The following is a 455,335-nucleotide window of genomic DNA, read 5'->3' as shown; positions in this document are numbered from 1 at the left end:
TCTACGCATGCTCATTCGTCAGTTTTTAACGTTAACGTTAGCGTCAGCTTTACGGCCTACGTAAACTAGCGGTCTCCCACGTATACCTTAAACATCGACGTACGTTAACCGAACGTTAAACGAGTAGTACCGATGACCTGCGAATGGCCGAATTTTGACTGTTGAATGCAATTCTCAATAATCTCAAACGGTCATTGTTTACATTTCCCATGTATTTTCTCATAATGAATGAAAGTTATAGGAAATCAGCATTGATTTTATAGTTATCAAAAGGATTCAGTTATAAAACTTCGTTATCAGATTACATTCAGTAAGGAAATGGCTGAAACTCAACTGCGATTCTCTTTTCTCTAACACTTAAACATTTCATTGATAATAAAATACTTTCAAGTTGAAAATACTCTTTATTATGCATATAATCATTAGAACATCAATATTTCAAATATTATTCCAGCTGTCGAGGCTCAATATTAGATATTAGATAAAAGAGAGTTCCAGCAAAATGAAATCAAAATCCAAATTGATAGGTTATGTTTAACGTCTGACGTTTCATGATGGCAGCACTTCAACTCAAATTTCTACTAAGTTCGAAAAATACACTCCGTCGCCTCTCTCTACTCCTATTGTTCTTTTTATCGAGTTTAGTGGGAAAGATTCGATTAAAAGAACGATAGGAGTAGAGAGAGGCGATGGAGTGTATTTTTCGAACTTATAGTTCATTACAACACGTAAACGTTATATTTGACGTTATTTGTCACGTTAACGTTTACGTTCAGGCTAACGTTCTGTGCGCACTTCAACTATCTATTTACTAACGTAATCCTCCCCAGCTACGTCTTCTCCAGGCTTACATCCAAACTCCAGGTCGCAAGGCAGCCTTACTTCTCGGCCTAACATTATACTGGATGGAGTTTCCTTGGTATATTCTTGAGCCGAAGATCTGTTCATCTACCCGGTATTGACAACATCGTGTTGAACGTTTCACATAATAAAAGGGAGGTTTTGACGATTTTGTGTGTTTATAGGCCTCGACCCAGCCCAAGTGATTCTCAGTTGTGTAGCCTTTTAAAGGATCTAACCAATAAAAAGAAGAACCTATTTGTTGTCGGTGATTTCAACATGCCGGATGTTCGATGGCCCTTGTCCAGTAGCAGGGACTATAACTCTCCTTCGGGTTTATACGTCGACACTATCAGAGAGAATAATCTTTTGCAGCTAGTAAGTGAAGCTACTCGATTCAGGAGCGGTCAGACCCCGTCCTTGCTGGACCTTATTCTGGTAAATGATCCAAATCTTGTTGCTTACCATGAAGTTTTGCCACCTTTTGGAAGGTCAGACCATGTCACTCTTTCTTGCAAGATCCAACTCAACATCACTGAGCCAAAGAAAGTAACTAAGCGTGTGAAAGTCATTGATTACGAACAACTCAACGCCAATTTGGAGAATGTTGACTGGGAGTCAATTCTTCATTCGAGCATGGATGTTGAAATTATGTGGTCTTCCTTCGTTGATAGGCTTTCGGTTGAGTGTGAGTCCTGCACTTCCTATCGCTCTCTGACTACAATTCCATCCAAACCGTGGATCAACAAACGCATGCTGAGGATGCTGCGCAATAAGAAATCCATGTGGCAGCACTATTTGCGCAGCCGTAGGGACGAAGATTACGTGGCACATAGAATCTATTCCAATAGAATCAAAGTTTTGCTGGAAGGTGCAAAATCAAGTTTTGAGTCTAACCTGGCGTCTTCGAGGGACCGCAAAAAGTTCTTCAGGTAAATCAGGTCCAATCTCAACACTAAGGTGACCATCCCGATGGTTAGGAATCGACAAGGCTGCGTGAGCAAAAGTGCTGCCGAGTCTGCAGAGTCTTTATCTGAAACTTTTGCAGCTAGCTTCATCAAGGAACATGACAACCTTCCTAGGACAAATTTTGCCGGCACTCAAAGTCAGCTCTCTTCGGTCGAGTTTCCTCCCGAACTTGTTGAAAAGCATTTGTCCTCACTGGATATTGCAAGTGCACCTGGAGGCGATGGGATTTCTGCTCGATTGCTCAAACATTGCGCTACATCATTATCTCTCCCGCTGTCCATGATTTTTGAGCGATCGTTCGCCACGCACTCGTTGCCGGGATGCTGGAAGGAGGCTCTGGTTACTCCGGTTTTCAAAAAAGGTGACAAGCACGACCCGAACAATTACAGACCAATTAGTCTTATCCCTATAATTTCTAAAATCTGCGAGAAAATAATTCATGAAAAGATTCTTCATTTCGCCCTCTCTAACCGTATTATCCCTGATAATCAGCATGGATTTCTGCCGGGCCGTTCCGTGATCACCAATCTATTGTCGTGTGTTAACGATTGGAGTACGATGCTGGATAGTCAGGTTCCTGTAGACATCCTTTACTTGGATTTTTCTAAGGCCTTCGATCGGGTGCCCCACAAACGTTTGCTCCTCAAACTCGAGAATCTTGGAATTTGTGGTGATCTGCTCCTGTGGATCAGAGCTTTTCTCTCCGGCAGAACATTTCGAGTTCGTGTCGGAGATTCTCTGTCCTCTGGAAGGGATGTGGTTAGTGGAGTTCCGCAGGGTTCTGTTCTGGGCCCACTCCTCTTCCTACTGTTCACATCAGACCTCCCTACTGGGCTGAAGTCGACTTGCTCCTTGTTTGCCGACGACGCAAAAATTTACGGTAACCCGTTAACCGGGGCGCACCATTTGCAGGATAACCTCGACTCTATTCTGAGATGGTGCAGTGCTTGGATGATTCCTCTGAACATAGAAAAATGTAAAGTGTTCCACATGGGTATGAATAATCCAAAACGAATCTACCATTTAAATCAAGATATTATTCAACCGGTTTCTTCCCACTGTGATCTCGGAGTTACTATGACCGAGGACTTGTCTTGGTCTGAACATGTTGTGGCTGTTACCAACAAGGCCAAAAGAATGCTGTACATGGTCCAGAAGACCTTTGGACGCTGTGATCCTCAGACCAGCAGCTTTCTATATTCCACTTATGTGCGTCCTATTCTTGAATACGCTGGACCAGTGTGGGCACCAGTCCTATCCCGTGATAAGAACCTCCTCGAATCAGTCCAGCGAAGGGCCACAAGGATGCCTTACGGTGTAATAAGACCTAGTTATGAAGAAAGACTGGGTTTGATGGGCCTGCCAACTTTCGAAGCTCGACGCTTAAGAGGAGACTTAATTATATCCTATAGGGCTTTACATCATCTGTTTGATGTGGATCTATCGGTTCTCTTCACTCTCAATCCTATCACTCATTTAAGAGGACACAATTTAAAATTGGCGAAAGAAAAGTTCAAGTCTGCCAGTAGAGAACACTTCTTAACCAACAGGATTTTCGGCTCTTGGAACGTACTACCAACCGACGTGGTTAACGCTCCTTCGGTAAACGCGTTTAAGAATTCTTTGGACAGGTGGCTCGCTAGCAACGCCCAGTGACAGTTCTTTGTGCTGTGCTTAACGACTGTGACAATTCATTTTTTCTTTTTTCTCATATGTTGTAATTTTATTGAGTTTATAGATTTTATCTCAACTCTACTCCATGTTCATAATAACCTATTATGAATCTATTCTATCATCTATCATATCATCTATCTATCATATCATCTATTTGCCATGGTGAATAGATGTAAATATTCATCCCAGTCCCACTGTAATCAGAAACTACTTTGGCTAGAAACTACCATGGTCCGATTCATTCGTTCGACCATGCCGTCTGATTGTGGATGAAGAGGTGTAGTCCTTGTTTTGTGAATTCCCAATTCTTTGCTTACTTCTTGGAAAAACGTCGACTCAAAATTTCGGCCTTGATCAGCTCTAGAGGTATTCCAAATCTGCAGAACAATTCTTTGACCAGGAAAGGGGCCGGCGTCCCATGGGGGATTCGACGTTATATTGCTTCATTAGTGCTTTTCCTTTACCATATAAGATCCGTTAGCAGCAGCACAAACCTTGCATCTTCTACACCTATCTTTCGTCTTTCTTACAATTTAGCCAATAAAATCGCTGACTGAATTTTTCCAACGTCTTAGTTATCCCGAAATATCGCCCTAAAGCTCCATTATGTAGTCTGCTCAGATCCTTTTTCATTTTCCAATAAAATTTCAGAAGACCCCCATCAATCTTCAACGTTTCCCATTGTGCCCAATACGACTTTATATTCTGTCTCAGTCTGTATACTTCTTCCCATGTAGGTCGTCTATCGATCTTCTTCCAACTTAGGTTTACTTTCAATTCGTTATCTTCCTCTTTTGTGCTCTTTAAATTTCTTCAGGTAGTCAATCGTTTTCGATTACGGTGGTCCGCCTTAAATCGATCTCTTCTTCCAGGCGCGAGCAATGGCTGCAATTCTCGGGACAAGGTCTTCTTGATAACCCGTCTGGCTAGTCCCCGCTCTGTGTTCGGTGTCGAAGTCATACTCTTGAAGCCTCTCAATCCACCTAGCCACTAGTCCTTCTGAGTTTTTATAACTCAGCCATTTCAAAGCAGGATGGTTCGTCCTTAGTAAAAATTTCCTTCCGAACAAATATTTGTAGAAATAAAAAGAATTAATTCAGATGCATACCTCCCGCCGTTATGAATATCGACAGGTGTTACGATCTGAATGAGCTAGCCAATTTGCAAATTTTCCTTCTATATCTCTGCATATACGGACCGCCTACTTACTGAGCAGAAGAAACCAAACTGTATATACGGACCACAGCCTTGCTTGTGTTTTTTCATAGACATAGAGACATGGACTGTGCCTTCCTTATTATTATTTGAACCGGGGTCGTTGTGGCACTATTAATTATTAGCCTTCCGGAAACTATGACCATGTATGATCTTTTGTTCTCCACCCTACTCATTCATAGGAACCCAAGGAGATCGTCAATGGTGTTGAAAAAACTGATAACAGAGACAACCTGTCTCTGCTGATAACATCCTTAGGGGCCATAGCCGTTACCTCGTGAGTATATAGGACCGGTTTCCCCATATGAGTGGTTCTTAGGTCCGCCAGCTCTGGACACTTGCATACCATGTGTTCAGCTTGTGCCTTCCCTTTCTATCTATGCATGAAATACGGTCAAACAAAGTGACAGAGAGAATCTGAACATCGGGCATGTTAGTTGTCTTTTTCTAGAATTTTGATTGGTCCGTACTCACCTCTATGTGAACAGAAAAGAGACAGGTATCAGCCCGACGATCATTTCTCTCTTTCTATAAAATAGCCAATTTCATGCTGGCATTGCTCAGTCCATGTTTCTATGTCTATTGTCTATGATCGGACTATGGAAAATGGAAGGAGGTCTCTACCACAAACCACAGAACACTATCTGTACCCTGCATATATGGAGGGAGGGGTACCCTCCATACATCCATAATAATCATTGAACTAAAGAAAGTTTAGTTCAATGATAATAATACGGACCATACCCCAAAGAGGAAATCTTTGGTTACATTTTGTCCACAGAATTTCATACTGATTTATCTCTATCAGAGACAACCTCTGATCTCTATGCTCTACTGCTGTTGACTGCAATTTTTGGATTTTTGCAATTTGTCTATGAATTTTTGATTTCAATCAGTTAAAAATGTTGCCTGTAAGTGAAGATCAAATTAAAGCAATTGGGGAAGTACTGAGTAACGACAAAAGACCCCTCAAAGAAAGATTTCGAGCTCTGTTTACACTCAGAAATATAGGAGGACCTATTGCGATAGAACTCATCAGCAAATGCTTCAATGATCCATCAGTTTTGCTTAAACATGAGCTAGCATATTGCTTAGGGCAAATGCAAGATGAGAAGGCCATTGGTACATTGATATCTGTTTTAAAAGATGAAAATCAGGAACCCATGGTCAGACATGAAGCTGGTAAGCAAACTCGTGCAATAACATACTGGAAAGCTCATAAACTTGATAATTATAGCTGAAGCTTTGGGTGCAATAGGATCAGAAGAAGCCTTAGAATATCTTGAGGAATACAAACATGATAAAGTTGTTGAAGTTGCAGAAACATGTGAATTAGCTTTGGAGAGAATCAAATGGCTTAAAAATTCAGGGGATGAAACCAAAAATCTATCTCAAAGCCTGTATAATTCAGTTGATCCAGCACCACCAGCTTTGAGTACAAATATCAGTGAATTGAAAGAAATATTGATGGACAATAAGGCCACTCTATTCAACAGATATAGAGCCATGTTTGCCCTACGTAACATTGGGTCAGAAAAAGCAATAGCAGCTTTGGGAGAAGCTCTTAATTATGGAAGTGCACTTTTCAAGCATGAAATAGCTTTTGTCCTAGGTCAGATGCAAAAGGAATGTAGTATTGAATATTTGAAACATTCTCTTGAGGATGACAGAGAAAATGAAATGGTTAGGCATGAATGTGCTGAAGCGCTAGGATCAATAGCAACAGAAGAATGTACCAATATATTGAATAAGTATCTGAATGATGATAAAAGGGTTGTGAAAGAAAGTTGTATCATAGCATTGGATATGTGTGAATATGAAAATAGTCCGGAATTTCAATATGCCAATACCTTGAAAACTGTATGATGAATAAAATTTGAAAGATTATAGAGTGTTGTATAAATAACTTTTGGAATGAATATGGAAATGCTTTTGAATTATTTTCCATTTCCTTTACTACCACCCATTACCCAGATATCAAGATAAGTTCTCAATTTCTGAAATCACTTTGATGGTCAAGTTAACACGTTGACTGTCCCCATTCTAATTTTTTTTTTACCCCCCACGTCCAACACATTTATCCCAAGATAAGGGTTGCTTTTGTGTGATAAAATATATATTCTATGAAAAAATTAATTCTGCAGCCATTTAAGGAACTGTTCATGTTCAAAATTTTCAAGTCCAATGCAAGGCTTGATGCTGATATTTCTTGAATCATGTATGATTAATTATGATTGAGGTTATCAATACATATTTCTACAAGAGGTTCAGCCCATATGAACCGACCACACTGCAGCGTTCATGAAAAGTAACCATATTTATCTTGAACGTTAAATGAATCAATGAATCACATACGACTCATGGACTCCTGGCGAAAATCTTTATGAATCATATGTGATGCATGGGACAGTCAACGTGTTAAATAATTACCGTCAATAAAAGTTATTATGTTTTCAGTTTAAGGTGAAGGAAGACTAATAAAACAAGATTTCAAATTACTAAATAATATATTGCAAAAAGCATAAATAATAACAATGATAAAAATTCAATAGACAATAATTCAATGAATGATATTTAAACTTATAACATTCTATACAATAATGCAAAAGACGTATTTTAGTATGAAATAAATTACATATAATTTATATGAAAATTTGTCTAGCTATCATTTTATTCATGAGTTAATTCCAAAAATTCAACTTTCATCCACAAAATGTCAATATGTACATATGTACAATATAAAAATGCATCAACCATTTCGTACTTTCAACATACTGATCGTTAAGCGAGGATTTTCAACTTCCTCAATATCAAGGTCCAATATAATTCATAAATATAAAACTTCCACAATATTAATTCATTTTTTTTGGGGTTTCAATAATCACTTAATATTTCATACGCTTTCTAAAAACAGAACTGAAAGCCTGCCACAAATACTAAAATTAAAAATGCTTTTCACAACTTTGAAATAAAAATTCAATGATTCTGCTGGCAAAGGAATGAAACATTGAGAAAGTGTCGTTAAAATTCCATAAAGCAAGCCTTGGAAGATATTTAAAAAATAATTATCAGGAAAATTTTAAGGTTTTTTGGCATAACAGTTATTATCTTTTTAAGGTTGAAAGCAGCTATTAATTCATTTGAATGTGAATCGAATTTTAAATGCTATTCAGTCGGTGCTGAAGATGTTGAGGAAAGAATCTTAGGACTTTATTGCTTCATCAATAGAAGAAAAAAAAAATAGCTGCTGGTAAGGTCAGAAGTGATCATAGCACCAATAGTATTTTCCCCACCGTAATTTACAAAATCACCTTGTATATAAGAAGTCTATAAAAATGAAATTTATTATTTCATTATGAATAAAAACAATTGAGATAAATCTCGACTATTTCGGAAAAAAATCAAATTTCATATAATTTCATTGATGTTTTAGTAAAACAGATAAATATCTCAATATAATTATACAATCATAATATTATATACATATTATTATGTAAAATCATTTTACAATTTTTTTGGACTTTATTAGAAAATACAATTTAAACTTCCTATATAAGTCCTAAATTACATGTAGAAAAATATATAAATAGTTTCTTCAATTAATAATGAACCTTCACAAATGCTCGACAATTGACAAATGGCTAGATAAAAAAAAGTTCAATTGTATTGCCAACCAAGAATTTCAGATAAGAATTCTCTTTCAAAGGAACTGCCGTATTCAAAATTATTGTATCAACAACAATTACTCGACTGAAATGAATGTGAAATGGTGAATGATCAAGTTGAAGTTACGGTTTCGTACCAATCATTTTTCATAGATTTATATCACTTCAATTTATGATGAAAATTTTTATTATTATCAAACTATTATTTTCATAATCACCTTAGTCCTTTTGTTGTCTTTTCGCCGTCTTCATAGCGATGTAACCTGAAGAATGATGACAGACTATTTTATAAACTCCCAATTCAGTATGCTTCAATAATTTTTTATTTATTTTTTTTTTTAACCAGGTACACTTTCCCGCTTCAAAACGCTCATCTGACTACTGTAGTACACGTCTGAATGAATTATGATACATCTGGTGTGTGGTTACAGAAAATAAAGGTGGTTAAAAATTGTTTCCGAAACATATCACTTACTTGAGTAATGAAATACTTCAAAACATCGAATTTCCAATGTTAAGATAAAAATGGATTCGCTGGTTCGTTAGCTTTCGTCCAAGGGGACTGACTATTTGTTGTACTTTGCACAGGGGTCCAAGGGTCCTGTACAGTTTGATTGACAGTCAGATAGTTAGGCCCAAAACCATTGCCTAAAAATGGGGAAATTGATTAATATCCCTCAGATCTTGAGAGTTCTTTTAACTTACCCAAACTAGGTCCTAATGCGTACTGGCCAGGTGAGGGAAAAACGACAGGTGCTGGTGCAGTGAACGGTGCAAATGAAGCTTGCTTGATTTCGTTCATCGAAGGTTTGACTGGGGTGGTGTTGAAGACCGGCCTGGGTGGTTGGTCCTGAAAAGGGTTCGCTCCTTGTGGATTCGCTGTTTTACCTTGAAAAATAGTTAATATTAGTCGAATCTGTAATTTTTGAATAGTAATAAAAACGTACTCATCACCAGATTGTCCAGATTAACCAATGAAGAATTTTCGCCCAGGAAAGACTGAGGTGTTTTTTTGGTCACACCGGTGGCTGACCCAGCGGTTTGCGTCTCGGGTAAACTGTCACCCAGAAGGCTCAGTTCGAACGGATCCCCATTGTTATTGCTGACTGTAACTGAAAAATTAATTGGTAAAGAAATGTATTGAATTCGCAGAAAATTACGCGAACTAGAAACATAATGGGAAATTCCCCCCGATTTGGGTTATTACCGCAGATGCAGATTTGAATTTTGATATTGAGAGCTTTATTCATATTTTTCAATATTGCTGAAGAAACTGTCCAAGTTAATTTTTCAAAAATGGGGTTTTGAACAGCTTCGTTTCCCGCGCACAAATTGGCAACAGCGCCCCTTAACTAGCTTCATTGAACTGGCCCTAAGACAGTTAGGATTGACTCCCGCGACTTTAGGCACTTACAATTGTCAAATAATGAGGTTATGTCTCGTTTACAATAGAGCACTCTAACTAACGATTTGTCAAAATCAGCTAAGCGTTCGTTGTCGTGGGGCACACAAACTTTTCCCTCCATTGATTTGCATGCTGTTTTGGTCGAGTATCGTGTTTTGCGCATCTTTTTGGAAAAAATGTTCTTCCGTTTAATTAGTGTGATTAAACTATAAATATTTCAGAAATGCCTCTTTAGTGATAATAAAAAGCTTTGTGTGCCCCACGGCAACGAACGGTGAGCTGATTTTGACAAATCGTTAGAATACCCTATATAACAACTGTTGATTTTCAAGAAACGCTCTTGTTTTATCAATCTACTCTTTAACCTATTTTACTTCATTATCCACATAATCTGTAGTTGATGTTATGTAGATAATAAGTATTGTCCTTTATTATGTACCTTACATCGACTACAGGTTATGTGGATAATGAAGGACAACAGGTTAGTTATATTGATTAATGAACCATTGCTTTGAACTGGCCCTAAGAAGGGGAGGATAAAATCCTGAACAAGATGGAACGACTCTGGGTACTCACAACTGTCAAAGAATTAGGTGATGCCTTGTTTACCATATAACAGCTGGCGATATTCAAGAAGCCATCTTCGTTTATCTAATCAACATAGCCAATCTGCGGTTCTTTGTTACCTGTAGTCGATGTTATGTAATAATAAGGGACAACAGTTTAGTTACATTTATTAGATAAACCAAGATGGCTTCTCTCACCAGCTGTTGAAAGGTAAACCAGACATAACCTCATTCTTTGACAGTTGCAAGTACCCAAAAAAGATCATTCTGCATTCAATAGTCTACGTCTTAGGGCCAGTTCATATTAATGAAAAGAACTCAAGTTTTTGAGGCGCCGTTGCCAAGTTGTTCAAATTATTCTCCTTTTTCGAGCACTTTAACCAGGTCTTCTAGGAAAAGGTTGAAAGAGGAAATTTTGAAGATATTTCATTATTCTCTGGTATTTCATTTCCTGAGATCATAATTCAAGATTTTTCACAGGATATAGGAAACGTGGATGGTCAAAAACTATGGGCATTAGTTGGGTTTAGTTTTTGACCATGCAAGTTTCCTATATCCTGTGAAAAATCTGGAATATTTCATTATATTTTCGTCTGGAGTAGAATTCCCCATTGTACATGATATGGACTAGGACGACTCATTTATTCGCGTTTCGCTATTTCAATAGCATCTTCAGGAGGAGTAGGTCAAATAACCCATCCTAGTGAAATCATGTTCGTATCAATTCCAAATTACCGTTAGATTGAACCGTCTGCGGCGACCTGTTCCTGTTCATGATCAGATCGAAATCGTCGAGATCGGTCGAGGAACTCTGACTAGCCGGAGACCACGGGTCGTTCTTCGTCTCCGATTCTTTAGGCCTTGGCGGAAGCGTGGAATCCAATATGTTGGCGGACGAGGGCACGACCCAGGATTCCGTTTTAGCAGCCTGGCCGATCGCGGGAGTCCATGGATCGGCGGAGGCTGCGTTTCCCACGTGGTTTGGTGAGGTATGATCGTGCCACGTAGAGGACTGCTGAAATGGATCGTGAAAATTTTAGAATGTTAGACGTGGATCAACGAAATCCCTGACTCTTCGATTGAACCGTAGTTGACCTTTACAGGGTATTTTTAAAGGTGGAAGGGCGAGAAACTCAATCTGACGATGACCGAATAAGGTTTCATTAAGAGTATGACTAAAGAAAAGGGATCAAGACGCTAGTGTCAATTAAAACTGAAAATTCATAAAGTTTTCCAAAAGATCCCATACAATCATTTCGATAGTCTTGAATGCACCAACTGAAAAATGACGGTTCAGTCATCTGTTTTATCTGCCCTTACAGTCCCGTGCTTGAATTTATAGAGGGGATGATGACACCACCATCTTGAATATTTCACAAAGGCGTTTCTGGCGAAATGATTTATTTCGACGATTTCTACTTTCGAAAATAAAGATCCACCTTTGAAAACACCACGTAAAAGTCTACTAGTTAGTTCAGAATTGAACCACAACCCAAATGATAGGTTACAAAATGAGTAAAACCCACCTGTGTCTTATCCTGGGCTGGCATACCCCACGGATCCAATTGAACCCCCGTTGCATCCCCCAAATTCACGTCTAATAAGTCGACCATGTGTCCTTGCTTCTTTTCTTGGTTTCTGTAAACGAAAGGATTTGTTTTTTGTTGATATCGAAGACTTTTCGAGGTAAAACTCACTTGAAATCTTGTTGACTTTGACTGAGGGCAAGTTGCAACCGGACGTCGTCGGATTTTCTCTTTTGTTCCTCCTGCTCCGCCTCCTCCCTGGACATGGCCAGAGCCAACTGCAACTGCAGCTCTTCCTCGCCGGCAGTTTGCGGCCTCGCGTTCTCGATTTCTCTGGGTAGATCCACTGAAACAGATTTGGCTAGATGGGCCCCATATAAAATCGATAGAGGAAATGGAAGGGAAATTTCACAACGAATTTGTAATGTTGAAGATAGCACTCTTTATAAATATCAGTGAAATGCGCAGGTTAACTGGTTCCAAATAAGGTTATTTTTTAAAGAACACGTTTTAATGGCTGATGTTTTTGTTGGTACTCCTGATTTCACGTCAATGTATCTTGACATTTGAAATTATAGGTCATTCAAGAATGATTGACATCCCAGTAGGACTTGAAAGGCCAGACGCAGCTTGAATCTGGTCATAAAAGATCTTCAATAATTTCTGTAGTTTCAATCACAGAGTGGAATATTTAAATAACGTGCGTTCAAAAAAATTCGTCGTCAAGTAGGCTATGAAATTTTGAAGGCTGATGTTCGGTATATCGACGTTCAAAATTCTATAGCCTACTTGACAACGAATTTTTTTGAACGCACGTTATAACCTAGAAGAGTATTTGAAAAGAAGAAATATTCAAATTGAGAGCATATTCATCAGCAATCAAAATTGATATAATTATCTCTCCAATTTGTTGGATTGAATCAAGAATGTAAACAGCTCTACAAAACTCAAATTACCTTCGGTCAGTGCATAGATTCATAATAATTAGTCTGTGGATCGCTGTTTATTCACAATACCAACCTGAATTCTGTAACACAAAATCTGAACTTATGGGCTATTACCAACTTAAATTCGATTTTCCATAGCCACCCGAGATGTCAATCATTCTTGAATGGACTATAGTTTTGGTCAGCTGAAGTTTCTGTAGTTAATTCTATGTTCTCTTACATGTGTTCATAGATCATATAATTCTTGGTGTTCATAGATTATATGCTTAGAAAATATGAAGTGATTTCGTGATTTGAAATGAAATCAGGAGATCCAACATAATTTTCATCCAATCAGACATGATATTCACAAAAATCGATATTTTTAACTAGATTGTCCCAAGGAGCATTTTAAGAATGGAAATAAATAAGGCAAACCTCAACATGTTACATGTTACGAAATTTCCCAATCTTAGAGGACTACTTCCAAAACTTTTGAGTTGACAACTTCTATTGAAGTCCATCTTAGATTAACTATGAGTTCTATCCCTCTATAGAGAAGCCGGTGAAGTATGCTCCTCTACTCTACAAATGGCTGATTCCCGCAAATCTCGTTCGAACATGAATCGATGTTACAGTGAATGTTGGCAGTATCTATTCAAATAGAAATTTCAATTTGTCTTACCCGCATCGCGACTGCCACTCCAATCGCCTCTAAACGCCGGAAATCTAGGACTCGTTGGTGTATCTATCCCTGTGTCGCTACCGAAGGCGCTTGCGCTCTGCGCGAATCGTTCTTTGGCTTTCAGAGCTCTGGCCCTTTCGTTTTTCAATTTTTCGTCGTCTTTCAGCAGGTTCACCAGTTGCTTCGCTTTCTCCCTGACATTTTGCCCCTGATCTTTGCCTGGAAGAATAAGTCAGTCAGTCAAACCCATGAGACTGTATGATATGTTGCCAATTAATCTCCGGAGGCCATATAATCGGGGAAACGGCGATATAAAACACATTTTATAGGTTGTTTTTTGCAATGAGTAGAGTAATTACGGTTTTATTCCAAAGCGGTCATGGAAGTGCCGAAGGAAACTCAATGAAATAGGTAAGAACAACAAGGTCTCTTTAGTCTGGGTTCCATTTCTCTCTACAATCAAAGGAAACGCAAAGCCAAACACTTACACAAACGTCACTTACTGGCCAAGAGCCTTTCTGTGATAAAGGAAAATGGACCTATAAGGAAGAGTTTCTGGTGAAGGAAGAAAACAAAAGAGAAGCACTCTGGAGGAATCTTCCAGGAATGGATCATTCCAAAAAAATTCCTACAGGATTTTAAAACTGCAAGATGTAAGAAGTATTTGGGTCTGAGTAAAAATAAGTTACTGTCTCCTCACCGGCTTCCTCACAGGACATTGTAGCCTTAGAAAGCATAAGATGAGAAAGGGGTATCAGAAACTGACGAATTTAGATTCTGTAGGGAAAAGGAGGAAACTGGTACTGGAGTTCATTGGAACTCTGGAGCTGAAGGGCGAGCTTTAGAGGGCGCTTGTGAAAACAGCTCTGTGTGGGGGCACAATAGACCTTAAGGTCGCAGTGAAATCTAACCCCCTTACCAAACTATAAACTATTCAACTATTGTAGTTAATAGTATTTCCCTTCATTTATTCAACTATTATTATTTTTTAAGTGATATTTTTTTGAACATTAATTTTCTATTTCATAACTCGGGCTGGCAAAAATCTACACTTTCAGTATACCATGGAGAACGTGGATATCGATTGTGAGTACCGATAAACCGGTTTCGCTCTTGTTTGAGCTCGTCAGTATCACATAACTCAACTCATGAAGTGAAGGACCTTTTGTTGAAAGCCAGCAGTGGCATCGAAGTATTAAATAAATCGATGCGACACCTGGAGTTCAAAGACCTAAGCTTTCTCCTACATGGCTACTCAAAGGTAGATATCTGCGTACATTTCTCTTCACCCTTCTCAGTGTTCAGCATTCTGGCACATTCGCCTTGTGGCGTCAATCTGTAATTTTTTATGTTCATCGATATCTGTCAGGGTCGTCAGGGATTTTAGAATAAATACCCAACTTTTGATTGCATTTTTTTCGTTTTTCCGCGTTGTTTCTCGGAAAGAAAAGTGCACAGGTTTCTAATTTATAGCTGAAACGTTACACTATGCACAAGCAACAACTTTTATGACTCCCCTATCTATAATATATCTATGACTAGATCAACTGTTGCCAATCTGCATTGCATTCCTCTTACCTTCCTCGAGATACTGAAAGTCCCTCAGCGTCTGAATGGCGAATATGTTCTCTTTGCATTGCTGTCCAACCTTTTCCGATCCCGTCTTGATCAGATATTCCAACAGTACCAGAGCCTTGTAAACGTGTCTCCAGTTTCTGCCGTGATCGTTCAGCCGTTTCCAGACCATCTGCATTATCTCGGTGAATGCGACCACGTTGTAGGTCAGGTCGGCTATTTCGGCCATCAGGGTGCTACTGGGCCCCCACGGGTCGTTGGACGTGGCCTCGCGCACCTTCTTCTGCGCATCCGAGTAATTGTGAGCGAAATTTTTCAAATTACGCCTGAGGCCGGCAACATTGACCTGCATGTCGTGCGAACCTCGTCTCATCTGAAAAATATCCGGATTTAGTTTAGGAAATCTGTATTGAGAGTGCCTGGTCGGAGACGAATGATTCTATCGACAAAATTTCTAGTTTCGGCCCAAGGAACAGAATTACTCGTATGTACAGTCTTCTTCGGGCAACGTTTAGGCTCCTTCAGTCCCGAAGAAGGCCAAATAAAGGAGCCGAAAAGTCGCTGAAAGAATAGGGTGTACAGGGTGGGCAAAATTCTACTAAGCGGATCTCGAGAACTATAGCAGCTAAAAGAAAATGGATGGCATATTCTCGAGCTCTTTTTTCATGACTAATTCAAATCTGAAAACAGAATCGGCCTATCATTTTTAGATTTCGAGTTATAAACAAAAATTGAGATTTTGACGATTCCGAAAAGTTCTCATAACTTTTTTGTCTTTGAAGTTACAGATCTGAATCTTGAACCTTCTTAGGCACTTTCATACGTAGAATCTACTGACAAAAGATTTTTTTCCAATTCAAAAATAACAAATTCAATAAAAGTTTGTATCTAAAAAAATTAAAGTTCACCTAATGATTCGAAATGAAAAAATATTTTGAGCTCATCAGTGGATTCTATTTAAAAAAGTGCCTGTAGAAGGTTCAAGATTCAGATCTGTAACTTCAAAGACAAAAAAGTTATGAGAACGAAATTGTCAAACTCAATAACGAAGTATCGTAGGAGGCTGCGGTTTTCACCATTCTTTGTTTCTCCGAAAAAGAACTCGGAAATGTGTCATCCGTTTTCTTCTAGCTGCTATAGTTCTCGAGATCCTCTCAGTAAACAACGAATTATGCCCAGCCTGTACATAATTTTAGTTCCTTAGGCCGAAACAACAGATCTTGTTCATAACTCATTGGCAACGATACTCAATGTGGCTTATTGATTATATGTTTATACTGGTCTGGTTTTTCCTAAATACCTTTAGGAAGTGTGGATGTTTTGATTACGATAGAAGTCTCAATCCATCTTGAAAGTCACTCAGTTCAACGCAAATATCTCGGTATTTATCATTCTTTAATTGTTCGGCAGTGTTTCGCTCCTTTATCTTATCAAAATAATAATATCAATTGATAATTTCTTGAATGACGGAAGAAATCGCACCTTCCCATTATTAATTGTTTGAATTTTATCCATTGTAAAATCGAATATCTTTTGTCAAAGAAAATCGATTACTTCATTACTCATACTCTATAAGTGTGAATTAAATAATGATTATACTGTAGTCTATCCAAAAGTAACTTGGACGTTTGTTCTTCTGACGTTAAACCTTTTTCCATATGAAAGTAACAGTTGCATTAGCACTTCCAGTGACCTCGAATACTATAAATACTATATACTACATATAGTACATAGAGACTACAAACTTAAAAACTTGTGATGAGCAAATACCTTCAAGCGAATTAGTAATTCAGCGCGTGCAAGCTGTAAAAATCGACCCAATTGTTTCCTCACCAGTAATTGGTGATCCAACCCCCACATTATGGAAAAATGTTTGGTGATCATACTTACTTTGAATGTACCTAGGTCGATTCCAGAAAACTGAAGCTGCGAAAATAACACAGTTAAAATAGTTTAATTTCACAATTCTGGTTAGATACATGCGACTTAAGGTTCTAGTGAATGGATTTGTAAGATTTCCCGCAAATTGAATAACAAATACAATCGATACGTCTTGGATGCTCGATTTTAAGCAATCTTGGCGTGATTCAGAAGTGACAGATCTATACATTGTTCAGATTTCAACAACAGATCATGAACTAATACACGAGACATCTTTGGATTTTCCTGTAAGTTTTCACAACATATTCACGCGTAAATGGAACATGGAAGTTACTTCGATACGATATTTACAGAAAAACAAATCGAGTAGGTACTTATAAAATGATTTTCAACTATTTTGATGTAGAACTGGTATCAACCAAAAAAAAGAGAGGCAAGAGTAATTATTTTCAAAATAAGGATTTTAATGTACGGCCTTTGGAAGGCAATTCAAGAAAGAGAATATTGATTGATTTGAATAAATACTAAGTTGCTGATCTTATTCATTCCTTGTTATCATTATTTTAATGGTTAAGAGTCCCTATTTTCTCAGTTCAATGTGCTACTGCGAGAAGAGCATCAATTCCTCATTTCTTCCATCACTTGACGCTGTTCAAAGGTTTTTAGTCATTAAATACCTGAGCAATTTCAATATAAATAACTATTTCATGAGGAAACATAAGAAGTGCATTCATATGGACTATCTTGTTAACTAATGATTATTTTGAGTAAGATCGTGAAGTTCATCAAAAAACAATGTGTTCCTACATTAACGATAACCATTAGGTTGCAAATAATACCAAGAAAACCTTGAATCAATTTTTTACAGAGAGAACCTTCGAACTCTATTTGGCTCTTTGATACCTCCAAATTTTAGTGTTTCAGGCATATTTCCAAATCCTATTCGATATGATGATCAGATGATCTCATTACGTTCGAATATTGTTTTATCGGTCCTCGACGAAGTTTCACCTTAAGCAAATAAGCATCAACTTTGTTGACAAGGTTCAAACTGGAAACAAACACTAGGATCTGTCACTTTTGAATACGAAACTTGGTTGCGAGCTTGGTTGTTAATGTGGACTGATGAATAAGAATTACGGCAAACTTCACATCATTTAAAATTAAAAATAAATTAATCAATAGGTCAGCATGCAAACATACTTCAAAGCTGTCTGACAGTAAGTAGTTTAACGCAGCTTCAGTAGCTAAACAGCTCAATTTATGATAGTAAAGAGGAGATAAATGGACACAAAATAGAACAAACATATTTTTGAATCCAAATGAAAGCTTTACCTGAACGAATAACAAGATATTAGTGTTATTCATGACTACTCACCAATTTTGACGAATAATAAATCCACCCAAATGATACACTTAACACTTCCACAGAATCACCTCACGAAATGAACCCACGAACAACACCAAAGATTAACAATATTCTTTTCAATAATTTGTAATGAATTTACAATAAATAATTAGAATAACAACCTCAACAAATGATGACACCTCAGTTTTCCATTTTTTACTTCGAATTTCAATATGGCTGACTATTTTGTTGGTTAACACATCTGTCATTCGTTTGATAGCATCACAGAATCAAAGTTTTCTTTCTCGAGTCGGTCCTAGTATGGTAGATGGAGAGTTAAAATATTATTCTATGATCACATAGACAAGTCACCTAGCGGAAAAAAGAAAAATTAATTTCAACTTTGGCGAATCCAAAAAGTTCTTTCTTGAGTTCAATGAATCCAACTACCGATTGGTACAGTGACTTTATACACCATATATATGGTATATAAAGTCACTGTACCGATTGGCGATGAGGGCGCCATGGAGGGTAGAAACTAAGATGTCTAAAAACATTTTAGACATCTTAGTAGAGACTTGTCCATCTGTGTACTTTCTCACAGTACCGTAAAACGGGGTTACTTTGAACCACGTGGCTACTTTGAACAAAAAATAAATTTCGTTATATTGACTCAAATAATCATTAGGTTTAGCGACATCTAGTTTTCACCACTCAATTCGTCACACATTTAAGAATGGTATGTCAACACTGGTATGAAACTTATTTCTATGAAGTAGGCAATCTCGGCATTTCATTTCTAATCTAAAAAAGTAACGTTCGAAAAGGTGTGCAAACTTCTGTTGCTGCAGCCGTAAGTATTCACACTAAATGTTCACAAAATATATTTGCTACAACAATACATTTTCATAGCAGAGCTATATTGAAACAATTTGAAATATTTCAACTTACTTTTTTTGTATGAATTTTTTATTACAACAATGAGGTTAGACATCGTTTTCGGGGTTACTTTGAACCGTGTTCAATGAAGCCCTAGCACGTGATCAATGAAGCCCCAGCTCTATTATTATCTTGCTGAAAATGGTCCGCTCTTATAAAAGAACAATTGGAGCAAGAAAATAAGCCAACTTTACACCAGAAGCCTTAGAGAAAGCTCTAAGTGAAATAAAATCAAAACAGAATTCTTTGCGTGAAGCGTCCTCGTTTTATGTAAATTGTGTATTTCTGTTGAATAAATTTTTTTTTCTTTCGAAAACAAGAAGTTTCTAGTTTTGAAGTGTTCAAAGAAACCTTATCTGTGGAGTTACATTGAAATTGCATGGTTTCATTATATGCTTTCAAAGTAACCCCGACTGCGGGGTTACTTTGAACAGCCACAAATTAATTAAAAAAAAAATGTTATTGATCGTTTTGAGATCTCATTTTTTTGTCATTAGAAAGGACGAACTGACGCCCGTAACATATATTTTTTTGGAATTTTTCATTCACTGCCTTACTGGAGATATATAGATTCAAAACAAAAAACCGTTCAAAGTAACCCCATTTTACGGTACTGACTACTCATGAGGGCCAAAAGCCCAAAACACGTTTCTACGGTTAATATTTCTCAGAGAGTTATGTCCGTTAAATTTCTTCTATCTGTAAATATTATATTTAAGATATTTATTTTGATGAAAAAATATTATATATTTCAATATACCAATAGAGAAATTACTTTTCAGCAATTGCAACCAACAAAACAAGAAGCCTGAACACTGATTCTACAGTTCTAATTTCATTAACAGATAGCAAAATTTCAAATTCTCGACAAATTTAATATTGATCACTTTTCAGTAAAGTATGCACAACTTCAGTTATGTCAGAAATTTAATCTGATACTTCTCGGCACTAAAAATTATGGAAATGAGTATTGCCTTCATTAATCGTCCTACTGTCCTACAACAGAAAATTCACTAGAACAAAAATATGTAATGAAAATATATTGAAATATTAAACTCAAACAAGTAAAACTCGATACTCACATCTTAGTTTAGGGATTTGGCTACTAGGCGGCGTTTAAATTTTAGATTGTGGTTCAGACACATAGCAAAGATTAAATCTTCTTTCTCGCATAGACACTTCTATGCATTGAACTCTATGGGAGTTCAATGCTTCTATCATAGACAATCTATGGCTTCTATGCGTTCTGTTATTATTATGTTCTGTGTTAGTAACCTAACTCTTTTTGTGTTGAATTTTGATTTCCAGTTGCAATATTTCTAAGTTCTGAAATCCCTTGTGATTTACGTGAACTATTCTAATTTTATTATTTAATAAATTATCGAGATGGAAACAGTGGACATTCAAGCTGTTGAATCAAAATTGAGTGATGTAACAGTTACTGCAATTCCTATGAATATTGTTAAACCTCCGACTCCTTTGCCTCAAAGTAAACAGGAGACTTCAATACCAGGTCAATCGAAATATACCGAACTTCTGACCGTACTTGAAGAAATGGGAAGAGAAGTCCGACCAACCTATGCTGGAAGTAGAAGTTCTGCCGAAAGGCTCAAAAGAACCATCGTAAACGCAAGAATATTGGTTAGGGAATGTTTGCTAGAAGCTAGTAAGGGTAAACAGTAACCAAGTCCTTTCAACATTGATCATTCCTCGATTTGCTACCATTATTTTATTGTAAGTTCAATTTTGGTACTTAGATTTTTATACCCCGTTAACAATCATAGTAATTGGTGATACTATCATGGAATCAAGGTTGTATAATCAGAAATTAATTGTGCATAGGCATCTACTTCCATATGCCATGAGAGGGTTGTGAAATTTGAAAATTAATAGTGATGAAGGTCCCTATGCTCAAAATAATTCTATTCTATTCAAAAGTCGGATTGATAATTTCAATCTAATAGTCAGGTTCTACTGGATCTTTATGATTTAACAATTTTTCAATCTAAATGAGCTGGCATCAGTTAAATATTGATGGATGGTGCTCTTCATTTTATGAATGTAAAAATAAGTGCTGTTATGCATGATTGAACCTGTGATATATTCCCTCCGTACACTAACCAGAAGAAGTGTATTGTACCAAAATATAATTAAGTACAAATATAATACCAATGTTACTGTAATGAATATATAAGTGTTGATTATATGAAATATGTAACAAATTCACAGTAAGAATATTTGCTCAGGTTCATAATCTATTTTATAAATAAAGTTGTTTTTATATCGTAAAGTCTCTCTTATGTGAAAAATTACACACAAGTTTGACCCCCATTCTGGGGTCTTCTCCAATGAAAATACAAAAGTAATTTTTTTGGAAATTTCATAAGGGATCAATGGGAAGAAGCCGATGAAAAAATATTTTTATTTTTTATAACTCTTAACAAAGGGTATTTTAAAGATACAGATTTAACTGAAAAAATCATAAATGATTTCTTCATTAGAGCAATAATCCACAATTATTTATTCCTGAAACAAAATTCTTCAAGAATTTTACACTTGTGTTGGAATTTTTCTTTACTTCTGCATTATGTATATTCTAAGTAAACACTGTAAACAGTAATGAAAATTGTTCAAAATGAATTTCCGAAAAAACAGGAGTAAGAACTTTATGCTTCTCACTTTCATTTTAAGTAATCGGCCAATGAAAATTGAGGTAATTCAATAAGATATTAAAGAACGCCGCCAGCAGCGCAATTCTAAAAATAAAATAATTTCATTGAAATCGAACCATATTTCAGATAATTCGATGGAATTAAAATTAAGTCACTAAACAGGATGAGGTTTTCCATCTTTGGCATTCAAAAAGTTAGAGCCATTGGATCTCAGATATTTTTTTCTAGTATCACAATCGTTTTCTAGGAATATCATGACAAATATAAGCAAAAAAAGGTCGGCCGTAATGAATAGAAAAAAACCTACGTAGAGTGGATTCGAAGACATGAATACTTGAAACGTTTTTGTGGCTACCAGTGCGCACATATAAAATTCCATAGTGAAAATATTGGAAATTCCCTGTTGGTACTTGGCAGGGAACCACTCTGAGATGTAAGTACTCGGTACAGTACCCACCCCTAAACAGTAAAAAGTGATGAAGAATATCATCACGAAAAGCGAAACATAAGGCCATCTATCGCTGACTTCGAAATACAAAACTAAAATTTGTATCGCCAGCATGGCCGCGCTACTAAGACTCGATAAAATCAAGGTACACTTTTTGTTCAAACTCGATAAGTAAAAAGCGCCATACACGTTTGAAGTAAAAAAAATTATAGCATAAATTACCGCACAGTACTCCGGAGTGGGGCAGCCAGATTCTGAAAATATAATTTGACAGTAAACTAAGGATGTTGGCGCGCCTGAAAATTGCTGCAGGAAAACCATCGAAACAAGCTTTATGAGCTTGTTGCGTAAAATTCTGTCCCTCATTATCGGTATAAGAAATTCAGCTTCTTTTTGAGAGAGACCCTGATGTATATTCTTGATTTCTTGGGTGTGATCTTTTTTTCCTCTGAGGTAATTGAGGAGTATTAGAGCGTCGTCTATCCTGTTTGCTCTGATGAAGTCTTTAGGTGAACTGGGAAGGAATAGAGTGATGAACAGAATGATCGCCGAAATTATGAGAGCCATCAGGGAGAATCCCCTGAAGTCTAAGAATATGTTGATTGTGAAGGCTGCTATGATGCCGAAGAACCCGTAGAAATTAAGTTGTTTGATCAAAACCGCGCTAAGTTTTGGTTCGCACATATCTTTGATGTAAGCTTTGACTTGGCCGAAACCGTAACCACCTCCAAGCCCTGCTGTGTACCTGCTGCTCAGCAGCCAAAAGACGTTAGACGAATGATACATCAAGATCCAGCTGAGGATGAAGAACGCCATACCTGAAAAACACATAATTATTTAGATATCGATTACTGTACCCGTGGACTGATTAAAATATCGAACTTTCACGTAAAGACACCTCGATTGGCATTGGCAACGCTTTTAGGAATGCTTTCGTTAGCCACCACAGAACACAAATATTGCCACCAAGACCCTTAGCGGCCGTAGCCAAAGATGTGTGAAATATCTTTGGCCGTAGCCTATTAGAATGGAACAGGTAGTTTGTTCTAAAATGCGACTTTGGCGAAGTGTCTCTTATGGTAACAACCTTAATGTTGACAAAATCCACTGATAACCAACTTGAAACTCAACCAAAAGGAGAAAAATATCAATATTTCCGTTTTGTTGTTCTCGTACATCGATTGGCAACGCGGGACTACGTTGTTATCAGTGACGGCTCGTGCCCATAAGATGTGGGTCGGCCAGACCCAGGATATACAGGGGAATATCCTGAAATAAAATTAATATCTATTTGTTCAACCAATAACTGAAAATGAAAACGCGGAATCCCACCATAATCTCTGTTTTTCTAAAATTAAATATTGATATATTTTTTGTCGATTAAGTTTCTGAAGATAAGTTGGATAGGGTTGCGGCTAAGGGATGGAAAAAAATATTCAATTTTATTTCCCAAAAATAAATGCAATCAGAAATGACATGTTTTTCAGCATCTTGATGTTAAGTTATTGGTTGAGAAACTACTCATTGATAGAAGAAGAAGGTTATTGAAAAGCAATTGGTGGGTTTCAGTGTCTTCATTTTGTGTGGTTGATTAATATTGAAGAAATATTAATTTTATTCCAGACTTATGCCCCATCCTGTAAATATAGTCTGATTTATTTTTATACAACAGTGTATAAAAGTTTCGTTTTCAATGCGATATAAAGGCTTGTTTTTGGAGAAAGAATGTACTATACTTCTCTGTTTTTGCCCAGCTTTTGAATAATAGTTTTATTCTTCTTCGGTGTCTCTCTGTAAATACCGATAACAAATTTATTACAACACAAAACGTCAATACGAATCAAAATTTTAAGTTCACTGAAACACATCTACAATTTTGATTTTAAGTGAAAATGAACTAATTTTTCCTTTCTTTATTTCACCATTCTTCCTTCTACTGTCACATGATCTTGTGACAGGATGCAAAGTTTGTTTCGATTTGCTACTACTCCAATTATTAAACAATTAAAGAAATTTAGAACCCACTCAGATTGTCAAAATTTACGAAATGAATCGAAGAAAACTGATAAACACGTGCACCCCTTTCTCTTATTCTACGACACTGACCTAATTCAATTCATAATATGGGAACAGCGATGCGGATGCGATTCTTATATCCCCACTCCGAGGCTCGGCCGGCCGGCCTACGCGTATTCAAGAAGCTTCGAAATATCGAAATCAGCGTGCCCTTATAAATTCACTAGGAATTACGAATTTTTATGGTCGAAAAATCACTAAACTACTCTTATACGGTCGGAATACCCTTTTTCAAAACTTAACTATTCATTTAATAATAAAAAAATCTAACTATAATTAGGGATATATTATTATATTATCATTGACTAAAACTACTCTTAAAAGGTGCGAATACGCTCTTTTCTAAAATAGACATAATATTTAATGATTAACTATTCATTTGATAATATAATATCTTACAATAGATAAAGAGGAAATCTAGAAATATGACAACTAAACGACCAAACCATAGCAAGGTAGGCCCAACTCGTGCTGGCCGACCGTGTATGTATCTAGCAGCGACGTAATACGATGTTCAACTTGGTGATAACTGCGTGCGACGTAGGTGCTGTATAGTACAATAACTTGAAGCGTTTCGCTAGGCTACTGCCGGCTGGCCGACCTAGCGTGTAGCGTGTTTATCGTAAGGAAAGAGAACTAACTCAGGGCGACAGGGGCGTCACGTTGATCGAAATAAGTTGTCGTACGTATTACTAGGGAATTAATCGAGAATTTAATATCGAAATTAATCATTTGGAATAAGTTTTGAAGAATAAAATAATTGTAATTATTTTCAATTTCTCGATTATTTTTGGGTCGGCCCGGCCGACCCTGCATACCCGGACGAGCCGTCATTGGTTGTTATGGTGATAACTGTAGACGGCGGCCCTTACAAAGAGGGCCCGAGCTATTTATGAAAATTGACGTTGCCAAATTGTGGAGCAGAATTTCTCCCATAACGTGACACGATAGAACTCTTCCTATATAATATTTTTGTTTTCGAAATAAACTGCTCCACATGAGTTAGGGATATTGACTCAAATTGCAAAAAATAGTTTAAATAAGATTTTTGTGATGAAAATTCATATTAATATGATTTCAAATTGCAAATTAATTTTAGCCTGTAGGTCTGCAGCGCATACAGGGTGGTTAAGAAAAATCGAGTAAAATAACGAAATTTTATTCCCAGAGAATTCAAGCATTTTAGGACTATCAGTACAATATATGGCCTCCACGGGCATCAATAAATAGCTTGACATCTTCTTTGCATACTACACACGAGGTTGTTGAACATTTCTTGAGGAATTTGGTTCCATAAACGGGGCAGAAGCTCTCTCAGATCATTTGAGGATTCTGGGGTAGGTTGATGATTGTCTAATCTTCTTCGGAGCATATATCCCATGCATGTTCTATGCAATTCAAATCTGGTGAGTGCGGAGATATTGGTAAATGTGGAATACCAAGCTCCTCGCGCGCATTCTCAACCATGGCTGCTTCACCAATAGCAGCGTGAAAATTTGGCACACCATTGTCAATGACATGCTCCCTATAGTGTAAGGCGGTCATATTCCCAGGACAAATGTGTAGATCTGTGCGCCGGTTGAAACATATCCCGGCCCATACCATAACACTAAACCCTCGGAATGGATGGACTTCTTGGACATAGCGACGATTACGGGGTATGCGTGGGATTGTCCATACCCTTATTCTTCGAGAATCTGAAAATCGTCCATATCTGGATTCATCAGGACACTACGCCATTGATCGTTCCAATTGATATGTTGCCTTGCCCATTCCAGTCTTTGACGCTTATGGTCACGTGGAACTCCTCTTAATGGACGTCTAGAACCTAGATTCACCTCTCTCAAACATCGTCTGATGGTTTCGATGGAAACTTGGACCCCATCTGCATTTTGAAGAGTATTCCGAAGCATTCTATACATAGATGTAGGGTTTCTTCTCGCCGAAACGGTGATGAAACGATCCTGAGCAGGTGTTGTTTTTCGTCGCCCACCAAGCCTTGGTCTTTCCAACACGGAACCTGTCTCCCTGAACCTATTCCAAAGTCGAGATATCACACTTCGGCTGACTTGGAACCTTTCCGCTACAACAACCTGAGTTAGGGTACGTTCATACCGAAGATGCCTGGATGAGCGCGGTGGAGGTCGCGGTCGCGATTTTTACATCGATGTCAAAACAAACCGTCATATTCTAATGAGACCGTACATACCAAGGATGTTTCACCCGTTCACCCTCGCCGCTTATCATCGCGGTTTACAGCGATGTCGATCGCTCATCCATATATCTGGATGAGAGATGCCTGGATGAGCGCGGTGGAGGTCGCGGTCGCGATCTTTACATCGATGTCGAAACAAACCTTCATATTCTAATGGGACCGTACATACCAAGGATGTTTCACCCGTTCACCCTCGCCGCTTATCATCGCGGTTTACAGCGATGTCGATCGCAGAACAAAATAATTTGATTTTATATGGCGATCGAGCTATTGCCGCGAGGTACATTGCACGCTTATTGGCGCTCTTCAAATCACGTGACATTCACCAGGGTAACGTATTTATTTTTCAGTTCGTTTGTCAGCCGTTTGGTTCATTTCGGTTATTTCGATTTGTCTTCAGTTACGTTATTTGTCTTCAGTTACAATGAATAAGGATGAACTAATAGATTTGGTCTTTAGTATTCCTGCTATATGGGATAAGCGACATAAACAACATCACAACAGGCATGTTCTGGCAAGGGAGTGGAAGAAAATAGCAGCAACATTTAAAGTGACAGGTAAGTATATTGAATAACATAGAATATTTTATGTAACTATAACATTTTTTATAATATTCAAATCATTTTCAAACTCTGTACAGTGTTATGTATTATTATCATGCTTACATATTATTAATGTGAATTTAAAGGATTGACGTCAAAATACTCGGTAAATTTTTGCCGAATTATTTTTGCTCTGTTAGTTGAAGCATTATGCGATCTAGACCTTTGTAAATTACACCTTTCTGGGATTGGTGGATAATCTGAAATATTCATAAGATATGACTCTTTATCAATAATGATGTTATGTAGTATACAGATTGCTTTAATAATACTATCCGCAGTATCTTCGTGTGTTTCAATTACACAACTCAAAATTCTCCATTTCGCAAATAATATTCCAAATGCACACTCAACACATTTTCGAGCGCGAGATAATCGCCTATTGAAATTTTCTTGTGAGGGGTTCAACATTTGTCCGGAATAGGGTTTCATTAAGTTTTCTTTTAGGGGATAAGCTTCATCGGCAATAAAAACATGAGGTAGTTTATGGTTAGAATGAGGTATTTTTTTTTCCTCTGGGATTCCTAATTTGTTTTTTTCTAACAATTTGGAAAGTTTTGAAGCCTGGAATGTTCCTCCGTCACTCTGCTTCCCGTAGCCACCGACGTCAATAGAAATAAATCTATAGTGGTCATCAACTAGCCCTTGTAAAACTATGGAGAAGTAATGTTTGTAGTTGAAAAACATGGAACCTGAGTGAGAAGGACACTTTATTCGAACGTGTTTGCCATCTAACGATCCAATGCAGTTTGGAAAATCCCAAAGTCTTTCATATTCTTCAGATATCCGTAAAAAGTCAGCCGTTGTGGGTTGTTTCATGTGAAGTGGCTGGAACACTTCCCATAGAGCTGCGCATACTTCCTTAATAATTTTTCCCACTGTCGAGATTCCCATCCTAAACGAGAAGGCCAATGATCTGAAACTGCATCCTGTTGCAAGATATCTGTAACAAAAAATAAGTTTAAACAATAAAAAACTTTACGAAGCGAGTATAATTAATATTTTTTGCACTCTCATAAATTAATGCTCCATCTAATTATGATATTTTTTGTTGTCGTGAAAACACCGACTTTCAATATTGTTTCTTGTTACAGAAGCAGAAGCACGAAAATATTGGAAAAATATAAGACAAGAATATGGGAAACAAATAAAGAAAATTCAGGGTCGGTCAGGAGATGGGGCGGAAAATGAAATTGTTTGCCAGTGGCCTTATTTTGAAAAATTACATTTTCTGCGCGATCAGTTCACGCCTCGTCACTCATCTACAAATTTAATGCACGAAACACAGGATTCAGAGTATTCAAATGTGGAGGAATCTAATAGTGACGCTGAACAGACAAATGTGATGAGTCCTAGTTCAGAATCACATCAAGATGTGGTTGCACCTGTAAATCAGGCTTCTTCAGGTTCAAAATACTCTATATCTCGAACAGGTTATAAACGGCGACTAACGCCACAAATAGAAATTGGGAGACAGCTAGTTGATATTGAAAAAGAAAAACTAGCCTTACGGACGAATAAAATATCCCGGGACCCCAATGATGAAGATATAGGCTTTTTCAATTCCCTTCTCCCTTACGTGAAAAAATTGGCTCCTCGAGATAAATTAAAATTCCGGATGGATATGCAGAACCATTTATTTGGAATACTCTATCCTTCGAATCAGGCCCATACTACAACTCAGATAGAACACGCCCCACATACCCAATCTGGTCTTTCTCGGTGTGAACCACACTGGAATACGCAGTCTTTCCTGCCGTATGAATTACCCTCCTCCATACCCACGGATCAGACCTCAGCAGATTTAGAATCTTCGAATAACTATACACGTTTAATTTAAACTAAATTGCAATAATTAATAATGTTAATCAAAAATGTTAATTAAAAATATATTTTCACTTACCTTATTGTCACTACTAGTTTTTCTTCAGCTAAAATCGGGTTCGTATGATAGTTATTATAATTGCAACGTTCAATTTTCATTTTTATGTTGTCATATATATACTGGAATGAATCTAGACTCATTCTCATATAGGCATGAAATCTGCCAGAATGATTTCGAAGCTCTTTAAACAAGTGATGGTATTCCCCCAGGTATTGTCTTCTTTGGTTTATAGGATGGGCACTAAACCTGCGATTTGAAGAATTACATATCATCCACCACTTTTCTCCTGCAGACATGCAATCACTATCATCACTACTGTTGCTTCTGTACATTATTAAATATTCAATGAAAAAACTTCCGGATTACGTCAGCCTCTTCTAAAACCTCAAATAATACTAAAAAGCTGAAAGCTTTGACTGAAAGGAAAGCATCTTTGACATGTACAGCCAGGCATCGATGTAAACCTCGACCGCGACCGCGACCTCCACCGCGCTCATCCAGGCATCTTCGGTATGAACGTACCCTTAGGCGACCCTGTAGCATTCCGATAGCCCTATTAGCCTCAGCGTTTGTTAATTTACGTCTTGGCCATTTTCAGAAAACTCGTTTCAAATCGAAGCCGTTGATAAACTGACTTCATTTCAAAATAAGAACATCCATGAAGCATATGCAAAGAACCAAAAAAAAAGGCGACCAGATTGACGAAATGTCTCATACTGATTTTTATTGGATCGATTCAAGTTGTTATTGAGTTTTAAATGATTTTACAGCGATTTTCACGAAGATTGCATACTTTTAAAAACGATTGAATACGAAATCCCTAACTCTTGTCGAGCAGTTTATTATTTTCTTCATCAGCTTTAATACTTACCGATCCATATTCCATATTTCGGCCCTATGTGATACTTAGACGAAAACGGTGTAGCTGTCGTTATCCCAAGCATGAAGAATCCAGCTATCATGGCACTTTGGCTCAATGAGATTGGTATCACAGAAGCTTCTTGAAGCAAGTAAGGGTAAGCCGTTGATGGCCATCCTAACATTATACCGAAAGGTATCGCTAAGAGGGATGCTGAATACGAATATTTTATAAGCAAAAATAGCAACAGAATTAGGAAGAAGTTCTCAAAAAATTTACTCACCACAAACAGAAGGGAATATCTGCCAAAATTTGTGTCTCCATTTCGGCTCATTATCCACTTGCACTCCCTCGTTAATGGCGTGAAGCACATGCACAAACTCGTCGATTTTCTCATCAACTTTAGAATCTTCTCCAAATCCTCCCATTAAATCGATTTTCACTTTATTTCCTTATTCACCAGAAGAAATCACAGCCGTCTCTTTTTGAGCGATTAAAAAAAGGGTTAATGTTGAGTGGTCAGCCTGTTCAACGCATATGTGTTTCGGCGAAATCATATCCTCAATAGTTTAGCGTTGTTTGAACGCCGAGCTTAATTGGGTGATTCGAATATTTCAGCAAATTCATCAGTCAGTAGTTTGCGTCCATGATTACGATTGGAACCAATTATTGAAGCTGGCATATTTACGTCGGGTCTCCTCTAAATGGGCATTAATTGAGCAATTTTCATCTTTTTCCCACAATTATTGGAAGTTTGGATTCGTATTTTCTGTCTTTGCTGAAAAAAATGGATATGATATAATTGCATAAGGGTTTTAGATGGGTAATCGCTAATACTATGATAAGTATTGAAAACTCATCTCTGGAAAAAGAAAAAATATATACAAACCTACATGGAATTAAAAATCTGAAAAAAAAACGAAAAGAGAAACCAAAACAAGAAATGTTGTGACGGAAGAGAAATAACTAAATCATTCATTAAGTAGAAACGGGCAAGCTAGATATTATTATAAATCTCTACCTAATATGAATTTTTTAAGTGCCCTTAATCATATTATTTATGCAATAATTCACTGGCTTATGGCCTATTTCGAATATCTCAATTTTTCAAAAGGAGATATGGTTTATTCCAATCTCTGCTCTTTCTAGTACTTGTAGTCGATATTATCGGGTATATTTATATGTGCAAATTTTCATGCTTAGTTTAATCAGTATATGAGACCTCGAAAAACATAATCTTTTTTTGAAGTTGGTTGCAGCTCTTAAAATTCTCGAATATCTAATACATAAAAAAAAAATATTAGTCTGTATTTCTCAAGGTCACTTGAGAAATCCTTAACCCGATAATTCATGAGATAATTGAAAATATGTTCCCTAGTTCATGAGTTATTGCGTTTAATGATCTTGTCAAAAAAGTTCGAAAATTATAAAGTCGCTTTTATTGAGGAATTAAAATAAAATGAATGATCAAATTTTGAATACCGATGAGAAATTCTATAAGAGAATCAATATTATCCGTAAAAAATCCTTCGTGATTCAACATCTCATGAAAAATATATTGAACAATGTTTATGAAGAATCAAGTAATAAAGATAAAAAATTAATAAAAGTGTACAATAGGTACCTACTTCATTCACGTAAACCGAAATTTGTCACTATATTTTATGTGCTGCAAAATTTCAAATAAAAAAAAATTAATTTGGCATAGCGTTTGGTCAAGGACAAATTATTGGAACAAGAATACGTCTCAATAGTTAATTATTGTGGCATTATAATGTCATTATGTAAGATTGAATTAATTTCAAGGATTTTTCCTCCGAGAATATGAAAATTGACGATATTGAAATGACTCCAAGAAGGATCATACCGGGTGGCCCACCCCAGACGCGGTGCTCATTTTGAGGGAGTAAATGAAGATATTCTGAAAATCATTTCTTGTGGTGTGTGTAGGGTGTTCAAAAGCACAATTTGAAATTATTGTCATATCTACAGGGTGTTCGAAAACAAATATATAAATCAAAGTTAAACTTTTTTAAATGTAACATCCTGTATTTGACATCAAAAATGGAATGGCAAGCTCAAATTATGATGAGTTTCTTCAGATCACTTTATACCTTAGAAACACCCCTCACGAGATAATGGCGAAAAATTGAAAATATGGAGTTTTGTTTTAAATAGCAATTAATGAAGAAACTATAGTTTCTCCAGCGATACAGACTTTTTTTCGAGTAGACAAGTTGGCTACTCCTAAATATAAAAAAAATTTCAACTCTGGAATATACAGTGATCATATAATTAATTCTCAAACATCAACTACAAATAAAATCGTCAAAAACTGCTGAGAAACTATCAGGTTTAGGAGTAGGAAAAACCTTATGAAGATAGTTTCAAAATTAATTTTTACGTTCAACGAGTTATAGAAATACTGGGTGTGCCATTTCCAAAATATCTTCATTTACTCCCTCAAAATGAGCGCCGCGTCTGGGGTGGGCCACCCGCGGTATATGTACTGGTTGTTACTGAATTGATGCGAAGAATTTTGAAGGGTGATCAACCAAAATTCGGGGGCTCTTTCACTTATTTTTGTTCAAAACTTCCGTTCCCTTCCAAGTTACAGCCCTTACGGCAAAATAATCAACTTTATATTTAATATCAAATGTTTATTATTATTTATTACAATTATTATTCATTTCCTATTGTGATATGAAGAAAACACTGGAAAAATTAAACTGAATGTCATACTTTCTAAAGTAGTTGCCTTTTTAACGCATTTTATCTAACTTTGATTCTATGTGGCGGAAATTCGAATATTATTTTATTTTTTTGTGATCAAAGGAACAATTTTTTAGGAAAAAAAAGTCAGGATATAAAGAAGTTTTAGATTATAATTGCCATTTCAAATAAATTTTATTAATGAACATCGAGAATGAAACTATGTCTTTGTTATTCTCATTCGATGTAGGATTTGAGGCACCTCTAACGTGAGAGCCAAGTGATGCAGTCACTTCAAATGTTTCTTTTGTACAGATCCGTGCTAATTTTCAAACGTTGGGTGTTAGATATATACTATCTGATATTATAATTATGTATAAAGGTTTTTCTTACATACCCCTCGCTGCACAATGATTTCGGCCGTCTAGATCTAGTACGAAGTACTCGAAGTAGAAGTGGTACAAGGTAGAAAGTGGATGATGCACCTGGCCAGTTCAGGTCAACTAACCATAATAGGTGTATGATCTTCGACTTGAAACGGCACGATATAAGATATTGCTGATAGCTTAGGTCTCATCGTTGGCAAATTTTGGCACTGATAGATAATATAATATCGAAAGCGAATTGTTTGTATTTGTTATCATACAATGAATGGGTGAAAGTGCCATCATTTCTACACTCTACGCGCTGAGCAACAGTCATACATGATGATGAATTGATGATTTCACGCCGTTCTGTATAGGCCCTAGACAATTTAGATTAGTTTATCTATGGTACCTATAGGCCATCCTGTATAATAACAAATAATCTTTCCTTAGTGTTCTGTGATGATAATATTGTGACCAAAGATTATAGAATTACCTAACTCTATAATTTTTGATTGTGACGACATAAAATATTTTAAAGGGTACACGCCTGTTTTGAACAAATTATTCAGGTTAAAATGGGGAACCGAATATTTTAGCATCGAAAACATCTATTCATTCGAAAAAATAAGTCCGAAAAATAAATACACTTACCAGCTACTGAATTTATCACTTCAAATTCGTATCCAATTTTATTTCTATAATTATCTTATGTAATTTATGAATACGTCCAGCTACTTTTGCGCTTCGCAATAAAACAATCGTTGGAAGAGAACATTCACTAAATTAGGAAAGAATTTTTCTTCGACACAGCTGTAAACTGAAGAGTTACCTAACAATTTCGCGTATCCTTTACCTTTCCGTCTTTATTTTAATCTATTTGGCAGGATATTTCGCTTGCGATAACCGTACGATAATGTTTATATTGTTCCTTTATGAAAGTGCAAATTATCGGCTATTTCTTCACCAGTATTTTAATTATCTTTTTAATTTTCTGCTTCGTCATTTGAGAGTTCATCAAATACGGTTTACCTTTTATGTTTCTCGAAGTATAGTTACTTCATTATTCGTATTTAAATTTTTGAGCTATGTAATAAATGTACAAGACGTTTCGAATTTCAATGAGGCTCAAGAAATTGTTCGATGTCTGAAACCCACTTGATTCTGTAGCAGGATTTTACGCGAGATACATTTTTTTGCGTACAGTAAGGGAAGTATAATGAAAAATGTTTTAAAATAATGAACTCAGAAAAAACGAGGTTAAATAACTAATTATCTCATTCAATTCAATTTATATTATTATTCAAAATAAATATTTTCATTGGTCAAAAAACCAAAATGTGCATAATTTTTTTCTTAGGGTTTTCATACAGTCTCATTTTTCAGATAAAATTCTAATCCTATTCCCATTATCCTCACAACCCTTGTACAATATTCTAGAAATAATCCATCAAGTTCACTTTGAATTATCCCCTTTTTTCTTTAATTGTATAATTTGAGACCAGTCACTGTTGAAGCAGATTGAGGGAATTCATCAAAGTTTGCTTGGCCGATATATCCCAACACAACCATTTCTTTCTAATTCAGAGATCTGTTCATCAGAATAGTTCAAACTTCTGAGGATACTTTGAGTATGTTCCCCTATTTCTGGTACTTTTTTATTTTTAGCAGAACCAGGAGTTCTACTCAGTTTAGGGGCAGGTGAAGGATGGAATTTTCCTTCCAATTCGTAGAAAGCCTCCTGTTCGATGTTGTGTGGATGTAAAGGAGCTTCCACAATAGACAGGACTGGAGCGACGCATGCGTCCAAATTTTCGAAAATTTTCAACCATTCTTTCAGATCTTTCTCTTTGAATATGTTTGAAAAAACCTCCTTCATGTTTGTATCGTATTGTGGGGCATCATCTGAACTCAAACCTAAGCCCTTCAATAGGTCGTGGTAGAACTGTGGTTCGAGTGATCCTACTGATAAATATTTTCCATCTTTAGTTTCATATACTTCGTAAAAGTGGTATCCACTGTCCAGTACATTTTCTCCTCTCTTTTGACCCCAAATCGGCAAATTTTGCGACCTATACAACCAACTTCCAAGATAGGCAGTACCGTTGACCATGTTATTATCGACGATTTGTCCTTTTCCAGATTGTCCTCTCTCTATGAGAGCCAACAAAATTCCCAAAGCACACATCAGTCCCCCTCCACCAAAATCAGATACAGTATTGACAGGAAATGTCGGTTTCTCATTTTTACGACCAAACAACGATAACAAGCCCGACATCGCCAAGAAGTTTATATCATGACCTGCTTTGTTACTGTACGGACCCGACTGACCAAAACCAGTTAGTCTAGCGTATATCAATTTAGGGTTGAGCTCCATCAGAACTGAAGGACCCAACCCTAGCGATTCCATCACACCCTTTCTGAAAGGTTCTAAAAGTACATCAGACGAACTGCAGAGTTTACGAAATATCTCAATTCCCTTCTGATCCTTCAAATTCAAAGCTATCGATTGCTTGCCATGCCCAAGACAGTCTAAATCTGTGTTGGATGAGATCTGAAATTATATGATGAATGTGGCGGGTGAATCTCTGAGGGATGAATGTGAAATACCCTATCAACCCTCAAAACTGAAGCCCCGAAGTCCGAAAGAATCATTCCACAGAAAGGGGCGGGTGCTAGGCCCGCTAATTCGAGGACTTTGATGCCTTTTAAAGGCATTTTCAAGTCTTATCGTTATACCGAAGGAACTGTAAAAGCTAACAGCTAAGCTGCACACAGTGAAATTAAGTAACCTTTGGACTTTTGGACTGTAACCATTTGTTATTTGTTTACATAACCGTAGATAGAGTACATAACTTATCTGACTTATACCTAACCTCAAAGATTATAGAGTTAGTTCATAGACTTATAAATAACATGTATTATAAGTCTATGAGTTAGTTATAATCATTGAACTCTATGGGAACAGTTCCCATAGAGTTCAATGGTTATAATCTTTGCCTAACCTTGAATATTTTTTCTATGATTGATTGTCAACCAGTGAACTATGCACTGGAACTATGGCATAAAGTAAGCATAGACTTATGTTATTTATAAGTCTATGAAAGTAAGTCAAGTATGGGTCTGTTCTGTGAACTATGGAGGGTAGAGACCCTCCATACAGTGAACTAATAACCCATTATTATTAGTTATTAGTTAGTAGTTATTAGTTCACTGTTGTCAACCATATACCGCGTTCGGCATCCGAGAGCGGACGAATATTTTAGTCACGTGACAACAGATCGAATGTAACAAAAGAATCCTTTGTTCGTTTATCGTTTATCCTGCATCTGGATACCGTAAACGAACGATTCAGAGCAATCCGAGAGGTCAGAGGTAATTGCCGAACGCGGTAATGCACACAAAAAAGGTCTTTTTTGTATGTTGTCCAAGTTGCAGAGTCGTAAAAATTTGACGTAACGAAGAAGAAAAAGACAATGATCTATGACTTTGACTTGACATAACCCTACCAATTTTTTATCAGCCATAAAATTATTCTTGAATAATTTGAATTTCTACCAAATTGATGAGTATATATAATGATTTCCACTAATTTTATATCCAAAGTGTTCAACGCAGGAAGGTACATAAATGGTTTTTGAAATTTCATATTCCAAAAAGTTACTACATCCACTTTCAGATTATTCACTCTACACAACTATTTTTATATTCCCTTAGCAGGGGTTAAAACGAAGGATGCCATTGAATTACCCGAAAAACCAAAAAAACCCATGACCTCGTTCTTTAGATTTGTTCAGGAACATAAACCTGTTCTGCTCAAAGAACAGCCTCAATTGAAGCTGACAGAAATAGTCAAACAATGTGCGCAAGATTGGAAAAATATTCATCCAACTATCAAAGAAAGATACGATAATGAATATAAGGCAGAAATGGAAAGTTATGCCAAAAAACACTTAGATTATTCAATGAAATTAACAGATGAACAGAAAGAATACTTAAAGTTATTGAATCGAGAAAAAACACAGAGTACCAAAAAGAGGAGGTTGAGGAAGGTTGGTGACTAACCTGCGATATTATTGAATTGTAACTCATGTTTGTATAATAATTGGTTTGATTTTCATATTTTAGAAACTTAAGGATATGAAAAAACCTAAAAAACCCCCAGGTCCATTCCTTCTGTACTTAATAGAACAATCAAACATACAGGGGCGGAAAATTAATGAAATGATGAAGGAATTGAAAGGAACCTGGCATCTTTTAGATGAATCTGTGAAAATGTCATATGTTAAGAAGAATGAAGAACTCATGATAAAATACAAGGAAGACCTGGAAAACTGGGAAACCCTCATGATACAAGAGGGACACCCAGATTTAGTACGAAGTAAATTCCTGAAAGATGAACGGCCATTTACTGCAAGAAAAAAATCAGTTTCTGAAAAGGACAAAAGCGAATCTCAGACATCTGATGAGAAAAACATCAGAAACAAATAGGAATTTAGTGTCTTCGCCCAACAAATTCCGCCAGTGGGTGAAGATAAACTGTTTCATATTGAAACTGATTATTTGAATGAGAATACCTCTAAGGAGAAGGGGAAAAATATTAGTCTTGATGATTCTCATATTATTTCAAGTAATTCTGTTTCCTCGGATGTGAAGGCGGAAAATCCTCCAAAGAAATTTGAAGAAAACGCTGACAGAAAAGGGTTTTTTAAAAAGTTCAAATCTATTTTTAAGAAATGAGGATGCTATTTTTGCTTTGGATTCGATAGTATTATGCTTATTTTGTTATTGCCTTATTTTTGATTAAACTTTTCATCTCTTCATGTTATTATTATTATTATTTGAACCGGGGTCTTTTTGGCACTATTAGCCTTTCGGGAACTGCGACCATGTAGATCTTTTGTTCTCTACCCTACTCATTTATAGGATCCCAAAGAGGTTGTCAATGGTGTTGATAAAACTGACAACATCCTTAGGGGCGTTAGCCGTTACCTCGGGGGTATCCAGAACTGGTTTCTCCATATGAGTGGTTCTTAGGTCCGCCAGCTCTGGACACTTGCATATCATGTGTTCTTCTGTTTCTGATACACAGAGCCTACAAATCTCATCTGCTGATTTACTCATACGGTGCAAATAATATTTGTACCGACAGTGCCCCATCAGCAGTCCCACCATCACCTGAAGCTCAGTTAGTGACAGCTTTAGCAGTTTTCTGGTGTAGCTTAGTGAAATCATCACGAATTTCTTTGACTGAGAAAGTCCAGGAGTGTTTCTCCAGAGGGTTAATCTGTTGTTCAACTCCCATTGTTGGACCGCTGCCTTGTATTGGTACTTTCCAAGCCTACAAAAAGGCTCAGGTTCTAAGAACCGCAGCGTGGCCTGGCTGTACGTGGTGATATAAATATGCGCACCTTCGAGGTTCATTTTAAGATACTCCTGAGCGCATGTGTAAGCAGCCAGTGTCTCGGTCTGTAAAATAGAGGGTTCACCTCCCAGGGCTTTGGAGATCCTCAATTTAGGTCCCTATATGCTAATGCCGGTGCCCCTTTCTGATTTTGATCCATGTAAACCACGTGGATGACTTTTTGTCGAAACGATTTACGAAACTTATTGCATTAGGACGGTCAGCTATGACCGTTTCAAAGGGCGTTTCGAAATCGAAAATGATAACATCCGATGGTTTTGCCAAGAGGTTTGAGTCCAGTTGATTCAATACCCTCATCAGTTTCCGGGTAGGAGGTTCCCGTTAAGGAATATTCTTATTGCTTTTAGCAGGCTACATTTCCTCACATTTAAGTATAGGGTATGGGGCATGGCCTCAAGCGCTGCTGTAGGAGCTGTGTGCATATCTCGCTAAACACCAACGCAGGCCAGCCTTTGCAGTTTCTGAGCCGGCTGCATGTGGTGATCTCCTCGGTTTTTGTCCACCATGTTAGAGACGCATAGGTGACAATAGAGGGCGTACCACCACTGTGTATAGCCAAAGTACCATTATCGGTTTCATGACCCAAGTCTTTCCAAAGACTCTTTTGCAAGCCCACATGGCCGCCGTGTCTCTGCAAAGTCTTATCTATATGTTTTCTCCTTTGAGTTGGCTGTCCAGGATGACACCTAGATATTTACACTCACTGGAGAACTTCAGAGACTGGCCATTCAGGACCAGCTCTCTGAAGTCCAGATTCCTTTTTCTTGTGATCTCCTCATGTTTATATCGTTTGAATGATAAAAGAAAATAGATGGCGTTTATATAACATATATTAAAAATCAACAACCTTTAATAAAAATAAATAAATAACATACAAGGAATAAATATACTTGAGGATATGTTTGTTTTTGAAAACAAATGAAAGTATCATATATCAATTTGGAATGTTTTCGAGTTCACTATCGTTTTATTACATATCAATCAATAAACATAATGACAAAACAAATCTGAAAACCTATAAAAAAATAAAAGCATACACAAAAACAATCTTTTCAGAATATATTGCACTGGGTTGAAATTCTTAAAATACAATAAATACTACATGCAATTTGCAGAAAATCTACAACACTATTTACACTTTTCACGAACTATTTGTCCCAACCCTGCCCTTTCTTTATATACAAAGATATGTATTCGAAAACCAAATTCTCCCCATCTACTTGAATTCGCCTTTGGTACACATTTTTCTTTAAATTTTCAAACCTGTATCTAAATTGAGCACCTGCTTACACAGTTCGTAAGTCGAGAAGGATACAGCGACCATAGGGATCGCTCGCATGTAATTTATAGACATTCCTCGATATAAACCGTTCACTATTCCATTATTCTGGTAGATCAATTTCAAAGTCAAAAACATGCTCTGTCCAAACTTCTCTGTTTGGGGATTCAACATGGCCAGTTGCATTCTTCTTCTGGTAACGTCCAACGGGTAACTCACACTTTGGGCTACAGCCCCGGCCAAACCTGAAATTTCATAAAAATTATGATATCTTTGATTAGATGGACTATTACTATTATTATTTTAAAAGATACAGAGTTGAGTATAATACTATGAATACTTTACCGCCACATATCAATTTAGCAGGTACAGAGAGCACTAAGCCTCCTGTGTTCTTCTGACAAGGGTTGCAGGTGAGCCAGGGCAAGTATTTCATGCATCCATATTTGAAATATTCGAAGCAATAGAAAGACAAACCGGCATAAGGAACCATACCCATCAAAGTGGGTACAAAACCACGATATAATGCCCTGGTACCCCCTTCTTCCTTGAATATGGTAACAGCCGCATGTGTAATCCCGTTATAGACATGTTCACCCTTGATCTATACAAAAAATGAATATTGAACATATGAAATACTCATCATGCTTGAATATCTTTGACAAGAAAATATACTAACTTGAAATGCCAATCTTGCCCTAATTGTGTCTAAAGGATATGTCAAGGTTACAGCTGTTAATCCTGCAGCAGCACCTGCTAAAAATTTGTCTATATGCGACTTAGATTCGATGATTCCAGCCAGATGCCTCTTGTAGATTTCGAAAGAAGTGAATTGGGTTGCAGCATAAGGAAAAATCCTAACCATTTGTGCACCATTGCCTTTGTAGAGTGCTATTAAAGACTCTGATGTAATGATATGTCTGATTCCGCTTATTACCCCATGGGACGTATGGTGTTTACTGTGTGCTTGCATTAAAATCTTTACTCTATCTAAAGGAGCCACAGTTGTCTTTGACACCATGCCAGCAATGCCTGTGAATTGAAAAAGATACAAGTTGATAAAATTGAAATTATGTTGATATCTCAAGCCAAATCAACTTTTTTTCTAGGTAAAATGAATGAACAATTAAAAGTAATATACAATTCAAATTGTACCATTCCAAAATTGTTTCTGAAAAACCAGTTACTTCTTCATTTTTAATTTTCATGCTCTAATTCTTTCACTCCTTATTTACTCAGTTATTCAGTCTATTATTTGAAACAATACATTTATTCCATTGTTCAGATTTTTGTGTTTTGAAACACAGTTTAAAGTAATTGGAAAGACATATATCACAATATTTGAATGGTCAACAGGGAATAATTACTTGGTGTTTAATATTATTGCATTTTTCTCAAAAATAATGTCATCATTAAACATTAAAAAACAAACATAAAATAATACCAGAATTATTTTTAGTTAAGATGATAATGGAATGTTGAAGTTGAAAACATAGAAATTCAATAAATTATTTATGGGTTACTGCAATAATAACTATAAAGCGATAAATATTTCACAATAGGTCATGCTCATACATCAATTATCAATGTTGAATAAGTATTAATTAGAAAGTTTTATTTTCTGTGATATGAGGAAACATTATCTTTAATTGAATTTAGGGATGAAAAGTTACAAAAATTTGAATTATTATATTTCTGAAGCTTGAATGATTGAGGAAATATAAACATAAGATCAATGAATTAATCTGAGTCATCAATACAATTTAAAAATTTCCACTTTTCACTTACCCCCAGCAAACAGATTTCTTACAATAAATTGAAAGTTTCTTTCCCTTTCAATCTCCATATCTTAATCTTCCACAAAGAATGAGTTGAACCAAATACTGGATTAGATAGGTCAAACCAGATTCACTGCTTTCAAGAGATGAACCTAAACTTTCTCTCCATGAATGCAACAACGTCCGAGGATGTCTACCTTACAACTGAAGAAAGTCGGCCTTCAGACATCCTTCCTAGATTTCACTTTTAATGAAATGTGGTAGTAAATGTTTAGGCAAAGATCTTTGGTTTAGGTTACAGTGGTTACACCATTCTAACTCATTCAATAATAATTGTAGTTGTCAATTTTATCTGCGAGGTGCATAAAGACGCACGCACGTTGTAATTTCTTGCACTGTGAATTCGATAGGTTTGAACATTATGGAATGATTAATTATAAGTATATACGAATCTTTTGTTTATATATCAGCATATTTTTTATTTTCTCAGAATGTGCGAAGACGATTCGGATTGTCAGAAACAACCTTTGTCTATGGTCAGAAAGCAAGCAGGCCATTTGAAATTTAAATTTTCTCATCGCAACGATCATAGAACACGTAGGATATGCAGAATTACTCACACAGAACATCAAATACTCGTTTTGTCACTTTGACCTTCGGTGATGCATTTTTTTTATGGATCAGTAGCGTTTCAATCATGTTTCAATAAGATGTCTAAAACTGTTTTAAGCTGCATTCACAATCAATTCGCGGGCCGAAGTGCACTTCGGCACGAAATTCACTATTCGCAATAATCTTGGAACCAAATACTCAAATGAATCAAAAATGTAACTGATCAAAACATAAGCATCAGCATCATCTATAGCCGGCACGAAATTCCTTGCCGAAGTGATAGTTTGCAACTTGCAAGAAATTTTGTCTTGAATTTCATTGTGAATGGTAACGGAGAACGCCATCTGCTAAGCTTCCGTGCCGAAGTGCACTTCGGCCCGTGAATTGATTGTGAATGTAGCTTTAGACATCTTATGTTTCAAGTATGGAGGGTAGTTCCATAGTTTCAAGATATTTTCCACTGAGATTCATTGTCAAACAAAAATTTCTCAAATAAACACTTTTATGCACTTTGGGAAAAGATACTTTTAATCCCTCATTTGAGGGATTAAAGTGGCACTCAAATTTAATTGCAAAATCTATTCTGTACTTACAGTTAAGTCCATCCCGGAACAGGCCCTGAAGCTACAATCAATTCGCGGGCCGAAGTGCACGGCACGAAATTTACCATTTGCAATAAACTTCGGACAAAATACTCAAATGAATTAAACATGTAACTGATCAAAACATAAGCATTAGCATCAAAGAGTAACAACAGTTACTCTTTGTTAGCATCATCCATAGCCAGCTCGGAATTCCCTGCCGTTTGCAGCACAGAACACTAATATAAGCAGGTTTGCAGCTTGCAACAAATTTTGCCCTTTTCCAATTTCTGGACCAGTATCTCTAGTATCTCATATCTCTAGTACTTAAAACCAACTACATTTTGGTTAGTTAAAACCAGAGATATTACTCTGGTTAAAATACATTAGACAATGAGATGGCGTTGTAAACGTAATGTAAGTACAGTGACTCTAACGAGATAGAGTCACTGTAAATGTGAGTACAGTGACTATACCAAATGTTTGATAGAGTCACTGTAAACACAGCCGAGTCCTTTAGAAGGCTGTGCTGTGAACAAAAAGTTACACTTTGCTGTAAATATGGAGAGTAGAGAGAAGGAGAACGATCGCTGCTTTGAGACTTTTTATCCCCTAAAAATGTACCAATATGGTAGTTCATGTTTTTGCCAACAGGCACGCTGGCCATCACGGGATGGCAAAATTTTGTAGTTGAAGTTGGCTGAGTGAACTGTTTTCCTGGTGACAGATGATAGAAATATTAGAGAGATATGGAAGAAGCGTATAACGCCGACGTACGCTAATAAATAAATTGATTTCTTTTGAATTTCATTGATTTCGTCATTTATTATGAATAAAGCTGATAACAAAGTCCCCTTTATAATATGACTTGTATTTTATTGCATATAATTCAGAGAATTCATATTCAATATAGATTTGAAGAAAGGTGTCTGTTCGATCTTGTGATATTTTTCACTCGATCTACTTGTGAATTGAGTGTATGGTCCGTATATACACATTTGGTAACCGAAAGTTACCAGAGCGGTTACTCTGGTGACAGATATTGAACCGAATTGTCAGGAATTCGACATATACGGACCGCCCACTTACTAACCAGAAGCATTACCAGAAGAAACCAAAGTGTATATACGGTCCAGAGCCTGAGTTGAATAAAAAACACTGAATAACCTTATATCTATATTCGTTGGATTTGGTTACATGAATGATGTGAGTGAACAGACTTCTAGAATGACACTGTATGGTACTGATACGGCTCCTATATTCGTGGACAGTACGGAATGTATGTGCGCATGGTACATATGAAATGCTGAAAAATCATCGAAAAATCAAGGAGACCTATATCTCCTTGAGAAAAACCAAGATGACACATAACCTAAAATAAAATGAAGGCTGTTCATTTAAAATTTAAAATTGACGCTAAAATCCCCACCCCTTATCGATAAACGTAGCGATCGCAGCGACTCCTAGCCCACGTTCCCCGTTTTCGGGGACACATTTTTAGTACGGCGATCGTTCTCTAATATAAGTAGGTTTGCAGCTTGCAACAAATTTTGCCCTTTTCCAATTTCTGGACCAGTATCTCATATCTCTAGTACTAAAAACCGACTAGATTTTGGCCAGTGAAAACACGCTTAACAATGAGATGGCGCTAAAAACGCACTGTCAATACAGAAAACCTTTTTAATAACAGTTTTCTGTTTTTTTTATGGAGGGGCGCGAAATTCGAATTCTATTCCCTGTATAAAATTTGAATATCGACTTTATTTCTATCAGAAAACAAACATCCTGTGCGACAAAACAAAAGTATGGTTTTGATTTGTGATCAGGATGTTAGTTTTCATCTAAACGTAGTTTGGAATCAATTGATATCAATGAAAAACGCTGTTGGATGTGCTATATTTTTATTTGCAATTCATAAAAAATTCACAAAATTGAAATTATGGGCAATAAATGAAGCTTTGACTAGGACACTGAAGTATATGGTGATCTGCTATATGTCGTAGGTGTTATTTCTGAATTAATGAACTCAGTTGAATTCGTAAAATATACATATATCAGAAATTAATGAACCAATATTATACCATCATAGCATAGGTACATATTCCAGTTACTTACAAATGTAGGTTAGGTATTATTTATAGAATTTTCAGAACCACACTTAATAAAAAATCTTACAGACACATACAAGACCTGTATGTCAGTATAGTTTCTTGGTGTTGTTTTATGATTATGATATGGTCTCTTTATGACACAATATATTTGATTAATGAATGAACAAAACACTCACAGCAGGTTTCATAAAACTTTGACTTTCTAAACAATAATTTGACAGTCACTCGGTTCCCAAATGAAAATCAATAAAACCTCTGCATTTCTGAAAATATTGAAAGAGTGGAATAGATTGATTGAATTCACGTGGATGAACAGTTCTCAATTGTCCTGCAGTAAAATGTTCACTGCACATGGTGTAGTTAGTAGAGGTTGCTGAAGTAATTGTCTTCAAGCCCTGAGAATTTTATCCACTTTGGAGCACTGAAAATTAGAATCAATGAATGACCGATTCACATGTTAAGAGTTTTAATATTTACGCTTCCATTTTCCTCAGTTGAGTGAACAACTTATGGTTAAAAAAGTAAGCGTTTAGTGGAATATTCACAACGTTGGCAAACGTTTCTGAACTGGTCTAACACGCATGTGCAGATTACTCTGGATTTACTCAAAAAAAAAATAATATCCATTTCAATATCCTCCAAATTACAGTCCACCTCTTATTGACTAATAAGTCGACTGACAATGTATGATCTGTTATCTTCGTGAGCATTGATTCATTTTAAAAAAGAATTATTGTCGAGAAGAATATGTAAGGAAAAAGAAGATCGAAACTCTGTGATATTTCAACTGGGCTGCTGCAAAGAGGTTATTCTTTGGCTGCTGGTTGAGTTGAGGACAGGGGCTTGACACTTCCTTACCCCCACCCCAAATACGGTTTTTAGTTATGCAATCAATCGCTATGTGGCACTGCATACGAAAATATATATCATATTCTCCACAGATTACTGTATTCTGACATATTGGATTTGTGAACGCCAACAGTGTCAATGTCAATATGCTTTAATGCAAATTCTTGTTTACAAACGAGATCTTATACGAGAGTAAATTAAAAATACCCATTTATTGAACTCGAAAGTTTTATCAGGAAATCAATTTTCTTGTAAGAAATATTTGATTCAAAGAACCACGTAATTATAACATTAATCGTTTATACTTAAACCAATCCAACCAAACCCTTTAAAAATTGTGTTAATGGAAATGAAAGTCAAACTGTGTAGTCAGTTATTAAGCCACTCCGTGGGGTCAATGATGAAGCTCATTTCTCAATGGGGTAAGTATTTTTTGAAACATAATAATACCAAAATTTACTATTTTCCTTTTTAGAAATCAAGCATCCGCTTCAGCTTCACAGAGAGGCTATCGACACTGCTGACGTTATAACTATTCTTGGATGAGTTATTTGATTCGTTGAATGTATCCAGAGCTTGGACATCCACTGCGAAACTCTTAAAGAAGACGGTTAGTATTCAAACAGAACACAATGTTGTTTGGGAGCAGGCGATACAAATTTTCAACAGTATTTCATTTTATTGCCCTCGAAAGAAAAGATCCATTGTGGTGCCCACTTTGAAGAATATAGTGACAACATTGAACGCATTCCTTTACCTTACTCAAAAACTGTTCAATGATTATCACTTTAAATATATTCTCACTGGGGCTTTCAATCAAGATTGTTTAGTAAACTTTTTTGGGTACATTAGAGCACATGGAGTTAGGAATACTAACCCAAATGTTGAACACTTTATTTCATCATTCAAAACTTTAGTTATTAATAATTTCATGTCGGTGCATTCCTGGTGATCTAACTGTGAGGAAGATAAAACAGGGAGTCGTTGTTTAGAGACTTTGAAATCTTTCCTGCAGGAAAATATAAAATCCACATAGGTCTTTGGGCAACTAATTTTTTCTTTTCCGAATTATTCATGCATTCTAAGCTTTGGCATGCTGTTTTTGATTTCTATTGCCGACTCCCAACAAACATTGTGTCCTTTTTGGATGATGTTGAAGATTTCTGAACATATAATAATTTCAACCTCATTTCCTATGAACAATATTATTACTGATGAGGATAAATTCAGATGCATACCACCCGACGATATGAATATCGACAAGTGTTACGATCTGAATTGAGCTAGCCAGCTTGTTGATATTCATATCGTCAGGTGGTATGCATCTGAATTTATCCTCATTATTTTATTCATTGCCTCCCTGTTTAGGCGTGATCATTCTTTATTAATATTATTACTGTTTATTATAATTATTGTCTTACGAAGATATGTGACCCTATTGACATTTTACCTCTGCTCATATATTCATTGCCATAATTATAGCTTATGTATTTCCATATTTTTTTTTCCTGTGCTGGGTGTATCAATATATGTATATTTTTCATGACAAGTTTTATTTCTCCTTAAAATTCGCCCTAATAATCCATATTATACTATCGACGTCTAAAATACCAGTGAATGGGCTAATTTAAATTTCGCGCCATGCGATTGCAGTTTCCAGTTATACCGACATTTCTCCCGGTTAGTTGGGTGGCAGCCGCATGGGGGCGCTGAGGGCGGGATAAACTGTATTTTGCATCGTAGAACGTGAGTGTCAGATCTATTCTACTCTGTAATCTGTGGTTGAGGATCAAAAAATTTGCAATGTTGATTTGACATTCCCCTTAGCGCGTTCAGCGATAGGGAAAAGTGAAGAACTCATTCAATTCTTCACTGAAAATTTCACCTTGAAGCAGTGCGGTTGAATGTGTTTTAGTGAGATAATTGTTAGGAAAATGATAGCTCTGAATTGCCTGTTTTACAACAAAGAAAAAGTGGCCAAAATATGTTTTGAAGTGGAGTAGATATAAAAGCGGTTTTTTAGGTAAGAATTTTGATTTGGTTTTCAATCATAATCTAAATTCTTAGGTATAGTGAATCATAAGTTTATATTTCGTATACGGATCCCAGACCTTCTGGTTTGTTGTGTTTAATTGATTGTATTGTTTCACATCAAGTATTTATTTGATTAGAATCAACTGAGCGACTTTTCTATTTTAACTTCAATATTATTAACTATGTAGAAGGTCTTAAGCTATTTTTAGATATTGAGCGCCTTAATTGAAGAATATTTTTTACTCTATTGTGTTGAGTAACGCGGTTCCTTTGTTCGATTACAATTAGAGCTATAAAAAAGTGAAACTCTTCCGTTTAGAACTATACTACTCAACTTTCTAAAAGTCCATAGTTGGTCTGTGACATTAGTTTATTTTAAGAATAATTAACGGTCGCTCGAAAAAAAGTAGAACACCTAAAAACATAATTTCAACAATACACACAGTGGACCTTTTTGTCCATCTCATTAGTTGATTCAGCTTCCTTTAAACCAGTTTGCAAATGCGATTGTTTAAACAACTGTTATTTTTTATGTTGTGTAGATACATGTTTGCATCCTGTTAGTAAGGCGTTAGGTGCTTTGGTTGGCAGTTTATTTCATCATTTCTTAAGAAATGGGTTTCGTAATATGTCAATGGCAATCAGCTTCTTTGTTCTTGACTGGTTCGTATTTCAATGCTTTTTGAGCAAGTTTATATTTATAAATGGGTGATATTTCAGCTGATTAATTATTCTGAAAGTCCTAAGCTCTCATTCATGCGTAAGTTCAGAACCTGTCAAATATTAAATCATCTTTGCCTAAAGGATATGGTTGAAGGATGAAATTATGTTGCTTTTAAGTGAATTCAACTAGATATATGATGATGAATTGTCAAAGAATTGAATACTCATCAAGAATTCCATGAGTTTATTACAGTTGAAACAATCTCGGAAACAATGGAATTGTAAGATATTTTTTTAATATACATATTCTTACAATATATTACTGCTATTGTGGATTGCTTGTAATACAAACACTAGAATTTAGGGGTCTTGAATATTTTTGGATGTCAGCAATACATTTTTAGTTTTCAAACAATATGTTTGAGTTTTAACAGAGGATAGTGTAAGGAGGTACCATACAAGTCGGTGTATGATACAAGAACTTAATGGAAAAACCTCAGTAAAAAACCCTATTTCCCAGTGAGTAGTGTAGTGATGACAAATTTGTTTACAGAATAGGCTTTTAATACTGAAGGGCTTCTTTTCCATTGACATAAAAATTTCTTTCCTCTATACATTCAGAAATTATATCTGAAACGAAAACCAGAGCAGAAAACGAAAAAAAAGTGAATAATACAGCCTTCATCAAATTGATTCGAAGATGTGAAGATAACTACTAAAGAAAAAATATTTATTCATAGGTATCACAGAACACATAGGTATAGTCGATTCAAGAATGATTGACATCCCAGTAGGAGTAGGCCTTGAAAGTTCAGACGCAGCTGGTCACAAAAAATCTTTTCTGTAATTTTTATCACAGAACTGGAATATATAAATATAACCTAGAAAAGTATTTGAAAAGAAGAGATATTAACATTCAGAGCATATTAATCAGCATTCAAAAGTGATACAATTATGTTTCCAATTTCTGCGATTAAATTAAGAACATAAACACCTGTACAAAATTCAAATTTTCTCTGGTCAGCGCATAGATTCACATAAAATAGGTTTATAGAGCACTGTTTATTCATAATACCAACCTGAATTCTGCAACACAAAAACTGAACTTATGAGCTATTACAAACTTGAATTCGATTTTCCATAGCCACCCGAGATGTCAATCATTCTTGAATGAACTATGTATACATAACTTGTTCTCCATCTCTGTCCGTCAAAAATCTTCTGCTGAATTTGTGGATTATCACTCTCGTCGTAAGAAATCCCTTCAGTACTGAAATTAATAATATTCCATATCTTGCTTTTGACCGGAAGGGTATTCCAAGTGATGATTCTTCCGTTCTTCAGTTGTTTGAGGAACACTACAGGACCCTTATGTTGGGGAATCATGTCCCATAGATATAACAGTGGCTATTCATTCAAAAACAGGAAGAAACGAGAAAGAAATTAAAAAAACAATTGCTGATTATAATATAATATTTTCTATCAATTTTTCCTATTTTTATCATATTAGGTATCCACACCAATTTCAGTAATTTATTATTTTTGGAACCGAAGATTATTCCATTTGTTATTATCGATTCTGTGATAATTCTCGAGAAAAATGACATCAGTATTTTCTATGAAACGTGAGTCAAAATCGGGTTCCCATCCTAGGCGAGCGATTTCTAAATTGCAAATTGAATACGAATCAAATCGACTGATGCATAAAAAATTATCAATGAAGTAAGCAACTCGGTAATTCCTTCGCCGTTGCACAAGACACGATTATTTCGTTATCTAATATATTCAACGCCCGGACATTCTATAATGCAAGATAAAATATAATTACAATATCTTTATTTCTATGATTCATCCTTGCGGTACTTGAAATAACTGCTGAATTATGATAGCGACACGTGCCGTCTCCTCGTAAGTTCAAATCCTCGATAAGTCGAGCACGTATTGTGGAAGCGAGCCGGATATTAGTGGAACATCGTGGACCTCCCCTCATCACGTTTTTGAAAACATTTCCTACAACATTTTCCGATAATCCTATACCGAGACGACATGTGTCCAATTCTATGATCAATCGATGAAGATAAGTCAAAGTTTTTCTGTGATTCGTGTCATCGAATTTAAATAGTTATAATTTCTATGGTAATACCTAATTTGTCTATGACGAAACATGTTTTCGAGGCCTTGTTCGCAGACTTCGCAACAAACGAATCGATCGTTGATTAAAATGATGACGACGGGTTATTCTTGGAAATATTTCGGAATTTTGGAAATTCAAATGCATCGACGTCAGGCCGTTTCAATTTTCATTATCTTTCGTGAACTACCAGCTTCATTTAAATTTAGAAACAGGACGTGAGGTTTCATAACGTTAATAAATCAGAAATTATACTTTCCTGGTTTGATCCTTCATGATCCTTGTTCTCGAAATGCGAATGATGTTGCCATCCTCACAGGGGTACCAATGTCGGCTTTCTCAATACATATACATATATGTAGTATTAATGCTCCAAAGATCACAGGTGGAGATTTATTTTTTATGTAGGTTCAAAAGGTCCATAGAATTTTATGAAAACAAATTTGTTTTTGAGAGGTTTCTCGAAACAACAACAATGTCTATTCTCAGAAGAGTTGTTTATCGTTCCTGTGGTACATTTGCAATCAAATATTCAAAATCTTTAACTCTACGATTGGCAACTCGTATTCTTCATAACGCATCGGATGCGATCCTGGAAATTGTAGTAGCAAGCATAATATGTTATGCAATTCGTTGAATCAAGTCTCTGAAAAATGAATAGAGATTTTTTAGGAATGTATCTGGTGGAGAGCAGATGATTGAGGATCTGGTCTAGCAACTACTTAAGGGCATTCATAATACTTTTTTACAAGAACCACAGATTACATACTTCATCTGTGGCTTTGAAATGTCAAAAAGATTTTAAGAAGCCATGAGAAATGTAATCAGTAATCTGTTGAACTAAAAAGCATGTTTAAACGAAGATAATTAATGTTCTTCACTTGAGTAATTCGTAAGATCGCCTTGGAGGGTTTATTTTGATCAGGACAGGAAACACGAGCAAGGATATCTACGTTGAAAACTTCGATGTATGATCAATATCTGCAAACAGCAAGGAAATTTTCTTGAAATCTCGTTGCAGAATGTTCCAATATGAAACTATTCGAAGCGGATCAAAGAGTATCGTATAAATTTTTGAACATGGTCATTGTTCCTCTATCAAAGCGGCTCGGAAAGAATTGATGGAAGAAAAGATGAAGGCAACTAGACCTTAGATGGGATTAATACCTGCATAGGTACTCCACCTCACCAGGTATTCTTCGTTTTTTTTTGTGTGGCGTTCGATGCCCAGACTACCTTGGGATTTATAGAAAAACGAAACCATTCATGTGGAAATAATACATTCATAGTGCACATACAATATGATTTATGTCTGGAGTTTATTATTTGGAGTCATTCGCCTCTTTTCTTTATTCCTTTGTCAGGAGAATACAATAATTTGTTGCGTGACATTTGTTCTGAGTGACCTTGTTCTGGAATTCCTCAAGTTAGCTCAAGAAAATATAGCAATATATTGCTATATCTCCTTGATTTAGCTTATCTGATAATTTCCATAGTCCTTTGATAGGTTAGGTTCGGGTAGACTAGACACAGATTCCTTTTCCTTGTTTTCTATGATTTGTCACTGAGTTATTGGAAATGGGAATTTTCAAGTCGTGTTGTCGGGTGCTCTCGTGGGACCGTTTTTTATGATTTATATTAAAGAATTCATGAATATTAATTAATTAACCTGTGTATATTTTATATTGTTTCATCCACTTGCATGGAAAAATTTCAATATCAACCTTATTGATAGTTATATCTTCGGTAAATACCTTTTATCACCTGCTCCGCCATGTGCAATTAACACCAGTCTATCTAACCGGATAAAATTTTCCTAGGTTAACCAGATTAATATTAAATTGTCGAAGGAAAACGCAGACGGGTCAGTGCTAAAAAGCGTTTAGTGAGGTGCGGGAGAAGCGACTTCGGTTACGATTGCGATAAGATGAAAGTTTGTAAACATGTCGACGTTGAAAAATTTTATCGGTGAGTTTTGTTTTCGGAAATGTTTCGCTTTCTCCTCTCTCGCGGTTGCCAGAATTGTCGGTGTTCGACCTTGAATGACATACAGGGTGAATTTCATTAGACCTCTGGCAAAAAAACTAGGTTGACCTGTATATACAGGTCGGGGTGTCCCAAATCTAGTGAATCAAACGTCACGTCACATAGAGTAGACCAAATATGTATTATCGAATGACACCAACATTAGTTCAACCAAAATGTACCGTTTCCAAAATAATCAGAATTTTATTAAAATACCTAAAGTTGCCGATTTTCGAACTATTTTTCTTAATCACAGGGCCAGTTTGTGAAAAAGGATATCGATTTTAAATTATATTGAACTAAGATTATTGTTTTATCTCCCCTAATTGAAATTATTTTAAGTAGTTGATCGATAACCTAAGTAAATGTAAATTAAAACAATTGTTTTCTCTACATGATTTTTATTACACAGAATAAACCCTCTCTATAGGGGTGATAATATGGGAGAAAAACGCTATCCTTAATCACAAATTGGCCTTGTGATTGAAAAAATAGTTCGAAAATCGGCAGCTTCAGGTTAGGTTTTTTCAGAAACGGTACATTTTCGCTTAACTAATGTTGGTGTCATTCGATAGTATTTGATCTACTCTATCGTGTGACGTTTGATTCACTAGTTTTGGGACACCCTGTAGTTAGTGGAACTATGCTTGAAATTTATAGCTAGGAGGACCGTTGCCAAATTCGATTTTTGTTCCAAATTCCCTACAAACTTACGTTCAAAATCGTAAAAAGAATGGTTGTCGCATTATCCGGACGAACATTAGGAAATAATGGTGGTTGGAAATCCACAATACGTAATAATGGCCAATTTTAATTATGGCGGACAAAACGTTCGCATTATATAATTATTATGAATCATTCCAAACGACACTGGTTTTTACTCGAAACGTTTAAAATTTTCAGTATTACTGACTTTTCTAGAAGACGAGAACGTCATTCATATCCCACAATACGAAATTCCTCAATGATTTATTCGGTACGCCGTTCCATTTGGCAAATCCAAAAGTGTCCCTTGCCAAAATATCGTGAATGATTATATGTACGAGGTATGTCGGAGAAATCACAGCCATCGACTATGGGACCTGCTATCCGTTGACGTTTTCATTCATCTCCGATCGCACTTCCCGTTTACTCTTCTATGACCCACTTCTGTGCGTCTCGTAGCGTAGAATAAACAACAAACGTCTTTCCCTATGTTTAGAATGACGTTAGGATACATCCAAGGATGTTGTTTCGAAGAAACGGTATGAAAATAACTCAAGGGTACCGGAAAATCGGTTTATTCGTTGCTTTGACGCAAATGCCTATGCTATGGGGCCTTCCTGGAAAAACAATGAAAAGGTGATACCCGAGGTCGTGGTTTAGAAATAGATGGCGGATTCGGCAGGTGAGGCTAGCTGCCAAGATTTCGTCTGCTAAATTGTCTGGAAAAAACGTTTTCCGGAGCGTCGTTTGACTCGATGTTAGGAATTAATTGATCTGGTGAAAATTAGCTAGGCACGGCCGATTGTTATCGTTATAATTTCTATGGCCAATGAATTGACGTATGTTGGTTGAACTTGTTGACAGCGATATATGTATGAGGATCTTGTTTGGCATATTTGACATTGTTCCTAATTCGAATCGATTGTGAATATATTATATTGTTTTATTGGGTTAGAATGTATCTGGACATGTTATTTGGTTACATTAAGAGGGGCCAATAAGAATGTCTTTCATTTATCGCAATGTTCTTCCTTTCTCAACTCCAAAATATAATTCTGTTTTTAGGTGGGAAAGATTATAACTTTTCACATATTCACTTTGATGTGCAAAGAAGACATTACCTGATTATTATCGTAATTAATATTGTATTTTCATGAGGGAAAACTTTTTTCCTGGCCATAAAGGAAGAATAGCTGCATCTAGAAGTTGTTAAGGAAAATGAAGTTGCATGCTCTGAGTGGAAGAACAGAGAAATAATTAAAGAAGACCCTGAGCACAGATGAACCATAATGAAGTTGCCGTAGAAGAGAGGTGGTTAAAATCGACCATTGACCCTCCATTTTGAAGTTTTGTGAATTAATAAATATTTTCTTCGAGTGTCTTTTGAATCCGGGCTATGTACGAAGTCGATAAATTATGCACGCGTCGGCGACGGTCAAGCGATCAATTTCGTAAACGTTCGACTTATTGCGCGTGCGCGTTCTTGTGATTTTCAAGGCTGCCCACGTGGGAAGCACAAATTGGATCACGTTGAATATTCGAATTGGGAAAAATTCCTTGAAAAGGGAAAAGGCTCATTAGATAGTGGTCGCGTTCCCTTGCACGCATGTAGTTCGCTTTTCGGACAACCTCGTTCGACGATTACCATTCAGACTGGCATGTTAATTGCGATAGAACCCGCGCGATCCGGTTCTGCTCGACCTAAATGCGTTATAATTACTTTTAATTACTTACGCCTATGGTCTTCCTGCTCTAAAATGTCGCTTTGGCGTCGGAGATTTTTCGATGGGATCCGGATTGTACCCGTTCTTTTTATGATTCATCGAGAATGATTCGCCGGCTCGACTGCACGCATCGCCGATACGGTATATCGGGAAATTGAGGTATAATCATATCTGAGACGATATGTTATACTTAGCTGATATGGAAAAGTAAAAGAAATTTCGGGCTGCTCGTAAACAGTTCGTGTCGGAAGTCAACGAAATGAACTATGCAAAAATTATCAACTGGCACGCAATGTAACGCGCAATGCGACGTGAAAGTCATACGAGACACGTTATGGACTAAAGTGGATAATCCATTAGATTATCAGGATTTTTAGATACCCCAACGAACCGGTTGCGGATTACGTATTGGCAGTTCTTCGTGACACTATGCCTAGATGAAACTTTTACCCCTTACTTGGGAAGCCCAAGCCAAGAAGGAAATTCGGAATTTACTCGAGCGTGGCACATTAATATTGTCCAGAACGGATTAACCATCTGTATGAAAATCTGTGACCTTGCGTTACGTTCGAATTATCAGTCTCTCGAAAAGTCCTTTGGGCCCAATTAACATATCTGACACGCTCGAAACGAAATTTTTCTTACCATTTTCAATTCTTCCGTACGGCCAGCCCTACCACGCAAACTGTCAGATTGACATGAATTCAGTATCAGAGAAATGTAGGGCATATATAGTATCTTAATCTGACACGCTCGTACACCTGACGAATTTTTTTACATCTTTGAAAACCTTCAGACGCTTTATCCACCGCTGAAAGTACATACACCATAGAACCTTTTTTTTCTACCATCCAATCTTCGAAATCCACTAGGTCTCCACGACACTGGAGTAAATTCTTCCGTACGGCCAGCCCTACCACGCAAACTGTCAGATTGACATGAATTCAGTATCAGAGAAATGTAGGGCATATATAGTATCTTAATCTGACACGCTCGTACACCTGACGAATTTTTTTACATCTTTGAAAACCTTCAGACGCTTTATCCACCGCTGAAAGTACATACACCATAGAACCTTTTTTTTCTACCATCCAATCTTCGAAATCCACTAGGTCTCCACGACACTGGAGTAAATGCCGATTTAGCATCGTCGGGCCCCCAACTACCTCTAAAACGACCCAAAAATACCTGTAAAATGGCGAAAAAAATTTTTCGCTTCCCTCTAAATTAATTTCTTCCCTGATAAACATCGATGACCAGAGATGTCAATGGCAGTACCCGCGTGAAATTGCTCCGTAGGAAGAGACGAAGCTGTGATATGATGCTTCCAATATTTAAAATATCTTTTCTATGGACATAGACATAAGTGTGGAGTAATCAAAATTCTAGAAAAAGACAACAACTGGCCGTTTTTACTGTAGAGCCGAATAGGGAATGCTCAGTCCAATCTCTATGTCTATGGTGTTGACGGAAGTTAAGTTGAAAGTGATTAAAGAGCGGGGTGTTTATATTAATCGGACCGTTTTTGGCCACGGCATTTATGAAATTCATCTTGATATGTTTTTTTTTTAGGCGAATTGGCCCGTAAAGGTAGATCATACCTGTCGTTATCTCGTACTACTAATTTCGTTATATTTTCGTAAGCATCGAGCTCGAGAGACAAGAGGGTAAAATGAGCTGATTATGAGGGTTCTGAAAGTGACCTACTTTACCAAACCGCTGTGTCTCGTCAGCCGCGAATTAAACTAAACAGAAATCGAATAATCAGGCCGTGCCTGTAGTTTCGCCATTATTATTTGGAATCGAATTAAATGCATGTTTTCCACACATCGAGCGAAATGAAACTAGCTTATCTTCCGTTTTTTTTTTCATCGGCCAAGGTTGTCGGGGTTTTTCCTTGAAACCACACCTCTGTTTGTGCGTTTTCGACGAAACGTCCTAATATGCTGAAAGCTGCCGTTGGTAATCCATTAATCATGATCGATGTTCTCTGCGGACGTATTAAAATTTTCCCGGATGACGTTAGTCGCTTGTTTATACGATATGATATCATCCGCCTTCTAGACCGATCCCCCTTTTCCATAGATAGCGACCTGAAACGCTAAAATCGCCATTGTGTTGAGTATTTTACTTTTCCAATGTCAAAGATCTGGTAGAAAAGTTGATATTTTGCAGAGCCTTGTTACGATACAAATGTTTATTGGACTCTATGTACCTAATAAAACACAAGTAAGTCGATTTTCATATAAGATGGAACGTGCAACAGTTCTGGAAGAGCTTGGAGACTACAGCCATCTTGAAATCTTCAGTTCCTTCCTTCTCTAGTTAATCGAGCAACCCTCAACTAGCACTCCCACCAGTCGAGAACGACTAATCTGGGCCAGCCAGGTAGGCTATGCACCCAATTTCAAGTAATAGAACCTGTACGTTTATTCTTGGGGTTCCGACTCCCGAAGAAGTGCAGGAATCTTGTACAAGCCAATCCCCAAGAATGACTAGCTTATTCCTGTTTGCATGAAAAAAACACATGCTCAATGCAGAAAACAATACAACTATAATTTCAGAACTGGACGTTGTATTATATCAATATTTTATTAAATAATGGAATTTGGGAGTTCCAAACCAGGACGCGAGGAAAAGTACTCATCTCCCCGTAACTACCATTTTGGAACTCCAGAACTTTAGTTCAGCCCACGTATCACAAGCTCACGACAAGTGCACGACTCGACAATAATCCCGTTTTTCCCTTTTTGTCCTGCTTTATCTTTAAGTCGAGTAGGTTAAAATTTGTACCAAAGATGATCAGTATTCTCTGTATGAACATCTTGTTAACACGAAAACTGTCGATTGCCGACAACGCCTCATCGAATTCGACACCGATAAGTTGTCGATAGATTGTCGATCGATCGTGGTACCACTGCAGATGACCTTAGCATGACTTATAAATGACGCTAACGGCATTTGTAAAAAACGTAAACTAATGATTTATTTGGTTCCTCTATGATCAAAAGTTATTTTCGCTTGAATGTTTGATCAAAAACGTGAAAAGTAACAAGAAAAATTAGAATAGACCATTCTAACTGAGACTGATTTCTTTTTCTCTCATATAATCTCACTTCGGTTGTGGTGTCGAATTTTTTCAGAATTGAAAAACTTTTGAAATTGTAACTATATATATTTTCGAATAGGTAGCGAAATTTTTCGAACATGACTCATCTTGCCTTACCCCCGAATCCTGTTTAGTTTGATGAAGTTGTTTCTACCTGTTATCGAAGATCGTTCGGTTGATGATGAAAATGCCATTTGAATTTCGAACTCCAAGGTCCAAAATCGATACAATACAGTAGTCGAATACACTGGTCTAGCCACCTTTTGATTTGAATATAAATCGTAGTATTTAAGATTATCAACCAAGGACGCAAAATAAATACAATGGTCAACGATCCCTAGGATGTGTTTACTCTCAATTATTTTAGGATACCTCCGCTGTTCGAGCTGTTTATTGACAGCTGGATCATCCAGAAATTCCGTTAGATTCTGACGTGCCTCTTGTAATGTAACCCATTTGTTTATGGAAAACAAACGCGTTAAAAATTGGCAAGAACCGACAAGGTCTACGTGTCCGACTCGATTCGACGCCATCGCTTGTCTTAAAAGCGAAAATTTTGATTTATTTTTGGAACGCAGTGCGTACCAACATGACATAGATAGTAGTGAGGATATCCTTACGGCAATTGGACATGTGGTGTCTGTGTGCGGTCTAGACTCGATGATCGCGTAACTCTTCTGTGCATTTCGTATTTGCTATACCGTGTTTATCTCAGACTCTATGGAAACGTGTAAAACTTCGATGCGTTTTTCTCTACAGAAGACTCGCGTAACATAGAAATACGTCGTGATAAATTTTCTTAGAACTGTGAAAAAGTTTTTCTATTATAATGGCATCGAATGCCTCTAATTTTCACTCTGTTCTTTTCAGTTTGGCGTGAAATTTCGTGAGGCAATTCAACAAGAAATTAGTGAATTATGGGAAAATCTGAGTATTTATCCGACCCAGTGAAAAAGGAGAAATTGTGTAGTGCTATCAGTATGTTGTCAGTGTCTTGCAACGGGGCTAAGCCGGTCCATTCACCGCAGGCGAGACTCAGTCCACCGGCTATACCGGAAGATATGGAGGTGTTTGGTAATCAAGTGGCGGGACACTCGTGGTCTCCGAACACTATAGGTAGGTTAAAAAAAAGTTATCTGCACTGAATTGGATAGGAGAAAATGACGGTAGAACGATTAATAATTATCGAATAGATTTAGGAGGTCGATTTCGCCCACATATTGATTCTTTTCTATGTAGAATGCAACTATAAAATATGCGTTCATAATTCAAACGAATAGTAGGCGTATTATCTGCCTAGAGAGTGAGGGAAGCATTCTGCATAAGGTTATTCAGAGGAAAAAAAATCATTCGAAAAATTTATTCCAATTTCAAGGACATCATATTTAATTCATCAATTACTTTTTCAAATACGAATATCAACAAAGGAAAAATTTCTTTCAATTTGTGAGATGAGAAATTCGAAAACGACGTACACTTCTGTGATCTCTGGAAATAACCATCGTTTGTCAACCAATTTTCGCCCGCCGACCTTATTTAGAATAATTTAGCGACTATAAGAATCACTTGTTAGTTTTGTGATTCGAGGTGTAATAGACTAATGACTCAGAAATTAACAGAAGTCGTTACTTTTTTATTTTACCTCGTGTCGATAGAAAAGGTCGTTGATATTCCAAGGTTGATAACTTAATTTATATGTACATAAGATAAAACCTAAGCAGTGCCGAATTTAACGTTCCCTCCCGGAATATAAAGCAGAAATTGGGTATTGTGAACCGGCATGTAATAAAGAATTTCGTCAAGAGCAGAATTTATAAATTATGGAAATTAAATTGTTTGACATTTCACGAATGCAAAGGGTTCTTGCTTTTCGCTTCTATGGCAAATTTTTCTCCCTATTTTCATAAAATTGAAAAATCAGTTTTGCCATTCCGACTAAACCAAATCGTTTCAGGAATGCTTAAACACGAGAACACCATCCTGAAGCCGATCAACAACCGAAAATCGGCTTGCGGAGAGCGAGAGATACATTTTTATGAAACGGTGGCTAATTCGGAAGACAGAGATCTGGCTGACCTCAAAGAGTTGATACCAAAGTACTACGGTACCAGGGAGGTAATGACTAACGGGGAACCGATTAAGTGCATTGTTCTGGAAGATCTGACGGCCGATTTTGACGAGCCCTGTATAATGGACATCAAGATCGGCAGGAGGACCTGGGATCCTGAAGCTAGTTACGAGAAGATAGCCAAAGAGGAGGTGAGATGACTATTTGGGAATATTCCGTATAAGAAGCTCGGGATGTAAAACGATCATAGATTATTCTCAGTGTAGTTTTAATAATGAATGGTCATAGAATTGTCGCTTATGCGTTCTGCGAATTGTTTTCATTTGTTGAACAGGATGTCTCCTGTTTCAGTCGAAATTCACGGAGTGCAAAAGGGAACTAGGCTTCTGTATTCCCGGATTTCAGGTGCACAAAATCAGCAACAACGAACTGGTCAAGTTCAACAAGGACTACGGGAAGAATCTCAACAAGGAAACCATATCAGAAGGTAATGACAAATGTAAACGAAGGTAATCATCGAATGCCCTTGCACACACACACACACGCATCACTACGCGATGATCAATGTTACATGATGTAAACGCGACATGTATACTCTAGACCATGCCAAAAAATAATAACAAAAATTGGGACTGACCCATCGTTATCATCTATTTCCCCACCACCTGTCCCGCAAGATACTAAGTATTTTTATGGTCGTTGGTCGTTGACGTTTTACACTCTTCTAATTAAGTTACAATCCTTAATTGAGAGAATCTTTTGTAAGTCTCATTAAATTAGTGGACTATAAAATAACCAGGGGCACTCGATTTTCTGTATAGTCTTCACCAGTTTCGGGAAACCAAAATCGTAACGTAGATTCAGATATTCTTCATCATGTAGACTATGGTATCGAAAACATATGGCGTTTTGTATTGAAATTTCAAAAAGACAACGTCGGCTGTGAATTTTTTAGAACTCTGGTTGTATTTTGTCTATGTAATTTTTTTTATGAGCCATATTTTGGCGATTAAGCGTCTTAATCGATGTCTTAAAGCGTCTTTAAGCGTGACGTCATTAATTTTGTTGTCGCAAAAATAGAATATCGCTGATGGTTGAGTCATCTGTCGTTGTCATTAGACAGCAAATCGAATTGTGAATTTTTCATTTTCTGTTCTTTGGCTATTATTTGAAAAATATTTATTTATTCTAAATGATAATGCAGAAACTGCATTATTGGCAATAAAAGCACTCTTCCCTAGTAGGAATTCAAATCAAATTCGATATAAACAACATATTCTCCCTTCTTCTTTATATTACCTCTTTCCGCTTAAGAAGTTCTGTGCTTAAGACGACACAGGCCAGAGACAAGATGACTCTATGACACAGGCGCTCTCCACAGACCGCCAGGTTCCGCTTAAAGCGTCTTAAAGACTGACGTCATGACTTTTTCGCTCGAATAGCACCGCTTAACACGTTGAGCGCCATCCAAATATCGATATATTTTCTTGTGGGGCCAAATTTTCTGTGTCGATATTTTGATTTGCTCTTATATCATATAGATAATCCCTTTGCTCAGATTCTCGCTAAAAGTGCAATATCGCCTGATATCAAGAATATTGATGAGCGGGCCCACGGGACCGCTCTGGTCCCCAGAAAAATAGAAACGCACAGCAAATGCGGTACAGGTGAAATTTGTCGAGTCCAATCTCCTTATTATAACCATAACAACACCTGTTTAATTTTTTTCGAATAAAAATACGAAAAAAAATACTACTGAAGAGTAGTCGTAAATTCCAAAACAGCGGTCCCTACGGACCGCCGTGGTCCTACAAGTAAGACTATCAGCGGTCCCTACGGACCGCTGTGGCGCTCAACGTGTTAAAGACGCTTCACGCGTCTTAATCGCGAAAATATGGTTATGATATGGCGATCTGTTACAGTTCTGTGTCACCGGTGACTTTCCCTACCTAACCTTACAACTCCGCATTTTCTTCATCAAATCTGAAACTTCACGCTGTATTCGATATTGGTAATCTCTGATTTGACTCATTGATGGTTAAAACCATAATTCAAATTTGCCATAAATTTTTATAGTCTTTCTTTACGTTTTCTACGACGGATTGAAATGCACTTCTAACCAAAAGCTTAAAACCTGATTGAATCTATTGTATACGAGTTACATAACGCTCCTCGGCTTTGCCGAATGTGGTGAGTCACTAGAGCTTCATCGATCAACGATTCATACTGGGATTACCCACCGTTTATCTCCGTTTTTTTCTTATAGCACTAAAAATCTTCTTGAACGGCGAGACGCGGTTCTGCCGGAGCCTGCTGATGCAAATTCTGGCACCATTGTGGCGTATTCAGAAATGGGCTAGGACGCAGAGGCGTTTCCAGCTCTACTCCTCGTCCATACTGATCGCCTACGACTCCAAAAGACTGAAAGAATGCCTTAAACATAATCTAGAGGAGCCTCTCAAGCCGGCGCTTAAGCTGACCAGGTCGCACAGCCTGTACAGGCCGCTGAGCTTGGCAGTGCTCAACAATTTCACCGACAAGATCCCTACAGGTAAGCAGATGGTCGCTGTTAACCTCGTTACCTCTCTCAATATCATGATATCTTCTGGCTTTCAATGTAATCCTGTCTACGGCTCATTTGCGACTGGGGTAGTCTAAAAGTTGACCTGTAGCCGAGGTAAAATAACAGGCCAGAAATTATGGGCAATTTTTTAAGTTTTCGACCATTCTATGGCCCTTTTTTTGTTAGTAATAGTCTTAATGTCTTGTAGGTAGTTTCCACCTTCACGGACCGATTCTTATCTATATCTATATAGTAAGCTCATAGATCTACCTTTTGGGTAGATTCATTTTTACACGCTGATTCGCCCTTATAGCAATATCTAGGCCAAAAACGTTATTATATGAGTCGGTCCGATTAAAAGCACCCCGTTCTGTGATCGCTTCCAAGATACTTCCGTTAAAATTGACGTTAACCTATAAATCACGAACCGATACTGATTGTCAAAGTTCACCACCAAATTTTCTCTGATCATCGATAGAAAGTAATTCAATTTTGTGAAATGTCTCTCGATTTTTCTCACGTATTATTATAGTTTGGGAGAATAAGATATAGAACACCAAATGGGAAATTTCTTCTAGATTGTTTGGGCGTTGAGTCCAAGTTCTATTCAAAACCCTGCGCGTCCTTTCTCGCGATCTCTCCGAAATCGACCTTTTTTCGGAAATTTTTTCGTTCACACCCGGTGCTTCTCGGAAAGCGCGTTTCTTCATCTACGCGAGCCCGCTTCCGCTTAATTCTTTCGGCGACTCCCTTCGGGCGTCGGTCATAGAACAATAACTAAAAATGGTCTGCAAACTATTTTAGTATACTGATAACTACATATACAGGGTGGCCATTTGAAAACGAAACAGACGAGATTACAGACGAAATAAATTTTTTCGATAGAAATGCTCGGACAGGTCCCACTTCATTTTCAAATACTTAGTTAAGAATATTTCGAGAACTAATGCATAAAATGAAAAAACAATTACTGTGCTGAAATCAGTATAAAAATACTTTTCAAATGAGGTATCACTCACCCCATCTTCCCTATTCAAAAATTGGGGGTGAGGGTTGTAGTAGCAAGGGTTGAAGCGCTATGCGTCCGTAACCTACATCTTAAGTTGTCCCCCTCGAAACAGAAATCGACCTGTCCGAGCATTTCTATCGAAAAAATTTATTTCGTCTGTAATCTCGTCTGTTTCGTTTACAAATGGCCACCCTGTATAGAACATATTCACACTGGTAATCGGTTTTCCAGGATTCAGCGGCCAGCTGACCAAGGAAGGGCCAATCTTGACGCCTACCTCGCGCAAAAGGAACTGCTTCGACCTGTTACCGTTCCGTAGAAAGAGCAACAACGTGTGGCAGCAGTCCTTCCACAATCTCAAAAGAACACATTCCTTCCAGAACAATTACGACAAAGACGTCCAAAACCGTAAGAAATCGTACACGGACATATTGGAGGACCTCAGCTGCGAGCACAAGTCCGAGCTTTGGGTAACTGTGAAGATGATAGACTTCGCTCACGTCTATCCCGCCAAAAATTGTGATTTGGATAGAAATTATCTGCAGGGTATCGAGAATCTAGTTAAAGTATTAGAGGAATTTTTAGTTGACAGTGAATGAGTATTAATGGCTGTGTGTGCGTATTTTTTGAAATTATTTTCGCTACTTTCTTTTTTTTTGGAATGTAAATTTTTCGTATTAAAACTTGATGTTCAAGGAGATAAATGTGTTTTTGAGATTCAACAAGAAATTATTCTTTCAACCTTCACCCGAATCCCACATTTCTCCTCCAATTCTCTACGGCAAGACTATTCACTTGTGGAGGAAGCCAAATATCTAGGTATTATCCTGGATAAGAAGCTCTACTGAAACTCCCATGTGGAGAAAGTCATCCACATAGCCAGGCACTCCCTATGGGCCTGTCCAAAGGATTTGTGGAAAAACATGGGGGATATCGCCGAAGCAGCTCCGCTGGCTGTACGTAATGGTGATTGGACCATTGATCACCTACGGCTGTATCGCTTGGTGGTCCTGCACAGAACGCGCTCAAACCCAAAACGAACTTTCGAAACTCCAGAGCATGCCTTATGATTTCGGGGACATTCCGCTCCACTCCAACTGTGTCCATGCAGATGCTATTAGGCCTCCCTCCTCTTCACATTCATGTGCAGGGAGAGGCAAGACTAGCAACTCACACGCTCTACCATCTTACCGTAAATAAGCCTGACAAACTCATTCTCGTGCCCTATCGTCTCGTCACAAGGAATTCTATCTGCAAGTACCTTGCTGGTTTACTGATGGCTCCAGAACCAGTCACGGATCTGGAGCCGGAGTCTACAGTCGTAGACGGCTGACTTAACTCAGTGCTAGTCTGGGAAAGTCGGCGACAGCATTTCAGGCGAAAATCTTCGCCATTGATCTATGCGCCAATCATTTGCTTGATATGGGTTGGACGGGTAGGTCAATTAAAATCCTAACGGATAGTCAAGCTGCCATTAAATCTCTTGCAGCAGACAAATGCAATTCGGTACAGGTATTTGAATGCAGATCCAAACTGCAAATGTGGAAGCTTAAACAGACTCGGGCCTTAGAGGCAACGAAGTATCGTATGCTCTAGCCAGAGAAGGCGCAACATCAGCGCTTATTTTCCCGGAACCAAGTATAGGAATTTTCAATTCCCAGGGAACGTAACAACAGCTGTATAAGGCAAAAGGTCCTGGAATAGAGCGCAACCGTCCTGGACAGCGTCACTTGCACAGGGCTATTTCAGTGCCTCCAAGCCCATACACCAGTCGTTGGCTACGATTTTCTAGAATCAGAGATCTATAATGGCAGTTTTCACAGGACATTGTAGACTCAGAGCCCATTTTAAAAAACACAGCATCGTCAATAAACCGCTCTGCAGACTGCCCGGCGGCAGACAGGGTCAGACCTGGAGTCTTTGGATTTTCCAAGATGGTCCTGGAAAAGCTCAAGAATCACCCGAATCATTCTCTCCTAACCTTACTTTTCTTCCTAATGTTCATTTTCCGATAAACAAGTCTATTTCAAGTGTAGCTTTGGCAATTTCTCCGAAAAATAAGAAAAATGACAGCTGATTCATCTGGTATGTTTATAAAAGCCGTTTCGCCTGAAAATTGAATTGAGAATTACTGAGCCCAAAAACGTATGTGTAAATGTATATCATATGCGATCAGTGGCTGCCATCTTGATTGCGAATTCTCCAAGAGTTGTTTTTTGAGTTTTTTTTTATGCTGAGGTATTCCAAAAATAAAGGTTTCTTCTAGATTTCCAAATCATTTTTTCTTTAACAATGAATCATTTCACAGCCATTCAAGGTAGGTATCACAGAACCATAATTCAGTCACTAACATATACCTAGGTTACACAGATTTCATATCACTAAAATTTTATACATTACATTTTTACATTAACTTATTTTGCGAGTTGCTGCGATCGCGAGATCAGTATTGACCAAAATTATCATAGCTATCAAAAAATTGTGAATGTAAAATCAACTGCAGTCTACAAAGTATGTTAAAAATCCAAATAATCCACAGAATAACGAAACAATTGTATATTGGTGGATAATAAGCGTATTGTAAAATAAAATTGCAGGATGTTCAACTGAACTTCTATGGAATTCATATTTTTTTAATTTTTTCACCTACTATCCGTGGATTTTGTTTAGTTATTGTTTCTCTTCCTTTCTCCCTGTAATCAAAATTGCAGTTATGCGATTCGGCATACCTGTGTTGGGGGCAATATATTTTACCACACCTGAAAGGATCAAAATTAGACATAATGATCAGCATTTGCTTTGTGGCATAATTCGAAACGCCTTGGAATTTCACAGACGAAAGAACGTCAGTTTTCGAAACTGACATTTTGACAGCTGCCACTATAAATAATAGGCATTGAACTCTAAAAGGGCCTCTTAGGTACTCTAACGATTTGTCAAAATCAGATTCTTTGCCGTGGAACACAAGCTTTTCCCTCCATTGATTCCATGCTGTTTCGGTCGAGTTTGAGTGGTGTTTTATTGTGTTTACATGTTTTTGGAAAAAAAAGTTTCCCGACGTTAGATCTCCTAATCATGAATAGTTCGTTTGATCGAGTTTTATTCTTAAAATTTCGAACAGCGGTTATTCTTAAAAACTTTACATCGTCCCTCTCACCTCTACTTTCACATTTGACGGTCAGCTGACTCTGACAAATCGGTTAAGTACCCTGGTTGTGGTCCGTATATACACTTTGGTTTCTTTTGTTTAGTGAGTAGGCAGTCCGTATATATCGAATTCCTGACACTTCGGTGCAACTATCTGTCACCAGAGTAACCGTACTAACCGCTCTGGTAACTCTCGGTTACCAGATGTGTATATACGGACCATACGCCCAATGAGATGAAACAAAATCGAATCAGTCAATCGAATCAGTCACTGATTCGATTTTGTTTAATTTTTGTCGGGGATATCGGATCAGTTTCATTTTTCCTTCTGTAGGTAGCGCTGTCTGAGAATTTTCACAGCATTGTCAATTGATATTTGAAAATAATATGAATACTTTCCTACGACTTACGAATATGTTGTATTTATAAGCGATTATTGGAGTGTGAAAATATATTAGTTTCAGGCATTGAACTCTAAATGAACTGGAAAGGCCTTAGGTACTGAAATATGACGAAAAGTGTGTCCAACTGAGACGGAAGATGTAGGGCATGTTCCGATATTGCTGGTTTTACTGGCCCGCAATTGAATAACAATAGAACTCGAACGACTGGGCCAATAGGCATCGTCTCTGAATTACCATTGAACTCTATGGGAACTGGAATGGCTTCGTAGGTAGCAAAATTCGTCGGAAATTGTGACCGAGAGAGAGGGAAGAAGTAGAGCAACCTTTCTCTCTCTAGCGTGTTTTTGTTTACACTCTTATAACCTGAATTTAAATGTCATTTTCGTAGATAAATTTTAAATTACATTGTTTAATGTCTTTTTGTCAGTATTTTAGTAAAAATCATGGTGAAAAATTGTTTAGAAGCCATATACTTCCGATTTACATTCCTAAGAAACTCGAAAAATGTCTATATATCAAGTCAAGTTAGCTGTTGAACAGAATTTCTTGTGCTTTTTCAAAGCTTAAATATAGTTTTTTGGTGAGTGTTTTTTAAGTCTATGTGTTTCCCAGAGTGACCAAAGTGGTTTTTGCAGTAACAAAAAACATTTTGAATAAGAAGAATTTCATAACAACAATGGTCCAGTATTGTGTTGGAAACGGATGCCATAATGCAGGGGACATAAATATAATATAATATTTTTTCTGTGAAGTGTTGGTATCTCATAAACCAATCCATCCTGAACAGTTTTACAGAAGTGAGAATCCACAAAAAGAGAGAAGCAGTAAATAATTAGGAATTATGCCTTATGTTTTTCATTTTTTTAGGTTCCCTCTCCGAAAACCTTTTACTTTACAACTTTGGACCAAAGCTACAGGAAGGAAAAATTGGTATCCGTAGAAATACATTTGCAGAAAAAAATTTGCAGTCCCCCACAGGAAACATTTCTTGGCAGTTTGTCAAGGAATTAGAAAAAGTTCAAATGGAGGAAGGTCTAAGGTTGGCTAATTCCCTCTCATCTCAGCATATCAATTATAAAAATAGAATTATGAATGTCAGATTAGCTACTCAAACAATGAGTAATGGGGTAGCAGATGCTATGGAATTTCTTAATAACAAATGTAAGAACTTACAATTCGAAGATAGTGCCGCTACCGTTGAATTCATTAGAAAAATTGATAGAGTGTTTGACATTCTTAATTATAGAAATCTGTTCCGGAGAGGGTTTAAAGCTCCAATTAGATCTTTTTCCCTGAGGTATGTTGAGGAAATTTTCAGTGAAACTATAGAATATTTAGAATCATTGGAAATTGATGATACCAACATTCTTTTTCACTATCGAAAGACATTCGCTTTAGGATTTATTTCAACCATGAAGAGTGCACTAGGGCTAGTGTAGAATGTTCCATCAATCAAAGTTAATGAATGATGAACTTCATGGGGATCCTCTACTATTCGTCAGAAAATGACTAAATTAATTTTATTTAATAATTGTTAAGCAAATGTAACATTTTTGTCCCAATTATGTTAAATAAAAATATTTCAGCAATTTTGTTCTTTACTTTTTGATATGATTCCTTTTATATATTGAATTATTTGGAATATTTAAAATCTCTCGCACTGACACCAGAGACGACTGTCTCTGCTCCAGAGACAACTCTGTCTTAGCTGACACTGCTTTTCATATGATTCCAAAGCTTTATCCGAGGCTTTTCAGAAGATCATTTCCTATATTCTTGCCTCAAGATTATAATTAATATTTATATTCAAATTACTCTAAAGCTTCTATTTTATTAATTCATCAAGGCTGCAAGGGTGATTATTAAGAATTTCGTTCCCGAAATTCAGGAAATTATGATTAACTTCATAAATCACTAAAAAAAGTGCAAAATTTTTAGAAATTTCGATTAGAATGACAAACTAATATTAATTATTTTTAGTACGAACCGACTCGTTGAAAGATTTGAACAATTTGGGAAATAGAGAAAGAAGTGGATTTTTCCAATCAGTATCAAACCTTCAAATATTTTCAGTTCGAATAGTTCATTCTTTCATTCCCGCACATTGAAATCATAGATAAACACTAATTGAAATGTTTACGTTGCTAATAGCAACGGCGTGCGAGAGAGAAAGGTTGCTCTACTTCTTCCCTTTCACTCTTCCTCATTTTGCCTGTATCGCGATGCCATTCCAGTTCCCATAGAGTTCAATGTGAATTACTGACAGAACTGTTCAGGAATATCGGAACAGACGGGTAGAGCAACCCATCTCTTTCTAATGGTTCGGCAACCAATCGAATAACCGCATCAGACGTCGGACGCAGCAGTCGTCTCACTTGAATGCCCCAGGTTGTTTTTATTTACATCGTTATGAGCCAATTGACAGAGCGCAGAGAGAGATAGATTGCTCTACATCTTCCCTTTCAGTCTTCCTCAGTTTGTCTGCATCGAGATGCCATTCCAGTTCTTTTAGAGTTCAATGGTTTCAGGAAAGGGTGTAGAACATTCATTTATTCAACATGTCGTACAGTTCAAGGTCAAGAACTACAGCTAAGAATTCGGTGTTGTTGGAATTTGAGGCAGAATCAAATCAGATGAACGAACATTGGGGACAGATACAGCTAAGTGTTTTATGGCAACTTCAGCGATATTTGATCAAAGGAACTGTATTGAAAAGACGTAATGTGAGTTATCAGCACATATTAAGAAACAGAAATACATGAAACTATTCGAGTCTGTTCTTCAAATATTCTCCATGAGTATAGTGAAAATTCTGTTTCCGTCAACTGATATTTGACCAATCAACTGTGTTTCATTGAAATCATATTGAATTACGAATTACGCTCCTCATGAATACAATTTGTCAAACAGAAATTATCTTGAAGAAGAATAGTGAATACTCCTTCTAAACGAAAGTGTTGAAATATTGACAGGTTTGTTTTTACAACGAAAATTGAACTATAAATCACAAATATTTGATTACCAGTTCATATTCTGAATTCGATATCAGTGCAAAACAAAATAAAAAGAGAGAGTATCATTAGACTTCCTTTGGTAGAACAAGGATAGAACGAAGCAAATGACATGGTGGCGCCGCCACGAAACTGATCCCATATCCCCGATTTGCTGAAATGTTGATGCTTGCAAAAAGTGACAAGAACACAACGGTGTTTTAGACATCTTAGTACCTTATATGGAGAAAACAATTTGTCAGTATGACAACTCGACATAGATTGTTTTGAGGGGTCACAACAACTGATTTCGACCGTGAGGGAAACTGACATAACGCGAATATGGAAAAAATCATCTTTAGCACTTGTGTCTGTGTAAATATGACACTTACCTACAATCGAATCTATTCACGATGTTCAGCCTTCTGTTACAAACAGCGCACTTATTCCTCCTCTCCACCACGACAGGAGGCAACTCCCTGACGTGCCTGGTTCTTTCAGGCACTTCTGGATCGTCCAGATCCGTCACTAGACCTTCATCCTCCACCGACGTCATTCGCCGATAACCCGCATCGTAAGGCGAAGCGCTCAAAGATGTTGAAGTTTGTTGCCAAATTGGCGACGAGGGCGAGGAGCGGCCCAAAATCTTGGTAGGTTCTCTGCATATTTCTCTCGTGCCCAAGAACGCGGGTTTTTCAGCTTGGAACATGGCGCTACGGTGATTTGGCCTAGCGGTCAACCTACGTCTATTGCCAGCTTCTAGGCTAGGTTTAGACACGTAAGACCCATAGTCGCTGAGGGTGGACGACGTAGGATTAGTAGAAACATCGTTCAAAGACTGTTGCAATATCTCGTCTACCGCAAAGTTCGATTCTCCCAATGTGGAAGCTAGACTTTTATCCTCATCACGTTTATTGTGCTCGTACTCTCCAGAAAGTTTGGTCCTCGAGTCCTGTAGGGGTCTTTTCATGAGGATATAGTGACTCCTGTTAACGTTTCCTTCCTGAAATAAATGCTAATTTTTCATTGAAAAATATTTTGTTGTCAATTTGCCAAATTTACAATGAATGGAAGCAAATTAAAAACTAAAACTACAAAAAGGAGTGAAAGAATAAAAGTATGAACTAGAATTGAGAAAAACAAATTTGAGTACAAAAAAGTGTTATAAATATAGAGGGTAGCTACAGGATGTGAAGACTAACCCTCAAAGATTGTTGTTCATTCTGGACAGCCATAAGCGACTGGTATCTTTTAGTTTGATCAATTCTTGAGTTGAGCTGCTCATAACTCTTATCAGGGGCATGACACCACTTATCATTGTAGTATTTCATGAAATCAGAGTACTCTTTGTTTCCTTTTAAGCATGGATTATCCACCAATTTTATATAAGAGCTTCCTTCGCATGATGAATTTTCATCCTTGAATAATTTTTTATTCATTTTGATGTCTCTAAGTAGTTTTCTCAACTTCCTCCGCTCAGCTGCTTCTTTCATCTGTTTCCTAACTTCTGTGACTTTCAATTTCATCCTCATCTCCTCATGCAATGATTCCAGGATATCTAGATCTTCTTTGGAAACTTGCTGGGAATGCATGTCCTGCTTCCATGCAGACTTGGAAGTGGGAGTCAAGTGTCTTTGGCATTTAAAAGGATCCTCAATTTCATCTTCAGGCGTCACTTTGTCACTCTCATTCTCATCAAAAACCTTCATGATATTATGATTACCTTCTTGATCTTTGTAGAGTAGCACAAGAACTCTACATCCTGCTGAGTACTTCTTGCCTAGGGTCTTCCTGAAACCAACTAATATTTTCAACATTTTATGCAATAAATAATATTAACGAAAGAGTATTTCGGCATTCATTGTAATTCAACAAATATTTTCATTTCCACATATAGAAGAAATGAACCATTGGGATCTTACTTTGTTCGCTCAACTGCATCCTTCAAATTCTTCACACCTGCACTGTATATTTTCCCCCCAATGCTTATAGGCCCTCCAGCCATCTTCAACACCAAATAAAGGCTAGAACCATTTTGGATGCCAATATCACTAAGGACCTCTTGGTCTTTCAACTCTTGTTCATTAAAAATTAGTATACTTTCTGATTCTGGTATATTCCAAGCTTTATCCAATGTTTCTTTGATATTTTGAACAGTATCAACAGATGTCACCTTGATTTCGTACCTACTGCCTGTGAAGCTGTTGATAACTATATCGAAAATTTCGATATCTTCTTCAGACACTTCTGGATTATCTACCGACATCTTGGAGTGTTCCAATAATGATTTCTTTAGAATAAGCTGATATAAAATAAGACAGAATTTCACTACCTTGGACTACAGGTATGAGAGGAATTCTGATCATTCATACCTAGAAAAAATTATCTTTCAGACGAAATAATATGCGGATTGGAGCCAAGAAACTCACGTATTACCAAAAATTCTAGTTGTGCCTCTTGTAGATATTGAAGAAAAGTCAATATGGCACTTTTGAGTTGACACTTGATGAAACTTTTCGCACTGAAATTTTGAATTGAAATTATTGTGAATATTGAAGTTTAGAAACATACATGAGTAGTGGGAAAAGAAAATAAACATTATTGAAATATTCATATAGATAACCTTCAATTCAAAGATTTGACATTTCTACCGAAATCACAGATGGAAAAACTTTTGCTAGAAGTTTCGAGTATTCTTAATGGAAGGAAAAGATAACATTTTTAATTCAAACCAGTGGTTTTAATCTGTAGGTTTAGTTCATTTTCATGCGGAAGAAACAGGAAAGATTTGATTTGTGTATACAGAATGTCCCAAAACTAGGGAATCAAACGTCAAACAACCAAAAATGGGGTACTCAAACGATTTGTCAAAATCAGCTGACTGTTCGTTACCGTGGGGCATACAAAGCAAGGAGATCCTATATCTCCTTGATATAAAGCTTTTTATTATCACTATAAAGAGGCATTTCTGAGAAAGTCTTATCACTTTTCTAACGTCGGGAAGAACATTTTTTTCAAAAACATGCACAAAACATAGAGAGTTCAATGCAAAGTGTGTGTAATACAGAGATATAGAAGGGGGGAGATTGAGCTTCGACCACTGCGCATCCTATTTTCATGGGACAAAAGTGGGTCCGCCATTTGTCAGGTCATAGCACGGTATTATGAGCACGGTTTAACAATTTAGTGAATATTCTTGTCATTTAGCTGCCATTGCCTGCTGTCAAGTCAAACGAATGTAAACAATAATAACAAATATCAACGTATTTTTGGTGATATTTAGCGGATTCGTATGGTTTTATTAGCTTTTTTCGCTGAATAGCAGGATATTTACGATGGCTTACTTCACAATTATAGGTAAGTTCCCAATTATATCAATTTTTGAATATCTTTGATAGATTTACAAATTTTTTAAACTTGTTTCAGTATTTCTCCTTCAAAATTTATGAAAAGACTCAGCGAATTGGAAAAACTCCAAGCATCATATAGAAGGAAATTATACAATTAAGTCTCTAAAAAATAAAATACAACACATTAAAGAAGTGATGGACTTTTTGAGACAAGATCAACGTATTTCTGAAAATGCTGCCCATTATTGGGAGAAATCTTTTGATTCAGTGCCACATTGATGAAAAGATATTTAAAAAATGTAGAGAATGATACTGTGACCCTTAAAGTTCCAGTCTTGAGGGAATTGTAATATTCTTCAAAAATCAAGGTAAGATGAGATAATTTAATATGAAACTGAGATGATTTTATTTTATGTTTGTTTCAGGGGGACTTCGTGTACCATCATATGGAATTATAACGATATGTCAATCAGGAATTTGATGATTTCAACTAAAAATAGAGTTCCAAGAGATGAAAATTTTCTCGATGCATTTGCAACAATTCAGTCCCAAAAATTTTATGATCGAGTTGATGATTTGTTCCTTCCTTGAAAGAACATTTTTTTATATTCTTCAGTGATTGGCAGACATCATGGCTTTCTTTTAGTGAAAAATATTGCCAGATCTCTCATTTTAAAATTAGAATATTCAATCTGAAAAAAGTTTATACTGAAAAATTCAAGGTTCTGCAATTAGAAGACTTCATCACTTGATTTTATGCAGCAATCGATACTGGATATACAATATTGTATAAATAAAATGAATAGAAAAATGTTTTTTTTCTTTTATATATTTAATGCCAGTAGCTACTGAAAAATGTACCGACTTGTTAGCTTTCATCATATCATGTCTTACTTCCAATAAAAAATATCATATCAAATTATCCACTTTGTGCAAAAAATTTAGTGTCCTTCAGATAGACAAAATCATGTTTCCTCAGAAGCAGAAAATAAAAATTAAAACTTAATAGCAGAATTCCAGAATTGCATCTCGAAGGAAAGTGGGCGAGCAATTTTTCAAGTTACTTTCCTCTGATCGTAATTAGGGAACAGTAGTGAAAAGAAGCGATTCTGGAACAAACCAAATATTGGTGACGCTTCGAAGTCTATATATATCAGACTACCCCATAAGACCAAATTGCTAGAATCTTCGAAATCATGGATTTTATTTTGAAAACGTTACCTATTTTGATATTTCGTTTCATGTTTTTGTTTGTTGTTAGGAAACTATTTTTTCCACTGATTGGCTCCCAACCAGAATCAACATAGAAGTATTTCAATGATTCAAAAAATTTTGAAATTGAGTTAGGTTCTTAAACTGGGAGAAAAAATTCGAAAAACTTTCAGATAAAGTCAAACATAGGTCTCCTACTCTATTACAATATGGATAGAAAAGACAATTAAATTAAAATTTATCGCTCCCTTTCTCGTTAGTTACAAACGCTTGAATATAATTCAAAAGGATTCATTGCTACAGTTTAGATGATATGTTCAATATTTGTACATCTCATTATATTCACCAGAATACACAAAACAAAAAATTTTTTCCTTAGTTGACATTTTTGGTATTCATTTTGTATTGTACTGAAGAAATAAGAAACGAATTGACCGAAATCTCATAATTTCAAGTACTGTTATCAACGAAATCATAACATTCAAATGCTGAATTTTACGTGCCCCTGTATATAACTCTTGCCACATGCTATCACTTTTAGGCGGTGCTGTATATATTTCCTGACAAATGGCGGCCTTCAATTTTAGCCAGTTCGCGCAGCTTGAAGCTCAATCTCCCCCCTTCTATATCTCTGGTGTAATATCTTTGGTTCAATGGAGTTCCCAAAGATGAGAGGAGCTAAATGCTCATAACATACTATGGTCTACATACTATGGTCCATGTCATAACCGTACCGACTATGGAGAGTAGAGAGAAGGAGAACGATCGCCGTACTAAAAATGTGTCTCCAAAAACGGGGAAAATAGGTGTCGCTGCGATTACAACGGGTATCGATCAGGAGTGGGGATTCAAGCGTCAATTTGAAATGAACAGCCTTCATTTTATTTAAGGTTATGTGTCATCGTGGTTTTTCTGATGATTTTTCAAATACCTTTCTTCAAATCTATATTGAATATGAGTTCTCTGAATTATATGCAATAAAATGCAAGTCGAAATCAATGAAATTCAAAAGAAATCACTGATCAAAAAAATTGTACCTACTTTTGTTTATCATTGTTTATTGAAAGCAGCTATGTTAGTTGGTTTACTAATCTTCAAAATGATATAAATCCGTAGTGAGGAGCAGTACACATCAAGACAACAAAAGGTAGCAGTCTCAGATTTATCACTTAGGTATTAGAGTAGATTCTTTTGCCAATCTGAGAACCGATATAAACCATATATTATGTTATGCCAACAAAATTCTTCAAGAATATTTACTTCTGAACCATGTAGTTTTATTGGTTAAATATTCTTATTCAGAAGAGTCAACTTCTCACGAGGGATGACAATTTCGATTTCGTCTATAATGAATCCATCATCTTTTTGATATCTTCATCGCAAAAGTGCTCCTGACACACAAATTGATTCGGAGTCGATTCTTGAAATAAGGTTTTTTTCGATTTTCTCTCAAAATTGCTCTCGGAAATTTTATCTCTTCTCCTTTTCTTTCCGATGCCAAAACACTCTTATACTAGCGCACGCTTCAACATTTCACCATGGTCATATGTTGTTCTCTTATCAAAAATGGAAAATAATAATATTCCTATCATCTGTCACCAGGGAAACAGTTCACTCAGCCAACGAGCCAACTACAATTTGATTTGTGTAAACAAAATTTTGCACTCTCGTGATGGCCAGCGCGCCTGTTGGCAAAAGCATGAACTACTACTATTGGTACATATTTTAGGGGACAAAAAATCTGTGGTCTCAAAGCAGCGATCGTTCTCCTTCTCTCTACTCTCCATAGTACCGACCACAGATTACAGAGTAGACGTTGCCCACAGATTACAGAGTAGACGTTGCCACTACCAAAGAGTAACAACTCTTGCCACTACCATTGAACCATTGATTACTCTGTAATCTGTGCATTGAACTAAAGAAAGTTCAATGGCCACTACTTCTCAATCTTCTCATTCTGAAACTGTCAACTTCAACCAAACTTTGCTTCAACCAGCTGTCAAAGAGACAGTTTCTGGCAACTGTGCATTCCATTTTTTATTGAAGAACATACAGAATATATATTAGTTTAATCAAATACTAGTCTATTATCAATTAAAAATAATAATATTAATAATGCACGGCAGACTCAAAGTGAGGACAACTGAAGAGCAAAAACTACTTAAAGAGAAAGAAAATCAAAAAAAATTAGCAGCTTACAAAAAGGGAATGGCTTTTGTGTTAGCCACTAGAAAGAAGGACTCCTTTAATGAGGAAGCTTTTTCCGTATCCTCACAAATACTTTTAGCTAATTCACATATTTATACATTATGGAATTATCGTAAAGAAGTTATATTAATGGAAATCAAGAGGTGTAAAGAAGGAAGTAACAAGGAAATTGTCGAATTTCTTGAAAAAGAGCTTGACTTTACTGAGCAATGCATTCTGAGTAGCCCTAAATGTTATAGTTCTTGGCACCATCGATATTGGGTTCTAGAAAACCACCCAGAACCAAACTGGGAAAAAGAATTCCAATTGTGTTCAAAATATTTGATTGTTGATGATAGAAACTTCCATTGCTGGGACTATAGAAGGCTCATCCTCAACAAAACAGGTCTTAACTTGGAAAAAGAATTAGAATTCTCTACTGAACGTTTGAATGCAAATTTTTCAAACTATTCATCTTGGCATTACAGAAGTACTCTAAGAATACTTGATGTTAATAGTCTAGATGAAGAACTGAATTTAGTACAAAACGCTGTGTTCACTGACCCTTATGATTCAAGTGCCTGGTTTTATTTTCGTTGGATTTTAAACCATAGGGAGATACTTAAGGAGAAACGGGAACAAGTGTTAAGATCTTTGAAGGAACTGGAAGAACTTGAACCTGGTTGTAAATGGGTTTTAATGGCCAAATTTTGGGTGAATGAAACATTGAGTGGAATGAAAAAGGAAAAGAGAGATGATCCTGAATGTATGATTCACAAGTTAATTGAATTGGATCCATTGAGAAAGAAGAGATATTTTGATTCTTTAGGCCAGATAGATAAGGTAATGGATCAATGAATATTAAACTGATGTATTTTTTATACTGACTACAATGATCATCTGCATTCATTTAAATGATAAACAGCATCGATTACTTCTGGTTTAGTACCACCCAGTGTTAAAAGTATCACTAATGGATTTGTTGATTGTTTTCCTGCATTAAACCACAGAACACAAATAATTATACCAGAAAATAGCCATACTATTATTACAAGGTTACCTTACCTGATAGACATAGACACATGGACTGAGCATTCCTTTTCCATCTGTGCATGAAACAAGGGCGGCTCGTCAAGGCAAGGGAGGCTAAGCCTCCTCATAAAGCTTAGAGCTAAAATACATTCACTTCGGGCATGTCCTCATTTTCAGAAAGTAATTTCTATATAAATTTTCCGAACACCTGAACTAGATATTCAGATAAAAATTATTTCATTTTTCGGTCCTCCGCTCATAAAAATCCAGCATAACAATCATACAATCCACCGGCTGCGTACGCGTGCGCCGCGTCGAATGTGAATATTTCCTAGTACTGCCTATTCGGACGGAGGCTGTTGGGACTGCTGCCTCCGTTGATAGTGTAACTCACGCATACGTTCTCTGGACTCGCATACTAGCCGAACAAGAATTCAGCTGACTTACTGTACCATATTCGCCCGTAAAATGTACCAGAGGAGGCTCAGCTCCCCTGTTCTCCATTGATTCTTTCGTGCCGTCTTCGACTATATTCGCTTGATCTCCGACGGTAGGGCGTTGTCCGGCGGTAGTTGTTATGATTTCAATTTTTAATTTGAATGTGGAGAACTGGAACTTCGGGAAATTTGTGATATATTCTTGTTGAGATAGGTTGTTTTGTTAGGGCGTTAGGGGTAAGTACTGATGCGGATCAAAAAATAAAATGGAATTGAATATTGAGAATTAACTGTACACGTTGTTAAAACTTTTACAAGACCTCCACCAAATTTAATTACACTAAAGTCTACCGAAAGCGTCAGAATAGAAGTTTCGGTGTTGTTTGGTACGATAAATGTGATTGGTTAACTGGATCGATCAAACGGGAAAAATTATTTTGCTGGCCATATTTACTTTTTTCTCATCAAACAGAATATACTTCATGGTTCAAAACGGGGTTTTCCGAATTGAAAAATTTACCGCGATCTATCGAAAGGCATAACAAGTAAAAGGAGCATATAGCATCCCTCTTGCATTCAAAATTAATCTTAGAACTGACAACTTTTCATCATGTCGAAGAAGTATACTTTATTGACTGATAAGAGTTTGTTCCAACACTCTTCGAAAACTATTAGCCTCCTCAGCTCTCATGACCACGAGCCGCCACTGGCATGAAATACAGTCAAAAAAGTGACAAGAGGAAACTGAACTGAACATCAGGTCAGCTAGTTGTCCCTTTCTAGAATTTTGCTTGGTCTACACAGGTCAGATATTGGCCTGACAATCATTTCATTCATTTCTCTCTTTCTATAGCCAATTTCATGATGGTATTGCTCAGTTCATATCTCTAAGTCTATGCCTTACCCATTGATATAGAGAATGGACTGAGCATTCCCTATTCTGCTTTTCAGTAAAAATGGCAGAAAAATGTGAAATAGAGCACCGAACATGTGGCCTCTTCATTCTCTAAAATTTTTATTGGTCCACTCACGTCAGTCACGTCTATGTCCATAGAAAAGAAATAAGTATTGAACGCTTCATAACTCCCTTTCTTTTTACACAGCAGGCTTTCATGCAGGTATTGCTCAGTCCTTTTTCTATGGCAACGGCCTTATAGGGTACTCTAACAATTTGTCAAAATCAGCTAACCGTTCGTTGCCGTGGTGGTTTATTGAGTTTTATGCATTTTTTGTAAAAAATTTCTTTTCCGACGTTAGATCTCCTAATCATGGACAGTTCGTTTATTCGAGTTCTTTTCTTAAAATTCCGAACAGTGGATATTCTGAAAAATTTGATATCGCCCCTTTCATCTCTACTGCCACACTAGACTACACAACAAAAAGCAGGCATTTTCTCATCAGCTGCGACAGTACAAAAATTATAAGGCCTGTTCGTATTGTAGTTGTGAACTGTACCTATAAACTTCAACACACACCAGTTCAATAAAATGCTTTGTGTGCCCCACGGCAACAAACATCGAACGGTCAGCTGATATTGATAAATCAGAGTACCCTTACCCACATTTGAAATTGGGGTTATTATTATTCTTATTTCCATGGAGGTACCTCCATGCTTATTTCTATGGAGAGAAGGAGAACGATCGCCGTACTAAAAATGTGTCCCTGAAAACGGGGAACGTAGGCTAGGAGTCGCTGCGATCGCTACGTTCATCGATAGGGGGTAGGGATTTTAGCGTCAATTTTAAATGAACAGCCTTCATTTTATTTTAGGTTATGTGTCATCGTGGTTTTTCTGATGATTTCTTAAATTCCTTTCTTCAAATCTATTTTAAATATGAGTTCTCTGAATTATATGCAATAAAATACAAGTCATATTATAAAGGGCACTATGATATGAGCTTTATTCATTCATAATAAATGACGAAATCAATGAAATTCAAAAGAAATCCCTGATCAAAAAAATTTTACCTACGTTTGTTTATCATTGTTTACTGAAAACAGGTATGTTAGTTGGTTCACTGTAATCTTAAATTCGCAGTGAGGAGTAGTACACATCAAGACAACAAAAGGTAGTAGCAATCTCAGATTTAAAACTGAGGTATTAGAGTAGATTCTGTTTCCAATACTCAGCTGAGAACCGTTATAAACGATATATTATGTTATGCCAACAAAATTCTTCAAAAATATCTACTTCTGAACCATGTAGTTTTATTGGTTAGATATTCTTATTCAGAAGAGTCCACTTCTCACGAGGGATGACAATTTCGATTTATTTCATAATGAATCCATCATCTTTTTGATATCTTCATCGCAAAAGTGCTCTTGACACACAAATTGATTCCGAGTCGATTCTCGAGGTAAGGTTTTTTCCAATTTTCTCTCAAATATGCACTTGGAAATTTTATTGTCCTTTTCTTTCCGATGCCGAAACAATCTAGCGCACTCTTCAACATTTCACCATGGTTGTTCTCTTATCAAAAATTGAAAACAATAATATTCTAATCATATGTCACCAGGAAGACAATTCACTCAGCCAACTACAATTAGCTTAAAGCAAAATTTCGCCAGCGCACCTGTTGGCAAAAGCATGAACTACCCTATTGGTACATATTTTAGGGGACAAGAAATCTTTGGTCTCAAAGCAGCGATCGTTCTCCTTCCCTCTACTCTCCATACTTATTTCATAGAAACATCTAACCATAGAACATCTTTATATTCTGTGACTTATGGTGGGCGATTGTATAGAAATAAAAATTTACAATTTATTTTAAAAATTGCTACAAAATATGATTGATATGTTTATAAATATATATATATATATTGATAACAATTATTTGTTTTATGTATATTATTGATTGTACTTGTAGAAACCTTCACCTGTTTTTCTTCCTAATTTCCCTTCTTTAACCAGTTTGTTCAGTATTTCAGGAGTTTTGAATGATGGATTTTCTGGATATTTCTCATGCCATCCGTCTAAGATGTGTTTAGTTGTATCATGTCCTACATAATCTGCCAGTTCAAAGGGGCCCATTGGGTATCCTGCACCCAGTTTCATTGCTATATCGATGTCTTTTGCTGAAGCGTCTCCTAAAAGTTATCAACTGTTAACTCTAGTAACTTCAATGTAGATTAAATTTCTCACCTCTTTCTAACATTTTCATGGCTTCCCCAAGATAAGGTACCAGCAATCTGTTGACTACAAATCCAGGGGTATCTTTGCAGTTGATGCATGTCTTACCAATGGCCACCCCCCAATTCCAGATGGCTTTGAAAGTTTCTTCAGACGTATCTTCAGTTCTAACAACTTCCAACAGCTTCATCATTGGTACTGGGTTGAAAAAATGGAGACCTCCAAATCTATCTTTACGATTTGTTACCTGAATTTTTTCAAATATTTAAAAAATGCTTACTTGGTATTATAATACTTTCTGTGGTGTATTATATTCATAGATTACTAAACTATGATTATATTAGTATTCTGTGTGTATTCCCAACTTTTCTACCACTAAAGTTGTTACAATTTGATTATATTTTTATGGTTTGATATCTTACCGAGGCTATTTCAGTTATGCTCAAAGAGCTAGTGTTAGAAGCGAAGATGGTTTTTTGAGGGGCCTCCTTGTCTAAGCTCTTGAACAGTTCGTGTTTGACCTTCATATTTTCAACGATCGCTTCAACGACCAAATCGGAATCTGTAACGGCTGCTTTCAAGTCCGTGGTACCCTTCACTCTAGCTCTTGTCTGCTCTACAAAGTTCTTAACTTCATCTGGATTATCCTTGTGGATCTTTTTAGCTACGCGTTCTAGGTTCTTCGCTATTCCGCTTTCCAATTTCTTAAGCAGATCAGCGTTCACTTCTAGAACCGTTACGCTGTTACCCGCTTGAGCTGCTACCTACAAAAAATGCACTTAGTTCAACCTACCCTTTGTGGTTTTCAATTAATTTGGTGAAGATCATTTCATTTTCTTTTTCTCTATTTTTGGTGGTTCAGATCTTAGAACGTAGATATATGAAAGGGAAAATAAAAATTCCAAAGACTGGAATGAGATAGTTGCTTAGTGTCGCCAATCACAGTTGACTCAGATATCATTGTCGCATCAATTTTCAGTACGTGTAGATACGAAGTATGTACATTTTTCAATGTAACGCCACTGCCTTAGTGTCGCGCTAGACAGAGAAACATCGAATGTCTGTACTACAAAACCATAGCATATAGACTCTCTGTCTTTGTACAAAATTTTGCTACATTTGTAGCACTGAATGTCCCAAAGATATTTTGGATATTTGGAATGTCCATTCCATGTTTCTATCAGAGTATCAACTCTTTGTTTTTATGTTCTAATGTCCAGATAGGAGCAATCACAGAAAACTAATACTAATTAGCGATTTCGGCAATAACCTCGGACTGGTCGGATTGCTCTGAAATCGTTCGTTTATGACATCCAGATAGATGGGAATTAGTGCTCTGTTGATGGGAAAATACATGTGGACCGTTAGGCAAAGAAAATCTGAACACTGGGATGACGATCTTTTCGCTCTGGACTTGAAGTTTTTAAGATCGTCTTGTAATTTGTAAATACCTATGAACTGAGCACTACTTTCCATTATCTGTGTGGTTAGTTTTAATATATAAATAAAATGTATTTTGATAAATAAAATAATTCAAAATATTGGGTCATCTCAACGATGAGGTGAGAATTATTCAGGATTGAAGATAGTACCCCAGACTTCCTTTATTGCCCATTGAGCAAGTTTTTCTTATTGGACACAAGGACGAATAACAAATAAACAACATAGCACAGAACCCCAGTCGCTCTACGCTCTGTACTGTTCATTTATTTCAGATAAATTCGTATAATCCAAAGATATTACACATATAATAATGTATGTATGTCTAATATCTTTGGTATAATCTGTTGTCACGTCATAATCAGCTCTCGGATCCAAACGCAGCAGAGATATATCTCTGAAACGCGGTAAATGTCTGTGGTTTGTCGATGTCATAGCAAAGAGGTTAATCTTTGGTAATAACACGACTATCACGTCTTTCAGAAAAACATTTTTGGGTTACTTGATTGATTTTTTATGAATGAAAATGGATTAAACATCAACGTATTTATTTATATACTTTAGATTTTAAGATTCGGATATTTTCAATCTTACTTACCTGTGCTATACCGGAGCCCATAAGTCCACCACCAATTACCGTAATGTTTTTGATCGCATTTTTCACAGACGAAGTGGCTAAACCCCTTTTAATTATATTTACGGACATTTTTAAAAGTTACGCTAGAATATTTCGGTTAACGAAGGAATTTATACTGAGATAAAATGAAACCAAAACACTCCAAACTAGTCCAAACTGCAGCTGTGTTTTAATTCTAAAGGTCGAAGTCCCTTGTTAAGTGGTCTTGCGCAATAACATTTTTTGGGCCATCGTTAATTTCTCAGGTCCGTATCCCGTCTTTTCTATTAAAAGAAAGATGAAAAGTGCTCACCTTACCAAAACCAAGGAGGTAGGAAAACCTTTACCTCCATGACCAAAACTTTCCTTTGCTTAGAACTTTCGCATCTTACCCAATTATTAAAAGAAAAATAAACATTATATTTGTTGTTAAATTTTTATTTAATTGTATTTGTAAAATCCTTCTCCACTTTTCACTCCAAATTTACCTTCTTCGCACATTCGAATCATCGTGTCGGTTGGTTTGAATGTAGGATTATCTGGAAATCTTCTATGCCAGTCTTCCAGAACTGCTAAAGCGGTATCGTGACCCGAGTAATCAGCAAGTTGAAAGGGCCCCATGGGATATCCTGCTCCTAGCTTCATTGCAATGTCTATGTCTTCAACAGATGCATCGCCTATCAAGCACACGGTTATTTTCTGCCTTTCTTTATTCAAAAACTAAGACTGTTTTTTTGGACCTTTTGGGTTTGAATACAGACAAGATGGTTTTTCCAAATTGCGTAGAAATAGGATACTCTAACGAATTGTCAAAATCAGACCGTTCGTTGCCGTGAAGCACACAAGCTTTTCCCTGCATTGATTCCCATGCTGTTTCGGTAGAGTGAGTGGTGTTTTGTGCAAATTTTTGGAAAAAATTTCCCGACGCTAGATCTCCTTACACACACCGGTTCAATAAAATGGTTTGTGTGCCCCAAGGCAACGAACGGTCAGCTGATTTTGAAAAATCGTTAAAGTAATCAGTATCAGTTTTTGTGCTATGAATGTGTCCAAAATTTATTTCCAACCTGTATATTTCTATGACAATTTTAGAACTTTTTCTATGCACGTTTATTTTCTCTGACGTTAATAACATTGTTAATAATTATCCTATTTTTGAAATTGTCTTTTAACTCTATTATTTTTTCAGTTGCATGCGATGGCTTTGGAGTCAACTCTGATATCGATATCTTACCTCTTTCTACCATATGGATAGCCTCATTGAGATACGGGAGCAACAACCTATTAACAACGAATCCAGGGGTGTCTTTGCATTTGATGCATGTTTTTCCAAGAGAAGTCCCCCAATTCCACAACTCTTTGAAGGTTTCCTCCGACGTATCTTCAGTTTTAACAACCTCGATCAACTCCATCACCGGTACCGGATTGAAAAAGTGCATACCCCCAAATCTATGCTTCCTTTTGGTCAACTTAAAATTAAAGGTACATCATTTAAAATCCAATAGAAGTCATCAGGAAACAGTTAAACTTACAGAAGCGATTTCAGTAACGCTCAACGAGCTTGTATTGGTCGCGAAAATCGCTTTCTCCGGAGCAGCGCAGTCTAAGTTTTTGAAAAGTTTCTGTTTGATCTTGGTGTTTTCAACAATAGCTTCTACGACCAAATCTGCATCTTTCACGGCCGATTCTACATCAGTGGAAGATTTTATCCTACCTAGTGTTTGTTCCACGAAGGGTTTCATTTGATTTTGATCTCCCTTGAAACGCCTCTTGGCTACTCGGCCTGTGTTTGTTTTTATAACTTCGAAAGCTTTGTTGAGAGCTTTTTCATCGATGTCTACGAGTATTACGTTGTTACCTGCCTGGGCTGCTACCTTTTGTTCAAAATAATAGAATTTCATGAATTCGCTACAAAGATATTTCAATGAATAATAATGATGGTGAATTAGGAGTTATTTAATCATCTTAGTTGATAAAGGATGTTCTTTGATGAAATATTTTATATATTATCAGTATAGGCACCCATGCAGATAACATCATGAAAATTCATGCACTTTCACATGATTGAAAAATTCAGAGATCTAAAGTTACGTCAGATGAATAAAAAAAGGCCCTTTATTTCAGAATGACAATGCTTTTTCTGTAATTTTAACCTGTGCTATTCCATTTCCCATAAGCCCACCGCCTATAACTGTGACATTCTTGATAACATGTTGCACTTTTGAGGTTGAAAACCCACGTTTCACTATGTTGAAATACATTTCGACAACTGGATGCCCATTAACTTGAAAATGAATTAGAAAAATGAGCTCAAGGCCAGATGAAATAAATCTAGAGTCAAAGATCAGATATTTGTACTGATAAGAAGAGTTCCGGAAGGAGTGTTCACTAAACTGTTTCAGTCTCAAATTACACACAAGATCACTAGTTTTATTGTCCTTTTTCAGCTAATGGGAAACTTATTTGATCCATTAGATCATCTATTTTCGCTTGTAGAACATCAAGTATATCGGCCGAGATAAAAAGATGGTTTTCATCCAAATCCTGAATGATAAACTTTCTTCCCAGTTTGAGGGTATCATCAAGATGAAGCAAAAATTGTTTCATAGCACCGTCACTAAAAATATTTTCAATTAGTATATATTGACAGAATTTAATAACATACTGACGTACCAGGTGACTAAAATTCCTTTCATAACATTTACCATTTTTGCTTAATTATTTAATTATTATTAGCTCAAAAAAACAACATAACGTTTTTCTAACCTAAATATGGAGAGTAGAGCATTGAACCAAAGAGGAACAAGAGATTTCACTCTACTATTATGACGCTGCGTGTTACCTAGACCCATAGACCTAATAATACACACATACCATTGAACTCTATGGGAACTGGAATGGCATCGCGATACAGGCAAAATGAGGAAGAGTGAAAGGGAAGAAGTAGAGCAACCTTTCTCTCTCGCACGCCGTTGCCATTAGCAACGTAAACATTTCAATGTGCTGGAATGAAAGAATGAACTATTCGAACTGAAAATATTTGAAGGTTTGATACTGATTGGAAAAATTCACTTCTTTCTCTATTTCCCAAATTGTTCAAATCTTTCAACGAGTCGGTTCGTACTAAAAATAATTAATCATTAGTTTGTCATTCTAATCGAAATTTCTAAAAATTTTGCACTTTTTTTAGTGATTTATGATGTTAATCATAATTTCCTGAATTTCGGGAACGAAATTTTTAATAATCACCCTTGCAGCCTTGATGAATTAATAAAATAGAAGCTTTAGAGTAATTTGAATATAAATATTAATTATAATCTTGAGGCAAGAATATAGGAAATGATCTTCTGAAAAGCCTCGGATAAAGCTTTGGAATCATATGAAAAGCAGTGTCAGCAAAGACAGAGTTGTCTCTGGAGCAGAGACAGTCGTCTCTGGTGTCAGTGCGAGAGATTTTAAATATTCCAAATAGTTCAATATATAAAAGGAATCATATCAAAAAGTAAAGAACAAAATTGCTGAAATATTTTTATTTAACATAATTGGGACAAAAATGTTACATTTGCTTAACAATTATTAAATAAAATTAATTTAGTCATTTTCTGACGAATAGTAGAGGATCCCCATGAAGTTCATCATTCATTAACTTTGATTGATGGAACATTCTACACTAGCCCTAGTGCACTCTTCATGGTCGAAATAAATCCTAAAGCGATTGTCTTTCGATAGTGAAAAAGAATGTTGGTATCATCAATTTCCAATGATTCTAAATATTCTATAGTTTCACTAAAAATTTCCTCAACATACCTCAGGGAAAAAGATCTAATTGGAGCTTTAAACCCTCTCCGGAACAGATTTCTAGAATTAAGAATGTCAAACACTCAATATTAATCATCATATTAATCAATTTTTCTAATGAATTCAACGGTAGCGGCACTATCTTCGAATTGTAAGTTCTTACATTTGTTATTAAGAAATTCCATAGCATCTGCTACCCCATTACTCATTGTTTGAGTAGCTAATCTGACATTCATAATTCTATTTTTATAATTGATATGCTGAGATGAGGGGGAATTAGCCAACCTTAGACCTTCCTCCATTTGAACTTTTTCTAATTCCTTGACAAACTGCCAAGAAATGTTTCCTGTGGGGGACTGCAAATTTTTTTCTGCAAATGTATTTCTACGGATACCAATTTTTCCTTCCTGTAGCTTTGGTCCAAAATTGTAAAGTAAAAGGTTTTCGGAGAGGGAACCTAAAAAAATGAAAAACATAAGGCATAATTCCTAATTATTTACTGCTTCTCTCTTTTTGTGGATTCTCACTTCTGTAAAACTGTTCAGGATGGATTGGTTTATGTGATACCAACACTTCACAGAAAAAATATTATATTATATTTATGTCCCCTGCATTATGGCATCCGTTTCCAACACAATACTGGACCATTGTTGTTATGAAATTCTTCTTATTCAAAATGTTTTTTGGTACTGCAAAAACCACTTTGGTCACTCTGGGAAACACATAGACTTAAAAAACACTCACCAAAAAACTATATTTAAGCTTTGAAAAAGCACAAGAAATTCTGTTCAACAGCTAACTTGACTGGATATATAGACATTTTTCGAGTTTCTTAGGAATGTAAATCGGAAGTATATGGCTTCTAAACAATTTTTCACCATGATTTTTACTAAAATACTGACAAAAAGACATTAAACAATGTAATTTAAAATTTATCTACGAAAATGACATTTAAATTTAGGTTATAATAGTGTAAACAAAAACACGTTAGAGAGAGAAAGGTTGCTCTACTTCTTCCCTCTCTCTCGGTCACAATTTCCGACGAATTTTGCTACCTACGAAGCCATTCCAGTTCCCATAGAGTTCAATGACACATACATACATAATTTTATTAGGTCTATGCCTAGACCTTGAACAGAAATGGGCGGAGTCCCTTATGTCAAATTCGAAATATTCAAACATAACCTAAACCTAGCAGACGGAACAGATTATTATTTTCTGAATTTTAAATTATCACGAACTATCCTCTAGAAACATTGATATTGTCAATATCAAAGATTATAGAGTAGAAAGATAGGAAACGCCCTCATATCGCTAGTACTAAAAACCGACTACATTTTGGCCAGTGAAAACACGCGTGACAATGAGATGGCGCTAAAAACGCACTGTCAAAACAGGAAAACTATTTGATAACAGTTTTCTGTTTTTTAATTGAGGGGCGCGAAATTCGAATTCGAATTCTATTTCTCGTATTGCACTCCAATATTGACTTTGTTTCTATCAGAAAACAAACATCCTAAGCGACAAAACAAAAGTATGGTTTTGCTTTGTGATCAGGATGTACATTTTCATCTAAACATTGTTTGGAATCAATTGATAGCAACGAAAAACGCTGTTGGATGTGCTATATGTTTATTTGCAATTTACAAAAATTGAAATAGTGGACAGTAAATGAAGCTTTAACTAGGACACTAAAGTATATGGTGATCTGCTATAGGTCGAAGGTGTTGTTTCTGTACAATAGGTTGTTCTGAATTAATGAACTTAGTTGAATTTGTAAAATATACATACATATATCAGAAATTAATATGAACCAATATTCAACATACCATCATAGCATACATATTCCAGTTACTTACAGAATTTTCAGAACAACACTTAAAAAAAATCTTACAGACATATGCAAGAGCTGTATGTCAGTATAGTTTCTTGGTGCTTTTTTTATGATTTCCTTATGATATGGTCTCTTCATGACACAATATACAAATTGATTAATGAATGAAAAAATCACTCAAGGCAGGTTTCATAAAACTTTGACTTTCTAAACAACAATTTGACAGTCACTCGGTTCCCAAATGGAAATCAATAAAACCTCTGCATTTCTGAATATATTGAAAGAGTAGCAATTGAGAATCATTGAATGGACCTATAAAGATCATCATTTCCCTAATAGGCCGTTCATGCAAGGGATGCTTTCTGCATACAACAATTTACGTCGATGAACAGTTCTCAATTGACCTACAGTAAAATGTTCATTGCACATGGTGTAGTAAGTAGTGTTTGCTGAATTAATTGTCTTCAAGCTCTGAGAATTTTATCCACTCCGGAGCACTGAAAATTAGAATCAATGAATGACCGATTCACATGTTACGACTTTCAATACTTACGCTTCCATTTTCCTTAGTTGAATGAAAAACTTAATCACGTAAAATACATTTTATTATTTGATCCACCGTTCTTTACGATTCAATAATTTTCGAACAATATTTTGATGTTTTCACCAATAAATAAGACAAAAAAATTCAAAAATCAGCAACTAGAACGAGCCAGATAAACAAAAAGCGGAATGAGAATCAAAACATTCAAAACCTCTTCGATCAAAATTGACGTCTGAAATCTTGAAAAATTTCATATATTTCTGCAAATGGCACTCAAATTAATATTTTAACCAGTCCTAGCGTCTTAAAAACACGCGTGACACACAGATGGCGCTCAAATCGCTTTAGTCGCCTCGTTTCCCATCTTTCTACTCTATAATCTTTGGTCAATATGATTGTCTGTTGAATTATGAGGAAAATGATTGAAACTCTTACGAATCGAAGCCATTCCAACCTTCTAACCTCACAAAAATTGTGGACGACAAAAAAAACGTTATTACAAGTGAAATTCCTCACTCGAAGAATTTAATGCTTATTCAATGTACGTATATTAACTAAAATTACAATAATATTCCTAATTATATGATTTATGTACACAACACCTGTTAATCCTCCACAATTCTATTTTGATATCTATCTGACAGCGGGTTGGAGTGGCCTATTTATCGATATTATTCATAAAAGGATGACTTATTCTTTATTCTAATGAAAAAATTGGATTACGAAAACACTTTTAACCAAGGATTATTTGCTTTCAATTCGACAATCAAAACACGAGACCAGCTGATTCTGTTCGACTGAATCTTCAATCTGATTGGCCATTCGAAATTCCTGCGATCTGATTGGCTCCCTCGCAACTAAAAGACAAGTGGGAAATTGGTCCGGGGCAAAGCATTGCGAAGGTCGCCCCACCATCGACATAGACTCGGGAACTAAATTTGAGGAGTGAAATCTCTTGTTCCTCTTTGATTGAACCAAAGAGGAACCTCCTCTTTGATTGAACTCTATGGGAATTCCCATAGAGTTCAATGGAGTAGAGAGAAGAACGATCGCTGGTTTGAGACCATAGATTTTTTGTCCCCTAAAATCATTGAACTAAAGTTCAACTTTAGTTCAGTGCCTAAAATATACTTCATTCACTTTTATTTTAGCAGTCGGTTGGCCATGGAAATTTGACACATTTCACTGAGGTAATTTTAATTTAAACTAGTTGAAGTTGACAAGAAAATTTGAAATATGCGCTATAGCATTCTTTTCAATTTATTTTTTTTCAAATTAGTACCTGTACCGTAAAAACATATGGCGCTGAGGCTTGTTTTTCGAGTGAGCTATCTAGCGTGTGGTCCGTATCAAAGATATTAGAGAGTTGAAGTGCGCACAGAACGTTAGCCTGAACGTAAACGTTAACGTGAGAAATAACGTCAGATATAACGTTTACGTGTTGTAATGAAATTTGAGTTGAAGTGCTGTCATCATGAAACGTCAGACGTTAAACATAACCTATCAATTTGATTTTGCTTTCGTTTCGCGTGAACTCTCTTTTATCTAATATTGAGCTCCGACAGTTGGAATAACATTTGGAATATTGATGTTCTAATGATTTATATGCCTAATAAAGAGAATTTTCAGCTTGGAAGTATTTTATTATCAATGAAGTGTTCAAGTGTTAGAGACATCAGCAATGTAGTTTCAGCCATTTCCTTATGTACTGAATGTAATCTGATAACACAGTAATTTAACTTAATCCTTTTGATAACTTTCAAATCACTGCTGATTTCCTATAATTTTCGTTCATTATGAGAAAATACACAGGAAATGTAAACAATGACAGTTTGAGGTTATCGAGAATTGCATTCAACAATCAAAATTCGGCCATTCGCAAGTCATCGGTGCTACTCGTTTAACGTTCGGTTAACGTACGTCGATGTTTAAGGTATACGTGGGAGACCGCTAGTTTACGTAGGCCGTAAAGCTGACGCTAACGTTAACGTTAAAAACGGACGAATGAGCATGCGTAGATGTCAATTATAACGTTAACGTTTACGTTCATGGCTGCACTTCAAGTCTCTATTCTTCATCGGATGAGAAATCCATTTCAATCGATTTTTTTCGAGGAAAACACACAAAAATCGTCACGTTTCTGCTTACTTCACCGCTTTGGTGCGAGAAAAACTTCCCGCATAGACTGCGTCGTTCCCGTGCTGGTGTGGAGAATCCTTTTCATTCATTGCTGTATCCCTTTACCGAGAATAAATCTACAAAAAGACTGAAAAACAAAACTATCGGTGCGATCAAACTTATAATTTCTTAGGGCTACTTGCGACTGTGTGTCCTCCTGTGACTGAAGAGACCCAACCGTGACCCCACAGATCCTTCCACACTTCGAGCTCTATAATCTTTGCTCAGATCAATAAATTGATCTGGATCTGGGATAGTCACCAACCACATCTGGCCGACGCTTCTCGAGTCTACTTAAGGAATAAGAGAAATTCTTAAGGACTCTCGACACCAACGCGGTACTGCGGGAACGGGAACGACGTAGTGTATCTCACACTCTGTGGGGATCCTTAAACCGGTCCGATAACATTTTGCGTCATGAATGGTCCAGTGTAGTCATTATAACTACCCTTTTTCGAAAGTGGCCAAATTAGAATAATTATTTGAAATTTCAATTTAATTTTCATAGGATGCTGAATATACGTATACAATAAATGTGACTTACTCTGAAAAATTAACAAATAAGTATATTTGTTCTCAGTAGAAAACTTTCGAATTCCGAACAAGAACGAACATCTGATCGGCATTTTAATCATCAAATTAGGAGTACATCTATATTTGCAGTAGTCAATTCGACTACAACGGACCTATTAAAGGTTAAGAAAATAATTTAAATATATGAAATTCCATGTCCATATCCAAAAGTAGCAATTTTTTCAAAAACAATAGTGGATCTGCTGAGCTTTGAAGTTGCTAAGGCCTTATATAAAACTTCTATACAACTACGATTTAACATCGGAAAATGAAAAATGTAGTTTTCATATTTAACTAAATTTATTACTGCTCATAAAACTATTTATTCTACTGCTACAACACCGCCCACTTTCTCTATTGCTTCTTTCAATTTATCTGCTTCATCCTTAGCAATATCAGCCTTCACGACTGCTGGTGCAGATTCAACAAACTTTTTAGCTTGCACCAAATTCATTCCTTCCATAATACCCTTGATTTCTTTGATTAGAGCCACTTTTTGTTTCTCCTCAAATTTCATCAATTTTATAGTGAAACTAGATTTGGCCTTTATAGGAACTACATCCTCCTCATCAACAGAAGCTGCTGCAGGACCCGCCACTTGAACAGCGCTTATATCTGAGAGGTTCAATCGTTTTTTCAAGAGGTCACTCAATTCACAAACTTCTAAAAGGTTTAATTTTGAGATATCGTTGAATAGCTTCTCAATTTTTTCTGATGCTGGTTTATCTGCGTTTGAAGGTGGCGGTATAGTTAAATTTTCTATTGGTGACGCACTTGCGGTTCCGGGTGCTGTGGAGTATTTCTGCTCAGTTCTCAGGGAAGCTGTACTATAATTGAATGTTACGAGTTATATAGAAAAGAAGTTGGAAGATTGAGATGATATACCTGAGAGATGGACTTCGTCTGACGCATTGATGCAAACAAAATCTCACAGACTGCATATTTTTCAATAAGAAAATTTCAGTAATAATCTAGAGAAAAATCGCACCTCAATGTCCTCAATGATATAGGTTAACCTCTTTGGGTTAACGTCAGTCATAGATGATATTGTTCATAGTCTATGATCGAGAGTAGAGAAAAGAAGAACTTCTTCTTGCAGACCACAGATTTTTGTCCGGTAGTCGATTCATTTTTTATCCAATAGATGTGTTAGTGTCGCTACACGGAAATAAATGTTTTTTTTTTATGCAAACGGTAAATTCAAAGATTATAGAGTAGTACCAGAGCATGGTAGTACACTATTATCTTTGGGCGAATTATTGTAGCTATGGAGAGAAGGTATGGAGGGTACCCTCCATAAGAGAAGGAGAACGATCGCTGCTTTCAGACCAGATTATTTGTCCCCTAAAATATCTACCAATATGTACTTAATGTTCTTGATCACGGGGGAACGAAATTTTGTTTCTAACTATTTGAAGTTGGCTGAGTGAACTGTCTTCCTGGTAACAGACGATTAGAGTCAAAGATTATAGAGTATCTATAATCTTTGGACAAAGAGGAACCTCCTCTTTGATTTGGATTAGAGTATTATTTTCAATTTTTGATGAGAGAACATGGTGAAATGTTGAAGCGTGCGCTAGGGTAAGAGTGGTTTGGCATCGAAAAGAAAAGGAGAAGATATAAAATTGTAGAGGACATATTTGAGATAAAATTGGAAAAAAATCTTACCTCAAAAATCGACTCCGAATAAATTTGTGATGAAAATATCAAAACAGATTGATTATTATCGAAATTGTCATCCCTCGTGAGAAGTGGACTCTTCTGAATAAAAATATCTGATCAATAAAACTACATGGTTCAGAAGTGGACATTTCTGAATAGTTTTGTTGGCATAACATAAAATATGGTCTATAACGGTTCTCAGCTGAATATTGGAAGCAGAATCTACTCTAATAAGTGGTAAATCTGAGATTGCTACATTTTTGTTGTCTTTAAGTTCCTCACTGCGAATGTAAATAAATTTGAAGATTACATTAAACCAATTATTATTATTATCTATTATATCTATATTCTATTTTCAATAAAAAATGATAAACCAAAGAGGAATCTTTGGATAAACATGCGTAGTTACAATTTTTCTCATCAGTGATTCATTTTGAATAATTTATTATAAATGAAAAAAGCTGATAACTTATTTCTTTTTATGAAGTGAATTGTATATTTTATTGCATATAAATCAGGAAATTCATATTCGTTATAGATTTGAAGAAACGTAATTGAAAATCTACTGACATAATTTAAAATAAAAGGCAGTTCATTTCAAATTAACCATACACCAGGCGATCGCAGCGACTCCTATCTTACTGCTGTTATGTAATCTGTGGTTGCTAGTTGGTCCATAACTACAGGTGGCAGGTGAATCGTGAAATACAAACAAGATTCAAAATACGATTATTATTTGGTTTACCCCTTTTCATTTTTCGATAATACTGTCATTTCATTAATACAAAAAGAAAGTGATCAATTGCTTTGCGAAAATCACGAATATATTGATAAAACATTCATACAATATTGAAACATTAAACAAACGAAATTTGGCAATTCAATAAAAAAATGATATGAATAATATAGTGGAACTTAGTTTTTGATTATATTTTAGAAGAAATATGGGTAGATTTGTTATCAATACCAGTCCAATGCCAAGTCAAAATATCGAATACAAACATCACTGGCCCAAACTGTAAGATAAAATAAATTAAAAATACATTTAAACTAGAGATTATTCGAAAAAAATACTAAATCTTTTTATGAGGTAGACTCATGACAGAACTGTACATAATCTGTTTAATCAATTGGATATATATTTATATTGTGTTGTAAATTTGCACTTGGATAAAACACCTACTTTTAGTCATAGTTTAATTAACATAACTACACCGCAAACAATAAAAAAAAACATCTAAATAATTTTGATCACTTATTCAATAGAATTCATTGTCTATATATATATATAGAATAAAAAAGAAATATTTTGATTGTATGTACAAGCATGCTATCATCCCACAAGGTTATCAATGAAATCATATACTCAAAAACTATCTTCACTATCTTCCTCAAGGAGACTAACAAAGCTAGGTCGCTCCCCTTGTGGAGCAAAAGGACTTTCAGATTGATAGACGTTGGGTGAATTGCTCGAATCTCCTGGATCACTTCTACCTCCTATTGGCGGATCAAAGGCAGCTTTCATTTGGTTAAAGGCACCCTTAGGGTCTAGATCAGTTGCCCAGCTGAAATACATCAAGGCAAGATCGGTATTTCCTAATTTCTTATGAATTTTCCCAATTAGGTAATAAACCATTGATTCCTTGGGTACCATCTGTTGCAACTCTTCGAGTTCCTTTAGGGCTTCTGCATGTCTGCCCATTGCAAAGTATACTGATCCACGGTGGAACCTGCACAAAGGGCTCTTTGGGTCGTTGTGTATGGCTAGGTCGAATGTACTTAAGGCTTTCTCATTGTTCTTCATTGCATGTTGTATTATACCCAAATGGCAAAGAATGATCGAACTTGTAGGGTTTATTTGTAGGGCTTTAGCAAAATTCATTTCAGCTAGGTTAAACCGTTCTTGTTTAGAGTAAATGGTTCCCATACCAAACCAAGCGTTATAATGTCTAGGATTTAATCTCACAGAATTCCTGAAACAGCTCATAGCCTTATCAAGCTCTTCCGTAGTTATATACTCATGGCCAAGCAATGTGTGAGCATAGAAGTAGTTAGGATCACACTGCACTGCCCTTTGGAAAAATTTAATAGCAGAATCATGTTCTTTATGCAATGACATGCAATTACCAGCTGCACACCATGTTATAGGTGAATACTGCTCTGTACGAATCAGATCTTGCGCCAAAGCAGATAGATGCGCTTCTTTCTGCAAATGCCATAGTGATGTGGAGTAAATATCCATGAATTCCAGCTGGTAAGGATGCTTTATATGTACCTTACTGAAATATTTGATTGCTTCCTCATATTCTGAAAGTTCAAAATGAGCAACACCTAGCTGACACTGCACCCAAATCGTGTTCAATTGATTATTCGGCAGTGAAGAAAAAGTCTCGATCGCTTCCCTACTTTGAAACAGTTTCAGTTCAGAGAATGCTTTCCCGATAGTTCTCAAGAGTAACATTAAACCTTCCGCACTCTGTTTCTGTATTAGTGTACCTTTTTGCGTGCACTGTTCAGTCTTATTTTCATGGGGCTCTTCGATAGTTTGCTTGGATCTTTGAGACACATCGTTTTTACTTTCTGAAGTAATTGTCTCACTTTTCTCTTTTTTGTCAGTCTTATTCAAATTCCTTGTGTTAATCTCATGAAAATTATTCTTGTTCATGTTGAATTTCGGTATCCTCTGTTTGGTTTTTTTTGTTGGTGATTTCGGTGTCACAAATTTGTTCTGATTTGGGGATGTGTTATTCTCCTTAACTGAGTAACTGTTAGTGAAAAGCCTCGAGCTCCTTCGTACATTTTGGTAAGTTTGCATTGTCGGGGTCTTTGTGTTGGTGACAGAGATGCACTGTTTTGAATTCTGCAGAATAGATTCCTTCCTAGCTATCAGATTGTCCTGCGATTTTAGTCTCTTTGGAAAAGATTGATTATAAGTGTTTGCTTCCATTAACATTAGGTGAGAGGAAAGTTTAGGGGTGTTAGATTCTGGACTAGAATCCATGAGGAATCCAAAACTCGGACTCATCGGACTGGAGTTTTCTCGTTTGAATCGGCTCCCTTTATGCTTTGTGGTTGGCAAAATGGGGGCAAAACCCGATATACCAAGTGGGTTTGATAAGGGACTACTCTCCTCTGGTGTTGTGAGTGAATTTGAATTCATCATGTTGAATTTATTGAATAATTGTTGGGGTGTTTTGATAATATACCCTATAACTTCCTGTGGAGTTTCATCCTGTTTGTCCAATAAATTTTCATTTATGATAGCACTCTCTATATTATTCAAGTTATGTCCATGGCACATAGATAAATTTGGCAAGTTTTCTAGTTGGAAAACTTTCTGTGGGTTTGGGTTATGACCTAACTTACATAATTCCTCAAAACTTGACCATAAAAAAGGATTGACTTCTAATGCTTTACACCATGATTCTATAGCGTTATTTTTTCTCTCAGTTTTATTAGCTATTTTTCCAAGTAATAGATGCACAAATGATGCTTGATCTCCATATTCAGCTGTCAAGTCGTTCAAGTTTGTACCTTTAATATTGTCCTTTAGTACAGCCTCTGCCTCAGCATACTTCTCAAGATCAAAAGCACACAATCCAAGTAAATATCTGCACTGGGATGAGAGATTCGATTTGCTTTTTAGCGTGTAAAACGTTTTATCCTTCTCACCATTCCTGTAGTAGCTTGTAGCTAAGAGATATAAGGTTTCATTGTTATCTATTTCTGCGTGAAGTCTTTCAGCTAGAAAAATAGCATCCTTGTAGTCATAATTGTTCAAACAATGCCAAATTGACGCTTGCACTGGTTCCTGAATAATCATTGTGACGTTTTACTTTCAATTCTTCATAGTTCTGATTTTTGTAACCATATATTATAGTACTGAAAACATTAGCTGATCGAAATTTGAAGAATATATCCAAATATTGTTGTTTCTCAAGACTCAAATAAAATATTGGATTATATTTTTATGACAGACGACACATGTCATCATGTCAAACAAAAACCACAGATTCAAGTTCCTCTTTGCAAAAAAATGGAGAGTAGAGAGAAGGAGAACGATCGCTGCTTGGAGACCAATAGGGTAGTTCATGTTTTTGCCAATAGGCGCGCTGGCAATCACGGGATGGCGAAATTTTGATTTAAACTAGTTGAAGTTGGCTGAGTGAACTGTCTTTCAGGTGACATATAATAAGAGATTTAATGGCCGTATGCACCGTTTGATCGAACGAATCTTAATTTTTAAAAAGACGTTTAAGCATAGAATCTCTATGGAAAAAAAGGATGTTTAAGGAATTAATCTCGTTTAATGAAACGGTGCATATGGCCATAAGAGAACAATATAATATGACCATGGTGAAATGTTAAAATGTGCGCTAGTGTAATGGTGAACTGTCTCTCTTCTGGTGACAGATGATTAGAAAAATATTATTATTTTCGATTTTTGATAAGAGAACAACATATGAAGGGTACAGGGAAACAACCATCGATGTCAATTTTCCTTCCTTTCCAACTTCGAAATCCGTTCATATTATTTGAAATATGACAAATTAAATACTATTGTTCTCGAAATTAACATTATTAAAATTATTAATATACTACTTTTCATTCTGAATCGAATGGTGTGTCTAACTCATTTTCGGACAAAAATTGACATCAATGGTTTTTTCCCTGTAGGTACCCTTCATATGACCATGGTGAAATGTTGATATGTGCGCTAGTGTAAGAGTGTTTTGGCATCGGAAAGAAAAGGAGAATCAAATTTCCGAGTGCATTTTTCAGAGAAAATTGAAAAAAACCTTAGCTCGAGAATCGACTCGGAATAAATTTTTGTGTCAAGAGCACTTTTGGGATGAAGATATCAAAAAGATGATGGATTCATAATAAACGAAATCGAAATTGTCATCCCTCGTGACAAGTGGACTCTTCTGAAGAAGAGTATCTAACCAATAAAACTACATGTTTCAGAAGTGGATATTCTTGAAGAATTTTGTTAGCATAACATAATATATGATTTATAACGGTTCTCAGCTGAATATTAGAAACAGAATCTACTCTAATGAGTGATAAATTTGAGATAACTACCTTTTGTTGTCTTGATATGTATATAATTTTGAAGATTACATTAAACCAACTAACAATTCCTGTTTTCAATAAACAATTTTGAACATATTATGTAGGTATCATTTTTTTTTTTATCAGTGATTTCTCTTGAATTTCATCAATTTCGTCATTTATTATGCATTAATAAAGCTGATAACTTAGCCCCCTTTATAATGTGAATTGTACTTCATTGCATATAAATCAGAAAATTCATATTTATTATATATTGGAAGAAAGTTATTTGAAAAATCATCAGAAAATACTACGATGACAAATAACCCTAAATAAAATGAAGGTTGCTCATTTCAAATGGAGGACTTCCCTACATGTTTGCCAACCTAGAAAAAGGTCTAAAAGGTCTACCATCAGGGAATGATTGCTTTCTAACGAAACCTACTTCATTCTTTCCGCAATGATAAAATATATTTATGAAATTCTATCGAGCTTTCTAGAGTTTACTGTTAAGAAAAAAAGATTTTCATAACCTCGATTGCTGATTGGTTGAAATTTATGTTGGTATCACTACTTCTTGTGACAATCGACATATTTCATTGGCAAATGTCATTTTTACTGATATATATAATATTAATATTGTCTGCTGTATAGCTTACAAAATACAAGAAAACAAGAATGCGTTCAAGCAAAGATTGTGCACATAACCAAAACTTTGCCCATAACCTAACAGATTACTTTTTTCTTCTTGACATTTGCCAACGAAACATGTCAATTGTCACAAGAAGTAATAATACCAACATAAATTTCAACCAATCAGCAATCGAGGTTATGAAAATCTTTTTTTCTTTTTAACAGTAAATTCTAGAAAGCTCGATAGAATTTCATAAATATATTTGATTATTGCGGAAAGAATGAAGTAGGTTTCGTTACAAAGCAATCATTCCCTGATGGTAGACCTTTTAGACCTTTTTGTAGGTTGGCAAACATGTAGGGAAGTCCTCCATTGACGCTTAAATCCCCACCTCTTATCGATAAACGTAGCGATCGCAGCGACTCCTACCCTACGTTCCTCGTTTTGGAGACACATTTTTAGTACGGCGATCGTTTTTCTTCTCTCTACTCTCCATAGCATATTTATATTAGTGCTCTGTGGCAACATAGACATAGAGACATGGACTGAGCAATGTCAGCATGAAAATGTATTTTTTATAGAAAGAGAGAAATGATCGTCGGGCATTTACCTGTCTCTTTTGTGTTCGCATAGAGGTAAATTCTAGAAAAAGACAACTGCATGCCCGACGTGCTTCTCTTTATGTCACTTTTTTGACCGTATTTCATACATAGATATAAAGGGAAGGCACAGTCCAAGGAGATGAGATAGATATATCTTCTTGGGCACAGTCCATGTCTATATGTCTATGTGTGGCAAAAACCATTGAACTCTATGAACGAACTCAAAACCAGAGATATAGAACAAAATCACAGCGCCGACCATAGATTTAGTGCGTTTTCTTTTTGGGAATTTTTCATATGTAGATTTTAGCTTTACAGTGGCAAAAGTACAAAGCTGGTATGTGTAATTTTGAACAAGCCGATGTTATGGTTACATCAAAGATTAACAACTCTTTGTTACTCTTTGGTTACATGATGGAATTTATAACCTTTGATATGACTTGAGTAGCAAATAGTCATGTTTGATTACAAATCGAATCTATCATATCACAATTTCATTTTTCATTACTTAGCCACTACTTATTTCTGGATAATTTTAGTTTTCTTAGGTAGAGCATCTTACTTGAATTGAACATCGAAATTCAGATTTTTGTGGTACTCACTGGCACACATTAACGGCTTAGTGATCACTCATCCGTTCCTGGATCTTCAGCTTCAGTTTCAGTTGGTTCAGTAGGATCTCCTTCACCTCCACTTCCAGGTTCGGCTTCTGTGTTATTTCCATCAGCAGCGCCTCCTGCCCCTGGTGGTATAGATACTGATTTAACTCCAGTAATTTCCGGATCCAACATAAGACCTTCCCATTGACATATGCAGATATCATCGTCAGTACAAAAACCACCCTGCCAGCCATTCCACCAGCAGTGCATCTGACAAAACTTCTCAAAAGCAGGGGTTAAGTCTCTGGGACAATATTTTACTAACCATGAGGTATCTGAAATTATTTTGTTCGAAGAAAGATAAAGTTTTTGTTAGTTAGCTTTCTTAACCTGATAACTAAAATAAGTATAATTTAACATGATATTGAGCGAATCGATAATGATGAATTAATGCTCTCAATAATTCATCGAACCATCATTATCACTAATGTGATATGGCTGAAAATTCGGAGATTACTCACCATTTTCAGACATTCCCGTGTCATTCCATTTCAGCCACATTTCTGAAAAAAAAAATTGATACAATTCCTAACCACAGAAAGTACGATAAGTGATGAGAGTCGGATATTATCCTTTCATAAAACAGGAACATAAGCATCGCATTTGTTATTTCTTGGAGTGCTTTAAACGGTAGCGAATTGAAAAATGTTCGTTTAATACATATCCGTTTAATCTAACTCCTCTTTGAATAGAAACCCCATTGTTCTGTTCCCCTAACGAGTGTGGCACCACATAATTGTAGGGATTATTTCTAATCTTAGAACATAGATACATGGAATGGACATTCAGTGCTACTAAGACTACGTTCGGCCAGTTAACACCGGTACAGAGCGAGTAGAACTAGAATGATGTCTAAAAACACGGTGCACGCACTCGTCAATTTTTGAATGCAATGACATCTTATACGTATACCAAATCGAAAATAAGAGATTTGTTTCGTGGCGGCGCCACCATGTTCTATCCTTGTTCTATCAACGAAAGTGTAATGATACACTCTCGTTTTATTTTGTTCTGCGTTGTTATCTATCAAAGATCACAGTAATCTGTGATCCCGATTAACGAATCAAATATACTTCATTCAACTTTATTTTAGCAGTCGGTTGGCCATGGAAATTTGACACATTTCACTCTGTATAGTACGAAAATGTGGGGTTATGAAGCTTGTCAAAACATTTTTGGGTTTTAAATCAACGCTATGTTGCCCATTATACGTGAAAGTTTCTGTTATTACGTATTTTATCACAATGCCGAATCTCTTCGGAAAATATCTGACGAACATAATTGAAGTTTATACAAACTGATTGAAGGAATACCAAATCCAGTTATTTGCATGGAAAATACAAGAGATCAGTATAATATCATAATATGCACTAGCTTGAGGAGAGTTAATGTTCGTTATCTTTTTTGGCTTACATCATTTGTAGATTTCAAAAATATTAACCCGAAGTGAAATACATATGATGCAGTGGTTGGCAATGGGTATCTCCCGAAGGAATTAACAGATAATTACAAGAATGTTAAATTTTTCAATAAAAATCATCTTGCATCAATATAAGTAAAAGGAGTTGAAGGAAGTTTCAAGTTAAGATGCAACTTCACCGTTGAACAAAAATTTCACATGAATAAACAGTAACAGGGCAACTTGCGCGTATTTGTGGCTATTCATCTTAAAATATTGATGTAATTATAATATTTAGTTATTTATTAGTACCTTAAGACATTTACATTGTATAGGATAAGTCAAATGAAAAACAGAAAAATCCATTTTAGGGAAATCATTCTCCGATGACATTTATCGAAAATCCTGTAGTTAACTTTTCGCATTAATTCACTCAAACATAAAATTCTGAAATGCCACCACTTTTTTGGGTCTCCCAATAGAAGAAAATTCTTTGTCATACTCTTCATTCACATATTCACAATCTTTCTGATTGTGGAAATATTCAGCTGAAATATAAGTCGTTTAGATTCAGATGAAACATTATATAAATTCTCTTACCTTGAATATGTTCGCTACCGCCTGACGTATTGTGGATTTTAGAATATATCAGGGTATAACTATTTGAATGAGCGGACCTGAATTCTAAATAGCACTTCCTGAAACCCTGTCTCTTTTTTCAATCACTTTCGGCATTTTCGTTATAAAAATTGATATTAGTTGTGGCAACGGCGTTATGACATTAACGACATTTCATGAGTGCCAACCTAACTTCGTTCTAGTTACAAAAACTTGAGAAAATTATTTCATGGCCAACCGACTGCTAAAATAAATTTGAATGAAGTATAGTTATTTAATCAACAAGGTTTTTAATAAAAGCGATTAATGATTGAGATATTTTAACGTGTGAGCGAAGCGAGCACGTTAATGTTCGAGATCATTAATCGCTCAATTAATAAACGAGTTGATTACAAGATTTTTCCGTCGACAACATTTCGAATTTAATGTGAAATCTTGATTGAAAAAATTTTCTATCGATACCTAGTCAAATTTGACACCTTTTAAATTTTCTATGCTCATATCGAAATGTTGATATTTATGCGGCCGATCGAACAATTCGAGAAGTCCATAGAGGGAATTTTCGAGTTGTGACATTTTGAGTAAATCACATTGATATCAGTCCCTATTATATCTGTTGAAGAAAGTGTGGAGCTGGTGGAAGCTGGAGTTGTAGTAAATAGATATATTGATTACTCTCTAACCATCATAATTTTTCTGCAACCTCCACAATTCATCTCTTCTCAATTCACCCGCAAGGTACTACGAAAATCAATGCTACATAAAAATGAAATAATTATTTGGGAAGCTGCTGAATACTTCTATGTTCGATTACCCATGACGATAATGCATTAATAGGAAATTAATCAATAAAAGGGTTTATTAACAGCTAATTTCGTGTGCGTTAAACAGTACTATTATTAAGAGGTCGGCGGAAAAAAATATTAACCGTATTATTTGGTCAAATCTGTTAACGAATATCTGAGATTTACACTAAAATTTTCGTTGTAGAAACGAATCTGCAGATATTTCAACACTATTGAAGGATTCGCAGGAGTACTTACTATTCTCGAAAATAATTTCTGTTTGACAAATTGTATTCATAAAGGAGCGATATGATTTCAATAAAACACATTTGATTGGCGAAATCTCCAATATATTCAGTCGACGGAAACTGGAATAGATTCATGTATTTCTGTTTCTTAATAATTCATGCTCACAATTCACATAACGTATTTTCAATACAGTTCCTTTGACTAAATATCGCTAAGGTTGCCATAAAACTCTTAGCTGGTATCCGTCCCGAATTTGGTTCTACTTCAAATTCCAACAACAAAGGATGATAGTCCAACGACACCGAATTCTTTGCTGAAGTTCTTTATGGTCCATACAGAAGACTGAACGACATGTTGAATAAATGAATTCTCGAAACTAATACATTTTCACACACCAATAATCGCTTATAAATACAGCACTTTCGCAATTCGTAGGAATAATGTATTCAAATTATTTTCAAATATCAATTGACAACTGTCAATTTTTAAATAGCGCTACCTACAGTGGGAAAAATGTCACTTATCCCCCATTTCCAACGTCGGAAAAACAAAATCTAACTCACTCCAGTCTTTGGAATGTTTATTTTCCGTTCCATGTATGTATCTATGTTCTAAGGTTCGAATTGGACATTTCACAAACCCGCTTTGGCAATTATGATCAAAATCTTCATATTGTCCGGGTGTCAGAATTGTGAATTGATTCACTTTCATAATCATCAATGATAGGTAGATGAATATTCACTTTTCGACACCACAAAAACATGACTTGTAATGCCCTAAAAGGAGATGTCAGTCATAACATGGAAATAAATTTGCGTATATGCAAAAAAGCGTTGCAATTCTCGAATTATTTCATAGAAATCTGTTCTAGGACAAATGTTTTTCAGCAGATAAACGGTATTATTTATTGAAAATAAGCTAATTTCGAGGCAATTTTTTTCACTTTCGAATAAATAACTTCTTTATGCAGTCCGATTTTTGGTATCTATGGAGAGCTTCTAAAATAATATGGCGATAAGAAGATTTCCGTGATAGAAAAGTGTCCTAAAAACGGAAAATAAGTGAGGCGATATCTATAAAAGGCAAGAATTTCATCGTCGATGTTTTATCATATAGTATATCTTTTAATTTGGTCACATTATAGCAGCTAAATGATCAAATACGAAATGTTTACTAGCTTCGAATACTTTTTAAAACAGCCGTCATGGTGCGCCTTCTATAACGAGTTCATCATAGATGCTGAGTAATCATAGACCGTTTTCATATTCTGTGCATTTGAGATCTATGCAATCAAAGATTCCTCTTTGGTGCAATTCTGTGCCGTTTCTGGAGACTAGAGATAAGGAGAACGATCCAAGGATATATGGATTCTATTTCGACGTATTAAAAAAGTGACACGAAAAACAAAACGGAGAAAATAGGGGTAAATCGATATTTTCAGCCATTTTGACTTACCGTCTCCATTAGAATCGCTCTCATTTCCGCCTCCGCCTCCACCTCCGCCTCCACCTCCGCCTTCGCCTTCGCCTCCCCCTCCATCACCCCCAGCTGCCGGATCTGCCTCACCTTCGGGTTCTGGGGCGGCTTCCTCCTCTTGGGCAAAGACCAAGAAAACGAAAGCCAAAAGGATTGGTGCTAGGCTGACCAAGATTCGTCTAAGCATCATGACTGCTCGAATTAGGCAGTAGAGGCAATAATTTCGCTTTTTATAATCTGTTATTTCAAAGATGGTTGCGAATTTATTGCCACTCTGTTTTTCGCTATTTACCAACATCTTTTATTGCCCGATTTATTAATCCGCTTTTTATGTACGTGTTTTGAACGATTTATTTGTTCCAATTTCGAAATCCTCGGAACTGATGATTTTTCAAGTGGCCATACAGGGTGTAGAGTGTGAGCCTTATTTATATACAAATAAGTTTGACGCTATTTGACCTTCGCTAGGTAGAAAGATTGCTCCACATTTTCGATTATTCACTTTGTACATTTCACTGGTAAAAAATCGATGAGAAAGAGCCAGAATTCGAAGGACAATAATTTATGGCTTTATCCCATCAGTTTTCCACCATTGAAATTCTTTCAGAATACCCTGTATATTCAGGACAATATTTCGAATCTTTTCTGAAGATAACTGAAGTACTGAGTAAACTTTGGTGTCGTACTTGGGAGTCTTTATAAAGATAAAACTTTTCCATAGACGAAATAAATAGTGTTTACAAAGATAACTGTGCATTCAGCACTCCTAATATAGATTTTCAATTGATTCTCGCTTATTTTTTTTCCAAACTACAAAATTTCGCTTTCACTCGAAAGATAATTCAGCAAAAGTTTTTGGGATTATTTTGGGGACAAGTTATTCCTGGAAACTACCAATTTGAAGAAAAATAAGGAATTTTTGAAAAAATTTAAACTCCAGAATATCTTAAACGCTTCCTGAATATTCTTGGGGTTTCAGAGCATTGAAGAAAAATATACGAAGGCCCGAATCAAAAATTTTTCCTTGAACCCAGGAAAGTGGTCATTTTTCTAAATGAACAATATTGATGAATTTCAACTTCGAAAGGAGGAATCTAATCTGAATCCCTATGTACAAATAACCAAATCCTTCCACATTAATGAAAAAATTCCACGAATGAAGGAAACTCACACTACCTGGAGTACTTCATTGTTCCTACCATATTTTCATTGTATTTGATAAGTACACAAATTGGACAAATGCTGAGATAACAATACGGAGATAGCTTTAGCTTTGAAATCACTAGGAATCACCATCGATGCCCATAGTCGCAATTCAGACGCAGCATCTTCTACATAGTGACAGTTGCTAGTGAAAAGATTTACCTCGTGACGAGATAAGAGAGTAAACATTTTTTTCAATGACATTAAAGTCTTGAGAAAGTAAAGGGCTACAGTGGCTCATGAGCGAATATATTTGATTTGTTTTGGGATTATTAAAACAAATTGGTTTTGCATCATCCATCTTATAAACAAGTTAGGAAATGATGTCAAGAATATTCAAAATAGACAAAATGAATAGTGATCCATCTGAGGAAAATTAATATCCTCCAAAATATATTTTATTATAGTTATGAATAATCGATACATTTAAAACATTTTTGAAAGAACTGGACCGATTTAAATTGGTCGAATACTTGTTTGTGATGCCTATAGAAAATGGTAAACACGATTTTGATTATTTCTTGGAGAAGGTGGGTAATGAGGGAAGGTACCAGAAAAAATTTAACGTACTCTTCAATTGCATTTATCCCGCTCTAGTGACTGCTATATATTATAGCATTAATATATCTTTGGCTGTGCCTGATCACTGGTGCAGAGTACCTGGTAGAACTTCAAATTATTCTGTGGAAGAATGGAAATTGTTGACTATACCTTGGTGAGTTCTCTCATGATAGTTAGTGACTTGATCGTAGAGGCTTTGTGTCAACAGGAAATTTGTATCAAAATAAAATTCGCCGAAGGCAAGATTACATTGAAAATTTCATTAAAACTTAGCAATACGTAACTTATATATTTTGTAAGAACGTAGATATATTTTTGTTCTTATAACTCAAAAATTATGATACAGGTTAATGTTGTTCATAATATGTTTTAAATATTTTCAATCTGAGATCTATATGCTAAGCTAAGCATACGTTCATAGACACAGTCGTCGAAATTTCATAGCTTACTTGAAGACGAATTTATTCATGCTTCTGAACAAAATTTGTCAGAACATGGGATGTTAGAATGAAATTTCAACACAAGTTTTATGTTGTTGTTGTTGTTGTTGTGTCGTTATTGTTTATGGAAGAAACGTTCGAACATCTATCCATAACTTCGCCAATGAATAAATGGACGAAAAAATTTGTGTGCAAATGAAATACTCGTTCTGTTTATATGAATGCCTAAAAATATGAGATTTTTTCAGGAAAAATGATTCCCTGGGTAACAAGGAATTCAGCAAGTGTGAAATGTTCTCGATAGATAGTTCCAAAGAAATCATTGGTGAGTTACTCTAGATGTTGAAATTGCCTTTACTTTTTCTCGAATTGTATTTTGGTGTGTAGAATTTTTTTTTCCCATTTGTAAACGTCAGTTTCCAAAAACACAATATTAATCAAGAAAGTTTATTTTATCAAGTCAGTAACTTGTAAAACTGACAGTTAACTTGCAGAATTTTTACAAGTTAGTAGTATTATGTATTTACATTAGAAAATTTTGTTTTATCGTCATATATGTTGAAAATCATGGTACAATTGTTATTTCCAGTAACACAGATTTTTGATGATGAAAGAGTTGATACTGATGATGATGAACCATCTGTTGACTCAGAAACTGCTGAACTTGAGGACTGCAGAATATTTGTACTCTCCTTATTACCAAATAATTTGCTAGATATTTCGATTTTTTTGTTGACCGAATCATGGACATAACTCATCGCAATTTCGGTGCTCTTCCATCCTCCTGCACGCTTTAGTGCTAAAATATCTCCACCCGAATCCGCAACTATAGTGGCTCCAGCTCTGCGAAAAGAGTGGCCGGTGTATAACTCTGGGCTTTTTAAACCTAAATATTTCGCTATTTGCCTTAGGGCACCACCAATAGTGTGCTGGCCAGCATTAAGGGAAATGCACTTTCCATGTCGGTATGTCAAAAAAAAACTTAGGCTTTCTGTTCCAGGAGGCCGAAGATTTACATATTTTCTGTATAACATGCAGGGCTTGAAGCTGCAGCCATCATCGGTTATGGTGAATCTTCTTGTTGTTAAATTTTTTGTTTGCCGCAATGTCACAATAATGTATTTTCCCATATCTGCTACATCATTCCGCCTACACTTTAGCGGAAGTCGATTTTTTGTAATTTTTTGATTTTGTTGTGTATATTTCGACGAACTGAGTTCAAAAAAAGCGGTTTCAACTTTAGGAAACCAGTGGCTCAAAAGTTACGCCACTTTGAAGGTTCAATGTTAAGTCTGATCTGAATGACATTTGACAAAATAATGGGTCCTTTCGTTTGCATAAAAAGTGTAGCACTTTTTTACACTCGATTTGATTTACACCAGTGTAGAGGAAGTGTTGTTTATGTACACATAGTCAAAAGGAGATGTAGATAAACTACATCTCCTCTACACTGGTGTAAATTCAATCAGCAAACGAATACTAAAATCGAGTGTAGAAAAGTGCTACACTTTTGTGCAAACGAAAGGACCTTATGTGAACCGCATCGTATGATTTTAAAAACTTACAATTCAGTTATTTGGTGCCTTGTAATTATGGTCTATTATATTTCACAACTGGTCATACGGTTGAAAATTCTTCACTCACATAGTAGACGACGAATCCGAAGCTCAATGATCAACCAATTCCTATCACTGCATTCACATTACTTTTTCGATAAAACACTACAGTACAATTCTTTTCACTTTTTCATGAACGAAAATAATCATGACTACTTTATAATTGAATTGAATTTGCTCTTTTCATTCCAAATTGTGTACCAACTTCTGAATAAATTTTGGCATGAATCAAAGTGCAGAGACTAACTCGAATCCATGTTATCCATTGACATAGATTAATCTATGTCCATTGATATATTTTTGGACAGATTTGGAACGAAAAAAAATCATATTGGTTGATATAGTTCATGCAAGTTGAATTTTCATGTGAAATATCAGGACTTGACTTTATAGCACAATCGTAATACATACTGTTTTTACAGTGCTTTCCCTATTCATTAGGTTTGTTCCTCAACTTTACCTTGTATAAGAGTTCTAAGGTACCTAGTAAATTCTCCGAGAATTGAGATGCCGATCATTTGATAATGAACGTTTACTGTATAATGTTTTCTAATAAATATAATCTATTTAAATATACAGTCTATGACGCTAAGAAGTGATAGCTTAAGAATGGTGGTTACAAAATGCAATTTACGACACGAGCCTCCGCACTCGTATAAATTGCTATAAACTTAACCCTAAAAAAACGACAACTTCACCAAATCATTTCATAATGAAATAATTGGTTTTTTGCTCTTACATATCACGGCTAAACTATGCTAGCCTAACGTAGCCTAACCCAAACTAACCTAAAATAAACAAACAATTATGAGAATGAAGAATTGTATTAAAATGAATAAAAGTATCTAATTTCATTTGAATCTTCCATCGTGTGAATATGACGGTGCCACAGAAATCTGACGTTAATTTCCCTGAAAAATAGTTCTGTCATCTAATATTTTTCATTCTATGCATACAAGTGACAAACATAAAATTAGAGTATAATGAACATTACCCAGAATACTCAAGATTGAAAATTCAAGGTGGCGTAACTTTTGAACAAATGGTTTCCTAATGTTGATGCCACATTTATTGAACTCGCCTCGTCAAATTTCATAAGATAGGACTCCTCCTGAAGTCAAAGCAGCAAATAGAATACACTTAACATTGGAACTTCAAAATGGCGTAACTTTTGAACCAATGGTTTACTAACGTTGAAACAACTTTTATTGAACTAGTCTCGTCAAAATACATAAGATAGGACCCGTCCTGTACAAAAAATCGACTTCCGCTAAAGTGTAGTCGAGCCTTCATGTTTAAGGAGAGAATTTCGTCACATCGACGACATCCAAAAATCCCAAATATTGTTACAATTTTCGCCAGCAACCACTGGTCATCAGGAGCATGTAAAAGAAATTGTTCAGCCTCTTCTTTACTTAACACCTTGGCCTTTTTTGGCGTATAACGCTCATTTTTTCGTTTCAGAAACACTATTACCTTTTGAAATTTGCAAATGACAACTAAACGTCATATTTTTCAATGAATTGTTTAAGGAAAACAAACCTGCGAACTGGGGCATTTTCTTTCATTTCCTAGCAGCTTTTCAGCATAGACCATTTTGCCCATAAAGTATTAGGGCTCAATCTAGCTGATAGTTGATTCAAGTAGACCAACAAAACATCTTCAGTTACCCCAATCACACTATTTTTGTTTTGCCACTTTTTGAAGTCGTCGTATTCTCGCTCGCACCTTGAAGCTGATTTTGCAGGTAATAAACTTGAAGCTACACTGCTGGCTGCCTCAATAATTTCTTTTGGTACATTCATTTTCGCTTTCGCCAAAACAAATGTAAAGATAAATAAACAGCATAGAAATATCAGAACAGTATTTCATAGATTGAAAATCTATGTAGGATTTCTATCAAAGATATTATTTTTGATTTCTATAGTAACACGACTCGACTCTAGCGCCCCAAAGTAATCGCACCGACTGAAGGGCGAACTAAAGCGGTTGCATTTCTGCCTATATAAGTTGGAAGGGGTTGATAAACAGACATGTTCATGGCAACGCTTCCATAGCTTACGACATTTGCGACAAATTATTGAGATTTTTTTGGAATTTATCTAACCTTTTTACAAATGAGAAACAAATAAAATATAAAACAATACACGCAAGGTAACGGGTTTTACTGGCTCAAGGAGGTAACTGACTCGCCTGCGGCTCGTCAGTTATATCCTCCATTCGCCAGTAAAAACCCTCTTACCTTGCTAGTAATGTTATATATTATACTTTTCGGAACCAGTTACGCAAATTGAAATATTTCGCAACTGATGATAAAACGATACTTGCTTTCATAGTAAGGGAGTGAAATATTGAATAATTTCCGTCACTAGATGATTTTAAAGGAATCTCCGAGAGAAGCTTCTGAAGACTTTTTTGGGATTTGAATTCATAGCAACATCCTATTCAAAGTCAGAAAAAATATTGTGTGAAACACTATTTTTCGTATTTCGCTTCTCTCGTTAGGCAGAATAACGCTCATTACGAAAAATAATGAATTGTGTACCTGTACCTCCACCCGGCAAATAATCATTTCAGAATTTCAGAATATCTCAAAACTCAACTAATCAGATATAATGTCATCGATTTGAAAGGTTTATTCTTGCAATTAATAGACCAGAAAAATATAGAACCCAATAAAGACATACATACATGTGAATTATAAGTTAGTAAGTTGTTGATTCATGTAACGTGTATTTCGAAACCTGAATTCAACCATACGTTGATATCATCTATAATCAACGTACATGATTCAACAAGTTACCGAGCCATCAATTCAAAACTTGTTCCACAACGTTGATAATAAGGAGAAAGAAACGTTAAATACAAAACTATTCACAACCCGTTACTCTTAACACTAATATGAAAAGTAATCTTATCGTATCTCGGCAATGAATACTCAATGAAAAGTAGTAAAAGTTACATAAACGTTGAATACGAAACTATTCAACAACCACCAATATGAAACGTTTTCTTATCGTATCCTCTCAACGTATATTTGTAATGTCCAAAATTGTTAGCAAAATCGATTCAAATATACGAATAATCATCGTACATTCAACAGATGATATATAGTTGGGGAGCCCAAGAGAGAAATTTGGGGTTTACTCGAGCGTGTCAGATTAATATAAGGGGAGATCCATTGGACCCTGAAGAGTTTTTCTAGGACAGCCTGTCAGAAAAGTAAAAAAAACCGATCATAGTACATACACGAGCGTGTCAGATATATGTGGTTAATTACATGTTGAAAAGTATATATTCTCTTAATCTGACAATTTGAGCGTGACGCAAATGCCAAACGCGCAAACTTGCAAAAAACAAACGTCACGTGTACATTCTCGAGCGCCGTGGCTTTTTTTCGTATTTTGAAGCTGTTGATTCAAGAATAACGGAAAAATAATAATCTGACCGTTTCCGCAAGCCGAAATAATAAAAGTTAGCCATAAAGGTTAAAAAAATCAGTTCTTTCAAATTATCCCCTCTCTTGGGCTTCAAATTGTTTTCGCATTCATTATAAAAGTTGTAGAGCTCAACATTTTCTACAAACTCGGTCCGAAGCAATTCTTTCTAAGTTTGAACGTTTTTGAGATATACGGCGATGAATGTACATTAGACTGGGCTTCTACGTTGACCATGGCCTTTCGTTTGTATGACTAAGCTCCTCGCCCTCATCTCCCTCTAACTGGAAAACAGTTAAGAGTAATTAAAATTGCTTCAGACAAAAGTTGTAACAATTTTATTCTCTAAAACTCTCATAATGAATATAGAAACGATAAGGGGTAGGTACAGGAAGGGAAATAATCTAAGAAAATGCCTTTTTATCATCTTCAAAGTGTCAGATTAAGAAAACCCTCTCTGGTTAGTGTCAGATTCATGGGTCAACACGTTTGCAACACCGAGACTAACCATCTGTATGAAAATCTGACAAGCTCGAGAATGTGCAAGTAACGATTTTTTCTGCATATTCAAAAGACCGCTTTGACCTTGAGTCACATCCGAATTGTCAGTTTCTTGAAAAGTAGCCTCCTTTGGGTCCAATCAACATATCCTCTAAAAATCTGACACGCTCGAAAAAAAAATTTATTTACCATTTCAAACCACGCAAACTGTCAGATCAACATGAATTTATTATCAGAGGCACGTAGGGCATATACAGTATCTCAATCTGACACGTTTGAGTATGTTGTTGTATTCCTTTCGGAACGAACTTAGTTTTTAAAAAACTAACAGAAAGCAGGGTCGCTGTCACCAGGGCAGCTTTATTGAGGTAAAGCTCCGTAAAACCTTTATGAACACTATTAGATTGATAGATTGTCACTTTACGAAGGATAACGCACTGTTATTTTAATTAATTTATTTGGAAGGCACAAGATACAGAAATAGATCAATAGATACGAAAATTAATTTAAACTATGCGATATGAATGAAGAATCAATCTCAACGGTACGATCTGAACTGAACTGAGAGCGTCATGCTGCTACTTATATATTGTTTTGGAAAATGCTGACTTGAGCAAAAATATGTTAACAATGGGGCCCTTGTATACAGGGTGGCAACATCTCCCCCCTAAAAGAAGATTTTTGATGTGCAAGAAAAGCAAAAATCTTTAAAATAAGAATTCTGAAGCAGTATGACACGTTACATGAGGTATTAAAATGTAAAGATATATTCTAATTAAATTATTCAGTGATATCAAGATTAAAATCAATAAATTATGGACACTCAATTAGTGCAAAAATGAGAGCATAGAATTATCAAGAAATTAAGACATTTCAAATTGAACGAGATATTAGAAAAAATATAAAGGAGTAAGATATATAAGATATATGTAAAATTGTAACAATTAATGAGGATTAATTTTTAATGTCTTGTTTGTTCTTCTCTGTGTTTGAGACCCGCTGCTGGAGGCGTCTTCTGGTCTCGATACTCGGATTTCTGTCTCAGAGGAACCTGGGTAATTAAGACGTTGGAGTTCTGCATCGTAGTAGACTTGAACTGGTTGCTGTATTGGTCTTTTGTGACATTGGTTGAAGATCTGGAAACATGGACCTGCTTCAATGGCTCTAGGCTCTTTGGTACAACAGAAGATTCTTCGGAGAATTTGGAAACATCCACACCATTTCATAAAATTGTAGAGGACAATGAGCAAAATGGTACCACATGTAATTGATAGGGCTGTTGTTACCCACGAAGAGTGTTGGATGATGAAAGGCCTATTCAGTTGTTGTTGGAGTTGTTCATCGAATTCTGCTAGCTTGTGTTGAGCATACTTGAGTTCGTGGAGGTTGACACTTGTTAATTTTATTGGTTCCATATGAATTGCGTGGACAGTGAGATTTCTCTTCAATTTCTGGCAGCAATCGTCCTGTATTATACTTGAAGATGGAATTTCATAACTTGAGTTTAGGGAAGCTAGTACTGCGCTGGTTTCTAGACTTGTACGATCAGTAAATGCCTTGCAGTGTGAGTTGAGCTTTAGAATACCCATCTTTTCGATGATTTCTTGCTTTAGGGATTCTTCACCACAGATGATAGAGATTCGAGTTGGATTGGATAGGGAGAACAGCCATTCATTAACGTCGGTCTTGTGCCAGATTTCAGCATCGGCTATGATATTTCTTTTCATGCAGGAGTCGGGAATCTTGTTGACGATTTTCATTAGCAGTTGTACTTCACAGGAAGAGTCGATTTTCTTCATGGTTGGCATCTGATTGCAAATCCACTCTCTCGGATGGTATTCAAAACAATTTTCCAATTTATCAGCCAACAAATAATTTGTTCTCATAGGTGAAATCAGTAGGAAGGGTTTGGATGGCTCGATATAAGAGAATAAACTATTATCTTCAGAATGAGGGTGTGGTAAAGAAAATAGTTGATAAAGATCGAGGTCTTGTGAGGAAGAAATAGGTATTTCGAATGCAATTGTTAGTAAGCTATTTTTTATGAAAGATTTCAAGTTCATGATTTTATAGTAGTAATAAACGTTTTCGATACTCAAAGGAATAGGAAGAGAAATATTAGTAGAGATTTTCAGAAGTTCTCGATAAAGTGCTTCTGGAGGCAAAATTCTATAATTTATTATTCTATGCTGTATAAGTGAAACATCATTCACGTAATTTTGCAAATTGAATAGGAGTTCATCAGTCATTTCAATGAGCAGTATAAGATGATTTGAAATTTGAGATTCTATTTCATACGCCTGTTGAATATTATTAAGATCCTTCGAGAACTGATTAAATTCTTTTAAGTTCTTATTTAAGATTCCTATGTTTTCGTTCATTTTATAAAATGAATTATTGAAATTAGAAATAGTAGATGAAAGAATTGATACTTGTTGCTGCATAAGAACATCAGTTTGTTTTTCGTTATTTATTATTTGATTTATTGCATCTGAATAAAATTGAGCGTCTTCTGAATCAGGGTTACCAGTTAACCATTTAATAGCCGTCCCGACGCCGTTAAATAAGCCACGTTTCTTTCTTGGCATATTAATTTGATGAGATATAATTTTATAAATTTCCTCAATTATTGTAACTTTGGTTTTCACGTAACTTAATTGATTTTTACAGTCATTAGAAAGATGCTCTGCCATTGCGATATCACATAGATTAATAGAGTTCGAGTAGAAACCTAATATTTGTACGACTTGATATTTGAAATGAGTTAAGTTATGATATGTAAGAATTATATATTTTTCGTTTGATATTTGTGCCTTACCAAGATTATGATATAGTAAACCGGAGGATGATTTGATAGGATTGATTTCATATTGATGTGCTTGAAGAAGGACTTGGAAAGTGAATAACTGGAGGAGAACAATTATTTTCGTCATTATCTGCAACATAAGGTTTTAATTTATTAAAATGATAAGTTTTTAGTTTCGAAGGACTAATTCTCAATGTTGCTGTCTGATTATTATGTATCTGTTCTATTTTATAAGGTCCTTTGTAATTTGGAGCTAGTTTCTTATTTTTCGCTTTTGACTGTGAGTCATAAAGAAGTACAAGATCGCCTTCATTGAATTGATACGTTCTATTGTGAGTTTTATCATAATATTCCTTGGATTTATTTTTAGACTTTAGAAGATTATCACGAGCAGTTTCTCTTAGTATTTTCAATTTATTTGTGATATCAGTAGCTAGTTCTGAATAATTATTGAGATTTTTCGGATTATTTATTTGTGACGGAATTCGAGCCCTTTGTCCAAAGACTAATTCATATGGGGTTTTTTGAGTAGATTTATGTATTGAGGTATTATAACTAAACGTTGCAAAGTTGAGGAATTCATCCCAGTTATTAGAGTCTTTATTTACATAGCATTTGAAATAATCTTTAAGAGTTAGATGTGTTCTTTCCAAGGATCCTTGCGTTTGAGGATGATATGGAGATGATTGCTTATGTTTGATCGACATTAATTTATTTATTTCTTTGAATATTTTCGATGTGAATTCTACGCCTTGATCTGTGAGAATATTGTTTGGAAATCCGAATTGTGTACAGAATTTAAGAAAGTGTATTGCTACCGTTACAGCATCATGTATGTTGAGAGCGTAAGCTTGAATGAATTTCGTTAAGTCGTCTTGAATGGTTAATATAAAGCGATTGTTATTCTTCGTCATAGGTAGAGGACCAACTATATCTAAGGCAATTTGTTCACAGAATTTGGTTGAGGTAGTTGTAATGATCATAGGACTTTTATTATGTTTGAAATCAGTTTTAGATTTTTGACATATTTTGCATCTCCTTATATATTTCCGAATGTGATCTTTCATATTATTCCAAAAATAGAATTTCTTTATCTTTTCGTATGTGCGTTCAAATCCTTGGTGTCCAGCTAATGGTGAATCATGATTTTCGAATAAAATTTCCTTTATTAAGTTTTCATCACTTACATTAATTCGTTCGTCGCATAAAATTTCATATTCAAAGTCACGAAATAGAAAATATAAGAGACTGAAAAAGGTATCTTCTCGGATTATTGAATTATTTTTAAAAAGAGCTATATTTGGAATCGTGAACTTTTTTATGTTGTTAAAATTGAGCATTAGTCTAAGATTAACGAAAGTTGCGAATAAATCTTCGTATGTTACAGATTGATCATTATATTCTTTCAGAAAGAGAACAAAAATAAATTGATGAGTTAACTTCTTTGCTATTATATCAGTAACCTTAGGATTTTCTGGAAGATCTGTAAAATGAGTTTTTATAAAATCAAGAAATTTGTTCGAAATTGAGTAGTCGCATGACATTGGAATTATAAATGTTTTTATATTGGAAATTGGCGTATTAACAACCTTAGGTTTAGGAATTTTAACTTCTCTTTGATGAAAGCCTTTGAAGTTTTCAAACGTAAGGTCTTCGTCATCTATAGAATAAACAAAATTTTTACTGTGTTCATCAGGTAAATTATATATCGTTATACTGATCGACGAATCGTGAAAAATGTATTTAATCATATCAAATATTTTTGGCCAATAAAGATTGTCTAAACCACAACTGATACGAGGGAAAGCTAAATGTGATTCATTATTTTGTTGACATAAAATTTTGAGATTCATTAGAGCTTTGAAAACTGTTTGATAAGTAGGTTTTTGGAAAGAGAGAGCTTTGGTTATGAGGTAATAAATTCTTCGGTTTTGATCACTAATATAAGCCACTTGTCCTACCGTTTTATTTTGAGATTTCAACTCATCTACTTGTCCAAATCTAGTTTTGAATATTAATGCTATTCCTTTACCCATTTTAAAATCCTGAGATACACAATGTACTAGAGAATGATTAGGTGGCGTTTCGAAAAGATCGCCTAGCTTTTCTTGAATATTGGAAGAATTCTGTATGCTTTTGGATTCGTATTTATTCATGAAGTCATTATATGAGATTTCATTATTATTGTCTTGAATTAAACGACTTAGAGCATCTGCATTCTGATTCAACTTTCCTTTCTTATACACTATTTCATAATCATAGTCCATTAATTTCAATCTCCATCTCAATAAGCGACTTGAAGGTTCTTTACAATTTTTCAACCAAACTAAAGGTTTATGATCTGTGCAAATAATGAATTTTTGCCCATAAAGGTATGGTCTGTAATGTTTACAAGATTCAACGATAGCTAATAATTCCTTTTCTGTCGTGGAATAATTTCTTTCAGATTTTGTTAGAGTCTTAGAATAATAACTGATGGGTAAATCTTTTCCAATAGGTCCTTGAGAAAGTACCGCAGCAATAGCATCGTTTGAAGCGTCAGTAGTTAATATAAATGTTTCTGAAAAATTAGGAAATTTGAGAATTGGTTCTTTTGTAAGGATGTCTTTAAATTTCTCAAAAGACTTCTGACAATCTTCTGTCCATTCGAATTTTTGATTTTTCTTCAGTAAGTTATGTAATGGCTTAGCGATAGCGGAAAAGTTTTCAATGAATTTCCGATAATAACCAATAAGACCTAGAAACGATTTTAATTGTTTAGGATTTTTGGGAACTGAAATATTTTTAATAACTTCGATTTTGTTTGGATCGGGTTTAACACCTTCCTCTGATACATGATGACCTAGATACGTTATTTCTCGACATAAAAATTCGCATTTATCCGGCTGTAATTGAAGATTGTGAATTTGTAATTGACGGAAAACATCTTCTAGCATCGAATTATGATCTTCTAATGAAGAACCATGAACCACTATATCATCAATATAACAAAAACATTTAGCACCTTGGAGCCCGGATAGTACAATTTTCATAAGTCTTGCTAAACGACTCGGACTGTTTTTGAGTCCCATAGGCATTCTGTTGAATTCGTATAGTCCTGATGGAGTAGCTATAGCCGTTTTAAATTTATCTTTTTCTTCTAACTCGACCTGATAAAACCCTGATGCGAGATCTAAAGTTGAAAAATAGATTGCATTTCCTAATTGATCTAATATGCTCTCAATATTAGGAAGTGGATAACTATCACCGACCGTTATTTCATTAAGTTTTCTAAAATCACAAACTAATCGCCATTTTTGTTGTCCTGATGCATCTTTTTTCTTAGGAACAATCCAAATTGGTGAATTCCACGGAGAATTAGAAGGTCTTATGATATCTTGATCGAGCATTTTCTGAATCTGTTCATTAGCTTCTTTTTCATGAATTTTAGGTAATCGATAAATTTTAGAAGAGATTGGAATGTTAGATGATGTTGGAATTTCATGTTTTAATGTTGGTGTTGAAGTTAAGGAATCGCCTGGTAGATAAAATAAGCTTGAATATTTATGACAAATTTTTATAATGGATGCTTTTTCTTCCTCATTTAAATGATTCAATCGAAGATTTTCTTCAAGAATTTTATTTCTTTGAAATGCTTCTTTTTTTGAGTGATTCTGATTATAGTTAGTTGAAAGATTTAAATTTATAGATTTTTCCGGTAAGAATTCAATTATTTCCAATACGGGTCTGTCTATTGTGACTTCTTTAGAGTTCAGGTTGAGAATTGGAATACGAGCTTTTGAATTATCATTTGTAACAAGAGTATTGGGTATAAGAACGTTATCACATATTGTTAATTTCTCAATGAGTCCCTGTCTCAAATTGCCAACAATATCGACTTCAGCAATAACTTCGCAGCGAGGAGGAATGATTATTTTATCTTCTTTAATTTCATTGTTGAAACGAATACGGTGTCCGTTTATAATTGCAACATTGTCTGCATAATTAAGAATAGCTTTTTGTTCTTGGAAGAAATCGTTACCAAGCAACCCGTCGAAATGAGTCTGTATTTTTGCAGCGTTTATAACATTGAATTTATGAACAATATTTATGGACGATATTGACAAAGATATTTCCGTTGTTCCAATTGTATTGATAGGCATATTGGGATTTATTCCATTCAATAAAACAATATCATTTTTATCAAGATGAGTTTGGCTAGGAATAAGTGCATCATGTTTTATAATGGAACAGGCCGCTCCTGTATCAATTAAAAGAGTTACATATTCTTTAGGAGAATTTGGGATTTTGAATGTTAGAAATTTTAATTTATCATGAGGAATATTAGACTTATTATGAGAACTGTTTATTTTTGAATTTAATTGAATGCCTTCTGAATGATTTCGTCGGAATCCTGGGCATTCTTCAGGTCCGAACTTTCCCCGTTTAAATGATTGACTTTAGAATTGTTGAATTCTCGTTTCCTACATTCTGATATTATATGACCTGATTTTTTACAATAATTACAAAACTTGTAAGATTGAGCGTTTGGATTTAAGGTATAATTAGGAGGACTATTTTGTCTAGAAGTTGAGGCATGATTATTAACGTTTGAATTATTCTTTACGAAATTATATCTTTCATTCGAAGGATTAGGAGGTCTATTATTCATATTATAATTACGTTTATAGTTATGATTTAGAAAATTAGGAGTTGTGCCATTCCTTTGATTATTTTGAAAAGAGGTTCTGTGATTATTTGAATAAGAATTTCTTTGATTGGTAATACGATTCATAGAATTAGATTTAGATTTAGTATAATTTATAATTTTTTCCTCTTGAAGAGCAATAGAATAAGCTTCATTCAAATCACCTATATTTCTAGCTCGAAGCATTTGACTTATTTCTGCTTTGGAATGAATGATGAACCGTCGAAGAGCAGTTTGTTGAATTGATTTTTTCAATCCCGGAAGTTCGTCAGGATGAGAACAACTCAAGATTTCAGCTTGAATGCATTCGTTTTTCACTTTTTCCAGACGTTTAAAGAAATCAGTTATATTTTCATATGGCGTTTGTCGAATGGTTTCAAGTTCTTCGTGCGTTTGAACTAAATGTTTCGTTTGGCCATAAAATTGTTTCAAACGAATTTTCAATTGAGTCCAAGAAGTTATATCCGATAATTCTAATTCATTAACGACACTAGCTGAGAGTTGTGATACAACATAGAGTAATAAACTATCGATTTGATCAGGCGAAGCAAGTGAAAAAGCAGAATTTGTGTTTTGAATGAAGGTATTGAGTTCAGATCGATTTCCATCGAAGGGTTTGATAAACTTAAAGAGAACTGTTATTGGGAGATTATTTGAAGAACTTTCGTCGTCAGAGAGATCGTCATTTTGAGGAATATTCTTAATTTCAGGATTTGACATGATGAAGGATTTAAGGAAATTGATTTCACTTGAGAACGATTATATAAATGATGGTTGATAAACAGAAAATTGACTTACGTTTTTCTCGAGGGAATTAGGAATTTGAACCCGTGCGTAGACTCCAGTAGTCAGGTGAATCTTAGGATCCAGTTACACAGGTGGATTCTTCTGCGTAGACTCCGCTAGTCCGGTGAATCTTGAGATCCAGTTACAGAAGAGGGAAGCAGCTTTGGCTTATAGCTTGGGGTCTTTTCCTATTAAGAGCTGTGCTCATAGAGAGGCGGTCAAGATGTGATCTTCTTCTCGAGTGACACTGCACAATCACTGCACTGCACTAAACTGAAGAAACACGGCGACTGCACTCCAGTAGATATCCTGCAGGTCCTTGTAGGCTCTTTTTTCAGATGTCCTGTTGGCTTTCCTTGAGGTATTCTGCTGGCTCTCTTTTAGGTATCCCACCGCTCTGTCACCAATTTTTGTGTTGTATTCCTTTCGGAACGAACTTAGTTTTTAAAAAACTAACAGAAAGCAGGGTCGCTGTCACCAGGGCAGCTTTATTGAGGTAAAGCTCCGTAAAACCTTTATGAACACTATTAGATTGATAGATTGTCACTTTACGAAGGATAACGCACTGTTATTTTAATTAATTTATTTGGAAGGCACAAGATACAGAAATAGATCAATAGATACGAAAATTAATTTAAACTATGCGATATGAATGAAGAATCAATCTCAACGGTACGATCTGAACTGAACTGAGAGCGTCATGCTGCTACTTATATATTGTTTTGGAAAATGCTGACTTGAGCAAAAATATGTTAACAATGGGGCCCTTGTATACAGGGTGGCAACAATGTACACCTGACGTTTTTCTTTATATCTCTGAAAACCTGCAGACGCTTTCTAAACCGCTGGAAGTGCATACATTATAGAAATTTTTTTTTTACTATCTAATCTTCAAAATCCCCTAGGTCTCCACGACGCTCTAGTGAATCCCGATTTAGCATCGTCGGCTCCCCAAGTAGTAGGTATATGTTACCCAACTAAATTATGAAATTAAAAGTATAACTTTGGTAGTTTCAGAATCAACTTCAACCTTCAGAATACGTTTCTTATCAAGGCCATTTTGGAACGACATAGCAACGTTATATTTCCGTTGAATTTTGGTTGATAGGAGAAATTTTGCTACTTGTAAGAAACGTAGAAAAAACGTGAGGAGGTAACGTTAGTGAGGAACTCGGGTGAAAGTGAAAGCGAACCTAAACATTTTTTCATTTTTTCAACGATAAATAATAGTACATATAATAATATACGTATTTCTGAATATCTGTGTTTGATAGAAAGCAAATCGACAATGTTTCATTTTATTTTTTGTTCTCTTGAAATTAAAAATTTTTTCAATTCTAGGTTGCCAGTATGGGTGGGAATACGACACGAAGTGGTTCAAAAGTACCCTCACGACCCAGAACAACTGGGTGTGTGAAAAATCGAGTTACGTCACTGATGCTTTCACATTTCTCACCATCGGAGACGTTCTAGGTTCCTTCGTTTTTGGTCAGCTGGGCGATATGTGAGTCTGAACGTGAAGTTTAAAAACGATGTAACTTATTCGTTTCAGGTACGGCAGAAGGCCGATATTCCTTGTTTCTACGGTGAGCGTGCTGATTGGTAGAATACTGGACCTGTATACTTCTGACTATTGGCTTTTAATGGTCCTTTTTCTGGTCGGGAATCTACCATCTAATTCTGTATACCAAGCTCCGGAGGTGCTACTGATGGAGATATCTGAGCCTGAGAAGACTTCCACCATTGCCATAGTGAATCAGATGTTTTATTCCATAGGTTACGGTATAATGCCTTTGGTGTTTTGGGCTGTACCTGACTGGATTCCATTTTCAATGATCATCACAGCTCCTTTAATAGCGTATCTTTTTTTCTACTCGTAAGTTATGAGGAAACTATTCTATCTTGAAAACTTCCAACTTTCTAGCAAAGACCGCAGAATCTTAGGTGATTTTTTTTACAAGGTTCATGGTAGAATCTCCAAGATGGCTGCTGAATCGGGGTAAGACAGACAGGTGCATCAAAGAAATGGCGAAAATCGCAAAAACTAACGGAAGGAAGATTCCTCAAGGAATGTTCAAATTGCTGAAATCTGTTGAACCAGAAGTGGAAAAGACGTACGGTATCATGAGTCTCTTTTCCACGCCCAGATTGGCTAGAGTTACCATATTCCTACTGATTCAAGGGTATCTATTTCATGCTCTTTAATTGAAACCATAAAGTGAGTTCTTTATCTTTCTTCGCAGGTCTTCGCACATGATCATTTATGTCTTGCTCTACCTGAACCTAAACAATTTGGACGGCAATCCTTTCATGAATTATTTTTGGCAAGCTTTAGGTGAGATACCTGGTCAACTTTTTGGCAAGTACCTTTGCGATAGAGTTGGAAGAAAATGGTCGAGAGTTTTCAGTTTTCTCGTCGCCCTGGTAATGAACATTGCCATGACTTATTTCGTTACAGGTTAGATAGTAAATTGGAGAAATTTCGATCCGTTTGTATAACATCATTTTTTCAGAGAAAAACTCTGAAACCACTGTGTCGGCTATACTGTTCATTCTGAAGATGTTTTTGGGATTGATACAGTACTCGATGAATGTTGGCACTATTGAAATGTACCCTACAGCTTTGAGACAAACTGGAGCTTCCCTGAACTACACTGTTGGATGTTTAGCTTCTTTGGCTTGTCCATTTGTAGTCTATCTGGTAAGTTGGTTTCAAAATATTCATGACTTTTTTTCATGGAATAATTTTAGGCAAGTGACTACGGAAAAGGATTTCCATATGTTATTCTCGCTGTCTTCTCATGCCTTGGATTTTTCGCTAGTTTCTTTTTACCTGAAACTTTGCACCAGATACCCCCAGAATCTGTGAAGGAAGCAGATGAACTGATCAAGAAACAATCGATATTTTACTTTCCTATTAGCCAAGAGAATAAAGTGATTGCGGAAGAAGTTAGTGGAAAAAGTCTATTGAACTGAATAATAAATTTTTATTTTATTTTTTTCACTCTGGTCTCATAACCTCACCTGTCTGCGTTTATAAATGTTGGGGACACTGGTTTGTTCGTTTGACCTACTTTAAGAAACAAAAAAAGTATCACTCCCAGCCACTCAAACTGATTAGTAGCATTTAGAATATTTAGATTACAGTTAACCTCATAAACCTCATTCACAGTGTAGCTAACTGTTGTGTGGTAAAATAAGTGTTTCACAATCGGATGAAACGGCGCTTTGTTCTGGAACTGAACATTTGACAGTCGCGATTAATCCGTTTCCGCAAATTGTCCATCACATTTCCGGTTGAATCGCATCCCTGACAGCACCCCCCATAAATTGCAGATAATCTAACGCCACATTTGTCCACGTTGTTGGTGTAAAACAGGCGGATAAACAGGACTGGATGATGATGGATGGAACGTATCGCACAGCGCACAGGTAAAAATACAGAAGATGGAAAAAGTGCAGTTTGGGGGTTGATAAATGATCTCGTGACTATGTGGGGGTTTTTTGCGCTCCCCCGATCCTGGAATACATTTCGAGTTGAGTTACTCCAAGAAACGTAAGCAGAGGGCATGTTATATTAAGGCGCAGTTTGAGCATTTATATTGCCTTCTTCGTTTTTTTGAAATTTTCTGTTGTGTAATAGGTTTCAAATGACCCTGAGGGAGAATTCTTACCCTGTCTTGAATATCTAGTTGATGAATTTTGTTATAAGATCATTTTCTATTTCTTTGCGCTCATTTCTTTCCATAGAAGAAATTATTTTCAAACGTTGGATTTCTTCTCGCTGCTTGCTGCTTGATAAGTAAAGAAATATCTAGTATTTCTTCAGAGTATTTTTAATGAATAGTGACTATTTTATGATGAAAACGTCACATAGATTTGTCAATTTAATTATTTTCGAAGTATTTGAGAAATGTATTGAATTTCAATAATTATTGTATAAGGCAATCGACAAACCAAGGAATAAACGTCAATTTCTTTGATTACAGGTATGAATATGTTCATATTTAAGATGCATTTATAAAAAATAAATCTTTGATTACAGAGCAATGACTTTGAGTTTATTTTGTCGTTCCGAAAAGAAATTCCACATTATAAAACGACAATTTTAGTTAAGTTCGAGTGAAATGGAAAAACTACTCTTCGAATTTACTTTATTGGCATCAAATGCAAATGGCGGAAAGTCCAATGAATACTGCATATATAACATCAGTGGCCACGACGGAAAATAAAGTGTATGCGATTCCGGAGGAGTTACACAAAAAACAGTTTGAAAAAAAGATACCAAGTTAGAATAGTTTGGATAGCAATGACGGAAGAGCTCACAAAAATTTATGTAGATGAAGGTAATTTGCAATTTGGAGATCAATATTTGGAAGAACAAAATGAGGCTGAAAGTGTTGGTGCTCCAAGAAAAGAAATGAGCAATTTTGAACAAATTTTGGACAGACTAGAGGAAAATGTGAAATCAAATGGACAGCAAAATCTCAAGCACATAGAAGAAAAGTTTGTTATTGAGAGGTTCAATAGTGAAAATAACAACGCAAATCAATGGATCACTATTTTTGAACGAGAATGCACACGCTTCAATATTAATACGGATGAGATGAGACGAAGATCGAAATTCTTAGACTGTTCATGGATAAATCTTGCATAGATTGCCACAGTTCAATCAAAGATTATAGAGTAGAAAGATAGGAAACGGGAAACGAAGCGACTAAAGTGCTGTGAGCGCCATCTGTGATTCAAATGTGTTTTTAAGGCCCTAAGACTGGTTAAAATTTTGATTCGAGGGACATATGAAATTTTGCGAGAGGTCATAGTCATATGGCCATTTTGATCAAACAGGTTTTGAATGTTTTGATTCTCGTATCCATAGACAACCTCGCATCGCCTTTTGTTTTTTCAAGCCCGTTCTAGTTGCTGATTATTGAAATTTTGTCTAATTTCTTGGCGAAAACCATAAAATTTTCAGGGCGTAAAGGCCAGCAAATACTTCTGACTACGCCATGTGCAATGAACATTTTACTGCAAGTCGATTGAGAACTGTTCATCCAGGGAAATTGCTTTTATACGTCCTTTCAAAGATTCCCAATTTCCTTCAATATATTCAGAAATGCAAAAGTTTTATGGATTTCGATTTGGGAATCGGCAAATCGGGTGACTGTCAAATTGTTGTTTGGAAAGTTAAAGTTTTATGAAACCTTCTATGAGTGTTTTGTTCATTCGTCAATCAATTTGTATATTGTGTCATAAAGAGACCATACCATGAAGAAATCATAAAAAATCATGAAGAAATTATACTGTCGGGCTTGAATACAGGTCTTGTATAACTCTGTGAGGTTTTTTCAATTGTGGTTCTGAAAATTTTGTGAATAATATGTAAGTAACGGAAATGTGTTTCCTATGATGGTGAATTGAATATTGGTTCATATCAATTTCTGATATAAATTGTACAAATTCAACTCAGTTTATTAATTCAAAACGTTTTCACAGAAGAAACACCTTTGACGTACCTATAGCAGATAACCATGTACTCTTGTATCCTAGTCAAAGCTCTATTCGTTGTCCATAATTTCAAATTTTTGTAAATTTTTTATAGATTGCAAATAAAAATTTATCACATTCAACAGCGTATTTCATTCATACCAATTGATTCCAAACAATGTTCAGATGAAAACTAACATCCTGGTCATAAAACAAAACCATTCTTTTGTTTTATCGCTCAGGATGTTTATTTCCTTTTCTCAACAAGGTCAATATTGAAATTCAATACAAGGAATAGAATTCGAATTTCGCGCCCCTCAATTATAAAACAGAAAACTGTTATTAAACAGTTTTTCTGTATTGATAATACGTTTTCAGCGCCATCTCATTGTCAAATGTGTTTTCACTGGCCAAAATGTAGTTTCCTATCTTTCTACTTGACTCCTGAGGATGGTGATTTGATTCACCGAAACCGGTCGAGCGGACGTTGCTTTTGCAGTCTCCAAATAAAGTTTTCACCAAAAATAAGGCTCTCTTTTTTTCTATTCACTATCAATATGGTGAACGCCAAAGGGTTCAAAGAAGTCTCGATCAATATTGTCCTATTTGTTCAGACAAATTGGAAGAGCTACCAACAGAGGAATGTATAAAGTGTTGTGTTCACTAGGAACACTGCTTGTAAAAAGGCGCTTCTGTATTTACAATAAACAGCATTTCTCTAATATTGTAACATTTTAATGACATTATTTTGTAAGTTGTTTTGATTGTGTGGTTCACTAAGCACCGCGTTCACTTACCCCGTTAGGGTGCGCACACGCTTACCCTCAATACGGGGAATGTGAACGCATTCCGCTTTCACTATTCAGTATTTTTTTTGCGGAAAAAAACGTTTTTGTTTGTTTGCTTTTTGATGTTTTTTTATAGATTAGAAAATTCTCTATCTTATGAATATGTTTTAATTTTCCTAGCTTCAACATTTGAAACAGGGTTTGGCTTCAAAGGCAAAACTGCGCACATTTGCCGCTTTGGCATCTTTGGCTCAAAATTCTTTAAATTCTATGTTTTATGACAGGACAACGTCGGTCGGGGACGCTTGTCAGTTCCTTGTGATTATTTTTATGAACAAACGTTCCTCTTGAACACCGGGTGATTCCATAAAAGTTCGGTTGATGTTCTCCAGTGAATCGGAGAAAAATACAAGGGTAAATCGGCAGTGTCCATCCACAGCGTCGAGTCAATCCCGTGTGCCCCCAAACGTCTCCCACACGCTACCCAACGCTCATTTTTTCATACGTTCGCATTCCGCAGGTGAGGAGTGAATTCACGGCATCCAGGATTCACCAGACGGGAGGCCCATGCGCTATCGTCGACGGTCCCGGCCTAGCAGGCCAGTGCTCTCTGCCTCGTCGGGATAAAGGGACCCTCGCCTGAATCGGGACTCTACTCGAAAACTCGTGTTTATTGCCTGGGACGACCCTGTGAACTTTACGCGATACGTTCTTGGGGCTCGCGGGTGCCTTGGAAGGATATCAAGGGGTGCCTTTCTTTCGGGACCATCCAGTAAGTTGAGTGTTTCGATCGGGATTGCTAGTATTGAAAAAATCTTTTTTTAAATTTGGGTTGGTATCGAAGATTTTTTTTATATGTGCCAATTATAATATATACGACATGGTGTCAAAAAAAAACAGAATATAATAGAAAAATATAAAAATAATATTTTGCAATACATTAAAGTTTATTGTGGAACCTAAAACAGCAATGGTGTTAATAAACGAATTAATTCAGATGCATAACATCCGCAGATAATTGAATATATAATTATATATATTCTTTTGAATGTAAGCAATACATTTTTGGTTATCAAACAATATACAATGTGTATGAGTTTAAGCAAAGGTTAGTGTAACGGGGTACCATACAATTTGGAGTATGATACAAGAGCTTAGGGAAAAACCTCAGTAAAAAACCCTGTCTCCCCGTGAGTAGTGTTGTAGTGATGACAAATTTGTTTACAGAATAAGCTTTTAATACTGAAGGACTTCTTTTCCATTGATATAAAAATTTCTTCATCCTCTTTCCATTTCGAAATAATATCTGAAACAAAGAAACAGACCAGAAAACGAGAAAAAAAATGAATAATAAAGCTTTCATCAAAACTTATTCAAAGACTTGATGATGAATGAAGAGAAAAATTAATAATCATAGGTATATAACTTGTCCTTCAATTGCACTGGGAGGAATATGATCTCTGCATCAAAAATCTTCTGCTGGTCTTGGTGGAGGATCACCCTCGTCCTTAGAAATGCCTTCAGTACTCAAACTAATAATAGCCAAATAATGCTTTTGACTGGGAGGGTCTATTGACCAGGTCTAGTCTTCCAAGTGATGATTCTTCTAATCTTCAGTTGTTCGAGGAATGCCACAGGATCCCTATGTTTTGGGAATCATCTCCCATAGATATACCAGTGGTCATTCAGTAGAAAATTGAAAAAACGAGAAAGAAATTAAAAAAACTTCTGACACTTTTTTTGACAATTTGTCAAGATATGTATAATTAAAAATATAATTTACATCTAATGGTATTAATATTCGAGTTTTTATATGCTCGAATCCAAACCCTTTTGAAGATGATCATACTTTTAAGAAGAAAAAGCCTTGCATTAGCTCTTTTAGTACAAAAAGTTTAATGAGATCTATAATCGACGTTCTCCTTAACTTTAAAATAATATCATTGCTTTTATCACTAAGAAACATATTTTGACAACCTCATGACATCTTTTTTCACCTTTGATTTATTTTTTATTTCATATCTATACTCCATTCGCTTTTATTTTAGCACTCGGTTGGCCATGGAAATTTGACACATTTCACTCTGTATAGTACGAAAATGTGGGGTAATGACGCTTGTCAAAACATTTTTGGGTTTTAAATCAACGCTATGTTGCCCGTTCTACGTAAAAGTTTCTGTTATTACGTATTTTATCACAATGTCGATTGTCGAATGTCTTCGGAAAATATGTGACGAATATAATTGAAGTTTATACAAACTGATTGAAGGCATACCACATCCAGTTATTTGCATGGAAAATACAAGATATCACTATAATATTATAATATGCATTAGCTGAATGTTCGTTATCTTCTTTGGCTAAAGTTTGAATACGTTACATCAGTTGTAGATTTCAAAAATAAAAAAATATTAACCCGAAGATGAAATTCAAATGATGCAGTGGTTGGAAATGGGTATCTCGCGAAGGAATTAACAGATAATTACAAGAATGTTAAATTCTTTAACAAAAATCATCTTGCATCAATATAAGTAAAAGGAATTGAAGGAAGTTTCAAGTCAAGATGAACTTCACCTTTGAACAAAAATTTCACATGAATAAACAATTAACAGGACAACTGGCGCGTATTTGTGGCTGTTCATCTTAATACATTGATATAATAATAATAATTAGGTATTTATTGGTACCTTAAGACGTTTACAATGTAAAGGACAAGTCAAATGAAAAATTGAAAAATCAATTTTCGGGAGCTTATTCTACGATGACATTAATCGAAAATCCTGTAGTAAACTTTTCGCATTAATTCACTCAAACATAAAATTCTCAAATGCCACCACATTTTTGGGTCTCCCAATAGAAGGAAATTCTTTGTCATCCTCTTCATTCACAATCTTTCTCATTGTGGAAATATTCAGCTGAAATATAAGTCGTTTAGATTTAGATGAAACATTATATAAATTCTCTTACATCGAATATGTTCGCTACCGTCTAACGTATTGTGGATTTTAGAATACCAGGGTATAAATTCTATTTGAATGAGTGGACCTGAATTTTAAATAGCACAGTCTCTCTTTTTTCAATCACTTTCGGCATTTTCGTAATAAAAATGTATATTAGTTGTGGCAACGGCGTTATGACATTAACGACATTTCATGAATGCCAACCTTACTCCGTTCTAGTTACAAAAACTTGAGAAAATTATTTCATGGCTAACCGACTGCTAAAATAAATGTGATTGGAGTATATAAATCTGATTTTTGGAAACTGACCGATTGAAGCAAAACTTATATGGGTAGCGTTTTTACGTACAACATGATTATCATATTGAATTTCAACAAGAATCCATCAAGACGATGGATTATTATTTCCGATCATCATCGAAATAGTTCGACTGATAAACAAAAATATATAGGTGCTAACGAGAACTCGGGTAAAAACTCTTGAAAATCCATCATTTCTGTGAAGTTTATCTTTTTTGAGTTCATGTTTTCTTTTTTCTATCCCATGAGTCTGGTCTAAAGAGATTTTCGCAACCATAGGTGACAAATATTGGATAGATATTCCACCATCTGTTACACATGCTGTCAATTTCATCATTATTTCTGGTCCCTCTCCTTATGAGTTGGACCTCATAATTCAGTAATTAATATATCGTACAACTTCTATAATTGATAATTCACATATCTCGAAATTTGCGCTCCTGAGCAGCTAGAGATGTTATTTATGCCTGGTTATTCCTGCGCTAACTTCTTATCAGCCATCTCCATTTCCCCTAACAAGCTGGTAGAGGGTCAAACCGACTGACTTCAATTGGGATTCATTAGGCGGCTTCTGAACTTTGTTGGGGTTGGTAACACTGTAAGTTTACACGATAAACTCTGACTGCAATTTTTAAGAAACTAATTTACCCAGATTTGAAAAAAAATGTTTCCTAACAGGTTCAATAATTCAATAGAACGATTTAAATAACCTCTTCTTATATTAATTTTAATACAGAAATGTACTCCTTCTATAAACTAAGGCAAACTTTTCCATATGCGTTGCAAAATTAGATCGCAGCGCTAGGGTGAGCAGTTACGGAACAATACTATGGCTGTTGTCATAGACGAGACATGGACTGAGCAATACCAGCATGATAATGGCTATTTTATAGAAAGAGAGAAATGATCGTCAGGCCAATACCTGTCTCTTTTCTGTTGATAGAAACGTGAGTGTGGACCAATAAAAAATCTAGAAAAATGCAACAAGCTGACTCTAAAAGTTATTTAGAGTTCACTGCCTGAGGTTCAGTTTCTCCTGTCACTTTTTTTGACAGTATATCAGGCACAGATGGAAAGGGAATTCTCAGTCATTGTCTCTATATATGTCTATACCCTCATGGCTGTTGTTGTTATTGGGTTCATAACCTTAAAAGCTTATAGTTTTTGAAGTGTTGGATGTATGTTCTCTTTGTTTATTGTCTTAGTGAATTTAATTTACTTTGTATATTATCATACGAATCTTTGGATTCTGATCTTTAGTCCACGACTACGAAGACATGCAATTTTTAGTTTTGCAACTGTTTAGTTGCAGATGTGAGTGCAATGCATTTATATGGGGCCGTGCAGACAAGCAACTGAAAAGTTTAGCGATAGAATAGTTTCAGCATCGACACAAACTAAACGATTAAGTATGTGTGCGCACTCGAACCGCTTGTAATCAAACTGTTGCGCAACTATCGCGAAACTGAAAAGTTGCATGTCTGCGACAGGCCTAAGAGTGGCGAAGACCGACAAGTCTCAGATCGCTTCGGTTACTGCGACGAACGAGGAAGGTAGTAAGTTTATGGGATTTTTATGGCGAATGCTGTTGCTAACAGTATAGACACCAGTGTCTATACTGTGCTGTTGCTGCTCGCCAGCTCGCCAGTGAGTACGCGACTTTAGAGTGTAGCATAGCAACACCTATGGCCCCATAGCAACATATATCCGCCGTATTTGGTTGGGGAAGTATATGAACGGCGGGAATTTTGAATTTAGAGGCGTTTAGGCTACTATACCTACATACTTTTGGTTGTATTCACCTTCAATGTAAATTTACAGCTTCTATCATGAACATTGTATACAGAATTGGAATTTATTATGTAAGCTGTAAATTTACATTTCATTAAAAATTACGTCATAATAAGAGAAAGTTAGCACTTCAGTAATTCATTTTTTTCATTCAACAAGTAGTATTATGCAGAAAATCACATTTAGATAATTATATAAATGCAGCAAAATGCAAATACAAAGTGAGGATGAAACTTTTTAGGCTTTTCACTTCCAATCTCTAGAACAAAATCAATAAAAAAATTTAAATAAACGATTTGCTCCTGCGTTAATTCTTGCACTAATTTGTTAGGAGCAAATCAATTAGGAAAAATTGTTGCCTGACAATTAACTGATAAAAAAAGAACTTTGAAATTACAATTATATATAGTTTCGAAGTCTCAGAGTCTATATCAGTTTCCGAAAATCTTCTGAATTATGGCGGAAACACATTATTAACACGCGACGCGAGCTGACGCGTAATTTGTACGCGCGTGGCTTCGCGTCGGGTGTTCTTAGTATGATTCTGGTCTATAGAAAATAATACATTTGATTCGACTCAACACGCATCACGTTTCATCGGGTCGCGTCGCGTTTCAAGAATGTGTTTCCGCCTTTATAGCTTTTATTTGACATTAATTGTCAATATTCCTAGAAACAGAGACTGCATAGAAACGTTGATTCATGGAATTTTGAAATTACCGAAAGACAGTTCCCTCTTCAGCAAATTAATCCAAACATGATCTATTCCTCCCGAACAATTGGGCAAATTATTATTTTGATCCAACAAAATACACGTGGACTCTTTAATCTTCCGTTAATTGATTATGACCAATCACAGTGTGATAAAATACATAATTACTGAGACTTTTGCTTAGAACGGGCAACATAGCGCTGATTTAAAACCCAAAAATGTTTTGACAAGCGTCATAACTCCACATTTTTTTACAGAGTAAATGTGTCAAGTTTCCATGACCAACCATGAGTGCTAAAATAAAAGTGAATGGAGTATAAGTACTCCTTCGAATCTTTCGATATCTGCAGATTCGTTCTCACAATGAAAATTTAATTGTAAATCTCAAATAATATAATCGTTAACAGCTGACATTTGATAAAATAGTACAGTTCATATTTTTGGATTCATTGATCGATCGGGATCACAGATTAACTGTAATCTGTGATCGATATCAACGCACAACGAAATAAAACGAGAGAATATCGTTAGACTTTCTTTGTTAGAACAAGGATAGAATATCAGAATATGGTGGCGCCGCCACGAAACAAATCTCTTATTTTCGATTTGGTCTAATGTCTAATGTCTCAAAAATCGACGAGTGCGCGTACATGTTTTTAGGCATATTAATCACGCCGTAACCTCCATTTTGGAACTGAGAATTAGGTTATTCGTTAACTGTCGCTGTAAATTCATATATACGCCCATAAGAGCCATATTCGGGGTACTCTAGCTGCCACAAAAAAGCGCCTATCGTTTATTTTGCACATTGAACTAAAGAAAGTTCTTTAGTTCAATGATTTTGCAAGGCGTTGCAGGCACAGAACACTAATATACAAGAAGTGAAAAGTCCTAAGTGATCTGTGGCAACACCAAATGTCATTTATAGCCGCCATAGTTGGTTGTGGAAGTAGATATTGAATGGCGGGAATTTTAAATTTACAGGCGTACAATACCTATATACATACTTTTCGTTGTTTTCACTTCATTGTAAATTTACAGCTTCTACCATTAATATTGAAAACAGATTGGGAATTCATGATAGAAGCTCTATATTTACATTACATAAAAAATAAGATCAAGGTAGGAGAAAGTTAGAATTTCAGCAATTTATTTATTTTTTGTAAAAGTTCTATAAACAGTATTTTCCAGAGGAGCACATTTATATATCAGTCAGCCAAATGCAAATACATATTTAGGATGAAATATATCAAACAATATGGTATTTGAGAAGAAATAGAGTTGTTGATCGTAAAACCTGTTCCCCATATAAAATCTCAGTATAAGCGGAGGAACTCAAGTAACATCCACATATATGTATGATACAAAACAACCAAGATAAAAACCTCAGCAAAAATCTGTCCCTATATAAGTTTAGTTATATTGAATTTATTCACATAATGAGCCATTTAAATTATCGGGCCGGCTCTTTCATTGTGATAAATTTTCTTGTTCTCTTGTACATCTCGAAATTGAAATCATATCTGAAAAAAAAAGGGAATGAAGATGTAGAATTGGAATGATAAGAAATTCAGAGATCAAAAATAGCTCAACCTAACTAATCACAAGTATCAGAATAGATGAAAATAATATTCAACATTCGGTCGTTCGTAAGTTACATCTCCTTGAATCTCCTAAATAATCCGCCTCGTTATGTGGTATTGAAGTAATTTTTCAGTTAAATAATGAAATGTTAATATTAAAAATATGATTTTCGAAACGTCAACAGGTTGTCAACCAAAAAGAATTAGGTTAATTTGTTTTTTTTTGACATTGAACTAAAGAAGTTCAATGTTTTTTGACTGTCACTTCAACCGGAAATTCATGTCGGCCATATTTGGTTGTAGATTTGACCATAGAAGAGGGAGTTTCACCCCCCTGGTTGCAGGTACTACTGCCTGTCAATTAAACGACACTAATTTGACCAGGGAGAATCATTGATGATTTTGATCGTGATTGAAGTTTTCTCTGTGGTCGAGAACGCAGTCATTAAAAAACAAAGTAATGAAAAAGAAATGCGGTTTCGCGGTAGGTAAAGCGGTGCTGTACGCTCGGAAAACGAATCGAGGCTTCATTTCAATATCCCATTGAATAATTCAGGATGCTGTTCGCAGGAGTGCCATGAAAATGAAATTCGAAACGTATGCGATGAAAACATCGGACGGTGACAAGAGAAAATGAGATTTCGATGTTGTACGGCGATAAACTGACGGATTCGTTGCCCAAATGATATTCCGCCAGAATCATTTATTCGATTTCGGAATCGATTTATTGCAAATATGGCGGATCTACCAAAAAACGCTCGGAAAACAGTTATGGTTTTCCATTCTGTGTTCAGTCAGTTTATTCTGTTCTATGTTTTCAGACATACGGGCGAATTCAATGGTTTTAATTAATTTCTGTGATGTAATTTGCAACATTGCATCCCATAACATTCCCAGTCTGCATTCGACTGAAAGGGAGAAAGCTGTTTAAGTTACGTTCACTAATTTTCATGATACACAAACGCTTCAAAGGGTCTGAAGAGTAAGTTCGGGTTCTCCTTTATTACTAACCAACGTGAGAGGGAGTCATTCCAAGAGTGGAACATCGTCGCAATTTAAAGAAAATATTTCTCCACACACATGCCTATAGAACGAAGTCAATTAATGCCCTGGCCTTAAGTGGGTTCTGGGATAAAAATAACGTTCTGGTAATTTATAAAAAAACATCGGCAGCTGAATTGCATAGTGAAAAAACAAATTAATTCCAGGAGAAAGAGTTTTTTTCAATCTTGGCAACTCTGTGATATTTCTTCTTCTGCCTTATAGATATGTTGTTATCTACACACTGTATAAATATTAGTCATAGACTTATAAATAACATATTATATATGTATGTATTATATGTATTATAAGTCTATGATATTAGTGTTCTGTGCTGTATAACTTCTACCAGAGACAACAATAGGTCTCTGACTTCTACATTCATAGAATATGTTCAGGAGTCGTCACAGAACGTCAAGTAGAAGAATTTTCAATATATCAGTTTATACATAGAACACCACCAAAGATCCCTGTTGAGAGTTGATTTTTCAGCATTCCTAAAATCTAGGACATATGTTAACGACCCTCTTTACTCCATTTCAATTCCAACAGCCTTCCGCAGCATAGAAATGTACTTGTCTAAACTAGATTAAATTAATTCGGATGGAAATGAACGCCCTGTCACACCACATGAGTATGTACTTTCAACATATCCTCCAACACTTGAGAACAATGAGAACGTGTTACCTGTTCAAATAACCACTATTTCGTGTGTCAACCGAGAACTTCCAGAAAATTTGTTCAGCGGATGGCCTAAAGTAATTGAATACATTTTCGAAACAGTTGGTAGCACTTTTGAATGTCATAGCACTGACACTGAACTGAACAAGACTTTCTTGAGTTCAATGAGTACAGAACACTAATATATGTCATAGGGAGAATGATCATCGAAAAGAGTTTATATTTGAACACACAGAATTATACAGAATAAATGAATAGGTACACATAAATGAATGAATACACATTTTAGAGATGTGGGTGGATGAATATGATAGCGGTAAAACACAACGCTTAATTAATGACAAGAGACAAAAAATATTTCATTAAATTCTCCCGGCATCAACTTCTAACCTCAATTCGGAGAAGACTGAAATAATCTCCAGGCCATAGAAAAACGAACAAATGTCGCCAATCGAAAGAGTTCTGAAGTTACCGAAGTGGACAACCTAAAAACGAAACAAACAATAACTTCGTTCCACGGATGGAGTTTTCGAGTTCGAGAAATACAGAATAAGTCTTCGTTGGATTCGTTGTGCACGACGATGTCTGGCTTAAAAGCGATCAACAAATTTCATTAAAACTTCCATTATCACGTTGAAGACAAATAAGCTCTTGCTGGCATTGCATTTCGGCACATAACTGGGGCGTCTTATGAAATATAAATCAGGTAGGAATGGGGGCATGTAGGACCGGAGGAGAATTGAAAGTTAACCGGAATACATAAGATGTACGTGGACTGCTTTTCTGAAAAAATATTTACAGCTAGTGATCTACTTTCAAGTTCAACAAAACAGAGCTGAAATATTTTTTTCTGTCAGATTTTCTCTCAAGCCATAGACATTAAGAAATGGACTGAGCATGAAATTGGCTATTTTATAGAAAGAAAGAAATCGATAAAAAATGATCGTCAAGAAGTGAATCTATAGGTTATGACGTAACCAATCAAAATTCTAGAAGAAAACAACTATCTGGCCCGATGTTAAGTTGCCCCCGTCACTTTTTCTGGCCTCATTTTGTGCACAGATGGAAATCTAATGCTCAGTCCATTTCTCTATGTCTATGTATCAAGCAAGGACTCAAAACACCTTCTTCTGTGTTTCTTAATAAACTTTTTAGGGTTTTCACTCCCAATCTCTGAAACAAAATTAATTAAAAATGAAATAAACGGTTTGATCCTGCGTGTATTCTTGCACTAATTTGTCAGGAGCAAATCAACTAGAAAAAATTGTTGCCTAAAAAATTTATTAAGAAATGCAGAATCATCCAAGGATAAATTTCAATCGATACCTCCTTCTGTGGTTTTATGATATCAAAATGGCGCTGAATAGCAAAATACAATCAGAAAGAAATCTTCCCTATACAGTGGTCCCAACAGAACGTGACCCCCATAACATCAAAATGCTGCCAACCTAATATGACAAAACTTTCCGATGAGATCCGAGGCCGAATCAAACCAATTCAAACGCCGCGATCTAATCAAATTATTAATCCCTTTCCGGACAAATCGGTCGCGTTCGATCGAAAACTTTCGCGTAATCGTCCAACTTTTTCCAATTAAAAATGGCTGCCGCCGAAAAATGAAAAATCCCCGAGGCGTGGGTTCCTTTCCGGAGCTGAGCGAAAACTCGTAGACAGGTCTTAATCTGCTCCTCCATCCGCATAATTTTCGCGAATTAAACTTTCCAGGCCCGGTTGAGAAGCCCCGCAGAAGTTTCAGCCGACTCAACAGGTCCTTGGGGTTGTTGACATAGAAAACAATATTGCGAAAGAGTTACTGCACCTGGTTGTGAGGAGATTCTTATTAAATGGGGAAGCATCGAACCAAACGACACTATGTTCGTTCGTTCGTTACAAATTATATGACATGAAGAAATCCAGTTCGAGTTTTTCATGGAAGGTACTTTGGGTAGTCAACCCACCATAATTGAGACACTATTTTTCGCTCTATGACACAGAACACAAAGAATGAGTCGAATCAATCGAAGAATCGCTACTACCACCCTCCAGTGGGTGCGTTCATAAACTTACTCCGAGAGTAGAGTATGAGTATGGTCATGCTCAGAGAGCATACTCTGAGGAACTGAAAGTACGTCTGTGAACGCTTCGGGTAATCAGAGCTAACTCAGAGTAAGTTTGTGAACGCACCCAGTGTGATCAGTGCTAACCAGCTAACCTCAACTGACGTTAACCTTAGTTGTAAGGAACATCAGACTGGAGTTTATTCTGTGATCGTGGATTTGTGTTTGGCAAACGTCAAAAATCTCGTTTTTCTCAAGCTTTTTTCTCTTGTTTTCCTAAAGGCCCCATAGACGAGATTTTTATCTAGGCACGGTCTAATTATTCGACTTTCGTTTGGTTGTTTTGGCAACTGGCATGACGCAGGGGATTGAACAAATACATATTTAGCTAAAGCTTATGATAAAGTAGCACAATGGCTTTTTAAGATGAACTTCCTAGGTGATTATTTGCTACGGTGGTTGTTTGACAGGATCAAGGGAAAAAACTGAAAGTTTTTTTTTTATTGAATAGGAAACCTATTTTTCATGTTGGAAATTCATCGATTAACCACCCCACTTCGAACGTTCGCATATCTCAGCAGACTATCATCTAATTAACCATGAAAGCGTCTATTATTCCGACTATAGAAATAAACCGAGGTCTCCGCAATTTCCACGTTGAAAGCCCTATTGTAAACAATTGTGCCTTTCATTTTCTTCCTTTCGCCGAGCATCGCAAAGCCAATCTGGTAATTTTCCGTCGATTTAACCCATTCTCCTAAACATTCGCGATCCCGAACAAATCTACTCGATTATACGTTTTTAAAATCAACGAGAAACCGTGAATGTGCATAGGGAGCTGGAATTTTGAAAGTTTATGTTTTGCGTCCAAACGTGATTCTCATATTACTACATTATTCTAAAATTGAAAATATGTAGACATGTCAATAACATAAAATTTGGCGCAATTCTTGATATGAACAACGTTTTCTGAAAAAATATTATCAAATTTCAACAAAATTTGAATTGGACAGTTTGTATCAATCGAAAGCTATAGGATATTATAGAAGAAGTTGAGCACAAAAAATGTATCTTCTTCTTTGATTGACTTCATTAGTCAGATCTCTGATAATTGGGTACTCCAATGATTTGTCAAAATCAGCTTAGCGTTCGTTGCCGTGGGGCACATAAGCTTTTCCTCCATTGATTCCCATGCACAAAAGGTCGAGTTTCAGTGGTGTTTTATTGTGTTTTGTGCATGTTTTTGGAACAAATTTAGTTCCCGATGTTAGATCACACACACCGGTTCAATAAAATGCTTTGTGTGCCCCACGGCAACGGAACAGTCAGCTGCTTTTGACAAATCGTTAGGGTACCCCATTAAGCTAATAGTACGAGATCCCGCTGCAGAATCAATCTGTCTAGAGTCGAACACATATTTTTACATACGTTTATGGATAGGGAAATATACTGATAATACCGTAGCCTGTCAAAAGTGGCCGCAAGTAATTTTAACTAAATTAATGTTAATCAATATTCCAAGAGAAATTTCGTTCACTTCGTTTTGAAATAAAATATCATCCACATCATAACAATGCGTGTAAAGAATACTAGAATAAATAGCTGTCGTTGCACACTCGGCCGCAACTACCTCGCAGCCAGGTAAGCATTTTACAATTCAATGTATTTCTACGTTCATGACGTACACGGATGTTTTTGATATCGAATTGAAGCTATTTTTTTTTCGAATATGATGATATAAGGCTGATTGTGAAAAAATAGCCGCAAGTTAAGTCTTCCATCTGTTAAAAACGCGAGATATCCGAAATAAAGTGAAAGAGATGGCTCGCCACGCCACTTGTTATAGTCCAAGAGGCAGAGCCAAAAAAAGTCTCTGAATTTATTAAGCCTGGTTTTTTCTCAGGTGATTGCAATCATAATATACAATAAAATGCTGTGGTCAGTCAAGTGGATGTTAGAACATGTGCCTCAGGTGCGCGATCAAACATGTGATCACCTCAAGAAAATCAATTTCTTAAGGCTGAAACTTAATAAACTTTTAATTTAATCGGGACACAGCTGGTCAGTCAGCTCTAATGCGGGTAGATAGAAGTTGGGAGAAATCATCAGAAGATGATTAATGTCAGTAGAATGCATCAAAAATTGGGAAATTCTGTTTGCAATGCTCTTCCTGGACTTCATGCTTTGACTGGATGTGATTTTGACCCAGCTTTTCACAAAAAAAAACCTCTGCAGGTAATGAAGCAAAGCGAAGATTTTCAAAAAACATTCGCTGATCTTCGACTTGAAGATGGAAGCAACCAGAATAATATGTTCAATAAGGTTCAAGAATTTGTTTGCCATTTATGCGGCTTGAAAAAAATAAAATCAATTAACGAGGGAAGATTCGTTTTATTTTCAAAGACATATAAATGTCTTAGCACCACAAGCGATTATATTAAAATTAAAATGAGGATTGCAGATGGGTCGAGTATGCCACCATGCCAATCAGAATTTAATTTCTTATCCACTGACTAATGGGCGTTGTTCTACGGAATGACCGACTGACGATTTTATTTATCAATAATATGGTCAGTGGTAGTTATAAAAAAATTTCACGTTCAATGAACGAATTGCACCCTTATAAACGACGCTACGCACATTAAAGCTGACTTACCAGATATTTGTAATGAAGCTCGCTCTTAAGAACTGTTGCATCAATTCTGATTGGAATGGTGGCATACTCGACCTATCTACATTCCCTATTTCAATTTTAAAATAATCGTTTGTGGTGTTAAGACATTTATACGTCTTTGAAAATAAAACGAATCTTCCCTCGTCAATTGATTTTATTTTTTTCAAGCCGTATAAATGGCAAACAAATTCTTGAACCTTATTGAACATATTATTCTGGTTGCTTCTATCTGCAAGTCGAAGATCAGCGAATGTTTTTTGAAAATCTTCGCTTTGCTTCATTATCTGCAGAGTTTTTTTTTACCTTTCTTGTGAAAAGCTGGGTTGAAATCACATCCAGTCAAAGCATGCAGTCCAGGAAGAGCATTGCAAACAGAATTTCCCAATTTTTGATGCATTCCACTGACATTAATCATCCTCTGATGATTAGTCCCAACTTCTATCTACCCGCATTAAAGCTGACTGACTAGCTGTGTCCCGATTGGACGTTGACTGACTATCATAATTTTGATTTACATACTAAAACACAAAAGTTTATAAGGTTTCAGCCTTAAGAAATTTATTTTATTATGTCGGTGATCACGACATGTTTAACCGCGTACCTGAGGTACATGTTCTAACATCCACTTGACTGACCGCAGCATTTTATTGTATATTATGATTGTAATCACCTGAGAAAAAACCAGGCTTATTAAATTCAGAGACTTTTTTTGGCTCTGCCTGTCCGTCTATTAGATCAGGAAGGTGGATACCAGCCGTGTGAGTATTTAAAGCCATTGCGCATGCATCGATAGCCGGCGGCTCAAACAGGGCCGGATTAATCCCAGGGCAAAAAGGGCAATTGCCCTGGGCGAATTCAGTATAAGGGGCGAATTAATTGTTAGTAACAGGATTTAAATACAGATATCACTGAAATCCAGAAAACCGATTCCAAATACTAGAAACATACGGTTTCGATCGATAACAGTCGTCATATACTTTCCATGTACTTTCAAAACGAACCGTTGCCTATTTACCCACCGCCTCTTCGATGCCACAGCTATCGCGCATTCTATTCACTCAGGAATATTGTGACTAGTCAGCGTTACAGGGTGAATAGAAAGCGCACGCATCGAAAACGGATTGTTGCGGTATGGAATATGGAAATAGACTTCTGTGAATGCCGCAAAGCCGGGCATGTGATTTTATTCTATTGTTTCTGTTCTTCTGTTTGTTGTATCGACAGTAGGTACTGTCGATTTACGTCATATATGACGTAAATCGACAGTACCTACTGTCGATCTATTCATTTCATTGGAGGGTGTTCATTGTGCAAAGATTAAAGTGAATGAAATAAGAGTGCTCAGACCAAGTGGAACAAGCACAAAGGCACAAAGCTAAATTCAATTTAAATTTAAATTCTATAAAAATTTTGATACCCCCAAGTGAATTTCGACCACCATTCCACGCTTTCCAGATTGCAGGGATTATTTTGTGATAAATATTAATATGTATTTTGAAAATATGTTGTTTTTTCATAAATTACTACTTTTTTGTCTGAAAAAAGTGAGAAACGTTTTTTTTAATTGAATATGATACTCACTGAAAAACGGTTCGTGCAACGTCAATGAAAATCCCATAAAATTGTATGACTTCCGTCGTCGGTTTGTGACGTATTGCGAACTGAACACCTGCGTCGTTCGGAGCGATCCGATAGTTGTCAGTTTTAAACCTTTAAACGCAGGCTTAGTCTGTGGACGAGTAGTTTGGATGTTCGTTAGTGAATACGAGTGACCAACAAGTTGAAATGACCAAGTAGGAAACTGCAGGGCAGAACGACGGAGTTTGATAGAATCATTTTGGGAACAACGAGTCATATAGTTTAACACAAAGGAAAATTTAATAAAAAACATTTTATATTTTATGCTTGGGAGGAGATAGAAAGAACTACAGAAATTTTGAGAATACGTATTTTTATTCCGTAATCTCAAATGCTGAAAAGTAGAGGAAAATTTTTCCGATATTATAGCGAATAAAAAATAAAATTGCGATTGTTTTCAAAAATTCAGTCTCGTGAAACACAAAAAAAACTGCTGTATGAAAAAATTTGAATTCTGTAGGATTTTTTTGCGAATATTGAACTGTCTAATGCATTCTTAACATTGGTTTACTCTCAATTTTTGACTCAGCGATACCTAGTTCATATACAAGTTGTTTTCAATTCACCTTTCTTTCCAACTAACTGTATCATATGTCCGTATTTCTTCATAATTTTTGCTGGTTGTTACTTTTCGATGAAAAAAACTTCATTATGAAAATCTCTATTACTTTTTCATTAAATGATAATTTTTATAATATGGGGGGGGCGCGAAAAAATATCTTGTGCCCCGGGCACCAACTGGTCTTAATCCGGCCCTGGGCTCAAACAATAGTAGGAACGACTTATTTTCCGCACTAAACTTCAAACAGTCGTACATAAAGTAAGTCAAGTATGGGTCAGGTATGGGTCTGTTCTGTGCAGTCGTATGTCGTACTTAGTAGCATTGAGCCACATCGAATTGACGAAAATGGTCCGTAGCATCTTTTGTTTTTGACTTCCAACACGGTAAAATGTGGGTTGAATCAAACCCTTTGATTTTTTTAATGCATTTTTCATTATTCTTTTTTGCCGCATACATCCTGTTGAACATGATAAATCGTCCAGTGTTAACGCCTTCGGAATGAACTTTTGCGAGCATTATCATCGTTTAAAAAAATTCTTCTCATGTTTTAATATTAATTTATTTGGACCTATTAAAACACGACGTTCTTATTAGAATCTATTAGATGCATTGCGCCCGAATTTTCAATATTCGTATAGCGACCGAAGAAGGGTTAATACATAAATGATATCAAAAGCGTTCTGTACAACGAGCTCGAACATTTGGTTATAATAAGATAATAATTCAGATGCACTGTTGAGAACAGTAAAACTCCTTTCACACCACGAGTTTTTACCGTCGAGTTTTTACCGAAAAACAACCGGATGAAAAATTATTCATCGGGTTTTATCCGTACGGTGGACATATCGAGCTCTCGAATCTCGCGGCGTTCCGAAACTAAACCGGAACACGTATGAAAGATCCCATTATATCAGTGTAACTCGGCACATCGGATAAAAACCCGACGGTAAAAACATGATGGTGTGAAATGAGCCTAACTCTCTCTTACTTTACTTCGGGTATCTCACGTTTTTAACAGATGGCAGACCTAACAAGCTGGCTATTTTTTCACAGGCAGCCATATATCATCATATTCGAAAAAAAATTAGCTTTTATTTGACATCCAAAACATTCGTGTACGTCATAAACGTAGAAATACATCGAAATTTTACCAGCTTATACCTGGCTGCGAGGTAGTTGCGGCCGAGTGTGCAACGACAGCTATTTATTCTAGTATTCTTTACAGGCATTGCTATGATGTGGATGATATTTTATTTCAAAACGAAGTGAACGAATATCAATCATTTTTGGAATATTCGATAGTTGAAAGGATAATTCTGGAGAGCATTCCGTTTCTTCCATTGTGGAATCAACGCAGTTTTATAGGAAATCCCTATCTGAGGTTCAGATCGGTCAATCCGTCTGATACCCATAAAACGTCAACGTCTAAAAGTTGTAGGATGTAAAGACCGTCTACCGTTATTTACCAACTTCCTAAAACTTTTCGAGCTATCCTAACTTTCTACTTAGGTAAATAAAAATAAACTCGATTTCCAGAAAAGGAGGAACTTCGCATTCCCTCGTAAACAGAAAAGTTTCAACTTGTTGAAGCTTACGTCAAGACTCCTTTAGAAACAACCTGCTCCAAGCGACAATAACAATGTTGAATGTATATCTAGGTCTTGAATGAACGTGACTTTCTACGCGATTATCCATTATTTACGACTTGCAGGTTGAAATTTCGCTTGGGCATAAAGCAGACTTTTCACCCCAGTTCTCTTTTTCTGAGATTCTGAGCCAGCAGATGATCACATCAGTAGAAGGTAAAAAACTTAATGAGTGGATGATTTTCTTGAACAGATTAGAAAAACCACGCCTGATACGATGCCGATTAAGTTAATTGTGAAATTATGTTACAGTACGAAATCTTTCGACAATCAACAACCAGGCAAGGTATGGAACGTGCTAAAAAGATCATTTCCGCGTGTCTTTTGACCGTGAAAATACTCGCCCACAGAAATTGGTGAAACGACGCCAAATATAACCCGGATATTAGGGCTCCGCTATCGGACTGGCCTGATATTATCCGAGCATATAATCATGCAACTTTTCCATTAAGCGTTGGCGTGGAAAATCGACACAGCGGCCCGAAAATTCGCGCACAGTGAATGAGCGAGTGTGATGTAGCATGCTACATCAAGGAATGGAAAATTTTTTGGGTATATTGGGGTGATTTTTTCCACTTCCGATAATACCACTGACTTATAATTATGGAAAAAATAATTTAAGGATACCTGCAAACTTTTAACAAAAAAAAGTTGTGTTTCCATACGGAAACACAATCATAAGATTGTATCAGTAGTGCTGATAAATTGAATGATATACATTTCTACCATCCAATATATTGAGAAATTCTAATAGAAATTGAGTTAGAAGGAAATGAGTGATGAACAATTATAATATATGCACGCTTAACAAATATGGTTAACATTTAATTGTCAATCTTTGAAAGATTTTATAGATGTTATATCTTGAAACTGATATAATACTATCGTCTGATGTGTTCGAATGATTACGCGATAGTTGAATTCGAGAGTATGAGTTACAACCAATGGGCAGGTTTCCTAAAACTCTAAAATCGAATTAAAAATTATTTATGGAAACCCTTTTCCATTAGTTATTCAACACGTAAAAGATACGCTTCAAAATCAAGAAATTTCAGAAATATACCCTTCGAAACTTATTGAATATTCGAATATGTAAAAGCTTGTGACGTAGAATGACTTTACTAAAGTCTAGTAATTTTCGTTAATTATTAGACTATATCAAGAAGATATAGAATTCTATATTCACACATTACAAAAAATTGTTTCTGTAATCTGTGTCTATACATTATTAAAAACGATGACATTTTGTGTCACTGTTTGATATTTCTATGCACTGTTTGTTTGATCTTTATTAAGTCTATGATGATCATAAAACTTTCATGACCTTTATTGATTCGACGGTCGTTGCCGGATTGTGAAAATGACGAAGAATGTTCATAAGAGAGCACTTCTGAAATCAGAATTTTCGTAAGTGAATACAGACAAAACGCAATATGTTAAAATTCAAAAGAATATATTTCGATATACTTGAGTTATAAGGATTTCAATGACAAATATTTTTAAATTCAAGAAAATACCCCATTCATTATTACACTATACCTGGCTATACCTGGGATTGTATGCTGAAAATAACAAATTTGGAAATCATTAAAAATATTTCCTGCCGGGCGAAACACAGTGGTTTGGTCGAATAGATCAGCTGATTTTCCTTACATACCTCTCCCCTTCGGGGATCACAAAATAAGTATATTCCGATAAGTACCAAGGACAAAAACAGTACATTTCGCTCTATGAGTATAATCGATAATTCTCCGCTTTTTGTAATCTGTACCAAATTCCTGCCGTTAAAAAGTACCCTATAAATCTCAATCTGATTTCTTTGATCAGAAACCGTATCTGTCAGGAATTTCAAAATTTTTAAATTTTTCTTTCTTATTTTTCGGGTATATCGGCTCTGTTTCTCCGAAAGAAGAGGGAAGCAGCTTCACTCTCGGGTACTCACATCCCGCACCCCCATTTTATCCAAAAAATAGCCTGTCAATTTTTAACGCCTCTAAATCCGAATTTTTTAGGCAAATTCGGAATTGATCAGTATTAAAATTTTTTTTTAACAATTTCTAAGTCTTTGCGAACGGAGGCTTGGCCTTTAGTGGCTCACTAGTTTTCAAAAACGAACCAATTTATTTACTTTTCAGTCCCTCATCTTAGATGAACATCACAAATCGCTTAAAATCCCGATGGATCTTCTTGCCAAATGGACCCCAGACATTTCATCTTTGACACGACAGAATCGATAAATCAAACGTCCACTTTTCGACGGAAATGGGAAATCTTCCAGCAAATGACTGCTCCATTCAAGCCGAAGCGACCGAATGGGAACGCGGACAAGAATCAGTTACGATAAATTTTATATTTGTACTGCGGAATAACTATACAGCATGCTTCCTTCGCTGAGAATATCAATATGTACTTATTCGAATTCGTTTGAGATAGGGCAGGTTGAAGAATTCCAAATTCAGGCAAGAAATTAGATCTACCACAGTGAAAGGAGGGGCACGATCCATTCATGATCGTTTATAGAATCATGTATTGGCGACGAAATATAACGAGGATATATTGAAAAATTCTTAGCCTACAATAGAACCAAACAAAATTTCAATGTTAAAATATTTTATTACTCAACATATTCTCCTGTTAATTGGATACATTTATTACAGCGAACTTTCAACGTCTCTAGACCTTTCAAAATAAATGTTTCTTCTTGCTCTGCCTGCACAGCTATTATTACCTCCCCGTTGGAAGAAACTTTATGACCTTTTAAACTTTTTTTCAGTTGAGGAAAGAGATGATAGTCGGATGGAGCCAAATCTAGTGAATAAGGGGGTGTTCTAGTAATTCAAACCCTAAATCACGAATTTTTTGCATAGCAACATGAGATTTGTGCGCAGGGGTGTTGTCCTGCGAAAACAAAACACCTTTGGATAGCTTTCCGCGTCTTTTCTGTTTAATTTTTTCCCGTAGACTAGTCAGTAATATCGAATAGTAATCTCCGGTTATAGTTCTACCATTATCCAAAAAATCAATCATGATTACTTCCAGCAGATTTTTGGAAACGAAACTTCTTAGGTTTTGGAGAACCAGTGTCGCCATTCGATCGATTGTTGCTTGGCTTCTGGATCGTAGAAATGTAAACAAGTCTCATCCATAGTAACAATTCGGCTTAAGAAGCCTACGTTTTCAAATTGAGCACAGATCGAACGCGATGCTTCTACCCTTCCACGCTTTTGCTCAACATTCAAACATTTGGGGATCCATTTTGCAGCAATTTTTCTTATGTCCGAATTGTCGTGAACTATATGATGAACGCGTTCATATAAAATATTCAGTGCTCCAGATATCCGTTTTAGCCCAATTTGACGGTCTGATAAAAGCATGTCATGAACTGCATCGATATTTTCGGGTACTGAGATCAGAACCTGGCCTTCCCGATCGGTCATCATCATCAATGGAAAATTTACCTCTTTTGAAGCTTGCAGTCCAATTTTCCACGGTCGTATACGAAGGACATTGATCACCAAGGGTATTAAGCATATCTTTGAAATCTGCTTACCTCTTAACCCTTTTAAAGACAGGTACTTGATGATGGCTTGATACTCCAATTTTCATAATTTCGGTGGACATTTTCTTTCTTTCAATTTATTGCGTAACTCTGGTTTACTTTTTTGACCTCAAACTTCACACCGACACTTCTAATGAGTTATTGTTCGTTGCTATGGTAACGCAATATTTTTTTTATACATGGAACAGGTCTAGGCTAACCAGATATCCATACATCCTCGTATGTAGTATCCATTATGTTTCATCAAAATATTGAGCTGGAGCGAAGCCGCGGGTTTAAGCTAGTTTAATATAAACTACAGTTATTCAACCACCTTCCAAATCAACCTCTATTTCCCCCAATTAATCTACGTAATCGGTCGATAAAACCGACACAATAAAGCCATATTGTAACCTTTTAAAACCCCGATACGGCAGGCTTTACTTCCGATTAGGAACCAACCCTCTACAAATCTTTTTATGACGGCCTCATCTTGAGTTTTACGGCCAGTATCCTGGAGCGTCACTGGCGAAATAACCACAGAGCGAGCGATTGTACTCGCTTACGCGTTCGACCCTAAATTTTTAATGGTCCTCGCAATTTGTTCTCTGGTTACTGGGCTCGGCTGATTGAAGTTTCTATGATTCATAACACGGATAACGAGTTATATCTGCTGCGGTTTCGAACAGCAATCGAAGCTTTGTATTTCTGCTGTTGGGGATATTTGATCTATGGTCTGGCAGGAGATCTCTTTGTGTTCTCTGACAATTTCAGGACGCTTTCTGAGGAAATTCTGGATGAATCAATGAATTAGACCATGTTATGTTGGCAACGGTGCGATTTTTTTAAGGTGAATGCTTCTTGTCTATGTATATATTCTTGTCACACGAGTAGGTGGTATGCCATGATGAATCTATATGACGTACGTTCAAAAAAATTTGTCGTCAAGTAGACTATGAAATTGGTTGATGTTCGGTGGCTGAACGTATATCTTTCCTTGAAATACTTCATCTTCCCAAAATGTAAACAATGATGACATTGACCTATATATCGTGATTTTGTACAGAAAGTGGAAAGACACTCTTTAGAAAAGGTTTCTTGCAAATTTCATCCAACGTGCGAAAAGCATTTCTTCATCTGTCATCTTACTCAATGAAAGAAATGCTTTTCGCACGTTCCATAAAAGAAAATAGGTTCCACATTTTGCCTTTGACTGATGCATACCGAACTCCAATTTTTTTTGGATGCTACGAGGGTAGGTAATCACAAACTTTTCAATTTTCTGATAACATGTCAACCTTTATGGAAACAAATGGATGTCTTTTTTTCAAAATCATGTGGCATATGCCAACGGATACTCCAGCCACTTGAGATAAAACCCGAACAGAGGTTTGTGGAGCTTCTGTCAACACTGGAAATTTCTTTTCTGGTTGATCACTTCCTTTTTTGTTTGAACATACCTGTTTCGTCAACACATCGCAAAACAGTACTATGGATAATTGATAATAATCATCAACATATTGGAACTATTTTCTCCCCAATTTCGAAGTAGCATTCATTTGTGAAAGCTTTTCACACGAAAACCATCTTTATAATTTGCAAATATTATAGAGTTAACCCTATAATTTTTGATAATTTGCTGATAATTTTAATTCAACAACAATTCAAAATGCTAAATTGACAGTTTACCTGGAAAATAGTACAGCACAAGCTGTACACGTATAAAATTCCATAGCCTGCTTGACGATGAATATTTTTGAATGCACGTTATCACAGGAGAAAGATGGAGAATATGGATTGGTGTGTTGTTCTATGAAGAAGAGGAACTTGGTAAACGCCATTATATTTTAATTTTTAGTAATACATCTTTGTCGATAAATTCAAAAAAGTATATATTTCAAAAAATATATATTTGAGTTTATTGACAATTAAGATTTTGTGCTTCTTGTCTAATTTTCTAATCGAAGAAGAAAAAAGATCTTTATAATTTGCAAATATTATAGAGTTAACCCTATAATCTTTGATAATTTGCTGATAATTTTAATTCAACAACAATTCAAAATGCTAAATTGACAGTTTACCTGGAAAATAGTACAGCGCACGCTGTACACGTATAAAATTCCATAGCCTGCTTGACGATGAATATTTTTGAATGCACGTTATCACAGGAGAAAGATGCAGAATATGGATTGGTGTGTTGTTCTATGAAGAAGAGGAACTTGGTAAACGCCATTATATTTTAATTTTTTAGTAATACATCTTTGTCGATAAATTCAAAAAAGTATATATTTCAAAAAATATATATTTGAGTTTATTGACAATTAAGATTTTGTGCTTCTTGTCTAATTTTCTAATCGAAGAAGAAAAAAGATCTAAATTTGAACTTTCCTGTTCTTTGAAATTACCATCGTGAGAATGTGACGCCACTGGAAAACATCAAATTTTAATATGGCCGTAGCTTATTAATCTTATCCAGCCGAAGTTTTTACGAGACGGTGCGTGGCAGCTGGAAGAAAACATAATCTGAAATTCCTAATTTCCTACATGGAGCGCTCCATAACTTTGCGAATTTAAAGATTATTGGAAATTTTAGTCTCGAATATGGTGAAAAATTTTATTTCCCAACAAAGATATTAAGATTGAAATACGGTTATTAATCCAATAAAGAAAGGAGTGAACTGGAATTGCCTCTTCGAACGAAACAGCTTAAAATTTACAAATCATACTTTCTAGAGGAGATATACTTGAAAAACAGGGAAAGTTCAGATGATCGGAAATGAAATTAGTCACAGTGACCAATAGTTCAAATGACCGATAGTTATATTGATTAGTGCTATTATTGTTTTGAATAATAGGGAACACTCCTTCTGACGAAAATGATGTATTTTTCATGAAATATCTTTGAAAAGTCATATTTTGAAATAACCATTTCAACCGTTTCCCAAAAAAAAAATAATTTAACGCACTTAAAAATGAAAAAAAAAATGGGTATTTAAAATTCAAAGCGTTTCATTTCGATTGCACAAGTTGGCAACATCGACTGAAATATGCCTTTATAATAAAGGACAACAAATACATTATCTTGATGAGATAGACAAAGATGGCTGTCTATGAAGTCTGCGAAGAACGAGGAAGGTCGTAAAATTTTATGGGATTTTTATGGCAGGTTGCAGTTAAGGCTCGCCAGGAAGTACGCGCCTGTAAATCACCAGCTGTTATTTTATAAACAAGCTGATCGGACATTGTTCTTTTCATTGTCTAGTAGGCGCTGTTGCCAAATCGTAAACTCGAAACCAAGCGATTTAAATTTTAAAACCCCATATTTGAAGAAGGATTTTGAATAGTTTCCTCGGTGTATATGAAAAATTCATGAATGAAACTCATAATTATTCAGTTTAAACTTGCATTTGCAGTGATAACCCAAATTGAGGAGAATTCCCCATTCTGAGAAACGTCTCCTACACTGATTTGTTATTTCATGAGTTTCCGTACACTCAGTTTTAATCAAATTGAATACGCGCGTGATTTACAGCGATCTAGAAACATCCCAGACTGCCCCTCACTCGTATCAGAGTGCATCTTCTTCCGATTAAAAACCGAGAGTTCCATAGAGGGCCGTCAATTTGAATTAAGTCGAAGATCTCCAGATTATTCCGAATACGGCGGGGATAATATACCCTTTGTATTCAGATTTGCCGTATTGGAATGAGAGAAGTAATGAAGCTTTCACGTCCGAAGAGGGTTTTGTTACTTTATGAATTCTAAGGTTTCGAACGTTGAGCGAGAGCTCTCGAACCGATCTCGAAGGTTCACTTGTACAATTCATCGGGATGCCTTCGAAATTCCATCGTTGATTTAAGGCTTTAAGGTTGGATTTGTTGGGGCGACAATGCAAAGTCGACAGATCTGGTCTTCGGTTTTTTGTTTACTCTTTTCGTCAAATCGTTCTACAATTCTTCAGTTCTTGAAAATAAGATTAACAGAAGTTCTTGATTGTACACGATGTGCAGTCCAGTGGCGTCTCGTATTCGTCATTGGCCGGCAGATGATTCATGCAGTTCCTGAATCGACATCCTGCCCACCCTGTGTATTGAACCAACAATACTAAGGAGGATGTATTGATATCTAGTTAGCCTAGACCAGTTCCATGCACACAAAAAATTGCGTTACCATAGCAACGGACAATAACTCATTAGAAGTTTCAGTGTGAAGTTTGAGGTAAAAAAAGTAAACCAGAGTTACGCAATAAATTAAAGGAAAGAAGATGTCGACCAACACTGTGAAAACAGAAAAATTGGAGTATCCAGCCATCATCAAGTATCTGTATTTGAAAGGGTTAAGAGGTGAGCAGATTTACGAAGATATGCTTAATACTAATACCCTTGGTGATCAATGTCCTTCGTATGCGACCGTGAAAAATTGGACTGAAAGCTTCAAAAGAGGTCAATTTTCCATTGAAGATGATGACCGATCGTGAAGGTCAGTTTCTGTGTCAATCCCCGAAAATATCGATGCAGTTCATGACATGATTTTGTCAGACCGTCGAATTGAGCTAAAACGGATATCTGAAGCACTGAATATTTTATACGAACGCGTTCATCATATAGTTCACGTCAATTTGGACATGAGAAAAATTGCTGCAAAATGGATCCCCAAGCGTTTGAATGTTGACCAAAAGCGTGCAAAGGTAGAAGCATCGCGTTCGATCTGTGCTCGATTTGAAAACGATGTAGACTTCTTAAACCGAATTGTTACTATGGATGAGATTTGGGTACATTTCTACGATCCAGAAACAAAGCAACAATCGATGGAATGGCGACACTCTGGTGCTCCAAGATCTAAGAAGTTTCGTGTCCAAAAATCTGCTGGAAAAGTTCTTGCTTCAGTTCTTTGGGACTGCCATGGAGTAATCATACTTGATTTCTTGTATAAGGGTAGAACAATAACCGGAGATTATTCGACATCACTGACCAGTGTACGGGAAAAAATTAAAGAGAAAAGACGCGGAAAGCTATCCAAAGGTGTTTTGTTTTTGCAGGACAACGCCCCTGCACACAAATCTCATGTTGCCATGCAAAAAATTCGTGATTTAGGGTTTGAATTACTAAAACACCGCCCTTATTCACCAGATTTTGCTCCATCATCTCTATCATCTCGTTCCTAAACTGAAAAAAAGTTTGAAAGGTCGTAAATTTTCTTCCAAAGAGGAGGTTATAAAAGCTATGGAGGTCTGGTTTGCAGAGCAAGAAGAAACATTTTTTTTAAAAGTCTAGAGACGTTGCAGGTTCGTTGTAATAAATGTATCCATTCAAGAGGAGAATATGTTTAGTAATAAAACATTTTGACATTGAAATTTTGTTTGGTTCTTTAGTAGGCTAAGAATTTTTCAATATATCCTCGTACATCTATATAATCCATATAATGGATGGAATTACTTGAAGTTATTGAGTTATTGGAGAATCATTAGAACATCAATTAACTTGGTTATTCGACTACTCGTTGAAACTTGTTCGTGCTCCATCCTGAAACTCTAAATCACCGCGATTTACATGAAGACACACTGCGATGTTTATCTGAAACATCTCACTCCAGAACCGAAAGCTCTTAATCGACCTGGATCATCCGTAACAAATTCCAAAGCGTCACGCCGCTCTCCCAGCGGCGAAACATCCAAGAGGGATGTACGTCCATGCAAATTTCCCGGCAAACTTTTATTCCCGCCGCGACACGTGACTCCGGCTCGTAAAACTGAGAAACTGAGCGGCCTTTTTCCGGAGTCGGACGATAAAAAAGGAGGGATTTATGGAATCGCCAGATCCCAACGTTAGCGAACCCGAAGTGCCGAATTGAAATTTGAAAAATAAATGATTTAGTCGATTTACTCGATGTGCAAGGTTCGGAAAACAATCGCCATGAAAATTTAAGGGCGATCAGAGCGGAAACCGGCAGGCTGGGTCGCTTTATTGGCCGAGTTGAAGTACTTTTGCTGCAAAATTTGTTACGTGTTTTGGGATAAACCATCGGAATGCAAGCCGCTCTAGTTTCAAAATAATCGCTCAGAAGTCTAGACGCCATCGAAAAGAAATGTCAGATGTCAGATGTCAATGTCAGACGTCAATGTCAGATGTCGACCATAGAAAATAAGTACATTTCGAATTTACAGCCTGTATACAGAGCGCGTTTTCATTCAAGGCATCGGAAGCTGAAAGTTAGAAACAGAAGTTTTTTTTTCGGAATATCACTGCACCTGAGGAGTCATGAATTATTACTTTCGCTAAACTTTCCAAACTTGGACCATTTGTGAGTTGGTTCTGGAGTTATCTTCCAGGCGAACTGTCAGAAACCTATGGATTTCGCGGGATTGTGTATATATTCGGAACTGATGCAGCCGGATGATTCATCATCCTTCATAATTCAAGCATGGAAACCATTAAATCCGGGGCATGTACATGATCTATGGCAGTCATTAGCCGGCAGATTTCCTCTTTATGAATCCTGGATGAAGCACGAAAGTGGATTTTGGATGGGTCGTCACGATGTAGTAGATAATGGATATTTTGAGATAAGTGATCATTCCGTTATCGATTTCGGGTCTGTACAAGAATCCAGTAGATAATCCAGGAATATAACTTGATTACACGTGTTAATGGATCTTCAAGACAATCGAGTACCTGAAAGTAGATATGGAGTAACAAACACTAATTATTTCATCCAATACCTAATTGGTTTTTTGAATTTATCAGTCACGAAATCGGTTCATAATGATTACAGATCATTTTTGAATATTATATCCTCATAAATTACATCGAATGAGAACGAACTGGTAGATACAGATCTTAATTATTCGAATTATTCCAACAAGTCGTTATAAAATTATTTACATGATCATTTTCGTTAACAAACCCCATTCAAATTCCTATGAGTAAAAAACGATGTCGAAGTTTATTTTGATAATTGTTCTATCGTTTTTGGTTTCCTCAGAGGTGAGATAATATGATATAAGATGAATTCTGAACTGAATACTTTTCTTTTTGAAGGGAAAGAAGGTTCTTCATTATAATAAATTCGTTAACTGCCCGGAACATAAAGATTTGCCGATCACCCTGACCTATTTCAAACAACATAATTACGCCAAGAATAACAGGACGTCAGAGAAAAAGTTCGAAATCAAAAAAGAGATAAAGGGAAACATTGAAGTGAGTTTAAACCTTTTTACTTCCTGTTTGTGATTCAGATTATGGTAAAATATTGAGAGAAAAAATTTCGACATCTGATTTATTCAGTGATCATTATTTTCAAGATCATTGCCAACATGATCAAATGCGACGTATCGGGTGCACCAGATACTTGCGAATATGTCGTGAAGGATTTCAAGGTAACCAGGGTTTGCGAAAGAATGAATGAGAAGGGACAAGTTTGGACACCGTTTATAGAAGGTTTTAGTCCTCCGGTGGCTTGTCCGATAAAGCCTGTAAGTATTGAACAACTTTTTGAGTGAAGTAGGTTACAATTTCATACAAATTTACATGATTCTTCCTGCATAAAGTTTCTCGGGACACCCCTCACTTAGAAAACTTAGACTTGGAAGATACCATACGATTTTGAGGACAATAATTAAGTTAATTTGTATTTTTCTGAAATTATAAAAATGAAAATATAGATAACTTCATTAAAAGGCATCCACAACACGATCATTTCGTTGTGAATCAAAAAGTTCATTATGTTCATTAATAGGCACCTATCCTATGTTGACGAAAATTTTATTTAGACCTGCTCCAGAATTTCTTAACCAAATACAAATAAACCCTCAGTAGGTATGGTAGAAGTTAATTTAGGTGTACAAATCTAAACATTCGAGAAATATGTGCTTGGTGTACCTTATGCAGGAAGAATAATGTGATATAGTCCACATATGTAGTTTACCCTATCCATTTTTCTTTTTCCATAGGGCGAATATGTGACGGAGAATACTGTGAATGAAAACCATGCACTCAGGTTCTTTCCAGTCCCTCAAGGAGTCTGGAAGGCCAGTGCCCTCATGAGGAATGAAGAGGAAATATTGGCTTGTTGTGAAATTGAACTTAAAATCTTAGATGTCAGGAGATCTTGATTTTTTAGTGATGAATAAAGTTTGATTTGTCTGTGAAGATTTGTTTTCTGCGGATAAGCGATTTGTAAATGGACAAAAATTCCTAATCACTTATCTTGTAAACAAGCGCCAGATGAAAATGATTCCTCCAACAGACTGGCTAGTGATTGCATAACTCGTTTGAGAAATACTAGTAGACCGAAAGTTCCACCTTTATGGGCCGATTTGCCTCAAAAAACCGTAATAGATTTCATGAAGACTGAATCCAAATACAGTACTCTTCGCTCTATGTGTCTACATCTCTACATGTCATTTAGTGATGCCTACGAGACGAACGAGACGAGACTTTACTGTAGTCTCGTCTCGTCTCGCCGATAAAATACGAAGTCTAGTCTCGTAGGCTTCTAGTCTCGTCTTGTCTCGAGTCTCGTTCGAGAGTCTCGTAAAAGTCTCGTGGTCTCGTCGTTGACAACATTTTTTAAAAGCGGATTATTTAAATCTAATGATTATAACGCATATTCTAGTTCATCTACCGAGTAATTCTTTCCGATTATTTGCCTTTGGAAGTATAATTATAATATTATATGAAATTTATTTATTGATTGTTGTACTTGTTTCAAGACCTATAGAAGTGAATGAAGCAAAAACTTCCGTCTATCGTTCAGAATCAGAAATCAAATATCTAGTTATAATTCTTTTTAATTTTTAAGATTTTCGGCCTCATTCGACATATTCTAAAGTTGATGTTTTAATACCGAAGAAAAATGTTAGAATATCAAAATCGAATTTCGAATTTTCTTTTATATCTTAACAACGCTAGATATCAGTGATAAATCAAGAGAAAGTTAGGGTTCTCAACAATGCAGCTGAATTATTCTTATATTATAACCACATGTTGGATCTCGTTGTACACAACGCTTTTGATATTATTTATGTATTAACCCTTCGTCGGGCGCAATGCATCTTATAGATTCAAATAAAAACGTCAAGTTTTAATGAGTCAAAATAAATGCATATTGAAACATAGGAAGGATTTTTTAAAACAATCACAATTCAAGATACTGATTTCGAAGAAGCTGATATTTTGGAGTCACGAAAATATTCTTCTCTAATTCATAATATCTCATAAACACTATTTTTCAAATATGGTATGGGTAGTATTTTATTTTGTGAGAAAATATAACTTTACAAAAATGCTTACTTCATAAATACGCTTTTTTCATTTTCACTTGATCAATACATAATTTTTCATTATAAAATAAATCTCTTATTTCTTTAAGTTTTTTCCATACTATTCCTCACTTAATTATAATTTTGGAGTAAATGTAAATGTTGCACCGAAACAACTTCTTTTTCCATATCTCTCAAACGGTGCCTGGACTAATTGAAATAAAGGTGGACAAACGATCCTGAAAGTTTGGTTCAAAAATTTTCATTTGGGGGTGCCAACTTCACACTTTCCAAAATTTTCGAAGATTGATTTCTATGGTTCTGTGGGTGGACAAATGAAAAAATTTGGTGGACAAACGTGGACTTACGTTGGACAAACGATCTGTACCATCCAAACTAAGTTTTTGCGATTTGGGGGTGCTGCTCAGAAAATGAACCGAGATAAGTTCTTTTCCGATATCTCTAAAACGGTGCCTGGACAAATGAAAAAAATGGGTGGACAAACATGGACCTACGATGGACAAACGACCCTGAAATTTCTGTTTCAAAATTTGCATTTGGGGGTGCCAGCTTCACATAGCTGCTACAGCTGGCATGGTAAGCGCTCAGCTTTTGACGAACGTTTGTGAAAACGTTGGCATATTCTCAATATTCGTGCACCGACGACTATACACACGACATGCTTATCTTACCAATCTTTTCGAGGCAAGTGAGAAGGCGAACGTTGAATAAGCGTGCTCCTTTAAAGCTTCAGTAGTATATGTAACGGACATTTCATTGGATACAGCAGCTCATGCATCGGAATCCATTTTTTTTATGACTGACGTTTTGTGGATCCCAAATAATGGGGTACTTTTCATATAGATTAAGGAACCCTATAATGGAGTCATTGCTCCAGTTTTCAGTCATTTTTTTGCTTAAAAAAAACAAAAATAATTGACAATAAGAGATAATATTAAATTCACTGCAGTATTAACCATGCATGACGACAAGACATACTTCACAAAAAAAAAACAAAAATTACGAACTTCCTTAATAAGGGATACCTACCACAAAGCATTCAAGCCAGATAGAAATTGTTAACCCTGGCCAACACCAGAGTTGGCTTAGCCTTGCCATATATTTTGCATACACGCGCAAGCGTTGGAAGGAGCGGATATCTCGCGTTTTCAACAGATGGCAGACCTAATTTGCAGCTATTTTTTCAGAGGCAGCCATATATCATCATATTCGAAAAAAAATTATTATAGCTATCACACACAATCGTGTACGTCATGAACGTATAAATAGATCAAAATATTACCTGTTTACACCTGGCTACGAGGGAGTTGCGGCCAAGTGTGCAACGGCACCGGAGTATTTTAGTATTCTTTACATGCATTGTTATGATGTGGATGATATCTTATTTCAAAACAAAGTCAACGAAATTTTTTTCGGAATACTGGTCAACATTAATTTAATACAAATTACGTGCGGCCCCTTTTGACAGGCTGCGGTATTATCAGCGTATTCTCCTATCCATAAACGTATGTAAAAATGTGTGTTTGACTCAATACGTAGTAATTGTGCAGCGGGTTCTCGTACCATTCCAACAACAATCAACCGATGGTATGACTTCGAGCAGAAAATCTACAAAGTAATGTTGTTGGAATACGAAAACAAGGCCCATCTAACATCTTAATCTTTCGAATTTACTAAGTGCGACCCCTCTGGCAACTGAACTTGATTTATACATCCCATTTTCATAATGGCGCCCGAAGAGGGGTTGAACGTTTTAGGCCGTTTGCCCTGGTTATTAGAACACAGCACGAATCCTTATTTATGATTGTGAAAAAAATTCCCGAAAATATGGACAAATATATCATGCTTTCTGGGAGCAGAATAACGAGAAGCATCACGAACAAATTTCTTCTTTATTCATCGCAGTATAAAGTGGAAATTTCGTAGTGAAATATGAATGTTTTAAGGGAATCGACCCATTTTCCAACATGTTCGTAGTCGTTTCGTATGATTTATAATATTGATTTTAACAGAAAGGAAGAACTCAATATTCTGTATTTTATGCATGATTGAGCATTATGACATTCATAAATAATTCGTGATTAATGAGTCGTTATTCACTGGTCTATCAAACTTCATGGTCCAAACTACAGGCAGAGGCTCTGAACATTGTTATTTTGCTATACAACAATAATGAAATGTCAGATATCATTGATATTGTGGAAATAATCTTTTTACAATAGTGGATGAGGTATAGTATTTTAGTCGCATACTAAGGATATTATTCTCTTGAAAAATTCACCGAACTCGACATCGCCCCGATCCTCGATACCCTCAGGCGATTAACACAACGCGATCGAAACAATAACGCATTATGTAATTCGATGACGAATCAACGGATGACGTTTATAACGTTGATTTGTAGAGATTTCGGATTTGGATATTTCAAAGAATACTGTATTTTCAAGCAATAGATTTTTTCATTGGCTAAATCCGCAATTTCAACAAAATCTCACAATTTCCCGAATATGTCGGAAAACGTCCGTACTCCACGAATTCTAAATCAAAACTGACCAGGCGTTTAACACAACGCGATCGAATGAATAATGCATTATGTAATTCGATGACGAATCAACGGATGACGATTATAACGTTGATTTGTAGAGATTTCGGATTTGGATATTTTAAAGAATACTGTATTTTCAAACAATAGATTTTTTCATTGACTGAATCCGAAATTTCAACATAATCTTACAATTTCCCGAATATGTCGGAAAACGTCCGTACTCCGCGAATTCTGAATCAAAACTGACCAGGCGATTAACACAACGCGATCGAAACAATAATGCATTATGTATTTCGATGACGAATCAACGGATGACGATTATAACGTTGATTTGTAGAGATTTCGGATATGGATATTTTAAAAAAGACTGTATTTTCAAACAATAGATTTTGTCATTTACTTAATCAGAAATTTCAACATAATCTTACAATTTCCCGAATATGTCGGAAAACTAGATTTTTTCATTAACTAAATCCGAAATTTCAACAAAATCCCACAATTTCCCGAATATATCGGAAAACGTCCGTACTCCGCGAATTCTAAATCAAAACTGACCGGGCGATTAACACACAGCGATCAAATCATTAATGCATCGTGTAATTCGATGACGAATCAACGGATGACGATTATAACGTTGATTTGTAGAGATTTCGGATTTGGATATTTTAAAGAATACTGTATTTTCAAACAATAGATTTTTTCATTAACTAAATCCGAAATTTCAACAAAATCTTACAATTTCCCGAATATATCGGAAAACGTCCGTACACCGCGAATTCTAAATCAAAACTGACCAGGTTATTAACACAACGCGATCGAATCACTAATGCATTATGTAATTCGATGACGAATCAACGGATGACGATTATAAAGTTGATTTGTAGAGATTTCGGATGTGGATATTTTAAAGAATAATGTATTTTCAAACAATGGATTTTTTCATTAACTAAATCCGAAATTTCAACAAAATCTTACAATTTCCCGAATATATCGGAAAACGTCCGTACTCCGCGAATTCTAAATCAAAACTGACCAGGCGATTAACACAACGCGATCGAATCAATAATGCATTATGTAATTACATACGATGACGAATCAACGGATGACGATTATAAAGTTGATTTGTAGAGATTTCGGATTTGGATATTTTAAAGAATAGTGTATTTTCAAACAATAGATTTTTTCATTAGCTAAATCCGAAATTTCAACAAAATCTTACAATTTCCCGAATATATCGGAAAACGTCCGTACACCGCGAATTCTAAATCAAAACTGACCAGGCGATTAACACAACGCGATCGAATCAATAATGCATTATGTAATTACATACGATGACGAATCAACGGATGACGATTATAAAGTTGATTTGTAGAGATTTCGGATTTGGATATTTTAAAGAATAGTGTATATTCAAACAATAGATTTTTTCATTAACTAAATCCGAAATTTCAACAAAATCTCACAATTTCCGGAATATATCAAAACGTCCGTACTCCGCGAATTCTTAATCAAAACTGACCAGGCGATTAACACAACGCGATCGAATCAATAATGCATTATGTAATTACATACGATGACGAATCAACGGATGACGATTATAAAGTTGATTTGTAAAGATTTCGGATTTGGATATTTTAAAGAATAGTGTATATTCAAACAAAAGATTTTTTCATTAACTAAATCCGAAATTTCAACAAAATCTCACAATTTCCGGAATATATCAAAACGTCCGTACTCCGCGAATTCTAAATCAAAACTGACCAGGCGATTAACACAACGCGATCGAATCAGTAATGCATCGTGTAATTCGATGACGAATCAACGGATGACGATTAAAAAGTTGATTTGTAGAGATTTCGGATGTGGATATTTTAAAGAATAGTGTATATTCAAACAATAGATTTTTTCATTAACTAAATCCGAAATTTCAACAAAATCTCACAATTTCCGGAATATATCAAAACGTCCGTACACCGCGAATTCTAAATCAAAACTGACCAGGCGATTAACACAACGCGATCGAATCAATAATGCATTATGTAATTCGATGACGAATCAACGGATGACGATTATAAAGTTGATTTGTAAAAATTTCGGATGTGGATATTTTAAAGAATAGTGTATATTCAAACAATGGATTTTTTCATCAACTAAATCCGAAATTTCAACAAAATCTTACAATTTCCCGAATATATCGGAAAACGTCCGTACTCCGCGAATTCTAAATCAAAACTGACCAGGCGATTAACACAACGCGATCGAGTCAATAATGCATTATGTAATTACATACGATGACGAATCAACAGATGACGATTATAAAGTTGATTTGTAGAGATTTCGGATTTGGATATTTTAAAGAATAGTGTATTTTCAAACAATAGATATTTTCATAAGCTAAATCCGAAATTTCAACAAAATCTTACAATTTCCCGAATATATCGGAAAACGTCCGTACACCGCGAATTCTAAATCAAAACTAACCAGGCGCTTAACACATCGTAATCAAATGAATAATGCATTATGTAATTCGATGACGAATCAACGGATGACGAATATATCGTTGATTTGTAGAGATTTCGGATTTGGATTTTTTTAAAAACACTGTTTTTTCAAACAATTAATTTTGTCATTGACCAAATCCGAAATTTCAACAAAATCTTACAATTTCCCGAATATATCGGAAAACGTCCGTACTCCGCGAATTCTAAATCAAAACTGACCGGGCGATTAACACACAGAATTCGAATCAATAATGCATCATGTAATTCGATGACGATTCGACGGAAGACGAATATAAAGTTGATTTGTAGAGATTTCGGATTTGGATATTTTAAAGAATAGTGTATTTTCAAACAATAGATTTTTTCATTAACTAAATCCGAAATTTCAACAAAATCTTATAATACAATTTCCCGAATATATCGGAAAACGTCCGTACACCGCAAATTCTAAATCAAAACTAACCAGGCGCTTAACACATCGTAATCAAATGAATAATGCATTATGTAATTCGATGACGAACCAACGGATGACGATTATATCGTTGATTTGTAGAGATTTCGGATTTGGATATTTTAAAGAATAGTGTATTTTCAAACAATAGATTTTTTCATTAGCTAAATCCGAAATTTCAACAAAATCTTACAATTTCCCGAATATATCGGAAAACGTCCGTACACCGCGAATTCTAAATCAAAACTAACCAGGCGCTTAACAAATCGTAATCAAATGAATAATGCATTATGTAATTCGATGACGAATCAACGGATGACGATTATATCGTCGATTTGTAGAGATTTCGGATTTGGATTTTTTTAAAAAGACTGTTTTTTCAAACGATACATTTTGTCATTAACTAAATCCGAAATTTCAACAAAATCTTACAATTTCCCGAATATATCGGAAAACGTCCGTACTCCGCGAATTCTAAATCAAAACTGACCGGGCGATTAACACACAGCGATCGAATCAATAATGCATCATGTAATTCGATGACGAATCGACGGATGACGATTATAAAGTTGATTTGTAGAGATTTCGGATTTGGATATTTTAAAGAATAGTGTATTTTCGAACAAAAGATTTTTTCATTAACTAAATCCGAAATTTCAACAAAATCTTACAATTTCCCGAATATATCGGAAAACGTTCGTACACCGCGAATTCTGAGTCAAAACTTACCAGGCGCTTAACACATCGTAATAATCAAATGAATAATGCATTATGTAATTCGATGACGAATCAACGGATGACGATTATATCGTTGATTTGTAGAGATTTCGGATTTGGATTTTTTTAAAAAGACTGTTTTTTCAAACAATACATTTTGTCATTGACTAAATCCGAAATTTCAACAAAATCTTACAATTTCCCGAATATATCGGAAAACGTCCGTACTTCGCGAATTCTAAATCAAAACTGACCGGGCGATTAACACACAGCGATCGAATCAATAATGCATCATGTAATTCGATGACGAATCGACGGATGACGATTATAAAGTTGATTTGTATAGATTTCGGATTTGTATATTTTAAAGAATAGTGTATTTTCAAACAATAGATTTTTTCATTAACTAAATCCGAAATTTCAACGAAATCTTACAATTTCCCGAATATATCGGAAAACGTCCATACACCGCGAATTCTGAATCAAAACTTACCAGGCGCTTAACACATCGTAATCAAATGAATAATGCATTATGTAATTCGATGACGAATCAACGGATGACGATTATATCGTTGATTTGTAGAGATTTCGGATTTGGATTTTTTTAAAAAGACTGTTTTTTCAAACAATACATTTTGTCATTGACTAAATCCGAAATTTCAACAAAATCTTACAATTTCCCGAATATATCTGAAAACGTCCGTACACCGCGAATTCTAAATCAAAACTAACCAGGCGCTTAACACATCGTAATCAAATGAATAATGCATTATGTAATTCGATGACGAATCAACGGATGACGATTATATCGTTGATTTGTAGAGATTTCGGATTTGGATTTTTTTAAAAAGACTGTTTTTTCAAACAATACATTTTGTCATTGACTTAATCCGAAATTTCAACAAAATCTTACAATTTCCCGAATATATCTGAAAACGTCCGTACACCGCGAATTCTAAATCAAAACTGACCGGGCGATTAACACACAGAATTCGAATCAATAATGCATCATGTAATTCGATGACGAATCGACGGAAGACGAATATAAAGTTGATTTGTAGAGATTTCGGATTTGGATATTTTAAAGAATAGTGTATTTTCAAACAATAGATTTTTTCATTAACTAAATCCGAAATTTCAACAAAATCTTATAATACAATTTCCCGAATATATCGGAAAACGTCCGTACACCGCAAATTCTAAATCAAAACTAACCAGGCGCTTAACACATCGTAATCAAATGAATTATGTAATTATGTAATTCGATGACGAACCAACGGATGACGATTATATCGTTGATTTGTAGAGATTTCGGATTTGGATATTTTAAAGAATAGTGTATTTTCAAACAATAGATTTTTTCATTAGCTAAATCCGAAATTTCAACAAAATCTTACAATTTCCCGAATATATCGGAAAACGTCCGTACACCGCGAATTCTAAATCAAAACTAACCAGGCGCTTAACAAATCGTAATCAAATGAATAATGCATTATGTAATTCGATGACGAACCAACGGATGACGATTATATCGTTGATTTGTAGAGATTTCGGATTTGGATATTTTAAAGAATAGTGTATTTTCAAACAATAGATTTTTTCATTAGCTAAATCCGAAATTTCAACAAAATCTTACAATTTCCCGAATATATCGGAAAACGTCCGTACTTCGCGAATTCTAAATCAAAACTGACCGGGCGATTAACACACAGCGATCGAATCAATAATGCATTATGTAATTCGATGACGAATCAACGGATGACGATTATAACTTTGATTTGTAGAGATTTCGGATTTGGATATTTTAAAAAAGACTGTATTTTCAAACAATAGATTTTTTCATTGACTAAATCCGAAATTTCAACAGAATCTTACAATTTCCCGAATATATCGGAAAACGTCCGTACTCCGCGAATTCTAAATCAAAACTGACCAGGCGATTAACACACAGCGATCGAATCAATAATGCATCATGTAGTTCGATGACGAATCAACGGATGACGATTATAAAGTTGATTTGTAAAGATTTCGGATGTGGATATTTTAAAGAATAGTGTATTTTCAAACAATGGATTTTTTCATTAACTAAATCCGAAATTTCAACAAAATCTTACAATTTCCCGAATATATCGGAAAACGTCCGTACACCGCGAATTCTAAATCAAAACTAACCAGGCGCTTAACACATCGTAATCAAATGAATAATGCATTATGTAATTCGATGACGAATCAACGGATGACGAATATATCGTTGATTTGTAGAGATTTCGGATTTGGATTTTTTTAAAAAGACTGTTTTTTCAAACAATACATTTTGTCATTGACTAAATCCGAAATTTCAACAAAATCTTACAATTTCCCGAATATATCGGAAAACGTCCGTACTTCGCGAATTCTAAGTCAAAACTGACCGGGCGATTAACACACAGCGATCGAATCAATAATGCATCATGTAATTCGATGACGAATCGACGGATGACGATTTCGGATTTGGATATTTTAAAGAATAGTGTATTTTCAAACAATAGATTTTTTCATTAACTAAATCCGAAATTTCAACAAAATCTTACAATTTCCCGAATATATCGGAAAACGTCCTTACACCGCGAATTCAGAATCAAAACTTACCAGGCGCTTAACACATCGTATTCAAATGAATAATGCATTATGTAATTCGATGACGAATCAACGGATGACGATTATATCGTTGATTTGTAGAGATTTCGGATTTGGATTTTTTTAAAAAGACTGTTTTTTCAAACAATACATTTTGTCATTGACTTAATCCGAAATTTCAACAAAATCTTACAATTTCCCGAATATATCTGAAAACGTCCGTACACCGCGAATTCTAAATCAAAACTGACCGGGCGATTAACACACAGAATTCGAATCAATAATGCATCATGTAATTCGATGACGAATCGACGGAAGACGATTATAATGTTGATTTGTAGAGATTTCGGATTTGGATATTTTAAAGAATAGTGTATTTTCAAACAATAGATTTTTTCATTAACTAAATCCGAAATTTCAACTAAATCTTACAATTTCCCGAATATATCGGAAAACGTCCGTACACCGCGAATTCTGAATCAAAACTTACCAGGCGCTTAACACATCGTAATCAAATGAATAATGCATTATGTAATTCGATGACGAATCAACGGATGACGATTATATCGTTGATTTGTAGAGGTTTTGGATTTGGATTTTTTTGAACAGACTGTTTTTTCAAACAATACATTTTGTCATTGACTAAATCCGAAATTTCAACAAAATCTTACAATTTCCCGAATATATCGGAAAACGTCCATACTCCGCGAATTCTAAATCAAAACTGACCCGTCGATTAACACAAAGCGATCGAATCAATAATGCATCATGTAATTCGATGACGAATCGACGGATGACGATTATAAAGTTGATTTGTAGAGATTTCGGATTTGGATATTTTAAAGAATAGTGTATTTTCAAACAATAGATTTTTTCAATAACTAAATCCGAAATTTCAACAAAATCTTACAATTTCCTGAATATATCGGAAAACGTATGTACACCGCGAATTCTAAATCAAAACTAACCAGGCGCTTAACACATCGTAATCAAATGAATAATGCATTATGTAATTCGATGACGAATCAACGGATGACGATTATATCGTTGATTTGTAGAGATTTCGGATTTGGATTTTTTTAAAAAGACTGTTTTTTCAAACAATACATTTTGTTCTTGACTAAATCCGAAATTTCAACAAAATCTTACAACTTCCCGAATATATCGGAAAACGTCCGTACTCCGCGAATTCTAAATCAAAACTGACCGGGCGATTAACACACAGCGATCGAATCAATAATGCATCATGTAATTCGATGACGAATCGACGGATGACGATTATAAAGTTGATTTGTAGAGATTTCGGATTTGGATATTTTAAAGAATAGTGTATTTTCGAACAATAGATTTTTTCATTAACTAAATCCGAAATTTCAACAAAATCTTACAATTTCCCGAATATATCGGAAAACGTCCGTACACCGCGAATTCTAAATCAAAACTGACCAGGCGATTAACACAACGCGATCGAATCAATAATGCATTATGTAATTACATACGATGACGAATCAACGGATGACGATTATAAAGTTGATTTGTAGAGATTTCGGATTTGGATATTTTAAAGAATAGTGTATATTCAAACAATAGATTTTTTCATTAACTAAATCCGAAATTTCAACAAAATCTCACAATTTCCGGAATATATCAAAACGTCCGTACTCCGCGAATTCTTAATCAAAACTGACCAGGCGATTAACACAACGCGATCGAATCAATAATGCATTATGTAATTACATACGATGACGAATCAACGGATGACGATTATAAAGTTGATTTGTAAAGATTTCGGATTTGGATATTTTAAAGAATAGTGTATATTCAAACAATAGATTTTTTCATTAACTAAATCCGAAATTTCAACAAAATCTCACAATTTCCGGAATATATCAAAACGTCCGTACTCCGCGAATTCTAAATCAAAACTGACCAGGCGATTAACACAACGCGATCGAATCAGTAATGCATCGTGTAATTCGATGACGAATCAACGGATGACGATTAAAAAGTTGATTTGTAGAGATTTCGGATGTGGATATTTTAAAGAATAGTGTATATTCAAACAATAGATTTTTTCATTAACTAAATCCGAAATTTCAACAAAATCTCACAATTTCCGGAATATATCAAAACGTCCGTACTCCGCGAATTCTAAATCAAAACTGACCAGGCGATTAACAAAACGCGATCGAATCAATAATGCATTATGTAATTCGATGACGAATCAACGGATGACGATTATAAAGTTGATTTGTAAAAATTTCGGATGTGGATATTTTAAAGAATAGTGTATTTTCAAACAATGGATTTTTTCATTAACTAAATCCGAAATTTCAACAAAATCTTACAATTTCCCGAATATATCGGAAAACGTCCGTACTCCGCGAATTCTAAATCAAAACTGACCAGGCGATTAACACAACGCGATCGAGTCAATAATGCATTATGTAATTACATACGATGACGAATCAACGGATGACGATTATAAAGTTGATTTGTAGAGATTTCGGATTTGGATATTTTGAAGAATAGTGTATTTTCAAACAATAGATATTTTCATGAGCTAAATCCGAAATTTCAACAAAATCTTACAATTTCCCGAATATATCGGAAAACGTCCGTACACCGCGAATTCTAAATCAAAACTAACCAGGCGCTTAACACATCGTAATCAAATGAATAATGCATAATATAATTCGATGACGAATCAACGGATGACGAATATATCGTTGATTTGTAGAGATTTCGGATTTGGATTTTTTTAAAAAGACTGTTTTTTCAAACAATTAATTTTGTCATTGACCAAATCCGAAATTTCAACAAAATCTTACAATTTCCCGAATATATCGGAAAACGTCCGTACTCCGCGAATTCTAAATCAAAACTGACCGGGCGATTAACACACAGAATTCGAATCAATAATGCATCATGTAATTCGATGACGATTCGACGGAAGACGAATATAAAGTTGATTTGTAGAGATTTCGGATTTGGATATTTTAAAGAATAGTGTATTTTCAAACAATAGATTTTTTCATTAACTAAATCCGAAATTTCAACAAAATCTTACAATTTCCCGAATATATCGGAAAACGTTCGTACACCGCGAATTCTGAATCAAAACTTACCAGGCGCTTAACACATCGTAATAATCAAATGAATAATGCATTATGTAATTCGATGACGAATCAACGGATGACGATTATATCGTTGATTTGTAGAGATTTCGGATTTGGATTTTTTTAAAAAGACTGTCTTTTCAAACAATACATTTTGTCATTGACTAAATCCGAAATTTCAACAAAATCTTACAATTTCCCGAATATATCGGAAAACGTCCGTACTTCGCGAATTCTAAATCAAAACTGACCGGGCGATTAACACACAGCGATCGAATCAATAATGCATCATGTAATTCGATGACGAATCGACGGATGACGATTATAAAGTTGATTTGTATAGATTTCGGATTTGGATATTTTAAAGAATAGTGTATTTTCAAACAATAGATTTTTTCATTAACTAAATCCGAAATTTCAACAAAATCCCACAATTTCCGGAATATATCAAAACGTCCGTACTCCGCGAATTCTAAATCAAAACTGACCAGGCGATTAACAAAACGCGATCGAATCAATAATGCATTATGTAATTCGATGACGAATCAACGGATGACGATTATAAAGTTGATTTGTAAAAATTTCGGATGTGGATATTTTAAAGAATAGTGTATTTTCAAACAATGGATTTTTTCATTAACTAAATCCGAAATTTCAACAAAATCTTACAATTTCCCGAATATATCGGAAAACGTCCGTACTCCGCGAATTCTAAATCAAAACTGACCAGGCGATTAACACAACGCGATCGAGTCAATAATGCATTATGTAATTACATACGATGACGAATCAACGGATGACGATTATAAAGTTGATTTGTAGAGATTTCGGATTTGGATATTTTAAAGAATAGTGTATTTTCAAACAATAGATTTTTTCATTAGCTAAATCCGAAATTTCAACAAAATCTTACAATTTCCCGAATATATCGGAAAACGTCCGTACACCGCGAATTCTAAATCAAAACTAACCAGGCGCTTAACACATCGTAATCAAATGAATAATGCATTATGTAATTCGATGACGAATCAACGGATGACGATTATATCGTCGATTTGTAGAGATTTCGGATTTGGATTTTTTTAAAAAGACTGTTTTTTCAAACGATACATTTTGTCATTAACTAAATCCGAAATTTCAACAAAATCTTACAATTTCCCGAATATATCGGAAAACGTCCTTACACCGCGAATTCAGAATCAAAACTTACCAGGCGCTTAACACATCGTATTCAAATGAATAATGCATTATGTAATTCGATGACGAATCAACGGATGACGATTATATCGTTGATTTGTAGAGATTTCGGATTTGGATTTTTTTAAAAAGACTGTTTTTTCAAACAATACATTTTGTCATTGACTTAATCCGAAATTTCAACAAAATCTTACAATTTCCCGAATATATCTGAAAACGTCCGTACACCGCGAATTCTAAATCAAAACTGACCGGGCGATTAACACACAGAATTCGAATCAATAATGCATCATGTAATTCGATGACGAATCGACGGAAGACGATTATAATGTTGATTTGTAGAGATTTCGGATTTGGATATTTTAAAGAATAGTGTATTTTCAAACAATAGATTTTTTCATTAACTAAATCCGAAATTTCAACAAAATCTTACAATTTCCCGAATATATCGGAAAACGTCCGTACACCGCGAATTCTGAATCAAAACTTACCAGGCGCTTAACACATCGTAATCAAATGAATAATGCATTATGTAATTCGATGACGAATCAACGGATGACGATTATATCGTTGATTTGTAGAGGTTTTGGATTTGGATTTTTTTGAACAGACTGTTTTTTCAAACAATACATTTTGTCATTGACTAAATCCGAAATTTCAACAAAATCTTACAATTTCCCGAATATATCGGAAAACGTCCATACTCCGCGAATTCTAAATCAAAACTGACCCGTCGATTAACACAAAGCGATCGAATCAATAATGCATCATGTAATTCGATGACGAATCGACGGATGACGATTATAAAGTTGATTTGTAGAGATTTCGGATTTGGATATTTTAAAGAATAGTGTATTTTCAAACAATAGATTTTTTCAATAACTAAATCCGAAATTTCAACAAAATCTTACAATTTCCTGAATATATCGGAAAACGTATGTACACCGCGAATTCTAAATCAAAACTAACCAGGCGCTTAACACATCGTAATCAAATGAATAATGCATTATGTAATTCGATGACGAATCAACGGATGACGATTATATCGTTGATTTGTAGAGATTTCGGATTTGGATTTTTTTAAAAAGACTGTTTTTTCAAACAATACATTTTGTTCTTGACTAAATCCGAAATTTCAACAAAATCTTACAACTTCCCGAATATATCGGAAAACGTCCGTACTCCGCGAATTCTAAATCAAAACTGACCGGGCGATTAACACACAGCGATCGAATCAATAATGCATCATGTAATTCGATGACGAATCGACGGATGACGATTATAAAGTTGATTTGTAGAGATTTCGGATTTGGATATTTTAAAGAATAGTGTATTTTCAAACAATAGATTTTTTCATTAACTAAATCCGAAATTTCAACAAAATCTTACAATTTCCCGAATATATCGGAAAACGTCCGTACACCGCGAATTCTAAATCAAAACTGACCAGGCGATTAACACAACGCGATCGAATCAATAATGCATTATGTAATTACATACGATGACGAATCAACGGATGACGATTATAAAGTTGATTTGTAGAGATTTCGGATTTGGATATTTTAAAGAATAGTGTATATTCAAACAATAGATTTTTTCATTAACTAAATCCGAAATTTCAACAAAATCTCACAATTTCCGGAATATATCAAAACGTCCGTACTCCGCGAATTCTTAATCAAAACTGACCAGGCGATTAACACAACGCGATCGAATCAATAATGCATTATGTAATTACATACGATGACGAATCAACGGATGACGATTATAAAGTTGATTTGTAAAGATTTCGGATTTGGATATTTTAAAGAATAGTGTATATTCAAACAATAGATTTTTTCATTAACTAAATCCGAAATTTCAACAAAATCTCACAATTTCCGGAATATATCAAAACGTCCGTACTCCGCGAATTCTAAATCAAAACTGACCAGGCGATTAACACAACGCGATCGAATCAGTAATGCATCGTGTAATTCGATGACGAATCAACGGATGACGATTAAAAAGTTGATTTGTAGAGATTTCGGATGTGGATATTTTAAAGAATAGTGTATATTCAAACAATAGATTTTTTCATTAACTAAATCCGAAATTTCAACAAAATCTCACAATTTCCGGAATATATCAAAACGTCCGTACTCCGCGAATTCTAAATCAAAACTGACCAGGCGATTAACAAAACGCGATCGAATCAATAATGCATTATGTAATTCGATGACGAATCAACGGATGACGATTATAAAGTTGATTTGTAAAAATTTCGGATGTGGATATTTTAAAGAATAGTGTATTTTCAAACAATGGATTTTTTCATTAACTAAATCCGAAATTTCAACAAAATCTTACAATTTCCCGAATATATCGGAAAACGTCCGTACTCCGCGAATTCTAAATCAAAACTGACCAGGCGATTAACACAACGCGATCGAGTCAATAATGCATTATGTAATTACATACGATGACGAATCAACGGATGACGATTATAAAGTTGATTTGTAGAGATTTCGGATTTGGATATTTTGAAGAATAGTGTATTTTCAAACAATAGATATTTTCATAAGCTAAATCCGAAATTTCAACAAAATCTTACAATTTCCCGAATATATCGGAAAACGTCCGTACACCGCGAATTCTAAATCAAAACTAACCAGGCGCTTAACACATCGTAATCAAATGAATAATGCATAATGTAATTCGATGACGAATCAACGGATGACGAATATATCGTTGATTTGTAGAGATTTCGGATTTGGATTTTTTTAAAAAGACTGTTTTTTCAAACAATTAATTTTGTCATTGACCAAATCCGAAATTTCAACAAAATCTTACAATTTCCCGAATATATCGGAAAACGTCCGTACTCCGCGAATTCTAAATCAAAACTGACCGGGCGATTAACACACAGAATTCGAATCAATAATGCATCATGTAATTCGATGACGATTCGACGGAAGACGAATATAAAGTTGATTTGTAGAGATTTCGGATTTGGATATTTTAAAGAATAGTGTATTTTCAAACAATAGATTTTTTCATTAACTAAATCCGAAATTTCAACAAAATCTTACAATTTCCCGAATATATCGGAAAACGTTCGTACACCGCGAATTCTGAATCAAAACTTACCAGGCGCTTAACACATCGTAATAATCAAATGAATAATGCATTATGTAATTCGATGACGAATCAACGGATGACGATTATATCGTTGATTTGTAGAGATTTCGGATTTGGATTTTTTTAAAAAGACTGTCTTTTCAAACAATACATTTTGTCATTGACTAAATCCGAAATTTCAACAAAATCTTACAATTTCCCGAATATATCGGAAAACGTCCGTACTTCGCGAATTCTAAATCAAAACTGACCGGGCGATTAACACACAGCGATCGAATCAATAATGCATCATGTAATTCGATGACGAATCGACGGATGACGATTATAAAGTTGATTTGTATAGATTTCGGATTTGGATATTTTAAAGAATAGTGTATTTTCAAACAATAGATTTTTTCATTAACTAAATCCGAAATTTCAACAAAATCTCACAATTTCCGGAATATATCAAAACGTCCGTACTCCGCGAATTCTAAATCAAAACTGACCAGGCGATTAACAAAACGCGATCGAATCAATAATGCATTATGTAATTCGATGACGAATCAACGGATGACGATTATAAAGTTGATTTGTAAAAATTTCGGATGTGGATATTTTAAAGAATAGTGTATTTTCAAACAATGGATTTTTTCATTAACTAAATCCGAAATTTCAACAAAATCTTACAATTTCCCGAATATATCGGAAAACGTCCGTACTCCGCGAATTCTAAATCAAAACTGACCAGGCGATTAACACAACGCGATCGAGTCAATAATGCATTATGTAATTACATACGATGACGAATCAACGGATGACGATTATAAAGTTGATTTGTAGAGATTTCGGATTTGGATATTTTAAAGAATAGTGTATTTTCAAACAATAGATTTTTTCATTAGCTAAATCCGAAATTTCAACAAAATCTTACAATTTCCCGAATATATCGGAAAACGTCCGTACACCGCGAATTCTAAATCAAAACTAACCAGGCGCTTAACACATCGTAATCAAATGAATAATGCATTATGTAATTCGATGACGAATCAACGGATGACGATTATATCGTCGATTTGTAGAGATTTCGGATTTGGATTTTTTTAAAAAGACTGTTTTTTCAAACGATACATTTTGTCATTAACTAAATCCGAAATTTCAACAAAATCTTACAATTTCCCGAATATATCGGAAAACGTCCGTACTCCGCGAATTCTAAATCAAAACTGACCGGGCGATTAACACACAGCGATCGAATCAATAATGCATCATGTAATTCGATGACGAATCGACGGATGACGATTATAAAGTTGATTTGTAGAGATTTCGGATTTGGATATTTTAAAGAATAGTGTATTTTCAAACAATAGATTTTTTCATTAACTAAATCCGAAATTTCAACAAAATCTTACAATTTCCCGAATATATCGGAAAACGTTCGTACACCGCGAATTCTGAATCAAAACTTACCAGGCGCTTAACACATCGTAATAATCAAATGAATAATGCATTATGTAATTCGATGACGAATCAACGGATGACGATTATATCGTTGATTTGTAGAGATTTCGGATTTGGATTTTTTTAAAAAGACTGTCTTTTCAAACAATACATTTTGTCATTGACTAAATCCGAAATTTCAACAAAATCTTACAATTTCCCGAATATATCGGAAAACGTCCGTACTTCGCGAATTCTAAATCAAAACTGACCGGGCGATTAACACACAGCGATCGAATCAATAATGCATCATGTAATTCGATGACGAATCGACGGATGACGATTATAAAGTTGATTTGTATAGATTTCGGATTTGGATATTTTAAAGAATAGTGTATTTTCAAACAATAGATTTTTTCATTAACTAAATCCGAAATTTCAACAAAATCTTACAATTTCCCGAATATATCGGAAAACGTCCATACACCGCGAATTCTGGATCAAAACTTACCAGGCGCTTAACACATCGTAATCAAATGAATAATGCATTATGTAATTCGATGACGAATCAACGGATGACGATTATATCGTTGATTTGTAGAGATTTCGGATTTGGATTTTTTTAAAAAGACTGTTTTTTCAAACAATACATTTTGTCATTGACTAAATCCGAAATTTCAACAAAATCTTACAATTTCCCGAATATATCTGAAAACGTCCGTACACCGCGAATTCTAAATCAAAACTAACCAGGCGCTTAACACATCGTAATCAAATGAATAATGCATTATGTAATTCGATGACGAATCAACGGATGACGATTATAACTTTGATTTGTAGAGATTTCGGATTTGGTTATTTTAAACAGACTGTTTTTTCAAACAATACATTTTGTCATTGACTAAATCCGAAATTTCAACAAAATCTTACAATTTCCCGAATATATCGGAAAACGTCCGTACTCCGCGAATTCTAAATCAAAACTGACCCGTCGATTAACACAAAGCGATCGAATCAATAATGCATCATGTAGTTCGATGACGAATCAACGGATGACGATTATAAAGTTGATTTGTAAAGATTTCGGATGTGGATATTTTAAAGAATAGTGTTTTTTCAAACAATGGATTTTTCATTAACTAAATCCGAAATTTCAACAAAATCTTACAATTTCCCGAATATATCGGAAAACGTCCGTACACCGCGAATTCTAAATCAAAACAAACCAGGCGCTTAACACATCGTAATCAAATGAATAATGCATTATGTAATTCGATGACGAATCAACGGATGACGAATATATCGTTGATTTGTAGAGATTTCGGATTTGGATTTTTTTAAAAAGACTGTTTTTTCAAACAATACATTTTGTCATTGACTAAATCCGAAATTTCAACAAAATCTTACAATTTCCCGAATATATCGGAAAACGTCCGTACTTCGCGAATTCTAAATCAAAACTGACCGGGCGATTAACACACAGCGATCGAATCAATAATGCATCATGTAATTCGATGACGAATCGACGGATGACGATTTCGGATTTGGATATTTTAAAGAATAGTGTATTTTCAAACAATAGATTTTTTCATTAACTAAATCCGAAATTCCAACAAAATCTTACAATTTCCCGAATATATCGGAAAACGTCCGTACACCGCGAATTCTGAATCAAAACTTACCAGGCGCTTAACACATCGTAATCAAATGAATAATGCATTATGTAATTCGATGACGAATCAACGGATGACGATTATATCGTTGATTTGTAGAGATTTCGGATTTGGATATTTTAAAGAATAGTGTATTTTCAAACAATAGATTTTTTCATTAACTAAATCCAAAATTTCAACAAAATCTCACAATTTCCGGAATATATCAAAACGTCCGTACTCCGCGAATTCTTAATCAAAACTGACCAGGCGATTAACACAACGCGATCGAATCAATAATGCATTATGTAATTACATACGATGACGAATCAACGGATGACGATTATAAAGTTGATTTGTAAAGATTTCGGATTTGGATATTTCAAAGAATAGTGTATATTCAAACAATAGATTTTTTCATTAACTAAATCCGAAATTTCAACAAAATCTCACAATTTCCGGAATATATCAAAACGTCCGTACTCCGCGAATTCTAAATCAAAACTGACCAGGCGATTAACACAACGCGATCGAATCAGTAATGCATCGTGTAATTCGATGACGAATCAACGGATGACGATTAAAAAGTTGATTTGTAGAGATTTCGGATGTGGATATTTTAAAGAATAGTGTATATTCAAACAATAGATTTTTTCATTAACTAAATCCGAAATTTCAACAAAATCTCACAATTTCCGGAATATATCAAAACGTCCGTACTCCGCGAATTCTAAATCAAAACTGACCAGGCGATTAACAAAACGCGATCGAATCAATAATGCATTATGTAATTCGATGACGAATCAACGGATGACGATTATAAAGTTGATTTGTAAAAATTTCGGATGTGGATATTTTAAAGAATAGTGTATTTTCAAACAATGGATTTTTTCATTAACTAAATCCGAAATTTCAACAAAATCTTACAATTTCCCGAATATATCGAAAAACGTCCGTACTCCGCGAATTCTAAATCAAAACTGACCAGGCGATTAACACAACGCGATCGAGTCAATAATGCATTATGTAATTACATACGATGACGAATCAACGGATGACGATTATAAAGTTGATTTGTAGAGATTTCGGATTTGGATATTTTAAAGAATAGTGTATTTTCAAACAATAGATATTTTCATAGGCTAAATCCGAAATTTCAACAAAATCTTACAATTTCCCGAATATATCGGAAAACGTCCGTACACCGCGAATTCTAAATCAAAACTAACCAGGCGCTTAACACATCGTAATCAAATGAATAATGCATTATGTAATTCGATGACGAATCAACGGATGACGAATATATCGTTGATTTGTAGAGATTTCGGATTTGGATTTTTTTAAAAAGACTGTTTTTTCAAACAATTCATTTTGTCATTGACCAAATCCGAAATTTCAACAAAATCTTACAATTTCCCGAATATATCGGAAAACGTCCGTACTCCGCGAATTCTAAATCAAAACTGACCGGGCGATTAACACACAGAATTCGAATCAATAATGCATCATGTAATTCGATGACGAATCGACGGAAGACGAATATAAAGTTGATTTGTAGAGATTTCGGATTTGGATATTTTAAAGAATAGTGTATTTTCAAACAATAGATTTTTTCATTAACTAAATCCGAAATTTCAACAAAATCTTATAATACAATTTCCCGAATATATCGGAAAACGTCCGTACACCGCAAATTCTAAATCAAAACTAACCAGGCGCTTAACACATCGTAATCAAATGAATAATGCATTATGTAATTCGATGACGAATCAACGGATGACGATTATATCGTTGATTTGTAGAGATTTCGGATTTGGATATATTAAAGAATAGTGTATTTTCAAACAATAGATTTTTTCATTAGCTAAATCCGAAATTTCAACAAAATCTTACAATTTCCCGAATATATCGGAAAACGTCCGTACACCGCGAATTCTAAATCAAAACTAACCAGGCGCTTAACACATCGTAATCAAATGAATAATGCATTATGTAATTCGATGACGAATCAACGGATGACGATTATATCGTCGATTTGTAGAGATTTCGGATTTGGATTTTTTTAAAAAGACTGTTTTTTCAAACGATACATTTTGTCATTAACTAAATCCGAAATTTCAACAAAATCTTACAATTTCCCGAATATATCGGAAAACGTCCGTACACCGCGAATTCTGAATCAAAACTTACCAGGCGCTTAACACATCGTAATAATCAAATGAATAATGCATTATGTAATTCGATGACGAATCAACGGATGACGATTATATCGTTGATTTGTAGAGATTTCGGATTTGGATTTTTTTAAAAAGACTGTTTTTTCAAACAATACATTTTGTCATTGACTAAATCCGAAATTTCAACAAAATCTTATAATTTCCCGAATATATCGGAAAACGTCCGTACTTCGCGAATTCTAAATCAAAACTGACCGGGCGATTAACACACAGCGATCGAATCAATAATGCATCATGTAATTCGATGACGAATCGACGGATGACGATTATAAAGTTGATTTGTATAGATTTCGGATTTGGATATTTTAAAGAATAGTGTATTTTCAAACAATAGATTTTTTCATTAACTAAATCCGAAATTTCAACAAAATCTTACAATTTCCCGAATATATCGGAAAACGTCCATACACCGCGAATTCTGAATCAAAACTTACTAGGCGCTTAACACATCGTAATCAAATGAATAATGCATTATGTAATTCGATGACGAATCAACGGATGACGATTATATCGTTGATTTGTAGAGATTTCGGATTTGGATATTTTAAAGAATAGTGTATTTTCGAACAAAAGATTTTTTCATTAACTAAATCCGAAATTTCAACAAAATCTTACAATTTCCCGAATATATCGGAAAACGTTCGTACACCGCGAATTCTGAATCAAAACTTACCAGGCGCTTAACACATCGTAATAATCAAATGAATAATGCATTATGTAATTCGATGACGAATCAACGGATGACGATTATATCGTTGATTTGTAGAGATTTCGGATTTGGATTTTTTTAAAAAGACTGTTTTTTCAAACAATACATTTTGTCATTGACTAAATCCGAAATTTCAACAAAATCTTATAATTTCCCGAATATATCGGAAAACGTCCGTACTTCGCGAATTCTAAATCAAAACTGACCGGGCGATTAACACACAGCGATCGAATCAATAATGCATCATGTAATTCGATGACGAATCGACGGATGACGATTATAAAGTTGATTTGTAGAGATTTCGGATTTGGATATTTTAAAGAATAGTGTATTTTCGAACAAAAGATTTTTTCATTAACTAAATCCGAAATTTCAACAAAATCTTACAATTTCCCGAATATATCGGAAAACGTTCGTACACCGCGAATTCTGAATCAAAACTTACCAGGCGCTTAACACATCGTAATAATCAAATGAATAATGCATTATGTAATTCGATGACGAATCAACGGATGACGATTATATCGTTGATTTGTAGAGATTTCGGATTTGGATTTTTTTAAAAAGACTGTTTTTTCAAACAATACATTTTGTCATTGACTAAATCCGAAATTTCAACAAAATCTTATAATTTCCCGAATATATCGGAAAACGTCCGTACTTCGCGAATTCTAAATCAAAACTGACCGGGCGATTAACACACAGCGATCGAATCAATAATGCATCATGTAATTCGATGACGAATCGACGGATGACGATTATAAAGTTGATTTGTATAGATTTCGGATTTGGATATTTTAAAGAATAGTGTATTTTCAAACAATAGATTTTTTCATTAACTAAATCCGAAATTTCAACAAAATCTTACAATTTCCCGAATATATCGGAAAACGTCCATACACCGCGAATTCTGAATCAAAACTTACTAGGCGCTTAACACATCGTAATCAAATGAATAATGCATTATGTAATTCGATGACGAATCAACGGATGACGATTATATCGTTGATTTGTGGAGATTTCGGATTTGGATTTTTTTAAAAAGACTGTTTTTTCAAACAATACATTTTGTCATTGACTAAATCCGAAATTTCAACAAAATCTTACAATTTCCCGAATATATCTGAAAACGTCCGTACACCTCGAATTCTAAATCAAAACTAACCAGGCGCTTAACACATCGTAATCAAATGAATAATGCATTATGTAATTCGATGACGAATCAACGGATGACGATTATAACTTTGATTTGTAGAGATTTCGGATTTGGATATTTTAAAAAAGACTGTATTTTCAAACAATAGATTTTTTCATTGACTAAATCCGAAATTTCAACAGAATCTTACAATTTCCCGAATATATCGGAAAACGTCCGTACTCCGCGAATTCTAAATCAAAACTGACCAGGCGATTAACACACAGCGATCGAATCAATAATGCATCATGTAGTTCGATGACGAATCAACGGATGACGATTATAAAGTTGATTTGTAAAGATTTCGGATGTGGATATTTTAAAGAATAGTGTATTTTCAAACAATGGATTTTTTCATTAACTAAATCCGAAATTTCAACAAAATCTTACAATTTCCCGAATATATCGGAAAACGTCCGTACACCGCGAATTCTAAATCAAAACTAACCAGGCGCTTAACACATCGTAATCAAATGAATAATGCATTATGTAATTCGATGACGAATCAACGGATGACGAATATATCGTTGATTTGTAGAGATTTCGGATTTGGATTTTTTTAAAAAGACTGTTTTTTCAAACAATACATTTTGTCATTGATTAAATCCGAAATTTCAACAAAATCTTACAATTTCCCGAATATATCGGAAAACGTCCGTACTTCGCGAATTCTAAATCAAAACTGACCAGGCGATTAACACACAGCGATCGAATCAATAATGCATCATGTAATTCGATGACGAATCGACGGATGACGATTTCGGATTTGGATATTTTAAAGAATAGTGTATTTTCAAACAATAGATTTTTTCATTAACTAAATCCGAAATTTCAACAAAATCTTACAATTTCCCGAATATATCGGAAAACGTCCGTACACCGCGAATTCTGAATCAAAACTTACCAGGCGCTTAACACATCGTAATCAAATGAATAATGCATTATGTAATTCGATGACGAATCAACGGATGACGATTATATCGTTGATTTGTAGAGGTTTTGGATTTGGATTTTTTTAAACAGACTGTTTTTTCAAACAATACATTTTGTCATTGACTAAATCCGAAATTTCAACAAAATCTTACAATTTCCCGAATATATCGGAAAACGTCCATACTCCGCGAATTCTAAATCAAAACTGACCCGTCGATTAACACAAAGCGATCGAATCAATAATGCATCATGTAATTCGATGACGAATCGACGGATGACGATTATAAAGTTGATTTATAGAGATTTCGGATTTGGATATTTTAAAGAATAGTGTATTTTCAAACAATAGATTTTTTCAATAACTAAATCCGAAATTTCAACAAAATCTTACAATTTCCCGAATATATCGGAAAACGTATGTACACCGCGAATTCTAAATCAAAACTAACCAGGCGCTTAACACATCGTAATCAAATGAATAATGCATTATGTAATTCGATGACGAATCAACGGATGACGATTATATCGTTGATTTGTAGAGATTTCGGATTTGGATTTTTTTAAAAAGACTGTTTTTTCAAACAATACATTTTGTTCTTGACTAAATCCGAAATTTCAACAAAATCTTACAACTTCCCGAATATATCGGAAAACGTCCGTACTCCGCGAATTCTAAATCAAAACTGACCGGGCGATTAACACACAGCGATCGAATCAATAATGCATCATGTAATTCGATGACGAATCGACTGATGACGATTATAAAGTTGATTTGTAGAGATTTCGGATTTGGATATTTTAAAGAATAGTGTATTTTCAAACAATAGATTTTTTCATCAACTAAATCCGAAATTTCAACAAAATCTTACAATTTCCCGAATATATCGGAAAACGTCCGTACACCGCGAATTCTAAATCATACTCATACTCATACTCTCATACTCTTTTATTTCCCTCAAAAATTTACAGGGTGAGTCAATAAAAATCTATATAATATAAAATATCTTAACTGTATAGGCACGATAACAACATAATCATACACACATAAGTAAATTATTCACATACATTAAAATACGAATCTATCGAGAACTAGAACTGGTGATTCATAAATTCATCAATGGAATAAAAGGCGCCTTCTAGAAGCAGACTCTTCACAACCTTTTTGAAGGCTACTCCACGAAGGGAAATCACGTGATCAGGAAGTCTATTGTACATCTTTATACCATTAAAAACGTACATATTTTGTGTTCTCGTTATGCGGTGGATGGGAGTCAGAATTTTATTTCTATTTCGGGTGTTGTGATCATATACACTCGAGTGCCTGGGGAGTTCCTCCTTCCCCAAATGTACGTGGAGAAGACACTCAAGCATGTAGCAGCACGGAACAGTGAGAACTTTGTACTTCTTGAATATAATCTTGAATATAATCAAAACTATTCAGGCGCCTAACACATCGTAATCAAATGAATAATGCATTATGTAATTCGATGACGAATCAACGGATGACGATTATATCGTTGATTTGTAGAGATTTCGGATTTGGATTTTTTTAAAAAGACTGTTTTTTCAAACAATACATTTTGTTCTTGACTAAATCCGAAATTTCAACAAAATCTCACAATTTCCCGAATATATCGGAAAACGTCCGTACTCCGCGAATTCTAAATCAAAACTGACCGGGCGATGAATACATCGAAATCAAATGAATAATGCATCATGTAATTCGATGACGAATCGACGGATGACGATTATAAAGTTGATTTGTAGAGATTTCTGATTTGGATATTTTAAAGAATAGTGTATTTTCGAACAAAAGATTTTTTCATTAACTAAATCCGAAATTTCAACAAAATCTTACAATTTCCCGAATATATCGGAAAACGTATGTACACCGCGAATTCTAAATCAAAACTAACCAGGCGCTTAACACATCGTAATCAAATGAATAATGCATTATGTACTTCGGTGACGAATCAACGGATAACGATTATAACGTTGATTTGTAGAGATGTCGGATTTGGATTTTTTTAAAAAGACTGTATTTCAAGACAATAGATTTTTTCATTAACTAAATCCGAAATTTCAACAAAATCTTACTATTTTCCGAATATATCGGAAAACGTCCGTACACTGCGAATTCTAAATCAAAACTGACCAGGCGATTAACACAACGCGATCGAATGAATAATGCATTATGTAATTCGATGACGAATCAACGGATGACGATTATAACGTTGATTTGTAGAGATTTCGGATTTGGATATTTCAAAAAAGACTGTATTTTCAAACAATAGATTTTGTCATTTACTTGATAAGAAATTTCAACATAATCTTACAATTTCCCGAATATGTCGGAAAACGTCCGTACTCCGCGAATTCTGAATCAAAACTGACCAGGCGATTAACACAACGCGATGGAATCAATAATGCATCATGTAATTCGATGACGAATCAAGGGATGACGATTATAACGTTGATTTGTAGAGATTTCGGATGTGGATATTTCAAAGAATACTGTATATTCAAACCATAGGTTTTTTCATTGACTAAATCCGAAATTTCAACAAAATCTTACAATTTCCCGAATATATCGGAAAACGTCCGTACACTGCGAATTCTAAATCAAAACTGACTAGGCGATTAACACATCGTAATCAAACGAATAATGCTTTATGTAATTCGATGACGAATCAACGGATGACGATTATAACGTTGATTTGTAGAGATTTCGGATTTGGATATTTCAAAAAAGACTGTATTTTCAAACAATAGATTTTGCCATTTACTTGATCAGAAATTTCAACATAATCTTACAATTTCCCGAATATGTCGGAAAACGTCCGTACTCCGCGAATTCTAAATCAAAACTGACCAGGCGATTAACACAACGCGATCGAAACAATAACGCATTATGTAATTCGATGACGAATCAACGGATGACGTTTATAACTTTGATTTGTAAAGATTTCGGATTTGGATATTTTAAAGAATACTGTATTTTCAAACAATAGATTTTTTCATCGACTAAATCCGAAATTTCAACAAAATTTCACAATTTCCCGAATATGTCGGAAACGTCTGTACTCCGCGAATTCTAAATCAAAACTAACTAGGCGATAAACACATCGTAATCAAATGAATAATGCATTATGTAATTCGATGACGAATCAACGGATGACGATTATAACTTTGATTTGTAGAGATTTCGGATTTGGATATTTTAAAAAAGACTGTATTTTCAAACAATAGATTTTTTCATTGACTAAATCCGAAATTTCAACAAAATCTTACAATTTCCGGAATATATCGGAAAACGTCCGTACTCCGCGAATTCTGAATCAAAACTGACCGGGCGATTAATACATCGTAATCAAATGAATAATGCATTATGTTATTCGATGACGAATCAACGAATTACGATTATAACTTTGATTTGTAGAGATTTCGGATTTGGTTATTTCAAAAAAGATTGTATTTTCAAACAATAGATTTTTTCATTGACTAAATCCGAAATTCCAACAAAATCTTACAATTTCCCGAATATATCGGAAAACGTCCGTACTCCGCGAATTCTAAATCAAAACTGACCGGGCGATTAATACATCGTAATCAAATGAATAATGCATTATATAATTCGATGACGAATCAACGGATGACGATTATAACTTTGATTTGTAGAGATTTCGGATTTGGATATTTCAAAGAATACTGTATTTTCAAGCAATACTAAATCCGAAATTTCAACAAAATCTCACAATTTCCCGAATATGTCGGAAAACGTCCGTACTCCGCGAATTCTAAATCAAAACTAACTAGGCGATTAACACATCGTAATCAAATGAATAATGCATTATGTAATTCGATGACGAATCAACGGATGACGATTATAACTTTGATTTGTAGAGATTTCGGATTTGGATATTTTAAAAAAGACTGTATTTTCAAACAATAGATTTTTTCATTGACTAAATCCGAAATTTCAACAAAATCTTACAATTTCCCGAATATATCGAAAAACGTCCGTACTCCGCGAATTCTAAATCAAAACTGACCGGGCGATTAATACATCGTAATCAAATGAATAATGCATTATGTTATTCGATGACGAATCAACGAATGAAGATTATAACGTTGATTTGTAGAGATTTCGGATTTGGATATTTTAAAGAATACTGTATTTTGTAACAATAGATTTTTTCATTAGCTAAATCCGAAATTTCAACAAAATCCTACAATTTCCCGAATATATTGAAAAACGCTTGTACTCCGCGAATTCTAAATCAAAACTGACTGGTCGAGTTACACAACACGATCGAATGAAAAATGCATTATGTAATTCGATGACGAATCAACGTTGATTTGTAGAGATTTCGGATTTGGATATTTTAAAAAAGAGTGTATTTTCAAACAATAAATGCATTATCTAATTCGATGACGAATCAACGGATGACGATTATAACGTTGATTTATAGAGATTCCGGATTTGAATTTTTTTAAAAAGACTGTATTTTCAAACAATAGATAACTGTTGAACACTTACTATGTATCTGCCAATATTACGGAGATGACCGACGACGACTTGGGCTGAGAGAGAATCTTGGAAATATCCTCAATTCACAAAAACAAATTGAATTAGCTCTTAAATTTCTCAAAAAATGTCAACTTCACAATAATATATGAATTCTCAAATATTAGTTCTTTAAGCTCCGAATACCTAGATTTATATTTAGAATAAGTTAATGTGTACTGTACCTCGTGTGAATGATCTCGATGTCGAGACACGTTAATTCGAAATAAAAAAAAACAATAGATTTTTTCATTGACTAAATCCGAAATTTCAACAAAATCTTACAATTTCCCGAATATATCGGAAAACGTCCGTACACCGCGAATTCTAAATCAAAACTGACCAGGCGATTAACACAACGCGATCGAATGAATAATGCATTATGTAATTCGATGACGAATCAACGGATGACAATTATAACGTTGATTTGTAGAGATTTCGGATTTGGATATTCCAAAGAATACTGTATATTCAAACAATAGATTTTTCCATTGACTAAATCCGAAATTTCAACAAAATCTTACAGTTTCTCGAATATATCGGAAAACGTCCGTACACCGCGAATTCTAAATCAAAACTGACTAGGCGATTAACACATCGTAATCAAATGAATAATGCATTATGTATTTCGATGACGAATCAACGGATGACGATTATATCGTTGATTTGTAGAGATTCCGGATTGGAATTTTTTTAAAAAGACTGTATTTCAAGACAATAGATTTTTTCATCAACTAAATCCGAAATTTCAACAAAATCTCACAATTTTCCGAATATATCGGAAAACGTCCGTACACTGCGAATTCTAAATCAAAACTGACCAGGCTATTAACACAACGCGATGGAATCAATAATGCATTATGTAATTCGATGACGAATCAACGGATGACGATTATAACGTTGATTTGTAGAGATTTCGGATTTGGATATTTCAAAGAATACTGTATATTCAAACAATAGATTTTTTCAATGACTAAATCCGAAATTTCAACAAAATCTTACAATTTCCCGAATATATCGGAAAACGTCCGTACACCGCGAAAACTAACTAGGCGATTAACACATCGTAATCAAATGAATACTGCATTATGTAATTCGATGACGAATCAACGGATGACGATCATAACTTTGATTTGTAGAGATTTCGGATTTGGATATTTTAAAAAGGACCCCATACCATTGGTTAACCCGAATAATCGGGTCTCATCAAAGAACAGTAAATGCTGACCATGGTTTCGGGCGAATTTGTCCTCAAAAAACCAGAAGCTAAGGAAATGAAACAAGGCAAAATTCCGTTTATCTTATCAGGATTGCTGACGCATGACTCAGATTGTCAGCAGAAACAGATTGTCACAAATGGCATACAAGAACACAGAATTCGCAGTCCCACGCTCTGCGAAGAACTCGCTGTACAGAGCTGTGTCAATGGTAATTAATTTATCTTTGGTGTTGTGACTTGAAGTCAGAGGTAAGTTAGGGTCAAGCTTAACTTTAACGACTGGTTTGCTATCACATTCAATCCGATGGCGACCAAAGAACTATTGGGCATGCCATGGATTGCCTGTTTTCAAAGCCTCTCAAGTTGAATATAAGCAGTGGCTGTGTGATGAAAAAGATGAGATTCTGTATGCTGTTCAAGTACAGTTATACATTGGAAGGAACAGAGCAAATAATATCAACAAACTGGCTAACTTGTGTAATACATAGACATAGAACACTCAAACATCAAAACATTAAATTTGAGTCGAGTGATAATTATAATTAAAATATGAGCAGAGTGAGAATAATTATAATTAATATAAATAACGTTGGTCTTGAAGAGTGCAAAATTCATCAATGAATACAACATTTGCAGAGACGCACAAGTCAAGCTTACTCACAAGTAAGCACGATTACAACGTCCATAAGAAAAAAAATAGAAAATACAATTGACAAACTATGAGAGGTACAAAATGAGAGTACTAATGAGGGCAACCACTAATCGTTGGTTTCGAGAAGAGCAGAAGGCTTGAGATCTATCTGTATGTCGAGCAATATGAATGAATATGAGCATATATTTATTAAAATTCAAAGTATAATGAGGAGATCATACCCATTGAGAGATTATACGATTACCAGAGCAGACCTTCCAGGGTGGAACCAGGACGAGAGACTGTCAACCAGTATCATGGCTTACTACTGACCGTTGAACCATATTTGAGAAGATCACGTCGTGTTCTGAAGGAAAACTACTAATTCCAGGGTCCACCCTGGAGAACATGAGGATTCATTGATCTGAAAGTCGACAACAGTAATCAATCATATGTAAGTTGAAGGTTAACAAGAGTTGACTTGGGAAATGAAATGAAACTGAATCAAATAAGAGAGATGATCATGAGAAAACAATAAATCAGTATTCATTATCGATCAGAAAGACATGAGATGGTTCAATTCTGGTGCTACATACCCATTTCCATGTGAGAAAATCTGGAGAGGTCTGAAAATCTATGTAAATTATAAAATATCATGAAATTCATATTCCGGATAAGGCATTTAATCGAGTGGTCTCGTATGAACATATCAATTGAGCAGTACTAGTAAGGATTTTAAATCCATTTGAAGATGCTGAAATAATCTTGTAAGTTGACTCATTTCATAAGAATGAAAAGAACATGAAAATGTTTAAATTAATAATTTAGTGAAGACTACGAGTACATTACCTATTGAGTTGAACAAATAATCACCAGAATTGACTGAGAAGACTTGAAAGAAAATTACTTTGGTGAGGTGAACAGTTTAGAAGTTTTACAACAATCTAAGTAGCGCAACGAGACGTTGATTGTTGATTCAATTAAGTGAACAAAGAAAATGATAAGAAAATGTGTAGTTTTCCGCTTCGGAAAACTCTGAGAGTGGAGCTGCTGCTTCGGTCAATTAGCGCACCGTAGAATTGAGGTACTATACGTGGCCATCCGAGGCTAATCGGGAGCGTAGACAGGAGCATGGTTGGAGAGGGCACGGTCAATTTTTAACAGGAACCATTGTGTAGTTCTTATGTTGAAGGGGAAAAATGGTCCCCATAGATTTTATAATAGGTAGATTATGGTGGACTGCCTAGGATTAAGCCTTCCAGAATCGTGAACATTTGAATCTTACCTTCAAAGACTTTCCTCAATCGGGGATTGATGAATCTTACAATGTCCTTTGATCCTTGGATGTCACATGATGCGAATAGAGGACTCGTTCGCCAGTTTTGGATACTTGTAGAGTATATGTACAGTGATGTCCATCTCCCATCCACATACTCTTACAGAAATGAACTCTTGTTCTGCCTCTTCTATCGACCGAAGAAAGCAAACAATTCGGGCCGAGTTTTCCAAGAGCCCTGTTTGTCTACGCAAAGCGGACAAACTCACCCCCCATCTATTCCAGCCGTAAATCACCAGATTTTCGTTCCCGCAGGTGCCGAAACCAGCTCGTAAATATGTTAGAGGTGCGATATACAAATGCGGGAAAAGCTACTCTCTGGCTATCGGGCCAGCAAGCCGTAGGAGTTCTTGCTTGTTGTAAATCATGTTCCGGACCCTAGAAATCCTGTTGAATTTATTGTCAGCCGGATCAACGGGATAGTTTTACGATGATGCTCCAAATGATAGAGCGAGTGTCGCGAAGGAAACTTCACTGGAGTTCAACGGACGACAAACACACTCCCAGTATAGTCCAGCGGTGTGAACACATCCAAAGTTATTCGAAATTTCCCAGATAGAAGAAAGCATTGATGATTTTTACGTTATATTCTAGGATCTTGGAGATATTCGCAGATGAGTTTTAATAATTAATTGATCAACTGAATCTGTATTTTGATAAGTATGTTTTGAAAGTCGTTATTAAAACTAAACTCAGTACCAAAGATTATAGGGTAAGAAAGATAGGAAACGGCCCAATATTTCTAGTACTAAAAACCGACAATATTTTGGCCAGTGAAAACACATTTGACAATGAGATGGCACTGAAAACGTACTGTCCATACAGAAAAACTGTTTGATAACACTGTTTTATATTTGAAGTGCGCGAAATTCGAATTCTATTCCTTGTATTGGATTTCAATATCTACTTTGTTGAGACCAGAAAACAAACATCCTGAGCGACAAAACAAAAGTATGGTTTTTTTTTGTGACTAGGATGTTAGTTTTAATCTGAACACTGTTTGGAATCAATTGAAATCAATGAAATACTCTGTCAGATGTGCTATATTTTTATTTGCAGTTTTTAAACATTTACAAGAATTTGAAATTATGGACAACGAATATAGAGCTTTGACTACGACAACTCTTGTGATCTGCTAAAGGTCTGGTAAAGGTTTTTTGTATCAGAAATCAATATGAACCAATATTCAATATAAAATCATAGATTACACATTTCAGTTACTCACATTACAATTATTTACAGAATTTTCGGAATCACAATTAAAACCTTACAGATGTTCAATACAAGACCTGTATGTTAGCCCGTCAGTATAGTTTCTTTATAATTTCTTTATGGCACAATATACAAATTGATAAATGAATGAACAAAACACTCACAGCAGGTTTCATAAAACTTTGACTTTCCAAACAATTTGACAGTCACTCGATGCCCAAAACGAAATCCATAAAACCTTTGCATTTCTGAATATATTGAAGTAGTAGCAATTGAGAATTTTTGAATGTACGTATAAAAGTCATTATTTCCCCTAAATAGGCCCTTCATGCAAGGAATGCTTCCTACATACAACAATTTACGCGGATGAACAGTTCTCAATCGACTTGCAGTAATGTTCATTGCACATGGTGTAGGCAGTAGTGTTTGCAGGCCTTTATGTCCTGAAAATTTTATCCACTTCGTTGCACTGAAAATAAAAACCAATGAATGACCGAGTCACTTGTAACCAGTTTTAATACTTACATTTCCATTTTTTTTTATTTGATCCACAGTTCTTCACCATACAATAAATTTCGAACGATAATTTGAGGTTTTCACCAAGAAATTAGACAAAATTTTCAATAATCACCTACTAGCACGAGTTTGATAACCAAAAGGCGGTACGAGAATCATTCGAAACCTCTTTGATCAAAATGGCCATCGGAAATCTCACAAAACTTCATATATTTCTGCAAATGTCCCTCGAATTAATATTTCAACCAGTTTTACGGCCTTAAAAACACTTTTGTAACACAGATGGCGCTCACATCAATTTAATCGCTTCGTTTCCTCTCTTTCTACTCTATAATCTTGGTTGTCTCTGCTCTAACTTATTTTGGTTCATTCTCGTACATAAGTAGTGGTGCCACCCAAATAATAATGAAAATATTATTGCACAACAATTCATGTCAACATATTTTATGGCAAATCATCAAATTAACCTGGGGTGCTTTTACAATAACTGAAAGATTTAATGTTTTGTGCTAATGCCAGTAATGATCTGATTAGTTTTTTGGATCTAACAACTATTCACAGGTTATTATCGGGAGTCTCTTATTCGATTTATGCCATTTCAAGGTTATTTCGTTCTCCAACTTCACATGAAGGACATTTTCTTCCCTCATATCAGATATGTAAATCTCTCAAACATTGTAACGGGCTTAGTTTTCAGAAGGGTTTAATCTCGAGTGCCAGCTATTCTTTCAAAAAGGCAGAAATAGCGAACCCAGGTACCTACTAGTCGGAGACAGAGTTCGGGGTTATCTAAGGTGGTTACGATAACGAGTACTTTGAAACAGAATTTATTACAATAATCTAAATTCCAGTGAACCATACAATAATTTCCAAGTCAAGAAATATATACAGCTGATGAATGAGGAAAACAGAAATGCAACAATTTATCTGTCACGGTGATCAGCAATTCAAACTCAACACAGTGAAATTAATTAATTAAACAATATTCAAATTAATTTTATTCAGTCAAAATATCAGGTATTGAAGAAAGAAAGAAATCAATGGCGGTCACTTTGATTCCTTCTGAGACAATGAGGGATGTACGGGGTTTACACAAAATTCACAGTTACCGGTTGTTCCAGAAAAATCCAAGTCCCCGTAATCGGTTAATTTAGCGATGGGTTTGATCCCGAGCACTTTCAATGATTTTCAGAGTACAGGACAATCAGAATTGAAACTATTCAATAAACGGGTTTGATTCGGGTGGAACACAATGCAACAATTTACAGGATAACGGGGTAGTTTATCGTGGTCTCTCCGTGGCAACCTTGGTTGTACCCGCCAAGCATTACCAGCAGAAAGACTTCGAGACCTCTGCTGATTGGTTTCCGTCACCAGAGAGCCAGGCGACAGAAGTCTGCGGTAAACGGGAAAACTAAACGGAACACAAAAGGGATAGGACGGGATAGGCTACTGTGATCTTTCCGTGGGAACCTTGAGTGTACACGCCAAGCATTACCAGCGGAACGACTTCGAGACTTCCGTCGGTTGGTCTTGGTTCACCAGAGAGCCAGACGACAGAAGTCTGCGTTAAACAGGGGGATTAACAATAAGGATTAACACAATTAAACAAATAAAAGAATGCAACTTTGAATAACGAATATGCGGTATCAAGAAAAGACTTACGGTTTGTTCCGGTACGGTCATACCACCAATAAAAGAAAAGGGAAAAAAACAGATCACAGGATCTTCGAATTTAGAAAAATTAATAGCGAAATCCAAACAAGATAATGAATAACTGCCGAATAATGAATGACGAATGCCGAATAAAGAATATATGAATTGCCAATAAAGAATCACTGCCGAATAATGAATAATGAATGCCGTTCGTCTGGTGGTGCGGCCCTATTTATCAACTTTCCCACATGTGGACGGTCATGTGATCCAAAAAATTCGGTATTCTAGAAAATTCTCCCCAGAAGAAATATTCTCGGTGGCGGTTATTTCTTTATCGGTAAAGAAACTGTCGTTATCTGCAATCCACGTTGTTTTATGCCGAGTTCGGTGTGTTTTGTGGACGGAAAAACAACGCCGAATGCAGAAAGACATTTTTTCTTTGTTTTGGATTCTTACGGCTTATTACTGATGAAAATTTCAATTTTACGAAATTTGAATTTTATTTTTCAGGATCTGAAAAATATTTCCAAAATGAAACGGAATATCTATATTAAAACTGAAATCTCCATCAGACGGTGTTGCATTGCTTCAACTGGAAAATTCAGGGAAACGACATTTAAAACGAGGCTTGCTTTTTATATAAAACAATCAAGTATCGTTACAACATCTAGATGCCATAAAATTTCACTGGAAATTAAGTATGAGGAACAAGTACGCTAGTATGAAACTCTTTACTTTCCAAGACATTTTGGGCTAATCTGACGTTGTCATCTGGCATAAATGGAAAAGCATTTTCAAAACCACTTCATCAAAATCATACTGTTCTGTAGCACTTCATACTTCTGTCAAGGCTTTGCTGAGCACTGAGAATAATTGACCCTTCCTTCGAGTGGACCTAATTAAAAAACAACAACAGCCACCTAAATTGGATAAAGATGATACACTTTAATCTTGATGCGTGTCACAAGGTTCCAACTTCACAAAAAACATACGGTGCTCCATTCCGCCCTTCAAAATCAAGTTATCGATCCATCCGACACATATTCGGCGTCTGCCTTCGCTTCAATATCCTGTTGCTTCCTACCTTCCCTACCATTAGCAAAGGTTCATTATCCCCGTGTACCTGCACCAGATACAGGGATGATTTATGCTGAAAGCTCACCGCAAATTCGTCGGCCAGATATACGCGATGTTATTAGGCTTAATTAAAACTGTTCAGACCCGAAATAATTGAGTGGATGAATGCTTGTGACAAGTTGAACTGGAAGGGATTATTTTCGCATTTTAACCAATCGATGCGGTTGGAGCCGATGATGTTGAATGTACTACTTCGATGGTTGTCGGGAAAGCGTTATTTTGAACGTTTTGGCCAAAAAATCGGTTTCTGCTATATGAAAAAAAAATTCCTGTAAAATCTCCTTGCTATGGTCTGTCACTTAGTTCGTTCATCAGATTAGGTTAGGTTAGGCAGAATTAGTACCCAATAAATACAGATAGGCATTTCACAGGTAACTACTATTATTTATCGTTGATAAAACGGCGAAATGACTGGAGGAAATAGTTTCATTCTAGATTTATACTTACGTTACCTATTCAATTTTATTCTAGGTTTCTTACGCGTTTTAACGATTCTTTTTGCAACAAAACTTCTTCGGAAATATAACGATGCAATTGAACGATGAAGTAGATTCTGAAATGACAGCCGAGTTATACGTTGAATGTCAGAATTGTGGTAACGTTGACATCAAAGATTACAGAGTAGAAAGATAGGAAACGCCCTCATATCTCTAGTACTAAAAACCGACTACATTTTGGTCAGTGAAAACACATTTGACAATGAGATGGCGCTGAAAACGTACTGTCAATGCAGTGACTCTAACGATACAGTGGCGAAAATTGAAAATTAAGCAAGAATATGGCGGCTTAGAAGCTCAGATTTCAATGCTATGATCTCTAATTCGGAATGCGGATGGGCTCACGTTACGTCACGTTACCAAATCCGCCATATTCTTGCTAAAACGATGAAAAATGAGACCACAGATGTTGCCACTGTCTCGTTAGAGTCACTGTAACTGTCAATACAGAAAAACGGTTTAATAACAGTTTTCTGTTTTATAATTCAGGGGCACGAAATTCGAATTCTATTTCTTGTATTGGATTTCAATATCGACTTTGTCGAGACCAGGAAACAAACATCCTGAGCGAAAAAACAAAAGTATGGTTTTGTTTTGTGACTTGTTGTTAGTTTTCATCTGAACATTGCTTGGAATCAATTGATTTCAATGAAATACTCTGTCAGATGTGCTATATTTTTATTTGCAATTTATAAACATTTACAAGAATTTGAAATTATGGACAACGAAAATAGCTTTGATTAGGACAACTCTTGTGATCTGCTAAACGTCAAAGATGTTATTTCCGCGCAATACGTTTTTTTGATATTATAAACTAAGTGGAATTTGTACAATTTATATCAGAAATTAATATGAACCAATATTCAATATACTATCATAGCATACACATTTCAGTTACTCACATATTATTTACAGAATTTTCGGAATCACAATTGAAACAACCTCACAGAGGTATAACAGAAGACCTGTATGTTAGCCCGTCAGTATAGTTTCTTTATAATTTCTTTATGATATGGTCTCTTTATGACACAATATACAAACTGATTAAGGGGTTACATGGGTTTCGTCGGGTAAAAAAAGGCCTATTTTCAATTTTTTTTTTCTATGTAAAAAATTATTTATTTAATTCAAACTCTTTTCTGTCTTATAGATACATATTTAAAGAATAATTTCTGAAATTTTCAAAATAAATAAATTTAAACTCCTCCATTGTGACGACATTTCCGGTGACCCCTCGGAAAAAGGTGCCTCCGCGTTGTCAGCATAACTCCTGACATAATCATTTAAAATGAAAAAACAAAAATAAGTGGTTTAGTAAGACCATAAACTCGTGCTTGTACGAAGGAGAGAAAAAAAAAAGTAAAAATTGGAATTTTGGCAGACATTTTTCCAAAAAAATGAAAATGTCGGTAAAATTTGCTTGACATTTTGTTTTTTTTTAAATAGTTGTAATTGAAAAAAAAAATCCTTCGTCCAAGCACGAGTAAATTGTATCTCGAATACCTGTGTAAAATTTCATCAAGATCGGTTGTGTAGTTTTCGAGAACATTTGACAACTGACTTTGAAATCATGGTTCCGAGAAAAACGCGTTTAAAGTTTTGAGTAACAATAAAAGGGACTTGGAGCGCACACCTTCCAAAGGCTGTATCTCCAAAACTATTATTCGGATCGACTTGAAAATTTAGGACAATATTCTTGGCATGTTGTAGAAAGTAATGAGCCAAAAAAAAAACGATTTTTTGAACCTACGATACCCATGTAACCCCTTAATGAATGAACAAAACACCCATATCAGGTTTCATAAAACTTTGACTTTTCAAACAACAATTTGACAGTCAGTCGATGCCCAAAACTAAATCAATAAAATCTTTGCATTTCTGAATATATTGAAGGTGTAGCAATTGAGAATCAGAGAATCTCTGAATGGACCTATAAAAGTCATAATTTTTTTCCTGAATAGGCCCTTCATGCAAAGGATGCTTCCTGCTTACAACAATTTACATGGATGAACAGTTCTCAATTGACTTGCAGTAAAATGTTCATTGCACATGGTGTAGTCAGTAGTGTTTGCTGGACTTTATGCTTTGAAAATTTTATCCACTTCGTAGTAGCACTGAAAATAAAAACCAATGAATGACCGAGTCACTTGTTACCAGTTTGAATACTCACATTCCCACTTTTCTTTTAATTTGATGCACAGTTCTTCACCATATAATAATTTTAGAACGATATATTGAGGTTTTCACCAGGAAATAAGATATAAATAATTTCTATAATCAGCAACTAGAACGAGTTTGATAAACAAAAGGCGGTACGAGAATCAAATCATTCAAAACCTCTTTGATCATCTGAAATCCCACAAAATTTCATGTTTCTGCAAATGTCCCTCGAATTAATATTTCAAGCAGTCTTAGGGCCTTAAAAACACTTTTGAATCACAGAAGGCGCTCACATCACTTTAGTCGCTTCGTTTCCTATCTTTCTACTCTATAACCTTTGGTCTACATTATCTGTTGAATCTATGATGAATGTTCGTTTATTTGAATCGATTTTGCTACAAATTTCAAACGTTACTAATAGACGTTGAGGAGATACGGTAAGAGAACGTTTCTTGTTGGTTGATCTAGTAATGGTTGTTAAATATTTTTGTATTCAACGCTGATGCAAATTTTCCTACATCTTATTGAGTATTGGTTGAATAAGAACGATAAAAAAAACGTTTCTTTTAGTTGGTTGCTGTAAGGGATTATTGCATAGTTTTGTATTCCAAGATGATGTAATATAACTAATTCTTATTGAATATTCGCTGAGCAAGATTGATAAGGAAACGGTTCGAAGTTCAACATACGAACTGTTTTTAAAACGCAAAATGATTTAAGATCTATATTAACAAAAACTAAACCTTCGAACGAAAAACAAAAATCAAAAAATTGTATTTACAACATACCCTGTATTTGTGGTAAAACTTATACAGGTGAAACGTCCAGACCTCTAGAAATAAGAAAACGCGAACATAAAAATAATATTGAAAATAGAGAAATTAATCGATCACAAATCGCAGATCACATTTGTTCTAATACGGGAGACCACATGATGGATTGGGACAACACTAAAATTTTAATGACAGAACCAGACCATTTTAAACGAAAAATTAAAGAGTCTACGTGTATTCTATTAGATCAAGATAATAATTTGGCAAATTGTTCGGTAGGAGTGGATCGTATTTGGATCAATTTGCTAAAGAAGGAACTGTCATCCGGTAATTTCAAAATTAAATGAATCAACGTTTCTGTGCAGTCTCTGTTTCTGTGTGTTGACAATTAATGTCAGACAAAAAGCGACAATTCAGAAGATTTTCAAAAGTAGATTTTTTCGTCTGATGAAGGAGTCTGATATAGACTCCGAAACGTTACAAAGAATTATAATTTCAACGTTATTTATTTTGAGTTCATTGTCAGGCAACAATTTTTTCTAGTTAATTTGCTCCTGACAAATTAGTGCAAGAATTTACGCAGGAGCAAATCGTTGATTTCATTTTTAATTGATTTTGTTTCAGAGATTGGGAGTGAAAACCCTAAAAAGTTTATGAAGAAACGTTTCTTATTGGTGATTGTAATAACGGGTTTGTTGAACACTAGTTTCGTACTCAACGTTGATGCAACGTTTCTTACAGTGGCGTTCCAGGAATAATTTTGGAGGGGGAAGGGTATAGTTTATATTTGAAATTCCGTAAAATGTTTGTTGATATAAAATATGTATACAGGGCGTTCTACAAGCTCTATGACAAACTTTGACAGATCGTAGCTGTGCTTAATCTGAACTTTTTTTTTTCTATTTATAGGTTATAAATGTACCTCAACTCTGCGTAACCTGGTTTAATAATAATAATAATATATCCGATTCGCTTTTGTTTAGAAGATACAAGCATTTGAATATGAATTTGAATATTTTTATGTTCATAACATAATAATAAATGGAAGTTTTGAGACTATAAAAATTATTCAAAATGTCCACCTTCGGCTTGAATGCAAGCTGCACATTGAAGATCTAAAGATGCAGTCAGTCGGCGGATCAGGTTTGGGTCGTTGCGTATTTGGTTCGCTTCATCTTGAATTCTATCAGTAATTGTTGATGAGATTGGATTTCAACATGCTTCTTATGTAAGTACCCATAAATAAAAATCTAAGGGATTTAGATCAGGCGAACAAGGTGGCCATGTATTGGTCCTCCCTGACCTATCCATTTATTTAGTCAACTGACTACTTGTCTCCCTCTATTTGGTAGTGCACCATCGTGCTGATAGCACATAGTTCAAAAAAAGTTGAGCCCTGAGTCATCAATAAAGTCAAAAAGTTTGTGCCCCAAAAATTTTTTACACAAATCTGCATTCAAACGATTACTTATGACATGTAGATATTGTCATCGAATCATTTTTAAAAATCCCACCGCAAACGTTTACACTAATACGTTGCTGAAATCGTTTTTTTTTCTAATGATATATGGATTCTGCAGTGCCCATACTTGTTCATTATGGTTATTTTTGATACCATGCTTAGTGAAACAAGTGTCAAATGAATAATTAAAAAACCGATATATTCTGTCGGCATACTTAATCAAAACATGAAAAAAATTTTTTTCAAATGCTTGTGACTCCTAAACGAAAACGAATCGGACATACGTTCAAAGGAAAAAAAATTTTCAAAAGAAGCAAAGCTACCCTCTGTCAAAGTTTGTCATAGAGCTTGTAGAACACCCTGTATATTCATAATTGTAATATAAGCTATATGTTTGAAAGAAAACTATGTACTTATTTGAAGAGGTAAATAAAATCATTTGTCGATATTCGAAAACATATTTCTCTCAGGTTCTCAAAGAGCAACTCTTCTAGTAATAAATCTCGAAATTTCATCGAGCTCGGTGCGACCGACCGGTCGTTCTTGACGTTTATTTACCTGACCTCATCTTTTCGGGTAATTCTCGATTGTCAAATTTTGACATGCTCATCTCCCAGAAAAATTATCGTTGATCCAAATGTGATACGTACTCTAGAAGATCATTTTTTCTAGTGACAAATCTCAAAATTGCATCTAACTCCGATGCAACCGTTTTATTCGGTCCCGACGATTTTATTAATCGACATCATATTTCTGGAAATTTTTCGATTGTTTCGATGGTTCAAGTGAAATTTCATCTAGCTCGTCGCAGTGGCGGTTCTATAGGAGTGATGTTGGGGTGGGGCATGGCATAATTTTATATCTGAAATTGTGTTTGTTTGTTGATATAATGTAATAATATAAATAAGCATAATTGTCTCTATATTTGTCATGTATGCCTTATATTTGAAAAAAAAACTTCTTATAGTGGCCTCCCTATGCTCCCCCCACTGGAACCGCCCTTGTTTCCTTTTTCTTAATAAATGTACATTGAGCCAGAAACGGTTCGCTTCTCTTGTAACCGTCATTATTACCAACATACAGAAACTAGGTAACGTTAATCTTCCTTTTGTGATCGAATTCTACCCAATGACGTTTATGGAAGTTTTACGACTGAACTCCGAACATAGGATTGGTACAAACTCTGTGATCATATGCAACAGCCTAATAGATTAGGGACAAACTTCCCTCCCATCTGGAGCCACTAATCATCCGCAAAGTAGTTCGAATAATTGTTTTTCACTCACCAGAACTTGTAGCAATTTGTCCTGGACCACCAAGCGAGCCCTTGGCAGCAACTTTTCCCAATAAATACTTGCATTTTCTAATCTGGAATCCGCCGAAAAATATGAAACAACTCCGGCAGTATATCCTAACTCTCCCTTCCTCCCATTTCCGGACTTGAATTATCACCTCTCGCCCGTTTCGTATATGAAACCTTAGAAATGATTTTACGACCTCTTGCCCGACCACTGGGGGCAACATCTATCACTACTGACAGTTAGCGGTGGATCTGGGATGTAAAATGGGGGTTATAAAGGGAGGTCATATGTTTATGGGGGAGCGTACAGATGATAATTTGATTCATGTTGTACATATATCTCAGTATACAACGATATACATAAATCTTGATAGATTAGTAGGAAGTGTTGGAGAGGGTTTTAAAGTTCCAAATTTGGTTGAAAGGGTCATTTTTTATGTGTAAGGAAAGCAGAAATTTGACATGGTCTGTTCATTCCCTGAGGTCTGAGAGTGAATCTTGCAGGTGAACAATATAATTGAAAATATCCTCGAATGATTCTGTGCAACAAAGATTATAGAGTAGAAAGATAGAAAACGCTCTCATATCAGTCATATCTCTAGTATTAAAAACCGACTACATTTTGGCCAGTGAAAACACGCTTGACAATGAGATGGCGCTGAAAACGTACTATCAATACAGAAAAACTACATAATTAATAACAGTTTTCTGTTTTCTAATTGATGGGAGCGCAATTCGAATTCTATTCCTCGCATTAAATTTCAATATCGACTTTGTTTCGATCAGAAAACAAACATCCTGGGCGACAAACACAAAAATATGGTTTTGTTATCAGGATATTAGTTTTTATCTAAACATTGTTTGTAATCAATTGATATCAATGAAAAACGCTGTTGGATGTGCTATATTTTTATTTGCAATTTATAAAAAATTTACAAAAATTGAAATAATGGGCAATAAATGAAGCTTTGACTAGGACTCTAAAATATATGGTGATCTACTATACGTCGAAGGTGTAATTTCTGTGCAATAGGTTGTTTTGAACTAATAAACTAAGTTGAATTTTTAAAATATACATATATCAGAAATTAATATGAACCAATATTCAATATACCATCATAGCATACGCATTCCAGTTACTTACATAAGTAGGTATTATTTATAGAATTTTCAGAACCACTCTTGAAAAAAAACCTTACAGAGATATACAAGACCTGTATGTTAGTATAGTTTCTTGGTGCTTTTTCTATAATTTCCTTATGATATGGTCTCTTTATGACACAATATGCAAATTGATTAATGAATGAACAAAAAACTCACAGCAGGTTTCATAAAACTTTGACTTTCCGAACAACAATTTAACAGTCACTCGGTTCTCAAATGGAAATCAATAAAACCTCTGCATTTCTGAATATATTGAAAGAACAGCAATTGAGAATCATTGAATGGACCTATAAAATTCACAATTTCCCCTCAATAGGCCGTTCATACAAGGGATATTTTCTGCATACAACAATTTACGTGGATGAACAGTTCTCAATTGACCTGCAGTAAAATATTCACATGGTGTAGTCAGTAGTGTTTGCTGAAGTCATTGTCTTAAAGCCCTGAGAATTTTATCCACTTCGGAGCACTGAAAATTAGAATCAATGAATGACCGATTCACATGTTACGAGTTTCAATACTCACGCTTCCATTTTCCTTAGTTGAGGAGAAACTTAATTTCGGAAAATCCATTTTATTATTTGATCCACAGTTCTTCACCATTCAATAATTTTCGAACAATATTTTGGTGTTTTCACCAAGAAATAAGACAAAAATTAAATTAATATTTTAACCAGTCCTGGCGTCTTAAAAACACGCTTGACACACAGATGGCGCTCAAATCGCTTTAGTCGCCTCGTTTCCCATATTTCTACTCTATACTCTTAGCTGTGCACGAAATTATTTTTGGAATTTCACCACCAGAAGCCATAAAGTGTGTTCCAAACGAACAAAAACGCTTCTCAATTTCTACTCGCCCAGTAGACAATTTGTCCTAGATATCGACCTGGATCATCCCGTTTTTAACGAGATTCCCGAGTTAATAAGTACGTAGGTCCTATCGTAACTTGTAACTACGCCATCAAGTGGGACCTAATTGAATTCTTGCGGCAGATTGGCTGTAGATCCGCAATAAATGAACTATCAAGTGCTGTGGGTTGTTATACACAAAAATTGGGACGTTAGTGTTTGAAATCAAGTTGCTGAGGGTTAAGAAAAACTGGTAATTTACTTGATATTCTTCAATACTTATTTTTGATCAAATAAATTCATCAGTTGAAAAAAAATCAATGATCTCAATAAATTATTAGGGGCCGGCTTATTCATCCTCCTTATAAAATGTCCATAACTTTCGTTTGTTGAACTTACTGACCATCTGTGATTTTTAAAGTCACCAGAACTAAATCGAAGTAATGCAAGGTGAAGGTAAATTGCCTTCATCTACCTGAAGATGCTACTACATGGTGTTCTACAAGTTCTATGACAAACTTTGACAGATGGTAGCTGTGATTATTCTGAACATTTTTTTTCCTATGAACATATATCCGATTCGTTTTTGTTTAGAAGATACAAGCATTTGAAAAATCATATTTTTATGTTCAAATCATAATTACAAATGGAAATTTTGAGACTATAAAAATTGTTTAAAATGTCCACCTTCGGATTGACTGCAAGCTTCACATTGACGAACTAACGATGCCGTTACTCGGCGGATCAGATTTGGGTCGTTTCGTATTTTGTTTGCTGCATTTTGAATTCTATCAAGTAATTGTTGATGAAATTGAATTTCAACATGATAAACAATCTGCTTTTTACGTCCCCATAAATAAAAATCTAAGGGATTTAAAACAGGCGAACGCGATGGCCATTGTATTGGTCCTCCTTGACCTATCCATTAATTCAGCCAGCTGACTTTTTGTCTCCCTCTATGTGGTAGTTCACCATCGTGCTGATACCACATATTTCCAACAATGTTGAGCTCTAAGTCATCAATAAAGTCAAAAAGGTTGTGCCCCAAAAAATTTTCATACAAATCTTCATTCAACCAATCACTTATCACATGTGTTGCCATCAAATGGTTTTCAAAAATCCCATCCCAAACGTTTACACTGAAACGTTGCTGAAATCGTCTTTGTTTAATGGTAGGTATACGGATTCTGCAGTGCCCATACATGTTCATTTATGGTTATTGTTGATACCATCCTGAGTGGAACAAGTGACGAATGAGTAATTAAAAAACCGATATTTTCTGTCGGCCTACTTAATCAAAACATGAAAAAAAAATTTCAAATGCTTGTAACTCCTAAACGAAAACGAATCGGACCTACGTTCATGGGAAAAAAATGTTCAAAAGAAGCACAGCTACCTTCTCTCGAAGTTTGTCATAGAGCTTGTAGAACACCCTGTATAATAGAGAAACACTTGGTTGGAGTGAAATAACTCATGTTGGTGAAAATGAAATCATATAATTCATGAACGAAGAGAAACAGTTATTTGTCTCACGATCTTAATAAGTCGTCAAAGACGACTATAGTTTCGAGACTTTTCAACACAGTCTCTTTTTCAAGTTGAAAAGCTACGAAAAATATACATTAGTCACATAGGGTCATAAATTATAAATGAACAACACTTATATTCAAGCTACTATACTAAAATAGTAACAAATTTCTGACATATAAGGACCTATCCTTCTACAATCACCCGTAGCAAAAACGCATTGAATAAAAAGAGTTCAAATATGTTTATCAAATTACAAAGTGAACACTGGGACGACATCTAAATTAAGAAACAACAAACAGGTGGTTCATGATGAACCACCCACATTACAATTCACTTTCAGTTCTGGAATTCAGAAATTGATTAGTCTATTCCCTTAATATATTTTTATTATATTAGACAAAAGCTTTTGTAAACCAAATGGTTGTTTAACTTCGTACTCTATATCCCAACACAGCAATGTACCATATCTATGTATAACACTGAAGTGGACTTGATATATGCCTGGACGTACTTCTTTCAAAGAATTTTCATGTATTTTCCAAACGTCAATGGCTGGCGCATTAGATCTATAAACTCCCTGAAAAAAGGTTTTTCGAAAAGTACAAAAAAAATCGTCGACCGTTGATCGTCAATGTAATAATCTTGTTCATGCTCTACTCACGGGTTCAAGAGGGCAATCCAGTACTGGCTCGAAAGATGCAAAAAAATCGGTCCAAGGCTGATTTTCTGCTATAATCTGAGAGCACGTCAATAGATATTTATCGACGGTTTCTTGTGAACAAGCATCGGGATGATCTTTTAGTGAACAGAATGAAACTTCTAACGTTGCCTAAGGATTGAATGAGGATTTAGAAGAAGTGAAAATCCTTGAAATCATGGAAAACTTACGAGAACAGGTGTAGTTATAGTTCCATTGAACTCAAAAACTCTTTCGGTCTTTTCAAATGGTACATTATTGAAATTTGTTATGGATATTGGATAAAACGATTTGCCAACACAATTTTTCCAGCTATTATCATTGACCAAGAGCTTACCCTGAGATATAATAAAAAATTTCATTGTAAGAAACCTGTACAATCTAAGACAATGAAGACAAAATAAGAATAAAATTCGGATGTAAAATTCCAACAATTCCGTAAATAAATAGCTTACCTCAGTCTCATCGAGGTATACGAAAGAGAGGAAGACGAGCAGAGAATGGAAAAAACAACGGAAATTCATTATACCCGGTCCTTCAATCATTGTCAACTAGATGAACTGTTTGTCTGCCCGCTTAAGGGAAAATCGCATTTTAAAGGATTCTTCCGCCATTCACATTCATGCCGTTGGAATGGTCTCATTGATATGGTAATGACGCTTTTCAAGAACGCTTATCGGTAAGTAGATTTTCCATAAGTTTATGGAACGTGTCAAAAATTTGAATGTTAATTCAACATCATTAGGAACTCAACGAATATCTAAATTTCACAGCTATTTGAATTGATTTGAATAGATTTGGAGTTGTTATTGAAGTCTGAATGGAAAAATTATTGGGTCTGCTTCAATTGTGACATTTTCTCGAAGAAACAAAATTGGAATTTGTTCATATTACGCTTGATCTAGGAAGTCCAGATACGTCTTAATTGAAAAATCAGAGAACGTCTCCACTTCCTGGAACAATCCATCCTACTCCACCCCCTCCCCCTTGATCTCCTGCCATCAAACATAATCCTACGTCGTCCTTCTGCTAAATTCCTACTCCATATCGTTCTCATCTCTCTCGATTGGATTGAGCACTCGAATCGATGTCACTAATGTGTACCAGGGGGTTGTTTACTGCAGAATCAATGGCTCTGATAATGCAGAGTTAACAATTCATTGTTTACCCGTAACTGGATGTTCAGTGTTACAGCTCTCTCTATCTGCCACTCGAACTACATTCAAGTACATCGCGTTGGATCTCCAACACGAGAATATAGGCGACTATAATAGTTAAGAAAGGAAGGCTTTTTCACAGATGACAGGAATGTCCTCAGTTCGAAGTTTCGCTACATAAGTGGCGACGAAGTCTGGGAATTTGAAGGGGTTTAAAATGGTTAGGAGTTTTGTGTATGAGAATTTTTTTCTGTCGAGAACAATACTAGCCAGGTCTTGTAAATCTAGGTAGAGAAATATCTCTATGAATCCTTTCCTTCGTCCAACAACTCATAGTTGGGGAGCCGACGATGCTGAATCGGGGTTTACTGGAGCGTCGTGGATTTTGAAGATTAGATGCTAGAAAGAAAAAAAAGTTCTATGATGTATGCACTCTCAGCGGTGGGGAAAGCGTCTGCAGGTTCTCAAAGATGTAAAAAAAATCATCAGGTATACATACTTGAGCGTATCAGATTAAGATACTGTATATGCCCTACATTTCTCTGATGTTAATGCTAATGTTAATCTGACAGTTAGCGTGGTGGGTCTGGCCGTACGAAAAGTTGAAAATGGAAAAAAAATGTTGTTCGAGCGTGTCAGATTTTTAGAGGATATGTTAATTGGACCCAAAGGAAGCTACTTTTCAAGAGACTAACAATTCTAACGTGACGCAAGGTCACAGCGGTACTTTGAAAATGAAAAAAACAATCATTACCTGTACATACTTGAGCATGTCAGATTTTCATAAAGATGTTTAATCTCGGTCTTGCAGACGTCTTGACCCATTAATCTGACACTATTCTTAATCTGACAGTTCGCAAATGATAAAAAGGCATTTTTTTAAATATCTCCCACTCGTTTCTTTATTCATTATGAAAGTAAGAAAGTTGTAGATAATAAAATTCTATAAAACGATTTTACATACTCTTAACCGTTTTCGAGTAAGGGGGCGATAAGGGCGAGGAGCTTAACTACACATGCGAAAGGACAAGGTCAAGGTAGAAACCCAGTCTAATGTACAGTGTATCCCATTTTGTGTGAGACAGCCAGGTTTCTTGATTGTTATTTAAGATAGAGCCTTGCGGTTTTCACGTTCCTGTAATACTTTTTTGTGGAACTCAAGTTGGCCTAATCAGATTTTGCATAACTCTTTCCGTTGAGATACAGGGCGATTTTGGAAATTGATACTTTTCGGACCCCTCCTTTATCTCCGAAGTTATTAAAAATAATGCTGTGCTAAAAACTACGTCTGATACAGAATTCTGTGTGGAATCCAGTTGCTTACTCAATTTTATTTTTCGGGGTAGAGTTTTGAAGATACGACACAAACCAATATTTTTTTCAATGGAACACTCTGTATTTTATTACTTCGTTAATTTTTTTTTCCTTCAAAATGATGTATGATAATGAATAGGTAGGATGTTCAGAAATGCTGAAAAACAATAAAACATTACATAAGGATGATTTTTTGTTAGTGGGTCATGAATTTCCCAAGTTTCAATGAGAGAACTCTTACTTTTCATTTTTTATTATTAAAAATAATAGGTCATGGATTGTACAAACATCCTTGTTGTTATTATGGCTATTATGCATTTGAGAGTATTGTTTTATCAAGTAGGCATTGGAGAGAAAAAACAAATCTGATCTAGCTGTCATCGCTATGAATTATTATTGTGTTTCAGAACAACACTCCCGAAGAACTTCGTGCATCAACAGAGGCAGCTTTCCAGGATTTACAAAACCGCCCTTTTGAAATATGAAATGCACTCAGGCGTATTGAAAAGGTTTGTCAATTATGTATTAGGGAAAATGGACAGCAATTTGGACAGTTTAATTAGTAAGATTTATGCAATGGTGAAAATTTGTATCCATGATGAATATTTTATTGGGAATTTCTTCTGTATCTAATTTGTGTGATGATTTTTCGTATTATTTATTTGTTGCTATTAGGTAGGTACCTACGTTTTGTTTTTCGTGTTAGTGAGGAGTGTATTATCTTTGTTCGCTTACTCCCCTATAAATAAAAATAACAAATGAAAATTATTCAATTGATTCTTCTTTTATATGGAAAATCCATGGCCCACTAACACAAAATTATCATTATGTGATATTTTAGTGTTTTTAGCATTTCTGAACATCCTACCTATATAGATTATACATCATTTTGAAGGGAACAAAATAACAAATTTAACGAAGTAATTAAATACAGGGTGTTCCATTGAGAAAAATATAGGTTTGTGTCGTATCTTCAAAACTGTACCCAAAAAAAAAAATTGTTTACGCCACTGGATTCTACGCAGAATTATGTATCAGACGTAGTTTTTAGCTCAGCATTATTTCTTATAACTTCGGAGAAGAAGAGGGGTCCGAAAAGTATCAATTTCCAAAATCGTCCTGTATCTCATAAACGGAAACAGTTATGCAAAATCCAATTAGGCCAACTTGAGTTTCACAAAAAAAAAATAGGACAAGAAAGTGAAAACCGCAAGGCTTTATTTCAAATAACAAGCAATAAACCTGGCTGTCTCACCCGAAATGGGATGCATTGTTATTGTACATTGTCAGATTAAGAAAATATATACTTTTCAACATGTAATTAACCACATATATCTTAATCTGACACGCTCGAGTATGTAAAATGATCGTTTGTTTTTTTACTATTCTGACAGGCTGGCCTAGACAATTTCCCCTATCTACGGGTCCAATTTTTAGTAGAGATACTCTACAGGGTGCAAGGTATCTCCCCTTATACCTATTAATCTGACACGCTCGAGTAACTCCCGAATTTCCCTCGTGGGCCCCCCAACTATCAATATATAATATGTAATAACCTACATATTTTCAGTGAATCTAGGAGATCTACATTTTCGATAAATTAAATTGATGAATACCGAGGCCAAAGATATTACTCTTCACCCTTTGGGTCAAATCTATGTAACTTACAACGCTCTGTAATTGGTGCCAACTTCACTTCCGTCCTTGCGAATGGGACAAGTCAGTGAAAAAATAGTCGATATATGAACTTTACTTCATTCACTTTTATTTTAGCACTCGGTTGGCCATGGAAATTTGATGACGCTTGTCAAAACATTCATGGGTTTTAAATCAACGCTATGTTGCCCGTTCTACGTAAAAATTTCTGTTATTACGTATTTTATCACAATGTCGAATCTCTTCGGAAAATAAGTGACGAACATAATTGAAGTTTACACAAACCGATTGAAGGCATACCAAATCCAGTTATTTGCAGGGAAAATACAAGAGATCAGTACAATATCATAATATGCACTAGCTTGAGGAGAGTTATTGTTCGTTATCTTCTTTGGCTAAAGTTTGAATACGTTACATCAGTTGTAGATTTGAAAAATATTAACCCGAAGATGAAATGCATATGATGCAGTGGTTGGGAATGGGTATCTCCCGAAGGAATTAACAGATAATTACAAGAATGTTAAATTCTTCAACAAAAATCATCTTGCATCAATATAAGTAAAAGTTTCAAGTCAAGATGAACTTCATCTTTGAACAAAAATTTTACATGAATAAACAATTAACAGGACAACTGGCGCGTATTTGTGGCTGTTCATCTTAATACATTGATATAATAATAATAATTAGGTATTTATTGGTACCTTAAGACATTTACAATGTATTGGACAAGTCAAGTGAAAAAAATAGAAAAATTAATTTTCGGGAACTTATTATACGATGACATTCATCAAAAATCATGTAGTAAACTTTTGGCATTAATTCACTCAAACATAAAATTCTCAAATGCCACCACCTTTTTGGGTCTCCCAAAAGAAGGAAATTCTTTGTCATCCTCTTCATTCACAATCTTTCTGATTGTGGAAATATTCAGCTAAAAAGTCATTCAGATGAAACATTATATAAACTCTCTTACATTGTGAATATGTTCGCTACCGTCTGACGTATTGTGGATTTTAGAATATCAGGGTATAACTTCACTTCCTGAAACCCTGTCTCTTTCTTCAATCACTTTCGGCATTTTCGTAGTAAAAATTGATAGTAGTTGTGGCAACGGCGTTATGGCAAACGACATTTCATGAATGCCAACCTTACTCCGTTCTAGTTACAAAAACTTGAGAAAATTATTTCATGGCCAACCGACTGCTAAAATAAATGTGAATGGAGTATAGGCAGTAGTAGTCAGATTCACTTTTATACCACGTTAAAAAAGAACACTTCTTTACCGTCTGTAGAAAACTGTCTTCGTTATCTGCTTGAATATTTCCCACAAAATCAAAGTCATGCATTTGACATCTTGTGGTGATATCGAAGCATAACAAATTTGGTACAAAAGCGTTTATCAAAACTCGTTTCTCTGGTCTCTTGGGACAATAAAATATCTCCAGATAGCGCCGACCTATCTATGCGGATTTCGAACAGAAAAGTAACAATTTTGTGGCCGTATCGGCCATTGCGAAATGAAAGGAGCATGAAAAAACGCCGATAAAGCGTCCGGACGTTCGTCGTTATTACCAGCGTTCGAAACCGCGGATCTCAAGTCCGATAAACCTTCCAGGCGTTTTTCCCGGACACTTTCGGTTTGTTTTTACCGTTTCCGAAGGTTTTCTCCTGGGATTTTTCCAACGTCGGCTGATGTTTCAATTGCGGGACGTAGCTGAGGTTGTAATTGGATTGATATCGGATGGAATTGCGGGATGTTTCACGTTTTTGAGGACGATTTTAGTTGATTGGGGATCGGTCCTGCTGAATGTACAGGACGTTCCAGCGAGATATAAATCGATTTTAAGCGAATAACCCGTAATAACCGCGGTTATTGCTGTTTTTGCCCTTGGTTATGTCCCTTCACAACTTCTAATCTCACTTCAATAACCAGAAGTTTAACCCTGCTCTCGAGTATGGTTATCTGCGGTACAAAATGATGACGTTGAAGGGCTAGTTCATGACGTCACGATATTATAACCAATTATGACCAAAAGCGCTTGAATGCAGTTGGTCATTGTTGGTTATTGTTGGTAATTACCAATGATGGCCAAATTATTCGCTTGAAATCGATTATAGTAAAAAGATCACAGAAACTATAGGTAATAAGTACTTTGCCACTTTTCTATGTGGCTTTACACTATGACTGCGCTTTCGAAACTCAGTGATATGGAGAGTAGAGAGAAGGAGAACGATCGTCGTACTAAAAATGTGTCTCCAAAAACAGGGAAAATAGGGGTCACTGCGATCGCATGGTTGATTTATAAGGGGTGGGGATTTAAGCATCAATTTGAAATGAACAGCCTTCATTTTATTTTAGGTTATATGCCATCGTAGTTTTTCTGATGATTTTTCAAATACGTTTCTTCAAATCAATATTAAATATGAGTTCTCTGAATTATATGCAATAAAATACAAGTCATATTATGAAGGGGGCTATGTTATCAGCTTTATTCATTCATAATAAATGACGAAATCAATGAAATTAAAAAAAAATCACTGATCAAAAAAATTTTCTCTACGCTTGTTTATCATTGTTCATTGAAAACAGGTATGTTAGTTGGTTTACTGTAATCTTCATAATTATATAAATTCGCAGTGAGGAGTAGAACACATCAAGACAAAGAAAGGTAGCAATCTCAGATTTAAAACTTAGGTATTAGAGTAGATTCTGTTTCCAATACTCTGCTAAGAACCGTTATAAACGATATATGAAAAATTCTTCCAGGCTATCTACTTCTGAACCATGTAGTTTTATTGGTTAAAAATTCTTATTCAGAAGAGTCCACTTCTCAAGAGGGATGACAATTTCGATTTCGTTCATAATGAATCCATTGTCTTTTTGATATCTTCATCGCAAAAGTGCTCTTGACACCCAAATTGATTCCAAGTCGATTCTCGAGGTAAGGTTTTTTCCAATCTTCTCTCAAAAATGCACTCGGAAATTTTATTCTCCTTTCTTTTCGATGCCAAAACACTCTTACACTAGCGCATTCTTCAACATTTCACCATGGTTGTTCTCATATCAAAAATTGAAAACATTAATATTCTAATCATCTGTCACCAGGAAGACAATTCACTCAGCCAACTACAATTAGTTTAAATCAAAATTTCGCCATCCCGTGATGGCCAGCGCGCCTGTTAGCAAAAGCATGAACTACCCTATTGGTACATATTTTAGGGGACAAAAAATCTATGGTCTCAAAGCAGCGATCGTTCTCCTTCTTTGTACTCTCCATACTTAGTGATATGGGGAGTAGAGAGAAGGAGAACGATCGCTGCTTTGAGACCACTATTTGCAGGGGAAAATAGAAGGTAAAAGAGGCGTAGGAAGAAGACGAATCTCATGGCTGAGAAATCTGAGAGAGTGGTTTGGATGCAGCTCAAAACATCTCTTTAGAGCAGCTGTCTCCAAAGTCAAGATAGCTATGATGGTTGCCGACATCCGCCGCGTATATGGCACTTGAAGAAGAAGAAGAATAGGTAGTTCATGTTTCTGCGCCGAGCTGGCGATCACGGGATGGCGAAATTTTTATTTGAATTAGTTGAAGTTGGCTGAGTGAATTGTCTTCCTAGTGACAGATGATTAGAATATTCGATTTTTGATAAGAGAAAAACATATGACCATGGTGAAACGTTGAAGCGTGCGCTAGTGTAAGAGTGTTTGGGCATCGGAAATAAATGGAGAAGAGATAAAATTTCAGAGTGCATTTTTGAGGGATTTTTGATTCATTATAAACGAAATCGAAATTGTCATCCCTCGTGAGAAGTGGACTCTTCTGAATAAGAATATCTAACAAAATGGAACTACATGGTTAAGTTGTGGATATTCTTGAAGATTTTTGTTGGCATAACATAATATATGGCTTATGACGGTTCTCAGCTGAGTGTTGGAAACAGAATCTACTCTTATAAATGATAAATCTGAGATTGCTACCTTTTGTTGTCTTGATATGTTCTACTCCTCACTAGGAATGTATATAATTTTGAAGATTAAAGTAAACCAACTAACATACATACCTATTTTCAATAAACAATGATAAACAAACGTAGGTAGAATTTTTTTGATCAGTGATTTTTTTTTAATTTCATTGATTTCGTCATTTATTATGAATGAATAAAGCTGATAATATTTATTGCATATAATTCAGAGAACTCATATTTAATATTGATTTGAAGAAACGTATTTGAAAAATCATCAGAAAAACTACGATGGCACATAACCTAAAATGAAATGAAGGCTGTTCATTTCAAATTGATGCTTAAATCCCCCCCTTATAAATCAACCATGCGATCGCAGCGACTCCTATTTTCCCTGTTTTTTTGGAGACACATTTTTAGTACGACGATCGTTCTCCTTCTCTCTATTCTCCAGTCTTAGTGATATGCATAATAGGCGCAAATTCGTTTCATCTATTTCCAGATCCAGATAGAACATTATTCCAAAGCTATAGTTTTGCAGTGGTCGACATTGGCGGAAATGGGGGGGAAGGGGGGGGGGCGTGCCCCCCTAGATGTCCACGGTACCCCTCTCAGAAAAAAAGAGATATAGGAAAACAACAGTAAAAAACAGTTATTCTGGAGCTCTTTCGTTGTTTTTAGCCATTTCTAGAATTTTCGCACATCTTCTCCACCCAACATCTTTACCTCGAGGGCGGTCACCTCAGACCTCCCTAAGGGGTGCCCCGCCACAAAAAAGTTTATTTCCGCCTATGGTGGTCGATTGTCAAACTTTTGGCGATTCAGTGTCACATTTGAGTCACCTGGTGGCGAAATTAACAAACGCGATAGCTAGGTATTCAAACCAGAAACGTAACTTTGAAGCATTCAATTCTCGCAAATAACTTGTACGATCTCGAAGCAAAATAACCTACCTGCTTATCCCGTTCGTAGAAAAACAAAAAAGTGGTCTAGTACCCAAATTTCAGAAGTACGTCAGACGTATCCTGAGGAGGAAAATCATCAGAATTGATGAAAAACTCTCGTCCGCATCACATCCTGCTCAAGACTCCTATATAAAGATTAATTTGGACGGAATACCCTTCCTTACGATGGAATGATTTAAATATAATAATGGAGTGCCTATTTTGTGCTACTCCATCCAATTTTGTTCGCAGTCCATTCGGAGTGGGTCGAGTGGATAATTGAATTTTTATGTCCCTTTCAACGAATGCCCGCTTCTCAGTTCACGTCGTGTTTAGATGGCATAACAGCGGGACAGGGACATTGAGGATGGAGGTTCTTATCGATGCCCAGACGGCTCGTATAGAATCGAATGCAATAGATTTCTCACGGTTGGTACTTCGCAATTCGCATTTAATTCGACTGCTGATAAACAACCTGTTCTATGGTCTAGCGATCGCGAAGGGGAAAGATATAACGTGGTAATGAACACGTTCCGATTCCATGGTTACTTGACGTTTGAATAATGATGATAGTATCGGTGTGAACTACTTAGAGGAGAGTAACCGATTCGACAAACATACTTATACAGGGTGTTTTTTAAGGTGAGGCTTTTTTTTTGACAGGTGGTAGAAGTCATTAAAAGAGATCATTTCGCCGACAGTTGCTCATATAAACTATTTAATATAAAAAAAAACATTCAAAAGCCTTGGGCATCAATATCCTAATGCGACTCTGGATCGTAGTATCAGTCTGTTAAAATATATTTTCTGTGAAGAATCAAGATGCCATAAGGATTCAGTCAGAATGTTTTCACCAAATGAGTAAAGTGCTCGGCTTTCTTCTCGGCACAAGAATATATTCTTGAATATACTTCGCTATATATAGCAAAGTATATTCGTTTTCAAAATTTATTAGGTGATTTTTTCTGAAAGGTACAATATAAAAGTTCAAATAAGCATAGGAAAAATACCTAAATGGAAAGGCCGTATAAGAAAAAAAATAAGGCAGTTCATAAACTGACCGATTAAAATTCTTCACAGAAATTGTTCGCAGTGATCACCATTCGTTTGATGGGCACAAAGTCTTGCCCAGCGTAATAACGAATGGTTGCATGCAGCAACTATCACATCAGTTTGTCCACGAAAAATTTAACAAGCATTTTCAATGCGTTGTCTTAGTTCGTCCACACTATCCACCTCACCGTCGCTGTACACTAATGTTTTCAAATGACCCCAAAGGAAGAAGAAATCACAGGGGTTGAGATTCGGAGAGCGTGCAGGCCAAGAAATGGATCCACCACGTCCTATCCACCTATTCGGGAACAATTATTTGAATAATTTCGAACGCTTTTTCGAAAGTGGGGTGGTGCTCCAAGCAGTAACAACAACATTCTCTGCCGAATATTGAGAGGAACATCTCCAAGTAATCCTGGCAAATTGTTCTGGAAAAAGTCTTCACCTGACATTCGTGGTAGTAGAAAAAAAAGGCCAATAAGCATTCCACACAGGAGTCCGATCCAGACATTCAAGGAAAACCTTTGCTGAAAATCTGTTCTTCGGATAGCGTGAGGATTTTCTGTAGACCATACATGGGTATTGTGGAAATTGTTTACTCCATTTCTCGTCGAAGTGGTGAACAGAATGGATGTTGTTAGATATTGGTGATTTGAGAGCCACAGGCAGAATTCTTTCTTTGAGGATGGTCTTCCGGTTGCAGTGCTTGAACTTTCTGGAAATGGTGGGGGCACAATTGCTCTTGTCTTAGTGTCTTCCAAACTCTACTGTGGCTCACTCCGACGATCCTTGCTACGGATCTAGTACTTGTTGTCGGTTGTTCCTCAACTATGTCCAGAATCTGATCCTCAATTTCTGCCATTTGCGATGTTACAGGCCCGCTAACATTCGCTCTCCGGTATTCCTGCAAACGTCAAGTATCCTCACATATCTGCACCAAGTTTACGAACATCCAAGGATTTGGGTGATTTCTTAAGAGAAGTCATCTGTACAACCTCCACGCCGCACTGGCACTCTGTTTGGATTCATCATAAAATATATAATAATATACATCTTTCGCCGGCACAAGCCTAGTGTAACGGCTTTTTCTCGGTGTACTCGAGCGCCAGCTATTCTTTAAGGGAAAATAGCAAACCTACCCTGGTAGCTACTAGCCGAAGACAAGGTTCCTCGGTGTCTGGGCTGGCGACAACCAGTGAAAGTCAAAATCAACGTAGACAAATTATAATATTTGTCGACTCGTACAAGGAAACACAAATGGCACTATTAGAAAATTCGTACAGTGAAAGACTTGAGATCAGTGAATTTACGGGGCAAAACGGACGGAATGAAACAGGATCCGATCTCAAACGTTATACGGGGTTTACGGACGTGTTCGCCAGCCAGAACCCATAAAGTAAGTCAAGATGGATGGGTCTGTTCTGTGCCAGAACCTAAGACGCACACTTAACGGACAGGTATCGGACTTCAGCTAGGTTGCGGGATGAAACAAGACGGCACAGATTCCCGACAGCTCACCCCTAGATGCGTTCTTCACCCCCTGAGTATCCACGCCAGCGGGGTTCTTCGATAACAGCAGTGGTGAGCGTCGGACAAACGAGGGAGGAAAGAGGGTTAGCCACTCCAAAGTGCTTTCCGCACCCCCTGAGTATCCACGCCAGCGAGGTGCTCCAGCAGTAGGGGTGGAACTTAACCCGGGGGTAAGGGATGGAGGAAATTTTTCGCCACTCCAAAGTGCTTTCCGCAGCCCCTGAGTATCCACGCCAGCGAGGTGCTTCGGCAGTAGGAGTGGAACTTGAACTAGGGAGTAAGGGATGAAGGGAGGAAGTTCCAATGATATAAAAGAGAAAAAAAATGTGGGAGCGTCGTCTTATCTTTGGTTTCGGTTGGCCACTTGCACTCGTAAATTCCCAGAAAACAAAAAACCCAATACCGTGAAGAAAAAAATTTATATTCTGAACGGTGAAAACGAAACTCAAAAGAAATCTTCTAAAAAAATTCAACGACAGAAAGCTAATCTACTACGGCGGACGGCACTATAGTCTTAGGTAAGGCAATTAATCGTAAGTGAAGGGACCTGCGGGGGAACATGTGATTTTATAATTTTATACCCACAGAGGGGGTGCGGAAATCAGATGTGCTCCGACTGTCGAAATTCGGTAAAATTTGCGTCGATGAAGACGTCTTAATTTCGACTTATCTGTGCTAGCGAACAAAAAACACGGTTATTTCTTTCTTTCTATTTCTTGGTGATCACATCACCCCGGCTAGCAGCCCCTCTAAACCAGGATGACGGTAATCTGGGCTCAGCACTCTAGACTATGTACCCAAAAACAGTTCAGTTCAGATCTTGATCGTTGTATTTTTGGGGTCCCGAGGAACTGCAGGAGGCTTGCTAGGACCAATCCCCAAAAATAGTCTTTAAAAAGTCACGCGGTGATCAATAATCACAGATTAGCAGCACTATCACATAACCATACACAAAATTTACATCAAATTACTTTCTAGTTTTATCTTAGTCGTTGATGTAAAATATTATTTTCAAATTTTTCTAATTATTGGAGCTCCAAAATGGGACGTGTGGGAAAGAACCCATCACGCCGTGACGACCATTTTGGAACTGAAAACACGGTTATCTTCCAATTCTCGATGTTTTATACGGTGCGACATCGTTTTTCAGAACTGAAAACGGAATGAAAACGGTGCGGAATGTTTACAATTCCGAACGATATCGGAATCCTGAATTGGAAACTGAAAATATTTCTCTCTAAAATTAATTCAAAATAAAATTACTTAAAAATTAAACTAAAAGGTTATACTAAAATGAGGGTGTATTTTTGTCAGAAAAATATACGTTCATTACACTAGGCATAAAGGTATTGTTTCGGTAGTGCGTCGGATGCATGCAGTGGCTGCAGAATGTGACTACCCATATGCAATTACCCAGCTGCAGTCACATTCTGTAGCACTGCAGCATTGCATCCGAAGCACTACCGAAACCATACCTTGTGAAGGCATGCAGATCCGGAGCGAGAATTTCTCAGATTTTCGAGTAACTTTGGTTTCGAAATACTCAGACCTGGTGATTATTTTATATAAACGATTTTTGGTACCATGACTTATTTTGAGGAGCTCTATAACCTGTCAAAAAAAAGCCTCTCCTTTGAGAACACCCTGTATACTATGTTATGGAGATTTCAGGTACACAAGCATCACGTGTACGGAGAGGAGACTTGTCTTCATATGTGTAGTACAAATAAAACCATAGAGCGAGGAATCACAAAAGTACAGTCAAATGAAGGAAAAATTAATAATTGTATTGAAATATGTATCTATATATTTGAAGAAAACAGACATTTCTAACCAGAAGTTTTCGAAATCACCTAGGTCGTTGGCCATTTGGATATGTTCCAATAAAGTTATCTTCTTCTTCTTCTTCTTCTTTTCCAACTGCTTCCAATATTCATTGTTACCTGTAATCTCTGCATAAATAATGAAAATATTTTGTCAAGTTGCGAGAGTCCATATTAGAGTAAATTCCTCATAAAACTCTTTTAAATCGAGAAATACTAGAAAGGTTTATGTTACTGACATTTGATGACGTTGTTGAGGTAACTTCGATGTCAAAACCTATTGGTGCAATGGTTTCAAGCATAGAACCGTTTCTATCAAAATCCAAATTATATTTTCCAGTTATGTACCACAAGTTTTAAATATGAATAATCAATCGAACTGATACGGAAATTTCACCGACTATATAGTAATAGTCGCAGCATGAACCTCTGTATCGACAGGATTCAATGAAGGTTCATAAACTTGATTTATACGTATGTAATAGCGAGTTTCTAAGCGATTAAAGTACTCTATCTATACCGTGACAAGGGTTTTATGTTCCGCCATAAAATTGCATTCGATTCATCCTATATCAATTTAATGTGATATACTGTTATTGAAAGCAATGAAAACAACGGCTGATCAGAAGGAGGAATCTTCTAACCCATCTTGATATATTCACGTTCCTTCGTTGAAGTTATCGTAAAGTTATACAATTTTTAAAATAATCGAAGGCAGGCTGTCAAATTCACAATGTTACCAATATAAGTGCTCGAAGGAAAAAGAATTCTTCTATGATCAGTAGGTATCTTACACCATAGAATGCAACGCGAGAGAACATAGAACCACTCCCCAAGATTTAGAACCAAAGCAGGGATCAGAAGATGAGAAAACATTAATAAGCAAAAGCAATCGTAAAATCCCTGTCATTATAAGGGCGGAAACGAACATCGGGCTCGCAATTTTCAGGAACATTAACCAGGGGGAAATGGAAAAAATCTGTGGCTTATAGAAATCTCATGCGAAAACAGAAGTGGGGATCACGTTCCGAATGAGTTTCTCCACCTTTCCCCCAATCTCCGACCGACAAATTCGAACAGACAAAAGTCGGATATTTCCACATCTTACGTTGCGCGAGTACCAGCCCTGATTGAAATCACGACTGGATATCTCCCAAGAATTACAGGGCCATCCCTAATGAATAATGTCGATGATTCATGCCCCTCATCACGAAGTATGGAACGCGCCCCCGCGCCATATTTCAACGGTCTGCTCCGAAATTGGGACATTCAAATTGAGGTTATAATTCAACCGGAACGCGGCTTTAATGAATCGACGAAGATATCGGGGCCGTAATTCTCAATTTGGGGCCTCCTCCATTAACTCCGGGATAAACATTTTTCCCGGATGCGTCTTCATTAGCGGGATTCCGTTTTTCGCGGCTAATTTTAGGTTAGATCAGGAGGAAGATTAATTTCTATGCCCGGCTGTCAGTCGAGACCCACTGCTGCCAACCGGGCAGCTCACGAACCACCGAACGAATATAAGACGAATTGAATGATATTACCCCGGCGAGAAAGGGGAACTTCAGATTACCTGGGCGCCTAACCTATATAATCGAGACTAACAACTTCAATCAGGCAAATTCCACAGATGAGGATGGGTATCACGTATTCTCTTCATCTCCGACTCTTGGCCTTCTTGAAAATTTAACGCGGTAAAGTGATACCGCTGGGGTAACTTCTCTCCCATATTATTTCTCTCATGTTCCCCCTTATACTACATACTTTCATGCATATTTCAGATGGAGTATATGCATTTAGATATCAAGTTCAGGGGGCTACGATAGAGTGGCATATTCTAGCTATATGTTTTTGCCAGCATATTTCACTTTGGTTATTATATTTACATGTTGAAAAGTATATATTCTATTAATCTGACAATTCAAGCGTGACGAAAATATGTGGGAGGGCGCTAAACTTGTAAAAAAAAAGGTCACATGTACATTCTCGAGCGCTCGAGCATTCTTAATTTAAAGCTTATGATTCAAGAATAACTGAAAAAAATATAATCTAACAGTTTCAGCAAGCCAAAACAATAAAAATTGGCCATAAAGGCCACAAAAATCAGTTTTTTTTTAATCATCTCTTCTTCTGGGCTTCAAATTGATTTTGCATTCATTTTAAAAGTTGTGAAGCATAACATTTTCTAGATATTTGTTCGAAGCTATTTGTTCTACTTTTGAACGTTTTTGAGATATATGGCGATGAATGTACATTAGACTGGGTTTCTACATTGTCCTTGGCCTTTCGCATGTGTGGCTAAGCTCCTCGCCCTTATCACCCTCTAGCTCGAAAACGGTTAAGGGTATGAAAAATTGCCTCAGACAAAAGTTGTACCTATAGAATTTTATTATCTACAGCTTTCATAATCCATACAGAAACGATTAGAGGTACAGGAAAGGAGATATTTAGAAGAAATGCAGATTAAGAAAATCTCCTCTGAATAGTGTCAGATTAATGGGTCAATACGTCTGCAACTCCAAGATTGAACATCTGTATGGAAATCTGACACGCTCGAGTATGTACAATGTACAAGTAACGATTGTTTTTAGTCTCTTGAAAAGTAGCTTCCTTTGGGTCCAATTAACATATCCTTTAAAGACACGAAAAAATGTTTTTTCGCCGTACTCTTCCGTACGGCCAGCCCCACCACGCAAACTATCAGATTAACATGAGTTTATTATCAGAGACACGTAGGGCATATACAGTATCTCAATTTGACACGCTCGAGTATGTACACCTGACAATTTTTTTTTATATCTTTGAATACTTGTAGGCGCTTTCCCCACCGCTGAAAGTGCATACATCATGGAACCATTTTTTTCTGCCATCTAATCTTCACAATCCTCTAGATCTTCACGACGCTCCCCAACTACTATTCAAAGTTAGAAAAAATATTTTGTGAAACACGTTAGGAAACACTATTTTTCGTATTTCGCGTTGAGCAACTTGCTTCTCTCGTTGCGCCGAAATAAGCTCATTACAAAAAATAATGCTCTTCCCAACTGGTTGCACTATTCCATCAAAGGACAGTAGCAAAGAGGAGTTCCTCTCTTATAGTAGATGCTAACCATCATCGGTCAAATTGTGAAATTTGAGCTACGACCCATTCGAACTACGGATTATTTGCAAACCATATGAACTGAAGATCATTTGACCTACAAACCGAAAAAATGACTTTACCTAACACATTCTGACCAATTATGACCTCCTTTTCTCGTTGAAATTCCGTAATTAGATTCTTCTGAAATCGAGAGATGAGGGTGATAATCGCCACAGATTTCCAACCATCCCCAATCCGAATTATGGGTTAACCTCAAACAGTGCCCTTAAACTTCCCTCACGTAGCGGCTTCAGCTCAGACGCCGTACTTCAAAAAGTGGCAAGACGAAGCGCTCGTCATGTAGACGAATGACGGCAGTTTGCGTCTAGAAACAGGGTAAACAATTTTAAGAAGAGGATGTCCTGAATAAAATATGAAGTTTCGCGTGATGCAACTCTGACGAGCGTAGGAATTCAGGTGAGGTGAGTTTACCCCGCTTCGAGGGCACAACGAGGACGTAATGGTAATATCGACGGGGGACTCTGGGACTCGTCAGTCTAGGCGACGACGGTTTCGGCATGTTTGCGTTTGGAATGCGAATGAGTATGGTAATACGTTCGGCCAGAAGGAAGAAAGGTTCTACGTTGGCACCTATTTCTGAGGTGGTGTGCATAGTCGCAACTCACTGCGTATCGTTTGCCGTGCGGCTTTCGCTCTAGCTTAGTACTCGCCTAACTGACGACAGGTGGCGCACTGGTCTGTATTGGCCTCGATACAGCCCTTCTGATTGTATTATACGGGCGTTCAATCGAACGCAGCGTCCGCCATTCTTTCGGCAGTTGTGGTTGTGGCACTGAATTTTTTCTTAGTAGGTACTCATTGGATCGGATCACCCGGATCTGGCTGAGTTACAGACCTCACTGGTGGTTCCACTAGCAAATTTCGGAATGAAATACTGGTGTCTCCAAAAGTGCAAATTCACACATCACTATATCGTTAATTATGTACTATAGCTCTGGTAGCCCTCTATTGCTTGTCAGACATTCGTTCACATATAATAAGCACTCACCCTACGAAAATTATCCAATTCTCGGAAAAATCATCCATTAAAATTAGATTTTGTAAGAAGCATTCAAATTGCTGGTTATGAAACCCTACTTATTGCTTACTATATCCTGTATTAGATATCCAGATTTTTATATTAAATACTGACGCCTCTGAATATGCGAAAGGTTCAGTCTAATGAATGGCTTGTTGTCAGTAAGTATGATGAAATTTAATCAATAGTAAAACTATAATTAGGTAGATGGTAGATAACATCTCAGTGGGCAGCCTCAAATGAGATTGTATCAAGTCAGCTATGAGAAGATCCATTAGAGCAAATTTCGATTTTGGAAGAAGTATTCAAATTACTGGTTATGAAGCCCTACTTATTGAAGGCCAAGTCATACTGTTTTAAGATATATGTACTTTATTCCTATTAACTACTCACGCCTCTGAATGATAAGTTCAATGTCACTATGCTTTCGGCAGTAAGTGCTTTGATAAGGTTGTTGATGCAGCTACTCTTCGTACGGCAGCCCTAGCTTTGGTTTTTTCGGATGCTGAATATTGTTGCCCCGTTTGGGCTATTAGTGCTCATCTGCAAAAAATTGATGCACAGCTGAATCTTTACATGAGAACTATAACTGGAACACTTAGATCTTCACTCATTCAATGGTTACCAGTTATTTCAAACATTGTACCTCCTCATATTAGTAGACAGACTGCGGTTATGAATTCCTATTTCGACTCGTTTCCAATTCTATTCTAAATACATTCGAGAAACTACGATTACAAGACTGAAGTTGCGTAAACCTTTGTGGTCCAACTCTTTTCTTAATTCAAATATAAGGGACAAAGACCTTTGGCAGTCTGAATGGAATACGTGCACTATTTTTAGCAAAGAATTAGTTACTGATGCCTCGAATAAGGTTCCTGGTTTTGATATTCCCAGGAAAATATGATTTTCAGGTGGAATTCAGTTGAAAGCCCTAGTTGTGAATGCGAGGAACCAGAAGAAACCATAAATCATCTGGTTAATTATTGTCCGATTTTTTAATTTCAGGATGGTTTTAGGGCTATACATGCAGTTTCCGAATCTTTTTTGAATTGGGTTGTCAATTTTAGGTGAATCTGACATATTGCATTTTATTTTATTATTTTTACTTTTTCTGCTTTTGTTTTCTCTCTATTTCAGATAAAAGTTTCTGGTATCTTGGAGAAGACTTTCTGGATTTCCCTTTTTGTTGAAGAAAGGATAAATTTTTGCAGTGCGAGATGCCTTTCAATATGAAATATTTCAGCTTATTTCGTGAACAATTTAATTTCTTTCCCCAAGCTGTTTTATCATAGACCAAATTGTATGGTACCCGTTTACGCTAACCTCTGCTAAAACTGTATCTCATAAATATTGTTTGCTGTTAAAGATTGTAATTCTCTGTATAAAAATAAAATATATATAATAGAACAATTAAAAGTGGATACCCTTACATTTATACACACAGTTATTGCCTGAGGCAATGAGTAAATTTAAGATGCATTAAAGCAAATTTTGGTCGAGAAAAGAATATTTTCAGCTGAAAGACTTCTTTTCTATATCAGAAAAAGTAAATATTTCTTAATCTTTTTTTGGAAAAGAAAATTGGCTGAATATGCCGACTAAAGTATTCTGCATTTCTGGGTATTGGTAATTGATACTTGGTGGTTTTTTTAATTTAAGCGATGAAGTGACGTGAAAATTCATTGTCTGTGCTCCTTTCTCGGTTCGCGAACTCCAAGTATTACAGTTGGGGAGCCAAAGAGGAAAATTCCGGATTTACTCGAGCGTGTCAGATTAATATAAGGGGTGATACCTTGGACCCTGTAGAGTACCTCTACCAAGAATCAGACCTGTATATAGAGGGAATTGTCTAATACAGCCGTACAGAAAAGTAAAAATAAAACGATCATTATACAGATTCGAGCGTGTCAGATTAAGATATATGTGGTTAATTACACGTTGAAAAGTATATATTTTCTTAATCTGACAATTTAAGCCTTACGAAAATGTGTGTGAGGGTGCCAAACTTAAAAAAAGTCACATATAAATTCACCAGCGCAGTGGCTTTTTTTCTTATTTTGAAGCTTATGATTGAAGAATAACGGAAATAATATAATCTGACAGTTTCATCAAGCCGAAACAATAATAATTGGCCATAAAAGTCACAAAAATCAGTTTTTTCGAATTATCTCCTCTTCGCATTCATTATGAAAGTTGTAGGGCATAACATTTTCTACAAATTTTGGCCGAAGCATTTTTTTCTACGTTTGAACGTTTCGAGATATATGGCGATGAATGTACATTAGACTGGGTTTCTACATTGACCTTGGTCTTTCGCATGTGTGGCTGAGCTCCTCGACCTTATCGCCGTCTAACTCGAAAACGGTTAGAAGTATGTAAAATTGCTTCAGACAAAAGTTTCATAGAATTTTATTATCTACAACTCTTACAATGAAGAAAGAAACGATTAGAGGTACAGGAAGGGAGATATTTCAAAAAAATTACTTGTTAGCAATTTCAAACTGTCAGATTAAGAAAACCCCCCCTAATTAGTGTCAGATTAATAGGCCAACACGTCTGCAACACCGAGATTAACCATCTGCATGAAAATCTGACATGCTCTAGTATGTACAAGTAACGATTTTTTCGCATTTTCAAAGGACCGCCTTGTGTCACGTCCGAATTGTCAGTCCCGTAAAAAGTAGGTTCCTTTGGATCCAATTAACATAAACTGTAAAAACCTGACACGCTCGAAATTTTTTTTTTACCATTTTCAACTCTTCCGTACGGCCAGCCCTACCACGCAAAGTAACAGATTAACATGAATTTACTATCACAGACACGTAGGGCCTTATCTTAATATGACACGCTCGAGAATGTACACTTGACGATTTTTTTTACATCTTTGAGAACCTGCAGACGCTTTCCCGATCGCTGGTCAAGTGCCTACTTGATAGAACTTTTTTTTTCTTTCTATCATATAATCTTCAAAATCCACTAGGTCTCCACGACGCTCGAGTAAATCCCGATTCAGCATCATCGACTCCCCAAGTATTAGACAAGTGCATGTCAGTTAAGCAGTCATAAAATTACACCTATCCAAAAATCTCTTAAGAAATGTGAAATGTCCTCTTCACAAATTTGTCGAATCAGAATGGCGCCCTCAATTCTCACCTTACCACCATTCGCCAATTCAATTAGACACTTTCATTCGAAACAGGATCGGAATAACCCACCGTGAAGAGTTAATTCGCAGACCTTACGATAGCTCTTTCTCCCCTCCTCCAAATTCCTTATGGTCAGAAGAGAAATGAAGCCATTTAACATCAGCCGCCGAGTCCTCGCCAATTCGAGTCCCGCTCTAGAACACTTTGCGCGATAACGAACGAACCAAGAACGCTTTGGTTCCCGAATTTCTACCTTAAATTGTTAATTGCTGGGATAATCTCGTTAATTGTACGAAAAAGAGGGTAGATGGTTGATTTTAAGCCGTCGGTGATTAATTTAGTTCGCTAATGAGGTGCAGGCGTTGAGGCGCGGTTGTAGTTTTAGGGGTTAGGTAAATTCTATTAGTTTCCAGCTGAAGCTTGGGGTGTTTTTGAAGTGGTTGTGTGGGGACGGGAGGAGAGAGCTCAAAATAGGATTTTCGAAGTCGTAGTATCTAAGATACTATATAAGAAATATATATATACCCTCATCTGTTAATTGATGATGACAAACGTTATAAGTTAGACAATATGTACATTGATAGATCGCAAATGGGTTGCCTATAGCTACATAAGGGCCATCAGGGGCCAATAGTTGTAAACAATGGCATAGATAGTGTTAAATAATGTTGACTTTCATAATTTTCATATGTACATTGATAAATCGCAAATGGGTTGCCTAGCTACATCAGGGGCCAATGGTGTTAAATAAGGTTAACTTTCATAAACTTTTTTTGATATACTACCCTCCTTTGTTACTTTTGAAAATATACCATAAGTCGACAGAATATTGCACGAGGAATCAGGAAAACATGGGTTGCCTAATTTCCCCTTGGTATTCCTATGAGGTTGCCAGGTACAAACAGGTAGACAATCGTCATTTATATACCCTCATCAGTTATTTGATTGGCTTTTTTTTTAATGAAAGCTTACCTACTTTATCTCTAATCTCACAGTATTAGGTTGCCTGGTTAAAAGTGGCGCACATCCAGGGTTGCCTAGATTTTATATGATATGTTAGGGTTTAAACGCTTTCAGGGAGAGCGACAGAGAGTTCAGAAAGACGATTTTTCCGATCTTTGGAGGGTGCTTCATTGATTGAATGCTTAAATCAAAACAGATTGAATATTAACAATAATTTCAAATTTTTTCCATTCACACATTTATTTATCAATACTATAATGCAACGATACTTAAGCATGGAATCATCAGAAGTATCCACCTCAAAATCAATATCTTCCTCGTTTTCCTTAGTTTTCAAGTTATCGAGTATATCCTGGACTTCTAAGGGTGTTGCATCCCCTACGAAACATGTTGGCTTCAAATAGTCATCCAAAATCCAACAGCATTCTTCCGAGTTAAGTTTGACGCAACACTGATCTGACTGAACAGTTGCGTGAAGCATGAAGCCACATTGCGTTAACAAAAATTGTACTCAAAATTTTTTTCTAATTAAAAGAATTACCCCCACCCTTTTTATTGAATCTAAGGACATTAGAATAAATCCTATTTTTTTCTAATATTGACATATAAAGTGACACTATTTAAAACTCATTGACGTTTTAAAACGTTCTACTTTTCGCTACCAGTGACGCAAAAGTGAAATATTTCTGATGATGAAACGATACTTGCTTTCATAGTAGCGGAGTGAAAAATGAAATAATTTCAACGGAATCTCAGAGAGAAGCTTTCAAAGACGTATTTGGCACTTTTAATTTGAATTCATAGCAACTTCCTATCCAAAATTAGAAAAAAATATTGTGTGAAACACTGCTTTTCCTAACTGGTTGCATAAATAACTATTGTTTCGGTGAAATCCAGCATCGCGTGATCAAATTTGAGTCGATGCCTCTAACCTTTTTCATAAATTTATCTTTGGTTTCCTTTGTTCCATATGTTTTTGGAACACCCGGCAACCTCATAGGAGTACCCAGGGGAAACAAGGCAACCAATTTGCGATCTATCAATGTACATATAAAATCTAAGCAACTACGGATGTGCCTCACTTTTGAGCAGGCAACCTAAATTTAACCTTAATTTTAAAAAAGGCCAATTAGATATAAATGACGGTTGTCTACCTGTTTTTACCTGGCAACCTCATAGGAGTACCAAGGGGAAATTGGGCAACCCATGTTTTCCTGATTCCTCGTGTAATATAGTGTCGACTTATGCTGGATTTTCATAAATAACAAATGAGGGTAGTAGATTATCAAAAAAGTTTATGAAAGTTAAAATTATTTAACACCATTGGCCCCTGATATAGCTAGGCGACCCATTTGCGATTTGTCAATATATGAAAATTATGAAAATTAACATTATTTAACACTATCTATGCCACCAATAAGGAACAGGAATCTTTCTTCAAGAGGTTAGAACACGTGACAAATTTTTGGCCCTCTGCAAACTGGATAACGGCTCTACGAAAAAACACCTTGGTGCTTCCTTATCTCCTCCATTCCCAGTATATTTTACCCTTCAAGGCAACTTAGTCCTTCTTCTTCTTACTCGAAGAGTGAATCTGATTTCTATTGTATACGATGATAAAAATCACAGAAAGGAATTATCCTATTAATCATTCCACGAGTGTTCTCAAATCCATGCCATTATCTCTCAGCGTAGTAATTTTTTGATGGAGACGACAATTGCTGTCTCCTTTCACCACTTTGTCTTGCCGTATACGGGCTTTGTGGAAAGATGATTGATTGCGCTCTTCCACCGAGTCGATGTAGGAGGATCTTTCGGTCCTTCGGAAATATGTAGGCGGTGTACTTTCCAGGATGGATGGGCCTTTGTCCATGCACTGGCAGATATTGGAGAAGTTTCAACTAATTTTTTGTTCATTTCATATCATTCCCAATCTTCAAGCTGAGTAAACAAGATATTCTTGCTCAAATTTGCATACAGAAGATCGAGAAATGAATACATAATCTAGATCGTAATCAACTTTACTTTTCTCTTTTTCTTTTCACAAGACGCTCAAGACTATAGGCGCGATATTTTATAACTGTGTCGAATAATGTTTTCGAGAAGATGTTCGAAGTGCTTGGAGCAAAGAGTTGGATATTTAAGGCTATTTCATTTTTTTTTTAATTAGATGCCTAAATTCCAAAGATAACGTTGTCCAAGTGATCGTGCGTTAAGATATGCGGATTTTGATGAGATCTTCTTATTATCAGCGTAATTTTGGCATATATCGCTATGAAAATCTTTGCAATATATAAAGAATTGAATCGCCGATGTCACCACGTCGTTATTTTTATTGAAATATGTATGTCGAAAAACCATCGGAAAATTATTGTGAAAACAAGTTTTATTGACACTAAAGTTCAAGTTTTTTTTCTCATAAAAAAACAACTAAATTGGACAATAAGAGACGGGGTGACATCAAGACAATTAAAAAAAAATCAAGGCTTCACGTAAGAAATAGAAAGAGTAAATTAGGAACTAGTGAATGCCGTTTTTGAATGGAGGTATTACTTCCCCTTAACGAATTTTGATCGTTTCTTCCTTAGACTATATCAGACGAACCACCAGGTATATTTTCTTCATATTTGGCAAACGTGTTTCTTATTCAAAGCTCAAAAGTATAACCGCAAGGACAATCCAGGTCCGGGTTAACAAAAAATCATGAATCGTTTGAATCCTCGAAACGACACCCTGTTAATCGGAATTTTGAAAATCTGTTTCAATATCTGAAAAGATCACAAAAAACTAAACTGAGGCGTTTGCTTTAAACTTTTGCGCTTACAGTTTTACTGCACAAATTTTCATCGTATAAGTGATTTTTTGAACTTGGATTCCTGAGAGTTGTTTGAAGTGACTTTTAATGAATTATCAAAACTATTAAATCGATTTCAGTTATAAGTTACTTTCTCGTAATTTCCAGAAAAAATTAAGGCCCTCTGTATGTACATAACTGATTATCGAAATTGATATTGCTTGGACATTGTTATTCAATGTCGATTTAATTTTTGTTAAAACAATTATGTACATGTTTTCAGAATAAAAAAATTCACATAAATGCAAATCAAATAAAGGTACCCTGATTTAAATCCCGAGAATTATTTTGTCTGGGGTAACATGAAATCACTAGTAGGTAGCCAGAAAATTAAGAACATTGTGAATGTAATTCGGAAAGCAGTTCGGAAACGAGCAATGTAATGTTTGGATAAAAAATGGAAGACATTTTGAGCACTTTATGTATACTTTAATTTTGTATTTATGGTTGTTTTGTTTTTTTTTATTCTGAAAACATGAAATGAAATCGACCTAATTCATCTTCATCTCAATTCTTTCACTGAAACATTCAATAACAATATCCAAGCATTATCAATTTTTATGTACATACAGGGCCTTGAGTTTTTCTGGAAATGACGAGAGAGTAACTCCAAAATACGAACTGAAATGGACAGCAGCTATTAAAAGAAAAACCAAAGTTATAAATTATTACTAAGTAATTTTAAAATAATTATGGATTGAATTATTTTGATAATTCATCATTAAAAGTCACTTCAAACCACTCTCAGGAATCCAAGTTCTGAAAAACTTTTACGTTGAAAATTTGTGCACTATATCCGAGAAAATTCGAAGCACACGCTTCTATTTTTATTATCTACTACTATTTTTCGCTGACTAAGGCTTTTTGCATTTTTCGGGTATGGGCAATTTTCGGTGATTTTCGAATCTTAGCCATAAAGTGACGTAGACATTTTTTTTTCTACGCTCCAGCGCTCCTTTTTTGGCTCGCAAACTCCAAGTACAGGGTGTCCGAGTTAAAGTGTGCTTATTGTGGAAACTAAAGGAGCTAGAGCTAGAAGAAAAAGTTGAATACACAACTTGTCCATTGAACTTTTTTTTTATAACCCACCTTAATACAGGGTGGTCCGTTTTTTCCCTGTCGGTATCTTATTTTAAATGAAACACCCTGTATATTATTGCATTTTTGAATTCCTTGTCAAGTTTTGAGGTAACTTTGTTTTGACAACCATGGTCCTATATAGATTCTGAGATATTCGACCATATTTCGGAAACTATTCACATTACAGAAAAAGTTTAAATACCTACATTTTTTGCTCATTTTAACCTGCTCTACATTATGAACCAGAAAAACTCGAATATCTCAGAATCGTTGCAATATAGGACCATGGTTGTCAAACCAAAGTTACCTTAATATTTGACAAGGAATTCAAAAATGCAATAATATAGAGGATGTTACATTTAAAATAAAGTTGATAGCAACAGGGAAAAAACGGAGCACCCTATATTGAGGTGGAATTATAAAAAACAAAATTTCAATAGTTTATAAACAAGTTTTGTATTTAACTTTTTCTTCTAGCTACTTTAGTTTCCACAATAAGGTATAGGGACACTTCAACTCGGACACCCTGTACTAGACAAGTATACTTAAGAAAAATTGAGCGCTGCTAATTCTTTTAATGATGACATGATGAAAAACATCGAAATACACGGCCAATGCATAAAAACTACTGAACAATTAGTAAAATTCTACAAATTGACGAATACTGGAATTTTAGTAAGAACATTAGGAGCTTTCGCATTTTTTGTATTTATATGTCCAAACTACAGCTTCAGAATATCTCGGGGAACTAAACACAAAAAAATTTTCCATGTCTCAGTTGAACAAAACCTGTAATTTGCTGGTGCAAAACACGGACAAGATAAGGATGAAGATTATATTAATGAATCGTGTTTTTGTTTGCCCTTCATTGTGGAACGAACGAGCACGTGGTCATTATCGTTTTTCGCCGAATCCTTTTCCGCCTGGAAAAAATTAAAATTCATTTTCAACACAATGCACCTTGACGAGAGGGATATTTCACACCTGAATGCTTTCTTCCTTTCAGATATCCGAGGAACAATGGCGAACAGGACGAAGAAACGGGTCCTTTAACGGGCATTGTTCAGATGTGATCCATTCAGAAGGGGTGAAATCAACACGATAGATGTTATGAAAATTATGGATTGCTGGCTATTGATACCCCTTCTACTAGCTGCGTTGTTTGTTTTAGGTAAGAAAAAAAAATGCTGTTGATACAAAAACGCGAGAAAGCAAATTTAAATTGAACGGTTTCAAGAAAAGATAAAAGCAAAAATTATAGAGTAGAAAGATGGGACACAAAGCGACTGAAGTGATGTGAGCGCCATCTGTCATTCAAATGTGTTTCTAAGACCCTAAGGCTGGTTAGAATATTAATTCGACGGCCATTTACAGAAACATGAAATTTTGTCATCTTTCAGATTGTCATTTTGATCAAAGTGGTTTTGAATTTTTTGATTTTCGTATATACCACCTTTTTTTTTATCTAGCTGGTTATAGTTGCTGATTATTGAATTTGATTTTTTTTTTTTGACTAATTTCTTGGTGAAAACCTCTAAATAATATCGTTCGAAAATTATTGCAGGGTGAAAAACTGTGGATTGAATAAAATGGATTCTCGGAAATTATTATAAGTTTTTCACATCACATTACTAAGGAAAATGTAAATATAAGTATTGAAACTGGTAACATGTGCTTCGGTCATTCATTGATTTTTATTTTCAGTGCTCCGAAGTGGATAAAATTTTCAGGGCGTAAAGGCCTGCAAACATGCACTGACTACACCATGTGCAGTGAACATTTTACTGCAAGTCGATTGGGAACTGTTCATCCACGTAAATTGTTGTATGCAGGAATCATCCCTTGCATGAAGGGCCCATTTAGGGAAATCTATGACTTTTATACGTCCATTAAAAGATTCTCAATTGCTACTCCTTCAAGGTTTTATTGATTTCGATTTGGAAATCGAGTGATGTAGCAAAGTTTTATGGAACCGGTGTGAGTGTTTTGTTCATTCATTAATCAATTTGTACAGGGTGTCTATAAACAAATGACTTAGGGAGATGATTTCTCGATGAAAACAAGCAGGGGTAGTTCCTATAAACTTTTTGCGAAATCGACCTCCCTTCCAAGATACAGCCTCTCGAAGGCGATGACGAATTGACAGTTTTTAATTTTTTTTACGGGTTCTAAAAATCGCTGAGTCATAAAACCATACATGATTTGGAGCACTAAGTAGATTTTATTCACACAATTTTTTAAATCTCATATCTTTTTTATTAGGAGTTGAAAATTACAACCCCTTATGATTTTCCTTCAAAAATCGTTTTCGTAGGATAGATTTTCGAAAAATTAGATTAATAAGATTCTTTTATAGTTTCCCATTCAATTCTGGAGAAAAAAAGTCTCTTGGAAAATTTTGAAGCAGTCGATACTTTTCTCAGAATAAATGAAAGCTTTCAAGCAGTTCTGATCCATTTCATCGTAAAAGTAAAATAGAATAAAATATCCTGAGATACTGTCTGTCTATGATAATAAATTAAAGGGTGATTCATAACTATTGGGACATATAGGCTAAGGGCAGATTGTTTGGACCAAAATATGGCGATAGGACCAAATAAAACTCAAGGACTCAATAAAATATTTCTGTGGAAAAAGATAGAGGGCGTTAAAGTTGAATGTTTTATAAGGGGAGAGAACAATATCTTCTTCGAAGTTCGAAAGTCCTTTATTAAAAGAATTAGAAAAGGCATAGAAGTCGGAGGAGGCCACGTAGAACATTTAATTTAAGTTTATTCTTTTAATGTTACATTGTTTTTAATTATGCTTTATCGTCGAAATAAATAAATAAATCGTTACTTCAAATTCTCTTCCGATGCTATGAACTGTTCAATTGTGTTTTTCTTAAAAACGGATGAAAAAATATACAGTGAAATTATTAGCAAAAAACGAAAAAAAATTCAACTTTAACGCCCTCTATCTTTTTTCACAGCAATATTTTATTGAGGTATATTTGGTCCTATCGCCATATTTTGGTCCAAACAATCTGCCCTTAGCCTATGTCCCAATAGTTATGAATCACCCTGTATAGTTGTAGGACTCAGTGTTTTTTGGAACCCGTAAAAAAATTAAAAACTGTCAACTCGTCATCGCCTTCCAAAGGCTGTATCTTGGAAGGAAGGTCGATTTCGAAAAAAATTTATAGGATCTACGCCTGCCTATTTTCATCGAGGAATCATCAAGTCCTTCGCATTTGTTTACAGACACCCTGTATATTGCATCATAAAGAGACCATACCATAAAGAAATCATGAAAACGCATAGAGAAAGTATACTGACGAGCTAACATATAGGTCTTGTATACCTCTGCAAGGTTTTTTTTTAATTGTGGTTCTGAAAATTCTGTAATGAATAATATGTGAAGAACTGAAGAAATGTGTATGCTATGATGGTATAATGAATATTGGTTCATATTAATTTCTGATATAAATTGTCATTAAGAGTGTTTACTCAGATAATAATTGAAAAAATTGAATTACATATACCCAATGTAACCCATACACCGAAAGGTAATTTGGGATAATGATTATATATATCTCTTTCACGGTTTATGGCGTCTATTTTAAAGGCAGCCTACAATACAGATAATGATTTTTACATAAAAGATAGTTTCCAGTTTTCAGATCAGATTAATAATTACATATTACCGGATAATTACAAAATAGTGTCTTTTGATGTGGTTAATCTGTTTGGATCTTTAGAAAAAAATTTGATTGTTGGTGTTCTGAAGAATAAATGGGAGGATATAAAGCAGCACACATCGATGGATGAAGATACTTTCTTTGAGATAATGTCCTTTCTCCTGGACAAAAACTATTGTACGTTCAGAGGGAAATTCTATTCTCAGATAGTCGGTTGTGCGATGGGATCGGAACTAAGTCCTATAATAGCACAATATGTGATGGACGATTTAGTGATTCAATCGTTATTGAAATTAAGGTTCATTATTCCAATATTAAAAAAATTTGTGGATGATATTTTAATGGTACTGCCGGGCGACAAAGTTGATGAAACACTAAAATGTTTCAACGAATATCATACAAAATTGAAATTTACAGTTGAAGAAGAGGACATAGAGTGTGGCGTACCCTTCCTGGACACAAAGGTACACAGAGATGGAAATTTGATAAAACTGGATTGGTACAGAAAGAACACATGTGCAAATAAATTAATAAACTATTTTTCAGACCATAACATAAACATAAAAATAAATTTCATAAAACAAATGAAAAATAGAGTAAGTAAAATCTGTCATAGCACATTCGAAAAGAAAGGATTGAGGCAGTTATATGAAATATTGGTACAGAACTCGTATCCACCTGGCATGATAAAAAAACTTTTATATGCATCAAATACGACAATAAACGTAAATGAACAACAAGAGCAAAAAGCAGATATGAAATTTGCATCCTTACCAAACATAAAGGATTTAACAAAGAAAGTTAACAATATTTTCAAAGATGAAAATGTCCAAATAGCAGCTTATAATCGAAAAACAGTTGGACGATTGTATAGTAGACTAAAGGATCCGATTCCAATGATGGTGAAGAGCAATGTGATATATCAGATAGGTTGCCTGGATTGTGACAAGGTGTATATCGGTCAGACTTCGCAGTGGATGAAAAGTAGATTATCTTTACATAAGTCAGACATAAGAACTGGAAAAGATAGATGTGCTCTGGCAATACATGCCCAAAATCTAAATCACAAAGCCGATATCGAAAATGTAAAAATTTTGAAAACGGAAAATAATTATCAAAAACGACTAATACATGAGATGATAAAAATAAGAAAAAATGGAAATACAATGAATAAAAAAAGCGACACTAATAATTTGAGCAATATGTACAGCTATTTACTGGAAATGAGACTGAACAGGAGCCGGGAAGCAGACGTTGGATGATGAAGAAGAACTGATTGACAAGAAATTGTGGTTTGTGTATTCTGTGATCATGACATTGAAATTTACAAATGTTAAATGCGACGTAATAGAGTGAGAGTTATAAAAGAAATTTGGACAAATAAATTGAAATTGACTGAATAAAAACTAGATATACATGACGAAAAAACGAAAAATAAGTTCTGTCTGTACTACTTGTAGTCGAAGTATGTTATGCGTTGTTGAAGTCAGTGAAACGTTTAACCTCACTTTCGGTAATTTTAAAAGAGAAATGTTTTTATATTAAATTGATCTTTGTATTTTATATTGTAGAAACCCTGAAGAAGCAATAAAAATAATTGCGAAAGCTTGGTTGAGAAAAAAGAGTATTTCTATTCCACAAAAGAGTCGTTAAACCCTTAAAATTACTCCTATTATATATATATATATATATATATATATAAATTGTACAAATTCAACAAGTTCATCAATTCAAAACAAAGTATCGCACAGAAATAACACCTTTGACGTATAGCAGATCACATACACTCTTATATCCCCTAGTCAAAGCTCTATTCGTTGTCCATAATTCAAAATTTTTTATAAAATAATTGGAAATAAAAATAAAGCACAAATACGACAGATTCCGAACAATGTTCAGTTGAAAACTAACATCCTGGTACAAAATAAAACCATATTTTTATGTTGTCGGCCAGGATGTTTGTTTTCTGGTCTCAACAAAGTCGACATTGAAAATCAATACAAGAAATAGAATTCGAATTTCGCGCCCCTTCATTATAAAACGGAAAACTGTTATTAAACAGTTTTTCCGTATTGACAGTACGTTGTCAGCGCCATCTCATTGTCAAATGTGTTTTCACTGGCCAAAATGTAGACGGTTTTTAGCAAAGATTATAGAGTAGAAAGATAGGAAACGAAGCGACTAAAGTGATGTGAGCGCTATCTGTGTTTCAAATGTGTTTTTAAGGCCCTAAGACTGGTAAAAATATTAATTCGAGGGACAAATAAAATTTTGTGAGATGTCAGATGGCCATTTTGATCAAAGAAGTTTTGAATGTTTTAATTCTCGTATCGCCTTTTGTTTATTAAGCTCGTTCTATTTGCTGATTATTGAAATTTTTGTCTAATTTCTTGGCGAAAACCTCAAAATATCGTTCGAAAATTATTGAATGGTGAAGAACTGTGGATCAAATAAAACGAATTTTATTAAGGAAAATGGGACTGTAAGTATTAAAACTGGTAACATGTGATTCGGTCATTCATTGACTTTTATTTTCAGCGCTACGAAGTGGATAAAATTTTCAGGTCGTAAAGACCTGCAAACACTACTGACTACACCATGTGCAATGGACATTTCACTGCAAGTCGATTGAGACCTGTTCATCAACGTCAATTGTTGTATGCAGGAAGCATACCTTGCAAGAAGGGCCAATTTAGGACAAATTATGACGTTTATACGTCCATTCAAAGATTCTCAATTGCTGCTCCTTCAATATATTCAGAAATGCAAAGGTTTTATTGATTTCCTTTTGGGTATCGAGGAAGTGTCAAATTTTTGTTTGGAAAGTCAAAGTTCTATGAAACCTGCTGTAAGTGTTTCGTTCGTTCATTATTCAATTCGTATATTGTGTCATAAAGAGACCATATCATAAAGAAATCATAAAGAAACTCCACCGAAGGGCTAATATACAGCTCTTGTATACCTCAAGTTTTTTTTTAGTTGAGGTTCTGAAATTAATTTAAATTTTTTTTAAATTTAAATTTAACAATTTTTGTGAATTTTCTATAAATTGCAAATAAAAATATAGCACATCCGACAGCGTGTTTCATTGATATCAATTGATACAATGTTCAGATGAAAACTAACATTCTGATCACAAAACAAAACCATACTTTTGTTTTGATGTACAGGATGTTTGTTTTATGGTCTCAACAAAGTCGATATTGAAATTCAAAACAAGGAATAGAATTACAATTTCGCGCCCCTCTATTATAAAACAGAAAACTGTTACTAAACAGGTTTTCTATATTGACAGTACGTTTTCAGAGCCATCTCATTGTCAAATGTGTTTTGACTGATCAAAATATAGTCGGTTTTTAGTACTAGAGATATGAGGGCGTTTCAAATCTTTTTACTCTATAATCTTTGTTTTTTAGTACTAGAGATATGAATGTGTTTCGTATATTTCTATTCTGTATATTGCAGCCGCCATATTCAAAATGGTGGAAATTTCACCAACTATCAAAACTGAATGTTGCTCGGGTCAAATATACATATAGCTGTGTAACAAATATCATTATTCATCATAATGAACGGTAGTTGATAATTTCGAGGTTAACCGAAAAGTTTTTGCGTGCAATAATTCGAACAAATATTATAGAGAACCATCGAACCTCATCTGTCGTTCTGACAAGAATTGATGTTAAGACCTGTCAATCTCAACTCGAATCTTCCACGAAACGTCAGCAATAAATCTCAATCAGGCTTTCAAATGGTTCAATCCTATTCTTCTCATTTCTTCCTGTCGATTCCTACTTGGCCAATTCCACCCCCTCAGGAGACGTTTCGTTCCCGATAAAAGGACACACATTCGGTCCAGCCGGCCCATCTTATCGTATTGTATTCCGGATGTGCCCCCGTTTCCCGATCCAACAACTCCGGCAAAACCACCCGGAAAGGGCATAAATATTGGATTGCGTACGTCGTACGTTTCAAATGACTGGAAAAACAGGCTGTCGGGTCATGTTTCCGTAACCCTTTTGTGCCGTCCTGAATGCCGCGATGCGAGCTGCCGCTTTTCCGCCGACCGGAAAACACGGCTCGCCTTTCTTTCCGCCGTTTTCGCTCGAAGAAATTCGCCCCATTCTTTCAGATTGGATGGGATGATGGAATGCGGATTATGAAAACGGAGATCTCCGGTAGGCGCGGGGGCGGGGGTTTTAACTACTCGGCGACCTGAAGATGCTATTGTCATAACGAAACACGTGTGTGAGGTTCGAGGAAATTTTTGATGTGGAAGTCCAGTTCACGATCTATACGAACTTCAGGTTAGAAAGACGAGCTTTCGTTAAGAATAAATAAGGTCCATTTAAAGCCGTTATGGCTATGAAAGATTATGAAGGACTACCAAGTACAACAATTATCGTTCCAGAATAATTAAGTAAAATACAAGTATCGGTCCAAGGAACAAGAAAATCCACACACTATTTTTTTAGCAACCTTTCGGCTCCTTTATTGGGCCTTTTCAGGCGTCAGAATAATGATAGTAATAAAGAATGATCACGCCTAAACGGTGAGGCAATGAACACAATAATAAGGATAAATTCAGATGAATACCACCCACTGATATGAATATCAACAAGTGTTACGATCTTAATTGAACTAGCCAATTTGCCATCGTCAAGGCCTCAAATGGAATACGCCCCATCGAAGAAGAGCAGATGCTGACCATGGTTTCGGTCTCATTTGACCTCATCATATCTTTAATCTTCGATGGAGAAAATCACGCCGTTTAGGCGTGATCTATCTTTATTATTATTGTACCGCTGGCATCATTTCTGCCGTGATCTGAACGTGTTCCCAAACTTCTCAATTCATCACACGTCAGTTGTTCGCAAAGCGAATCGGCGTACTGAATTATAGAAAATATGGGACATATGCTATTTTACAAAGATCCTAATCTTTGCTATTGTCTTCGTCTGGGTTTCTATCTGGAGGGGATTGAATCGGACACCGTTTCATACTGGTTGGCGCTCTGGGTAACTGTACAGTACTCAGTAGTCGCTGTGTTACTGGATAGTACTCAGTAGCGCGTGCCAGTGTTGAATAAGGGTCCATCAATTCCAAACGCTATGTTGCACTGATGAGGTCAAATGAGACCGAAACCATGTTCAGCGATGGAGCTCACTCCATTTGGGGCCCTGACGATGGCAAATTAGCTAGTTCAATTCAGATCGTAACACTTGTTGATATTCATATTAGCGGGTGGTATGCATCTGAATTTATCTTTAATAATGATTGTTCAAAAACTTTCATAGATGAAAGTTGTCAAAAATTATACACTAAGATTTCACCAAGGGGAAATGTATACATCGATGTATTCATCTGAATGATGATGAATACAGATGAATACAGTTGTCAAAAATTATACTCTAAGGCCCGGTTGTTCAATTCGTTATTAGTCAATCCTGGATTAATTTTGACATTTCCGTTCAAATCTGTCACGTTAATCCAGGATTAACTTAAATCACTAATTGAACAACCGGGCCTAAGATTTCATCAAGGAGAAGAAGGGTCAATTCGTTGTCTACTGAGAGGATCCCGAGAACTATAGCAGCTAGAAGAAAACGGATGACACATTTCCTAGCTCATTTTCAGAGAAACAAAGAATGGTGAAAACCGCAGCCTCCAACGATACTTCGTTTTTGAGTTTGACAATTTTGTAAAGTTCTCATAACTTTTTTGTCTTTGAAGTTACAAATCTGAAACTTGAACCTGCTACAGACACTTTTTAACGAAGAATGTAGAATCTAGCTCAAAATATTTTTTCATTTCGAATCATCAGGTGAACTTTCTTTTTTTTAAATGCAAACTTTTATTGAATTTGATATTTTTGATTTGAAAAAAAAATTTTTGTCGGTAGATTCTATGTCCTTAAGAAGGTTCAAGTTCCAGATCTGTAATTTCAAAGACAAAAAAGTTATGAGATGTTTTCGAAATCGTCAAAATCTCGATTTTTATTTATAACTCGAAATCTAAAAATGATAGGCCGATTCTGTTTTCAGATTTGGATTAGTCACGCAAAGACAGCTCGAGAATGAGTCATCCGTTTTCTTCTAGCTGCTATAGTTCTCGAGGTCCCCACAACGATTATTGTCCATCCTGTACATCGATGTATTCATCTGAATGATGAGGAATACAGATGAATACATCGATTTATACATTACCCCTTGGTGAAATCTTAGTGTATAATTTTTGACAACTTTCATCTATGAAAGTTTTTGAATTATCATTATTCTGACGCCTGAAGAAGGCCCAATAAAGGAGCCGAAACGTTACTGAAAGAATAGTGTGTGGATTTTCCTGTTCCTTGGACCGATACTTGTTTTTGACTTGTATTTGACTGGCAGAAACCGACCTTCAATCAAAAAGTAGAGTAGGGCAGCTATAGACGGGTTCTGCTCATCAATACCGTATAACTCAACCAACGATAACGATCAAACGAAACTGATTCGACCTTCGACCGACCTCGGGCGTGAATTAGAATATATTCTAATTCACGATGAGGTCACATATATGTGACCATACTTTCAGAAATCTGAAAGATAAAAACCCATTACCATTCACATTGAATGATAGTTATCATTTTGATGCTTGGAACATAGATATACAGGGTGAGTCTTTGACTCGTACAAATATTTTAACAGTAGATTCTTGAGGTCAAAAGAAACACTTTTTTCCCATACCATTTTTTCCGATTCGGCCCTGATAAAAAGATAAAGCCATTTTGAATTTTCGTAATCAGCTGTACCACCCCTGGAAAAACAAAATCTAGCTAAATCTGTGACACTACACATCTGTGGATCTTTTAAACAATTGTATTCAGCCAAAGTACCCAATTTTTCAAATTTCACAGATAGGGGGAGTCCGGGAGATTTGCCCAGGTAGGAGGGATTTGCACACCTCAAATATTTCAATTCAAATTTCGCACTACCGGTATCGTAAATAGCTTGTGACACACTCGTAATAAGGCACTACTTGGTGGTGTACTTGGTGGCGCCATTAGAACAGTTCGGGAGTGAGAGGGTTGAACGTGATTTTGTTGTTAGGAAGTATGAAACTGAATAATTTTGGTTTGTTACACTGTCAGAAAAGCTTGATAGGTGCGTGGTGTTTTTATTGCTTTCATTGATTAATATCGTTTCAAGAAAACATCTGTTGAATAGACTAAAAGAGAGTGCGGGAGACTTGACCCATGATACTATGGTCGGGAGACATAATCAGTGGTCCAAGTTTTCCTCACTGAGCTTAGATAATAGTTTGCCTTGAAAATAAAAAAATTGAATTATAGAAATAAATATAAAAAATATACAAAGGTTCAAAAAAGTGAAAAACATCTCGGAAATATGTGAGAGTGACTCTGAAATAGAAAATATGTATTTCATACGCTGATACATCTGATGATGAAAACTTTGACATAGACAACCGATGGTCATTGGAAATTGTTTCCTTTCAATGTTTTTCCAGATAAACAAACTTATGGTCAAGTCTCTGTCTACCCCTGTTCAACTCTACCATGGGTTAGGAAGACATGAGCGTATTTTCGGTTCCTAAAAAAAGAATTGCTGTACCCAAAATGTTCATTTGACCATCACTCTACTATTATCTGTCGTTACCTATTCGGGCATGATATCTTCACGCAAATTTGAGTTGCTACCATTTACAGATACAACTCAAGCGGCTTCAGAGTAAAAAGGAGTTAAACTCTCCCGGACTGCCCGCATACTTATTAATTTTTGAACAAATTACTCGAAAACGGCGCATTATACGAGAAAATATGAAGAATACTTTCATTTCAATCGATAAAACCGTTTGTGAGATAAAAAGAACTGAAAATAAAAAAAAATTTATGGTTGGTTTTTTAACAGCTTGTATCTTTTGAACCAAGCCGATTTGGAGAAAATGGTTAAGAAAAAAAGAGTTTTTTTTACTTCAAGAATCTACTGTTAAAACATTTGTACGAGTCAAAGACTCACCCTATGTTCCAGGTTCTGATGAATGTATTACGTTCTATGGTTTTCCCTCTATGAATTTATAGAAATGTCAATAATTCCACCTTTTGCTTAGGCATTTTTCATGTATTTCTGATGAGTTCCGGGAAAAAAGATATAATTATCCAGTGAAGCCTTTCGGGCGTCATTTCATTCCCACCCAAAATAACTCCATTTTATGAGTTAATTCCTTTTTTCCTAGCTCGTGCCTACGGCGCTCGCAATTAACCCTCCAATGCATTTCACCTCTTAATATTTGAGTATATCATTTGATTTGATAATACTGAATTTTGTATACCGAATCCTTTCTTGAATTCAAAACTGATCACGTCCAAGATTACTTTCCAATTCCTCTGGACGCATTAATATTTCTCTAAAACTATGAATTCTTGATGCAGTGGAAGGATTACCGGCCCCTCAAATAAGTCAGCACGGTCAGCCTCAAGCAGGTTCCGTAAGCACTCCAATACCAGGTACTATATTATTCCCCGTTGGGGGTGGAGGTGTGGGAGGCATCAGAAGGACCCTGTCAGGATGGAGAGAATGGAGGAGGGCAGACCCTACCCTCATTCACAGCCTCTGGCGGAGCAAGATGGGAAACGGAATACGAAAACAGCTGGGTGAGTAATATACGGCTTTTTCTTTCATTATAATTAGGACTGAAAACGATACATCGATGTTTCAGAAACAGCGTCCAAATATCCGAAAAAAGCTCATGAAAAAGTGAACATTTGTTAGAGAGAAGGAGAACGATCGCCGTAGTAAAAATGTTTCTCCAAAAACGGGGAAAATAGGAGTCGCTGCGATCGCTAAAAGAATCAATAAGTGTCAATTTGAAATGAACTGCCTTCATTTCATTTTAGGTTATGTGTAACGATAGTTTTTTCTGATGCATTTTCAAACACGTTTCTTCGAATCTATAATAAATATGAATTTTGTGATTTATATGCAATAAGATACAATTCATATTATTAAGGGGAATAAGTTATCAGATTTATTCATTCATAATAATGAATGAAATTCAAAAGAAATCACTGAACGAAAAATTTTACGTACATATGTTTATCATTATTTATTGAAAGCAGGATATCCCTAATAGCACACAACGTCCATGGGACGTACAATTCATGTCCATTTAACGTCGGAACGTCCATGGACTTGATTTGAATGTCCTTTGGACGTCCGTTTCCGGACAGTTTTAGGACGTCCAAGATGGATATCCATTGTTAGTCCAATTGATGTACAATGTCCGTATCGGATATCCATTGGATGACCGTGATGGACATAATACGGACTATATGACATATGTCCGTATCATATAGTTCCAAAATAGTCCCAGACCGACTTAATACAGGCAATGTCAAAAATATGTCCTTACTGGATATCCATTAGGTGTCCGTGATGGACATAGTACGGACCATATAACTTATACATATATATTACATGGTCCGTATAACGTCCATCACGTGCACCTAGTGGATATCCGGTAGGGACATCTTTTGAATGTCCTCACCGGATATTCACTAGGAGTCCATAATGGACGTAATATGGACCAAATAACATGTATATATTACATGGTCCGTATAACGTCCATGACGGACACCTATTGGATATCCGGTAGGGACATCTTTTGAATGTCCTCACCGGATATTCACTAGGAGTCTGTAATGGACGTAATATGGACCAAATATCATGTATATATTACATGGTTCGTATAACGTCCATGACGGACACCTATTGGATATCCGGTAGGGACATCTTTTGAATGTCCATACTGGATATTCACTAGGAGTCCGTAATGGACGTAATATGGACCAAATTCCATATACACATTACATGGTCCGTATAACGTCCATCACGGATACCTAGTGGATATCCGGTAGGGACATCTTTTGAATGTCCATACCGGATATTCACTAGGAGTACGTATATGGACCAAATAATACATACATGTATAGCAATGAACACCAAAATTTAATATTATTTTTCACTAAACTCCATTTTTCCGCTTTGTAGTATATAAATATCTTATGAATATTATATTATGTATAACGTTATGATGAACGAAGACTAAATACTTGAGTAATTAGTATTATTAAATAATCTATGTTTGAGTTTTAAGACTTTTAGTTTTCATTATATGGTATTTCTGTATTAATCGACTACTATTCCATAAATCAGTTAACAATATAATGAATATGTTCCTACAAGTAGGTATATCGTCTAGTCTCGGTAGCTAGGACGGTTGCAGCGAAGCTCAGTAATGCGATGTCCCCACGTACTCGCGAGTTCGAATCCAGGCAAAGTATAAAAACTTTCTAGTAAGTATGGGTGGAAATGAGAACAACACAGAAAATACCATCTGCGTCTGAGTGTAAGACATTGGACCATATGCATAAAGAAATAGTAAATGCTTTTACTTCAGTTTATTGAAACGAACTTATACATTTTATAAGCAACTGACCAGGACAGCATTAGAGTAAAAGCAAATACCCTTCTTTATGTATACGACCCATTGGGTTCTAGGACATTAAAATTCTAATAGATAGGATAGCCAACGTCGTGGTAAATTTTTGTACCGTTGAGATAGCTAATGATGGTCCCAACGGGATATCCATTGGACGTCCGCGATGGACGTCCGAATTCGGTTCAAAGTTGTGACATTTGTACGTCCCTCGGATGTCCATAGAACGTCCATTGTACCAGAAATGGACGTCCCATGGATGTCCGTAATGTCCGAAGAGGACGTCCTATGGACGTCCATAGGACTATTTATTACAGTAGATTATGTTTCCAACACTCAGCTGAGAACCGTTATAAACCATATATTATGTTATGCCAACAAAATTCTTCAAGAATATCCGCTTCTGAACCATGTAGTTTTATTGGTCAGATATTTTTATTCAGAAGAGTCTACTTCTCACGGGGGATGACAATTTCGATTTGGTTTATAATGAATCTATTATCTTTTTTGGTATCTTCATCGCAAAAGTGCTTTGACACTCAAATTGATTCGGAGTCGATTCTTGAGGTAAGGTTTTTTTCCAATTTTCTCTCAAAAATACACTCTGAAATTTTATCTCTTCTCCTTTTTTTTCCGATGCCAAACAACTATTACACTAGCTCACACTTCAACATTTCACCATGGTTATATTATGTTGTTCTCTTTCTCTTATCATATTTCACCAGGAAGACAGTTCACTGAGCCAACTACAACTAGTTTAAATCAAAATTTCGTTCTCCCATGATCGCCAACGCGGCTATTGGCAAAAACATGAACTATCTATTACTAAAAAACTATTGGACAAATAATCTTTGGTCTCAAAGCAGCGATCGTTCTCCTTCTCTCTTCTCTTCATGGTTAAATTCTTAAACCACGTTCAATCATAGAATATCTAAGATTTAAGAATAAAGGATGTTGAAGAATTGGAACAATCTTGGTAGTTCTAGATGGTAACGAAAATTACCAAATAATTTTTTGTAAAATTACATCTCGCAAAAGCAACCAACAATTCCTATACTCCGTTCACTTTTATTGTAGCACTCATGGTTGGTCATGGAAATTTGACACATTTCACTCTGTATAGTACGAAAATGTGGGGTTATAAAGCCTATCAAAACATTTTTGGGTTTTAAATTAACGCTATGTTGCCCGTTCTACGTAAGTTTCTGTTATTCCGTATTTTATCACAATGTCGAAACTCTTCGGAAAATATGTGACGAACATAATTGAAGTTTGAACAAACTGATTGAAGGCATACCAAATACAGTTATTTGCATGGAAAATACAAGAGATCAGTATAATATCATAATATGTACTAGCTTGAGGAGAGTTCGTTATCTTCTTTGGCTTAAGTTTGAATACGTTACATCAGTTGTATAATAGATTTCAAAAATATTAACCCGAAGATGAAATGCATATGATGTAGTGTTTGGGAATGGGTATCTCCCGAAGGAATTAACAGATAATTACAAGAATGTTAAATTCTTCAACAAAAATCATCTTGCATCAATAAAAGTGAAAGGAATTAAAGGAAGTTTCAAGTCAAGATGAACTTCACCTTTGAACAAAAATTTCACATGAATAAGCAATTAACAGGACAACTGGCGCATATTTGTGGCTGTTCATCTTAATACATTGATATAATAATAATAATTAGGTATTTATTGGTACTTTAAGACATTTACAATGTATAGGACAAATCAAATGAAAATAGAAAAATCAATTTTCGGGAACTTATTCTACGATGACATTCATCGAAAATCCTGTAGTAAACTTTTCGCATTAATTCACTCAAACATAAAATTCTCAAATGCCACCACTTTTCTGGGTCTCTCAATAGAAGGAAATTCTTTGTCATCCTCTACATTCACAATCTTTCTGATTGTTGAAATAATCAGCTGAAATATAAGTTGTTTAGATTCAGATGAAACATTATATAAATTCTCTTACATTGAATATGTTCGCTACCGTCTGACATATTGTGGATTTTAGAATATCAGGGTATAACTATTTGAATGAGCGGACGTGAATTCTAAATAGCACTTCCTGAAACCCTGTCTTTTTTTTTTCAATCACTTTCGGCATTTTCGAAATAAAAATTGAGTTGTGGCAACGGCGTTATGACATTAACGACATTTCATGAGTGCCAACCTAACTCCATTCTAGTTACAAAAACTTGAGAAAATTATTTCATGGCCAACCGACTGCTAAAATAAATTTGAATGGAGTATAGTCACATGACGACATGTTCATAGAAAACGATACATATTTCCGGGCGACCGACTCTGCCGATATCCCGACTAGTTTTCTGGGTCGATGCCCGAACTAAAATTCTCGTAGGGGACCTGTTGAATGCGGCGTCGGCGTCTGGAGGCCGTCGTTCCAGCAGAACGCGTCGCGGGAAATGCCAGGTATTTTCCACCGCGGTGGTGGTGGAATGTGAGAACCCTTCGTTTTTCTGTGTTTCGCACTATTCGTGGAAGAACGGACGGAATGCTAAATACTGATGAGATTATGTCCTCAGTTATAGGGGTTGTTTTGGGTACGCTGGGGCTTTAATTGGTAGAAACACGTAGAGCACTTAATGGCGATCGAGGGTAATTACACGGAGCAACAATGGTTGGGATAGGAGGAAATCAATTTTATTTCACTGCTCTATGTTCTGTTTATTTGGCCAGTTTTGAAACATACCTCTTGATCAGAGATTGACAAGATTAGATTTCGTCGACGTTCTTCTGTGGTTTTCTCAAATGATATAACGTGCGTTCAAACAAATTCGTCGTCAAGTAGGCTATGGAATTTTGAACGTCGATATTCCGTGTCTAAACGTAATTCTCAGCTCGTGCTATACTATTTTCCAGGTGAACTGTAATTTTAGCATTTTGGATTGTTGTTGAATTAAAATTATCAGCAAATTTCAAAGGAGGTTTTTACGGAGGTGTGAAAGGCTTTTACTATTGAATCCTACTTCAAAATTGGGAAGAAAATTGAAGGAGAATGGAAATATTCTGTTCCGGCGACTTCATAGAAGCCAATGTTGCTGTAGATTATTAAGTATGAATTGTTTTGCGACGTGTTGACGAAACAGGTATGTTCAAACAAAAAAGGAAGTGGTCGACCAAAGAAGAAAACTCCAGAGTTCAGCAATAATGAAAACATGGTGACAGAAGCTCGACAAACCTCTGTTCAGGTTTTATCTCAAGTGGCTGGAGGCTGGAGTATCCGTTGGCATATGCCACCCGATTTTGAAAAAAAGATATCCATTTGTTTCCATAAAGATTGACATGTTATCAGAAAACTGAAAAGGTTGTGATTACCTAACCTTGTAGCATCCAAGAAAAATTGGAGTTCAGTATGCATCAGTCAAAGGCAAAATGTGGACCTACTTTCTTTTATGGAACTTAAATAGCAGAACGTTATGAAGGAGAAAGCATCATGCCTTTTTATAGCTGAATTGAATTTCAATAAATTGTCCAATAGCTATTTTCATGTAATTCAATATTTATAGAGAATTAATAAACATATTATTGAGATTCTTACTGTGATTTATTCATATGACTGAAGTATCTAGAACCTTCTTACAAAAAAAACAATACCACGATCAATTCAAGATTCATGTCTCTTAAGTATAAAAATAGACGGTTAAAATTTTTACGAAGAATTTTTCTAACCGCTCCAGATTGTTTGGATTCTTGTCATCTTACTCAATGAAAGAAATGCTTTTCGAACGTTGGGTGAAATTTACAGGTAACTTTTTCTAAAAAGTACCTTTCCGTACAAAATTACGATATATGGGTTAATGTCATCATTGTTTACATTTTGGGAAGATGAATAATTCAAGGAAAGACATACGTTCAGCCACCGAACATCAGCCTTCAAAATTTCATAGCCTACTTGACGACGAATTTTTTTGAACGCACGTTATATATACACATAGACATAGAGTCTCTATGTCCATGGATATGATTCTATTATCTGTGTATACAGTAGTCCGATTAAATACAAGTCTATGCACTGACCGATTATATTATGAATTTCAAACTGTTTTTCACATTTTCGAAAGAAATTTCTTTAAACAAATACTTTTCTAGGTTAAATTCATATACAGGATGTACCAAAAGTATTAAATCATACATCAGACCACGATAGAGTAGACACCAACATTAGTTTAATATACCGTTTTCAAAATAATTAGAATTTTATGAAAAAACTTAAAATTTCCGATTTTCAATAAGATTTTTTCAATCACAGGGCCAGTTTGTGATTAAGGATAGCGATTTTAGCTCAAATTATCACTCCTATAATTAAAATCAATCTAAGTAGTTGATCGTAAAACTCAGTGAATGTGAATTAAAATGCTTTTTTTCGACATAATTTTTATTACTCAGAATAAACCCTCTCTATAGTCTATAGGGGTGGGGAATAATACAATAATCTAGGATTAATATGAGCAAAAAACGCTATCCTTTCACAAATTGGCCCTGTGATTAAAAAAATACCTGAAATAGGAAATTTTAGGTAAGGTTATTTTTGGAAACGGTACATTTTGTCTGAACTAATGTTGGTGTCATTCGATAGTACGGGGATATATTGAAAAATTCTTAGCTTACTACAAAATTTCAATGTCAAAATATTTTCTTACTAAATATATTTTCCTCTTAATTGGATACATTTATTACGTCTCTAGACCTTTTCAATTACCTCCTCGTTGGAAGAAAATTTAGGTACGACCTTTTAAATTTTTTTTCAGTTGAGGAAAGAGATGATTGTCGGATAGGGCCAAATCTGGTGAATAAGGGGGGTGTTCTAGTAATTCAAACCCTAATCACGAATTTTTTGCATGGCAACATGAGATTTGTGTGCAGGGGCGTTGTCCTACAAAAACAAAACACCTTTGGATAGCTTTCCGCGTCTTTTCTCTTTAATTTTTTCCCGTACAGTGGTCAGTAATGTCGAATACTAATCTCCGGTTATTGTTCTATGCTTAACCATTTATCCAATCATGATTACTTCAAGGCAATCCCAAAAAACTGAAGCAAGAACTTTTCCAGCAGATTTTTGGACACGAAACTTCTTAGGTCTTGGAGAACCAGAGTGTCGCCATTCCATCGATTGTTGCTTTGTTTCTGGATCGTAGAAATGTACCCAAATCTCATCCATAGTAACAATTCGGTTTAAGAAGTCTATATCGTTTTCAAATCGAGCACAGATCGAACGCGATGCTACTACACTTGCACGCTTTTGGTCAACATTCAAACATTTGGAGATCCATTTTGCAGAAATTTTTCTCATGTCCAAATTGACGTGAATTATATGATGAAGGCGTTCGTAAGAAATATTCAGTGCTTCAGATATCCGTTTTAGCCCAATTCGACGGTCTGATAAAATCATGTCATGAACTGCATCGATATTTTCGGGGACTGGCACAGAAACTGGCCTTCCCGATCGGTGATCATCTTCAATGAAAAATTTACCTCTTTTGATGCTTGCAGTCTAATTTTTCACGGTCGCATACGAAGGACATTGATCACCAAGGGTATTGAGCATATCTTCGTAAATCTGCTTACCTCTTAACCCTTTTAAATACAGGTACTTGATGATACTCGATACTCCAATTTTTCGATTTTCACAATTCTTTATCTTCTTTCTTCTGATTTATTGCGTAACTCTGGTTTACTTTTTCGACCTCAAACTTCACATTGACACTTCTAATGAGTTATTGTTCGTTGCTATGGTAACGCATTTTTTTTATGCATGGAACTGTTCTAGGCTAACTAGATATAAATACATCCTCGTATTTGGTCTACTTCATCGTGGTATGACGTTTGATTCACTAGATTCGGGACATTCTTTGTATATTTTTCTTCTATGATTAAAACAACAGAAATTATTAATGTTTTTTTGTCGTTAGAAAATACTAGACTAGAATATGCTTACTGCTTGTCCACCGCAGATTACAGATCACATTATTCTTCGATATGTCTTCTGCAGTATACATAGCTTTATTATTCTCCAAGATTAATTATGAGAAAACTTTAAGGGTTTGATTATATCCCTCAAAAATATAATAATTTGTTGTTCGTTTTGTGGAATCTATATGCAACAAAATATGAATTCATTCAATTTTACCCTGACTTTAAATTTTTTATACGCTCTCGAGTCCGTGGAATCACTTACAGAAATAATCAATCGACAACATGAAAAGTTTAAAAGCGGTGTGACGGTATTCCACGTTGGCAACAACAGTTACGGCAACATCGATGGATTGGATGCACTTCCGGATGTCAGGAAGATTTCCCGGGATATATTGGGTTAATCCCACAGGAAATCATTCGGGCTTCCATGAAACTATTGTCTTTCCTACGACGTGCCGAAGAAATAGGTGAAAAGGTGGATAAAGGACGATCGAACCACAAGAAAAAACAGAATATGTTGTCGTTGGAAGACTGTCTTGGGGATACCTACGACTTGAATGCTTGAAATGATTGCGTATTGGAAATTTCATAAGAAAAACTTGTCGATTTTTAATCAGATATTCGTTGATTTTCGAATATTCCGGATTAAAGAATTGTTGATTACGAAGGAAGCCTTTAAAGTTCACACGCAGCTTAAGAGCTTAATGTCTGGTCACAAAAGATAACAATTATTTTCTGCAGTTTCATCATCATAGAAATCTACATGTACGACCTAAAGTACGACTAAGTAAATGAATCAGCATTCGAAATCGATACAATTAATTCCTGAATTTGTTCAATGGACGAGTTCAGAAACGTTTGCCAACCTTGTAAATATTCGACTACACTCATACAATGAAAACGTATTTTTTTTCAAATTATATGCAGCTCTCAAATCCAAATCCTAAATCTAATTGATATGAAAGAAAATTTATATTGCATTTTCGAGTTAAGTTTTGACAATATTCAGGCGTTTTAGTCGAGTTTCGTGCATTATATTAATGGTTTTATATCCATAGACTAAAAATGAGCCTGAAGCCATAGCCTGAATAATGTCAGAACTTACCTTGAAAATACAATATAATTTTCATTGATTTTCATCACTTGTAGTTGAGGAGCCTAAGAGGGAAATTCGGGATTTACTCGGGGGGAATTGTCTAGGACAGAATAGTAGAAAAAACGATCATTGTACATACTCGAGTGTGTCAGATTAAGATATATGTGGTTAATTACATGTTAAAAAGGATATTATTCTCTTAATCTGACAATTCAAGCGTAACGAAAATGTATGGGAGGGCGCCAAACTTGAAAGAAAAAACGTGTCGTGTACAGGGTGAGCAAAATTGGTGATACCTGAACTACAACTTTTCAACCCAACGAGGTAGAGAAAAATCAATGTACCATTCATGTCGTCTTTTTTTCGAGAAACTTATAATGCCATCAACTGCATTCTTCTATCTTCTTGTGTTTTTGAGTTATAGGCCAATTTAAATTTGGGCGATTTCAACTTTGGTCATTATCTCCGTTTCTGTTCGTGCTAGGATATTGAAATGAAGACAACAGACACTTTTTTTATTGCAATCCAGTGGCGTACTAGGATTTTTTCCAACAGGTATATTTGCTGAGCTATAACATAAAGTTGTGTTTTTTCTTATGAAAACAGTATTTTAAAATGACTTAGAAAGAATCGCCATTTTTTTACCGTTTCAGAAATATATTATACATCACCCTCCGTCTTCCTAAGTCATTTTTAACTACTGTTTTCATAAGAAAAAATACATCTTTATGTTATAGCTCAGCAAATATACCTGTTGGATAAAATCATAGTACGCCACTGGATTGCTATCAAAAAAGTGTCTGTATAATGTGTTATTTAAACATCCTAGCTCAAACAGAAACAGAGATAATGACCAAAGTTGAAATTTTAATTTTGTCCTATTATGTACTCGAAAACAAAAGAAGACAGAGTAATGCAGATAATGGCATTATTAGTTGCTCCAAAAAAGACGACCGTGATGTGCCATGCATTTTCCTCTATCTCGTTGGGTTGAAAAAGTTGTAATTCAGGTATCACCAATTTTGCCACCCTGTACATTCTCGACTCTCGAGCGCGGTGGCTTTTTTTTTCAATATTCAAGATTAACTGAAAAACTATAATCTATCAAGCCGAAACAATAATAATTGGCCATAAAAGTCACAAAAATAAGTTTTTTCGAATTATCTCCTCTTCGCATTCATTATGGAAGTTGTAGGGCATAACATTTTCTACAAATTTTGTCCGAAGCAATTTAGAGATATAATATGGCGATGAATTGACCTTGGCTTTTCGCACATGGCTAAGCTCGTCGCCCTTATCGTCCTCTAACTCGACAACGGTTAAGAATATGTAAAATTTTTTAAGACAAAATTTTTATAGAATTTTATTTTCTACAACTTTCATAATGAATACAGGAAGAATTAGAGGTACAGAAGAGGAGATATTAAAAAAAAATGCCTTGTTATCATCCTCAAACTGTCAGATTAAGAAAGCCCAATTGGTTATTGTAACGATTTTTGTTGTATTCTCAAAGGACCGCTGTGACCTTGTGTCAGTCCCTTGAAAAGTAGCTTCCTTTGGGTCCAATTAGCATATCCTCTAAAAATGTGACAAGCTCGAAAAAATTTTTTTTTACCATTTTCAACTCTTCCGTAAACCTAGCCCCACCACGCAAACTGTCAGATTAACATGAATTTATTATCAGAGACACGTAGGGCATATACAGAATCTTAATCTGACACGCTCGAGTATGTACAGGGTGGGCAAAATTGGTGATACCTGAACGACAACTTTTTAATTCAACGAGATAGGGGAAAATGAATGGCACCTCATGTTGGTCTTTTTTCGGAAACTTATAATACCATCAACTGCATCTTGCATCCACTATCTTCCTTTGTTTTTGAGTTATAGGCCAAGATTGAAATTTTGTCGATTTCAACTTTCGTCATTATCTACGTTTCGTTTTGTGCTAGGATGTTGGAATAAAACCATTATAGAGACACTTTTTTGATAGTAATCCAGTGGCGTACTATGATTTTTTCCAACAGGTTTATTTGCTGAGCAATAGCATGAAGTTGTGTTTTTTCAGTAGTTTAAGTTTAAAATGACTTGAAAAGAATCCCCATTTTTTTCCGTTTCACAAATATATCATACATCGCCCTCAGTCTTTCTATGTCATTTTCAACAACTGTTTCCATACGGAAAACACAACTTTATGTTATAGCTCAGCTAATCAACCTGTTGGAAAAAATCATAGTACGCCATTGGATTGCTATAAAAAAGTTTCCGTATAATGTTTTCATTTCAACATCCTAGCATAAATAGAAACGGAGATAATGATCAAAGTTAAAATTTAAATTTTGGGCTATAACTCGAAAACAAAATAAGATAAAGGAATGCAGTTGGTATATGGCATTATTAGTTTCACGAAAAATGACGCTCGTAATGTGCCATGCATTCTCCTCTATCTCGTTGGATTGAAAAAGTTGTAGTTCAGGTATCACCAATTTTGCCCGCCCTGTACACCTGTCGATTTTTTTACATCTTTGAGAACCTGCAGACGCTTTCCCCACCGCTGAAAGTGCATACATCATAGAACCTCTTTTTCATTTTTCCACTAGATCACCACAACGCTCGAGTAAATCGAATTTAGATTTGAAAACTTGCGACATTCCAAGGATTGTAAAATACTTACAGCAACTGAAAAGCACAAATGAGCTGAAGTGAACCAAGTCCATGCAGCCTAGTTTTGAGACGAATGGCTCAGAAGTTGTTTATCACTAATTAATTCAAAAGTGACTTCTTTATTTACTATTCTTATGTAAGCATATGCTTTCATTGTAACCTTTTAAAATCTAAAGAAGTCACTTTTGAATTAATTGGTGATAAACAACTTCTAAGCCATTCATCCCAAAACTAAGCTGCATGGACTTGGTTCACTTCAGCTCTGAACCCCTCAAATGTAATTGAAAAAAAAAATAAGTTTCCATTGTAAGGTAAGAATGTAGGCGAATATTTACAAGGTTGGCAAACGTTTCTTAACTCGTCCATTAAACCCAGAACATAAACTACAATACAAAATTCAAAATATCTCTGGTCATTGCCTATAGATTTAGGTACCTACCTATATGCAGCAAATCAAAATCTCATTGTGTATTACTAACATAATTTTGATTATCCGAAATATCAATAATTCTCGAAGAGAATATAAACGATTCCTTGATACTTTTAAACAAAAATTCATCATATATTAATGACCAGAAATTCGTCTAGTGTCCTTCAAAATAGGAAAACCCACAGAGTCACAAAACACATTTTTTTTCTATTCCAAAATACCTTACCCTTCCAATCCTTCCGAATGATTAACGCCAGTCCAGGATTTTTCCCTTTCTCGTCACGTCCCCACAACGGACACCCTGGTCCCATTACCTGTATTTACATAAGCCGGTCATCGTTCATCTTTTTTCTTGACGTTTTGGACGTCATAGTATGTCATTTTTCCGGACAGGGTGCCCGGGATGTCGTAAATCAAAAAGGTAACGGGAAAATTTGCTGTATGTCCGCAGGAATCTGTCTTGCTAACAAAGGTGGCACCTTCATCTGGAACACGACCATTGGCGTATCAAGGTATCGGATAATGATATAATTTCTCCATGAGCAGTCACAAAGACTGAGAAATCACAGAAAATTTTGAATGTATTAATAGATTTGTTCCTCCATATTTTGGATGCACTCGTCATTCGTCAGAAATATTGAGCAGAATCATTTTACATAACACAGGCAATTATGGAAATGAAAAAAATCAGTGAAGAACGAGAAAAACAACACTTATTTTCGCATAAACGAGATTTCATTCAGCTAATAAATCTAGATGGGAAACAAATTCATATGTTTAAAGATAGAATATTCATTTTTAAGCTGAACTAGAAAATGATTATTATTAGTTTGACTATAGAATTCAGAGTGAACGGTCTCGAATAATAATTATAATGTTTATTTGACCCACATACAAACTTTCTCACAACCTGTGATACAACATAAAATACTAATTAAACTAACAGGAGTTCCTTCATTCTCCAAAACGTCAAAAAAAAGCATGTTCCGAAGGCACATCCATTGGCAAGCCACTGGACCAACGACCTGCCTTGTGTGGGAAGTTATTGATTCATTGACTCAAAAACATAAAGAGAAACTCAAAGAGAAACAAATCCAGACAGGAAAAAATTTTTGCGAGCAGGCACATCATGTAAACATGAAAAAATGCCGACATAATTTTCAACCAATTTTTGATTTTCCTCTTGAATTCATTAAGAGTTGCAGAATTTTTTATTGTTGTTGGAATTTTATTGTAAATAAAGGGGGCAAGGTAGGTATGTGATCTCTGACCAATTGTTTCTGTTGTTCGCGGAAAAATAATCCAATTTCCTCTATTTCTAATGTTAATTGGAGCTTACTGACAACTTCTTTCCCTTGCGAGCCAAGAAAATTAGTTTTCGCCGGTCTACTTTCGGCGAATAAGCGTTCAGTCGAAAATAAACAAGGATTTCGAAAAATTATCCCAATCAATCAACCATTTTTGTGCCACCTCTAGTTTTTTCAAGTGAGTTTTTAGAACAGCCCAATTCCATCCCAATATTCCACAAGCAGATGAACAATGTCAACCTGGACCAGAACAATGTCAACCTGATTTATTCCATCTTAGATCTTAGATGAGGATCCCAACTCCCAACAAACACCTAAATATTTTACTTTCTACACCGCATTGATCTCACGTGTAAAGCAGGATTCTCTGAATGATAACGTTTGGAAATCGGAAAAAAACATTTCTTAGGTCAATGTTGTCGAACGTTCAGTCTATAAATAGATAAGTACTTTAACTCATATAAATCATCGAAATTTTACAAGTTCCCTTATTCAATCAGCATCACCAAGGAAGACATACTAATATAATTCTTAATTTTGCAACGGCGCCGTGGCTTAGTTGGTTAAAGCGCCTGTCTAGTAAACAGGAGATCGAGGGTTCGAATCCCTCCGGGGCCTACGCTAAATCGGATTGTAGCAACATTTTTAGTCAAAAACCTATCCTCAAAATTTTATATTTCGAAACATACTCTTTCTTCGGCATTTGTAAAGATTTTGTTTAAATATTTATGAACGTTTAATCAATCTCTATTTGAAGCTACCTTCATGTAAGATAAATATTATTAATTTTTCAAGATATTTTTATAACATAAACTGAACACATAATCATGCGTGTCTTCTAACCATTATACCAGAATAAGCCGAAAAGATAATCAGTGGCAAAACTGTTGGCCCTAAACAGAGACAAGAAGACAAGACAAGACAAGAAGACGCCTTTCTCTATGGCGCTAAATAACTACTCCAGAATCATAGAATTTCAGATTTCCTAATTATTTCCTTGCGTAATCATAAAGACAGGGTCTACATACGACTTAGGGGGACCACGTCGTTGGATTAAATTTTTTTATGAAAAAAATAATACTCATTGAACGTGCAGAGTCCCTTCTACCTTCATTTTCATATCTCGCTTCACAGTTATTAAATGAGCAGCGCGGAGTAATTTGGAACTTTTAATGATTGAAGAGCTACTTAATCAGATTACATTGCTCATTTTTCAACCTTAATATTCAGTTATGACACGTCACTGCCAAGATCGATAAAGCTATAAATCGAGAGTTCACGCTGACATAACCTAATAAGGGATTGAAACGGAGAACGAGCAAAAAACAGAACAGCAGTCTGTAGTGATTTTGGGAGATTTCAGCCGTGAGAAATACCCCTGGCATATCACTCCCGGATCCGTTGCAAAATATGCCCTCTCGAAATCAGCTCTACATCTGCCATTTCTTCAGTTTCTACAATAATGAAGCAAACGAGTTTTCACCTTAGGATATTACTCTGATCTCATATGTCAAAGCAATACAATTGTACTTTGAAATTATAGTCCAAGAAAGATTGACATCCCAGTGGGTCTTGAAAGTCCAGATGCAGCTTAATTTCTGGTCATAAAACATCTTCAATAATTTCTGCAGTTTCAAACACAGAACTAGAATATATAAAACCAACCTAGAAAAGTATTTAAAAGAAGGAAATATTCAAATTCAGAGTGAACAAGCATTCAAAGTTGACACAATAATTATAGGTATTTAAAATTTGTTGGATTAAATTAAGAACATGAACACAGTACAGTGCATCCCCAAAGATTATAGACTAGTTTATAGACTACTCTATAATCTTTGTGCATCCCATTTTGGGTGAGACAGCCAGGTTTCAGGCTGCTATTTAAGATAGAGGTTTTTACGTTCCTGTCCCACTTTTCTGTGGAACTTAAGTTGTCCTAATCAGATTTTGCATAACTGTTTCCGTTTATGAGATACAGGGCTCTGTTTATTTGTTTCAGATATTATTTCGAAATGGAAAGAGGATAAAGAAACTTTTATGTCAATGGAAAGGAAGCCCTTCAGTATTTAAAGCTTATTCTGTAAACAAATTTATCATCACTACACTTCTCACGGGGAGACAGGGTTTTTTTACTGAGGTTTTTCCCTAAGCTCTTGTATCATACTCTAAATTGTACGGTACCCCGTTACACTAACCTTGGCTAAAACTCATACATATGCTATATTGTTTGATAACTAAAAATGTATTGCTGACATTCAAAAGAATATATATATATATAGGGCGATTTTGGAAATTGAGACTTTCGGACCCTTCCTTTATCTCCGAAGTTATTAGAAATAATGCTGAGCTAAACACTACGTCTGATAAAGAATTCTGCGTAAAATCCAGGGGCGTACTCAATATTTTTTTGAGGTATGATTTTGAAGATACGACACGAACCTATATTTTTTTCAATGGAACACCCTGTATTTTATCACTTCGTTGAATTTGTTATTTTTTCCCTTCAAAATGACGTATAGTATTATATGGGTATGATGTTGACAAATGCTAAAAAACACTAAAACATCACATAATGATGATTTTTGTTAGTGGGCCATGGATGTCCCATATAAAAGATGAATCATTTGGATAATTTTCATTTGTGATTTTTACTTATAGGATAGCAAACGAACAAAGATAATACACTCATCACTAACACGAGAAACAAAATGTAGGTACCTACCTAGATGAAATTATAATACAAATTAGATATAGAAGGAATACCCAATAAAATATTTATTTATCATTGATACAAATTTTCACCATTACATAATATCTTACTAATTAAACTGTTCAAAGTGCTGTCCATTTTCCCTAATACATAATATAATTGACAAACCTTTTCAATATACGGCTGAGTGCATTTAATATTAAATAAGGGCGGTTTTGTAAATCCTGGAAAGCTGCCTCTGTTGATGCATGAAGTTCTTCGGGACTGTTGTCTCTGATAGACAATAATAATTCATAGCGATGATCAGGTTTGTTTTTTTCTCTCCAATGCCTACTTGATAAAACAATGCTGCCAAATGCATAATAGCCATAATAACAAAAAGGATGTTTTTATCAACCATGACCTATTACTTTTAATAATGAAAAGTAATAATTCTCAGCTTGAAACTTGGGAAATTCATGGCCCACTAACAGAAAATCATCATTATGTGATGTTTTAGTGTTTTTTAGCATTTCTGAACATCATACCTGTATAATATTATACATAATTTTGAAGGGAAAAAAATAAAGAATTCAACGAAGTAATAAAATTCAGGGTGTTGCATTGAAAAAAATATAGGTTTGTGTCGTATCTTCAAAATCATACTTCGAAAAAAAATTGAGTACGTCCCTGGATTCTACGCAGAATTCTGTATCAGACGTAGTTTTTAGCTCAGCATTAAAGCATTATTTCTAATAACTTCGGAGATAAAGGAAATGTCCGAAAAGTATCAATTTCCAAAATTGCCCTGTATCTCATAAACGGAAACAGTTATGCAAAATCTGATTAGGCCAACTTGGGTTTCACAAAAAAGTAGGACAGGAACGTGAAAACCGTAAGGCTCTATCTTGAATAACCGACGAGAAACCCGGCTGTCTCACCCAAAATGGGATGCAGTGTACAAAATGCAAATTATCTTCGGTCAGTGCATAGATTCACATAAAAAAGGTCTATAGATCACTGTTCATTAACAATACCAACCATAATTCTGCAACACAAAATCTTAACTTATGGGCTATCACCAACTTAAATTCGATTTTCCACAGCCAACCGAGATGTCAATCATTCTTGAATGGACTATAGAATAATTGGTTAGTGGCTTGAGGACTGGGCGAATCAAACTAATCCTTTTTCACAGATAACAGAGTAGTCCTTTTTGAATAGTCGACGTTTTGATCCTACGTTTGGAATGTTTGGATCTGTTTCAAGACTGAAAATTCTTTTATTCATGTATAAATACAAACTCCGACATAATCATGACAAACTTATAGAAGTAGAAAAAACCTCAGGGCAAAAAAAAATATGAGTAGTTTTCACATTTGATAATACCCAATAGCGTCAGCCAGTATGCAATAAAAGTCCATCAATTCAAAATGTTTTTCCATCGAAGAGAAGCTGTGCTTCTCTGACAAGGTCAAATGAGACCGAACCCATGGTCAGCATTTTTTGCTTTTTTTCGGTGGAACGTTCTCCATCTAGTGGACCTGGCGATGGCAAATTGGTTAGCTCAATCACAGCCGTCTATAGATGTGGCTAAATTCAATATTTTTATTCATATAAGCGGGTAGTATGCATCTGAATTAATTCTTGCCTCCCTGTTAAGGCGAGATCATTAATGTGCTCACAGAATGGATCCTCGAGGATGAAAATTAGGATGTAGCAGCAACTCATTCCACGGTAACAACTCCATACTATCACCAGAGTCTCTGCTATCACCCCGTAATCATGATCAACCATAGAGAAATCTAGAAATCTACGGAGACCATAAAACTTCGACCTTTTCAATAAGAGATGATGGGCCATACCGCGAATGTGAGGAGAAAAACTAAATCGAAGCTCTTTTATTGAATTTCACCGATATTATACCGTGTTTTTCGTAGATTTGGAACGGCCGTTAAGGCGCCCACGTCCACGTTTAGGCCATAACTTGAGCCCATAAAAATGAATTACCGCCATCGACATCCAACTTGTTGAATTCGTTATGAATGAAGTCGTTTCCTAGTGGGGTTATTCGAGAACAGGGGAACACCTTCTTCTTGATACCCTTACAGTTCTTCCAGTCGGTTAAATCCAAGTCGTATCAGATATATTTACTTTACTGTATTTTATCACAGTAACACTTTTCAGCGTAGTATGCCGAAGAACAATTTGAACTATTTTCTATGAAAAACTGCACCGAATGTGGTATTAGTGTTCTGTGGTTATGGCCCTGTAATTAGTTTTCTGTGCCTCCAACTTTTACAGGACGCCATGTTTGTTATGTCCACCATAGTTATGAAAAATTATAATACCTACCTATCTATACCATCTAATATTGTCCAAAGATCACTTACCTTAGATGGTTATGATTACTAACTTAGAACTGTGGTGGATTTTTTGTTCTGTAGACTGGCTGGTAGAAACTTGTTTCAGGTAGGTTTCATCACGGAAAAGTGATAACCTAGATTTGCTTCATTCAAAAATTTCCAGTTTACAGACCGATATGGACGAATACTGGTACAAACTCTACGATTAAGGTCCTCGTTAATTTAGGAGTAATAACGAAGGATTTGTTGAGTTTACAACAGTTAAGCATTCAATTTTCGTTCGCGGAATGCTTTATTTATAAACGTACACAACATGAAAACTGGAGCGCGATATGCAAAAAGCTCCCGAGCGTTGTTTAATGTTTGCCGAAGTTTTGGGCGTTGTAAATTTCATGTGTACGGGGTTAATTGAAAAAGTTCACGGCGATGAGATGGCGGGATTTTATAGGCCACGCGAGTAGCTGTAAACGTTATGATATTTCACCGAATGACTTATAGGATAGAAGATTCATATTCTCACTTGTAATTTGTAAAATAGAACATGAAATAGAACATTTGCCTCTTTTAGAGATCCATTTCGGTTTGTCGTTGGTCGATATATACAAAGATTAACTCCTCCTTGATAAAGTAATCGATAGGTTCAAATCAATTATTAATTAATCTTTATTCAAACTGCGTTGTAGTTCTACCATGGACCTATAATACCAATATTAGTATTATACATCTATGAGTTCTAGTCCTTAGAACATAGATACATGGAATAGACATTCAGTGCTACAAATGAATGTTTTGTAGTACACACTACACACATACACGATGTTTATCTGCTTAGCCAAAGAGGTGTAGCGTGACACTAAGTCAATGGCGTTACATGGATAAATTAATATACTTTCCTATCTTTTTGCGTTGAAGATTGATATGACAATGATGCCCGAGTCAATTGTCTCAATTGTGATTGGCGACACTAAGCAACTATCTCACTCCAGTCTTCGAAATGTTTATTGTCCATTCCATGTATCTATGTTCTAAGTTCTACCCTAAGCTAGTTACAATTAGTGTGGCAGTTCTAGTGAACGGTAGTTGAAAAGCACAATAGACGTAATAAGCCGCTATACAGGCTTACTTAACAAGGTTTCTTTTTACAATTATTGACACTGACTTCTGAGAAAGGTCTACAGTCTACACTATCCATAATAAGCTCATCATTTGAGTATACGTTGAAAACCAATTAAGACTGATCCCTGTTATACGCTTCCATGATTAATAATTCTCACAAGTAGCCCATTATAATTTATAATCCCTGAATCTTCCAATTTTGCAGGCAAAGCGGAAGTCTACATAATGCTGGCACTATTCATAGGCCTGGTAACTGTCGTCATAGGATGCTGGCTGTCGGACAACTGCTGGTCGCCCGACCCAGACTCTCTGGTGATGACAGTGGCCTGACCAACACTCAAACCGGCACACCTGAACTCTGTGCACACCACCGTAGAGGTATGTTCCACAAAATCCGTAATAAAGTTCTATGTAAGCCTCAATTGTCTAAAATTAAATAATCCCATGTTCGTGCAGGTGGAAAACGAATCATCGAACACATCCTCGCACGAGTCGACCACAGACAGCGACTGGCCTCTAGAGGGTTCAACGAATGGAGACTCGATAAATCTGTGACATCAGATTCTGCCCGATGAGGCATTCTTCGAGGCAGAAGAGGATGACGAACTGGAAGAAGAAGAGCAAACGAACGCGGACCAGATCGTTGAAGATCATACAAATTTCTGTCGACTGCACAAACAGAACAGTATAATGGACGATAAGGATGTTCATCGCGAGTGTCGTTTGGACATCGACGAGACTTTGTGATGTGAACATAGAGAAACCTCGATATAGATCTAAGAGTAGTTCTTTTAATACTGGTATTTTCGAAGGGAAATCATTCAAATCGTTGGTCCTATCAGACTGAATTATTGTTATATTAACAACCGTATAGTATCTCATTTCTGTACAGAGAGATGATGAAATACATTTGTTTTCGAAACCTGACTGTAAAAAACGTAGATTTCCTGAAAAAAGCGAAAAAGTTGAGAAAAACGATAAAACTCTTGGGGAATTGATGAACCAATAGAAATAATCATTTTGCATTTATAAAACAATCCATAGATGGCGTAGTAAAGAATTTTCGACTACAGTCACTATATAAATATATATAGTATATATAGTATATATAGTATATATAGCATATATATATAGTAGTAGTATATATATATAGTCACTGTATTTTTGACTACAGTGATCTAAACTAGACAGTGGCGACAATTGGAAATTTTGCAAGAATATGGCGGCTTAGAAGCCCAAATTACAATGCTGTGATCTGTAATCCGGAATCAGTGAACTCTAAAAGAACTTCTTCAAGAGTTAACTGTCCGGAATGCGGATTGGGTCACGTCACGTGACCAAATCCGCCATGTTGCCCATGTTATCGCAATAATGATGGAAAACGAGACCACAATGGGGAATTCTCCTCAATTTGGGTTATCACTGCGTATGCAGGTTTAAACTGAATAATTATGAGTTTCATTCATGATTTTTACAAATTCATCGCGGAAACTATTCAAAATCATCCTTCAAATACGGGGTTTTAAAATTCAAATCGCTTTGTGCGGAGTTTACGATTTGGTAACAGCGCATACAAGACAATGAAAAGAACAATGTCCGATCAGCTTGTTTATAAAATAACAGCTGTTGATCTATAGGCGCCTACTTACCTATGCTACTTACTGGCGAGCTTCAACTGCAACCGGCCATAAAATCTTTGTCTATCTCATCAAGATAATGTATTTGTTGTCCTTTATTATCAAGGCATATTTCAGTCGATGTTGCCAACTTGTGCAATCCACATGAAACGCTTTAAATTTTAAATACCCATTTTTATTTTTCATTATTAAGTGCTTAAAATAATTTCTTTTGGGAAATGGTTGAAATGGTTATTTCAAAATGTGACGTTTCAAAGATATTTCATAAAAATACATCATTTTCGTCAGAAGAAGTATTACCTATTGTTGCCACTGTCTTGTTAAAGTCACTGTATTTTTGACTTTCATTGATTGCACAAACTGAATTTTGATAAACTCGATTTGAAACTGAATGATATGTCAATTAGTACTATATTAAGTGTTTGTACGATATAACTTACGATCTACTGTAGAGCCGAAGCACTTTTTAATTCCCCTAGGAATATCCATATCAACCTGCCTTTTCTTAGATGTGCCTATATTCTACAAGACACTTGAATATTTCCTCTGTCATGGATCTGAAATGGAAATAACTATAATCGAAGGAAAATGTCTTGTAGTCTTGTTGCTATTGATACCTTTAGAGACTAATAACCCTGAACTGTCTAGAATTCAGATAAAAATGTGTTTTTCACTGATTTGTTAAGTCATTTTCGGAAACTTACTCAGGTTGACATCATCCCTAACCTGCAGGTTCGTTTGTTGTCCAAGTTTAAGCTAGGAAAACGAACTTGCAAGTTGGTGATCGTGTTAAATCAGTCAAGTTAATGCCATAGACATAGAGACATGGACTGTGCTTTCCCTTTCTATCTTGAAATACGGTCTAATTGTGAAAGAGACAGAGACATCTATGGAAAGAGATAAACTGAACATCGGGCATAGAACTATAAATATAGTATAAAATTATGTGACATCGGTCCTGCTAGTTGTTCTAGCACATAGACATAGACATAGACATATAGTCTCTAGGTCTATGTTCTAGCAGTTCTAGAATTTTGATTGGTCCGCACTCTCCTCTATGTCAACAGAAAAGAGACAGGTAGACCGGTATTGGCCCAGCGATCATTTCTCTCTTTCTATAAAATAGAAAATTTCATGCTAGTATTTCCCAGTCCATTTCTCTTTGTCTATGGTTAATACCTCAGATCAATAAAAAACATTTATTGATCTGAGGTTAATACCGATAATGCCTTCTTTCAGTACCTATTTGCAATATTATTTTGAAACATCCACTCAACTACAGAATTGAATCATATTCGAGGAAAGCGATACAAGATCATACATAGAATTTGACAATACAATCTTTCATTCTATGAATAAAACTGTTAGTGCCCATTAAGAATGAACTTTAGCCGCCATTCGAACGCAATTTCAACGTAAAACGCAAAGTTGAAATAAAGGGTCTTACGTGAAGTGTTCACAATGCGAAACATAATAATTTTTTCGTTTACGAGCGTCGTAACGTCGTAACTCATCCGTAACTCAAACGCTACTAAAACGAAACTTTTGTTTAAACGGAAACCCTTTTCATTCGCATATAGATTTGTAATAGCTGATTTTCGTTTCCCCAAATTTTTCTGGATTGAAAACAAAAATTCGGCCCATAGAGGGATAAGGGCAATATCAAGTGATTTCAAGCGAATAACCGGTAATTACTGTGGTTATTAGGGGTTTTGCCCTTGGTAGCCCTTGTAGCCCTTAACAACTTCTAACCTCACTTCAATAACCAGAAGCTCTCGAGTAAGGTAATCAGTGAACTCTAAAAGACTTCTTTTAGAATTACTGATGGTAACCTGCGGTCATCTGCGGTAAAAACTGAGACCTTGAAGGGTTAGTTCATGACGTCATGTGATTATAACCAACAATGACCAAAAGCACTTGAATAAAAATGGTGTAAAATAGTAAAATGATAACCAACGACGGGTTACTCGCTTGAAATCGACTATAGTGATAAATCAAATATTTGAAAGAACAGTTGACTGTTATTCGATTAAGGCCCGGTACTTTCACCTTCGAATAAATTTTATTCACTGTCAATAAGTATCTGTCGAATAATTTCCTATCTGAAGGATACCTTATTTCGGTGCTTTCAGATGAAGTTATTTGACGAATAACAATTCTGTGAAAACACCGTATACTACTTTTCACTGATTAATGTAAAATAAGAGACCCCATTGTAGAAATTGTTATAATTCCAACTAGAAAGCAAATATTCCGTGAAAATCACACAAAAAATAACCATACATTCAGAATCTTAAAAATTCAACCAATAATGACGTACCGACATTCGATCTATGACAAATAAAATTTTATTGACGAGTTTCAATGACAGATTTATTCGATGAATAACACTATCTGAAAGTGAAAAGACTGAATTTTTACTTATCCTAAAAATTTTTGACAGTTCATAAGGAGATGTTACGTTCAAGTTACGTTTGCAATGTTTGCATTGTGAACACTTCACAAATTGCGACAACATTGCGTTTATTCAGCTTTACGTCTTACGTTCATTATTGTGAATAGGCACTTACCTGTCAACTGTTCAGTCTGTGTTTCAAATAACTTTTCTTCATAATTACCTATTTTTAAATTATACCAGAACTGAGAATGACTGTTTCGTGATGAGCACAAAGCAAAAACTATTATGATAAGATATATGACGTCGATATTTCTTCATGAAACTCTATGAAGGAAACGATCATTGAGAACTGATGTTCTCAGAAAAAAACTGCAAATTCATCATTCATCATTCCTGATAGACCCCGTTGACACGTAATAAGTCCAATTTGATCGTGTTGGAGAATCTATAAACTCATTCACAACCAATAAAAACCATAAGTATAGATTACGGCCTAAAACCAACCCAAATCTACTACTTGAACCAAAAAATAATATAAACCTAATGTCAAATTTTGCTTACGTCCTTCAAAAAATTTATGCACTGAAGTGAAATCGTGAAAGCTGATAATGTATTGATGCCACATTTTCAATATTTTTCAATTATAAATTTATATTCAACAATGTTGTATTTGTGTCCAATGTGTAAATAGCCATAGAGCCTGTTATTTTGTTTCGCTTCGAACTCATGCATCAAATAGAGGGATCAATTTAGAACCTATAACGAAATATTTTTAAGAATCCTTTTCAGATGTCCAGAATAAACGAATAAAACATCAAAAACTGTGGTTTATTGAAATTACTTATTATCCACCTCAGAACTCTGTTCTGTTAGACAATTCCAAAGGCCTGTGAATTTGAAAAAGTAACTACGTTAAAAATAGTGAACCACTCTTGAATATTTCATAAGTTAAAAAATCTTAAAACCTCTGTATTTTCCATAACGTGGCAACTCTAGTTCCGAGAAAAACTCATTTTTCTATGGGTTATCACTGCATATGCAAGTTTAAACTGCATAATTATGAGTTTCATTCATGATTTTTTCAAATTCACCACGGAAATTATTCAAAATCATCCTTCAAATATGGGGTTTTAAAATTTAAATCGCTTTGTGCGGAGTTTGCGATCTGGCAACAGCGCTTACAAGACAATGAAAAGAGCAATGTCCCATCAGCTTGTTTATAAAATAACAGCTGTTGATCTACAGGCGCCTACTTACTGGTGAGCTTCAACTGCAACCGGCCATAAAAATCCCATAAAATTTTACGACCTTCATCGTTCGTCACAGACTTCATAGACAGCCCCATCTTTGTCTATCTCATCAAACATTATAGAGTACTCTACTCTACTCTACTCTATAATCTTTGATCAAGATAATACATTTGTTGTCCTTTATTATCAAGGCATATTTCAGTCGATGTTGCCAGCTTGAGCAATTCTCATAAAATGCTTTAAACTTTAAATACCTATTTTTATTTTTCATTTTTAAGTGCTTAAAATAATTTTTTTGGAAAACGGTTGAAATGGTTATTTCAAAATGTGTTGTTTCAAAGATATTTCATAAAAAATTAATCATTTTCGTCAGAAGGAGTATTTCCTATTGCAAACTGCTTTCAAGACATTTCAGCAGGCATCATCAAACTTCCGCATTTTAAGTAGATCTGGCAACGTTCACCTCTAATGTTGCTGAATTTTTTAATAGGGCAATAGGATGAATGATTGAATATTGAACAACCGTTGTCCGGTCCGGTTGTCGCTCTGACTGACAAGCACATTTTTTACTTTTGCCCCATAACATAAGAACTACTAATATATGTATATGCGGTAGTTCTAAACACCAGAAAACATTCTGGAACACAGCAACATTCACAAAACATAACTTAAACTCGATTCGATGTTTTCTGTTTTCGTGATCAATGACGACCATAGACTTATCAAGTTTGTCAAGTCATTCGAACATTAGAAGGTATTCTCGTTTTTACTTTGAAATTTAAGAACAAACACAGTCAAAATGCCTATCGAAAACTTGGAAGATCAAGGGTTGGAAAAGAACCCTGACTTAGACCTGGCTAGATACAAATTTCTCCTCACAATACCCGATTACAAAGAAATAGAAAATGTCAAGACTGAACTTTTGAAAGCTATACAGGAAAATGGTAAGAAATCGTTGTGCTGAGAATAAGGATCGATCTAATGAGTGTATGTGCTTCCCAGATATGGCTCCTTTTTATGAATTTATCTGTAAAGATTCCAATTGGAAAAAAGATGCTAAGTTATTGACCACGATGAAAACAAAGAATGCTGAACAAATTAAGAAATTGGATGAAGCAATTGAAGACGCTGAAAAAAATCTAGGTGAGATGGAGGTAAGAGAGGCTTACCTCAAGAAAGCGGAATATTTTAGTCGTATTGGTGACAAGGAAAATGCTGTATCAGCTTTCCGAAAAACATATGATAAGACCGTATCTCTAGGTCAAAGACTTGACATAATATTCCACCTGATACGTCTTGGACTGTTTTTTATGGATCATGAATTAATCACCAGGAATATAGATCAAGCAAAAACGTATGAGTAGCAGGTAATTCGGAAATTTTCTCAGTGTTGATCTGAAAAATTTTAGGTTGATTGAAGAAGGTGGCGATTGGGATAGGAGAAACAGATTGAAAGTGTACCAAGGTGCTTATTGTATGGCAGTTAGGGATTTCAAAACTGCAGCTACACTTTTCCTGGACACTGTCAGCACATTCACTTCCTATGAACTTATGGATTATAAGCAGTTCGTGAGGTATGCTGTGTATACCTCTATCATAAGTTTGCCAAGGAATCAATTGAGAGATAAGGTAAATATTTATATTCTAACTTTCTGATCTGATATTGACAAATATGAGTTCATATCAAGACTTGATCAATTCTAGGTAATCAAAGGCTCTGAAATCTTGGAAGTGTTACATTCTGAACCTTTTGTTAAAGAATATCTGTTTTCTCTGTACAATTGTCAATACTCCGAGTTCTTCACCAATTTAGGTATGTTAACATCCAAACATTTCTCCTATTTGTACTTATATATGATTTTTGTAGCGAGGGTTGAAGAGGTTCTCCGACTTGACTACTTTATGAATGCTCATTATCGTTTTTATGTCAGAGAAATGAGAATTCTTGCATACACACAGTTATTGGAGTCCTACAGATCCTTGACTCTACAGTACATGGCTGAAGCATTTGGAGTATCTGTTGCGTTTATTGACCAGTAAGTAATTGTAAAATCTTGTGTTAGATGATGAATTATTTTTTTATATTTTGCAGGGAGTTATCTACGTTTATTGCTGCCGATAGACTTCATTGTAAGATTGACAGAGTGGGTGGAATAGTGGAAACTAACAGACCTGACTTGAAAAATGCACAATTCAATGCTGTTGTTAAGCAAGGCGATTTGCTTTTGAACCGTGTTCAGAAGTTGTCTAGAGTCATTAATATTTAATTTCTCTTATTCGGTTTTTAAATTAACGAGTATCAACGATAGTTTCTCACGAATTAAACAGTTTTGATTGTAAGTCTGTGTCTGATTTTAGGTTAGAATTGATATCTCTAGAGTTTTGAAGTTTTGGTATGGGGGAGTTCAAATAATCCGTTTAAATTCTGTGGAGAATTAAAAAACTTAATACAACATAGGATGTCCCTCCTGAAATTAAAGTTTGGCTCAACCTGCAATCCTATCCGAGTCCCAAATACTTGAGTTTGATAGATCTCAGGGCATTCATTCATTATGATCCACAAATTTTTAGAAAAAAAATCTCATTTGGTTCTCTAGAAAACTTTAGTGGACACTTTGGATCAAAGAGGCTGTCATAAATTTGCTTTCTTCTGCTAATGACACATATCAAGGGAAATGAAAGTTTCAGTTATTTTTAGAGACTAATGTGTTTGGTTCTCTTATTCATCAATTTATTCATTTGTAGATTTTCTGCATACATAATTATAACTAGAAATTACAAAGTTAACACTTTATAAAAATCTAGTCACCAACATTAGACGCTGTATCTGCAGAGGAACAACCCTCATTTCCAATCCATATTCTGGAAGAACAAACTGATACAGAAAGAAAATCTATTTCAAACACACATTTATTTGCAAATTCTATAGAAATAATTCGTACTCATCGAGCCTGTCCAGCATCATATCCTAAACTTGTGAAACCTTGTGTTATGATATTGATTGTTGCTTTCACTTGACCTGTGGCAGTCATCCGTAGTACTGAAATTGAGAAAATCGGAATATGCATATTTAAAAAAAACATTAAGTTATTTCGAATTTGGGTGAGAAAATCGCAAAAAAATTCGAGCATTTTCTACGAAGAAATTTCCCTCTTAGCTCTTTCCCAGAACTCGTCAGAAATGCCTGTAAATTGAGTAGATAGGAAAGACCGGTTCTAACGCAATTTTGGCCATTTTACCTGTAAATTTCCATGAAGAAGTCTAAGGTTCGATCTGCAATTAAGATTCTCCTGATTTTCATCTTAAAATCAGAATATCTCGAAAATGCGATGTATATATTGTGAGAAGAGAAAAGTTTCAGAGGCGAAATCTTATTTATGATTAAAAATTGAGCACTGTTTTGTGAAGTCATGGCTTGACGTAAAAACGACTCAACCGATTTTATTCATTTTTTATTTGAAATCTTCCTCATACTTTGTTTGAAGTTTAACGGAAGGAAAGTTCAGAAAATTCGCCCGGAAAACTAGGAAAATCAAGAAAACTAGACGAAATTTAAATTTAGCGCGCAAGTGTATGTTGGGAAGTCTAATCTCCAGTGCTGGCGATTGATAAATGAACTGAATGAAAAGCTCGATCTCAATATCAATTCAAAGTTCAGACCATCATTCTACTCTACTCACAATGATTTCCTGCTGTAGTAGCAAGCATCTCAGGTTGTATCAATTCAGGTTGATATCCAAAAAATGAAGCTATAGATCCAAAAAAAGTCGATGTTAATGGCTTGGACAAGGCAATGTTCAGAGAATGAACACCAGGAGTCAAAGGAATATGACATCGTCCATAGCCTCCGAGTGTCACATTTTTGTAAACACTGAATACTACTTGAGGCCCTGAAAATTAAACGAAAGTATATTATGTAGTAACATCGAGTCTTAACATACATTGAATAGTCAAAGGTGTTGCAGGTACCGTTTGCAAGCGGTGTACGAAACATTTAGCAAAATAGCAAACAACACTATCGTAACTGCAGACTAAATTTAAAAAAAATATCCCATACGCCGTCTTTGAACCAGAAGCAAATATTATTGTTCATTTTCCCTCTAATTTCAACCACGAAGGACTGCGATGGTGGGCTGGTGGCTGCTTAAGAGAAATGTCAAATTTTTTTTGCATTCTAAAAAGGTTTAAAAGTATGCCGAATGTTCAGAATTGTTTCAAAGCAATCAATGTTGTGGAAAGCTACGCACGACCTCATCCTGAATAAATAAATTTGCTACACTGTTTTGAACAGATCTGGAACCATCGTAAAATCGAACCAAAACAGGCTTATTGTGAAAACTTAGCTTAACTGTGTATGGAGGGTACCCTCCATACTTTTGCGAGAGAAAAAATTTGACAGTTCAATGATTCTCTCTACTAACAATGTTACTTCGTTCGTGTTGCATATAGAGGGTAGAGTTTTGCAGGACGGCGTGTAGTGTAGTGCCACTGCATGAACACAAATATTTGTGTACATTATATAATGTAGTTGTGTAGTGTCAAAGAATGTAGTAGCAGAGACAAGACCCTCTATGTGTAGTAGTAGTAGTAGTGTAGTGCACAGAACACTAATATAAGTTGTGTAGTGTAGTCCACAGAACACCAATATAAGTGCATTGAACTTCTTTCTTTAGTTCAATGTATAAGTGTAAGGTGTAGTCCTTGAACTCTCAGGATTGCAAATAAAACGCAGCCGTTGACCACGAGCGGTGTGCTCTGTCGTGCAAAACGAACGAATTTGTATTCGTTTCTAGGAACAAGGAACAAGCCAGAGACTCTATGGAACAAGCCATAGAGAAAGGGAAAGAGGAGAGTAGTCAATTCAGTGTTATTCATGGGCGACACGTTTTGTGGCGCCCCCCTTGGCTACTGGAGAAACTAATCCGAAAAAATTTGCGCGGGAAATTCAAATAACGGCCTCGTTTTTGAAATAATATTTACCAAGTTCGAAAAATACACTCCGTCGCCTCTCTCTACTCCTATTGTTCTTTTTATCGAGTTTAGTGGGAAAGATTCGATTAAAAGAACGATAAGAGTAGAGAGAGTCGATGGAGTGTATTTTTCGAACTTGGTAATTATAGATTTTTAGACGAATCATGAAATAGTGTAATAAAATAGAAAATCAACTGAAATAAATATATATTCAGGAAAATATTAGAAAATTACATTTGTATAGAAAGAATTATACAGAAATTTAACCGAAATGAATATATAATAGAAATATTTGACAATAACAATTATAATTACAATATTGTACAGGATACATTATATAAAGGAACTGATCTTTTAAAGGGTTGAATGGATAAATAATATGGGCCAAACTAAACACAAAAACTGAACTTTGATATACATGAATAACTGAATTTGATGGATTCAGGCTTTATTTCTATGTGGTTATATCATATTGTATATTATCGTAATACTTTTTTACAATTATTAGAGAAATACATACCATAATCCAATTAATCATGAACAACCGAGTCCACATGTTCTTCATATGTAAACCAGAAAAATGTTACATGCGACTTTAAAAATAATTTCAACTTAGGGGTTATCGATGCAATATGTCCAAATGGCGGTACAATATTCCATTCTCATCATTTTCATAACTCTTGTTAGATTTAGAAATGGTCAAATATCAAATTATTGCAGTTTTATATGATGTAATAATAACAGTTCGAAAAGCAGCAAACATATTTCCTGGAGGATCCCCTAGATTGAGACTTCTAGTTCTCAAAAACTTGAATCCCTGGTCCCTACAACTTTTGTGTGGCATTTATTGTTTAAAGCCATCCAGACTTGAAAGCCATTTGAGTCTTTCTTGTTTCTTCTGGGCATGGGATCTGAAAAAATATTCTATATTTTGGTATCCAAAAAATGAATAACATTTCGCAATTTTGTAAAATCAAGCAATACATAATTTTAATTGATTATAGAAATAGAAATATATACAAAAACTCACCATGTGTTCGAAAGCAAACAATTTCTTTTTCGGGGAATAAACAAAAATCTCGAAATACTCATGAAATACTCTAACTTTTTGCATTAAACAAAACAATAAAACAAACTCAGACGGAATGACGGAAATCAGCTGACTTGAGTTCTGTCATAGATTACAGATTTCTTTCATCCACATCCACTAGTTCTTGAACTGGCCACCAAACACTAGCGCCATTTCCGACGGGATTCCAAAAATTCTTAACCTAATTCTAAAAACGTGTCCCCCGTGTTGCCTATCTATTCGGCAGTCTCTCTTTTCTCTTGTCTCTGGAACAAGCTAGCAAAACTGAGTACAGAGAATGACCAAGACCAAGGAACTGTGTACTTTGTAGTATAATGTATTTAGCACATACAGACTACGTCATCAAAAATAAAATAAATTTTTTAAAAGAAAAGGTACTTACACCCGTAGATATTAGTTGATTTTACCATAAATTCAATTGGTAAATTTAGCACAACCTTTCCTCCATTACTATTCACGCTACAAATCTGAGAAAGTCCAGCTTCAATACCATTGATTAACTGCCAGTCAGGACCCGTGACAAATTCGTACTTACAGTACCAATCACTTCCAGCTTCTGCAAAAGTGTCGATGTATTCCAATTGACCAGAAATCGAGACAAGAAAAGTTCCATCAGACATTGTTGATAAACACATATATGTTATCTATGAATATACATCAACAATGAAAACATCCAGTACATACTTGATATTTTCAATATGTAGAAACAATACAAACAAATAAAAATCGATTAAACTCATAGAATAAAAAATACTCTATACTCAAAGGATTAACTAAAGATTTAAATTGACCATATAGATTATAAGGGAATAAGGGAAATTTATTGTCAATTTATGAATTTTCATTTTATTATTACCAAAAAAGAATCTTTTCGCGTCTCGTCATCTACATTATGGAGAGTATTTTTTAGCCTTCATACTCTAGATCTAGATCATAAATGTAATTTGCGTTCAAAATAATCCTTGGAACAGAAATACAAAATATTAATTTAGAAGAAAAATACGGAAAATAGGGTTTTTTTAGACGAATACACAAAATTTTAGGACGAGCCGTAGGCGGGTCCAGGAAGTCTGGAAGTCCCAAAAAACTATTTTCAGGAGTGATGCGTACAATATTTTTTCAGCAACCCTGTACAAATCGCTGCCGCTTTCCATATTTTATTGCGAATTGCGATCTAAAAATATGCAAACTTTTGACAACTATAATTCCATATGAACTGTCAGCCGTTATTTCGTTGCTATGGTAATGATCAACTGCATTTATCAAAATCATTCTTAACAAGATTGTCATAGGTATCTACAATGACAACAACGACGTGATTATTCCCGGGCTAGTCCGGGAAGTACGTACTTTCCGGACTAGGCTGAAAAAATGCTACTTTCTCGAAGAAAAAGTGTCCGGTTGCGGAAAAATGTTATTTATGCATCATAGACCGTAGATCTATTAAAGACATGTGTCCATGGAATGCATTGAGCTATGCTCAATTTAATTTTTCGATTCAGTTGAGATCATTGGCCATTTTTCTGGAAAACGAATTTTGGCAATAATTGGGTTTGGAGCGGTTTTTTAATTTATTTTGCAATTTTTTAATCTAACAAGGTGACCACTCATGACAGGCTTCAAGTTTAAATTCGATAATTTTGGGATAAGAAAATAATACAAAATTCTGTCTATCATTTTAATTTCAAACGAGCTTTTTTTCTTTCAATATATTCCTCAACATTATCGAATTTCTTTTTATAAAAGAGACCTATATCAAATGCACTTTTCAGATGCAAGTCATGTACATCATCAATATCTATAAGATTTTGAACTTCTCCTTTATAATTATCATTCTCCAACTTCAGACACAATATGTTAGTTTTTGTCAAAAACAATAAATTATCATCTAAATAGAAAGAGAATGACTCTCCAATATAAACATGTTTACAGAAATTCACCTTCAAACTTACAGGATTCAAAGAAAACAATAATAGCTTCTGGTACCCAAATAAAGATATACCTATATAAATGTAATTTTCTGTAGAAAAACATTGCATATCAGTTATAGGTAAGGCAAATACTTCTACATCTTGTGAATTCATTTCATCTTTGAACTGGTTAATGATGTGGTCATTGATATAATCATTAGTATTCAAAACAGCAAGTTGTTTACCATCTAAATAATTCCAAAACCTCACCATGCCATCTCCTGATGCTGAAATTAATTTATTTTGCAGAACCTTTACAGACAATACAAATTTTTCATGTCCAAGACAAAAACTTTGAATATTGTATGAATTAGGAAACTTGGAGACTCTGATTTTTTCATCCCTATCACAAGTTATAACATATTTTTCACAATCTGTCAAAGCTACATCCAAAACAACACTCAAATGTCCAAGCATAAGTACTGGCGTCATTGCATCCTCTTTTAAATCGTACAAGAAAACATCACCAGTTTTATCGGCCACTATTAATGAATTTGAAGAGGTAAAGCTCATAGCACTGGTTGTCCTAGCTACCACAAATTTTCTTAAGAGCTCAAAATATTCATTCATTATCATTACCTCTTTATTCTCAAAGGATATAGCAATAAATTTATGGTCTCTTGAAACAGAAAAACACGATATGTTGAAATCATTAATATCTTTGACATTTTTTTCTCCTCGTTTATCCAAATTGTGTGCGGGTTCTGGTAAATTCACTGTTTTGATATTGTCCCCGTTGAAAATAATAAGTTTTTTTCCAGAATTGAACAATATGTTGTCACGGCACTTCTTTAGACTGACCATTATCCACCTTTCATCTATTATTCCAGAGAATCAATTATCTTTCGTAATGTTGTCTTTCAGTAGATCTCATCAAAGATCAAAAAAGCAAGTTTGGTAAAGATTCATCAATCTAATGATACATTATTAAATATAAACATTTCATTAGCACGAAAGTTCAAGACGTTCGACTTTCGAGGTTAAATTAAAGAGGTTAAATCAAAAAGCATAGATAAAGTGCAAGGAGAACATTGAACTCTATGAGAACCCATAGAGTTCAATGAAGGAGAATTATAAATAACATTAGTCTATGAAACCTAAGAGTTACCGCGTTCGGCAATAAGATCCGAGAGCTGACGGATATTGGAGTCACGTGACCACAGATAGTACGGATTTATAGTATAGTTTATTAATCCTCAGATTCATTTAAATTATATTTTTATTTAATTATAAAATTTATAATTGTATAGAACAAGTCGTAGAAAAAAAGGAAAGCAATTGATGTGCACCTAAATATTAAAAGATAATTATCTCTAATAAAAATCAACAAAGGTTATTAGAGAGAAATTCTTCGAGGCTATACACCAATTGAGTAATAGGGACTTGACTTCTCTCTTGAAAAACCCTCCATTTATTGATCTAAATCTACTGGGCAGATGGTTGTATAGCTTGATACCCATACCCATATACAGGGTGACTGGTAAGGGACAATGTGGAGATAGAGGACCTCAAACTGAATGAGAATTTGGGTTTCAAATTTTCCGTAAGGGTATTCGTTTCGGAGATATAGGGTGATTTATGAAAAAATGCTAAATCTATAAACTCCCCTATCTTCGCTAATATGGTAAAATGTTGGCTGATACTTCACAAGCTTGTTCCTATAGGCATTCTCCGCCAGCACAAGAAAAAATAATAAAAAAAATTGCAGGCAGCATTCAAAAATTTCAATTTTATTATCACGTGAGAAATATCACACGGTATATGACATAAAATAAATTCAAATAGAAATTTGAGAAGAGCGAAAAAACTGATGATAGATCTGTTTTTTCTTTGAATGGCACAAATTTTTTGTTTTCATGATATGTTGAAATCAGAATATTACAATATCTTTATATTCCAATCATGAAAAGTAATATTCCTGATAAAACAAAAACACTAAATTCGAGTCAAAGATAGTTGACAGTTACGAAGGGGTTACATCTCACGGCGCCCTCAAGGTCTATTGTGCCCCCTAACAGAGCTGTGTTCGCCACGCCCTGCACATCGTTCCTAAGATAAGTTTGACTCACTTTAGTTACTCCCAGAACTCCTGTTCATTTTACTAAATGTTGAACAAGTATCCACCTGGTATGTTTAAAACAAAATTTACTCTTCATCAAAATAATGTGAACTTTATAAGGACACAGTTTCTGAGGGGGTTAGACTTAAAAAAAAATATTGTTTCATCCAACATATGAAATTTCTTATGATATCAAACGATTAATTGATAAAAATGGATTTCGAGATTTGAAGGAATATTTGAAGCCTGGCTCATTCTAGCGCCTCGAATTCAGTGTTCGTTCTATCAGGAATATCATTTTTTATTTTGTGAATATAAAAATATTGTAATATTCTGATCCCAACATATCATAAAAACAATAGAAAATTTGTGCCATTGAAACAAAACACAGATCTCTCATCAGTTTTTTCCGCTCTTCTGAAATTTCTATTCGGATTTATTATATTTCATCTCATATACCGTGTGATATTTCTCACCTGACAAGTAAATTTTTGAATACGGGCCTGCTATTTTGAAATTTTTTTTCTTGTTGTGACGGTGAAGACCTATAGGAACAAGCTTTTGAAATATCACCCAAAATTTTACCATATAAACGAAGATATGGGTGTTTATAGATTTAGCATTTTTTCATAAATCACCCTATATCCCCGAAACGAGTACCCTTAGGGGCCTTATGGAACATTTGAAACCCAAATTCTCATTCACTTTGAGGTACTCTATCTCCAATTAGCCGTTGTCCCTTACGTACTTAGCTGTTCGATGTCTTGGAAAGGCTATAAATAGGCTGACCAGATTATTCCCAGTTCAATGATGACGGACCTGGTGAATGTTGTGTAATGTGGTGTAAGGAGAATAATGCACATCAGATGGTTCCACAAAGTTTCGAATGCAGAAGTCTTGCAACGCGCGAGTTGTACTACAATTGAGACTCAAGTAACGAGGGCCCGACTCAGATGGAGCGGCCACATTCTGAGGAGACAAGACACAAGACTGCCCAAAATAGCTCTGTATGGTGAATTGGCAGAGGGAGCCCGGAAACCAGGAGGCCAGTATAAGCGGTTTAAGGATAAACTACGTCAATCCCTAAAATCAATTAATGCCAATCTTAACTGGGAACAACTATCGTTAGACAGGTCACAGTGGAGATCTATGGTGCACAGTTATAAGGCCGACTCCATAGAGTCTCGTCTCTGGCCGACTCGATAAGAAATCAGCGGCGGCCAGATCTGGTTGGTGACTATCCATGCCCGGAGTGTGGAAGGATCTGTAGGTCACGGTTGGGTCTCTTCAGTCACAGGAGGGCACACAGTCGAAATTAGCCCCAATAAATTATAAGTCTGTTCTTTTTTTATGTCTTTTCGTAGATTAATTCCCGGTAACGGGATACAGCAATTAATGTGTATAAAGGATAAAGGGTGTTTTTTGAGGTGAGGCATTTTTTTGACAGGTGATAGAACTCATTAAAAGAGATCATTTCACCGGCAGTTGCTCATATAAAATATTCAATATAACAAACATTCAAAAGACTTGGGCATCAATATCTTAAATACGACTCTGGATTGTAGTTTCTGTCTGTTGAGATATTATATCACCTGTGATGAATCACGTTGCCATATGGATTCAGTCGGAATGTTTTCACCAAATAAATAAGTGCTCGACTTCATAGATTAAATGAACAGAGAATAGATGGACCACTCGAAAAACAAACTTCAGCGTCATCTGTTTTTACGATACATGTACTAATTTTCAACGAAACCAAATAAAAAGGGAATCTTTAACGCCCATTTTTAATTTTCTTGTAATGATCAAGGCAGAATATATTTGAAAATTTCTGAGTGAAGATTAGAATAAATTGCTCATTAAGAAATTGCAGTGAGATAACTAATAATACGAATCTCTATCTGGATTTTCTCCGTAGAATCGAAAAAAAAAAATTGAAAAATTTATTGCATTGTTCTTCAAACACAGATTCATTTTATAATTGAAATTAGCTTTTAAATTCACTTTATTTTAATTACAAAACTTATTCATTATACAAAAACATTTGTCATAAACTACCATATAATTCCTAATCACAAAAACAATTCAATATTTATACATAATATACGCATATTCTATTGAATATCAGCAATACATTTTTGAAAATCAAACAATAAAGCACATGTATGACATGAAAAAGTTTCAGTAGAGGTTGATGTAATGAGGTACCATACAAATCGGCGTATGATACAAGAGCTCAGAGAAGAAACCTCAAAGAGAAAACCCTGCCTCCTCTAGAGTATTGTAGGGCGATGTTTAATTGTACTTTGGGGAAGTAGCGAACATCCTATGAACTAAATAAAGGTTTTAAGATCTTTTGAATTCAATGTAATATAGCTTAATTACCTTCTTGCATCACGATTTTTGCACCCAACAACACAACACGACTTCACTCTTGCAGACATTTCGCTTCGCCTATTGAATAATTTATTAGAAAATTATGTCAATTCGTAGATTGAAAGATAATCAAAAATACATTTAAGTCTGTCGGTCTATAGATATCTTGATTAGCCGTTTGAATATTCGGCGGAGATCGCCGAATGACCGAGATGTCATTCACGAGTGATAACGATCGAAAGCTCAAAATGCAGTGACATCTAACGATCAAACTTAGAATAATTTTTTGTGATTAGTGTACCATAACAATAGGTGGCGCCACTTGTCAGAGTGATCCATCTATATTTTAAGTTAATCTATGCTCGGCTTCTTTGCGATCTCTTCTCGGTACAAGAATTTACAGCAAATTTGTATATTCTATATTTCAAATTTAATAAGGTGATTTTTTCTGAAAGGTATAATTATGAAAGTTCAAGCTAAGTATAGAAAAAATGCCTCAATGAAAAGGCCGTATAAGAAAAAAAATAAGGCAGTTCATAAACTCTCCGAATTCTCCACAGAAAATTTTTCGAAGTATCACCATTCGTTTGATGGACACAAAGTCTTGCCCTGCGTAATAGCGAATGGTGTTACACGCAGCAACCATCACATCAGTTTGCCCACGAATAATTTCACAAGCATTTTCAATGCGTTGTCTTAGTTCGTCTGCACTATCCACCTCACCGTCACTGTACACTAATGTTTTCAAATGACCTCAAAGGAAGAAATCACATGAGTTGAGATCCGAGGAGCGTGGAGGCCAAGAAATAGATCCACCACGTACTATCCACCTATTCGGGAACACATTATTTAAATAATTTCGAACGTTTTTTCGAAAGTGGATTGGTGCTCCATCCAGTGAAAACCACATTCTCTGCCGAATATTGGGAGGAAAATCTTCTAGTAATCCTGGCAAATTGTTCTGGAGAAAATGGAGAAGTCTTCATCTGACATTCGTGGTGGTAGAAAAAATTACCCAATAAGCATTCTACACAGGAAAGGAAGAATGTCCGATCCAGACATTCAAGGAAAACCTTTGCTGAAAATCTGTTCTTCTGATATCAGGAGGATTTTCTCTAGACCATACATGGGTATTGTGGAAATTTTTTGCTCCATTTCTTGTGAAAGTGGCTTCGTCAGTAAACAGAATGGATGTTGTTAGATATTGGTTATTGAAAAGCCACAGGTAGAATTCTTTTCTTCGATGATGGTCTTCTGGTTGGAGTGCTTGAATTTTCTGGAAATGGTAGGGGTACAATTGTTCTTGTCTTAGTGTCTTCCCAACTCTACTGTGGCTCACTCCGACGACCCTGGCTATGTATCTAGTACATGTTGTCGGTTGTTTCCTCAACAATGTCCAGAATCTGCTCCTCGATTTCTGCCATTTGCGATGTTACAGACCTGCCATGATTTGCTCCTCGGGATTCGTGCAAACATCCAGTATCCCTACATCTCTGCACCAAGTTTATGAACATTCGAGGAGTAGGGTGATTTCTTAACGGAAATCGTCTCCTATAAAACCTCCACGCCGCACTGGCACTCTGCTTGGATTCACCATAAATTAAAATCATGTCAACAAGTTCATTGTTTGAGTAAACGTGAGGCATTTTTCAACTACTTTGCGACACTCCGAAAATTCACAAAAATCATACGCTGACTGTGATGGTATCTATTTAGTATACCTACAGACCTTTCGCCGGCACAAGCCTACATGCATGCAGTGGCTGCAGAATGTGACTACCCATATGCATTCACCAAGCTGCAGTCACGTTCTGCAGCACTGTAGCATTGCATCCGAAGCACTACCGAAACCATACCTTGAGTAGGCATGCAGATCCGGAGCGAGAATTTCTCAGCTTTAAGAGTAAAACTTTGGTTTCGAAATACTGAAACCTGGTGAATATTTCATATAAACGATTTTTTATACCCTGTATATTTATTTATACAGAGTGAATCTTTGAATAGTAAAAATATTCTAACATTAGATCCTTGAGGTCAAAAGAAACACTTTTTTTCTTTACCATTTTTTCCGATTCGGCCTTAATAAAAATATGTAGCGAGTAAGTTTTCATAATGAGCTATGCCAACCCTGGAAAAACAAAATTACCTTCAGAATAACTAGCTAAATCTGTGACACTACACATCTGTGAATCTCTTAAAAAAATGGCATTCGGTCAGAGTACCCAATTTTTCGAATTTCACAGATATTTTTTATTTTTGAACGTCCAATTACTCGAAAACAGCGCATTATACGAGAAAATATGAAGAATACTTTTATTTTAGGAAACGTTCAAATATTCATTAGATAGCGCGTCCAACTTAATTTCAAGTGTTGGGTTCTTTGAAGTTTTAGTATTTCTATGGTACGTAATGGTCATAATGAGAAAATTGGAAGACGTGGGTGATATCTTGTGTTCGAAAAAGATTAATGAAATGAATGAAAAACTATATTCCAAAATTTATTCTATTTGATGGAACCGTTTGTGAGAGAATAACATTTTTTCACATCAGTTTTAACAACCTGTATCTTTCAAACCGAGCCGATACAAAAAAAAATGATTAAGGAAGAAAGTATTCCTTTGGACCTCAAGAATCTACAGTTGAGATATTTTTATGAGTCAAAGACTCACTCTATATATGCTCACAGTAAATCAGTTTCCTATGGTGTTATTAAGAAAAAATATGATTTATTGAAAATAGAGAAATAATAAAATTTCATCATAAAATGAAAACGGAAATAATATTAATACAATGGTTGTGCATTACATTGTGGAATTAGAGCAGGGCTTCAGGCGTTGCTAGAGAGGCATCTTCATCCTCAAAATTTGAATGTCTCAAATATTTGGTCAGGAAGGAAGAAGCTGCTGCATTAATCATTTTTTATGTTTGTCACTTGCAACATGCCGTACAATATATTTTCTTTTACCAAATGCAATGCTGAATTGATTCAAACATTTCGTACATTGGACAGAATCGAGTTTTGTTTTTTTGAGGAATGGAAATTTTTTTGAAAGATCTCCCGCAAAGTTGCACTTTCTTTCTTTATTATCCATATCAAATATTCTTGAGAGGACTAAAGCGTACAAATTGCCGCTGTACTTATTGAACGCCGAGACGTCCACTATGAGATTATCTAGTGTCTAAAAATACTGAATTAAATTTAAGATTTTACCGACGTTTTCCGACTTCTTGGACGATTGACGGATGTCTGGTCACCTTAGGCTATAATATGTGTATGCCGTGTTGATCAGAACAACTTTTATATTTACTCAGTCGAGGTCGAGGTGGACATAAATAACGCAATTGTCAATTGAAAATGTAGATGCATGGAAGGGGAAGGATACCAAACTGTCTGAAAGTCGGACGACATGAGTCACGGGGCCAAAGTTTAAATAAAAGTCGTACAATTTTTTTTTGACAAACAAAAATTCGAAAGATCCCCCTACGGAACCCCAGAGAACTACATACATTTTTGTTAAGTGGCTGATGCATGTAGTATGCCCGTAAGAAGTGTTGGGATAAGATTCAGATTCGATGGAGGCCTGTTTAACCTGAAGCGCCTCAGAGCAAAAACCCGTACCAAGTTTATCACGGAACTTCAATATGCAGACGTATGTTCACTTATCGCTATGAGCTCAGAGGATCTACAGATAATGTTGGACACCTATAAACATATATACAAAGCTTTAGGCCTTAGACTCAATATCGACAAAACCAAAATCCTGGTAAGTCCGCCAGAAAGCCTTCAAACAGATATCAGCCTGGAGAATGAAACTCTAGAACAGGTCGAGCAGTTTAAATACTTGGGAAGCTTCATAAATACTAGGGCTAATCTAGACACGGAAATTCAAAACCGTATCAATTCGGCATCACGGGAATTCTGGAAGCTAAAGGACAGAGTGTTTCAAAATCACGACCTCAATCTGAAGACCAAGACAGCTGTTTACAAAGCAGTGGTCCTCCCAACGCTTCTTTACGGAAGCGAAAGCTGGACGCCCTACAGGCGACATATTAAACAGCTTGAACAAACGCAAAAACGTCATCTAAGACAGATAATGCACATCAGATGGTTCCACAAAGTTTCGAATGCAGAAGTCTTGCAACCCTCGAATTGTACAACAGTTGAGACTCAAGTAACGAGGGCCCGACTCAGAAGGAGCCAGTGACGGCTCGTGCCCATAAGATGTGGGTCGGCCAGACCCAGGATATACAGGGGAATATCCTGAAATAAAATTAATATCTATTTTTTCAACCAATAACTGAAAATGAAAACGCGGAATCCCACCATAATCTCTGTTTTTCTAAAATTAAATATTGATATATTTTTTGTCGATTAAGTTTCTGAAGATAAGTTGGATAGGGTTGCGGCTAAGGGATGGAAAAAAATATTCAATTTTATTTCCCAAAAATAAATGCAATCAGAAATGACATGTTTTTCAGCATCTTGATGTTAAGTTATTGGTTGAGAAACTACTCATTGATAGAAGAAGAAGGTAATTGAAAAGCAATTGGTGGGTTTCAGTGTCTTCATTTTGAGTGGTTGATTAATATTGAAGAAATATTAATTTTATTCCAGACTTATGCCCCATCCTGTAGATATAGTCTGATTTATTTTTATACAACAGTGTATAAAAGTTTCGTTTTCAATGCGATATAAAGGCTTGTTTTTGGAGAAAGAATGTACTATACTTCTTTGTTTTTGCCCAGCTTTTGAATAATAGTTTTTATTCTTCTTCGGTGTCTCTCTGTAAATACCGATAACAAATTTATTACAACACAAAACGTCAATACGAATCAAAATTTTAAGTTCACTGAAACACATCTACAATTTTGATTTTAAGTGAAAATGTACTAATTTTTCCTTTCTTTATTTCACCATTCTTCCTTCTACTGTCACATGATCTGTGACAGGATGCAAAGTTTGTTTCGATTTGCTACTACTCCAATTATTCAACAATTAAAGAAATTTAGAATCCACTCAGATTGTCAAAATTTACGAAATGAATCGAAGAAAACTGATAAACACGTGCACCCCTTTTTCTTATTCTACGACACTGACCTAATTCAATTCATAATATGGGAACAGCGATGCGGAAGCGATTCTTATATCCCCACTCCGAGGCTCGGCCGGCCGGCCTACGCGTATTCAAGAAGCTTCGAAATCACCGTGCCCTTATAAATTCACTAGGAATTACGAATTTTTATGGTCAAAAAATCACTAAACTACTCTTATACGGTCGGAATACCCTTTTTCAAAAATTAACTATTCATTTAATAATAAAAAAATCTAACTATAATTAGGGATATATTATATTTTCATTGACTAAAACTGCTCTTAAAAGGTGCGAATACGCTCTTTTCTAAAATAGACATAATATTTAATGATTAACTATTCATTTGATAATATAATATCTCAGAATAGACAATGAGGAAATCTAGAAATATGACAACCAAACGACCAAACCATAGCAAGGTAGGCCCAACTCGTGCTGGCCGACCGTGTATGTATCTAGCAGCGACGTAATACGATGTTCAACTTGGTGATAACTGCGTGCGACGTAGGTGCTGTATAGTACCATAACTTGAAGCGTTTCGCTAGGCTACTGCCGGCTGGCCGACCTAGCGTGTAGCGTGTTTATCGTAAGGAAAGAGAACTTCGAAATAAACTAACTCAGGGCGACAGGGGCGTCACGTTGATCGAAATAAGTTGTCGTACGTATTACTAGGGAATTAATCGAGAATTTAATATCGAAATTAATCATTTGGAATAAGTTTTGAAGAATAAAATAATTATAATTATTTTCCATTTCTCGATTATTTTTGGGTCGGCCCGGCCGACCCTGCATACCCGGACGAGCCGTCATTGGAAGGAGCGGCCACATTCTGAGGATGCAGGACACAAGACTCCCCAAAATAGCTCTATATGGCGAATTCACTGAGGGAGCTCGGAAACCAGGAGGCCAGTATAAGCGGTTTAAGGATACACTACATCAATCCCTAAAATCAGTTAATGCCAATCATAACTGGGAACAACTAGCGTTAGACAGGTCACAGTGGAGGTTTTTGGTACTCAGTTATAATGGAAACTTGAGAAGGATACAGATAGGTTACGGTTGAGTCTCTACAGTCACAGGAGAGCACACAGTCGCAATTAGGCCTGAAAAATTATGAGTCTGTTCGCACTTTTTTTTTTCTTTTTTTCTTTCTTTTTCTTTTTTTGGTCTTTTTGTAGATTCATTCCCGGCAACGGGATACAGCAATGAATGAATGCATGTAAACCAAGCTGTATTAGATGCCAATCGAACATGAGCGGTATAACTCTGTTTCCCACAATTACCCAGTCAAACATTGACTTGAGGAGGAAATGGCTCTCTGCGTTGCTTGAGTTACATCTTAGACCTTGTCGTCTCAGGATAACTGTGCCACAAGATAATCTAGTCGCAACCTTAACCAAAGTTGCACTGACAGCGTTACCAGTGAAGCTTTTAAACACCTTCTAACGCAGCTCCTACAAAAAGATGGATCAGTCGAACAGGACAAAATTTGTATCCGGAGGTAAAATACTCTTCCATTCGGATCTCCGGGGGACGGTGCCTGAGCGAGTGAATCATCGTACAACCACCAATGAAAAGCACATAGCTTTTGCAGCAGGAAACGTCAGAACGTTTGTGAACATCATTGCAGTATACGCACCCACTTTGAACACCTCTGACAACTTAAAGGACACTTTCTAAGAAACCCTGTTGCTACATTAAGTAAAACCCAGAAACGGGAACGAATTATTCTGCTTGGAGACTTCAATTCCAGAGTGAGTAGATGCCAAGACTCAGAACTGTGGCCGGGAATAATAGGGAAACACGGCACAGACAGCATCAATTCGAACAGAGAACGTCTGCTGGCTCTTGTGGAGAACACAATCTGTGTTTAACGAACACCTAACAAGGGGGACATGGCGCCACCCGCGCTCAGGGCATTGGCATACTCTTGACTATGTAATCGTGAGAAGAAAAGATCTCAAGGTTGGTCACTAAACCCAGAGCAGATCTGGAATGCGGGACTGATCATTGGCTGTTAATTTCGAGAATGAAGATCTCAATGCTCCAAAAATACCAACGCAAGCCAAAGTTCCTAAGAGAGCGTCTTCAAATCTCCAAACTACAAAACCCTTCTACAACAGCTGCCATCAAAGATAATCTAACACCACCGGATTATAACGACGACATTGAGAGTCATTGTGTAACATTCTCTTGTTGAAATACCAGAACGATCATAAAAATTATAGTGAGGAGAACACTTGCCCCTGCTCAGAAGGGTTGGGATGGATTCGGATCTTGAGTGGTTTGGCTTGACAAAGCAAAGATGACACTTGCAGCGGGTGATGCCCTAATATTATTTTTAATTGATCAACCATAATAATCACAACCAAATCAGGACATACCTACGGAGTTCGAACCCAGATTAATTGCAATAGTAAAGGAACTGACTAATTCCAATGAAAGAGATGGCGGCACTTCTGTTATCATATACATTAACATTATTATTCCTATGAATGATCATCGATACCTTCTTTTTACTCATGAAAAGTCGAATCGGTGTATTTTCACTAGTAGGGAAGGGTTCACTTGACACGGATAATTTAATTATTTTTGGTGTAAATAATTTCAAAGCAAAAAAGTTCAAATTGTACCGTCATAATATGACGGTCTCAGTTTATTATAGACAATGTTCATTTCATGGGATGTTTCCCTTGCTATGGAAAGTTATTCCCATGAAGTGGACAATGGTACAGAAACATGAAAACAGGTAAAATAAAAGAGAATAAAAATTTAAGTTTCCAATTATATCACAAGATTTGTGGGCCCACTGATTACACAAACGGCACTGAATAAATTCACAAGCTACGCATGTAGAATTATCTTCTTCGGAATATTTCTTCTCTTCGACATTTGAAGGATCAAGTTCTTGTTCTAGTTGACTAAAATATTCTTTAAGATCCCGTGGAGGTGGAGATTCATCATGGAGAGAGACGATTCCTTCCGTATCAGAGTCACTAGATGTTTCTTTTTAGCGGTCGTAACTATTTTAGCCTTGGCACCTTTCTTCTTACTTTTATTTTTTCTTTCTTCTTCCGCTTTCATTAGCTCATCTTTCTCAGGTGTCTCTGTAATGATAAAACATTTTCCTTTTTTTTTCGGCCACGAGTTCTAGATTCTTTTCTCAAAGATGCAGTAGGATATGGTCTTAACATTTCTGGAGAAACTATTCCTAACTCTTCTCTTCCTTCCTTCGTTATATTCCTCTTCACAGTGCCGATGCCGCTTGTAGAAGGACCTCGTGTGGTATTCGGTAAGAACATTCTACACCAAATTTGTTTATTTCCAACAACATCAATTTTCGTCCTCATCAAGTACTTGCGAAACATAGAAGGTTTTGTCGACTTGATTAGTTACCATGGCAACTCAGTGAAACTCTAACGTCCAGTTTCATAATCGAATTTAACGTCACTTTAAGCTTAAAGCTTCCTTTACTGTCATTTTTACGGCCGGTTTCATAATCAAACCTAAAGTTGCTTTAATTTTAAATCTTCCTTTAACCCTACTAAAAAAAATTATTGAACTTCGGGACGAAAACACTCCAGAAGGATTGCGAAAAAAATTCTTTCACATTGCTGCTCATGAATTGGCCTAGAGGGGAAATGAAGGAGCGGCAGCAACAATAGAATATTTTGTGGAGGAAACACAATCAAGGGGAACCAATAGGACGCATTGAGTATAACCCGGTTTTCTCCAAGACCACCCAAGTCGGTTCAAATAGAATGGCCGACAGTAAGTGGCTAGTACCGAATACAGTCAATTATGCCCAGTAAGACTGTTCGAAAAACTAAGAAGCAAGCGAGACTAAAGGCGGGAACACATTATTAAAACGCGACGCGACCCGATGAAACGTGATGCGTGTTGAGTTGAATCAAATGTATTGTTTTCTATAGACCACAATCATACTATGAACACCCGATGCGACGACACGCGGTACAATTTACGCGTCAGCTCGCGTCGCGTGTTAATAATGTGTTTCCGCCTTTACTCATCAAAACGAATCGTTAATTTTCCGACTCCACATCCAAACTGGAAGCACCTCAATTCCAAAGAATGGTACAAGAACAGCCCGGTTGGACAAAATACAATATCTTCCTGGTTCAAATCGGCGGCATCAGTGATTGGAATCGATGTCAACAAGATCAAGTTAACAAATCATTCTGCGAGTGCCACTGCTGTTTCAACTTTAGCCAAAAGGGGAATTAGAGAACAGCAATTAATTAAAAGAACAGGGCATGGTAGCAGTCACTCCATAAAACCATATCTGCAAATTGATTCGGGCCATCATCAGGATATAATTGTCGCAATGAGGTCTGCTTCAATTTCTACAAAGACAATCCAAGAATCTCTAAATCAAGAACAAGCAACTTCCAATCAACCTGCCATAGTATATAATAATTGCGTTTTTGATATAAACATTAATCATAATGGTCCAAAGAATTTGGAAAACATCTAAGCTTGTAGTTGAAATGAATCGAAATTATCATGTCATTGTGAAAAAATAAAAATTCGATTGTCAAAAAAAATATTTTGTCATTCTAAACCTCAAAAACATTTCCAGTATTCCCTATTAGGGAATACTCCTTCTGACGAAAACGATGTATTTTTTATGAAATATCTTTGAAACGTCATATTTTGAAATAACCATTTCAACCGTTTCAAAAAAAAATTATTTTAAGTATTAAAAATGAAGTATAGAAATGGGTATTTAAAATTTAAAGCGTTTCGTTTTTATTGCACAAGTTGGCAACATCGACTGAAATATGCCTTGATAATAAAGGACAACAAATACACTATCTTGATGAGATAAACAAAGATGGCTGCGACGAACAAGGGAGGTCGTACAATTTTATGGGATTTTTATGGTCGGTTGCTATTGAGGCTCGCCAGTGAGTACGCGACTTATGATGGCTGTAAATCAACATCTGTTATTTTATAAACAAGACATTGTTCTTTTTATTTTCTAGTAGGCGCTGTTGCCAAATCGTAAACTGGAAACGAAGTGATTTAAATTTTAAAACCTCATATTTGAAGAATGATTTCGAATAGTTTCCGCAGTGCATTTGAAAAATTCATGAACGAAACTCAAAATTATTCAGTTTAAACTTGCATATACTGTGATAACCCAAATTGAGGAGAATTCCCCATTAGCCTCGCTTCAAATCATCTCTTTCAAATACAGCCAAAGAAATACTAGGCACAGAACGCTCCCGAAAATCCCCAGACTGGTTCGCCTACAGCGAAACTCATATCGCACCTCTTTTGGAGGAAAAACACGAAGCGATGAAAAGAGCAATTAACAAGCCTGGCGATGTTGTTGCCCAAAACAGTCTCATAAACATAAAACGCGAGGTCCTTCAAGGAATAAGAAAACTCAAGGATAGCTGGTGGAGAGATAAAGCTAGGGAAATACAAGCTTATGCCGATAACGTGTTTATGGTCCAAGCAGAAAAGCTAACTTTCCTATAAGAGATGCTCATTGAGTTATCCCAACTAAAATTCTTGAAAGATGGAAGGAGCATTACTCTCAGGTCTTGAATTAAAATAACGACTCGGATTAATCCATTTCAGACTGGCTCTTCGCGAATAGTCCGATGACATCGCTTGATGGCGAAATCCCAATGTAGGAAATCATAAGTGCTATGAAAAATATGAAAAATCATGAGTCACCAGCCCACGTACCACAAGCTCACGACAAGCGCACGACTCGACAATAATCCCGTTTTTCCCCTTTTTTCCTGCCTTATCTTCAAGTCGAATAGTTGAAAATTTGTACCAAAGATGATTAGTATCCTCTGTATGAACATCTTGTTAACACAAAAACTGTCGGGTGTAATTAGATTGCCGACAACGCCTCATCGAATTCGACATCGATAAGTTTTGGATAGATTGTCGATCGATCGTGGTACCATTGCTGGTCTAGACGGCGCCGGCGTTCCAGCGGAGATATTCAAAGCCCTGCATGAAGACATTGTCAATAGTCTCCTAACACTATTCCGCAAGATCTGGGAACAATTGCCACAAGACTTCAGAGACGCTTTAGTTATCAACCTCTATAAGAACAAAGGCGATACGTCGAATTGCAACAATAACAGGGGCATATCGTTGCTTAGTGTGGCCGCTAAATTCTCTCGAAGATTATGCCTAATCGTCTGATTCCACTCTTAGAAAAGCTATTATCTGAATCCCAGTGCGGCTTTCGACCAAATCGAGGTACGGTGGACAAAATTTTCACACAATATTTTCGCCATAGCTGTCTCGATAATTGCTGACATGAGTATCCCTGTAAGAGGTGTTGGAATGAGATTAAGATTTGATGAAGGCCTGTTTAACCTGAAGCACCTCAGAGAAAAAACCCGTACAAAGTTTATAACGGAACCTCAATATGCAGACGACTGCGCACTTATCGCTAGCAGCTCAGAGGATCTACAGATAATATTGGACACCTATAATAATAATAATAATAATAATAATAATAATAGTTTATTAATCCCCTAAGACACCACGGTGTATGAGACAAGTCATTATACATAACAATTTAGCCCTCATTAACAATTTGGGGGCAATCTTGATAAAATTCATTTACAGAATAATAACATTTACTTAACAATATATTTTTAATTTTCTTTTTGAAATGTACATAATTAAGGGACTTTATAGTTTTTGGTAAACAGTTATACATTTTAATACACTGATAGGAGGGAGAGTTCTCAAACCTTCGTGTCCTATGCTTCGGCACAAGCAGGATGTCCTGATTTCTTGTCTGATATTTATGGTTATCGGATAATTTGGACCATTTATCAATATTTTCCTTGGCATAAACCAAACATTTTAATATATAAATGCATGGCAATGATAACAAACCGTGAGCAATGAGTGTAGGTCGACATGATGTACGAGTACTAAGATTGAAAATTCGACGTATAATTCGTTTCTGGGCAACAAAAGCTCTGTTGAAATCTACACAGTTACCCCAGACTAGGATATTATAGGAAAGTTGACTATAGGCAAGGCTATAATAGACTTGAATTAGTGAACTGAGGGGCAGGGAATCCCTTACTCTATTTATGGCAAAGAATGAAGAGTTCAGCTTTTTGCAGAGCATATCAATATGCGTGGACCAGCTCATTCTTTTATCCATGTATATACCCAAGAATTTACAATGGTCAGAAGAAGTAATCACGAAATTGGAATAACGTAACTCTAACGTATCATCAGGAATGCCCCTTGAACCAAAACACATGCAAACTGTCTTGTTCACATTTACAACAACTCTGTTAGCCCGGCACCAACAAGTGAACTGCTCTATAATAGCTTCACACGCATAGCGAAGCTCCTCCCTACTCCGTGCTGAAACCACAACCGAAGTGTCGTCTGCAAAGAGAACCAACAAAAAAAGAGCAATGTGAAGAGGTAAGTCATTTATGAACAATAAAAACAGGAGTGGTCCCAGAACGGAGCCCTGAGGAACCCCACAATCCACATCAAACATTTCCGAATACGTTGAACCCACTTTCACGCGCATATGCCTTTGATTTAGATAACTACGCAGCCAATCAAGAAATATTCCCCTGAAACCCAGGTTATAACATTTAGTAAGAATAAATTCAAAAGAAAGCGTGTCAAAGGCACAAGACAAATCAAAAAATAAACCAGCAACAAGTAGGTTTCTATCCATACATTCGTGCACACATTCCATGAAGTCAAGAGCAGCAGTATATATATATATACGAAGTATATATATATACGAAGCTTTAGGCCTTAGACTCAATATTGACAAAACCAAACTGCTGGTAAGACCACCAGAAAGCCTTCTCACAGATATCAGCCTGGAGGATGAAACTCTAGAACAGTTCGAGCAGTTCAAATAATTGGCTTCATAATACTAGGGCTAACCTGGACACGGAAAAACACAATCGCATCAATTCGGCATCCCGCGCATTCTGGAAGCTAAAGGTCAGAGTGTTTCAAAATCACCACCTCGATCTGAAGACCAAGACAGCTGTTTACAAAGCAGTGGTCGTCTCAACGCTTCTTTACGGAATCGAAAACTGGACGAACTACAGGCGACATATAAAACAGCTGTTGTCATCTAAGACAAATAATGCACTTCCGATGGTTCCACAAAGTTTCAAATGCAGAAGTCTTCCAGCGCGCGAGTTGTATTACAATTAAGACTCAAGTAACGAGGGCCCGTCTCAGATGGAGCGGCCACAATCTGAGGATGCCAGACACAAGACTCCCCAAAATAGCTCTGTATGGCGAATTTACACAGGGAGGTCGGAAACCAGGAGGCCAGAATAGGCGGTTTGAGGATATACGAGGATGTATTGATATCTAGGTAGCCTAGACCAGTTCCATGCATAAAAAAATATTGCGTTACCATAGCAACGAACAATAACTCATTAGAAGCGTCAGTGTGAAGTTTGAGGTCAAAAAAGTAAACCAGAGTTACGCAATAAATTAAAAGAAAGAAGATGGCCACCGAAATTGTGGATATCGAGCTATCATCAAGTACCTGTATTTAAAAGGGTTAAGAGGTAAGCAAATTTACGAAGACATGATTAATACCCTTGGTGATCAATGTCCTTCGTATGCGACCGTGAAAAATTGCACTGCAAGCTTCAAAAGAGGTAAATTTTTCATTGGAGATGATGACCGATCGGAAAGGACAGTTTCTGTGTCAGTCCCCGAAAATATCGATGCAGTTCATGACATGATTTTATCAGACCGTCGAATTGGGCTAAAACGGATATCTGAAGCACTGAATATTTCATACGAACGCGTTCATCATAAAGTTCACGTCAATTTGAACATGAGAAAAATTGCTGCAAAATGGATCCCTAAATTTTTGAATGATGACCAAAAGCGTTCAAGGGTAGAAGCATCGCGTTCGATTTGTGCTCGATTTGAAAACGATGTACATTTCTTAAACCGAATTGTTACTATGGATGAGACTTGGGTACATTTCTACGATCCAGAAACAAAGCAACAATCGATGGAATGGCGACACTCTGGTTCTCCAAGACCAAAGAAGTTTTGTGTCCAAAAATCTGCTGGAACAGTTCTTGCCTCAGTTTTTTGCGATTGCCATGGAGTAATCATGATTGATTTTTGGATAAGGGTATCAATCCCTTGAATTAGTTAATGCCAATCATAACTGGGAACAACCAGCGTTAGACAGACTTCAGTTTAGGTCTGTGGTCCAGAGTTATAATGGAGCCTCCAGAAGAATACAGCGGCGGCCAGATCTCGTTGGTGAGACTATCCATGCCCGGAGTGTGGAAGGATCTGTAGGTCACGGTTGGGGTCTCTTCAGTCACGGGAGGGCGTTTTTGAGTCTTTTTTGTAGATTTATTCTCGGTAACGCGATACAGCAATGAATGAATGAATAACTCTGTCGACGTTTCGGAACCGTTGTTTTTTTTTTTTTGAAGACTCGTTATACACTGAAATATCTACTTCCATTGCGTACAATATTACGTTTAGGGTACAGGGAAACCTATAGAGGTGCTTTTAGGAAAAATTATATATTGACCGTCAATTTAACATTTCTTGATTTAACGAAATAATTCAAGTTTTTCCATAAAATCAATTATACTTAAGTTATTCTTGTCGTCCCATCAAATTTGACCACATATCTGGAAACGGCATTAAATTTGCTTTAAGATAAGAATCTCGGTGTGCCAAAAAATTCTCATTGCGGGCGTGAGGCGTGGTAATTTTCCAATGATTTATCGATGAAAATTTAATAATTGCGGACAAGTTTTCTTTTCAATCTTGGTATTGACATAAAATTTCTTCTCTTGAAATTACCTCTCGTCTTGAAATCAAGACAAGATCTTGAAATTTTCAAGAACTTGGAGACTCCTGGTGATATGCGAATTTGTGACTTTTGATAATCTATGAATGATGAATGTATGAAATGACTCTTCATTTTTCCATTCAGAACCTCTCTCTCTCTAAGAGGTTCTGGAACACTTTTTGATAGGATTCCACATGTAAGTTTCCGTTGAAGATTTTCATACACATCATGTGTCTACTGTAACCTGTAAGACCAAGAATATTCGGAACTCAATTCATTATTGAAGTGTGTCACTTTTTTCAACGGCACATCCTATATCACGGAAGTATGTTTCATCACATGATGAAAATCAAATCAAAAAGAAAATCCAAATGGGAATCCTGAAAAAATTTTTTTAACGAAAGTTCAATCGATTATAACAAACAAGTATTTTTGCTGGGATAGTTGGGATTGAATGAGTTGACTTTGTACGTGTTCGGTACATTCATTCATTGACCCCTAAAACCGATTTCTTTCACGAAGTAGTTCTTTCTAAGCAAACTGAATCACATAAACAATTCGAATAGAAACGTATTGGTACGTAAACATAACAGGTAAAAAACACGTGCATCGTGACCATCACTATCAATATATAAAGTAATTTTTCCTTCTGGAACGTATCATTTTGTTCATTCGTTTCCAACGAAAAAGGTAGGTCTGGCCCCTTATTTATCATGGAAATCGTAATTTACTAAGTCTAGAACGTTCATTTATATTTATATCTGTCAATTCCCCTGCATATCGGTATCACTTTACATTCTAGATAATTATGAATAGTAATATTCAAACCATGTTCTAAATTCACTCGTAAATTCTAGCAGATTTCGGACGAAATAATTGATCTTATTTTCATAATTGAGAATAGCAGAAATATTTTCAATAAAAGATATTTTTTTCTTCTAGAACTAAAATGATACATAAAGTGGCACTACTGTTCCTCACTCTTGCCATTTATGTAGAAGCAACTTGCGATAAGGAGATCCAACGTCCGCTTGAATGGACAGGAGGTTCCTTCGAATGGCCAACTCCTTCCACCAAAGCCCTGTACCAAGCTTCAGGTCGTTTCATAGGCAAGAATGTTATAGCCACCAGGGCCCAAATCTACAAGGATGATGTTATCCTCGCATTCCCAAGGTACAAACCTGGCACCCCAGTCACATTGGGCAGAGTTTCTCTGAAGCAAAGAACTTGTGAAGCCATAATCTCACCCTATCCTTGCTGGTCCACTCAAGAAGAAGGAAACTGTGGTGCTCTGCAGTCCATCGTTGACATTTTCGTCGACCCCAATGACATTTTGTGGGTTTTGGATGTTGGTGTCGTCAATACTTTATCATGCCCTGTTCGCAAGTGCCCTCCAAAAGTTGTAGCTTTCAATTTGAAAACAAACAGACAAGTTAAAGTACTGGATTTATCTGGTTTAGTAGCGCAAGCTTCCAGATTGCAATACTTGGCTGTTGAATATGCTCCGGATGGTAGACCTTATGTATACATCAGTGATGCTGCCACTAGATCTTTGTTGGTATTCGATGTAGCTGGAAATAGAGGATACAGAGTTGTGCTTCCTAAAGCTGTCGTTGGCACTGGACGTAGAGACGTCTTATACATAGCCCTGGTTCAAAAGGGATGTGGAAATAACTTTATCATCTTCTCCTATCTTTCATCACCCAGAGTTTTCTCCATTCGTACGGACTACTTGAGAGCAGGATGTGCTTCAGGAAAAATTCAAGATGTTGGTTTGAAACCAAATAGATTAGTATTTTTGGGAACTGATTTGGGATCCGCAATATTCTTCAGATACGAAGGTCAACCTGAAATCTACAGATGGGACACCAATACCCCGTTCCTTCCTGTGAGTTTCGTCTTGGTTTACAAATCCGATAACTGCTTTTTATCCACTCAAGCTATAGCTGATGTCAAAAGAGAAAGGATGCGTGTCTTGGAAAGTAACTTCCCTGATTATGTAGAGAACACTGTAGGATGTGGAGCCAACCAAAAAATTAGCTTGATGACTGGTTGCTTGTAATCAGTAACAGCTATAGAATATTGTCTGTGATAAATATATTTTCATTACAAACATCTTCATTTTAATTTTTTTTTTCCTTTGAATCCGTTCAAATCCCTTGGTAACGATGTCTCAAAATGACACTCGTTACAAAACTTAACTGTCAAAAACTTGTGAAAAAATATACCCATTATTGGATATCAGAATAATAATTATACTTAATCATATTTATTGATCTTATGTCACATTGAAACAATGGGTAGGAAAAATCACGGAAAAAATAATTAAACAAAAAAATAACAGAACTGAAATAATAAATATATCAAATAAATAGGAATCACTTGAAAACCTACAGGGGAGAGGAATTCTTCGACGCAGTGGTAGAAATCCTCAATTAACAAATATACTCTGATGATCATATCATTCAATATTTATGGTTCTATTGAAACGTTTTATATACATCATGTGTTTACCGTGGCGAAAATGAAATGTACTGTGTTTGAATTCCCATAAAAATATTTTTTTTCAAACCATGCCGGATTTCTTGTACTGAGTGTCTTAAAGACAAGTAACTGTCCAATTTTGTTATTTGTAAAATAAAAATTGAAAATCACATATAATGAACAATTCATATATGTAGTTTATAGAGCATTAACGCTTAGTTCTCAAAAGTTTCCCCAAAAGAATTTTAATACAGTCAGAAAGATTCTCATTAATAGTAACTATCCAGCCTACTTGATACCATGAAAAAATACAACAATATAATGACAGCCAATTAAACACAAAGAAAAAGAATACTCTAAATATTTCAAACTACAAACTACTGCACATTCCTGGGCTACCCTACAGCATTAATGAGGTTTAAAAAAATACATGTAAATGTAATTGCGCATCCTACAACGAATTTTTTCACTAGGTTGAAAGACAAAGTAGGTACCTGATACCTACACATTGATACGAAGTTATTTACAAAATCCCTTGCCATAATTGCAAAATGCAATCGTTGTTACATAGGTCAGACTAAACAATTACCGGTAGATTTGGGTACCTTGGGACAGTCTTGTAACTTGGGACAATTGCCCCCTCGCAGATTTCTTTGTTTCTTACCATTTATGAGTGAAGGGACAAACTTATAAAATTGTGTAGAGTCTTTTTGGTCAGTTTAACAATTAATTCCTGCTGAGTTTGCCGTGACCAGAGCGTTTGAATTGACAGGAAAAATTAACGAATTCAGGAGAGTAGAAGTAGAAGCGCGTTTTTTCATGGCCCTAAACTTTGCAGTCTCCTGTACAGGGTGGGCAAATTTCGTTGTTTTAGCACTACAGCTTTTAAACCAGAGGAGATAGACAAAATCTGATACCCCATTCTCGTTCTCTTTTTCTGAGAAACTTACAATAGTAGTAGTGATTTTTGGCCACTTTCTTTTGTTTTCGAGTTATAAGCAAAAATTGGAAAAATGGCGATATCGACATAAATTTGTATCTCCGCTAATACTGATGATAGAGCTCTGAAATTGAAACATTCTACAGGCACTTTTTTACGTCGAATCCAGTGGCGTGCTCGCCTTTTTAGCAGGATTTTTAATTACGAAGCTATGACCCAAAGTTATGTTTTTTTAAATGGGAACATTAGATTTCTGTGCAATTTTTTGAAAGCTTAATTTTTACTGATTTCAAAAATATATGACATCATATGGTTTGTAACAATATAAATATTAGAAAATGGTCAAAAAAACTTTTTCCCAATATTTCTATGGTTTCAACTTTTGACGAGCACAGAAAAATAGAGTTTCCTATATCAAAAGTAGTCTCCTTCCGGCAATGTCATCTTTCTATGCTTTTTACCAATTTTCACAAAATTTGAATCAAGATATATTTCATAAATTTTCATAATAATGAAAGGACTTATAGAAGGATTCACTGGTAATCATACGATGCTATATTTTTCTATGCTCATCAAAAGTTGAAACCATAGAAATATTGAGGAAAAAGGTTTTTGACCATTTTTCATTATTTATATTGATACAAACCATATGATGTTATATATTTTTGAAATCAGCAAAATTTAAGCTTTCAAAAAATTGCACAGAAAACTAGTGTTCCCATTTAAAGAAACATAACTTTGGGTCATAGCTTCGTAATTAAAAATCCTGCTAAAAAGGCGAGTACGCCACTGGATTCTACGTAAAAAAGTGCCTGTATAATGTTACAATTTCAGAGCTCTATCGTCAGTATTAGCGGAGATATAAATTTATTTCGATATCGCCATTTTTACAATTTTTGCTTATAACTCGAAAACAAAAGAAAGCTGCCAAAAATGACTACTACTATTGTTAGTTTCTCAGAAAAAGAGAACGAGAATGGGGTATCAGATTTTGTCTAGCACCGCTGGTTTAAAAACTGTAGTGCTCAAACATCGAAATTTGCCCACCCTGTACATGTTTTTCGCTTTGTGCATGTGTAATTTTTTTTTCTGGTTACGTGGGATATTAGATATGTCATGAAACAAGGTTGTTCACAAATAAAACGGCAACACGGATCTCGTTCATTTATTTCGTTGTTTCATAGAGTGACTTGGGACAATGCCGAATAGATACAAGCGGAGTATTGGCAGCAGGAAATACATATGCCAATTTTTCACAGGATATTATTATTTACATTATTTCCACAAAGAAATCACCAAAGAATGAAAGAAATCAAAGTTCCCTTGTTTTGTTTAGTTATTTTTTACATTTGAGTTGCAATATATTTACTTTCGCTGAAATACTGGTTTATCATTTAATTTCCTTACCGAATTTCAACTATATAATCACAAATTCTAATTTTTCAAAACTATACACCGTCCCAAGTCACCTATTTAATTTGAGAGCTGAGAAATCAATACATTTTAACTTGTGTCCCATGCCTCCCAAATCGGTGGGTGACTTTGGACAAGTATATTTTATTTTTTTCAAAATTTATATCCGAATAATGAAGCATGGTATATATCCTAATCAATAGTCTGATTTAGTAAGCATATTCGAACCTCTTTTTTAGATAAAAATAGATCACCGTTTTGAAAATATGACAAATTGAATTCAACAATCGTCACAAGTCACCCGAATCTACGGAACTTAAAGACCGGGTGAGACAACACATTAACTACACAAAGAAACACACTGAAAAGACTGACTGAGTGACAGCTCTTTCTTCTAATTTTTTTTAAGCTGGACATAAGTTCGATATTGACAAAGTCAAAAACCTAGTAACAGAAAGAAACAAACAAACTAGAAATATTGCTGAAATGTTACACATAAAAAAACTTAACCGTTAACTAAAGATAAGATGTATAAGGACTCAGTAACATATATTTCATTCTACTTGAATCGGTCCGATTGATCAATCCTGTCGTTTTTTCCATTTCCTTTTTGCCGCTTTGTACGGAGTTGTTTATAGTGTAGATTATTTGTATTTGTATTTTCACAATTATTGTTTTTTATAATTATTTCTGTAATTGTTGGTTTATGCAACTGTGCAATTTTTGACATGTCATATCTTGACACGAAGTATGTAAAAAGTATAATATTCTTTGCATGAATCATAGAAAAGGAAAAAATAAGGTTACCTCTATTTTTAATACCATTATAGACGATCACTCACATGTGTGTGCTCATTCCAAAATGTTCTTGCTTCTCATACCCAATCAAATACCAAGACAATATCCTAGTTGTCACTCACCTTAATTTGTCAATCTTCTCACATTAACAAGGTAACCTTTTCTTTTCATGATAGTTGTGCTGACCATTTTTATAACTCTAATTGTTGCATTCTCTTGTAGCCCTTAAGTCCTGAAGAAGTCGATAGAATTGGAAACGCCGCCACTCTTATAATATATAAGGAGAATAAAGTCCTGTCCAAATACCCGATATCGATGATTTTTATTATTTATATCATTTGATCATTGACTCAATAAAAAATAAGTCTTTGAATCTGTTGAATATTATGCCTCATATTTCAAAAATATGGTTCTCGCATCCAAGAAGTGTTGGGTGTGTTCTACACCTGAATGGTTGACAACTTAGATGGAATTGTGCTCAAAAGCTTCTGTTTTTTGTCAAAAACATTTCTTTTCATGCTGATCTAGAGCCCAAAAACCCTTTTCATGAGAAATTACGAACGTTTGTGCTGTAAGAAATAGTTTCAATCGTCAATGAAGAGTCTTATGACTTTAGCCTTGCAGCTTTCACACTCCTCTCCAGAGGAAAATTCAACCCTTTTTCCAGATATCTCAGATATCAAAAGAATTAGGCTCTGTTGGAGCCCTTTCCAGTCGCCCCTCGGCTCCCTGCTGTAGGTTAGATTCCTGCTCCACCCACACTTCCTGTCGGAGCAGACGGTGTTCCTCTGCATTCCCCATGTACTTGCGTACAGTTCTCGCCGTTCCGAGCAGTACCGCCTTCTGCATGACTCTATAGATATTTTCGTCCAACTGAAGTTTCCTCAAGTTCTCTTGTAGATTCTTCGGTATCAGGCCTGTAGATGAAATGACAATAGGGATGGTCTTGATATCTTTCAGCTTCCACTGTCTTCTGGTTTGTTCCTCGAGATCTCTGTATTTTGAAATTTTTTCAGTGTGCCTATCTAAAAGATTGTTATTATTTGGAATTTCCACGTCGATGAATAGTGCTCTGTCCTCATCCTTATTGAGCAATATGAGGTCTGGTCTATTGTGGGTTATTTTCCGGTCTGTGAGAACCGTGCGATCCCAGTAGAGCTTGTGATGTTCATTTTCCAACACAGAATCCTGATGGTAATTGTAATAGGGAACCTTTTTCGAACTTAGAAGTTGGTGTTATAGTGCCAATTCTTGGTGAAGAATCTTGGCAACAGCATCATGTCTATTTTTGTACTCCGTGCCCGCGAACTTCTGACATCCCCCCGTGATGTGCTGGATAGTTCCATGTGTCGCACAGCCATAAAGACAGCTATCGTCCGCCACTGAGGCATCCTTGCCGATATATTTCATGTAATTTCTTGTTAGAATCACCTGATCCTGGATGGCGAGCATGAAGCCCTCTGTTTCAGGAAACAACCTTCCGGAAGACAACCAGTAGTTCGACGCAGATATGTCGACGTAATCATGGTTGACCTCGTTCTGGTGCCTTCCATGCAAAGGTTTGCCAATCAGTTTCTGCATTTTACTTTCTGCAGAGTGTTCGACGGTTTCCAAATGATCCTGTTGTAGCTTTAACGGCGTAGAACTATCAGCAACACAAACTACTCGATGGAGTTCTGACGAAGTAGCCTTACTCATGTCCTTCAATTTCCTGGGACATACGGTTGGACAAATCAACAATTCCTCTACCCCCAAGATGCCGTGGCATCTCTGTCCGTTCTATTGAGCTTTTGGGGTGATATTTATTGTGTTTAGTCAGCATCGTCCTTATTTTTCTCTGGAAAGCTGCTAAATCGTTGGTCGTCCAAGAGATGTTACCGAATGAATAACTCAGCGCTTTGTGTTGATTGCTTTTATCAGATTCTTGCTGTTAAGACCAGTTCTCATTATCCTCAATCTTCGGGTGAACTCCTTCGTTAATTCTTTCTTCATCTGGGTCTGATTGATTTTTCTTGCCTGTTTTATGCCTAGATACTTGTATGTGGGTAATATTATAATATTATTATTTTCCTGTTCGCTCAAATTTTCAATACTTTACTATTTTTGAGGAAAATGAAAGCATTTGTTCGAACAAAAATATTCTGATATGGCTATAGAATTCATATCTTCATTGATGAAATCCTTATTTTTCCATATGTAACTGAGTTTTTTCAATTGAATGCAGTTTTTATCTCAAATTATCTGGCTCACGAAAGTTTTCGAAAAGTGCTCGAAAAATCATATTTATAAAGTGCTTAGTAATCGCAAGCCTCTTTTGTTGGTGCTTAGTGCTCGAAGCACTTTTTTCCAGTACTCGTCACAGCTCTGGTTGATAGCTTGAAGAATTGCAAATTATTTACTCAAAAAAAAGACAGCCATTTCATTTATCAGATTTTTAATAAAAAGAAGAAATCACAGTTTAACAGCGTCAGAACTTAATGTTCATTCACAAGTCTTGATGAGAGGTTGAACAACCATAGAAGCTCCCAAACATCCAACAGTGTTCGAGATATAATCGTAGAAATTACTTTCCAAGGCCCACATCAATCTCTTGTAACCAGGCACGACTTGTGTTGCCAATCTGCAGTCGCCACCCTTTTGAACAAGGAGGAAGTTTTCAGGTTTGAAGGCAGTTTCGGAGTTCCAGATGAATATATCAGATTCGCCCTTGTACCTGAAGAAGATTGCAGCACCGTTGTCAGTACCCAACATAACGAGTTTTGTGCCTGGTGGGTTCACACCGGCTTCCACAACACATCCGTTAGCTTGTCCAGTGTAGATAAGGTCACACCTGATGGAGAAGAGTTTAGGGGAGGACAAATACGTGAGGTAAATTACACTTCCGCATGATTTCCTTGCAAGAGCGATGTAGAGGACATCCTTGTTCTGAGGAATGGCAGCAGGAGGAAGAACTACCCTGAAGACTTTAGCTAGTGATACATTGTATACAAGGATTGAACCAGTTCCAGCATCGGAAACATACACGAAAGCTGTACCGTCAGGGGCATAGTCCACCAAAATATATTGAGGTCTGCTTTCGGGTAATATGAAAGGACTCAAATCTACAACTTTGACAACGATTCCTGTCGCAGCGTTGATGGCAACAATCTTAGGTGGACAACGACGAATTGGTTGTTCCAAAGTGTTACAGATACCCAAGTCCAACACCCACAGAATATCGTTAGGGTCCAGAACAATATCGATCACGTTCTGCAGGGCTTCACAGTTACCTTCTTCTTGAATGGACCAACAGGGGAAAGGCTCCAGAATTGCTTTGCATCCTTTAGATTTCAGAGAGAACTTGGCCAAGGTGTATGGCACACCATGTTTATATCTTGGTAGTGCTACAATTGCGTTTTCCTGGTAAACTTGCAATCTGGTAGCGATTACGTTTTTCGGTATATATCTGCCAGTCTGTTTGTATATGTTTTCTGTACTTTTGCAGGGAAAAGCTAATTCAGTTCCACTGAGTTTGTAGCTCAAATCGGGTAAGAGGTTCTTGTTGCAATCTATGGCCAGTGCACCCACGAAAAGACCTGCGGCCAGGAGAATAACACTGTAGACTCCCATTCTTGATCTGCAATAGATAAAAGATATGTTGAGTTATCTTATCTGTGAAAACTATCAATGAGGTACTCACTTTTTGAATCCACAGAACTAAAAATGGGAATGCGTGACTTCTAGTTCTGCAGAGATTTTATATTGGCTAGATCGACGTTGTTTTAAATTGCAGCATGCATATTCGTTCAATTGTCCGAGGTTTGCCCTTGATTTTGAAAAATTGTTTATATATTTTGAATGAACTAAGTCATTGCTCGACTACATTGGTTTGTTTATGTGTTCGATGTCATTGTTCCCCTTATTTCGAAGTTTGTTGAATCATTAGGATTCGACAGAAAATAATTAATTTCGGACAATCCGCTGTTATTTGGTGTACAAGATATAGAGGGTGAGTCAAAAATGTGTACCTACCGACCTCTCTGGTTGTGATAGTACAGGGTGGGCAAAATTGGTGATACACCTGAACTACAACTTTTTAACCCAATGAGATAGAGGAATGTGCCATTCATGTCGACTTTTTTCGAGAAACTAATAATGCAATCAACTGCATTCCTCTATCTTCTTTTGTTTTTGAGTTATAGGCCAAAATTTAAATTTGAGCGATTCTAACTTTGGTCATTATTTCCGTTTCTGTTTGTGCTAGGATATTGAAATGAAAACATTTCACAGACACTTTTTTGATAGCAATCCAGTAGCGTACTATGATTTTTTCCAACAGGTATATTTGCTGAGCTATGACATAAAGATGTGTTTTCCTTATGAAAACAGTAGTTTGAAATGAAAGAATCGTCATTTTTTTACCGTTTCAGAAATATTTCAAACATCGCCCTCAGTCTTTCTAAGTAATTTTAAACTTCTGTTTTCACAAGAAAAAACACATATTTATGTTATAGCTCAGCAAAATGAATATACCTGTTGGAAAAAATCATAGTACGCCACTGGATGGCTATCCAAAAAGTGTCTCTATAATATTTCAATTTCAACTTCCTAGTTTCAACAGAAATGGAGATAATGGCCAAAGTTTAAATTTTAATTTTGACCTTTAACAAAAGATAGAGGAATGCAGTTGATGGCATTATTAGTTTCTCGAAAAAAGACGACCGTAATGTGCCATGGATTTTCCTCTATCTCGTTGGGTTGAAAAAGTTGTAATTCAGGTATCATCAATTTTGACCACCCTCGTGGCCCTTGCAAAGTTGAAAATTGAAAATTTTTCTCCGCATAACTTCTAAATGGTGAATGCCACCAGATTGAAATTTCGTGCATGAATGTATGTTGCTGAAATACATTTTTTTATTACACTGCTACATTTCTGATATTGTTATAAAGGGTGCTGTTAGAGGTTGAGTCATGGTTTTTGTGACAACTTCTTTCATTGTATTCGTTTTGGTGAGAAAAACTGAAGCATTCGATGGAGTGAAGAAAATTACACCAAAGAGGTACTCATACCCAAATTCAAAAATTGAACCATTTTCGAGATACTATTTTTTTTGTGGTCACATGGTGTCAGCAGATTCATTCATCGCAAGACTCGTTGCAAGATTATTGTTGTAGTTATTGTTTATCAACGGCACAGGAAGGTTATATCATCATAAAATTAAGAACATAATATTGTTCATGACCTGCTAATTTCGATGAATATCGCGATGAATGAATCTGCTGTCATCATGTGACTACAAAAATTCATATATGAAAACGGTTCAATCTTTTGTATTTGGATAAAAGTACTTATTGAAATAGGTACTTTTATGTATTACATGAATGTAATTTCCTTCGCTCCATCAAATGCTTTTACATTTTGCATCAAAACGAATACAACCAAAGAAGTTGTCCCAAAAAAATGATGACCCACCCTCTAAAAACACGATATAACAATATCAAAAATGTAGAAGTGTAATAAAAAAATGTATTTTAACAACATACCTTTATACACGAAATTTCAATCTGGTGGCATTCACCGTTTGGAAGTTATGCGAAGGAATTTTTTTTAATTTTATCAACTTTGGAAGGATATGTCTCCCTTAATATGCATTTCGGGCCATGAGTTCATTTATCAAACTATACTTATTTTTCAATGTACTATCACCCCCAGAAAGCTAGTTACCCTTTTTTGACTCACCCTGTATAGTTTATAAAGCAGATGAAATTTTAATGAATAATAAAAGGGTTGTGCCATATACTGGATCATTAATTTGGAAATAAGTTTCCATGCTATCTCCCATGAATGCGTCTAAGCAAAATGAAGAGATCAATCCAGTATAACTCTCGAAAACGGGTTGGAATCGAAAAGGGAATATTCTATGATAGTAAATCCGCATCAGGGTGAACTATTCGAAAAATTTAAGTCTTCTGTTGGGTCATGTAAACGAAAAACAGTCTGCTTTTTCTATGCACATAGGTAAAATTAAGCAATCGGAAATCTTTCTAGCTCTTGAATGAGCATCATCAAGGCTTGATACCTCGTACGATTTTCTGTCTGAGTACCAGAATGTAGAAGCATTTTCTGAAACTGGCTGAAAACTGAAGGAAATTATCCCGAAAAATACCTATAGTAAATGGTTCTCGGTTGAATATTTCGCACTTCTTTCATGTTGTAAATTTTGTAGACCTCAGCGAAAGTGTTCACACACAAAAAATTCATTTTACTAATTGTATTGGTTCAGGATAAAAACTGAAGCATTCTGTTTATAATTTTATAATTCCCATAATTCAAAAACCCCTTAGTTATATATGGAAATGATATGCTTCAAAGATGATAGTAGCTAAGTTGAAGTATATCGTATATTCACTTTTTTCATCAGAGAACTTACATTAGAGGGTTGAAAAATAATCCCATCGAACCTGAATATTTACTTTGTTTTACTCAAAGATTATAGAGTAAACGTAAACAAAACGGCCATGTTGAAATCTCTCCATGAAATGCCAAATGGCCCTTGAATAAATATTTTAACCAGTCTTAGTATTTTAATACACAACGGAACCACCAGGCGGCGCTCACGCAAGTGTAGTCGCTTCGTTTCCCATCTTCCTTCTCTATAATCTTTGGTTGTAATGTTGTAAAGCACAATGCAAAAAAGTATAATGAGAACGAGATCACCGTGATATTAAATCATTGAGGCATCGTATTTCCAGATTGAATAGTAATAAGCAATTTGACAATTGTTAAAAGCTACTTCTGTAATATTTTGGCAGCAAAACTGTTTGACGGTCCAACATTTTTCAAATTAAAGAATTGATTAACACGTTGACTGCGATATCGGTCCCCGGGGACCGATACGAATCTCTTTTCTGGTGCGATTGAAGTGAGATCCAATATTTCCTAATGTGCTAACTCCATAACTTTCAGAACGCTCAAAACTTAAAATTTATATAGTAAGGTAAGACTTTTCGAATCAAGGTAACGTTCGAGGAATCTAACACAATATGGCATTGAAAAATATTTTAGATACCTATCGGTCTCCGGGGACCGATACCGCACGGTAAACGAATCTTGAAAAATACATAACGCAGTCAACGTGTTAAGATCGAAACAGCATTGAAGAAGTGGATCTGTAAGAGGAATTCGATAGGTATTTGTTTTGGGTCCCGACTTTGTCTCCTGTATAGGAAGAACAGTTTTGTTCCGAAAAAAAAAGTTCTGTGACAACTCTTCTGTCATAGAAAACCCTGTCGAAAAAGAGAGATGACAAATGAAGATGACGATGAGGGCATTATAGAGTTACTTATTAGAAATTATTACATTGTTTTCGCTAAATAAACAGTTAAACCAATATTTTCACAGATATATTGAGTATCTCATGTAATGGAACAATTCAGTAGCATGAAATTTGGCAATTAGGTACTGAACGCTGATTCATTTTCACTTCTTGATATTCGGACATATTCTCATGACGGGTTGACTTTCTCGATGTACCAGAGAAACAAAATGATAATTTTCTCTTGCGGAAGATTTCCGAATATATTGATTGTCCTGTATATCCTGATGTAAACTCTTCTTACCAATCATTGTAAAGTTTTTGCAGTCGGAAATTACAGGGAGATCAATTCTTAGGATGTTCCAGGAATAAACGGGAATTTATCTGATTGTTATCTTTAAAGATCAGTCCACAGTACTCATGCTTGTGCTCGCACTTCTTGGGTTTGTCTAGTAGGCTGGTATTGCAGATTGCTCATCTTTCTCGCTGTCGTGTTCGTTCTACCATTTGTGTCCTCGTTATCTCAGTTTGACCATAGACAACCTGGCTTTGACTCGCAAGGAACCGCTTCATTGTTGTAGTCCACATACCTCGAGCGGTTCGACGAGCATAGCCATCCTACGAGCACGAGTAGTTTGGACCGGCCTTACCTATCTCATAGTTGATGGTTCCAACCAGTTGTTTATAAATGGGATATAACCTAGGATATAACAAAATATTATCTATTGAAAAAAACGAATAGTCCAAGAGATGATCGCAAAAACCGGCAATAGTTCTATAATGGCTCCTAGGCTAATAAAATATGATTTAGTACTGATCCTGTGCTGACATGTACAAATGAGTCAGCACGCACTTGCAAGTTCAGGTAGTTGATTACCTGGCGGCGACGCTGACAGCTCTACGACTAGAAGGAATTGTCCAAAATACACAAGTATTAGCTCATCTAGGCTCAGGAATGTAGGAAGGTAAGGCCAAAGTTTTGAGTATCAACTGAAAAGGATTTGAAATAAATATTTCATATCAGTTTTTGGAGCTTTCAAGAATAATATTCATATGTGATGGCTCTTCTCTCCTGTATTAAGATGTACGCGATTTAAAATCCAATGTTTCCAAGATTACTCTGAATTGTGATGACGATGATGATATTGTATGTTTTACACAAAACTGGCTTAACAGTTCTATAGTATAGTATAGTGTTCCATAGTTGAATTTGCATAGCTTAACTGTGAATAGAGGACACTCAGACGATTGCAAATTACCTATTATTACCTTATTCATTTGGTCCATATTTTCTAAAGGCTGTGAATTTGGTACTACAGGAATAACCTGCACATCCCCTCTGAAACGCTTCTTGTTAATAAGGGAAAAAACATTTTCCTGACCCTTGGTGTTTGGAGTTGACCGAATTTCTTGGAGAACTCTCTAGCAATGCCTCTGGACAGTCTGGACATTTGAAGATTTGTGTGTAATGAGCAGGCATACTAAGGTCTCTTGGCTGCTATCTAGTACCCGCATGTAGAATTTTCTGCTACAGGAACATAAACTTCTGAAAAGCCATCCCCTCCTTCGGTAGATCGTGATTTCCAGCGTAAGGGGTCAAATTGTTGAAGTGGACGACTTTTGACTTCCCTTCTGGTGGCTAGTGAATTCGGTGGACAAGGTCGTCTATCCTCTTCAGGGATCTTTCCAAGAATTTTGCAGCTTTGGCGATAGCCAATGATAACGTTTTCGGGTTGTAAAACCAAACCAGGGGACCAACCTGAAAATCTCCAGCCTCGGACTTGATGTTTGCAATTTTTGTCCATTACAAAAATAGGTGTAAAGCTAGATATATTACGAAATATTGTAATAGGGAATACTCCTTCTGACGAAAATGATGTAGTTTTTATGAAATATTAAACAAATTAATTCAGATGCATAACATCCGCAGATAATTAAATCAAAGAATGTTACGATCTAAATCGAACTAACAAACTACCATCGCTCGAAGTATTACCAGAATTTTCATTTCGTCTACAAAGAGTAGATGCTGACCATGGTCAGCATCTACTATCCTCAATTCAACACTGTGAGATTTATTAGATCTTATATACATAACAACATCATCATTTTGATTTATATGTGATTCATTATAATAGACAACATAATCCGGAATGGTAAACTGACGCACATCATCTATATTCCATAGTTTCGGTTAAGACGATTACATCAACGTTAAACTCAAAAAAAAAAATGGTTCTTGCCGATACTTCTCACATTCATGTATATGTAATAAACTCAAAACCTGGCTACTGTTCGGGTGCTTCCCAATAAGGTCACTTTCATCTAAAGTATCAGTCTTCAACTCATTAATATCAATTTTTTCCATGATATCATTCATTGCTCGACCATCAAATATGACTAGTAGACCAAACAAAAAGTACCCCAGTCCAGGGTTGAATGTTCAAAAAACAAGGACAACATTCACAAAATCACATCGAATATCCAACCCGAAAGGAAACGATATAATAAACGTAGTGTAGGAAAAAATAATCTGAAACAATACAATTGATATAAATTTCATTAAATTTTAACTCTGAGATAATTCAAAAATTATGGAACGATTGGCAGAAAGCAATCCAAAGCCACCAACCCATACACAGTTCTACCACATGCTATGGTTGACCCCCAGTTTTGGATTGCGATCTCAAAAACTAAGGTTTTCCTAAGCTTCTAACCTTTGAGGGTTTTTTTTTGACCAACTTTATTTGGAAGTAAATGGAATAATGTTATTCAATTGTAAGGAATTTTCCATTCACAAACAGTGTATTCCTCCTAACATAAAGTTTGTCCGATGGCTCTTCCCTAAACTTGTTCAAGTATCCTCTGAGGATTTTACCGACAGATATCTGCCTGAAAGTGAGATCATCTCTTATAGAAATTTTCGTCAGTTTTTTGCTCTGCTTCATGATCTCCAGCTTTTTGATGTATGATTATGACTTTAGCGGCTTGCACACTACGGTCCAGAGGAACATTCACTTATCCCAGATATCAAAAGGATTGAGCTCTGTTGGAGACCTTTCCAGGTTTTCGGGGTCGTGGTGGTGGTTAGGTTCGGACCGCCCCTCGGCTTCTTGCAGTCGGTTGGATTCCTGATACACCCGCACTGCGCCACGTGGGACTGAGCAGAGTTATCTGGTGGATGGGGTCCGATTCTAGAGTAGGTGGACCGGTGGAGATGAAGGAGTGCGCAAACATCCCATAAAACAATCCTTCATCTTCACCCGGTTAGCGCAGGTTGATCTGCATCACGCGAAGAGTTTTTTTAGCTGTGATTGCAAGGTTCATTGCGAGGGTACAATTATTATACTCCATTCATATTTATTTTAGCAGTTGGTTGGCCATGAAATAATTCTCTCAAGTTTTTGTAACTAGAACGGAGTAAGGTTGGCACTCATGAAATGTCGTTAATGTCATAACGCCGTTGCCACAACTAATATCAATTTTCAATACGGAAATGCCGAAAGTGATTGAAAAAAAGAGACAGGGTTTCAGGAAGTGCTACTCAGAATTCAGATCCGCTCATTCAAATAGTTATACCCTGATATTCAATATTCACAATACGTCAGACAGTAGCGAACATATTCAATGTAAAAGAATTTATATAATGTTTCATCTGAATGACTTATATTTCAGCTGAATATTTCCACAATCAGAAAGATTGTGAATGAAGAGAATGACAAAGAATTTCCTTCTATTGGGAGACCCTAAAAAGTGATGGCATTTTATTTTAGACGAACAAATGCGAAAAGTTACTGCAGGATTTTCGATGAATGTCATCGTAGAATAAGTTCCCGAAAATTGATTTTTCCATATTCATTTGACTTGTCCTATACATTGTAAATGTCTCAAGGTGCCAATAAATACCTAATTATTATTAGTATATCAATGTATTAAGATGAACAGCCACAAATATGCGCCAGTTGTCCTGTTAATTGTTTATTCATGTGAAATAAAGTTTAAAGGTGAAGTCCATCTTGACTTGAAACTTCCTTCAATTTCTTTCACCTATATTGATGCAAGACGATTTTTGTTGGAGAATTCAACATTCTTGTAATTATCTGTTAATTCCTTCGGGAGATATCTACCCATTCCAAACCACTGCATCATATGCATTTCAATTTAGGGTTAATATTTTTGAAATCTAGAACTGATGTAATGTATATTCAAACCTTAGCCGAAGAAGATAACGAACATTGACTCTCCTCAAGCTAGTGCATATTATGATATTACCTATACTGATCTCTTGTATTTTCCATGCAAATAACTGGATTTGGTATGTCTTCAATCGGTTTCTATAAACTTCAATTATGTTCGTCTCATATTCTCCGCAGAGATTCGACATTGTGATAAAATACGTAATAACAGACGCTTTTACGTAGAACGGGCAACAAAGCGTTGATTTGAAACCAAAAAATGTTCTGACAAGCGTCATAACCCCACATTTTCGTACTATACAGAGTGAAATGAAATTTTCAGGAACTGTTATTTGAACCATGCTGTAGATTTTTCACCCCTTCTTGAAACCGACTTCAAGTTACTATTAGGAGAACCATGGCAAACTCTCGCAGTTATAACTAGAGAAGATGCTCAAAGTTTTGACCGTTAATTTCTAGACATTTATTTATACGTCTCAGGAATGCTTCGTGCGTTGCTTCTCTTATTTCATCGGGAGGAATAGATCTGCAAAAGTGTTTAAAAACCAAATTGAGTTTCAAAACTATGAATCTAAAAATCTAAACAAACCTGAACGCATTTCTGACTCGTTCTATGCAGTCCTCTTTATTAGTCAGGGGAGTTGAGTAGACAATATTTTTTATCCTACCCCAAACATAATAGTCTAAAGGAGTTAAATCGGGAGAACGTGGTGGCCAAAGATGTGGACCATTGTTCGCCAACCATCGATTTTCAAATAGCCTGTAGAGGATATTTGACACATTGAGTGAATTGTGTGGAGGCGTGCCATCTTGTTGATACCATAAGTCATTATGGTTCTGTACTAGCGGCTCAATTATTTGAGTCAATATGTCAGAATATCTATCTCCTAAGGGAGAACATTCTTTAAATAATGCAAACATGTGTAGTGTTCTATCTTACCAGTTAAAGTCCCATCATAAATGTGAACATCGAGAATTGCATTATTTTTGATGGCGCAAAAAACATTGAAACTCCAGGTCTCTTGAAAGTTCCATTGTCTGAAGTGGTGGTTGTTCTCTTCATCCCAATAATGACTGTTATGCCTATTGAAAGAACCATTCTTTGTGAATTTAGATTCATCTGTCCAAATTATACAGTCCAAAAAGTTTTCATTCTCTTGAAATCGAATCATCATAGCTTCGCAAAACTCTGTTCTCCTGACGAAATCAGTTTCCTTCAAATGCTGTACCCTATTGAATTTATATGGGTGCATTTTATGTTTTTTTAATATTCTCCAAACACTCGATTGAGATAATCCCAGATCAATCTCGGCATCTTTGAGAGAATTTTGAGGATTCACACGAAAATATGCAAGAACTGTAATTTCGTTGTTCTCATCTTCTACTACACTTTTTTCTCTGTGTATAGTTTTCTTAACGAAAGATCCGACATTTCTCAAGTTTGTCATGGTTCTGTTAATGGTATCTCTCGTTGGTCTGGGTCGGTCAGGAAACCTCTCAATGAACGGTCGAATCGTTCTATCTACAACTTTATTACATTCTCCATGAAGTAGAATGAGATTTAAATAATCTTCATTGGTAAAATTAGGCATAGTGATCGATTTTATAACTTAATACGAATTATCACCAAATTAATAGTAAACACAAAATGCTACTGAATAAAGAGGAATTTTAAGAATGTTGATATCGGTTGAAGGAACAATAAAAACCTAGATCTCTATGGCGACGTTTCGGTGGTTTATTTCTCACCTTTCTCAGGCTACAATTAATGAAAAAACAATTTCAAACACAACAACGATATCACAATAATACAAAAAATACAAAAGGATCAAGTTGACAGTCAATCATCAATCAAAAAAATACACAAATAAAAGTTGACCACAATGTATCAAACTGTATTGACTTAGGAATGAACAGAATGGAGAGACTCACCTGAGAGATCAAAGCTCTATTCCAAAAATGGAAAACGTTTCTAATTTAGTCAGTAGTATGAATGGATAATTAAGGTTATCTTCAACATCGACAACAATCAACGTGATAAGATGTGCAAGCATATTGGCAAAGTCATAAACTGAATCCTCATCGACGACTACATCGTCGAGAGAATGTGAAACATGGTAAGTTTTTGCATATGGTTCATAAGGAATTATTTATTTATCACTGGAGAGAAAACCGATGGCCAATTAGTTGAAATAAAGAGGTTTCCGATACTAATTCGAATCAAAATTCGCCATCTATTTAGGAACAACCTGTAACTTTTTTCTCTTGCATATTAGGGTAGTAAAATCTAAAACATGGTTTAAGTAACAGTTCCTGAAAATTTTATCTTTTTGGCGTGAGGGGAAAAGAAATAGCTGAAAATTCAAGACGAAAAACAGTTTTTTGTGAATAACTCAGAAAATATCCACTTTAGGGCAAGGGTGTGATGCATACACTCACATCATTTTTTAACGTAGATTCAATATCTGCCATAAAAAAATGGGGTTCTAATTTGAAAAAATTGATTTTTCACGATTTTGTCATCCCTAACTTTGAAAGCGATTTTTTCACCCCCTGTATCATGAATCGCGATTTCGATTTTTAAAGTGGATACATCAATCTTACATCTTGAAAAATCCCAAAAATGAAAATTTTCCATCCAAAAACCTCGAAGTTATTCTTGTTTCAGCGGAGCTCTATTTTCGATTTTTTTTTCGAATTTTCCCGCTCAGAGAGAATTTTTCAACCAGAACTGAAAAATGTTACATCAAAATAACTTGAAATTTTCTAAGCAATCTATTTCTGCAATAAAAAAATGGTGTTCTAATTTGAAAAACGAAAGTTGACGTCATTTCCGGAAAAACCGGAGGTGCTCATGCCTTGAAAATATTTTAGATTTCATCAGCATCGTGAAATACTTATAAGTGCTGAATTTCATGAAAATACGTTCAGTGGTTTCCCGTATAAATATGGGTGAGGTTCCTCGTGAAAGACCCTGTATTCCATGTTTCGGTCAAGACGATTACATCAACGTTAAACTTAAAAAAAAAATGGTTCTTGCCGATACTTCTCACATTCATGTACATGTAATAAACTCAAAACCTGGCTACTCTTCGGGTGCTTCCCGATAAGGTCACTTTCATCTAAAGCATCAGTCTTCAACTCATTAATATCAATTTTTTCCATGATATCATTCATTGCTCGACTATCAAATATGACTAGTAGACCAAACAAAAAGTACCCCAGTCCAGGGTTGAATGTTCAAAAAACAAGGACAACATTCACAAAATTACATTGAACATCCAATCCGAAAGAAAACAATATAATAACCGTAGTGTAAGAAAAAACAATCTGAAACAATACAATTTATAAAAATTTTATTAAATTTTAAGAATTCAAAATACATTATGGAACTTCCCTAAACTTGTTCAAGTTACCTCGGAGGATTTTACTATCAGATCTCTGCCTGAAAGTGAGATCATCTCGTCACTTTTAAATTTTTGCTCTGCTTCATGATCTTCAGCTTCTTGATGTATGACTATGACTTCACGCTTGCGGCTTTCACACTCCTCCCCAGAGGAACATTCACTTATCCCAGATATCTCAGATATCAAAAGGATTAAGCTCTGTTGGAGACCTTTCCAGGTTTTCGGGCCGCTCCTCGGCTTCTTGCAGTTGCTTGGATTTCTGATCCACCCGCACTTCCTGTCGAAGCAGACTGTGGTGTATAAAGTCATTATATCCTGGGGAGGCTGAGACATCGTCTGCGCCACGTGGGACTGAGCAGAGTTATCTGATGGATGGGGTCTGATTCTGGGTCAAGAGACCTGCTCGAATTCAGTAGACGTAATCTCTCATATGGAATTCGAGGACGGACCGGTGGAGATGAAGGAGGGCGCAAACATCCCATAAAACAATCCTTCATCTTCACCCGGTTAGCGCAGGTTGATCTGCATCACGCGAAGAGTTTTTTAGCAGTGATTGCAAGATTCATTGCGAGATTGCAATTAGGCATTGTCCTGATCCTGGATCAACAAAAAAGGCCAAAACAACGGTTTGCCATGTAACGGGTCAAACCTGATTCATGACTAGAAAGAAAAATATCAAATATCTTTGTGTTAAGTCTCGAGACTTAATTCCAATTAGGGTTCACCTCAATGTTGGGGACGTCGACTGAGACATTGTTATTGCGTCTGCATACTTCGGGCTATGTTTCCTTCATCGGAACATCTCAATATAATGTTACATGCAACTACTAAGGAAATGGAGTTGCGGATTCTTGAACTTGACAATAAGTTGATGTTAATGTCCACAATGTAAAATACTTAGTACATCCTTGAAAATTTTCCAAGAAGCGCATTCAATTGCGATATTTTTTAGTACTCCCTTCGACTTACTGTTACATTTTTGGTTCACTAAGAGGAATCTTAAGAGGGCGGCGACTACCAGTATCTCAGTGAACCAAAAATTTACTTCCGTAAAACCTCAAGAATCTCCATTCAAAAATGATAATCACTAGTTCTCAATTTACGCTTTAAATTTTTTACGTAAAGTCTTGACTTTTTTTAATTGAAGTAAAAGGACGTCTTGATGTCATCGCACCTTTTTCCAATTTAGTTGTTTCTTCATGAGAAGAAAAACTCAACCCTAGTGTTTATGAAACTTCACAATCATTTTGGACAGTTTTTCAACATACTTCGATTAAAAATAGAGTCGGGGTGACATCGGCTATTCAATCCTTTATACAGGGTGTTTTTTAAGGTGAGACTTTTCTTTTGACAGGTGGTAGTGTGGTAGAATTCATTGAAAGAGATCCTTTCGCCGGCAGTTGCTCATATAAAATATTTAATAAAAAAAGCCTTGGGCATCAATTATGAAAGTTTAAACTAAGCAAAGGAAAAATACTTCCACGGAAAGGCCGTATGAGAAAAATAATGAGGCAATTCATAAACTCACCGTTGAAATTGCTTCGAATTCTTCAAAAAAATTGTTCGAAGTTATCACCAATCGTTTGATGGGCACAAAGTCTTGCCCAGCGTAATAACGAATGGTTACATGAAGCGCAGCAACTATGACATCCGTTTGCCCACGAATAATTATATATGCTTATGAAATTTCACAAGCATTTTCAATGCGTTGTCTTAGTTAGTCCACACTATCCACCTAACCTTCCTGTACACTAATGTTTTCGAATAACCCCAAAAGAAAGAAATCACAGGGGTTGAGATCCGAAGAGCGTGCAGGCCAAGAAATGGATCCACCACGTTCTATTCGCCTATTCGGGAACACATTATTTAAATAATTTCGAACGTTTCTTCAGAAGTGGGGTGGTGCTCCATCCTGTAACAACCACATTCTCTGCCGAATATTGAGAGGAACATCTTCTAGTAATCCTGGCAAATCGTTCTGGAGAAAAAGTCTTCACCTGACATTCGTGGTTGTAGAAAAAAAATGGCCTAATAAGCATTCCATACAGGAGTCCGATGCAGACATTCAAGGAAAACCTTTACTGAAAATCTTCTTCTGATAGCGTGAGGATTTTCTGTAGACCACACAATTGTGGAAATTGTTTACTCCATTCCATATGAAAGTGACTTCTTCAGTAAACACAATGGATGTTGTTAGATATTGGTGATATAAAAGCCACAGGCAGAATTATTTTCTTCGAGGATGATCTTCTGATTGAAATGTTTGAACTTTCTGGAAATGGTTGGGGTACAATTGCTCTTGTCTTAGTGTCTTCCAAACTCTACTGTGGCTCACTCCGACGACCCTGGCTATGGATCTAGTACTTGTTGTCGGTTGTCCTCAACTATGTCAAGAATTCTCGATTTCTGCCATTTATGATGATACAGGCCTGCCAACATTTGCTCCCCGGGATTCGTGCAAACGTCCAGTATCCATACATCTCTGCACCAAGTTTATCCACATCCGAGAAGTTGGTTGATTTCTTAACGGAAATCGTCTTCTTCACAATCTGCACGCCGCAAAGGAACTCAACTACTTTGCGACACTCCGAAAATTCACGAAAATCATACGCTGACTCTGATAGTTTCTAGTATACTGACCTTTCGTCGTCATAAGCCTACGCATAAAGGTATGGTTTCCGGTAGTGCGTTGGATATATACAGTGGCTGCAGAATGTGACTACCCATATGCAATTACCAAGCGGCAGTCACATTCTGTAGCACAGTAGTATTGCATCCGAAGCACTACCGAAATCGAATCTTGGGTAGGCATGCAGATCCGAAGCGGGAAGTTCTCAGATTTCAGAGTAACTTTGGTTTCGAAATACACAGCCCTGGTGAATATTTTATATAAAATATTTTTTGGCACCATGACTTATTTTGAGGAGTTCTATTACCTGTCAAAAAAAAGCCTCACTTTTGAGAACACCCTGTAGGTATATATTGCCAAAATTTTCATAGTGATATATGCCAAAATTGCACTACATTTCAGGAATAACTGAAAATTATTCAGTTTTCCTCACTTACGGGTGGTAATTCCTACTTTTCAACTGACTCAGTTCGTAATTCAGGATATTGCTCAGACACATTTCCGTATTTGGGGTAGCATCCGTAAATAAGCAAGCAATGTCGATCGTCTTAATTTCGAATCGTACCTATGTATTACTTCCCCGGATGGTCACCCCTCTGAAATTAAAAAGTTAAACTTCTAGTAGAGTATTAAGAGCTCTTGATTTAACGTATTGTATGACAAGAGTCCTCGATGAACTCACATCGCATAATTTGCCTGTTAAGTCCAAGAGGGGAATCTCTATTCATTCATTAAATTGTCTTTTCATTGTATTGAGAAACATACCTAGAACAATACAAATTGAATTAAGTGGGTCAGTGTTGGGTACAATGAACGTTGCGATGAATAAACAAAACACAAAAGTGTCCTAAGCATGGTCGGAGCTGCAATGCAGTTTACAATCCATACTTATATGTTTACTATTAATATTTCTTATTTATCAATAAATTCAATTATAATAAACGATCGCACCATTCATGTCTCCATGAGACCGAAAGTCATCTCGTTCAATAAGCAGTTAATTACAAATTCCCCAAAATATCTCTTTCAAACATTCCTCCATCTCTCAACAGGCCTAGAACTCTCCCAAGTTTACGGCCAAGCGTTACAAAACACATGATAGCTCTCAGTCAACCACCACAAACAACCGTAGGATCAAAACACTGATTAATATGAATGTCATAGGTTTGATAGAGAGTGAAATTTTAAAATCAAACCACCAAGTCAAGGTATCCTATATCTAAAGGACCTGCGGACAAAGGTGCCAAGATGGTTAGCTCCTCTGAGAAAAAAGTTGAAGATGTGTCGAAACATAAAGGTTCTGCTTCAAGGATGATTCATATGAAGTCAAATTCCCCTATTTCACTAGAATACTCAGATCCTAGGCCTCCTAGTACGCCTGTTTGCTCATATACCTTGCCTACTTTGGTACCTGGAGCATTACCATAGACTGTGCTTCAGAAAAGTCTTCCATACACATATCATTAAACATTCCCGATAATATCTCTATTGAGAAATCGAGTGATGCTACACATTTTTTTTTATTTTTATATATGGGGTGGGTCTGACTCATACAAATATTTTAACAGTAGATTCTTAAGGTTAAAAGAAACACTTTTATCTCGTAACATTTTTTCAGAATCGGCTCAGTTAAAAAAATACAGGCTGACGTTTCGAAACGTTTTACTTTTCGTAACCGATTTGAAAAGAATCTGCGAGGTACGCTTCTATAGACGTTTTTAGTACTTACATTCAATTTGAATCCATAGCCACTCATTCATTCAATCATTGCTGAATCTCGTTACCGAGAATAAATCTACAAAAAGACCATCGGTGCCATCAAACTTATAATTTCTATTGCTACTTGTGACTGTGTGCCCACCTGTGATTGAATAGACCCAACCGTGTCCTACAGCACAGATTACAGATTCTAATAAAGAACGATCACGCCTAAACGGGGAGGCAATGAATACAATAATGACTATAAATTCAGATGCATACTACCCGCTGATATGAATATCAACAAGTGTTACGATCTGAATTGAACTAGCCAATTTGCCATCGTCAAGGACCCAAATGGAGTACGCTCCGCCGAAGAAAAGCAGATGCTGACCATAGTTTCGGCCTCATTTGGCCTCATCAGAGCAACATAGCATTTTTTTTACGGTGGAGAACGTTTGGAATTGATGGAACTTTATTCAATACTAGCTGACCCGGCAAACCTAGTTTTGCCATTTAAATTATTTCTAGGGTAGATAATAATAACTAACTCATCGTGATTGCTCGATTGGTCGTAAGAAAAAGGAGTGCCTTTTTTTCTATTCTGTACAATTTTTTTTTGGAATATTTTGTTATATAAACCTTGACCTAACAATAATAAACACAACAAAAAAAGAATTGTCCAATTTGGTGCGATCGTTTGAACAATAAAGCATTTTGAAGTAAACCATAGATCCTCTTTTATTAATATAGATTGGCATGTTCTACTGGGTAATAGGGTAATATATCCAAACGTTCTCCACCGTAGAAAAATGCTATGTTGCTCTGATGAGGCCAAATGAGGCCGAAACCATGGTCAGCATCTGCTTTTCTTCGGTGGAGTGTACTCCATTTGGGGCCTTGACGATGGCAAATTGGCTAGTTCAATTCAGATCGTAACACTTGTTGATATTCATATCAGCGGGTAGTATGCATCTGAATTTATCCTCATTATTACAGATTCTCTGTAATCTGTGGTCCTACAGATCCTTCCACACTCTGGGCATGGATAGGCACCAACCAGATCTAGCCGCCGCTGTATTCTTCTCGACTCTCCATTACAGCTGTGAACCAAAGACCTCCACTGTGATCTGTCTAACGCTAGTTGTTCCCAGTTATGATTGGCATTAACTGATTTTAGGATTGATTTACTGCATCAATCTTTGAACCTCTTATACTGTCCTCCTGGTTTCCGAGCTCCCTCTGTGAATTCGCCGTACTGTGCTATTTTGGGGAGTCTTGTGTCTTGCATCCTCAGAATGTGGCCCCTCCATCTGAGTCGGGCCCTCGTTACTTCAGTCTCAATTCTTATACAACTTGCGCGCTGCAACACTTCTGCATTTGAAACACTGATGTGCATTATTTGTTTCAGATGACGTTGTTGCGTTTGCTCAAGCTGTTTAATGTGTCGCCTGTAGGGAGTCCAGCATTCGCTTCTGTAGGGGAAACCACTGCTTAGTAAACGGCTGTCTTGGTCGTGATTTTGAAACACTCTGTCCCATAGCTTACAGAATGCCCGTGATGCTTAATTGATACGGTTGTGTATTTTTGTGTCCAGGTTAGCCCTAGTATTTATGAAGCTTCCCAAGTATTATATTTGAACTGCACGACCTACATATATGTATTCTAGAGTTTCATCCTCCAGGCTGATATCTATTTGAAGGTTTTTTGGCGGACTTAACAGGATTTTGGTTTTGTTAATATTGAGTCTGAGGCCTAAAGCATCGTATACAGGGTGTGGCGTAATGAATGGATATTATGGAGCCTACAGGTAGAGGACTCTGGTTCAGAAAAATATATTTTACGTTTAGTAATAGTGCCTTGGTTCTCGAGATATTGTAGATTTTCGAAAATTCAAGAGAATTACACTCTTCGCAGTCTTCGCCACTCGTTTTGCAGGCAAGACTTCAAATGAAGGAGTTTTTCAAACTGTATTTTGTATAGTATTTCTGAATAGACGATCTATCGAATGTAATTCATTATTTTTGAGGCGCATGAATAGTTCCTCATGAAAAAAAGATCTAACTCAACTTTTCCGTTTTGTTTATTCTTTTTCATAAGTTCAACTTAGCGTGGTGTAAAAAATAATATAATAGCCTGAGAGCCAATGCAATAAAAAACATGCCCGTTTCATTGAGATTCCGAAATGGTATAACTTTCTGTATTTTCAGCATTTAATACAAAATAAATTCCTATTGCAATCAGTTGAGGCCTAGTTTAATGTAAACACTGTTTCTAAAATGTTTAGCAATAAAATGAGAAATGCAAGCAAAATAATCCAATAATCCATAACAAGGTTTAGAGCATGTACTGAAGCTCATGGTGGCCTCTTAGAGCCTTAGTGAAATTTAATTCAATGAAACGATACTCATTTTAAAATTGTTGATATGCAATAAATCTATGATTCATTAGAAAGTGTAGACTATAGAGCATGTATCAGAACTCATGGTGGCCACTTTAAACATCATTTGTGAAACTTCATTCAATGAAACGATATTTTAAAATTGTTATTTTGTCTCGTTTTCTTTCATTATTGAACCCCACCGTTGAGAAATCAATATTTTCGAATTAATTTCAAGTTATGAATTAAATTTCAACATTTTTGAAACAAAGGGTTGACTCAATGTAATAGGAATTATTTATTACCTTTATTTCTTAATTACAAAAGTACTAAAATTCACTTCGTTACTTGAAATTCGCTCAAAAACTATTAATTTTATAACAATAGGGCTTAATAATGAAAGAATACGAGAGAAAAAAAATTTTAAATATCGTTTAATTGAATCGAGTTTTACAAAAAGTGTTCAAAGCGGGCATCAGGAGCTCTAAAAAAAATAAGCAAAACAGAAAATTTGAGTTAGATCTTTTGTTTATGAAAAACTATTCATGCGCCCCAAAAATAATAATTTGAATTCTATAGCGCATCTATCCAGGAATACTATCCGAAAAACAGTTTGAAAAAATTCCTTCATTTGGAGTCTTGACTGCAAAACGAGTGGCGAAGGGTGTGATTTTCTTGAATTTTCGAAAATCTCCAATATCTCGAAAACCATGGGATTTTTACATGAAATATATTTTTCCGAACCGCCATAAGGTCCTTTACCCGCAGGCACCATATTATCCATTCATTATGCCACACCCTGTATATGTTCATAGGTGTCTAGTTTATAACTAGGAAAGAAGCGTCCAAGCCAATCGGAAGTTGCAATAATAAGCACGTGTTCTTCTGTGAATCATCAAAGTGCCACTTCTCTATACAAGTGGTGACATCGCAGCACTGAAAATAAATATTTTAGATAGATAGAGCAGTAGTTCTTACTTAAAAATCAAATTTTTAATGACGTCATACGTCCTGCTGTCCGAGCAAGCACCATCGATCATGTCCAACCCTATTTAATCAATAGATTGGATTAATAAATATTATTTGCCAATGAGCTTCCAGAGTGCTAGATTTTTTCCCTTATATCTATGCGACATAATTCCCTTTTAGAGTTGCATCTAAAGAATCATCACTTGGATAACCAGACCATGATATTGTGAACATCATAAATTTCAATCTTGACGGGCAACGAAATTATTCACCATTGAACTCTAAAGGAGTTATTTTAGAGTTCAATGTTATTCACTGAAATAAACCGAATATTATCACCAAATAGATCCTTTACAAATTGTCATTGGCGTAAAATTCCGTAGAACAATTTTTTCATTTATATGTAGGTATTCCATCCATTTGTTGTCTGCTTTTTTATGTTAAGGAATCTGTAAGTCTTCAGATCAATTTGTTGAAACTTCATAAAAAAAATTTACTACTTGATTAGATGAAACTGATATTGAACTGAACTTTTCACTTTTATTGAACTGTTGTAGCCGCTTAATAGCGGAACACATGTCTGGTTAAACAATTTATGCTAGTGAATATCATATGATTCTGTTCTCAGTTGAATCCACATTTTCTGAAATACCTACAAATTAAATGGTTCATTCAGATTTGAAATTCCGCGTTTCTATGAAAATTTGCCATTAAACAAAACAAACTACAGGAGATAAATTATTGTGAGTTTGGCAATTTCAATAATTTTTACGGTTTCGGAAACAAAAGATTGACCTAATCTCAAGCAATAATTAGGATAATTGACTATGTATTTATTCGAGGGTCTAGACCCAAGCGCCAAAGAATAATACTCATTCAAAGCACACTGCGATGTTACAATCAAAAATAAAGACTCTGTATTAGGGTGTGGCTGTGAACACAAGTCACATATATGGTGTCAGCTCTATCAGTAACATTGTCTAGTTCGATAACCTCCCAACAAGTAGTAGTATCGTATTTATAGCCTATCGAATTTTTCAAGTAGTATCAAATAACCTAGTGTGAATAGAATCCTTTTGTTTATTTGTGCCTTCTGATTTGCCAATCCATTTGACCTGTCATCGCCATGAGATCAAAACTCGAGAACTCGCAAGATACTGATCTGCACAGGCGGATATTCGATCTTATAATAATTTCATCCCGCTATAATTCACGATATACAATTTAATTAACCGTTATAATAATTGATCATGACGCTATTCGTTATTTCGTGAAGGACTGTCCTGACAGAATGTATCAAAACTATCTGATAGCATCTACTGGAAGAAAAATGAGATGCTTTGTTTATACGAAATACAAATATAGAGGAGAGTCCTGAGCAGGTCACGATTACAAAAGAAAGAGGTTGAGTGAGGCCCGTAGACGAAAAAATTATGTTTCGCATTGTGAACACTTTCATGTAAAACCCTATATTTCAACTATGCATTTTACGTTGACATTGCGTTCGAATGACAGCATAAGTTCATTGTGAATGGGCACTAACAGTTTTAGTCATAGAATGAAATATTGTAGATTGTATTGTCAAAATGTCAAATTCTATACTCCATTCACTTTTATTTCAGCACTCGGTTGGCCATGGAATTTTGACACATTCCACTGTGTATAGTACGAAAATGTGGGGTTATGACGTTTGTCAAAATATTTTTGGGTTTTAAATCAGTGCTATGTTGTCCGTTCTATGTAAAAGTCTGAATAATTACGTATTTTATCACAAGTCGAATCACTTCGGAGAATATGAAATCGAAAATATGTGACGAACATAATTGACGTTTATACAATACAAACTGATTGAAGCCATACCAAATCTATACTTCATTCAACTTTATTTTAGCAGTCGGTTGGCCATGGAAATTTGACACATTTCACTCTGTATAGTACGAAAATGTGGGGTTAAGAAGCTTGTCAAAACATTTTTGGGTTTCAAATCAACGCTATGTTGCCCGTTCTACGTAAAAGTTTCTGTTATTACCTATTTTATCACAATGTCGAATCTCTTCGGAAAATATGTGACGAACATAATTGAAGTTTATACAAACTGATTGACGACATACCAAATCCAGTTATTTGCATGGAAAATACAAGAGATCAGTATAATATCATAATATGCACTAGCTTGAGGAGAGTTAATGTTCGTTATCTTCTTTGGCTTACATCATTTGTGGATTTCAAAAATATTAACCCGAAGATTAAATGCATATGATGCAGTGGTTGGGAATGGGTATCTCCCGAAGGAATTAACAGATAATTACAAGAATGCTAAATTCTTCAACAAAAATCATCTTGCATCAATATAAGTAAAAGGAGTTGAAGCAAGTTTCAAGTTAAGATGCAACTTCACCGTTGAAAAAAATTTCACATGAATAAACAAGTAACAGGGCAACTTGCGCGTATTTGTGGCTATTCATCTTAATACATTGATGTAATTATAATAATTAGGTATTTATTAGTACCTTAAGACATTTACATTGTATAGGACAAGTCAAATGAAGAATAGAAAAATCAATTTTCGGAAACCTATTCTACGATGACGCTTATCGAAAATCCTGTAGTAAACTTTCCGCATTCAAACATAAAATTCCCAAATGCCACCACTTTTTGTGGGTCTCCCAATAAAAGGAAATTCTTTGTCATACTCTTCATTCACAATCTTTCTGATTGTGGAAATATTCAGCTGAAATATAAGTCTTTTAGATTCAGATGAAACATTATATAAATTTTCTTACATTGAATATGTTCGCTATCGTCTGACGTATTGTGGATTTTAGAATATCAGGGTATAACTATTTGAATGAATTCTAAATAGCACTTCCTGAAACCCTGTCTCTTTTTTCAATCACTTTCAGCATTTTCGAATTTTCGTAATAAAAATTGATATTAGATGTGGCAACGGCGTTATGACATTAACGACATTTCATGAGTGCCAACCTAACTTCGTTCTAGTTACAAAAACTTGAGAAAATTATTTCATGGCCAACCGACTGCTAAAATATATTTGAATGAAGTATAGTTATTTGCATGTAGAATACAAAATTTCACAAGAATTAACAGTTAGCAGGATAACTGACTCGTATTTATGGCTGTTTGTTTTTAATACTTTGATATAATAATGATAATTATATACATTATTGATCCCTCAAGAAATTTACTATGTATAGGACAATTCAAATGAAAAATTGAAAAATTAATTTTCTGGAACTTATTCTACGATGACATTCATCGAAAATCCTGTAGTTACTTTTCGCATTCGTTCACCCTAAAATAAAATAAACTTTTTTGGGTCTCCCAATAGAAGGAAATTTTTTGTCATTTTCTTCATTCACAATATTTCTGATTGTGGAAACATTTAGCTAAAAAATAAGTCGTTTAGATTCAGATGAAACATTATATAAATTCACTTACAATGAATATGTTCGCTACCGTCTGATATATTGTAGTTATTAGAATATCAGGGTTACCTACTATTTGAATGAGCGGACCTGAACTCTAAATAATACTTCTATTCTATTCTATTCTATTCCTGAAACCCTGTCTTCTCTCTTTTTCAATCACATTCGGCATTTTCGTGATATTAATTGATATAAGTTGTGGCAACGGTGTTATTATATTAAAGACATATCACGAGTGCCAACCTGACTCTGTCCTAGTCACAAAAACTTGAGAAAATTATTTCATGGCCAACCGAGTGCTAAAATAAATGTGAATGGAGTATATGTATGATCATATATTGCTTTCCTCGAACATGATTCATTTCTCTGATTAATTGGATGTTTCATAATAATGTTGCAAGTTTCTAGTAAGTAGGCACTGAAAGAAGGCATTATCGGTATTAACCTGATTTGACAGGATCACTAACCTGCATGTTCGTTTTCCTAGCTTAAACTTGCTAGTGGTATCGATTAAAATTTATTCTGGGAGGATTCTGCATTTCTTAATAAACTTTTTACAAAATCAATTAAAAATGAAATCGATGATTTGCTCCTGCGTAAATTCTTGCACTAATTTGTCAGGAGCAAAAAAAAAAAATTTTAATGACGGAGCCAGACCATTACAAACGAAAGATCAAAGAGTCTACGTGTATTCTATTAGATCAAGATAATAATTTGGCAAATTGTTCGGTAGGAATAGATCATATTTGGATCAATTTACTAAAGAAGGAGCTGTCATCCGGTAATTTCAAAATTAAATGAATCAACGTTTCTCTGCAGTCTCTATTTTTATGTATTGACAATTGATGTCAAACAAAAGCCACAATTCAGAAGATTTTCAAAAATAGATTTTTCGTCTGATGAAGGAGTCTGATATAGACTCCGAAACGTTACCACATAAAATTATAATTTCAACTTTATTCATTTTCAGTTCATTGTCAGGCAACAATTTTTTTCTAGTTAATTTCCTGACAAATTAGTGCAAGAATTTACGCAGGAGCAAATCATCGATTTCATTTTTAATTGATTTTGTTTCAGAGATTGGGAGTGAAAACCCTAAAAAGTTTATTAAGAAATTGCTAGTGGTAGGTCCAGTTAGTGGTAGGTTCAGTTTCTGATGATCGTTTTTATTAATTGACATGACCTCTAACTGGATACATAAAAAAAACGGCCCCTAGGAGCTCCAATCCGAAAAAATATCGATAAAAAAGCCAAAAATAAAGGATTTTTTTTTAAATTTCAAAACTCAATATCTCCATAACTGATGAGTTTCGGACACCATATTATAGAACCAAATCTGTCATAAATTACCTGAATAATAACGTCCTTCAATATTCAGTACGACTTTCCCAGTAACCCTTTATATTAGAATGAGACTACTCTGTCTCTTTGATTCCATATGAATAAGCCCTTAAAGTCAAAACCTTAAATGTGAAATCGATTAGAGAGAATGAGTAATTTTTGCTGAAGCACCTGAATACGGACATATTCCTTGAATCATTCAATAAGTAGAAAAAAAGATATATCATTGAATACAAATGATATTGACTTCGCAAGTAAATAAATATAATATTGTCTCAAATTTCACTTAATTGATATTTGGGATGTCCTCCGTCGTTTGGAACCATTTCTAGCTTGTTAGCAATTTTGAGGAACGAAAACATAATTTGCCTTGTTAACCTGAGTGGTTTTCCTATTCCCGTCCCGGCGTAGTCTCTTTCCGTTTGCCTCAATAAGTACCCCGTTTGGTAAATTCGAAAAATGCGATGAGCATCAATATATACAGTGTGTAGAATGAGGATGCGAAGAAATAACACATCTTGCAGGGTCCGATAAAGATATGAAAAACTAGCTATTTGTATTCCACGAATTATCTGTGAATGTGGGGTGGCTCGTGAAACCACATTCATTAAATTTATCATTCAATAGTCAATGCGAGGTTCGCATTGTTCCAAATCATGTAATGAAATTCCCAGAAAACTTTTTAGCACGCCATTCTTTATCGAACAACACTGTTTGTATTCAAGCGAGGCGAAAACGAAATAAAGTTCCTATCGTCATTCTTCTACACATCCTCATTTTTTTCATCAAAAGTATCGATTCCCAGTAAACATACTGTCTGATCGTTGGAGCTACTGGATGACTGGAGTTTTTGAAATTTTCTCGGAGCCATTTCCAGGAAGCCGACCTGATTGAGTATGCAGGATGACGATTCTTCAAATTTCATAAACTACAAAAGATAAATGCCGAAGCCAGATATAGACTTGCTGAATGACTCCTGGTATATCGTTGGTTTAACATCAGTTTAAACGCCATTATTCACTTGAGGTATAGTAGGTATTTCTTCAACTGATGCGAGAATTTAACTTCTTTATTTCTCTTCATCGAATCAGAGGAATAATCCATCTTACTTCCTTTTTGAAGGATTACCCAAGTGGCTCTTCTATTCTTTTATCGTTCTCATCAAATATAGGTACTAACTAGCTTTTGAGAATATCAGTCGTATAGTAATAGGCAATGGAATTTTGAGAAATGATATTCTGTGCTTACCTAGCTTTAACTGGGACGCCGAATTTATTACTATGACTATCATCATCAAGATGTTGATGTGTTGAAAGTGATGGAAGTTAATTTGAACATGTGACTAAGTTACCCATAGAAAGACACAAGGGCGATCATGGGGGCTATGCCCCTTCTCTTTGAGAACTTGAGAGAAATATTTTTTCAAATATCGAAAAATGATTTCATTTCCCTCTTCAAATAAGAATAAGGATCAAAGTAGATTTCTCTCAAACATATAGCATTCAATTATGTAGATATATAGTCCATTATAAAAAAATGAATATTTTATAAAGCACTCGGTTGGCCAGGGAAATTTGACACATTCCGCACTGTACAGTATGGAAATGTGAGGTTATGACGCTTGTCAAAACATTTTTGGGTTTCAAAACCAGTGGTGCTATTTTGTCCGTTCTACGTAAGAGTCTCAGTAATTATGGGTTTCTTGCGTTGTGAATTTACTTCAGAAAATAAATGATGAATTCATCTGTGATGAACATAGTAAACGTTCATACAAACTGATTGAGGGGGTTCCTAATCTCTATATTTGCATGAAAAGGATCAGTTTTTGAATAATAATAATAATAATAATAATAATAATATTTATTTCCATAATCAAACAATATTGAAAAGAAAATACGTCAATATAAGAAGCAACTGAACAAATATAAAACGCTCAGATTTGAAATTTATGATTTAGGTACTCCTTCACATCGTACGGTTCCAATTCTATCAACAATTTCTTGATTCTAGTCTTAAACTTATTAGCATCGAGAATTTGATAATTCCTCGGAAGTTTATCAAATAGTTTTAGGCACATATATTCCACATTCTTTTGTGTCAAAGTGAGCGAACACTTGGGAAAGAGAAACGGATGAATGCGCCTTGTTCTATTGCCGTTCTCATACTCCCTGAATAGATTATAATTGCTTTTCAAAAAAATTAAGCATCTAAAAATGTATGTCCCAGCAGTTGTGAGTATACCTTGACTCTTAAAATGTCCTCGACAAGATGTCCTCGCTGTTAGACCAAGCATAGCTCTGATAGCCTTTTTCTGGACCAAAAAGATTTTCCAAACATCCGAACCATTACCCCATGCCAAAATTCCATAGGACATGACCGAATGAAAATTAGAAAAATATACTGTCCTCAGCAACTCAGAGTCAGACTGCAGTGCCAAGACACTGAATATATGTAATTATTCTTGCTACGGCAGAAAATTAAATTATTGACACGTGATATGCAGTTATCTTACTCCGTTCTGGTTACAAAAACTTAAGAAAATTATTTCATGGCCCACCGAGTGCTTTTATAAGAGTGAATAGGGTATACCTATTTATTTTAAATTTTAAATTAAGAAACACATTAGATTTTCAAATACTTACCTATAAAATTATACCGCCACCCCAATATCATTCCTGGAATCGCCACTGCAACGAGCTCGATGAAATTTCGAGATTTATTACTAGAAGAGTTGCTCTTTCAGAATATTTATCATATTTTGATCTACGATTATTTGTCTGGGAGAAACGCTTGTCGAAAGTTGTCCTTCGAAAAATCCTGAAAAAGATGGGGTCATATAAAAATACGTCAAAACTGAACGGTTGCTCCGAGCTTAATGGAGATTTATTACTTGAAGAGTTGCTCTTTCAGAATATTTATCACATTCAGATCTTCCATGTTTTTTCTGGGAGAAACGCGTGTCGGAAATTGAAAATTTTCCAAAAAGATGGAGTCAGTTGAAAACTGATGATTAGCGCCAATTTGAACTTGAAAAGGTATAGTCAAGACAGTTTCGAAAAAATGTTTGTTTTATGGTTGGGAGCCTTTATTGAGAGTCTACAGGGTTATTTGTCCGATTCAACCGATTTTTCTTTTATTCATAACTTCGGTATGGCTTGATCAATTTTGATGAAATTGCCAGTGTAGAACAATGGGATTGTGTACTTTCAATAAATCCAACTATTTTCAAAAATACAGGGTGGGAATTGTGTTAATTTCAATTAATTTTGCTGGTTGAGAAAACACCCTGTACAATCCGTTTTCAATCATTCGCTACTTGTTTCAGATTCCACCACACCTTAGGTTTTCTAGGTTTTCTTAGAAAAAACTTCTGAAGAAAAATAATATCATAATTTCGGTCTAATTTAAATCAAATTGGTTAAGATCCATGGTACCATCACAGGGAACAACAGAATGAAAAATCTGTCACAAGATGTGTATTTCAACATGTCACAAACCTTTACTCATGCGGAATATGCAGATGTGACTTTTATTTATTCATTTAGGTTAATTGTCTCCACTGCAAAGGTCATTGACACGGTTACAGTCTATTTTTTAACAATATGTGTACAATGCAAAATTTCAAATCTGACTGTTCAGTTGAATTGCCTTAAAGATGTGATTTTTGTTACGGTTTTTGTAACGGAAATGGAAATGGAGACAAAATGAAATTCCAAAGACGATTTTCCAATCGACGTTAACCAAATGAAGGTACTTTTGAACAAGTGTTTCATTATTCTAAAGAACATGGGCAATATCCTAGTAAGGTAGTTGGACGGGTGGAGGAGGAACCATCTCTTAGTACTCGTCAAATTTGTACAGAATTAGGAATTTCGCAAAGCAAAGTGTGCAAGACTTTGAAGAAAGAAAAATTCCACCCATACCACTACCAGAAGGTTCAAGAACTGTTGCCATAAGGTCTGTCCCAACCATTACAATTTTGTCGCTGGGTTATTAGCCTTAGTTTTGCCTTCCATATGTATTGTATTTTTTTTTTCAGTACTATTTGTTTTCATTTATGAAGATTTTTTTGGTTTATGTGCGTATTTTTTGAATTACATCTTTTTATACATCAAGATATGAGCTATTAAACATAAATTTCGAATTTGGGAAAACTATCTTAGAACTCAGGAAGAGCTGCGCTGCTGCGCATCATTGGACGATACAGCTTTACTATATAGTTCAGAATATTCGTACCTACTGCTTCGGAGCGAAATTTCGATATTGTTCTTCTTAAGAAATTTTTTCTAGGAAAACTGGAGGTGTGCCAAGAAAAATAAAAACACCTCAGTAATGTCATATTATGGTAAAATCTGAAACAGATAGCGAACTCTTGTTTCGGAAAACTGAATGTACAGAGGGTGTTTTTTCAACCTGCAAATTTATTCTGGAATTAACACAATTTCCAATCTGTATTTTCAAGAAAGTGTTGGAATTATGCAAAGTACACAATCATATTGTTCTACACTGAAAATTTCATTAAAATTGATCAAGCCATACCAAAGTTATGAATAGAAGAAAAATCAGTCGAATCGGACAAATCACTCTGTAGACTCCCATCCCAATTAAGGCCACAAACCACATCTTGTTTCGAAAATTTCCTCCGGAATCACCCTCTATAAGTATAACTGTTTTTTTTATGAAAAGTAATGATTTTTAAAGACAGAATGTGGTATAATTTCCAATTTCACCAACCAGATACATTTAATGAAGAAAAAGTTCTAAACAGAATTTAAAATTCAGTTATTTCTGTTTGAGTGTCCTAGAAAATTGTTCAACCCAAAATAATAATTCATTGAACATAAACGGCATTAAAGGAAACAATGAGTCAAAAATTTCGAAGCAATAATTCATATAATAACGAAAGTACAGGGTGTTTCATTGGTAAATAAACATACAGTAACCTGGGCTAGATCTACCCTAGGCGAGTCCAAAAAACCCATATATGATAGGTCTAATTAATTCCATAACCGAGATATAGGGTGCTTCATGTATTCACCTAAAATTTCAATTTCTCATTACTTTTGAACCAACCAGTATAGTCGGTTGATATTTGGAATATATGATTCACTTGCACAGGTCGATAGATTCACATTTAAATTTCCAAAAAATTTCAGGTCCGTAATTGAAAAATATAAGACATCTTCCATGCTGGGATTCATCACCCTGTATATTAAAATTTTTGGATTTGATGGAGATATTTATTCGAAAAGAGCAGAAAATTTTCAATGAGATTCAGTAGATTTCATTACCCCGCACGTCATTTTGCTCAAAGGAAACTTCAGGGAAAGTGAAGTGAGAAATGTTTTCTTTGCTTATTTTGGTTACAAATCGTTCTAAGACAATCTGTTTTTGTGTATGTGAATAATCATATATTCCAAATATCAACCGACTATACTAGTTGGTTCAAAAGTTATGAGAAATTCAACCTTTAGGTGAGTACATGAAGCACCCTATATACCGTTTATGGAATTGATTAGTCCTCTTTGGGACTCGCCTAGGGTAGCTCTAGGTCAGGTTACCGTATGTCCATTCACCAATGAAACACCCTGTATAAAATGAAAAACCATATACCTATGTATGTCTCTACCTTGAATTGAAAGATAGCCTCATGCAATCCGGACCTGATTTTTTTGAAATTTTTATTTTGTTGTATTGAAGTACCTAAACAAAAAAGCAAATACTCAAAAAAAAAAAGAATAAATGAGAGTTTACTCAATTCCGAGTTTAAATTGCGAATTTAGTGAAATTCCGGCTTTGAAGTTGAAATTCAGCAAAAAATATTTTTCGAATATTGGGTAGCTATTCTACTCTTTCGTAGAATCTAAACATATTTTCCTATTTGAAAAAACAAAGCGCAGTCACATCTAAACGCGTTTCAATTAAAATTGGAAAAAATTGCAAGTTTGTATGTGAAAAATTGCAAGAGTAAATAAAAAATTAGTGAATAGAGTTTCATAAGGTTTAACTTCCCCTAAGATCTTGGTCATTCTTCGTAGGATACAACAGAGATTGATCTCTGATTCTTTCAGTGAAACCAGCCACATCTACAACTTTTTTCAAAAGAATTGTTCCACAGATAAGACCCATTCTCAGTGTAAAATGCTCGTCCAAAGAAAAGATGTGTTGTTTCTTTATGGGTACCCGAGCAACACCATAACAATCGCTGTTTTTTCGCCGTTCTACAAACCTCGGGATATTCATTACCGTCAACTGAGAAATCGGAATTTTTTCAGACGCCAACAGTGCGGAATTATCTGCCGCTCAAATGCCATTCAAATGAAATATATCGTTCCTGAAGATGGTGTAAGCAAGTTGTTAGTGGTCAACTACATGACGTATCAATTTCGCAAACTGGGAACTATAAGCCTTGCTAAGGGTACGGACTGATTGAAGTATTTTCAAACACTATCAGACAAATCTGCCAGATGCCACGCAAGGATCAAACGTTTCCAGAATCATAGAAGCAATAGATATTCAATCACTTTAACACGTTAAAATTTTGGTTAAATCTACAATTTTGTGTGGGTGAATTTCTATCAGAAATCGCCACCTACTGAAATAAATAGAAATCTTATTTATTAATCATATCATATTATACAGGCTGAGTTTTTGACTCGTACAAATAATTTAACAGTAGATTCTTGGGGTGAAAAAATCACTTTTTTCTTATACCATTTTTTCCGATTCGGCCCTGATAAAAATATACAGCTATTTTAAGTTTTCCTAATGAGCTGTGCCCCTGGAAAAACAAAATTACCTTCAGAAAAATTAGCTGAATATGTGACACTACACATCTGTGCATTTTTTATGTTTAAAATCTGTTAGTTGTATTTAGCCAGTGTACTCAATTTTTCAAATTTTACAGATACTTTTTAATTTTTGAACATCAAATCACTCGAAAAACGGCGTAGGTATTATACTAGAAAATGAAAAGAATACTTTTATTTTACAAAACGTTCAAATATTCATTATATAACGTCCTACTTAGTTTCATGAATTGAGATCTTTTAATTTTTGGTATTTTTATGGTACGTAATGGTCATAATGAAAAAACTGGGTGATATCTTATGCTTTTTTTTTGTAGCAGGGGGAAAATCTGCAAGTCAGACGAACCAGGGAACGAGGGGGAACAAGTGTGGGAATTCTCACTGTCCTAAGCTCGCGATCCACTAAAAACCCTCAACTGCTTCTTGAATATTGGTTCCGGGCATTTGCCTATAAACCGTTCATTTCTTAGTCGGTTTTCTTTTCGCACACTATCGTGCTGGGATTTATGTGTTTATCCTCTATTGGATAACACTTTATTGGATTTTTCAATAAGTTTCTGTTCTTATTTTAATCTCTTTGTAATTGATCTCTTGGTCTCCTTCGGTAAATTCGCATTCTCATTTTTGTCTTCCTCTGGGTCGTAGTCCACTAGTCTCCTGAGTTCTTGATTAGGATGGTTTTTCGCTGTTTCGAATAATTTCTCTGCTTTTCTGTTCATGAATTTCGTTATGGTTTCCCATTTCAGGTCCCTATAAACAGAGTCTCTGCTATAAATCTGTCTATTCCTGACAAACCAAGGTGCATCTATTGTACATCCTAGCAGCTTGTTTTCAGTGGCCTGAATTCTCTTGATATGGCTCTTTGCCGCGAAACCCCAGGCAACTGATCCATAAGTCAGCTGAGGCCTAGCAACGGCTTTGATTATCTTCAATTTTGTCTCTTTCGACATGTGGCTTCTTCTTCCTATTAGAGAGTAGAGTCTTTTCATCGCTGCCTTCGTTCTGTCGATTGCTTGTTTGATTTGACTTTTCCAAGTAAGTCCTTTGTCAAGCGTTATTCCTAAATATTTGACTTCATTTTTTCAGTCGAATTCTTCGCCGTCAACTTCTAGATTCGTTCTGGGTCGCAGTCTTCTCTTCTGTAGTAATAATGCTCAGCTCTTTTGTCCATTGAGCTTGATTTTCCACTTTATGCAATAGTCATTTGTTTCGTCAATCGTTTCTTGTAGAACTCGTTCTATTACTTCTGGGTTGAGGTTATCTTGTGTTCGAAGAAGATTAATCAAATAAATGAAAAACTATATTCCGAATTTCATTTCATTCGATAAAACCGTTTCTGAGATAGAACTAAAAATAACTCCCCCTGTATACATACAGGGTGAGTCTTTGACTCGTACATTCTTGAGGAAAAAATCACTTTTTTCCTTTACCATTTTTTTCGTATCGGCTTAGATTGAAAGATACAAGCTGTTGAAAACCCATAAGAATCTCAAAACCCGTTTCATCGAATGATATGAATTTCAAAATATAATTTTTCATTTATTTGATGAATTTTTTTCGAACACAAGATATCCATACCATAAAAATACGAAAAATTCAAAGAACTCAACTCTTAAAACTATGTTGGACGCTATATAATGAATATTTGAACGGTTTGTTGAATACAGTATTCGTTTTCGAGTAATTTGATGTTGAAAAATTAAAAAGTTTATGTGAAATTTGAAAAATTGGGTACTTTGGCTCAATACAACTCTGTTTAAAAGATCCAGAGATGTGTAGCGTCACAGATTTAGCTACTTATTCTGAGGCACAGCTCATTATGAAAACTTAAAATGGCTAATATCTTCTTATCAGGGCAGAATCCGAAAATAAATGGTATAGGGAAGAAGTGTTTCTTTTGACCTCAAGTATCTACTGTTAAAACATTTCATTCTGAACTTCGATTTCCGTGAGTCAATAATTTGGCAATTACGATAAAAATCGACTGATATTCAGGTAAATTCTTACGTCTTCACCTACCTTTAGATGTCCACTATTGCTTTCTTCGATTTTGGATTTCGGTCATTCTCCCACATCATCAAGTAAACCCGTTCAAAATGCAATTGCTCGAATCGAAACCACAAGAAAGCCATGGATTTGTGTGAATATGGGGAGAATCAGAAGATTCTATACGGCATATCTTCAATAGGACTTGAACATTGAGGAATTTTTCTTAGTGGATCCCTTTCAAGTTTATTCAATAGATATATGCGGGATGAGGTTGATTTATTGTTTTGTTGTTTTTCCGACCAATTCCATGGTTGTGGATGGGTTTAACTAGAGATAATATCTGGAAAACCGTTCCAGATGAGTGCTCGATTTTTTATTGAATTGTCGAAGATTTTTCAAATCTAGTCCAGTTTTTCGGATCACTCTACAGGCAGTCCAAAAGACACCGCTATTTTTTCAGATGGCATACACTGAATTTTCGGAAAACCACAGTTCAAGGTGTTTTTCTGACCAACGGTAGCATGACCTGAAAAACTGTACACAAGACTTACTGTAGAAGACTTGAAGACCATTCGGGATTAAAACAATCATAGAGTTACCTTAAACTGTATTCAAGCTATCTCTAGTTAAGGGGAAGTATTACATACGATTCGACATTTGTTGCTTTACGGATGCTATCCCAAAGACGGAAATGTGCCACATCTTGGAGAAATAGCCTGAATGACGAACTGAGTCAGTTCAAAAGAAAAAAATACCACGCGAGAGGTAATATTAGGAATATTGACTTCTTTTCAGTTATTCCTGAATTTCAGAGTAATTTTGGCATTAATACAGGGTGAGTCTGGAGGAACGGACCAGACTCCAGGTGTGTATTATGCACGTAAAAATAATTTCAAAAAACCCATATGTTCTTATACGATTTTCATTAGTTTTCAAAATCGTAATTACAAACAAACAAAATTTCCTACATTAACATGGTTTCAATCATAGCGCTGTCTCAACAAAAGTTCAAAAATACCCCCATTAACCTCTAAACATATTCTACTTCGTCTGCGAAGGGCTCTTGTTGCTTTTTCAAGTGATTAATGTCTTTATTCGAAAAGCACTGCCGCATTTCTAATACGTCGAACTAGGGACTCTCGGGTGTCGACTTTCACTTTGTACACTTCATTTTTAAGCCAGCCCCACAAACAATAGTCGAGTGTTGTGAGGTCTGAAGATCTTGGAGGCCAACTAATTGGACCACCGCGACCAATCAGTACTCCTGGAAACTCTTCGTCCAAATTTAAAACATTTTAATTACGCTATATCTTGAAAACAAATGAGAATCGTATAAGAACATATGGGTTTTTTGAAATTATTATTTTTACGTGTATAAAACACACCTGGAGTTTGGTCCGTTTCTCCCGACTCACCCTGTATAATCAGCATGAAAATTTTTGCAATATAAAGGGTGAGTCTTCGAGTCGTACAAATATTTTAACGATAGATTATCAAAAGAAACACTTTTTTCTTATACCATTTTTTCCGATTCGGCCTTAATAAAAAGATGTAGCCATTAAGTTTTCATAATGATCTGTGCCACTCCTGGAAAAACTACCTTCAGAATGACTAGCTAAATCTGTGACACAAATACATCTGTGGATCTTTTAAACAGAGTTGTATTCAGCCAAAATACCCAATATTTCAAATTGCACAGATACCTACTTTTTAATTTTTTAATATCAACCTACTCGAAAACTGCGCATTATACGAGAAAATATGAGGAATACTTTTGTATTCAATATGCAGACGACTGCGCACTTATCGCTAGCAGCTCAGAGGATATGCAGATGATGTTGGACACCTATAAACATAATATACGAAGCATTGGGTCTTAGACTCAATATTGACAAAACCAAAATCCTGATTAGTCCGCCAGAAAGCGTTCAAAAAGATATCAGCCTGGAGGATGAAACTATAGAACAGGTCGAGCCGTTCAAATACTTGGGAAGCTTCATAAATAATAGGGCTAACCTGGACACGGAAATACACAACCGTATCAATTCGGCATCACGGGCATTCTGGAAGCTAAAGGACAGAGTATTTTTAAATCACGACCTCATTGACCTCAATCTGAAGACCAAGATCGCTGTTTACAAAGCAGTGGTCCTTCCAACGCTTCTTTACGGAAGCGAAAGCTGGACACCCTACAGGAGACATATTAAACAGCTCGAACAAACGCAACAACGTCATCTAGGACAAATAACGCACATCAGATGGTTTCACGAAGTTTCAAATGCAGAAGTCTTGCAGCGCGCGAGTTGTACAACAATTGAGACTCAAGTAACGAGAGCCCGACGCAGATGGAGCGGCCACATTCTGAGGATGCAAGACTCCCCAAAATAACTCTGTATGGCGAATTCACAGAGGGAGCCAGGATAAGCGGTTTAAGGATATACTGCATCCATTCCTAAAATCAGTTGATGCCAATCATAATTGGGAACAACTAGCGTTAGATAGATCACAGTGGAGGTCTTCGGTCCACAGTTATAATGGAGACTCGAGAAGAATACAGCGGTGGCCAGATCTGGTTGGTGACTATCCATGCCCGGAGTGTGTAAGGATCTGTAGATCGCGGCTGGGTCTCTTCAGTGACAAGAGAGCACACAGTCGCAACGTCGCAAGGAAATTAGGGTTTGATAGCACCAATTTTTTTTGTCCATCTTTTTGTAGGTTATTCTCGGTAACGAGATACAGCAATGAATGAATGAATCACATATTTAGCTAGTCATTCTGAAGGTAATTTTATTTTTCAAGGGATGACACAGCTCATTAGGAAAACTCAAAATGGCTAAAACTTTTTATCAGGGCCGAATCGGAAAAAATGGTATAAAAAAAGTGTTTCTTTTGAACTAAAGAATCTACTGTTGAAATAAATATTTGTACGAGTCTCTGTAGTATTCACGTCGTGAAAAAATTGGTATCGTTTTATCAACTGATTTGCCGCCCCCTGAATTTGCCGCCCCGGCAGGGTGCCCGGTTTGCCGGTCCTGACGGCGGCCCTGATACCAAAACACAATATTTCATTGCGATTCGCGTTCATTGTTTTTAATTTGTTGACTGCCATACGTCGGGACCATTTATTTATTTTTGACTTCGCCCAAATATTTTAATTATATACCTATTATGTTTTATTAACTGTATGATGAGATATAGTATTCAATGTTATATTTTTTTGTATGGTTAATAAATGCCTCTTTTTAGCCTTGAGAAAGGTTCCGAAACGTTGGCAAAATCATAATTGATTTATTTACTGAGTCCAAATTCCTGCGATAGATCGTTCAATTTGAACGGGTCAAAAAGTCACCCTGTATGTGTATAGGGTGGGTGAAGGTGAGGGATGGGTGAGTGGAGATGAAGAAATTGATAAGATCGATCAAACACTCTGTATCTTGATTATAAAGGGAGATAGACCCTTTGAGGATAGGTTATTCTGACTCATCTCCGTGTCCTCTATCTACCCTTTGCTTCCGCTCATTTACCAATGAATCACATTGTATAATATAAAGAAAGTGAAATTTCTTATCATATTTTTTATCAATACAATTATTTCATTCAATTTATCTGTTGTTCAATGTCATCTTGCCAGAAATTATTTTTTATTTAGCACGTTTTTGCCATTGAGTAGATTTTGTATTTATCAGATCTACACTATGATAAGGTCTATTTGTAAAATGATTTTTTCCATTTTGGAAAACAAAATTGATGCGTTACAGCCAGAGAAAATAATACTTAAAAATTTTTATTCCAACCAAATAGCTAACAAGTAACGCCCTTCCCTAATTTTAATTGCTTCATTTTCTGCATTATGCGGTTGTGTATATTTATTATGCATAATCGCTCCTAGCTCTGTTCTTAAACCGCCAACAAAGGCACCGTTAAATTTTTCCCTCGTTAAAAATAAATAACCAGCCGCAGCCACATCAACTCAACAATTCTTTTCGCAATTCACTCCCTGCTGGGTCGGCCATTTTATTCATATACCCGCGTATCAGTGCGTTTCTTCGAACAATGCATGAATTAATTATTTGTGTGTGGTCCCCATTCGGATCTTCCTCAGATCTCGGATGCAGAGCAGCGACTTTAATGATGAAAATATATCAGTGGCGTATTTATGGAAAGGTGAAGGCTGAACTGGTCATTATTTACTAGAAGCGCTGAAAACAAATTTCAAATTTGGGTTTGGGAGATAAAAAAATCAGTAAACATATACCTACTCCATTAACTTTTATAAAAGAACTCGGTTGGCCTTGAAATAATTTTCTTATATTTTTGTAACTAGAAGGGAGTAAGATTGGCACTCATGAAATGTCGTTAATGTCTACAGGACGTTGCCACAGCTAATAAATTGATATTACAAAAATGCTGAAAGTGATTGAAAAAGATAGAATACGGAGAATATATCAGTGCTATTTAGAATTGAGGGTCGCCCCTTCAAATAGTAACCCTGATATTCGAAATACATAGTAAAATATATCAGACGGTAGCGAAGATACATGTATTCAATGTAAGTAAATTTATAGGTATTATGGTTCATCTTGATCTAAGCGACTTATATTTAGCTGAATGTTTCCAGAATAAGATAGATAGTGAATGAAGAGGATGACAAAGAATTTCCTTTTAATGGGATAGGTAGATAGCCAAAAAAGTGGTTACACTTGAGGACTTTACTTTTAGAAAAGATGCAAGGGCAAATTTGAAAAATTGGACACTACAGTATTGACGTTCTGTGTCCATTTTCAAGGTAATCAATGTGGAATATCATGCACAGGAAACCAGTATCTACCACTGCAACAGATGCATTTCATCTTTGGGACTTTTAACCAACATTAACCCTTCTCAAGCAACGGTATATTATGTGTCAATAATTTAATTTTCTTCCATCTCAAAAATAAATATATTTAAAAACTGATCTCTCGTCTTTTCCATGCAAAAAACAAGATATAGGTAATCCTTTCAATCGGTTTGTAAAAACTTTCATTATGTTCATCATAGATTTTCGAATTCATTTAGTTTCTGACACATTGCGACAAATACGTAATTACTGGGACTTTTACGTAGAACGGACAATTCAGCGCTGATTAAAAAAAAACCCAAAAATATTTTGACAAGCGTCATATCTTCACATTTTCGTACTATACAGCGTGGAATGTGTCAAATTTTCAGGGCCAACCGAGTGCGTTTATAAAAGTGAATGGAGTATACGTCTCACAGACATTGAACTAAAGAAAGTTTAGTTCAATGCTCACAGACGGTCCAGACGGCTACTAAAATCCGTCATTTTGTGAAATGACTAGTCAGTTTGTAAACTGACGAACGTTCTTTAAAACGCTATTGAAATACAGATCTTTTTACAATCGGCTTGAAATTTTCAGTCAGTTTTTAAACTGCGAACCACAAATCGGACGGATTGTCAAATCATTAAATCAATCTTAACCTCAAACGTTTCGTGTCTTGAGGTGACTGGTGAAAAACTGTTATATATTGGCATTACCAGCTGAACTTTATTATCCTAGACCCAGGGACAATGAAGGAAAAAGTATAACCACATTTAGTTTTCAATATTTTATTATCGAAAGACAACAAAAGTCAAAAGTTATGGGAAGGAATGCAACATATTTCTTATATTGAATTCAATAACTATTACTTCTATCAGCAAGGTCCATTTAAAAAACTGAATAAGATTCAGGCGAAACACTTAAACTTAAAAGGATGAAGATATTATTACAATCCGTCTGATATGTTGTGAGCCGGTTTACAAACTGACTGAAAATTTCAGACCGATTGTAAAACGACTTGTTTTTTGAAATCGTTTTAGAAAACGTTCGCCAGTTTACAAATTGTCTAGTCTGTTTGCAAACTGACGGATTTTAGTATCCGTCTGCGACATATGCACATTTGACTCGATGTTATGTTATTCTCAATTTTGTTGAAGTATGATTGTGGAATTTTCTTGATTCTATACAAGACATATTAGGTACTCTAGCCCACTCAGGATTGGATATATGGATATTCAATAAAATATAAAGCCCATACGCATTTTGTAGAAGAAGGTTTCGAAGATGAATATGATAAGTAAAAAATAAATATCAATCTAAATAAACTAGAATGAATGATTGCTATTTTTCCAAAATGAAGACTTCGAAAACAAACGCCCATTATAACTGAATTACCCATTAAATTTTCAATCCTCCATTAAACGGCTGATATACAGCATTGAAAGAGGAATTAAAATCAATCCACCATAAAATTGTAATTGACGTACCTGCAAGGTAGTTTCAGAAAGCCTTAAGATGCCTGATTGTTCCCGAGATACCCTGTAATACCAAAAATTTGCAAAATCCTCTGGTTTTTATTGGTTTTAATAAGATTTGCGTAATGAGCGTCACATCATTGTCAAAAACTTTTGCATATTGTGAATAGTATATTCGACAAATTATGAGATCTTTCTTTTGAAAATGCAACATTTTCGGCTGTAATAAAAAGCGTCAACATTTTCGTAACCAGACATTTATTCTCCGAGGTGTCATCATATACCGAGTCATATGTCCTTTAATTTTTTATATTTTTATTTTTACGAGAAATATGAATTAACATAATTTCATCAAGCAATCAACCAATTTGAAAAAGGTAATATTGAACAAAAAGAATAATAAATTTTATGGATAGTTTGAGAGAATTGAAAGAAAATAAAAATAGACAATATAGTCCTGTGATAATAGAAATTTCAATAAAATATTCAAATTCTGGTATAAATTGAATGTTTTCCTTTTATTCATGGGATAAACTTCGAAACAACTGATACGAGATCATGCGCGATATGGATTTCAAAATGAATAAATAAATTCATAATTAATGAAACAGCAAAATCAAAGTTCTATTTCGTATTAGATAATTTTGCTTCTTTCATATTTTATTTTCCATTTTGATTTATTCTGGCATCACTTCACTTCATTTGCTGCAAATAGTTTTTGAATTACTAAGTTAGGCTATCATTTAGGAATTTACTTGGGTTGGGCTCTGTGTTGGGTACAACAGTAAATTATGCACAAAATATACAAAAATTTCTCATTTACTGCTACATTTCAGCAATAGTGGATTAAAATAAGGAAAAATTGAACAACTCAAAAGTGTAAGAAAAACAATGAAAAAATGACCTGATTTATTCCCATAGAGAATTCATGAATTCTTTTTCCATGATTGAAACGAATTGTTGGGTTTTTTGTCCTACATTGACCCTTATAATTTTTTATAATAGGTACATATTTTGAAAGGTCTCAAGTAGAGTGGAGTAATCTAAACTTACTATAAGTAGCTAATGATTGTTCTTTGATCCTCTTCGAATGCGAAACATTTTATAGAATCTATTCTATTAATCCTACAAGAACACTTATGTCAATTATTTATAATACGTTGAGTATGTTGATTTTCAGTGAACAACCTATTGAATTTTTAAAATTGCCTTAAGCTTAGCCTCTTTGCAGACAATCCTTGTATCCCAGATATAAATTACGGAATGTAAATTACAGCATTATCTCTAAACCAGCATCGGCCATCTACGCTACTGTATTTACGATTGAATTTGAAATGTAACAGACTCTGTGAACCGACTTTACTTCTGCACCGAATTTATTGCCCCACATACGCTGGCCTTCTTTTACCTTCGAACAGATCGTAAGCTGGTACTTTCCCCATCATCTGATAAACAAGAAAGAATAAAGTGCCATTTTAGGCGAACACATACAGGAGAGGGATTTTTAGGTCTCCTCGTTTCGCCGTGAATACATGAATTTTTTTCGATTTATTGAAATCGCAGACGGTGTGCTGAATTTCGATGAGAAAAGAAGATGCGCTTGTTAAAAGTAACAGGATAAAGGCAGTACACTGTTTGCTCGTAAAGTTTTTCATACGACAAGTATCAAAAGTTTACCTATACAGGGTGTTTTCAGAGGTGAGTATATTTTTGTGACAGGAGGAATCTTAGGTACGCATCAAAATTAATCATTTTACCAAAAGCATCTACAGGGCGAGTCTTTGACTCGTACAAATTTTTCAACAGTAGATTCTTGTTGTGAAAGAAACACTTTTTTTATACCATTTTTTTTGAGTCGGACCCGATGAAAAGATATAGCCATTTTAAGTTTTCATAATGAGCACTCCTGAAGAAAGAAAATTACCTTCAGAATAACTAGCTGAATCTATGACCCTACATATCTGTTGATCTTTTAACCAGAGTTTTATTCAGCCAAAGTATAAAAATTTTTAAATTTCACAGATACTCTTTAACAATTACTCGAAAACGGCGCATTATAGGAGAAAATATGAAGAATACTTTTATTTTGCAAAACGTTCAAATATTCATTAGATGACGTCCAGCTCAGTTTTCTAAGTTTGGTTTCTTTGAATGAACGAGCAACAAATACAAGATCCATAGCTAGGGTCACACTAAAGTATGCTTCAAGAAGAATTTTTTTTCAGTGGATCTTGAATAATTCAAATCTAACAACATCAAATATGTCCACCTATGAAGCCACATTCAGGAAAAATGGATTGAACAATTTTTATAACACTTACATTTGGTCAACAGAAGATCCCCACTATGTGAGAAAAAAATTTCGGCAATTTACTCCTTGAATGTTTGGATCTATGGTAGGTATGCTTATCAGGCCATTCTTTCTACCATCATGGATTTTGGGTGAAGATTTCCTACATTTTCAAACTTGGATGTTATCAATTTCTCACAGCTGTCAGTAAAGGTAAGTATTTTTCCGTCAAGGGGTAAAATTCATCAAAATACATTTCAAATTTCAAGGATATCACTTAATGCAAGAATATGTAAATTTGTCAATTATTTTTATTCCCAAAGATCGAAGGAGAGGATTATTCATCGGAGATGAATTGACATATTATTATGTTACACTCAGGAGGCCTTTTCATAATAGAAAAACACACGGTCAAAGCCAAGGATATCTATAACTTTATGATTTTTTAATTTTTTCGCTGAGTTCAAAAACCGGTTAAAAATGAAGTCTCACCTTTGAAATCATCCTGTATATGACAACTTAAAGCATCTCCGTTTCCTTCTCAAAATAACTACCCTTAGCAGACATAGCTCCTACTGAAAACTCTAATTTTAAATTAACCCCAAAGCTTCTATATGTAGTCCAGTAAAGACAGAATAATTTTTGAATTAAACTTCGTAGAAATATTCGATTAAAGAATTTGTAGTAATTTACGTAATGTTTAGGTACCTAGTCGTCATATCCTGAAAAACATTAACTTCTAGTTTCTATTTACTTGTCATTTGGTACTTGCTTTCCATAGACATATAGACATGGACTGTGCCTTCCCTTTCTATCTATGCATGAAATACGGTCAAAAAAAGTGACAGAGAGAAACGCACGTCGGGAATGCAGTTGTCTCTTTCTAGAATTTTGATTGGTCTACACTCACCTCTATGTGAACAAAAAAGAGACAGGTAAATTCCCGACGATCATTTCTCTCTTTCTATAAAAAAAGCCAATTTCATGCTGACATTGCTCAGTCCATGTCTCTATGTCTATGTTGCTTTCACAATTGAACGAAATGATAGCTAACCTACGATTGGCAGAGTGATCAGTGAAACAAATGTAACTTCCAACTCAAAGGATTCGGAAACCTACAATGAATATACTTGGTGAGTCTTGAATCGTACAAATTTTAATGGTAGATTTTTGAGATCAAAGAAACACTTTATTCCCTAACTATTTTTTTCGAATCGGCTCCGTATTATCGAATGAAATGAATTTCGAAATATAGTTTTTCATTTATTTGCTAAATCTTTTTCTAGCACAAGATATCACTCACGTTTTCCAGTTTTCTCATTATGAACTTTATGTACCAAAAATTCAAAGAACCCAACTCCCAATTCCTCATATTTTCTCGTATAATGCGCAATTTTCGAGTATTTCGATGTTCAAAAATTAAGAAGTATCTGTAAAATTTGAGAAATGGAATATTTTGGCTGAATACTACTCTGTCTAAAACGTCCACAGATGTGTAGTATCACAGATTTCGCTTGTTATTCTGAAGGTAATTTTGTTTTTCTAGGGGTGGCACAGATCATAATGAAAACTTAAAAATAGCTATATCTTTTTATCAGGGCCGAATCGGAAAAAATGGTATAGGAAAAAAGTGTTTATTTTGACCTCAAGAATCTACTGTTGAAATATTTGTACGAGTCAAAGGCTCACCCTGTGTTCACATTTGATGAAATTCGAAGAAATAAATTAACTATTATTGCTTGATAATTTCAGCAAACAATAAAGAAAAATCAAAACCACCAGGATCTAATTCCAAACCGCATTTTCTTTTTGTTTTATATTTGTTATTTGGTTCACAAACTTCATTTTTCATTTCATTTCAATTAATATCAGTCATGATTGACCAATCATTTTCCGTATTTCCTCCGTACCAAATCTATCTTTTACGTCTTCGACGCACACATGGATCAACGCAATTAAAAACGACCAGTCAATTGACATCTACGCATAAGCAAGACGTATCAATAATTTCCACACGACTTTCATCAATTTTCACGCATTCTCTACAACCAACAAGAATTTCCACAATTTCTGCAAACCGGAACATCAAAGCCGAGAGCCTTTTGGTTAGAAACCGACTTGTGCACCACTTCAACCAAGAACCACTCAAGAGAGACCAGATCAGTGCAACGGAAAGGGTAGGATTTGAAGGCTTTAAGATCTTTGAAAATTTATATAACAGTCCACTTTAATTCAATCCTACAACATTTGGTCCTTCGGGCCGGATCTTAACCAGCGACCTATTCGAATGATAATTCCACTCAGTTCCTTCAAGTCAAAGGTCGGCATCTCGCAGGTGGTCTAATTTTCTGCATGATTAACATCTCAAAATGCTAATCGAATGGTGTCTATCATTATCGACACCCTGACCAATAAGATAAGTCTATTAGTTCCTCTAAGTGTTATTTAATGTCCAGGCTTAATCTATTTCGGTATGGAACCGCCAATCACGAAGACTTCTACTGGAAATAATAATTCCAGATGAATTATTTATTCATGCATATAAATAGGCGTCTAAAACAAGGCTTGAGTTCGTATTTTTTTGAAGCGCAATTTGGTGTAATCGATTAAGTTTTCTTCTCACTCGATGGAAACTAGGTATACTTTGCGGTCGGTGTTCACCGATCTGTGTTGTATAATATTGCTGTGATGTTTCCAAGGAAATTGTGAGTTGAGCATTTGACATGTTTTTTTAAAAGGGCGAGAAGCTCATTCGAAGAGTACTTAAGGATAAAAAGAGTTCCATGGGTTCACACGCCATGAGTAAAGTGTGAGAACTCCGGAAATCTGTCACCTAATTACAGGTTTAAACGAGGTGAGAGTTAAACGACAAGAGACTGATGATTCCGAAATGCATCTGGACAATGCCGTTGGCTCAGATGCAAAAAAAATATATACTCCATTCACTTTTATTTGAGCACTCGGTTGGCCATGGAAATTTGACACATTCCACTATGTATAGTTGGAAAATGTGGAGTTATGACGCTTGTCAAAACATTTTTTGGTTTCAAATCAGCGCTATTCGATTGAGTATTGGAATTACCAAGCTCTGCCTAACAGCAGGCTCATTCGGTTAATCTGGAGATATGTCTGAATGGCCTAAGCAGATGTGGACATAGTTAAAGGAAGAAGAAAATGAAGAAATCAGCACTATGTTGTACGTTCTACATAAAAGTACTAGTATTAATATAATTACGTATTTTCCTCAAAAAATAAATTAATTCAAAAATATGTGATGAACATATCTAAGGTTTATATAAACTGGTTGAAGGGATTCCTTATGTAGTTATTTTCATGGGAAGTACGAGAGATCAGTCTTTAAATTAAGTTGGTTATTGTGTCCTCCACGGTTGAACCAAAAAGGGGATTTTTCTTAGTGGGAACATGGAAAAACACCGAAGAACTCTTAAAATATATTTGTTTACATTCCGTAGATTTTCATCTACTTCATCAGGCCTAAAAAACACTAAAAATGACAATAACATACAAAACAGTACGGTACAATTTACCTCTTTATAAAGAGTGTCTTCAACAGGTTTCGAACATACATCAAAAGCTACCATAAGTCATCAATTATAAAATCAACAACATCCATGCACATCAAAATCAAGCACCATCAGAATTAGAATATTCTAGAATAAGTCACAGAACAGAGAACAACCAACCTACAAAAGGAACTGTCAACCAAGGAGATATAGATATAGACTATATCTCCTTGCTGTCAACAACATACCACAGGCACTAATTTATCAATATTCTCTTGGAGGCCAAAGCCTTAATCAGCATTTCCTGAAACTTTCTAGAGTTTTCACACCCAATCTCTGGAACAAAATCAATTAAAAAATTGAAATAAACGATTTGCTCCTGCGTAAATTGTTGCACTAATTTGTCAGGACCAAATCAACTAGAAAAAATTGTTGCCTGACAATGACCTGAAAATATAGAACGTAGAAATTATAATTTTATATTGTAACGTTTCGGAGTCTATAACAGACTCCTTCATCAGACGAAAATCAATTTTCGAAAACCTTCTGAATTGTATCTTTTGTTTGACATTAATTTCCAATACATAGAAACAGGGACTGCATAGAAACGTTGATTCATTTAATTTTGAAATTACCGGATGACGGTTCCTTCTTCAGTAAATTAATCCAAATATGATCTATTCCCACCGAACAATTTGACAAATTATTATTTCTTTATTTTCAGTTCATTGTCAGGCAACAATTTTTTCTAGTTGATTTGCTCCTGACAAATTAGTGCAAGAATTCACGCAGGAGCAAATCGTTTATTTCAATTTTTTAATTGATTTTGTTCCAGAGATTAGGAGTGAAAACCCTAAAAAGTTTCAGGAAATGCAGAATGGTTTGAATGTTAGTGTTCATTAGAATCAAGAATGGTAATAGAGATATGGATATCAATAACACTACTTCAGAGCTGGGAGAATTTGCAAATACGGCGACCTAGATTGGGCCATCAAACGGTCAACTACTTACTTCAATACATATATGTTAAGTCGACGAAAAAATATAAAATGAACCTCGGCAAAAACTGGCTATATTGTCTCGCCTGCTTGCAATTTACAGGCTCTACTAACGTGCGTTCAAAAATATTCGTCGTCAAGTAGGCTATGCAATTTTGAACGCCGATTTTTTGTATTTAAACGTTATTCTTAGCTCTCGCTGTACTATTTTCCAGGTGAACTTTCAAGTTAGAAGTTAGCATTTTGGATTATTGTTGAATTAACATTATCAGGAAATTATAAAAATGATTTTTACAGACGTGTCAAAAGCATTTATTATTGAATCCTACTTCAAAATTGGGGAGAAAATAGATGGAACTTTAACGAACGTTATGAATAAGGAGAAAGCATCATGCCTTTTTGTAGCTAAATTGAATTTTGATAAATTGTCCAATATTTATTTTCATGTGATTCACTTCTTTAGTTTTAGTCATGGATTTTCAGTAACGACCAAATCAATTCAATATTTATAGAGAATTAATAAACATTATGAGATTCTTACTGTGCTCTATTCATATTAATGAAATAGGTAGAACCTTTTTACGAAAAAAAAAAAAACACCTAATACCACGATCCGTTCAAGATTCATGTCTCTTACGTATGAAAATAGACATCGGTTAAAATTTTTACGAAGAATTTTTCAAACCGCCTCAGATTGTTTAGATTCTTGTGATCTGACTCAATCGAAGAAATGCTCTTCTCACTTTGGGCGAAATTTACTTTTCCTTAAAAGTGCCTTTCCACATTCCATACAAAATTTCGATGTATAGGTTAATGTCATCATTGTGGGAAGATGGAGTAATTCAAGAAAAGTCCTACGTTCAGACACTGAATATCAACGTTTAAAATTTCATAGGCTACTAGACGACGAATTTTTAATAACGCACGTATAATAGACATAACAGTTTTTCGTTCTTGGTACATAAGTATACTCCATTCACTTTTCTTTTAGCACTCGGTTTGCTATGGAAATTTGACACATTTCACTCTGTATAGTACGAAAATGTGGGGTTATGACGCTTGTCAGAACATTTTTTGGGTTTTAAATCAGCGCATCCGTTCTACGTAAAAGACACGGTAATTACTTATTTCACCACAATGTCGAAACACTCCGGAAAATATGAAGTCGAAAAATATGCGACGAACATAATTGAAGTTTATACAAACTGATTGAAGGCATACCAAATCCAGTTATTTGCATGAAACATACAAGAGATCCGTATAATATCATAATATGCACTAGAATTAAGGAGAGTTAATGTTGGTTATCTTTTTTGGCTAAAGTTTGAATACGTTACAACAGTTGTAGATGTTAAATTCTTCAACAAAAATTATCTTGCATCAATGGAAGTAAAAATAATTGAAGAAAATTTCAAGTCAAGAGGAACTTCACCTTTGAACAAAAATTTCACACTAATAAACAATTAACAACCAGGACAACTGGCTCATATTTTTGGCTGTTTATCTTAATACTTTGATTTATATTAGATTATAATCAATAATGATTATGTATTTATTGGTACCTTAAGACATTTACAATGTATAGGATAAGTCGAATGAAAAATAGAAAAATCAATTTTCGAGATCTTATTCTACGATGACATTCATCGAAAATCCTGTAGTAACTTTTCGCACTAATTCACCCAAACATTCTCAAATGCTACTACTTTTTTGGGTCTCCCAATAGAGGGAAATTCTTTGAAATCCTCTTCATTCACAATCTTTCTAATTGTGGAAATATTCAGCTGAAATATAAATCGTTTAGATTCAGACATTATATAAATTCCCTTACATTGAATATGTTCGTTACCTTCTGTCGTATTGTGGATTTTATAATATCAGGGTATAAGTATTCGAATGAGCGGACCTGAATTCTAAATAGCACTTCCTGAAACCCTGTCTTCTGTTTTTTCAATCACTTTCGGCATCAAAGATTAGAATTATCACCTTAATCTATGTTCGGCATTTTCGTAATAGAAATTGATATAAGTTGTGGCAACGGCGTTATGACATTAACGACATTTCATGAGTGCCAACCTTACTCCATTCTAGTTACAAAAACTTGAGAAAATTATTTCATGGCCAACCGAGTGCTAAAATAAACGCGAATGGAGTATAACTATTATTACTGTCGCAATATAAACTTCAAAATCAAACGAAATATTTCCATTAGTTGACAACTCATAGGACACAGAGTAATATAATTCGCTAAAGATTATACATTACCGCCTTTGGACTCACTGAAAAAACGGCTTATATCTATATCTTTCATGTGGGTATACGGTATATATACGGGCTTGGTTTCGAATTCGATAACTCATCTCAAAGCTCCTAATTTATCTTGCACGTTTCTACTTTAGGGATAAGCGTTCAATAATACCAAGGATCAATTTTCCAGTACCACATTCTGCTGTTGTTTCTGTGCTGCATGCAAGAAGAATTATAATATTCACGTATAAATGGATACAGTATGCTAAGTATTATTTTACTTGAAGCAGTAACATAAAACAGGCTGGTTTGTAGATCGGTATCTGTGTACTCGTGGTCTTTCTGCATAATTTGCAGAATTTAACATTCAGATGTCGAGATGTCATGGGGGATAAAAGAAGAAAAAGTTTACTTTCTACGTGGGAGAAGGGAATGTTAAATGTACGAATGTCAATGAGGAGAGTTTTATGGTCTACTAAGAGTTTAAAGTATTTTTCTATAAATTAAATCGTTTATGTGAACTTGTTGCACAACCGCTAGGTGATTTTGTGGTGTATAGATTGTCCTCCATGTAACCCTTTATTTTAAGCTTGTTTTGGTTCCGTTCAAGACATGCTCTACCATTGCAAATTGGTTAAAATCCTGAGGAGTTTGCGAAACTTCTGAGTAATAATAATTAGGTATATTTCATGCTGTTGTTTGATCGCTACAAACTCTATTCTTCCCAACTTACTCTACAAGAGCACTACTCATTGACAACACTGACTTGAGCTTCAAATATCAAGCTACTAAACAGGCACGCAGAATATTCAAATACATCAGAGATTTTGAAGAACAAATTAGAAGATTGTTAGATATCAAAATCATCTCCATGGTCATTCTATCTATCAATCTACCAAAAAACTTTCAGAAAATTGTTGGAAGCTTCTGTTCGATAAAAATCTCTACAGGATCATGTAGGAACCATTCATTGTCCAGCCATATGCTTATGCTTTGCTTCGTTTTTCCGATGCCGGAGTCACGTTCCACAGTCCCGTACTTGAAATTTAATGAAATTTTGCCGAAATTCTAGGGGTTGTAGTTTAGCCAGCTTGAATATTTTATATAGACAATTTTTGGTGATATAACTTATTTTGATGAGTTCTACCTAGTAAGATATAATTATATGTACATAAAAACTCAAAGGAAAATTTGATTGTTTCTTGAACATTTCCCGATATAAATGGCATTACTGGATAGTATCTTGTAATTTTTATATGAAACATACAGCAAACAAATGTAGGACCATGATATCAATTCCTTCAATTTCCGATTGCGATAGAACTAAACAAGAAACGTAAAAATGTTGACGGCCTGGCGAGAGTTTCCATCATTTCTCTTGGTTCATGAATGATGATGAAATTTACCTGAGCAGGTAAAATGTCTCACTTGTTATATTCAAGTTGCTTTTCGTCAATTTCACTCATGGCATTTTTTCCAAAATCAACAATACAAAAATTCGCGAAATTGCCAAACAACAAACTTTCATATTACAATCGGGAAATTTTGTCCTTGAGTATACAGGGTGTAGTTAAAGGTGAGTTTTTTTTGTTTTAACAGAAGGTAAAAGTGATCAAAACAAAGCGTTTCACCAAAAATTACCTATACAAAACTTTCAAAATGACAAAGTTGAAAAAAAAAGGTTTACCTATTCGAATAGATCCTAACATGACCCTAGATCATTTGTTATCTGAATTATCGCAGAGCAATAGAAAAAACTTATCTCGTGATGACTGACTCAACCATGTGGTTTCCTTTAGGATATTGGCCCGTTCGACTTTTACATAGGAATGAAAATGGAAACTTAGGAATGCGAATTTTTCTCATTATTTAGTAACTTAAAGGATTTTATGAAATGGCTTATTTTGATGATAACTGACAGAAAAAGATTTAGGGCACAAGTTTCAAGAAATAGAATGTTAGTTCAAAATCCCACCAATAAAATTTGTCTAAGTTATTCACAAATTCTATCATAATAGTTATTCCAATCTTCTTATTCTTGTTCGAATCCTCCTTAAATCGTCTTAAAAATGGGGTGAAGTGGGGTTGCAATAATAGACACTTGTCAACATGAGTACTCTCAACAAACTGTTTCAAATTTCTTTTCACCCCAAATCCCATTTAAACATTTTTTTCAATTGATTTGATGCAACTAATCAGATAGATTCGGATGAACCATTCATTGTCAAGCCATATTATGCTTATGTTTTGCTTCGTTTCTCCAGTATATCGTACTTGAAATCCAATGAAATTTCGTTGAAATTCCGGGGTTGTAGTTCAGCCATATTGAATATTTTATATCGACATTTTTTAGTGAAATGACTTGTTTTGATGACTTCTACCTTCTTTCAAATAAGCATCACCTTGAAAACACCCTGTATACTGAATTTAATACTCAATGGTTTCATTCAACTTCTTGGTTGTGCGGAGTTGACGAGTAAATTCAACACTGTTCTGCAAGATAAGGCGTCTAAAATGGGATGTAGGTACCGGATGAATGTCTAGTCAACAAAATAATATAAAATGAAGATTCCAATACTTTCCATTCCCATAAAATTCACCGTCTGGTATTAAAAATTGCGTACACAACTCAAGCGGGTAATTTGAGAGGTATAAAGACATTTCTTCGTCATTATATTAGTTTCTGGATGATGAACCACGAAGCGGTACAAATGGACCCTTTTCCGTTTCGAAAACACGTAATTATAAACAAATCAGTGCATCCAAGACAAAAGCCCATAAAGCCATCTTTTTTCATTTCGTCCCTGACAAATAACAGTATTTATTTCGTCGAGAAAAATACTTCTTGCCCTCGATTCATGTGTCACCTTCAACAAGTTTCCCGTGTTTTATCGCAAATTACCTACTTATAACTGTCTACTCTCGTTTTACGGACGTTTAATGATTATTTTTTACGGCAAATTGCGGTTTGTCGTTTCTGAGCGTAAAGAGGAAGCGGTGTTAATTACGGGACTATCGTTCAAGGAGGAAAATATAGCCTATTTCTTTTAATTCAAGTCGCCAACCACTTCGAACGCCTTTTACATCGACCACGGTCGTTTGTCAATGGGTAACATATGGCCGACTGGAGGTATATCCGTCAATTTCAAAGTAGCTGTACCTGGTAGTTTTTAATTACCGAATAACGAACGCAATATGGCAAACACGACAATTGAGACGGTATTCTTGGCCTACGAGGAAGTAACTTACACGATATCGGTAAAATACTTGGTAATGAGCCAGATTTAGCTGAGACAAATTACTGAGAATTACAGTGAACTGGCAGTGGATGAGGATACCAATCAATGTTGATGGTGAATGTTTTTCTGTTGGTAATCAACTCATTAGTCAATTGGGAAATGTTGTGCTAAAGATAAGGTAAGTGCAACAGGCTATGCAGGTGTCCAGAAAGAGATGCAAGAAAATTTGGTTACAGATTATTATTATTATTCATTTATACCAGTTGGTCCCCCACTTTCACAGATATATAGCCCTCTGAATTTTCCTGATAAAAACAGTCTCAGAATTACATATACAGAGTGAGTCTTTCACTCAACAAATATTTTAACAGCAGATTCTTGAAGTCAAAAGAAACACTTTTTTCCCTTGCCATTTTTTACGAATCGGCTCGGTTTAAGACGTACAGGCTGTTGAAAAACCATAAAAAATTATTTATGTTCGACTGCATCATAAACACTTTATTCATGAATTCGTTTAGTATCCCTAATTGACTACTTTATTGGACACCACTTTATTGGACACCACTTTATTGGACACCACTTTATTGGACACCACTTTATTGGACACCACTTTATTGGACTCAACTGTCACTATCATTCTGTCAAGTAAATATACTAGATGCAAACAACACTTTATTCAAGGAAGAAGAATTGAACTCCGACCTAGAAACAAGATAATGAATTACTATTCTAAGCATTAGTGTGCTTTAAGAACACATTGTTGTTATTATAAAAATGCATGCCTGAGGAAGTCGAGCTCGAAGTGGAAGCACAGTTTTCGATCTGCAATACTCTTGATGCTAGCATCAACTACTTCCTGGCCCAATATTCTGGTGTTTTAGTACTTTCCGATTCATTTATGTAGTCCATAGCGAAGAACTTTTGTGAGCTTTCAATTCACTATTGTAAGTAAAACAGAATACTGTCTTCTGTCGATTTTAAAATTTTGTTCGTTTTAAACTACTCGTTATAGGCCGCATACATATTTTCACTAGCACTTTTAGATTTAGTGGGTCAGAGAGATTCTTTGGCGCTTACGGCTAATTTTCTACGCTTTCTTCTCCAGCACTATCCATTTTTTTGGATTATTATGATGTTTGTCACAAAATTAAGGAAGTTAAAACAACTGTGTTTACCAAGGTTGCTAAGGTCGCTGGTTATAAAGGTAAGAAAATCAAAAGCACACTTAATGTTTTTCAGTAATAAGCCATCTCAGAAAATAAAATTTCTGCATTGCAGTCGAACATAAAGCTTTGTATGCAACTCGTATATAATTAGACTTTATGGACTTGCCTAAGTTATTGGGTTCGTCCATAAAGACCTAATTTATGTACTTGTTACATAAGTAGCTATTTCAGTTGAGGAAAGAGATGATAGTCGGATGGAGCCAAATCTAATGAATAAGGGTGTTCTAGTAATTCAAACCCTAAATCACGAGTTTTTTGCATGGCAACATGAGATTTGTGTGCAGGAGCTTTGTCCTGCAAAGAAAAACACCTTTGGATAGCTTTCCGCGTCTTTTGTCTTTAATTTTTTCCCGTAGTACTCTACTGACCACTGTCAGTAATGTCGAATAGTAATCTCCGGTTATTGTTCTACCCTTATCCAAGGAATCAATCATGATTACTCCATGGCATTCCCAAAATACTGAAGCAAGAACTTTTTCAGCAGATTTTTGGACACGAACCTTCTTAGGTCTTGGGGAAACACAGTGTCACCATTCCATCAATTGTTGCTTTGTTTCTGGATCGTAGAAATGTACCCATATCTCATCCATAGTAACAATTAGGTTTAAGAAGTCTACATCGTTTTCAAATCGAGCACAGATCGAACGCGATACTTCTACCCTTGTACGTCAACATTCAAACATTTTGCAGCAATTTTTCTCATGTCCAAAGTGACGTGACCTATATGATGTATGATGAACGCGTTCGTATGAAATATTCGCTGCTTCAAATATCCGTTTTATCCCAATTCGACGGTCTGATAAAATCATGCCTTCCCGATCGGTCATCATCTTCAATGGAAAATTTACTTTTGCAGTCCAATTTTTCAGGGTCGCATACAAATACATTGATCACCAAGGGTATTAATCATGTCGTCGTAAATTTGCTTACCTCTTAACTCTTTTATATACAGGTATTTGATGATGGCTCGATAATCCAATTCTTCGATTTTCACAATTTCGGTGGACATCTTCTTTCTTTTAATTTATTGCGTAACTCTCTGACTTTTTTGCCCTCAAACTTCACACTGACACATCTTATGAGTTATCGTTCGTTGCTATGGTAATACGTCCTCGTAAGTTTGTATTTCTCCACTTTAAAATTTACCAAGTGACATCTTGTCGACAGGATTTCGTTTGAAACTTGCCTAATTCGCCACTGCCAGTCCATTTTGAGATGAATTTCTGAGGAATACCACCTTCTCAGAAAAATAACCCAAATTTACGTTTGAATGGAACTTATGTAACTACATATTGTAATGAATTGACAGATTGATCAGTAAGTATCAGTTGTAATATGAATAACACAAAAATATCCTCCAAAATGCAAGGTGGTCGGAAATATTTCTAGTTTAACTAATCCCGATTAATGAAACTCGATTAGAATAAAATGCGATTCATTCAGGCATAAGGGTTTCGATTTTGATCTTAGAAGTTGTCCTAGAATCGTCGTGTCCGAACGTTTCTAAACAGGATGTTTTCAAAGGTGAGGCTTTTTTTGACAGAAGCTAGTCTTCAAAATTATTCAGTTCACAAAAAATTTTCTGTATAAAATACCTATTCAAGATGGCTGAGCTACAACTACTAGAGACAATTTTTAATTAAATTCCAAGTTCGGGAATGTTGAAGAAAAAAAAAACAAAAATATATGGCTGGACAATGAATGATTAAATATACCCGAGTCTATCTGATTAGGTTCATCAGGTCACTTCAAAGAAATTGTTGTAACGTGGGATTTGGGGTGAAAACAGTGAATAAAATTGAGCTTATGTTGTCAAAGTGCTATTATTGTTACCCCAATTCATCCCATTTTTACGACGATTGTTGGAGGGTTCGAACAAGAAGAAGATTGTGATGACCCTTGTGCAAAAAATTTGTGATTAATTCAGACGAATTCTACACTTGGTCCTAAGTATTTTTCTGTCAGTTAGTATCGAAAGTTCATAACATCGTTCATGCCACTAAATAATGAGAAACATTCGGCAATCCCAAGTTTCAATTTTCATTCCTACGTAAATATCGAATGAGCCAATATCCTAAACGAAACCAAATCTTTGGTTTTTTCCCATTGCTTTGCAGTGACGGCTTGTGCCCTTATGGCCGACCCACACCTTATGGTGTGGGTCGGCCAGACCCAGGATATACAGAGGAATATCCTGGAATAAAATTAATATCTATTTTTTCAACCAATAACTGGAAATGAAAACGCGGAATCCCACCATAATCTTTGTTTTTCTAAAATTAAATATTGATATATTTTTTGTCGATTGAGTTTCCGAAGATAAATTGGATGGGGTTGCGGCTAAGGGGTGGAAAAAAATATTCAATTTTATGTTCCAAAAATAAGTGCAATCAGGACTCAATCGACATGTTTTTCAGCATCTTGATGTTGAGTTATTGGTTGAGAAGAAGAAGGTAATTGAAAAGCAATTGGTGGGTTTCAGCGTCTTTTTTTTTTTTTTTGGTGTAGCATCAGGGGGAAAATCTGCAAACAGACGAACACACCCTCTCCTAAGGGGGAACAGTGTGGGGATTCTCACTCTCTGAGCTCGAGACCCACTAAAAACCCTTAACTGCTTCTTCATAGGTTCCGGGCATTTTGCCTATTAACCAGTTGACTCTTATGGTTTCTGGACTCTCACACGATCGTAGTCGTGTTGATATTTGTATGCTGCCTATAGCTTTTATAGGTTAAGCTCTTCTTTGGTTACATTTAAATCCTTAACTGATCTCTGGGTCTTCGGTGGTAGGTTCTTGACCTTCTAGCTTCTTCCGTTGGATCGTAGTCGACTAATCTTCGTAGTTCCTCATTTGGATGTTGTTTGGCTTTGTCGAATATCCTTTCCGCCTTTCTCTTCATAAATTCTGTAACTGGTTCCCATTCCAAGTCCTTGTAGATTTGTTTGTTCCTAACAAACCAGGGTACGTCCATCGCCATTCTAAGGAGTTTATTCTCAGTGGCCTGTATTTTCTTGATGTGGGTCTTGGCTGCGAAGCCCCATGCCGCCGAACCATATGTGAGTTGTGGTCGCGCAATTGTTTTAATCATCGTCAACTTGATGTTCTTATTCATATGACTTCTTCTGCCTATGAGTGGATAAAGTTTACTCATTGCGGCTTTTGTTTTATCAACTGCACATTTGATGTGGTTTTTCCATGTAAGTCCTCTGTCAAGCGTCACTCCTAGGTATGTTGCTTCATTTTTCCATTCAATCTCTTCTCCATCAACTTCAAGGTTTTCTTCCATCCCCAATCTTCTCTTTTGCAGTAATATTGCTTGAGTCTTTCTTCCATTGATTTGTATTTTCCATTTGATGCACCATTTGAGTAATTCATCTATGGCTTCCTGCAGTCTCCGGTGTATGATCTCTGGGCGTCGATGTCTGAACGCTATTCCTGTGTCATCTGCGTACAAGGTGAGCATATTTCTAGCATTCTTCGGGATATCATAGACGTATATTACGTAAAGCAGAGGTCCAAGTACCGATCCTTGAGGCACTCCCGCTTCTAATTGTCTGGTTTGAGAGGTTGCTCCATCTATTTTCACATAAAAGTTTCTATTCCTCAGATAGTTCCTTATAATCTTGCACAGCTTGGTCGAATATCCTGCTTTTTTCATCTTGTAGATTAGGCCTTCGTGCCATACTCTATCAAAAGCTCTCTCGATATCCATCAGAACTAATCCTGTGGCCTGTTTGGTCTGCATTCCTTCGGTGACGTATTCTATGAGCCGTAGTAATTGGAGTTCAGTCGAATGTTCTCGTCGAAATCCAAATTGTTCAGGTGGAATTATCTTCAACATTTCTGTTTCCTCATTCAGCCTTTTAGCGATAACCCTCTCGACGATTTTTCCTAGTGCTGATAGTAGGCTGATTGGTCTATAATTTTGAGGAAATTTCCGTTCCTTTCCAGGCTTGTTGAAAACTATCATTTCTGCAGTTTTCCATCTCTTTGGGTAGTATTCGGTCCTCATCACTCCGTTTGTTATATTCGTCAAGGCTGCTATTCCTTTTCTAGGCAATTTCTTCAACATATAATTCGTTATCTTATCTTCTCCCGGCGCTTTCCTGTTTTTCAATTTCATTATGATCTCTTTGATTTCTGTTGGTGAAGCCGGTTTTGGAATGGTTTCGGTTTCCGGTGGTTCCATCATCAGTTCTTCGTTTGCCTCCACTTCTTCTTCTAGATCTTCATTGTCATCATCATTTCTGTAATTTATTCTGGCTTCTCTCTCAATTGAGTCGGCCAGTGCTTCGGCTTTCTCAAGTCTCGTATATACCATTCCGTTTGCTCCATGCAGTGGAGGTATAACTGTCCGTTCTCGTCGTAAGCGTTTTTGCATTTTCCAAGCCGAGTGATCTATTGTATTCAGTTCCCTTAATCTCTGGTGCCATCTGCTATTACGCAGTTCTGTTAAAGCATTTTTCAATATCTGGCTATGCTTATTCAGTTTCTTCTTGTCTTCTTCTCTTTTTGTTGTTCTGTAGATTTTTCTGAGTCTTCTGTTCTTTTTTATAAGTTCCTTTATATCCCTTGGCGTATCTCCGTGTGAATGTTTCGGAATTGGTTTCCTTATTCTCTTGGTGCTTTCTTCATAGGCTTCTTTTATTTGATTTTCCAATTTTTCAACTGCTTCATCTAATTCATCCCGGGTGTTTATTTGGGGAATTTCCGTGATTTTCTCCTGAAGTAAATTCTTATATTTCTCCCAGTCTATGCGATCCTTGGTTTGTGTCTCTTCTTCGTTTCTTGGGCCATGTCCCACTATGAATTCTATGGGATTGTGGTCTGAAGTTCCGTCTTCTATTGTATCAATGCTGATTTCTTCAGTGATGTCTTTCATTACGACAATGTCCAGTACATCAGGTAGTCCATTTACTCTTGGTATGTAGGTCGGTATATCAGGTCCTATTACAACTGCATCAAGTTTTTCAGCATAAATCTTCAGTCTTCTCCCGTTGGTATTTTCCACTCTACTATTCCATTCCTGCGATTTGCAGTTAAGATCACCAATTATGATTTTAGGGTGTCTTCCTTCTAGTAGCATTTTTAGATCCTCTTCCAGCATGTCCTTATCCGGTGATTTATAAGTTGAAATAATCTTCACTTGTCCTCGATTAGTATTCACAATAATCGATATTGCTTCTACTTCTTGTCCATTGAATATTTGGTCGAAATGGTGATCCATATTCTTTCTAGCCAGTATAGCAACGCCACCTGTGCTGTTAGGTCTATCATTTCTGTAGATATCGTAATTGGGAAATGCTATCCGAACGTTGGCGTTAAGTCTTGTTTCTTGGAGAGCTATGACATCCGGTCTCTTCTCTTCAATCAGTTCTTCGAATTCTGATCTGCGGGCTCTCAATCCTTCGACGTTCCAAGAGACAATTATGAGATTGTTCTTTATCGTCGTATCAGCCATTAAATATTCTTAATAATTTGCTGCATCTTCTTCTCAATCTCTTTCTCCAGATTGTGCATCATCGTGCTGAGGAGGTTTTTCGTGAACTTATCTAGTTCCTCAGTGATTCCAGAAATTCCTTTCCTGGTTTCGGCTTTTTTGACGGTTTTTGACTTTTCCTTCTTTTTCTCTGGATTCTCCGTGTCTTTGACCACTTTGGTTGCAGTTTCCTGGGGTTTCTTCACTTCCGAAGAGTTTTGGGATGGCCTCGGTGTATTTTGTGTTGGCCTCGAGCTGGTCTGGTTCGATCTTGGCGATCTCTTGGTCTTTTTAGTGACCAATTTCCATTCGCTACATCCCTTGTAGCTGGCTGGATGTCCTTGCTCTCCGCAGAGAACACAAGAGGCATTTCGCTCCTCGTTCTCCCTGGTAAGCGTACACTCCTTGGAGCTGTGATTACCGGAGCATTTCACGCACCTCCATGGAAAAGTGCACTTACTTTGGGCATGTCCATATCGCTGACAGCGGTAACATTGTCCAGGCCCAATCGTCCTTCTCTTAGGTTCAACAACACAGTTCATGTTGTAGAGCCTTTTCACCTCGAAGATATCCTTATTCTGGGTTTTAACCAGCAATAAGGGCATCGGCTGTTTTGTTTTATTTGAGGTCATCCTTATGACCTCAGCATCGACGATCCCTTGATCCTTGAGGTCGTCAAGGATCGTCGGGATATCTGCATCCAGCGGTAGGTATCTCACTACCGCGTATATTTTCTTTTCTTCCTCCCGTTGAAGAGTGTAAAACTCCCTATTTATTTTATGAAGGAAGTCCGTCATCCTTCTATGATCATCGGCGCTTTGTGGGACGATTCTTATACCGTCCTTTACTATGTCGTCGCTCTTTGGTATTTAATACCGTTTCGCATTAACGCGTTCGAAATTGAAGTCCATTCGGACGTACCTCTCAGGGTGACAGGGGGGATTTTTTCTTTTCTCTCCACTGGAGTGGTTTTCTCTTGGTCTGGGGTTTCCAAGACTCTTTTCTTGTTTGTATCTTCATTTGACGAGGAGCTATCCTTTCTCACTCTTTTGGCGGGTGGGGAAATTTTGGTTTGAGGGGTTTTGACCACCTCCATCTTCTGTTTTTGAACCGGTAAGTTCACTTCTTGGACATTTTTCAAAATAATGTTCTTCTTGAGTGCTTTGGAGTAACTTTCCTTATTTCCCTCCTGCAACTCGAGCCTCTCCCTGAGATTTTTAATCTCAGCAACTAAGCTAGATACGCATCTATCTAACTCATTCACCCTCGCTTTCAAACTTGCGTTCTCCTGTCTCAAAATATCGTGTTCGGACACGACATTAGCGATTTCTGGAGCGTCTTCTTCCATTACGGAATCGCAGTCCGAATGGTCAGACATTTAAGAATCTAATTAATAATTACTTTGCTACTCAAAGAAATTGGAAATAAAAATTTTTCAAGACAAAAAAGAAAAATGTATCTCATGCATAAAAACAAAACGACTCATCAAAAATTCTCTACGCTATGAGAAAAATCAGAAAGAAAGATACGAAAAATAAGCTCACCTGATGTTTTCTGCAGTACCAACGAGAAAAAATCCTCTGGACACTTAGGATGAACACCAACTTTGAAAATTTCAACGAATTAAAATTCCGATAACAAATATAGAACCTACACAACTCCACAGACGGAATCAAATATTCCGTAGCTTTGTTAGTGGGCACTTTCACCTCCGCTTTCACTTTTACGGCACTGTGACTTTCTCGTCCGCTTTCTCTTTTATAGCACTAGGAGCACTGTAGCACGTCTTCTCCTGTCAAGCGATTGACTCGGAATTTTGTTCAGCGTCTTCATTTTGAGTGGTTGATTAATATTGAAGAAACATTAATTTTATTCCATACTTATGCCCCACCCTGTATATATAATCTGATTTTCTTTATACAACAGTGTATAAAAGTTTCGTTTTCAATCCGATATAAAGGCTTGTTTTTTGGAGAAAGAATGTACTACACTTCTTTGTTTTTGGTTATCGATTGAAATTTATTTTGGGAGGATTTTGCATCTCTTCACAAACCTTTTAGGGCTTTCACTCCCAATCTCTGAAACAAAATCAATTAAAAATGAAATCAACGATTTGCTCCTGCGTGAATTCTTGCACTAATTTGTCAGGAGCAAATTAACTAGAAAAAATTGTTGCCTGACAATGAACTCAAAATACATAACGTTGAAACTATAATTCTTCGTAACGTTTCGGAGTCTATATCAGACTCCTTCATCAGACGAAAAAATCTACTTTTGAAAATCTTCTGGAATTGTCGCTTTTTGTCTGACATTAATTGTCAACACACAGAAACAGAGACTGCACAGAAACATTGATTCATTTAATTTTGAAATTACCGGATGACAGTTCCTTCTTTAATAAATTGATCCAAATATGATCTATTCCTACCGAACAATTTGCCAAATTATTATCCTGATCTAATAGAATACACGTAGACTCTTTAATTTTTCGTTTATAATGGTCTGGTTCTGTCATTAAAATTTTTGTGTTGTCCCAATCCATCATGTGGTCTCCCGTATTAGAACAAATGTGATCTGCGATTTGCGATCGATTAATTTCTCTATTTTTAATATTATTTTTATGTTCGCGTTTTCTTATTTCTAGAGGTCTGGACGTTTCACCTGTATAAGTTTTACCACAAATACAGGGTATGTTGTAAATACAATTTTTTGATTTTTGTTTTTCGTTCAAAGGTTTAGTTTTTGTTAATATAGATCTTAAATCATTTTGCGTTTTAAAAACAGTTCGTATGTTGAACTTTGAACCGATTCTTCTTATTTTTTCTGAAAGGCCAATAAAATTTACAATGGAATTAGAGCAGGATAACAAAATTTCATTCCTAGATGTTTCAATAAAAAAGTTTCCGAATTATTTTGAAACGAGCGTATACCGAAAAAAGACACATACTAATAGATATTTAAATTTTTATTCCAATCACCAAGTAAGTGTCAAAAGAGGTATCATTAAAACACTTTATGATAGAGCTAATTTAATTTCATCTACACCCGAAATTAGAAATAATGAAGTTGACTTCATTAAACATTTTCTTAGGGATAATCAATACCCAAAAGATTTTATTGAAAAAACAATATTAAATTTAGAGAGAAAAATGACTAACCAAAATCGTAATAATGATCAGGAACAACCAACAAACCGTCAAGAACAACCAAATTTGTTGAATGTAATTCCTTATGTTAATGGCCTTTCAGAAAAAATAAGAAGAATCGGTTCGAAGTTCAACATACGAACTGTTTTTAAAACGCAAAATGATTTAAGATCTATATTACCAAAAACTAAACCTTTGAACGAAAAACAAAAATCAAAAAATTGTATTCACAACATACCCTGTATTTGTGGTAAAACTTATACAGGTGAAACGTCCAGACCTCTAGAAATAAGAAAACGCGAACATAAAAATAATATTAAAAATAGAGAAATTAATCGATCGCAAATCGCAGATCACATTTGTTCTAATACGGGAGACCACATGATGGATTGGGACAACACAAAAATTTTAATGACAGAACCAGACCATTATAAACGAAAAATTAAAGAGTCTACGTGTATTCTATTAGATCAGGATAATAATTTGGCAAATTGTTCGGTAGGAATAGATCATATTTGGATCAATTTATTAAAGAAGGAACTGTCATCCGGTAATTTCAAAATTAAATGAATCAACGTTTCTGTGCAGTCTCTGTTTCTGTGTGTTGACAATTAATGTCAGACAAAAAGCGACAATTCCAGAAGATTTTCAAAAGTAGATTTTTTCGTCTGATGAAGGAGTCTGATATAGACTCCAAAACGTTACGAAGAATTATAGTTTCAACGTTATTTATTTTGAGTTCATTGTCAGGCAACAATTTTTTCTAGTTAATTTGCTCCTGACAAATTAGTGCAAGAATTCACGCAGGAGCAAATCGTTGATTTCATTTTTAATTGATTTTGTTTCAGAGATTGGGAGTGAAAGCCCTAAAAGGTTTGTGAAGAGATTCTTTGTTTTTGCCAAGCTTTTGAATAATAGTTTTATTCTTCTTCGGGGTCTTTCTGTAAATACCGATAACAAATTTATTAAAACGCAAAACATCAACGTCAATACGAATCAAAATTTTTAGTTCACTGAAACACATCTACAATTTTGATTTTGAGTGATAATGTACTAATTTTTCCTTTCTTTATTTCACCATTCTTCCTTCTACTGTCACATGATCTTGTGACATGATGCAAAGTTTGTTTCGATTTGCTACTACTCCAATTATTCAACAATTAAAGAAATTTAGAATCCACTCAGATTATCAAAATTTACGAAATGAATCGAAGAAAACTGATAAACACGTGCACCCCTTTCTCCTATTTTACGACACTGACCTAATTCAATTCATCATAATGGAAACAGCGATGCGGATGCGATTCTTAAATCCCCTCTCCGAGGGTCGGCCGGCCGATCTTATGCGTATTCAAGAAGCTTCGAAATCACCGTGCCCTTCACTAGGAATTACGAATTTTTATGGTCAAAAAATCACTACTCTTATACGGTACGAATACCCTTTTTCAAAAATTAACTATTCATTTAATAATAGAAAAATCTGACTATAATTAGGGATATATTATATTTTCATTGGCTAAACTACTCTTAAAAGGTGCGAATACGCTTTTTTCTAAAATAGACATAATATTTAATGATAAACTACTCATTTGAGTTTGAATATAATATCTTGGAATAGACAATGAGAAAATCTAGAAATATGAAAACTACACGCCCAAACCATAGCAAGGTAGGCCCAACTCGTGCTGGCCGACCGTGTATGTATCTAGCAGAGACGTAATACGATGTATTGTACAGTTCAACTTGGGGATAACTGCGTGCGACGTAGGTGCAGTATAGTACCATAACTTGAAGCGATTCACTAGGCTAGTGCGGCTGGCCGACCTAGCGTGTTTAGCGTAAGGAAAGAGAACTAAGCTAATTCAGGGCGACTGGGGCGTCACGTTGATCGAAATAAGTTGTAGTACGTATTACTAGGGAATTAATCGAGATTTTAATATCGAAATTGATCATTTGAAATAAGTTTTGAAGAATAAAATAATTATAACTATTTTCCAAAGTGAATTTTGGCGAAACGCTTCATTTTGACCAGTTCTACCATCTGTTTAAAAAAAGCCTCACCTTAAACTACACCCTGTATAATTCGGTTCAACCGACCTACAGAACAGCCGGCCCACTCTGTGTTTTGATTACAATAATGAAAACTGCAAACACTTTATTTTATGAAATGACCTTAATTCATACAAAAAAAAACTCAAGCCAAGCTCTACTTATACTGTTGAACTTTCAAACTTCTTCATTCTCATTACTCGGAAACGACAAAATTGTTGTATATCGCTCCCTAGCGATCTGAACCATCCTCTCTTTCAACTCCGGAAACGGCTCAATGGCTTCCTGAAAATCCTTCCTGTTCAATTTGAACAGTTCGCAGAAATCAGCTGCGACGATGCTCGCTGTCCTTGTCTCGTTCATCAAGAGGGCTATCTCTCCAAAATTCGCACCGTCTGTTAGATGACACACCTACGATTACAAATTCGAAATTTTTTTTTTACCATTATATTACGCAGATTCCATGTCTTGCCTCTTTTCCGTTTATGGTATAAACGGCAACGATGCCCGCTATTATGAAGTACATGCTGGAGCCCTCGTAGCCAGCCTGTATAATTACGTCGTTAGGAAGGAGTATTTCCGGCTTCAACCTTACCGCGATCCTCTTGATGGCCGAGGTGGGCATATCTTTGAAAAGTTCCACATTCTCGACCAATTTCTGACTGTATAAGAAGAATAGTTCCTGAAATATCATTAATTTCAATTTAATTCCATAATTTCTTTTATCGTCGACCTAAACAAACATAACATTTTGACTACTTTTGAGGGTAAGTACTTTTCGTCCGCATTCACTTTTCGTTCCTAAACACTTTTCGTTCGCTCTGTTCTCCACTGCGAGAGTGGCAATTTAATCAATTTCGAGAGCCAGGATTTGATGAAAACATAAGTGCCTGTAATAATAACTCTCATCATTTGCACTTGTCGAATTGATTCTTAACGAAATCTGCTATGAGTGAATTAAGAACGTGGTTCGAATATTAGTATTTATTATAATCAAGAATGAGTAATACTCTTCCGGAGATGAGAGAATTGGCAACTACAGCCAGCATGTATTTACACAACACAAGTGAGCACTTACTTTATAAAAGCGCATCTCGGCAAAAAACTGTCTATATTGTCTCGCCTGCTTGTTAGCCTCAGCTATGCCTTGGCTGCCATTTTGCAAGCTCGATGGTAATGAACAGTTTTTCGTCCTTGATACATAAATTAATAACTATATCAGAAAACTAAAATTTTCTTTATGTCGAGTGTTTAATTCTTGTGTTTCATTAGTTTTCAATCACTTTCAAAGTGTATATGTTATTTCATTTACAGGGTGCGGCATTCAAAATGAGACAGTGAAGTATTTCAGAAACTATGTACTTTAGAGAAAAATGTTTCACATAAAAGTTGTTAGGTTTCGTTTCGTCCTTGATCTGGACTTCAAGGTTATTTCAAGGTCAACTGGAATGTTTCAATGGAAATGTGTATTTTTTAGTGCAGACTCTTCATAAGAAGTAGTAACTTTCGTTTGAAACTTTTTCATTGGAACTTGAATATGGTAGCGTCTAAGGGGTTGTATTTTATTGCCAGGAAATGAGAGTAATTTAAAATAAAAGGACGGGTTTCAGCGTTTCCATTGAGTTATTGGTTGCAGAAATATTAATATTTTTTTCTCAGACTTTTTCAGTCCAATATACTGTATACATATCTCCTTTATAAGAGCATGGGCGTGAGTCTATATTGGCTACAACGTACGTCTTTCATGTGAGGTGTGAGGGTCCCCAAAATGAGATCTTCGTCGTAGATCCTTCTACCAAATTTGAAATCGACAAATTGTAAAAGAATCTTGTCCATGGAGTCTGGAAGCTCTTTGAATTTGGCGTATTCCTTCACCTGTCTAGCCAAATGTTCATGCTTCCTCAAGACCATACTCGTACGGTTGTATACCCTCAACATCATAGCTGACGAAGAATACAGGAGAAAATATTAGATTAGACATTGTCCGGATATGTTTCGCTTTAAATCTGAAATATTCGAGAAACGCTCCTTTCTAAGTTCAAAACAGAATCGAAGAAATTGCTCAACGAAGAAAATAGTGCAGATATTCTATTTTGGTAAAAAATGTTTTAGATTCTAACAGCATCTTGAACACTAATTTAACTGAGTAATCAATAAGAAGTATTTACTGTTAGTACAAGCTCTAATTTGATTAATTGATGGATGTTCATTATATTTAGCTACATAAGCCTATTTTCAGATTGGTGATAAGATATCTATATTTTTTTAAAGTTGTGATTATTTTTTGATTTCAAATTTATGGATTCTTAAAAATTGACTTCTAGAAGTGAAACAGCCACCCTCTAAGCGGGGTGGCTACCCCTCTCGAATTTTTAATTTGGATTAAAAGCTCATCACTTCTACTTTTTATAATGAGCTGATGTGAAGTATCACATGGCCAATTTTTGCCCTATTGAAAATTCGAGAGAGATGGCCATCTCTTTTAACTTATAAAAAATGATTTCTAATATCCCATGCATAGTTTTAAAATGAAAAAATAATCAAAATTTTAAGAAAACATTCATGTCTTATCACGAATCCGAAAATATTCTCATATAATATAATGAACATCCAGTAATTAGTCAAATTCGATCCGATTTTCGAAAAAAGTGCAAAAATAGGAAGCTGACATCATGAGTTTTCATATATGAGGTAGGTTGCACAATCTATCTTCCTTATTCAAACTTTGAGGGTGGGAGCCGGCCTGTTGAGGGGATGGCTATTTCACAATTATGCGTCAAAATGTGCCCCCCTCCAAACAAAAATCATTCGATTTCACGAATGAGGCTAATTCGCCCGTAAATGGCTCTGTTTCGTTTTCAAATGGACACCAGAGTGTCCATTTTCCATCCAGAAAATACCTCAAAAACAGAAAAAAAATAATTATGCAACTTTGAAGGCAAGCACAATGACGTATAACGAATCTTTTCCACCAAAATGAACCATTCTTAATATCTCAATCAGTTTGGCATTAGTTACTCACTTCTACTGACCATTTCCTTCATTCTACATTATACAGGGTGAGTCTTTGACTCGTACAAATATTTTAACAGCAGATTCTTGAGATCAAAATAAACACTGCTTTCATTTATCTTTTTTTCCGAATCCGCTCGGTTTAAAAGATACAGGCTGTTGAAAAAATGTCATTTTTAGATTTGGCTAGTTATTCTGAAGATTATTTTGTTTTTACACAGGCTCAGCTCATTATGAAAACTTAAAATGAGCCGAATCGGAAAAAAACTACTCTTAAAATTTTTGTACGAGATTCATTCTGTATAGATACAAGAATTCATCTAACAAGTGTAATCGTTTTTGTTCTCATAATCTAAAAAATGAATATATTTACCTATTCTTCAACTGTAACGAGATAAATTCCCTCTTTTTTCAGAATATTTTCACTTTCTATGTACAAGTCAATGTTCTGGTGAAACAGAAAGTGCAGTTGTACCACCAAATATGGCGTCCTATCTGTTATGCATCATTGTACCTACCTGCACACTTTTAATTAAAATTTTCTTGTTTTGTATGACAGATGAAATGTCTCTTCAAGCGAACTCTTTTGTACATTCACTTGTGTGATTTACGAATCTGGAGTGAGTTCCAATACTTACCCAAAAGAAAGGCGTTAAGTAAATTACCGCAATGCAAAAGAATAAGCTGGTGGAATATGATGAAGATCCTGGTAGTCTGCAGGCCGTAATGATGAGGTTTTATGAGGAATAATGTTCTCAATGTACAGTAGATCATTTTCATGAAAATCTTATAGTTGATGGTCCACAACTGCAGACGGTTCACTATCCATATGTTGCTAAGGAAGGCAAAGTAGGTTGCATATTCTACCATGATCGCGAAAACTATCAGTCGGTTGAGAAGTATCCTCTTATGATTCTTGAGCTTGATTATCTGTAGTAAAGGATAATATTTTAATGAATTTATATCGATAAAAATTGGTGAAACTCAAGTAAACACTTGCAACAACCAGTATAGAGAGAATAAAATAGGCAGGTCTATAGCTGCATAAAAACTTCAATAAAACATTCTCTTGTGATGAAAAATAACAAAATCATCTGGAGAAATAACCAGACAATAATATCATATTCCTAATAATTTTATTTCTGGTTTTCCTAAAATGCCCTCGAACAAAAAACATCAGCATATTTCACAGAACTCTAAAATGATATTTCACTCGATATCGATACAAAACTAATTACAAAATTGGAGCTGGAATTGGGAAAGTTGAGTTCCAAGCAGATAAAATCAGCTCTCCTTGGAAACGAAAACTGAAAGTTGTGAAGGGTTTTTGGGAAATTATTGCTGAGGTTCTAGGCCGTTATGTATCCTTCCGGAATTCTTTCTGGCAAGTATATTAGTTGGGGAGCCGACGATGCAAAATCGTGGGGAAAGGTGCACATACTCGAGCGTGTCAGATTAAGATACTGTATATTCCCCACGTGTCTCTGATAATGAATTCATGCTTATCTGACAGTTTGCGCGGTGGGACTGGCCGTACGGAAGAGTTGAAAATGGTAAAAAAAAATTTCCAGTGTGTCAGATTTTTGGAGGATATGTTAATTGGACTCAAAGGAAGCTGCCTTTTCAAAGGACTGACAATTTGGACGTGACGGAAGGTCACAGCAGTCCTTTGAAGATGTAAAAAAGAATTGTTACTTGTACATACTCGAGTGTGTCAAATTTTCATACAGATGGTTAATCTCGGTGTTGTAAACGTGTTGACCCATTAACCTGACACTAATCAGGGGGGGTTTTTTTAATCGGACACTTTGATAAAAATGCTTTTTTTCGAATATTCCCTTGCCTGTACCTCTAAACGTTTTTGTATTCATTATAAAAGTTTGAGATAATAAAATTCTACACAACTTTTGTCTGAAGCAATTTTACATATTTTTAACGGTTCTCGAGTTAGAGAGACACATGCGAAATGGCAAGGTCAATGCTTGGAACATAGATACATGGAATGGACATTCAGTGCTACCTACGCACAGAACACTAATATACAAGAAGTGAAATGTCCTAAGTAATCTGAGGCAACACCAAATGTCATTTATATGCCGCCATATTTGGTTGTGGAAGTAGATATTGAATGGCGGGAATTTTGATTTTACAGGCGTACTGTACCTATATATATACTTTTCGTTGTTTTCACCTTCATTGTAAATTTACAGCTTCTACCATTAATATTGAAAACAGATTTGGAATTCATGACAGAAGCTGTAAATTTACATTACATACAAAATAACATCAAGGTAGGAGAAAGGTAGCATTTCAGCAATTTATTTATTTTTCGTAAAAATTCGATAAATAGTATTTTCCAGAGGAGCACATTTATATATCAGTCAGCAAAATGCGAATACATATTGAGGTACCCCCCCCCCCCTAAATACTCCCCAAAATCCTAGTCCATACAAAATCAGAGATGCCGTAGGAACTTTCTGAATCGATGTTTCTTTCAGAAAATTTTTCCCGAGGACGCAATTCGAAGTTCCGGGGGGGCAATTTATCGGATTATGTGAATTTCTCGATCTTGAAGTTTTACGCCATAACTGGATCTAGGCGCTCTCAGTATTTCGCCGAGGGGAGGGGGGGCACCTGTGGAACCTCGGGGGGTGGCAGTGCCCCTCCCGGAAATATACCTGAAAGAAACACTGCAGTGAATTCACTGAATTCCGTGGATATACGGAAATTATCGATGTTGGCCGCCTGTCCTCCCGATCCTTCAGAGAAAAAGTCTCTCTAAGGGGGATGGGGAGACCTTGCCGCCCCCAATGTTCAACGGAGTTGGAGAAATTTCAAAGCAGTTGACAAAGTTTCGATCGCATATGGCAAAATTTCTATGTTTCTATGACAGTTGGCAAAATTTTAAAGCAGTTGGAGTTGGACAACAACCGCCCCCCCCCTTTTTCCTCCCCCCTCGCTTACCACGTTGTTTGTCCCCCCCCAAAAAAAATTTCAATTTCACTGGATTTGCCGCCCCCCTAGGCGTGCCGCTCTTGTGCCGGGCACAAGTCGGCCTGTGTCCGAGTCAACTGTCTCAATTGTGATTGGCGACACTAAGCAACTATCTCACTCCAGTCTTTGGAATGTTTATTTTCCATTCCTTGTATCTATGTTCTAAGGGTCAATGTAGAATCCCAGTCTAATCTACATTCATCCAATTGTCAAAATGACAAGGTATTTCTATGATGACAATTTCGAAATTAGTCACGAAAATTTTAGTGTTGTCTCTGACTGAACCTTAGAATGTACTATTTTCCAACGAGTGAATTTTCGCTTCAGCATGTATCGCTAAACACCTCGCATTAATCGCCATATATCTCAAAAACGTTTGAAAGTAGAAAAATTGCTTAGGACTAAATTTGTAGAAAATGTTATGCTCTATAACTTTTATAATGAATGCGAAAAAGATTTTGAGCCCAGGGGAGGAGATAATTCAAAAAAACTGATTTTTGTGACCTTTATGGCCAATTTTTATTGTTTCGGCTTGCTTAAACTGTCAGTTTATTTTTTTTCCGTTATTCTTGAATTATTAGCTTCAAAATAAGAAAAAACGCCACCGCGCTCGAGAATGTATATGTGACGTTTTTTTTCTGCAACTTTGGCGACCTCCCACACATTTTCGTCAAGCTTAAATTGTCAGATTAAGAGAATATATACTTTTAAACATGTAATTAACCACATATATCTTAATTTGACACGCTCGAGTATGTACAATGATCGTTTTTTTTTACTATTCTGACAGGCTGTCCTAGACAATTTCCCCTATATGCAGGTCTAATTTTTGGTAGAGGTACTCCTACAGGGTCCAATTTATGACCCCTTATATTGAGGTTGAGTAAATCCTGAATTTCCCTCTTCGGCTCCCCAACTACATATATTGCCGATAAGCCAGTTTAAAAAGTTATTCTTGCCTTATATCTGATGAATCGTGGGTTCTCTGTTCATTGGATCACACAGATTTACAAAATACAAAAATTCACAAAAATAATAATCTTCATATTTCACAGAGGCATATGAATGATTTGGGGAAGTGTATCGACACTAGAAGGGGAATGACCCCAACAATGAAAAAATCGATTCTGACCAAGCCATAGGTGAATTGCGAATTTAATTCATAGAATTGTAACCTGTCTCAGACTAGATTATTTCATCGTGAACCATATTTTGAAGAGTTACTTGTAGTTGTCATTCTAATAGCAAAGATTAATGGTTTCCCATTAGAGTTTAATTTTTCAGCTGGAGTTCTAGATAAGATCGACATTTTGTTCTGTCAAGAATGAATTCATTCAATTAATATATGATATAGTCCGCCTAAGATATCCAAGATGTTTATTAATCATTCTCTGAGCAGTTGTTAATTATTATAACACCTATATGGTGAACTGTTAGACTCTAATATTTTATAATCCAAGCATATCTTTCACATTGACAGAATGACAGATAGTATTTTGTTATATTACTTCAAGCCTGATCACTTAGTGAGTTCAATCTTCTCCACATTATGCATGGTTGGGCTAAAGTTTGGTATTCAATTAATATTTCTTCAACCAAAAGCTCAAAATGAAAACAACTCACGGAAAAAGTAATCTTGGCATATTCTCATTTCAGTCTCGTGAGTCTTGAGTACCAGGAACTTGAAAAATACTGTCAAAAACAACAAACTACATACACTATTAGTACTATTTACATAGATGATAAAACTGTCCCACAGCTACTATTTGCCGTGATAAAATTATTTAATAGAAGACCTTCCCCTTGAGTTGTCCCCAAAATATCACCCTGTAGATTTACTGTCGAAATTGGCATGTCACATGATTTTAACTATCATTTATAATATTCAATCGAAATTTCCAATGAATATCTCGCGAAGTGCAAATGCTATACGGAGAAAAACTTGCAAAAATTTTTAACTTTAACACCCTGTATCTCGAAATCGAATAGTTTGAGGTCCCCTTTGTACCTTCAATTTAGGAACACTCTATATACAATGAGGTGCCATTTTGGTTCCTATACAAATTCCACTATATCTTGGCGATTGAAGATGTGATTTTTTAAGCATTGTTTGGTTTTTACCATTGTGGTCTTAATGTGTGCAAGCGATACGTCATTATATTTGGAAAAAAGACAGGAAAAAACGAATACTCACATCCATCAAGTTATCCATGTATTTGATAGCAGTGAAAAGTCTGACCACTCTCACGTATCTATTGATCGTACAATACCATTGATTGTATTCCTTTCCAGCAAAGAGAATGATATGGGTTATGGGCATGGAAGCAATGAAATCAAAAACGAGATATCCAAATAGGTAATGCCTGAAATGATTCATTTCATGCAAATTCAATGAATGAGCCAGCAAAAAAATTTGAAACGACATACCCAGTAAAAATTCTGTTATTTGTATTGACAAATACCTACGTACAAGCATACAAGCTTCTGTTTTAGGGGAAATTTACTTTGTTTATTGTTTCACACTTTTTCTTGAATCTGAAAAATTTATACCTACTTGAATACTTGCTTCAAGTTCAAAACCACTGTCTCCGTATTCTTGTCATGATAACCAGTGAAGCAGGTGATTATCATATCTACGATGCACACAGCATTCAACACATGGTAGTATGTGTTGCTCCAACTTGACGTTAGAGGATTCAGGACATTGATACCATACAACGGCATATAACTCATTGTAGTTAAAAAAATGAAGCCCATAAAAATTTCCCAGTAAAATCTGGAACAAAGGCATCATTGAGGAAATGCTTTTTCAGGTACAACTTCGAAATTTGAGTGTGTTTAAACCTAAAACGAGTAGATGAAAAGTCATTATCATCTTTTCACCCATTCACAGGTCTTGAGGGTTGATTCAGATACGACTTGATCTTAGTAATTCATACGATGAAGCAACTGACTTTTGAATTTCATACGAGGATGTATTGATATCTAGTTAGCCTAGACCAGTTCCATGCATGAAAAAAGATTGCGTTACCATAGCACAACGAACAATAACTCATTAGAAGTGTCAGTGTCAAGTTCAAGGTCAAAAAAGTAAACCAGAGTTACGGAATAAATTGAAAGAAAGAAGATGTCCACTGAAATTGTGAAAATTGAAAAATTGGAGTATAGAGCCATCGTCAAGTCCTAAATTTAAAAGGGTTGAGAGGTAAACAGATTCACGAACATATGATTAATATCCTTGGTGATCAATGTCCTTCGTATACGACCGTGAAAAATTGGACTGCAAGCTTCAAAAGTGGTAAATTTTCCAATGAAGATGATGACCGATCGGGAAGGCCAGTTTCTGTGTCAGTCCCCGAAAATATCGATGCAGTTCATGACATGATTTTATCAGACCGTCGGATTGGGCTAAAACGGATATCTGAAGCACTGAATATTTCATACGAACGCGTTCATCATATGGTTCAATTTGGACATGAGAAAACTTGCTGCAAAATGGATCCCCAAATGTTTGAATGTTGTGAAAGGGTAGAACCATCGCGTTCGATTTGTGATCGATTTGAAAACGATGTAGATTTCTTAAACCGAATTGTTACTATGGATGAGACTTGGGTACATTTCTACGATCAAGAAACAAAGCAACAATCCATGTTGCTATCCATGTTTTATCTATGTTTTTTCTGGCAACGCCCCTGCACACAAATCTCATGTTGCCATGCGTGATTTAGGCCTGCCGCAGACATGCAACTTTTCAGTTGCGCAACAGTTTGATTGCAAGCGGTTCGAGGGCGCACACAAAGGCAATCGCTGCAACTTTTTAGTTGCATGTGTGCGGGGCCCCATATAAATGCATTGTACTCTCTTCTGCAACTAAACAGTTGCAAAACTGAAAAGTTGCATGTCTGCGGCAGGCCTTAGGGTTTGAATTACTAGAACACCTCCCTTATTCACCAGATTTGGCACCATTCGACTATCATCTGTTTCCTCAATTAAAAAAAAAGTTTAAAAGATCGTAAATTTTCTTCCAAAGAGGAGGTGATAAAAGCTGTGGAGGTCTGGTTTGCAGAGCAAGAAGACACATTTTTCTGAAAGGTCTAGGGACGTTGCAGGTTCGCTGTAATGAATGTATCCAATCAAGAGGAGAACATGTTGAGTAATAAAATATTTCGGTATTGAAATTTTGTTTGGTTCTATAGTAGGCTAAGAATTTTTCAATATATCCTCGTATATTCTCATATTTATATGAAGAAAATAATGACCACATCTCCAAATCATATGGTATAGGTACTTAACATTGCCTGGATCAAATTCTACTAAGCAGAAAAATCATCTTATTCATGCTCCTCACCTGAAATTGCTAAACGGATGTATTGTCCAATAATAATGCCGAAGATGTCTCTGCTTCTCCATTCCAATCCTCAACGAAGACCTGAACACCAGCTTAGTTTTTGTCAGTTTTTCCGATATGAGAAACTGTTGCTTCAACCTTCTCCTCATGAGGACAAAATATCCTTCGCTCAAGTACATCGACAGATAATCTTCTGCTATTGGTAAGGCACAGTCATGATTGTCTATTGGCCTGTAATCTCTGGCAATTCTGTCAATACGATCTCTCGCTCGACCTGCACGTACCTTCTTTGTGGTTATCATTTTGGAAAGTTTTTCAAACTAACTCTGTACGGATATTTTAAGCTGACTTATGTTTTGACATTTGTTGATACAATTTGTGTTCTCATGATTTACAGATCTCGTATATGTCGTGTACTCCATGTTCAGGAGGTGTACAGAGAAGGCATTACGAAATTTCGATGCATGCCAATTTGCAAAAAACACTGAATTTCATGGTTTTCACTATAGTTGGATTTACTCGAGCATATCAGACTTATATTAGGGGAGATACCTTGAACCCTCTAGAGTACCTCTACCAAAAATTAGGCCTGTTGTATATAGGGGGACTTGTCTAGAACAGACTGTCTGAATAGTAAAAAAAACGATCATTGTATATTCTATTCAATTTTATTTTAGCATTCGGTTGGCCATGGAAATTTGACACATTTTCACTCTGTATATTACTATGTTGCCAGTACTACGAAAAAGTTTCTGTTATTACGTATTTTATCACATATATGTCGAATCTCTTCCAAAAAAATGTGAAGAACATAATTGAAGTTTATACAAACTGATTGAAGGCTATCTGCATAGAAAATATAAGAGATCAGTATAATATTATATGATATGCACTAGGAGAGTTAATGTTCGTTATCTTCTTTGGCTAAAGTTTGAATACGTGATGTCAGTTCTAGATTTCAAAAATATTAACTCGAAGATGAAATGCATATGATGCAGTGGTTGGGAATGGGTATCTCCCGAAGGAATTAACAGATAATTACAAGTATGTTAAATTACTCATCGAAAATCATTTTGCATCAATATAAGTAAAAGGAATTGGAAGTTTCAAGTCAAGATGAACTTCACCTTTGAACAAAAATTTCACATGAATAAACACTTAACAGGACAACAGGCGCGTATTTGTGGCTGTTCATCCTAATATATTGATATAAAAATAATAATTAGGTTTTTATTGGTACCTCGAGACATTTACAATGTATAGGACAAGTCAAATGAAAAATAGATTATCAATTTTCGGGAACTTATTCTACGATGACATTAATCGAAAATACTGTAGTAAACTTTTCGCATTAATTCACTCAAACATAAAATTCTCAAATGCCACCACTTTTTTGGGTCTCCCAATGAAAGGAAATTCTTTGTCATCCTCTTCATTCACAATCTTTCTGATTGCTGAAATATAAGTCGTTTAGATTCCGATGAAACTTTATATACATTCTCTTACGTTGAATATGTTCGTCTTACGTATTGTGGATTTTAGAATATCAGGATATAACTATTTGAATGAGCGGACCTGAATTCTAAATAGCACTGCCTGAAACCCTGTCTCTTTTTTCAATCACTTTCGGCATTTTCGTAATAAAAATTGATATTAGTTGTGGCAACGGCGTTATGACATTAACGACATTTCATGGGTGCCAACCTCACTCCGTTCTAGTTTCAAAAACTTGAGAAAATTATTTCATGGCCAATCGACTGCTAAAATAAATGTGAATGGAGTATAGGTACTCGAGCGTGTCAGATTGTTATATAGGTGGTTGATTACATGTTGAAAAGTATATATTCTTTTAATCTGACAATTTAAGCGGGACGAAAATGTGTGGATGGACACCAAACTTGCAAAAAAAAGTCACGTGTACATTCTCGAGCGCGGTGGCTTTTTTCTAATATTGAAGCTTATGTTTCAAGAATAACGGAAAAAATATAATCTGACAGTTTCAGCAAGCCGAAACAATAAAAATTGGCCATTAAGGTCACAAAAATCATTTTGTTTTTAAATTTTCTCCTCTCCTGAGCTTCAAATTGTTTTCGCATTCATTATTAAAGTTGTAGAGCATAACTACAAATTTTTTCCGAAGCAATCTTTTTTACGTTTGAAAGTTTTTGAGATATATAGGTATGGCGATGAATTCATATTAAACTGGGTTTCTACATTGACCTTGACCTTTCGCATGTATCATGTGTGGCTAAGCTCCTCGCCCTTATCGCCCTATAACTCGAAAACGGTTAAGTGTAGACAAATTTGCTACAACCAAAAGTTGTATAGAATTTTATTATCTACGACATAATGAATACAAAAACTATTATGGCCGTATGCACCGTTTGATTTAACGAAGCTTAAGCTCTAAAACGTTTAAGCATAGAATCTCTATGGAAAAAAGGATGTTTAAGGAATTAATCTCGTTTAATGAAACGGTGCATATGGCCATTAGAGGTACAGAAAGGGAATTATTAAAAGAATGCCTTGTTATCATCTTCAAACTAACAGATTAAGAAAACCACCCCCGATTAGTGTAAGATTAAACATCTGTATGAAAATCTGACACGCTCGAGTATGTACGAGTAACGATTTTTTTTTGCGTTTTCGAAGGACCTCTGTAACCTTGCGGCAGTCCCTCGAAAAGTAGCTTCCTTTGGATCCAATAAACATATGCTTTAAAAATCTGACACGCTCGAGAAATTTTTTTTTACCATTTTCAGCTCTTCCGTACGACCATCCCCACCACACAAACTGTTAGATTAACATGTATATAGGTTATCAGGGTTGATAAGGCCTTTGGTGACTGAAACACATTTTCTAACTTTGCCAGACGAATTTTTTTTACATCTTTGAAAACCTGCAGACCCTTTCCCACCGCTGAAAGTGCATACATCATAGAAACTTTTTTTCTTTCTACCATCTAATCTTTAAAATCCACTAGGTCTCCACGACCCTCGAGTAAATCCCCATTTTGCATCGTCGGCTCCCCAACTACTAGGATGAGTTTCTTATCAGTAGGTACACATGTTTTAGTAGCACAAACACTCAGAGTAACAAAAATTTCTTCCGAGTCGAAATCATGTTATTCGCTTCCTGTAATTTAATTATTGATTTTATTTTCAACAACTATCAGCTACATCAATTCAACAAAATAATACTTAATATGATGTGTTTATGATCCCCAGAAGTCATAGAAGATCCGATCATTATTTATAATCTGATGTTAATTTTTTCGGGTGTTAAAAGTCGTGTTATTAAATTACATCCGAAAAACCGTTCAACAGCAACGGTGACTAATGACTACTGGTTGTAAAATCTTCAACGATAATCGAAAAATCTGACAAGATTTATATCTCAATTTGAATATTGGAGAAATTAACTTTATGTCCTTGCAAATGATCACTTCGGATAGGAATATTATTGAAATGAACGCTTCGATTTAATTCGGATTGATTGAGTATAAAAGTTGGAGTAAAAGTTATACACACTGCTCCCTCTAGTAATTTTTTTTTTGACCCAAAAATAAGAGTGAGTAGTGGTACAGAATATCAATCAGACCCCCTGGTTCACTTCTAATCAAAAAGTCACTAGCCTTCACTGATAAATAAATATTAATATTTAATTAGAATTTATCGACCACGTAATATATCCTAAATACAATTTATTATCAGAGCCTTCAACGTTGAAACACACATAAAATAAGGTATCAAAAATGTGGTATAATGGATAATTCAGTGGGAGGTCCTCCAAGTTAAATTTCTGCAACGATATAAAAATAATCACAGCGTTGAGGTGCTGAGTGGGGGATTAGAAATATCGAACGCAAAATTTTTTTGTTAATATTTAGTATTCAATACTTTCTAACCGATAAATGGATTTTTGTTTCATTTAATAGGGGAACCGTTGACAAATAATGAAATACAATATCTGACAACTATACACTCGATGAATACGTTTGCAGAATCTTGCGAAGGCTTGCAGAAACTCAATATCTTATAATCACGATAATCATTAGTAGTAGTTTTTTTATGATGAATTTCTTTATTATACTTTTCCTAGGATTCAAATTAAACCGAAATAGAAATTAATTAATAAAGGAAGGAAATAAATTTACCCGCTAATTCATTTATTAGGAAAAAGAAAAAGAAGAATACTTCAGTCTCATGCGAAAAACATGCGTGTAAAAAGATCTGACCAACTTTGTTCGTACAAATTACCAATAAGGAAAGACGACGAGGCCTTAAAAAGTTCAATGTTAGATTGGGTGTGAATTTAGTTGGAGTAAAAAAACCAGAATTCTCGAGTAACAAGAATTCAAATATATACAGGACGTGCGAACTTTTTCAACATGCCCCAGATTCGCAGTATGTGTTTCTCTATCCATAAAAGGGTAGCAAGAATAATTTTCAGCGTGTCTACACGTATGCCCGAACTGGTATAAATAATGCAGCGCTCATTGTGTATTTCCTAATGCAAAAAGGTGGATCTTTGTTTTAACGCCAAATGTGAGTTTGTCTGCAAAACAGTGGTTGAGATTTTTCCAGGAATATGAGGTTTTTAGGAAACAACTGAAATGTCATCTATAGTTGGTGACCTGAACGCAAAGGGGCAGTAGTTGGGGAGCCTGAGAGGGAAATTCGGGATTTACTCGAGCGAGCGTGTCAGATTAATATGAAGGTACCTTGTACCCTGTAGAGTACCTCTAATGAAAATCGGACCTGTATATAGGGGGAATTGTCTAGGACGGCCTGTCAGAATAGTAAAAAAAAACGATCATTGTATATACTCGAGCTTGTCAGATTAAGATATATGTGGTTAATTACATGTTGAATAGTATATATTATGTTAATCTAAACGTTTTTGAGATATATGACGATGAATGTATATTAGACTGAGTTTTTACATTGATCTTGGCCTTTCACATGTGGCTAAGCTCCTCGTTTTTATCGCCCTCTAACTCAAAAAAGGTTAAGGGTATGTAAAATTGCTTTGGTCGAAAGTTTTATAAAATTTTATTATCTACAACTTTCATAATGAATATAAAAACGATTACAGATACAGGAAGGGAGATATTTAAAAAAAAGCCTTGTTTCATCATCTTCAAACAGTCAGATTAAGAAAACCCCATCTGAATAGTGTCAGATTAATGGCTTAACACGTCTGAAACACCGAGATTAACCATCTGTATGAAAATCTATGTACCAGGTTCTTCACCATAATTTGACCCCCTCTTTAAGTGCAAGAGGTACAAAAAAATGTTTTATACAAAATTTTCACGAAATTGACTGATGTTTTTTAAAATGTTTCCATAAAATGAAATATATACAGAGTGGGCAACATACTGATTGCAACTTAAATTTTTCAAATGGCACACCCTATATATTTCTCTATTTTTGGCTAGCTCGTTTTCGAATATATAACATATATGTACGGTCTATCTCTTTTATTCTGAATACCACAGAGTTTCAAATTCTAAAAACCACCTGTCAAGCTCAGTAATCAGTTTTCAAGTGGAAGGCTGCGATAATTCGAAATGCCCTTTTTCCTACTAGCGTTTCAAAAGTATTACTTTCCACACGCATTGACGTTTGGAAAGTAGTACTTTTCCAAAATCGTGATGAAAAAGCCCTACACTTTCCGCACGCCTACCACTTGAGAACTGATTACTGAGCTTGCCAGATAGTTTTTAGAATTTGAAAATCTGTGGTACTCTGAATAAAAGAGATAGACTCTACATATGTTATATATTTGAAATCAGTGGAAAACGAGCTAGCCAAATATACAGAAATATGCAGAGTGTGCCATTTAAAAAAATTAAGTTGCAATCAATATGTTGCCCACTCTGTATATATTTCATTTTGTGAAAACATTTTAAAAAACATCAGTCAATTTCGTGAGACTTTTGTATAAAAAAATTTTTTGTAACTCTTTTAGTAACAAAGTTAAAGGGGGGGTAAAATTATGGTGAAAAACCCGATACAAGTATGTACAGGATGGGCAAAATTAGTGATACCTGAACTACAACTTTTTAACCCAACGAGATAGAGGAAAATGAATTTGCCATTCATGTTGTCTTTTTTCGAGAAACTAATAATGCCATCAACTGCATTCCTCTATCCTCTTTTGTTTTTCAGTTATAGGCCAAAATTTGAATTTGAAATGAAAACATTATACAGACACCTTTTTGATAGCAATCCAGTGGCGTACTATGATTTCTTCCTACAGGTTTATTTGCTGAGCTTTAACATAAAGTTGTGTTTTTTTATGAAAACTGTAGTTTAAAATGACTTGAAAAGAATCGCCGTTTTTTAACCGTTACAGAAATATATCATATATCGCCCTCAGTCTTTCTGTGTCATTTTAAACTACTGTTTTCATAAGAAAGAACACAACCTTATGTTATAGCTCAGCAAATATTGAAAAAAATCATAGTACGTCACTGGATTGCTATAAAAAAGTGGCTGTAAAATGTTTTCATTTCAACATCCAAGCTCAAACAGAAACGGAGATAATGACCAGAGTTGAAATTTTAATTTTGATCTGTAACTCAAAAACGACGACCGTAATGTGCCACACATTTTCTTCTATCTCGTTGGGTTGAAAAAGTTGTAGTTCAGGTATCACCAATTTTGCCCACCCTGTACAGTGCATCACATTTTGGGTGAGACAGCCAGGTTTCTTGCTTGTTATTTAAAATAGAGCCTTGCGGTTTTCATGTTCCTGTCCTATTTTTTTGTGAAACTCAAGTTGGCCTTATCAGATTTTGCATAACTGTTTCCGTATATGAGATACAGGGCGATTTTGGAAATTGATACTTTTCGGACACCTCCTTTAACTCCGAAGTTATTAGAAATAATGCTGAGCTAAAAACTACGTCTGATACAGAATTCTGCGTAGAGTCCAGTGGCGTAATCAATTTTTTTTTCGGGGTATGTTATTGAAGATTTCCCTGTATTTTATAACGTCTTTGTATTCGTTATTTTTTTTTCCCTTCAAAATGATGTAGAATACCGAAGAGGTAGGAGGTTCAGGAATGCTGAAAAACACTAAAAAATCACATAATAATGATTTTTTGTCAGTGAGCCTTTCTGTTGTGTCTGAAACACAATAATAATTCATAGAGATGACAGCTAGATCAGATTTGTTTTTTTCTCTCCAATGCCTACTTCATAAAACAATGCTCCCAAATGAAAGTTAGCCATAACAACAACAAGAATGTTTGTATCATCCATGACCTTCTACTTTAAATAATCAAAAGGAATAATCCTCTCACTGAAACTTGGGAAATTCATGGGCCATTAACACAAAATCATCATTATGTGATGTTTAAATGTTTTTTAGCATTTCTGAAGATCCTACCTATATGGTAATATACATCATTTCGAAGGAAAAAAAAATAACTAATTCAACGAAGTAATAAAATAGAGGGTTATCTATTGAAGAAAATATAAGTTTATGTCATATCTTCAAAACCATACCCCGACAAAAAATTGAGTACGCCATTGGATTCTGTATCAGACGTAGTTTTCAGCTCAGTTGTATTTCTAATAACTTCGGAGATAAAGGAGGGGTCCGAAAAGTATCAATTTCCAAAATCGCCCTGTATCTCATAAACGGAAAAAGTTATGCAAAATCTGATTGGGCCAACTTGAGTTTCACAGAGAAGTAGGACAGGAACGTGAAAGCCGAAAGGCTCTTTCTTGAATAACAATCGAAAAACCTGGCTGTCTCACGCAAAATGGAATGCACTGTACAAGTAGGTAACGAATTTTTTTTTGCAATTTCAAAAGACCGCTGTGATCTTGCGTTACGTCCGAATTGTCAGTCTCTTGTAAAGTAGCTTCGTTTGGGTCCAATTAGCATATCCTCTAAAAATCTGACACGCTATAAAATATTTTTTTACCATTTTCAATTCTTCCGTACGGCCTGCCCCACCACGCAAACTGTCAGATTAACATGAATTTATTATCAGAGACACGTAGGGCATATACAGTATCTTAATCTGATAAGCTCGAGTATATACTCCTGACGATTTTTTATTACACCTTTGAAAACCTGCCTTTTCAGATAAGCCTGCTGCCATGCACGATCAAAGGCTTTGGATATGTCCAGAGCAATTGTTGTCGTTCCTCCAAATCGCCCAATGCTCCTTGTCCACAAACTGAGGAGGTCACTTTCTGATCGGTTATTTCGTCAATTACTTGATATTGGAAAGGTACATCGGTATATTGAGAATTATAAGAAGATAGGATTTTGTTCTCACAACACTGCAGCCTCATTGTGTTTTTCTGGTGAACAAGAGCTATGTTCTCTGATCATTTCTTAGTATGACATATTTATGGGTATATGAAACACTTTCTCGGATAGCAACTGGTAAAAAAAATATACGGATTTAAACCTACATCAGCCAAAACACCCTGCCAAAACCAGAAGCATAGGTACTACAATTGCCTTTATTACAATTTACCTACTACACCAGGTCCAAATTTTATTACACATTCGGGTGTTATGGCTGTGTGGTGTAGGGTGTGGGTTTTATCTACGAGCTGCACCACCCATTACACTCTATCCACAAAGAGTTTCTGTTTGGTGCTGATTTTGAGCAGGATAGCTCATATGGCCTTTTTGTATCCTGACATCTGTTTCTAATTCTCAGTCAACCAACATTTCTTGTCGAAAACACTCTACGACTACACCAACTGAATATCGGTAGTGCCGAATGAACTATGTATCAATTTTCCCATCTCAACCATGAAGCAATTTTATAATAAATCAAAAGAACTTATTGAAATTGTATAGAAACTTTTAACAATTACGGATTATCAACACCAAACAAGACGGTTTTTTACAATTCGTACCCAAGTGCGGTAATTTTCTCCAATTTGCGGTATAAATATATAGAGTCAAGATGGCACACATGCTAATTAAATTTATTATCCAGTACAATTTGAGACGAGTCAGAGCGTTCAGATAACAAAGAAGTAGGAACTCTACCGCCTCGTCCGCCTCTATTTTCTGAAGTTTCAATCGGTGTGTTATGATGAATGGCGCGTAATTGCATTTCAGTGCTATCTGTTGAACGGTAATAAATTGTTATTATCGTTTTGGCTGTTCAATTATCTCTTCATAAGGAAAAGTTTTCTTTTTAAAACTTCTTTTCTTGTTTGATAATTATGTTTTCTCTGGAAGTTCAGTGAAATGTATTATGGAATATTTGGGGAATCAGTAATTTCTATATACTCTATAGGGTGTCCTAAGTTCGAGTACCAATTAAGAAATCTGTAAACTGGGATTATGATATTTTTCGAAATTCTCTACTGAGCTAAAATATTTTTGGAGCTTGAGCACTTCGGGTTATACAAGGAGTGAAAATATATTTGTTCAAAAAAGTTTTTTTGTCGTTTCTGATATGAATGAGTATTCAATACTGAATACATTTCTGTTAAAACTATTGTATTCATTCAAATAGTTTTAAAGATATCGAAAAAAACTGAAAAAAAGGGAGATATGCGTATTCAGTATTATGTTTGTTATTCCTATTCTAAATATCTTATACCCGTTTTCACCAAACGCACTTAGTGTCAAATGTCCCTCAAAATGAACCCTTAACTTAAATTACGTTGCACCAACGTTTTACTGACATTTAAAAGGGTAAAACTTACCTTAAATTTAAGTGCTTCTGTAATGACCACTTAAATATTTGAGGGCGGGATTCTAACCTATAATAATTTGTTGAAATGGCTGCAGAACTTTTTTTGATGGATTTTGAAAATTGAATGAATTCATTACTGAATACCAAGCCTTTTTTTTTGCCTTTATTGTAATGCCATAAAATTTTTTATTTTCAATTTTGTGTCACAAATCATACTATAGTTAGCAACAAACTCTCATCATATGTTGAGAAGTTGAGTGCTCTTTGTAGATTACCACCACCTGCTTGGCAATCATTCACCGTATTCTTACTAACAAGGACAATAAGGACATTTTCTTCACGTTCCTGTTCAACATTAATAAAACACATAAATATAACATATAAAATTCACACAAGACCTCACAAAGGAAGTGTTGTACCTATATAAACTGAGGTACCTTTTATTTGACAATCCATATTATTATCAATAATAATGCTAATTCAACAACAAAAAGTTGTCATTCTTTGATAATAATATAATAATTTACTTGAAACTAACTGACACGACAATGAAGTTAGGTTAATGAAATGACAACGATCATCGGCAACCGGCCAACCAATAAAATGGTTTTATCGGACTAGGATGAAGTTGCACCAAAATAAATAACAGAAATATCACTAGATATAGGTAAAAACTTAGGTGCCCCTTACTTAAGATTTTGTTAAGCCAGTCGTGCAACTGGGAATAAAATTAAGCGTCCATTAACTTCAAGCGACATTTAATTAAGTACTCGTTTTAAGGGGCATTGGTGCAAACAGGCCTTAAGGTTAAAGCTCAAACCGTTTTCACATTTTTGAAGTCGAAGAATGTGGAAATATTGTATGTTGCTATGAATTCTGCGAAGAAAAATAATGATAGTGTCCTAATATGTCCAGCTCTTAAAATAAATAATTTATGAGTAATTTAGGATTTTCTGAATTCATGACTTACGTAGAGTCAAATCAATAAAACCACTTTTTCAGAGAAACAAAGAAAGGTGAAAAGCGTAGCCTCCTACGATTCTTCGTTTTTGAGTTATAAGCAAAAGAGATTTTGACGATTTCGAAAAGTTCTCATACATTTTTTGTCTTTGAGTTACAGATATGAAACTTGAACCTACTAAGGCAATTTCATGCGTAGTATCCACTGACAAAAGATTTTTTTCCTATATTCAAAAAAACAAATTCAATAAAATTTTTCATTTAGAAAAACAAAGCCTAATGATTCGAAATTTTTTGAGCTCGTCAGTGGATTTTACGTATAAAAGTGCCTGAAAAGGTTCAAGTTCCAGATCTGTAACTTCAAAGTCGAAAAAATTATGAGAACTTTTCGAAATTATCAAAACCTCAATTTTTGCTAATAACTCAAAAACGAAGGATCGTAGGAGGCTACGGTTTTCACCATTCTTTGTTTCTCCGATAAAGAGCTAGGAAACTTGTCATCGGTTTTGCTCTAGCTCTTTTAGTTTCCAAGATCCCCTCAGTGAAAATCGAATTTGGGACACCCTGTACAAGTCAAAGACTCACCCTGTATATACTTCTGAATACAATTGGAGCGACTCGGTATGTAAATTTCGAATCTATGATTTTTTTTGAGTTTCTTGTTTTATTTGCACGTTATCGAAACCTAATCAATACTTTTAGAAGTTTTTGTCCGTGTGTATGTCTGTAACGGATAAATGTATAATACGGCCAAACTGAATTTCACTGGAATTTGACTGTTGAGAAAGGAACTCTCGCCACTGAAGGTTTCAAACAACAAAAGAAGTAAATTTGAGCATTGTGAGGGTTGAATACTCAAAGATTTAAGTACTTACATCAGTTAGTAGAGTAAATTCGAGTGAAGTTGAGTAGAGCAGTTTAGGGTAAAAGACAGAAAAGTAGAATGCGTAGAAGAGATTGGTGGGGAACGGAGTGAATTTATGTCACCTTTTAGTAGTATAGTCCATTCAAGAATGATTGACATCTCGGGTGGCTATGGAAAATCGAATTTAAGTTGGTAATAGCCAAAAGTTGAGATTTTGTGTTGCGGAATTCAGGTTGGTATTGTGAATAAACATTGATCTCTAGACCTATTATATGTGAATCTATGCACTTACCGACGGTAATTTGAATTTTGTACAGATGTTTATGTTCTTAATTTAATCGTACAAATTGGAAACATAATTGTGTCAATTTTGAATGCTGATCAATATGCTGCAAATTTGAATATTTCGTATTTTCATATACTTTTCTAGATTATATTCATATATTCCAGTTCTGTGATTGAAAGTATAGAAATTTTCAAAGATCTTATATGACCAGATGTTAAGCTGCGCCTGGACTTTCAAGACCTACTAGGATGTCAATCATTCTTGAATGGACTATATAGTAGTGGGTTAAGTTGGGTTAAGTAAGGAGATTATAAAAGTTGAGTTGAAACATAAATTTAAAAAACAACGATGAAACGGAAAGAATATAGTTACTTACTAAACATGGCATTCAGGTATGAATCACTAGATTCTTCACAAATTTGGTCCACATTATTAGTACATAAATAGAGCGTGAGAAAAAATTAAATAAATACTGTTCTTCCTTCTTCCGGGACAAATTCAACATTCCCATATTTCACGCTCACCTAACATAATATTTATATTCCTGCGGTATATTTACAGAGATCTTGAAGACCAAGCTAATTTCCATATTTCCATCAAGTTACCTCTCAAAACAGAAAAATTCTATTGGAACGAACGGTACTCGAAGACAATAACTGAACTTGATTGAGGAACTTCGGTCGGTTGAGAAGAAAGTAAGCTTATTAACTGTACAATCTTAAAAGGGGATAGGAAATTGCAGTTCTACAATCGACTTTAATTTACTGGAAACAGTACCTCGAGATTTTTGCTCGAATGGAAATTGCTTTGCATAATTGATGATGAAGATGTCAACAGTTTCCATTACGAAGCTGTTTAAGTGTAGTAAAACTGTTTGGAATTTACTGGAAGGTATTGCTTTTTAGGTATGTTCGGATGTTATTTCAGTCATATTTTATGATTATACAGGGTGTTGCGCAGATGATGGGGAACACTTCAATGTGAGATAAAGAACACCAAGAGGAGCACTAAAAAGCCCCATCTGTATACTCCATTCACTTTTATTTTAGCACTCGGTTGGCCATGGAAATTTGACACATTTCACTCTGTATAGTACGAAAATGTGGGGTTATGACGCTTGTCAAAACATTTTTGGGTTTTAAATCAACGCTATGTTGCCCGTTCTACGTAAAAGTTTCTGTTATTACGTATTTTATCACAAAGTCGAATCTGTTCGGGAAATATGTGACGAACATAGTTTATACAAACTGATTGAAGGCATACCAAATCTAGTTATTCACATGGAAAATACAAGAGATCGGTATAATATCATAATATATGCACTACCTTGAGGAGAGTTAATGTTCGTTATCTTCTTTGACTAAAGTTTGAATACGTTACATCAGTTGTAGATTTTAAAAATATTAACCCGAAGATGAAATGCATATGTTGCAGTTGTTGGGAATGGGTATCTCCGAAGGAATTAACAAATAAGTACAAGAATGTTAAATTCTTCAACAAAAATCATCATGCATCAATATTAGTAAAAGGAATTGAAGGAAGTTTTAATCAAGATGAACTTCACATGAACAAACAATTAGCAGGACAACTGGCTCGTATTTGTGGCTGTTCATCTTAATGCATTGATATAATAATAATAATTAGGTATTTATTGGTACCTTAAGACATTTACAATGTATAGGACAAGTCAAATGAAAAATAGAAAAATCAATTTTCGGGAACTTATTCTACGATGGAATTCATCGAAAATCCTGTAGTAAACTTTTCGCATTCACTCAAACATAAAATTCTCAAATGCCACCACTTTTTGGGTCTCCCAATAGAAGGAAATTCTTTGTCATTCTCTTCATTCACAATCTTTCTGATTGTAGAAATATTCAGCTGAAATATAAGTCGTTTAGATTCAGATGAAACATTATATAAATTCTCTATTCTCTTACATTGAATATGTTCGCTACCGTCTGACGTATTGTGGATTTTAGAATATCAGGATATAACTATTTGAATGAGCGGACCTGAATTCTAAATAGCGCTTCCTGAAACCCTGTCTTTTCTTTTTTTCAATCTCTTTCGGCATTTTCGTAATAAAAATTGATATTAGTTGTGGCAACGGCGTTATGACATTAACGACATTTCATGAGTGCCAACCTTACTCCGTACTAGTTACAAAAACTTGAGAAAATTATTTCATGGCCAACCGACTGCTAAAATAAATGTGAATGGAGTATAGTACCTAGGATTTTTAGATTCTGATTCACAGAATTTCTTTCAAATTTGAATGGAAATTGAAACCACTCTATCTCCTGAACGGAATCGCCGATTTATCCGAAATTTGGAATGAGGATAGCTTCCATGAGGTTCCAGAAAACTGCAATCAAATAAAGTTCGATTTGCATGTCCGTATCATATAAATTTGGACAGTTCTTGAAAGTTCGCGAAATCACCCTTTACAATGAATGATTTCTTCGATAGCTGCGTAAACTGCAAGATTCATTTATTCAATTTGCGAAATAATATTGCATGGCAACACCCAGGTTGCCGAGGACTGAGTTTTTTTCTTGAAAGTGACAATAACTTTTTCTCTCGTGACGATATACATCATTGAATGTCAATTTCAGTTTTCATTTGATCGAATACATCAATTTTCTGAAGCGTAACTCAACGATGGGTCTTCAACAATTATTTATTTTTGAGTCATTTAATTAACAAGAATAAACTATGAAATGATGAATAAGAAATAGGTAAAATAAAACAAAAAGTAATGAAGGCCTTCCATCTGAAGACATTTCTCAGCTCTTCTATATTGGAAGGCCTTCATTTCGAACAGACAATGAGAGCCGTTTAGTTTTTGTTTCATTTTACCTCTTTCTCATCCATCACTTTATAGTTTATTCTTGCTAATCAAATGTTTCAAAGATGAATAATTGTTCTTGAGTTACCCTTCACAAAACTGATGTATTCGATCAAATTGAAACTGAAATTAACATTCAATAATATATATTTAATTGATTAAATTCATAAAGATTCAAAATTCATTTCGGTATGAGATGAATAGGATGTTAAATATCGACACGAGAGAAAAAGTTATTGTCACTATCAGAAAAAAAATCAGTCCTCGACAACCTGGATGGTGCCATGCAATATTATTTACCGAATTGAACGAATGAATCCTACAGTTAACGCAGATATCGAGGAAATAATGGAATTCATTGTACAGGTTGATTTCGCCAACTTTTAAGAACTATCCAAAGTTATGTGCAAATCGAATGATATTTGATAGCAGTTTTCTGAATCCTCATGGAAGCTATATTCATTCCAAATTTCGGATTAATCGGTGATTCCGTTCAATTCAAGTCTGAAAAACACCCGGTAAATCAGAATCTAGAATTCCTAGATAGTACATATGGAGGTTTCGTAATCATCAAGGTGTTCTCTATCTCACATTTAAATGTTTCCCATCTTATCCGGGACACCCTGAATAAGTAGTTCAAGATATTCGCTTCTCGATCATAGAGACAAAAGCCTAAGGCGTTGAACTTAAATTTATGATCTTTTAAACTTTTTTTCAGTTGAGGAAAGGGATGATAGTCGGGTGGAGCCAAATCTGGTGAATAAGGTGGTGTGTTCTAGTAATTCAAACCCTAAATCCCGAAGTTTTTGCATGGCAATATGAGATTTGTGTGCAGGGGCGTTATCCTGCAAAAACAAAACACTTTTGGATAGCTTTCCGCGTCTTTTCTCTTTAATTTTTGCCGTCTTAGAGTGGTCAGTAATGTCGAATAGTAATTTCTTGTTATTGTTCTACCCTTATCCAAAAAATCAATCATGATATCTTCATGGCAATCCCAAAAAACTGAAGCAAGAACTTTTACAGCAGATTTTTGGACACGAAACTTCTTAGATCTTGGAGAACCAGAGTGTTGTTGCTCTGTTTCTGAATCGAAGAAATGTACCCAAGTCTCACCTAAAGTAACAATTCGGTTTATGAAGTCTACATCGTTTTCAAATCGAGCACAGATCGAACGCGACGCTTCTACCCTTGCACGCTTTTGGTCAACATTCAAACATTTGAGGATCCATTTTGTAGCAATTTTTCTCATGTCCAAATTGTCGTGAACTATATGATGAGCGGGTTCGTATGAAATATTCAGTACTTCAGATATCTGTTTTAGCCCAATTCTAGGGTTTGATAAAATCATGTCATGAACTGCATTGATATTTTCGGGGACTGACACAGAAACTGGTCTTCCCGATCGGTCATCATCTTCAGTGGAAAATTTATCTCTTTTGAAGCTTGCAGCCCAATTTTTCACGGTCGCATACGAAGTACATTGATCACCAAGGGTATTAAGCATATCTTCGTAAATCTGCTTGCCTATTAACCCCTTTACAGGTACTTGATGATGGCTCGATACTCCAATTTTTCGATTTTCACAATTTCGGTGAACATCTTCTAGGTTTGCCCTCCAAAAGAAGCTATTGTGATAGCGCAACTAGTGCTGTGGTAAAGACTTCATCCTAATGGGAATCAGTTTCTTCAGTATCATTGTAAATTTCCAAGTATTTACCGACAGTCTGGAATTGCATGACCTTAGTGACACGACAATAATGATATTGTGACTATTGAAATGGCCTGGAGAAAATAAATATGATTTATGCCCGATATTTATACTCCTCTCCAGAAAATTCTTGAACAATATTATTTGAAGACAACAGAGTGACGAGAGTTTTGTAGAGAAATTTAAATAAGTGCGAGCTTCAATTTAACTGCTTGGAAACATTCTCACCAATTTTCTGTGATTAATCGATGAAGACAATCTTTCAATAAAAACAAGAATGGGTATTCGAAGATTCCACTTTCGAAAGCTCACCATTAATCTTCTGACCTCGCGTATAATCTAGTTACCAGCTAGATTACACTAACTAGGTTACAAGCGTGCACAAAAACGTGTGCATCGATGTAAATCCAGTCCCCTCATGAATATTCCGTGCCGGAGTCGTAGACAAAAAATTTAATCAACCATCTCCGACGGCCGCACTCCCACGCCTAGTAGCTATAGATCAAATGGACAACCAACAGTACTCGTATACTTTTAAGGTAACAGAAACCTATAAAGCCGAATGCAAATACATGTAGGTATACCAGTTGATGGGTGTAAGGTAGGATATGACATCGAACATCAATACGGAATTTATGCGAGAAGGAGTGACGTAATGGTGTCCCGTTCTGCACTCTTTAATACGACAGAAAGGCTGGTGACAACATCCATTTGTGGTCTCTTAGACAATCGTCGGTTGCATCTCTGAATACATTTCTGGAGAGTTTTGATTTCGTTTATTGGAATTTCGATGAAATTTCTTAGAATTTCATATAGAAGCAGATGACCCAGCAGACGTTATTTTATTGAATGAATTTTTACGGTAAAACTTCGTAACTTTTCGGAGTCTATCTATATCATACTCTTTCATCAGACGAATTCTCAAAAAATGTTTTATATTGTAGTTTCTCAATAGACGAGTTCAGAAACGTTTGCCAACCTTGTGGATAATAGAAAAAACTCTTTCAATGGAAACGTATTTTTTATAATTGTATTTGTGCCTTTTGGTAGCTTTCATCATTTTACAATTCTTGGAATGTCCCCGGCATTCAAACCCAAGTGATATGGAAGAAAATCTATATTGAATTTTCAAGGGGAGTTTTGAGATTATTCAGGCGTTTTTTTCGTGTTTCGTGCATTATATTTAAGGTTTCATATACATATATAGGACTAATCATTTTTTTATTATTAGACCACGGTTTCATCACAGATCGCTTCAACTACTATTGTGTTCTGTGATGAAACCATAGTCTAATAATAAATAAATTATTAGTCTATGGATGAAACCATAAATATAATGCACAAAACAAGGAAAAAACGCCTTCATTATTTCTAATTTCGGGTGTAAATGAAATCAAATTAGCTCTATCATGAAGTGTTTTATTAATACCTCTTTTGACACTTATTTGGTGACTGGAATACAAATTCAAATATCTATTAGTACGTGTCTTTTTTCGTATACGCTCGTTTCAAAATAATTTGGAATTTTTTTTATTGAAACAACTAAGAATGAAATTTTATTATCCTGCTCTAATTCCATTTTGTGAATTTTATTGTAGGTTCTTTGCTGTTAATATGATCAAAAAAATTCTTTACTTCTTCTGTACCCCCATAAATATTGACATTCAATTAGGAAACACCCTGTATATAATTATAATTTCAAAGTTCTTCTTTTCAGTTCATTGTCAGGCAACAATTTTTTATACTTAATTTGCTCCTGACCAATTAGTGCAAGAATTTACGCAGGAGCAGATCGTTTATTTTAATTGATTTCGTTCCAGAGATTGGGTGTGAAAACCCTAAAAATTTCAGAAAATGCAGAATCGTTCCAAATTGAATTTCAATCGATATCAAAAGAAACACTTTTTTCTATACAATTTTTTCTGATTCGGACCTGATAAAAATATATAGCCATTCCCTTCAGAATAACAAGCTCAATCTAAGACAATCTGTGGATCTTTTAAACAGAGACATCAAATTACTCGAAACTGGCGCATTATACGAGAAAATGTGAAAACCACTCTTATTTTACAAAACGCTCAAATTTTCATTAGATAGCGTTCAACTTTTGGTTTCGAGTGTTGGGTTCTTTGAATTTTTGGTATTTTTATGATACGTAATGTTCATCCTGAGAAAACTGAAAGACGTGGGTTATACCTTGTGTTCGAAAAAGATTCATCAAATAAATGAAAAACTATACCTACTCCGAAATTCATTTAATTGGATAAAGCCGTTTGTGAGATAGAACTAAAAATAACATCTTTTTTATGGTTTTTCAACAGCCTGTATCTTTCAAACCGAGACGATTCGAAAAAAATGGTAAGGGAAAAAAGTTTTTCTTTTAACCTCAAGAATCTACTGTTAAAATATTTGTACGAGTCAAACACTGACCCTGCGTATTCTTTTAATACAGAGCATTAAAATTTTTAACAGCAAACAATAATTAGCATGTGTATGAAATACAGTTTAAGCAGAGGTTAGCGTAAACGGGGTACCATACAATTTGGTCTATGATACAAGAGCTTAGAGGAAAACCCCAGTAAAAAAATCCTTTCTCCCCGTGAGTGTACTGAGTATAGTATGGATTGTAAGAAACGAAATTGTTACGAAATAAGCTGAAATAATTTATATTGAAGGGTATCTCGCAATGCAAAAATTGATCCATTCTTGGAAAAAAAAATCCAGTAAGTCTTCTCCAAGATACCACAAACCTTTATCTGAAATAAAGAGAAAACAAGAGCAGAAAAATGTAAAATGATTCTTTGTTGAAAATAGTACACGTATTCCATTCAGACTGCCAAAGGTCCTTGTCCCTTACACACTTCGGGAGAAATGAACTGCCTTACTAAAAACTAATACCTAAGAAAGGTAGCAATCTAATTGGCAGATGTCGTTCACGCAGTTGCTTTTTGTGGGGCAGTATTATTCTATATTATAGTTATGGTGTTTCTTTCGTAATTACTTTTTTTTTATCAAATCAAAGTTCTCGGTAAATTTTGAATCCTCATAAACAAGTAAAAAGGTTTCCTAAAAATTCTTCACAATCCTTCTGTGCTTACAAGTTCACGATATGATAACTACAGTTTTGTGCAGAAACCGTGTTTGGAATTTTCCAGACGAGTGAAGATAAATCTTTATCGTGTGTTCAATTTTCCCGATCACTTCACGATTCATGTTAAAGTATCACGAAATCTATTAGTTTCGTGTTTATTTCATGTTCATGGCATGATTCACGACCAGATTATACGATTTTTATCTAACAAATTTCGTGAAATCCTCGTTGAGAGAGGTTATTAGTGGTTTAATTCCAGGTGTTCAGTTTGCGTGAATGATGTAATATTGGTTCACTCGTTTTGGACACCATAAAATAGGTCGAAAGGTTTTGAGATGAATTAATCAGGAGAGTACTGCAGACCAAACGGTACCTACTTACCATGGAAGTTTTGAATTCTTCTTAATTTAACAGGTTCAATTGAAATAACTTCTAGTTCATTTGCATAGATAAAAACTAAAACATATGTTTTGTGGAATTCAATGGATGTAAACTTGGGATATCCAGTTAGATTCTTTTACATTGAAGTTTCAGGGAGTTTTATGTATATTTTAGTTTTTCTGAATTCGCACATTCTAACGTATCGTCAATGATATTCGAATATTTGGAGATATGAATCAACATAAAAAATTAATGATAATTTGCCATTCTCCAGAAATGTTTGTTCATGAAAAGACAATTTTCAGGTGACAAATAGAAATTTTCCAGACCCTTCCAAAATTTTCTGTCAAATAAGAATGGGGTATTTTCCTAAATTTCTAAATATATGTTATTCAAATCTTTATACCTCAAATATATCGAAATATATTTTTTCGAATTTTAAAATATTGCATTTTGTATGTATTCGGTTTCGAAAATTCTGATTTCAGAAGTCCTCTCTTATGAACATTCTATGTCATTTTCACAATCCGGCAACGCCCATCGAGTCAATAACGGTCATGAAAGTTTTCTGATCAACATAGACGTAATAAATAGCAAGTTTTGTGATCACATTTAACAAGAAAAACAAACGATGACACAAAATGTCATCGGTTTTAAGAAGGTATAGACACGGATTACAGAAACAATTTTATGCAATCTGTGAATGTCTTCTTGATCGGTTCCACTGTTGTCGAATTAACAAAAATTACTAGACTTTAGTAAAGACATTCTTCACAAGCTTTCACATATTCGAATGTTTACTAAGTTTCTAAGGGTGTATTTCTGAAATTTCTGAATTTTGAAGCGAATCTTTCAGGTGTTGGATAACTAATGGAAAAGGGTTTCCATAAATAATCTTAAATTCGATTTTGGAGTTTTAAGAAACTTGCCCAATGTTACGTTCCCGGGAGCAAGTGCGGAATTAGTGGAAATAATTACTTAAAGTCTCCTTTCGACTTTAGAATGTTCAGGATGTGTAGAATTTGGTTTCTCATTCTGAGTGAGTAAAAATATTTTAACAGTAGATTCTTAAGGTCAAAGGAATCAATTTTTTTCTTTAAATTTTTTCCGATTTGTCCCTGATAAAAAGATGTAGCTACTTTAAGTTTTCATGATGATCTGTGCCACCCTTACATAAACACAAACTCAGAATAACTAGCTAAATCTGTGACACTAGACATTGACATCTGTGGATCTTTTAAACAAAGTACCCAATTTTTCAAATTTCACAGATAGGTACTTTTCAATTTTTGAACAACAAATTACTCGAAAACGATGCATTATACGAGAAAATATGAAGAATACTTTTATATTACAAAAAGTTCAAATATTCATTAAATGGCGTCCCACTTAGTTTCAATAGTTGGGTTCTTTAAATTTTGGTATTTTTATGGTACGTAGTGGTCATAATAAGAAAACTGGAAGACGCGAGTGATATCTTCGAAAAAGATTAATCAAATAAATGAAAAACCATATTCCGAGATTAATTTCATTCGATAAAACCGTTTGTGATATAGAAAATAAAAATAAATAAACTTTTCTACCTGTATCTGTAATTTTTTAAACTGTTAAAAAAAAATTTGTCCTTATAAAGTTTACATTAATTTGATGAAGAGTAAATTTTGTTGGAAACATACCAGGTGGATTATTGTTCCACATTTTTCAGTTTAGTAGAATGAACAGCAGTTCTGGGAGCAATTAAAGTAAGTCAATTTCATATGTTGAATGAAACAATGTTCTTTTTAGACTCAAAAAGAACATATGAAATTTTTCATGATATCAAACAATTAATTTATAAAAATGGATTTCGAGATTTGAAGGAATATATGAAGCCAGGCTCATTCTAGCTCCTCGAATTCAGTGTTTGTTTTATCAGGAATATAATTTTTCATGATTTGAATATAGAATATTATAATATTCTGAATTCAACCTATTATTGAAACAATAGAAAATTTTTGTCATTCAAACAAAAAACAGATCTTTCATCAGTTTTTCCCGCTCTTCTCAAATTTCCATTTAAATTTATTTTGTCTTATATACGTGTGAAATTTCTCACCTGACAAGTAAATTGAAATTTTTGAATACGGGTCTACCATTTCTTCTATTTTTTTTCTATTCTAAAAGTGAATGCCTATAGGAAAAAGCTTGTGAAATATCAGCCAAAATTTAGCCATATTAACGAAGATATGGGAGTTTATAGATTTAGCATTTTTTCTTAAATCACCCTATATCTCCGAAACGAATACCCTTATGGGACATAAAAAAAATTCTTTCATTAAAATATGACGGAATCGTATTAATTTAGATCGAATTTTGATGCAACAATAATTAAAAATATACCCCTATCAATAAAATCGGTGAATACAACTCAGTAACGAGAGGGATCGTTGCAGAAATACTACTTGCGTTTCATTATAAGAGATAAGTAAGCAAAAACCCACCACTACCAACTCGTTGTGCGTAAACGGAACGTACCAAGGTATATTACCTAGTTCCTCGAGCGCCAGTAATCATTTCAACCAACTACACCTTTCGCTGCAGATCTGAGAGCAAACGTCCTCCAAATAAATGCCTCCACCAATCTGCAAAAGGGACACGAATGGTGATGCTACGCATCTTTCGATACCTGACCATCTTCTTCGGATTCTGCCTCATCCTGCTGTGCTACTTCATACACACGGTCAACATCCTATACCGCCAGAATGAAAAGGATAACTGGGCCGAAAAGGTGACATTTAAATATCCGCGGAAAGTGCCGGGAAACGATTATTATAACGTGAAAAACATCGTGGCGTATTCTTTGCTCAAGCGAATTGAGAATGAAAGTGAGGAGTTTTCTTGTGGTGATGATTTCCGGTTCCCAAAGAATTTTGAGGAAAGGGGTGGTTTGTGGACTAAGGTGGGTGGAACCGGCTTGTACGTGTTGTCCGTGCATTTTGACACCAGGCTAAGTCCCTACAATTTTATCAGGATTATCGGAATGACTAAAGGTGGGTTTTCTTAGGATTCTCTCAGAAATTAACCCTTCGAATACCAAATATTTCTATTGAATAATAGAGAGAATAATTATTCCTAATGTAATTCAGAAGTTGCATACGCTTTCGATTGGAATAATTTTTTTTATTGGAATAATATTTATTTTTGTGTAAAATAATTCGTTTATATCCTAAAAATTTTGTTCAATACTTAAGTATAAATTGATATTTCGTTGCGAAAGGTGTTGCAAAATTTAGATGGATCGAAAATGCTTGTGTATTTAAATAGAAAATAGCGATGGTAGGAATTTTGTGCCCTACTTTTTACTCACTCTGTTAAACTGAAGCAAACAATTTACTTTCTTTCAAATATCTTATACAAGTTCTGATGTCCATCTAGAATTCTCCTTATCCCTTTGATCTAACAATCTCTGATATTTCTTCAAGGTTTTTCATTGAAACTTTTCTTGAGTTTTCTATCTCAAAAGCTGAAGCAAAAGGAATGTGTATAAAATGCTGGCCTACAAAAAATTCAAACAAAAATGCCTGCTGGAGGCAAAATATTCTTTCATCAATTTTCAGGGGTATTTTTGTTCAAGAAATTTAGTTAAGAGCTATTGAAATCTTGTAAAAGATTAGCAATATAAACTTGAAGTGTAGGGATGAACATCAAACGTTGTCAAATTTCAGACTCACGCAGATTTTCATGATGAAACATTTTGTTTCAATTCCAAAACAAAACTACAAAAATGAATAAATTATTTATGAAATCCAACTGTTGGAAGTAAAAAATGATCTCGAATTTCAACTTCTGATAGATTAATTGAATTAAATACTCTCTTCGAGTCATTCTTCTTATATCAGAAACGTCTTGTTTCAAATATTTATTCGCAATAATAATAATACGTTAAAAAAATCATCCAAAATGATGGAAACGAATCCCAAAACCAATTATCATATATGTATATACAGGGTGTTTCCAAATTGAATGTCAATATTTGTGGGCTTGATTTTTGGGCCCATTTTAAGAAAAAACTTTATTTGAACATATATCCTGAACCTCTCACCTTTTGAGATACAGGGTAGTAAAGTTTTCAAAAATAAATCATTTATTATTAATATCTACAATACCACTGACTGTATTCAATTATGATCAAAGATCTCTTGAATTTGTTTAGTCCGACGCAGGGGTTTTATCTGAAAAAATAAAATCTACGTATGTCTCTGCATGGTGATATTTTCATATGTATGTATTAACGATATTGTTATGATCAGGTTTTCATCTTTTTAAGCGGAAACCTTGAATCGGATTGAAAAAAGTCGAGTGATCAACTTTGGTAAGAAATGATTTGGAAATTTCAAAAATAATTTTTATTTCAGGAAAAATCTGTGGCGTACCATTTATGTCTGTCAAAATTAGTATTTCAAATTACGTACGAACGCCACTGGTAGAAAAAAAAGGTTACATTAAAAAATGCCTCTTGATTCATAGTACATGTATGATAAATTTCACTGAAATATCTGAAGTGGTATTGGAGATATTAATAATAAATAATTTTTTTTCGAAAACTTTACCACCTGTGTCTCAAAAGGTAAGACGTTTTGGACATATAAAGTTTTTTTCTTAAAATGGGCCGAAAAACCATCCCCATAAATATTTACATTCAATCAGGAAACTTCCTGTATATTATGATGATAATGATGATAATTATCTGCATTATAATATAGATAAAAGTAATATAGCCTTCTAATACTCAGACTTGAAAAGATTTGATTTGATTTGGTTTGATTTATGGGACATTCATCTAATTATTTCCACAGAAAACCTCAGAAAAAATCGTAATTTTGTTGGTTTCGGGAATTGAATTAAAGGTGTCATTTTATAACTCTGAATTTTATATCTATAACGTGCCCCTAAGACAAATAACGAGACGTAGTTAAACAGAGAGTACATGGGAAAATTGCTGGCATGCTTCCGAAAATTAAACAGGTTTCAGTCAATTCTTTGATGCTCGAGGTAAGACAAAATGCGGAAAATATGTCTAGTAACAAGAAGCGGCATGTCAATGCTTACATAGTTTGCATTTTCCAACCATTTCATTAGTTGTTGTTTTCACGAAGGTATTTGTTAAACAATCTGTGTTATGACGGAACATCTGCCCATAATTTTGCTTATTATATCTGATGCCGAGCTCTCTGAAATAAGCTTCGAGAATTTTATCGAAAGTAGCAAAGAAAATTATGACGGTATCTCTTTTCGTGAGCGGCATTCGAGTATGTTTTTCCTTTACAAGTTAATAGTGATACTTTGTAACTTATCCATCTCTGTAGGATAGTTTCTCCTTCACGCTGATACTTTAATGGGAACATATACCTTGTAGCATCCCAATATGATAACTTTATGATATTCGTTCTCCCCAAGCCCCCTTCTGTAATATGGAGTTGGATATGTAGAAAATGTTTCATTAATTCTTGTATTTCGCGTCCCACGGTGCGACAAGCATATCTTCTGCAATGTGCAAATATTTTCATAACCTCTTTCGTGGAGTATGGTGTGGTGTCATAGATATTAAATAACTTATAAGAATATATATTCGGGAATCCATAAAATTCACAGGAAAAGAGTTGAAGCAGAATAGTTTTTTTTTGATATTGTGATGAATTTATACAAAATTACAAAAATATCCCCAATCGACTATTGTTAAAACTTTCATGCTATAATTTTCATTCTTTCAAAGTTTAAAATTACATGTAATAATGTAAGACTCCAATGAGATGAAAGAGACTCTGGAGTTGCGGACAAATAAATTAAGAGAATTTCATGAAAAGCACAAAAGCAGTAGGTATAATATATGGGTCAAACTATTGGTTCTCAACTCTCTCGCACAATATTTTTACAATTAAGACTTCAATATTAATTTGACAAATGAGCAACAGGTCTAACTGAAGTCAATAGAGAAAAACTAAATATTACCAGTGAATATTCTATTGAATACTCAATGATATCGAAAGTATTTTTGTGGGAATTAAGGTTCGAGATTAATGTGCGTTCTGTCTCATATTTTTATTATTGCTGAATAACTCTGAGGTTTTCTTCTTTGATCGACCACTACTTTTTTTTGTTTGAACATACCTGTTCCGTCAACGCATCGCGAAATAGTACTTTCGAAAGATTGATTCTTTCAGCAACATTGGGATATACATTTTGAATGTCGCTGGAACATTAAAGAATATTTCCACTCTCCTTCAATTTTCTCCCAATTTTGAAGTAGGATTCAATAATAAATGCTTTTTACACTTCCGTTAAAGCCATCTTTATAATTGCGTGATAATTTTAATTCAACAACAATCCAAAATGATAACTTCTAACTTGACTGTTAAACTGGAAAATAGTACGTTTAGGCAAGAAATATCGACGTTCGAAATTCCATAGCCTACTTGACGACGAATTTTTTTGAACGCACGTTATATACGAATGAATTTTTCGATAGTATCTTGAAATCTACTTGGCTGAAACGTAAACTGTGAAAATTTTATATTGGGTATAATTTTTCAAAATTGGACTCGATACTCTTAAAAAAAAGATTTTGATTTATAAAAAAAAATATTTGAGAGAACCTACTATTTATGTTCAGTGTGAAAAGTTAACTGTCAATTCCATAGAACGGTCGATGAAATAATTATATCTTCGGGTGAAACAGAACAGGATAAATGAATTGAAGTTGTAGAAACAGTTATCCTCAAAGGAATAAGAACACGAGAAAAAATCATGCTTTTAAATGACCATAAATCTTGAATGGGTATTAATTTCAGCTCTCGACGAAATAGAACGTACAGATTGAGTGACTCGATTACTCGACATTTAGATATTCAATTTACTCGGAACACCATTCATTCTCCTAGCACTAAGGAAATGACTATGCAGGAAATATAACCATTCGAAATGAGTATAGATAGTATTACAAAAGCATTCTGAAACATTTCTGCTTCGGATGATGATCCGAGAATTGTTGAATTTTCTTCTTTGTGGAAGGGTTATGTAGGAGAAACGAACAAAAATCATATAATCATTATAATAGTTGGTGAGCCCAAAAATGAAATTAGGGATTTACTCGAGCTTGTCAGATATGAGGGGAGATATCTGTGGAAGGGCGCAAAATATGAAAAAAAAGTGAACATTCTCTTATATTCAGTATGGCCATTTGAAAACGAAACAGACGAGATAACAGACGAAATAAATTTTTTCGATAGAAATGCTCGGACAGGTCGATTTCTGTTTCGAGGGGGACAACTTAAGATGTAGGTTACGGACGCATAGCGCTTCAACCCTTGCTACTACTACCCTCACCCCCAATTTTTGAATAGGGAAGATGGAGTGAGTGATACCTCATTTGAAAGGTATTTTTATACTGATTTCAGCACAGTAATTGTTTTTTCATTTTATGCATTAGTTCTCGAAATATTCTTAACTAAGTATTTGAAAATGAAGTGGTGTTTTCATGGCACTTGTAGTGTTTTTTTGTGAAAAATCGACATTTTGAGCTTCAAAACAACCATGACTGTGGCTTCCTTCCTCCAATCCACTGGCATAGAAATCTTTAATCAAGATGTCGAACAAACAAAGCGAATTGCGAAGGAGCTCAATCCACCCTGTCGTTTTCAAATGGCCACCCTGTTTAAGCTATAACGATTCAAGAATAACGGAAAATATATAATCTTACATTTTCAGCAAGCCGAAACAATACAAATTGACCAATTTTTTCTACGTTTGAACGTTTTTGAGATATATGGCGATGAATGTACATTAGACTGGGTTTCTACATTGACCTTGGCTCTTCGCATGTGTGGCTAAGCTCCTCGCCCTTATCACCCTTTATCGAAAACGGTAATGAGTAAGTAAAATTGCTTCACACGAAAGTTGTAAAGAATTTTATTATCTACAACTTTTATAATGACTAAAAAAACTATTGGATATCAAAGGTACAGGAGGAAAGATATTTGAAAAAATGCCTTGTTATCATCTTCAAACTGTCAGATTAATAAAACCTCCTCCTGATTAGTGTCAGATTAATGGGTCAACACGTCTGCAACACCGAGATTAACCATCTGTATGAAAATCTGACACTCTCGAGTATGTACCCGTAACGATTTTTGTTTTCATTTTCAAAGGACCGCTCAAGGTCACAACGCGCTGTGACCTTGAGTCACGTCCAAATTGTCAGTCCCTTGAAAAGTAGTTTCCTTCGGGTCGAAATTTTTTTTTATCTTATTCAACATTTCCGTACGGCCAGACCCACCACGTAAACTGTCAAATTAAAATGAATTTATAATAAGAGACACTTAGGGCATATACAGGGTGGTTCGTTGTCTACTGAGGAGATCTAGAGAACTATAGCAGCTAGAAGAAAACGGATAACACATTCTCTCGTTTCATAAGAATCGGCCTATCATTTTTAGATTTAGAGTTAAAAAAAAAATGAGATTTTGACGATTCCGAAAAGTCCTCATAACTTTTTTGTCTTCGAAGTTACAAATCTGAAACTTGAAAGAGGCACTTTCATACTTATAATCTGCTGACAAAAGATTTTTTTCCAATTCAAAAATAACAAATTCAATAAAAGTTAGCCATTTAAAAAAATGAAAGTTCACCTAATGATTCGAAATGAAAAAATATTTTGAGCTCATCATTGGATTCTACGTAAAAAAGTGCCTGTTGAAGATTTGTAACTTCAAAGACAAAAAAGTTATGAAGTATCGTAGGAGGTTTTCTCCGAAAATGAGCTCGTAAATGTGTGATCCGTTTTCTTCTAGCTGCTATAGTTCTCGAGATCCTCTCACTAGACAACGAATTTTGCCCACCCTGTACAGTATCTTAATCTGACACGCTTCAGTCTGTACACCTGACAATTTTTTATTTAGCTTTTACCACCGCTAAAAGTGCATACATTATAGATTTTTTTTTCTACCGTCTAATCTTCAAATCCACGACGCTTGAGTAAATCCAATTTAAATGAATAAGCATAAGGTTGTGGATTGTTTTACAAGATGTATTGTCAATAAACTTCTAACCATTCAGCCATGCCATTTCACCAATTTTCACGGCAAAAACAGGTTGAATCAGATTTTTATTCACTTAAACCAAAGTCCGTTTCATTTACTAGGTTTTCAGTTTTTCTTGAGGCGATTGTATGAATGAATGGAATTATGGAATACATCGAAACTCCTCAGAATGTTTCACGTCAACATATCATGGAAGGTTCACCTTCCTCATTCTGTTTCACCAAATGGAAATATTTTTGTAGTGGAATAAAGAATTTCTGCTTTCGAACACATTCTGAATTTTTTCCAACAATTTATTCTTTTGTACTTTCCACATTCATCAGTAACGTTCCATGGTGAAAAGATTCGTTTTCACTTTGTAGCTACATGTTTCAGCAGTCTGAATTCTGATATTGAAAACACTCAATAAGGAGCTGTTCCAGTCGCTGCGCTAAGCACATTTTCGATTTATTCCACGACTTGTCAGTGAATTTATTGAGTTCTCAATGTATGCATACCTTAAAGATTGACTGAAACAAGTTTCAGGATGTTTATGCATATGAGCATACTCGATTCGTAAAGATACTATTGAGAGGATCTACTCTACGAAATAGCGATTGGAGATAAGAAAATTGGTACGCTTGCGAGTGAAGTAACAACTTCAACACTTCGTTTCAATATTGATCTCTGCTAGTCATTTTTCAATGTTAAACCGCTCGTCCAAAGTTGAGAATGTTGAATCAATTTGTGTTTTCTATTCAGAAAAATCAATCTTCTTTGGAAATAAGTATATATGCTCCATTCACTTTTATTTTTACACTCGGTTGGAAATTTGATACATTCTACTCGGAATAGTATGAAAATGTAGGGTTTGACGTTTGTCAAAACATTTTTGGGTTTTACATCAGCGTTATGTTGTGTGTTCAACGTAAAAGTCTCAGTAGTTACGTATTTCATCACAATATCGAATCACTTCGGAAAATATGAAGTCGAAAATATGTAACGAACATACCTAATTGACGTTTAAACAAACTGATTGGAGGCAATCATTCAATCTCGTTATTTGCATGGAAAATACAAGAGATCGGTTCTTAAATATATTTAATTTTAGACAACAAACAAAAATTTCACATAAATTAACAATTAACAGGACAACTGGCTCGTATTTATGGCTGCTTATTGTCAATACTTTGATATAATAATAAATTGATCCCTTAAGAATTACCAAAATGTAGAGAACAAGTCAAATTAGAAATAGAGAAATACATTTCTGGAACTTTTTTTACGATGACATTCATCGAAAAGCCTGTAGTCTGTAGTAACTTTTCGAATTCGTTCACCCTGAAATAAAATTCTCAAATGCCTCCCAATAGAAGAAAATTCTTTGTCATCCTCTTCATTCACAATCATTCGTATTGTGGAAACATTCAGCTAAAACATAAGTCGTTCAGATTCAGATGAAACATTATATAAATTCACTTACATTGAATATGTTCGCTACCGTCTAATATACTATAGATAAAAGAAGAGTTACCTACTATTTGAATGAGTGAACCTCCAAATAGCACTTCCTGAAATCCCGTCTTCTCTCTTTTTCAATCACTTGCAGCATTTTTATAATATCAATTGATATTAGTTGTGCCAACGGCGTTACGAAATTTCCATGAGTGCCAACGTTACTCCTTTCTATACTTCATTCACATTTATTTTAGCACTCGGTTGGCCATGAAATAATTTTCTCAAGTTTTTGTAACTAACGGAGTAAGTTTGGCACTAATGAAATGTCGTTAATGTCAGAACGCAGTTGTCACAACTAATATCAATTTTTATTACGAAAATGCCGAAAGTGATTGAAAAAAAGAGAAGACAGGGTTTCAGGAAGTGCTATTTAGAATTCAGGTCCGCTCATTCAAATAGTTATACCCTGATATTCTAAAATCCGCAATACGTCAGACGGTAGCGAACATATTCAATGTTTATATAATGTTTCATCTTAATCTAAATATTTCAGCTGAATATTTCCACAATCAGAAAGATTGTGAATGAAGAGGATGACAAAGAATTTCCCTCTATTGGGAGACCCAAAAAAGTGGTGGCATTTGAGAATTTTATGTGTGAGTGAATTAATGCGAAAAGTTTACTACAGGATCATCGTAGAATAAGTTCCTGAAAATTGATTTTTCTATTTTTCATTTGACTTGTCCTATACATTGTAAATGTCTAAAGGTACCAATAAATACCCAATTATTATTATTATCTCAATGTATTAAGATGAACAGCAACAAATACGCGCCAGTTGTCCTGTTTATTGTTTATTCAAGTGAAATTTTTGTTCAAAGGTAAAGTTTGTTATATCGTTTTGAGGTATTCATTGACACACGTTTAGTGGAAGACTGGTTTATTGAACATATTCAATTTATCAAAAATGCGCCGGTACATTCTGTACAACAAACATATTATACACATGTACAGTTACACCAAAAGTAAAATCAAAGATTGAACACAACTTCATAACATCTCCCTTTTTCTAATAGTTTCAAAACTTAAATCTATCTGGTTTCTTTATGACTCTACCATACATTGTTCTATCGGGTACTTTGTATAACGAATTATCAGAAATCGAATCTTTAAATGTTTCATTAGGAGAAATTTGAGCATCATCTCCATTTTCATGAGAAGAAATATTTTCATTTTCAGAGGAGCTTGGTAATGTTTCAATAAACCTACGATTTCTAGTAACAGAAGAACCATCAGATTTCTGCAAAATATATGACCTTTCTCTTGGTTTATCTATAACTTTACCAAACTGCCAATTTGTTTTGAGTTTATCCTGATATCTAACATTTTCATTGACTTCAATTGGTTTCAGAACTTTACATTTTTTATCATAATTCGGTTTTTGTTTCTTTTGATTAAGTTCTATTCTATTATCGAATTTTTTGAATTTTATACATTTAGGCTTAAGATAGTTTTCAGTAGTAGGTAATACATCTCTTAAATTCCGTGACATCAATAATTGTGCTGGTGAAAAACCACACTCTAAAGTACTATTTCTATACATAAGCAAAACTAAGTTTAAATCTTGTTTTTCCTCTAAAGCTTTGTACAACATTTTTTTTACAGTTTGTTTTTGTCTCTCCACCATTCCATTTGACTGAGGGTAATTGGGGCTAGAAGTTATATGTGAGAAATCATATATCTTAGCAAAATTCTTAAATTCAAGAGAATTGAATTGAGGGCCATTGTCTGAAATTAATATTGCCGGAATACCTAATCTACTAAAAATTGACTTTAGATGTTTAATAACAGTTGTTGAATATGCGTTTTTTTCTAAAAATATCAATTCAACCCATTTTGTATAATAATCAGTTACAAGTAAATACATAGTATGTCCTAAATATAATATGTCACATCCTATTTTGTACCAAGGTATTTTTGGTATTTCATGGTTTGTTAAGGGCTGTCTTTGTTGAGATACTCGGTATGTTAAACAAATTCTACAATTAAGAATAGTATCTTCTATTTGTTTACACATGCCTGGCCAATAAAAACAATTTTTTGCTCGACTCTTACATTTCTGGATACCGAAATGTCCTAAATGAATTTTCTGTATAATATCTCTCCTCAATTTATTAGGAATAATTAACTGCTGTCCTTTGAATAATAAGCCATTAGTTTCTATAATTTCAGCTCTAAATTTAAAATAAGGTTTTATTTCTGAAGGAACACTAGAAATTTTTGAAGGCCATCCGTCTCTGATCATATTTTTTAATATTAATAACTCAGAATCCTTCGATGTTGCTTCGATCAACTCTTTAAATTTTTTATCTGTCATTGAAAAATTCATATTAATTGCACAAACTTCTAAATCATCGTCACTATTGTTTTCCACACAAGTATTCAAAAATGCCCTAGACAATGCATCAGCAATATAAAGATCTTTACCGGGTTTGAAAACTATTTCGAAATCGTATTTCTGCAATTGAATCATTATTTTCTGAAGTCTCGAGGGACATAATGTGAGAGGTTTCTTAAAAACACCTAGCAAAGGCTTATGATCACTTTCCACAACAAATTTACGACCGAAAAGATATTCATTGAATCTTTCACATCCGAACAGAATAGCATAAAGCTCTTTTTCGATTTGAGCCCATCTTTTTTGTGTTTCTGTGAGTGCCCTAGAAGCATATGCACAAGGAAGATTATTTTGCAAAATACAAGCACCAACACCATCTTTCGAGGCATCCACAGAAACAACTACAGGTTTATTCACATCATAAAATTGCAATACTGGAGCATTAATCAACAAATTTTTCAATTCATCGAATGATCTCATGTGCTGCTCGTTCCACTCAAAAATCACATCTTTTTTCAATAATTCACGAAGGGGATAATTCTTATTTGACAAGTTAGGGATGAAACGACCAACATAGGTTATCATTCCTAAAAATCTATGTACATCATTCTTATTTTGTGGAACAGGAAAATTTTTAATTGCCAAAATTTTATTCTCGTCTGGAAAAAATCCACTACTGGTAATTTTATGTCCTAGAAATTTGATTTCACTCAAACCAAATCTACATTTTTCTTTATTGAAAGTTATATTATTTTTCCTCGCTATTTCGAAAATTTTATTCAAACGTATGTCATGTTCTTCCTGTGTACGCCCCCACACTATTATATCATCCACGTATAAATCTACACCCTCTATGTCAAAAATATTTTTGAATCGCTTATGAAAAACCTCAGGAGCTGAGCGAATTCCATAAGGAAGTCTCAAGAAACAGTATCTCCCGAATGGGGTTGAGAACGTACACAATTTCGAACTTTCTTCGTCCAATTGTATTTGCCAAAATCCAGAATTTGCGTCTAATGTGCTGAAAATACATGCACCATTCATTTTTGGAATTATTTGATCAATTGTCGGCAACGGAAAATATTCCCTTTTTATTGCCCGATTTAAATCGGCTGGATCCAAGCAAATACGTAATGAACCATCCTTTTTTCTCACTACTACTATTGAATTTACCCAATCTGTGGGTTCTTCCACTTTTCTTATAATATTCTTTTTTTTCAAGTCAATTAAAGTTTCTCTGAATTTATTAAGTATCGGAATAGGTATTCTCCTGGGAGGATGTACTATAGGAGTTACATTCTCATTTAATTTGATGTGATATTGTTGTTTAAGACATCCTAATCCCGCAAAGAGATCTGAATTTTCATTAATAATTTTCCTGTAATATTCTTGATTGTTTATTTCAGTATTATCATTTAAAGTATCCACTCGTTTCAACAAATTCAAATCAATACATGTATTCAAGCCGAGAAGACACGGAAAATCTTCCTCAACCACAAAATTTTCTAATTTATGACTGTTTTCTTTATACTGACAATTCAAGAAACATTTTCCTAAGATTTTTAAGTTATCATTTGTATATGATTTTAGAATTTTATCACTTTTCAATATTAAATCAGAAGGAAAATTAATTAGTTTCAATATTTTCATTGATATCAAGTTCGCTTGTGCTCCGCTATCCAGTTTGAATTTTACAATTTCATCATTTATTTTTAGCAAGACATACCAAGAACTATCATTTTCATTGACATCGATATTCCCTATAAATAAGCAATCCTCATTTTCGTTTGGGTTATTTTCACTTAAATTCACTGTATTTACATTTCTTTGTTGGCACATTTTTGAGTAATGATTTAATTTTCCGCACAAATTGCACTTTTTTCCGAACGCAGGGCACTGGTTTTTTCCATGTACTCCGCCACATCGATAACAAATTCCATTATTTTTGCTGAGTCTGCGTCCACTACCAGAAGAATTATTTTGTTCTCTTGCTTTTTGACTTTGTCCTTCATTAGGGTTGGTGTATTTTCCTGGCCGCTTATTGAATTGATGATGTTTTTTTGCTTTTCTTACAGATTGTACTTCCAAAGATAACGACGAGCTGGACTCTTGAGTGATGACACTGGCCTGTTGTTTAGAGTTTTCAATCGTCACACAAAATTTTATTGCTCCATCTAAATCTATCTGATCATCCTGTAGTAACTTTTCACGAAGAGTTTGATTTTGTAATCCACAAGTGAAAATATCTTTTATTAGGCTATCCTTCAAATCACCGAAGTCACAGGAACGTGCCTTGTTTTTCAGATCAGTTGCATATTGTTCGATTTTTTCATTCGTCAATTGTTTCCTTGTGAAAAACCGGTATCGTTCGAATGATAAGTTCTTCTTTGGCAAGAAATGACATTCAAACTTGTTCAGGATGGTTTTTATTTTATTTTTTTCATCTTCGTCATCAAAGGTGAAAGTATTGTAAATTACGAAACCTTCCTCGCCTATATAATGCAGTAATTGTGCGATTTGAATCTTCTCGTCCTTTTTGCCTACTTCGGTGGCAACCAAGTAATTTTCGAACTTCTGTCTCCATATTTTCCAATTCTCTGAAATATTTCCGGAGAAGTCCATTGGGGGTAAACCTCTATAATCACCCATTTTGATTATTTCACTGATATTCACAATTTTACACCGACTGCGCCATGTTATATCGTTTTGAGGTATTCATTGACACACGTTTAGTGGAAGACTGGTTTATTGAACATATTCAATTTATCAAAAATGCGCCGGTACATTCTGTACAACAAACATATTATACACATGTACAGTTACACCAAAAGTAAAATCAAAGATTGAACACAACTTCATAACAAAGTTCATCTTGACTTAAAACTTACTTTAATTCCTTTTACTTATATTAATGCAAGACGATTTTTGTTGTAGAATTTAACATTCTTGTAAATATCTGGTAATTCCTTCGAGAAATAACCATCCCCAACTACTGCATCATATGCATTTCATCTTCGGGTTAATATTTTTGAAATCTACAACTGATGTAACATGTAACGTATTCAAACTTCAGCCAAAGAAGATAACGAACATGTTAATGTTCGTTATCTCCTCAAGCTAGTGCATATTATGATATTATACTGATCTCTTGTATTTTCCATGCAAATAACTGGATTTGGTATGCCTTCAATCAGTTTGTATAAATTTCAATTATAACAAGTTACTCACTAGACGGCCATAATCCATTTTTCTAATTTAATATAATAAACTACTTGTACTTAATGGATTCTTTTTATTTAATATCTACTCTACATGTTTCGCCTTGTTAGGGCATCTTCAGGAGTTTTGTCAAACATACAGATTTCAAGTATTATATACATATAGTCATCGTCTCTTCCACTTTACAACATCAAGAGGGTTGAATAAAAATTTTTTTGGTTTTATTTTTTAATTTCAATAGATTCTTCTCTTCACTATAATATTCGTATCGACAGCGTCCTACGATACGAATATTATAGTGAAGAGAAGAATCTATTGAAATTAAAAATAAAACCAAAAAAATTTTTATTCAACCCTCTTGATGTTGTAAAGTGGAAGAGACGATGACTATATGTATATAATACTTGAAATCTGTATGTTTGACAAAACTCCTGAAGATGCCCTAACAAGGCGAAACATGTAGAGTAGATATTAAATAAAAAGAATCCATTAAGTACAAGTAGTTTATTATATTAAATTTCAATTATGTTCGTCACATATTTTCCGAAGAGATTCGACATTGTGATAAAATAAGTAATAACAGAAACTTTTACGTAGAACGGGCAACATAGCGTTGATTTAAAATCCAAAAATGTTTTGACAAGCGTCATAACCCCACATTTTCGTACTATACAGAGTGAAATGTGACAAATTTCCATGGCTAATGCCGCTAATGGAGTGCTAAAATAAAAGTGAATGGAGTATAGTTACAAAAACTTGAGTTGAGAAATTTTTTTTATGGCCAACCGAGTGCTTAAATTGAAGTTTCTCAGATCAGAATAATAAGTTGTCAAAGAATAGTATATAACATTACTAGCAAGGTAAGATGGTTTTTACTGGCGAATGGAGGATATAACTGACGAGCCGCAGGCGAGTCAGTTACCTCCTTGAGCCAGTAAAACCCGTTACCTTGCGTGTATTGTTTTATATTTTATTTGTTTCTCATTTGTAAAAAGGTTAGATAAATTCCAAAAAAATCTCAATAATTTGTCGCAAATGTCGTAAGCTATGGAAGCGTTGCCATGAACATGTCTGTTTATTTTTCTGTACATTTGTTTTGGCGAAAGCGAAAATGAATGTACCAAAAGAAATTATTGAGGCAGCCAGCAGTGTAGCTTCAAGTTTATTACCTGCAAAATCAGCTTCAAGGTACGAGCGAGAATACGACGACTTCAAAAAGTGGCAAAACAAAAATAGTGTGATTGGGGTAACTGAAGATGTTTTGTTGGTCTACTTGAATCAACTATCAGCTAGATTCAGCCCTAATACTTTATGGGCAAAATGGTCTATGCTGAAAAGCTGCTTGGAAATGAAAGAAAATGCCCCTGTTCGCATGTTTGTTTTCCTTAAAAAATTTATTGAAAAATATGACGTTTAGTTGTCATTTGCAGATTTCAAAAGGTAATAGAGTTTCTGAAACGAAAAAATGAGCGTTATACGCCAAAAAAGGCCAAGGTATTAAGTAAAGAAGAGGCTGAACAATTTCTTTTACATGCTCCTGATGACCAGTGGTTGCTGGCGAAAATTTATTTGGGATTTTTGGATGTTGTCGATATGACGAAATTCTCTCCTTAAACATGAATGATGTAGAAGATATGGGAAAATACGTTATTGTGACAAAGCGGCAAACAAAAAATTTAACAACAAGAAGATTCACCATAACCGATGATGGCTGCAGCTTCAAGCCCTGCATATGTTATATAGAAAATATGTAAATCTTCGGCCTCCTGGAACAGAAAGCCTAAAATTCCTTTTGACACACCGACATGGAAAGTGCATCTCCCTTAATGCAGGCCAGCACACTATTGGTGGTGTCCCAAAGCAAATAGCGAAATATTTAGGTTTAAAAGACCCAGAGTTATACACCGGCCACTCTATCCGCAAACTGGAGCCACTATGGTTGCAGATTCGGGTGGAGATATTTTAGCACTAAAGTGTGCAGGAGGGTGGAAGAGCACCGAAATTGCGATGAGTTATGTCGATGATTCGGTCAACAAAAAAATCGAAATTTCTAGCAAATTATTTGATAGTAAGGAGAGTACAAATGTTCTGCAGTCCTCGAGTTCAGCAGTTTCTGAGTCAACAGATGGTTCATCATCATCAGTATCAACTCTTCCATCATCAAAAATCTGTGTTACTGGAAATAACAATTGTACCATGATTTTCAACATATATGAGGTTAAAACAAAATTTTCTAAAGTAAATAATATTACTAACTTGTAAAAATTTTGCATGTTAACTGTCAGTTTTACAAGTTAGTGACTTGATAAAATAAACTTTCTTGGTTAATATTGTGTTTTTGGAAACTGATGTTTACAAATGAGAAACAAATAAATAATTCATTCACGAAAACAATTATAGGATAATTGTAAAATAATGTATAAAATTTACGTACCTATAAAAGTACGCATTTTGTTGTACAATCAGTTTTTTTTTTTGACAACTACCACTTACACTTGTGAATAATTGGAATCATATGTCAAGAAATAATTGTTGAAAAATTATCATCGCCACTAGATGCAGATATAGCCGTAACAGAATGAGCAGGTACAGCACCAGCACATAAATACCCCTCATTTCAGTAAATAGAGTGAGGCTTTCAATTGACCGGACGATATTGGCAAAAGAAATTTAATTAACCAAACCGTCCATAAATCTCGATCCGGTGATCTGCGATGCAAATTTCCTATATGCAGAGGAAAGCAATTAAGGCCTTGCCAGATTGTAACCTTGCTCGGGGAACTCCTTTTTTTGCGATTTCCCAGTGACTCGTCCGAAACAATTTATGGTTTTGCTGGAATAAATTCATGTCGGTAATGTTTTCAGCATCAATGAGCAATGAAACTGGGGAAGTGATAAATTGTAGATATGGGATTTAATGTACCACAAATTATTTGTCACGAGTAGATGGTTTTATGGTTATGAGAATTTGTTGAGAGGAACGACTACATATCGATAAACGTGGCGTGACGATGCGTGCGAATTTTTCTCCAGTTTTAAGTCAAATAAGAGAGAGTTACGAGCACTTTCAAATCTTTCAATACAATGTCCCAATCCTCCTACGTCCTGCACTGTTTACCTCCCGTTTAGTTGGGGAGCCGAAGAGGGAAATTCGGGATTTACTCGAGCGTGTCAGATTAGTATAAGTGGACATACCTTGGAACCTGTAGAGTACCTTTACCAAAAATTAAACCTGTAGATAGAGGGAATTGTCTAGGAATAGTAAAAAAAACCGATCATTGTACATACTCGAGCGTGACAGATTAAGATGTATGTGGTTAATTACATGTTGAAAAGTATATGTTCTCTTAATCTGACAATTTAGGCGTGTCGAAAATGTGTGGGAGGGCGCCAAAGTTGCAAAAAACGTCACGTGTACATTCTCGAGCGCGGTGGTGTTTTTCCTTATTTTGAAGCTAATGATTCAAGAATAACGGAAAAAATAAAATAGGACAGTTTTAGCAAGCTGAAACAATAAAAATTGGCCATAAAGATCACAAAAATCAGTTTTTTTAAATTATCTCCTCCCCTGGGCTTCAAATCTTCTTCGCATTCAATATAGAAGTTGTAGAGCATAACATTTTCTACAAATTTTGTCCTAAGCAATTTTTTCTACGTTCAAAAGTTTTTGAGATATATGGCGATTAATGCGAGGTGTTTAGCGATACATGGTGAAGCGAAAATTCACTAGATATCAATTTATTTTGGGAGGATTTTGCATCTCTTCATAAACTTTTTAGGGTTTTCACTCCCAATCTCTGAAACAAAATCAATTGAAAATGAAATCAACGATTTGCTCCTGACAAATTAGTGCGTAAATTCTTGCACTAATTTGTCAGGAGCAAATCGTTGATTTCATTTTTAATTGATTTTGTTTCAGAGATTGGGAGTGAAAACCCTAAAAAGTTTATGAAGAGAAAATTCACTAGTTGGAAAATAGTACATTCTAAGGTTCAGTGAGATACTAATTTCAAAATTGTCATCATAGAAACACCTTGCCATTTTGACAATTGGATGAATGTAGATTAGACTGGGATTCTACATTTATCTTTGCATTTTCGCATGTGTGGCTAAGCTCCTAGCCCTTATCGCCGTCTAACTCGAGAACGGTTCAGAGTATGTAAAATTGCTTCAGACAAAAGTTGTGTAGAATTTTATTATCTACATTTTTCATAATGAATACAAAAACGATTAGAGTTACTTGCAGGGGAATATTCGAAAAAAAGCATTTTCATCATCTTCAAAGTGTCAAATTAAGAAAACTCCCCCTGATTAGAGTCAGATTGAAGGGTCAACAAGTCTACAACACCGAGATTAACTATCTGTATGAAAATCTGGCACGTTCGAGTATGTACAAGTAATATTTTTTTTTCAAATTTTCAATGGACCGCTGTGATCTTGCATCACGTCCAAACTGTCACATCCTTGAAAAGTAGCTTCCTTTGGGTCCTATTAACATATCCTCCAAAAATCTGACACGCTGGATTTTTTTTTACCATTTTCAACTCTTCCGTACGGCCAGTCCTATCACTCCTACCGCGCAAACTGTCAGATAAGCATGAATTCATTATCAAAGACACGTAGGGCATATACAGTATCTTAATCTGACACGCTCGAGTATGTACACCTCGATTACACACGATTTTTTTACATCTTTGAGAACCTGCAGACGCTTTCCACACCGCTGAAAGTGCATACCTACATCACAGAACCTTTTTTCTTTCTACCATCTAATCTTCAAAACCCACTAGATCTCCACGACGCTCGAGTAAATCCCGATTTAGCATCGTCGGCTCCCCAACTATTTCACGGAAAGCCAGGTTTTTCAAAAGACAACACTTATTATTCAGATAGATAGTCCTGAATGAATACACTGTTCAAAAACATTCCGGCTATAAAATCCATCCCTTTGGCTGGGTAGAATGGAATTTGGAAGTCAAATATCTGGGAATAACCCTAGACTTCTGTAGAATAAGCTCTGATGGCGTGCAGAAATCAGTCCGGTTAGACTTGGGGATGTAACCCTAAAAATATTGCGATGGATGTACGTCATGATTGTCAGACTGATAATTGCCTTTGTATGGGGCAGTAGTCTGATTTGCTAAAGCAGGGCAGACGAGCACTAGAAAAATACTGTACAAGGTACAAAGGCTTGCCTGTGCGTGCATCACTGGAGCTATGAGAACGTGCTAACTAGAAGAGCACTTGAGGTCATCACAGATCTCACTACTCTACATATCTACACGATGCTTTGTAGAAGGGAAGAATGGTAAAATTATTATAGCTAAAAGTTCTTCCATCTTGCTGCAAATTTTTTGCTAATTTCAAAAATATATCATATGTCACTCATTCATTCATTGCTGTATCCCATTACCGGGAATAAATCTACAAAAAGAACAGACTCACAATTTCTTAGGGCCAATTGCGACTGTGTGCCGTCCTATGACTGAAGAGAACCAACAATTCTCGAGAACTGTGCACCATAGACCTCCACTGTGACCTGTCTAACGCAAGTTATTGTTCCCAGTTATGATTGGCATTAACTGATTTTAGGGATTGATGTAATGTATCCTTAAACCCCTTATACTGGCCTGCTGGTTTCCGGGCTTCCTCTGTCAATTCGCCATACCAGAGCTATTTTGGGGAGTCTTGTGTCTTACATCCTCAGAATATGGCCGCTCCATCTGAGTCGGGCCCTCGTTACTTGAGTCTCAATTGATGTACAACTCACGCGTTGCAAGACTTCTGCATTCGAAACTTTGTGGAACCATCTGATGTGCATTATGTCTTAGATGACGTTGTTGCGTTTGTTCAAGCTGTTTAATATGTCGCTTGTAGGGCATCCAGCTTTCGCTTCCGTAAAGAAGCGTGGGGAGGACGACTGCTTTGTAAACAGCTTTCTTGGTCTGATTGGGGTCGTGATTTTGAAACACTCTGATCTTTAGCTTCCAGAATGTCCGAGATGCCGAATTGATACGGTTGTGTATTTCCGTGTCTAGGTTAGCCCTAATATTTATGAAGCTTCCCAAGTATTTGAACTGCTCGACCTGTTCTAGAGTTTCATTCTCCAGGCTGATATGTGTTTGAAGGCTTTCTGGCGGACTTACCAGGATTTTGGTTTTGTCGATATTGAGGCCTAAAGCTTCGTATATATGTTTATAGGTGTCCAGCATTATCTGTAGATCCTCTGGGCTGCTAGCGATAAGTGCGCAGTCGTCTGCATATTGAAGTTCCGTGATAACCTTTGAACGGGTTTTTGCTCTGAGGCGCTTCAGGTTGAATAGGCCCCCATCAAATCTGAATCTTATTCCAACACCGCTTACAGGCATACTCATGTCAGCAATTATCGAGACAGCTATGGCGGAAATATTGAATAGTAGACAAGCAGCCTTGTTTTATTCCAGAGTTGGTTGAAAAATGGTCGGTTGTAGAGCCATTATGCTGTATTCTAGCGGTGTTGTTGGTATGAAAGCTTTTACACACTGCTAAGAATTTTTCGGTTACTCCAAGGCGTCCCATGATTTTCCATAGCGCTCTCCGATTAACCGAGTCGAAGGCCTTACTTAGATCGATGTAGGCTGTATAGATCCTTGATTGTTGTTCACGGGCCTTCTCTTGCAGCTGTCGCACTGTTAAAATTAGGTCCACCGTACCTCGAGAAGAATACAGCGGCGGCCAGATCTGGTTGGTGACTATCCATGCCCGGAGTGTGGAAGGATCTGTAAGTCACGGTTGGGTCTCTTCAGTCACAGGAGGGCACACAGTCGAAATTAGCCCTAAGAAAGTCTGTTCATTTTTTTATGTCTTTTTGTAGATTTTTTCACGGTAGCGGGATGCAGCAATGAATGATGAATAAACATATAATGATACTCATATTTGAAAACACTCTGCATCCTAAACAATGTAATAACGTTCTTTTCGAAACAGGAGCAATGGAGGAAAGGCGGCTACCGACATCTTTGACAAATGATTCATTCACCTTTCATGGTACCCTATTAATTTGATCGGAATACCCATCGGTTTTTCGACCAATTAAAGCGTAGAAGTAAATTAGGCAGTTAATTACAGCACCAGTTATTGCCGATAAACAAATGGAACGATTTCAGTACTTGAATGTCTCGAACGTTTCGGTTTCTGATCTCGTGCCTATTTAGCTTAATTGTCGTTGCGGGAATTCTTCCGAACCTTAGCGTTGTTAATGACATTGGTCGGGATGTTATTAACATTCTCGATTTGGGCGATGAGGTACTCTCAGCCTATATAGATCTTCAATTATGGAAACAACACTGTTCTATCCGCGGAATGCAAGTGGAACTTTATATCAGGTGGCTACCGCTTATTTCTAATGATCGGTTAATGATGTTGCCTGATATAGATCAGTGTTTGACACCATTGAAATTCTTGGTGATAATGTTGACATTCGTCTCCTTAGGAATTATTCTCTGATATGAAATTTTTGATGCGGGGGAATGTTTACCCGTAAGCAGCAACCGACATTGTTCTCCGAATATCTTCTTCTTCTGATTTTTTTCCTTCTCCATCATTTTCATCTCATTTTCTCTTTTTTCTTCTTTCTAGTTGATAACTGAAATTCGAAAACATACATACATAATATCAATATGAGATATGAAAGATCATTTTCAATGTATTCTTTTCAATGTAAGGAAGCGTGAGTGGTCTTAGCCTATAATCAAAGATTATAGAGTAGAGAGATGGGAAACGAAGCGACTAAAGTGATGTACGCGCCATCTGTGTGTCAAATGTGTTTCTAAGACCCTAAGACTAGTTGAAATATTAATTTAAGGGCCATTTGCACATGAAATTTTGTAAGAATTCAGATGGCCATTTTAATCAAATAGGTTTTGAATGTTTTGATTCTCGTACCTCTTTTTGTTTATCTAGCTCGTTCTAGTTGCTCTTTATTGAATTTTTTGTCTAATTTCTCGGTGAAAACCTGTAAATATCGTTCGAAAATTATTGGAAGGTGAATATATGTGGATCAAATAAAATGAAATATCCGAAATTAGGTTTTTAACTTTACTAAGAAATATGGAATATTAAGAGTGGTAAAAAAAACCTTATATAGAGGTATACAAGACCTGATGTTGGCCCGTCAGTATAGATCCTTAATGCTTTTTTTATGATTCCTTTATGATATGGTCTTTTTATGACAAAATATACAAATTGACTAATGAATGAACAAAACACTCACAGCAGGTTTCATAAAACTTTGCCTTTACGAACAACAATCAAACAGCCACTCGATTCCCAAATCGAGTAATAATAAATAAAACCTTTGTATTTCTGAATAAATTAAAGGAGTAGCCATTGAGAATCTTTGAATGGACGTATAAAAGTCATTAATTGATAAGGTGCTTCCTGCATACAATGGATGAACAGTGGATGAACAGTCCTCAATTGAGCAGTAAAATGTTCCCTGCACATGGTGTAGTCAGTAGTGTTTGAAGGTCTTTAAGCCCTGAAAAATTTTTCCCCTTCGCAGCACTGAAAATAAAGATCAATGAATGACCGAGTCACATGATACCGGTTTTAATACTTACATTTCCATTTTCCTTAGTAAAGTAAAAACCTATATATTATTATATTTCGGAAAATCCATTTTATTATTTTCACAGTTCTTCACCATTCATAAATTTTCAAACGATATTTTAGGGTTTTCACAAAGAAATTATACAAAAAAATCAATAATCAGCAACTAGAAGGAGCTAGATAAACAAATAGCGGTACGAAAATCAGAACATTCAAAACCTATTTGATCGAAATGGCCATCTGAAATCTTACAAAATTTAATTTTCTTCTGCAAATGGCCGTCAAATTAATATTTTAACCAGTCTTAGCGTCTAAACAACACATTTGAAACACAGATGGCGCTCGCATCACTTCAGTCGCTTCGTTTTCCATCTTTCTACTCTATAATCTTTGACAGTTGCGTTAATGAGGATAATCAGAGCTGTGCGCTCATTAAAACAAATGCCTTCACAAACGCACCCTCAGCCACCACCAAAAGAGTTGTTGGCGTCATGAAATGAGGGGTTCAGAGCTGAAGTGAACCTAGTCCATTCAGCCTAGGTTTGAGATGAATGGCTTAGAAGTTGTTTATCTCCAATTAATTCAAAAGTGACTTCTTTAGATTTTGAAAGATTAGAATGTAAGCATATGCTGGCCATTCATCTCAAAACTAGGCTGAATGGACTTGGTTCACTTCAGTTCTGAGCCCCTCAAATGTAGAATTTATTAAATTAATATTGAAAGTACCATTACTCTTGTTGTCTTCGTTTTGGCGCCATTTTGCTATTAAATATACTGTTTGAAATTCTATGACTCCAAGACCATGCCCTCTCATTTTTCAAATTGCTTCTGTATTTCTGGCATCGTTGTTCCAAGGTGCATGAAATTGGTGTTAGGCTATGCAGGTGCTCCACCCATCAGGCCAGAAATATTCAGTAATGTTTGTTTTTTGTTCCATAAAAATCCCATTAGCAATCTACATGTACAGCAACCCGTGAATCGCTCTTAATTGGCTGCACAACCGATCATTAAAACATCGTACATCAAATTCGCCGAGTTTAAACGGCCCCAATTGAGAATGCAGAGATACGAAATCACCTCTACCTTTTCATTGCAATCTCGCAGACATATCATACTGCGAGACAATTATTCAGGTCGTTACATAAAGGCATTGATTATAGATCTACTTGTAGGTACTCAAGGATATTGGCGAGAATGATTGTGAAAAAACCAAGGCTCCCATTCTTGCCTTCATTTCATTATTTTCAATCTGTGTGAAAACCATTATCATTTTCTCTGGAAAATTTTGACGGGATTTTGTAATCATGTGCATATACCCCATTCACATTAATTTTAGCAGTCGGTTGGCCATGAAATAATTTTCTCAAGTTTTTGTAACTAGAACGGAGTAAGGTTGGCATTCATGAAATGTCGTTAATATCATAACGTCGTTGCCACAACTAATATCAATTTTTATTACGAAAATACCGAAAATGATTGAAAAAAGAGACAGGGTTTCAGGCAGTGCTTTTTAGAATTCAGGTCCGCTCATTCAAATAGTTATACCCTTATATTCTAAAATCCACAATACGTCAGACGGTAGCGAACATATTCAATGTAATGCCGCCCACAGACTTCGTTCTTTTCCATCCGTTCGAATCGCCGCGATTCGAACCGTCGTTCCTAAAACGCCAAAAACCGATGTGTGTGGTGAAAAACCGTCGTTGCGAATCGTCGGTTTTTCACCACACACATCGGTTTTTGGCGTTTTTGGAACGACGGTTCGAATCGCTGCGATTCGAACGGATGAAAAAGAACGAAGTCTGTGGGCGGCATAAGAGAATCTATATAATGTTTGATCTGAATCTAAACGACTTATATTTCAGCTGAATATTTCCACAATCAGAAAGATTGTGAATGAAGAGGATGACAAAGAATTTCCTTCTATTGGGAGACCCAAAAAAGTGGTTGCATTTGAGAATTTTATGTTTGAGTGAATTAATGCGAAAAGTTTACTACAGGATTTTCGATGAATGTCATCGTAGAATAAGTTCCCGAAAATTAATTTTTCTATTTTTCATTTGACTTGTCCTATACATTGTAAATGTCTTAAGGTAACAATAAATCCCTAATTATTATTATATCAATGCATTAAGATGAAGAGCTACAAATACGGGCCAGTTTTCCTGCTAATTGTTTATTCATGTGAAATTTTTGTTTAATAGTGAAGTTCATCTTGATTGAAACTTCCTTTAATTCCTTTTACTTATATTGATGCATGATGATTTTTGTTGAAGAATTTAACATTCTTGTAATTATCTGTAAATTCCTTCGGGATACCCATTCCCAACCACTGCATCATATGCATTTCATCTTCGGGGTAATATTTTTGAAATCTACAACTGATGTAACGTATTCAAACTTTAGCCAAAGAAGATATCGAACATTAACTCCCCTCAATCATATTATGATATTATACTGATCTCTTGTATTTTCCATGCAAATAACTGGATTTGGTATGCCTTCAATCAGTTTGTAAAAACTTCAATTATGTTCGTCACATATTTTCCGAAGAAATTCGACATTGTGATAAAATACGTATTAACAGAAACTTTTACGTAGAACGGGCAACATAGCGTTGATATAATACCCAAAAATGTTTTGACAAGCGTCATTTTCGTACTATACAGAGTGAAATGTGTCAAATTTCCATGGCCAACCGAGTGCTAAAATAAAAGTGAATAGAGTATAGTTTTCATATTTTGAGTTCCCTGAAATAATTCAAAGTTATACAGTGTGAATAAAAAGCAGTACAATGAATATCCTCCGTATTCAATATTTTCTACAATTATGCTCGCATTTGTCAATTTTTTCTTGCCCAATTTTTCTTCTATAATTAAGGAATTTGTCCTGCACACTTTAAGTATCAGCGGTTTGAAAAATTTGTTAAATAAATTTACCAATATATGGTTTTCCAAATTCATATACATAGAGGGAAGGAATATCTTCATTGATAACTGTAAAACAACATTGGTAATCTTATATTCAAATAATTTGTGATCGGTATTTCCACATTTATGTACAGGATGGTCAAAATTCGATGAGATTGAATAACAGCTCTGTAACTGTAAGAGCTAGGGAAAAATGGATAGCACGTTTCCGACCTCGATTTTCAAAAGATTGTTAATGGCCAAAACCGCATCCCTTTGTCTTCTTTTGTTTGCAAGTTATAAGTGAAAACTCATTTTTCGGCTCTTCGTGGTGCCTTTATTTGGTAAATTATCGGTGATATCGAAAAACAAATGCTACATTCAGACACTTTTTCATGTTTAATGCAGTGGCGTAGTCAAAGATTTTTTTCAGTCCGACACTCCAATGATATAGTGGTAACTTTCATTTTTCTTAAAATAAACTCTATGTTATTTTTACGAATTCCAGTCCCATATATTTTTCTTATTCAAAATATATGATAGAAGTCGTATCTCTAATTGTTATTCTAATAAAAAAACTCAAAAACTAGTTCGGTCAAGTTGGCAGGTCATTTTCATTGATAATATGATAATGAACGTTATGCTTTTATGTTGTGTCAGGTTATGAGAGATTTTGGAGATCACTTTCATTCCGGATATTCGAGAAGATGCTCGGGAAAGGAGGAAATTTTGAGAATTTCCATGACTACTTCATATTTACCAATTAACCTCTACTCTCGCCTCTACTAGTAGTGGCACAGCCTTATTTGTGAAGTTGTTTAAAAAGGCTGTGCTACTGGTATTTAGATTGTCTACTAGTTGACAAGGTTTCGGAACATATTCAGTTGAATCCAGGTTTATAAAATTTCCTGAAAGTCATTCATTCCATATTGAAAAATTTTTCATCCTTTCAAATATCAGGAATGAAAGTTATCTTCACAGTCTCTCATATTAGTTATAATAATGAGGTTTATTCTTTGAAATCTACAAGGTTGTTACAATTTTAATATCTGAATAATAAAACTAATCCACTAAAGGTAAAGCTTGTGTCATCTAATAACCTAACACAATTTAGGAGCATAAAGTTCATTATCATATTATCAATGAAATGACCTGCGAACTAGACCGAACTAGTTTTTGAGTTTTTTCATTGAAAGAACAATCAGAGACACGACGTCGGACGTATGTTATATATTCTGAATCAGAAAGAAATATGGGACTGGAATATGTAAAAATAACTAAGGATTCATATTTATTTTAAGAAAATTAAAGTTATTACTATATCACTGAAGTGGCGGATTGAAAAAATCTTTAGCTACGCCACTGCATTCTACATGAAAAAGTATCTATAGAATGTAACATTTGTTTTTCGATATCAATGATACTTTACGAAATAAAAACACCAGTACGAAGATCCGAAAAATTAGTTTTCACTTATAACTTGAAAACAAAACAAGATAGAAGGATTCGGTTTTGGCGATTAACAATCTTTTGAAAATCGGGGTAGGAAACGTGCCATTCATTTGTCCCTAGCTCTTGCCTCTTACGGTTACATAGCTGCCATTCAATCCCATCGAATTTTGCCCACCCTGTACTGCAGTACTGCCCTCAGCATTTACCACACATTACCAGTCTAAGTGGTGCAAAGTGAGAGATCTGTTTCCTCCTCTTTTTTCCTGATGTTACAAAGTAATCCGGCTCATCAAATTTGCTGTTTTCCTTATTGGTAACTCTGAAAATCCTCCTCTTGCTTTTACGTGAAATTTACTGAAATAATAAAAAATATAGGTTGTAATTTGAAGATCTTGAGTTTTGATGAATTCGTTGTGTCCAATTTGATGATCTTCCCATAAATAACCTGTATATTTTCGATCCAAACAGCAAAAAGTGATATAATACTAAATAATGCAGAATTGAAAATGTTGAAGATTTTTTCGAAAAAAACGTCACCAACAGAAATTTTTAAAAACGTGCCACTTTCCTTTTGCCCCATTTTTTCATAAGAATCCCAATATCTCATAAATCGTTGACTTGTGTTTGATATTGAAATCACTATCCTAAGATATCTAACATACAGGGATGTACACTGGAAATAAGATTGTAGAAGGCTGTTTCCGGTATAAGGTATAACCCGAGGTTCCAGTCTGAAAGTCTAAAAATTTCAGAGAAAAAGTTCACAGTCGAAAACCCCAATATGCGAATTCTCAGCACAAAATTCTGATTAGTTCTTTATAAACGTGTAATAGGCCATCCACCGTGAAACACCCTGTATATGTAGTAAGTTTCGGGATACCCCGAGCAATTCGGCACCATCGCCAGCCCACACACAGCACTCATGACCATAAAGTCGATAATAATAAGTAATAACCATAGTCTCCTTTTATGGAAACGCTCAAGTTCATGATTTTGTGTTTAAAAAAAAATCGATCCTGGACTTCCAGGATACCTGCCAAATGAGCTCGTAAAATTAATCGTTCTCCTTTGTGGTTTCTCACATTCATCATTTTCGCAGAAGACATTGAAAGTCATTAAAACGGTGCAGTTTTTATGCGACCGTAAAAATAAAGCAGCTTTAAAAAGAGGATATTTTACGTGCTAGCCCAAGAAGACTCATAAAATCGAATACAGCTGGGACTCAAGCATCTGAATTTTGGACGGGTAAATTTCTTCATTATCGCAGAAATTGCTTGAAAAAATGAGTGATCTTGGTTTTGAAAATTTTTGTTGATTTGACTTTTTTCTGCATATTTTTCGATGATATTGATTGATTTTCACTTATAATGGCAAAAGTACATAGGGTGATTGCTTGTATTTGTTTGAAGCGCAGCAAACAGTCACAAGATCAAAGTACATAAACAGAACCTTTCCTCCTTCACCATTAGGTACACAAATTCGATCGTACAATAATATATGAAATATTAGTCATTTCAAATCACAGAAAAAATTTTAATTCGTACGTATTTGTTTTTTAATTGCTCATCATTGCAATCATTTTCCACATTTTTTTTTCATAACTTCCTTGTCAATTCGATAAGGTTTCTATTTGAACTGTTAAATGAGTTGTTGACGATCTCATGAAAAAAATGATTAAAAAACTACAGGATAGGTGATGAGATGAAAAAAGTTCCTTACTCGAAATTAACTTCGATTTTTAATCATTACTCCTGTTGCTGAACCTGTTGAAGTTCTTCAACTAAACGATGATATCATCGAATAATTTCAATATCTGTCTGTTATCTAGAGAGATCTCCCAATTATGAAAATTATTTCGCAGGGAATGAAGTTAAATTATCGACCGGAAGCTTGTATATAAAAAGGTTCATGTACTCATTGCTTTGGTGTGTTACAGGTTTGAAATGACTTGTACAATTTAGTTTCCCAAATGATACTAATTATTAGGTACCTGCAACTTATGTATATGACGATGCATTAAATGAGATAAATGAAAGCAGATTATTAGCGCTTCCAATTTTCTTCTAAAATTGTGCACTGTATAGAAAAATGTAATGTACCACTTCGTAGGTACTTCAATGAATAAATAGGTTATTGGTTTATATTTTCTCGCATAATATATAATAAAATTATACGTACTGAAAGATATTTTGCATGTATATTCCATTGAAGAATTCTTCTCCTCAATGAAAATTGACTTCTTTTTTATATACGTTGACTATACAGTTTTTTAGAAGTTAAAACACGATGAACTTTGTATACAGAAATTAATATAGGAATATGATTTGGTATATTCAAATATTTCAAATATATGAAACAAAATATGCAAATTTGAAGACAATGATTCTTTTTTTGTAAAAAAAACAATGTAAAAACTTAGGAATCATAAGATTATTTGGTTAAGAATGTGAAATATGGTCTTCAAAAAGGTGTCCGTGCAGTTAGCACCCACTTTTTCGACAATGAATAGTATTTTTTTTTTCATTCGTTATTAACTCGTTTGTAACTATTTGTAACAGAATTTTCGTTTGCACCTCAAAGATAGTGGTAAAAAAAACGCATTCCGCTAGGTGGTAACTTCACTTTTCGTTAGTTACAAACAAAAATTTTTGTTTGTAACCTACTATCATATAATGGGAAAATGAGACCCTCAACATGCGAAGTTAGCACTTGCTCTTTCGAAAATGAAGAATTTTTTTATTCGTTAGTAAGTCGTTGGTAAGTAACTATTTGTAACACCAGAATTTTCGTTGGGATAGAAACGCTGTGTGCATTCTGCTGGGTGCTAGCTCAAAATTACAGAAATTTGTGTCACACATATGCAGTTACGGATGAAGTATTTTACGGGAGCAATTAAATAATTCAGAATTTTCCGAAATATATTGGCGTACGTTCTAATTTTGCACTTTAAGGGTGCTATACCTATAACCATAGACTCTCCAAATGTCTTTTATTAATTTTTCACGGAAAATCTAACAGTCAGTGCCTGTGAAGTTAGCATCCAGCCGAATGCGGTGTTTTTCTACCACAATTTTTGAGGTATAAACAAAAATTTTTGTGCTACAAATAATAACTAACGAAGTGTTATTGGAAAAAAAGAAAGATGAAGAATTTTCGCATTTTGGGTGTGCCATTTTTCCCTTATAGGTTAGTTATAGGAGAGTCGAGAGAAGGAAAACGATCGCTGCTTTGGAACCATACCCTTTTTGTCCGCTAAAATATGTACCAATAGGGTAGCTGGCGATCACGGGATGACGAAATGTTGATTTAAACTAGTGAACTGTCTTCTGGCGGTGAGAGATGTTTAGAATAATATCATTATTTTCGATTTTTGATAAAAGAGCAACATATGACCATGGTGAAATGTTGAAGCTTGCGCTAGTGTAAGAGTGTTTTGGCATCGGGAAGAAAAGGAGAAGAGATACAATTTCCGAGTGCAGAAAATTGTAAAAAACATTACCTCAAGAATCATCGTGTGTCAAGAGCACTTTTGCGATGGAGATATCAAAAAAGATGATGGATTCATTATAAACGAAATCGAAATTGTCATCCCTCGTGAGGAGTGGACTTTTCTGAATAAGAATATCAACCAATAAAACTACATGGTTCAGAAGTGGATATTCTTGAAGAATTTTGTTGGCATAACATAATATATGGTCTATAACAGTCCTCAGTTGAGTATTGGAAACAGAATCTACTCTAATAAGTGATAAATCTGAGATTGCTAACTTTTGTTGTCGTGATATGTTCTATTCCTCACTGCGAATGTTTATAATTTTGAAGATTACATTAAGCCAACTAACATATCCTGTATTCAATAAACAATGATGAACATTATGTAGGTATCATTTTTTTGATCAGTGATTTCTTTTGAATTTCATTGATTTCGTCATTTATTATGGATGAATAAAGCTGATTACTTAGTCCCAAAGGGGACATTATAAAGATAATGTGAATTGTATTTCATTGCATATAAATCAGAAAATTAATATTTATTATAGATTTGAAGAAACGTATTTGAAAAATCATCAGAAAAAACTACGATGACACATAATCTAAAATAAAATGAAGGTTGTTCATTTCAAATTGACGCTTAAATCCCCACCCCTTATCGATAAACGTAGCGATCGCAGCGACTCCTATGTTCCCCGTTTTTGGAGACACAGTTTTAGTATGGCGATCGTTCTCCAACTTCAAACTCTAGGGCTGTAATCTGGAGCAAAAAACCTTTAAAATGAGGTATTACTCGACCCCCTTTCCATTACAAAAACTAGGGGTGGCACTCACCCCTGCTCAGGGGGTGAAGCTAGAGGCAAGGTAATATGCCTAAAAGGTGCCCCTCTTAAAAAGTAGACCGACTTGTTCCAGCATTTTTTTTTAATACCAGTGCGAGGAAATGATTTATTCCATATTTAATTCTATGTACACACTGTATAGTTTAATACTAAATGCTACTACTTAGGCATCCCTGTTTATATAACAAGCCATAATAATATGGCCATAAGGTCAACATCATCAAAATTTTTCTACTTCCAATAAATAAACTAACGGACATAAATTTGACTTTTTGATTTCTGTTAGTTTATTTGTTGGTAGTTTATATATTTTAATATCTGTTCTATAAAGTAGATAAAATTCCTTATAATTTTGACTTTCTGGCCTTATTATTATGGCTTGCTATACAAACAGGGATGCATGAGTAGTAGTTAATCTGAGTAACGTGAGTAAAATTCAATGATTTCATACATTTTAAGTACTTATCTGTAATTTAGTACTAATTTTTAGTCCCTTATTAGGACACGAGAGTGAAAAAAGCTAGGAATAAGTTAGTTTCAATAAATAGTAACGCTTAATAAGTCCCATTGATTGACTCCAAACTAAGAATCTATTGAATACAGTGAAGTGATTCATTTCTCATATATCCAGATTATAATTCCACTATATACTTATATATTCTTTTGAATGTCAGCAATATACGAATTCGAAATAACAACGTCATTTTAAATCAGCAAAAGTATGCACGGTCTTCCATTCATTCATTTCTGGTGAAACAGGAAGTAATTAGTAACAAATATGTATAGGCATCAGATGCGTTATTGGTCATTGCACTTACTCATAAATATATGGTCCTTTTCGTTTCAAAGATATTTTGTCGACTTCATGCCTTATCGCAATCTTGTATAAGTGTTTGCTTGTTGTGCATACCATGTAATCGAAAATATTTAATATTCATTGATTGATACCCTATAGATGGGAAAGATAGATTTATTCTGGTAGTTCAGCCTTCATCTTCATCTTATCGCTCTTTAATTCATGTATTTTGCCTTCCGAATGAAACATGCAACGGCCGCGAAATTGCCATTTAGCAACGATTGTTATCAAGAAAGATTGAAAATCTCGAAAACTCGGATGAAACTCAATAACCATATTAAACGTGGCCTGGGGGCACCATCAATTCCATATGAGATTTTCATCGCAGGTTGGAAGAACGCGATGGATTTATGGACTGCGTTCATTTCTATACTACCTACCGATTTTTGCATATTTATTTATATTGTTGAAATGAGTTGTTAATGTTATGTTAAGACTCACTAATTGGCTCCCAAGAGACGTAAATCATAAATTATTCTCATTATTGCTACACATCCAGCCAATTTGCTTCTAAGTTATTCCACGTTTTCTGGGTGTGGCAATTTTGAGAATGGATTTTAATTAGAAAAATTTATCTTGGATTCTCAATATGTATTTCATTTCATGAAACACATAAAAATACTGTGAAATAATGAAATTTAGGGGACTACGGCTCTTCTTGTTATACAGGGTGTGAATAAAGGGAAGGAAAAATTTCCGATTTTTTTCTGAGAATTTAAAAGTAGGGTCTTACAAAGTTTTTATTTTTGTGTTCGTCATTTTCCCGATACCTTGTGTTTCTATGGAAATACCTACCGCTATATTATGAAAATTTGTTTTTCTCGTGGAATTCATCTGCCTTTGAAAAACAATAGCAGATTAAGTGCAAACTGCATCAATTACATAGAGAATGAATTGAGCATTCCCTATTCAGCTGTGCAGATTATATGGCAGAAAAATGTTAAAAAGACCAGTAGTTGTCTTTTGATTGGTCCACCCTCAGATCTATGTCCACTGAGAAGAGACAAGTATTGGCGGTGAACTCTAAAGGAAAAGGTCTTTTAAAGTTCACTGAATATTGGCCGTTTTATAGCTTTGTCTCTTATTTCTACAAAGTAGACACTGTCATGCGGGTATTGCTCAGTCCATTCTCCATGTCTATGATCAATGAATACCTTTTAATGAAAAAATGATCAACATAAGTAGCGTGCAGGGAATATATGTGATATAAAAAAAGAAAATCTTAATTTCATTTGAAATTTTTGGCAGTTCTGTTGAATGTTAAATACTTTGAAAGTAGTAACCTGAATGTTATGAGTTTCATTGCTTTCAAATAGGAGTCTAGTTGAAATATGCATTTTCTCTGCATTTATATATTATATATATAAGATTTCACCAGAACAGAAAGTTTCTGTATAACCTTAAGAAAAACTTCAGCTTTCTCTAATAGGGTTGATATCTCAGGATCTAGTATTGATCTAAATGTTCACCTAACATAAAGGAAAACTTTGTAAAACCCTTACTATTTCTGAATTCTTAGCCGAAAAAGAGAAATTTTTCACTTTCCAATATTCACACCTTTTACAACAAGAGCTTGAAAAAATACCCTGTACCAGTTGTTAAGACTAAGGATGGTAATTTCAAAGAAAGAGAGTGATCTCATGAAATTGCGATATTTGTATTGTATCCAAAAAGTGGCGTCTAGCAATCCAGCCAGAATGAAAAAAAAAACTTTGTAAGGCTCTCTACTATTCCAAAATTCTTCGCCAAAAATGTGGTTACCTCACATTCTCCCCCTGTACAACAAGAATGGATTGAAAAAAATAGCCTGCGTCAGTGGTACACTTACAAAGGATGGTACTTCATATCTCGGAATGAAAAACCATCATAACCAAAGTAATCTCGAGAGTATAGACTATAGCTGAGTCAAACTTATGGAACTTTTTAGCTGTCCCACTTGTTTAGATTCTAAGTTTATATCTATACAGAGTGAGTTCTTGACTCACACAAATATGTTAGTCTCTTCAGAATAACTAGCTAAATGTGTGACACTGCACATCTGTGGATTTTTAAACAGAATTGTATTCAGCCAAAGTACCCAATTTTTCAAATTTCACAGATACTTTCTAATTGTTGAACATCAAATTACTAGAAAACGGCGCATTAGATATGCGATAAAATATGAAGAATACTTTTATTTGACAAAACGTTCAAATATTCATTAGATAGCGTTCAACTTATAGTTTCAAGAGTTGGGCTCTTTGAATTTTTATGGTACTTAATGGTCATAATGAGAAAACTGGAAGTCGTGGGTGATATGTTTAGTTCGAAAAAGATGAATGAAAAACTATATTCTATAATTTATTTCATTCGATGAAACTGTTTTTGAGATTTATAGTTTTTCAACAGCCTGTATCTTTTAAACCAAGCCGATTCGGAAAAAATGGTAAAGGGGAAAAGCGTTTCTTTTGATCTCAAGAATCTACTGTTAAAATATTTGTACGAGTCAAAGACTCACCCTGTATAGGTAGGAAAGTTGAGAATTTTGTCTCTACTTCTCAATATCAAATCTCATGTTCAGCTAAAAAATGAAATATCCTGCCCGGGTAACGATAAACTCAGTCCTTAAGCATCGAAAAGGACTCTACATTGTTTCACAATTTCCGGACATTACCTTTATCTTCTTTTAATCTTAAAACCATCCTTCAAAGTGTCTGTAAACACAGATTGAAATGCCTTGTTAACAAATTGTTTTAACGTCTAGAAAAAACACTATTTCGTCCAAATCAACAGTAACAAATAGTTTTTAAGTCTTGATTGACTTAACAATGCCCATTCAAAGACACCAACATGAAAACCAGCAAATATTCTCATCACCGCAACTTAATCAGGAGATTATTTGGTATATTCCCACGTAATTACAGAAATTAAATGAGGGTTAAAAGGTCAAGAGACGTAAATCTATTAGATTATGATCTTGCATCTTGCCTAGGTAATAAAATACCACCCGCGGTATATAGCACGAGGTAGATATTATTTCCTATAGATAGAGTAGTTTATAGTTAACAGTATCACTGTAGGAGTTTGATTCATATCGACCTTAGGCTATTGAGTAACTATAAACAATAACTCACAATGTAAACCATAAGTATCGGAAAAAAGAAGACGTATAGTATTCATTTCATTATTTTCAGTTTTGTGTTTATCAGCTCTAAATGTTTATTACAACTTTACTATTTGCTCCAGCATCCAACAGCTTAATGAACTGCTACAAAGTAACGAAATACACCATTATGAGCTCCCATGAATCTGTTTCTTTCTGGAGAGGAACATCATATTCATTATCTTTATTTATAGCCAAGGGAAGTTGAAATCATAATTATGAGTTTGTCATAAATTACTCACATACCTACTACAGGAAATTACACTTTCTATCAACTTTATTTCTGAAGTCTACGAACATTTTCACTTCTCAGAAGTCGTTTGTAGGACCTGAAATTGATTCCGGACACCCTGATTATAGTTGGGGAGCCCAAGGGGGAAATTCGGGATTTACTCGAGCGTGTCAGATTAATATAAGGGAAGATACCTTGGACCCTGTAGAGTACCTCTACCAAAAATTAGACCTGTACATATATAGGGGGAATTATCTAGGATAGCCTGTCAGAATAGTAATAAAAAAGATCATTATACACACTCGAGCGTGTCAGATTAAGATATATGTGGTTAATTAAATGTTTAAAAGTATACATTCTCTTAATCTGACAATTTAAGCGTGACGAAAATGTGTGGGAGGGGGCCAAACTTGCAAAAAAGTCACGTGTGCATTCTCGGAAAAAATATAATCTGGCAGTTTCATCAAGCTGAAACAATAAAAATTGGCCATAAAGGTCACAAAAATCAGTTTCTTTTTAAATTATCTGCAAATTATTTTCATCTTCATTATAAATGTTGTGGAGCATAACATTTTCTACAAAGTTTGTCCTAAGCAAATTTTTGTACCTTTGAAAGTTTTCGATATACGATGGCGATTAATGTAGGTACATTGGTCTGGGTTTCTACATTGACCTTGGCCTTTCGTATGTGTAGCTAAGCTCCTCGCCCTCATCGCCCTCTATCTCGAAAATTAAGTAGGCAAAATTGCTTCTGCAATAGTTGATTAGAATTTTATTATCTGCGACTTTCATTATGAATACAAAAACGATTAGAGGAACAGGAAGGGGGATATTTGAAAAAAATGCCTTGTTATAATAATAATAATAATAAAGGGTCTTTATTTTGTACTCTATGAATAAAATCATGAGGCGAAGTTTAGCCTATAGCTATTCTACTTAACCTCTTACAATAATTTTTTATCGAAAACAAATAATGATATAACATAACAAAACAAGATGAAAAAAAATATTTTCTACAAAAACTACAACTATACTATACTACAAAAACAATAATCCTAACTATTCTGAGAAAGTAGCAAGTGTCTTCTCACATGTTTCCTAACACCATTCATAGAGTAACTATCGAATAGGTACTTAAAGCTATTATATATACTGACAGCACAAAACGTGAAGGATCGCTGAAACATGGCTGATCTACATCGGGGCAGCATAAGCCTATTCCTATGTCTTACAGACACATAATGAACATCTCCTCGAATGATAAGCTTATCACGCAAATATGGAGGGTTTGACGAAGTCAACATTTTTTTAATTGAAACAGCAAGCTGCAATCTGTACAAGCCATCGAGTTTTTTTCCTTTATTTTACTAGAGATCCTGGAAAACTTGCTCAAACTGAATATGAATCTTCAACTCATACATCTATTATAACTTTCACAATATTTATTCAGGGTAAGTCTGCTGAATCTGTGATATTTCTGTTCTAGTCTGATTTTACTTTATGTCTCCTTTACAGTCCTGATGAAGTCTGAAAATACAGACGAAACGTCGACTTTTGAATAAAGTTTTGTCAACATTTTGATTTGTCCTCGTTCCCGTGAAATCCTCATATGAATCTACAACATGCATTTTGAACTTTCTGAAGTCGGTACTTAGTTGTGGAGTTCAAGCAAGGATAGAACAGTATCAAGCCATAATTCAAAATAGACAGCACAAGGGACTCGCAAAGGTATTTACGCGAACAAAAACCTTCAAACTGTCAGATTAAGAAAACACCACAGGATTAGGGTCACATTAATGGATCAACCGATCAACACGTCTGCACTACCGAGGTTAACCATCTGTATGAAAATCTGACAAGCTCGAGTATGCACATGTACATTGGACTGGGTTTCTACATTGACATTGGCCTTTCGCATGTGTGGCTAACCTCCTCGCCCTTCACGCCCTCTAACTCGAAAACGGTTAAGAGTAGGCTAAATTAGCGGCATTACACTGGCAGGGCACCGCAAAGATAACAAGGCATTTTTTTTAATATCTTCCTTCCTGTACCTATAATCGTTTCTGTATTCATTATGAAAGTCATAGATAATAAAATTCTATACAACTTTTGTCAGAGGCAATTTTGCCAGCGGCATTACACTAGCAGGGCACCTCAAAGAAATTTTACGATTTTTATGCCCTCGTTTTGCTCTCATTTTACTCCGTTTTGCTCACTACTCAGTTTATTTTGCTCATCTATATACAATGAGCTATAGACAATTCAAAGTGCCCTGCTGCAGGGCACCTCAACGGATCTTTCCAATATTGGTATCATTCGAAGGCTCTCGTTTTGCTCCGTTTTGCACACCAGTCCGTTCGTTTTGCTCATTTATACGTTACGAGTTTTTGGAGGAGAAAATTTTTTTTTCTTACCCTAGCTTGTGGGATATCTAAGTTCTGCACTCGTTTTGCTCTTTCCAAATCTGCAATTCGTTTTTCTCTACCTCTCATCATTACCGAGATATAGATAATTAAAAGAGCCCTCCTTATGTAATAACACACTATATAGGGGATCTAAGGAAGTACCCAACAAAGTATCCAATGGCTATTGAGTACTCTTCTTGATATGCAACAACACCTCTTAGAAAGAGGATTTGTTTTGGTTCTGTTCTTAAGGAATTGGGCAAATCACAGAGCTTTGTTGGTTGGAAGGAAAGCACTTCAAAGATAAGTTGTTTTTTTCGTTCTTGTCAAAAACTGCCAAAACTGGACTTAACAGTCGAAATTAATGTGAATCTTTATTTTCGATATCAGTCTGGACCACTTTTTCAGAATCCGGTGGTCGATCGACAATTTTCCCATCCAACTGGCTCCGGCAAGAGCCAGTGAATTTTATGTACCTACTACAATTATCAGCTGATATATATTATGACCTTCAAATGAAAAACAACAAGGAAGCTTTGCTTCACTCTGGAACTTCTGACTGGTGCTATCAGACCATCCTTTCTTTAAAAGAACAAGTGGACTTCTAGTACCTAGTCGTTTATGATTTCAAGTGAACTTAAGCATCATTCAATTTCACACCTAAATGGAACTCTTGGTGAAACTCGATATTGTGAACCGTTTTGGAATATTTTGATTTAAAATTTATGAAGTGATAACCGATGCTGGTAAACAGTAATGGTCGGTTATGGTGAAGTTATTAATGATTATTATTATTATAGAAAGAGCAAAAGGAGAGCAAAACACGTATATCGTATATCCCACAAGTTAGGGTGAGAAAAAATTTTTTTCTCCTCCAAAAACTCGTAAAGTATAAATGAGCAAAACGAACGGACTGGTGGGCAAAACGGAGCAAAACGAGGGCTTTCGATCGAAATCAATATCGAAAAGATCCGTTGAGGTGCCCTGCTAGTGTGATATTACACCAGCAGGGCACTGTAGATTATCTATATCTCGGTAACGGTAAATGGTAGAGAAAAACTAATTGCAGATTTGAAAAGAGCAAAACGAGAGAAAAATGCAGATATTCCACAAACTAGGGTAAGAAAAAAAATTTTTTTCTTCTCCATAAACTCGTAAAGTATAAATGAGCAAAACGAACGGACTGGTGAGCAAAACGGAGCAAAACGAGAGCTTTCGAATGATACCAATATTGGAAAGATCCGTTGAGGTGCCCTGCTGGTGTAATATTACACCAGCAGGGCACTTTGAATTGTCTATAGCTCATTGTAAGTATATAGGTGAGCAAAATAAACTGAGTGGTGAGCAAAACGGAGCAAAATGAAAGCAAAACGGGGGCATAAAAATCGTAAAAATTCTTTGAGGTGCCCTGCTAGTGTAATGCCGCTGGCAAAATTGCCTCTGACAAAAGTTGTATAGAATTTTATTATCTATGACTTTCATAATGAATACAGAAACGATTATAGGTACAGGAAGGGAGATATTCAAAAAAAAATGCCTTGTTATTATCTTCAAACTGTCAGATTAAGAAAACCCCACAGGATTAGGGTCAGATTTATGGATCAACACATCTGCACCACCGAGGTTAACCATGTGTATGAAAATCCCACACTCTCGAGTATGTACAAGTAACGATTTTTTTTTGCATATTCAAAGGACCGCTGTGACCTTGCGTCACGTCCGAATTGTCAGTCTCTTGAAATGCAGCTTCCTTCGAAAAAAAATTTTGTTTTGCCATCTTCAACTCTTCTGTACGGCCAGACCCACCACGCAAACTGCCAGATTAACATAAATTTATTATCAAAGACACGCAGGGCATATACAGCATCTTAATCTGACACGCTCGAGTATGTAAACCTCACGATTTTTTTTACATCTTTGATTAGATACCTGCAGAAGCTTTCTCCACCGCTGAAAGTGCATACTTCATAGGACCTTTCTTTATTTCTACCATCTAATCCACAAAATCCACTAGGTCTTCACGACGCTCGAGAAATTCCCGATTTAGCATCGTCGGCTCCCCAACTATTACTATATTATAGAAGATGGCAAACAGATTCTGAGTTCATATCAAGGATTGTAGGTTCTTCTATTATTTCCTTCCTCCTAACATTTCAACACTTGCAATTCGCAGAACGCTGTGTGATTAAATTCCTATCATAGGATTCATTCTCTCCGCTAGCACAATTCAAGCATAAAATCCTTATTTGCATATTAAACATGCATATCTTTAGACAAATGAGCGTGGAAAAACCGCAAAAGTACACTTCCTGATAGTCAAGAACTGAGATTATGCCAGTTATAGGTCAACGGCTATGAACAAAGACCGAACTGTTCATGTTATCTGGGTGATCAGGTGTGAGGAAATTTTTTCTTCTCGAATAGGTGTGAGTAACTGTTATCGCCTACGAAAAAATCTGCATTTATGGTGATTATATGTTGGATGAAGTAAAAGGAATGTATATATGATTTGTTTGTAGGTACAACACCCTTTTTTCAATCCACAGAATACTCAAATCATCAATGATGAAAATTTAAAATCTGCATTTATGCTGATTACATGTTGGATGAAGTAAGAGGAATGTATATATGATTTGTTTATAGGTACGACACCATTTTCAATCCACAGAATACTCAAATCATCAATGATGAAAATTTAACTTACTATTTTGTATCGAGTACATAAATTCAATCGAGTTTTGAAGATACCTTCTATTTCATTGAATATTTCTGAACGTTCTCAAGAGAATATATACAGGGTGTTTACAAATTAGACGTGAACCTTGGAGGAGGTGTTAGTATCACTCATTTGCTGTCGTTTGAGCCATATTTATTGATAACCAAAAATCAACAGTTTCCGAGATATTTGAGTTCTTGTGTTTTGCAAAAAATTTCTCAACTTATTTACTTCATTTTTCGTCAATGTTTTCTATTCTCCATTCACTTTTATTTAAGCAGTCGGTTGGCCATGGAAATTTGACACATTTCACTCTGTATAGTACGAAAATGTGGGGTTATGACGCTTGTCAAAACATTTTTGGGTTTTAAATCAACGCTATGTTGCCCGTTCTACGTAAAAGTTTCTGCTATTGCGTATTTTATCACAATGTCGAATCTCTTCGGAAAATATGTGACGAACATAATTGAAGTTTATACAAACTGATTGGAGGCATACGAAATCCAGTTATTTGCATGGAAAATACAAGAGATCAGTATAATATCATAATATGCACTAGCTTGATAATTTTGGTTATCTTCTTTGGCTGAAGTTTGAATACGTTACATCAGTAGTAGATTTCAAAAATATTAACCCGAAGATGGAATGCATATGATGCAGTGGTTGGGAATGGGTATCTCCCGAAGGAATTAACAGATAATTATAAGAATGTTAAATTCTTCAACAAAAATCATTTTGCTTCAATATAAGTGAAAGGAATTAAAGGAAGTTTCAAATCAAGATGAACTTCCACCTTTGAACAAAAATTTCACATGAATATAAATAATCAACAGGACAACTGGTGCGTATTTGTGGCTGTTTATCATTGATATAATAATAATAATTGGGTATTTATTGGTACCTTAAGACGTTTACAATGTATAGGACAAGTCAAATGAAAAATAGAAAAATTAATTTTTGGGAACTTATTCTACGATGACATTCATCGAATATCCTGTAGTAAACTTTTCGCATTAATTCACTCAAACATAAAATTCTCAAATGCCACCACTTTTATGGGTCTCCCAATAGAAGGAAATTCTTTGTCATCCTCTTCATTCACATTCTTTCTGATTGTGGAAGTATTCAGCTGAAATATAAGTCGTTTAGATTCAGATGAAACATTATATAAATTCTCTTAAATTGAATATGTTCGCTACCGTCTGACGTATTGTGGATTTCAGAATATCAGGGTATAACTATTTGAATGAGCGGACCTGAATTCTAAATAGCACTTCCTGAAACCCTGTCTCTTTTTTCAATCACTTTCGGCATTTTCGTGATGAAAATTGATATTAGTTGTGGCAACGGCGTTATGACATTAACGACGTTTCATGAGTGCCAACCCTACTCCGTTCTAGTTACAAAAACTTAAGAAAATTATTTCATGGCCAACCGACTGCTAAAATAAATGTAAATGCAGTATACAAAGTTCGATTATAATTTTGGATTATTTTCATCAGAAAAAGATATGATACGTATGAAAAAAAGCAAAACTATCCTGTATTAGATGTTGAAAAAGAATTAGTATGATATGATGATAGTTTTGCTTTTTTCATACGTATCATCTCTTTTTCTGATGAAAATAATCCAAAATTATAATCAAACTTGGTCGACGTAGAAAAAATTTACGAAAAATGAAGTGAGGTTAGTTTGAAAAGCACAAGAACTCAAATATCTCGGAAACTGTTGATTTTTTGTTAAGTAACAATAAATATGGCTCAAACGACAGCAAATGAGTGATACTAACACCTCCTCCAACTCCTCCTCACGTCAAATTTGGAAACACCCTGTATATTATATATTAAGATAATATTATAGGTACTGTGGAAAGAACCCAAACCCAGTACTTTTAGAACTGGCGTAATTATCAAGAAGAGATAGCAGAGGTGCCTACAATAGGCACTTCCATTAATTACGATATTATCATGTAAATTGATCCATTACTTTTTAATACTCATTTTATATATATTATCTCGTTAATCACTTCGAGAAGGTATTTTCGATATCTAGAAAGAAAATCGAATACGATCAAGGCTGAATATTCCTGAAACATGATAGGGCAACAGCATCTAGGCAGGGTAGACTGAGTACGGTTATGGCAGGCGCTATTTACAGTGTGGTCCAATGAAAACATAACACCTTGAAAATGTGGAATCACTCGGACCCCTGAATTTCTGATTCGAAGGGGAACAACTTTTCCGCTCTTTGCATCCCTGTTTCCCGCAACTGAAACCACCGGGGGTGAGCATAATTCCTTGATTTTGACAAAGAATATTGAAGATACTACCATCTGATCCTGAAATTTCGCTCCAAAATTTTCATCGATAACGAAAAAACAAGTGATTACTTTATTAAATGCTAGGAATGTGCACCATTCATTTCCATGCAGTAGGTAATATATACCGGGTGGCTCACCCCAGTCGCGGCGCTCATTTTGAGCGAGTGAATAAAGATATTTTGAAAATCTTTTCTTGTGGTGTGTGCAGGGTGTTCAAAAGCAAAATTTAAAATTATTATCATATATACAGGGTCAAGATATCGACCAAAATTATACTTTTTTAAATGTAACACTATGTATATTTGACCTCAAAAATGGAATGGCAAGCTCAAATTATGATGATTTTCTTCAGATCACTTTATACCTTAGAAGGACCATTTACGAGATAGTGGCGAAAATGGTTTACCTACTAGTTTTAAATTAAAAATCGAAAATTGCTCAGAAACTATCAGGTTTAGATATAGGAAATTTTTTCAGATAGTTTCGAAATTAATTTTTACGTTCAACGAAATATAGAAATACCGGGTACGCCATTTGAAATAAGAAAGTTTTCGACGATTATTTGTAGTTGATGTTTGAGAATTAATTAAATTATGATCACTCTGTATATTCCGGAATTGAAATTTTCTTTTATATGTAGGAGTAGCCAACTCTTCTACTCGAAAAAATTCTGTCTGTATCGCTGGCGTAATTAGTTTCTTCATTAATTGCTATTTAAAAAAACTCCATATTTTCGATTTTTCGCCATTATCTTGTAAAGGGTGCTTCTGAGCATTTCTCATTTTGGCCAGTGAAAACACATTCGACAATGAGATGGCGCTGAAAACGTTCTGTCAATACAGAAAAACTGTTTGATAACAGTTTGCTGTTTTATAATTGAAAGGCGCGAAATTCTAAATGTATTCCTTGTATTGGATTTCAACATCGACTTTGTTGAGACCAAAAAACAAACATCCTGAGCGACAAAACAAAAGTATGGTTTTATTTTGTGTTAGTTTTCATCTGAGCATTTTCTGGAATCTATTGATGTCAATGAAATACTCTGTCGGATGTGCTATATTTTTATTTGCTATTTATAAACATTTTCAAAAATTTGAAATTATGGACAACGAATAGAGCTTTGACTAGGACAACTCTTGTTATCTGCTATACGTCGAAGAGGTCATTTCTGCGCAATACGTTTTTTAGATATTATAAACTTAGTGGAATTTGTACAATTTGTATCAGAAATCAATATGAACCAATATTCAATATATCTAACATTATAGCATACCTACACATTTCAGTTACTCAAATACCTATTATTTACAGAATTTTCGGAACCACAATTAAAAAAATCTTAGAGAGGTATACAAGACATGTATGTTAGCCCGTCAGTATAGTTTCTTTATAATTTCTTTATGATATGGTCTCTTTATGACACATGACACACTGTACAAATTGATTAATGAATGAACAAAACATATATTGAAGGGGAAGCAATTGAGAATCTTTGAATGGACGTATAAGAGTCATTTTTATTTTCCCTAAATAGGCCCTTCATGCAAGGGATGCTTCCTGCATACAATTTACGTGGATGAACAGTTCTCAATTGATTTGCAGTAAAATGTTCATTGCACATGGTGTAGGCAGTGGTGTTTCCAGGCCTTTATGCCCTGAAAATTTTATCCACTTCGTAGCACTGAAATTGAAAACCTTCACTTGTTACCAGTTTTAATACTTACATTCCCATTTTTCTCTTCGTTTGATCCACTGTTCTTCACCATACAATAATTTTCGAACGATATTTAAAGGTCTTCACAAAGAAATTAGACAAAAATTCCAATAATCATAAATTTTAACCAGTTTTAGGGCCTTAAAAACACTTTTGAAACACAGATGGCGCTCACATCACTTTAGTCGCTTTGTTTCCTATGTTTATACTCTACAATCTTTACTTGTAACGTTCTCAAAAATTCACGATAGACTGAGGTAAATCAGAAACATGATCCGTCTACTTCTTTGGACCAATTAAGTATCACATTTGGAGCTACAATGTTTTTTCTGGGAGATACTCGTGTCGAAAGTTGTCCTTGGAAAATTCCCCAAAAAGGAGGGGTCAGTTAAAATCCGTCAAGACCGAACTTTTGCACCAAGCTCGATGAAATTTTGAGATTTATTACTAGAAGAGTTGCTCTTTTTTCGTATATCGAAAAATTATTTTGTTTCCCCCTTTACATAAGAAAAAGTTTCTAAGTAGTTTTCTTCCAAACATATAGCTTATATTACAATTATAAAGATATTACTATTTTTATATCAAGAAACACCTTACAGAATTTCAAATATAAAGTTATGCTGCCCCAAAAGCAGCCCTGAAACCGCCACTGATGGCAGTTACATTGTGTTTAAGTTAAAGTCCACAGTCCACCACTGACCATTCCACCGATGAATCTTTTTTCATATAGCAATCTAAAATGAATAACCAATAAATAAACGAGCACAATCAACCATTAAAGTCGAATGCTATAAACAAGAGTTATGTTCACTTGTTTGAAATCAGAAAAATTAGCACGATTTACTGTTGAAAGAAGTCCTTCTTCGTAATCGATCAATCGCATATAAATCGTAACCTACAAACAAACTGATCGTTTGTATCGTTCCATTGTAGTCACCCTAAGGACAAAAACCAATTAGTTTGAAATTTATTGATAGCAAAATTTCGTTGCATCGTATGTATTATGGTTTGTACTGACTGCATTGCAGGGAGCAGACATTTAGATCCAAGATAATTGAAAATCGCGTTAGTTTTTCGTCGAATATTCTCTGCAAACTTGTTGCTTTCATTTTGCAATGTAATCTCGACTATAGGTTAACCCTTCTTGTAACAGAAGCCACCCAGTTGATGATTCGAAAACAAAAATCCTTCTCATCTGTTGAATTTTGTTTGAAAATGACTTATTGACGTAATGAGAATTTCTTCTTTTCAACACCATCACATCAGCAACCTCCCTAAGTTGTCATACTTTCATTATTGCATTCAAATTATTAGAATGTTTTGTTGAAATTTCAATTGCAGTTAATTTTGAATTACGTAAAAGAGTTCGTATAACTTTTGTAGCAATTCATTATATCAATTAACTTCTGTTGAATTTACCCAATGAAACAAATATACAATTTGCTAATTTTCTTCAATTATTCAGTACATTCTAAAGGGCGGCAAATTATAAATGGCAAAGGGCTAGGGGAGAATAAAAAATACAGCCCTGATTCTATCTTCATGATGAAATATCCAGTTCTGTTAGTGGATATATTTCTGTGTTTTTTCATGCAAAATATGTTTAAAGATCATTAGTTTTTTGAAATATTTCTGTTGTATGTTATCATTATAATAATGTTTTGTTTCAGGTATTCCTGCCAATAAGATCTATTGTCAAATTCGAAGTAGAAACAATACCAACCATTTTACCAAAGCTGTGATAACTACAATATGGTCTGAAGAATGGAACAAAAACGATGTACATTCATATTTTGAGCCAGTACTGCTATCTTGCCGAGTGCCGAACGTGTTCAAACCCAAATTCGTATCATTGAGTACAGAACCTTGTGGAACTCCTCACAGTAATTTCGCCATTGAAGCTTATAATGACACCAGTAGGAGATTGAACTTTACGATTTGCGTTAAACCTTTGGTTTTCAACGAAGACATAAGCGAGGGTCTCCTGCAATGGATTCAAATAAACGAAATTTTAGGAGCCCAAAAGATCAACATTTATTATCATTTGGTGAACGATAGGACTAAGGGTATTTTGGAGTGGTTGCAAACAAACGGCAAAAAAATCGAAGTTTTTTACTTTGAACCAATAGAAGGATCTATCTACCCTGATGGTAGTGAAATGGATGCAGAGATGGTTTGGCAGAGAAGGAAATACGAGGTTGCGGCATACAACGATTGCTTCTACAAAAACCTCAACTCTGACTACGTTATACCACTGGATATCGATGAGATAATTGTGCCCAAACAAGAAAATAATTGGAAGGATTTATTTGATACCATATCGGGAGCCCTGAAGGATCGTTTTGCATCTTTCAGCGTCCGAAACGCATATTATTTCCGAGAACCCAATAATAAAACAGAAAATGAACCAGTTTTTTTCTTCAGATACGCATCGCGAAGTAAATTAAGCGGCAAAGAGGAGTCTGGAAAGAGTTTCATTTCTTCGCGAAATAGCTTGACAGTTTTCAACCATTACACCTTGGACACTCTGAGACCGGGAGTGGGCAGAACTTATTTTATGACGAGCAACAAGGTTCAGCTGAACCACTACAAGAAGAATTGTTCCATTGTGATATTACCAGAGTGTGAGAAATACATTTCTAGTCAAAGATTTCTCGATTACGTTATTTTTAAGTACAAAGAAGAATTTCGAAATAATTATTGTAATATTATTAACCGCCTGAAATCTGTGAATATCTTATGACAAACATTACCAGTTTTGTAGAGATAAAGTGTCAAAAATCTATATGTGTGTCAATTTTCCCACCGATGAAAACCAAGTTGTCAACGTTGTAATTTAGTATGGAACCAAGTAATAGTTATTTTCCTAAGAAGTGTGGAAAGTGATGATTTCCGTAAGAGTTAGGAACAACATTTTTTTGATAAGCGCTTGAAATATATTAATATATTCAATATCCATTTTACGAAACAGATCAAATTTGATTAATTTATATCATTTATATGCCTTGAAAGACGTTATTCTGTCGTTACCATGGTAACCTCATCGTTTATTCGGTGCATGGTGCATAAAGACATGACAGAATATAATTTACTCTAACATTTACTTGCGGGAAAAACCGTATCATTTTCCGCACTTGTAAGGAAAATAATTATTTTCTACAAGCGTGCGCGTTCAACACTTTTCCCGCACTCATTTCAAGTCATTTTCACAAACTACCCTTCTACATACGAGGATATATTGAAAAATTTTTAGCCTACTATAGACCCAAACAAAATTTCAATGTCAAAATATTTTATTACTCAACATATTCTCCTCTTAATTGGATATATTTATTACAGCGAACCTGCAACGTCTCTAGACCTTTCAAAAAAATGTTTTATTTCTTCTTGCTCTGCAAACCAGACCTCCACAGCTTTTATAACCTGCTCGTTCGAAGAAAATTTACGACCTTTTAAACTTTTTTTCAGTTGAGGAAAGAGATGATTGTCGGATTGAGCCAAATCTGCTGAATAAAGGGAGTGTTCTAGTAATTCAAACCCTAAATCACGAATTTTTTGCATGGCAACATGAGATTTGTTTTGTGTGCAGGGGCGACTTATGTTTCTGAATTAATAACTTTGATTTTTAAAAAAGCTTTATTGACTATTGTTGAAGTGGACAATGTTAAAGTCTCGACATTCAATACAATAATGCCTTAACTATGGTAATTAATATTACATGTAACCTACTATTCCCCTACTCATAGGATAATTCCTAGTATCAGTGTAATATGATATCCCAAGATGAACCATGGGTCTTTTATATGAAGATAGGAGGATTCTAATATGTAACTCCTCCGCGCTTAAGTGAGAAAATTGGGGATTTTGAAAATTCTAATTTTTGAGCTCAATATCCTCCAATGGATTATTTTTATTTTTCCTAGTGTAAGCGGTTTCCTCTTTTCTTATATTAAACTTACTAACTATAGACCATAAAATTATAAAAACTATGATTACATATATTATCAATGTGTAAAGACTCAAATTATCATAGTGGATGATTGGACTTTTCATTGAAAGAATTTGTTTCTTTGAATGTTCTATTTGTAGTCCAATATTTCTTATGTTATCAAGTTCGATATCGTCCAATTCTAAAGGAACTTGATCAATTTTTTCAAGAGTCTTTGATTCAGATATTTCTTGAATTTTTATGTTCGGTAAGTGGACAATGTTCATTCTAGAGGGGCTATGCTTCCAGTTTTTTAGAATTTCTTTGTCCACATTCACTTCACAGCCGTGAGGAACGAAAATAATGTATGTTCCGCACAACACTATTTTTTCGGCACTGTCTGCGCACTTCACTCTGGCAATCTTCTCCTCAGTTGTGATGACCATCCAATAATCAACGGCTAGTTGATGGACATTTGATCCCCTTAGATTGGTAACTTTTGGGCTGCAGCTCGTGTAGTTTTTGGTGACACTCAGTAGTTCGACTTCACAGGGGTTGCTTGATGATATGGGTTTTGTATTTTCCTCGCATAGGAAATTGGCGGGAAAAACTTCTTTGCATGGTCGGTTGAATAGAGCGTATTTTGTTTCACATAAGGAAAGGAATTTTGTGTGGGGGATGATAATTTGATAAGAGTTATTTTTCAGAATTGGCAATGGAAATAGCTCGAAATAATTGTAATTATTAATTTCCGTAAGAGGAATTTCAAGAATGAATCTTACTTGATTTTTACTTATGAATCCTTTGACTTTAATACAAACATAATACTGAATGATGTTTTCGTCTTCAATGGTGAAGGGTAATTGATTATTTTGAATTTTTGCTTGAATATTGAATAGTTCTTTTTTCAATTCTTCATGTGAGATTATAGATGAATGAAGAGTTCCTGTTTGGGCAAAAGAAATAGCTATTTCTATATCGCTCAATATTTGACTTATGATGTCTATTGCTAGAGTAATGTGTGTGAAAACTGAGTTTAGAACAATAAAATTGAAATCATCCCATGAATCCATGGCTGATGAGTTCATCCAGAAATTTATTTGGCTGATTTTATTCTCCAAGAGTGCTTGATTATGTTGCAACTTGCTCATAGAATTATTGAAGATATTTATTGAATTTTCTGTTAAACTGATTTGAGAATTTGCCACTTCAATCAAGTTCTGCTGCGAGTCTTTCAAATTTTGAATTGCTTTATCATATTTGTCAGCGTCACTTTGATCTAGATTTCCTGTTATTGATTTCCATACGGAACCTAATCCATTTATCAAACCTCTCCTTCCTCTAATTTTCGGGATTGTTATTAATTGCCTGAGTTTCTTACGAGTTTCACTGATTTTATAATCTAAGATATATTTGTGATTAGAGATTTCATGTAAATAGCTTTTGCCGTGTGTTGAACTGTGAAATGATGTGTTCATATTTTGATAGCTAGATATTAATTTATTGAATTCCACCGTAATGTTGGATAAATCGAAGATTTGAATAAGTGTCCAATAGTTTACAATATTTTGAGATGATCCCTTTTTCAGGGGTAACATGCCGGGATTATCTGTTATTTGGGTTATTTTTACTTCCGTACATTCTACGATGATGGACCCGCAGATTGTTGCGAGGGTGATGAGCCTGTAACAATAGGTTGTCTTAGATTTTTCAAATGAACTGTCCGACCAATGTTTTGTTTCGATTTGTTACCTTCAATTTTTTGAATAAGCGCTTTATTACCTGGTAATATTTTTGTAATGGTAAATGGTCCGCTGAATTTAGGTCCGCTTTTGTTTCGTGCATATTTATAGCTTTTTTCGTAGACTGTTTGACCAACTTTGAAAGGGTTTTTTGTATTTTCGTTAATTTTTTTGACAATCCTATTTTTATGAGTAATTATATTTTCGTTGATTTTATCATAAACTAAAGCTAGTTTTTCCTTATGTTTTTGTAAATAGTCACTATACATTTGTTTATCATACAAGATATCTAGGGGGTCTTTCAGTTTTGTATGGCCGAATGTGAGTTCGATTGGGGTTAGTTTGGTTGTGGAATGAATCGAGTTGTTATAACCTATTATAGCATATTTCATAATGATTCCTATGGCGTCTTTGGATTGTGACCTTAGAATTCTGCAGTGTTCTGCTATTGTTGAATGAAATCTCTCAATTATTCCGTCAGAATCTGGATGATGTGCTGTTGTGAAATGAGTGTTTATTTTATGTGTTTCTAGAAGTTCTTTTATAATATGTCCGAAAAATTCCATTCCTTGATCTGAGCTTATAAGTTGCGGTGTTCCGTAAAAAGAAAAGTAATTTAATAGGGCATGAAATATATCTACAGCATTTTTGGATTTCAGTTCTATAGCTTGACCTAATTTCGTGAATGCGTCAACAATAGTTAGAAATTTCGTACCTTCCAAGGTATAAATATCTAGATGTATTTTTTCAAAAGGCCTGAATGGGGTATCTGTTAACATCATATCGATTTTTGGAGGGTTTCTCTCGTATTTATTTTTTTTGCAAATTTCGCAGTTCGCTATATAGTTCGAAACGTATTCTTTCATGGATGGAAAATAATATTTTCGCTGAAGTTGTCTCAGGGTCTCGTTTATACCTCTATGATTTGTTTTTCCCTCGTGTTGGAATTTAATCGCTTGGTTGATAAGTTCGTCATCTTGGATTACTTCTCTCCTTTCAGTGCAGTATATTATCTCTGGTCCGTTTCTGTTGAATAGCTTGTTTACAACGTTGCTGAATGTTTCAAACATGTTCTCGGATTCGAAGTGGAAATAATATCTCTTCTTATCTGCAGTATATTCTTTTAAGAATTTAATGATCTCGTCTTCGTTGTTCGAAGTGCTGATTTGCACGTAAAATTTTTTTATGTTTCCCATGGATTCTTTTCTCACGGCTTTCGGGTTATTATACACTTCCTGAATAAAATATTGATTTGGTTTCGAGTCAATGATGTCGTTTGATATTTTTATCGGTGATGAGTTTTCCGTGTCCGTATTTGTAGAGTGCATTGTGTCTTCATTACTTTCTGAATTTTCTTCATGTCCCTCTTCCACCGTATCTAGGTTTTTTAGGATTTCATCTAATTCTGATTCTGACATCTCGACTGATGAAGCGTCTTCCAATAGCCTTTCGATTTCGTCTTCGTCTACGTTATTTATTAGAGATTCAGTGTCTGTAGTATTCAATTGTATTCTTGATAATGCGTCAGCATTCTTGTTTATAGATCCTTTTTTGTATGCAAGTTGGTAGTCATACTCTTCTAGTCGAATTTTCCATCTTTGTAATTTTGAATTTGGTTCCTTGAGTTTGTCTAACCAAATTAGAGGTCGATGATCAGTACAAATTGTAAACTTCCTTCCATATAGGTATGGTCTAAAGTACTTCACTGCCCAAACTACTGCTAAAAGTTCTTTTTCGATGGTGCTGTAGCGTTCTTCAGATTGATTAAGGGTTCTTGATGCGTAGCATATTGGTCTATCAGAACCAATGGGTCCTTGCGATAAAATAGCTCCAATGGCGACGTTTGATGCATCTGTAGTGACTATGAAATTTTTACTGAAATCAGGATATTGCAAAACGGGGGGATTAGTTAATATTTCTTTACATTTGTTGAATGATTGTATGAAATCTTCCGAGTGAGTGATTTTTTTTCCTTTTTTTAGACAAACAGTCATCGGTTTTGTTATCTTTGCGTAGTCTTTTATGAACTTACGGTAATATCCCGTGAGTCCGAGAAATCCTTTCAGTTCTGTTGGTGTTTTGGGAATTGGGTATCGTAAGATTGAATCAATTTTTAGTGGGTTTGGTTTAAGACCTTCTGATGTTATAATGTGTCCCAAGAATTGAACCTCTTTTTTTAAAAACTCGGATTTGTCCATTTGGATTTTTAAGTTTGCTGCTCTAAGGCGATCGAAAACCTTACGCAGTTTTTCTAGATGTTCTTGAAGTGATGTTGAAAATATAACTATATCATCCAAATAAACTACACACGCTTCATTCATAATGCCTCGTAAAATGTTGTCCATTATTCTTTCAAATGTTCTTGGTGCGTTTTTCAGTCCAAAAGGTAGTCTTTTATATTCATAATGTCCTCTTTCTGTGGAAAATGCTGTCTTAGGTATATCTCTAGGATGCATTTCGATCTGATGGTAACCTGATGCTAGATCGAGTGTGGAAAAATATTTGCAATTTCCTAGCTTGTCCAATACTTCCGTGATATTTGGGAGTGGATATTGATCGTCAATGCTCTTTTTATTAAGTAATCTATAGTCTACACATAACCGATATTTCTGTTCTCCAGATGCGTCAATTTTTTTTGGAACTACGATGACTGGGCTGCTCCATGGACTACTGGACGGTTGAATAATGTCGTTTTTCAAAAGTTCTTCAACTTGTCTTTCAACTTCTCTCTTTTGTGTTTCTGGCATTCTATATGCTTTTTGGAAAATTGGTGTTTCGTCCGAAGTTCTTATTTCATGTTTGACTACATTCGTGAAACTTAAGGGTAACTTTTTGCAGTGAAAAACGTCCCTATATTCAAAGCATAATTTTCGAATGGCTTCTTTTTCTTCTTTATTCAGGTGTTCTAAGCGAAGATTTTTCATGTTTTCTTTCAAGAGATTATCAGTTTTTGCGTCATTTTGGGCTGTTGTGATCGGTGTAATATCGGATTCATTAATTTCGATGATTTCGAGTGGATTTATCGTAATTTGTTCTTCCGTCTCATTACTATTCGTTATTGTCAGGTAAGCTTCGTTATTTTCTATTTTAATTAAACATTGTGGAATTTCGATACCTTCCTTCAATTTCACATACTCTACAATACCTTGATTGACTTCGATTGAATTTATGGGTACTTTTATAACTTTTTGAGATCTAGGTGGTAGGGCGTATGAGTAAGAGTTATTTTTGAAATATAAAGGAATAGGTCCATTTTTTGTGTAGAGCACATTTTTTTTAAGATCGATATTAGCACCTAAATGGGTTAGTAAATCCATTCCAATTAATCCGTCGTACTCTTCATTAAACTCAAAAATGTGGAAATCGAAGTATTCTTTAGTTTTGAAAATTTTTGGGAGTGGTATATGCGCAACGTATTCATGATATGTAATTTTGTGAGCTGTTTTTATTTTGAATGGAGAATATCTGATAAATTTTTGATAGAATTTTTCAACAGTTCGGGGGCTGATTAGGGTTTTTGAGCTTCCAGTATCAATCATAAATTTCAAACCGACTTTTGGGATTTTTATGAAGGGTAGAGCAGAGTTATTAATATTTGTAATGTTGATTAGGTTTGATCCTGGTGGGTTGATAGAGACTGAAAATTTTCATCAGGTAAATCAGAGTATTGATTATTGTTACAGAACTGCGGCGTAACTTCATATTGATCGCTTGAACCGTAATTGGACATGTTAGAATAATCATCGTAGTATGGATCGTTTGCATCGTACTGATTAATACTTTCATCGATATCATGCTGAAAGAGTTCTTCAGAAATGAAATTTCTTTGATTTATCCGATTGGGTTGAATTCGACTTTGCGGTCTTTCCGTGCGTCTTGTATTTGCTGACGATGTGTCCATAGGGACCGGTTGTGAACGGTTTGGTGTCACATTCCTAAACTGAATGCTTCTTGGATTATTTTGACTTGAATTAATTAAATTTTGGCGAACTTGTGGTAATGGTGTTTGATGAATAGGACTTAAATTCTGATACAGGGGGCGTGCAATATTTTGTTTAATCGGAAAAGAAGGTTTTAATTGAGGACTTGGAGAATAAGTGTTTGTTAAATTCCGTCTAGCATACGCAAAATTCTGTTCTTCAATTGTAAATGAAATAGCCTGTTCTAAGGTTTGTGGATTTCTCAATCTTATAGGCAAATTAGAATGAAGGCCCCTAAGAAAAGCATTAAGTGCCTGATTTTCAAACAAAGTTCTCTTTAATTCGATAATATTCGGATCTACTTCCGTTAATTGAATTTTGTTGAGAAGTAAACTTAACAGATCTTGACATCTGTGACCAAAGTTGACCGGATTTTCGAATTTTCCTTGTCTCAAATGCATCAAATCTCCAACTAGACAATTTTCATCTCGCTGATCTGAGAAAAATTGCAACAGTAAGTTCTTAATTGATAGCCAGTTTCTCAGATTTCCTCTACTACCTACTAAATTAAGTGCTCTTCCGGTTAACTTGCCAATGATGGCTCGAAGCAGAAATTCATTTTGTGGGTTTGCAATGTTATTTTGATCGGAAAAATTATTAATCAAATACTCGCTGGATTGAATAAAAATAGCCAAAGTTGCTGGA

General features: G+C 35.4%; 28 protein-coding genes, 3 long non-coding RNA genes and 1 other non-coding gene across 45 annotated transcripts; 14 read left to right on the top strand and 18 right to left on the bottom strand.

Annotated features, from left to right (window-relative positions):
• Positions 1-5,522: 5,522 nt before the first annotated feature.
• Positions 5,523-6,585, top strand: LOC123316388 (deoxyhypusine hydroxylase). Its single transcript, XM_044902444.1, has 2 exons — positions 5,523-5,880; positions 5,936-6,585. Exons 1-2 carry the CDS (start codon positions 5,601-5,603, stop codon positions 6,562-6,564), a joined length of 909 nt encoding a protein of 302 aa, XP_044758379.1. The 5' UTR covers positions 5,523-5,600; the 3' UTR covers positions 6,565-6,585.
• A 601-nt stretch (positions 6,586-7,186) lies between these two features.
• Positions 7,187-18,525, bottom strand: LOC123316387 (epsin-2). 6 transcript variants are annotated; one of them, XR_006538068.1, is made up of 12 exons: positions 18,306-18,525; positions 16,937-16,972; positions 15,050-15,419; positions 13,472-13,690; positions 12,032-12,221; positions 11,861-11,972; positions 11,070-11,349; positions 9,311-9,475; positions 9,069-9,251; positions 8,839-9,011; positions 8,582-8,626; positions 7,187-8,448 (listed from the first exon to the last, which is right to left on the bottom strand). XR_006538068.1 is itself a non-coding variant. In XM_044902438.1 (11 exons), exons 3-10 carry the CDS (start codon positions 15,417-15,419, stop codon positions 8,878-8,880), a joined length of 1,653 nt encoding a protein of 550 aa, XP_044758373.1. In that variant the 5' UTR covers positions 16,937-16,972; positions 18,306-18,525; the 3' UTR covers positions 7,187-8,626; positions 8,839-8,877. The 6 variants fall into 6 exon arrangements, 5 of the variants coding, with proteins under 5 accessions (XP_044758373.1, XP_044758377.1, XP_044758375.1 ...); XM_044902438.1 differs by having other exon boundaries at positions 7,187-8,626; XM_044902442.1 differs by having other exon boundaries at positions 7,187-8,626; positions 9,311-9,469.
• Positions 18,526-20,467: 1,942 nt separating this feature from the next.
• On the top strand, positions 20,468-21,504 carry LOC123316584 (cyclin-dependent kinase 2-associated protein 1-like). The gene has a single exon (XM_044902734.1). The coding sequence runs from the start codon at positions 20,601-20,603 to the stop codon at positions 20,895-20,897; it is 297 nt and encodes a 98-aa protein (XP_044758669.1). The 5' UTR covers positions 20,468-20,600; the 3' UTR covers positions 20,898-21,504.
• Positions 21,505-21,618: 114 nt separating this feature from the next.
• Positions 21,619-34,185, bottom strand: LOC123316581 (facilitated trehalose transporter Tret1-like). 3 transcript variants are annotated; one of them, XM_044902729.1, is made up of 4 exons: positions 33,703-34,185; positions 30,255-30,749; positions 29,984-30,184; positions 21,619-23,152 (listed from the first exon to the last, which is right to left on the bottom strand). In XM_044902729.1, exons 2-4 carry the CDS (start codon positions 30,397-30,399, stop codon positions 22,041-22,043), a joined length of 1,458 nt encoding a protein of 485 aa, XP_044758664.1. In that variant the 5' UTR covers positions 30,400-30,749; positions 33,703-34,185; the 3' UTR covers positions 21,619-22,040. The 3 variants fall into 3 exon arrangements, with proteins under 3 accessions (XP_044758664.1, XP_044758665.1, XP_044758666.1); XM_044902730.1 differs by lacking the exon at positions 33,703-34,185 and adding an exon at positions 31,600-31,825; XM_044902731.1 differs by lacking the exon at positions 29,984-30,184.
• On the top strand, positions 26,737-29,580 carry LOC123316583. The gene is made up of 2 exons (XM_044902733.1): positions 26,737-27,182; positions 28,322-29,580. The coding sequence occupies exons 1-2, from the start codon at positions 27,050-27,052 to the stop codon at positions 29,065-29,067; spliced, it is 879 nt and encodes a 292-aa protein (XP_044758668.1). The 5' UTR covers positions 26,737-27,049; the 3' UTR covers positions 29,068-29,580.
• A 143-nt stretch (positions 34,186-34,328) lies between the features above and the next one.
• Positions 34,329-35,889, bottom strand: LOC123316582 (alpha-methylacyl-CoA racemase). Its single transcript, XM_044902732.1, has 2 exons — positions 35,659-35,889; positions 34,329-35,602 (listed from the first exon to the last, which is right to left on the bottom strand). Exons 1-2 carry the CDS (start codon positions 35,764-35,766, stop codon positions 34,583-34,585), a joined length of 1,128 nt encoding a protein of 375 aa, XP_044758667.1. The 5' UTR covers positions 35,767-35,889; the 3' UTR covers positions 34,329-34,582.
• A 621-nt stretch (positions 35,890-36,510) lies between these two features.
• On the top strand, positions 36,511-37,869 carry LOC123316641 (transcription factor A, mitochondrial). Its single transcript, XM_044902824.1, has 3 exons — positions 36,511-36,670; positions 36,728-37,100; positions 37,177-37,869. Exons 1-3 carry the CDS (start codon positions 36,627-36,629, stop codon positions 37,537-37,539), a joined length of 780 nt encoding a protein of 259 aa, XP_044758759.1. The 5' UTR covers positions 36,511-36,626; the 3' UTR covers positions 37,540-37,869.
• A 1,538-nt stretch (positions 37,870-39,407) lies between these two features.
• Positions 39,408-41,800, bottom strand: LOC123316402 (graves disease carrier protein homolog). Its single transcript, XM_044902462.1, has 4 exons — positions 41,541-41,800; positions 40,432-40,784; positions 40,098-40,356; positions 39,408-39,997 (listed from the first exon to the last, which is right to left on the bottom strand). The coding sequence occupies exons 1-4, from the start codon at positions 41,596-41,598 to the stop codon at positions 39,723-39,725; spliced, it is 945 nt and encodes a 314-aa protein (XP_044758397.1). The 5' UTR covers positions 41,599-41,800; the 3' UTR covers positions 39,408-39,722.
• Positions 41,801-47,470: 5,670 nt separating this feature from the next.
• On the top strand, positions 47,471-64,436 carry LOC123316400 (inositol polyphosphate multikinase). Of its 2 annotated transcripts, none has more exons than XM_044902460.1 (6): positions 47,471-47,706; positions 58,945-59,190; positions 60,029-60,333; positions 60,494-60,629; positions 62,409-62,693; positions 63,946-64,436. In XM_044902460.1, exons 2-6 carry the CDS (start codon positions 58,992-58,994, stop codon positions 64,311-64,313), a joined length of 1,293 nt encoding a protein of 430 aa, XP_044758395.1. In that variant the 5' UTR covers positions 47,471-47,706; positions 58,945-58,991; the 3' UTR covers positions 64,314-64,436. The 2 variants fall into 2 exon arrangements, with proteins under 2 accessions (XP_044758395.1, XP_044758396.1); XM_044902461.1 differs by lacking the exon at positions 47,471-47,706 and adding an exon at positions 52,324-52,479.
• LOC123316403 lies at positions 50,992-55,344 on the bottom strand. Its single transcript, XR_006538069.1, has 2 exons — positions 54,976-55,344; positions 50,992-51,157 (listed from the first exon to the last, which is right to left on the bottom strand). It is a non-coding gene; the product is annotated as an uncharacterized LOC123316403 (long non-coding RNA).
• Positions 64,437-65,978: 1,542 nt separating the features above from the next.
• LOC123318024 lies at positions 65,979-73,093 on the bottom strand. Of its 4 annotated transcripts, none has more exons than XM_044904688.1 (6): positions 72,827-73,093; positions 72,685-72,776; positions 72,178-72,627; positions 71,458-72,046; positions 70,648-71,270; positions 65,979-66,473 (listed from the first exon to the last, which is right to left on the bottom strand). In XM_044904688.1, exons 3-6 carry the CDS (start codon positions 72,519-72,521, stop codon positions 66,338-66,340), a joined length of 1,692 nt encoding a protein of 563 aa, XP_044760623.1. In that variant the 5' UTR covers positions 72,522-72,627; positions 72,685-72,776; positions 72,827-73,093; the 3' UTR covers positions 65,979-66,337. The 4 variants fall into 4 exon arrangements, with proteins under 4 accessions (XP_044760623.1, XP_044760624.1, XP_044760625.1 ...); XM_044904689.1 differs by having other exon boundaries at positions 72,879-73,093; XM_044904690.1 differs by having other exon boundaries at positions 70,648-71,258; positions 72,685-73,092.
• Positions 73,094-73,325: 232 nt separating this feature from the next.
• Positions 73,326-74,902, top strand: LOC123318029. The gene is made up of 3 exons (XR_006538241.1): positions 73,326-73,612; positions 73,682-73,973; positions 74,031-74,902. It is a non-coding gene; the product is annotated as an uncharacterized LOC123318029 (long non-coding RNA).
• Positions 74,903-76,798: 1,896 nt separating this feature from the next.
• LOC123318025 (geranylgeranyl transferase type-2 subunit alpha) lies at positions 76,799-84,979 on the top strand. Its single transcript, XM_044904692.1, has 2 exons — positions 76,799-77,847; positions 84,849-84,979. Exons 1-2 carry the CDS (start codon positions 76,933-76,935, stop codon positions 84,912-84,914), a joined length of 981 nt encoding a protein of 326 aa, XP_044760627.1. The 5' UTR covers positions 76,799-76,932; the 3' UTR covers positions 84,915-84,979.
• On the bottom strand, positions 81,224-83,863 carry LOC123318026 (hydroxyacyl-coenzyme A dehydrogenase, mitochondrial-like). Its single transcript, XM_044904693.1, has 4 exons — positions 83,642-83,863; positions 82,026-82,367; positions 81,616-81,850; positions 81,224-81,560 (listed from the first exon to the last, which is right to left on the bottom strand). The coding sequence occupies exons 1-4, from the start codon at positions 83,747-83,749 to the stop codon at positions 81,322-81,324; spliced, it is 924 nt and encodes a 307-aa protein (XP_044760628.1). The 5' UTR covers positions 83,750-83,863; the 3' UTR covers positions 81,224-81,321.
• Positions 84,082-85,949, bottom strand: LOC123318027 (hydroxyacyl-coenzyme A dehydrogenase, mitochondrial-like). Its single transcript, XM_044904694.1, has 4 exons — positions 85,813-85,949; positions 85,192-85,533; positions 84,894-85,128; positions 84,082-84,336 (listed from the first exon to the last, which is right to left on the bottom strand). Exons 1-4 carry the CDS (start codon positions 85,918-85,920, stop codon positions 84,101-84,103), a joined length of 921 nt encoding a protein of 306 aa, XP_044760629.1. The 5' UTR covers positions 85,921-85,949; the 3' UTR covers positions 84,082-84,100.
• Positions 85,950-85,998: 49 nt separating this feature from the next.
• On the bottom strand, positions 85,999-86,452 carry LOC123318028 (general transcription factor IIH subunit 5). The gene is made up of 2 exons (XM_044904695.1): positions 86,333-86,452; positions 85,999-86,276 (listed from the first exon to the last, which is right to left on the bottom strand). Exons 1-2 carry the CDS (start codon positions 86,365-86,367, stop codon positions 86,090-86,092), a joined length of 222 nt encoding a protein of 73 aa, XP_044760630.1. The 5' UTR covers positions 86,368-86,452; the 3' UTR covers positions 85,999-86,089.
• Positions 86,453-87,174: 722 nt separating this feature from the next.
• LOC123318030 lies at positions 87,175-87,524 on the bottom strand. The gene is made up of 2 exons (XR_006538242.1): positions 87,467-87,524; positions 87,175-87,365 (listed from the first exon to the last, which is right to left on the bottom strand). It is a non-coding gene; the product is annotated as an uncharacterized LOC123318030 (long non-coding RNA).
• Positions 87,525-92,867: 5,343 nt separating this feature from the next.
• Positions 92,868-93,605, bottom strand: LOC123316768 (39S ribosomal protein L12, mitochondrial). Its single transcript, XM_044902985.1, has 2 exons — positions 93,472-93,605; positions 92,868-93,413 (listed from the first exon to the last, which is right to left on the bottom strand). Exons 1-2 carry the CDS (start codon positions 93,525-93,527, stop codon positions 92,909-92,911), a joined length of 561 nt encoding a protein of 186 aa, XP_044758920.1. The 5' UTR covers positions 93,528-93,605; the 3' UTR covers positions 92,868-92,908.
• A 1,360-nt stretch (positions 93,606-94,965) lies between these two features.
• On the bottom strand, positions 94,966-105,929 carry LOC123316237. The gene is made up of 4 exons (XM_044902185.1): positions 105,705-105,929; positions 101,660-101,701; positions 101,142-101,473; positions 94,966-95,264 (listed from the first exon to the last, which is right to left on the bottom strand). Exons 1-3 carry the CDS (start codon positions 105,913-105,915, stop codon positions 101,166-101,168), a joined length of 561 nt encoding a protein of 186 aa, XP_044758120.1. The 5' UTR covers positions 105,916-105,929; the 3' UTR covers positions 94,966-95,264; positions 101,142-101,165.
• On the bottom strand, positions 95,051-98,259 carry LOC123316235 (cell division cycle protein 27 homolog). The gene has a single exon (XM_044902183.1). The coding sequence runs from the start codon at positions 98,069-98,071 to the stop codon at positions 95,615-95,617; it is 2,457 nt and encodes an 818-aa protein (XP_044758118.1). The 5' UTR covers positions 98,072-98,259; the 3' UTR covers positions 95,051-95,614.
• Positions 105,930-107,025: 1,096 nt separating the features above from the next.
• Positions 107,026-124,764, top strand: LOC123316236 (carcinine transporter). The gene is made up of 8 exons (XM_044902184.1): positions 107,026-107,643; positions 108,178-108,254; positions 123,104-123,266; positions 123,315-123,638; positions 123,724-123,945; positions 124,006-124,220; positions 124,276-124,463; positions 124,514-124,764. The coding sequence occupies exons 1-8, from the start codon at positions 107,411-107,413 to the stop codon at positions 124,736-124,738; spliced, it is 1,647 nt and encodes a 548-aa protein (XP_044758119.1). The 5' UTR covers positions 107,026-107,410; the 3' UTR covers positions 124,739-124,764.
• A 3,589-nt stretch (positions 124,765-128,353) lies between these two features.
• On the top strand, positions 128,354-264,170 carry LOC123317949. Its single transcript, XM_044904586.1, has 5 exons — positions 128,354-128,809; positions 232,291-232,455; positions 243,392-243,613; positions 263,285-263,457; positions 263,536-264,170. Exons 3-5 carry the CDS (start codon positions 243,528-243,530, stop codon positions 263,652-263,654), a joined length of 378 nt encoding a protein of 125 aa, XP_044760521.1. The 5' UTR covers positions 128,354-128,809; positions 232,291-232,455; positions 243,392-243,527; the 3' UTR covers positions 263,655-264,170.
• On the top strand, positions 156,022-157,330 carry LOC123316845. The gene is made up of 4 exons (XM_044903102.1): positions 156,022-156,203; positions 156,258-156,416; positions 156,521-156,691; positions 157,169-157,330. The coding sequence occupies exons 1-4, from the start codon at positions 156,153-156,155 to the stop codon at positions 157,328-157,330; spliced, it is 543 nt and encodes a 180-aa protein (XP_044759037.1). The 5' UTR covers positions 156,022-156,152.
• Positions 205,281-206,239, bottom strand: LOC123317948. The gene is made up of 4 exons (XM_044904585.1): positions 206,073-206,239; positions 205,809-205,955; positions 205,582-205,749; positions 205,281-205,497 (listed from the first exon to the last, which is right to left on the bottom strand). Exons 1-4 carry the CDS (start codon positions 206,160-206,162, stop codon positions 205,294-205,296), a joined length of 609 nt encoding a protein of 202 aa, XP_044760520.1. The 5' UTR covers positions 206,163-206,239; the 3' UTR covers positions 205,281-205,293.
• Trnat-agu lies at positions 257,453-257,526 on the top strand. Its single transcript has one exon. It is a non-coding gene; the product is annotated as a tRNA-Thr (tRNA).
• A 4,892-nt stretch (positions 264,171-269,062) lies between the features above and the next one.
• LOC123316602 (26S proteasome non-ATPase regulatory subunit 6) lies at positions 269,063-270,704 on the top strand. The gene is made up of 6 exons (XM_044902766.1): positions 269,063-269,308; positions 269,367-269,718; positions 269,774-269,993; positions 270,069-270,177; positions 270,232-270,400; positions 270,457-270,704. The coding sequence occupies exons 1-6, from the start codon at positions 269,164-269,166 to the stop codon at positions 270,629-270,631; spliced, it is 1,170 nt and encodes a 389-aa protein (XP_044758701.1). The 5' UTR covers positions 269,063-269,163; the 3' UTR covers positions 270,632-270,704.
• Positions 270,705-271,071: 367 nt separating this feature from the next.
• LOC123316930 (B9 domain-containing protein 1-like) lies at positions 271,072-275,223 on the bottom strand. Of its 3 annotated transcripts, XM_044903248.1 has the most exons (5): positions 274,961-275,223; positions 274,808-274,906; positions 272,045-272,254; positions 271,307-271,404; positions 271,072-271,226 (listed from the first exon to the last, which is right to left on the bottom strand). In XM_044903248.1, the coding sequence occupies exons 1-4, from the start codon at positions 275,058-275,060 to the stop codon at positions 271,307-271,309; spliced, it is 507 nt and encodes a 168-aa protein (XP_044759183.1). In that variant the 5' UTR covers positions 275,061-275,223; the 3' UTR covers positions 271,072-271,226. The 3 variants fall into 3 exon arrangements, with proteins under 3 accessions (XP_044759183.1, XP_044759181.1, XP_044759182.1); XM_044903246.1 differs by having other exon boundaries at positions 274,808-275,216; XM_044903247.1 differs by lacking the exon at positions 271,072-271,226 and having other exon boundaries at positions 271,244-271,404; positions 274,808-275,217.
• An 866-nt stretch (positions 275,224-276,089) lies between these two features.
• On the bottom strand, positions 276,090-277,394 carry LOC123316600 (tRNA (guanine-N(7)-)-methyltransferase non-catalytic subunit wuho). Its single transcript, XM_044902764.1, has one exon. It carries the CDS (start codon positions 277,197-277,199, stop codon positions 276,099-276,101), a length of 1,101 nt encoding a protein of 366 aa, XP_044758699.1. The 5' UTR covers positions 277,200-277,394; the 3' UTR covers positions 276,090-276,098.
• Positions 277,395-296,343: 18,949 nt separating this feature from the next.
• Positions 296,344-297,882, top strand: LOC123317426 (protein yellow). The gene is made up of 2 exons (XM_044903954.1): positions 296,344-296,457; positions 296,710-297,882. Exon 2 carries the CDS (start codon positions 296,717-296,719, stop codon positions 297,827-297,829), a length of 1,113 nt encoding a protein of 370 aa, XP_044759889.1. The 5' UTR covers positions 296,344-296,457; positions 296,710-296,716; the 3' UTR covers positions 297,830-297,882.
• Positions 297,883-303,819: 5,937 nt separating this feature from the next.
• LOC123317469 (major royal jelly protein 1) lies at positions 303,820-305,218 on the bottom strand. Its single transcript, XM_044904025.1, has 2 exons — positions 305,082-305,218; positions 303,820-305,018 (listed from the first exon to the last, which is right to left on the bottom strand). The coding sequence occupies exon 2, from the start codon at positions 305,009-305,011 to the stop codon at positions 303,884-303,886; it is 1,128 nt and encodes a 375-aa protein (XP_044759960.1). The 5' UTR covers positions 305,012-305,018; positions 305,082-305,218; the 3' UTR covers positions 303,820-303,883.
• A 62,982-nt stretch (positions 305,219-368,200) lies between these two features.
• On the bottom strand, positions 368,201-378,829 carry LOC123317398 (potassium/sodium hyperpolarization-activated cyclic nucleotide-gated channel 1-like). Its single transcript, XM_044903911.1, has 7 exons — positions 378,408-378,829; positions 376,614-376,835; positions 376,254-376,422; positions 371,704-371,995; positions 369,791-369,996; positions 368,526-368,735; positions 368,201-368,464 (listed from the first exon to the last, which is right to left on the bottom strand). The coding sequence occupies exons 1-7, from the start codon at positions 378,707-378,709 to the stop codon at positions 368,231-368,233; spliced, it is 1,635 nt and encodes a 544-aa protein (XP_044759846.1). The 5' UTR covers positions 378,710-378,829; the 3' UTR covers positions 368,201-368,230.
• A 21,962-nt stretch (positions 378,830-400,791) lies between these two features.
• On the top strand, positions 400,792-447,823 carry LOC123317399. The gene is made up of 2 exons (XM_044903913.1): positions 400,792-401,272; positions 446,711-447,823. The coding sequence occupies exons 1-2, from the start codon at positions 400,882-400,884 to the stop codon at positions 447,781-447,783; spliced, it is 1,464 nt and encodes a 487-aa protein (XP_044759848.1). The 5' UTR covers positions 400,792-400,881; the 3' UTR covers positions 447,784-447,823.
• Positions 447,824-455,335: the final 7,512 nt, after the last annotated feature.

Source organism: Coccinella septempunctata, chromosome 7 (assembly GCF_907165205.1).
Source record: "Coccinella septempunctata chromosome 7, icCocSept1.1, whole genome shotgun sequence".
Classification (NCBI taxonomy): domain Eukaryota; kingdom Metazoa; phylum Arthropoda; class Insecta; order Coleoptera; family Coccinellidae; genus Coccinella; species Coccinella septempunctata.
The sequence above is the reverse complement of the archived record's forward strand: the minus strand, read 5'-3'. Positions and strand labels throughout refer to the sequence as shown.

Excerpts from the sequence above, each read along its gene's own strand:
- LOC123316388 (XM_044902444.1), top strand. The coding sequence starts at position 5,601 with ATGTTGCCTGTAAGTGAAGATCAAATTAAAGCAATTGGGGAAGTACTG. Across the intron at positions 5,881-5,935 it reads CATGGTCAGACATGAAGCTG|CTGAAGCTTTGGGTGCAATA; the intron begins GTAAGCAAACTC and ends TGATAATTATAG.
- LOC123316387 (XM_044902438.1), bottom strand. The coding sequence starts at position 15,419 with ATGAGACGAGGTTCGCACGACATGCAGGTCAATGTTGCCGGCCTCAGG. Across the intron at positions 11,350-11,860 it reads CAGCCCAGGATAAGACACAG|CAGTCCTCTACGTGGCACGA; the intron begins GTGGGTTTTACT and ends GATCCATTTCAG. Across the intron at positions 9,012-9,068 it reads CGCATTAGGACCTAGTTTGG|GCAATGGTTTTGGGCCTAAC; the intron begins GTAAGTTAAAAG and ends CCCCATTTTTAG.
- LOC123316584 (XM_044902734.1), top strand. The coding sequence starts at position 20,601 with ATGGAAACAGTGGACATTCAAGCTGTTGAATCAAAATTGAGTGATGTA.
- LOC123316583 (XM_044902733.1), top strand. The coding sequence starts at position 27,050 with ATGAATAAGGATGAACTAATAGATTTGGTCTTTAGTATTCCTGCTATA. Across the intron at positions 27,183-28,321 it reads AGCAACATTTAAAGTGACAG|AAGCAGAAGCACGAAAATAT; the intron begins GTAAGTATATTG and ends TTCTTGTTACAG.
- LOC123316581 (XM_044902729.1), bottom strand. The coding sequence starts at position 30,399 with ATGGGAGGATTTGGAGAAGATTCTAAAGTTGATGAGAAAATCGACGAG. Across the intron at positions 30,185-30,254 it reads GATATTCCCTTCTGTTTGTG|CATCCCTCTTAGCGATACCT; the intron begins GTGAGTAAATTT and ends ATTCGTATTCAG. Across the intron at positions 23,153-29,983 it reads GAAATATGGAATATGGATCG|GTATGGCGTTCTTCATCCTC; the intron begins GTAAGTATTAAA and ends TGTGTTTTTCAG.
- LOC123316582 (XM_044902732.1), bottom strand. The coding sequence starts at position 35,766 with ATGCCTTTAAAAGGCATCAAAGTCCTCGAATTAGCGGGCCTAGCACCC. Across the intron at positions 35,603-35,658 it reads CAGTTTTGAGGGTTGATAGG|ATCTCATCCAACACAGATTT; the intron begins GTATTTCACATT and ends ATATAATTTCAG.
- LOC123316641 (XM_044902824.1), top strand. The coding sequence starts at position 36,627 with ATGATTTCCACTAATTTTATATCCAAAGTGTTCAACGCAGGAAG. Across the intron at positions 36,671-36,727 it reads AAAGTGTTCAACGCAGGAAG|ATTATTCACTCTACACAACT; the intron begins GTACATAAATGG and ends ATCCACTTTCAG. Across the intron at positions 37,101-37,176 it reads AAAAGAGGAGGTTGAGGAAG|AAACTTAAGGATATGAAAAA; the intron begins GTTGGTGACTAA and ends TTCATATTTTAG.
- LOC123316402 (XM_044902462.1), bottom strand. The coding sequence starts at position 41,598 with ATGGAGATTGAAAGGGAAAGAAACTTTCAATTTATTGTAAGAAATCTG. Across the intron at positions 40,785-41,540 it reads AAGAAATCTGTTTGCTGGGG|GCATTGCTGGCATGGTGTCA; the intron begins GTAAGTGAAAAG and ends TTCAATTCACAG. Across the intron at positions 40,357-40,431 it reads GGGCAAGATTGGCATTTCAA|ATCAAGGGTGAACATGTCTA; the intron begins GTTAGTATATTT and ends TTTTTTGTATAG.
- LOC123316400 (XM_044902460.1), top strand. The coding sequence starts at position 58,992 with ATGGGAAAATCTGAGTATTTATCCGACCCAGTGAAAAAGGAGAAATTG. Across the intron at positions 60,334-60,493 it reads AGAAGATAGCCAAAGAGGAG|TCGAAATTCACGGAGTGCAA; the intron begins GTGAGATGACTA and ends CTCCTGTTTCAG. Across the intron at positions 60,630-62,408 it reads CAAGGAAACCATATCAGAAG|CACTAAAAATCTTCTTGAAC; the intron begins GTAATGACAAAT and ends TTTTTCTTATAG.
- LOC123318024 (XM_044904688.1), bottom strand. The coding sequence starts at position 72,521 with ATGTCGGTAGATAATCCAGAAGTGTCTGAAGAAGATATCGAAATTTTC. Across the intron at positions 72,047-72,177 it reads GATGCAGTTGAGCGAACAAA|GAAGACCCTAGGCAAGAAGT; the intron begins GTAAGATCCCAA and ends AGTTGGTTTCAG. Across the intron at positions 66,474-70,647 it reads GTGAATAGATTCGATTGTAG|GTGTGGTAAAATATATTGCC; the intron begins GTAAGTGTCATA and ends TGATCCTTTCAG.
- LOC123318025 (XM_044904692.1), top strand. The coding sequence starts at position 76,933 with ATGCACGGCAGACTCAAAGTGAGGACAACTGAAGAGCAAAAACTACTT. Across the intron at positions 77,848-84,848 it reads CTTTAGGCCAGATAGATAAG|TTGCATGCGATGGCTTTGGA; the intron begins GTAATGGATCAA and ends TTATTTTTTCAG.
- LOC123318026 (XM_044904693.1), bottom strand. The coding sequence starts at position 83,749 with ATGTCCGTAAATATAATTAAAAGGGGTTTAGCCACTTCGTCTGTGAAA. Across the intron at positions 81,851-82,025 it reads GCATAACTGAAATAGCCTCG|GTAACAAATCGTAAAGATAG; the intron begins GTAAGATATCAA and ends GAAAAAATTCAG. Across the intron at positions 81,561-81,615 it reads CATGAAAATGTTAGAAAGAG|GAGACGCTTCAGCAAAAGAC; the intron begins GTGAGAAATTTA and ends GATAACTTTTAG.
- LOC123318027 (XM_044904694.1), bottom strand. The coding sequence starts at position 85,920 with ATGTATTTCAACATAGTGAAACGTGGGTTTTCAACCTCAAAAGTGCAA. Across the intron at positions 85,534-85,812 it reads TGGGAAATGGAATAGCACAG|GTAGCAGCCCAGGCAGGTAA; the intron begins GTTAAAATTACA and ends TTTGAACAAAAG. Across the intron at positions 84,337-84,893 it reads TATCCATATGGTAGAAAGAG|GCGATGCATCTGTTGAAGAC; the intron begins GTAAGATATCGA and ends TGTGCTTGATAG.
- LOC123318028 (XM_044904695.1), bottom strand. The coding sequence starts at position 86,367 with ATGGTAAATGTTATGAAAGGAATTTTAGTCACCTG. Across the intron at positions 86,277-86,332 it reads AAAGGAATTTTAGTCACCTG|TGACGGTGCTATGAAACAAT; the intron begins GTACGTCAGTAT and ends AAATATTTTTAG.
- LOC123316768 (XM_044902985.1), bottom strand. The coding sequence starts at position 93,527 with ATGCAGTCTGTGAGATTTTGTTTGCATCAATGCGTCAGACGAAGTCCA. Across the intron at positions 93,414-93,471 it reads AGACGAAGTCCATCTCTCAG|TACAGCTTCCCTGAGAACTG; the intron begins GTATATCATCTC and ends ATTCAATTATAG.
- LOC123316235 (XM_044902183.1), bottom strand. The coding sequence starts at position 98,071 with ATGATTATTCAGGAACCAGTGCAAGCGTCAATTTGGCATTGTTTGAAC.
- LOC123316237 (XM_044902185.1), bottom strand. The coding sequence starts at position 105,915 with ATGATGCTTAGACGAATCTTGGTCAGCCTAGCACCAATCCTTTTGGCT. Across the intron at positions 101,702-105,704 it reads GAGCGATTCTAATGGAGACG|AAATGTGGCTGAAATGGAAT; the intron begins GTAAGTCAAAAT and ends TTTTTTTTTCAG. Across the intron at positions 101,474-101,659 it reads CACGGGAATGTCTGAAAATG|ATACCTCATGGTTAGTAAAA; the intron begins GTGAGTAATCTC and ends AAATAATTTCAG.
- LOC123316236 (XM_044902184.1), top strand. The coding sequence starts at position 107,411 with ATGCCTATAGAAAATGGTAAACACGATTTTGATTATTTCTTGGAGAAG. Across the intron at positions 107,644-108,177 it reads AAATTGTTGACTATACCTTG|GAAAAATGATTCCCTGGGTA; the intron begins GTGAGTTCTCTC and ends AGATTTTTTCAG. Across the intron at positions 123,946-124,005 it reads ATATTCCTACTGATTCAAGG|GTCTTCGCACATGATCATTT; the intron begins GTATCTATTTCA and ends CTTTCTTCGCAG.
- LOC123316845 (XM_044903102.1), top strand. The coding sequence starts at position 156,153 with ATGTCGAAGTTTATTTTGATAATTGTTCTATCGTTTTTGGTTTCCTCA. Across the intron at positions 156,417-156,520 it reads AGATAAAGGGAAACATTGAA|ATCATTGCCAACATGATCAA; the intron begins GTGAGTTTAAAC and ends ATTATTTTCAAG. Across the intron at positions 156,692-157,168 it reads TGGCTTGTCCGATAAAGCCT|GGCGAATATGTGACGGAGAA; the intron begins GTAAGTATTGAA and ends CTTTTTCCATAG.
- LOC123317948 (XM_044904585.1), bottom strand. The coding sequence starts at position 206,162 with ATGATTGAAGGACCGGGTATAATGAATTTCCGTTGTTTTTTCCATTCT. Across the intron at positions 205,750-205,808 it reads CTATAACTACACCTGTTCTC|GCAACGTTAGAAGTTTCATT; the intron begins GTAAGTTTTCCA and ends TTCAATCCTTAG. Across the intron at positions 205,498-205,581 it reads TGGATTGCCCTCTTGAACCC|GGAGTTTATAGATCTAATGC; the intron begins GTGAGTAGAGCA and ends ACCTTTTTTCAG.
- LOC123317949 (XM_044904586.1), top strand. The coding sequence starts at position 243,528 with ATGGAGAGAATGGAGGAGGGCAGACCCTACCCTCATTCACAGCCTCTG. Across the intron at positions 243,614-263,284 it reads CGGAATACGAAAACAGCTGG|GCAAAGCGGAAGTCTACATA; the intron begins GTGAGTAATATA and ends CCAATTTTGCAG. Across the intron at positions 263,458-263,535 it reads CTGTGCACACCACCGTAGAG|GTGGAAAACGAATCATCGAA; the intron begins GTATGTTCCACA and ends ATGTTCGTGCAG.
- LOC123316602 (XM_044902766.1), top strand. The coding sequence starts at position 269,164 with ATGCCTATCGAAAACTTGGAAGATCAAGGGTTGGAAAAGAACCCTGAC. Across the intron at positions 269,719-269,773 it reads AATATAGATCAAGCAAAAAC|GTTGATTGAAGAAGGTGGCG; the intron begins GTATGAGTAGCA and ends GAAAAATTTTAG. Across the intron at positions 269,994-270,068 it reads GGAATCAATTGAGAGATAAG|GTAATCAAAGGCTCTGAAAT; the intron begins GTAAATATTTAT and ends GATCAATTCTAG.
- LOC123316930 (XM_044903247.1), bottom strand. The coding sequence starts at position 275,060 with ATGTGTTTATCAACAATGTCTGATGGAACTTTTCTTGTCTCGATTTCT. Across the intron at positions 272,255-274,807 it reads ATCAACTAATATCTACGGGT|GGCCTCAAGTAGTATTCAGT; the intron begins GTAAGTACCTTT and ends TTTAATTTTCAG. Across the intron at positions 271,405-272,044 it reads TACTACAGCAGGAAATCATT|TACTACGGATGACTGCCACA; the intron begins GTGAGTAGAGTA and ends TCTCAATTTCAG.
- LOC123316600 (XM_044902764.1), bottom strand. The coding sequence starts at position 277,199 with ATGGTCAGTCTAAAGAAGTGCCGTGACAACATATTGTTCAATTCTGGA.
- LOC123317426 (XM_044903954.1), top strand. The coding sequence starts at position 296,717 with ATGATACATAAAGTGGCACTACTGTTCCTCACTCTTGCCATTTATGTA.
- LOC123317469 (XM_044904025.1), bottom strand. The coding sequence starts at position 305,011 with ATGGGAGTCTACAGTGTTATTCTCCTGGCCGCAGGTCTTTTCGTGGGT.
- LOC123317398 (XM_044903911.1), bottom strand. The coding sequence starts at position 378,709 with ATGATAACCACAAAGAAGGTACGTGCAGGTCGAGCGAGAGATCGTATT. Across the intron at positions 369,997-371,703 it reads ACTTAACGCCTTTCTTTTGG|CTATGATGTTGAGGGTATAC; the intron begins GTAAGTATTGGA and ends ATTCTTCGTCAG. Across the intron at positions 368,736-369,790 it reads TCACACCTCACATGAAAGAC|GAACTATTCTTCTTATACAG; the intron begins GTACGTTGTAGC and ends ATGATATTTCAG.
- LOC123317399 (XM_044903913.1), top strand. The coding sequence starts at position 400,882 with ATGGTGATGCTACGCATCTTTCGATACCTGACCATCTTCTTCGGATTC. Across the intron at positions 401,273-446,710 it reads GATTATCGGAATGACTAAAG|GTATTCCTGCCAATAAGATC; the intron begins GTGGGTTTTCTT and ends GTTTTGTTTCAG.